This window comes from Homo sapiens, chromosome 13, assembly GCF_000001405.40.
Source record: "Homo sapiens chromosome 13, GRCh38.p14 Primary Assembly".
Lineage (NCBI taxonomy): Eukaryota > Metazoa > Chordata > Mammalia > Primates > Hominidae > Homo > Homo sapiens.
In genome coordinates this window covers 99,572,341-100,085,741 of record NC_000013.11, presented here as the reverse complement: position 1 = coordinate 100,085,741, position 513,401 = coordinate 99,572,341, and the positions used below count along the sequence as shown (strand labels likewise).

At 44.5% G+C, this 513,401-nt stretch overlaps 3 protein-coding genes, 8 long non-coding RNA genes, 2 other non-coding genes and 4 pseudogenes across 27 annotated transcripts, besides 55 other annotated features; 11 read left to right on the top strand and 6 right to left on the bottom strand.

Moving 5' to 3' along the window:
- Positions 5,469 to 5,989: an enhancer, noted in NCBI's record as "OCT4-NANOG hESC enhancer chr13:100732007-100732527 (GRCh37/hg19 assembly coordinates)". NCBI's record gives its function as "activates a minimal SCP1, AML or CMV promoter by ChIP-STARR-seq in naive H9 embryonic stem cells {active_cell/tissue: H9 hESC(naive)}" and the evidence as "EXISTENCE:reporter gene assay evidence [ECO:0000049][PMID:30033119]".
- ASNSP3 (ASNS pseudogene 3) lies at positions 22,125 to 23,473 on the top strand (annotated as a pseudogene).
- Positions 26,789 to 27,314: an enhancer, noted in NCBI's record as "OCT4-NANOG-H3K27ac hESC enhancer chr13:100710682-100711207 (GRCh37/hg19 assembly coordinates)". NCBI's record gives its function as "activates a minimal SCP1, AML or CMV promoter by ChIP-STARR-seq in naive and primed H9 embryonic stem cells {active_cell/tissue: H9 hESC(naive and primed)}" and the evidence as "EXISTENCE:reporter gene assay evidence [ECO:0000049][PMID:30033119]".
- Positions 27,299 to 31,998, top strand: LOC124903200 (uncharacterized). Its single transcript, XR_007063849.1, has 2 exons — positions 27,299 to 27,415; positions 31,728 to 31,998. It is a non-coding gene; the product is annotated as an uncharacterized LOC124903200 (long non-coding RNA).
- Positions 31,320 to 31,820: an enhancer, noted in NCBI's record as "H3K4me1 hESC enhancer chr13:100706176-100706676 (GRCh37/hg19 assembly coordinates)". NCBI's record gives its function as "activates a minimal SCP1, AML or CMV promoter by ChIP-STARR-seq in primed H9 embryonic stem cells {active_cell/tissue: H9 hESC(primed)}" and the evidence as "EXISTENCE:reporter gene assay evidence [ECO:0000049][PMID:30033119]".
- Positions 57,568 to 57,973, top strand: NDUFA12P1 (NADH:ubiquinone oxidoreductase subunit A12 pseudogene 1; annotated as a pseudogene).
- Positions 87,277 to 88,222: an enhancer, noted in NCBI's record as "H3K27ac-H3K4me1 hESC enhancer chr13:100649774-100650719 (GRCh37/hg19 assembly coordinates)". NCBI's record gives its function as "activates a minimal SCP1, AML or CMV promoter by ChIP-STARR-seq in primed H9 embryonic stem cells {active_cell/tissue: H9 hESC(primed)}" and the evidence as "EXISTENCE:reporter gene assay evidence [ECO:0000049][PMID:30033119]".
- LINC00554 (long intergenic non-protein coding RNA 554) lies at positions 87,833 to 90,843 on the top strand. Its single transcript, NR_047483.1, has one exon. It is a non-coding gene; the product is annotated as a long intergenic non-protein coding RNA 554 (long non-coding RNA).
- Positions 94,485 to 95,434: an enhancer, noted in NCBI's record as "H3K4me1 hESC enhancer chr13:100642562-100643511 (GRCh37/hg19 assembly coordinates)". NCBI's record gives its function as "activates a minimal SCP1, AML or CMV promoter by ChIP-STARR-seq in naive H9 embryonic stem cells {active_cell/tissue: H9 hESC(naive)}" and the evidence as "EXISTENCE:reporter gene assay evidence [ECO:0000049][PMID:30033119]".
- On the bottom strand, positions 98,977 to 103,958 carry ZIC2 (Zic family zinc finger 2). Its single transcript, NM_007129.5, has 3 exons — positions 102,603 to 103,958; positions 100,633 to 100,796; positions 98,977 to 100,419 (listed from the first exon to the last, which is right to left on the bottom strand). Exons 1-3 carry the CDS (start codon positions 103,675 to 103,677, stop codon positions 100,060 to 100,062), a joined length of 1,599 nt encoding a protein of 532 aa, NP_009060.2. The 5' UTR covers positions 103,678 to 103,958; the 3' UTR covers positions 98,977 to 100,059.
- Positions 100,248 to 100,293: a tandem repeat, named in NCBI's record as "Zic family member 2 polyalanine repeat instability region".
- Positions 100,258 to 100,287: a repeat instability region, noted in NCBI's record as "repeat instability region; expansions and contractions of the polyalanine-encoding repeat tract are associated with holoprosencephaly (HPE)". NCBI's record gives the evidence for it as "EXISTENCE:nucleotide sequencing assay evidence [ECO:0000219][PMID:11285244, PMID:9771712, PMID:22847929, PMID:21940735]".
- Positions 101,001 to 102,200: an enhancer, noted in NCBI's record as "P300/CBP strongly-dependent group 1 enhancer chr13:100635796-100636995 (GRCh37/hg19 assembly coordinates)". NCBI's record gives its function as "activates an origin of replication core promoter dependent on BRD2, BRD4, P300/CBP, MED14 and CDK7 cofactors, with strong dependence on P300/CBP, by STARR-seq in HCT116 cells {active_cell/tissue: HCT116}" and the evidence as "EXISTENCE:reporter gene assay evidence [ECO:0000049][PMID:35650434]".
- Positions 104,169 to 104,298: a silencer, noted in NCBI's record as "silent region_5475". NCBI's record gives its function as "represses an Ori minimal core promoter by ATAC-STARR-seq in GM12878 lymphoblastoid cells {active_cell/tissue: GM12878}" and the evidence as "EXISTENCE:reporter gene assay evidence [ECO:0000049][PMID:35858748]".
- Positions 105,127 to 105,376: a silencer, noted in NCBI's record as "silent region_5474". NCBI's record gives its function as "represses an Ori minimal core promoter by ATAC-STARR-seq in GM12878 lymphoblastoid cells {active_cell/tissue: GM12878}" and the evidence as "EXISTENCE:reporter gene assay evidence [ECO:0000049][PMID:35858748]".
- Positions 106,410 to 106,919: an enhancer, noted in NCBI's record as "OCT4 hESC enhancer chr13:100631077-100631586 (GRCh37/hg19 assembly coordinates)". NCBI's record gives its function as "activates a minimal SCP1, AML or CMV promoter by ChIP-STARR-seq in naive and primed H9 embryonic stem cells {active_cell/tissue: H9 hESC(naive and primed)}" and the evidence as "EXISTENCE:reporter gene assay evidence [ECO:0000049][PMID:30033119]".
- Positions 110,445 to 110,985: an enhancer, noted in NCBI's record as "H3K27ac-H3K4me1 hESC enhancer chr13:100627011-100627551 (GRCh37/hg19 assembly coordinates)". NCBI's record gives its function as "activates a minimal SCP1, AML or CMV promoter by ChIP-STARR-seq in primed H9 embryonic stem cells {active_cell/tissue: H9 hESC(primed)}" and the evidence as "EXISTENCE:reporter gene assay evidence [ECO:0000049][PMID:30033119]".
- Positions 110,986 to 111,528: an enhancer, noted in NCBI's record as "OCT4-NANOG-H3K27ac-H3K4me1 hESC enhancer chr13:100626468-100627010 (GRCh37/hg19 assembly coordinates)". NCBI's record gives its function as "activates a minimal SCP1, AML or CMV promoter by ChIP-STARR-seq in primed H9 embryonic stem cells {active_cell/tissue: H9 hESC(primed)}" and the evidence as "EXISTENCE:reporter gene assay evidence [ECO:0000049][PMID:30033119]".
- On the top strand, positions 113,833 to 122,778 carry ZIC5 (Zic family zinc finger 5). Of its 3 annotated transcripts, NR_146224.1 has the most exons (3): positions 113,833 to 115,615; positions 115,813 to 115,973; positions 119,923 to 122,778. NR_146224.1 is itself a non-coding variant. In NM_033132.5 (2 exons), exons 1-2 carry the CDS (start codon positions 114,139 to 114,141, stop codon positions 120,363 to 120,365), a joined length of 1,920 nt encoding a protein of 639 aa, NP_149123.3. In that variant the 5' UTR covers positions 113,975 to 114,138; the 3' UTR covers positions 120,366 to 122,778. The 3 variants fall into 3 exon arrangements, 1 of the variants encoding a protein (NP_149123.3); NM_033132.5 differs by lacking the exon at positions 115,813 to 115,973 and having other exon boundaries at positions 113,975 to 115,615; NR_146225.2 differs by lacking the exons at positions 113,833 to 115,615; positions 115,813 to 115,973 and adding an exon at positions 116,570 to 116,782.
- Positions 127,547 to 128,521: an enhancer, noted in NCBI's record as "OCT4-NANOG-H3K4me1 hESC enhancer chr13:100609475-100610449 (GRCh37/hg19 assembly coordinates)". NCBI's record gives its function as "activates a minimal SCP1, AML or CMV promoter by ChIP-STARR-seq in naive H9 embryonic stem cells {active_cell/tissue: H9 hESC(naive)}" and the evidence as "EXISTENCE:reporter gene assay evidence [ECO:0000049][PMID:30033119]".
- Positions 128,522 to 129,497: an enhancer, noted in NCBI's record as "H3K4me1 hESC enhancer chr13:100608499-100609474 (GRCh37/hg19 assembly coordinates)". NCBI's record gives its function as "activates a minimal SCP1, AML or CMV promoter by ChIP-STARR-seq in naive H9 embryonic stem cells {active_cell/tissue: H9 hESC(naive)}" and the evidence as "EXISTENCE:reporter gene assay evidence [ECO:0000049][PMID:30033119]".
- Positions 128,577 to 344,872, top strand: CLYBL-AS3 (CLYBL antisense RNA 3). Its single transcript, NR_120421.1, has 5 exons — positions 128,577 to 128,659; positions 310,394 to 310,530; positions 312,827 to 312,938; positions 326,201 to 326,343; positions 344,805 to 344,872. It is a non-coding gene; the product is annotated as a CLYBL antisense RNA 3 (long non-coding RNA).
- Positions 144,253 to 144,547: an enhancer, noted in NCBI's record as "tiled region #10052; HepG2 Activating DNase matched - State 4:PromP". NCBI's record gives its function as "activates a minimal TATA promoter and a strong SV40 promoter by Sharpr-MPRA in HepG2 cells {active_cell/tissue: HepG2}" and the evidence as "EXISTENCE:reporter gene assay evidence [ECO:0000049][PMID:27701403]".
- Positions 154,521 to 155,021: an enhancer, noted in NCBI's record as "H3K4me1 hESC enhancer chr13:100582975-100583475 (GRCh37/hg19 assembly coordinates)". NCBI's record gives its function as "activates a minimal SCP1, AML or CMV promoter by ChIP-STARR-seq in naive H9 embryonic stem cells {active_cell/tissue: H9 hESC(naive)}" and the evidence as "EXISTENCE:reporter gene assay evidence [ECO:0000049][PMID:30033119]".
- Positions 171,372 to 171,871: an enhancer, noted in NCBI's record as "H3K4me1 hESC enhancer chr13:100566125-100566624 (GRCh37/hg19 assembly coordinates)". NCBI's record gives its function as "activates a minimal SCP1, AML or CMV promoter by ChIP-STARR-seq in naive H9 embryonic stem cells {active_cell/tissue: H9 hESC(naive)}" and the evidence as "EXISTENCE:reporter gene assay evidence [ECO:0000049][PMID:30033119]".
- Positions 171,872 to 172,373: an enhancer, noted in NCBI's record as "H3K4me1 hESC enhancer chr13:100565623-100566124 (GRCh37/hg19 assembly coordinates)". NCBI's record gives its function as "activates a minimal SCP1, AML or CMV promoter by ChIP-STARR-seq in naive H9 embryonic stem cells {active_cell/tissue: H9 hESC(naive)}" and the evidence as "EXISTENCE:reporter gene assay evidence [ECO:0000049][PMID:30033119]".
- On the bottom strand, positions 176,298 to 479,052 carry CLYBL (citramalyl-CoA lyase). Of its 10 annotated transcripts, NR_104592.2 has the most exons (10): positions 478,985 to 479,052; positions 312,732 to 312,918; positions 226,693 to 226,881; positions 222,650 to 222,751; positions 220,831 to 220,924; positions 219,335 to 219,502; positions 214,680 to 214,804; positions 194,305 to 194,424; positions 180,337 to 180,472; positions 176,298 to 177,687 (listed from the first exon to the last, which is right to left on the bottom strand). NR_104592.2 is itself a non-coding variant. In NM_001393356.1 (9 exons), the coding sequence occupies exons 1-8, from the start codon at positions 479,044 to 479,046 to the stop codon at positions 194,329 to 194,331; spliced, it is 1,023 nt and encodes a 340-aa protein (NP_001380285.1). In that variant the 5' UTR covers positions 479,047 to 479,052; the 3' UTR covers positions 191,143 to 192,897; positions 194,305 to 194,328. The 10 variants fall into 10 exon arrangements, 9 of the variants coding, with proteins under 9 accessions (NP_001380290.1, NP_001380289.1, NP_001380285.1 ...); NM_001393356.1 differs by lacking the exons at positions 176,298 to 177,687; positions 180,337 to 180,472 and adding an exon at positions 191,143 to 192,897; NM_001393359.2 differs by lacking the exons at positions 176,298 to 177,687; positions 180,337 to 180,472 and adding an exon at positions 193,172 to 193,319.
- Positions 180,794 to 181,294: an enhancer, noted in NCBI's record as "H3K4me1 hESC enhancer chr13:100556702-100557202 (GRCh37/hg19 assembly coordinates)". NCBI's record gives its function as "activates a minimal SCP1, AML or CMV promoter by ChIP-STARR-seq in primed H9 embryonic stem cells {active_cell/tissue: H9 hESC(primed)}" and the evidence as "EXISTENCE:reporter gene assay evidence [ECO:0000049][PMID:30033119]".
- Positions 184,604 to 185,180: an enhancer, noted in NCBI's record as "H3K4me1 hESC enhancer chr13:100552816-100553392 (GRCh37/hg19 assembly coordinates)". NCBI's record gives its function as "activates a minimal SCP1, AML or CMV promoter by ChIP-STARR-seq in naive H9 embryonic stem cells {active_cell/tissue: H9 hESC(naive)}" and the evidence as "EXISTENCE:reporter gene assay evidence [ECO:0000049][PMID:30033119]".
- Positions 189,804 to 190,303: an enhancer, noted in NCBI's record as "H3K4me1 hESC enhancer chr13:100547693-100548192 (GRCh37/hg19 assembly coordinates)". NCBI's record gives its function as "activates a minimal SCP1, AML or CMV promoter by ChIP-STARR-seq in primed H9 embryonic stem cells {active_cell/tissue: H9 hESC(primed)}" and the evidence as "EXISTENCE:reporter gene assay evidence [ECO:0000049][PMID:30033119]".
- Positions 190,304 to 190,805: an enhancer, noted in NCBI's record as "H3K4me1 hESC enhancer chr13:100547191-100547692 (GRCh37/hg19 assembly coordinates)". NCBI's record gives its function as "activates a minimal SCP1, AML or CMV promoter by ChIP-STARR-seq in primed H9 embryonic stem cells {active_cell/tissue: H9 hESC(primed)}" and the evidence as "EXISTENCE:reporter gene assay evidence [ECO:0000049][PMID:30033119]".
- Positions 191,986 to 192,539: an enhancer, noted in NCBI's record as "H3K4me1 hESC enhancer chr13:100545457-100546010 (GRCh37/hg19 assembly coordinates)". NCBI's record gives its function as "activates a minimal SCP1, AML or CMV promoter by ChIP-STARR-seq in naive and primed H9 embryonic stem cells {active_cell/tissue: H9 hESC(naive and primed)}" and the evidence as "EXISTENCE:reporter gene assay evidence [ECO:0000049][PMID:30033119]".
- Positions 192,540 to 193,093: an enhancer, noted in NCBI's record as "OCT4-NANOG-H3K4me1 hESC enhancer chr13:100544903-100545456 (GRCh37/hg19 assembly coordinates)". NCBI's record gives its function as "activates a minimal SCP1, AML or CMV promoter by ChIP-STARR-seq in primed H9 embryonic stem cells {active_cell/tissue: H9 hESC(primed)}" and the evidence as "EXISTENCE:reporter gene assay evidence [ECO:0000049][PMID:30033119]".
- Positions 193,094 to 193,648: an enhancer, noted in NCBI's record as "OCT4-NANOG-H3K4me1 hESC enhancer chr13:100544348-100544902 (GRCh37/hg19 assembly coordinates)". NCBI's record gives its function as "activates a minimal SCP1, AML or CMV promoter by ChIP-STARR-seq in naive H9 embryonic stem cells {active_cell/tissue: H9 hESC(naive)}" and the evidence as "EXISTENCE:reporter gene assay evidence [ECO:0000049][PMID:30033119]".
- Positions 230,182 to 231,381: an enhancer, noted in NCBI's record as "BRD4-independent group 4 enhancer chr13:100506615-100507814 (GRCh37/hg19 assembly coordinates)". NCBI's record gives its function as "activates an origin of replication core promoter dependent on BRD2, P300/CBP, MED14 and CDK7 cofactors, and independent of BRD4, by STARR-seq in HCT116 cells {active_cell/tissue: HCT116}" and the evidence as "EXISTENCE:reporter gene assay evidence [ECO:0000049][PMID:35650434]".
- Positions 251,414 to 252,166: an enhancer, noted in NCBI's record as "H3K4me1 hESC enhancer chr13:100485830-100486582 (GRCh37/hg19 assembly coordinates)". NCBI's record gives its function as "activates a minimal SCP1, AML or CMV promoter by ChIP-STARR-seq in primed H9 embryonic stem cells {active_cell/tissue: H9 hESC(primed)}" and the evidence as "EXISTENCE:reporter gene assay evidence [ECO:0000049][PMID:30033119]".
- Positions 267,714 to 267,884: a silencer, noted in NCBI's record as "fragment chr13:100470112-100470282 (GRCh37/hg19 assembly coordinates)". NCBI's record gives its function as "represses an EF-1alpha promoter that drives an FKBP-Casp9 reporter gene in an ReSE screen in HepG2 liver carcinoma cells {active_cell/tissue: HepG2}" and the evidence as "EXISTENCE:reporter gene assay evidence [ECO:0000049][PMID:32094911]".
- Positions 275,530 to 276,029: an enhancer, noted in NCBI's record as "H3K27ac hESC enhancer chr13:100461967-100462466 (GRCh37/hg19 assembly coordinates)". NCBI's record gives its function as "activates a minimal SCP1, AML or CMV promoter by ChIP-STARR-seq in primed H9 embryonic stem cells {active_cell/tissue: H9 hESC(primed)}" and the evidence as "EXISTENCE:reporter gene assay evidence [ECO:0000049][PMID:30033119]".
- Positions 276,030 to 276,531: an enhancer, noted in NCBI's record as "H3K27ac hESC enhancer chr13:100461465-100461966 (GRCh37/hg19 assembly coordinates)". NCBI's record gives its function as "activates a minimal SCP1, AML or CMV promoter by ChIP-STARR-seq in primed H9 embryonic stem cells {active_cell/tissue: H9 hESC(primed)}" and the evidence as "EXISTENCE:reporter gene assay evidence [ECO:0000049][PMID:30033119]".
- Positions 301,585 to 301,688, top strand: LOC124903263 (small nucleolar RNA U13). Its single transcript, XR_007063962.1, has one exon. It is a non-coding gene; the product is annotated as a small nucleolar RNA U13 (small nucleolar RNA).
- Positions 301,759 to 301,885, top strand: LOC124900342 (uncharacterized; annotated as a pseudogene).
- Positions 332,828 to 333,655: an enhancer, noted in NCBI's record as "H3K27ac-H3K4me1 hESC enhancer chr13:100404341-100405168 (GRCh37/hg19 assembly coordinates)". NCBI's record gives its function as "activates a minimal SCP1, AML or CMV promoter by ChIP-STARR-seq in primed H9 embryonic stem cells {active_cell/tissue: H9 hESC(primed)}" and the evidence as "EXISTENCE:reporter gene assay evidence [ECO:0000049][PMID:30033119]".
- Positions 336,917 to 337,502: an enhancer, noted in NCBI's record as "H3K27ac hESC enhancer chr13:100400494-100401079 (GRCh37/hg19 assembly coordinates)". NCBI's record gives its function as "activates a minimal SCP1, AML or CMV promoter by ChIP-STARR-seq in naive H9 embryonic stem cells {active_cell/tissue: H9 hESC(naive)}" and the evidence as "EXISTENCE:reporter gene assay evidence [ECO:0000049][PMID:30033119]".
- Positions 338,676 to 339,262: an enhancer, noted in NCBI's record as "OCT4-NANOG-H3K27ac hESC enhancer chr13:100398734-100399320 (GRCh37/hg19 assembly coordinates)". NCBI's record gives its function as "activates a minimal SCP1, AML or CMV promoter by ChIP-STARR-seq in primed H9 embryonic stem cells {active_cell/tissue: H9 hESC(primed)}" and the evidence as "EXISTENCE:reporter gene assay evidence [ECO:0000049][PMID:30033119]".
- Positions 354,482 to 355,398: an enhancer, noted in NCBI's record as "H3K27ac-H3K4me1 hESC enhancer chr13:100382598-100383514 (GRCh37/hg19 assembly coordinates)". NCBI's record gives its function as "activates a minimal SCP1, AML or CMV promoter by ChIP-STARR-seq in primed H9 embryonic stem cells {active_cell/tissue: H9 hESC(primed)}" and the evidence as "EXISTENCE:reporter gene assay evidence [ECO:0000049][PMID:30033119]".
- Positions 355,399 to 356,316: an enhancer, noted in NCBI's record as "H3K27ac-H3K4me1 hESC enhancer chr13:100381680-100382597 (GRCh37/hg19 assembly coordinates)". NCBI's record gives its function as "activates a minimal SCP1, AML or CMV promoter by ChIP-STARR-seq in naive H9 embryonic stem cells {active_cell/tissue: H9 hESC(naive)}" and the evidence as "EXISTENCE:reporter gene assay evidence [ECO:0000049][PMID:30033119]".
- CLYBL-AS1 (CLYBL antisense RNA 1) lies at positions 356,741 to 360,074 on the top strand. 3 transcript variants are annotated; one of them, NR_120383.1, is made up of 3 exons: positions 356,741 to 356,821; positions 358,250 to 358,512; positions 359,707 to 360,074. It is a non-coding gene; the product is annotated as a CLYBL antisense RNA 1 (long non-coding RNA). The 3 variants fall into 3 exon arrangements; NR_120384.1 differs by lacking the exon at positions 359,707 to 360,074 and adding an exon at positions 359,137 to 359,499 and having other exon boundaries at positions 358,253 to 358,512; NR_046525.1 differs by lacking the exon at positions 359,707 to 360,074 and adding an exon at positions 359,137 to 359,499.
- Positions 368,317 to 369,106: an enhancer, noted in NCBI's record as "H3K27ac hESC enhancer chr13:100368890-100369679 (GRCh37/hg19 assembly coordinates)". NCBI's record gives its function as "activates a minimal SCP1, AML or CMV promoter by ChIP-STARR-seq in primed H9 embryonic stem cells {active_cell/tissue: H9 hESC(primed)}" and the evidence as "EXISTENCE:reporter gene assay evidence [ECO:0000049][PMID:30033119]".
- Positions 376,119 to 377,115: an enhancer, noted in NCBI's record as "H3K27ac-H3K4me1 hESC enhancer chr13:100360881-100361877 (GRCh37/hg19 assembly coordinates)". NCBI's record gives its function as "activates a minimal SCP1, AML or CMV promoter by ChIP-STARR-seq in primed H9 embryonic stem cells {active_cell/tissue: H9 hESC(primed)}" and the evidence as "EXISTENCE:reporter gene assay evidence [ECO:0000049][PMID:30033119]".
- Positions 377,126 to 377,625: an enhancer, noted in NCBI's record as "H3K27ac hESC enhancer chr13:100360371-100360870 (GRCh37/hg19 assembly coordinates)". NCBI's record gives its function as "activates a minimal SCP1, AML or CMV promoter by ChIP-STARR-seq in primed H9 embryonic stem cells {active_cell/tissue: H9 hESC(primed)}" and the evidence as "EXISTENCE:reporter gene assay evidence [ECO:0000049][PMID:30033119]".
- Positions 392,835 to 393,592: an enhancer, noted in NCBI's record as "H3K27ac-H3K4me1 hESC enhancer chr13:100344404-100345161 (GRCh37/hg19 assembly coordinates)". NCBI's record gives its function as "activates a minimal SCP1, AML or CMV promoter by ChIP-STARR-seq in primed H9 embryonic stem cells {active_cell/tissue: H9 hESC(primed)}" and the evidence as "EXISTENCE:reporter gene assay evidence [ECO:0000049][PMID:30033119]".
- Positions 394,633 to 394,927: a silencer, noted in NCBI's record as "tiled region #256; HepG2 Repressive non-DNase unmatched - State 23:Low". NCBI's record gives its function as "represses a minimal TATA promoter and a strong SV40 promoter by Sharpr-MPRA in HepG2 cells {active_cell/tissue: HepG2}" and the evidence as "EXISTENCE:reporter gene assay evidence [ECO:0000049][PMID:27701403]".
- CLYBL-AS2 (CLYBL antisense RNA 2) lies at positions 394,771 to 395,644 on the top strand. Its single transcript, NR_046526.1, has 2 exons — positions 394,771 to 395,189; positions 395,386 to 395,644. It is a non-coding gene; the product is annotated as a CLYBL antisense RNA 2 (long non-coding RNA).
- LOC124903199 (uncharacterized) lies at positions 395,373 to 411,324 on the bottom strand. Of its 2 annotated transcripts, none has more exons than XR_007063848.1 (2): positions 404,555 to 411,324; positions 395,373 to 397,128 (listed from the first exon to the last, which is right to left on the bottom strand). It is a non-coding gene; the product is annotated as an uncharacterized LOC124903199 (long non-coding RNA). The 2 variants fall into 2 exon arrangements; XR_007063847.1 differs by lacking the exon at positions 404,555 to 411,324 and adding an exon at positions 398,522 to 399,829.
- Positions 398,156 to 398,914: an enhancer, noted in NCBI's record as "OCT4-NANOG-H3K27ac-H3K4me1 hESC enhancer chr13:100339082-100339840 (GRCh37/hg19 assembly coordinates)". NCBI's record gives its function as "activates a minimal SCP1, AML or CMV promoter by ChIP-STARR-seq in naive H9 embryonic stem cells {active_cell/tissue: H9 hESC(naive)}" and the evidence as "EXISTENCE:reporter gene assay evidence [ECO:0000049][PMID:30033119]".
- Positions 398,915 to 399,672: an enhancer, noted in NCBI's record as "NANOG-H3K27ac-H3K4me1 hESC enhancer chr13:100338324-100339081 (GRCh37/hg19 assembly coordinates)". NCBI's record gives its function as "activates a minimal SCP1, AML or CMV promoter by ChIP-STARR-seq in naive H9 embryonic stem cells {active_cell/tissue: H9 hESC(naive)}" and the evidence as "EXISTENCE:reporter gene assay evidence [ECO:0000049][PMID:30033119]".
- Positions 419,424 to 419,924: an enhancer, noted in NCBI's record as "H3K4me1 hESC enhancer chr13:100318072-100318572 (GRCh37/hg19 assembly coordinates)". NCBI's record gives its function as "activates a minimal SCP1, AML or CMV promoter by ChIP-STARR-seq in primed H9 embryonic stem cells {active_cell/tissue: H9 hESC(primed)}" and the evidence as "EXISTENCE:reporter gene assay evidence [ECO:0000049][PMID:30033119]".
- Positions 423,457 to 424,339: an enhancer, noted in NCBI's record as "OCT4-NANOG hESC enhancer chr13:100313657-100314539 (GRCh37/hg19 assembly coordinates)". NCBI's record gives its function as "activates a minimal SCP1, AML or CMV promoter by ChIP-STARR-seq in primed H9 embryonic stem cells {active_cell/tissue: H9 hESC(primed)}" and the evidence as "EXISTENCE:reporter gene assay evidence [ECO:0000049][PMID:30033119]".
- Positions 425,984 to 426,499: an enhancer, noted in NCBI's record as "OCT4-NANOG-H3K27ac hESC enhancer chr13:100311497-100312012 (GRCh37/hg19 assembly coordinates)". NCBI's record gives its function as "activates a minimal SCP1, AML or CMV promoter by ChIP-STARR-seq in naive and primed H9 embryonic stem cells {active_cell/tissue: H9 hESC(naive and primed)}" and the evidence as "EXISTENCE:reporter gene assay evidence [ECO:0000049][PMID:30033119]".
- Positions 427,380 to 427,429: an enhancer, noted in NCBI's record as "active region_7957". NCBI's record gives its function as "activates an Ori minimal core promoter by ATAC-STARR-seq in GM12878 lymphoblastoid cells {active_cell/tissue: GM12878}" and the evidence as "EXISTENCE:reporter gene assay evidence [ECO:0000049][PMID:35858748]".
- Positions 427,440 to 427,529: an enhancer, noted in NCBI's record as "active region_7956". NCBI's record gives its function as "activates an Ori minimal core promoter by ATAC-STARR-seq in GM12878 lymphoblastoid cells {active_cell/tissue: GM12878}" and the evidence as "EXISTENCE:reporter gene assay evidence [ECO:0000049][PMID:35858748]".
- Positions 429,430 to 430,629: an enhancer, noted in NCBI's record as "BRD4-independent group 4 enhancer chr13:100307367-100308566 (GRCh37/hg19 assembly coordinates)". NCBI's record gives its function as "activates an origin of replication core promoter dependent on BRD2, P300/CBP, MED14 and CDK7 cofactors, and independent of BRD4, by STARR-seq in HCT116 cells {active_cell/tissue: HCT116}" and the evidence as "EXISTENCE:reporter gene assay evidence [ECO:0000049][PMID:35650434]".
- On the bottom strand, positions 442,593 to 442,683 carry MIR4306 (microRNA 4306). Its single transcript, NR_036191.1, has one exon. It is a non-coding gene; the product is annotated as a microRNA 4306 (primary transcript).
- Positions 470,650 to 471,149: an enhancer, noted in NCBI's record as "H3K4me1 hESC enhancer chr13:100266847-100267346 (GRCh37/hg19 assembly coordinates)". NCBI's record gives its function as "activates a minimal SCP1, AML or CMV promoter by ChIP-STARR-seq in primed H9 embryonic stem cells {active_cell/tissue: H9 hESC(primed)}" and the evidence as "EXISTENCE:reporter gene assay evidence [ECO:0000049][PMID:30033119]".
- Positions 470,996 to 471,075: an enhancer, noted in NCBI's record as "active region_7955". NCBI's record gives its function as "activates an Ori minimal core promoter by ATAC-STARR-seq in GM12878 lymphoblastoid cells {active_cell/tissue: GM12878}" and the evidence as "EXISTENCE:reporter gene assay evidence [ECO:0000049][PMID:35858748]".
- Positions 478,712 to 479,271: a silencer, noted in NCBI's record as "silent region_5473". NCBI's record gives its function as "represses an Ori minimal core promoter by ATAC-STARR-seq in GM12878 lymphoblastoid cells {active_cell/tissue: GM12878}" and the evidence as "EXISTENCE:reporter gene assay evidence [ECO:0000049][PMID:35858748]".
- Positions 478,712 to 480,189: a biological region, named in NCBI's record as "Sharpr-MPRA regulatory region 5963".
- Positions 478,993 to 479,287: an enhancer, noted in NCBI's record as "tiled region #5963; HepG2 Activating DNase unmatched - State 1:Tss, and K562 Activating non-DNase unmatched - State 1:Tss". NCBI's record gives its function as "activates a minimal TATA promoter and a strong SV40 promoter by Sharpr-MPRA in HepG2 and K562 cells {active_cell/tissue: HepG2 | K562}" and the evidence as "EXISTENCE:reporter gene assay evidence [ECO:0000049][PMID:27701403]".
- Positions 479,210 to 480,189: an enhancer, noted in NCBI's record as "H3K27ac-H3K4me1 hESC enhancer chr13:100257807-100258786 (GRCh37/hg19 assembly coordinates)". NCBI's record gives its function as "activates a minimal SCP1, AML or CMV promoter by ChIP-STARR-seq in naive H9 embryonic stem cells {active_cell/tissue: H9 hESC(naive)}" and the evidence as "EXISTENCE:reporter gene assay evidence [ECO:0000049][PMID:30033119]".
- LOC105370332 (uncharacterized) lies at positions 479,893 to 491,234 on the top strand. The gene is made up of 3 exons (XR_931674.3): positions 479,893 to 479,980; positions 482,391 to 482,496; positions 491,169 to 491,234. It is a non-coding gene; the product is annotated as an uncharacterized LOC105370332 (long non-coding RNA).
- Positions 491,235 to 499,746: 8,512 nt separating this feature from the next.
- LINC01039 (long intergenic non-protein coding RNA 1039) lies at positions 499,747 to 508,630 on the bottom strand. The gene is made up of 4 exons (NR_126390.1): positions 508,351 to 508,630; positions 507,103 to 507,272; positions 505,377 to 505,573; positions 499,747 to 503,038 (listed from the first exon to the last, which is right to left on the bottom strand). It is a non-coding gene; the product is annotated as a long intergenic non-protein coding RNA 1039 (long non-coding RNA).
- On the bottom strand, positions 502,576 to 503,034 carry CFL1P8 (cofilin 1 pseudogene 8; annotated as a pseudogene).
- Positions 508,631 to 513,401: the final 4,771 nt, after the last annotated feature.

The following is a 513,401-nucleotide window of genomic DNA, read 5'->3' as shown; positions in this document are numbered from 1 at the left end:
GCAGTGAACCAAGATTGTACCAGTGCACTCCAGCCTGGGCAACAGAGTGAGACTCTGTCTCAAAAATAAATAAATAAACAACAAAAAACCTTTTTCAGAATAAAAACATACATTAACAATATCAAGAATGGCCAGGCACGGTGGCTCACACCTCTCACCCCAGCACTTTGAGAGTCCCAGGTGAGCAGATCACCTTAGGGCAGGAGTTTGAGACCAGCCTGGCCAACATGGGGAAACCCTGTCTCTACTAAAAATACAAAAATTAGTCCGGGCGCAGTGGCTCACGCCTGTAATCCCAGCACTTTGGGAGGCCGAGATGGGCGGATCACGAGGTCAGGAGATCGAGGCCATCCTGGCTAACACGGTGAAACCCCATCTCTACTAAAAATACAAAAAAATTAGCCAGGCATGATGGCGGGCACCTGTAATCCCAGCTACTCGGGAGGCTGAGGCAGGAGAATGGCGTGAACCCGGGAGGCGGAGCTTGCAGTGAGCCGAGATCGCGCTGCTGCACCCCAGCCTGGGTGACTGAGGGAGACTCTGTCTCAAAAAAAAAAAAAAGAAGGTAAAGTAGAGGTTCTTCTTCAAAGACTTTCCTCCCCATCTAATTAGGAATAAATAGTAACTTCTCTTAGAAGCAAAATTTATTCAAAGACCTGTGCTAACATTCTTAAATATCTGCTAGCTTTAATAAATCAATGTACTTTATGTTCCTAGCTCCCACAATTTAGCATAAATATTTGCCCTGGCATGCTTATACTAGTCCAAGCAAGCATTAGGTCATAGCCTGTTCCTCTTCCTTATTTGAAGATGTTTCAGTGGTGGGCTGAAGGGCTCCTCAAGTGCCGCCAAAGTGGGAGCCCAGGCAGAGGAGGTGCTGAGAGCGAGCGAGGGCTGTGAGGACTGCCAGCAGGCTGTCACCTCTCAATCCCCCCTCTAAACAGGACACCCCAACTGCTGTTGGGAATTTGGCCAATGACCGCTCTAGCTACTTCCTGCTGTATAGGGGCGATGATGGGGCCCTGCAGTTGTAGTGTCCTCCAGAGGGGAGGTCTCTAGGCCAGGGAAACTGCCAGCGGGTCAGTCCAGGGGTCCTCGGTAGAAGTTGTTAGTTGAACTGATTTGGGGGTCCATTTGTAAGACCATCTGTAGCTTGATGGCCTCGATTCTAGAGGAAACAAATTTGACAGGAAGGTTAAAAATACAGGGCCCAAAGGCGAGTAACAGCAAGATGGCTGCCACAGGACCTAGAAAGGGGAGAAGCCATGTTGCCCAACTCCAGAGGTTGGTATAAGAATTTGAAAGGCATCTGATTTCAGAAGCCTTTTCCTGTAAATACTAGGCGGCACCTCATACTATCCCCGACTGGTTAGTGTAAAAACAACACTCTTCCCCTAAGAAGGTGCAGAGTCCTCCTTTTTCAGCAGTGAGGAGGACTAGGCCTTGGCGGTTTTGGAGAGTCACTGCTGCCAAAGAGTCTATTTGGGATTATAAAGTAAGAATAGATTTCATTATTTCTTGCAGAATGTCTGAGAAATCCTTTGAGAGTGTGTGGTAGTAGGATAATGAAGTAGATAAACCGGCTATTCTGGTTCCTGTAGCAGTAGCCATTCCTAACCCTATAAGTAGGGGTATTAGTTGTATGGCTCTGCGCTGACTGACTTGAGCTTTGAGGGGTACTGATAAGGTCTAATTTCCTGGGGCAGTGTTAATGTTGGGACTTAGACTAAGGTGCAGATGCTTGTCCAGTTAGTGGGGAGGCAGATATAGGTCGATGTTCCACATAAGAAGAATATGCCTTGTCTGGGTAGAAAGAACTTTACCCTGGCTTTTAAAGGAATGGGATACACTGTTTTTTCTTTACTACTTCCATCTCTCTTTCTCGTTGACTTCTTTGTCTCTTCCTCTCTTTCTGACTCTGACTTTCTGTGTCTGTCCCTCTTTCTCTCTGACTCCTTCTCTTTGTCTCTCTGTTTCTGTCTCTCTGTCTCTCTTTCTGACTTTCTTTCTCTCTTTCATTCTTGCTGGTCTTTCCCTACCTCTGCCAGCCGCTTATGCTGCTGTTCTCCCCTCTCCTTCCCATTTTGATGGCTTTGTCAGTGTAAGACTGCCACCTCCTTGGGTTTTTCCGCTGCGTGCAATAACTCTATAATTTCCTCGTGGTATTTGATGGGGGTTCCCCCAGAGGTTAGGAACTCCCTCTCTTTCCGTATTGCAGCATGGGCATGTAGGATTAGATGAGCATACTTGCTATCTGTATACACATTTATTCTTTATCCCTTTCCCAGTTCTAAGGCTCAGGTAAGTGCCACTAGTTCCGCTAACTGGGCACTGGTCCCTGGGGGAAGAGGCTTGCTTTCAAGTGTGGTTACTTCACTAACTATGGCGTGACCTGCCCTTCGTATCCCATTCTCCACAAATGAACTTCCATCGGTATATAGGTTAAGGTCAGGATTAGTTAAGGGGACTTCTCAGTCCCCTTTTCTGGGAGACTTCTAAGTCTTAGAAGGACTTAGAAGGGGACTTCTAAGTCCACTTTTCTGGGAGAAAAGTGGAAGGGTTGGAGGCCACACACGTGCGTATTTGAAGCACCAGTCCCTCAAGGCAGAGCGCCTGGTATCTAAATAGGCGTTTGTCTGATAGCCATAAACTTCCTTTTCACCTAGTATGCCATTTACTTCATGAGTAGTCCAGACAATGAGATCCTTTCCTTGTATTATTTTGATAGCCTCTGACACTAAGACGGCCACTGCTGCAACTACCCTTAAACAGTGAGGCCAGCCTTTTGCTACTACATCAGTTTCCTTACTTAGGTGTGCCACTGGTTGTGGGGTTGTCCCACGAGTCTGAGTAAGGACTCCAAGAGCTATCCCGGCTCTCTCTGTGACATATAAAGAGAAGTTTTGTCCTGTGGGAAGGCTTAAACCTGGCGCTTGTACTAGGGCCTGCTTTAAGGTTTTGAAGGCTGTTTCTGCCTCTGATTCCCATTCTACTAGATGAGTATTTGCCCTCTGGGTGTCCTTGATTAGAGTATAGAGGGGCCTGGCTATCTCGCTGTATCCGGGGATCCATAGTTGGCAAAAGCCGGTAATTCCAAGGAACCCCCGCAACTGTTTTAATGTCTTAGGGCAAGGATAAGCCAGTATAGGCTGTATTCGTTCCTTGATGAGGGCCCTGGTCCCTTTGGCTAAGATTAGGCCTAGATATTTAACCTGCTGTAGGCAAAGCTGGGCCTTTGACCTAGACACCTTGTACCCTTGATTAGCTAGAAAGTTCAAGAGATCTAGAGTAGCCTGCTGGCACGAGGCTTCTGAACTGGTAGCCAAAAGTAAATCATCCACATATTGAAGGACCAGAGTGCCTGGACTTGAGAAGTGGCCTAGATCTTGGGCTAGGGCCTGACCAAACCGATGAGGGCTATCCCTAAACCCTTGGGGCAAGACCGTCCACGTAAGATGGGATGTGTGGTCTGTGGGATCCTCAAAGGCAAAGAGGAACTGGGAATCAGAATGCAGGGGAATACAGAAGAAGGCATCCTTGAGGTCCAGAACTGTGAAGCATTCTGCTTCCTCTGGTATTTGAGAGAGCAGGGTATAGGGGTTGGGTACAACTGGATATAGTGGAATTACTGCCTCATTAATGAGTCTAAGATCTTGCACTAGTCTCCACTGACCATTTGGTTTTTGTACTCCTAGAATTGGGGTGTTGCAGGGACTGCTGCATTTCCTCACTAAGGCTTGAGCTTTCAAATGTTTAACAATATTCTGTAATCCTTTATGAGCTTCAGGCCTTAAGGGATATTGCCTTTGATAAGGAAAAGTGGTGGGATCTTTTAACCTGATTTGGACTGGGCAGGCATTTTTTGCCCCTCCAAATTGTCCTTCCAATGCCCAGACTTCAGGGTTGATTCCCTCCTCAAGTAGGGGACAACAAATGGGTAACTTGTTCCCCATATTCATGTAGATAATAGCTCCAGCCTTGGCTAATATATCCCTCCCTAATAAGGGTGTGGGACTTTCAGGCACAACAAGAAAGGCATGTGAAAAGAGCAAAGTCTTCCAATTACGACTGAGGAGGTGGGAGAAATACCTGGTTACAGGCTGTCCCAGGATTCCTCGGATGGTAATGGACCTTGAGGACAGTCATCCAGGACAGGCGATTAACACTGAGAAGGCCGTGCCAGTGTCCAGGAGGAAGTCAATTTCCTGGACCTCAATAGTTAAACATACCCGGGGCTCAGTGAGGGTGATGACATGAGCTGGCGCTTGCCCCGGGCACCCTCAGTCCTGTTGTTGGATCATCTGGTTGGGGGCTTCTGACCCAGGGAATCTTCGTCCTCTGGGGCAGTGCACCTTCCAGTGATTGCCTCGGCATAGTGGACATAGACGAGGGGGAAGCTTGTTTCTCATTGGACAATCTTTTTAAAAGTGTCCTAGTAAACCACACTGATAACAAGCCCTACCAGGTGATTGGCCTGCTCCATTTTCTGTCCTCTTTGAACCACCAAGGTTTGTTTGTCTGAGGGCCATGACTAAGGCTGCGGCCTTTCTCTGATCTCGCTTTTCCTTTTGGGCCTGTTCCTCTTGGTCCCTATTATAGAACACCAAGGTTGCCAGGTTTAATAATGCCTCTAGATTTTGTTCAGGGCCCTGGCTTGCTTTTCGAGCTTTCTCCTGATACCTGCAGCTGATTGGGTAATAAACAACTTTTAGAATCAATTGACCCTCAAGTGATTCGGGTGACAGGGGAGTATATTTTCTTAAGGCCTCTCATAGCCACTTGAGGAAGGCAGAAGGATTTTCTTCCTTTCCCTGAGTTATGGTGGACATCATTGAATAATTCATGGGCTTTTTTCTAATTCTCCTTAGTCCTTCTAGAACATAGGTCAACAGATGTTTACAACTCCAGTCCCCATGATCCAAGTTAAGGTCCCAGTAGGGATCCATACTGGGGATGGCTTGCTGACTGGTAGGAAATTTGTCCCTTTTTTCAGCTGCCATTCTATCATTTACTTGACTAAGATACCAGGTATCTCCAAACTCTTGGGCTGCAGCTAAAGCCGCATTCTTTACATTAAAGACCAGGGTTTGATCTCACAGTAGCATGACGTCTCTCCAAGCGAGGTCGAAGGTTTGCCCTAGACCTTGTAGGACATCTATGTACCTATCAGGATCATCTGAAAACTTCCCCAGGTCGGCCTTGATCTGCTTTAAATCAGAGAGGGAGAAGGGGACATGTACCCGGGTTGGGCCAAATTCCCCTCCCCCTACAGCTTGAAGGGGACATAACCAATAGCCAGGAGGGTTTTGTGGTCCTTTGGAGATTTCTTTGCTTATTTCCTTCTGGGCAGGGGAGATTAGAGGAGGATTATCATTCATAGGAAGGGGAGCTATAGGGAGGCTAGGATATGGGGGTAAGCTGAGAGGTCCTCCTGTGGGATGTAAATTGCAAGCTTTGCATAGCTGTGTATTCTCCCTCAATGAAAAGAAAGCTTGGACATAAGGTATTCCACTCCATTTGCCTTCCCTCTTACAGAAAAGGTCAAGCTACAGGATAGTATTGTAATTTGTACTTCCCTCGGGTGGCCATTTTTCCCCATGAGAGAGAGAATATTGGGGCCAAGCCATAGTGCAGAAAAAAATGAGCCACCTCTTTTTTAGGGTTTGTGGGTCAAATTGGTCCCAGTGGCTTAGGATGCGTTTCAAGGGTGAGCCTGTTGATGCCTGAGTGTTTCCCATCTAAAAGACAAAACCGCCTGCAGTTTTGGTTTGTTTTGTTTCTCCCCCTGCCCAAGAACCCGCAACAGTCCCTGGACCCTGCTGATCGGAATAGTTGCGCTCACTGAAGCAGCAGCAGAAACACTAGTTTTCCTCCCAGACCACATGGAGGACCAAGGAAGGTCGGATTTAATGGTCCTTACCGACGCATTCTCGAAAACCTGCACCCTTGCCTGTCCTCCTAGACCACAAGGAGGACCAACCGAGAAAAATCGGATTTAGTGGCCCTTACCGACGCATTCTCAAAATCCTGTTAGAGTCCTAAGCATTCTCCTGTTAGTATTGGGACTTTACCCCGTCCTATAAAGATGTTATGCCCCATAAATGAAGTGGAGGGCCATACCCTGAGGGAGGGCAGGGATCTCCAGGGTTGGAAGAGTGACACCTTTTGTCCTCACTTATATGAATATGAAGGATACACTTTCTGAGGCTCCCCATATCCTAGCTTCAGGAATAGCTTTGTTAGGCCTATCAGTCTGAGGAGGGATCCTAAAATTCCAGGTAGTCCCCACTATGACGGGGCTTTGGGCAAAAATTATGTCTTTCTGATTGGTGAGCCCTGGTACCTAAAGAAGGTAACAGAGTCCTGGAGTTTATACTAGAAATCATTCTTATAGGAGAAACTAGAAAAGCACCAGAGACAGGTAGCAATTTTTAGAAGCAGGACAAGCCTTGGAGAAGAGAGGCGAGAGGAAGTTTGTCTGGCAGGCATTAGGACCCGGGGGCAAGGGTCAGGATAGATGGGCGAGTCTCGCTTGGGCGACATGCCTTTCAGAGTTCTGCTCATGGCCGCAGGGTCAACTAACTTGTTGTCAGGACCTCGGAGCTGCATGGCTTTCCTCTCTGTCGACCCTCAGCTCAGCCCAGAAGTATAGGAAAAGCAGAAGCTGATTCTAGGCAAACCAATGGTCCCAACTCTGAAGAGTCGGGGGTTGTTAGAGAGCCCTTTCCCAGAAAGCCTGACACCCGTGTCTTTATTCCGGCAGCCGTGCTAGTTGCTTTTAACTGGCCGACAGGTGGCTGGTATTTAGCCCCTGAATTATAAGGAAAGATAGGACAGAATAACAAGCAAAAGGGGTCCGATGGTCTCACCACTCAACGCTAGGCGAAGGTCTCACCGTTCGGCGATAGGCGATAGTCTCACCGCTCGGCAATTGTCTCACCACTTGGTGATAAGTGAAGGTCCCTTCGTGGTCACCAAAATGTGTCCAGAATTGGTGGGTTCTTGGTCTCACTGACTTCAAGAATGAAGCCACGGACACTCGCAGTGAGTGTTACAGTTCTTAAAGGCAGCGTGTCCGGAGTTTGTTCCTTCTGATGTTCAGATGTGTTCAGAGTTTCTTCCTTCTGGTGGGTTCGTGGTCTCGCTGGCTCAGGAGTGAAGCTGCAGACCTTCGCGGTGAGTGTTACAGCTCTTAAGTTGGCGCATCTGGAGTTGTTCGTTCCTCCCAGTGGGCTCGTGGGCTCGCTGGCTTCAGGAGTGAAGCTGCAGACCTTCACAGTGAGTGTTACAGCTCATAAAGGCAGTGTGGACCCAAAGAGTGAGCAGTAGCAAGATTTATTGCAAAGAACGAAAGAACAAAGCTTCCACAGTGTGGAAGGGGACCCAAGCGGTTTGCCACTGCTGGCTCGGGCAGCCTGCTTTTATTCTCTTATCTGGCCCTACCCACATCCTGCTGATTGGTAGAGCCGAGTGGTCTATTTTGACAGGGCTGATTGGTGCGTTTACAATCCATGAGCTAGACACAAAGGTTCTCCACGTCCCCACCAGATTAGCTAGATACAGAGTGTCAACACAAAGGTTCTCCAAGTCCCCACCAGAGTAGCTAGATACAGAGTGTCGATTGGTGCATTCACAAACCCTGAGCTAGACACAGGGTGCTGATTGGTGTGTTTACAAACCTTGAGCTAGATACAGAGTGCCGATTGGTGTATTTACAATCCCTGAGCTAGACATAAAGGTTCTCCACGTCCCCACCAGACTCAGGAGCCCAGCTGGCTTCACCCAGTGGATCCCACACCAGGGCTGCAGGTGGAGCTGCCGGCCAGTCCTACGCTGTGTGCCCGCACTCCTCAGCCGTTGGGTGGTCGATGGGACTGGGCGCCGTAGAGCAGGGGGCAGCGCTCATCAGGGAGGCTTCCCCCGCACAGGAGCCTATGGAGGAGGTGGGAGGCTCAGGCATGGCGGGCTGCAGGTCCCGAGCCCTGCCCTGCAGGAAGGCAGCTAAAGCCCGGGGAGAAATCGAGCGCAGCACCGGTGGGCCAGCACTGCTGGGGGACCCAGTACACCCTCCACAGCCACTGGCCCGGGTGCTAAGCCCCTCATTGCCCGGGGCCGGCAGGGCCGGCTGGCTGCTCCGAGTGCGGGGCCCACCAAGCCCACGCCCACCCGGAACTCCAGCTGGCCCACAAGCACTGAGCGCAGCCCCGGTTCCCGCTTGCGCCTCTCCCTCCACACCTCCCTGGAAGCTGAGGGAGCCGGCTCCCGCCTTGGCCAGCCCAGAAAGGGGCTCCCACAGTGCAGCGGTGGGCTGAAGGGCTCCTCAAGTGCTGCCAAAGTGGGAGGAGCCCAGGCAAAGGAGGTGCCAAGAGCGAGCAAGGGCTGTGAGGACTGCCAGCACGCTGTCACCTCTCATTTTTACTTTTCTCAGCATTCCACAAGTGACTTCCTCCTTCCTTTGTTCTCCTCTGCCTTTGCCTCTTTTAAAAGTTCTAAGTTGCTAGCCAATCAGGACAAATACAGAATGTGAGGTCCCATTCCAGCCAATGGAAACCGGACACAGCAGTAGGGTGGACACCTCAGGTTATGAATGTCCTTGTCTCCTTTGTTTGGTGTACTCTCATGGCAAAACTGCGGGTGAGTGTACCCTTTCTGCATAAAGTAAAAATGGCCTTGCTGAGGAAATTAAATTTATGTTCAAGTGCTATTTATTTACGGCACTGAGGAACAAGCATTTCTAACAGCTTGAACCCAGGAGGCAGAGGTTGCAATGAGCTGAGATCACGCCACTGCACCCCAGCCTGGATGACAGAGTGAGACTCTGCCTCAAAAAAAAAAAAAGAATAGTATTTATCCAGTGAATAACAACCTAGGCATATAAGTATGTGGCAAGCATTCTTTCTCAAAGAATTCAACAGTGGAGGACACCCAGGGCAGTGACTGGCAAACTTTCTCTAAAGGGACAGATTTTCAGGCTTGGAGCACCACAGACATCTGTTGCATGTTTGTCTGTTCTTTTTTTGAGACTGAGTCTCGCTCTGTCTCCCAGGCTGGGGTGCAGTGGCGCCATCTCGGCTCACTGCAAGCTCCACCTCCCGGGTTCACACCATTCTCCTGCCTCAGCCTCCAGAGTAGCTGGGACTACAGGTGTCCGCCACCACGCCTGGCTAATTTTTTGTATTTTTAGTAGAGACAGGATTCCACTGTGTTAGCCAGAATGGTCTCAATCTCCTGACCTCGTGATCCACCCGCCTCAGCCTCCCATAGTGCTGGGATTACAGGTGTGAGCCACTGCGCCCGGCCGTTTGTTTGTTCTTTAGCAACTCTTTAATCATGTAGAAAAAAAAACTGTAGTTTTGCAGGCCTTATAAAAACAGAGGACTGGCCAGATTTGGCCAAGGGTTACTCTGCTCTGGAGTAACACTACGCTAAGTGTAATCCCGGAAACAGTGCCAATCTGCCAACCCTCTGTGATAATTCTGTGATTAAATAAGAACATCTATCTTCTGAGTATTTCTTAGAGCTACAATAAGAGAAATGCTACCCTCAGTTTCTGTAGTTATTCCAGCAAGGACCCATAACCAGCACTTTGAGGTTTGATACTGGCCTGCAGAAACACTTGCATCATGCTGCCGTCAAAGATGTGTGTCATGTTTTATGGGCATCCACCATCATCTGAAAACCTTTCTCATGTTGGCAAATTTCCCATGTGATGAGTTCTTCCAAAGACAGGGCCAGAAATTTGCTTTGTCTTCCTTACTTGGAGTTTTGGTGCAGGCAGATGACCTAGCTGCACTAGTAGCTGTGTCTGAAAGAGACCTTGATTCAAGAGAGCAATGTGGTGAAGCAGTTGCAACACAGAATCCATTTCCTGGTGAGGGTAGCAGTAGAGGCTTCCAGCTGTTAGGAGCACCAACGACAGAGGTTCTGGCATCAAGTACCCACTGCAGTGTCCATGCCAAGCCCTGATGACAGTGAGGTCTTTGCTATGGGCTTGGAGGAGCAGTGGGGTATTTTTTCCTGGCTGTGTAACTTACAGATTGATTCTTAGGCCCTTTGAAGATCTTGTGCATTAATGTTCTTAATTTATTTATTTTTGAGACAGGGTCTTGCTCTGTCACCCATGCTGGAGTGCAGTGGCACGATCTCAGCTCACTGCACCGTCGGCCTCCCGGACTCAAGTGATCCTCCCACCTCAGCCCCCCAAGTAGCTGGGACTACAGGCATGCACCAACACGCCTGACTAATTTTTGTAATTTTTGTAGAGACAGGTTTCGCCATATTGTCCAGGCTGGTCTCCAACTCCTGGACTCAAGCACTGCACTGGCCTCAGCCTCCCAAAGTACTGGCATTACAGGCAGGAGCCACTACACCCAGCTGAGTCAATGTTCTTTAATAAATTCCATTCATATTTAAACTAGCTAGATTCCTCTTGTTTGCTGATACAGATGCCTACAAATGAATGATATTACCTTGCTACCCTAAATTATAAATGGTAGACATTTATTATTACTAATTACCAGAGAGCTCTCTTCATTCAATAAGAATTTATTAGGCCAGGCACGGTGGCTTACACCTGTAATCCCAGCACTTGGGAGGCCGAGGTGGGTGGATCACCTGAGGTCAGGAGTTCAAGACCAGCCTGACCAACATGGTGAAACCCCGTCTCTACTAAAAATACAAAATTAGCAGGGCATGGTGGCATATGCCTGTAATCCCAGCTACTCGGGAGGGTGAAGCAGGAGAATCACTTGAACCCAGGAGGCAAAGGTTGCGGTGACCCAAGATCACGCCATTGCATTCCAGCCTGGGCAACAAAAGCGAAACTCCATCTCAAAAACCAAAAACAAAAAAAAAAACACAAGACCGGGCACGGTGGCTCACGCCTGTAATCCCAGCACTTTGGGAGGCCGAGGTGGTTGGATCACGAGGTCAGGAGATTGAGACCAACCTGGCTAACACAGTGAAACCCCGTCTCTACTAAAAATACAAAAAAATTAGCCGGGCATGGTAGCTGGCGGCTGTAGTCCCAGCTACTCGGGAGGCTGAGGCAGGAGAATGGCGTGAACCCGGGAGGCGAAGCTTGCAGTGAGCCGAGATCACGCCACTGCAGTCCAGCCTGGGCGACAGAGCGAGACTCCATCTCAAAAAAAAAAAAGAATTTATTGAGTTCTTTTGTTCCAGTTAGTGTAATAGAAATACAAAGGTGCGGTCCCTTTCTCAAAGAGTTTAAAATTTATCCTAAGAGTCCGAAGCAGCATCCTGAAAACAAATTTTAAGCATCAAGTTGTGTACCACTCTACGGAAGCCCACTTCTAAACAGCCTATGGAGCGCCTGCCATGCCCATAACTTTTTCTCAGTATAGCAGCCACAGGAGATTCCTTAAGCTTTAAGTAGCCATTCTTTGTGTCAAGTAACCTTCTCATCCTGGCAACAATTTATTGGCCCAAGAATTTGAACCCAACAATCATGGAAGATCTTGGGGAAATTCTTGAATATGGTTGAGTCCCCTGGCATCTCTGTGTAACATTTCTTCTCACAGAAACAATTCAGGTAGTAGTTTATGAACACTGATCTTGAGAAAATATGCCAAGATTCCCTTAACTCATATCTGCATTGAGAGAACAAGTAACATTTGTAAATACTGTTATTTAGGAAAGTTTATCCTTAATCTACACTTATTAGAAAGAGTAAGCAAGCAAAAGGATAAACTTGATTGTTTGTACCCTAAAAGATTAAAAGAGCTACAAATAGTCTATTTCTTGCTCAGATGAAAAGGAGGAGTAGGCTTGGGCATGGTGGCTCACACCTGAAATCCCAGCACTTTGGAAGTCCAAGGTGGGCAGATCACCTGAGGTCAGGAGTTCGAGAGCAGCCTGGCCAACGTGGTGAAAACCCATCTCTACTAAAAATACAAAAATTAGCCAGGCATGATGTCGGGTGCCTGTAATCCCAGCTACTCAGGAGGCTGAGACAGGAGAATCGCTTGAACCCAGGAGACGGTGGTTGCAGTGAGCTGAGATCACGCCACTGCACTCCAGCCTGGGTGGCTGAGCGAGACTCAGTCTCAAAAATAAATAAATAAATAAATAAAGGAGGAGTAGACAAAATACTAATTATTAATGTTTATTGAATGCTTACTCTATTCCAGAAACTGGCCGTTCTAAGTGACCTGAATGTATTCTTAATCCTCACAATTCTGTAAGATGGATACTATTATTATCCCCTCTTACAGATGAGCTGGTTAAACAATTTGCTGAAGGTGAACAGCTAGTAAGTGACAGGGCAGGGATGATGAACCTAGGCAGTGGGCGTTCAGAGCACATATACTCCACTATGCTAAACCACCTCTCTTCAGGTGGCTGCAATTGCAGCTTTCAATATTTTTTCTCAAAAAAAAAAAAAAAAAAAAAAAGACTTGAGGTTAGAATGGAAAAGTGTCAGGAATTAATGGAGCTCATTGGTAGGTACACAGTTATTACATTATTCTATGTTTCTCTGTATATTTCAATCACAATATTAACACAATTTAAGTAAAAATAAAAATTATGCTGTTTAGCAGCAACAAAATAAAGTAATCAGTATGTACATGTGAGTCAGGGAAGACTTCTACAGAACAGGAGACACTTGTGCTGGATCTTAAAAAGTAGTCAAAAGATAGATAGGCCAGATGAGGTGGCTCACACCTGTAATCCCAGTACTTTGGGAGGTCGAGGTGGGAGGATCCCGTGAGCCCAAAAGTTCTAGACCAGACTTGGTAACAAAAGGAGACCCCTTGTCTCTACAAATAAAAAATAAAAAATTTAGCCAAGCATGATGGTACGCACCTGTACCAAGTACACAGCGACTTGAGAGGCTGAGATGGGAGGATCACTTGAGCCCAGTAGATAGGGGCTGCAGTGAACTATGATCACACCACTGCACTCCTGCCCAGGCAACAGAGCAAGACCTTGTTTCAAAGCAAGCAAACAAACAAACAAACAAAAACAAACATAGGTAGATGGACATTCTGGGTGAAAAGAGAATACCACATGCCACATAGCAAGGCGTGAAGCTAGCCACATGCATTGCCAAGTTACAAATGGTACCACGCAACTGGAGAAAATACTAGAGACAAGTCTTTAGGAATAGGCGAGGGCCAGGTCCTAAAGAAAGTGAATACTGTTCTAAAGAGTTTGGAGTTTTTATCTAAGAGGCCAGAGATCACACTGAGGCAAAAGGGGGGCCACATGTGGCATAAGGCTATGTTCAGTTTGTGTGTGTGGACATGTGTGTGCAAATTTGAATTAGTTAACTACATATATATCCAAAATATGGCAGCTTTCACATAAAATTTTAACTTTTCTACTTCTCATGAGAAATCAAAAGATTTAACAATACAGGGATGCTCAACAATACAGGGATACAGTATAATAACTATTTAGATAGCATTTACACTGTATAAGGGCAGCTCACTTTGCCACGTCCCGTACTTTACTCTGATGTAGACACTTGTTTTTTTGTTTTTTTTTTGGTTTTTTGTTTTGTTTTGTTTTGTTTTGTTTTTTGAGACTGAGTCTCTCTCTGTCACCCAGGCTGGAGTGCAATGGCGCGATCTCGGCTCACTGCAACCTCCGCCTCCCAGGTTCAAGTGATTCTCCTGCCTCAGCCTCTCGAGTAGCTGGGATTACAGGCACATGCCACCATGCCCAGCTAATTTTTGTATTTTTAGTACAGACAGGGTTTCACCATGTTGACCAGGCTGGTCTCGAACTCCTGACCTCAGGTGATCCGCCCTCCTCGGCCTCCCAAAGTGCTGGGATTACAGGCATGAGCCACCACGCCGGCCAACACTTGTATTTTTTCATCCCTGTTCATTCTTTTTTTTTTTTTTTTTTTTTTGAGACAGAGTTTCGCTCTTGTCACCCAGGCTGGAGTGCAGTGGCGTGATCCCAGCTCACTGCAACCTCTGCCTTCCAGGTTCAAGCGATTTTCCTGCTTCAGCCTCCCAAGTAGCTGGGATTACAATGCATGCCACCATGCCTGGCTAATTTTTGTATTTTTAGTCGAGACGGGGTTTCGCCATTTTGGCCAGGCTAGTCTTGAACTCCTGACCTCAGGAGATCCATCCGCCTCGGCCTCCCAAAGTGCTGGGATTACAGGCATGAGCCACCGCACCTGGCCCTAATTCTGTCATTTCTTCTATATTCGTTAGCTAACATCCTGTAAAGAAGACATTTTCTTTTTTACTCTCCCATCTGTCTCTCTCTGTCGCACACACACACACACATGCGCACACACACACACACACACCCCACTGTGGCCTCAGCTTTTTATTTGCTCAATGAGTTGCAATCATTCTTTGTATTATTCAGAATTTCCCAAATCTCAAGTAATATAGAAAGGACAAATAGAATTCTCAAACTCCAGTTAAACTTTCAGAAACGCTTGAACTTCCTTGACCCAAACTATTGCCTTTTCTCTTAATGACAGTGAAGTCAACTCCATAGGTAGCCCATTAACTCTCAAAATCCTGGCCTCAAGTGATCTCCCTCTCTTGGCCTTCCAAAGCATTGGGATTACAAGCGTGAGCCACAGTGCCTGGCCTAGCCCATTGATTCTCAACCTATTAACTGATACTTAGTCATCTTATCTGCCTGGGAATGTTGCTCCCATTATAGACTGTCTTATTACGAGCTGATATAGCCAATATTGCCTATGACTGGGGTGATACGCTTGGTTTTGTAAAAACTGAGGTAAAATAGGCATAACAAAATTTAGCATTTTAACCATCTTTCAGTGTATGGTCCAGTGGCATTAAGTACATTCACGCTGTTGTGCCCCTATCACCACTATCCATCCCAAACTTTTTTCATCTTGCAAAACTGAAACTCTATCCATTAAACACTAACCCCTCATTTTCCTCCTTCTCCCAGCCTCTTGCAACCACCATCTACTTTCTCTCACTATGAATTTGGCTACTCTAGGTACTTCACATAAGTGGAATTGATACACTCATATCAACAACTATTTGTTTTATCAAGAAATATGAATACCTTTTCAAAAATATCCCTCAAAACAATCCCAGGCCAGGAACAGTAGCTCACACCTATAATCCCCACACTTTGGAAGACTGAAGCAGGAGAACCACTTGAGGCCAGAAGTTTGAGACCAACCTGGGCAACATAGCAAGACATGGTGTGTACAAACAATTTTTAAAAAACAAAAAATTAGTAGGGAATGGTGGCACCCACCTGTAGTCCCAGCAACTGGGGAGGCTGAGATGGGAGGATCGCTTGAGGCTGGAAGTTTGTGTGCTATGATCCTGCTACTGGATCTTGCTAGAGTGCTATGATCCTACTACTGCACTCTGCACTCCAGCCTGGGCAACATAGCAAAACTGCATCTAAAAAAACAAAAACAAAAACCATTGACAATTTAAAATGTAGAGGCTTCATCTGCTGAAGGACACATCAGAAAAAGACTGCCCTTTACCTCAGTGGAAAGGACCTTGTAGGCACTAACTAACAAATAACACAGCAATTGAACTCTAGGGTATTGATCCTTGCATCCTTCTTTCTTTCTTCCTTTTTTTAAGACAGGGTCTTTGTCACCCAGGTTGGAGTGCAGCGATGCAATCATAGCTCACTGTAAACTCAAACGCCCCAGTTCAAATGACCCACCTCAGCCTCCAAGTAGCTGGGACTACAGGCATGCGCCACCACACCCAGCTAATTTTTTTTTTTTTTAAGAGATGGGGTCTTGCCATGTTGCCCAGGCTGGTCTCAAACACCTGCCCTCAATCCCTCAAGATATCCTCCCACGTCAGCATCCCAAAGTGCTGAGATTACAGTCATGAGCCACTGTGCCCAGCTATATCCCTGTTTCTTGACCAAGGAGAAATTAGCCATTCTTGAATCAGGAGGACATTGCTATCAGAGACCTCAAATGGAGAATACTGAGGAATCATCCAGAAGCAGAAAACTGCAGGAAGGGGACAACTTCCACTGAAGACCATAGGAACAAGCTAACGACTGCATGAAGACAGCCCAAGACCTGAGGACCATGGAAGATAAGGAGCTGGAGCTATGTGTTTGTCACACTTCAATCTGCATGGAGGCTTTTCATAATTTTTCTAGATATTTTCTTTCATCTTTTTTGATTTATGCTTTGCTTTGTTGACAGACAGCTTGTTACCTTGACTAGAGTACCTATAAGCAATGATTTCTTAGAGCCAGATAGAACCGGCTTATGAGAATCAATTGCTAAATTGTCAGGAATCTTGCCAGATAGTTGTGAAACCACTGGTGACTTGAAATCAGTCTACAGGAACATGCACACAATGGAAATCAGAAAACATAGTTTTATTTGTCCTTACAATGTGTGTCTGGAAAATGTTACTGCCAGTGTTCTATGTTCTAAAGTTATTTGAAGTAATCATTTCCCCTGTGTGATTAGGTTTTATATTCAGGTCTGTTCATTTGTTTCTGTTTGTGTTCAATTGTTTCTGTTTGTGTTTAATTTGATTTTTTCCCATTTGACTTAATTTTGGTTTTTGAATATATGAGTAATTTACATGATTGAAAAGTTAAAACTGTATAAAGAAAGATACTCCAAGAGTTCTTGCTCTCACCCTGTTCCCTATTCCCATCTCACCCATTGTTCAGAAGTAGCCATTTCCATTTTCAACAATTTCTTGTTTATTATTTCTTTGAAAAAATACATATGCATAAATATGTGTGTGCGTGTAGATGTGCCCTAGTTTATTCAATCAGTCTCCTATTCATGGGTAGTTGTACTGGTTTTCAAGCCATTCCTATTGCAAATAGCATATCTGTATAGCATATCTTATTTTGCATTTGCATATCATATCTGTACATCATAGTTTGCATTTGTGGAGGTGTATCAGCTAGATTTCTAGAAGAGTCACTGAATCAAAGAGTAGATGAACATGTAATTTTGTTAAATATTGCCAGATTTCCTTCCAGGGGAGTTGTGCCATTTTGCAATCCCAACAGCAATGTGTGGAAATACCTGTTTCTCCCCAGGCTTACCAACAGCGTATGTTGTCAAGCTTTTGTACTTCTGCCTAAGAACTGTGAGGTGTCTGAGATTTTTGCCCTCCTTGCAAGGTGGATGCCTTGCCCTGGTGGGCTTGTGTCAGAGCTAAAGAACACTGAAATTAGGAAACCCCCAGTCTTATAAGGAGCTACTAAAAACCTACCTAACCTTTGACCTGGAGGAAAATGTTGTTTTTATTGTCTTGGTCAGGAGAGGAATCTACCCTCTGTCCTTCCAGAATGTTTGCAGCACAAAAGACATTGAGAACAGAAGCTGTCACAAGACGTATAGAAACACCATGAAGGATTGTCTCTCAACACTGCCAATCTGATAAGGGAAGAACAGTATTTGAATATACGCTGTCCAGTACCTCCTGTGAATACCAAAATCCATGAATGCTCAGGTCCTTTATGTAAAATGTGGTAATATTTGCATATAACCTATGCACATACTCCAGTATACTTTAAATAATCTCTAGATTACTTATAATACCTAATACAATATAAATGCTATGCAAATGATTGATATACTCTATTATTTAGGGAATACTAATAAGAAAAATAAGTCTGTACATATTCAATACAAACAATTTTTTTTTCAAATACAGTCATGCACCCATAAGGAAGTTTTAGTCAACAGCTGACTACATATACAATGGTGGCTATACCATATAGCCTATGTGTGTAGTAAGCTATACCATCTAGGTTTGTGTAAGTACACTCTATGATGTTCGCACAATGGTGAAATCGCCTAACAACACTTTTTTTTTTTTTTTGAGATGAAGTCTTGCTCTTGCCCCCAGGCTGGAGTGCAATGGTGTGATCTCAGCTCACTGCAACATTCACCTCCCGGGTTCAAGCGATTCTCCTGCCTCAGCCTCCCGAATAGCTGGGATTACAGGAGTTTGTGACCATGCCTGGCTAATTTTTTTTTGTATTTTTAGTAGAGATGGTGTTTCACCATGTTGGCCAGGCTGGTCTAGAACTCCTGACCTCAGGTGATCCGCCTGCCTTGGCCTCCCAAAGTGCTGGGATTATAGGCGTGACCCACCGCACCTGGCCGCCTAACAACACATTTTGGAGAATGTATCCCCATCATTAAGCAATACATGACTGTCATTTCTATCCATGGTTGATTGAATTTACAAATGTGGAATCCATGGATGCCAAGGGCTGACCATATTTTAATTTGCATTTCTTTTATAAGAAGTGATGCTGAGTATTTTTCCAAGTACTTCACAGACATTTGCCTTTAATCATCTGTGAACTGTCTCTTAACAGTTTGGGCCATTTTCCTACTAGGATTTTACTTCAAAAACCTTTTTTTTTTTTTTTTTTGAGACTGTCTCTGTTGCCCAGGCTGGAGTGCAGTGGTGTGATCTCCATTCCCTGCAACCTCTGTCTCTGAGGTTCAAGCGATTCTCCTGCCTCAGCCTCCCAAGTAGCTGGGACTACAGGCACCCACCACCATGCCCAGATAATTTTTGTATTTTTAGTAGAGACAGGGTTTCACTGTTTTGGCCAGGCTGGTCTCAAACTCCTGACCTCAAGTGATCCACCTGCCTCTACCTTCCGAAGTCCAGGGATTACAGGCATGAGCCACCACACCCAGCTTCTTGAACAGTAAAATCTTTTATACTTAAACAGCTTTATTGAGATATATATATATATATATATATATATATACACACACACACACACATACATACAAATATATATAGATAGATTTTTTTTTTGATGGAGTCTCAGTCTGTAGCCCAGGCTGGAGTGCAGTGGCATGGTCTCAGCTCACTGCAACCTCTGCCTCCCGGGTTCAAGCAGTTCTCCTGCCTCAGCCTCCTGAGTAGTTGGGACTACAGGCACGCGCCACCATGGCTGGCTAGTTTTTGTATTTTTACTAGAGACGGGTTTCACCATGTTGGTCAGGCTGGTCTTGAACTCCTGATCTCGTGATCCGCCCACCTTGGCCTCCAAAAGTGCTGGGATTACAGGCGTGAGCCACTGTGCCCGGTTTATTGAGATATACATACCATTAAGTTCATCCGTTTAAAGTATAGAATTCAATGGTTTTTAGTATATTTATGGAGCTATGCAACCATTGCTATAGTATAATTTTGGAACATTTTCAACATTCCAAAAAGAAACCCCTTACCTCTCAGTAGTCATCTCCATTCCTGCCCCTTGCCCCTACCCTATCCAGCCCTATGTGACCACCAGTCTACTCTATCTCTATAGATTTGTCTATTCTGGACATTTCATATAAATTGTATCATACAATATGTAGACTTGTGACTGACTCTTTCACTTAGCATAATATTTTGGAGGTTCTTCCATGTATCATGCATCAATACTCTTCTTTTTTTTTACTTATTTATCTATGATGGAAATTAGCTATTTTGTGTAATTTAAACTACAAATATTTTCTCCCATTTTTTTCATCTCTTTTGATTTTGTTTATGATGTTTTTGCCAAGCAAAAGTCTATCCACGTATCAGCCGGGTGCAGTGGCTCACGCCTGTAATCCCAGCACTTTGGGAGGCCAAGGCGGGCAGATCACCTGAGGTCAGGAGTTCAAGACCAGCCTGGACAACATGACGAAACGCTGTCTCTACTAAAAATACAAAAATTAGCCAGCACGGTGGTGGGCACCTGTAATCCCAGCTATTCAAGAGGTTGAGGCAGGAGAATCACTTGAACCCGGAAGGAAGAGGTTGCAGTGAGCCAAGATTGCACCACTGCACTCCAGCCTCCATCTCAAAAAAAAGTCTATGCATATATATATATATATGTTTGTGCATATATAGATAGATACAGCTGTAGATATAAATGGATAGATTTGAATTTATCAATCTTTCTCCATGGCTTCTGGAATTTTAGTTATAATTCAGAAGGCTTTCCTTTGTCCAGATTACAAAGAAATTCATATGTTTTCTTCTTGAACCTGTTATGTTTTCATTTTTTGTGCATTGAAATAAGGGATCTGTTTGAAGTACATTCTGATGTAAATTTTTTTTTTTAGATGGAATTTCGCTATTGTCACCCCAGCTGGAGTGCAATGGCGCGAGCTAGGCTCACTGCAACCTCCACCTCCTGGCTTCAAGTGATTCTCCTGCCTCAGCCTCCCAAGTAGCTGGGATTACAGGCATGAGCCCCCGTGCCTGGTCCTAATGTAAATTAGGGACATAAAAACTCTAGTTGTGCTAATGTCATTATTTAAAAGTGAATCTTTTCTGGCCTGGCATGGTGGCTCATGCCTGTAATCTCAGCACTTTGGGAAGCCAAGGCGGGCAAATCACTTGAGGTCAGGAGTTCAAGACCAGCCTGGCCAATATGGTGAAACCCGTCTTTACTAAAAATAAAAAATTTGCCAGGCATGGTGGCACGCACCTGTATTCCCAGCTGCTTGGGAGGCTGAGGTGGGAGAAACACTTGAATCCAGGAGGCGGAGGTTGCAGTGAGCCGAGATTGTGCTATTGCACTCCAGCCTGGGCAACAGAGCGAGACTCTGTCTCAAAAAATTAAAAAATAAAAAAGTTAATCTTTTCCCCAATAATTTAAGATCCCACCTTTGTCATATGCTAAATTTCCCTATGTGCTTCATAACTATTCCTACTGGTTTGAATGTCTAGGCAGGAACCAACACCACACTGTTTTAATTATCAAATCTTTATAATAAGTTTTAATATGTAGTAAGACCAGTCCCCTTTTATTGTTCTTTCTTTTGAAGATGTTCATAAGTATTCTTGCTTATTTATTTTTCCATATGAAGTGTAGGATCCTGTGCCAGGAAAAAAATTTGCTGGCATTTTTATTGGGATTACATTAAATTTATACATGAACCTGGAGAGACTTTATTACGTTGATTGGTTCTATTCAAAACAAGGAATGTGTTTCTATTTTTGTTTAATCCTACTTTTGTGATTTTTCAGGACTATTTCAAAATGTTTCTCGTACAGGCTTCATGTGTAATCTTTTAAACTACAGGGAGTGATCCTATCCTCTGTGAAACTAGGTCAACTGAATATCACCAGTCATAGCTACTCTTCTCTTTGAGGAGAGGTGAGGAAGGGGGCTGATCACGCCTCAGCCTCCCAAAGTACTGGGATTACAGGCGTGAGCCACCATGCCAAGCACAAACATCTACATTCTATTTGCCCTGATTCTTGTTCTCTTCACTGAGGATTTTGCATATGTTTATATTACTGGCTATGATATTATGTAGTACTCATTGAAACACTCTTTAGGAAGTTTTATTGTACAATATGGTGAAGCATAATGCAGGATGGGAAATAGCTTGGAGGGTGAATTTGGGGATACAGTATACAATAGGATTCTGGAGTTAAATTGTTTTTTGACTCAATTCAGAGACTTCTGATGGGCACCCCTCATCGCCCCAGTGAGTTGATTCTAGGAGTCAGAGGAGAAACAATGACCATCAGGCGAAGAGTCTCACAAAGTCAAACGCAGGATTTCCCTGATACCCATCAGGGCACTTTCCCATAAGAGACAGCTGCGCTCAGGCTTACTCCAGGCTTTACTTTAAAACCTACTAGAATAATAGTAGGAAAAACAAGGAAGAATGGGTGAAAGGAAACAGCCTATTTATTTCCTCAAATCCTTTCAGCTTCGCTTCACCTTAGAGAACAATGAGGCTTATTAAATAGGGCCAGCAGCAATCTTGTGTAATTGTTCAGCCATCTTCTCTGTTGACTCCTCAGCCTATTCTGCGACCCTCAAGTTACCCACAGCTTGGCTAAAATAAAAGACTTCTTCTTGCAGGTTTCTCATGCTTTGAATCTTTCCTAGTACAGTTGTTCCCTCTTGAAATGTACCAGAATGTCCACACAACAGGGTACTATAATACCTGTAAAAAGGAATGCAGAAAATCTCTGCATATAACTATGCAGTGATTTCCAGGATATATTGTTCAGAGAAAAAAAAAATTGTGGTAAAGAAAAATGTGTACAGTTGCTACTATTTATCTAAGAAAAAAGGAATAAAGATATATACAGAGATGCTTGTACTGAAAGTAAACAATGGAAACAGTCCACAGCCCTGGCCTCTGCTCACATACCCACAGAACCCGCAGCTCCACCGTACCATGTGTGGCATTTGGGCCCTCTTTGGCAGCAATGATAGCCTCTCTGGTCAGCATCCGAGTGCTATGAAGATCACACACGGGTCCAGATGCATTTCGTCCTGAGAATGTCAATGGATACATCAGCTGCTGCTTTGGATTTCACCAGTTGGTCGTAGTTGACCAGCTGTTTGGAATCCAGCCAATTCAAGTGAGGAAATATCTTCATTTGTGGCTCTGTTGCAGTGGTGAAATTTACAACCACAAGAAGGTATAATACCATTTTGAATTTGATTACAAGGCCAGAGTGGATGGTGACATAATCCTTCATCTTTATGACAAAGGAGGGACTGGGCAGAAAATGTGTATGTTGGGCTGAGTGTTTGCATTTATTTTATTAAATACTGTCAATAAGAAAGTATTCCTGGGCAGAAACACCTACCTAGAGAGTCATCACTGTAGAGATTAACCTCTGCATGCCCTCTATAACAGTGTGGAGAAACAGTTTTGAGATAGAAACTGTGAAGAGCAACCTCTGGATTCCTTTTGACAGTGCTATTAAGAAACGACTGATGACAGAGAAAAGGCTTGGATTCCAGCTTCGTTGCTGCCATTCTGTTGATGCAGCTGAAAGAGTCCCAAGTGTAAGACACTCTCTAGACATTTGCGATTGGCATGAAATCAGTCCCAATGTACTGGCTGCTAGAAAGGTGGAAAATCATATTGAAAGTGAACACCACTCTGAGGAAGGCATTCAGGTCCTGGATGAAATAATATTTTCCTTGGAAATTTAAGACATAACAATAGTTCACACTTCAGTAGGTAGGTTTGTAATTTCCCAGTATATTTGGAAGAACACAGATATCATAGTGATCTTCTCTAGAGAACGTTCGGATGAAATTACACAGGGTTACATATATTTTTACAAGACTCCTCCTCAGGAAAAAGCCAAGGAGCAGAGTCAGGGGCTTCTGAAGGACTCTTTGTTTTATGTAGTGTGTGCAGATTGAACTGCTGCTGCCTGTGACCTTGAACTGAGAGTCTAATTCCTGGATCATCTGTTTTCTTCTTATTGCCTCTGGCACCAGAAATAAGAATTCTGAAGACTGGGATAGGAAAACATCTCCTGATAAAGATATTTGAGTACTATACCTGATACCTAAAGAAATTCTCTGGCCAAAAGAAGCCTTCAGTGATGGGATAACTTAGTTAAGAATTTCTGTTTTAGGGTTTTACAGAAATATACTGAACATCAGGTTGATGACATAATGATGGCAACTGCAACACAAAAATTTTCCTTCAGTATTCTTAAAACTAAATAAGGCTATTACAGCAATCTACAAATTCAATGCAATTCCCATCAAAATATCACCATCATTCTTCATAGAACTAGGAAAAAACAACCCTAAAATTCATGTGAACCAAAAAAGAGCTCGCATAGCTAAAGCAAGACTAAGCAAAAAGAACAAATCTGGAGGCATCACATTACCTGATTTCAAACTATACTATAATGCCACAGTCACCAAAACAGCATGGTATTGGTATAAATATAGGCACATAGACCAATGGAACAGAATAGAGAACCCAGAAATAAACCCAAATACTTACAGCCAACTCACCTTCGACAAAGCAAACAAAAACATAAAGCAGAAAAGGGACACCCTATTCAACAAATGGTGCTGGGAGAATTGGCAAGCCACACATAGGAGAATGAAACTGGATTCTCATCTCTCACTTCATATAAAAATCAACTCAAGATGGATCAAGGACTTAAACGTAAGACCTGAAACTATAAAAATTCTACAGGATAACATCAGAAAAACCCTTCTAGACATTGGCTTCGGCAAGGAGTTCATGACCAATAACCCAAAAGCAAATACAGTAAAAACAAAGAAAAATAGGTGGGACTTAATTAAACTAAAGAGCTTTTGCACAGCAAAAGGAACCATCTGCAAAGTAAACAGACAACCCATAGAGTGGGAGAAAATCTTCACAATCTATATATCCGACAAAGGAATAATATCCAGAATCCACATGAACTCAAACAAATTAGCAAGAAAAAGACAAACAATCCCATCAAAAAGTGGGCTAAGGACATGAATAGACAATTCTCAAAAGAGGATATACAAATGGCCAACAAACATGAAAAAATGCTCAACATCACTAATGATCAGGGAAATGCAAATCAACACCACAATGTGATACCACCTTATTCCCACAAGAATGGCCATAATCAAAAAATCATAAAATAATAGATGTTGGCATGGATGTGGTGAAAAGGGAACACTTCTACACTGCTGGTGGGAATGTAAACTAGTACGACCACTATGGAAAACAGTGTAGAGATTCCTTAAAGAACTAAAAGTAGAATTATCATTTGATCCAGCAATCCCATTACTGAGGAAAAGAAGTCATTACACGAAAAAGATACTTGCACACACGTTTATAGCAGCACAATTCACAATTGCAAAAATGTGGAACCAGACCAAATACCCATCAATCAACAAGTGGATAAAGAAACTGTGATATGTGGCCGGGTGCAGTGGCTCACACCTGTAATGCCAACACTTTGGGAGGCCAAGGCGGGTGGATCACCCGAAGTTGGGAGTTTGAGACCAGACTGACCAATATTAAGAAACCCTATCTCTACTAAAAATACAAAAAATTAGCCAGGCATGGTGGCGCTTGCCTATAATCCCAACTACTCAGGAGGCTGAGGCAGGAGAATCGCTTTAACCCGGGAGGCGGAGGCTGCAGTGAGCCGAGATTACACCATTGCACTCCAGCCTGGGCAACAAGAGAGAAACTCCATCTCAAAGAAAGAAAAGAAACTGTGATATATATATCACATCATATATATATATGATGGAATACTACTCAGCCATAAAAAGGAATGAATTAATGGCATTCGCAGCAACTTGGTTGGGATTGGAGACTATGATTTTAAGTAAAGTAACTCAGGATTGGAAAACCAAACATCGTATGTTCTCACTCATAAGTGGGAGCTAAGCTATGAGGATGCAAAGGCAAAAGAATAATACAATAAACTTTGAAGACTCGGGGAAAGTTGGTGGGGGGATGAGGGATAAAAGACTACAAATTGGGTTCTGTAGATACTGCTCGAGTGATGGGTGCACCAAAATCTCACAAATCACCACTAAAGAACCTACTCATGTACCCAAACACCACCTGCTCCCCAAAAACCTATAGAAACAAAAAATTTTTTAAAAAAATAAAGCATTGATTAAAAGCAAAAATAAATAAATAAATTAGCCCACCTAAAAAAGAAAGACATGCTCACAGTTATTTATTGCAGGATGTTTGTATCAGAAAAGTATGGAAATACACAGAAACAATACAAATGTCCTTTAGTAAGGAACTGGTTGTATAATTATAAAGCCACATGTTGGCGTACTGTGCCACTGTAAGCAGAAATTAAGCCAGGGATGGTGGTATGGGCCTGTAGACCCAGCCAGGAATTGGAGACTGTGCTGTGCCATGATCGTGCCTGTGAAAAGACAATGTACTCCATCCTGGACAACACAGCCAGACCAACCCCACGTCAAAAAAGACAGAAAGAGAAAGGAAGAGAGAAAGAGAGAAAGGAAGGAAGGAGAAAGAAAGGAAAAGAAAAGAGAGAAAGAGAGAGAAAGAAAGAAATTACAACTATCACTATTTATTATCATGAAGTAAACTCCATAGAAGGATGAATGAATCATGTTTTACTGTTGTTGTTTTGGCTTGATTTAATTTTATTTTTTTAACCATGAGATCCCTTTATTGAACATCTTGTTTTGGTCAGTTTTGAGTGAATTTTTATAGAAATCCTGATAGGTCCTCCAAGAAATTGCCATAAAGCCTTATTCAAGCCAGTCCAGCTTTCAGAACAAGTAGATTCCTGGAATAAGGAGTGAAGACCGTATTTATAGCTTAAATTTTTATATTCCAATTCTTTTTTTTTGAGATGAAGTCTCACTCTTGTCCCCAGGCTAGAATGCAATGGCTCACTGCAACCTCCGCCTCCCGGATTCTAGCAATTCTCCTGCCTCAGCCTCCCGAGTAGCTGGGATTACAGGCATCTGCCACCACACTCAGATACTTTTTGTATTTTTAGTAGAGACGTGGTTTTACCATGTTGGCCAGGCTGGTCTTGAACTCCTGACCTCAGGTGATCTGCCCGCCTCGGCCTCCCAAAGTGCTGGGATTACAGGCGTGAGCCACCGTACCTGTCCTTTGATATTCCAATTGTGATTGGAGAGCATTTTTGTCAGTGTTTGTATTTAGAAGTTTATCTTGAAGGATATTACAAAGGGTACAGATGAAGAGACGTATAGAGCAAGGTAGGTGGGAAGGGACGTGGGGCTTCCATGCCCTCTCCAGTGTGCACCACCTTCCAGGAACTTCCCTGTGCTCAGCTATCTGGAAACTGCTGAATCATATTTTTAATTTTCTTTATTTTGTGATGCCTTGACATCCTGAGGGCCTTGCTGGCCAGGGAGAGACTACCTCTCCCAGGGCTAGTTAATTCCTAGAGGTAGCAAATGGCTCCCCTGTAAACTCCCTCCCTTCCTTCCTCCCTTCCTTCCTTCCTCCCTCCCTTCCTTTTTCCTTCCTTTTTCTTTCCTTTATCTCTCTCTCGCTCTCTTTCTCTTTTCTCTCTCCCTCTCTCTTTATCTTTCTCTCTTTCTGACAGAGTTCACCCTTGTTGCCTAAGAGTGCAGTGGCACGACCTCGGCTCATTGCAACTTCCGCCTCCTAGATTCAAGCGATTTCTCCTGCCTGAGCCTCCTAAGTAGCTGGGATTACAGGCCAGTTAATTTTGTATTTTTAGTAGAGATGGGGTTTCACTATGTTGGTCAGGCTGGGCTCAAACCCCTGACCTCAGGTGATCCATCCACCTCGGCCTCCCAAATTGCTGGGATTACCGGCTAGAGCCACCCGCCCTGCAGACTCACCTTTCTTATGCAAACCAACCAACCAAAGCACATATTTGCAACCACTTTAGCTTACTCTCAGACACCAAGTGAACATTTCCCCTGCTCTAAATCACCCCAGGGCCAGGTGCCAGACGATCAGAGGCCACCTCTATAACCCTGAGCCAACTGAAATGATTTTAAGCTATATAATCCTAAATTTGCTCAAATTTGCCTGTGTCCTGCCTCATCCCTTCCTTTCCATAGAAATGACAATAAAGGCTTTGGGCCGCGCTTCTGTCCTTTGCTCCTTCTGCCTCCTGACCAATCCTGATACTTCACTCTATGGCCCTATGTGTCATGATGTGGCCCCTTCTCTTCAGGAACTGTAAGTAATAAGACTTCTTGCAGGGCACGGTGGCTCATGCCTGTAATCCCAGCACTTTGGGAGGCTGAGGTGGGGGGATCACGAGGTCAGGAGATCAAGACCATCTTAGCTAACATGGTGAAACCCTGTCTCTACTAAAAATATAAAAAATTAGCCAGGCGTGGTAGCATACGCCTGTAGTCCCAGCTACTTGGGAAGCTAAGGCAGGAGAATCTCTTGAACCCGGAAGGTGGAGGTTGCAGTGAGCCAAGATCACGCCACTGCACTCCAGCCTGGGCTGCAGAGCGAGACTCCATCTCAAAAAAAAAAAAAAAAAAAAAAGGTCAGGAGATCGAGACCATCCTGGCCAACATGGTGAAGCCCCATCTCTACTAAAAACAAAAATTAGCTGGGCCTGGTGGCACGTGCCTTTGGTCCCAGCTATTCAGGAGGCTGAGGCAGGAGAATTGCTTGAACCCAGGAGGCACAGGTTGCAGTGAGCCGAGACTGCGCCACTGCACTCTAGGCTGGAGTTCGAGACTCTGTCTCAAAAAAAAAAAGGCTTCTTTCAATGGCATTGTCCTGTCTGCATCATCACTCAGTCACCTCTATAAATTAAAATCCAGGTACAATTAAAACAAATAATAAATCATAAAATATTTTTAAGTAGTTAATTATGGGAGAGGGAAAGAATAAGGTGAGAGTGGCTAGAATAGAAGGTAGACTTCATTGAAATAACTTGTTTCAGAGAGTTGACTTTGGAAGCAAGTACACATTTTATATAATCATTAAGTAAAATTGAATTTTAAGGGGAAATTCCCCAAAATAAAATCAAACAAATAGTATTTAATGCATATCCAGTTGTGGCATAACCACACATAAAAACCATTCCAAATGACTTCATAACAGAAAATTTTCACTGTACATCAATAAAGGGAAACATCCTAAAGATTAAAAATTGCAAAAAATAAAAGCTTAGGCTGATTTCAATAATCATATTATTAGCAGCAGTATTGGTATTATTATTCTGAGACTACTGGGTGCACATTTTGGAATGCAAATGAATAATTTTGTGAGATATCAATTCTATTATTCCTATAATCTTGAATTTAGCTTGTAAATATTTGTATTAGTCCACTATATACCTAATTATGCTGCATAACAAACCACTCTAAACATCAATGACTCACAACCCTAAGCATTTATTTCTCATTCACATATCTGTGCCTCTGCATTAAGCTACATTCTACAGGTTGACTGGCATTTGAACAATTTAGGCTGGACTCAGCTGGGCTTAGCTCCAGATTGCACGTTTGGTTCAGGTCTACAAGATGTATCTTTCATTATTCTGAAAGCAATAGGCTATTTGTGGCATGTTCTTCTCATGGCAATGGCAGAGATAGAAGAGGGCAAGCCCATATGCACGAGCACATTACCAACCTTTTCAGTCATATGTGCTAATATACCATTGGCCAAAGCAAGTCACATATTCAAGCCCCAAGTCAATGGTTGTCATAAATGACATGAAAAAGTCTCATGGCAAAGCCTAATGTCAATAGGAAGGGATGGTATACTTTTTTCAGGGAGGTGATGGGGACGGAGAATTATTTTCTTTTTTTTTTTTTTCTTTTTTTTTTCGAGACAGAGTTTCGCTCTTGTTCCCCAGGCTGGAGTGCAATGGCTTGATCTCAGCTCACTGCAACCTCCCCCTCCCGGGTTCAAGAGATTCTCCTGCCTCAGCCTCCTGAGTAGCTGGGATTACAGGCATGCACCACCATGCCCGGCTAATTTTTTGTATTTTTAGTAGAGACACGGTTTCTCCATGTTGGTCAGGTTGGTCTCTAACTCCCGACCTCAGGTGATCTACCTGCCTTGGCCTCCCATAGTGCTGGGATTACAGGCATGAGCCACCTTGCCAGAATTTTCTTAAAAAACAAAACAAAAAAAACTACCATAATACCAACATGAACTTGTAATATATTTTATTAAAACAAAAAAAAATTTCTTTTCTCTGTCCACCTAAAGTGTCTAGAAACAAAAATACCTCAGTAGCTATAAGTACTCCTGGCACCTGAAGGAGTTCAGATTATGCCACTGCAAAATATGCCATGCTGGCATGTTGACTGTTTTGAGTTAAAAACACTCAACAAACAGCAGATACAAGGACATTCTGATGTCTCTTTTTTTTTTTTTTTTGAGATGGAGTCTCGCTCTGTCACCTAGGATGGAGTGCAGTGTCACAATCTTGGCTCACTGCAACCTCCACCTCCCAGGCTCAAGCAATTCTCCTGCCTCAGCCTCCCAAGTAGCTAGGATTACAGGTGTGCACCACAACACCCGGCTCATTTTTTGTATTTTTAATAGAGATGGGGTTTCACAATGTTGGCCAGGCTGGTCTCAAACTCCTGACCTCAAGTAATCCGCCTGCCTTGGCCTCCCAAAGTGCTGGGGTGCTGGGATTATAGGCGTGAGCCACCACGCCTGGCCTGATCTCCCTTCTTTTTCTTAAAAACAAGAGATGAAATTACCATGTGAGAGTGGCTCTTCCTGTAACAGGAGAAAAGAAACTTTCTTATCATCTGGGAGGTTGAGACTGAGAGAATCCTGTACAAACAGACCTTATTAAAAAAATTGTTATCTTCCTTTAGCCTCCACATACATTTTCGTTTTTTTTTTTTTTTTTTTTTTTGAGATGGAGTCTCGTTCTGTCGCCCAGGCTGGAGTGCAGTGGCGTGATCTCGGCTCACTGCAAGCTCCACCTCCAGGGTTCACGCCATTCTCCTGCCTCAGCCTCCCGAGTAGCTGGGACTACAGGCGCCTGCCACCATACCTGGCTAATTTTTTGTATTTTTAGTAGAGACAGGGTTTCACTGTGTTAGCCAGGATGGTCTCGATCTCCTGACCTTGTGATCCGCCAGCCTTGGCCTCCCAAAGTGCTGGGATTACAGGTGTGAGCCACCGCTCCCGGCCTCTTTTTTTTTTTTTTTGAGACAGAGTTTTGCTCTTGTTGCCCAGGCTGGCGTGCAATGGTGTGATCTCAGCCCACTGCAACCTCTGCCTCCTGGGTTCAAGTGATTCTCTTGCCTCAGCCTCCTGAGTAGCTGAGAGTACAGGCACCTGTCATCACGCCTGGCTAACTTTTTGTATTTTTAGTAGAGACGGGGTTTCATCATGTTGGCTAGTCTGGTGTTGGAACTCCTGACCTTAGGTGATCCGCCTGTCTTGGCCTCCCAAAGGGCTGGGATTACAGGCGTGAGCCACCGCGCCCGGTCTAATTTTTGTATTATTAGTAGAGATGGGGTTTCACCACGTTGGTCAGGCTGGTCTTGAACTCCTGACCTCGTGATCTGCCCGCCTCTGCCTCCCAAAGTGCTGGGATTTCAGGCGTGAGCCACCTCACCAGGTTCAAAATTCTGTCTTTTTACTGGAAGAAAACGATCCCTCCCTTACCCACATCCTTACTTTGTATCCTGGCTTATAACAGGCCATCAATTTTTTTTTTTTTTTTTTTTTTGAGATGGGGTCTCGCTCTGTCATCCAGGCTAGAGTGCAGTGGCATAATCTTGACTCACTGCAACCTCCATTTCCGGGATTCAAGCAACTTTCCTGCCTCAGCCTCCCGAGTAGCTGGGATTACAGGCACCTGCTGCCACGACATCAGGCTAATTTTTGTATTTTTAGTAAAGACAGTGTTTCACCATGTTGGCCAGGCTGGTCTCGAACTCCTGACCTCAAGTGATCCGCCCGCCTCAGCCTCCCAAAGTGCTGGGATTACAGGCGTGAGGCACTGCGCCCAGCCTGAGCCACCATGCCTGGCCAGGCCATCCATTTTTGTAGCACTTTTTTTTTTGAGATGGATTCTCACTCTGTTTCCCAGGCTAGAGTGCACTGGCACAACCTCAGCTCACTGCAACCTCGGTCTCCTGTGCTCAAGCAATCCTTCTGCCTCATAGAAGCGCGCGCCACAACACCTGGCTAATTTTTATATTTTTAGTAGAGACAGGGTTTCGCCATGTTGGCCAGGCTGATCTTGAACTCCTGACCTCAAGTGATCCACCCACTTTGGCCTCCCACAGTGCTGGGATTACAGGTGTGAGCCACCAGGCCACTCCACACCCAGCCTTGTAGCACACTTTAAAACAATTATATGGGCATGGTGGTGCATGCCTGTTGTTGGGGGGTAGGGCTGAGGCAGGAGAATCGCTGAACCCAGGTGGCAGAGGTTGCAGTGAGCTGGGACCGTGCCATTGCACTCCAGCCTGGGCAACTTGAAACTCCATCTCAAAAACAAAAAACAAAAATACAATTATATAATCTGGTTCTATCTTTCTAGGGCCACCTGGATCTGCCTATACAGGAGGAAAAATAAAGCCACCAACTTTTACACAGCCCTGCTAATCATGGAAGTGTGTCCAGGCTTCAAATAACTTGAGTTTTAATTTCTTAAATTAAAATTGGGAAATATATTTAATATTTAATACTAAGCTTTAAAACAAAACCTGCTAGCATTGTTATGTATCCTGATGCAAAGACTATGATGTTAATAAAAGATAGTACAGAAGACAAAAAATAAAATAGAATAAAAATAAAGGCTTTCTCTTCCAGAGTTATATACTGAAATGTTTATAGATACCATTATTTCATGGCTGGGGTTTGCTTCATAATAATCTGGAGTTGAGGACAGTGGGTGGCAGCTAACTGGACCAAGATTGACCATGAGTTGACAATTGTTGATGCTGGATGATAGGAAATGAAAGTTCACTATTCTGTTCTGTATGCTTTTGTGTATGTTTGAAGTTTTTCATGGAATACGAATGAACTATACACAACAGGGAATGAATCTCACAAATATTAAGCCAAACAAAAGAAGCTGGACCAAAAAAGCAAGCATACAGTATGATTCCATTTATATAAAGTTTAAAACAGGCAAAACAAATCCATGATGTTAGAAATCAGAATAATGGTGGCTGGGTGTGGTGGCTCATGCCTGTAATCCCAGCACTTTGGGAGGCCAAGGTGAGTGGATCACCTGGGGTCAGCAGTTCGAGACCATCCTGGCCAACATGGTTAAACCCTATCTTGACTAAAGATACAAAAATTAGCTGCACGTGGTGGCAGGTGCCTGTAATCCCAGCTACTTGGGAGGCTGAAGCAGGAGGATCGCTTGAACCCAGGAGGTGGAGGTTGCAGTGAGCCGAAATCGTGCCATCGCACTCCAGCCTGGGCAACAAGGGTGAAATTCCTTTTCAAAAAAAAAAAAAGAAATCAGAATAATGGTTACCCTTGGGAAATAACAACTGAGAGGAGTCAAGGGGTTTCTGCTGCATGGGAAATACTCTTTATGGTCTAGGTATTGGTTATATAAGTATCTTTACTTTGTAAAAATTCATCAAACTGTATACTTATGATTTAAGTCCTTTTTTGTATAAAACCTGTACTTTAAAGATGTTTTGATTTGCAAAATAAAAAGTAAAAGTAAATAAACAGTAAGAACGGTTGCATATCCTATGATAGCTATTCCTACACCAAATGTAAGCGGATATTTTAGGAAGACAGCTCTACTAATAATACTATGCTCAACTCTGTTAATAGAAACAAGGAAACAAATACCCAAAACCCAGAAAGCAAACTCAGTCAGTACCTAATTCTCTCTCTTTTTTTTTTTTTTTTGAGACAGGGTCTCACTGTGTCGCCCAGGCTGGAGTGCAGTAGCATAATTTCGGCTCACTGCAACCTCCACCTCCTGGGTTCTAACAATCCTCCTGCCTCAGCCTCCCTAGTAGCTGGAACTACAGGCGCGTGCCACCAAACCCGGCTAATTTTTGTGTATTAGTAGAGATGAAGTCTCACTTTGTTGCCCAGGCTGGTCTCAAACTCCTGGGCTCCAGCGATCCACCTGCCTCAGCCTCCTAAATTGCTAGGATTATGGGCATGAGCCACTGTGCCTGGTCTACCTCAGCCTTTTGTGTGTGTGTTTGTTTTGTTTTGTTTTGTTTTGTTGAGATGGAGTTTTGCTCTTGTTGCCCAGGCTGGAGTGCCATGGCGCGATCTCGACTCACTGCAACCTCCGCCTCCCAGGTTCAAGCAATTATCCTGCCTCAGCCTCCTGAGTAGCTGGGATTACAGGCATGCGCCACCATGCCTGGCTAATTTTTTTTGTATTTTTAATAGAGACGGGGTTTCTCCATGTTGGTCAGGATGGTCTCGATCTCCTGACCTCGTGATCCACCCGCCTCGGCCTCCCAAAGTGCTAGGATTACAGGCGTGAGCCACTGCGCCCGGCCCTACCTCTTTTGAATGGATCAGTATTTCACCAAAGTATCTGACAGGTAGTAAAACGGATTGATATATACCCATATATACACACAGAGAGGCTAATAAACATTGAAATGCCCCAAGCAATAGTAAGTCCACAAGGCCTACTCTTGTATGTAAGTAACAATATGGCAGTTTGACTTACTATATTTGACTAAATTCTTAGCTTGACTAAATAATACATACATACACATATCATACAACATATGTAATTTTGTTTTTCAAGGCATCAAGGAGCAATCTCAGCTTCAAATCTCTGATTTGAAATCACTTCAAATCTCTGATAAACACACTCTGCTTTGCCCTGTTGTAAAAGAAACTATAAACCAAAAAGAAAATCCTAACCTTCCCCAACCTACTGAATGGAGCTCCTATGGGCCAATGGGACCCCAGAGAAAGCTGAAAAACTGAATTTCTGGCCATGATGGGAAGGGGGGTCCAAAACACCTCGTTATCCCCTCTCCCTTTTGGAGGTGAGGTACAACTGACCAGCATTAACATTGAAACAGAGATCATGAGACAGAACAGACTCTTTGTGGCAATAAGATACCAAATTTCAACCTGACTCTGGTATAGCATCACATGACAGATAGCAGATCCTGAAGAAAATAAAAATATTTTACCTCAAAATAGATTTATTTGACATATTTTGAAATGGCCCTGCAAAGTCATCTTTCATGGGGGAAATTTGCATCTGTAGAGAATCTCCGTTAATGCAGCCAGGGCTTTCCCAGATCTAGGAGAGATTAGAGTCTGACACCTTTTAAGGTGTGAAAAGAAACATTTACCATTTATTCTCGCCAAAGGAAGAGCCTGGAGGCTTCATCTAAATAAAAACATTGGCTTCCACAAGCCGCTTTATCTTAACTCAAGCATTTCTTTCTACTGACTTCAAGCCTTTAGACAAAGCTTAATTCTTTCTACCAACTGCCAGTTAGATAATCTTTGAATCCACCTGTGACTTCTAAGATCCCCTGAACCCTTTCTCCCAACCCCCATCATCCCCAACCCCCCACTTTGAGATGTCCTGCCATTATGGGCCAAATTAATGTATACCCTTACATATATTGATTTATGTCTTTGCCTGTAACTTCTTTCTCCCTAAAATGTATAAAACTAAATTGTAACCCAACCACTTTGGGTGCACTTTCTCAGTGGTGCAGGATTTTTTGCTCCTTAGCTCAGCTAATCCAGGATCTTGTTTTATGATCAGGGAGAATTAGGTACACAGACACATGGAAGGGTGAGGAGGGTGGAATTTATTAAACGAAAGGAAAACTCTCAGCAAAGAGAGGGGGTCTTGCAAGCAGGTTTCCACCTCACAAATTGAATACCATGACTACCACACAGGAGCTGAAGAGGCCAGGCTCCTCCCCTGCATAAGGTGTGAATTCCTGGTGGCTCCACCCCATTCCCCCAGTGCATGTGGGCCTCCAGTAGGCTGCGGGCATGCCCAAACAAGCGCCCTGTGCAGGTTCCCTTATTTACAGGAAACATATGGTGTAAACACTTGCTGGGGGGTGGGGGGGCGGCAGGCACAGTGGTTCACACCTGTAATCCCAGCATTTTGGGAGGCTGAGGTGGGCGGATCACTTGAGGCCAGGAGTTTGAGACCACACCCTGGGCAACATGGTGAAAACTCATCTCTATCAAAAAATACAAAAATTAGCCGGTTGCGGTGCATGTGCCTGTTGTCTCAGCTACTGCGGAGGCTGTGGCAGGAGGATTGCTTGAACCTGGTAGGCGGAGGTTGCAGTGAGCCGACATCATGCACTGCACTCCAGCCTGGGTGATAGAGACCCTGTCTCAAAAAAACAAAACAAAACAAACAAAAAAACACTTGTGGGGCATGTCAGAGATTCTCTGGGTCCCTTCCTTATCTGCCCAGGCCTTTGGCTGCCTCCTGCCTCTATCAACAGGACTTCTGGAGACCATTCCCCAGGCCATGGTCATTTGTATTGGCTCAGAATAATCCTCTTTGAATATTTTACAGAGTTTGCGTTTTTTTCGTTAACGATATACATACTCTGTCACCAATACAATATAAAAGCTGGATAAGACACACCAATCTGAACCACTTTCTAACGCGATGCAGTCCTCTATTTAATATAAAAACAAAATCCATTGTGTGACCTTCCTTGACTCTACCTCAAATTCACTACCTTGTCTGCATCACACATCTGGTAAAGAGTGAAATTATAACTTTTTTTTTTGAGATGGAGTTTCACTGTTCTTGCCCAGGCTGGAGTGCAATGGTGCGATCCTGGCTCACTGCAACCTCCACTTCCCAGGTTCAAGTGAATCTCCTGCCTTAGCCTCCCAAGTAGCTGGGATTAGAGGCACATGCCACCATGCCCAGCTAATTTTTGTCTTTTTAGTAGAGATGGGGTTTCGCCACGTTGGCCAGGCTGGTCTCGAATTCCTGACCTCAGGTGATCTGCCCACCTCCCAAAGTGCTGGGATTACAGGTGTGAGCCACCCTGCCTGGCTGGAATTAGAACCAGTAACCATTATAATTACAGGTCTCAGTGATAAAGCTTTAGAAAGGCAGTGATGTTAAGACACTTTCCACTCATCCCTCAGGCCCACACTTTACTCTTCTAATATTTCAACTGGTGTTCCCCTTAGAATAAGCAAATAAATAGATATTTTCCCTTGTAACTCAGGTTCCCTTAAGAGATTAAAAGAAGTTTATTATCCATGATAATTTTAGATATTATAAGAGTTCAGGGTCAAAGGAAATATTATATCTCCCTCAACTGCTTATTAATACTTACGAGATACTGAAGTAGTTTGGATATTCATCCCCACCCGAATCTCATGTTGAATTGTAATCCCCAATGCTGGAGGTGGGGCCTGGTGGGAGGTGTTTGGATAATGGGAGAGGATTCCTCGTGGCTTGGTGCTGTCTTTGTGATAGTGAGTGAGTTATTGTGATCTGGTCATTTAAAAGTGTGCGGCACCTCCCTGCCTCCCCTTGCTTCTGCTCTGGTCATGTGACATGTCTGCTCCCACTTCACCTTCCTCCATGAGTGAAAGTTTCCTGAGACCTCCCCAGAAGCCAAGCAAAGGCTGGAACCATGCTTCCTGTACAGCCTGCAGACCATGAGCCAATTAAACCCCTTTTCTTTATAAATTACCCAGTCCCAGGTATTTCTTCATAGCAATGCAAGAATGACCTAACACAAGTATCTTTCATTCTACTATTAGAAATAAAGAGAAACGGGGGTCTTCTGTTTCTGACCATGATCAAATAGCTTGGATTGGACTAACCTCCCACAGAACAATTGTAAAGACTACCCAACAGGCCGGGCATGGTGGCTCATGCCTGTAATCCCGGCACCTTGGGAGGCCGAGGTGGGCGGATCAACTGCGGTCAGGAGTTTGAGACCAGCCTGGTCAACATGGCGAAACCCCGTCTCTACTAAAAAAATACAAAAATTAGTCAGGCGTGGTGGTGTGTGCCTACAATCCCAGCTACTCTACTCAGGAGGCTGAGGCAGGAGAACAGCTATAACCCAGGAGGTAGAGGTTGCAGTGAGCCAAGATCATGCCACTGTACTCCAGCCTGGGCAACAGAGTGAGACTCTGTCTCAAAAAAAAAAAAAAAAAAAAAAAAAGAACTACACATCATACTTAAATTGATTGTGTGGCCAAACTGTTGGTGCCCCACTTAGATCTCCTTAGGTCCCTTTTCCCAGTCCCATGTACTCACTTGTCAGCAACTATAGCAAATACTTTGTTGCTAATAATTTACACTTGCAATCTTTAGAGTATGCATTCTCAACAGGGGCAATAATTGATTCTTGGGGAGCAAAAAGTGTATAAAGGTTTTTTTTTTTTTTTTTTTTTTTTGAGGCTGAGTTCTGCTGTGTCGCCCAGACAGGAACACAGTGGCACGATCTTGGTTCACTGCAACCTCTGCTTCCCGGGTTTAAGCGATTCTCCTGCCTCAGCCTGTGGAGTAGCTGGGATTACAGGCGTGCAACACTAGGCCCAGTTAATTTTTTGTATTTTTAGTAGAGACGGGGTTTTACCATGTTGGCCAGGCTAGTCTCAAACTCCTGACCTCAGGTGATCCACCCGCTTCAGCCTCCCAAAGTGTTGGGATTATAGGCATGAGTCACTGCACCTGGCCTAAGTTATTTTATGTATAAAAAGCGTTTACTCTTTTTATGTATAAACCCAAATAAAAATATAATACATAAACAGGTACACAGTAGGCCGGGCAGGGTGGCTCATGCCTGTAATCCCAGCACTTTGGGAGACTGAGGCAGGAGGATCACCTGAGGTTGGGAGTTCGAGACCAGCCTGACCAACATGGAGAAACCCCATCTCTGATAAAAAATACAAAATTAGCTGGCTGTGGTGGCACATGCCTGTAATCCCAGCTACTCAGGAGGCTGAAGCAGGAGAATCGCTTAAACCCGGGAGGCGGAGGTTGTGGTGAGCCAAGATCACACCATTGCACTCCAGCCTGGACAGCAACAGCAAAACTCTGTCTCAAAACAAAAAACAAAACCAAAAAAACGGATACACAGTATATTTGTGGTAATCAAATTACATGGCGGGGTGAACGGAAAAAAAATGCCAGGCTGCACATGGTGGCTCATGTCTGTAATACCAGCACTCTGGGAGGCCAAGGTGGGAGGACTGCTTGAGTCTAGGAGTTTGAGACCAGCCTTGGCAACATGGCAAAACCCTGTCTCTACAAAAAATACAAAAATTAGCTGGGCACAGTGGGTCACACCTATAGTCCCAGCCACTTAGGAGACACGCAGGAGGGTCATTTGAGCCCAGGGGGCAGAGGTTGCAGTGAGCCAAGATCAAGCCATTGCACTCCAGCCTAAGTGACAGAGCAAAATCCTATCTCAAAAAAAAAAAAAAAAAGTTTTGGCAAGAATATGAAGAAATTGGAACCCTCATGCATTGTTGGTAGGAGTGTAAAATGGTGCAGCCACTGTAAGAAAACAGCTTAGAAGTGCCTCAAAAAGGTAAATAGAATATAATTACCGTATCATCTAGAAATTCCACATCTAGGACAAAATGGTAAATTTAATGTTATATATATTTTGCCACAATTTAAAAAAGCAAATTTCTTTTTCTTTTTTTTGAGACAGAATCTCACTCTGTCACCCAGGCTGGAGTGCAGTGGGCACGATCTCTGCTTACTGTGACCTCCGTCTCTCAGGTTCAAGTGATTCTCCTGCCTCAGCCTCCCGAGTAGCTGGGATTACAGGCATGCAACACCATGCATGGCTAATTTTCGTATCTTTTAGTAGAGACAGGGTTTCACCATGCTGGCCAGACTGGTCTCAAACTCTTCACCTCAGGTGATCCACCCACCTCCACCTCCCAAAGTGCTGGGATTACAGGTGTGAGCCACTGCACCCGGCCAAAAAAAAAAAAGCAAAGTTCTAAACAGTATTCTACCTCTTGTGTTAGAAACAGATACATAAGACTACAGGCCGGGCCTGGTGGCTCACGCCTGTAATCCCAGTACTTTGGGAGGCCAAGGCGGGTAGATCACCTGAGGTCAGGAGTTCAAGACCAGCCTGGCTAACATGGTGAAACCCTGTCTCTACTAAAAATACAAAATTAGCCAAGCGTAGTGGCACATGCCTGTAATCCCAGCTTTTTGTGAGGCTGAGGCAGGAGAATCATTTGAACCCAGAAGGCAGAGGTTGCAGTATGCCAAGATCACACCACTGCACTCCAGCCTGGGCAACAAGAGTGAAACTCTGTCTAAAAAAAAAAAAACAAAAAAACTATATATTCATATTTCCTTGTATTTGCCTAAAGAAATATTAGAACAACAAACATTAAACATGTAAGGTTTACCTGTAAGAGGAGAAGTACAATTGGGTGGATGGATACAGATGTGAGGAGATTTCTCATAATGCATACTTTTCATATCATTTTTATTTTGGGTCATGTAATGCACTATGAATAAATTCTTCAAACAAGTAAATAAATACAATTTATCCAGATATGTTTTTACTCTGCCCCTCAATGAATACTCAAGGAGTGGCATGACTTTTCAGATCATTCTTACGTGATTAAAAGTCTCGTAGTTAGTTTGATTCACAAACGTAGTCTCAATTTCATTTTAAATAAAAATGTTTGATCCCATAAAATAATGCGCTGCAAAGTTAATTGAAGGTAGATCTTGTCCTCTCCCACGGATGGGGTCTGCAGTGGGGTAAGCCCGTTAGTGCCAGAAGGGAACACGGTCCTTTCTCCCCTCAAGCTGCTACCCTGCCTACTGTGATTTTACTAACCTCTCTTTCTGACCTGGCCTTCTCCACACAGAGGAGGACAGCAATGTTCTTATTCTACCCATAAGGTCATGAGATGGTTTCATGCTTTCTGGGCTTGCAGAAATTGAAAGCTGACTCTTTCTCTTTTGGAGTCCTTTATAGCAGAGGTCCCCAACCCCTGGGTGGCAGACTGCTCTCTGTCAGTGGCCCGTTAGGAACCAGGCCACACAGCAGGAGGTGAGCAGAAGGCAGGAGAGCATTACCTCCTGAGCTTCACCTTCTGTCAGATCAGCAGCAGCATTAGATTCTCATAGGAGTGCAAACACTATTGTGACCTACACATGTGAGTGATCTAGGTTGTGTGCTACCTATGAGAATCTAATGCCTGACGATCTGCGGTGGAACAGTTTCATCCTGAAATCATCCCCCCACCCCTCACCCACCCCATCCATGGAAAAATCGTCTCCAAAAAGGTTGGAGACCACTGCTTTATAGGTTCTTAGGAGATGTCTCCCACAAATCATCGTCAGACTCTCACCTGCAGTTCCCTTGAACAGAAAAAAATGCACTCTATTTCAAGGACCTTATTCATTCCTAACCACTAGGAATTCAGTGAGTTTCTGCCAGCTTCTCCCCTGCTAGGCCTGTTCACCCTTTCAGTGGCCTTTGAGTCAGATTATGAAATGGCCCGAAACAGGCTGTCTTTTCATGGGACAGATGTTGCACTCCAGCCTAGGTGACATTTTTATTTAAAATGAAATTGAGACTATGTTTGTGATTCAAACCAACTATGGGACTTTTAATTAAGTAAGAATTCCCATGACATCTGGTTCATGGGAAACACTTAAGCACTCGTTGCCTAACAAACTCTGGAATAACAGGCTAATTCCAATCTACTAGTAACTCTCCTCTGTTCCACCTCCAAGCTGCAAGGCAGCCCTTCTCTCTCTTTTTTTTAAGGCAGAGTTTTGCCCTGTCGCCCAGGCTGGAGTGACCTTAGCTCACTGCAACCTCTGCCTCCTGGGTTCAAGTCATTATCCTGCCTCAGCCTCCCGAGTAGCTGGGATTACAAGCAGCCGCTACCACACCTGGCTAACTTTTGTATTTTTAGTAGAGACGAGGTTTCACCATGTTGGCCAGGCTGGTCTCGAACTCCTGACCTCATGATCCACCCACCTTGGCCTCCCAAAGTGCTGGGATTACAGCCTTTCTCTTAATGTCAAGATTTCCTCCATCCTGGCTAACATGGTGAAACCCCGCCTCTACTAAAAAAATACAAAAAATTAGCCAGGCATGGTGGCGGGCACCTGTAGTCCCAGCTACTCGGAGGCTGAGGCAGGAGAACGGCATGAACCCGGGAGGCGGAGCTTGCAGTGAGCCGAGATCACAACACTGCACTCCAGCCTGGGCAACAGAGTGAGACTCCGTCTAAAAAAAAAAAAAAAAAAAAAAAAGATTTCCTGGCCGGGCGCGGTGGCTCACGCTTGTAATCCCAGCACTTTGGGAGGCTGAGGTGGGCGGATCACGAGGTCAGGAGATCGAGACCATCCTGGCTAACACGGTGAAACCCTGTCTCTACTAAAAATACAAAAAAAAATTAGCCGGGCGTGGTGGCGGGCGCCTGTAGTCCCAGCTACTCGGAGAGGCTGAGGCAGGAGAATGGCATAAACCCGGGAGGCGGAGGTTGCAGTGAGCCGAGATCGCGCCACTGCACTCCAGCCTAGGCGACAGAGCGAGACTCTGCCTCAAAAAAAAAAAAAAAAAAAAAAAAAAAAATGTCCCCAGGAGGAATCAGACATTAGTGAACTGTGACCTGATAAATAAATTAAGAGAACACATATTAAGCTTTCCAGTTGGTCTTATTGAAGCCTTTCTCTTTTAACTTCAGATGAGTGGGAAATAAAGTGTCTACTTCTCTACATTAGAGGAGAGTAGGCTTCAAAGCCCATCAGCAGCTCTTGCCAAAGAAAGCCTTGTAAAAAATTCCTCTCTCTTAAGAGTGAAGACACTGCACAACACCTTAGTCAGATTATCAAAATGAATATCAATGATGAGAAACAGACATATTGGTGCACCTAAAAATGTGATACTCTGAGAATATATCATTTATGTAGCATTTTAATTAAGAACACATAACCTGAATATTATCATGAGAAAACTAAAAATGAGAATCATTCTTGTTAAAAAAGAATCAGATATCATTGTCATAAAGGACAAAGAAAAGCTCAGGAACTGTTCCAGACAAGAGACTAAAGAAACAACAACTAGGCCAGGCACAGTGGCTCAGGCCTATAATCCCACCAATTTGGGAGGCCGAGGTGGGCGGATCACCTGAGGTCAGGAGTTGGAGACCAGCCTGACCAACATGGAGAAACCCCACCTCTACTAAAAATACAAAATTAGCCGGGCATGGTGGCACATGCCTGTAATCCCAGCTACTTGGGAGGCTGAGGCAGGAGAATAGCTTGAACCCAGGAGGCGGAGGTTGCCATGAGCTGAGATCGCGCCATTGCACTCCAGCCTGAGCAACAAGAGCGAAACTCTGTCTCAAAAAAAAAAAAAAAAAGAAAAGAAAAAAGAAACATAACAACTAAATGTGATATGGATACTGCAACCTCTAGTGGAGGACAAAACAAATGCTATAAAGAACATTATTTAGGCAGTTGACAAATTGGAATGTGGATGGTAGATTATTTTTAAAAGTATCGTTTCAATGGGAAATTTCCTGACATTGATAACTGTACTGTGACTTTCTAACAGAATGTCCTTTTTCTTAGGAAATATACAAGGAAGTATCTGGAGGCAAAGGGGCGTGATGTATGTAGTTTATTCTTCAATAGTTTAGAAAAAAATATATATATGTTGACAGAGAAAGAATAAATCCCTAACAATAAGCAAATGAAATAAAATGTTAACAGTAAGTAAATCTGGATAAAAGGTAAATAGGTAAGGCTGGGTGTGGTGGCTCACGCCTGTAATCCCAGCACTTTGGGAGGCCAAGGCGAGCGGATCACGAGGTCAGGAAATTGAGACCATCCTGGCTAACACGGTGAAACCCCACCTCTACTAAAAATACAAAAAATTAGCAGGGTGTGGTGGCCAGTGCCTGTAGTCCCAGCTACTCGGGAGGCTGAGGCAGGAGAATGGTGTGAACCCAGGAGGTGGAGCTTGCAGTGAGCCAAGATCATGCCACTGTACTCCAGCCTGGGCCACAGAGCGAGACTCCATCTCAAAAAACAAAAAACAAAAAAAGGTAAATAGGTATTTCTGATATCATTCTTACAACTTTTCTGTAAGTTTGAAATCATTTCCAAATAAAAATGTTTTTATTTAAAAAAAAGTCTGCTCTCTCTCTCTTATTCAAGAATATGATTCATATGTATCCCTGATAAAGGTAAAGGGACCAAGAGTCATACAATAATAATGTCTTCTATTTAACCATTTCAATATGAAAAAAATTATACACAAATAAAAAAGTGTATATTATGAACACACAGCTTAGAAAATAACAAACACCTGTGTACCGAGGATGTAGCTTAGAGAGAGAACATTATCAATACTTTGACACCCTTCCCCCACATCATGCTTTTTCCCAGTCATCATTCCACCCGAGGTAATTACGATCCTGAATTTTATAATAATTGTTCAATCATTTTCTTCAGGGATTTATGACATATATATGTTGAGCTTAACAATGTATAATTTAAATGTGCCTGTTTTACATTTGATACAAACAGAATATTGTTTACTCTTCTGTGACTTACTTTTTCCATTCAATATTACATTTTTTAGATCATTCTTACTAATGAGAACAGCTAAGGCACATTTATTTTCATTGCTAAAAAACAGATCAATGTATGACTATACTGTTATTTATTTATTTATTTATATTATTTATTTTTTTGAGACGGAGTTTCACTCTTGTGGCCAGGCTGGAGTGCGATGGCATGATCTCAGCTCATGGCAACCTCCGCCTCCTGGGTTCAAGCGATTCTTCTGCCTCAGTCTCCCAAGTAGCTGGGATTACAGTCATGTGCCACCACACCCAGCTAGTTTTATATTTTTAGTAGAGACGGGGTTTCTCCATGTTGGTGAGGCTGGTCTCGAATTCCCAACCTCAGGTGATCCGCCTGCCTCGGCCTCCCAAAGTGCTGGGATTACAGGCATGAGCCACCACGCCCGGTCTGATTATACTGTAATTTATTTATCTAGCTTACTATTGATGAACATTTGTGTTGCTTCTGTGTTTCTGTCCTTATTAAACAATGATAGTATTAACATTCTTGCACTTGTCTCTTGAGGAGAATGAGCCTTCTCTAGGTTATGGAAGTTTCTTCATATTCCTAGCTTATTTAGATTGGGCTTTTTTTTTTTTTACTTATTAAGATGATCATATGGTTTTCAATACTTTATCCTCTTAATCTAGTAAATGGCATATATTATTAATAATGACAATAGAATTGATTTTTGAACATTACACTTTACCTTACATTCGTGGGTTGAGTCCAATTTGGTAATGATGTATTTATCATTCTTATTAATCACTAGATTCAATTTGCTTAGATTTTACTTAGGATTTATGAGTGAGATGACCCTATACATTTCTTTTACTATCTTTGTTAGCTTTTGGTGTTGCTCTAAATGAGTCTCTTTCATAACGAATGAGAATTTCAAAGATAGAGAAAAGTTGCTGACAGTGACAATACAAAGGACTCTAGATATTAGAATAATTATTCTGTCTTCTGATTCTCCTTTCCTAATTCTCTCATCCCATTTATAGAGAATAATATTTTTAAATGATATATACTATGCCACATCTCTTTTTTCAATTTTTTATATTTTATAGAAATTGAGCCAATACAGGAAATAATGTAAATGATGATAAATAGAGTTAAATTATTGAGTTATAATTCCTAAAATTATACTTTGGGCCGGGTGTGGTGGTGGGTGCCTGTAATCCCAGCTACTTAGAAGGCTCAGGCACAAGAATCACTTGAACCCGGGAGGCAGAGGTTGCAGTGAGCCGAGATTGTGCCACTGCACTCCAGCCTGGGCGATAGAGCGAGATTCCATGTTAAAAAAAAAAAAAAATTATACTTTGGAAATAAATCATGTTCTATAATTTCCCACTGAAGGGAGTGGTCTCTTCATACCATGTCATGTCAACAGCTGTTTCAAGTTAGAAAGATATGTTAGTGAAAAAGTATGAAAAATAACTCTTAAAATATTAATAGAGAAAAATAAAAATTGAAGTCACAAACCTGGGTATTTTGCTGCTTCCTCTAAAAATGAAACTGTAGTTGATGAATGCATTCATGTGCTAACTCCCTAGTATACAGAGAAAATTAGACTTGAAGTGATTCCGTCTTTGTTAAATGCAAACAAAATTGTTGACTCAGCTCTCAACAGGAAAGGCAATGTCCTTGTCGTGGGAATTCAAAACATAAAAGGAGCAAATGTTGTACAAGCTATCTAGTGACAATTTGAATGAAAATAAGGTAATTAGGTTCTAATCTTCTAAGCTTAGGCATTTACACGCAAAATAAATGTATAAAGTGTTATATCTTACTATATTTTCTTGAAACTCTAGGACATTATTTTCTGAGACTGCTATTTTAAAAGTTATCAAAGCAATGCTAAGTCTCTTGGAGTTAAAGATATACAGTGTAGTTATTTAGGCATTGGTTCTCACACTCTCGGTCCTTCCACATGTCACATGGCTATACGATATTCCCAAGTCATGGATTTTACTGTTTGATCTCTGATTCAGCTCGAAGATATTTCAGGGCTCCAGAAGCTAGGCAGTTCTCTGAATACACTACGTATACATATGAAGCAGCTCAAATGTACAAGTGCTTCCATCAACAATCACTTCAAAGGTCATTAATAACTTACAGGTGTGAGAGTGGAAATGCCCTCTGCACTCTCCTGCCCCTTCCTGAACTCTGGTCACTCTCTCTGGGCCATTTTTGTAATGGTAAATTCTTAACTTGATATTTATTTTTCCCCATTTTCTCTTCTCTGGCTCTGGGGCTATTAAGATGACATTCCAAAATCTTCTAGGAAACACAAAATCGGACCAAAATGCTTAGATGTGTTAATTCTGTTTTTTAATCCTTTCGTGATGTATTTGTTTATTGACAGTAGAGAAAAGCAATTTAAATCCTTACATCGAGAGGACATATATAAAGGAAATGGAAAAACAGAACAGGTGGGTAGTAAAAATCTGCCTGGTTTGAATTATGGGAAGATTTTGATGGACTCTAACATCTGCTTGGTTTCTACTTCTGAAGATAATTTCTAAAACTTTACTAGCATCTCCAAAAAGGCCAATGAACTGCGTGTGAGAAAGAAGCTTAATCCAATGTCTAGATTAAGGTTTCTCACTAGTGGAACTACTGACATTCTGGGCAGGATAATTATTTGCTGTAGGGGGCTGCCCTGTGTACTGGAGGATGTGTAGCAGCATCCCGGGCCTCTACCCACTAGATACCAGTAGCACCCCTACCTCCAAGTTGTGACAACCAAAAATATCTCCAGACATTGCCAAATGTTCACTGAGGGGTAAAACTACCCCCAGTTGAGAAACACTATCACTGAGGGGCAAAACCTCCCCCAGTTGAGAAGCACTAATCTAGATGGAGGTGTCTTCTGATTTTAAGCCTATAAATATGAATCAACTCCACACCAGGACAAGCCAAATAAGACAGTTAAATGCATGTTTAGGAGCCAGGTGCAGCAGCATGCACCTCTAGTCCCAGCTACTCGGGAGGTTAAGGCAGGAGGATTACTTGAGCCCAGAGTTCAAGGCCAGCCTGGGCAACATAGCAAGACCCCCTTCTCTATTAAATAAATAAATAAACGCATGTTTAATCATTGGGTGAAGGAATATTTGTGCAATGCCAAAGTATCACTCCATAGCTTACCTGTAAGTACAAAGGGAAAATGTACCTTTCTGATAGAATTTGCAATTACTACCTTACTGCAAGTGACCACTTAAGTGATCAAACATAGCATCACTAATAATGGGAAAAAATGACTTTATATATTTAACCTGTGTTTAATCAAGTCTCTAGACTCACAATGAATTTATAGAAGAGAAGGGATACAGCAAGTTAAATAACATCATAATGAAACAGACAAACACAGAATGTAGGACATACTATAAGAAAAGCAGCCTGAACTCTTCAAAAAAGAGTTAATGTAGGGCCGGGTGCAGTGGCTCATGCCTATAATCCCAGCACTTTGGGAGGCCGAGGCGGGCAGATCACGAGGTCAAGAGTTCAAGACCAGTCTGGCCAACATGGTGAAACACTGTCTCTACTAAAAATACAAAAATTAGCTGGGCGTGGTGGCATGCATCTGTAATCCCAGCTACTCAGGAGGCTGAGGCAGGAGAATCGCTTATACCCAGCAGGCGGAGGTTGTGGTGAGCCAAGATCACACCACTGCACTCCAGCCTGGGTGACAGAGCAAGACTCCGTCTAAAAAAAAAAAAAAAAAAGAGTTAATATAATAGAAAATAAAAGGTGAGAGACTATTCTAGATCAAAAATTATTAAAGAGATGTAACAATGTGGAAACTTTTATTATATCTTATTATTTAATTTATTTATTTATTTTAATTTTATTTTAGAGATGAGGTCTCACCATGTTGCCCAGGCTCATCTTGAACTCCTGGGCTCAAGTGATCTTTCAATCTTTTTTTAAAAAGCTATAAAAGATACTTGTTGAAACAACTGGGCCGGGCACAGTGGCTCACGCCTGTCATCCCAGCACTTCGGGAGGCCCAGGCGGGCAGATCACGTGAGGTCAGGAGTTCGAGACCAGCCCGGCCAACATGGTGAAACCCATCTCTACCAAAAATACACAAATTAGCCAGGTGTGGTGGCAGATGCCTGTAATCCCAGCTCCTCGGGAGGCTGAGGCAGGAGAATTGCTTGAACCTGCGAGGCAGAGGTTGCAATGAGCCGAGATTGCACCACTGCACTCCAGCCTGGGTGACAGAAGGAGATTTTATCTCTTTTTTTTTTTTTGAAACGGAGTCTCGCCCTGTCGCCCAGGATGGAGTGCAATGGTGCAATCTTGGCTCACTGCAACCTGTGCCTCCCAGGTTCAGGCAATTCTCCTGCCTCAGCCTCCCAAGTAGCTGGGATTACAGGTATGTGCTACCATGCCTGGCTAATTTTTTATATCTTTAGTAGAGATGGGGTTTCACCATGTTGTCCAGGCTGGTCTTGAACTCCCGACCTCACGATCCGGCCGTCTCAGCCTCTCAAAGTGCTGGGATTATAGGCGTGAGCCACGGTGCCCAGCCTCGAGACTCCATCTCAAAAAAAAAAAAAAAAAGAAACAACTGGAGAAATTTGAATATTATCTGTATATTAGAAGTTGTGGGCTGGGTCCAGTGGCTCATGCCTCTAATCCCAGCCCTTTGGGAGGCCGAGACGGGCGGATCACCTGAGGTCAGGAATTCAAGACCAGCCTGACCAACATGGAGAAACTCCGTCTCCACTAAAAACACACAAAAAAAATTAGCTGGGTGTGGTGGTGCATGCCTGTAATCCCAGCTACTCGGGAGCCTGAAGCAGGAGAATTGCTTTAACCCGGGAGGCAGAGGTTGTGGTGAGCTGAGATCGCCATTGCATTCCACCCTGGGCAACAAGATCGAAACTCCATCTCAAAAAAAAAAAAATTGTCATAATGGTGATATAGTTATATTGGAGAATGTATTTTTAGCAGGTACATACTGAAAGTTTGGGTGTTGCTATGGTATCAAAAACCTTTTTTGGCTGGGCTCAGTGGCTCACACCTGTAATCTCAGCACTCTGGAAGGCCGAGGCCAGCAGATCACAAGGTCGGGAGTTCAAGAACAGCCTGGCCAACATGGCGAAACCCTGTCTTTACTAAAAATACAAAAAATTAGCTGGGCGTGAGGCGCATGCCTGTAGTTCCAGCTACTCAGGATGCTGAGGCAGGAAATTGCTTGAACCTGGGAGACAGAGGTTGCAGTGAGCTGAGAGCGTGCCACTAAACTCCAACCTGGGCAACAGGGTCTCACCATGTTGCCCAGGCTGGTCTCGAACTCCTGAGCTCAGGAGATCCACCTGCCTTGGCCTCCCAAAATGCTAAAATTACAGGAATGAGCCACCATGCCCAGCCCCAAAAAGCTTTTTTATGCACACACACACACACACACACACACACACACACACACACACACACTATATTCACCTGCCTCGACCTCCCAAAATGCTAAAATTACAGGAATGAGCCACCATGCCCAGCCCAAAAAGCTTTTTTATGCACACACAATCACACACACACGTACACAAACACACACACACACTAATTAGTCTCTACATAATGATGTTTCAGTCAATTATGGACCACATATATGATAGTGGTCGCATAAGATTATAATGGAACTGAAAATTTTATGTTGCCTAGTGATGTTCTAGCCATCATAACATCATAGTGCAACGCATCTCCTTTTCTATGTTTAACTATGTTTAGATACACAAATACTATTGTGTTACAATTGCCTAAGGTATTCAGTACAGTAACATGCTGTATAGGTTTGTAGACTAGGTGTATATCAGGCCATACCATCTCAGTTTCTATAGGTATACTCTACCATGTTTGCACAATGAAATTGCCTAATGACACATTCCTCAGAACACATCCCTGTCAAATGATGCATGACTATGCATATATATATATGCTGTATATATACATGTATACAAACATACAAACACATAGTTACTCTATGTGTGTGTATCTATAAATTGCTATATAGGCCAGGAGCAGTGGCTCATGCCTGTAATCCCAACACTTTGAGAGGCCAAGGTGGAAAGACTCAAGGTGCTTGAGAACCAGGAGTTCAAGATCAGCCTGGGCAACATAGTGAGACCCTGTCTCTACAAAAAATAAAACTAAACTAGGTAGGTGTGGTGGCATATACCTGTAGTTCCAGCTACTCAGGAGGCTGAGGCAGGAGGATCACTTGAGCCCAGGAGTTTGAGGCTACAGTGAGCTATGATCATGCCACTGCACTTCAGGCTCGGCAACAGAGTGACAGCCTGTCTCAAAAACTTGTTACATACATGAATTGTGTGTGTGTGTGTGTGTGTATGTGTGCATATATATATATATATATATATATAGTGCTAAGGTCTATATATATACAGAGAGAGAGAAAGAGAAGTACAAAGCAAATGTGGCAAAATGTTAACAGTTGTTTAATTTAGTTGGAGGTGTTCATTTTACTACTTTTTAAAGCTGTTAGTATGTTTGAAAAGTTACAAAATAAAAAAATTAGGGAATAATAAAAAAGAAAATTATTTAATATATAATCTAATGGAAAGGATCACTAGCATTTATATCATTGCCAATAATAATTGTGTATTGAATGTAAAGTACTGTGAGCAATTCAAAATATATATCATACACAATTCTTGCCCATGAAGGAAAAAAATTTAATTCCTTTATCAAAACTAAGAAAAGAAAGCTCTGAAAAATACAGCATAACAACTGCATAGCTTAGAATTGGATCTAAATAAATATCATTCTTTTTTCTTTTTTTTTTTGAGATGGAGATTCGCTTTTGTTGCCCAGGCTGAAGTACAATGGCATGATCTCGGCTCACTGCAACCTCCACCTCCTGGGTTCAAGCTATTCTCCTCCCTCAGCCTCCCGAGTAGCTGGGATTACAGGCACGTGCCACCATGCCCAGCTAATACTTCCTTTTTAGTAGAGATGGCGTTTCTCCATGTTGCTCAGGCTGGTCTTGAATTCCCGACCTCAGGTGATCTGCCCACCTTGGCCTCCCAACGTGTTGGGATTACAGGCGTGAGCCACTGTGGTCGGCCAAATATCAATTCTTGAAAAAAATCTTAACACCTTTTTTTTCTTTTTGAGATGGAGTCTTGCTCTGTTGCCCAGGCTGGAGTGCAGTGGTGCAATCTTGGCTGACTGCAACCTCTGCCTCCTGGGTTCAAGCCATTCTCCTGCCTCAGCCTCCCGAGTATCTGGGATTACAGGTGTTCACCACCACAACCAGCTAATTTTTGCCTTTTTAGTAGAGATAGAATTTCACCATGTTGGCCAGGCTGGTCTCGAACTCCTGACCTCAGGTGATCTGCCCTCCTCAGCCTCCCAAAGTGCTGGGATTACAGGCGCGAGCCATCGCACCTGGCCAACAACTTTTTATGTCTGTCCGGTATGGGTGTTGCATCAGCCTAACCATAGCCCACTAGACTGGGCCATGAGCTCTCAAAATTCATCCTGAGTCAATTCTTGTTCTTTCTTTCTTTTGAGACGGAGTCTCTCTCTGTCGCCAGGCTGGAATGCAGTGGCACACCACATCCAGCTAATTTTTGTATTTTTAGTTTCACCATGTTGGCCAGGATGGTCTCGATCTCCTGACCTCGTGACCTGCCCACCTCAACCTCCCAAAGTGCTAGGATTACAGGCGTGAGCCACCGTGCCCGGTCTTGTATTTTATTTTAATTTGGTAGTTAACTCACACCTACCCTGGTATTTTTGGACCCATGTCATAAATGAGAAAATTGAAGCACAGAGAGTTTTAGTAACTTTTGCAATTTTACCTGGCTAGTGAACATCAGGACTAGGACTCAAATCTAAGTAGTTCTGTTGAAACGTATAACCTAAGAAGGTGAAATGAAATCTATGTTTCATGGGACAGAAAGCATGGTTTTCCAGGCAGGGCTAAACTAAAAACTAAGTTAGAGATAAGATTACAGTTTACATAGCAATTATAGTTAAAAGTTTAAACTTCTCAGCCGAGCGCGGTGGCTCACGCCTGTAATCCCAGCACTTTGGGAGGCCAAGATGGGTGTATCACGAGGTTAGGAGTTCAAGACCAGCCTGACCAACATGGTGAAACCCCGTCTCTACTAAAAATACAAAAATTAGCCAGGTGTGGTGGCACCCGCCTGTAGTCCCAGCTACTCAGGAGGCTGAGGCAGGAGTATCGCTTGAACCCAGGAGGCAGAGGTTGCAGTGAGCCGAGATCATGCCACTGCACTCTAGCCTGGGCGACAGAGTGAGACTCCGTCTCAAAAAAAAAAAAAAAAAAAAAAAAAGTTTAAATTTCTCTTAGATGAGGGTTACATTTGGGACTCCTCCCCCTACTACCAAGCTCCCAGCACTCAAGTGCCTTTGTACAGCCTCTTGGTGTCAAAGGCCCACCCCTACAACATATGGTGGCCCATTATTGTAATATTTCCCAACCTCTTGCCTTCCATCAGAACTTTCCTGAGTATTCCATGAAACTGATTATCTAAACTTAAGATTCTAAAGCACATCAAATTATGAATGAAGATCTAGGTTAGCATGTTACACATTTGTATTTTAACTGGGACCCACTGAACACAGCACCTGAATTCAAGTCAAGGACACAAATTAGAAAATCCAGGCACTTTGGTGGGAGGTCAGTGGCTCAGAGCTCCCTTCAAATTATAAAAAGCTGTCTGAAAAACAGAAAAAAAAAAATTGTCTGCTTCATGAAGTCTTTTTTTTTTAAACAAGAATTTGCATTTATCTATGAGGTCTTATTTTTACTGTGTAATATATTTTCATGATTAAAAAATTAAATAATATAGGCAGGGTATGGTGGCTCACGCCCATTATCCCAGCACTTTGGGAGGGCGAGGTGGGCAGATCACTTGAGGTTGGGAGTTCGAGACCAGCCTGGCCAACGTGGTGAAACCCTGTCTCTACTAAAAATACAAAAAAATTGGCCAGGTGTGGTGGTGCACGCCCGTAATCCCAGCTACTTGGGAGGCTGAGGCACGAGAATCCCTTGAACCCGGGACGTGGAGGTTGCAGTGAGCCGAGATCACACCACTGCACTCCAGCCTGGGGGACAGAGTGAGACTCCATCTCAAAATAAATAAATAAATAAATAAATAAATAAATAAATAGCATAACATAAAAAGATATTCACCAACAAGCCTTAGCTGCCTCTCGAGTTGTAGGGAGAAGCATTTTTATTCATTTTTTTGTAAATTCAGTATTTCTTTTCTTTTTTTTTTTTGAGACGGAGTTTTGCTTTTGTCGCCCAGGCTGGAGTGTAGTGGCAGAATCTCAGCTCACTGCAACCTCTTCCGCTGGGTTCAAGCGATTCTCCTGCCTCAGCCTCCTGAGTAGCTGGGATTATAGGCGCATGCTACTGCACCCAGCTAATTTTTGTATTTTTAGTAGAGACGAGGTTTCACTATGTTGGCCAGGCTGGTCTCGAACTCCTGACCTCAGGTGATCTGACTGCCTCGGCCTCCCAAAGTGCTGAGATTGCAGGCGTGAGCCAACGCACCCGGCCAACTCAGTATTTCTTTATATAACACAAGCAAATGGTATTTTCCTCTTATACAAAAGATAGCTTAATATATAAACTGGTCACCTCCATGCTTTGTTCACTTTCAGTACATCCCAGAGATCTCTCTATGTATTAGTACCCTGAGATCGTCCTCATTCTCTTTTACAGCTGCTTAGCACTGTATTTTGTGGATATACCGCTGCTTATTTAACTAGTCCCCTATTGCTGGACACCTTGAATTGTTTCCAATCTTTTACTATAAGCAATGCCACTAAGATATCCTCGTATATGCAGATATATCTGCATGATAGATTCCTAGAAGTGGATATGCTAAGTCAAAGGATGTGGTAGACAGAATAATGCTCCCCAAAAAGATGTCCATGTACTAATCCCAACAAAGTGTGAATATGTTACCTTGTATTCAAAAGGAATTCTGAAGAAGTGATTGATTTAAAGACCTCCTTACTTCCACCCTGAATATGAGTGTAATCACAAGGGTGCTTATGAAAGGGAGGCAGGGGAGCCACCGTGGCTCAGGCCGGTTGCCCTGGCACTCGGGAAGGCGAGGCTACATGTTCAAGGCCAACCTGGTCAACATTGATTTAAAAAAAAAAAAACCTTAAAAAAAAAAGAAAGGGAGGCAGGTCAGAAAGGAGAGAAGATGCCACAGTACTGCCTTTGAAAATGAACGAAGGGTCCATGAACCAAGGAACGCAGGCAGCCTCCAGAAACTGGAAATGACAAGAAAATAGATGCTTCCCTACAGTCTCCAGAAGGAACACATCTGTGAAGACCCATTTTAGACTTCTGATCTCCAGAACTGTAAAATAATAGATTTGTGTTATTTTAAGCCACTAAGTCTGTGTCAATTTGTTAGGCAGTAGGAAACTAAGACAAAAGGTAAATGTAACTGTAAAGTTTCTATATATATAACCAAATTTCCTTAATAAAGTTTGTACCTTTTTGTTCTTAAACCAGCAATATACCTATTTTCCCTTTTCTCACCTCTCCAACAAAGTGTGTTATTAAACTCTAGAATTTTTGCACATAAGATAGGTGATAAATGATTCATCTCAAAAGGGTTTTAATTCATGAGTGAGGTTGAACATCATTTCACGTACTTAAGATTTCTTTTTCTGAAACTGTTAAAATACTTTCTACATTTTTCTACTGAGTTGTTAACTCTGTTTCTTCTTGATTTATTTCTTTTTCTTTTTATTTGTTTTGAGACGGAGTCTCACTCTGTCGCCCAGGCTGGAGTGTACTGGTGTGATCTCAGCTCACTGCAACCTCCGCCTCCCAGGTTCAAGTGATTCTCCTGCCTCAACCTCCTGAGTAGCTGGGATTACAGGTGCCTACCACCACGCCGATTAATTTTTGTATTTTTAGTAGAGACGGGGTTTCACCATGTTGGCTAGGCTGTTCCTGAACTCCTGGCTTCAGGTGATCCACCTGCCTCTGCCTCCCAAAATGTTGGGATTACAGGTGTGAGCCACCGCGCCTGGCCTTCTTGACTTATTTATAAAGGTTCTCTATATTTTAGGAACCTTAACTATTTATAATATGAGTTGCAAATATTTTGCCACTTAATCATTAGCCTCTTCATATTACTTGTGATACTACTGCTGTAAGTTTTTATTATTTTTAACTTAAATTTTAAAGTTTTCCTCATACAGGTTTAGCACATTCAAAAGATTTTAGTGTAGCCTTTTTTAGTAGATCAATAATTCAATAAGTCTGCTCCCTAATCTCAAGCAATAACTTTGAGGTGAAGTGTAGTGGCTGATTTGTTTTCCTTTCTTTTTTTCTTTCTTTCTTTCTTTCTTTTTTTTTTTTTGAGACAGTCCTGCTCTGTTGCCCAGGCTGGAGTTCCGTGATGCGATCTCAGCTCACTGCAACCTCTGCCTCCTGGGTTCAAGCAATTCTCCTGCTTCAGCCTCCTGAGTAGCTGGGATTACAGGCGCCCGTCACTACGCCCGGCTAATTTTTGTATTTTTGTAGAGATGGGGTTTTACCATGTTGGTCAGGCTGGTCTCAAACTCCTGACCTCAAGTGATCCACCTGCCTTGGCCTTCCAAAGTGCTGGGATTACAGGCATGAGTCACTGCACTGGGCCTGTTTTCCTTTTTTATTTCTGCAAAAATACTTCAAAAGGAGGAAAATTACCATGTAAGAAATATTCAGAAGATGGCAAAAAATATTCCAAGTAAGCTAACACAATTTTTAACATGCAATTACTGCTTTACTTAAATTCATTAAATTAAAGTTATAAAAATAATCCATAAATTTGCTGGGTCATCATAAAATACTACTATTAGAGTATGGTTTTGTTCTGTTTTTTAGAGACAAGGTCTCACTCTGTCAAGTCTGGAGTACAGTGGCTTGATGATAGCTCACTGCAACCTCAAACTCCTGGGCTCTAGTGATCCTCCTACCTCCGCCTCTTGAGTAGCTAGGACCACAGGTGCATGCCACCAAGCCCAGCTAATTTTTTTAAAAAAATTTTGTATAGACAGGGCCTCACTATGTTGCCCAGGCTGGTCTCAAACTCCTGGCCTCAAGGGATCCTCCTGCCTCAGCTTCCCAAAGCACTGGGATTATATGCATGAGCCACTGCACCTGGCCAGTTGTTTTTTTAAACCCCACTTGTGTTCCTTTAAATTGTGTTTTTGAGAAATCCATCCCTAGATCTATAGAAAAAACATTGTTTCTCCTAATTAATATGAATTAGGAACCATTTCTGGATAATAATAAGGCAATAACATTTAACTGAGTTACAACTAATTAAGAAAGAAATGTAAGCAAATAAAAATGAGGAAGTTGAAAACAGAATTTTGCTAAAATTAATTACAAAAATATTTTAAGTTTTCTTACAATTTACAAATTATTGGTAGTGGGAAAATATTGTGTTTATACTTTATACTATGTTGCTTTTACGTTTTCCAAAGAATGTTTCTATAGTTGTGGGGACTTAAAAAATTCTTTTAAAGCTATTTGGTGATAAAGTTATATATCAAAGAAAGCAAAAAAAAAGTTCTTGTTATTGTTCTTGGGAGTTAACCTACCTTAGACTTTGCATTGGGCCTATTTTTACTACTTAGATTCTACTGAGTGTTGGCTACCAGGCATTAAGTCCAGAAAAGAGGAGCATGGGCCGGGCGCGGTGGCTCACGCCTGTAATCCCAGCACTTTGGGAGGCCGAGGTGGAAAGATCACCTTAGGTTGGGAGTTCGAGACCAGCCTGGCCAACATGGAGAAACCCTGTCTCTACTAAAAATACAAAATTAGCCGGGCATGGTGGCACATGCCTGTAATCCCAGATACTCAAGAGGATGAAGCAGCAGAATCGCCTGAACCTGGGAGGCGGAGGTTGCGGTAAGCCAAGATCGCGCCATTGCACTCCAGCCTGGGCAGCAAGAGAGAAACTCTGTCTCAAAAAAAAAAAAAAAAAAAGAGGATCATGATCCAGAACACAACAAGATGGGAAGCATCCCATCCACTTTTATGATGTCAATGGTCATACAGGTGACTTTCAAGTCTCTTTCTCTAGCTGTGATCTGCCCCCTTAACAGAACTATACTTCCAGTTGCCTTCCTGATATCTCCATTAGGATATTCCAAAGGAATTACAATACGAATTTTAATACACTCAAAGTTGAATGCATCTTCTCCTCCAAAATCCACAGCTCCTTCTGAATTCTCTATTTCAATTAGTGATCATCCTTTCATCTTTTGTCTGATCAATTTCATCTTGCCTTGTCCTACTTACTCATACTATAAAGGTAAATTACTACTCAGGAGACTGAGGCAGGAGAATCGCTGGGGCTCAAGAGCTGATCGCGCTTGTGAATAGCCACTGAACTCCAGCCTGAGCAATGTAGTAAGACTTTGTCTCTTTAAAAAAAAAAAAAAAAAAAAAAAAAGAAGCTGGACGCGGTGGCTCAGGCCTGTAATCCCAGCACTATGGGAGGCCAAGGTGGGCGGATCATGAGGTCAGGAGATCGAGACCATCCTGGCTAACACGGTGAAACCCTGTCTCTACTAAAAATACAAAAAATTAGCCAGGCGTGGTGGCGGGCCCCTGTAGTCCCAGCTACTCGGGAGGCTGAGGCAGGAGAATGGCGAGAACCCAGGAGGTGGAGCTTGCAGTGAGCCGAGATCACACCACTGCACTCCAGCCTGGGTGACAGAGTGAGATTCCATCTCAAAAAAAAAAAAAAAAAAAAGGTAAATAAGCTGATGAGCACCAGGTAAAGATGGAGTCCTTAAGTATGGGCTGCAGCAGGTTAGTGGCTATGGTGGCCTCCATGTCTATCTGTGGATTTTCTTCAGGGCAAATTATATGAGGGTTGGTGCACTGGTGGGGAAAGAAAAATATGGAAACAAATACCATGAAGACAACAATCAATTTTTTGGCCATCACCAATGATTTATAGATGCTGCTGAAATTAATGGCAAAACACAATCTGGGATGTGAATGAGAGCACGGTACCTCCCAAATGGCACAGGTGGTTTCACTGTATGACTGCTGATTCTCCAAAAACAAAATGACCCACTCCTCTTAAATTCATTTAGACAAACCCTAAATTCAAAATCCAGAACAGTATTACCTTATTCTACTACTAGAAAGAAGATACAGAAGTGAGTCTCACCTTCAGCACTTTACAAATAAAAACATTAACAATTTAAACATGTAAAAATATGGGCCTTTTCACGTAATTACACTTTCTTTTTTTTTGAGATGGAGTCTCACTCTGTTGCCCAGGCTGGAGTGCAGTGGCAGGACCTCAGCTCACTGCAACCTCTGTCTCCTGGGTTCAACTGATTCTCCTGCCTCAGCCTCCCGAGTAGCTAGGATTACAGGTGTGCACCACCACGCCTGGCTAATTTTTGTATTTTCAGTAGAGCTGGGGTTTCACCATGTTGGTCAGGCTGTGCTAGAGTTCCTGACCTCAGGTGATACACCCAGCTCGGATTCCCAAAGTGTTGGGATTACAGGCATGAGCCACCACGCCCATCCGTAATTACACTTTTACTGGTTATTATAAGTTGATTAAAATCATTTGACTAAAAAATTTTTTAATAAAAAATAAGTTAGCCATTAAGCATTAATGTATAAGCCTTCCTATGAAATGCATTTCAAGAGCTGAACAGTTTATTGTATTTCTATAATACTTTGAAATCTTTTAAGTATAAATTATTTACAAATACAGTTGACCCTTGAACAATGCAGGACTTGCATGGCATCAACTCTCCATGCAGTCAAAAATCAAAGTATAATTTTTGACTCCCCAAAAACTCTACTAATACCCTACTGTTGATCAGAAGCCTTATTGATAACATAAACACATATTTCATAGGTTATATGTATTATATACTGCATTCTTACAATAAAGTAAGCTAGAAAAAATGTTAAGACAATTGTAAGTAAGAGAAAACATGTTTACTATTCATTGAGTGGAAGTGGATCATTATAAATGTGTTCACCCCCATAGTTATCACATTGAGTAGGCTTAGGAGGAGGAAGAGGAGGGGTTGATATTGCTTTCTCGGGGTGGCAGAGGCAGAAGACGTGGAGGAGTTGGAAGGGGAAGCAGGAGGGGCATGCACACCTGGTGTAACTTTACAGAAATACATCCATTTTTGTCTGACTTGTTTGCTTTCTCATTTCTCTAAAAATGCTTCTATATGGTACCAATCCTCCTCCCACCATTTGCCTTCCTTTAGGTACCCAAATCATAGAAAAGCCCACATTGTAAAATAAGTCAAAAGCAGTCTTGAATAATTGGAACCTTTTTCTATGTCGTCTACCTCATCATATGGCACCATTTCGGAAGCACTCGTCTGCATCAAGTCGTCTTCTGTTAATTCCTCTGGTGTGGTGTCTATTAGCTCTTGAATTCCTCCAAGATCCATATCTTAAAACCCTTTGCCCCCCACTCCACCTTTTTTGGCCATATCCACAATCTCTTTCATTATTTCCTTGATTGGTTCTGTCGTAAATCCTGTGAAGTCATGCACAACATCTGGACAGAGTTTTCTCCAGCAGGAATTTTTTGTTTTGGGTTTGATGGCTTTTACAGCTTTTTCTATAACAATGATGATATCTTCAATGGTGTAAACCTTTCAGACTTTCTTTTTCTTTTCTTTCTTTTTTTTTTGAGACGGGGTTTCGCTCTTGTTGCCCAGGCTGGAGTGCAATGGTGCGATCTTGGCTCACCGCAACCTCTGCCTCTGGGGTTCAAGTGATTCTCCTGCCTCAGCCTCCTGAGTAGCTGGGATTACAGGCATGTGCCACCACGCCCAGCTAATTTTGTATTTTTAGTAGAGACAGGGCTTCTCCATGTTGGTCAGGCTGGTCTCGAACTCCCGACCTAAGGTGATCTGCCCATCTCGGCCTCCCAAAGTTCTGGGATTATAGGCATGAGCCACCGTGGCCAGCCCTTTCAGACTTTCATGATGTTCTATCACAGTTCTCTTCCACAGCATTGACAATCCTTTCCATAGAGCACTGTGTGTAACGAACCTATGATTCCGATCTAGAGGCTAACTTATAGATGATGTGTTCTGAGGGCCAGGGCCATTGGCCAATATCAAAATAACTTTAAAAGGCAATCTCGGCCGGGTGCAGTGGCTCACGCCTCTAATCCCAGCACTTTGGGAGGCCGAGGTGGGCAGATCACGAGGTCAGGAGATCGAGACCATCCTGGCTAACACGGTGAAACCCTGTCTCTACTAAAAATACAAAAAATTAGCCGGGCGTGGTGGTGAGCACCTGTGGTCCCAGCTACTCGGGAGGCTGAGGCAGGAGAATGGTGTGAACCCAGGAGGCAGAGCTTGCAGTGAGCCGAGATCGTGCCACTGCACTCCAGCCTGGGTGACAAAGCGAGAGTCTGTCTCAAAAAAATAAATAAACAAATAAATAAATAAATAAATAAATAAAAAGAAAAGGCAATCCCTTACTGGCAAGTTACTTTCTGACTTCAGAGGCAAAGCATCAATGAAACCAACCCAGAAAAAGGGTTCTCACTGTCCAAGCCTTCTTATTGTACAACCAAAAGACTGGCACGGCCGGGCGCGGTGGCTCACGCCTGTAATACCAGCACTTTGGGAGGCCGAGGCGGGCGGATCACGAGGTCAGGAGATCGAGACCATCCCGGCTAAAACGGTGAAACCCCGTCTCTACTAAAAATACAAAAAATTAGCCGGGCGTAGTGGCGGGCGCCTGTAGTCCCAGCTACTTGGGAGGCTGAGGCAGGAGAATGGCGTGAACCCGGGAGGCGGAGCTTGCAGTGAGCCGAGATCCCGCCACTGCACTCCAGCCTGGGCGACAGAGCGAGACTCCGTCTCAAAAAAAAAAAAAAAAAAAAAAAGACTGGCAGCTGGTGTTTATCTTTTCCCTTCATGGTTCAGAGGTTAGCAGCTTTATAGATAAGGGCAGTCCTGATTATAAATCAGTTGCACAAAAACATTTACACAAAGCAGTAGAGTTAGCCTGTCACTTCCTGCCTTAAATGCTGGTGCTAGCAGTTGATGCCACTTTATGTATTTCCTCATTTCTTTGAAAATTCCAGAGGTTGTTCCAACTTGTGTTCCCATTAACACCAAAGAAGTTTCAGTTTTCCCACATTCTCTAATAACTCAGGCTATCAAATATATTGATTTTTACCAATCTGATGGATGTGAAATAGTATCTCCTGATTTCTTAATTTGCATTTCCTTGATGCCAAGTGTAAGTATCATTAACCATTCAAGATTCTCTTCTTTGAAATGACTAATCATTTTTGTATTTGGTTGTCTGTTTATTTGATTGTAGAACTATGTATATATTCTTGATATCAATATACCTTCAAAATAGTTTCTCCTAGTCTTTGGTTTGAGCATTCAATTTTTTCATGGTGTCTTTTATTATAAAGAAATTTTTAATTTTAAAATAATTATTGCAGACACTACTAATTGTCCACTGTACTCTATTCTCCCCTTTTGCCACAGTAATATTTGGAGTTAGACACAGTATTCTGTTGCAAACAATGGAGAGTACCTGGAGGTAAAGTGTGCCACTTCCTGGTATGTGCCTTAAAATACTGAACATGTGTTCCATCACTGTCTCTTCACCTTCCTTCATACTGGCATGTTAAATGTTATAATTGAGAGCAATCTTACAAGCTATATGTTAAGAATAACAAAGTTACTCAACCAGGCTGGGTCTGTAAGATGGCTTCATGGAGCAAAGTTCATCCACCTACCCTGAACTATTACATAAAAGAGAAATAAACTTCTATCATATTAGCCACTGAATTTCGAATATCTTTTTAAAAAGACACTTGGTAAGCTGGGCATGGTGGCTCGTGTCTGTAATCCCAGCACTTTGGGAGGCCAAGGCAGGAGGATTGCTTGAGGCCAGGAGTTCCAGACCAGCCTGAGCAATATAACAAAACCTGTTCTCCACAAATTACTTAATTATTTACTGATTAAGATGGGGTCTCACTTTGTGACCCAGGCTGGAGTACAGTGGCACGATCTTGGCTCACTGCAACCTCTGCCTCCTGGGTTCAAGTGATTCTTGGGCCTTAGCCTCCTGAGTAGCTGGGATTACAGGCATGCACCACCACACCCAGCTAATTTTTGTATTTTTTTGTGGAGACAGGGTTTCACCATGTTGGCCAGGCTGGTCTCAAACTCCTGAGTTCAAGTGATCCGCCCGCCTTGGCCTCTCAAAGTGTGGGATTACGGGCATGAGACACTGTGCCTGGCCTCTACAAACAATTTAAAAATTAGCAGGATGCAGTTGTTCGCACCTGTAGTCCCAACTACTCAGCAGGCTGATGTGCAGCGGGCTATGATTATGCCACTGCACTCCAGCCTGCGTGACAGAGTGAGACCTTGTCTCTAAAAAAAAAAAATTTTTAAAGACACGTGGCCGCCGGGTGCGGTGGCTCACGCCTATAATCCCAGCACTTTGGGAGGCCAAGGCAGGCAGATCACAGTGTAAGGAGATAGAGACCATCCTGGCTAACATGGTGAAATCCTGTCTCTACTAAAAATATAAAAAATTAGCCGGGCTTGGTGGCAGGCGCCTGTAGTCCCAGCTACTTGGGAGGCTGAGGCAAGAGAATGGCATGAACCCGGGAGGCGGAGCTTGCAGTGAGCCGAGATCGCACCACTGCACTCCAGCCTGGGCGACTGAGTGAGACACCATATCAAAAAAAAAAAAAAAAAAAAAAAAAGACATGTGACCAAATATTGCCAAATACGTTTAAGAAAAATTTCTTAGATAACACACAAATAGTAATTACAATTGTCACTCCTCATCTGTAATTCGGTTTTTTTTCTGTTTCAGTTACCTACAGGCTGAAAATATTACATGGAAAATTCCAGAAATAAATAACTCATAAGTTGTAAATTGCATGCCATTCTGAGTAGCGTGATTAAAATCTCACATCTTGCCCCATCCTGCCCAGGAAGTGAATAATCCCTTTGTCCAGTGATCCCATGCTGTATATGCTACCTACCTGTTAATCACTTAGTAGCTGTCTTGGTTATCAGATTAAAAAAAAATAGTATATATAGGGTCAGTACTATTTCTGGTTTCAGGCATCCACTAGAGGTCTTGGAATGGATTGCCCACAGATAAGAAAGGACTACTGTACTTTATTTAGGGTGATTGTTCTTTATGTCTAATATAAGAAATCCCAGCCAGGCGCGGTAGCTCATGCCTGTAATTCCAGCACTTTGGGAGGCCGAGGTGGGCGGATCACCTGAGATCAGGAGTTTGAGACCAGCCTGGCCAACATGGCGAAACCCCGTCTACTAAAAATACAAAAATTAGCTGAGCGTGGTGGCAGGCCCCTGTAGTCCCAGCTACTGGGGAGGCTAAGGCAAGAGAATCGCTTGAACCCAGGAGGCGGAGGTTGCAGTGAGCCGAGATGGTGCCACTGCACTCCAGCCTGGGCAACAGAGCAAGACTTCGTGTCAAAAAAAAATAATAATAATAGATAAAAAGAAATCCCTCCTAAGATCAAAAAGATACTCTATTTTTCTTTCCTAAAACTTTTAAGCTTTGCTTCTCAAATCCAGGCTTTAATCCTGGCATGTGGTATGTGTACAGTTAAAGTAAGGATTTACAGTTATAATGTAGTTAACCAATTCTTTCAGCACTATTTATTGAATATTCCATCCCACTGATTTATAATGCCATCTCTGTCATATACTAAACAACCATAGATGACTATCTTCTGTTCTATTGCCCTATGCTTATAAACTTGTGCCAATGTCACATTGCTATAATTACTAAAACTTCACACTAAATTCTGATGTTTGGTAGAACAAATCTCTCATTATTTTTCAAATGTGTCTTGAAAATTATTGATATTTACTCTTCCATTTAAAATTTAACATTCACCTATCAAACCACACATACACACACACACACACACACACACACACACACACACACCTGCCAGGATTTATAGTGGAACTACGCTGTATGAATAGATTAATACAAGAAGAAATGACATCTTTAGGCCAGGCGCGGCAGCTCACACCTATAATCCCAGCACTTTGGGAGGCCGAGGCGGGCAGATCACCTGAGGTCAGGAGTTCGAGACCAGCCTTGCCAACATGGTGAAACCCCGTCTCTACTAAAAATACAAGAATTATCTGGGCGTGGTGGCAGGCACCTGTAATCCCAGCTACTCGGGAGGCTGAGGCAGGAGAATGGCGTGAACCCAGGAGGCAGAGGTTGTAGTGAGCCGAGATTGTGCCATTGCACTCCAAACTGGGGGACAAGAGCGAGACTTTGTCTCAAAAAAAAAAAAAGAAACGACATCTTTATAAAACTGAGTTCTCATTCATGAGCATGTTGCCTCCATATTATGTACTTAAGTAAATTTTTGTAATTTTCTCCATAAAGATCTTCAATTTTTTTCTTTTTTGAAACAGGATCTCAGTCTGTCATGGGGTTGTACCATGTTGCCCAGGCTGGTCTTGAACTCCTGTTCAAGCATCTGTCCACCTTGGCCTCCCAAACTGCTGTGAGGTGAGAGCCAATGCACCCAGCCAACATCTTTTGTTCGGTATATTTCAAAGTTCTTCATAGTTTTTTTTCACATGTGTATTAGTCTATTGTCATATTGCTATAAAGAGCTACCTGAGACTGGGTAATTCATAAAGAAAAGAGGTTTAATTGACTCACAGTTCTGCAGGCTGTACAGGAAGCATGGTTGGAGAGGCCTCAGAAACTTACAATCACGGCAGAAGGGCATAGGGGAAGCAAGCACATCTTGACATGGCATCAGGAGAGAGAGAGTGAAGGTGGGGGAAGTACTACACACTTAAACAACCAGATCTTGTGAGAACTCACTCACTATCACAACAACAGCAAGGGGGAAATCTGCGCCAATGATCCATCACCTCCTACCAGGCCCCTCCTCCAAAACTGAAGATCATAATTCAATATGAGATTTGGGTGGGGCCACAAACCATATCATCACACCCCTGGCCCCTCCCAAATCTCATGTCCTTCTTACATTGCAAAACACAATCCTTCCTTCCCAACAGTCCCCCGAAGTCTTAGCTCATTTCAGCATTATCTAAAAGTCCAAGTCCGAAGCCTCATCTGAGGCAAGGTAAGTCCCTTCCACCTGTGAGCCTGTAAAATGAAAACCAAGTTAGTTACTTCCAAAACACAATGCAAGTACAGGCCTTCGATAAATGCTCCCATTCCGAAAGGGAGAAATTGGCCAAAACAAAGGGGATACAGGCCTCATGCATGTTTGAAAACCAGTAGGGCAGTCATTAAATCTTAAAGCTCCAAAATAATCTCCTTTGACTCTATATCTCACATCCAGGGCATGCTGATGAAACAGGTGGGCTCCCAAGGCCTTAGGCAGCCCCACTCCTGTAGCTCTGCAGGGTACAGCCCCTCCAGCTGCTTTCACAAGCTGGTGTTGAGTGCCTGCAGCTTTTCCAGGTGCACTACACAAGCTGTTGGTGTATCTACCATTCTGGGGTCTGGAGGATGGTGGCCCTCTGATCACAGCAGTGCCCCAGGGAAGACTCTGTGTGGGCACTCCAACGCCACATTTCCCCTCTGCACTGCCCTAGTAGAGCCTCTCCATGAGGCTTTGGCCTGAACATTCAGGCATTTTCATATATCCTCTGAAATTTAGGTGGAGGCTCACAGACCAACTCTTGCCTTCTGCGCACCTGCAGGCCCAACACCTGGTGGAAGCCACCAAGGCTTGGGGCTTGCACCCTTTGAAGCAACAGCCCGAGCTGTACCTTGGCCTCTTTTAGCCATGGCTTCACCCCTTTTAGCCATGGCTGGAGCTAGAGCCATTGCGATGCAGGGTGCTATGTCCTGAGGCTGCACAGAGCAGCAGGGCCCTAGGCTAGCCCACAAAACAATTTACCCCTCCTAGGCCTCCAGGCCTGTGAAGGGAATGAGCTGCTTCAAAGGTCTCATTGTCTTGGCTTCTAACATTCAGCTCCTCTTTACTTATGCAAATTTCTGCAGCCTTGAATTCCTCCCCAGAAAATGGGTTTTCTTTATCTACCACATGTTCAGGCTGCAAATTTTCCAAACTTTTATGCTCTGCTTCCCTTTTAAGTTCTAGTTTCAGGTCATTTCTTTGTTTATGAGCATAGGCTTTTAGAAGCAGCCAGGCCAATTTTTTTTTTTTTTTTTTTCTGAAATGAAGTCTCGCTCTTGTCCCCCAGGCTGGAGTGCAATGGTGCAATCTCAGCTTACTGCAACCTCCGCCTCCTGGGTTCAAGCGATTCTCCTGCCTCAGCCTCCCGAGTAGCTGGGATTACCGGCACCTGCCACCACACCTGGCTAATTTTTGTATTTTAAGTAGACATGGGGTTTCACCATGTTGGCCAGGCTGGTCTCGAACTCCTGACCTCAGGGGATCTGCCCGCTTCGGCCTCCCAAAGTGTTGGGATTACAGGCGTGAGCCACTGCGCCCAGCCCAGGCCAAATCTTGAACACTTTGCTGCTTAGAAATTTCTTTTGCCAGATATCCTAAATCATCTCCCTCAAGTTCAAAGTTTCACAGGTCTCCAGAGCAGGGGCACAATGCTGTCAGTCTCTTTGTTAAAGCATAACAAGAGTGACCTTTACTCCAGTTCCCAATTCCTTGTTTCCATCTGAGACCACCTCAGCCTAGACTTCACTGTCCATATCCCTATCAGCATTTTGGTACCATTCAACAAGTCTCTAGGAAGTTCTAAACTTTCCCTCATCTACCTGTCTTCTTCTGAGCCAACCTCTGCCCATTACCCAGTTCCAAAGTCACTTCCACATTTTCAAGTATCTTTATAGCAATGCCTCACTTCTCTAGTATTTTCTGTATTAGTCCATTCTCACATTGCTATAAAGAACTACCTGAGACTAGGTAATTTATGAAAAAAAAAGTTTAATTGACTCACAGTTCTGCAGGCTGTATAGGAAGCATAATTGGGGAGGCCTCAGAAAACGTACAATCATGACAAAAGGGTGAAGGGGAAAAAAGCACATCTTGACGTGGTGGCAAGAGAGAGTGAAGTGGGAAGTGCTATACACTTTTAAACAACCAGATCTGAGAACTCACTCACTATCATGACAACAGCAAGGGGAAATCTGCCTCCATGATCCAATCACCTCCCACCCAGCCCTTCCTCTGACACTTAAGATCATAATTGAACATGAGATTTGGGTGCAGACATAGAGTCAAACCATATCAATATGATATAATTTTTTTATATTGCATTTTATCTTGTTTCTTGTTGGTATATAGGAATGTTGTTGGTCTTTTGCATGCTGATCCTGTAATTAAATTTTGCTGAATTCTCTTATTAATTTTAATGGTTTAGATCTTCTATGTAAGTAATTATGATGAATGATAAAAAGTTAGACTTTCTTTTTTCATCTTTATGCATTTCACTTCTTTTCTTATTGCCCTGATGGAACTTTAATAAGATGTGGAACAGCAGTCATGAGACTGGCATACTTAACTTTTTTTTTTTTTTTTTGAGATGGAATCTTGCTCTGTCGCCCAGGCTGGAGTGCAGTGGCGCAATCTCAGCTCACTGCAACCTCCACCTGCCAGGTTCATGCCATTCTTCTGCCTCAGCCTCCCAAGCAGCTGGGACTACAGGCGCCCACCACCACGCCCAGCTAATTTTTTGTATTTTTAGTAGAGACAGGGTTTCATCATGTTAGCCAGGATGGTCTCAATCTCCTGACCTCGTGATCCACCCGCCTCAGCCTCCCAAAGTGCTGGGATTACAGGCGTGAGCCACCGCGCCCGGCCTAGCATACTTATCTTGTTCCTCACTTAAAAGGGGATACTGACTGATGCTTACTTTGAGTTTTATGAGATACCCTTTATCACGTTAAAAGGATTATCTTATCATTTCTCCTATATAAGTTTGTACTACAAATATGTGTTAAATTTTATGAAAACTTTTTTTTTGAATCTTCTAAGGTGATTATATCATTTTCTTCCTTTAATCCATAAATGTGATAAATTATTTCAGTAAGTGTTCTACTGTTAGACCATCCTTGAATTACTGGGATAAATCCTCCTTAGCCAAAATTGTGTTTTTATACATGCCACATATTATTTGCTCATGTTTTATTTAGGAATTTTGCATTTATGTTAATAAGGAAAACAAAACTATATTTCTTTCTTGATTTTCTTTTACTATCCTCATTAAATTTTACCACACTCATCAAATAAATTGGAAAACTTTCCTTCTTTTTAAAAATTCTATTGAACTGTTTATGTAAAATAGGAGTTTTATACTGTTATGAGGCAGGATAGGTAGTCAAGGAAGGGACCATGTTCTTGGGACGCAGCAACCATGGTGACTGTACAATTAATACAACAAGCCTTTGCATTCACATTGAAATTGAGCTCATTCAGGCAAAGCTATCTTCAGTGGGGACTTTCCCCTCTAGAGAGCATGCACAATTTTTTTTTTTTTTTTTTTTTTTTGGGGGGACGGAGTTTTGCTCTTGTCGCCCAAGCTAGAGTGCAATAGCAGGATCTCGGCTCACTGCAACCTCTCCCTCCCAGGTTCAAGTGATTCTCCTGCCTCAGCCTCCCCAGTAGCTGGGATTACAGGCGCCCACCACCACAGCCAGCTAATTTTTCTATTTTTAATAGAGACGGGGTTTTGCCATGTTGGCCAGGCAGGTCTCGAACTCCTGACTTCAGGTGATCCACTCACCTCAGCCTCCCAAAGTGCTGGGATTACAGGCGTGAGCCACCGTGCCCATCCAAGCACGCACAATTTGATTTTACCTGTCCTTGAACTGACCCTTTGCTCATTTTAATAGTAAAAAAACACACCTCTGAGTGGACATTTAAGATGCTGAGACATGCGATGTATGAACAAGCATGTACAGTTACTGTACATGTGCACCCAGAAAACCACCCAGAACATGCTTACTAGAAATGCTTCTTTCCACCTCCTTATGAATAATCATGTAAGACTTCATAAAGGGAGTCTCCCTAGTGCTAGTCTTTACTGTCTTGCCCTTATGATCAGCCCGTCCTAAATCCTCTTTCTCAGGGTGTACTGTTTATTCTGTACCTAACTACCTAACTTTCAAAATATTCTTTTTCTTTTGCAATAAATTTCTCTATGCTATACCTCCTTTCCTGTGTGTCTCTTGTTTAATTTTACATTCTTTTAAACCAAGAAGACAAGAACCGAGGTATCACAACAGCCATCAATAGTTAATCCTTGAAGCCTGAAAGTCATTATGAGCCTCTAAGTTTTTGTTTTTTTGTGAGGGAGTCTTGCTTGGGCTGGAGTGCAGTGGCTGCATCTTGGCTCACTGCAACCAACCTTCGCCTCCTGGGATCAAGCGATTCTCCTGCCTCAGCCTCCCGAGTAGCTGGGACTACAGGCCCATGCCACCACACCTGGCTAATTTTTTGTACTTTTAGTAGAGACGGGGTTTCACTGCGTTAGCCAGGATGGTCTCGATCTCCTGACCTCGTGATCCACCCGCCTCGGCTTCCCAAAGTGCCAGGATTACAGGCATGAGCCACCGTGCTCAGCCAAGCCTTTAAGTTTTAAAAGCATTATGGGGCCAGGTGTGGTGGCTCACACCTGCAATCCCAACACTCTGGGAGGCCAAGGCAGGTAGATCACTTGAGATCAGGAGTTCCAGACCAGCATGGCCAATATGGCGAAAACCTCATCTCTATTAAAAATACAAAAATTAGCTGGGCATGGTGACATGTGCCTGTAGTCCCAGCTACTCGGGAGGCTGATGTAGGGGAATGAATCGCTTGAAACTGGGAGGCAGAGGTTGCAGTGTGTCAAGATCACGCCACTGCCCTCCAACCTGGGTGACAGAGCAGACTCTGTCTCAAAAAAAAAAAAAAAAAAAAATTAAATGAAAATGAAACAGAAAAAGGTGGCACCTATATGAGGAAGCCAAAGCTTTTATCCAATCACCCAAAATCGTGCTTTGTGACCCACCTAGCATCAAAGGAATCTGGGAAAGTACTTTTATCTAGGCACATTATTACCCCAAACAAAATCAGAGCTCTGATAGTAAAAGAGGAAGAAGGTCGGATTTGAAATTGTCAACTGGCTGCATCTGCTGTAGTCACTTTGGTTGTTATATCCTTCCAGGAAATTGTCATTTCACCTAAAGTCCTAACTTCTCTTATAATTTTTTTTTTTTTTTTGAGATGGAGTCTCACTCTGTTGCCCAGGCTGGCATGATCTCGGCTCACTGCAACCTCCGCATCCCAGGTTCAAGCGGTTTTCCTGTCTCAGTCTTCCGAGTAGCTGGATTACAGGCACATGCCACCATGCCCGGCTAATTTTTTGTATTTTAGTAGAGACAGGGTTTCACCATGTTGCCCAGGCTGGTCTCAAACTCCTGAGCTCAGGCACCTGCCTCAGCCTCCCAAAGGGCTAGGATTACAGGCATGAGCCACTGCCCCCGGCTTCTCTTATAATTTTTAAGAATCCCTACCATATCTACAGTTTTGCACCTTTAAAAAATGCCAACTATTGTACTTTTGTGCCTTTTAAAATTCTTTTTTGCCAAAAGTTTGTCCCCAAAGTCCTGGGATTACAGGCATGAGCCACCATGCCCGGCCTCCACCTTTGGTTTTTTTGAGCCTCCAATTGTTTCTTTGATTTCTAGTCATTCTTTTCTGTGCTCAATGTTATTTCCTTCCTTCTTCACATCTTTGTTAGTTTTTTTTTTCCAAGCCATTTTCTATGTTATTGCTAATGGCATTTTAAAACCTTCATTTGAAGCCAGGTGTGGTGGAATGCCTGTAATCCCAGCTACTCAAGAGCATGGGATGGGAGGGTTGTTTGAACCCATGAGTTTGAATCCAGCCTGGGCAACATAGTGAGATCCAGTCTCTTAAAAAAAAATTTACAAAAATAAAGTTGGTTTTCATATGTTTACCTTGTATCTAGTTATCTTGCTAAATTATACTTATTACTTTGGATAGTTCATAGATGCCTTTAGATTTTCTACCTATTAGTCATATCCTTTGCAAATGTTTTTATTCATTACCAATTATTAATTCTTACGCTTTTTCTGTCTTTTTTTCTTGACTTACTGCACTGTCTACAAGGCTAGGATCTCCAGCACAATCTTGAATAAAAGTGGTTAGAGCTGACATCCTTATCTTGTTCCCAATCTTAGAAACTATTTAGTCTTTTACCATTGAGTAATATGTTAGTTGGGTTTTTTTTGTTGTTTTTTTTTTTTTTTTTTGTAGATGCTCCTTATCTTATAGGGAAGATGCCTTATTCTTAGTTTGCTAAGAGTTTTTATCATGAACAAGAGTTAAATTTTGTCAAATGCTTTTTTTTGTTTCTATTGAGATGAAAAGGTTTATATTTATGAATTCAAATTCTTTACTAGATAGAGAGTGTCTTAGTCTGCTTCATGTTGCTGTAACAGAATATTTGAGTCTGGGTAATTTATAAAGAAAAGAGATTTATTTAGCTCATGGTTCTGCAGACTGGGAAGTGTAAGAAACACAAAACTGGCATCCGTTTGGCTTTTAGTGAAGGCTGCGTTTTAAAATGGTAGAGAAAGTTCAAGGGAGAAGCAGATACAAGTGAAGAGAGCAAGATCTGAGGTGCATCCGGGCTTTATAACAATCCATTCTATGAGAACTAATTCATCCATGTGGGAACTAATCCAGCTTCTCAGAGTAAGCATGCACTACTGGGAGACCTACACCAAGCTATTCATGAGATATCCACCATGTTTTAAACATCTCCCACTAGTATCCACCTCCACACATCATGGACCAAATTTCAACACAAGCTTTGGTGGGGACAAACAAACCATATCCAAACTATACTACATAACCATTAACTTTTCAATTTCTTGTTTTGTCAGTTTTGGTATTTATGTCTTTCAAGAAATTTGTCCATGTCATATAAGTTGCCAAATTTACTGGCAACTGATTCCTTTTTGTTTTTTTTAAGAGATTGGGTCTTGCTGTGTTGCCCAGGCTGGTATCAAACTTCTGGGCTCAAACAATCCTCCCACCTCAGCTTCCCACATAGCTGGTACTACAGGTGTGCACCACCACACTTGGCTGCAACTGATATCTTTTTGATATCTTTCATTTCTTTTATGGTAATTTGTGTGCACACACATACTCTCTCTCCCTTAATTATTCTAGTTAGAGGGTTTTTTCTTTTTTTTTTTTAAATGTGATAACATCTTTTTTTTTTTTTTTTTTGCGAGGGAATTTCGCTCTTGTTGCCCAGGCTGGAGTGCAATGCCGCAACCTCTGCCTCCCGGGTTAAAGCAATTCTCCTGCCTCAGCCTCCCAAGTAGCTGGGATCACAGGGGCCTGCCACCAAACCTAGCTAATTTTTTTTCGTATTTTTAGTAGAAATGGGGTTTCACCATGTTGGCCAGGCTGGTCTCGAACTCCTGACCTCAGGTGATCCGCCCGCCTTGGCCTCCCAAAGTACTGGGATTACAGGTGTGAGCCACTGAGCCCAGCCTTGTGATAACATCTTCTAAAAAAAACTTTTTCTCTATTATTTATCCATTTTCTATTGCATTAGTTTCTACTGTTTATTATTTATTTCCTTCTGCTAATTCTGAGTTAAATTTGCTCTCTTTCTCTAGTTGCTTACAATGGGATTGTAAATAATTGATTTTTGTTTTGTTTTGTTTTGTTTTAAATGGAGTCTCACTCTGTTGTCCAGGCTGGAGTGCAGTGGTATGATCTCAGCTCACTGCAACCTCCGCCTGCTGGGTTCAAGCGATTCTCCGGCCTCAGCCTCCTGAGTAGCTGGGACCACAGGTGCGTGCCACCATGCCTGGCTAATTTTTTGTATCTTTAGTAGAGATGGGGTTTCACCATATTGTCCAGGCTGGTCTCCAACTCCTGACCTCAGGTGATCTACCGACCTCGGCCTCCCAAAGTTCTGGGATTACAGGCGTGAGCCGCCACACCCAGCCAAATAATTGATTTTTAATCTTTCTCTTTTTTTTTGAGACAGAGTTTCGCTCTTGTTGCCCAGGCTGGAGTGTAGCGGAGCGATCTCGACTCACTGCAACCTCCACCTCCCCGGTTCAAGGGATTCTCCTCCCTTAGCCTCCGAGTAGCTGGGATTACAGGCGCGTGCCACCATGCCCGGCTAATTTTTTGTATTTTTCATAGAGACGTGATTTTACCATGTTGGCCAGGCTGGTCTTGAACTCCTGACCTCAGGTGATCCACCCACCTCAGCCTCCCAAAGTGCTGGGATTACAGGTGTGAGCCACAGTGCTCAGCCACGTTTCTTATTTTTTAACATGAGCATTTAAAGCTACAAATTTCTCTCTAAGGACTGCTTTAATTGTGTCCCCAGGTTTTATGTGTTTTCATTATCATTCAGCTCAACATATTTTCTAACCTCCTTTGTGATTTCTTCTTTGATCCATAAGTTACATAGGCTGTGTGGCTTAATTTCCAAATATTTCAGCATTTTCCAAATATCTTTTTTGTTTTCAATTCCTAATTTCACTTAATTTAGGTCACATATCTGTATAATTTTATTTTATTTTATTTATTTTATTTTATTTTATTTTATTTTTTTTTTTTTTGAGACGGAGTCTCACTCTGTCGCCCAGGCCGGACTGCGGACTGCAGTGGCGCAATCTCGGCTCACTGCAAGCTCCGCTTCCCGGGTTCACGCCATTCTCCTGCCTCAGCCTCCCGAGTAGCTGGGACTACAGGCGCCCGCCACCGCGCCCGGCTAATTTTTTGTATTTTTAGTAGAGACGGGGTTTCGCCTTGTTAGCCAGGATGGTCTCGATCTCCTGACCTCATGATCCACCCGCCTCGGCCTCCCAAAGTGCTGGGATTACAGGCGTGAGCCACCGCGCCCGGCCATCTGTATAATTTTAATCTTTTGAATTTTGAGACTAGATTTATGACATGGCATATTGTCTATTTTGGCAAATGTTCAAATTGCAATTGAAAAGAATACATATGCTGGGCACGGTGGCTCACGCCTGTAATCCCAGCACTTTGGGAGGCCGAGGCAGGCGGATCATGAGGTCAGGAGATCGAGACCACGGTGAAACCCCATCTCTACTAAAAATACAAAAAATTAGCTGGGCGCGCTGGCAGTTGCCTGTAGTCCCAGCTACTTGGGAGGCTGAGGCAGGAGAATGGCGTGAACTCGGGAGGCGGCGCTTGCAGTGAGCCGAGATCGTGCCACTGCACTCCAGCCTGGGCGACAGAGCAAGACTCTGTCTCAAAAAAAAAAAGAAAAGAAAAGAAAAGAAAATAATACATATATGATTGTGCGTAGTGTTATATAAATGCCAGTTATCTCAAAGTGGTTGATAATGTTGTTTAAACCAAATCTTGGGTGTAGTGTTTATATATTTCAGTTAGGCTCAGGTAATAAAGTTGTTAAAAGTATCTGTATCACCACTGAGTTTTTCTCTGTTTTATCAATAACTAAGAGAAGGATACTAAACTCATCAAATGTAATTGTAGCTTTGGGGGCCAGGCACTGTGGCTCACGCTTGTAATCCCAGCACTTTGGGAGGCCGAGGCAGATGGATCACTTGAAGTCAGAAGTTCCAGACTAGCCTGGCTAACATGGCAAAACCCCGTCTATTCTATAAATACAAAAATTAGCCAGGTGTGGTGGTGCACACCTGTAGTCCCAGCTACTTGGGAGGCTGAGGCAGGAGAATCGCATGAACCCGGGAGGCAGAGGTTGCAGTGAGCAGATCGTGCCACTGCACTTCAGCCTCCCAACAGAGCAAGGCTCTGTCTCAAAAAAAAAAAAAGTATAGATTTCTGCACTTTTCCCTTTAGTTCTGCCCATTTCACACTATGCTATTTTCTCCATGAATGTTTATCATTATTTCTTGAGTAAGTGACACCTGTTCCCCACCATCAGAAGCAGCAGTCTCAGGATGCCAGCCCACTCCATGGATGTCAAACCACTCCATTGTTTAAAAGACACAACTCATACAGGCACTGGATGGAACCATACTTTACTCATGTAGAGAACAGACACTGAAAGAGATCAGCTTCAACAGCAAGCATTCGTTCCCCCAAGGCCAGTGAGTCTGACCACATAGCCAATGCAGGGAGATGGTCTGCAGGCATCCATCTTGTGTTATAGGTGAAGGACACCATCTGCTCCCTACTGGGAACAGATATCATAGTGGGGTTGGCCAGGCACACATGAAGCACACACTTTAAGTAAAACAAGGTAATAAACATCTAGCCTAGAACAGGGGAAGATAATCCCAAGCAAGGCAATATGCCAAGCACAAGTTGTGAAGTTTCTTTATCTCCATATAAGAAAATGTTCTGACCGGGCGCGGTGGCTCTCGCCTGTAATCCCAGCACTTTGGGAGGCCAAGGCAGGCGGATCACAAGGTCAGGAGATCGAGACCATCCTGGCTAACAGGGTGAAACCCCGTCTCTACTAAAAATACAAAAAATTAGCCAGGTGTGGTGGCAGGCGCCTGTAGTCCCAGCTATTCAGGAGGCTGAGGCAGGAGAACGGCATGAACCCGGGAGGCGGAGCATGCAGGGAGCCAAGATAGCACCACTGCACTCCAGCCTGGGCAACCGAGCGAGACTCCGTCTTTAAAAAAAAAAAAAAAAAAGAAAAAAAAAAAGAAAAAGAAAACGTTCCAGGCCCAAACACACTCTTACACAGTTGTTCAAGGGTCAACAGGCTGTACAAGACTGTCTTTATAAACGTTCTGAAATGTCCCTTTTTTCTCTGATAATATTCTTTTTTGTTGTTGTTGTTGAGATGAAGTTTTGCTCTTGTCACCCAGGCTGGAGTGCAATGACCAGATCTTGGCTCACTGCAACCTCCACCTCCCGGGTTCAAGTGATTCTCCTGCCTCAGCCTCCTGAGTAGCTGGGATTACAGGCATGCACCACCACACCCAGCTAATTTTGTAGTTTTAGTAGAGACGGGTTTTCTCCATGTTGGTCAGGCTGGTCTCAAACTCCTGACCTCAGGTGATCTGCCTGCCTTTACCTCCCAAAGTGTTGGGATTACAGGTGTGAGCCACCACACCCAGCCTCTGATAATATTCTTTGTTTGAAGTATACTTTTCTGACATTAAAAGCCACTCTATTTCCTCATGATTAGTGTTTACATGGTATATAATATTTTTCTATCCACACACAAATTAGGCAGGCATGGTGGCACACACCTAAAGTCCCAGCTACTTGGGGATGTGAGGGATCTATGAGGGATCTATATTCTCCTTATGAGTATCTAATGCCTGATGATCTGTCACTGTCTCCCATCACCCCCCATATGGGACCATCTAGTTGCAGGAAAATAAGCTCAGGGCTCCCACTGATTCTACATGATGGTGAGTTGTATAACCATTTCATTATACATTACAATGTAATAATAATATAAATAAAGTACACAATAAATGTAATGTGTTTGAATCATCCTGAAACCATCCTCTCTCCCCCATCCATGGAAAAACTGTCTTACACAAAACAGGTCCCTTGTGCCAAAAAGGTTGGGGGCCACTGTTCTAGCCTGAGCGACACAGTAAAACTGTCTCAAAAATTGTTGGGTTTCAGGCCACTATCTGAATCTTTGTTTTCTATTAGTACTAGATACTACAAGATGTTTTTGTTGTTGCTGTTTTTTTCCCCCTCTTTCTCTGCATTATTTTGGATTATTTTTGTTTTCCACTTTGTGTCCTCTATTGGCTTTTTATTATACCTCTTTGTTTTTCACCCAATGTTCTAGGGGTTATAATATGCATTCTTAACTTATTACACACTTTACCATGAATTCATATTGGACCATTTTGTATATAACAAAGGAATATTAAAATGATAGACTTCCATTTTTCCCTTCCTGTGTATTGTGCTATTATGGCCATTACAGTTCACTTCTACATAATTTAAGCCCCACAATAAATCACCATTTTATTTTGTTTTTGCTTGAAATTGTCGATTATGTTTTAAAGGAATTTAAAAATGAAAAAAGTCTCTTATATTTACCCACAAATGCTCACGTGTTCTTCATTCCTTCTCATAGACATGATTTTTCTACCTGGTATCTTTTTCCTTCAGCTTTCCTTTAACATCTCTCATAGTGCAGACCTGCTAGTGACTAATTCTCTAACCTATCTGAAAATATCTTTATTTCCCCTTCATTTTAGAAGGATATTTCCATTGGATATAGGTTGACATCGTCTTCTTTCTGCACTTTAAAAATGCTATCCCCTTGGCTTATGTTGTTTCTGATGAGAAGTCATTCTTCGTTATGTTTCCTAAATTTAGTTAGTTGTCTTTTATTTATCTTTGTCTTCGGTTTTTAGAAATTCAACTATAACGTGCCTAGTTGTGTTTTTTCTTTTTCTTTTTCTTTTTTTTTCTTTTTTTTTTGAGACGGAGTTTCGCTCTTGTTGTCCAGGCTGGAGTGCAATGGCGCAATCTCGGCTCACCACAACCTCTGCCTCCCAGGTTCAAGTGATTCTCCTGCCTCAGCCTCCTCAGTAGCTGAGATTACAGGCATGCACCACTACGCCTGGCTAATTTTGTATTTTTAGTAGAGACGGGGTTTCTCCATGTTGAGGCTGGTCTCGAACTCCTGACCTCAGGTGATCCGCCCATCTCAGCCTCCCAAAGTGCTGGGATTACAGGCGTGCAGGCGTGAGCCACTGCGCCCGGCCTTTTTTTTTGAGACAGGGTCTTGATCTGTCACCCAGGCTGGAGTGCAGCAGCATGATCAAAGCTCACTACACCCTTGACCTCCTAGGCTCAAGTGGTCCTCCTGCCTCAGCCTCCTGAGTAGGTGGGATTACAGGCATGTGCCACAACGCCCAGCTAATTTTTGTGTAGTTTTGGTAGAGACAGGGTTTCACCATGTTGCCCAGGCTGGTCTTGAACTCTTGGAGTCAAGCAATTGGCTGGCCTCAGCCTCCCAAAGTGCTGGGATTACAGGGTATTAGCCACTGTGCCCGGGCCCCTAGTTGTGTTTTCGTTTGTTTATCTTACTTGGGGTTTGTTAAACTTCTTGAATCTGTAGGTTTATAGTTTTTCTCCAATATGTCAGATTTTTCAGCCACTATTGCTTCCAAATTTTTTTCTTCCTTATTCTTTTCCATCCTTATGGGGTTCCTGTTTCAAAAATCTTGTCCAAGAGGTCACTGATCTTCCATTAAAATTTTCCTCCTAGCATTTTGCTGTCTGTGCTTCAGTTTGGATCTTTTTTTTTTTTTTTGCCTTGTCTTCAAGTTCACTGATTCTGCCTTCTGCCACATCAAATCCACTGTCAAGCCCATCCTGTATAATTTTCCCTTTAGATATCATATTTTTCAGTTCTTGAATTTCTATTTGGTTCTTTTGAAACAGTTTCCATTTTTCAACTAATATTTCCTATCTTTTCATTCACTAGGTCCTTCTTTTCCTTTAATTTATTTATTTTATTTATTTAATTTTGAGACGGAGTCTCATTCTGTAGCCCAGGTTGGAGTATAGTGGTATGATCTCGGCTCACTGCAACCTCCACCTCCCAGGTTCAAGCAATTCTCCTGCCTCAGCCTTCCAAGTAGCCAGGATTACAGGTGCCCGCCACCATGCCTGGCTAATTTTCTTTTTTTTTTTTTTTAATAGAGACAGGGTTTCACCATGTTGGCCAGGCTGGTCTAGAACTCCTGACCTCAAGTGATCCGCCTGCCTCGGCCTCCCAAAGGGCTGGGATTACTGGTATGAGCCACCACACCTGGCCTCCTTTAATTCTTAAACATTTAAAATACTCACATTAAGCCCTTTTTGCTTATTCTTATACTTCTGTCAACTCTCAGTCTTTGTTTGTCTGTATTGACTGTTTTTCTCCTAGTTACACATATCAATTTCCTACTTCTTTGCCTTTGTTTTTTTTTTTTTTTTTTTTAGACAGAGTCCCACTCTGTTGCTCAGACTTGAGTGCAGTGGTGCAATCTCAGCTCACTGCAACATCTGCCTCGAGGGTTCAAGTGATTCTCCTGCCTCAGCCTCCCGAGTAGCTGAGACTACAGGTTCACGCCACCACGCCCAGCTAATTTTGTATTTTTGGTAAAGATGGGGCTTCACCATGTTGATCAGGCTGGTCTTGAACTCCTGACCTCAAGTGATTCACCCAACTCGGTCCCCCAAAGTGCTAGGATTACAGGTGTGAGCCACCGCGCCTGGCCTTTTCTAATAATCTTTAACATTTATGCTAAATACTGTGAATATTACTTGGGGTCTGGATATTCTTTTTTCAAAGAATTTTGTTCTGGCAGGTTAATTTTTTTTTTTTTTTTTTTTTTTTTTTGAGATGGAGTCTCGCTCTGTCACCCAGGCTGGAGTACGATCTAGGCTCACTGCAGCCTCAACCTCTCAGGCTCAAAAGATCCTTCCATCTCAGCCTCTGAAGTAGGTGGGACTAAAGGCATGTGCCACCACCCCGCTCCCAACAGCTAATTTTTAAAATTTTTGTAGAGATGGGATATTGCTATGTTGCCCAGCCTGGTCTTGAACTCCTGGTCTCAAGCAATCCTCCCACTTCAGTATCTTGAAATGCTGGAATTATAGGCATGAGTCACCAGACCCAGTCTTATATGGATTTTTTTTTTCCTTCCGAGTCGGAGTCTTGCTCTGTCACCCAGGCTGGAGTGCAATGGCGCGATCTCGGCTCACTGCAACCTCCGCCTCCCAGGTTCAAGCAATTCTCCTGCCTCAGCCTCCTGAGTAGCTGGGATTACAGGCACCTGCCACCACACCTGGCTAATTTTTGTATTTTTAGTAGAGATGAGGTTTCACCATGTTGGCCAGGCTGGTCTCAAACTCCTGACCTCATGATCCATCTGCCTTGGCCTCCCAAAGCGCTGGGATTACAGGCATGAGCCACTGTGCCTGGCTGGATTTTTTTTTTTTTAATGACATATCAGCCAGGTGGCTCACGCCTGTAATCCCAGCACTTTGGGAGGACAAGGTGGGCAGATCACTTGAGGTCAGGAGTTCGAGACCAGCCTGGCCAACATGGTGAAACCCTATCTCTATTAAAGATACAAAAATTAGCCGGGCATGGTGGTGGGTGCCTGTAATCCCAGCTACTTGGGAGGCTGAGGGAAGAGAATCCCTTGAACCCAGGAGGCGGAGGTTTCAGTGAGCCGAGGTCACGCTATTGCACTCTAGCCTGGGCAACAAGAGCGAAACTCTGTCTCAAGAAAAAATAAATAAAACAAAATAAAATGACCTATCAACTCAATTGTTTTACAATTTTGTTTGCATGGGTCTAGTAGACACTTTAGGGTCAGAATAGCCATACTCCTATGTTGTTAAGTGGTGTGTTTAGTGAGGTCTCTCTTGTGGCTGACTGAAAGTCCAACATCTCTTCCAGTGCAGTATGATTTCTGGAGTCTCCATTCAGCTACACTGTAGCTGCTCTCTGCCAGGTCTTGCAGAGTTTCTCCCTGTGAATACACAGCTTATATTTTGTCAAAGACTTAAGTGGCCCTTATGCAGACTTTTAGTGCTACTTCTCTGTGGAGCTCCCTCTCTGGTACCTGACCTAGCCATTATAGAACTCAACAGCTCAAAAATCCAATCTCTATATCTTCAACTCATGAAGACCACAATATTCTACAAGGGTTCCACCTCCCTGCACCATGGATCACAAAGTGCCTCCACACAGAAAGGCAAATTGTGAGGCTCAACTTGTGCATTTTCCTTCTCCAACAGATACAGTCCCGTACTGCCTGCTGTCCAACATTTGAAAACAGTTGTTTTATGTATTTTGTCCAGTTGTATGTGGTTTACACTCTGTTATCAGTTATTTTGGCTTGGCCAAAAGAGGAGTGATTGTTCAATAACTTGTTAACAAGTATATATATGTATTATACAAAATGAATAGAACTTCTCAAAACTGAGAGATGATCTAGAAAATATCACATAGAGGCTGGGTGCGGTGGCTCACGCCTGTAATGCCAGCACTTTGGGAGGCCAAGACAGGTAGATCACCTGAGGTCGGGAGTTCGAGACCAGCCTGACCAACATGGAGAAGCCTCGTCTCTACAAAAAATACAAAATTAGCCGGGTGTGCTGGCGCATGCCTGTAATCCCAGCTACTCAGGAGGCTGAGGCAGGAGAATCGCTTGAACCTGGGAGGCGGAGGTTGCGGTGAGCCAAGATCACATCATTGCACTCCAGCCTGGGCAACAAGAGCGGAACTCCAGCTCAAAAAAAAAAAAAAGTTTATATATATATACCAAAACTGAGAGATGATGTTGAGTTTTGGTGGGTTGTATTCATTTTATATTAATTATATATGTATAATATATATGATATACATTCAAATATATATAGATTTTCTTTTTTTTTTTTTTTTTGGAGACAGAGTCTTGCTCTGTCACCCAGGCTGGAGTGCAGTGGTGCAATCTCGGCTCACTGCAACTTCCACCTCCCTAGTTCAAGCAATTCTCCTGCCTCAGCTTCCCAAGTAGCTGGGACTATAGGCACCCATGACCACGCCTGGCTAATTTTTTGTATTTTAGTAGAGATGGGGTTTCACCATATTGCCCAGGCTGGTCTCGAACTCCTGAGCTCAGGCAATCCACCCGCCTTGGCCTCCCAAAGTGCTAGGATTACAGGTGTGAGCCACTGCGCCCGGCCAAATATATATATTTTCTGTATCATTAACTTTCTATATCATCTTCTGTTTTGGTAAGTTGTATTTCTTCCATGTTTTAAATATCTCAAATTAGTCATTAATATTATTTTATATATGCAATAATTATTTCAATATTCCCATATGTTGGTGATCAACTTCTTTGTATACCATTCCTTCTTGTAGTCCACTTTCTCCTGCTGGGTTTAATATAATTTTTCCTCCTATACATCCTACACCTCTGTAATAATTATTAAAGGTCTTTAAGTGGTAAATTCCCACGTTTGAAATCTGGAAAAGTGGGAATTTACTACTGTAAAATCTGTAATAATTATTAAAAGTCTGTAAGTGGTAAATTCCCACTTTCTGAAATCTGGTTTTTGTTTAGCTCTCATTTTTGAATAATAGTTTAGCTGGGTATGGCATCTAAGTTACAGTTATTTTCTCTTAGCTCTTTCAAAATATTATTCCTTTGTCTTCAGACCTGTCTTATTAATGTTGAGATGTATACTGCTAGCCTAAATGTTGCTTCTTTGTATGTAATTTTTTATAGTTTCTGATGTTATCTTGTCTACCTTTGATTATCCAATAAAAATTTTCTGATATTTCTTCTCTTTTTCTCTCTCTTTTGAGATAAGGTCTCACTCTCTTTGTCACCTAGGCTTGAGTGCAGTGGCGTGATCACAGCTCACTGCAGCCATGACCTCCTGGGCTTAAGCACCTCCTGAGTAGATGGGACTACAGGCGCATGCCACCATGCCTAGCTAATTTTTAGATTTTTTGTAGAGATGAGGTCTCATGATATTGCCCAGATTGGTCTCAAACGCCGGGGCTCAAGCAATCCTCCTACCTCAGTCTCTCAAAGTGTTGAGATTACAGGCATGAGCTACCGTGCCTGGCCTGATACTTCCTTAAGGCACTTACTATATTTTGTATTAGCCCCTTTCCATACTTTAACATTATTTACCTTGTATTATTTCGTTGTGTTCCATACTTGCCTTAACCCCACCATTAGAGAACAAGCTACCTGACACTATATGAAGTACTATGCATCTTTTCCTATAAAGAGGCACCATTTTCTTTCATGGACTGGGGAGTGGTACATAAAGAAAAAAGAAGGATGGGAGCGGTGGCTCAAGCCTGTAATCCCAGCACTTTGGGAGGCCAAGGCGGGTGGATCACCTGAGGTCGGGAGTTCGAGACCAGCCTGACCAACATGGAGAAACCCCATCTCTGGCCAGGCACAGTGGCTCACACCTGAAATCCTAGCACTTTGGGAGGCCCAGGCAGGCAGATCACGAGGTCAAGAGATTGAGACCATCCTGGCCAACATGGTGAAACCCCGTCTCTACTAAAAATATAAAGATTAGCTGGGCGTGGTGGTGCGTGCCTGTAATCCCAGCTACCCAGGAGGCTGAGGCAGGAAAATCACTTGAACCCGGGAGGCGGAGGTTGCAGTGAGCTGAGATCACGCCATTGCACTCCAGCCCGGGTGACAAGAGCGAAACACCGTCTCAAAAAAAAAAAAAAAAAAAAAAAAAAAAGAAAGAAAAGAAAAGAAACCCTGTCTCTACTAAAAATAAAAAATTAGCTGGGCATGGTGGTGTGTGCTTGTAATTCCAGCTACTTGAGAGGCTGAGGCAGGAGAATGGCTTTAACCCAGGAGGCAGAGGTTGCAGTGAGCTGAGATCGTGCCATTATACTCCAACCTGGGCAACAAGGGCAAAACTCCGTCTCAAAAAAGAAAAAAGTTCAAAATGCTGAATCTGAGTTTAGCAACAGAGGCTCATCTCAAAGACTGCCTAGATATGGCTAATGTTTAAGAACAAATAAATAAGTTATGTATGCATTGACTATTCTGTTCATAATTTATTGTCTGGCTTTCAGCAGATGGCTGGCATTCTTAGGAACTGTTTACATATCAAAAAGGTATTTGTTAAGCTCAGCAAAGTTTTCACCTGCCAATTTAGGAGTTTATCAGTGTGTATACACATCTGTGTCTGCGTGAGTGTACTGGGAAGAGGAATAGTCTCAACTACTCCCCAACTATAAAATCTAAGTTGTTTCCATCACTAGAGTTCATACATATGAGAGCAATTCTGAAAGCATAAGAAGAAAACCACCTGAAATGTATTCCTATGACAGACTGAAAAGCCTCCTGGGTGTAAACTTATCTTAAGCAAGAGAAGATCAAGTAGTTTCATTTAGAAACAAAGCTTTGGGCGGGGTGCGGTGGCTCATGCCTGTAATCACAGCACTTTGGGAGGTCAAGGCAGGCAGATCACGATGTCAGGAGATCGAGACCATCCTGGCTAACACGGTGAAACCCCATCTCCACTAATTAGCCAGACATGGTGGCAGATGCCTGTAGTCACAGCTACTCTGGAGGCTGAGGCAGGAGAATGGTGTGAATCCAGGAGGCGGAGCTTGCAGTGAGCGGAGATGGCGCCACTGTACTCCAGCCCAGGCGACAGAGCAAGACTCTGTCTCAAAAAAAAAAAAAAAAAAAAGAAAAGAAAAAGAAAAAGAAACAAAGCTTTGGTGCTTAGTGGAGTAATTTTGAAAGTACCATAGTGCCTGATACTGGAAATTATCTCTACCACAACTACTTTGGATTCAAATCTAGGTTCTAAGAAAAGAGAGAGGTATAAGTAAAAATGAAAATATCTGTTTCTATTAAAACCAGTAACAAAATACATTGCAAACCATTTTGAAACCCTTTGAGACAGTACAGCACAGATAATTAACAATAAATACCTCAGAGCTTTAGCATCTCTATATTACCCATACAGTCAACACCAGCTGTAACCAGGAAAAGCAGCAACAATGCACACAGAAGAGATGCCTGACAAGAGGGGGAACACCCAGCAGACCTATCATCAGTGTATGCAGGCCAGGCGCGGTGGCTCACACCTGTAACCCCGGCACTTTGGGAGACCGAAGTGGGTGGATCACCTGAGGTCAGGAGTTTGAGACCAGCCTGGCCAACATGGTGAAACCCCGTCTCTACTAAAATACAAAAATAGGCCGGGTGTGGTGGCATGCACCTGTAATCCCAGCTACTAGGGAGGCTGAGGCAAGAGAATTGCTGGAGACTGGGAGGCGGAGGTTGCAGTGAGTTGAGATCGCGCCACTGCACTCCAACCTGGGTGACAGAGTGAGAATCTATCTCTAGAAAAAAAAAAGAAAAAAAACCAACAACAACAGTGCATGAAAACACAGGGTGTGGCAAAATCACCAGAAGAAGGTAAATAGTTGGAGAAGAGGTTTAGGTTTTTGTTGTTGTTGCTGTTGTTGAGAGAGTTTCACTCTTGTTTGCCCAGGCTGGAGTGCAATGGCGCGATCTCGGCTCACTGCAACCTCCGCCTCCTGGGTTCAAGCAATTCTCCTGCCTCAGCCTCCCAAGTAGCTGAGATTACAGGCATGTGCCACCATGCTCAGCTAATTTTGTATTTTTAGTAGAGATGGGGTTTCACCACATTGGTCAGGCTGGTCCCGAACTCCTGACCTCAGGTAATCTACCCACCTCAGCCTCCCAAAGTGCTAGGATCACAGGCGTGAGCCACCGTGCCTGGGCCAAGAAGAGGTTTAAAATGCAATATGCTATTATATACTAAGTCTAGTAGTCTAACAGACTTGCTACTGAAAATACCTGAGATGGCCAGGCGCAGTAGTTCACGTCTGCAATACCAGCACTTTGGGAGGCCGAGGCAGGGCTCAATCGAGGCCAGGAGTTTGAGACCAGCCTGGCCAACATGGTGAAACCCCGTCTCTACTAAAAATACAAAAATTAGCTGGAAATTGCATGACCCAGGGAGATGGAGGTTGCAGTGAGCTAAGATCGCGCCACTGCACTCTAGCCTGGGCAAGAGAGTGAGACTCCAACTCAAAAAAGAAAAAAAAATACCTAAGACATCTCTTGAACACCTTAGAAATATCCGGATGGGGTTTTACTAAAGGCTGGGGTATCATTTTAAGAAGGGCAAGAGCATCGCTAATGCATACAGCAAAACAATCAGGCCTAATTTAACAGTTGGTCAAGGATTGAGAGAGGCTTCAAACCCTTACATTAAGAATGTTGTGGCCGGGCACGGTGGCTCATGCCTGTAATCCCAGCACTTTGGGAGGCCGAGGCAGGCAGAAGATGAGGTCAGGAGATCGAGACCATTCTGGCCAATATGGTGAAAACCCGTCTCTATTAAAAATACAAAAGTTAGCTGGGCATGGTGGCTTGTGCTTGTAATCCCAGCTACTTGGGAGGCTGAGGCAGGAGAATTCCTTGAATGAGGGAGTCACAGGTTTCAGTGAGTCGAGATTGTGCCACTGTACTCCAGCTTAGGGACGGAGTGAGACTCCATCTCAAAATAAATTAATTAAAAAATAAAAAATAAAAAATAAAAATTGCTGGGGGAATACCACTTAGGAAGTGAATTTGTAACCTGTTCCTTAAGTCCACAATCCAGTCAATTTTTGTTACTACACTGACGATAATTATACTATGAGCATGATGTTTTAAAATCAAGATAGTTCTGACTTTATAAAAGCATTTGGTTATTTTAATAATTGAAAACTCCTACATTTCCCTCTAGTTTAGACATTTTAAAACAGCTAGAAATAGAATGTCCAGAGAAATCTTTCTCAGAATGACAACCAATATGAAAAATATCATCCAATGAACTAAAGCAGGGGAGTACTGCTGAAGTTTAATCTAATTTCCACACAGTATACACCATTTTACTATAAAATAATACTTTGTACTTACCTTCCTCAGAAGAAAACATCCTCCTTCCTCTTCTTCTTATTTTTGAGACAGAGTTTCGCTCTTGTTGCCCAGGCTGGAGTGCAATGGTGCAATCTCGGCTCACTGCAACCTCCACCTTCCAGGTTCAAGTGATTTTCCTGACTCAGCCTCCGGAGTAGCTGGGATTACAGGCATGCACCACCAGGCCCAGCTAATTTCGTATTTTTAGTTAGGGACGGAGTTTCTCCATGTTGCTCAGGCTGGTCTCGAACTCCCAACCTTAGGCAATCCACTTGCCTCGGCCTCCCAAAGTCCTGGGATTACAGGCGTGAGCCATGTATGGCCAAACCTCCTTATTATTATTTTAGCTTTCTAGGGACGAGAATGAATACAAATGGTTTTGTGGCCCAGATCTCAAATTAAAGCCCAGACCTCAACCCTCTTACTGTCTTTTTTTGCCAGAAGCAGCACTAACCCTCATTCTAACAAGGAGGGAGGGATGTCATAGCAATGTCACAGCAGCAGACACTTTGAAGGAGAAAGACCAGAAAGGAAAAATGGAGAAAGGATAGGAGGCTGAAAGGAAAAGACAGAAAAACAACTCCAGGGCTGGGCACGGTGGCTCACGCCAGTAATCCCAGCATTTTGGGAGGCTGAGGCAGGTGGATCACCTGAGGTGAGGAGTTCTAGACCAGCCTGGCCAACATGGTGAAACCGTCTCTCTTCTAAAAATACAAAAGTTAGCCAGGTGTGGTGTCGGGTGCCTGTAGTTCCAACAACTCGGGAGGCTGAGGCAGGAGAATCATTTAAACCAGGGAGGCAGAGGTTGCGGTGAGCCGAGATTGAGCCACTATATACACTCCAGTCTGGGCGACAGAGTGAGACCTCCGTCTCAAAAAATAAAAATAAAAAATAAGAAAAGGAACTCCAAAATACTGAGTTGAGTATAGACGCTCTAGTATAGAAACTGCAGACCACTGGACCGTCTCTCACGAACTGGTCAAACTCCTCCTGGGCTTTCCTAGACAGGGGTGGGGACAGACTCACAGGGCTGAGCTGAGGACAGAGCCCCACCAGGCGCTGTCAGGGCGGTTTCCCGACCACACGTCCCTGTCCAAAAACAACCGCACAGCAAATGTGGCTATGCCAAGTCCTTCAGGTATCAGTTAAATCTCCTCCTCTTCTGTATGAATTTGTATTATTTATAAGACACTTGACACACGTTTAAACACTTACATTACTCCTGCGACTCAGGAAATAGAGCTTGTTCAGCTGAGGGAAAAAAAGCATGTAATGAGGGAGTTAACAAGGACTGATATTTTTTTACAACATTCTTTAAAAACTGAAAAACCTCTTTAAACACCAGGAACAGCTTAAATAATTCACTGTAGGCCTAAGGGGCCCCTGTGGACGTTTCCCCCGCGGGTCCCTTTCTGGCCTCGGCCTCCCCGACTGTCATCCGCCAAGGTGGGCCCGGAGGGCGACGGGCTCCAGGCCTCGGTCTCAGCGGTCCTCCGGCTTCCGGGACCCACAGGGGCCCTGGGCTGGGTGGGGGCCAGCCGGACCTGGGGAGGCCGGACCCCGGAAGTGGGTAGAGGCGGGCCGTGCCTTTTGACCCCTGGGTGCGCGGAAAGTCGGTAGCAGGCGGAAGTGCGGCCCTCGAGGCGGTCGCGGCCTGTCGGGGCTTGGAGCGAATGGCTCCAAGGCCGCAGGCTGGGCCTGGGCCGCAGCCGTGGGAAGCCGACGATGCCTGAGGCGCTCTGTCCTCGGCCCACCCTAGGAACTTGTATGACCGCAGGAAAGGATCAGGAGAGGCCGCTGCCCGTCTCCCACCGGCTCTAGGCTCCCTCGGCCGACCGATGTGGGGAAGGGGAAGGGGCCCGCGCCGAGGCTCTAGGGGAGGCTCCTAGGCCGGGTTCTCTGACTTAAGGCCCTCTTGGCTGTGGTTTTGCGGGAGTGAGTTGAGGGAGCTGCATTCACTCAAGTCCCTCACATGCCCGAGGGCCCGGGAATCGTGAAGCCGGGCCTGCGGACCCGGTGGGAGGAAGGAGTGCGAAGCGCGGCCGCCGTGCTCGGCCGGCGCCGGGCTAGGTCGGGCGGTGGGGACCGCGCCGGCATAGGACAACGCGGTGGAGGGAAGCACCTGCCCCCGCCCACCTTGACTCAGGGCCGCCGCGCCCCTCCTGGGCCATCCGCGCGGGGGTCTCAGGATGGCGAAACCCGGGACCTCGCGGCCCTCTAGTGCTCCCCTGCCAGGGTGCGACCTAGGTACCCTTTATCGAGCCCCACTCCCCAAGGCAGAGAGAGTTCGACGTTCCCAAGGAGGGAGTCTCCATGGAGGAATTCGTCCTGCTTCACTTCCAGAGTTGAAAGCCCGTCGGTTCTGCAAAGAGGAGCAGTCGGGCGCGGGCTAGCAAGCAGCTGATGAAAATAATTGTCCTCGCACACACAGCCCTGCGCCCAGGGGCGCGCGCGCGCACACACACACACACACACACACACACACACACACACACAACTTGCCTCCTCTAGCCGCCCAACCTTAATATTCCGGGCATGCAGTTTTCAACAACTTGCCTGACACAATAACAAAGACATTTAAATGCCAGGACGCAGACTTCACTTTTTAACCTGCTGAGAGGAGCTACTTTCAAAGCTTCCCCACCGCGAATAAACTGACAAAAAATATGGGGTGCACTTATAAATTAAACACCTTACCCTCAAAGCAATATACGTTAATCAGGTTTCTAAGGCAATAGCCATCTCTGTCTTTTCCTATTCACCCAAATAATGCCCCCAGAAGGAACCCCTTTACACAAGAGAGAACTGGAAAAAAAATGAATTATACCCATTGCTAGTAAAAAATCATCTTAAATCAATAGAGCACCACTTGAACTTGAGTTTCTATTGTTTCACTGAATCATCAATGTTTTTAATTAAACAGAGCTACCCTTTCTGTTAAAACATTACATAAAAGGGTTAGGTTTCTACTTTTGTTGAGGCAGCTGGCGTTTGTTGGCTGTTGTGTTTGAGCAACAGACTGTTCAATGGAAGCGAGAAATAGCTCAACGCGCTCTTAATAGACCTGTTTCAACAATGTATCTTGAAAAGGAATACATTGTGTTATTGTGTTAGTTTGCTACAAACCTATTAAAAGAAAAATAGCATCCATCAGGTCTAACAAGACGCATTTGTATTATACGTACTTATCTGCTTCAAATACACTTCTTGGCACAATGTCTAGAATTCAACTAGATCATCAGGAGCTGGGCAGAAGAACGCATACCAGTTAGGTAATGATACACGGGCTAAAAATAATAATAAAGGAAGGACTAAGCAGACGGTAATTGCTACTTTTTTGTGTATCATGAGAAATAACAGGCAACCCTACTTCAATTAAAAATATATTGCAAAAGTGTGGACTCCTACGACAAAAACAATTTAAAAAATATTTGTAGCATGGGAATATTGATCCATATCCCATATTTGGAACGAATCTGATACACTTTCGATAGGAATTTGTTTCAGAGAAGGATTCAGGGCAGAAGCGATGCATTTTTAAAGCAGAATTAAAACAGCGCAAAGAGCCCGGCTCTTTAGGGAAATGCGCGAAACAAACAAATCGAAAGCAAGCGTTCCAGCCAAGTGGTTGGGGAGCACCGTTGTCTGGCACTAGGAAAGGAAGTGCTTCTTGAAAGTGTTCTCTTAAAAATGATTTTCCAGACTTATTTTATTGCATTTTAATCACAAAGTGAAACTTAAAGCAAAGAAACAGGACATTCCCGCTACCGAACAGAACCTATCGTCTATTGCAGGAATGACTGCTACTTGGACCACAGACCTTTAGAAAAAACAGAGAGGCAAATGATTAGGCTAATTTAACGCGGAGATCTGCTTAGCAGAAAAGACACCCAAAGTAGCATCTGTCAGAGGAAAACATCTTTTGCTTCCACACAAGGCACTCGATTTGGTTTCCAACCTTGAGTCCTCAACATTCAACTTTCAAGTGCAACAATGTTGGAGGCACAAGAGAATAGTAGATTACCTACAAGTGAACACAATTGTACGGAAAAGAGACTTACATAAGTTACAATGGCACCCTATGTGAGATATCTACTTTAACAAATATGTAGAGCAATATTTTGCCCAATAAAGTCAATCATTTGTTACATTTTTGAATAAGTAAATTATCACATGAAGATTTAGAAAAATGTTACCCTGAAACATTAAACGATAGTTTTGCCATATTACAAAATAGCTATTTTAAACTTTTGTATAAGGCATTTGAAGCCAAATGGCTGATATGACTGTTCTCTTCAGCTGGAACATTTTTTTTCTTCTCAAGAAGGGTGTGTGTGAATGATGTGTGTGCATACTGGAGGTAGTTGAGAAGAATTTGATTAATACATAAGACTTTTCACTAATGTCTCCCCTCTAATCCAAATTTACTTTTTAAATTAATTCACTTGGATTTAAAAACAGAAATGAGATAATAAACCACAAATTACACATTATAAAAATTAGTTTCTCCAATGTATATGATTTTTGGAAGAGTGCATTTTCAAGGTGAGAATTTTTGATGTGTCTGATAATCTGCCAGATATGAGAGGAATGTCACAATAAAATTGGTTTTGCCATGATATGAAATGTTGTTGCTGAAGCTTTATAAAGTCTTTGATTTACATTTAGAACTTTTAGAAATATTTGTGTGTCTGAAGTTGAACTACCTAGAGGGAAATATTCAATCCATTTTAATTTCAAGAGATTGTTCAAATAAACAAAGAATCACCAATGATATCATTTGAAAACCCAGCAAAGGAAGAAGTGTATTTTAGAGGAAGACTGTAATCTGATTCTTTGTTTTGTTCTTGGTCTTTAAAATCCTTGATTCTCCACTTTCGCAAAGAATTTTCAATAGTATATGAAAGCCAAATATTTTTATTGATCTAAAGTTTAAAAAAGTCCACATAGTATGTACTATAATTTGTCTCCCTTTAAACAATAGGAAGAGTATTATTAGATTACTAGATTACTTTCTATATCCCTCCCAAATTGTTCCTAGAAAGAAACTTCTGATCTGTTAATTTATCATCACTAATATCTAAAAATGTTTTAACCAATCAAACCATAAAAATATTTTTACTGCCATTGATCTTAAGCAGCATCTAATTTGAAAGATTTTACAGAGTACATTTTCAAAGCATCAAGCATCTTTACAGTTTCTTGGTCTGCCTTCAGTAGGTAAATGAGTATCATTTCAGATTTCCTTTCAGCTTCTTTTGCCTTTTAATTCACAAGTATAGAAAATAAGAGAGGTTAATGTTTTTAAACATTTCTGCTACACGCGATTATTTCAGTGCCATTCTCTGGTGTTGTGTCTGAAAAACGGGTGGCCAAGCCCGCTGCCCGCAGCGCCAGACATTCAGCCGGATCCACCCCTGGGCACAGTCATCAGGGGAAAGAGATTCAGCTTCCAAACTTGATTAAAAACAACCCAACAATTTCTGCCCCGTTAAAGAACTGTGTGATTGGAGAAGCTGAGTAAATTGCCTCAGAGAGGAGGTGGCTGAGGTCTATGTCTCTTTCAAGTGGGAGCATCGAGAAGCTGAAATATGCAGTTAGAGAGTGTGCTGCAGAAGGGCAGCTTGTCCACCAAAATCTGCAGTTAAAGTCCACTTTACAGGATTTAGGTGCTGAGATGGAGTGATTCTCCCTTATAATTTTTTCATCTTAATTTGAAAGGAAAAAGAAAACACACACACATGCCAAAGACCCACAGAGATGCTTAGGAATTGTTAACTTATTTCTGAGTTACTGAGACCTTTTGTTTTCTATTTAGAAAATATTTCAAAATATACTTCTCCCCTGAAAGTTACAATCTGAAAGATATAATTACAAGAAAAACACTAGGAGGGGAAAAATGAAGTAGGAATGAGGAGTGTGTAGGTTGGTGAATAAAATACATAACTGTCAGCATCTTTTTAATGATACATTGTTGTTGTTGTTTGGTTTGTGATATTTTTTATAGTAAAAACTAGACATCCAAACAGGAATCCAAATATGAATGGAAGTGGGAAGTTTTCTGGTGTGTTTCAACACTAAAATGAACACTATGTCTCTATGTGTCTGTGTGTTCTCCTTCAATTCATTTTTTTTACCCCAGAAAGTGGTGCAATTTGTTAATTTTTTTGTGGGCACAGGAGGAGGAAAATATGATACATTTGGGGATTTTTCAGTAGAGCTGTGTTTAGTTTTAATTTTCCTGTATTTTAAAATAAACACTTTGACCAAAGCATGTTTGATCTTTGCAAGAAGGAAGTATACATTGTGAAGGAATGTGCAGCGGTTGGGTATGAAAATGGGGTTGTGACTCACAGCTGCAGGCAGAAAAAAAAAAGGCGTCGTGGTGTCAGCCAGAGGTGTTCAGTCTAATAATTCAAGCTGTAAACTGCATCCCCTAAAATTACCTACATAATAAATCATTGTGCAAAGAAAAAAAAGTTTGGACTGAAAAGTGTAAGTGAAACAGAATCCTCAGGAGATTTCAATGCTGGGACCTATTGACAATGAAGTGAAATACAGGCTTATTTTGTTCAAAACTTTAAGGATCAGAATAATGGAAATTTCTCTAGCACAACTGATTTTTTTTTTCTGGCTTGGGTTTCAACGCATTTCTACCTAGTCTGTCACAAAAATGGGCTTATATATTTCTCTCCTGATCACACAGCCAAAACTGCTTTATAGAATTTACAGTCGACTTAATGCAGTTTCAAGAAAAAGCTCACTCAAGAATGGCTTTATTTTTATAAAAGTGATTATACGTAAGTTATCAAATGCATATCAAGAATGGAGGCAGAAATCTTTCTGACAATTCTTTTAGATTCCTGTCTCATATTACAATGTTGCTTGTAGGTACCAAAGAAACCACAAAATTTGTGTAACGTGGTAAATTAGCTTGCCTAAGAATTCACTGCTAGGTTGAAATACTTAGACACTGCGGTTGGCAAAGCCAGTGCCAAGTCCTGGAGACTTGAGAAACGTGAACATTTGGGGAAAAAATGCACCGTTTGGAGTAGAAAGGAGCTCCGTGGCGGGAGAAAAGATGAAATTGTCAAGAGGAAGTTTAAAGGCCAAGGACACACGAAGTCTTTGAAACAATAAGGGTGAAGAAGTCAAGAAGCAGACTCGCCAAAGCCATATTGAAACAATTTATTTTATAGGATCCCTATATTTCCATAATTAGTAAACAGAGTCACACTGGAAACACGGGCTGTGGGCTCTCGAGCTCACACGGGCCTCTCGAAGAGGAGAAAGTCAAGTTGTCACGGGTCTCTTTCGCCTGGGTATTTCACAGGAAAATACAAGGAGGCGGGAGGCCCGAGAAAGCTGACTCCAGCGAAGTTTGCAATAAGGATTAACTGGAGAAAGGAAGTCCACAGCAATTAAAACCCCTACCCTGGCTCATTAGTATTCATGACTGAATGTCCAGCTTTTCTGTTTATCTTTCTCCCAGGATCAATATCGGAGCAGCGTGGGCCTGGGAGGAGCCCAAGTTGGGCCCGGCATGCGCCTGACCTTTCGCGCCCTCCCTCCAGGTCAGCGCATCTTCAGAACCGCCGGCCAACGCCACACAAACGCTCATTAAATCCACCATTCACAGGCGGGCCGGCGGAGGCTGGGGGACGAGCCCGGGGGTGAGGACGGGGCCAGGGGCACGCAGACCCAGGCGACTCCAAAGAGTTTCGGGAAACCACACTCGGCCACCTAACCACTGTGGGCCCAGTGGGCCAAGAGAGAGAAAAGAACAAGAACCAGCTCTGGATGCAGCGAGAGGCTCCAGCGCAGCTCCTGGCAGGCCCTCGCTGGCTCGGCCTTGTTCCAGACCCTAAGTTTAGGGGGGCTTTGCCTGGTGGTAGGGGGGAGACTGGCAACATAAGAGCCGGGGTGAAAAGGGAACCACACCCACACCTCCAGTTCTGCCAGTCAGGAGCCTCTGTAGGCCTCCGCCGGCCTCCGCGGAGCAGCCCAGTCGCTGAGCGTTAACTGCGATGATTATCTCTGACATTATTATTATTTCTACCCCCCACCTTCTCCAGCAGCTCTGAGCTCCCTTCTGCTCCCCAGGGCCACCGGCTTGGCCTTTAGGACAGAGATAAACCTAGCCCGGGAGGTTGGGAAAGGCAGAGGTTGAGGCCAGGTTCAGGGGACGCGGGGGCCAGGCAGCTCTTCCCTTACTCCAGATTTCCTTGGAGGTGAGGGGGCGCTCCCCTCCCTACACCCGAGGGCTGGAGGGCGCGCGGGCAGGCAAGGCAGCCTGGCCTCTCTCAGCCCCTGGAAGTGGGCTTGGGAGACCCAACTGCAGGGAGCCTTAGTCCCACGCCAGTGGCGCGAGTGCCGGCCTGGGGAGTGCCGCCCTGGGTGGGGGAGGACCCTCCGAGGCCGAATTAGGTTGAGAGCGCAGGGCAGGCCCGGTCCCCTCCAAGAGGCGCTAGAAAGGGCTGGGGGAGGTAGGAATGGGAGGAGGGGTGCGGGGAGCATCTCCTGCTGCCCACGCTAACCCACATTTCTGCGGCCTCAGGTCCTTCCCACTCACGCGAGCCTGTGGCTGGGAGGTGCGGAAGCTGAAGGAGGTGAGGGTGTGTGAGCATATGGTGTGAGTGTGTTGTGTGTATGTGTGTCTGTGTGTGTGCGTGTCTGTGTGTGTGCGCGCGCGCAAAGGCAAGGGACCTCCCCACACACTCTCTGCCTGGCAGCTGCGCTGAGCATCCTCTCGCTTCGTGGGGCAGGAGGGATGCTGGACGAGGGCAGGGCCTAGAGCAGGAGAAGGCGAAGCGAGGTGTCACCTCTTCAAAAGCTCGTCGGCTCCTGGGAACAAAAGAGAAACGTGGGAGGGCGACGAGGTGGCCCCAGCACCGAGAGTTCTCGGACTGTCGGGGCGGGGCAGGAGTGGGAGGACCCTGGTCTCGAATTCCCTGCCGAAGATCTTGGCTGTGGCAGCTCGGGGGCGGGGCGAGGCCTGGACTCGCTGGACCTAGTAGCCCACAGCCTTGACCGTGAACTCAGACCCTCAGGATGCCCTGGTTATGGCTTACAAAAGTTCTCATTTGCAACACCCTGTTCAAACGGCCACGGAGGCCTTTTCATGCTCGGGCACCCAGCCGGACTAGCCTGAGGGTTTTTGCCCGATCACCTGATCCAGTCTGGAAGGACCTAGTGTTTTTTTTGTTGTTGTTGTTGTTGTTTTTCCCCCGAAAATAAAAACCCAGCAATGATCTGGTGTCGGGAGGGGGGAAGTGGAGGGGAACTTCTTCCGGTCCAGTTCTGAGCTGCCAGTGAAAAACAGAAACCGTCCATTTAGGTCTGCTGGGGTAACAGTGGGCCAAGGAGCTCCGGGTTTCTGTGGAACCAGAGCGATATCAGACTATAATCAATCCATCCACAAATCATTATTGAACCTTTGGGTTCTGAGGACCTCTTTCCAGGACGTGTCTGCTAAAACAAACAAACAAACAACAACAACAACAACAACAAACCTACCCAAAGCTTCAACCAAGTCTTGATGGAGTGTGATTTTGAGGCCTTTATCACTGAGCCCTTGGAAGCAGGCCTAGCGCGCCCTTCCGATCATTTCGGTGGAGTAGTGTGGGGGAGGGTAGGACCCGAGTCTCTAGTGGGCGCCCGGTGGGTTCCCGCGGGTCCCCGATGCCACGGGTGAGCTCACCAGGGACCTACCGGGACACACCTCCCCCCGTCCTGCCGACCTGGGCGGGAGACCCGTCACCTCGCCGGCCCAGGCCTTCCTTCCTAGCCAACCCTGGGACGCAGAACAGCACAGAGTCCAGGGAAACCCGAGCCTCCGGTACAGTCTGTGATCTGCCCTTGATCTCAGGGTTTTGTGCGGAAAATAAAACCACTTGAGACTGAAAACATCCGTCTGAAAAAGAGACAAAAGGGCTAGGGGGTGGGGAAGAGGAAGAGCGAAGGTGCCGGCCTAGGGAAGAGCTCTGGGACAGCCAGGTATGGGCGTGCGGGTCCTGGGACGAGTTTCTTCCCTCGCGTCCAGCCGGGGCTTGGCCCCAGCAGCCTCCCTCTGCCCATGCCCCAAGCAGAACCGACGCGGCCTCTGATCCTGGAGTGACTTCCTCCCCGCCCCGAACTTCGTGGGATATCACTGAACCAGGGAAAGCTGATACCGATGCCGGTTATCATCCTGGGCATTAATAATGCAGTAAGGATCACGATAATTAATAATAATAATGACGGGCCTCCCGAGGGGGCTCCAGCTGCCTCCGGATAAAGCGACGCTCGCGCTGAGGGGACTTCTTAGGTGGTGGATGGAGGTGAGCGCGAAGGAAGCCGGCCTAGGCTCACTGAAGTTCAAGTTGACGGCGGCGGCTAGCAGAAACCGTGCTCCAGCCGCGGCAGGTTGGGCCTCCCTGCGGGCAGCTACCCGCAGCGCAGCGCGGGATCCCAGAGAGGGGCGAGGGCTAGCTTCAGTTTCGTGTCTCTGGAGTCAAGGCAACAGCAGGTTAGCATTTAGGTCCGTTTAGACAGCCGGGCAGGGATAGGGGTGGGGTTGGGGTGGGGGGGACGCCTGTCCCCCCCACCCCACCCCCAGGCCCAGGCCCAGGCTCCTGAGTGTGGTGCAGGCTGTTGGGCCGCGAGCCCCCGCGTGCGTTCTCAGTTGAGCAATTTTCACATCTTGACACTTCTACACTATTGCCATATCCCCTCCCCTCCATCCAGTCCTTCGGATTCGAAGGGCAGAAAAGAAAGGCCAAAGAGAGAGAATGGACCACCTTGTCGGGTCCGTGACTTGTTTGGACAAAGCCTTGGGAAGCGAGGGACCAGGGACTGGGAGCCCTTTCGAGGAAAAGCGGCTCCCGCCCGCTCCACACATCCTAGGGTGGACTCGGAGACCACTCCCAGGCTGTGATCTTCCTCGTTCATATTTTATTCTCCTGCTGAAAACTAGGATCAGCGCCCCCGCACCTGAAGGGGCCTCGGGTGGCTCTCTGACTTTCAGATGGGGAAAGCAATCGAACCAACTCAAGGCTGTGAGATCGGCCACCTCTTCTGGCCCTTTTTGTTCTTCCCCAGATGGGAAGAAAAGCCCCAAACCCCATGGTAAAATTGCCTTCCCCACCCCCATCTTGTCCTTCTCCTTAGATTTGGGGCTTCTCTCAAAACCAATTTCCACCAAAAAATAAAAAATAAATAAATTTTTAAAAAAGTTGAAACATTTCCAATAGGCCTTTTTGTTCTTGCACAAGTTATGACAAATATTTCATTTGACTCCTTCGTCCCCCCATGGGGGTGGGGGTGCTTTGGAAAACTCTAAACGATTTTCCTCACAGCTTATAATGTGTTCAATGAACTCTCCCAAGGATCAGTAACATATGCCAATTATTTTAATAATTTCGCCTAATATTATTAGGGGTTATAAATTTGATTTTAATGGGGCTCTGATTGCTTCAGGAGTTGGCGCTTGGGCAGTTCGCAGAGCCGCTGGGGAAGGCGAGCCTGGCCTCTGTCACCCTCTGGTCACTCCCCCACCCAAGGCTGGACGCCTTTCCTCCCCACTGAACAGGTATTGTGACCTCCGGGAGGTCAGGGCTGCCCCTCTCTCCCCAAGCACCCCTCAGGCCTGGCCAGCCTGGTCCAGAGGCTCATTCCAGGGCTGGAGGGAAAGGAGAGCAGGGAAGCCGCAGCCATCGCGCCACCCGCGCTCTGCGTCTCCACGGCGGTGCTGCGCGATCCTCTGGAGGTGTCGCTGCCACCACCCAAGTCTTTTTCCAGCTGGGAGAGCTGGAGGGGGGAGGTCCAGCACTGCCCAAGGCCTCTTGGAGCTACTGGGAGAGGGAGATATTTTGATGGCTCAGAAATTTAAAAATAATCTTCCCCATCCCTACCCTTTCGTTATTACAATTATTTTTGCCTTCTTCCTTAGAGTATCTTGTTTGAAAACTCCGATCAGCTCCTGCGGGGAAGGTAGGAAGGCTGTAAACGTGGGAGAAAAGCTGGTGGCTGGGGCTCTGGCTCTCTCACTTCCACCTGGCAATTTTAGTCTCGATATTTTATTCTATTTTTACTGAATTCTTCAAGAGATTCTCTTTCCTTTGGGGCCAACGGTTTGTTGCTTTCCTATCTAATCTCCTCCCCCAAGAAGATCAAAATATAGCCTATTTATCACCTTCCCTTGACCATCCTGCTTGTTGGGACACAGCTGCTTTGCTTCAGCAAGGTTTCTCTGCTTAAAATTTCAAGCAACTTTTGGTACAAACGGGCCCTTAAAACTATAATCATTAGGCCAAGTTCAAAAAGAAAGTACTCTGCACAGTTTTAAATGTGTAATTAAAAATAACTGTACCTCAGCTTTTCAGAGGGAGGGAGAGGAAAGGGGGCAGGAAAGGGGGAAAACAAAGAATAAGGAAATGTTTAGTGCTCTTAAATCCAGCCCAAATAGCTGAAAGAAAGAAAGGCATTCCCTCAGATAATGGAGCCATTAGAAGCTCTGAAGGTTCCTGCCGCCATTCCTCACAGGGGCTTTCCAAAAATTTAATTCACTCTCAGCTATTAAACAAAGGCCGAAGAAAATAATTTTGAGACCTTCTGCCAAACGGGCACTTTGGCTTGGTTTCTATGCAGACACACACCTTCCTCCCCAGAACGCGTGTGCCTCCCGCCCACTCAGGCTCGCTGAGGCGTACCCAGGTCAATCCTCAGCTGCCTCTTCCCCCATTTTCTTTAATAACTTTGCTAGAAAAAATAGTATGTTCATGCAGTTTCAACACATTTTATTATATTTCTGTATGCATTACTCTCAAAACATCACAAGAAATGATCAAACCACTTAAAACCTTCAAATAAAAAATCTGAAACAGTTTATGCCCACAATTGTACATATTTATAGTTAAGAAACATTCTTTATAAATATTGTTTCCTCTGTAGCAAGTTAATACCATAATTTAATTACAAATGGATAAATATGGTAACGGGTATTTACAGAAGGAAGGGTGTTATTACGGAAAAAGCTAACGGCACGACGTTTATTTTTCCCCCACAATCTTTCATACAGGAACTAACAAATTGAACTTGCAAAAGCACTAAAACATCACATGTAAACCCAGCTAACAGAAAAATACATTCACAAGCGTTGTTGGTGGTGGTGTGTATGTGTGTGCTATGGGTCAATGTGCTGAAGAAACAGAAGGGAGACTTTGGCACGGCTCATTTTTTCCAGTCTATAGTTACATGAAGTTTACAATCAGGTTGCCTCATAAAAAGGAACACAATATTCAATACCACAATACAAAATAAACCATTTTCTTCCACATTACTTAAAAAGAAACCGGGTAAACTAAAAAGAGAAAAGAGAAAGCCCATCACTTTAGGGAAGGGAAGGGGCGGAAGGCGGGGAGGAACGCAATCCGGAGTTTTACAAATGGACAAACTTCTATACACCAAAAAGCCTTTAAAACCACCTCGGAGGAGAAAGGAGGAGTCCGCTATGTACACAGTTTGTCAGAAGACTGGGAACAGGGTGGGAAAGAACGTGGGCATGGAGATTAGCAGGGAGGTTTGGTTCAACATTTTTGTGGGTTTTTATTTTTTTATTTTTTATTTGTTTTATATTTTCAGCTTCAAAGACTCCGGAAGGGATATTTTTGCTCTTCATGCCTAGATTATTATTAAAAAAAAAAAAAAAACTTTAAAAAATCCTTCTGCTGGTAAAATTTTCATCATCATAAAAATCAGATTCATAATTTTAACAACATGATCACAAGGTGCCCTCGCTGCTAGCTGCGGGGAGGGCTGCTGCGCTGGGGTGGGGACAGGGAGAGGGAGAGAGGCCCCGACCCGTCACACGTACCATTCATTGAAGTTGGAGGAGAGGCCGCTGTGACCCCCGGCTGTCCCGCTGCCCCCGCCAGAGCTGCCGCCGCCCCCGCCGCCCGCCCCGCCGCCGCCCCCGCCACTGCCGCTGCCGCCGCCTGAGCCGCCTCCCGCGCCGCCACTGCCCGAGCCTCCGCCCCGGTGCACCGCGGACACCGCGGCCGCCGCCGCCGCAGCCGCCGCCGCCGCTGCCGCCGCCGCTGGGGACAGGTTGGAGCTGCTCTGGGGCTCGGCGCTGGGGGACACCAGCCCCGGGGGCGTGGACGACTCATAGCCGGAGCTGGCGGCCGGGGAGGATTCAGAGCCCTGCGGGGAGGACTCATGGACCTGCAAGACAAAAGCCGGGAGGGGGGACCAGAGGGGACTGGGTGTGAGTGCAGCTGCTGTGGGGCCGGGCCCCTGGGGGAGAGCACCCCCAGAAATGTTCCCCCCGCCGCCCTGGCCCCTGGGGACCCTCCCAGGCCGGCTGAGGTGGTCCGGGCCAGTGCTGCACCGGCGCCTCGGCCTGCCTCGCCCTCCTCCCGGCCGCCGCGGTGGTACCTTCATGTGCTTCCGCAGCGAGCTGGGGTGCGTGTAGGACTTGTCGCACATCTTGCAGAGATAGGGCTTATCGGAGGTGTGGACGTGCATGTGCTTCTTCCTGTCGCTGCTGTTGGCGAAGCGCCGGTCGCAGCCCTCAAACTCACACTGGAACGGCTTCTCCCCTGTGGACGGCAAACATCGGCGCTGGCTGCAGACACCCAGAGCCTGCAGAGCCCCCACTCAGGCTGCGAGGGGGCTGGGCCGCGGCGAGGGAGAAGGACCTGAGGGGGCTGGGTCCCTCAAACCAGTCCGATCCCCTCTGCGGCAGAACTAAGATCAAATTAACCGCCTTCCCGCCCGACAGTCCTGCTCATTTATTTCGTATTTTACTTTCTTCCAGGCTGACGTCCATCTCCTCAAATTTCTCAGGAATGTGGGGAAGCTCCTAGCCCTGCCTGCCTTTCTAGAGGGCTTCTTGGATTTGCAGCTTCTAACAAGTTGCTCTCGCCACGGAGAAGCTGTTATTATGACAAAATATTTGGGGCATTATCAAAATCACACAGGCTGCTGGGCTGCTGTCGGTTTCTCGCCAGGGCCAGTAAGCAATTACATTTGGAGTTGCTACGTGTTGTTTGGGGGCCGGGCTGTGGAGAGTGACTGAGCCAGTATTTTTCATCCAAAATTCTGCAAATTGAATTAACCACAATTCTAGTCTCACCTCCCGTCTTTAAAAAAATAAGTTGAAGAAAAGGTAAATATTAGAGATAAGGCAGCATCTAGTGACTGCGGAGAGGCACAAGCTGGTGGGCGAGGGTTGGGGGAGTCAGCAAAGCCTTTCAAAACCTCCCCGTTTAATTTTCTGGCTGTCTCTGCATCCTGTTGCCAGAATTCCAAATGCTTGGAGTCATTTAGAGGTGCGAGAACTCAAACGTCGTTCCACTTGGAAAGGGGACCGTTTAACGTTAAATTCCATTAGCACCTAAATTGTTTCTTAAAGACATCCGCTCAGACACAGGACTCGAAAGCGAGCATTTCATGCAAATAAATTTCTCAAATTTTAAACCTTGTTAAAAGCTTGTCTCGCACCTCGGCTCCCTCCCTTCCCGGAAGAGAACAATAGGCCGCTGGCGCATCCCCACTTCGGAGTAAATATTGACGGGGGAAGTTGCTAAAACATTTGGCTTTCTTTTAGGAAATCGTCTGGCACGATTTTGGCTGAGACCTGGTCATAGATGAATAATCTATGAGGCGGGAGGCGCGTTCTTTTGCGGCTCTCTCTTCTCACGCGATCCCCCCGCGGGGCCGCGCTGCCTGGGGCTCTAGCTGACCTGGGGCTCTAGCTGACCTGGGTCCAAGTTGGGAATCGCAAACTCTGTGGTGCCCATTAGAGAATTTCACAAACTGCTGCGAAACCACAGTAAAGCCCCCGCGACCCACCCCGAGACGGGCTTTAAAAACACTTTAAAAATGAGAAACGCATTACAGCTTCGGCTCACACCAGACTCATTTCATGGGAAACAGTCCCGGGAAGGGCGTTTGGACCCCGAGTAAAAGAAGTGGGAAAACACACAAACCACTCAGACAGACATACACTCCGAGCAGAAAAGCACATTCAGACAAGCTGGCAAAATCCTCTCTAGGCTCGCTTCCCGGGCACCGAATTAGCGAGCAGTTTTATTTTGTGCTTTCTACTTAAAACGGAAATTATTAACCGGGGCTGAGCAAACGAAGCAATTGCATGACCCAAGCATACATTTGATGTGAGGCTAATCATTCAAAACTCGATTTCCGCACATGGAAAAACCTAGCCCAATAATATTGTCATCGTCCAACAGAAACAAGCTGCTGGCTCTTTCGTACACGCAAAAACACCTCCCATCCCAGGTCCCCGGCTGGCGGTCTGCGCCCAGCGTCGGCACCCACAGCCTGAGTCTCAGCCTGTGCGTGTCTCCCCTCCGCGCCTGGTCCCTGTCCCAGCCCGCGGTTACCTGTGTGGGTCCTTTTGTGGATCTTGAGGTTCTCGGAGCGCGCGAAGACTTTGCCACAGCCCGGGAAGGGGCAGGGGAAGGGTTTCTCGCCTGTGTGCACGCGGATGTGGTTGACCAGTTTGTATTTGGCCTTGAAGGGCTTGCCCTCGCGCGGACACTCCTCCCAGAAGCAGACGTGGTTGCTCTGCTCCGGGCCGCCGACGTGCTCCACCGAGACGTGTGTCACCAGCTCGTGCATGGTGCTGAAAGTTTTGTTGCAGCTCTTCTTGGGATTGCTCAGTTGCTCGGGGTCGATCCACTTGCAGATTAGCTCCTGCTTGATGCACTGCTGCCGCATATAGCGGAAAAAGGCACCGGGGTGGTGGTGGTGGTGGTGGTGGTGGTGGGCCGCGGCTGCTGCCATGTTCATACCCATGTTCATATTCATGGGGCCGTACTGGTTGTGGAGTTGCGCCGCCGAGTAGGGGTCGGTCCGCGGGCTGGCCACCTGGCGGTATTGCTCCGAGCGCCCGAACACCTCGCCGGGCAGCCCGAGGCGCATCTGCCCGTTGAGCACATTCTGCGAGCCGTGCGGCCCGTGCTGCTCTGGCAGGCCCGGGAAGAGGAGGTGGCCCTGCGCGTCCGAGTGCGCGTGGTGCAGGCCGCCCGCGCCCGGCCCGAACAGCCCGTGCTGCCCGCCGCCCGGCGCCGAGTCCCCGAAGCCGCGGCTGCGGAACAGGAAGTCCCGGGTGGAGTTGAAGGGCGGCCCAGAGTAGGAGCCAACGTGCGCGGCGTGGGGCCCGAGCGCTGCGGCCGCAGCGGCAGCCGCAGCGGAGCCGGGGTAGGCGCCGGGGCCCTGCGACGTGAACGCCGAGCTCTGGCCCGGGGACAGCTCGTGCGCGCCCGGGTTGAGCTTGAAGGCTCCCATGTGCGCGGCGGCGGAGTCAACGAAGCCGTTCTGCGCCGCCGCCAGGCTCAGTTCACGGTCCTGCATCTCGGCGGCAGCCGCCGCCGCCGCCGCGGCGGAGTGGTGATGGTGGCGCGCGAAGCTGCCCACCCCGATGGCCGGGAACTGCGGACCCGCGTCCAGGAGCATGGCCAGCGCGCCCGCCCGCCCCTGCGAGCCCTGCGCCTCCGCGCCGCCTCGACTCCCGCTCCCGATCCGCGCGGTGCGTCCGGCGGCCACCGGGCTCCAGGCGCAGGCGGCGGTGGTGGCGGCCACTTCAGCCCTGGGAGCCGCTCTCCTGCGCCCGCCGCCTCCGCCGCCGCCTGGATCTGCCTCGGGCGGCCGGGCGCGTAGCGAAGGCGCGGAGAGGAAGAGGAGGAGGAGGCGGCGGCGCGGGAGGAGGAGGAGGAGGTGGAGGAGGAGAAGAGTCCAAAGCCAGGCGGAGAACCAAAGTGTATTAAAGGAGCTGCGGCGGGGGCGGGCGGGCAGGGCAGGGGAGGGCGGGCGGGAGGAGGGAGCCGGAGGGAGGTGTGGGGAGCCGAGAGGAGAGGGGGGCTACCGGGGGGCGAGCGCCGCGCCGCAGCCCCCACCCCTGCGCGCACCCGCGCGCGCACGCACACACTCACTCGCACGCCCAGCGGACCCGGAGCCCGGCCGCACCGAGCAGCGCCGGTAGAATGCAGTCACAACCGCGGCGGCCGTGCGCACGCCAGGCAGACGGGCGAGGAGAGGACCGAGGCGAGCTCCGCGCTCGGCACCCGGGGCCAGCGCACCAGCGGCTCCACCTGACCGCGGCGGGGGCGCCGGGGCGGCAGGCGGAGTCCAGGCGTCCTCTCCGCGGCGCTCTGCGGCGACAGCTCCCTCCCCCGCGGCCCTACTCGCGCCGCCCCGCGCGCGGCGGTTATTGTTCGGAGCCGCGGCCGCAGTGTTTAGCCCTCCTCGGCCTCGGCGCTTGGCATTGGCTGCGCCTCGCGTAGTAAACTTGCAGTGGCCACGAATTTCCCCAGATGAAGGCAGCAGCCGCGCCGCTCCCCCTTTCTTTAAGTTGTGCCGGAGGAGGAGGCGGGGGAGTAGGGGGGAGGGGGATGTGGGAGGGGAGAAAGCGAGCAGGGGGAGGGGAGGAGGGGGAGGCTGGGCTGAAAAACAATAACAACAATAAAAAAGTGATCTCTCGCTCGCCTCCTCCCTCCCGCCGGTCGGGCCTGGGCGCTGGGCCCGGAACTAGTGACCGCGCCGCGTGGACCCAGCGCAGTCCGCGACCCGAGGGAGTGTGAGGCCCAGGCGGGCTCCCAGGTCTCGGCTGCGGTGGGCTGCGTTCGCCACCGCCTCCGTTGATTTCGATGGGCGCCGCCAACGCTGCAGCGGCAGCCTTTTATTTTTTATTTTTTGTCTCCTCCTTTTCCTCTCCCCTCCCCCCGCACCCCCTAGTCTCCCGCCCCGGCCTCCCTCCCTCCCTCCAGCTCGAGGCCGGGCCCCCCCGGTCAAACCGCCCCTTTAACGGCGGCTCCCGCCCCGCCCGCCCTCCCGGCGCCGCGATTGGCCGCCGCGGCCTAGTCAGTCCCGCGCCCCCGCCCCGCTGCCGGGCCCGCCCCTCAGTCCTCGCGCTCCCTGAGCTGCTGCCGGCTCAGGCAGCCGCCGAACGTGCCCGTGGGCCCGGCCTGCCATCCTGCCGCGCTTCTCCCGAGACCTCGGCGCCGCGGCTTCTAGTCCTGGCCGACCGCGGCGCTCCCGGGAGCCGGGCGTCCAGCGTGGCTCGGACGCGGGCCCGGGCCGCGGGGTCAGGGCGCCCTCAGCCGGGTCAGGAATGGGAGGCAACCCAGCGCTCCAGTCTTTCTGCGTAGGCCACCGACTTCCCCGGGATCTGAGCAGCTCCCAGCGGACACCGAAAACCCCGGGGACGCCTGGCCCGAGCACTCCAGGCCGCTCGAGAGGTGGCTAACAGCTGGGTCGCCTGGCAGGAGGCTCTGCGCGCGGGGACATTTCAGGCCCGGGGCCTCGCCGGGAGCGCGCCACAAGGAGCGGCGGGGGGCTGGTCTGCTGCCCGCTTGGCACGCTCCCTACTTTCACCCCGCCTTTGTAAACTTGCTCTGTGGCATTGAAACCACAGGTGCAGGACCGTGGGCACAGAGAAAGCCAGGCATGCCCCTTCTTCCCACCCTCCGGACGCCCACCCAGACACCGCCTTCCCCGCCCCCCGCGGCGTCCCCGTCCGCCCCTCGGCGCGCTGAGCTCCCCACCCGCCGCTTGCGTCCTGCTCCGTTTACAGCAGTAAACACTGGGCAGCGGCCCCTGCGTGGAAGGGGGTTGTTCGGAAGTCGTTTAAAGACAGTGTCACCCTCAGGGTAAATGCCCAGAAGCCGGGCCGCGCATCCTTGGGCTGAGAAGTGTGGGAACGCCCGAGACCAAGCGAGACTCAGGCCGGAGTTTGGCTGCGGGTCAGGCTCAGGGTCTCGGGAGAAGAAGCCGTCAGACACGGCAGGGCTTAAACCTTCTAGAAAGCATATATATCCATCCACTCCTTCTCCAGGAGCAGGGAGTACCACCCGGGCGGTGGCCCAGCGGCGAGGCCGCTCCCGGCGCCGCGCCTGGCTGACCGCTGCGGACGTTTCCTGTCCCGCCGCCCAAATCTCGCGCTCCCGAGGTAACTAGAGAGGGAACGGAGGGCCCAGAGGCTGCGGAGGTGTGAAGGGACAGCCTGAGGCCAGCGCCTCGGGCGTGTTCTCCTGGCTGGCCTGGAGAACTGCTTTTATTTATAAATCTCTAGGAGTTGAAATAAAATTAAACGAAGAGAAAATAATAAATTTTTCAGAATTATGTTCTGAAATGAAATAAACAAAAACGCGGGAAGAATCCTCTAGCTCACTATGGCTGGCAGAACCCGGGCTCTCTTGCGCCGGCTCAGGCAGCCTCTCCCGGCTTAAGCGAGTCTCTGCAGGTTGGCGCTGGCCGCAGCCCCTTGCATAAGGAGCCCTGTGCCCTCCCTCCGTCCCATTCTTCCCTGTCCTGGGGGTGGGGTGGGGGTGCAAGAAGGAGGCAGGCTGTGGCATCCTGTCTGAAAGCAAGGCAGTTTGCCTGGAAGATGGAGATTCTCACCTTCCCTGAAAGGAGGAAACGTTCCCATTTCCACACCCCTCTCTCTGTGCATAAAAGGGGGCGGAGGGCACTAGCCAAACTGGCCCCCTAGACCTAAAGGGACCTGAGACATAGACGCAGAGAGAAAAGAGAACATCTTTGGCAGAAAGGCTGCCCTGCCACGTTGAATCCATTAAAAATTGCCTAGTGCAATTTTTGTACTACACACTTGTTTGCTTTATTCATCAATTTTTATGGGAATGGGAGGCGAGCACGAGAGGAGAGTATTTGGAAGGGCTTACTCCAAAAATATTTCCGAAGGAAAATGTTTTCTTGGAGATTGGTTATGAGAATAGCAGACCTGCACATGCAGAGACCTCACTTCCCTTCCTTCTTTCAGGCCATCAGACTTCGAAGTTTTCCTCCTTTCCCACTGTCTTACCCCCTCCCCAGTCCTCCCTCCCTCTCCTCTTTGACCCATTCTCTCTTTCGCTTTGATTTCGCCTTTGCTGCTCCCGCGTTTGGGGATCGCGCGGCTGGGCGCTCGCTCGCGCCGGATTCCAGGGGCCGCGCGCGGCCGGGCGGTGGGGCGGACGCCTTAATTCCCGCCGGAGACCCTACGGGTTGGGCGCTCCTGGCTATTCTTTCCCGGCTCTAGTTCTCCTCTCTCTGCAGGGCACAGAAGAGCTGAGCCAAGTTCAAAGTCACGTCGCCGTCCCTTCTCAGAAGTGCTTTATTTCTCTACAAACCGCAAAACCCCTTTACTTCATGACTTTTTTTTTTTAAGGAAGGAAAGTGAAGAGAGAGCTAGAGAGACCAAGGGGAAAAAAAAAAGCATGCAAAGGCTTTCAGAGTTACTGCCTTAAAAGTAGACTCGGGTTCCTTGGCTGAAGGAAAAAAGCGGCCAAGCGGCGTTATGCACAGTGTGAGTGAATTCAGTTTTTCAACAGGTTTCTGGAAGGGCCCGTCTGTGGCAGTGTCAGGGCCGCAGGACCCACAACTGTCTCCATCCGGCAAACAAGTCCCCTCTTTGTAAATTTCCCAAAACTATGCTTCCGAAATCTTACGGAGGCTGCGTGCGACTGGGCGGCAGGCCGGGGCTTGAGCGGATCCAGCTCAGGGCCGCGGGGGCCAGTGTTCATTTCTCGGCAAGTAGAGGGAATGGCAGCGCGATGGAGAATTGGGGTTGTCTTCAAAAACCAGAAAATCCCGCCAAACACCCGAGCGCCCATCAACCAAAGCACCTCGTTGCGGTTTGTGGGCCTCTGTGAACAGTGTTGACTGAGTTCTTTTGTGGTATGGGGTGTGTTTTGTGTACCTATGCATAAATATAGCGTGTATGCACACACTATACCCTCACACACAAATAGGTATACATTGCTGGACAGGAGAAGTCAAAGAACAAGCAAACAGAATTGACCTTTACATTGAAAAGCAGAAGCTCTCGGTTGCCACACCACTCAAACTTGTAATTTTCCTCTTAAGGAAGAAGGTGGAAACGGGGGTAGTGGGAAAGAGTTGAGAGAAGAAATTAGAGAAACAAGTGACCAAAAAAAAAAAAAAAAAAGCAGGGGGGTGGATTTCATAGGATTCCAGCACCATCATCTGTATCACAGACTCATAAATTCAACAAGATCATCAACAGGATATTAAGTTGCAAGGCACCTTTGATTCCGCCTTCTCAGCCACTCCTGGGCTGGGTGACCCCTGACCCATGAAGGACCACATGTGTGGTGCGGGAGCCCCCTCTATAAAATCCACCTAGAACAAAAGTTCTTTGTTAGTGCTTTAGAGAAGTGTAATGTAAAAGAAGGGGAAATTGTGAAAATCTCAGCCAATGTTGTAACTTTTAAATACCATTTTTAAGAAGTGGGGGTGCTGAATGAGGTTGTGATAGGATAAGGCCCTCTCTAGTTTGCTAAAAGAATGTCTTTTCTTCCTACAGTTAAAATTTACTGTTCTGTAACTGGGCTTATAAAAAGTCTCCATATAAAATATGTGCTCACCAGCAGTTTAGTGATAGGGATGTAAATATTTGTGTATTTGTCAAAAGGGACTCAGAAAAAATAGAAGACATCAACCACCCTGGCCTTTACCCCTGCAATGGTGATAGTCAGTGGTTGTGGTTTTCCAAAAGGAAGAGAATTAATTGTCCTTACTTGTCTTCTCCTTCCTGATGGGAGTGATTCTACTGCTGAAAAACAAACAAAACCAAACAACAAAAAATAGGAGGCATTAGCTTACGTGAATGTGTTTAATTATTCTGAAGACCTATCCTTTGGGCTCCCAGGCGAACTATATCCAGAGAGATTGAATACAGATGACAGGCGAGCAGCTTTCCAATAAACTGCAGTATTATTGCAATAGACTTTGTAATACAATTTATGCTGTCATTCATAAATAACAGTGCCATATGTCAACCATATTGCTTACACAAGTAAATCCATCAACGTGTCACTATTTGATTTATCTCAACAGCTTCTTCAAATATTGAAGTATAGATATTGGAAGGGGTGTGGAGTGGGAGGAACTACCCAAGAAATTTGAGATTTTATTTTTAACCGCACAAACTCTACTTCTCCTTCATTTCCCATCCAAAAACATCCTAAAGGATAAGAGATGAAGGGGAGGAGAAGCACATCGAGGGGCCAACACAAATAAATATTGGGTGGTTATATGAACTGTGAACATGTAAGAGAGTTCTGTCGTTGTTTTGACCTTCTGGAACATATTTTAGAACAATAATGCATTTCCCAAGAAATTGTCAATCCTAATGGTCAACTGTAGGTCAAAGGTCTTTCTCCAACAACCTCCATCTCTGAGGGTAGAAATGACTGCAAACCAAATGAAAGTATTTGATAACAGTCAAATTGTATTGAACTTATTCTTTAGTAGTAAGGAAGTAAAGGGAGTGATAGTTTTTCAATGGCTTTCAACCACAAAGGTGAGGTGGACATGGGATAGGCCCACTTCATGACTGTACAAACAACAAGACAAAACAAATCTCCACAGAATCCAACGTATCAGTCGTGGCCACACAGCCCCAGTCTTCTGCCTTTTCATCCTCATTAAGTCTACATAAGTGTGATAGGGCTATTAGAAGCACTTTTCTGGATACTTTTAGCTCCACACATATCCGTGGAGCCTCAGGACTCAGCGCCACCTCAGGAGGGCAGTAACCCTCCGAGAGCCCCTGGGAGGGCTGCCAATTGCGGAGCGATTCTGAGCACCCCAAGGCCTTGGGCCAGTCGCAGCCCCCAACGCAAGTCAGATTGCGAGTTGCCAAGGCCGGAAGGTGGGGATGGGGGATCCGGTCCCTGCCTCGTGCAGACGGGGCGGGCGGCCAGGAGAGGCTGCCCTGAAACTCCCTGCCTAGTGCCTGGCCAACCTGATTTGGGAAAACCCTTGAACCCAAAGTCACCATCACTTACGGCCCTGGCGAAGCTCTACTAAAATACAGCTGTGCCGGTGCCTTTGCCCACCCCGCCCTAGCTTTTACGAAAGGTCTCAGTGGACCATCAGGCCCTTTCCAGTGTCTGCTAGCAACCCCCTACTTCCGCGCCTGTTAAGCACCCATTGGCGCCCTTGGGCTGGGGTTCAAAGGTCCTTCGATTCCCCTAGTAATTTGGGTGCCCCATTCGCCCTTGAACCCGCCCCTGGCGCGGCCTAAATGACACTAGATGCTCCAAACCCGCCGACACCCAGTCCTTCTGCAGGGAGGCCGCTCTCACAGAAACCACGCGGGACCAGCGAGTCGTAAAGCAATTGCAGGGGCAATAAAGGGCGGTTCGGTGGGTCCCCCAGCTCCTTTCTTGTCCACCCCACCGTCCCCGAGATCCCCCTCCCTCCGCCTGCAGAAACAATCAAACAAAGGCTCAAAAGCCAGGAAATGTCCAATTCACTTCCCTTAGAGTTTATTAATTGCCCACACCCCTCGCAGGAAACTTGGCTGTGTTCGGTGACATACAGAGGGCACCGGGGGAGCGGTGGAGCCTCAGTCCCCCACTACGCGCAGCGGGAAGCCGCAAGCGCCAGCTCGAGCATCCCCAGAGATCGGGTCCCGTGGCCTCCAGGCAGCTGAGCGCGGTTAACTCAGCCAACCTGGGTTCTGGTTAGCTGGCCATTTACTGGGCCTCTCACCTCCCCAACCTACTCGCGCCTTTGTCTGGGGTTGGAAGGAGGTTGGGGTTCGGGGTGCAACCTAGAGGTCTGGAAATACACGCCCCGCAAGAGCCCTTGCTAACTCCAGAAAGGACATTTCCATGGCTTGCCACTTTGCTGCCTCCACGCAGGCACCTCCGCTGCAAAACGCAGAAAGGGGCATGGATTTGAGGACTGGCCCTGACGACCAGCACCACCGTCGAAATATGCGGGCCAAACCCCCAGAAGAATTGGCATAACGCCTTCCACAGCCCCCTGCTTTTAAAACTAGTATTATTATTCCCTTCAGCGCCCTGGAAATTGTTGGTGTTTATTTAGGAAGTGTGACAGAATTATTGGGTCTTCAGAAACTTGGGATGTTAAGGGGGTTTGATTTGGCTCCCAAATAGCTTGAAAAAGAAACAGCGCACCTGGGGTCAGGCGGGTCATCACAATAACAAAAAGCGCTTCTACAAAATAAAAAGCTCTTTTATAAAGAAAGGCAATCCCGGAAATCCACTGCAAGCCTTCCTGATGACCATCTAGCTAGGCCTATTCTCAGGTTTAATTGGCAGGCGGTTTATTGGCGCCTTATTGGTGTTGATTGAAATTTTGCTCCCAGTCTTTTCTTTTAAGAATTAGCATCTCAAGTCGATTTACCTGAGTCAATTATCTTTTTAGGGTCTAGGTTTGGTCATAAATTTGCAAATATTCATTAAACTCACTTTGTAAATATCCCTCTTTCCTATCGCTACCCAAATCTCTATTATTTCCTAAGAAAGTCTTTTCTTTTTTAAGGCTTCCATAAAAAGAAATTGATCAGGGAGCTATATTTGAATTAAGACATATTAAATCGATGACAGATACATATCACGCTGTGTTTAACAAGAGTTGTACAAGGAGGCGGGTTCCAGATTCCGCACGGCTCTGCTACACCATTATTCACATTTTTACAGCCTTTCCTTCATGCCTTCACCCATTAAACCATTAAATTTCAGCAATTCAATAAAACAAAGCAGTTATAATTTTGACGAAAAGCTATTTTGAAGGGGGTGGAGGTACCCATTTTATTGCACAATAAAAATGCTCAACAGTCCATATTAAAGGCTAGCTTGTGTTTATTTTCTTCTTTCTTTATTCATTTTGTTTTGTTTTGTTTTTACTTATAACCTGCAGGATTGAACCCAAAGCTGCCATTACTGCAAGAATTAATGCTTATTGCCAAGAAATTCAAATAAAGGAAACTCATTGGAAATGTTCAGAGAGGAAACGATGACAGTGATAATTCCAAATATGATGCTTTCTCCATAAACTATCCATAGAGATGGCACAGCTCTCGATCAACCTTTGCCTGGTTGGCTTGAAATGTTTTAAGTCTTTGACATAAAAATTGTGAAAGGACTCGTCGTTTCCAAAGTGAGATGAAGATTTTGTTACTGCTGTTTATTAAAATTTTTTCGTTGTGTTTCCACACATGCCTTTAATTCCCCATATTTGAACTTCATTGCAACTTAAAGAAAAAGTCCATTTGAAATTTGATGGTAGCATTGTCTTTGTTTGCTTGTCAGTTTTATAAAAGAAATGACATTCCTAAGTCTCATACCGAAGCCCCCTGTTAAACATCGTTCACACCAATGTGAATGGCACTATCGAATCAACTCTTTTCAGAATATTTCTGATTACTTCCCACGGCCATCTCCCCAATAACGGCTTTGTGCAGTCTACTTTTACTTGGACTGCAAATGAATTAAGTTGGAAACATATTTTATTGTATCCCCAAAGAAAAAGATCACATTCTAATCATTATCACTTTTTTTTTTTTTACAAGTAATGTTACGGATGACAGCAAAATACAAATTTTAAAATCCTGGCTTTAATATTTGAGCATTTTGTAACATCACAAATTTCAAAAATGCTTTCTTTTAAAATCTGAAAAGGACACTTTTGGGGCAGTAAAATCCTTAATTTGGGGGGAGGGTCCCACATTTCTCCGCCCACCAAAAAGTGATGCAGGGAATTTCTATTTTTAAAAAATCGATTTGATACCAAACCTCTGGAAAGGGATGGGATTCGCTTTTTTAAAAGCCAGTTTTTATGGTTTTCAAATAAGACATCTTAGAGGTAGACTGGTTTATGAGAAAACGATAAAAAGGTGAAAGATTATTCTATCAGTAAATAAAAAGCAAAGATATTTCTTGATTTCAAAATAATATTTTATTGGATCAGTTCTAATTGTGGATCAGTCAAAGAAACTGAGGCATACATGTGGACTGTGGACTGGGATCTGGACCGGAAGGAGAAATTCTACTTAAAGGACGGTGCTTATTTAGCGGCTTCTCTCTGCAGAGATGCCGTTTGGCCTGCCCCGCCACTGTATCTCCGAAAGGCAAAAGTTAGAATCGCTGCCCGATCTCCTCTCCCCCGCCCCTACTGTAGATCTAATTGGAAGTGGCAGATCTAGAACCGATGAGTAGTGAGATTACACTTCCATCCAACTCCTTTGAACCATGTTGAAAAGGACTCTCCATGAGATAAAAAGTCGAGGTAAAACGGTTCCTTTGGGGGAAAGACTTATTTTGACTTCACCTGGTGTTTCGCGGAGCCAAATCACTCAAGTTGTCTTGCAACCAATAGACTTTATCTTCTTCACTCCGTCTACTGTCTATGCGCCCTAGGTGAGCGCTAGGCAGGTTGGGTGTCCAAACAAGAAGTTTCTAGCATCACCACTACAGGTAGGACGGGCTATTCACCCTTCTCTCCCAAACAGCAGCCCAGGGCTCTTCCACCCCACAAGAGAGGTGGAGGTAGAGGCAGAAAGTACTTGGGTGCCAGAAGGCACACAGAGAAGTGAGGCCAAGGTTTTTGAAACTGGGACTGCCCCTCGGGGGTCCTCAGCCCCTCACCACCCCGCGCCCTCTGCCCGCGTGCCGGCGCGCGCTCCGCGAGGTGCGTCAAGGAAGAGCGGGGCGCTGCGCGCGCAGGCCAGGCTCAAACTTTCTGCAAGTGCAACTTGGGCATCCCCGGGGAGGCGGGGACGTGTGGCTCCAGCGGAGGAGGGGGCGCGAAGCGAAAGCGCAGGCGGCCGCAAGCACGGGGGCGAATCCCCGCTGGGTCGAGGGCCTGAACGGGAGCCAATCGAGCAGCCGAGGCTACTGCCAATCACGCGGCTCCCTCCAATCCCACCCGTGCCATTTCCAAAATCTCGGTCCCACTGTGCAGCTCAAATGTGGTGTTCACTCTGCCAATCGCTGGAGGATAGAGTGGGAACAGGAATAAGCAGAGTTAAGAGGCCAGGACAAAAGAAGTTAAAGAGCGCCCAATACATACATGTTTTTGAAGGCGGGCAGAGGGAATAAAGTCCCCCCAGTGAGGGTCTATGGGCCTGATTGTGTAGTTCTGATGGAGCCCCCTTTGAGCAAGAGGAACCCGCCAGCGCTGAGATTAGCGGATTTGGCAACGGCTCAGGTCCAGCCGCTTCAGAATATGACAGGCTTCCCGGCGCTGGCCGGCCCGCCCGCCCACTCCCAACTCCGGGCCGCCGTCGCGCACCTCCGCCTGCGGGACCTGGGCGCTGACCCCGGCGTGGCCACCACTCCGCTCGGACCCGAGCACATGGCCCAGGCGAGCACGCTGGGCCTCAGCCCTCCCTCCCAGGCGTTCCCGGCACACCCGGAGGCTCCGGCAGCCGCCGCCCGTGCTGCAGCCTTGGTCGCGCACCCCGGCGCGGGCAGCTACCCCTGCGGCGGGGGCAGCAGTGGCGCGCAGCCCTCCGCGCCCCCGCCCCCAGCCCCTCCTCTTCCTCCCACCCCTTCACCCCCTCCCCCTCCCCCGCCTCCTCCTCCTCCTGCCCTCTCGGGCTACACCACCACCAACAGTGGCGGCGGCGGCAGCAGCGGCAAAGGCCACAGCAGGGACTTCGTCCTCCGGAGGGACCTTTCCGCCACGGCCCCCGCGGCGGCCATGCACGGGGCCCCGCTCGGAGGGGAGCAGCGGTCCGGCACCGGCTCCCCCCAGCACCCGGCCCCGCCTCCCCACTCGGCCGGCATGTTCATCTCCGCCAGCGGCACCTACGCGGGCCCGGACGGCAGCGGCGGCCCGGCGCTCTTCCCCGCGCTGCACGACACGCCGGGGGCCCCAGGCGGCCACCCGCACCCGCTCAACGGCCAGATGCGCCTGGGGCTGGCGGCGGCAGCGGCAGCCGCGGCGGCTGAGCTGTACGGCCGCGCCGAACCGCCCTTCGCGCCGCGCTCTGGGGACGCGCACTACGGGGCGGTTGCGGCCGCAGCGGCGGCCGCCCTGCACGGCTACGGAGCCGTGAACTTAAACCTGAACCTGGCGGCTGCGGCGGCCGCAGCAGCGGCCGGGCCCGGGCCCCACCTGCAGCACCACGCGCCGCCCCCGGCGCCGCCGCCGCCGCCGGCGCCCGCGCAGCACCCGCACCAGCACCACCCCCACCTCCCAGGGGCGGCTGGGGCCTTCCTGCGCTACATGCGGCAGCCAATCAAGCAGGAGCTCATCTGCAAGTGGATCGACCCCGACGAGCTGGCCGGGCTGCCGCCGCCGCCGCCGCCGCCGCCGCCGCCGCCGCCACCGCCCCCGGCCGGCGGCGCCAAGCCCTGCTCCAAAACTTTCGGCACCATGCACGAGCTGGTGAATCACGTCACGGTGGAGCACGTGGGAGGCCCCGAGCAGAGCAGCCACGTCTGCTTCTGGGAGGACTGTCCGCGCGAGGGCAAGCCCTTCAAGGCCAAATACAAGCTCATCAACCACATCCGCGTGCACACCGGCGAGAAGCCCTTTCCCTGCCCTTTCCCCGGCTGCGGCAAGGTCTTCGCGCGCTCCGAGAACCTCAAGATCCACAAGCGTACTCATACAGGTGGGTGTCTGTCCCCGGCCGCGCCGCCGCCGCCGCCACCAGCTCCTGCGCCGCCGCCGCTTCCGCCGCTGCTTCTCCTCCTCCTCCTGCTCGCCTTAATTTTTTTCTCCTTCTGCTGCTTCTCTTCGCATACGTATAACCCGGACATGTGACTTCTTTTTTTTTCTCTCCCCCCCTTTTTTTTTTCTATGAATAAGTAATTCGATAGCACACACAGGCCCCGCGTTGGGTTCCCACACGGCGGAGTCTCCAGCGCGCCCGCAGCCCCTCGGCCGGGACCCGCAACGCGCGCCAGCCGCCGCCGCCGCCACCTCGGAGCAGACGCAGCAGCAGCTGGAGCAGGAAGGCGCCCAGGACGGTCGGCAGTCCCCACCCGCCCGGCCCTGGGAAGTCTGGGAGGGCGATGGAAAGAGAGGCCGGGCCGCCCCGGCAAGCGCCTCTCTTCCCACCGGGTCGTAGGCCCCGCGCAGTCTCCGCGCTCCGAGGACCGGGCGTGGGATTTGCTGCCGGATTTGGGCCGCCCGAGGCAGGCCTTCCGGGAGGGGAAGGGACCCCTCCGGGAAGACAGGAATGCGCTTTCGGAACCCCGGAGACCACTCGCACTCGCCCACCGTGACACACTCTTCACGCACACCTTCTTCTGCGTGCGTCTCCCACAACTTTACACACTCATATCCTCCTGCGCGTGCACCCCATTCCCGCGACACCTGTGTGTCCTCACACTCACATCATTTACACGCCCCACGCGCCCTCTCACACGCAGTATCACACTCGCCCTGGAGGGTGCTGGAGTTGACATCTGCCTTTCTAGAGAAGGTTCTAGTTGTAGGAGGACCCGAGCCTCCCACCATCGGTGAGGCCTACCCTGTCGTGGAATTGGTGGGGAGCCACCGGCGTCGTGGGGACCCTCCCACCCCACCTCAAGCCCTGCCTCTGGGGATCCCACAGCGCTGAGGAGGGCGGCTGCGGCGCGAGGCGGTGGATGGCTCCTGTGGGTCGTGTGCCCCCTTTGAGCGGACCAGCGCGTCGGGCGGAAGCGCTGATGAGCGCGAACGCAGTCGGGATTTATAGGGACAGATACGATTACCCCTCGGAGGACACTTAAGTAACTGGAGTTTACGTTCAGTAATCACTTGGCAGATTTATCGGCGCTGCTGCGGCCAGGAGGTAGCCGCCGGGTCCCACGCTCGGGCCGGGGGCGCTCGGGGCTCTGCGGGGGCAGCAGCGTCGGGGTGGCCCGAGGCGGGAGCCTTGGCTTGGCTCCTGCGGGCCGCCTGATGGCCGGTGGGGAGCACGTTTTCCCAGGAGCCCCTTTTCTCTCTAATCGGGATCAGTCCGCCTTAATGATTTTTCCAGGAAGAAACTTCCCAGGAGGCTCTCGTAAAAACGCCCTGGCCCGCTAAGCCGGCTGCTCGCTCCTGTGCCCAGCACTTCTCGGCAGGGCAGGATCCAGGGACCGTGAAGCCGCTCCCCAGCCCGGCCCCGAAAGGGAACTCCCAAGCGCGGGGCCGCGCGCGGCCTAGGGCCCTTCCCGCCTGCCCAGGCCTCGCGAGGGGAGCGGCCTTCCCTAGGCGGCTGCCGGGAGCTGCGGGCGCAGAAGCCGATCCGGGCCCCCGGCGGGACAGGCCACGCCCTGCGCACTGTCCCCGGTGGCTTCCCGGGGCACGCGCGCGTGCGTGGGGTCGGGGGGGGCGCGGGGGACCCCAGGCGGCGAGGGGACCCGCGGTCATTTGGGTTTTTGGCTCTGCGTCTCGCGGACGGTTGCATTTCCTGCCCCCTCCCGGCGGCCGCGTGGGCCCCACCCGGTGGAGCGTGGGGGTCCCTGCGGGAGGGACGCAGGCGCCTCGGGTTCAGACTCCAACCCGCGCTTGGTGTTTCTGGCGGTCCCTGGGCCGCTCAGCTATTGGACATTGTGTTCTGAGAGGGCCCATCCGGACTTCTTTCCCTCCCTGCCACGCCGCTCTCCCTTTTGGGGGTTATCCGGGATCCCGGAACGGATTGATCAAAGGGACTAATCCCCGGGCCACTTCCGAAGGCCCCTTTCCTGACCCACGTGCCCCCAGTCCCGTTTATAACCGTCCCGCGGGCCCGACTCGCGCTCTCTCGGGAGAGGGAGCTGCTAGGAGCTGGCGGGGTCCGCAAGTAGTTCCTTACTTTCCCACAGGCTCCAGGCTCTCAAACTCTGTAAATAGTTAAATTCTGACGTGACTCGTCTATCAGAATCTTAAATGTAAACACTGAGGTCTCTCAGCCTTTCTAGTTAGGTAGAATTTGCTTATTCCCCTTAGGCCCCCTGAACAACACAGGCCTTTCCATCGCCCTTGCCTTGTTTTCTTCTGTTTTCTCCGTGCACCTCTTCCTTTATTTAACTCTAATGTTCTACCTTTCCTTCCACGACATCTGTCCCTTTCCTGAGTCTAATTGTTCCCCTTTTTCATGTGCAGTGGAGGAGTTAGCAGTGTTCAAAGCGTTTCTTCACAACCCGGGATATGTAGGTTGAACAGAAACGACCATGCTCAAAAACAGCATTGCACCTTCGCGTAGGGTGGATGAGTAAACCCATGTAATTACGCCTCCATATTGAAGAAAGGCTGATTTTAATTTCTTAAAAAGAATATGATGTTAACTTGGTCTTATCTACGACTTAAAGTGTAATGTAGAAATCAGGACAAATCACTGATGTTTTGATAAAAAGGGATTAGCTTTGTTTTTGTTAAAGCTCATCTACAGAGAATTTTTCGAGGTTGTGATTATCATGGGGTTGTTTTTTCTCTCTTTATACATCACTGTAGGAGGCATATTTGAATAATGTCTAATTCTGTTTTTAAACAGTATTTCCAGGTAGGGAAAGTTAAATTCCAGGCATCTGCCTGAATACTCTCAGATGTGCTAGCATACTCTGCCATGGAAGCAGTTATCGTTGGCGAAATATTTTTTAAAAACTCACTACAGTAAAATATCTGCAGAGGGTGTAAGAAAAGTCACCACAGAAATGTATGTACACTAAGCTGAGGCTTAACAGTTTGTTTTTGAAAACAAGTTATCCAAAACAAAAGAAAATGTCATACCTAGTGTATCACCAGAGTAGCTGCTGAAATATGAGAAATTCAACTTTATTTTTAAATTATTTACCTAAAAGAGGAAAATATTAATTCAATAATATGTATGAAATGACTTGTTTAATTATGGACTCAACTCTATCAAGTTCAGAGATACCAAGGGGAGAGGGAAAATTCAGTTAGACTGTTACCTGCTGTCTTCCTTTTCTTGCTGTTTAACACCAAAATGTAGTGTGGCTGAATTTCTCTAGTTGTCTTATTAAGTATTTCCATTTCCTGGACTAGAGGCCTTGTGTTTAAAGGCGTGTTTGTGGGGTGGTTAGGCCAGCTTAAGGAGGTGACAGCCAAAAGACCCTGGCCTTTTTAAATTTTTTTAAGGTCTTTTTGACTAGTAAGCAATGTAGGGAGCTGTGAGAGTAAGTATACTTATGGCATAAAGTAAAGGTAGGTTCTGCTAAGGCTTGTGGTCTTTATTAATGTATGTTAAAGCTCGATCTGCTGTGCTCTTAACTGCCCTGCAAGTAGTGAGGAAAGCTGTAGAATGCAGAGGTCAACAGCCTGTTCTCTGCCCAGCTAGCCCTGTAAAAATCGAGTGGTGGGAGTATGTTTCACAGGTGCCTCTATTTCTAAAGAAAAACATTGTTTTGTTTTACCTCTTTCCCTTTCCCATCTCCACGTTCTCTCCTGATGCCCCTCTCCTTCAATGAAATCCTGGAGAACACTGAAAGGAAATGCCATTATTATAATTTGACTGTACCCCCCAGTTTACTTTTAATTTAGTGTATGTGTTTGCTTTTTTCTCTTTTTCTTATACGCTTACTTCCGCCTGTGGCTTTGGAAGTATCATTTTGTGTTTATTTTGACAGGAGGATCTCCTGCTTGTGTTTTTGAGTGTACAGACCCTGAGGGGAGTGTGTCTGTCGGGGGAGGGGGTCTGCGGGTCCCAGGTGGGTTTCAGTGTTACATTCTGGCCCTTAGCTCAGCACTAGGGATCTCACCCTGATCCCTCTGGGACTGCAGGGCCTGACAGCCTCTCAGGAGCCCAGGTCCAGGCAAAGCCACCAGGTCAGCAGAATCCAGGCCCATCCCTGAAGCATCCCTTCCCTTTTGTGAATTAGGAAGAAGAATTAGGCTGGGAGTTGGTCTCTGGGAGAATAGGAAAAACACAACCTTGGTTCTGCTTCAAGATTTCTGTCAAGAGAGGGGTCTTGGAAAGCCATTGTTGACCTTTCCTGTGTTTCCTTGCAGGGGAAAAGCCTTTCAAATGTGAATTTGATGGCTGTGACAGGAAGTTTGCCAATAGCAGTGATCGGAAGAAACATTCCCATGTCCACACCAGTGACAAGCCCTACTACTGCAAGATTCGAGGCTGTGACAAATCCTACACTCACCCAAGCTCCCTGAGGAAGCACATGAAGATTCACTGCAAGTCCCCGCCACCTTCTCCAGGACCCCTTGGTTACTCATCAGTGGGGACTCCAGTGGGCGCCCCCTTGTCCCCTGTGCTGGACCCAGCCAGGAGTCACTCCAGCACTCTGTCCCCTCAGGTGACCAACCTCAATGAGTGGTACGTTTGCCAGGCCAGTGGGGCCCCCAGCCACCTCCACACCCCTTCCAGCAACGGAACCACCTCTGAGACTGAAGATGAGGAAATTTACGGGAACCCTGAAGTTGTGCGGACGATACATTAGAATTTATTATTAATAATAATAAGTGAAATAATAAGTGGGAGTCCTTGGACCACATCCTAACCTGAGACAATGCCGAGCCTGAGACAAACCCGTGACTCAGACTTGCCACCGGGTCTAATTAGCCCTATTTATTCAGTATGAAACCCTATGGTGTTTGTACATTTAATTAATTTAATTAAGATATTTGGGCTTTTTTTTTTTTTTTTCTTAAAAAACAAACAAAAAACAACCAAGCTGGACTTGTACATTGCAGGAGGATGGGGCTGGGGGCAAATTGTACCAAGGAAAATGAATGGAGAGATTAGTTAATGGCGATACACACTGCCGATGCAATATATATATATATATATATATACATATATATATATATTATTTTTTTTAAAAGGGGGAGAAAAAGAGCATTAAGTCAGAACTTAACACAGCACCAAGGCCCTCTGCATTTCCCAGAGTGCCTCTCAAATGCCTTTGACACCATACCATGGGCTGCTTTTGAGCCTCCTTGTTGGACCCTAATTCTGCCAAGGCCTCTTGATTGTAAACCACACACCTGCTGCATTGCCAACAGATCCTGTTCCGTACCTGTGTCCAAAAACATTTGTAAAAACCCTTTGAGTTTAATATTTGTAATTTTTAATTTCCACTCTTTTATTACTGATCTTAGCTTAATACAATATTTTTATACAGGATTATTTCTTCAGTATCCTACTGTGTGATTTTAAAAAAAGATGCAGCAACCTTAATATATCTCCATATCTTGTGCTACTGTGATTGTTCAAGCAAAAGTGGAGAGAAGAAAAGCTGCTGCAAAAGACAACTGTGAAACTGTGATATTTTATAAAATAGAAGAAATTCAAGTGCTTTCTTTTTCCTATATGTTTTTTTTTTTTTATCTGAATTCTCAGATACTGCCTCCTAACTGTGTCCAAACTTCTTGTGTAATAAAGAGATTCTGTTTTCGATCCTAAGTTCTTTGGGATGCCAACATTCACAGTCAAGTCTTGAGGAGGTGTGATGATGGCATCATGCCTATTTTTTTGGAAAGCTGTTGTTTTTAAAACAGGCCAACACCTCTTTTATACTGTTGTATCAGCCTTTTAAAAAGTCTATTTTTCAATGCCTGAAACTGCATTTTAATGCATTTTCTTCCACCTGAGCACTGAGCACACCAAACTGGAATCCATTTGAAAATGACAGTGTGTGAAGTGTATGATTTACATTAAAAGAGGGGAGGGAGTTGCCATACATATTAAAAATTTTTAAAAGGTTTATAGTTACCACCAAACACTGATGAATGTGTGACCTTTGCCAGAGCTGTCAAGCTAGGATAAAAAAGGTCAAGGACCTAGGACAATAACTCTTAGTCGATTTATTTTCGGTTGGTACAACACATCTCCTGTGCAAAATGTAGTCCATCAGAAACATCCTACAGATACACTAAAGAGCACTAATTTATCCTTAGAGACCCCGAAGACACCCCCTCCCCAGGGTTTGTAGAAATTTGTTTTGTGTGCTGTGAGTGGTTGATGTAGTCTTGTCATTGTTAATAACTTGTATGTGAACACTATTATTTGTACAGTTGAATTAATTTATTTTCAGACATCATCCTTTTTTTTTTTCTTTCCTGGAAGAGTTCAAAGCACACCAAAGAATTATATTATACATTTTGGTGAAAGATTGTCATTTATGATCCATGGTTTATTTAAAAAAAAAAGGAAAGAAAATGGAAAAATATATTTTTAAGCTTACTTGAATGAACAACGTAATGTGAAAACCAAGACTCTTCCTGCATGTCTTTTTTGCATTGTGTTGATAAGATTATATATAGTTTATAGATATATTATATTACTAGTACAGTGCATGGTGCTGTCACTTGGAAAGCCTTTCAATGTTGTCTTCAGATTGTTGTGATGAATATGAAACATGCAGACCCTCCTTTATAAAGAAAAAGACCTTAAAACTTGAATATGAGATAATTTTACATTTTAAAAGTTTATTTGATTTTCATATTATTCACTTTCAAAGCCCTTTCAAATAGAAAAGGTATGAACTTTTGGGGGGATAATTTATGTATCGTAAACTTATTAGAACAAAATATTCCTGATGTATAATGAGTTGTTTTATTTATACAACTTTTTCAATGGTAGTTTGCACTATTCTTTATTATGCTACAGGTTTATTTATTATGAAACAAAGGAATATGTATTTTATGTATTTTACCATGCATAGGTTAACTCTTTGCCACAGATTTATTGGTTCTTGATACACCTAAAATAAAAAAAAATGTGTACCTCCAATAGAGAGCAAGCAAGAATGATTATGAAGTAACAAATTTAATAAAGGTATTCTTGTTATTATTGCTTATGTTTTACATAATGGCATATCTCTCATACAAATAGAACAGGTTGCTAATGGAGTGAATGTCTTCCCTTGGTCTCTTGATTTCTCAGCCTCTCCCCAAGCAATACAATATTTTTGCAGCCTGGTTTAACTTAACAACTTACAAGCTTATCTAGGAAACACAGATATTTATGAAGACTAAGCCTTGCAGGTTATACTTACAGTAGCATAAATCTTTTGGGTTACTGCATTTATTTGTTAAAATAAGTAATATCCTGATTGATTCTAATCAGTGAAAAGCCAAAAAGTGAATTTTAGCATTTCTTTGGTGCCCAGCCTCCAAAAGGAAAAAAAAGAATAAAGAAAATGTGGAGGAAGGGACGGTGAGGCTTCTAGACAAAAAGAAGGTGAAAGCAAAATCAGTCAGGGGCTGAGATAGGTATTGAATGAAATTGAGTAGTGGGCATCAAATGCCTCTTATGGCGTGGGAGATCAAGATGCAATTTTACTGTAGTTTGTTCTGGAAGTTGAGTGGCTATTGGTAATTTAAGCTCAGCATTTTGGGCCAGGTGTGTTGAACAATTAGATTCTTGCATGGCAGCAAAATATTCAAGTGGCTTAAATGCAGGTGTTTGGCTATGCACATTTACAAGGCTGGATGTTTGCTTGTGTTTTTGTTAGCAGATACAAAACTGATAAAAGTCAGATAGTTAAAAGCAACTGCTAGTAATGTCAATAAGCATTTCTCTGAAAGGTTATAGTGGCTTTTAAAAGTCAGGTTTGTTAAATGTAGTAAAGGTGAAACAGGTTGCAAAGAGTTGTTTTAACTCAGATGACAATAACCAGCACACGAAGGAGAAAAACACTCATAAATGAGGGCCCCAATCAATGGGAAAACTTATAGCTCTCTAATGAAGTTTCTTGTGAAAAGAAGGGTGACACAAAGCCACCAAGACATGAATCATTCATGGGAAATATAAAAGATAAAAGATATCTGACAATGAGCAGAACCTTGTATAGAGTGTATAAAACAAGTTTCCCCTTCTTATTTTCTGCTTTAAAACGCACAATCTCCCACTCCCAGCATTCTCTGTCCAGTCTATAGAGTTAAAATTGACCACTGCTCGTACTGCGCCACTTCAAAGTAATTTAGTCCAGAACGGAAGGCTTGGCGCTCGGACAATCTTCATGGTGTGTTAAGATTTCTATGGCAATTGGCAAGCAAGACGTTCCCATCTGAATATGTCTCAAAGAAAGCCACTTATTGACACTAAGTTGGCTATCATCAAAGACTTCATCTTCCCTAGGCAAAACGTGGCCCTTGCAAATACTGTTTAAATCATCTACCTTTGTTTTGCAGGCTAGGAGAATCTTCAAACACACAATTATTTGAAATTTATGTATATATATTTTCCCCATTCAGGATGCTCTTGGTAAAGCTAATGGTCCTAAAATCTAAACTCCATAGAGTTTGAGGGTGGGAATTATATTCTCTTAAGGAGTTGGAGATGGCCACACAAGCATCATAACACTGGGGACAGGAAAAGAGGAGGCCCAACTATCTGCAAACATGTTACACTCTCATAAGTGATCTCTTCCACTTTGGGGAAGGTTTTGGAGACCATTGTGGTTTTACCCACCCAGTAATCTATCATCTGTCATCTCTCTGTCTGTCTATGAAATGGGACAAGAGGTGCTGGCCACTAGTATTTTTAAATCCCAGTTGGGTTAGGAAATCCAGCTCCTGGGGAGGGGGCAGGGGAGACATCTGGTTTCTCAAGTGATCACCTTAAGCCAGCAGAAAAGAAGGCTGATCACAAGGCAAACAAAACAACCCAGCCGCTTATTATTAATGGCACTTTCATCCCCTCACATCACTCCTGGCCTGCCAGTCCACCCACAGTGTAGCAAAACAGGATGCCCAGCCACGGAAGCCTTCCAGGTCTGGAGGCACAGGCAGGCCGGCAGGGGACCCTAGGTGAAACTGCCCTGGGGACCCCAGTACACTTCCCCTCTGTAGACAAAAACTCAGCCCTACACCCACGCACTCCCCGAGCACACATTAACATACACTGCAAGTGCCTAATCAGGCAGGGAGAAGTTCAAAGCCATGTTTTTTTTCTTTTGGAAATTCAAACTACTGCTTCTATGGTCCATCCACGCGGAGCGTCAGGATCGCTGTGGCAGTGGGCAGGGCCAGGGGAGTCGCCGGCAGAGGGGCCACTGTGATTCGAGACAGTCGATGAGACACAGCTGCAGTGACCTTTTTACTTTCATGCCAAGTTACTTCAGTCCACTTGCACCTCATCAGAAATTTTATATATATATACACATATATACACATATATATACACATATATATACATATATACACATATACATATATATACACATATATACATATATATACATATATACACATATATACATATATATACATATATACACACATATATACATATATATATACACATATATACATATATATATATATTCAGCGTTTAAGATTCTTCCATAGAACCTCCTAGCTTGAGAGAAAGGGGAGAGAAAGAATGAAGAAAGGAGGATAGGAGCGGAGGAGAGTCGGGGTGGGGAGTGGGTGATGTTCGAAGGGTGGGGGAGAGGGGCAGGGGCGCCAGAGCCCCAGCTCCTCTTCCTTCCCTCCCCACCTAAGTACTTTTATTTGCAGAGCGATTGTTCTTTGTTTATTTAATACAAGTACTGTGTGAATGGTGAAAAATAAACACGATGAAAAATAACCAAACAGATGATTCCTCCGAGTGAAAAAGCCCGGACTTAATAAAAGTGCGAAGCAGTCACCGCTGAATGAGAAACCCTTTGAAGTGGAACTTATTATAGGAGGAATACTTTGGGGTTGCCTTAACGACGCCGCTGAATCGAAAGCGCTCGCCTTTGTCAGCGATTTGTTCTCCTTTGCTGGGGTGCCCAGAGAAATTACTTACATGGGCTGCCTTAACATGCAGCCTGCAAATCAGTAACTTTGCAGCTCAGACTCGCAGACGCCACTCGGCTGCGGACAAAAAGAGTCAGGGGGGAAACGCACCAACCTTTCACGCCGAGGCTCTGGGGCTGGGGGCGCACGGGCGTGTTGGGGTCGGCAGATAAGAAGTTGTATTACAACGCCCCCCCTCGTCCAGGCTTCCCTCTTCTTCCCTCTGCACCCCCTCGCCAGTCCGGGCTGGGGCTCTGCGGGCCCGGACTCCGCTCGGTGGCAGCGGAGGCCCGGCTCCTCCAGGGCCCACCGGCGAGGGGCGCTCTAGGGCGCGCGGCCGGGCGCGGGACTTTCCCAGCAGCTCGGGCCATATTTAATAAGGGTCGTTCATCACCGAGGCGCTTTGAAGGGTCGCCTCCAGCCCTGTGCCCATTAGAAAGGCGGAGGTGACATTTAAACTCCGTTTTCAAGGATCGCGGGGGGATTTCATTGAAAAGGCAACTCGTTTGTCTTATGAGCCTGGAAACAACCCCCTTCTCGCTCCTTTTGACCACATGGCATAACTCAAAAACAATAGTTCAAAAGTGAAATGGCATCGTGGTGTTCATTCGGAGACAGGCCCCCATCTAGCACCAGAGAAAAGGGGTAGTCCGCAAGACAATGTGCTTTTTGTGTCCGACTCTGTCACAAGGATTGTGTTGTTTGCTTTGGAGGCTGCGCCTGTTATACTTTCCTGAAAGTGCTTGTGTTAAACAAGAGTTATAAGTCATCCAAAACAACAAACATTTTGATTTTCTTTGCCTAAAGGGCTTTCCCTGGCTATGGGCACCGTGAAAAAATAATGTCCTTGCTGAGAAAGGAACACCAGTAGTAGCATTACAAGCGGGCGCATTAAATATTGAATGACACGGGAAAAAGAGCTTGTCGAGGGGCACTCAGCCTTAAAGTCTTTCTTCAACTTTGTCTTCGGTGGCTGCTGGACTATTTAAGATGGTATTAATTAAGGCAGCTTCGGATGCTGCCCAGCCGGCCGGCCCCTCGGCCGCGCTCGGTCAATGGGCCTGTGCCCCCGCGCTCTGCTCACGCGTTGGCTGAGCCGAGTGCAAATGTCACTTCTCATTTGGAGGCTGAAGAGAAGTGCCCATCCTACATTAAGGGCAGCAGGGATGCAGTCAGCAGCAGGCGTTAAAGGAATACGAGGGACTGCGGTGAGGGGAGGGAAGGCGGGAACAAAATGGGAACAGCTGCCCGGGGCGGGGTCGAGAGAGTGCCCCAAGCACAGCTTTTGGCACATTTTGGAGAGCGCCGCTGGCAAACCGGGGCCAAGCGGGACTCGCTGGGTTGGAAGACCCCCTCTCTTTCGTCGTTCCTGCGTGGGGAAAATGAAAACTCTAGCTCTGCACAAATCCATTAGGCAGGCTGGCGGGGCGTTATTTTACAAAGGGACTCGCTTCTACAAAGAAAGACAAAAGCTTGGTGCAAACAGGCGTCTTGACTGACTTCCACCTCTCCCTACGGTCCCCTTCACAGATCACAAACAAATAAAGCCCAAAGGACCTCAGCCAAGGATCTCCAGATCCAATTTTACAGATGGCGAAACTGAGACCTCAAGCAAGACTCAAATTGATTTTTGTCAATATTCCCCGAAGTCAGAGGTTGAGACCCTCTTTGAGACCAAAGATCCAGGCGGGAGTGGAGTTCTCTTTAAAGTCGCCAACAACCACGCCAAAATGTCCCTTTCCCCTGCCCCCCATTGCAAGTGTTTGATTCAAAGTCAAATGGAAATTGGTTTCAGCAGTTGAAAATTCCTAACATAAAAAAAGGAATGAAGCTTACTGCCAACTGACTGTGGCATAAATGAAATGCATGCTCTGAGAAACTCTGTTAACTATCAGTTCTTGATGAAGAGAGACAAGATTTGGCTGGGCAGAGGGGGCAGGGCATCCCGGCAGATTGATTTCTGCAGCCAGAAGCCCAACAGGCGCCCCCGTCTCCCTATGTGGCGTTTCACCTGGATGTGGGCCTTCTCTTTTACCACACGACCCCTTGTAGGTGGGGGGAGATGCAGTAAAATGCCCTCCCCACCCCCACCCCCGTGTGTGTGTGTGTGTGTGTGTGTGTGTGTGTGTGTGTGTGTGTGGTTAGCACCCTTAGCTTTTGATCCATTTGCAATGTCTGATTCTCCATCTTAAAATGTGTCCATTCAGGGCTCCCTCTGGCCTTTTGGATAAGGGGCGGGTCATGTTTCCACCAAGAGCCATGTTGCAGGAGAACTAGTCCCTACCCTTCCTGCAGAGACTGGAATCTGAGCGCAATGGGTGGCCGGAGAGCTCGCATTCAGACAGCCCTGAGATGCGGGCCTGGGGCCCTACGCCCCATTGGCAGCTGGAGGCGTCGCTCTGGGGCCAAGGAACGCCTGGCCGGGTCAGGACGCGGGCAGAGGTGGGCGGTGGGGCAGCGAGAGAGGGCCGCGCCAGAGCAGCCCACTCCCGCACAGCCTAGGACTGGAGTTCCCAGGCCCAACCGCCTACCTGAGTGATCTGTTTTGCACATCTTTCCTCATTCCTCTTCTCTGCTGTCCCTACCTCCTCTACTTTTTTGCATGAACAGGGCCCAGGCCAGGATAACGGATGCAGAAAGATGGCCTTTTGGCCCGGAACGCACTCTCTCTCGTACGCATACACCCACCTCCCTACCACCCCCCCCACACACACGCTCACGCGCAATTCAACCCCCCCAGCCCAGCCCCAGCCAGTGCACTGGGCACACGCTCGGGATCCAGGCACCTTGCCAAGAGCTCGCGAGCACCCTGCGTGGCACACTGGTTGGAGTTCCTGCACGAAGTGGCGGGGGTGGAGTGAGGAGGGAGGGGTGGGCGGCGGTGCACGCCGCCGACTGCTGGCGGTGAGCACAAGTTCAGTGCTCAACTTCCCGCTCTTAACGAGACCCGGGATCCCTTTGGAGAGGCCCTCGGGAGCTGGCGACAGGGCTGGGAGTGGCGTGGGTAAGCTGGCCGGCGCGGGGCGCGGGCGGCGGGGCACAAGGGCGCTACAAGAAGAGGGCGCGAGGGTGCCCGCGGCCAGCCGGGCGCTCCGAGAAGTCAGCGCGAGCAGCTGTGACTTCACCTATTAGCCCCGATGTCTTTCCGAGGAGCCTGGTGGAGTTAAACAGCCCACAATGGGCGCTCTGGGGCGCCTCCAGCCTGACCTCCACCCGGGTTTAATAGTTTCATAGGAACTTCATTAAATCAATTACTTAGTGAGCACATCATCATTTATTTGTAATTAGCAGCGAGGAGCGCGTTCTCTCCCCCAGCCCGCGGCCCGGGTCCCAGCGGGGTTGACTAGTTGTGCAAGCACTTTTGTTTGCTCGAGTGTTGACTCCCGGCATTATTCGGCCCGGGTAATCTTTACGTCTCAATCTAGTATTCAGGGGGCGAAAGGAAAACAAACAGGGCGCAGGCCGGAGGCCAGCCCTTTGGTCCCAGCCGTCCCAGAACTCGGCCCTCGCTGGGCGTGCAGGGCGCACCTCTGCGGCCCCGGCTCCTCCCGGGAGGAATAGGCGAGAGCGCCACCGGGGCAGAGGGGCAGGAGCCAGCCCGGAGGGTCCAGAAGGAAAGTGGCGAAGGAAGAGGCGATGAAGGAGAGAAAGGAGAAAACCAGCAGCAGGAGCTCTGGGCCTGCAAAACGAGCACAAAAGGGGAACGTCCAGGCTCGCGCACGTGTGCGGGCGGCATTGGAGGGGGAATGCGCGTTGTGCGTGTGTGCAAGTGTATGTCCATGTGTGCATGTGTGTGTGCGCGCGCAGGAAGTGCGTGAAATCACATCCATTTCAGCTGCCCACGGCTGGGCGGAGAGGGGAGTGGGAGCAGGAGGTGCCGGCCTGGCGTGCGCGGAGGCAGCTCTCTGGGTGTCCGAGCTGCAAAAGTGCTTTAATTGGGGGGCTGCAGCCCCGGGCGCAGCTCCACTGCGGCCCACAAATTACGAGCGAGTGGTTAGCGAGGAGCGGGGAGTTGCTGAAAGCCGGGCCAGAACCTGCGCGTGCGGAGCGGCACGAGTAATGGCTCCGCAAGGAGTCGTGATTCCTTTCGAGTGTAATCATCTTTCCCCACACGCCGCAGCGCCGGCCAAATCTCGTTTACATCCAAGGAGTTGCGGCTAGCCGGGCCAGAAACGTGGGCGACACGCCCCTGCGTCCTTGCCCCGGCCCCGATTTCCGCTCCAAGCTGGAAGTCCTTCCAGCATAGGAAACGCTCAACTTCTGGGGCTATCCCAGCTCAGGAAATGGAGGAGGGCGGGGAGGCGAGGGGTCATTGATGAGCCGGCCTGGGTTCCCCCAGGAGCAGGAGAGTGTGAACAACTGTGAGGCGAGGAAAGGCCGTGGGGAAAAACGCTCCTCCAGAGGGCTTCCAGAAGAAACAGTGGCTCCTGGGGATCCTTGAGGTCAGTCTCTTAGACTCCCTGGGGCTGTGAGCTTCTGAGGACCGGGTCCTGAGTTTCTACCTTGGTTCTGGCGGCCAGGCCTGGCTGATCGGGGTCAATACTTGCAGGTAGGGAATGTGCGAAGGCGGTGGTTGCCTTGTGGATTTTCTAACCAGTGGTTTCAGTACAGATCGAATCAGTGTCTGGAGTGTTTGTTCTCTGGTGGGACTGAAGAGGGTTCTGTGGCCCTGTGGTGAGACAGGGTCCGTCCTGGAGCGGGGGTGGGGAGGCAGAGGGCTGGGGTGTGGCCCCCAGGCCTCTCTGGACAGCCCCAGACCTGGAGGCCGCTGGCTATGGCTGTGTCTGGGCGTACACCTGCGCGAGGGCGGTTGTACTCCCGGGAGTGGGAGCTTAGCTTGCTGGGGAGCCTGTCGCGAGCTCTCCTGAGGCCCCCAGTCTGGGGAGCCAACGCCGCCACAGTGCTCTGGGCTCTCAGGAGGGTGTCCTAAGCCTGCAGCTGTCTCACTCCCCCAGTCTTCTTGCTTCCACCTTTCCTCAGGTCTCACCATCAGACACCCATTCTGTTCCTCTCCCTAGCCTCCTTTTCTCAAAGTTGACTCCCGGGTCATTTGGCCTCTACCCCAGGGTCCTAGGTATCCTTTGCTTGCAGGACACAAGGATGAGAGAGGCAGGAGCAGCTAGGATCCTGTTTGAAAATAGGCTTTCTTGGCCTCGCGCGGTGGCTCACGCCTGTAATCCCAGCCCTTTGGGAAGCTGAGGCGGGAGGATCGCTTGAGGTCAGCACCAGCTTGGGCAACATGGTGAAACCCCATCTGTACAAACTATACAAAAATTAGCTGGGCCTGGTGGTGTGCGCCTGTCATTCCAGCTACTTGGGAGGCTGAGGCAGAAGAATCGTTTGAGCTAGGGAGGCGGAGGTTGCAGTGAGCGGAGATGGTGCCACTGCACTCCAGCCTGGGCGATAGGGCAAGACTCAGCCTAAAAAAAAAAAAGGTTTCCCTTCAGCCCCCGTCCCCAGCATGACAGAGCTCCCTGAGCTGCCCAGCTGCTGCTCACCCCGCCATGGTCTGAGAGTCTGGGTCAGCCTGAAAAACAGGAAATTGATCCGGATAAGGACCATCAACCAGCCGGTCAACAATCTGGGAGAAGCACCTTTTAAAATATAAAAAGTGGTTTGTAACTTTGCATACTCCTGTTCCCCCATCCCCAGTGAGTCTGTGCTGAAGAAGTTACAATGGTCAGGCTTCAGGAAGAATTACCAGGAAAAGGAAATCTTAAAGCATAAAGCCAAGTATGATTTTCTTAAAAATACCTGGGAGCCTAACATGATAAACACAAATACTCCTTTGAGTCTGTTGTGCACATTTCTGCTCCAGTGTACAGAATACTTGTGCATGTTAAATATATATTGATCAGACAGGTGCACACACACACACACACACACACACACACACACACAATTATAGCATGTCTAAATCCCACCTTGGAAATTATCAGACCTAGCCAAATTTAGGACAGTGTTGAAGGAAGCAAGACTGAGAAAAGCTACAATGAAAATAAAATTGAAATATTCACCCATGACTTGTCTCTCTACTCCTCCCCTCTCTCCCAGCTCCTACACCATTTAATAAAATAGCATCGTTTAGAGAAAGGAAGGCACGTCAGGAGACATTTTATGAGCTGGCAGAGAATTTGTTGAAGTGGTTGATTTAGAAAATCTGGATACTGACTGCGAAGTTTTCTTAGTGATATTCATATTATGCCTCTTTCTTCCCAATCCAAGTCCTAATAGCTTTTAAGTCATATCTGACTAGGTTCTGTTTATTAATCAGGCTCTGTTCTGATTCTGCCTTTATTGGGGTGCAGGCTCCTTGGCAGTCCCACCTGAGGTCCTCCTTGGATCAGTGGGAGCCCCGTGCTGTGTTCCTTGTGCCCTTTCAGGAGAACTCCCCATGCAGGGCGTATGGGACCCTTCCAGGGTCCTTGCCACTGGACTCATCAGTCTGAAAACTAACAGGATCATGCCCACAGACTGTCCTCCTCTCTCTGGGAGGGCTTGTCTTGTCACCAGTCATGAGTTTCATCCTCCTGACCTGGCGCAAAGAAGAACGTTTGGCACTGACATAAAAACCCATGCAGCGGGAGCCTGGAGTTTGTAGCAGGCTGATTTCGGATAATGACATGTATGGGACATTTCAGGGAGGGCCCAGGGGAGCCTTGGAATGGGAGGAACTATGCCAATGTTTGTCCCCTTTAAGGGGCGAGGGCAAAGGTTTGACTGCTCTGGTCGTTTCTTAAGTAAACTGACCCGAAAGAGCACGCATTAGAACAAACTGTGGCCTAGGGCAAGAGTCTGTTGTGTTCCTGACAGAAACTTCTGGGTGAGTCCTGGCCGCTGCTGGGCCACCGCTCTGTGTTCTCACAACCGGCAGCACAGCTGGTTCCCTGTTCATACCCGTGAGGGACAGAATCATGAGGTGATTCCAGGAGTCTCTTCTCAGGGAGAAAGAACACCTAGAGACACAGAGGCAAGTCCAGGAGAACCACTGCCCGTTAGCCAGTGCCACCCCTCCTTGGCCACTCCTCCTGCTATTTCCAGCCTTCAACGCCCAGATCCTTTATATCCACTCTGTAAAGCAGAGGGCTGGAGTGGTCCAGAGACAGGAATGTGTCTTCCAATAACATTAGTGTCTTTGGCCCCTGGCAAGATTGGAGTATTTATTTTTCTCCGACTCCTCCAATTGGAGTGATGCCAGTTAAGAAGGAAGCAGAAGCTGGGTGTGGTGGCTCATGCCTGTAATCCCAGCACTTTGGGAGGCCAAGGCCAGCAGATCGCTTTTTGTCAGGATTTCAAGACCAGCCTGGGCAACATGGCGAAACTGCCTCTCTGCTAAAAATACAAAAATTAGCTGGGTGTGGTGGTGCAAGCCTGTAGTCCCAGCTACTTGGGAGGCTGAGGCACGAGAATCATTTGAACTCAAGAAGCAGAGACTGCCGTGAGCCAAGATTGTGCCACTGCCCTCCAGCCTGGGTGACAGAACTAGATTTGATTTCAAAAAAAAAAGAAGCAGAGAAATTGCATAATGAAAAGTATAATATCCTGCTTGGCCCTTAAGTTTCTTTTGAGATTGGAATGAAGTTTTTAATAGGAAGGTTTCCTTGGCCCCATGACTGTCTGTGGAACGGCAGACACAAAACCTCTTAGGCTCAGCTGAGTAACAGCCTCCCTGGGAGCTGGGTGCTCTGAGGCCCTAGAAACAGAGCTGTGGGCCCTATTTTGGGGCACAGTAGAAGAGGACACAGGAAGTTGTAGAGAAGCCTAATATCCATTGCTCGCATGTTTTCCCCATCATTTAAAAAAAAACTGTGGTAAGGCCAGGCATGGTGGCTTACACCTGTAATCCCAGCACATTCGGAGGCCGAGGCAGGCAGATCAGATCACTTGAAGCCAGGAGTTTGAGACCAGCTTGGCCAACACGGTGAAAACCAGTCTCTACTAAAAATACAAAAAATTAGCTGGGTGTGGTGGTCTGCGCCTGTAGTCCCAGCTACTCGGGAGGCTGAGGCACAAGAATCGCTTGAACCCAGGAGGTGCAGGTTGCAGTGAGCTGAGATTGTGCCACTGCATTCCAGCCTGGACAACAGAGTGAGACTCTGTCTCAAAAAAGAAAAAAAATGTGGTAAAATGTATGTAACATAAAATTTACCATTTCAATCATTTTTAAGAGATGGGGTCTCACTGTGTTGCCCAGGCTGGCCTCCAACTCCTGGGCTCAAGTGATCCTCCTGCCTCAGCCTCCTGAGTAGCTGGGACTGCAGGTGTGAGCCACCACACCTGGCTTCAACTATTTTTAAGCATACAATTCAGTGGTATCGAGTACATTCCCATTCCCATGCAGTCATCACACCATTCATCTCTAGAATGTTTCAGTCTTCCCAAACTGAATCTTTGTATATGAAACAATAGTTCCTCATTTCTTCTCCCCTAGCTTCTGGCAATCTGCATTCAACTTTTTGTGTCTCTGAGTGTGACGACTCTAGGGATCTCATCTAAGTGGGATCATTCAGTACTTGTCCTTCTGTGCCTGGCTTATTTCACTCAGCGTAATGTCCTCAAGGTTCATCCCTGCTGTAGCATGCATTAGAACTTCATTCTTCGTTATGGCTGAGTAGTAGTCCACTGTGTGGATAGACCACATTTTGTAGATTCCTCCTGTTGTTGATGGACACAGGTTGTTTCCACCTTTTGGCTACTGTGAGTAGTGGTGCTGTGAACACTGGTGTGCTTACATGCTTTTATATGTACATGTGTACCTATATAATATACTTTTTATGAACCAATTTAAAACACTTTAAAGGGGAGCTCCAGCCATGGATTTAGACTATCAGCTTTCTCACTTGGCTGTGGCTTTCCGAGGTCAGCAAAGTGCAGCTAGAATTCAAGGGAGAGCCAAACCATTGTCTTCCAGTTTCATGGCCGTCCCATCTTTGTGTGTGTGTGTGTGTGTGTGTGTGTGTGTGTGTGTGTGTGTGTGTTCAGACCTACCCAGTGCTCCTGCTTCAGAGGAACTATTAACACATTGATATTATCAATAGCAGGCCGTGCCTGAGCCATTAGGGATTTATGAAAACATCTGAAACAAGTCGTTTCAAAGCACTGATTTGTTTTATAGTCAGTATTACATTTTATGACAGGCTCTTTTGCCAGCAAAATGAGCGCATAAGCATCATACACAGCTCAGGAGACGGAAACCGGTGCCCTGGGCTGCCCTGCAAATCTGTGCTCCGGATCCCTTGGGAAGCTTCTGCAATTCACGGACAACTACTGACCCTTTGCTGAAGGGTTGACCCCGAACTAGATAGGGTGTATGCCCACCCTTACATTTGTGGCAGTAGAAAAGCGACATCCACCCCCTTTCCCTTTTCTGTCATTTTTCTCAAACCGAGAACACAGTAAGAACACCAGTCAGTACCCAGCAGACCAAGGTCAAACATTTCCTGGCCACTTCTGCTGCTTTTTTTGTTCTGATTTTTTTTCTTTTTCCCTGATTTTCTGGAGTTTCATGGGGGCAAATTCCCGAGTTTTGGATAAAGTAGTCTCAACCCTCCTGGGAACGGTGGCGCCTAAGCAAAGGGACAGACAGGCCACTTGGGGAAGGTGGATGTATGATTCCCAGCAACCCAGTGACTGTCCTTCTCATTCAAACATCCCCCCACCCCCCAACCATAAGAGCAGGGAGAGGGACCACAGTGCTGTACAGGGTTTGTCGGGTCCGGGATTGGGCGGGGAGGCAGGCGCTCTTCCCTGGGATGGGAGATAGTTCCTTCTCAGTGTTCCCAGGGAGCAGGGTTTGTCATATTTTACAGCAGCTGTTTCACATTCCCCTACCTAGTTATTAGACACGAAAGGGAGTAAATTAAAATAGCAAAGTAAAAGGAAATAAAAGGCGTCTTTTCTTTCTGTAAAGAGACAACACCTAATTAAGAAATATTTGAATCCCACAAAAATGCAGACTCTCACGGGTGACATAAAACTTCTCCTTTTAAACCAGGAACAAACCCCAGAAAATTAGGGACAGGCCCAAGAGGTAGTCCTTTAAAACAAAATGCTCCTGCCTCTGGAGACTTTTGACTTTTTTTTCCCTTCCTTTTTTCCTCTTCTACAGTCCTGGGGGAGTATTAAACTCAAACGACTCCTTTGAGTTCAAGTTATCTGGGCTGTAGCCAGCCAAGCATACAGCCAGCCTCCTCCCCTCCTGCCACCAGCAGTGCTTGCTACAGCCCACAGCCTTGTTTTCTTCTCTCCCAGCCTCCTCCCCTCCCCAGCAGGAGCTTTTCAGCCCCCACTCACCACTGCACCACAGTTTCTTTCTTTTGTCCTCTCTGGACTCTACTTTTTTCCTAACACTTTCCCTAGCTCAGGCTAGTTCTCACCCACTCTGTCTTCCACTTTCTTCACCCCACAGAGCTGAGACACTGGGGCCTTCTTTCTTTTTCTCCTGGGCTCTTAATCGTGTTCTTGACCAGAAGATAGCAGAAGCTTTGGCCTTCTTCAGCTTGATTCCACCCTGGGTTCCAAATTCAGTCCTTCCCAGCCCTAGCTCTGCCCTTCCTCCCCTGGGTGTGGTCTCCTTATACACCAAAGGCTGCTTTGAGTGTTGGCACTCAGCCATTGTTGACCTTGACCTTTATACAGGAACGCTCTCCTGGGGCACCTGCAAGGAGTAAAACTTTTAAGTGTACAATTCACTGGTGTCGAGTACATTCACATTCCTGTGCAGTCATCACATCATCCGTCTCCACAACGTTTTCTTCTTCCCAAACAGAATCTTTGTACCCATGAAACGATAGTTCCTCATTTCTTCTCCCCTAGCCCCTGGCAATCTCCATTCAACTTTCTGTCTCTCTGAATGTGACTACTCTAGGGATCTCATCTAAGTGGGATTATATAGTATTTGTTCCTTTGTGTCTGGCTTATTTCACTCAGCATAATGTCCTCAAGGTTCATCCATGCTGTCGTATGCATCAGAACTTCATTCCTTGTTATGGCTGAGTAATATTCCACTGTGTGAATAATGAATCAATACATGTAAGGGGCGTGAAAGCCCATGGAGGTGAGAGGTGCTGACTTCTCAGGCAAGATATGGGCCTCCTACCTCATTTCTTCGGGGACCACACAATAGTTAGGACAGTGCTTTTTCTGTGAAAGTTGCTCGGTTCATTCAGAATCCCTTTAATTGTTGTTTCTAGGAGAGTATCACTCTTCTGCTTAGTTTTATAATTGGGAGGAAAGAAAGGAAAGCTGGGATGAGGCTAAGAAAATATGGAATGTCATACCTTGAAATAGCCACAAATTAAATAAATTCTTAGTGACAGCTCACCCCAATTTTGCCTCTCTGGGATTTTTTTTTCTTGGCTTTTGATGGCTTGAAAGTCCTGCAGAATTTTTCCCAACATCACAATGCAGAGGATGGAGCCAGGGTTTCCAGATTCCTGCTTATTAGACTAAACAGTGAAAGGAAATCATTTTTTCCATTCAATAAGTGAGGACAGGCTATTTTGTTGGCATTTCCTTTTGGGGATGGACCCTGCCTCTGGCTCTGCCTTTTTTACTTTTTTTTTGTTTTTGTTTTTGAGCCAAAGTCTTGCTCTGTCGCCCAGGCTGAAGTGCAGTGGCGTGCTCATGGCTCACTGTAGCCTTGACCTCCCGGGCTCAAGCGGTCCTCCTGCCTCAGCCTCCCAAGTAGCTGGGACCACAGGTGCACACCACCGTGTCTGACTAATTTTTTAAATTGTTTTTGTAAAGACGATGTCTCACTATGTTGCCTAGGCAAAGGTCTGTTCTTCCCTGACCTGCTGCAGAAACAGATGTGTGGCTGGCTCTGCCCAGGGCCAGGTCCCAGCCCTCAGCCACACTCCTGCCTTCTCTTCTCTGAAACGTGTAGGTAAAAAATAAGTTTCAAACTTCTCTAATTCCTTTCATCTATATTAAAAGGCATATCATATTTCTCTGAGTAAAGCCTTGGGTGGGATTTTTAGAAAAATGATCATAGTAATAATAATAATATGTTACATCGATGTTAGACCGACCTAACACTTTAAGGGGGGGCTTTCCTCTGCCTTATAGGATGTTTAGCAGTATCCCTGGCCCCTAGTGACTACATGCTAGCAACAGCTTCCTCCCTTCCAAACTGTGACAGTCAAAAATGTCTCCAGGCTGGGCATGGTGGCTCATGTCTGTAATTCCTGGGGAAGCCGAGGTGGGAGGATGGCTTCAGCCTGGTAGTTTGAGACCAGCCTGGGCAACATTGCAAGACCCCATCTCTACAAAAAAAATAGTCTCAGCTCCTTGGGAGGCTGAGGCAGGAGGATGGCTTGAGCTCAGGAGGTAGAGGCTGCAGTGAGCTGTGATCACACCACTACACACTAGCCTGGATGGCAGAATGAGATTCTGTCTCAAAAAAAAAAAAAAAAGAAAAGAAAAGAGAAAACATTTCTCCAGACATTGCCAGATGCCCTCTGTGAGGCAAAATCACCTCTGATTGAAAACCACTGAGTAAGGGGGCCAGAGGGATGGCCCATGTGGCCAGACCACAGGGAACAGGAGTGTGGTTCAAGATGAGGCTGAGAGATGGAGGCTGGACTGTGACCATATTGTGAGTTGAGATGTTATTTTAGGGCCAGGGAAAGCCACTGGAGGGGTTTAAGCTGGGGCATGAAATAATGTTATTTAATATTTGGAGGAGGGGTCTGGCTGTTGTGTGGGATGAGATTCGGGGCCGGATGTCCTGGGAGCAAGCCATTGCAGTGGTCCAGATGATGGGGGAATGGGGACGGAGAACAGCGCACAGGTCTGGGCCACGTTTTAGATGAGCAGGTGGCAGCGCTTGCTGAATACACAGGGAGAGGTGCGGTGGAGAAGGATGAAGGAAAGGACCCTGACCTGACTCCAGCACCTGGTGGCAGGAGCCGTGCCATGAGTAGGGGCAGGAGCCAATTTGGGACAGAAAGTTATTTATTTATGTGGAGGTGCCAGTTAGATGGGAGGATATAAAATTCTGGAGACCAGGAAGAGGTGAGGGCTGGAGGTGTAGGTTTGGAAGCTTTAGGGCATATTGGTTTTTATTGATATTTAAAACCATGAGTATTTAAACTCACATTACCTAGGGATATTCTGTGAGCCCACAAGAGAAGAAGCCCAGCAGAGAGTCCTGGAGGCATTTTAGCAGGAAGTGGAAGGACCAGAGAAAGATCCAGAGGAGCTGTCTGTGAGGCAGGAGATAAACTAGGGAAGGATGAGGTCATGGAAGTAAAAAATGTATCTGGAAGGCTGAGCGCTTCCTTGATGGGGGCCACAGAGTTTTCCAATGACACTGCTATGCATGGTTTGTGGACAGGTGAGGGTGGAAGGCTGATTGGGTGGGTGGGTGAAGTCAGGGACAGTAAAACCTGGACACTGTCCCAGAGGGCTGGGAAGGGGCAGAGCCCAAGTGGGAGACTGTGGGGAAGCAGATTGCAGGAGTTTTTTACAGGCAAGAGATGTGGGGCGTGTTTGTATGCTGGCCCTGGTCCGAGTGGCCTCCAAGGGGCAGGGGGAGGCAGAGAGAGCTGGAGAGGTTGACAGTGCTGGAGCAAAAGAGAACCACGTAGGAATCAAGTCCTTGAGCACGGTGGGATCAGAGCCCAAGTCAAGGGGCTAGGGTTAAAGATTTTTTTTTTTTTGTGGTAAAATATATATAACATGAAATTTGCATTTTGACTCTTTTTAAGTGTACACAATAGTGGCATTAATTACATTCACAATATAGTATGACCATATTGTGCTAGTTCCAACATCTTTTCATCACCCCAAACCCAAATACTCTGTAACCAGTAAGCAGCTGCCCCCTACCCCCTACTCCCACCACCTTGAAGGCCGGGGTTTTTTGTTTTTTGTTTTTTTGAGACAGGGTCTTGCTCTGTTCCCCAAGCTGGAGCACAGTGGCACAATCATAGCTCACTATAGCTCAGACTCCTAGGCTCAAGTGATCCTTCCACGTTGGCCTCCCACAGTGTTGGGATTATAGGTGTGAGCCACTGTGCCCGGCCTCAACGGGCTGGTTTTTTTTTAATAAGAGCAGGACATTTCATCCCGAATAGCAAGAGGGAGGGATAGACCAAGGCTGGAGGTAAGGGTGGGCTTGTAGCTTTGTGGATGGGAAGATGAGGGGGCTTCTGTGGGATTGCTCCAATGTTCTCACTGAAGGGTTGGGGGAAGAAAGAGATAAGGGTGTAGGAGGGAGACAGGAGAAAGGGTAAAATAGTCATCTGGAGAGTGGGAAAGTGAAAAAACTGAGGAAATATGTTAGTATTGATGGCCAGGGTCAATGGTCCACTTCCTATTTATATACCAGAATTTAAAATGAGACCAGCCAACAATGTTGAGTGTCTTTTTATTTTTTTATTTTATTTTATTTTATTTTATTTTATTTTATTTTATTTTATTTGTTTATTTTGAGACAGAGTCTTGCCCTGTTGCCCAGGCTGGAGTGCAATGGCATGATCTCAGCTCACTTCAACCTCCTCCTCCAGGGTTCAAGCGATTCTCCTGCCCCAGCCTCCCAAGTAGCTGGGATTATAGGTGTGCGCCACCATGTTCAGCTAAGTTTTTGTATCTTTAGTAGAGATGGGGTTTCACCATGTTGGCCAGGCTGGTATCGAACTCCTGACTTCGTGATCCGCCGGCCTTGGCCTCCCAAAGTGCTGGGATTACAGGCGTGAGCCACCGCGCCCAGCAAGTGTCTTTTTAAAAACTGTTTACAAATTGTGGCGAAATATACATAACATAAAATTTACCTTGTTTTTTTTTTCTTGAGACGGAGTCTCGCTCTGTCACCCAGAGGTTGGAGGGCAGTGGCTTGATCTTGGCTCACTGCAACCTCTGCCTCCTGGTTTCAAGAGATTCACCTGCCTCAGCCTCCTGAGTAGCTGAGATAACAGGGGTGTGCCACCACACTCGGCTAATTTTTGAATTTTGTTGTACAGACAGGGTTCACTATGTTGGCCAGGCTGGTCTCGAACTCCCGACCTCAGGTGATCCACCTGCCTCGGCCTCCCAAAGTGCTGGGATTACAGGTGTGAGCCACCGTGACCGGCCCTGAACCATTTTCAAACATACAGTTCAGTGGCATCAAGTACATTCTCATTGTTGTGCCACCATCACCACCATCCAGCTCCAGAACTTGTCCATCTTCCCAAACCAAAACTCTGTCTTCCTTAGACAATAGCATCAATTCTCCCTCCTGCAGCCCCTTGCAGCCACAGGTTGTTTTTCCCACCAGTGTTCAGGTGCAGACACGGAGTGGGTGATGGCTGAGTTACACAGGGTTGTCGAGGGAGGGGGCAGCAAGGGCGTCACGGGTGGTTGTGAGGTAGTGATTACAAGGGCGGATCATGGAACTCGGGCTCTGTAAGCAGGTGGAGGCAGGAAGAGGTGTGCAATGGTGTCTTTGGAGTCCAAAAAATGCTGATATCTTCATTCCTTTCCTTTCTCATGGTGCTGTAGATGGCAGGAGTCAAAACTCATTTTTTATTTATTCATTAATATGGTTTCCAATTGCTCTGACATCTCTGAAGAATGTTCTACAGAAGGACCCAAAACAGCCACTTGAGTCACCGGCATGGCTTCCTCCTACTACATGCCGTAGACCTGGGAAAACGTTATGGGTCCCTAGGATACCCACACAGTCTGCACCTAATTAGGTAAGAAAAGAGGCATATGGTGTTTTATATGGGGAAAGAGGTACATTTTCTATGAATAGCATAACTATGCGAACAGACAGGCTGACAGATGATTTCACTTTATCTCATCACACAATATGGGCATCCTCACTGTGTGAAAACCCCCAAAGCTTCAGAAACTTGCTAACGTCCTCCTTGCTTTCTGCATCTCAGTTCTTGCCTTTCTCTGCAGAACTGAAGTGGAGATGGGAAGCCTTCTCTCAACCGCTGTGAGCTCTCCACCCGGAAATGTCCTCTGGTGATTTTCATAGTCCCAAGCTGTTTTCTGCCTTATTGATGGAGTCATCTCTTCTTTATAGTATACTGCTTATTCTTTCTGGGGATTGTGTTTCCTGGTTTTGTCTACACATATATGTATATTCTTGGCCTATAAGTTCTGTTTCTGAAAGATGCACTTGCACTGTGTTACAGCCACACCTTTGAGAGAAATGCTGGTGGGGCTGGGTTTTGCAGCACAGATGCCCTTCATGAGGATGGAACAAGTTGCAGGGAATTTATTTTTTTTTTAATAATCGAAGAAGCTGGCCTGGCGCGGTGGCTCATGCCTGTAATTCCAGCACTTTGGGAAGCCGAGGAGGGTGGATCACCTGAGGTCAGGACTTCGAGACAAGCCTGGCCAACATGGCGAAACCCCGTCTCTACTAAAAATACAAAAATTAGCTGGGCATGGTGGTGGGCACCTGTAATTCCAGCTACTTGGGAGGCTGAGGCTGGAGAATCACTTGAACCTGGGAGGCAGGGTTGCAGTGAGCGGAAATCACACCATTGTACTCCAGCCTGGACAACAAGAGCGAAACTCCATCTCAAAAAAAAAAAAAAAAAAAAAAAAAAGGAAGAAGCTGAGGTGGATCACATCTTGGATTTACCAATTGATAGATAAGCCTAATATCACAAAGAGTTACTTCAGAAGACACAGGAGGTCATCAAGATGGAGATTTTTTTTTTTTTTTTTTAAAGACAGAGTCCTGCTCTGTCACCCAGGCTGGAGTGCAGTGGCATGATCTTGGTTCACTGCAACCTCCGCCTCCCGGGCTCATGCCAATCTCCTGCCTCAGCTTCCTGAGTAGCTGGGACTACAGGTGCCCGCCACTGTGCCTGGCTAATTTTTTGTATGTTTAGTAGAAATGGGGTTTCACCATGTTAGCCACGATGGTCTTGATCTCCTGACCTTGTGATCCACCCACCTCGGCCTCCCAAAGTGCTGGGATTACAGGTGTGAGCCATCGCGCCCAGCAAGATGGAGATTTTTTTAATGTTTTTTTTTCTTTTCTTTTTCCCTCCTGGACTCAAGTGATCCCCCCGCCTCAGCCCCCAAAATTTCTGGGATTACAGGCAGGAGCCACCGTGCCTGGCCTCTTAAATATTAATAGTTAGAGTGACCCCTTAGTGCTACCTTGAATTGTATATCAGCAATGCAGAACCTTCTGCCGTCATGATGATGTTCTATAAAGCACTGTCCAATATGGCAACCACAAGAATCCTCGCCCACTGAACTCTTGAAATGTAGCTAGTGCCACTGAGGCACTGGATTTTAAATTTTATTTAACTTGAATTTAAACGGTCACACGTGGCTAGTGGCTACCATACTGGACAGCTCAGCTTGCAGTAGGAAGTACCAACTCACTAATGAGCTACAGGCTTTCCAATTAATATTCTCTAATTTAAACATTGTTAGCACTGTTTAACAAGTTTAATTTGCTGGGCACGGTGGCTCACACCTGTAATCCCAGCACTTTGGGAGGCCGAGACTGGCGGATCACGAGGTCAGGAGATCGAGACCATTCTGGTTAACACGGCGAAACCCCGTCTCTACTAAAAATACAAAAAACTAGCCAGGTGTGGTGGCAGGCGCCTGTAGTCCCAGCTACTCGGGAGGCTAAGGCAGGAGAATGGTGTGAACCCGGGAGGCAGAGCTTGCAGTGAGCCGAGATCGCGCCACTGCATTCCATCCAGCCTGGGCGACAGAGCGAGACTCTGTCTCAAAAAAAAAAAAAAAAGTTTAATTCAATTAAACTTACTCAATATTTAAATTATTATATTGCCTTTGGCTGTATGTAATAGGCAGCTGAATAACCAGGGCTGTACGGGTGAGGGGTTTGTATTCCTCCCCTGGCAAGAAGCTTAGTGGCAGTTAGTGGAGGGCTGAGCCGGTGGGCTGGCGAGGCCTTGGGGAGCTCTTCTGGTTTCCAGCTCTGGTATTCATGGGAGTGGCTTGCAGCCTGATAGTTGTGAGATGGCTGCTGTACTTTCCAGCATCAACTTCCGGCAGGAAGGCAGGAAGAAAGGAGATGGAAAAAGAGCAAAGGGAAAACAAAAGGCTTCCCAAAGGCAAATGGTACAATTCCATGGCAGAGAATTTGGCAACATATAGTCCAGTCATATTTTATCATCACCCTTCAACCTGGCAATCCCACTTCTAGAAATCTATCCCCAGTGGTATCAGATAGGCATAAATACAAAATGGCTCATGCACAAAATTCTTCACTGTGGCATTATTTATGATCGTAAGACACTGGGAGTAACCCAAGTATTCGTCAACAAGGGACTGTTTGGATCATCTATAATATAGCTGCACAATCAGATACCGTGCAGCGAGGCCAGGTGCGTGGCTCACACCTGTAATCCCAGTGCCTGGGGAGGCTGAGGCTGGAGGATTACTTGAGCCCAGGAATTCTTCGAGACCAGCCAGAGGAACACGGTGGGACTATGAACGGGCGAAGAGTGAGACCCTGTCTCTAAAAACTAAAAAACCCCAAATACCGTGCAGTAAAAAAGAAATGAGGAGCACTGTGCATACAGGTATGGAGTGATCTCCAAGAGTCAAGAATATTAAGTAATAAAGAACAAGAACAACATGTAGAGATCTAGAGTATATAGCTGTACTGATAGGCAGCCTCATAGGTAAGAAAAGAAGGAAGGAAATAGACACACACACATTCGGTTGTATTTGCAAGGGAAACAAGCAGACAAAAAAGCAAATATTTGCCTTTAAGTGAAGCTGGAAGAGGAGGGAGACAGGTAGAAGGGATCGGGGGTGGGAAACGAGCCAACTGTGCACGTACCTCCTTTCGTACTTGGGACTTTGAAATGTGTGCTTTCCTGTTCAAAAACTGAAATAAAAGGCAGGGTGCAGTGGCTCACACCTGTAATCCCAGCACTTTGGGAATTGGGGCGGATTACTTAAGGCCAGGAGTTTGAGACCAGCCTGGCCAACATGGTGAAACCCCATCTGTACTAAAAATATGAAAAAAAAAAAATTAGCCGGTTGTAGTGACAAATGCCTGTAGTCCCAGCTACTCAGGAGGCTGAGTTGGGAGAATGACTTGAATCTGGGAGGAGGAGGCTGCAGTGAGCCGAGATCACACCACTGCACTCCAGCCTGGATGACCGAGTGATACTCAGTCTCAAACAAACAAACAAACAAACAAACCCTGAAATAAACATCGTTTTAAGAAAAGCAGCCTCACCTACACATTTTCTCTCTCGGTTCCTTGGCTGGAATTGGGAGGCATGGCCAGGCCGAGTTGCAAGGGCAGCGGGAGGTGAGTGTTCTCCTGGGCAGACTTGGTCAGGATGGGGCAGCTGGGGAGGAAGGATTAGACACTGGGCTGGCTTCACGCGGGGTCTGCTGTGGCACCACGTGTCCTGAGGAGAAGGTGGCCAGGCCTGGGAGTGTTCCAGGGCTGCTTTAGGACTCAGGAGAGCTGGTACTGATGCTCCATTCACTGTGAGCAGGAGCTGTGCTCTGAGCACCACATGTCCTGCCTCCAAGCAACCAGCCGTTTTCATCGTCCTCTTTGTGTACAGTGGGAAACTGAATGGTCGGTCGGGAGATTTAGTAATTTGCCCTAGGCAGAGCACGGCAGAGGGCAGATGGAAGCCCTCAGTTGTCTGCTGCTGCGGCCCAGAGCTGAGCAGCCACAGGGCAACTGCCCTCTGTCTGCCGCTAGCCTAGCAAGTAATTCACCCCGACCTCACACGTTCTGTTGTAAAAAGTGATGGGAAAAACGATCGCATTTCAAGGTATTTAGCAATTCCACTTCTGAGTACATACTCACAAGACATGAAAGCTAGGACTCCAAGCTGGGGGCGGTGGCTTATGCCTGTAATCCTAGCACTTTGGGAGGCCGAGGTGGGAGGATTGCTTGAGTCTAGGAGTTCAAGACCAGCCTGGCAACATGGCGAGACCCCGTCTCTACTTAAAAAAAATTAGCTGGGGGCCAGGCGCGGTGGCTCACACCTGGAATCCCAGCACTTTGGGAGGCCGAGGCGGGCGGATCACGAGGTCAGGAGATCGAGACCATCCTGGCTAACACGGTGACCCGTCTCTACTAAAAATACAAAAAAATTAGCCGGGCGTGGAGGCTGAGGCAGGAGAATGACGTGAACCCGGGAGGTGGAGGTTGCAGTGAGCCGAGGTTGCGCCACTGCTTTCCAGCCTGGGTGACAGGGTGAGACTCTGTCTCAAAAAAAAAAAAAAAAAAAAAGGTGGGCATGGTGGTGTGCGTCTGTAGTCCCAGCTACACGTGAGGCTGAGGTGGGAGGATTGCTTGAGCCTGGGAGGTCAAGGCTGCAGTAAACTGTCATCGCACCACTGGACTTCAGCCTGGGTGACAGAATGAGACCCTGTCTCAAAAAAAGAAAGCTGAGCCTCCAACAGATAGTTGCATACTCATGTTCGTTGCGGCACTATTCACAACAGCCAAGGACGGAAGCAACCCACGTGTCCATCAGTGGATGAACGGAGAAGCAAAATGAGGTCTATCCACATGCAACGGAGTATTACTATTCAGCCTTAGAAAGGATTCTGGTTCTGACACATGCTGCAACACGGGTGAACCCTGAGGCCATTATGCTAAGTGAAATAAGCCAGTCACAATAAAACGGATAAATACTGTATGATTCCACTTATATGAGGTACCTAGAGTAGACGACTTCATGGAAACAGAAAGTAGAATGGAGTTTCCAGGGTCTGAGGAATGGGGTGAGTGGGAAATGATTGTTTAATGGACTCAGAGTTTCAGTTTGGGGTGACAAAAAAGTTCTAGGGATGAATGGTGGTGATGGCCCTACAACATTGTGAATGTGCTTGATGCCACGGAAATGTACACCTGAAACGGTCAACATGGTAAGTTTATGTGGGGTGTATTTTACCACAGTTTAAAAAATGTGGTTGTCGAGAGCAGAATAATGTCTATACCAGGGTAAAAAATAATTTGCTCCCTTTCCCCCAGGGATATTTAGCACTGTCTAGAGACCTTTCTCTCGCTTAAAATTAATCATTTAAAAAATAGACTTTATTTATGGAGAGCAGTTTTAGGTTCACAGCAAAGTGAAGCAGAAGGTATAGAGAGTTCCCATATACTTCCCTGCTTGGCCCCAAGCCCCTCCTACTATCAACATCCCCCACCAGAGTGGGGCATTTGTTACAACTGGTGAAGCTGCGCCGACACGTCGCTGTCACCCACAGAGCACGGTTTACATTCAGGCTGACTCTCGGTGTTGTACTTTCTCTGGGTTTTGGCAGTTATATACATGTCCCATATGTCCACCAGTATAGCGTCATTCAGAATAGTTTCAAAGCTCTAAAAATCCTCTGTGCTCTGCCTATTCATCCCTCCTCCCCCCAACCCTTGGCAACCACTGATCTTTGTTTTGTTTTTTTTTTTTGAGATAGGGTCTCACTCTGTCACCCAGACTGGAGTGCAGTGGCACAACCATGGCTCACTGCAGCCTGGAACTCCTGGGCTTAAGTGATCCTCCCACTTCAGCCTCCTGAGTAGCTAAGTAGGTATAGGCACATGTCAACACGTCTAGCTAATTCTTAAAAATTATTTTTTGTAAAGACAGGGTCTTGCCGTGTTGCCCAGGCTGGTCTTGAATTCCTGGGCTTAGGCAATGCTTCCACCTTGGCCTCCCGAAGTGCTGGGATTACAGGTGTAAGCCACTGAGCCTGGACAACCGCTAATCTTTTTTATTGTCTTCTGGAGACATTTTTGATTGTCACACCTGGGTGGAGGTGCTACTGGCATCTCTAGTGGGTGGAGGTACCTCCAGCAGGTAGAGGCCGGAGATGCTGTTGAGCATCCTACAGAGCACCCCTGACCCCAAACATCAGCAGTGCTGAGGTTGGCCGGGCGCGTGGCTCATGCCTATAATCCCAGCACTTTGGGAGGCCAAGGCAGGCAGATCACCTGAGGTCGGGAGTTTGAGACCAGGCTGATCAACATGGAGAAACTCTACTAAAAATACAAAAATAGCCGGGCGTGGTGGCACATGCCTTTAATCCCGGCTACTCAGGAGGCTGAGGCAGAAGAATCGCTTGAACCCACGAGGCGGAGGTTGTGGTGAGCCGAGATTGCGCCATTGCACTCTAGCCTGGGCGACAAGAGCGAAACTCCATCTCAAAACAAACAAACAAACAAACAACAGTGCTGAGGTTGAGAAGTCCTGATGCAGAGGCTAAGCAGGGATTTCTTTCATCAATGACTTTGTAGGATCCATAGTAGATTCTCAATGAATATTAGCTAAGTGAATGAATGAATGAATGACATTTACAAGAGAAGCATTTGAATAACCCAGAAATCCTGCTCCTGAGTTGTAGCTTGTTTACATAACCCAAAGAAGAGCAAAGGGAAACAGTTTCTATTAGATTGGTGTCCTGTCGCTACCCAATGTAGTGAGATAGGCAGGTAAGGAGAGGGTATTTTGGCAAAGGGAAATACTGTAATTTTCTGTAATTACTGTGCATGGAAATGACATGTGATGTGTGTGATAGTTTGTGCAGATACATGGAGTGGCCCACTGGCATTAGGTATGAATTATGTGACTATTGTCAGACATCTGGGTATGTATTGTTTTCTCCATAAGACAGAGGAATCCATTCTAAGTATTTAGCACAAAAGCAACGCATCTTGGCACTTTTCTTTGTCTAATGAAGCATCCAAGAGGTTCAGAAATGAAGAACGTCAAGGGGCGGTGGGCTCCTAAACATCACTTGAAAGTGCATTTTTTTTGGCCAGGCGCGGTGGCTCACGCCTGTAATCCCAGCACTTTGGGAGGCCAAGGCAGGTGGATCATGAGGTCAGGAGATCGAGACCATCCTGGCTAACACGGTGAAACCCTGTCTCTACTAAAAAAAATAAAAATAAAAATAATAAAGAAAGCTGGGCGTGGTGGCACATGCCTGTAGTCCCAGCTACTCAGGAAGCTGAGGCAGGAGAATGGCATGATCCCAGGAGGCAGAGCTTGCAGTGAGCCGAGATCGCGCCACTGCACTCCAGCCTGGGAGATAGCGAGACTCCATCTCAAAAAAAAAAAAAAAAAAAGGGTATTTTTTTTTTTGGTCCTCAGAGAGTTTTTAATACAGTGTATTGAAGAACTGTCAGGGAGATAACAGAAGTGAAGACTTTTGATATTTAGTTTGAAACAAAGCATAGAGACATGAGATTCAAATTGAATGACGGGAGGAATTTCAAAAGAGAAACTGGGCTACATGTCCTGGTTTTTATTCTCACATATCAAAGCCCAGTGTAGATAATCGTACAGTCTGTTGTCTTGGTTATGTCAGGGAACATACGTTAACGCCCCAATCTTTCAGAGGCCCCGTCACCTTTTGGTGTGTTTAGTGCCATTCTCAGGGCACTAAGATGTACTCAGATGTGGGCAATGGTATTTTCTGGATCCTGAAGTTGGTCTGGGTGCTGGTATTCTGAACTTTCTTTTTTTTTAAATAGTAGAGATGGGGACCTCATTATGTTGCCCAAGCTGGTCTCAAACTTCTGGCCTCAAGTGATCCTCCTTCCTCAGCCTCCCAAAGTGCTGGGATTATAGGTGTGGGCCACCATGCCCAGCCCCAAACTGTCTTTGACGATATTGAGTCCTACTCAGACCTGTCTTTGGCATATGTGTTTCTAGCAAGCACAAGTAGCCCAAGTTCATGCCAAGAGGAATAAGATTCCATCCCACCACAAGGAACTCACAGTTAACTCAGCAAAGGAGGCTTGTATGCAGATGAACTGTGTGAGCCGCACAAAACTGTGCTCAGTTTCTAATATTTACAGAGTGCTCCAGAACAGTGAGGACAGAGCAACCCTGCTTGCGAGAAAGCTTCTGAGACCTGGTGACTTTTAGGAGGAGCCTTAAAGGATGAATAAAAGTGGTACTAGGCAGGAGTCAGAGGAATGTTCCAGGCAGAAGGAGCACTTGTGAAGATCAAGGGCTTGTCAATGAATGGGTCCTTATGTTTGAGCGCAGGGTGACAGGTTCACTGGGCTGAGGATTGGGGAGCTAATAGCAGGTAATGAGGCAGGATAAGTAAATTGGAGCTTACCTGTGAGGGGCACTTGGTGAAAACACAAAGCTAATGGTCAAGGTCCAGGGGGCGCTGTTCACAGCATAGTCAACAATATGAATGGTGCCTTGGAGTTGCAGCATGCATAGCTGTGTGGCCATACCCATTGGCTCAGCTAATGATTGTTGAGTGATTGCTACTGGAGAGTATACTGAGAGCCCTGTGTTTTTTATCTTTTCTTTTTCCTTTTTTAGCTGTAGGGTCTCACTCTGTAATCCAGGCTGGAGTGCACTGGTGTGATCATAACTCACTGCAGCCTTGAACTCCTGGGCTCAAGTGATCCTCCCACCTCACTCCTGAGTAGCTGTGACTACAGGTTCACGCCACCATGTATGGGTAATTTTTAAATTTTATCTTAAAAATTTATTTATGTAAACGAGGTGTCACCCTTTCATCCAGGCTGGAGTGCAGTGGCACAATCATAGCTCACTACAGCCTCTAATTCCTGGCCTCAAGCAACCCTCCTGCTTTAGCCTCCCAAAGTGCTGGGATGACAGGTGTGAGCCATTGTCCCCAGTCTTATTTTTTTCTTATTTAATTCTCACAACTATCCCATGAGGTAAGTTCTATTTTCATTCCCGTTTTATAGATGAGGAAACTGAGGTGTACAAAGTGAGCTTGTGTGGCTCTGAAGTGCTGGCATTGGTGTTTTCATCTAGGCAGTTGCCTTTGGAGCCCAAGGCAGACTGCTCCCCAGTGTTCGTCATCTGAGACACCCACAGAAGTGATGCTTTCTGGCACCACAGGGAAATGACAAAGCTGCTCACACTCCAAGGGGCATGGGCCCAGGGACTCCAGTGTCCCAGGCTGCACCCTGGCCACCCCAATGGCTGGGGGGTACTCCGGGTCTTGGCAACCTGTGGCCCATTTCTACAGCATTCCAGGGCGGCAGGTGGATCTCAGCTCTGGGAATACATTGGAGGTCACTTTTCCAACCTGGTTGTATTGCAGTCAAACACTCAAAAGAGGGTAGAAAAATTCTGCCTACTTTAGCGTTCTGGAACATTGGCTGTCACTTTCGTGGTTTTGTAGGTTGAGGGACAAAATGATTTTGCACAAAGCCTGGGCTCTGGAGACAGACAAATCAGGTCTTCATCACATGACCTTGGACAAAGTATTTGCTCTCTGTGAGACTCAGTTTCTTCATCATTTAATAACCGGGCACAGTGGCTCACACTTTTAATCCCAGCACTTTGGGAGGCTGAGGCGGGCGGATCACTTGAGGTCAGGAGTTTGAGACCAGCCTGGCCAACACGGAGAAACCCCGTCTCTACTAAAAATACAAAAATTAGCCGGGTGTTGTGGTGCGCACCTGTAATCCCAGCAACTCGGGAGGCTGAGGCAGGAGAATCACTTGAACCCAGGGGGCGGAGGTTTCAGTGAGCCGAGATTGCGCCACTGCACTCCAGCCTGGGCAACAGAGTGAAACTCAAAAAAAAAAAAAAAAAGGCTATAATACGTAGCCACCTCCTGTATGAAATGTAGACATTCATGGAAAACAGCTGGTGCTGCCTATAAGCCTTCAGTATATGCCATCCTCTTTCTCTCCTTCCTCTCCTCCTTTTGTCTCTGAACATTTCTGATCAGCGATTCTGTGCTACAGGGCAGTGCTTTTGGGAGAACCAGGCAACAGCCATCTATTGGCAAAACCACTTTATTTATGAGGACATTGCTGGTGATAACACCCTTTCTTTAGAATTCCCTTTTTATTAAAGTACCCCTGAGTTTGCTGTGAAAACTGTCCGTGGAAGCAAACAAGCAAAATAGTCCCTGATACTGTTTGGCTCTGTGTCCCCACCCAAATCTCATCTGGAATTGTAATTCCCACATGTCAAGAGAGGGACCTGTAATCCCCACGTTTCAAGGGAGAAAGGTGATGTATCATGGGGGTGGTCTCCGCCATGCTGTTCTCATGATAGTGAGTGAGTTCTCACGAGATCTGATGGTTTTAAAAGTGGTAATTTTTTTTACTGCATTCTCACTTCTCTCTCTCCTGCTGCCTTGTGAAGAAGGTGCCTGCTTCCCCTTGACCTTCTGCCATGATTGTAAGTTTCCTGAGGCCTCCCAGTCATGTCGAACTGAGTCAATGAAACCTCTTTCCTTTATAAATTACCCAGTCTCGAGTATTTCTTTATAACAGTATAAAAATAAACTAATACAGCCCCGAACAATTTCTACATCTTTCCACGCTTGTTCTCCTGTGGTCATCTTTTTTTTAATTTTTTTTAGACAGGGTCTCACTCTGTCACCCAGGCTGTAATGCAGTGGTGTGATCTCGGCTTACTGCAGCCTCTGCCTCCCAGGCTCAAGTGATCCTCCTACCTCAGCCTCTGAGTAGCTGGAACTACAGGCATGCACCACCACGCCTGGTTAATTTTTGCGTATTTTTTTGTAGATATGGGGTTGCGCCATGTTGCCCAGGCTGGTCTCCAACTCCTGAGCTCAGGTGATCTGCCCGCCTTGACATTCCGAATTGCTGGGATTACAGGTGTGAGCCACCATGCCTGGCCCATCTTATTGTTTTTTTAAATATTAACTTTTTTTTCTTTTTTGGCAATAGAGTCTCACTCCATTGCCCAGGCTGGAGTGTAGTGGCATGATCTCAGCTCACTGCAGCGTTTACCTCCTGGGCTTAAGCGATCTTCCCACCTTAGCCTCCCGAGTACCTGGGACTACAGGTGCACACCACCATGTCCAGCTAATTTTTCTATTTTTTGTAGAGGCGGGGTTTTGCCATGTTGCCCAGTGAGCCAGGATCATGCCATTGCATTCTAGCCTGGGTGACAGAGTGAGACTGTTGTCTCAAAATAAATAAATAAAAATATTTATTTGTCAAATAAAGGTTGCATATATTCAAGGTTTACATTGTAACAATTTGATATATGTATACATTGCGTAATGATGACCACAACCAAATGAATGAACACATCCATCGCCACTCATGCTGTACATTAGAGCCTCAGAACTTACTCAGCAACTTCTGTAACTGAAAGTTTGTACCCTTTGACCAACGTTTCCCTATGGCCTATCCCCTCGCAACCACTGTTCTACTCTTTGCTTCCATGAGTTCAACTTCTTTAGCTCCCATATGTGAGTAAGAGCATACAGTCGTTGTCTGTGTCTGGCTTGTTTCACTTAACATAATGTCCTCCAAGTTATTGCAAATGGCAGGATCTCCTCTTTTATGGCTGAACTCTGTGTCTTTTAAAAAAAATTAGTATTCAGGCTGGGCCTGGTGGCTCGCGCCTGTAATCCCAGCACTTTGGGAGGCTGAGGTGGGTGGATCACTTGAGAGGTCAGGAGTTCGAGACCAGCCTGGCCAACATGGCAAAACCCTGTCCCTACAAAAAAATACAAAAATTAGCCAGGCTTGGTGGTAGGTGACTGTAATCCCAGCTACTTGGGAGGCTGGGGCAGGAGAATCGCTTGAACCCGGGAGGCAGAGGCTGCAGTGAGTGGAGATCACACCACTGCACTCCAGTCTGGGCGACAGAGAGAGACTCTGTCTCAAAAAAAAAATAGTATTCAGGGGAGATGAAGCTTGATAATACTACTCAAAGACATATATCTCACAGAACATCCAAATCTTTTATTTTTATTATTATTATTTTTAAATTTAAGAGACAGGGTCAGGCCAGGCACGGTGGCTCACGCTTGTAATCCCAGCACTTTGGGAGGCTGAGGCAGGTGGATTACCTGTGGTCGGGAGTTTGAGACCAGCCTGACCAACATGGAGAAACCCCGTCTTTACTAAAAAATACAAAATTAGTCGGGCGTGGTGGTGCATGCCTGTAATCCCAGCTACTCAGGAGGCTGAGGCAGGAGAATCGCTTGAACCTGGGAGGCGGAGGTTGCGGTGAGCCGAGATCATGCCATTGCACTCCAGCCTGGGCAACAAGAGTGAAACTCTGTCTCAAAAAAAAAAAAAAAAAAAGAGACAGGGTCTCACTGTGTTGTCCAGGCTGGAGTGCAGTGTGTATTCACAAGCATGATCCCACTACTGATCAGAGTGGGATTTTGGACTTGCTCCGATTCCGACCTGGCCGGTTCATCACCCCTCCTTAGGCAACCTGGTGGTCCTCGTCTCCCAGGAGGTCACCCTATTGATGCTAACTGAGTATGGACACCGCAAATGTTTTTTTATTCCGGAATACTTGATTTATCTCATGTCTATCCAGTGGTCTGAAAGTGCCCTGGGTTTGACAAGTTCCCTGAGAGGGGTGTTACTGCCTTTCATACACAGGTCAGGCAAAGTATGAGTGATGCCTCGCTGGGGATGGGAGAGTAAGAGTTAGTAGAAAAACACAAGCACCTGGACCGTGTCTGCCACAGAGAAAAACAATGCCCCTCCCCCAGTACACGTGGAGAGTACGCCGCCCAAACACACCTGTGCGATTCTCGGGGCATGAGAGGCCTGCGGGATCTCCTGCTGGATTGAATTCCTCATCCTAAGAAGCGGCTCATCCAAGCTAATCAACAAAAGATGGAGGATTCTGGCGAGCAGGAAGGAAATACTGAGTGACAGCCTAGAGGCGTTTTCCAGATTCTGCAGAATCAGGCTCGTATTGCTTATTATTGTCTGTATGGTTCTGGCCAATTCCTAGACTAGCGACGATGAAAGGCCTCTTTTCCCAAATAAATTGCGCCAGGAAATAGAAATCAGCCCACAACAAACGGTCTTGGGGAAGAGGCCTCCTAGGTCTGGTTGAAAGAGGCGTCGTCTCTGCCTTATTTGGGGGTTGTCAGGTGGCAAGTTGCCATTTTTCTTTTCTCATGGTGTGTGTATGTGTGTCTGTGTGTGTCTTTGTGTCTATGTGTGTGTCTTTGTGTGTGTCTCTGTGTTTTATGTATATGTACCTGTGTACGTCTGTGTGTGTCTGTGTGTTTGTGTGTGTGTTTGTGTAGGTGTGTGTGTGTCTGTGTGTTTATATGTGTGTCTTTGTGTGTGTCTCTGTGTTTTATGTGTATGAGTCTGTGTGTGTCTCTGTGTGTGTGTGTCTGTGTGTGTGGATGCGTGTGCTGATTTTTCTTCCCCAAGATGTCTTGTTTTCTCCCATGGATGGGTGGTTCTGACGGCCTTGCTGGCAGTGGCAACATCCTGGCTGCCCAGTGTTCCTTCTCTGGTGACATGTTTTTGCCCAGGTGTGTCGCTGGGCTTCTGCCCAAAGGATAAGGGTCTGCTTGTCTTGGTCATCCCCGTCACTGTTTCCTGAGCTGGGAGCCGTGTTCGTCTTTCTGCTGGTGGGCTCTTATTCATGTGGACTGGTGAGATTTTTCTGGACCCCACACCCGGACAGCAGACCTTGGCTTCGTTCCCAAGAAGGCCTCCTCCTCCTTCCCTGGGCCACCGCCTTCCTAGCAAGCTTCCGGTTTAGCTCCCATTCCTGCTGCAGCTCCTGCACGCACCCCTGTCTCAGCAGGCCCTTTCCCTCCAGTGCACCTCTAAGCCTCAGAACTTTTGTTTTCTCTTTTTGGTTCTTCTGTTTGTGGCATAAAGTTGGGACCTGGGCAGACGCATGAAAGTTTTCCAGTGACCACAAAGTGATGCCTGCCTTCTCTGCTTGGTACTTCCTGTGCCTGCCCAAGAGACAATCAATAATAAATCAGTGAGATGTGTTTCAATAATTCTCTTGCTTGAAGTTCTGGAAGGCAGCTCTCAGGAAGGTAGGAGGAAACAGCAGCCCTTAGAATTTCTTCTGGCCTGTTGTCTTCAAACAGCTTGGTGTTGACTGGTGTCTATAAATAGTCAATGGGGTTAGGGGGATCGGAAGAGGAAGCTGAAGGGCAAGCTAGAGACTCTGGGTTTAGTGTGCTCCTAGTTACCCCAGTGCAGTGCAGGATTTGAAATCTCCCTGGGTATAGGGCTGCCAGAGCAGGTGAGGAGTGGCAGCGGTGGAGACTGAGCTGGTGTGGACCAGGGCCCTGGAAAGAAGGCGAGCTCTGAGGTTTGCTGGCACACTCTGGCACGGAGAATGCCATGCTGCATGTCTGCATTCTTTTTGTCATTAAGAAAAAAATGCGGGCTGGGGGTGGTGGCCCAGGCCTGTAATCCCAGCACTTTGGGAGTGGAGGCAGGCAGATCATTTGAGCCCAGGAGTTCGAGACCAGCCTGGGCAACATAGCGGAGACCTTGTCTCTACAAAAAATATAAAAGTTGACTGGGCACGGTGGCTCACGCCTATAATCCCAGCACTTTGGGAGGCCGAGGTGAGCAGATTACCTGAGGTCAGGAGTTCGAGACAAGCCTGACCAACATGGTGAAACCCCATCTCTACTAAAAATACAAAAATTAGCCGGGCATGGTGGCACACACCTGTAATCCCAGCTACTCGGGAGGCTGAGGCAGGAGAATTGTTTGAGCCTAGGAGACGGAGGTTGCAGTGAGCCGAGATCATGCCACTGCACTCCAGCCTGGCCGACAGAATAAGACTCTCTCTCAAAAAATAAAAATAAAATAAAATAAAAAAGTTAGTTGTGGTCTCCTGCTGGCCAGACCCAGTGGGTCTCGTTATCACATTGCTTATAAAGTACCCCATCCATGACTCACTGGTTGATGTACTGGTTTACATGGCTGGAGTGAATAAGCCATTTCTCCCTGTCCTGTGAAAGGAGGAGGCTAGGTGGGGGTTGTGATAGGCAGACTTTAGGTGTCCAAATGGAACTGAAACTCATCAGTGGGTGCAGTTCACAAGTGGAGTTCACTGTTGTGGGGGATGAGTGCACCTCGTATTTGATGTAGCATATGATACCTGTTAGTTGTTCCAAGTGAATATTTCACAACATCCAGTCCAGCTTGTTCTTGGGATGAAATATCCCAAACATGGTGGCTGAAGATGCATGCATAGTGCATGGCGATGCTGTATAGTTCAGGCAAATGACGTGGGGACATGGGCTTACTAGTGTTCCGCATTAAGGCCGAGTGTGTGGTGGCTCACGCCTGTAATCCCAGCACTTTGGGAGGACGAGGCAGGTGGATCACCTGAGGTCAGGAGTTCGAGACCAGCCTGGGCAACGTGGCAAAATCCCGTCTCTACTGAAAATACAAAAATCCACTGACTGTAGTGGCGAGTGCCTGTAGTCCCAGCTACTTGGGACGCTGAGGCACAAGAATGGCTTGAACCTGGGAGGCAGAGGTTGTAGTGAGCTGAGATTGAGTCATTGCACTCCAGCCTGGGCGACAGAGTGAGACTCTGTCTCCAAAAAAAAAAAAAGTGTTCTGCATTAGGTAGGGCAGTGTTCCCTAAGATCTGATTCAGAACACAAAATCTGGTGGGGGCTGGGTACGGTGGCTCAATCCTCTAATCCCAGCAATTTGGGAAGCTAAGGCAGGAGGATCCCTTGAGGCCAGGAGTTTGAGATCAGCCTGGCAACATAGGGAGACCCTGTTTCTCAAAAGAAAAAGAAAAAAAAATTAGCTCCAGCCTGTGTGAGAGCTATCTCAAAAAAAAAAAAAAATAATAAAATGAGTCTGGTGAGGTCCTGGCACCTGGAAGCCCTAGATGGTTCTCTAACTCACCTTGTGTCACAGGTACCTGTATTCTGATGCAGGTGGCCACAGTCATGGGGGGCTTGGTGAGAGTCTGTTTTGAGGCAGTAGGTGTCATCAAGTTTTGTTTTTTAAAAATTTATTTTTGACAAAAATTATATATATTCATCATGTACAGCACAATGTTCTGAAATACGTATACACTGAGGAATGGTTAAATTGGCTAATACATAGTCATCAGTTTTTGTGGTGAGGACACTTGAAATCTACTCTCGTAGTGATTTTTAGGGCTGCGGTGGTTGCTGTTGACTATGGACACTGTGCTCTTCAGCACAGCACTTGGACTTATTCCTCCTGTCCTTTGTTTTGATTCCACACTGTTTTAGGAGCTAGGTTTGCTATCGCAATGTGAATTCTGTGTTACCTGTCTGCACAATGGACAAACGAAAAGTTCATTTCCTTCTATTTAAAATGTACTATTAGGCTGGGCACGGTGGCTCACACCTGTAATCCCAGCACTTTGGGAGGCTGAGGTGGGCGGATCACTTGAGGTCAGGAGTTCGAGACCAGCATGGCAGGACATGGCAAAACCCCGTCTCAGCTAAAAATACAAAAATAAGCTGGGAGTGGTGGCACGTGCCTGTAGTCCCACCTACTTCAGAGGCTGAGGCAGGAGAATCTGGGAGGTGGAGGTTGCAGTGAGCTGAGATGGCGCCACTGTACTCCAGCTTGGGCGACAGAGCAAGATCCTGTCTCAAAAATAAATAAATAAATAAATAAAATGTACTTCTATTGGGCTGGGTGTGGTGGCTCACACCTGTAATCCTAGCACTTTGGGAGGCTGAGGCGGGAGGATTGCTTGAGCCTAGGAGTTCAAAACCAGCCTGGGCAACATAGTGAAACTCCATCTCTACCAAAAATACAAAAAATTAGCTGGGCATGGTGACATACACCTGTGGTACCAGCTACTTGGGAGGCTGGGGTAGCTGGGGTGGGAGGATCACTTGAGCCAAGGAGGCTGAGGCTGCAGTGAGCCATGATCATGCCACTGCACTCCAGCCTGGGTGACAGAGTGAGACCCCATTTTATTTTATTTTATCAAAAAAATAAAATAAACTGTACTATTATTGGCCAGACATGGTGGTTTATGCCTGTAATCTCAGCGCTTTGGGAGGATGAGGTGGGAGGATTGCTTGAGCTCAAGAGTTGGAGGCTGCAGTGAACTACCATCATGCCACTGCACTCCACTCTGGGTGACAGAGTGAGACTCCATCTCTACAAAAAAAATACTATTATGATTAATACCTATCATTAATTGTTTATGCCAGGCTTTATACATACATGTGCTATATACAATCGTCCATTCATTCCTGAAACAGCCTCATCAGTTAGGAGTCTTGTTTTTGCCCCCATTTTGCAGAAATGGAAACAGAGGCTTAGTTACGTAGCTTGGCCATAGCATAAGTGGCGGAGCTGGGCTCTGGACACAGTTCTGTCTGAATCCAAAGCCTATGCTCCTGACTGCAAATGAGACTGCCTCTCCCTTCAAGTCTTTGGTTTGAATGATTTATTTTTTTCACATCCAGTATGGTCTCAAAACAATCATCTCCTTACACCTCTTCCTGCCGCTCCCTGAACACCTGCCTGGCTCCTCTTCTGCTTAGAATTAATGATGGTGGCTGGCTGGGATGATATGCGGGTGGCCTCCCATGGTGAGCTCGTGGGGGCTCCCCACTTCAAACCAAATGGTGAGATAAGCCCATTGGGGTATCATTTCCTCACCGGTCCAAAAGGAATTCAGTTGTTTCTGCTTGTCAAATGCTCTGTGCTTCCTCGTCCAGCCCGCGTGAGTCACTGGGCTGTGTCAGTACGAGAATGGATGTCTTGTGTCCAACAGCCGCCAAGCTGCAAACACATGCCCAGCACAAGGCAGAGACGCGGGCTGTGCGGGGACCCAGCGGAAAACAGACCCCCACAGTGATGCCCAGGCCCAGAGACCACAGAGAAGACGCCAGGGAAGAAACCATTTTTCATATCCAGAAGCCTTCTGCCCCAATTCAGCCCCCATCCTGGAAACGCGGCAGAACACATTTTGTGTGCAGTGAGCTGACAAGCCCTATAAAACATTTCCACTCTTCCCCACTCGGAACACAGCCCATCTGTCCAACAGTGTCTGAAATAACACCGGATGGCCGGCAAAAGGGTATCCATTGTCACAGGCGTATTGGTACCGCAGGTAGTCCACACGGGCCCCCGTAATTCAAGCCGAAACAGCCTCTTCACCGACAGGGAGGCGGGGAGTGAAAGTGGCGGTTGTGATTCCAACAACGGGGAGGGTTGTTTTTCTAAGAATTTCTGCCAGTGGCCATTGAGTACTTTTTGTGCACCTACAGGAGACCTTGAAATTTAGGCAGCTATCAAATTCCAAATTAAACACCTGCGTGCTGCCTGCTCGCCGGTGAGGCAGCTGGGTCACACCGATCTGTGTTTGGGAAAGACCGGAGTTGGATTGTACTTGCTGCTTTCCTCTAACTAGCTTTCCTAACAAGCTTTCCTAAGATCACAAATTAGATGCTGGGGTTTCAGGCTAACAGGCCGATGAAGCTGTTGTTGAAAACTCAGAAATAATCAGCTTTGAGCCTGTAGCCTTGGAATTTCCTAGAGTGGGCTATTATGATCTGGTCATGTGGGGACTTGTTATTTCTATACAGATTGGGACTTCTAGTTTGCATCTCGTCTTCTGCAATCTCTTTTTCAGGAGTGAGCACTAGCCAGAGTATAGCAAACATTTTCTCTTTTCTCCTAAATATGCATGTTAGCATCAGTGGGGGCAAGCATTAAGATGATCCCGTCAGGATTTAAGTTTATGAATGATTTCTCATGGTGTGGGACCCTAGCTGAACATGGGCCATGAAAGAGAATGCTCGTTTCATATCCTGAATTGGCCCCTTCCTGGCTTTGGGACCTTGGGCAAATTACTGAGTCTCCAAGCCTCGGGTTTTTCATCTGTAAAATGGGATGATGGTAACAATAAGAACTAGTTTGTTGGATTGTTGTGAGAATTAAATGAGGTTCAGTACTGTGCCTAACCCATAATAAGCACTGAACACATGTCTAGGGCATTATCGGAGGATGAAGATGGAAATTGTGTTTGAGTGTCTCATAAGGTCTACTCCTGGGCTTTAGGGGCTGGAGTTGGAGCACGAGCACAGGCCACAGAGGCAGAAGCCCAGGCCACTGCGAGGTCTGTGGGGAAGGCTGAGGTTTCAACCCTCCAGAGATGGGCAACAGCCCCAGCTGGGATGGCCAGAATCATGGGGCAGAGAGGCCCACTCCATGCTAGAGGCAGGCAGGGCACCTGGAGGGCTGTGGGTGGGGTGTCAGGCCCCAGATGATTGCTCTGGGAGGGCACATGGACAGTCAAATTGGGTTTAGGGCTGCAAAGAAGGGGTATTGATGTTTAAAAATTTTTTTTACAGTGATAAAATATTTGCAACAGGCCAGGCATGGTGGTTTACACCTGTAACCCTAGCATTTTGAGAGACTGAGGTGGGAGGATCGCTTGAGTCCAGGAGTTCGAGATCAGCCTGGGCAACATAGTGAGACCTTATCTCTAAAATAAATAAAAAAAATTAGCCAAGCATGGTGGTGCATGCCTGTGGTCTCAGCTACTTGGGAGGCCGAGGTGGGAGGATCACCTGAGCCCAGGAGGTCAAGGCTGCAGTGAGCCACTCAAAAAAAAAAAAAAAAAAAAAGAAAAAAAAAAAGCATAACATAAAAATCACCAGTTTAGAACAGGTGTGGTGGCTCATACCTGTAATCCCAGCACTTTGGGAGGCCGAAGCAGGTGACTTGCTTGACTCCAGGAGTTTGAGACCAGCCTGAGCAACATAGTGAAATGCCATCTCTATAAAAAAATAGAAAAATTAGCCAGGCATGATAGTGTGTACCTGTAGTCCTAGCTACTTTGGAGGCTGAGGCAGGAGGATCACCTGAGCCTGGAAGTTGAGGCTGCAGTGAGCTGAGATCATACCACTGCAGTTCAGCCTGGGCGACAAAGTGAGACTGTTTCAAAACAAACCAACCAACCCCAAACAAAACCCAGTTTAACCATTTTTAAGAGTACAGTTCATTGCCATTGCGTACATTCACACTGTTGAGCAACCATCCTCACTATCTGTTTCCAGAAGTTTTTTATGATCCCAAACTGAAGCTCTGTTCCCTTTAAACAACAACTGCCATTCATTCTTCCTCCAGCTCCTGGCAGCCACGATCTTACTTTCTGTCTCTATGAATCTGCCTACTATAGTTACCTCATATAACTCGAATCATACAGTCTCTGTCCTTTTGTGCCTGGCTTGCTTCCCATAGCATCATGTCTTCAATCAAGGCTCATCTGTGTTGTAGTGTGCATCAGAACTTCCTTCCTTTTTAAGGCTGTATAATATTCCATTGTATGTGTATACCACATTTTGTTTCTCCATCCATCAATAGACACCTGGGTTGCTTCTACCTTTTGGCTACTGTGAATAATGTTGCTATGAACGTGGGTGTACAGATATCTGTTTGAGTCCCTGCTTTCGGTTATTTTGAGTATATTCTCAGAGGTAGAATTGCTAGATTATATGGTAATTCTATGTTTAATTTTTTGAGGAGCTGCCATACTATTCTCCAAAGCAGCTGCAGCTTTTTTTTTTTTTTTTTTTTTTTGAGACACGGGTCTTGTTATGTTGCCTGGGCTGGTCTTGAACTCCTGGCTTCAAGTGATCCTCCCACCCTGGCCTCCTAAAGTGCTGGGAATACAGGCATGAGCCACTGTGTGCCTAGCTGCACCATTTTACATTCTGGCCAGTAGTGCACAAAGGTTCCAATTTCTCCACATCCTTGCCAACACTTATTTTTCATTTTTCTGAAAATAGCCACCCGAATGGGTGCGAAGTGGTAACTTATTGAGGGAGGCTGGCTGTAAGGGCATCATTAAAGAGTCCATCTCTAAACAAAAGACACCAGTCTGAATAATTGTCCCTCTGTTAAGGAACTCATACTTCGAGTGTGTAGGACCAAGTGGTCGCTCGCTAGATTCTTCACTCTGTTGGGTGGGCCCTATTTGAAGACAGGTGGTAACCTTGGCAATGGGATTGCATGGGCACCAAAATGTCCATCTGGCCCCAAAGGTGGTCGTTCCCAGGTTGGCATGTTGCCTGACATCCTCAGCAGGAAGATTACCTGTTAACACGGAAACAAGTTACCTGGGAGGAGAGACACGACACATGAGTGTGAGCACAGTGGCTGCTGCCGCCTGGCACGGAGCCTGGGACGGCGGTACAGGGCGTGCATATTTGGGAAAGGCGGGGAGATCGGAAGCTGCAGACCTTGCTCTGGCAGCAGAGACCAGGCAGGCCGGGGCAGAAGGGAAGGCCCCAGACGGCCTGGGTATGGGTTGTTCAGGACCAACACCTGTGTGCCTGAAGCACCAGCTGCAACAGGGGGAAACATCCCCCACTCCCTCTCCGATCCCCATGTGGCTTCCCCATACCTTTGCACGACTTCCACTCACTCCAGTGACATCTTCAGCATTGCCTCCTCCCATCTGCCCACTTTCCACCCTCTCCCAGCACGCCCACGCTCTTCTTCACTCCTGGCTTCCTCCCTGATGTTGGGTATCAATGGCCTGTATTTCCCACCATACACGTCTTTGTTAGAAAATCCAAAGGCTTGATTCATCCTTGTTGGAAATGGCAAGTAGCTCGAGGCTAAATGTGCTAAATGGGATTTAGAGAGCAAAACAAGGATTCTGGAGAACCCAAGCTTCTGTTCATTCAACATTCTCTACAAGGACGACCAGGAGTGGCAGTGGATGGGGAGTGACAGAGACGCTCACTGCCACTCTCAAGGTGTTTGCTCTATAGCCAGGGATTCAAATATAGAAGCCAATGAGTGCGGACAGTTCACGGGTTCTGTAAGCGAAGGCTGCACGGGGTCCAGTGGGAGCACAAAGCAGTGGCTGGGGAGGGTGGTCAGGGAAGGCTTCAAAGAGGAGGTGACACGCAGCTTACTCAACCAAGGAACAACATGACATCACTGGGGTTCGGGTCCTGCCAGAGTCTAGGAACCCACCATACCATTCAATACACAATTATTTCTCAACTTCGTTTTCCTGCGCTGCATTTATGTTTGAAGAGGAAAATCTGTTGGCTAATGAAGAGCCATCAGCAGGGGTTCCTGCAGACCTCCGTTCTGCCGAGTCTCCCGCCATATCTGTCATTTTCCATGTGTCCCTGTGGCTTTTTCCTCATGGGATTGTTGGGGGATTTATTTGCAAATTGATGGTTATGAAGCTTGGAAAATCCAGTGTTGGAAAATGTTTTAGGTTAGTGTCAAGTAGGAAACACTTCTTATTTACTTAGAGATGGCCAAACAGGCCAGGTGCAGTGGCTCATGCCTGTAATCCCAACACTTTGGGAGGCCGAGGTGGGTGGATCACCTGAGCTCAGGAGTTCAAGACCAGCCTGGCCAACATGGTGAAACTCTGTCTCTACTGAAAATACAAAATTAGCCAGGCGTGGTGGCGGGCACCTGTAATCACAGCTCCTCAGGAGGCTGAGTCAGGAGAATGGCTTGAACCCGAGAGGTGGAGGTTGCAGTGAGCCGAGATTGCACCACTGCACTCCAGCCTGGGCGACAAAGGGAAACTCCATCTCAAAAACAAGCAAACAAACAAACAACAACAACAACAAAACTCATGAGTAAAAAGTAAAACTTTTAAACTCAAGTAAACGAAAGATACCAAAGGAGAAGGAAACTTAACACTGTGGACAAACTTTTGCCATTAAAATTATAGGAAATGAAAACAAACATCACCAGCATCTCAATGCGAATGGTTTCCATTGACAAAATAAGGAATATTGTTAACTGTTAGTATTATTAATACATAATTTTTCAGGTCCTTGAAAAATTGGGGTCTGGATATCCAAATCAAGTGAAAACAGTATGATATTTATTATATATGACTCGAATAAGACATTGGTTTCGAGGTGTGGTTATAGAAGTGTTTATTTTCATCCTGCAAATCTCTACTGTATATATATATATGTGTATATATATATGTGTGTATATATATGTGTGTGTGTGTGTATATATATATATATATATATTTTTTTTTTTTTTTCCCCAAACGTTTTCCTCTCTCCCTTGAAAGTTGGTACATGCTTAAGGTTAGGAATAATAATAGTAAAATATGCTATTATAATGGCTGCAGACAGGAGCTCAGCCTTTCATCTTCTTTCAACTTGGCAAATATTTGAAAAACAAGATTGGGGGGAGGGGGGAGGGGGGAGGGATAGCATTTGGAGGTACACCTAATGTTAAATGACGAGTTACTGGGTGCAGCACACCAACATGGCACATGTATACATATGTAACTAACCTGCACGTTGTGCACATGTACCCTAAAACTTAAAGTATAATAATAAAAAAAAAGAAAAACAAGGTTAAAGCCGGGCGTGGTGGCTCACGCCTGTAATCCCAGCACTTTGGGAGGCCGAGGTGGGCGGATCATGAGGTCAAGGAGATCGAGGCCATCCTGGCTAACACGGTGAAACCCCATCTCTACTAAAAAAAAATACCAAAAAAAAAAAAAAATTAGCCGGGCACGGTGGCGGGCGCCTGTAGTCCCAGCTACTTGGGAGGCTGAGGCAGGAGAATGGCATGAACCCAGGAGGCGGAGCCTGCAGTGAGCCGAGATGGCACCACTGCACTCCAGCCCGGGCTACAGAGCGAGACTCCGTCTCAAAAAAAACGAAACAAAACAAAAAAAACAACAAAAAATGATTTTAAAAAATTTGCGACTTGTAAATCCACACATTATTTTGTTGTTCTGAAAAGAAAATTTAACATTTTATATTTTTAAAATTTGGGGGATCCTATCATATCGTTTTTTGTAACTCCAGATATTAGCTTAAAAATAGGTTTCAACATGAGTGATTTTCAGGTATTTATTCAAACATTTCCTCCTACTTCAAAAATACATAAAAACGTGATATGACTGCTTTCTTAAAGGATTTACCGAGATTATATCCTTTGAGTAAAGTGATCCTGAACTCAGTCTGGTTGTCAGTTTCATTAGGAAGGAAGTCGCTCATCTTGGTCTAAATATTCTCCAATGCCCCGTAACGCGGACATTGCTTTCAAGGAGCCATGCTTTCAAGGAGCGCCCAGATGGAAGACCTTTCTAACGACAGTTGGAAATATTCTAAGAAAAATTAATGCTATTTTAGAGTTACTAGTGGTAGGTTTTAAGATAAAACGTCTTTGTGGGCTTGTAATTTTTCCTGGGTAGCAAAGTGAAATTCGCAAACCTTGGGGCTCTCTTCTCATCCTTCTCAACCTCACATTTCTTATTTCACATGGCCTTCTGTCTAGTAACACTATACTTACACATTTAAGAACCATGCATTTAGGCTGGGCATGGTGGCTCACGCCTGTAATCCCAGCACTTTGGGAGGCTAAGGCAGGTGGATCACGAGGTCAGGAGTTCGAGACCAGCCTGGCCAACATGGTGAAATCCCATCTCTACTAAAAATACAAAAAATTAGCCAGGCGTGGTGGTGCACACCTGTAGTCCCATCTACTCAGGAGGCTGAAGCAGGAGAATCGCTTGAACCTGGTAGGCAGAGGTTGCAGTGAGCCGAGATCGCACCACTGTACTCCAGCCTGGGCGACAGACAGAGCGAGACTCTGTCTCAAAAAAAAAAAAAAAAAGAAAAAGAAACATGCGCTTATAGTTCCTCATGGCTGAGCAGCAACCTCGTTCTCTTGGAAGTGAGATATTTTTGAAAGGAAGTATTGACTAGAAAGTGAGGGGTCAGGGCTGTGTCTAGGATCAGGTTGTTCAGACAGGAAGGAAGGAAGAAAGTTTTGATGCTATTTAGAAACCTGACTTTGACATTTTGGGCTATCAGCTTGGTTTACTGGAAAAATGAAGAAAGACAGTTTTTTCTCACAAAATTGTGATGTGGGTTAGAAGAATACTGAAGAATTCAGTGATTGAGCCTTTGATATGGACAGTTGAAGTGCAGGAGACAGTTGCCAACATTTTGTTGAAGTCATTCATATACATATCTGAATCATAAATTAATTCTAAATGAGTGACATGCTTTTTAGCTTGCCAGAATTATGGAATTGCTGAGAGCAGAATGCTGTAACCTGAGCATCTGGTGATCAGACTAACCCTGGGTGGCCTGTTTGGTCACGGAACATGAGGACTCTGTGTGTTTGGAGGTTGGGCAGGGTCTGGAAGGTGACAGTATTTTGGGGGTGCTCTATTAGTCAGGAAGTCATGGGAATTTGCCTGCCCCGTTTGTCATATTTGGTTTTTGTTTGTTTGTTTTTGAGACGGAGTCTCGCTCTGTCGCCCAGGCTGGAGTGCAGTGGCACAATGTTGGCTCACTGCAACCTCCACCTCCCAGGTTCAAGTGATTCTCCTGACTCAGCCTCCCAAGTAGCTGGGATTTCAGGCACCACCACCATGCATGGCTAATTTTTGTATTTTTAGTAGAGACAGAGTTTTGCCATGTTGGCCAGGCTGGTCTTGAACTCCTGACCTCAGGTGATCTGCCCACCTCTGCCTCCCAAAGTGCTGAGATTACAGGCTTGAGCCACCATGTCCAGCTGGTTTGTCATATTTGTGTTTGAATTTGGCTCTACGTGGATTCTGCGTAAGATTTAAGTGTCTTAGTTGGAAAAAGCCTCTGCATAAATGTGCACTGAGGAATATTTGTAACAAAGCTGGGAGCCAAGTAGGGAACTGGCATAGAGATTCTTCTAGACACATAGGCAAAGGATAGCTACCACAGAAAACGGGCAGATATGTGGGATTAGAGTGAGAGGGGTAATTTAGGCGATGAAATGAGCTGGTCTCTTGTACCACTATATGGCAGGTGAGGCAGATCCCCAAGATGAGGGTAGCGGTGCTTCTAGGAAGGGGAGACCACCACACCCCTGCCCTTTCTTGACAAAGTATACCAAGTGCAGATTACACTAGAGGGAGCCAGGCCGATGCCAAGCTTCCCGCTGGATGATGAAGGCCGTGGAGATGAGGAAGAGACACAGAGAACGAAGATGCCAGAGGGGTTAGAAGTGAGGAGTTTACTGTAGTGGGGCACACAGAGAAAATAATATTTGATGGCAACTGGGCGGCTCTTGGCAAGAGATGACCAGCTTGGAAGTCCCTGCCATTCCTGACCCAAGGGCTGTAGGGATCAGCAGCTCAGGCACACACCTGTAACCCATCCTGCACACTGACTGGGAAGTTCTGGTCTAGTCAACGTCAGAAATACATAGTGAAAAGCCAGGGTCGTGGAGCCCTTTGAGAATCTGATGGAAGTTATGGGCCTTCTCCCCAGAAAGCCCACAAATGTGACACACACATACAATTGTGCTCACTGTTTCAAGGGATTTATGAAAATGCTCATCTACTTCTTTAATTTATTTTTATTTTGAGACAGAGTCTCACTCTGTCACTCAGGCTGGAGTGCAGTGGTGTAATCTTGGCTCACTGCAACCTCCACCTCCCAGGTTCAAGTGATTCTCATGCCTCAGCCTCCCGAGTAGCTAGGATTGCAGGTACACACCTGCAATGCCATCATGCCTGGCTAATTTTTATATTTTTAGTAGAGATGGAGTTTCACCATGTTGACCAGGCTGGTCTTGAACCCCTGGCCTTAAGTGACCTGCCCGCTTCAGCCTCCCAAAGTGCTGGGATTACAGATATGAGCCACTATGCCTGGCCAAAATGCTCATCTAATTTTGGATCTTATGATAAGAACCTTGGTTGGAGATTATTAAAGAAAGGGTGTTGATGAAGAAATGAAGGCCAATTCACTTGAATAAATTCAGCAACTAGGATTTAAAAAGTCCATCTAAAGAAGGAGAGAATCACAGACTCTTAGGGCATTCAAAGGCTCCATAAACCTCTGGCTTTGGAAGTGGTTCAAATGCTAGGGATACCAAGCAGAAAATATCCAGGTCAGGTCATTAGATCCAAACAATCGAGCACATTGCAATGGTTGAGCAGATCGCTCGGCTCCGTGTTGGCTACTTTTTAAAGGTCCTGATGTTAACTTGGTCAGGATAATAATTTGGTAAATAGTCAATGGCACAAGTTTTATTTCTGTATCCCTCCTTCCAAACATTTTTCCCCGGGAGGGACCCTTCTCTAGTTTTCTCGGTATGCATGGCGGAATGGGGAGCGTGTGGTGAGGTGTGCTCTTGCACGGACTTCCAAGATTGACAGTGGCTGCCTGGGTACCTATTGTCTCAAGGACTCTGCCACCCAGTGCATAATCAGTTCTAAGCCACTCATCTTCACTTGCCCATATGCCCCCTGGAAGCACCCGTATTGCTGAAATGACATGTATCGAAAACAACGAGACAGTCAGGGCTCAACGCCTTACCAACTATTTGTGAACCAAAATAATAACCAGATCTCAAAAGACTAAATGGTGGGCGAGGGATGGAGCGTCAGTACTACCTTAGAAAATATGTGACTTGTGTTAGTTGAATCTCAGGTCTGACATCATGTGAAAGTGCTTTCTTTGCAAAATACAGCCTGGGGGGAAATTTTGCCAGTGTCTTGCTCTGGTGAGTTAATATGCATTTAACCAGTTTTATAACAGATTATTTACCAACGGGAACAGAATGCTTTGGCACGGGATGCCTTTGAGAGAGCTATTCTATTGCTCTGGCTAATTCCATATTTCAAAATAATTTCCACATACTCCTGGTGGATGTAGGTTCTCTCAAACTCTTCCCTCTACTGGTGAAATGGGAGAACTGGCAAGTAGGTGAGATTATGTTGCCCTCTGGTGTCTGCCAACCCAAAAGAAAGAACTAGAACTTAGGAAGGCGATGAGATGTAGAAGGAAGGTAGAAGGTGCTCCCCATCGGGAGAAAGATAAAGATGGAGAGGTTGGGGGATGAAGAGGGAGGAAGGGAATGAGCTTGGTGTCCTCTGCCCGTTGGACCTTCTTCTCTTGGGTGAGTGACAGGATTCCAACTACTCTTCCTGTCTGAGGAGGAAAGTGACACCTCCAGGGCTATTTGCCTGATGAGTCTGGGGCCTCTGTGATTTGTGATGGAGAAGTAGGCTCATCGGGGGGGTGGGACCTGGCCATTCTCTGCAGGGAACCGCTGGGGAAATGAGCTGGGTGATGGCCACCCATAGTCCCATCCTTCAGGTTTGGCTGAATAGGAGAATGTCCCTGGGACTGGGAGTGGGAGGGAAATAGCCCTTGTCCTTGGGGGAAACTCTTGGCAGTTATGACATTATTAAAAGTACAGGGATGGTGAAGGGGAATTCGCTGGTTGTCCACTGCAGGGGTCTTCACACCTGGTAGCAGTGGCCATTTTAGACTGTGGCCCTTTGGAGCTCTCTCAAGAACATCATGCCAGGAGGGCAGCCCCAGAGAGCATGATGGAGAGGGGGAATTTCTTCCCCCACAGGGAACTGAGTCCAGCCCTCCACCCTCAGAATGGCAGCTACTGCCTGAGGACCCACCTGTGTCTAGGATGGAGACCAGGATTTTCATTCTCCTTAGGGAAACCCACCAATAACCTCAAATGTACTTCTCATGGCCTAGCCTGGGGCACCCGGCTCCTCCCCTCTGGGCCCGTGTCTGGGCTTTGCCATGTTTGCCAGGCACCCGGGGGAGCAGGGTGTGGTGAGCCCAGCCAGCCTGTTATTACATCTTGTATCATCTTCTGATGTGCCTATCCTGTCATTGACTTTTGATGCCCTACACGAGAGCAGGCATTACATTTTCTTGCCACAAACTATGGCAAGTCTGTGGAAATTGTTGATAATTTTTCTTACAGAAAGACCATTGGCTGGGCATGGTGGCTCACACCTGTAATCCCAGCACTTTGGGACGCCAAGGCAGGCAGATCACCTGAGGTCAGGAGTTTGAGACCAGCCTGGCCAACATGGTGAAACCCCATCTCTACTAAAAATACAAAAATTAGCTGGGCGTGGTGGTGCACGCCTGTAATCCCAGCTACTTGGGAGCCTGTGGCGGGAGAATCGCTTGAACTCGGAAGGCAGAGGTTGCAGGGAGCCAAGATTGCACCATTGTACTCCAGCCTAGGGGTCAAGAGAGAAACTCTGTCTCAAAAAAAAAAAAAAAAAAAAGGGAAAAGAAACAAAAAATTGATGACTATTCATAGAAACTGATGGCAGCTAGGAGTAAAAAGGTGGGCAAATTTGGGCAGAGACACAGGGAGGCAGAGCGCTCCATCTTTGGTCAGGGTTAGTGGAGACCATGGAGCCATGGGAGGAAATCCTTTGGGTGCCTGAGCCCTGTGGGGCTGGGGAGGGGACCTGGTTACCCTGGTTTCCTGGAAGGAGGCTGTGGGGAGGCACAGGACGGGAGTGAAGCTGGGAAAAGGAAGCACCTTCAGCAGCAAGTTTCTTTTGTAGATTATCTTGGGTTTTTCAAATCCTAGTTCAAAAGCCAGTAAAGAGCCATGAGTGTTGGCATGTTTCTGTAGTCCCAGCTACTCGGGAGGCTGAGGAGGGAGGATCACTTAAGCCCAGGTGTTGGAGGCCACTCTGATTGTGCCACTGCACTCCATCCTGGGCAATAGAGGGAGACCCTGCCTTAAAACAAGAACAACCACACACACACACACAAAACCAAAAAACCCAAAGCCAGTAAAGCTGGGATTTCTTTTCTTACTTCCTTTTTTTTTTTTTTTTTTTTTGACAGAGTCTCGCTCTGTTGCCCAGGCTGGAGTGCAGTGGCGAGATCTCGGCTCACTGAAACCTCCGCCTCCCAGGTTCAAGCGATTCTCCTGCCTCACCCTCCCAAGTAGCTGGGATTACAGGTGCCCACCATGCCCAGCTAACTTTTGTTTTTTTAGTAGAGGTGGGGTTTCACCATGTTGGCCAGGCTGGTCTCAAACTCCTTACCTCAAGCGATCTGCCCGCCTTGGCCTTGCAAAGTCTGCTGAAATTACAGGCATGAGCCACTGTGCCCGGCCAAAACTGGGATTTCTGATGTAATCCCCAGGCTGACAGAACTCTTGAGTGAAAGGGGGATAATGGTCTAGCACTTAGCTCCCAGTAAATTCAAAGTATAGTTATTGAATGAATGAATGAATGGAATATTGCAATTGATTTTGTTATTGGTTTTTGACTAGAGGGTATGTATATGGATGGTAAGTAAGAAGAGAAAATGGGAAAACCGATTTTGTTTTAAAAAACTGTATGACCACGTAGGAAACATAGGTTCAGATTATAGTTGTGGAAACTCTGCAAGACTAGGAGATGTAAAAGAAGGTTAGAGTGAGGAAAGAAAGCCAGCAGAATAATTTTCAAAGATAGCTAATTCATGGATCTGTAAATTATTTTATTTAATCTTCATGCAACTGAAACAGAAGCAGGCATAATAATTTTGCAGGCAAGGCAGTACACAGGGGGTCGGGCCAGCACCTCCACCAGGCACTTGCTGATTCCCTCCTTGGTATTTTCCCTACAGGTGAAACCAGCTTAGGCTAGTGACTATGAATGTCCGGCGTTGACTTTTAGGGAAAACACGCTGCAGAAGGACATCCTGCACCCTCCGTGGGGTGGCGGGGGGGGTATGATTCCCCCCATTTGCTGAGGTGCCCGCCAGCTGGGCGATGCCTTTGAACTTCTGGGCTTTGAGTGCCCACGCACCCGGCCACAAGCCACCTTCCCCAGCACTTGCTCCCTCTGAGGAAGCGGCATCTACTCTAGCACGGGCTTTGCCTGTAACCTTTAGTGCTGTTTTCTAGAAAAGGATTTGGTGAGGTTCGTTGTATTCAGACTGGGTTGTTCTTTTAGAAATTGGTCTGTGCTGTCTTCATTTTATTTGCCAAAATATGAGCTACAACGCTACGGACTGATCATTTTACTAAATCTTTCTCCTTCTCCCACTCCTGTCTGTCTTTGTAAGTCAAAGCTATTTTGCATTACGTGAGCAACAAAATGATTTACAAAATGAGAGACAGGGACAATCTATTCTAACGGTTAGATGGCAATAACAAATATTTACACGAGCCTGGCTGATGCTGACTTTTGGAGAGCGCGCGCTCCAACTGAAAGCTGAAAGCTGGGGAACTGAGCCATGGGAGGCCAGCCTCTGGTGTTCTGCTGGACAGCCTCTTGGGCCAAAAATAATCTTCTTTGTTTTTTTGTTTTAGAGTCTGTATCTGTAAAAAGAAGCTAATAGCTTGGACCCCTCTGTCAGTAATGCTGTGCAGAGTTCCCAGTTGACTTTCATAAGCCTAAGCCTCAGAGCTGGGGCTTGGAGGTTGGTGGGAAGGGGTGAAGGTTTGCGGGGAAGGCAAGTGAGTCCCTCTAAGGAGCTGCTGAGGGTGTCCTGGGCCCGGGGTCCTGGGGAATTTGAACTCCTGCTAGGCCTCATTTTTTCCTTTATCTCCTTTCCTCTCTCAAATAATAATGTCCTTGTGAAGAAAAAATATTTATCTTATTTTATTTAATTTTTTATAAAGACAGGGTTCTTACTATGTTACCCAGGCTGGACTCAAACTCCTGGGCTCAAGCAATCTTCCTGCCTCAGCCTCCAAAGTAGCTGGAACTACAGGTGCATGCCACCTCGCTCAGCTACAAATATTTTTAAAATTAAAAACTGGGCTGCGCATGGTGGCTCACGCCCGCAATCCCAGCAATTTGGGAGGCCAAGGCAGGAGGAACGCTTGAGTCCAGGAGTTGCAGAGCAGCCTGAGCAACATAGCAAGACCCTGTCTCTGTAAAAATACAAAAAATTAGCCAGGCATAGTGGCGTACTCCAGTCTGGGCGACAGAGTGAGACCCTGTATTTTTTTTTTTTTTTAAATTAAAAACCAGCAGACTTTGATATATGCTTCTTGAATTCTCCTGCTGGGTCTCCCACCTTGCAGGATCCTCCTGCAGCCCAGTGTTGGGGTGTAGGAGACGTAAGAGCTGTTGGGGTCAGACTATAAACCTGCTTACTCCAGCTGATGGATCAGTAGCGGAGCTTTGCTCTGTAATATTTGTATGGAAGATGCAATGTTTGCACAATGAAGCCCACCAGATTTTCAAGTGGAGGGAGTGAAGCCAGTTTACAATCAATGATAACAGCTTTCCCTGGCTGCCATTACCCCAAATAGTATCTTATTTCAGCAAAATGGTGGCAACCAGCAGGAGGTCCGACAATGCAGATTTTAATCAGAAAGTTTAATTTGATATACAATTCACAGTTTGTGCACGGTGAGAAATGTTTCTCACTGCATGAACTTTCAGGACTCAGCTCTGAGCAAAAGGAGTTTCAATTTATGTAACACCTTTCTCAGCAGACAATACCCCAAAGCACTTCCTGGTAAGAGATGGCTTGCATTGCTGGGAAGCCACCGCAGAAGCCTTTCTTAAAATTACCCAGGATATTTATTTGGAGCAATTAAAAGAAGCGGCTGCATTTCACACAAATCCGTTTTTAATGTAGACATTAAATTGGCTGAGATTTCAATGCAGAGTCTCCTGGTCTCCAAGAACGCAGCTGCACCGTGCTCTTTTTTGCATAGATTTGCTCCCTTGTAAGGCAAACTTTCCACCTGGGCTCATTTTGTTTTCCCAGTTGGCTTGTAAACTCTCGGAAGAGAACCCTATAATGGAAATGTTGACAGCGCCTTTTACACGTAGGGCGCTGGGCTGCAGTTGTTGAATGGCAGGCTGGGCCGAGGAAGAGTGGCTGGGTGTGATGTTTGCCTCAGCGACTCTTGACCAACAGATAAGAGTCAATCCTACACCAGCTCACGTGGGGAGGAGAGGAGGCTCTCGCGGCTGTCCTGGGGATGACCGTCCCGGGGATGACCGTCCCCAGGATGACCGAGAGATGCCTGCGCTGTGCTTGAGCATTGCCTGGGTTTGAAGAGTGCAGGGCCAATTCCTCTGGAACAGGGAGCAAGAGGATGTGGTGGTGGGGGAGAGTAGGCATACACCTGGTGACAGCAGGCCAAGACAGAGTGAGAGGTCAGAGGGAGGCAGAGTCAGAGGGAGGAGGCAAGTTCTAGGGAAGAGGCAGAATCAGAGGGAGGAGGCTGAATCAGAGGGAGAAACAGGGAGGAGAAAGAGTCAGAGGGGAGAAACAAGTTGGAAGGAGGAGGTGGAGTCAGAGAGAGGAGACAGAGCCAGAGGGAGGAGGCTGAATTGAAGGTCAGAGACAGAGTCAGAGGGAGGAGGCTGAATTAGAGGTCAGAGACAGAGTCAGAAGTCACAGGTAGAGTCAGAGGGAGGAGACTAAATTAGAGGTTGGAGAGAGAGTCAGAGGTCAAAGGCAGAGTCAGAGGGAGGAGACTGAATTAGAGGTTGGAGGCAGAATCAGAGGGAGGAGGCTGATTAGAGGTCGGAGACAGAGTCAGAGGGAGGAGATTGAATTAGAGGTTGGAGACAGAGTCAGAGGGAGGAGGCTGAATTAGTAGTCAGAGGCAGAGTCCGAGGGAGGAGGCCAAGTCAAAGCTTCTCAGGAACAACTTTCCAGTTGGAGGGGGGACAGGAACTTATTACTGAGTTGTCCACACAGAGGGCCAGCTGGGAGGAGGTAATGAGAGTGGCTCCAGAATAAAGCATCTCAGGTAAATGGGCCCTGCATTAGAAGAGCTGGAGAAGGCCAGTGGAGAGACACTGTCCACCTCATCTTGCCCCTAGTCCATGCCAGAGGGCACCCTCTCCACTTATGGGAGGAAAATGCCCACTCCAATGCCCACTCCCATCATTTCCTAAGGTTCCCTCCCTCCCCACCCCAGGTTCCCTCCCTCCCGCCCAAGGTTCCCTCCCTCCCGCCCAAGGTTCCCTCCCTTCCCAGCCCCACCAGCTTTCACTGCTTCCCAACTGTCTGAGCCCCTATGATCTGGCTTTATCTACAGCCAATGCTGTGTGTGAGTTGTGGGCAAGAGTGGCTTCACCAGGAGCATCCAGCCCTCTCTTGGCCATGGCTCCTGTTTATGCCGGGACCCCAGGGAGGAAGTCTTGAGGGCCTTGTTCCTGACTGGTGGGAAGCCAGGCTGGATTATTGATCATGGCTCTACCATTTCTGGAGAGCCCATCCCAGCTGGTCCGTGTACAAACATTATTGCACTTAATCCTTGCAGCAATCCCCACAGGGAGGTCTTATTTACCCAGGAGGAATCTGAGGCTCAGAAAGGTTAAGCAGCTTGCTTGGCTAAGGTCACAGAGTTAGATAGTGGCTGCAGGACTGTACTCAAAGCCTATGCTCTTTCTTCTGCAAACTGAAGAATCTGTAAGGAAAGACCAGGTAGAACCTACTCTATTGCTCTTCTCCCTAAAGGTAGAACCTACTCTATTGCTGTTCTCTCGGGAGTGGGGCCCAGAAGGGCATTTGGGAAGCTGGGCATCAGTCATGGGAGATAGGCAGTTGCAACGTGGCTCCTGGCAGCAGGGAGCTTGGAAGGCAGCCCAGTGTGTCCGATGAAGAAAACAACCCTGAGGCTGAACATACAGATAAGGTTTAGTTCAGAGACACCAGCAAGTCCTGATTAGTAGTCACTACTTGGGACCCTGTTTGTAAAAGGATTCTGAGTCTGAATCTAGACACAGTTAGAGAGGATACTGAGCCTGAATCTAGACATAGTTGGAAAGGATTCTGAGCCTGAATCTAGACATAGTTGGAAAGGATTCTGAGCCTGAATCTAGACATAGTTGGAAAGGATTCTGAGCCTGAATCTAGATGCAGTTGGAAAGGATACTGAGCCTGAATCTAGATGCAGTTGGAAAGGATACTGAGGGTAATTAGCAATGTCTGCCCTTGACCCAGAGGGGAGTAGCAGTTGTTTAGAATGTATTTACAATCCATGTATAGGTATTTTTCAGCATTGACAGTTTTCTTCTTCTGACAAATACTCATTATTTTCCACAAACAGATAGCAATCTAACTGTTCCTTCTCTTATTAACCTGAGTCCACAGCACTGGAGTGGTGTTGGGTCATGAGTCCTATCACAGGAGAAAAATCAGTCATTTACAAAGGCAAAGCCAAACAGAGAGTTCTTGATGAGAGTTTAAAGTTCAGAGGACACAGGAAATATTTATTTGTTTCATGTATTTTACATTTGTTACTAGTATGTGCTGGGCACTATCCTGTTTTACAAACATTCACTCACTAACAACCCTATGAGATGAGTTCCAGTAATATCACCATTTTACAGAATGAGACAACTGAAGCCCAGAGAGGTGAAGTAACATGTCCAAGGTAACACAGCTTTGTGTATTCGAGCAGTCTAATAACAGAGTCTTCGTGATTAAATGACACAGTGCAGCCTCTCTGCCCTGTACATATTTCTGTCTTGCTTTTCCATATGGTGTTGTGCCTTCTTTGCTTCATGTTTGTTTTCCAGACTAGACTGAACTTTTGAAGGGTTTTCTGTTCCGCTATGTCTAGGTACCTGACATAAAGGAAGAGCTGGACATGACTACTGAATGTTAGTGCTATGATTTTAGGAATTAATCACATTGAATTTGAGTTGTTTTTTGTTTGTGTTGGCTCACTAGCATGGGCTTGTGGAATGGGACTCTGAGTTACATATTTCTATATCCTCAGCCTCTAACACAATATAAAGGAGAACACCTCCCATTTGTTTATTTATTCATTAACTCACTGATTCATTCATTCAGTGAAAATGTATTAGGGGCAGGCACCATGCTAGTTGCCAGGAACGAGCAAAGTAGACCAACTTTCTGCCTCTGTGGTTAAATCCAACCTCACAAGAGTATGATATAGAAAAATGATGTTGATATTCTTTAAATTGGACACACTTGTCTGTTCTACAAACAGTACTACTAGATTACTTTGCATTGCAACATATCAGTTCCCTCCCTACCACACTGTGTGGTGAAATAACATTGCAAACAGCTATTTTATTCCTATTTTACCTTACCTAAGGGCATTGGTTACCCATATTGGTCAGATCTAATATTCAAAGCTCAGGAAAAGCTTTTTGGTGCAGAGCTGATGGAAGAATGATCAGGCTTCCACACTGCGAGGCGGGGCTGCTTCATTCCTTTTGTTATATGAAAAGCTTCAAGCATTATTAAGTGATGACAGAGTACACTTGGCTTCTGGTCTTTCTTTGAAGGCTGGCCTGTAGCATGCTGCTTGGAAGCAGGAACGATTCCACAAATGGTCAGGGAGCTACCCTCCTCCAAACCTCCCTTCACACCAGGTCCAGGTGTGTAAACAGAGCAGATGGGCCTCTGCCCAGAGGGAAGGGAGTTCTGAGAGCACAGAGCTGGAGCCAAGCATGACACCTTTTGGGATTTCTGTTTCTGCCGCTTCTCTACACCAAGGCTGGACCTCAAACATTCTCTCTACTCCTTTGCAAGTTCTCTGTAGCTATTGAGGATGTCAGTTGCATCAGATTCCTCCTTGTAGAGAAGGAAAAAGCTCTTTCCAAGAACCTGCAGGGAACAGGTGACTGGAGCTCAGGTTACTTTTTTGCCAATCCGAGTGCTGTTCACCACTCAGCACAGCCTGACCGTCCTCCCCGGGATGAGAGGTGCCCATGGGGTGCAGTCAGGAGGAGTCCCTCGCAAGCCCATGCCCAAAGTCTTGGCACCTGGATGTTTCAAATCATATGAAACCACGTGCTGCGGCTCTCTATTCAGGGTCTTTTTAATTGTTTTTGAGATGGAGTCTTGCTATGCTGGCCAGGCTGGCCTCAAACTCCTGAGCTCAAACTGATCCTCCCACCTCAGTCTCCTGAGTAGCTGGGACTACAAGCAAGCACTACCATGCCCAGCTTTATTTATTTATTTTTTAGAGATAGAGGGGTCATGCTACGTTGCCAGGCTGGTTTTGAACTCTTGGCCTCAGGCAATCCTCCTGGTTCAGCCTCCTGAGTCTCTGGGATTACAGGTGTGACCCATCATGCCCAATTAAAAAAAATTGATGTATAGTTAGTGAAAAATTTGGAAATACAAAAATGTAAAAAGAAGAAAAAATAAAAATCACCAGTAGTCTTATCACCCAAACACTACAATTGCTAACATTTTATTGTTTTTTTTTTCCAGTGTTGTGATTTCTTTTTAACATGGTTATAATCACAGATAATAATTATAGGAACCAACACTTGTCCAGTGCCTACAGTGTGCCAGGCCACTGTGCTTTGTATGTATTAACTCATTTCAGGCTCAAAAGAAACCTTAGGAGGTAGGTAGTATTATTACCCCCATTTCACAGATAATAAGACTGAGGCACAGGGATGTTAGGATCTTGCTCAAGGTTACTTAGCTAAGAAGCCTAAGAAGCAGGAGAGCCAGGCAGTTCAGCTCCAGACTCGCATTTGCAGCTTGGTATGCATCAGAACTTGACTTTATAGGAAAAGCACTTTCTTATCACCTTCAGAAGCACCAGTTTTAGTGGCTGTCTAATATTCCATCAAGTAAATGTCTCCCGATTGACTTAGCCATACCTCTGTAATTTACATGATGCAACTGTGAATAAAGTAGTATTTGCCAATGAGGCTTTTTTGATATTCTGGATTACAGAATTTCTTTAGGATAAATTCCCAGATGTAGACGCAAAGGGTCAAAGAAAACAGTAAGTCTGCAGATGCACGAAGCCAAGTATTTTCCAAGCCACCCGCTGTGGGGCTGCCCATCCTTGGAGGGATTAATTCTTTCTTAATCCTCAAGAAAGGATTAATGCATTTGTTAGGCAGAAGATGTTTTAATGTTTTAAAATGCTCTCCAGCCCAAATCTGAGTCATCTTGTAATAATAAGAACTCAAGGCCGGGCACGGTGGCTCACGCCTGTAAGCCCAGCACTTTGGGAGGCTGAGGAGGGTGGATCACCTGAGGTCAGGAGCTCGAGACCAGCCTGGCCAACATGGAGAAACCCCATTTCTACTAAAAATACAAAAATTAGCTGGGTGTGGTGGCAGGCACCTGTAATCCCAGCTACTCAGGAGGCTGAGACAGGAGAATTGCTTGAACCCGGGAGGCGGAGGTGGTATTGAGCCGAGATCGCGCCACTGGGTGACCGAGCAAGACTTTGTCTCAAAAAAGAAAAAAAAAAGAAAACTCAAAAAAGCTCTGGGGGTCCTTCAGTTCCCATTCAAATTCTGATTTTCACTCACACTTATTTTCCTCATATCTGATTATTCTTATGTAAAACAACAATAAAATGAAATCTTAACAGACATTTTTCTGATTTGAAAACTTTTAAATGTCCATTTTAGAAAATAGGGAAACTCCAAAATCCCCTGTAGTGACATTTACTTATTTTATTGTTTATTTTATTTCTTGATGATCACAGTGACAGGTGCTCATTGTAGTCCATTTGGAATGTACAGGAAAGTATAAAAGGAACAAAGTGAAATAACCAAATGGAGGCAAACTTCTCAGCATTTTCCCTTTTGCCATTAAACATGTTGAATCTGGCAGAGTGTCATGGCTCATGCCTGTAATCCTAGCACTTTGGGAGGCTGAGGCAGGTGGATCACTTGAGCCCAGGAGTTCAAGAACAGACTGGGCAACATGGTGAGACCCCGTTTCTACAAAAAATACAAAAATCATCTGGGAGTGGTGGCACAGGCCTGTAGTTCCTGCTACTTGGGTGGGGTCCTGGCTGAGGTGGGAGGATGGCTTGAGCAGGGGAGGTCGAGGCTGCAGTGAGCCGAGATCGTGCAGCTGTACTCCAGTCTGGGCGACAGACAGAGACCCTGTCTCAAAAACAACCACAACCACCACCACAACAACAACAAAACATGTTTGATCTAAAAAAAAAAAAGCAAAAACAACAACCAAAAAACACTTTTTTATGGCTGCATGAAAATTTCCATCTAAGGTACTTTTAGATTTCTTCCCCCTTTTCTTTCTTTTTTTGGTCTCACACCTGGAGCTCGGTTCTTGGCTGACTTGCAAGTTTGCTTTGAAGGATAATGAAGAATAATTGGAACAGAATGGAGGTGGGGGAGGGTGGACAGAATAAGAAAGGGCTCCACTGCCCCCAGCTTTCACTTCCTAGAACAGGGCCAGAAGGGCCCTAGGGCGGCTTCAAGACACCCTTTTGGCCAGTCACTAACACAGTGATGTCATGTCACTCACCACAGGCACGTAACAGAAGCTCAGTAAATGTGTGCTGGAGGGCAGATCAATGGACGGATTTGACACAGGTCGCCATGTATGAACTTTACCCTCTTGTTGTAACTCTACAGTAATGGTCATTGCAGCTCAGCATTCCCTTTATTAAAAAAAAAGAAAAACAGGTATGCATCTGTGATCCTAGGTCCTGGCCTTATTAAGATCCTAGAGGAGTGACCAACCAGAGGTCTTTTAGCCCAAGGCAGATAGTTGTGATCAAAGCTTTCTGGATCTCTCCCAGGAGGTCCTCGGCTGGAGAGAATGGCCTAGGACCAGACCCTCCAGTGTGAAGCACCCCCTTTCCCTCTGAGACCTGTGAGCAGGCCAGCCCTGTGGGGAAAGAGGCAAAGGAGGCAGATGTGGGGGAGCAGAAAAGGTGGGGGAGGTGTACTGTTCTGGGGGAGGCAGGGTGGGAAAAGCTGTCTCTGCAAAGATGGCTCAAAGCCCGCTGAGCTCCCAGTTGAGCTTCTTACAAGAGGGAGGCTGCCCTTTCAGGGCCTCTTTTGCTCTCTTGAGACCCCCAGGGAGGGCAGCTACGCTCACCTCTGCCTTGCGGGGCTGTGGGACTCACTTGGCTGAGCTGTTACTTGACGTCTTTGCCTTCATTTTCATAAAAACTGTACAGTTTTGAGCTGACACTGGGAAAAATACTGCTTTTTACTTATATGCTTTAAGTATATATGAGAAAAATTAAATTATGGAATATTAGTTTGAAGCACGACGCTGCCATTTTAGAGGCCACACATTTCTTTTAGGTGACATTTATAGGACAGCCATCCATACACGTGTGGCTGATTTCGAAAATTATAGCATGAGACATTTCAACATGATGGCTATTTCAGCCTCTTCTGCAATCATTCAGGGATGTGAATGTGTATAAAATTAGAAATTAGGTCATGTGTGAGGAATCAATCAACTCTTCCTTATCAAATCAATTCATGAGACCCAAACATAATTATGGAAACTGGTTTGAACTTTGCTTTTTAAAGTTTAGCATAGCCAGGAATTCCCAAATCATGTTACAATGTTGTCCCTTTGACTGCAAATGGAAGGGGCCACATTTCGCCTTTCGAGGTCTGGGAGTTCTGTCTGGCTGTTTCTCTTTTTAATCTGCAAAATGAGGGGTTAGACTAGAGTCTGATTGAATTAGTTTGGGGTGGGGCCCAGATATTAGTATTTACTAAAAGCCCAAGAAATAATTCTAATATCAGCCAAGATCCAGTCCATTGGCTTAGGTGACCTCTAAGTCCTTCTTTGGCAACAAAATGCTGTGCTTTTTATAATTAAAAAGGTGTGGGGTTTTTTTGTTTTTGTTTTTTTTTTTAAGAGAGGGGTCTCACTCTGTCATCCAGGCTGGAGTGCAGTGGCACGATCACAGCTCACTGCAGCCTTGAACTCTTGGGCTCAAGTGCTCCTCCCGCATCAGCCTCCTGAGTAGCTGGGACCACAGATGTGTGCCACCATGCCAGCCTAATTTTCTTAAATTTAATTTTATTTTGTAGAGATGGGGTCTTGCTTTGCTGCTCAGACTGTAATTTAAATTTTTAAACAAAAGTAAGTAAGGAAATCAGATTCATTTTGCAGATAATGCTACTTAAAAACATCTTCTTCCTAAATTCAGATTTCATGGAAGTCCACAAATTAAACTTGCTTCATACGGGACGCGAACCTCACGGAGTATTTTGGGCAGATCTTACGAATTTAGAAAAGTTGTGTTTGCTTCACATTTTTATATTCCTAAGTGAGTTTTAAGCCAGTTATCCAAAACAAATTTATTTTTCACCTTTAAGAGTCAAGATGTCAAAGTTTTTAATTTCCAGGTGGAAATCATGGAAATCGAAAGGATCAAAAAGAAATGTTTACGGATAGAGAGAGATAAGAAATAGAGATACTGACTTTTTGCTATTTGCTAAGGATGACAATTCCCTGTGTGCATGTGTGTGTGCGTGTGCGAGTGTGTGAGTGTATGTGTGTGTCAGTGTGCGTGCGTGTGTGTGTGCCAGTGTGTTTGCAATGAGCCTCTGCTGGGATGGGGGAGGAGTAGCCAGTGCTGGGGGAGCACCTTCAAGGAACTTTAAAGACAGATGGTGGCAGACTGCGGCCATGGGGCCAGCAGGCTCCTGATTTCATGGCAATGTCTGCCTAGCAACCCTCCTTATTGAAGACCATGTCTCCAGAACTAGCCAGGTTTTAAAATGTAGTTCAACTTTGGAGATGGTTTTTATTTTCTTGTTATGAAATCGAGGCTCCTGCACTAAGAACTCAAATGACTGCATGCCTATGTCTGCTCATGAAGACGGTCTGTGGCAAAGTGATGCTATGGTTGAAACCCGTCCATTGATAGGTCACAGGAAATAGAAAGATCCAAGTTCAGTATTTGGATTAGAAATACAAGTCAAAGACGGAACACTGCCATCAGAAATGTGCGATCCTAAAAGATATTTATTTGAAAGTTTTGAAAAAAGTAAAGCTCATGCCCTGGGGCTTCTGGGAGTATGTACAAAATACAATAATTAAATTAAGTCCAGCAGTTAAAGTTCCTCATAAAAAGAAAAAGCTGGAGTGCTTCCCAATGGGGAATGCTTCACTTAAAAGGAAGGTTTTACTCTGTGGCCTGAAGGTCAACAAACTGGGACTCTGTGGGAATGGATAACATTTCTTAAAGGGGTTCTTAGGTCTTCGTTTTGTTGAAAGAAAATAAAAGTAAAAAGGGACAAGTTTTGAAAATTCAAAAAATGAAGGTGCAGTCCTAAAATCATCACAATTTTTATAAACGCTACACTGGAGGCTATGAAAACATGTTCTCTTTTCTGAGCACTAATCTAACACATATGCCCTTTGAGAAGGAAGAGAAAAAAGGCCAGTGGCGCCCTCTGAACAAACCAGTTTAAAATATGCTGATTTTCATAGGCAGTGTGCATGCAAATTCATAGCCCATTCATTGGCTATTTATTTTGAAAACATTTACCTTAAGTATTCTCATATATTTGACAATTTAAAATTCCTTATATGACACAAAGACTGATCATATTTTAAAAACGCTTTTATGAGGCAAAATTATGAAAATTATCATCTTGGGTCACATTCTTATAACCTAAAATGGAATGTTTCTCATAATTTGAAAATATCTGTTTTTATACTAATCATTTGTTGTTACCTTTCTGGTAATATCTCCCCCAAAAGGAATAAGGTTAAGAATAGGATAGAAATTACATTTTATGAGTTTATACTGTTATAAAAGGTACACTTTATGAGTTTGTATGTACATGTAAACTTGATGTGAAGTTAAACTTTCTCATTTCTAAGCATCACTCTAGGCTCTCAAATGAGTTTCAATCACCAATTTGCAGATCATCATCTTCCTTATGACTTACATAAAAGCTGAATGTTGGCTTTGCATTAAGACAGCATGATCAAAGGCAGGATATTGGGAATAGCAGCTTTGACTTTGGGAGGCCAAGGTGGGTGGATCACTTGAGGTCAGGAATTCGAGACCAGCCTGGCCAACATGATGAAACCCCGTCTCTACTAAAAATACAAAAATTAGCCAGGCATGGTGGCGTGTGCTTGTAATCCGAGGTACTGTGGAGGCTGAGGCAGGAGAATCACTTAAACCCGGGAGGTGGAGGTTGCAGTGAGCTGAAATTGCGCCACTGGACTCCAGCCTGGGTGACAGAGCAAGACTCCATCTCAAACAAACAAACAAACAAACAAAAAAAAAAAACAAAAAAATCCAAAAAACCAAAAACAAAGAAATAGCAACTTTGGCAGCAAAATTTAATTTACTAACTAATTAAGCAGCCTCACTGACATTTCTACTTTGATTCCCAAAGTACAGTATTATCTGTCTGTGCACTCGGGGTCTCTCTCGGGGTCTCTCTGGTAAAATGGACACCGTAAATGTCCTGTGCCAAGCCCACAGTCGAGGAAGGATTGCGGAATGTCCTGCAAGCAGCTCATGGCCTAAGACATTCGATTTACCTCCAAAACACACACAGAATTAGAAAAACATAGTTTGCCCGTGTTGTTGTTTTCTTTCCTACATTTGTTATTTTTGCTTTTGGAATTGTAAGGGGAGGAAGGAAGAGAAGGTAAAATTACAAGGCAGAAGGAAGAATCTAGCAGGACTAGATGGAAGGAGAGATGATGCAAAGAACGGTGCCCATGGGGGATGGAGCTTGGGAGTGAGGCCCGCGGCCAAGAGGTGGTGTCGAGGGAGCCAGCTCAGCATGGCGCTGCAGCCTCTGTCCTTGGCGCTGGCATCCACATCATGCCTGCCCCGGGCCTTCTTCCCTCAGACAACCCAAGACATTTTCCAGCCATTCAGACCAGCCCCCAGCAGAAAATCCTGCAAAATGTGCAGGGGCATGTTGAGTCTGGGAGGCAGGTGCTCAGGGACCTACAGGGGCCGGGGGACATCAAGGTGTATTGCGAGGTGGCACTGGCCTGGTGGCAGAGCTTCCTGGCTGTGTTTTTGATGACTGGTTGTTTGAATTGTGATGAATTCGAGTATCTTTGCTGGGGTCAGGCACTGTCTCTGAGGGAGGCAGTTGCTGAAAAGGAGGCTTTGTTATTTTTCTCATTGTTTCAAAACACACATTTGGAGCTTGCTCACCCTGCAGCACTGATGAACTGGGGAACCTGATGTGGAAGCACGAATCTGAGGAGCTCGAGGGAGGAGGAAGCTGTGTGGTTTAGTGGAGAGAATTTGGAGAGTTTAGTGGTAGTCTTGGTTTTGCCAGCAGTGTGACCTTGAGCAAGTCCCCTAGCAGGTCCAATAGTTGCACAACTCCAGAAGGTGCCCCTAGCATTGCATTTTTTCTATGTGGATGGTGCCCCCTTCAGCCAGGAGTTGGTACTGCATAATCCTCCAGCCCTTAAGGGTCTGCAAGATCAGGGGACGGGACAAAATGATCAGATAAGAGTTTACAGTCAGAACATCTCCAGCACCGAGAGAAACTTCCATAGGCCAGCAGTGGAGCTAGGAGACTGTTAATAACAACGACAACAACAAAAGAGCAATGCAGCTCCCCAAAATGCACGTGGCTGTGGGAGTGTGCCGCCCTTTCTGGTATGTCCCAGAATTTGAACACGTTTTCCTGTGAGAGCATATACTTCATCTAGTAATGAAAGTAAATATGAAGGCCAGGCCAGGTGGCTCATGTGTGTAATCCCAGCACTTTGGGAGGCCGAGGCGGGTGGATCACCTGAGGTTAGGAGCTCGAGTCCAGCCTGGCCAACATGGTGAAACCCCATCTCTACTAAAAATACAAAAATTAGCAGGTTGTTGTGGTGTGCCCCTGTAATCCCAGCTACTTAGGAGGCTGAGGCAGGAGAATTGCTTGAACCCAGGAGGCAGAGGTTGCAGTGAGCCAATATCTCACCACTACACTCCAGCATGGGTGAAGGAGTGAGACCCTGTCTCAAAAAAAATAAATAAATAAAAATAAAAATAAAGGAGAAAATGGGGTTCGCTGCGTAGAAATGCATATTCCAACCAGCTCTGCGCAGTGGGATTCCCAAACTCTACTGTGCGCAGGTTTGGCCCCTGGGTGGAAGTCACTTGATCTTTACTGAATGCCTACTACGTGCCAAGCATGATGCTAGGTGCTTTAAAAATACTGTATTTATTTATTAGTTTTTCCTCTTTATTTTACATTCATTCTTTTAAAAAAATTATTTTAAAAAATTATGGTAAAATATAAGAAACAAGATTTACAATTTTAAGCACTGTGGCATTAAGTACATTCGTATCGTTGTGCCACCATAGCCCTCCTCTTCTCCAGAACTTTTTTCATCTTGCAAAAATGAAACTCAGTACCCATTAAACAGTAACTCCCCATTGCCCCACCCCCAACCCTGACAACCACCATATGCCAGGTGCTTTTGAATACAGTAGTTCATTTAATCCTCTGCCACAGGTTAGGAGCTCTAGAAGCAGATGCTCAGACAGAGTCTACGGTGCAAGATGCCAGGGAACAACATCCAGGAAAGGAAGGAGAATTCAGGATTAGTGTGAAGGAGAAGTTGAATGGCCAAGCAGACCCAACAAAGTCTTGGCTAACCCCACTGGAAACTCTGGCATGTGTGTCCCACCTCTGGCCAAAATGGTGGGGGGCCCTGGAAGGGTCTTGGGCAAGGCAGCGGGGTGGGGAGCTGTCTGCTGACTGCATCTCCCCAGCCCGGCAAGTGGGGATCCTGGAAGTGGCGCATCTCTCTGACTACCACATCCTCATAGGAACTCTTGGAGTTAGGTGTTTTTATTTGGGTAGCTGAAGAGACTGATGTTCAGAGAGAATAAATGGCTTCTTCTTCTGTCTGCACGTAACCTAACCCATTAGTGGTAGAGCCAGCATCAGAACCTAAGTGGAGGAGGGAGACTCAGGTCCTGATTTTAATGAATACATTTTCCACAAGCTCATGCTGGGGATGAGAGGCGAGAGCAGGAGAGGGATCAGAGATGTGTGACAATGTTCAATATTCAAGGCATCCACACTATTTTTTGGGGACACACACATCTAAACAACCACTATAATGAAAGTCCAATCCGTGCAACAGAAGGACTAAGGGAAGAGCAGCAAGTTGTCTCTAGGGGAGCTGGGAGGATCTCTCAGGAGTGGCTTTCAAGCTGTGTCTTAAAGAATGCTTTGGCGTTTGTTGGGTGTCATAGAGAGGGAGGGTTACAGCTTGTGCAAAGGCTTCGGAAAAGATCAGTGTGGACAGTGGCCAGGGCCTCTTGAGAGAGCCATGCTGTCACTGATGTGGGTACACAGGGGCGGGGGCAGGCAGTAGCTGGAGCTCCCTTCTGCCAGCCTGGGAGAAGCTCCCGAGAGCCACCGCACGAATTCCAGGCCCTGGAAATTAGATGGGGAAAAATGGATGTGCCCTTGTCCTCATTTGGGGGTTTGGGTTATTAGCCAGCACAGTTCTCCCAGAAAATCGAAGCCAGAAGTTCATGTTGGTTTTTACGTTCTTCCTTTCACAGAACTCAAAAGACCATCCCCCTGCCCCTTTTTAACATTAAGCCAGATGCCTAGAGTATGGAGTCTTTGGAAGAAACTCTCTACCACAAAGCTCTCTAAAATGGAATGTTCATTTTTCTCTTGATTCTATTAGTGTGTCTGATTATGAAGGAAATTTGATTCTGTGTTTAAAAACAAAACAGAACCCAGCCAAACCAGCTATTTGGCGTTATGTAAACCAAAGAAATCCAGTTTCTTGTCACTGAATCTCTCCCCTTTAGCCAGCTATTTTATCATCATCACATAGCCAGTGTTCGGCCTCTCTTGTTTTTTGTAAGATGGAGTTTTCAGCGTATCAACTCCTTTATTTATGTAATGAAAGGAATCTCTAAAGTTCCTTCCAGGCCTGGGGCTCCAATCCCCAGGGAACCTGCCCAGTTTTCTTTCTTTCTTTCTTTCTTTTTTTTGAGACGGCATTTCGCCCTTGTTGCCCAGGCTGGAGTGCAGTGGCAGGATCTTGGGCAACCTCTGCCTCCCGGGTCAAGCGATTCTCCTGCCTCAGCCTTTCGGGTAGCTGGGATTACAAGCATGCGCCACCACACCCAGCTAATTTTTTGTATTTTTAGTAGAGACGGGGTTTCACCATGTTGGCCAGGCTGGTCTTGAACTCCTGACCTTAAGTGATCTGCCCACCTCAGCCTCCCAAAGTGCTGGGATTACAGGCGTAAGTCACTGCACCCGACCCAGTTTTCTATATGTTTACATGTTGCATGCAACGGTGAAAGAGAGAAAGTTTCACCGACAGAGGAGTCTCACACAGTTTTGGGATTCCTCCTCAGTCAATGGTAGGCACAGGTGAGTTGAGAGGCTGTCTTACACCCATCCTGGTGACAGCCAGCTTTGTCCTGTGACTTAGGTGCGGGTAGCTTGACTCTGGAAGTCTGGCCCCCTTCTATACCTTCCAGAATGGGTTTGTTCTCGAACAAGAGCTTGTATGGGAGAAAAGCACCTTAACTTGGCCAAATTCAGCCCTAATCTTGAGGACAGGTTTCCAGTTCCCTGCGTATGAGCAAAGGGGGAATGGGGCCAGGATGGAGTGTGTCTCTCTGCACGTTTGAAAGGCTGTGTACAAACAGAAGGCCTGGCCTCACTCCTCAGACCTCAGGCAGGCCTCTGACGGGTTGAGGACTGCAGCCTGGCATAGCTCCTGCCCACCAAAACCGGAGGGGAGAGGGAGATGAAAGATGGAAAAAGTGGCTGGTTTCAAAGCATATGGCCTGTAGTTTTTCAAACGTTTTTAATTCCTAATTCGCACCTCTCTTGTTATCATCACACACTGTAGTAGCCAATGGCACTTCTTTTTGCTTTGACACTTGACATTATTTTAGGCCTCTGCTCCTCCTTTGGCTTCCACAAGGGCATTCTAATTTCAAAAGAAAAGTTCATCTGGAATAAGTCCTGTGACTGGCCCCTCTGGCACCCAGTCGGGTTCAACAGGTGTCTGTTGAATGACTAAATGAATGAATGAAGCAAATCCCTTCAAAAAGTTCGGCGACATCTTTACTCTCAGCAAAATTTCCCCATTTCCTTCTTAAACTTGGGATTACCACTTAGAGTGGCCTCCAGGGATTCCCAAGGGAAATCGGCAAAGTTGATTTAACAGTTTTGCCAAAACTCATAACCAAAAAGCTACCATAAAGGGAATGTTCATTTTCCTCTTGATTCGAATACTGTGATTGAACAAAGTGGGCGATTCGACTGGAGGACTGAAAAGCAGGGGACCGGGATCGTCCCTGCGTCCCTCGGGCTCGCGGCCAGGCGGTGTGAGGCCGGGGCTTCGGTCAAGGAGACCACGACCAGGGAGCTGCACCGGGAGCCTGCGGGGCCCCTCGGGGCTAGTCGTTCCGCGTGGCTCGGGTGCGGATTCGGGGCTGCAGGGACCCCAGGGCCGGCGGGACCCCAGGGCGGGCGCAAGGGCCCTGCGCAGGTGTCCGGCCTGCGCGCAGGGTGCGCGGGGGTACTGGGGCCTGGGAGACCCGAGAGAGACGTTATTGTTACAGTGTAACGAGTCTGATTAACATGCTCCTGACACTTTCTCTTAGTTTCTCGGGCTCCTAGCAACAGCGCACAAAGGCGCGGGATTGTCCCGGGCTCCGCGGGGACACGGGGCCGCCTTTGATCTGCCACCATTACAGCCGGGCTGCGCGACAGGCGCGCGGGCTCCGGGCGGCCCGCGGCGGGCGGGCGAGCAGGGCCCACAGTCCAGGCCTCCTGGGCCGCCACACTCCTCCTGGCCCGGCCTCGGCCCCGGCTCCGCGCGCACCGGGGGCGCGGGCGACGAGGCCTCGGGGCTCCGCAGGGCTCGGCGTCTGCGGCCACCGCGTGTACCCCGCGCTCCTCCTGCCCGCGGGGCCGCCCACCCCGGCTCGCGGTGCCCTTCCGTCGGAAGAAGCAAAAGTCAAACCCAGCCGGTCACTTACAGTGGAAAAAAATAAAAATCATTTAAAAGGAAGGGCATGAATGACAAAGAAGTCCCCAAATGATTTTGGCAAAACAAAACGAACTCGCCCCGCAGGTTGCAGCGCGCTTGGCGGAAACGGGGTTCGAGTGGCCGCCGCCGCCCGGGCGCTAACGACGGCTTCGGCCCCTTCCTGCAAGTCGCTCTTTACGTCGTGGGCAATTCTTACTGACTCGGAAGGCGATATGCTGCCAAATAACAACTGGAATTTAAACAAACGAACACCACCCCCTCCAAAACCAGCCCGCGCAGAGCTGCCGGGTCCCAAGCGCGGGCTCGCCCGCGGGGTCTGGGAAAGTCACTGATCCTCCGTGGGGACCGCGCTCAGGTACGCCGCTCCGCCCGCGGGAAAGACAGCGCGGAAAGAAAGGCGAAGACTTTCACGCTGAAATGCTGGGGTCTGGTCCTGCCTCCCGCCTCCCCGCGAAGACGAGCTGGGAAGCCTGGCAGCGGCTCCGCGGGTCACACCCGACCCTCGGCCGCGTCCACGAGCTCGGGGCCTGCGGGCCGTCTCAGAACCTGTTTTGTGCAATTAATTCATTGCTTTTCTAGTACTAGAGGAAAGAAATAAAACACAGAAGATTCAGTTTTCCAAGGTAAACCGAAATCATAAAAGCGGAAGGTCCTTCCAATTAAAACAAACCCGTATTTTTTTTCTCCTCGTGGCATCATCAGAAAATTACAATGTCCCCAATGAAGAAAGTCAGTTTCCCGAACTCCCGCAAAACGACCGGGTGCAAAAGTGTGAATGATAATAATATGTCTATTTTAGAGACGGGGGAAAACGACATGGTTTGTTCTATCTGCCCAGCGAAATATGCCACGGAAGGAGTTACTTTCAAATTCAAATCGGAGGCGGTGAAGTCTTCATCCCGCAGGACTGTTTTCCCAGCCGTCCCTGGAGGAGAGGAGGGGAGGGCGGCCGGGAGGACTAACACTGGGACATCAGACGGGAACGCTCCCGGATGCCGAGAAACTTCCTAACTTGTGCTCACAGACACTGCCTGACTCTGACTGGAGTTCCCTTCACCATTTCAATAAAACATGACTGTATTGATATAATCCTCTATACATTAAAATGAGGTTGTCACAGATTGTCATTAAGACCTCAGTAAAACAATGAAGACATTATTGGGCACCCCCCCCCCCCCCCGCCTCAGGCAAGGTATTAGGGGAATAAAGCAATCTACACCACACGGGTCCTATTGAGATTAATGAAAAAATTATGCAAAAAAAAAAAATCTCAATTTCATTTTCCCGTGACGGGGCTTTGCATACATACAGTCAGTCTTGCCTTGCACCTGATGATTTATTAAACTAATCTACAGTGATCACCACTGATGTTCCCAACTCAGTCTTGTCCCGGCTCATTTTCTAAGTAATTGTTTCTCATTAGTTCTGATAATGTTTTAATAGTGTTACCCATAATTTAGACCCCAAGAATTAATAACGGGGGTGATATGGCTAAGCGGCTTGTGATGAGCTACACAAAACATAAACAGGTATGGTTTCTAATGAATCAGATTAGCTGCAAGGTCCTCTTCCTGTCACCCACGCCTGGCTCAGGAGTCGGGCAGCTCTCACTTCCCCGTGTCGGGGGTGCCCAGTGAGCCCAGTGGAGATCACACACCCACCCTTGACTGCTCTCCCACCTTTCCCAGGGTACCTGGGCCCACCCATGGCACCACAGAGACGCGGGTGGGGAAAGAGGGGGAATACCCTTTGCCTTCCAGCATCTTCTTCCTAGAGTTTTGTTCTTCAAGGACTAAGGCACCATGGGTTTCTGATCAGGACTGAACTCTCTTCTGGGACCCTCGTCGTTTGGGTCTCTGTTCAGGGAATGGGACTTTGGTCCAGATTTGTGGCTCTCATAGGTCTTAGTCTCATGATCCTACCCTAATAGGGACCATGGGTTATGAGGAAGATAATGAACTGGACATTTGGGGAGACTGAAACAAGGTGGTTTTGTTTGAACAAAGCAGTTTGGGATGAGGGCAGTGGCGTGGCGAGCAGTCCAATGTGGTTGGGACCTAGGAACCCGTGGCCTGGGAGTGGCCAGCAGCGGGAGGCCTAGCCGGTCCGGCCTCCGCACCACCCAGGGGCCTTGCGGAGGGGCCTGCTTTTCCCCAGGTCTGTAGGGCTCCTTGGCTGGGGACAGGAGGCTCCCAGTGAGGCCTTGAGGAGGCCCCTCTGTGTGGGGCTGGCTGGCTGGCTGCCTGTGGGGCTGGGGTGGAGACTAGAACGCAAGCCCTTCATCCCCTCAAGCCAAGGGCTTCTTTGGATTAGGCTGGAGGATGGGAAGGTTAGTTAGATTGGGGTGAGGGCTGCCCATAGGAAGGACAAGGTGAGGTTTATTTTCTTCTTTTGCTTAGGGCCAGCTCTGCCTCCACTGCTTCTAACACCCTCAGCGGGTGCGTATGGCAGGGGCAGAGTGAGAGAGGCCTTCTTTTGCCTTCCCACTGCCAAGCCATCCTCCCATCCCTCTGTGTTCTGAGCAGAGGGGCAGACTGGGGGTGCACAGCGTGGTCCTGGGTTACCTGGTGTGCACCTGACTCCAGGAGTCCCATCCTTGGTGGGTCCTAGCTGCAACAATGGGTGCTCCTCTGGGAACTGCTGCTGCTGCCCCGTCTGGGGTCTGGAAGCAGTGTGGCTAGAGGCCATTCGGCTCTGAAGTTGGCGAGATGCCATCTTCCTCCTTCCGGCCTCTGAGTGAGGATGGGGCTAGCTCCCACCTTCCTTTCTGGCCGCTCTGGGGCAGCCCAGCGTGGCCAGTGTGGAGGGTGGCACTCCTCTATGAGGGACCCCACGGAGCATGTGCCATCTCCATTTAGGAGCTATCTGTCTCCTGGATCCTGTGTTTGAGAAATGAGTTGGTGTCTTCACAGAATGAGGATCCCCAGAGCCATCTTGCCCGGTGCTGGCTCCCCGCATGTCTGTCCCTCTCTGGGTGGGGGTCGCCTGGTGGCGGTGGGACTCTGCGGCCGCGCTTTTGTGTGATGGTGCCTCTCCTGGTGTCTAACCTCAGCTCCTCACCTCTCGGGCTTCCTGTGGGAATTGAGAGAAGTGGGGAAAAGGGGAGGCCTGGTTGGGGCTCATGCTAGGGGCCGCAGAGGAAATAATCCAAAAGGGCGTAGGAGGAGGTGAAAAATGAAAGTAAAAAACAACTGTTTTCTATTTACAAATTTAAATAAACAGAACAGCCTTCCCCGCGGTGTTTGTCTAAGAGTAGCAGCGTTGCTGCTGTGTAGGTCATGAAAAGGTTGGTGTAGAGTTTAAAACTTCCCATTCTGTTAATTTCTTAAGGAACAGTCGTCCAGAGTCTCGGCACAAAAGCTCATGATTTAATGAGGAACAGAAACAAAATCTCTGATTGTTGGTGTTTCAAACTTCATTGGCGTCCTCTGGCAAGCACAAGTTGATCCCTCTGCAGCTTCAATACCCTTTAGCCTTCAATATAAGAGTACATGCTGAATAGGGAACAATGGCTGGTTGTTATGTTTATTTACCCTTACTACAAGCTGGGTTAACCTCTTCAAAACAGCTTTACTAAGCCCGTTAACCACACCACCCATCTGACCTGCAGCCGCATCTCTAATGTGATGCAAATCTCGCAGGGGCCACATGCACCAGCTCGGGTGCATTGTGTCTTCTGAGACGCTACAAGTTTATGACTGAGGGAGTCCTGTCCCAGCCATACATTTCCAGGGGGAAATAGCCTCAATGGCAAACAGTTAAACGGGAAAATAAAGGGGGAGAATGGATGGTCTTGTGTTTCTGCACATTTATTTTTTAATTGCCGGTAATGGTTGACTCACAGCATTCACCCAGGATGACAGCTTTCGTGTTCATCGTCTAGCGGTTCAAGGAGATGGATGTTTCGTTTTAGGGGTGGAGGTTAATAGTAACCAGTTTCGAAAGTTTATTTTCAGAAAGTGTCTTTTTAAGCCAATATAATACTTAGTATTCTTTTTTGATGCCATCTCTGTTGTTTTATCAGATTACTAGTGAAATAGAGATGACCCCTTAATGTTGCTACTATGTTTTAAAGGCCTGGCTTTTCTTAAAATTATTTGTGGTGTCAGCTGTATAAATGAACAAGCAGGAAACATTTACTAACATGAGAAGGGTGGAGGGAATATGTCTATTTGGGAAAGATCCATTTCATTAAAGACCTACCTTCGCCTCACAGCCCATCTTTCCCCAGGATCTTACCTCCCTGTGAAATCATAAGCCCATATTCGTAATACACTAAAAATGATAAAATCATAAGCTTGGATCCAAAGGGAAAAGCGTTCATTTTTTTAGGGGAATAACTGGCCAGTGAGACAACAACAACAAAATTGTGATTAACATGAACTGTAAATGGAGTCAGGTCCCAATCTGGCATCCTAACAAGTTGCTTTGAGTATTGTGGTTTGTCTTTAAGAACCCCACTGTATATGTTCAGCCCACCTGATGACAGCTTCATTTAACAGATCATTTTTCCTTGATGGAGGTGGCAAGCGTAACAGTGTTCTGGGCCTGCTTCAGTAATGGCATGTCGATCATACTCCCTTGGAAAGTAAAGGCCCCCTGGAAAACAGAGAATACAAACTTCCTGAAAGAATACTCGAAATTATAGGTTTCCTTTCTGTGCACACTTGTGCAACAAGAACATTTTAGATTCCACCTGAATTATACTGACTTTCCCGCCCAACTTTTGAGAAAGCCAAAGTAAATTACAGAGGAAACACTTCTTTTTTCCCCCTAAAGAGGGGAAAAAAATAAAAATCTTCAGCATTTTAATGGAGAGGAGAAACACATTGGACACAAGACAGCAAACTGTTCAGTTAACTCTTGAAATCAAGCAGAAAACAGCTGTGGAAGGAAAATCTAAATACTTCCCTATATATTTTTGAAATATTATGTAGAACTTTAAAAGCAAGAATATATTCTGGCAACTGATTATTGTTTTAAAAAATTGTACCATCAGGCTAATGGCAAAATCTTACCTCCTTGCTGTAACATAATTGAGAGGTAACATGATAAGGTTATGAGAAAATGCAAGGTAGGATTGTACAGGGTACAAAGAGATGAGTCTGTTGGTAAACCCATACAGAAGACGATTAGAGTGACCAGGGACGGCCAGGCGCAGTGGCTCACACCTGTAATCCCAGCACTTTGGGAGGCCGGGGCGGGCGGATCACCTGAAGTCAGGAGTTCAAGACCAGCCTGGCCAACACGGTGAAACCCTGTCTCTAATAAAAATACAAAAAAATTAGCTGGGCATAGTGGTGCACGCCTGTACTCCCAGCTACTCGGGAGGCTGAGGCAGAAGAATTGCTTGAACCCAGGAGGTGGAGGTTGCAGTGAGCCAAGGTCACACCACTGCACTCCAGCATGAGTGACAGAGCGGGACTCCATCTCAAAAAAGAAAGAAATACCAGGGACATGAGCTGTAACAAAGGAATCATAGATCTGTTGAATGTTAAGATGGGAAGGCATCTCTGAAATCTCTTGGAATAGTCCCATTTTACAGACTCATTTTTTAAAAAACTTCTACCATACTTATATAGACTGTGTCAAGTAACCTAAGCCCTGTTTTAGATGAGGAAACTGAGGCTCAGAGTAGTAAAAGAAGGAAAAAAAAAGAAGTGATCTTCCAAGGTCATGTGACTAGGGAAAGCCAGAGCTGGGGCTGATGCTTGGGTCTCAGAGCTTCAAGCCTTCATCAGAGATCCCCACATTAAGAAGACAAGGTAGCTTCTTTAAGTGCATCAGCAAAAGATAGATTAAACGGACAGAAAGCAGCATGCTCAGAACCCAAAGTTAATGTCTGGTTATTTGTGTTCTTTTCATCACTTCCTTTTGCTGCTTACGATGATATCCCTTCATCCTAATCCACCCTGCTTCGACCTGTTGGCAAGGATGCTGGTGTGACTGGGTTGCAGGGGTCCTTCGAGATCTGGGGGTGGCTGGGGCAATCCTAATGCACATTGATGATGGTCCATTTGCATCTATTGTAGCCCATTTCTGGATTTCACAAGTACCAATTCCCAACAGTCAATGCTGATGTCACTCAGGGCTGCCGGGACAGGAGTGCTGGGCTCTCATGATGAGGGCTGAGAGGTAGTAACTTACGGTTATACATAGGATGGAGGTAAAGAAAAATGGGGGGAATCCTTAGCAATGACTTTTGGGATTTATCTTTTGATTGAGAGAGATTCTAAGCCTACTAGGATTAGAATTTTTACCAGCAGTGGCCAACCTTTTCAGCCTTAGAAATGATGACTCTTACTCACATGAACACCTGTGTGGCCTAAACCTAAATTCCTGTACTGTAAGTCACTTCCCAGCCCTCTTGTTTTTACTGTTTTTACCCCTAGATTGTCCTTTCCATAATTTCATTCAGCCTCGAGCTAATTTTGGTCACCTCTGTGACCAGGAGGAATTTTCCTAATTTGGTTGGAAGTTCCGAGGTGGTCCTGTAGGTTGGCGTTACGTGGAAATCCGGGCCTGGGTCACATGCTGTTTTACAAGGCAATCGTCTAGTTTTCTTATTGGAGTAAATGATGAAGACCAAAGGCCTCTTGGTTATCCACCCACCAAGTGGGTTATGGCCCTGTAAAACAGCACATCTGTCCTGCTAGGGTTTAAACAATAGGCTGGGGAGACGAAATTAGCATAGATGCACAGGAAATCAAAACGGTGCGCAGAGAATCCAAACGGTGGCTGTGAGTCTGTGCCATGTTCCCGAACCTGCTTTGGGTTCCATGTGCACATCAAAGATAAAAAACACTTCATGTAGTTTTTCAAGACTGGGAGATTATTTCTTCTATGGTCGCAGGTTTTGCTTGATTTTCTTTAATGAAGCTTAAGGTGCAAAACGAAATGTAGCATTTTTCTTGTTTCCTGCATCACTGCAAATGGAGGATGGTAGTGTTATGAATGAGACTGCCTAGCGTGAATATCCCCAGGCTCTCACATAGCCACCTATAATTTAGGTGGTATTTTTTTAACATGTGGGTCTATAGGTGAGATGAAAAATAGTCTATTGGTCAGGATTTAGAAAAATGCAGTTCATCAAAAAGCTACTTGGATTTTTGAGGAGGGTTTGAAATCTTCCTTAATGATTATATTTTATATTTATTATATATTTTTTGAGACTGAGTCTCGCTCTGTTGCTCAGGCTGGAGTGCAGTGGTGTTACCTCGGCTCACTGCAACCTCCGCCTCCCGGGTTCGATTCTCCTGCCTCAGCCTCCCAACTAGCTGGGACTACAGGTGCGTGCCACCACGTTTGGCTAATTTTTTTTGTATTTTTAGTAGAGACTGGGTTTCACCATGTTGTCCAGGCTGGTCTCGAACTCCTGGCCTCAGCTGATCTGCCCACCTCGGCCTCCCAAAGTGCTGGGATTACAGGTGTGAGCCACTGCGCATGGCCTCATGGTTAAATTTTTTAACACCCATGCTACTGTAATAATAATAGCTATAATTTTTTGAGCAGTTCCTAGTCTGGGGCCTGTTGCCTGGCACTTTACATACATTATTTCATGTAATGCTCATAACAACACTTTGAAGTAGATACCATTATCCAACCCCAGTAAAACTTTTTCTTTTTAGTTGTGGCAAAAACATAAAACATAAAATTCACCATCTTAGACATTTTTAAGTGTGCAGTTCAGTAGTGTTAACTCTATGTACATTGTGCTACAGATCTCCAGAGCTTTTCCTTCTTGCAAAACTGAAACTCTGCAGCCTGTGCATGGTGGCTTACGCCTGTAATCCCAGCACTTTGGAGGCCAAGGCGGATGGATCACCTGAGGTCAGGAGTTCGAGACCAGACTGGCCAACATGGTGAAACCCTGTCTCTACTAAAAATACAAAAATTAGCTGGGCATGGTCGTGGGTGCCTGTAATCCCAGCTACACGGGAGGTTGAGGCACGAGAATTGCTTGAACTTGGGAAGCAGAGGTTGCAGTGAGCTGAGATCATGCCGCTGTACTCCAGCCTAGGTAACAGAGCAAGACTCCATCCTAAAAAAAAAAAAAAAACCCCAAATCCCTGAAACTCTGTATCTATAAGACAATTCTCCATTTCCATGTCCCCCTGCCCTCAACAACCACCATTCTACTTTTGACAAGGATCCCAAAAGTAGAATCCTTGGGTTTCACTCTGTCACCCAGGCTGGAGTGCAGTGGCGTCATCACGGCTTACTGCAGCCTCGACCTCCCAGGCTCAGGCCATCCTCCTGCCTCAGCCTCCCATGTGGCTGGGACCATAGGTGTGCACCACCATGCCCAGCTAATTTTTTATGTAGAGACGAGGCCTCCCTATGTTGCCCAAGCTGGTCTCAGTCTCCTAGGCTCAAGTGATCCTCCTGCCTCGGCCTCCCAGAGTGCTCGGATTACAAGGCATGAGCCACTGCTCAGCACCATTCTCCTTTCTGTCTCTGAGTTTGTACTCATCCCCTTTTAATAACTGAGGAAACTGAGGCAGAAGGAGCTTAAGAACCATGTGCAACTTAGCCCTGCAGTTAGTAAAGATATAATAGAACAGGGATAAAGCTGACTCTATCTAATGCCAAGCCTGTGCTCTTAGGGGCCTGGTGATTGAAAAGGGTTCTCTGAGTGTGTTCTGTGACCCCCTGAATCAGAACAATGGGCGGGGGGGACTTGTTAAAATGCAGATTCCTGGGCCCAGTGCCACGTGGTTTGTGCAGAAAACCTAGAGGTTGACTAGGACTCCTCTGGTGATTCTAATGCACATTCACGTTGAGAACTTCCGTGTTTTAGCTCCCCCAGGTAGAAATGGTTAGGCTGGCTTGGATATGCAGGTCTATAAACTGAAGAGTCCTCTTGCAGCCTTCTGTAAATGATGCCTTTCTCTTGTAAGGCATCCCCAAGATGCCAAATGGCAGAATTTCCTTAGGTTAGTCACCACTTATCCATTCATCCATCAAGTATGGACCGAGCAGCTCCCTTGTGCCAGGCCCTGGTGAGTCACTTGGGACAGTGAGAGGATGAGACTTGGCCCTGCCCTCTGGGAGCTTACCATTTGCTGGAGGGGAGAGGGAAGGAAGAAGCAGGTGCTACCTGATGCAACAAGAATCGGAGAAAAGGCCAGGGTGGTGAGCACAGGGACGATCTGAGGGCCTGCCATGGCTGCACTTCTTCCCAATCAGGGCCATCTTTGCGAGACTGCACTGCTCACACAGATACGACATTGGGTACCTAGAGCAATGCCAGGCATCTCCACGCGTTGCCGTGGAACTCCGGACGCAATGGGCTTTTATTTGACAGTTACCTATGGCGTTATTTGTTGTAATAAATCACTGGTCAATTGCTTTGCACATCTTACTATACATATGTCTATGATTTCAGACTCCTGGAGGTGAAGGCCAGTATCACCATAGCACACGTGTCTTCCGCGTAGGAAGGAAACAGTCACCATCGAACTGTAGTTTTTCTGACACCTCGGCCATTGCCCGTGGATCAGATAAGCACTGACATAATCTGACTTACAATTTGATGGTGAAGGTGATGATGATGGCGTGATGACAATAGTAATCACATCTATGGGAAATTGTCATATATTTTGCATTTCTGGTACTTAGTACTTGACTTTTTTCTCCATAGTCCTAAAAGAGTAATTTTCTAGAAACCACAAATTGATCTAAGTCTTTCCCTATTCACTATGTTTCCAAATTAACTTCTGTGGATACTGAAGGGGTTCCTTCTGGCACATTCTGATGACGGTGTTGCTGTGGCTTCCTGAGAGGGAGTTCTCTGTGAGAATTAACGCTAATATTTGAATACAGCGGCTAGAGTCCTTTTTTGGGGTATCACCCTTTTCCCATATGGTGCTAAGTCTTTCTGCTCAATGAATGAATGACTGGCCTCACAGCAGTTCCCAGGGAATTCCTAAACTTCCAGCCAGTGTTGGCCGTGATCAAATTTCTCCTCGAGATCCTGGCTGTGCCTTCCACTTGCTAAATCTCTCAGCCCAGCTGTGGCCTCCTGGGATACGGCTCCTCCTTACCTACGAGGTCAACAGCGCCCTGAAACTCCTCAGGAAAGGCGGAAGATGATGCTCCCGGAGACACTCTCATGGGCACTGTTTCATTCTTCTTTCCTATTTTGCAACTTCTCCCACTTGGAGAGTCCTTAGAAAGGCCCTCGTGTGCCCTTGGTTCCCTCTCAGTTTTGTTGTGACATTCATTTTAAGGATGTCCGTTTGGGTGCCAGGCACCCTCAGCTCAGTGAGGCTTCCCGGCTCCAAAGCTGGCTCCTGGAGCTCTCAGGGACATGGTGCCAGGATGTTTATAGGGAGTGGCACTTTTCTAGTTGGGAGCGTGCTGTTATCTTTCTAAAACAGATCTGATGGAATCATCCACTTGCTTTAACCCTGCCATGGTTTTCTTTGGACTTGCAGAATTAAGTGCAATATCTTCAGTGGAGACCCAAGCCTGCCCATGATGGGACCCTCCCCCCTCAGCCTCATCTCCTGCCAGTCCCCTGAGGCCTGTACCCCAACACACACCACGCTGCAGCTCTGCCGCATGCCCTGTTCTCTCTCTGAAGGCCCTTTCCCTGTCTGGCAAACTCCTCCTGATGCTTCCAGATGTCAAGGTGTCACCTCTGTGAAGTGTTTTGAGGCCTCCTTGGTAGAGCAAATCCCTCTCCACCCTTTCCCTGTACAGCTCTCTGTATAGCCTGTGTTCCCATCTAGTGAGAGTATTTGTTTACATTGCTGTCTTTCACAACACTGTGAGGCCCCTGTGGGGAGGCGCCAGGCCTCACGTACCTTTGACTCCCAGGACCTGGCACCCAGCACCCAGTACCTGCCAGGTACACGGGAGATGCTCTGTGACCGCTGACCTGGTGATGATGGAAAAGGCTGAATGCAAAGCCAAGAGCAGCAATACCGACCTACCTGAATAGAAGGACACAAGTTCGGTAGTTGGTGATTTGGGTCACTCTTTTTCTTTAATTTGGGACCTTAGGGAAGGGACTGTAGTTGTCTGGGCAAAGCTTTGCTGTCACACATCCCTGCTGAATCTTTAAGTCACCTGGAATGTGCAGTGAGGCTTCATCCCAGCTGGTCTCAGGGATATGGGGCTCTGCCTCCCACCCCATCAAACTCTGCAGGATGCCCTGGCCCACACCTGTGCCTATCAGCTCCCTGCATTGACATGGATGCAGAGCCTACTGCATACCTGGCGTGCCACAGGCCCAGGGACTTACGACAGCAGGCAACAAGGCAGATGTGGTCCCTGACCTCACAGGGCTTCCAGTCTAATGGCGGGAAGGACATTAAATAGACAGTGATAGAAATGACTATTACTTAAGAACTAGAACGTTTGCTCCAAAAGCAAGGCACAGGGGAGTTGAAGAGTAACTGATAGGGGACCTAACCTGATCAGGTGGGGCATCCTGTGGGACGTGATGTTTAAACTGACATGTGAAGGGTGAGGAGCAGCTAAGCAGGGGAAAGGGTCAGGAGGAGGGAAGGAAGACAGACCAGGGCACATGATGGCTCTCTCTGGGGCGTGAGCTGGGTGATCGAGGGGACAGTGATAGGAGAAGACAGAATCACCCCAGGTCTCCACAAAGCTTTCCAGCTCTGAGCTCACCCTTTTCCTCTCCTTTATCTGCACATGTCTCTCTGTGCCCCTGATCTGGTAATATTCACTGGTCAGTTGGCCAACACTTGCTGAGCCTCTGGTAGGACACCATGGCTGACTTCAAAACTGGTAATGTCGGGGCCAGTGTGGTAGTGTAATCCCAGCACTCTTGGGCTGAGTGGGGAAGATCGCTTGAGCCTGGTCAAGGCTGCAGTGAGCTGTGATCACACCACTGCACTCCAGCCTGGGTGACAGAGTGAGACCTTTTCACAAAAAGAATTTTCATGTTGGCTTGGGCTCAAGTTAACTCATGCAAATGACTTAACAGTTAAAGGGCAAGTGAGTTTATGATGTTTGTGGTGCTTCAGGGCCAAGGAGCTGCAGAGAGAAGGAGCTATCACAATGGTGCTGGTTTGGCCAGGGAAGGGCTTCAAGGAACAGGTATTTAAAAGTCAGCTTTAGAAGGTCAGGGATGCCAGGAGACAGGAGAGGGGCGTGGGGACTGGAAGGGGACACAGAGAAGTGTGCATGGAGTCGGTTTTCTTTGCTCTGCAGGAGCCTTGTGTCTCTGGTCACCAGTGACATAACAGACACACAAAACTAAGGGGTGTGGTAGGAGACACTGGATCTTTCTGTGGCTCTGTCTATGGCTCAAAAGCTGTCTCCTAGAGCCTGAGGACACGCAGCCTACTCCAGCCTAAATTAAAGCAATCTGGAAGAGAGATGACATTTTAAAATATTGGTTCTGCTATTTTTTTTTTTTTTTTGAGATGGAGTCTAGCCCTGTTGCCCAGGCTGGAGTGCAATGGCATGATCTCGGCTCATTGGAACCTCTGCCTCCCTGGTTCAAACGATTCTCCTGCCTCAGCCTCCTGAGTAGCTGGGATTTCAGGCGCTCGCCACCACACCCAGCTAATTTTTGTATTTTTAGTAGAGATGGGGTTTCACCATGTTGGCCAGGCTGGTCTTCAACTCCTGACCTCATGATCCACCCGCCTCGGCCTCCCAAAGTGCTGGGATTACAGGGGTAAGCCACTGCGCCCGGTCGGTTCTGCTATTTATTAGCTGCTTGACTTTTCTTATGACAAAGCACATAAAGACAGTCTCTATTAGACGAAGCTGGACTGAAACCCGGTGGGGTTCCTGTTCTTGCTACATGCACTGATGGGCCCACGTTTGCTCCTTCCTGGACCCTAAGCAGAGGAAGTTGAACCACCTGTTTCCTTTTCTTCACTCTGGGTGTTTTTCCTCTGTCCAGAGGTGGTCCGAGGATCCAACGATGGGGAAGCTAAGAGCTGGGCTGGGCTGGCCTGGCCTGGCCCGGCCCAGCCCTACTTCCGAGTGGGACAGCATGGATGGATTGTCTGGCACAGCTTTCTGGGCGCCAGGGGAAGGGTAGATCTAGGGGAAAGGATGTCAGTTTCCTTGAGGAGGAAATAGGAAGATTGTCTTGGCAACTATAACCTCTACTCTAGTTAACTATACCCTCAGTAAGCCCTGGAATATTAGTTTCCAAACTGAAAATTGGAGGAGGGTAATTCTATTAGGAAGACCCATTACCCAAAAAAGAGGTTTCATGTGATAGTACTTTATACTATTACAAAATATTCTTTTTTTTTTTGAGACAGGGTCTCACTCCCGTCTCCCAGGCTGGAGTGCAATGGCACGATCACAGCTCATCGTAGCCTTGACTTCCCGGGCTCAGGTGGTCCTCCCACCTCAGCCTCCCCACTAGCTGACTAGCTGGGACTACAGGCATGCCCCACCAAGCCTGGCTAACTTTTTGTATTTTTAGTAGAGATGGGGTTTTGCCCTGTTGTCCAGATTGGTCTTGATCTCCTGATCTCAAGTGATTCACCTGCTGCGGCCTCCCAAAGTGCTGAGATTATAGCTGTGAGCCACCGCGCCTGGCCCAAAACATTTTCAAAGACATTTTCTCACCTATAGTACAGAAGGCATGATTATTTAGTTTTACAGGTGCAAACAATGGGGTTCAGTACTAGTTAATCTTATAAAGGAACTTAAGAGGACGAGACTAGAATCTAAGGCTTTTTACCCCAAATCTCAAATTCTTCTTATTAATCATTGTAACCCAAAGTATGGCTGATAACTGGTATTTGGGATAATTATAAAGTTCTAATACAGCTACATATTTATTTTGTATATACTATGTATTTTAAATTATATTTAATGTAATTTATAAAAATAGCATATCTAAACTATTTCAGAAATATTATTACATAAGATGAGGCTAAAAATACATACAGATAATGTGCAGATAAGCAAATACGTGAAACTGCAATTTTAACAAGAGAATTTGGGCAAAAGTAAACTATAACATTTTTCATCCTGGGCTTCCATTTGAAAGTTCTTACTATAATTTATTACAATACCAGAAATACTAGAATTCAATAATACAATATATGAGTGACATTTTAAGTCTTAAAAACACCTAAAGCAGTTGTTAGGAGGATTGAAGGCAGTGATATTTGGTCCTTGTATAACATCTGAATATCAGTAACCCTTTGTTTTATGGATAAACATCTTTAAAAATTGTAATGAAGGCTGGGCACAGTGGCTCAACGCTTGTAATCACTTTGGGAGACCAAGACGGGAGGATCGCCTAAGCCCAGGAGTTCGAGACCAGCTTGGGCAACATAGTGAGACTCTGTCTTTTCCAAAAAAAAAAAAAAAAATTAACTGGATGTGGTGACACGCACCTGTGGTCCCAGCTACTCGGGAGGCTGAGGTGGAAGGATCACTTGAGCCCAGGAGGTCGAGGCTGAAGTGAGCCATGATCATGCCACTGCACTCCAGCAACAGAGTGAGACCCTGTCTCAATAATTAAATAAATAAACAACTGTCAGGAAGATAGTAAAAGAATATGACTGGAGACTTAGAAAGTATAGAACGTGTTTTTCATCTTTTTACACTTTAAATTGTAGTGATAATTTCATCGGTATTTTAATAATATTTTGAATTGAAATTCAGCAGCCATTCGTTCCTATTGCCAGATAATTTACGGATGCTAATGTATCTCTACATGAAATTTCTGAAAGTTCAACCGAAGTCATTCAACACAGACACCAATTCACATTGTGCTAATCTATGGTTACCTATCATGGAATTCAGACGGAAGACACTCCATGGCCTTTGATGGAGAAGCCCTTTAAATAATTCATAAGAATGTAACAGTGGGAATATCGGGTTTGGGGTGGGATGGGGTGGCATTCATGTTGCACCTGACTGGGAAGCACAGTGAAAAGCCAGACGGGAGCAGCATGCTGAGCAGCTGGGGAAGGCCCCGGAAAGCCCAGGTTCAGAGAGGGTGCTGAGTTTGGGGGTCGTGCAGGAGGTTGGGAGGATTCTGCACCCTGGGCAGTTAGTGGATTCATTTTCCAAGCTCTGAAAGGTGCAGAAGCCTGAAGAAGCTCCTCTTTATCCCTCCCGTCCCTTCCCCTGTAGCTCTCTGGCTGTCACTCAGAGGCCAGGGCCATGAGGGGCACGGAAGGGAGGCCTCTTGTGTTCCTGGGGCAGCTCCACCTGCCAGGTCAGTGATGGTCTGAGCAGGCATGGGGGATCATCTTCTCCACACAGAAACAGGACACTTTCCAGGATGGGCACAGCCTGCTGTGGCTCTCAGTAGCCTGTGGCTGCAATGAAGGGGAATGAAGCTCCCTGGAGAGAAAGGATCTGGCTTTTCTGGGGGTTTCCCTTAGAAGCAGCTTCATGCAGAGGTTAGGGATGTGGACTTTGGGCTCCATTACACCTGACTTTGAATCCAGGAATGCCTTTTCCTAGCTGTGTGATCCACAATGAATAAAGCTACCTTTCCCAGTCTTAATTTCTTCATCTGGAAAATGGGGATAATATCGCCCCTGTAGGGCTGCTGTGAGGATTACATAAAGTAATATATGCAAGGGCCAGGTGCAGTGGCTCATGCCTGTAATCCCAACACTTTGGGAGGCCGAAGCGGGCAGATCACTTGAGGTCAGGAGTTCGAGACCAGCCTGGCCAACATGGTGAAACCCCGTCTCTACCAAAAATACAATGAGCCGGGCATAGTGGCATGCGCCTGTAATCCCAGCTACTCGGGAGGCTGAAGCATGAGAATCGCTTGAACCTAGGAGGCAGAGGTTGCAGTGAGCCAAGATCCCGCCATTGTACTCGAGCCTGGGCAACAGAACAAGACTCTGTCTCAAAAAAAAAAAAAAAAATATATATATATATATATACATACACACATATATGGAATATGTTTTATATATATATAAATGGAAGCAGTTATGCTACCAGCACTGTCACTACTGTGGCCACACCACTGTCATGATGGCCACCACTACTGTTAGGAGTATGATGATCTCTCCTCTGGTTATTATTACCAGCCCCATGACCACGGCACACATGGTTACTGCTACCACCATTGCTACTGGTATTGCTACTGTTATTGCTGGCCAGAGATTATTTAATTCCACTTATCACAGAATGGCCCAGTGAGAAGCAGACTGTTTGAATTCTAAGTGGGTTTTATGATTTCAGAGTAGTTTTAAGACCTGCAAGAGTTTGAGAAACATCAGTGTTTTTGAAAATACAATGAATAGAAACAGGCTCATGCCTGAAGCTTCCTGTCCCCTCTAAACTCTTATAAATCATAGATTTAGTTGTCTCCTTAAGAAACTAGACTCAGGGATGCTATATATTTGGCAGCGCCTCAGGAGGAAAACAAATAAATTTAGAAAAATTAAAAAACTTAGAATATCAGCAGAGGACAGACGCTAATCAAATGCAGATGATCTGAAGTCCAGAGCTTGGCTTACACGGAGGAGGAGGTACTGAAACGCAGGACACCGTTCTTTCAGCAGATGATGGACCAGAAAAGGAAGAGGTGTAGCAAAGATGATAGCTAGACACATTTGTTCAAAAGGGAGGACATTTCTTGGAATGTGGAAATTGAGTGGATGTAAAATGAATAGACAGCGTTAACATTCTGCTTTTTACAAAGGCAGGATGAAATTATTTAGCTTTAGCTAAATAAATGGAAAGATGGGGCTAGAAAATAGAAAGATTTGTGTGTTGTTCTTGGCAAGACTAATTCAGGACTTTACCAAGAGTTCCAGGAAGTCGGGGGTGCAATGGGGAAGGAGAAGCAGTAGAAGGCTTGGAAGATGGATTTGGCAGGAGCAGGGCAGGAAAGGTCGAGGCGGCTGAACAACAGGGAGGAGAGCTGAGGTGCATGTGTGTGCCAGTTATCTGCATATGTGACCATCCCGAATCATCTACTTGCCCAGGTCTGGGTCTCCACGGACCAGAGCCATGCTTACTTTAAACGCTGATCCGAGAGACCAAGGTAGCCTTCTATTTTTAAAACTTTCCTCGGGGTCTAAACATGTAGATGGCAAGATTTCTCTTTAAAAATATTCAGGCAGAATAATCAGGCAAGAGTAGGCAAGTCTTTGTTTTCGATATCTTTTCACAAGGAAATCTGGAAAAATAAAGCCAAGTATGCTATGTAGAAAGCTATGTATTGAGGTGAAGACAATTGGATTTACAAGTGTATCAAAATCTAAGGGAGTTAACACATTTGCCATCAAATTAGGTTTTGTGCTTAATTTTCTCAATTTTTAAAGTGGCTTTATTGAGGTACGATTTGCATACCATAAAATCCACCCATTGTACGTGCATAAGTCATTGATTTTTTAGTAATTATGTAGAGTTCCGCTACTATCACCTCCATCTCAGATTTCTTTTTGAAACCAGAAATCTTCTTTAAAGATTTTTAAAAATTATTTTTAAAACCAAGACAAATGTGTAACATGCCAAATGTTTAAATGTCTTTATTTAAAAATGTTTGACATCAAATTTAAGCTCCTATTGCCTATGAGAAAAGCAAACAATGAATGCCATTTATAGCAGTTTGTAGCTAAGACCAATAATGCAGGCTTATTCTTTCTTTGGAAAACAGATTTAATGAGTTAACATTAACTAGAAGAGACTGAAAGATTTACTAAAATACTGGTACATTTTTTCAAAGCACAATTGATGAATAACAACTGATGAAATAATTGATGGAAACATCTTCTTTCAATTTTTCTAGAAGGCAGCAGAAGTATGTCATATATACTGTTAAAAGTACATCTAATAAATTTTTTTTTAGCATTGTCAGGAATTTGGAAACCAGTTAGCTAAATAATGTTTACTAAATGTGTTTCGTGTACCTATTTCTGCCCAAGATGCTGCAGGGAGGTGCGTGCTACGGTAGAGAGAATTCTTTATTCCCTAAGGTAGTGGTAAGAAATTGCCTCACTTTTTTTTTGAGGCCCACTGACCTAAAGTGGGGGAAAAAAAAGACAATTATAGAAATGGTTGCTTTGTATTTTTAATAAAATTCAGTATAAAAAGAACTACAAAATTCTGGGCTGGGCGCGGTGGCTTACGCCTGTAATCCCAGCACTTTGGGAGGCGGAGGTGGGCAGATCATGAGGTCAGGAGTTTGAGACCAGCCTGACCAAAATGGTGAAACACCGTCTCTACTAAAAATACAAAAATTAGCCAGGCATGTTGTGCGCCTGTAATCCTAGCTACTCAGGAGGCTGAGGCAGGAGAATCACTTGAACCCGGGAGGCGGAGGTTGCAGGGAGCCGAGATCACGCCATTGCACTCCAGCCTGGCTGGCAGAGCAAGACACTGTCTTAAAAAAAAAAAAAAAAAAAAAAAGAATTACAAAATTCTTTAATTAATACAACCAAAAAATAAATAAATAAAAGAATGCTCTGAAAGTCTCTAATGTAATTAGCTACAGGAAAGAAGGTGAGGGATGGCCTGGGGTGTGGAGATGATGTAGTGAGAAAGAAAAAGATGTAAAGAAAAAGAGGAAATGGAGAATTCAGGGCAAGGAAAATGAGGGTGGAACAGAAAGATACACACACAGACCCATCCATCCTTAGAGGGAGAAATACAGGAAGAGGAAAGAGAGGGAAAGGTGTCCAAGGAACAAAATGATCCTCTCCTGGCCATCACTTCGATCTTGCTGCCATAGGCACTGAACACCATGGGGTGTGTGTGGTCACAGGTGTAACTGAGAGTGTGACTCTGGGGACCTGTCCTTTGATGTCCTTGAGATGACACTGGGCTTTGGAGTAAATATGGCCTCTCTGCCAAAGGCTCCCCAGGCTTGCTCTGGGAGTTTCCAATCTATGTTGGGAGACTGAACGACTGATAACTAATGATGTGAAGTGGGGTTTGCAGTGAACAGAGCCTAGAAGGCTTCCTGGGGCAGGGCTGGGGGATGAGGGCAGGGCAGCACTGAGCAGGGAGGCGTGTGGGGAACGGCACGTGGAGACCCTGGTTTCTCTCTTTCCTCATTGGTTTCTGCTTATCCTCAAGAAAAGACATACATTGGAACTACCCAAATCCAGATTTTGATTGTGACTGAGTGCATTTAAGGCTCTATCTCGTTTTGGTCATGAGTGTGGGTATTCACTGTAATATTCAACTGAAGACACATTTATGATATTCCATATCTTTACTTACAAACTAAGCCCTGAATTCTGCTCGCAGCCCTCTCTCCACCTTGGCTGTGAGTGATACTGGGCAGCTTCTGAAGCCTTGCTGGGTTTCTGTGCATTAAGTCATAAACTGAAGGCATCTGACTAAAAGATTTCTGAGATTTCATCCAGCTAAAATAATGACATATTTAAAATCAAAATTGAGCAAATAAAACCCGGAAAAATATGAACCTGGATAAAGAATATTTTGATTAAAATATCCTTAAGAGTGTGTTATAAATTAAGGACAAAGCAAACAATTTAAAACATTGTCCGATTTAATCTACATTAAAAACACTCTTTTTTTTTTTTTTTTTTTTTGAGACGGAGTCTTGTTCTGTCACCCAGGCTGGATTGCAGTGGTGTGATCTTGGCTCACTGCAACCTTTGCCTCCCAGGTTCAAGTGATTCTCCTGCCTCAGCCTCTCAAGTAGCTGGGATTACAGTCACCCGCTACCACACCCAGCTGATTTTTTGTATTTTTGGTAGAGACGGGGTTTTACTATGTTGGCAAGGCTGGTCTCAAACTCCTGACCTTGTGATCTGCCCACCTCGGCCTCTCAAAGTGCTGGGATTACAGGTGTGAACCACTGCACCCGGCCTATTAAAAACACTCTTATCTTCTAATACCAAACCAGCCATTTGCCACTAAAAAAAAAAAAAAAAAAAAAAGTGAAATAGAATATGATATGATTTCAATACTTTGTAGCAATTCATTACTTTGCTTTAAATGTTTAAAATTTCGCAATTTTGTGTTAATCCATCCAATCTTAAAGTCATCATTGGCAGACTCAGATTTTCTAAGAACTGGACTTTTAAAAATCAAAATTATGGCCGATCTTTCTGAAAATGTTAAATGAGCAGGGAAATAAAGAGAAAAGTGCAATTACTAAGAATCTCTAAAACAGAGTTATGTCCCTTTATCTTTCATTTTCACTACAAACCTCTCAGCTCTGATTTTCGTGTTCCTGCTCATAAATCCAGAGGGAAGGCTGTGGGTCGTGGGCTGGATGGGTGTGGGAGGATACACTGTTGTCTAATAGTGGAATCAACCCTTTCAGTTGACAAAGACAACAACCACGTCTTTAGATGGTTTATTTGATCTGCGTGAAAGAGTGGCAGTGGGATTTCTGGCACTTGAATAAGCGGAAACAATATTTTTGGCTAGAGAAACTTCTCCTGAGTTCTCTCAGGGAGGCTTCTAGAAGGCCATCTGGACCAAGCAATATTTCTTTTGTAAAGCCTTGCATTTGGAAACAGAAATGAAAGGTGTGCGAGCAGCAATCAGACACCTATGAAAATGATGGGCTTTCAATATTTTGGGAGGAGGGATGTATTACTGTTTGTAAAGTTTCTAGATGAAGAGACTTACATAAGGAAAAAAACTCTTACTTTCCTTTTTCTTTCTTTATTAAGAGATGTTTCCAGTTTATATTCCAGCAGAAGATGTGCTTACTAATGTGAACTTATCAGCTTGCACTGTTTTTCTCTCCTGAGTGAAATGAGAATGTTGGTTGCGTGATGCTTACAGTTGTTAGGCCAGGTAGTGATCTTGTTTCTGACATTTGTAATTGTTAATTGAACCTAGAATTTAAAGATGAATACTTCCCCTTCCTCAGTCTTTAGCCAACTTGTGAAGCTATAACGAAGGAGAAATATTGAAAAAGCCAAACAAAATCCTTCCAAAACCAAACAAAGCACGTACAGCCATGATATGAATCAAAGAGAATGTCTGGAAAACTGAAAATGAAGCAAAGCCATATTTGTAGCCAGATACTGCAAAATATGAATATTCTAGCAGAGTATCTTTAAAATTTTGACACACGTAATATATTGTGCTATTCCTTCGCATTCTTCTGTTAGAGTCTCCATTTGGAAAGAAATAGTAAATTCCTATATTAACATTTCCTGTGATTAGTGACTGTTTTAAAAAAGCAACTGACTGTTTCCTTTAGCTGTCATTTTTGCCTAAGAGTGATGAATATGGAAAGATAAAAACTTTAGCACTAAGCTCATAATATAGATTTGAGGAAATACACGTTATCATACATACTTGAATGTTTATATGTTGTATAAACATGTATGCTATATGTGTTTATATAAAATTATTTCTATTGATATCAATATTAGATGATTATTTGCTTGAGATGTTTTCAAGTATCCAATTTTTACAGTATATAAAATTCTTTATTGATAAAAAAGAACTGTTGAAATCCTATTACTTTAATAAGCATATTAAATTCAGTTCTGAATGAAGAATTTTCAAATATTAATGGAATCACCATTATTATAAAAAAAGACATAAAAATGGAATTAACTTTTAAGAAAATCCTTTATAAATTTAAAACAAATCATGTGGAAATGATTTATCCTGCCTAAAGCATTTTACCAAATAATTTGAAACTAAAATAATTAATGGTATGCACGTTGTATCTCAAAAAACATTTTTCTGGAAGGATGGAAGAAAGTCAGTTTGATTAATATTGTGGATGGAAACCTTACAGCTGATGTCAGCTAAATTAAAAACATTTTAGTTTCTGGGAATTAACATAGGAGCAGAGATTATTTGGAATCTTTAAACTTTTTCCAACAGATTTTAATAAGATAAGATAACCTAGAGTCCCCAGTGTCAGTCTCTAGCCCTAACTCTGATTACTGGACTACGGTGCCAAGCAAAATTTTTTAGCCTGAAAATATCTTTCAGTTTCCTGAAACAAAGCAGCCACAAGAATCGCTGCCTGCCAAACAGGGACAGATGATATGAGCTGATTGTTATTTGTTTTAATGTAAAGTGATTGTCAACCAACATTATACCAAGGACACCAAACTTTATTTCCTTAGGACTTTTAATTAAAATAAACATCCCCAAAATTCTGTAATACCAAAGTCTGAACTCCAATAATTTATCTGCTCATGGTCTAAGTAGTCCCATGAATTTTGCCATTTGGACAGGACAGGAAGAAAGGGTAGAGCTTTTATGTTTGAATAATAGTAATGATTATTACTATAGAAAACACAAATGGCTCAGCACTAACTGTGAACTTCAGCTATACCTTTATGTTTGGCTAACTGTGAACTTCAGCTATACCTTTATGTTTGGGCAGGATATAATTTAAGATGAGAGCAGGAAGAAGTGCAGAAAAGCAAAGATACATAATTTTTCCTTCTTGGGTCATTTCTACTTAAAAGCATTACTTGAATGAAATTTTCATCAGAGGGAGGAAAAAGGTCTTTTGGAAATTTGTGACTGTCACACTAGGACACAAACCATCAGTTTCCTATCTTTGAGAGAGTCATCTGTGCTTTGGACAAAATATCTGAGGGTTCACGTGTTCATCAGTGATTCACATTTGACATAAAACAGACTAGATGTTTGTTGGAAGCAATACTTTATATAATTGTGCAACCTATTTACACAAAATCTTTACAAACAGAACCCACATTATTTAAACCCCAAGATCCCCTCAAGATCCAGAGTCACCTACCTGCAGATCCAATTTCTGTGACCGGCCAGTTTATAGGCAAAGTGAAAGAAACATGCTAACTGGATAAAATAACCATATGTCCCTACTGGAAGCCCCATTACTTGAATCATTTCAACCTTGCTGGACAAAACACCAGGAGAATTTGCTATAGGAAACAAACCTCCACAAATGGGGCAGGGAAGAAATTACCTAATAGTTAGTCTCCCCTCTGCTCTAATTTCTATGGTTCTGTGTTAAGAAAAGCCATCCTGCCACACTGTTGTGAGAGCTTATGCCCCAACGAGAGGGCATTTCTTATTTAAAAAAAAAAAAAGTCCAGAATTGAACATTTAAGTTGCCATCATCAAAAGGTGTGAAAACTTTGGGAGCGTTTTCCCAGGGAACAACGCTTTTCAAGATACAATGGAAAAGGGCCATTTTCCTCATTCAAAAACTTAAATGCTGAGCAAAGCAAGTGTTTCTGGTTTGACTTCTGTTTGTTGGCTACTGAAATTCAGGGTAAACTCTCCCACACCCCTATCTGCTTACAATGCCAACTGCCCTCCTTTGATGCTACCCAATGTGAAACCCAGCTGGGATGGGTCATAGACACAGTGCTGGCCCAGACTGGAACTCTGCTCTCTCGTTTCAATGGTCCACATGCTGCCTCAGTTTCCTATTTCACCAGGAGGTGTTTATGACATGCCTGTCCTCAGCTGGCACAAGGCTTGTAGCAGAGGTATAGAGCATTCGGTGTGGGTATGCGTGGGCAGGTATGCAAGGGAAGGGGATGGATGGACATGTGAATGAGAGTCCGTGGCTCTTCGTTCTAGGTGAATAGATTTACTCATGGGAATCTTGATCTGGGGTTAAGACACAAAAATGGACACTAAACACAAGGTCAACTTAAAATATTGTTTCTATGAAATGCATTACTTTTCTGATGGCCACTGTTGATGGGAAATGGAAAGATGCTATTTATCATGAAATTGGTGTAAGTCCAAATTGGGTATTTCCAACGTAATATATTCTGCCTTTGGAGATTAAGTGTGAGTTTGTACAAAGATGAGCCTGCTGGTGTGTGAGTGTGCCCATGTGTGCATGGGTTGAATGTGGACATCCTTAGGGAATGACCCATTTAATATTGTTGCCCACTTTGGCAAGTCCTGGGATTTTCAGGTGTCCTTGCTGCCAGTGAAAAGTGCGAGGGACATGTCTCACATGGATGTCACAGGTTCAGGGTCACCACTAAAAACCAGTTTTTCTTTTTCTTTTTTTTTTTTTTTTGCAGGGGGGAATGTTTAATATTCAGAACTGTAATAAATTTTCAATATTCTTTCTCCTAAGTAATTTTGCATTATAGGTATCAAAACTTTACTCCTTCTGGAAGTCACAGGCTGAGTTTAGAGATTACCTCTAGGATAGATTTATAAATGTAACTTTCCCTCCTATCCTCTTAAAAAGAGGCAAACGGTATTATTGCAAATAACCTTTAAGATAATTAACTGACAATGCTGCAACTAGCATAAAATCTTCCTTCAGGCGACACCTAATTTAAGTGTTACTGGCACAAAGTGGAGACAGATTGTGCATTACCACTGCAATATTTACATAGCAGAAACCCACAGAGCAGGAAACGCGAGGCTCAATGATGCACTAAATTAGGAACAACCGTACTCCAGTGTTAATTTGCTTTCCATTCCATCCAAATCTCAGGTCCAGAAATTGGTACAAACACATATACAACCTCCCACTCTTAAATGACTAAACCGGAGGAGATTTCTGTACTTTTTTCCCCCCAAATTAAAATAACTTGCAATTTATTTCTTTCCTCCACAAGAACCATTTAGTCAAACTGTGTTTATTTCATTACAACTTGTTCTCACTTTGATCTAGGATTATTTTCATATGAATGCTGCATAGAAGTCTGTAGAGAAAAACTAAACAGACTTCTATTTTCTCTAAGGCTGCCAATATATTTTATGAAAAGAATAAAATGAGGGACTTGAGAGCCAGTTAGTGAAGTATTTAGGAACATGGGCAGGGCAAATCTATCTCAAGCAATTTTCTCACTGGTGAATGTTGTGTTCCCTCCCTTTCCCCCCTCTCCAGATACGATGAGTTTTCTTAAACCATTCACACAACATATTTGTTTCATTCTTCCCGACAATATTTTCAATACTGCTCTCACCCAAGGCATTAACAAAACATTTACCTTTCCTAATTGTTGATGTTCTTTAAAGGCAGCAATCAGTTCTTCAGCCCACTTAATTTTTTCAGGGGAAGGAGAAAACTGCTCCTGGACCACGGCAATTTGGTTAGGGTGAATCACCTGCTTACCTACAAGAATATTAATAACATCGGAACCACGAAACAACGAACAGATGTTCAAACAAAATGTTTCTATCGCGTGAGGTTCCTGAAGGCCTCATAGACTGTATGTTAAATAACTAATTTAAAACTTTTTATTGAGTAAACAAAACAAAACAAACAAAACCTGCAATCAGACAGGCTTTTCCAGAATACCACAGAAGCACAACTACAACAATGGAAGTAATTGTGTTTCCGATCCTATAGAAATGCCACCTTAGGGCAGATAATCTCTTATTTTTAGTTACAGGTGGGCTGACTAGGCAGCTTGTTGAATAACTGCTTTGGCTGGGACTTTAAAGGATAATGTCTGCAAATTAGAGGGATTATTTTGAGTTGAAGTAGAAAAAAATTAAATGAGAATTCTCTCAAATTTTATAAGGTGTCTTTTGCTTTCTTTGTAGAATTATACCTCTTTCCATGATTTCTCTTAGAAATGGTCTGCTGGTTTTCATAAAGCTTACAGAGGCAGTCATTACAACTATATTACTATCAAATACAGCTTTACAATAGTATATTTAATTGTTTTTCTTTTAAATGAACAGTTTATGTGTCAATTCTAACCCCCAATAGAAAATTGGATTTGAATGAAAATATTTTATTCAGTATGGTAAAATAGAAGGCAGATTTGAACACTGCAGCCTTAGATTACTCCATTTAAAAATTAAAAAATAAATACTTAAAGTTTCTCTGTCCAAAAATATACCCAGATTTTCCCTTTTGGCTTATAGAATCAAGACTGGGTATTTCCCTCTTTATAGCACCCTACATATCCCAGAAGAAATCTTATCTCTGTAGAAATACCTTCCAAAAAGATTTATGATTCTTTTTATAGTTGAAAGATTTTAAATGAAAACATCACACAAAGATAAGAGCCACAGGATTTTGTGAAATAATGCAGTCATTAAAAAAACAATTTAACAATCAGGGAAGTGTAGAATCCAATCAGATCATTAATAAAATGCAACATAATTTAATGTTATAATAATGATGAGATTATATTGTTACGTGATAAAGTTATGAACATAATTGGCTCTTTAAAAATGAATGTACACTTAATGATCATTTACTCTGCTGAATATATTTGTTGGTATATCAGTTTGCTTTGCTTTTGAAATAGTTATTTTAACATTTAGACAGTAGAAATTATATCCTTGATGTTTTATATCCTTGCTGTCAATTCCTATTGTCATTATTCTATTAGAATGAAAAAAGGAATGATGCTTGTAAAAACATATTTTTAGTGTTTCATGTAAAAGAGTTTAAGTGGATAAATATAATAATATCTTTTCTTTCCAATGGCATAATTAAAACATCCTCACATTGCTATTTCATTCTTTTCTGTCAGCATACTAATAAAATGTTAAACACTTATATAAGTAAAGATTCCTTAAATTACCTGAGGAATAATTTCTGGGAACGAATAACATGAGGGATGACAAGAGGGCTTTTTTCGGTAGTAGGTATCGAGATTATATTTAAGTAATTTAATAGTTGTCGGGATATTGTTAATAAAGGATGTCAGTTCTGGTAGTCATTTCCTCCTAATTGTTAGCCCTGAATTTCATAATTTATGTACATAATTTACACCAATGCGTAAAAAGCCAGATTTCATGGGAACTTCTTGGTACATGCACTATAATTTGAGGAGCAAAACATAAACTACTTAAAATACTGTGAAATCACTGCTAGCTCTCCATCCTCCAGTACCTATATTTGGGCAATGAGGCTAATTTTAAGATACATGTTAGGTTTTAGAAATGTGTGAACGTTCATATGTGAAGTTCTCTTTTGTCACATCTTATATATTCCAACAACTGTATAGCAGACTTTAATGGCATGTGGGAACCAGGCAAATATTTTATACAAAAGAGTTGTTATTGACAAGTTACTGAGAGGGTGCAAAATTGGAAGACATTAAAATTTATGACCATGAAATCCTTTTTACAGTACCGCTTGATATATCGTGCTTTAAATCAATACCTGTCAAGTCTTTTAGGTAACTGTATGATGGTGTCATTTTTGTCTTCTACAATAGACTGCAAAAAAGAAGAAAACCTATAGTGCTTCATATTTATAATCTTTCTTCTCAGCATGTAGCACTGGAGTAACTGTAATGACTAAGTCAGCTGTTAAAGCTTTATTCCAAGATTTAGTTTTGGTTTCTTTTTTATAAAAAATTTCCTAAAGTTAATGGCCATTTATACAGCCAATGCATTGATTTAAAATCAATCGACATGGACTGTGACTCTGGGAAACGACCGCAGAAAAGAAACTACAGCTAACTTTTAAAAACTACAACTCATTAAAAATATGTATCATTTTTAAAAGTAAAGGCAATCCTTATAGCACAGACTTAGTCTTCCTTACCAGCGTTATGGATAACACAATACTTTCATTGGATTTTAAACCTTTCAACCACCTGCTTCAGATAAGACATGTCTTCCTTCCTCCATCCCTCCCTCTCTCCTCCCCACTTTTCCTTTCCTTTTTTTTCTTTCCTTCTTTTTCTTCTCCTTGTGCAAGGCCCAAGGTATGGCAATCAAATGCCAAACAACTAGGACAAACATCCTGAGTGGTCTAAAGTACTCATTAAAAAACATTTATTTAAAAAATGACTACAAATAATCTATCTTATTATCAGATTGATTACCTCTTATTGGTATGCAGAAATATAATTGGGGCAACAAAGACTTTCTAAAAATTGCAAACTGCCTACGAAGTGTGGCTCCCTAGTTATGGCCTCGTTCCCTTGAATATATAATGGGCACTGTGCCCTCTGTGCCTTCCCATTATCCTCGCTTCCCCCCTTTTTTTTTAGCGATTTAATACTCCCCGTCGTGGAGAAACAATAGTGCCAGGTCCATAAGCTTCTCGTGCTGAGCTGGGCACAGTCTAGAAATTTAAACCTGATTTGAAATAGCCTGTCTTCTGCGATTGAATTAGGGGCCAAGTTAATTCAGTCCTGTATCTTGGAGACACTCTCCAGCTCCCAGAGAAGTTCTGGGGCAAACATTTACCCCAGAGGAGGCAGAGGAAACTCAGATTCTGCTGGGTGATGGTGGAGGGGCCAGTGTCGATGCAGTGCTTTCTCTTTTTTATCGAATTAGTTCCCATTTCAGAGCAACATCTGGCCACCTGGCAGCCAGTGCCATACATTGCAGGCCAACAACATCAGGGTCTATTAGATAAATTTCATGGAGTTTTTCTCCAACTTTTCCATTTGGGTCACATCCTAACCAGCCGTTGGAAAGAGGCAGGAACAAGCACAATTGCATGGATGTGGCAGAGGACTCCTTTCTTCCTCAGTCGCTATGAAACGCAGGGAGAATTCGTTTATTAATAGTTCAGATAATTGAAGAGTATTTCCCTATACGAGATCACACTTATTTAAAAAATTGGGGGGGGTCATATTTATTTTAGCTCTTTGTGTAAAAAACACAAGAACAAACTCAGAGCTTTATTTAATTTGAATATAACACTAGAATAGCTTCTTAGGTCATTCAGTTTTATTTTGGACTAAATCATCATCCATTAAGATATTTTTCACGTTTAAGCCTGCTTTATGAAACCTTTCTTTCGGTAACCGCTACCTAGATATATTTCAAAAACAGTTATAACAGGAATATCAGGATGCTCGTCTCTTTTCCTAATTATTCGGGTGCCTTTCTGATATTAATATTCTTAGAACTTTCAACAACAGAAGAACAGGTAAGAGTGAAGGAGTGCACTGTGTTTTTCCCATGGTTGTCAGTTTGTGTGTGTGCAACTCCATGTGTATGTTTGTGTGTAGACTCCTATTGTGGTTTTTCGAAAAATAGATCTCTGTTGTAAAAACACAATTTTCTGTTGCTCCCCTGGCTCATGGGGACCTGAGTGACCAGGCACACCAATCAACAGATACCCGCCTGTGCCCCAGACCGGACTGCAAGGGACCCGCTGATCCTAGTGCCAGCCTATGCCCGTAGGTGTCGCCAGGTACACGGACACTTACTGGGAGGTGGGAGAGAGAGGAGGGGCTTGGAGTGGCAGAAGAGCAAAAAACTAGTTATGAGTAAAAAACAAAACAAAAACCAAAGACAATATCACCAACATTTTTTTTCAGAAATGAATTAAATTTTGGATATTCTAGGAGATTTTTCTTCTGTCCATCAACCAAAATTCTTATGGCGGTTCACTCAAAAACACTTTTTGAGCAGCCTCATCCCTCCCTACAGGTCAGCCAAGACTACAACAAAATGATTAAGAGGATGGAGAGAAAAAAAAAAAAGCAACTAATATAAAGAGGAAATAAAATGAGTGATTTGTTGACTTGCAGGGCCAAGGAAAACCATGACAATGTGTCTGGCAAGTTCTTCCCCTGTGTGACTTGCTCATATTTCAAATAGTGGAGTAAGTATGGGAGATATCTGATGAGATTAGGGGTGTTTTCGGGTCAAATTTCTATTTTTCTGGAATGCTTGCTAATTTAGACACTGCTTTCTAAGACAGGAATCATACCAGTGAAGCCCATGGCGGCTCCTTCTCGTGACTGTCTAAGCAGCCCAGCTCCATCTCGAAAGTCAATGTACACCAGATCTATGGCTTGGAGACCAAAGGCTTTCGCTATGACAACAATCTTTTGCCGGGCGTAGAGAATATCCAGGGTTTCTTTACTACTTGTTGCACCTGAAAATGGGATGTTAACAGAAAAAGGAGGCTTTAACTTTGGAAACCGCACCCAGATATTTATTATAAAACCTCAGTTTGTACAGATATCTAAACCTCCCTGGAAATTGCTCCTCCGCAAAATAAAATTATTGAAATACAAATGAAGACAGGGACGCGTGGAGGCCAAGTTAAACCTCGAATGTGTCTGTTTAACTGACAAGGCATCTTTCAATAGAATTACTTCTACCTGCATTAAGAGAAGGCCCCTTCCCCATTCTGGGAGGCTGGGTCAGGGTCGCAAGGGACTCCTGATATATTTTTTTCCTTCTTATCATCGCTTGAAAAGTGCCAGTCCAAAGACAGCACCACAAAGGGTGGCCCAGCAGCTATGCAGGGCAATGGTTCGTGTTTCACAGCAAGCACAGAACTGTGTGTGCTGCGATTGCCCTGTCCAAACTGAAGTTCTGAGCCAAATGCTTCAGCTTCAGGGTCTGTCTGGATGGAGAACTTGGGGAGACGGGAGGGCACTTGTTTTGAGAGGGCTGGAAAGCATCGATATGCCTTCTGTAGCCCGCTGAACCGTTGGATACACAAGTCTCCTGGAAAGACTCGTATTCAAATAAATTCAGTTTTTTCACCCTGAGGGGAGGGAAGTGTCCCTGTTTACATTTGGAACATGCCACTCCCTGCCTAGGGAAAGTGCCTGTCTTCAGGTCACTGGGGCTGGTTTCTGTGGCCTCGGCCTCTTTTCTAAATGCTTCACGGTCTCCAGTCAAACATGCAGACCCCTCAAGTGCAGCTCACAAGGGATGGTGAGAATCGGTGAAAATCAGCACATTTAATACTAAGAGTTCGAAACATATTGTAAGAGAAATTTAAGATCCATTTAAAATAATATTTACCTACCGCATATTCTGTAGAAAACAATTCATTAAGGCAAATGTGAAATTGCCTTAAATTTGCGTTAGAAATCTAGACAGCCCACAGACTGATATGAAAACAAAATACTGAAGCAACGGTGAGGCTGTTCACATAATATATTTATTAGGAGCAAAGGAGATGCCATATATTCCTGAGCATGCCTGGGGCTGCAACAGGCTTTCTATTGCTCGTGTCTTTTATAAATGAACAGAAGTAATAATGCAGTGCTCTAGAAGCAGGGCAGCTATGAGGAGCCCTAAATTATCAGGAAGTAGTGTCCATTCCATTGTCATGAAAAACCATTGTCATGGTTGGCAAATATACATTGTTATGTAAATGTCCATCCTTGAGGGGCAAAGAAAAAATATATACACACATATACACACACACACACAGAAAAAGAGAGAGAGAGATGTCTTTGACACCTATGCTGGCTCGAAAGTCTTCTCCTCCAAAAACGACTGCATCTAGAAAGAGACCTACTTGAGGCCCGACCTTCAGGGTTTCTTCACACACTGCCTGTAAAAGAGCAGAACAGAACTAAGTCTCACGGAAACGCGTGCGTCAGAGGGAAGAGGCACGGTGCATTTCAGTAACAGGACGACCTGACTCTTAACACAGTTTGGCTGAAAGCAGTCCTAAAAACGCAGCCCAAATTTACCCCTTTCAAAAGGTATTTAATATCATCCAAGATAAGTATATTGTATATATTTGCTTTGTTTAATGGATTATATGAATATAGTTATAATGTTCAAATTGTAGTTCATCTCATTTTTGGAGAAACTTTGAGTTAACTCATTTTGCTTGCACTATAAGTTATTTATATCTTTCCAGAATTCGTTTTTGCTTTAAGAGACTCTCGTAAAACCACAGGGGAGAAGGAAGGAATTTTAAAATCAAACTAATTGAATTATTTGCATTAGGATCAAGCACATGGTCTCAGGATTAAAGACAGCACAAAAACCTGCAACTCCGGAGGGGAAAATAAAAATGCAACAAGTCATCCAAGATGTGTTCATAAAGCAACTTCGACATTTATATATGAAAGTCAAGGCAAATACCATTCGTCGTAGACATAACCGTGAATCTTGAAAGGTGGAGATATAACCTGCTAATAATATACGTGGGTGGGAAAGAAACGAGGAACCGGTGGGGACACTGTTGATTAATTTCAGACATTGTAAGTGCTTCTAAGTACATTATGGAATAAAATGGCGAAGCAGTGCTTAAAATTAAATCACTGGATGAATCTGGTTGCATCTTAGGGATATGCTTTTGATTATATTCTCAGGATTCTGGGGCTGGCTGGAAGAATGTATGGTTAGTTGTGTAAACAAGCTGCTCACAGGACAAGGTTTGAAGCAGGTCCCCAAACATTTGCACTCGACCCCTTCTGCACATCCCAAGGCCTCAAAGTTGCCGCTCACACATTCTCTCTCCAGTACAGTTCGACTATGTTTTTTCTGTTGTTTTTAGTGATTTCTTTTCTCCTGCCCTCTGTGGGGGCTGGGGTGGGGGAAGGGAATCTAGGAACTCTGAAAGGGGGTGCTAGATTGATGTTCGCAGGTCAGGTGGAATGAGAGGCATATTTTGGAAAATAATATAAATGCCCCCTGATAAACGAGAAAAAACGAGCTAGCTCTGAATTTGTTAAGACCGGTAGTTTAGTGCAACCACACAACGGCTGAAAACACTTGGCTCAGCCAATATTCCCGCATGTATATTAGAAGATATTCTAATGTGGCAAACTGAAAAACTGTACTGCAAATTATTTGTGTGCATGAACTTACAAACAATAATCTTCTCTGCTAGACATTACTGATAATGTTGCTACAGAGAGGGCAGAACATTTCCCACTGAAAAGACATTTGATAGAAAAGAACATTTCAAAGTTAATTCATAAGGGTGACAAATTTTCATGTACATTTAGTCTATAAATGCAATAATTCAAAGCATATAATTACACAGTGATTAGTTAAAATTGTTACTAGGAATATACAAATGCTTCATTTAAATATTTTGGACTGGGAAGCTTTTCCTTCTACCTAACTGATTTCATTGTTTTCTAAGATGCTGGCAACCTGGTTTTTGGACTATTACAGATAACAAATGGTGCTCAACATTTCCTTTGCTTATAAATCTTTCTAGAAACACATTTTAAGAAGATGTTAAAATTGAAAGCAAAAGTTCTCTTTAGGTGATAAATAAAATGCTAACTTATTAACCGTATTATGGCTTCCTTACCTTAAAATTGAGCAAACCCATTGCAGTTTCCACAAAAGGGATTAAATTCATTGGTTGTTCAAGTTTTCGGCCTTTTAAGTGGAATGAAAATTTGTCTGCAAACTAAAATCAGAAGTGTCATAGGTGATTAGTGGGGAAAAAATGTACAATCACGGAAATGTAGACCCAGAAGTAGTATTTAAGTCTTTGACCTGAGGAAGTAATATCCAAGCCTCTTTCGTCCACACAAAAGAATTTTTTTAAAAAAATAAGAAGAAAGTCCAAAGAAAAAGGTAATGAAGTTCCCACCAAACTAAATAGTAAAATCCTAAGCATTACAATTTTTTTCTCCCAAAGGAGCAACTTGAGGCCTAGGAGTTAGAACTGGAAGGAGAGAGTATAAACGCTTTCCCTGAAAACGCATTTACTTAAGACCTCTTGCCCTCGCTTCGTTAAATGCAAATGGTAGGCCCTTAAAACAATGAACTCTTCCTCTACCTGCCATTCTGTTTTTGTTTCGTGCCCAGCACTGACATCAGTGCAACTGTTCAGCAGCCTTCTACGTGGAGTCCATATTATTCATTATAGCACCATTACCCTTTGTTCAGAAGGTTTTTCTTCATAATTTTTTAGCTTACCTAGGAAGACCTTAAAAAGGAAGTTTAATTCTTTGAAGACCAAAGCTCGCCAATTTTTTCCATGAGACCAGTTCACAGCTAGCTCTGTGCTGCCAGTGGGGTAGCCCAAATTCCAAAATCTATCATCTGGAAACATACAAAAGCTCTTGCCCAGATTCCTCCCCCTCTTCAAAAGGGGGAAAAAAACACACTCTAAATTGTAAATCTATTATGTCTATCTAGATCTAATAAGATGTGGGGAGATAGATAGAGAAGAAACACAGGTATGATAAAGGTATTTTTGTAAATAAAGATGAAAACATATATATCCATTTTAAATTTAAGGAATATTCAGCCATTAATAGATATCAAAGGAAAAGGGAATTTTAATCATCTCTCCATTCAGTCTCAGTTGGGTAAATCATATCTAAGAGATTTGCATAAATATAAACCATCAAAGACTTTTCATCTTCAAAGGGGGTTTCAAGACCCTATAAGCTTTGTACTGTAATCATCACAGGTCACCACCCTGCAGGAATAAGGCTGCTATGGCAACATAAAAAAACTAATGCTTAAGGCTTAGCATAATATTCTGACTAATAGAAAGGAAACTCATTTGAAAAGCTGGCAGCCTATTTACCAGAAGCGGGATTAGAGGTGTTATTTCCCCTTCTAGCTGCCCCCTCCTTGCCGGTGCACCACCCCCCTAAAAAATCTAATCACTGGGATCTTTAAAAAGCTTTTGAGCAATTTGCAGTAACTTTACAATTAGGCTAAAATAAATCACAGCTTTCAGTAATGAAGAATTATTCCCAGTTGCTCCCACTGCCCCCCCTTCAAAGGGCATCATCATCACCTCCTTAGTAACTTTTCAAGGGAAGGAATAACTCAACCAAAATAGCAAGAAGGAGCAGGGGGTGACAATTTAAGGGGATAAAATGTATAGTATTTGATGTAGATGAAAATAAAATATAATTTATTTCTCATTTATGCTAGAAAGTGGTAGCACAGTATTAGTGGTTTTGGTGTTAAAAATGTAGTAGGGATATTTTTTCTCATTAAAAAAGAAAACTTGTGAAGTGACTTGCCCCATTCTTTGTGATGACAGTTATAACTACAAAAATCATGGACTTTAAAACCAAGTCAACACTTTACAATATATTCCCTGTTCTTAGTGAGAACACCCCAATGCCTTTTGTTTTTAAGCCAATAGGGGCATTTAAAAATTAAATATTCTAGCCCATCCTCCTCCTCCTCCTCCTCCCCCTCTTTCTTAAAAAATTGCACTAAGTACTAACACAAAAGGTAACTAGTGGAGAAGTTTCAATTAATTTTTTCAAAAGGAGACGATTAAATGTTTCCGGCCTGGTAAAGTGTTCATTTCAGCGAGGTGGAGGGGACTGGGGTAGGGGGAGGAGAAGAAGGGGGAGAAATCACAAAGAGATTGGGGAGGAGATGAAGTAGCAGGGCTCAGCGATTCTTTCAATTCCAGTGCACACCCAATAGTGTGTTGGAAGAATGCACACTGTTCGGGATTTGTGGGAGAATTGTCCCATGACAAAGGAGGCAGGGTTACGCTTGTTATAGTCCAATAAGCCGTGCCAGTCAAACAAGAACCCACACTAGCGACAAAAGGCGAGCAAGAGATTCTCACACAAAAGAAAACAAGTAAGCCCATCTTTCAGTTGTGCATCAGGCTCTGGGTTTTATGCTTCGCATAAATACAAACGGAGAGGAAAAAATAAACAGCCAAAAGGACTTCTGTTAACTAGAAGTTCTATTTAAATTTCTGTATGTGTCTCACTTCCAAGGATTTAAAACAGTGAACAGAAGCCATAGCGGAAGGCTGGCTGGGTCTCCCCCTCCCCCATCTTAAGTTAAAGGTAATAACGGTGATAAATAGGCATTAACTATGAAACCAAAAGGGAACAGTGACTTCAGAGTCCATTTCAATCAACTTAAGACATATCTGAATGGGCTCAGGACCCTCCAGGATATTAACATACTCTTAACTAGTATCTCCCAGCTTCTGAGGGTAACCCTGGAGAGAAGAACTCCAGCTTAGTCAATAAATAACTGGTCCTTGAATACGGGTCTTCAAGAAGGATCCAACACAGAGCTGTCCAAAAGAAACTGTATAGCAGCAGCTACATATAATAATTTTAAATTATCTCGTAGCTACATTGAGGGTAAACTGAAACAGGTGAATTTAATTTTAATAGTATCTTGTATTTAGCCCAATAGATCCCAAATATTATTTCAATGTGTAATCAATATAAAAATTATCGAGATAGTTTACATTCTCTTTTTGTCCCCTCAGTGAGTCCCGAGTCTTCAAAATCGAGTGTGTATTTTGCACTTCCAGCACATCTCCATTTGTGCTGGCCACGTTTCAATGCTCAGAAGCCACATGTCATAGTGGCCGTGGCACTGGGCAACGCAGACCTCACACATCGGGTGCATTCAGCAGGTGAGCAGTTTCGTAGGTGTTACAACAACTCAGGGTATTGCTGTGGTGGCAGCCACAGCCTCAGAGATAATACTAGATGTGGCTTCCATGAAACCACCACTGCCCACTCGCCCCGACCACAAACGCTTCCAGTTTTCACACCTCACAGGGCCCAGAATGACACATTTTCTGTCCCAGAACAACACAGTGAAATGTTATTTTATTCAGTAGAGATCTGCAGAATAATAGCGACCCTCAAATAAAATCTAGCCCCTCCACCCTTTGTCAATTAAAACAATCATAGTGTAATTAGGCCTATTTCAAAAGTTTTCTTAAGTAATTTGACATGCCAACCACTTTACATTTCAGGTTTTTATTGGCTGAAAAGTCTGTCATGAAACACAAACACACCTGTCAGCAATTTAAAAAGGATGCACTAGAGAACTGTTCAGGAAATAATATCAGTGCTAATTGAAACCACTAGTTAAAAGCTTCCTGTTCATTCCTCCAGTTGCCCTAAAGAGTGACCTTTTCCTCCCCTTCTTTGGGTTCATTTTTTCATATGCGGCAAATGTGCCCTCCCTGCCTGGGATGATTTCAGATGAATCTCAGTAAGGGCCATTTACGTCACTGCTCTTCCAGGTGGAGGCCTTGGCTTAGGGCCGGGCAGGGTGGAGGAAGGGATGAGATTCTCGGGCAACCTAGTTTCCAGGGATTACTCTGGGAGGGCTACTGAGGAGGCTGTTCTGGCCAAACCACACATCCAATTAGGAAGCGAAGCATCATTTCAAAAGTGCAGTTGTTTCATAGAACACTTTGGGCAAAGGCGAGTTTTCCTTGTGTAAAAGAAACGGATACTTGAGCTTACTGCTTTTTCTCAATTCCCTTCCTCTCTGCTCTCTGCATGCATTTTCCAAACCTGTGGCACCCAGATCCCTTCTTCCTGCTACTCCTCCTTAGCTGCTCCTGAGTCTTAAGGCAAAGCATTAGCTACTCACCCACTGGATTTCTTCAGGACTTTCCACCTTTGGTAGCATCAGGCTGGAAGGAAGGACCCGGGATTGCAAAAGGGTCTCTAGGTCTTCTTCCGCCAGACCACTGGAAACTGAGTTGACTCTCACACATTTTTCAGTAGGGCCCAGATCAATGTCTTCAAGAGTTTTTACAATTCTCAGTCGAGCTTCATTCTGTAAGTGTCAATAAAAAGTTTATTGTTTATTTTTATCATTGAGGGGAGCACCATCAAATGGTTGATGAAACTGTTATGTGGATTCAGAGTCTGAGCACCATTATTCTATCTACACATTTCCTGTCCACCAAATAAATAATATTTGAAAGGAGTCATCCAGTCTGAAAGGTGAGCAGTTGATTTTTAGGTTTCATTCGCGATAGCTATAACATAGCCGAGACGCACCGCAGTGCACATGGGTGTGCTTCTGTATGGAAGTGTCGTCTTTCTCATTAGCATTACTTCCCAATGGGAAGGGGAAAATAGTTAATGGGTAAGTTTTCACTGATTGAGCATTAAGTGCTAAGCATGGTTCTATGTTCTTTCCCTGCACTTTCTCATTTAATAAACATAAGAAATTGGCTAACATCTAGATTGTGGCCATCTCGTCTGTCAGCTTCTTCACATTAGGGAAAAAATAAGGATTTTTCTTTTTCCACAGGCATCATGCTTTTTTTACTCACTATTTTTTTGCAACTGAGTTGAATCTTGACATTCAATTAAGAAGATGCTCACAGGAATCTGACAATGTGTACTACAAGAAAAGCTCCCACTTCTTCAGGTGGAAGGCAAGGAATCCCTTCATGAAGTGCTTGACAAATACTTTTTTTTTCTTTGACTTGACAGGCTTTGCTCCACAGTTCAGAAAAGCTGAAAGGCTGAAAGTCTGCTTCAGTATTTGAATTGTCCCCAGAAAAACTATATGAAACCAAGTATGTTATTTCTTGGCTTTGGCTTGGGGGCAATGAAGGTGGGGTTGGGGAGAGAAAGAAGTGCATGGAAAGGGTGAGGCTGGAGTCAAGAGAAAGAAAGCACTGGGGGTCATTACTTCCTGCCAATTTCAGTTTCAAAAGCCAACTCCTCCAACTTGCCAACAGCCCTCAACAAATTCTCATTGTCAGAATGAACACTTATCAAAAGTAGTTTCATTTGGGAAGGGTTTTTATGATACTAATAAAACTTTAAAGCTTCTCACTGCTGATGAATGTAGTTTACAAAAAAGGTCTCAATAATATATAACCATTTGAAAAGCAATACTGATCTAGGAAAATAGCAAACCAAAGCAGAGACAAAAAAGAATTATTTAAGCCAAATATTGAGTCTAAGTCCCAGCAACAAGACAACCCAGGACAGCAGATTTAAACCAGACAGATGTGGGTCTATGAGCGGGGAGAAGCAAGGAATGCTTCCAAATGTGGTCTGAGTTAAACAATGTGAGGAAACGGTAGCTTAGAGTTGTCGGGTCAGATGGGAAGAGTACCTAAGACAGTTTAGGACTGCTCTGTGAAGTCCTGATTTACAGAGCTTCATCTGCCAATAATTAGGCCAACTTAGACAAAAGCAAGAGAGAGCTCAGACTAGCTAAAGTCAGAGATGATGCAGCCAGCAATGGCTTGGTTCCACATCATACCTTTGTTTTATTCCATAGATATAAAACTCGCCCACTTGCTCTACCATGCATTCTTTATTACAGCCATTAAATACGAAAATCTTCTCTTTTTTTTGAGACACAGTCTCACTCTGTCACCCAGGCTGGAGTGCAGTGGCGCAATCTCGGCTCACTGCAATCTCTGCCTCCTGAGTTCAAGTGATTCTCCTGCCTCAGCCCCCTGAGTAGCTAGGACTACAGGCACCCGCCACCACACCCAGCTAATTTTTGTATTTTTAGTAGAGACAGGGTTTCACTGTGTTGGCCAGGCTGACCTTGAACTCCTGATCTCAGGTGATCCACCCGCCTCAGCCTCCCAAAGTGCTGGGATTACAGGTGTGAGCCACGGTGCCCGGCCCTAAATACGAAAATCTTAAAGGTGAAGAGCAGAAGTTGGCTCAGTATCTTGGCTCTAAAGCTGTCTAGAGCTGCTGGGAGAAATACTTGAGCTCTGGCTGGGCATGGTGCCTCACACCTGTAATCCCAGCCCTTTGAGAGGCTGAGGGGGTGGATCACCTGAGGTCAAGAGTTCAAGACCAGCCTGGCCAACATGGTGAAACCCCATCTCTACTAAAAATGCAAAAATTAGCCGGGTGTAGTGGCACATACCTGTAGTTCCAGCTACTCGGGAGGCTGAGGCAGGAGAATCGTTTGAACCCAGGAGGTAGAGGTTGCAGTGAGCCGAGACTGTACCTCTGCACTCCAGCATAGGACACAGAGCGAGACTCCATCTCAAAAGCGAAAACAAACAAACCAAAAAACTGAAATACTTTCAGCTTTTTGGAAGGCACATTTAGATCCATGGCTGTGGAGAACCTAAAGCATGTTCTTCTCTGTGTAGCCTATGCAGCTACAAAAAAACGAGATAAGATTGCTGGAGTTTGTCAATGTGACTTCCAGGTTCCCTTTTAATAGCTAAGTCAGCCTTGCAAAGAGTCTACTGGGACAGTATGAATGGAAAATTGAAGGGAACTCACTCAGTTTTTTAGGCCATACTGCATTTTAAAGCTTAAATTATTTGAGTCATCATCTCCATCCTCTAATCTGCATGTGTGCTCAAGAACGCAGGATCCCTGGCAACATCAACTTCCTAAATTGTTAATGTTGGCTGGTGTCAAACAAAATCTGATCTTGAAGCTGTTTGGTTTCACTTGGATTTGAAGGGACTTGTTTGTTCAAAGCTCATGTTCTAAACCTGTTTGATTTTTATCTAAAGTCGGATTGCCATGGTTTCAGCACATTCCAGTTTACTTAGCAAAATTCGGCCCTTGTGAAATTGGCTGCAAATGAAGTACCTACTTCCAATTTTAGGCATAATCTGATTAGTACTTTTCATATTATAATAATGAGCAGTGAATACTCAGCATTTAAAAAATTTTGGCTCAGAATGGAAACCAAGCTCTTTACACTTCATCATTCTGTACATTTCCAAAAACAGAGGATGGCTTTTGAGGTAAGTTGCCATACGACACCCTTATTAACCGGCTGTTGCTTGTTACAATTTACATAAACCAAGTGTGCATCCCTCTGGTATATATCCCAAAACACTCAACAACTTCAGTGAATTTACCCCAACCAGCGAGCATGTTGAATTTTTTTTTTTCTTTTTGGTATTTTCAGGGTGAAGTATTTGACTGTGCTAGCAAACACGCCCATGCCATCTGTTGGGTTGGGAGGAAGGCAGTTTCTAAGAACAATTAAGTTTAGTTCTGGGTGTTCAGTTCGAGAGAGTCACAGTCCACCCAGTTGTGAAAAGAAAGAAATTCTGTTCATTTTATTCTCTTTTTCCCTCTCTCTGCCACACACACTGTACTTCTTGCTAACAGCGCTCTCAGCTCTCTCATCTCCACCACCTCATCCTTCACGCTTCACACTTTCCTTCTTTTTCTTTCTCTCTTTCTTTGGCTCCTGGTTGGCTCTGACCATCCCTCCAATATCCATCTTAGGTGGATTAGCAAGAGGCTGCCTGGCTGACCCCAGCTCTCAGAAGGGCTCTCAGGGTGACCTGCTACGACTATTGGGAGGTAAGTGCTTCCTGGAGGAAGGAGAAAAAGGAAATTAAGGTAAAAGCGGTCACCCCAAAAAGAGCTTTTATGGGGGCTTTTATATCCTAGGAGTAATACAGGTTGTTTAAAATGAGGTTTGAGAGGGACTGCATTCTAAATGTGTTAACACTACAGGACAGCCTTGGTGAGCCATTCTCACTGTGGAATGAACTTGTCCCCCAAGATCTGACAAGCTGGAAATGACTGAATAATGGAATTAAGGCCTTTATCAACAGTTACATTAGAACTTCGAAGAGACTAATTACCATAGCGTGTTCTGGATCATGTTTGATCCAGAGGTGGACTCTGCCCAGGTCATAGAGGAAGTTGGCACAGATTACAATCTTTGCAGGCCCCCATTCTAAAAAATGGTGTTCCCAAAGTTGCCGCATTCAATCGATATTTCGTGCCATGCTGCTCAGTGCAGTGGACCAGTGGCTAATAAACTTGTCCTTATCCATAAGCCACCGTATTAGGTGACTCTGTCTGGGCCAGGAACCAAGGCGTGCTATGATTTCAGAGACTGGATTCCTATCACCTGGGGAAGAGACACGCTCTGGTGACGTAAGAAAGCGGAGAAATCAACCATCACCAAAACCTGCAGACTCTGAAATTAAAGGAGAAAATATGCGTGCAGTTGGTTCAATTGGCACCCATTAAAGCTAATAACTAATCATCCTCGCAAGTTTCTAGCTCAGAATGATCAAATCTGCAAAGAAAACAACATCCGTCCACTTTTACACTCCAGTGGAAGAGGTGGTCCCTCGCGGCAGGGCGGCACAGTCTCGCCATCTGGAGAATAAATCGAGTGTGAAGTACAGTATAGTTTGGGACCAAGCTCCGTGGCGGCAGCTCAGCAGTCAGTTCATTAGTTCCAAACTTCCAGGGATTAGAGCGGCATCAATTCTACTGTCGGATAGGATGAGACAGACAGGATACGAGATTCAAGGGGGATTGTGACAACCAAGAGGAGCCCCTTGGGCTTATTTATAAAACTACAAAGTATAAACATACCCAAGTAAGTGCCTTAAATAATAGCATTATCACAGTTTCATAACATCTGAATTATCACCTTTCCCTTCGCCTCCCAGCCCCCGACTCAAACCTTGAATGTTAATGTATAGTTGTTTTCAGAGGAAATGGCAGAGACAGCCCTGGGTGCAACAGGAACAACGAGAAAGCTATGTGCGACCCAAGATTTGGTAATTAAGAAATAGGAAAGACTTTCTAGACTCCAGGGAGATCCACAACATTTGTGATGAAAGAAAAGTACAATGAATATTTTCATCCTGCAAAAGGCAATTGCCATGCCACGTATTCAAAAACGACAGTAAATTCTATCCCTTCTGAATGTGTCCATCTCATCTGATTTTCATTTCATCTAATGTGTAAAATGATGTCATGTCACGGGCATGAAGTGGTCCAAATTTTTAGCAGAAGGCCCCAGGAGCATCTCTATGAAAATCTTATTGAAAATGTCAAGATCAAGTTTGGTTTAAAATAAAAAACGGAACGAATTTATTCTATTTAAGGACGGCCTTTTTCATATAACTTTTTATCAATTTGTATTTAAAAACAGCATTGCTTAGGACATAGACCATCCTCACCAGTCAATTATATTGGATTTTTCTCATAAATGTGTAAAAATTTACTGTAATAATGATCAGAGACTGTTGTAGTGACTGCACTGAAAAAAAAAGGCAAATGAATTCTCAGATTATTACAACCTGGTAGTATGTTTCAACAGGCAAGGTGAGTGTTGAGTTTTCTATCCTGTTATTTTTTCCACATGAAAAAGAAAACTTAGTTTGCCTGTTTTTGAAAAAAAGAAAACCTATAACAATATTGAGCATACTGTAGGTTAACTGGCTTAAAATTGTATGTGCTGATTCATCTTACAAAGCGTTACATGCCAGGCACCCTGTTTACTCTGAAAATGTAGATTTTGGCAGAGCAAAGTTTTTGATATGTTAATCATGAAACATACATTAAAACACAGGTTTATAGTGAAATGCTAAATTGGCTTTCATTCAAAAGACTAAGAAGGCTGAGGATGTGTATAGATGGGTAGCTTATAATATATAATTGGTATTTCTGCCCTTCAGAGATATAATTGAAAAAGAGAAAACCTTACCAAAAAACTCCAACACTAAAACACAATAAACCTATGAAAAGAATTTGTTTTGAAGGTCTCCAACCAATTAAAAATATTTTTTAAAGATGTTAGAACAATGGCTTTGAGTCATGCAAACCTATACATTTGTCAGAATTCATAGAACATATACTTTAAATTTGTGCATTTCATTGTATATAAATTTCACCTCAAAAACACAAAGAGAACTGTAAACAAATATTGAACTCTAGTCATTCATATGCATGCAGGAGTACCTAAGGGGAAGTGTACTGCTGTCTGCAATTTACTTTGAAATGGATATATTAATACAAAGCAAATCGATGGATGGAGAGAGGGACGAATGGATGGTCAGATACAGATTAAGTCAGGCAGAGTAAACATTAATGGGAGAATATAGGAGGTGTGTATAGTATATTGGTTTCTACTGTACAATCTTCCAACTTTTCTGATGCTTGAAATTTTTTTAATAAAGTGTAGGGGGGAAAGCACCCTAAAACACTGACAATTTTTGGAGCTGATTGATGAGTATATGGGAGTTCTTTATACTACTCTCTTTACATTTGTATATATTTGAATATTTCCACAATAAAAAGTTAAAAACTATTCTAGTTAATGACTGAAACATCGCTTTAGTTGTTATTTGTGGGAAATCATTTTGGTGAAAATTATTTTTAGGTTTGTGATTTTGATAACAGCTTTAATGAGATAAAGTTCACATGACATACAGTTTACCTAAGTGTACAATTCAGTGGCTGTTAGTGTATTCATAGAGTTGTACAGCCATTACCACAATCAATTTTAGAACATAAGCCAGGCGTGGTGGCACACAGCTGTAGTCTCAGCTGCTTGGGAGGCTGCAGTGGGAGGATCACTTGAGCCCAGGAGTTTGAGGCTACAGTAAGCTGTGATTGCACCACTGCATTCTAGGCTGGATGACAAAGCAAGACTGTCTCAAAAACAACAAAAAAAGAAGGTATGTATCACCCCGAAAAGAAACCTCATACTTCTTAGCAAGTCACTCCCGTTTCCCCAACCCTCCAGACCTAGGCAACCACTATTCTACCTTCTGCCTCTATAGATTTGCTTATTCTGGAATGTATAAATGGAACCATGCAATAGGTAGTCTTCTCTGACTGCCTTCTTTCACTTAGTATGTTTCAAGATTCATTCATGTTGTAGCACCTATCCATACTTATTCTTTTTTATTGCCAAATTATATTCTATTGTATGGATAGGTCACATTTTGTCCATTGTTAGTTAATGGACACCTGGCTGGTTTCCACTTTGTGGCTATTATGAGAAATGCTGCCGTGGACATTCAATACAGGTTTTTATATGGACATAGGTTTTCATTTCTCTTGGGCATATACTTAAGAGAAAGTAGAATTCCTGGGTCATATGGTAACTGTATGTCTGACCTTTTAAGAAACTGTCCGCTGTTTTCCAAAGTGGCTAAGCCAGTTTCTGCTCCTGCCAGCTGTGTGTTGAGGGTTCCTTTCCAACTGCTCCACATGCTCGCCGAAACTTACTACCACATGTCTTTCTTATTCTAGTCATCCTCGTGGGTATCACCAAGTGGTCTCTCATTGTAGTTTTGATTTGTGTTTCTCTCATGACTAATGATGTTGAGAATCCTTTCATGTGCTTATTGGCCATTTTTATATCTACTTTGGTGAACTGTCTATTTACATCCTTAGCCCGTTAAAAAATGGGGGCAATATATATATAAAACAAAGTTTTCCTTTTAAATCTTCTTTAAATGTACAATGTGGCACCAATTACTTATGCAACATTGTCAACCATCACCACTATTTCCAAACCTTTTTTTTTTTTTTTTTTTTTTTGAGGTGGACTTTCACTCTTGTTGCCCAGGCTGGAGTGCAATGGCATGATCTCGGCTCACTGCAACCTCCGCCTCCCGTACTCAAGTGATTCTCCTGCCTCAGCCTCCCGAGTAGCTGGGATTACAGGCATCCACCACCACACCCAGCTAATTTTGTATTTTTAGTAGAGGCAGGGTTTCGCCATGTTGGCCAGGCTGGTCTCAAACTCCTGACCTCAGGTGACCCACTCAGCCTCCCAAAGTGCTGGGATTATAGGCATGAGCCACCACACCTGGCCTATTTCCAAAACTTCTAATCACCTCAAACAGAAACTCCATAACCATTAAGCATCAACTCCCTATTTTCCCCTGCCCCTAGCTCCTGGTAACCTCTAATTTACTTTCTGTACCCATGAATTTGTCTATTCTATATATTTCCTATGAGTGAAATAATACTTGTTCTTTGGTTCTGGTTATTTCGCTAAGCATAATAATGTTTTAAGGTTCATTCATGTCACAGCATGTATCCAAACTTCATTCCTTTTTATGGCTGAATAATATTCCATTTTATGTCTATTCCACATTTTGTTTATCCATTCATTTGTTGGTAGACATTTGGATTGTTTCACAATTGGTTATTGTGAATAATGCTGCTATGAACATTGGCATATGGGTTTCTCTTTGAGTCCCTCTTTTCAATTCTTTTGGGTATATACCTAGGAGTAGAATTGCTGGATCATATAGTAATTCTGCGTTTAGCTTTTTGAGGAACTGCCAAACTGTTTTCCACAGCGGCTGTACCATTTTGCCTTCCCATCGGCAATGCACCAGGATTCATATTTCTCCACATCCTCACCAACACTTGCTATTTTCTATTTTATTGATACAGGGTTTGTTTTTGGTCACAGCCATCCTAGTGGTGTGATGTGCATGCTCAATGGGTTTTGTTTTGCATTTCTCCAATGGCTAATGATGCTGAGCATCTCTGTGTGTGCTTATTGGCCATCTGTTTATCTTCTTTGGATAATGTCTATTCAAGTCCCTTGCCCACTTTTAAACAGGCCTGTTTGTCTTTTTGTTGTTGAGTTATAACAACAACAAAATAACAGTTCTTTAGATATTCTGGATATCAAATCCTTACCAGATAGATGACTTGAAAATATTTTCTTCCATTCTGAAGCTATCTTTTCATTTTCTTGATGGTGTCCTATGAAGCACAGAAGTTACAATTTTACTAAAGTCCAATTATCTATTTTTCTTCTGTTGATTGCACTTTTGCTATCATCTTGAGACCACTGACTGCCTAATCGAAGGTCATGAGATATATACCTATGTCTTTCTCTAGGAGTTTAATAGTTTTAGCTATAACATTTAGGTCTTTAATACATTTTGAGTATATATATTTGTATATGGTGTGGATTGGGGGGATCGTGATATTTTTGTTTTGTATTTTCACACCTTATTTTTCAACAAAATACAATGAAATTCCCAGGAAAGAGAAAACTCCAGTGGAAAGAAGGGGCTTACTTCTGTCTGCCTCCTTGGCTGCCTTGCCCTGGCCCTGACTGGCAACTGGCTGGTGCTGGCTCTCTGCTGCCATAGCCCTATCCGTCACCTTCCCCTCTCTTCCTCCTCTTTACCTTGCCCTTTTTCCATCTCCTCCTGGTGGATTTTCCTTAACTATATGTGCCAGGCCTTTGGTATTTCTGCGAAGACCTTGACAGGCATCCTTATGGGCCTCTGAGGCACCTCTGACTCAAACTCATAGGACAATGTGGAGCTGGTGCTGAGAAGATGCCCTTGGTGGGCGGGCACTGCCGATGTTTTATGATTCAGTAGTGTGGCTTTGACGTACACTTTGCACAGACTTTTTTTAAGAGACAGGGTCTTGCTGTGTCAGCCAGGCTGGAGTGCAGTGGCAGGATCATGGCTCACTGCTGCCTCGAACTCCTAGGCCCCAGCAATCCGCTCGCCTTGGCCTCCTGAGTAGCTGTGACTACAGGCATGCACCACCATACCCAGATAATTATTTGTATTTTTTGTAGATACAGTGTCTCACTATGTTGCCCAGGCTGGTCTTAAACTCCTGGGCTCAAGCAATCCTCCCACCACGGCCTCCCGACTAACTGGGACTACAGACATGCACCACCACACTCGGCTACACACAACTTTTAAAAAAGACAGAGTATTTACGTACCACAAGCTTACACTGTCTTTCTCAATAGTGTTTTTTTTTTCTTTTTTCTTTTTTTGAGATGGAGTCTCACGTGTCTCTTAGGCTGGAGTGTAATGGCACGATCTCGGCTCACTGCAGCCTCCACCTCCTGGGTTCAAGCGATTCTCCAGCCTCAGCCTCCCAAGTAGCTGGGATTACATGTGACTGCCACCACGCCCAGCTAATTTTTGTATTTTTAGTAGACATGGGGTTTCACCACGTTGGCCAGGCTGGTCTCAAACTCCAAGCCTCAGGTGATCTGCCTGCCTCGGTCTCCCAAAGTGCTGGGATTTTCGGCGTGAGCCACGGTACTCAGCCATCTTTCCCAATACTATTAACCACCGCCATGCTCAGATTTGTCTGTGGTTGTGGAATCTGCTAGCTCATGGCTCTTCCCACTTTTACTCTGTGTTTTCACAGCCTCAGAGGGGCAAAGTTAGAATTTCTGGTTTCTAGCAGGGCAGCAAGGGGCACAGGGAGCCGGGACAATCTGTGGGCAGAGGAATGGGGAGTGGTGCCCACTGTCTCCGAGGGGTCCCAGGGAATAGGTGGCAGAAGGATCCAGAGGAAAACTGAAAAACACAATCACTCATCTGGTTGTTTTATGTACTTATGGCCAAACATCCAGATACTTGAAGGCATTTAGGTAACAGGGGATGTGCCCTTTTTTAAAGAATGTTTGTGATTCCCAAGAGAAAACTTCCTGAATACCATGCCCAGATTCTGCCTGATGATGCTGGTCTGGTACATTTAAAACTTTTTATCCAGAGGGATTAATTAAATGCAATCCACTGCACCAGGTGCTGGGGACAGGTGTGGGACATAGGGAAAAGATCCATAAATCACTCCCTGTTGAAGTCTGGGAATTTATCATCCAGTTGTGGCGATGAAAGCCCCATATAATGAGAAGTGAAGTAACAGTTGGAGTCAGTGGAACAGATCCTGGGGCCCTTGGGACTTAGAAGCAGGGGACGGCACCTCAAGCTGAGAAGGGGGTTGGAGGAGGGGAGTCTGGGACTCGGGTGGCCTCTGAAGACTGAACAGGATTTCAGTAAGTGCAGAGGAGGTGAGAGAGCCAGAAATGGGCAAAGGACAGCAGCAGGGCAGCGGCAGGAACAGTGAGGGAACACAGCAAGGTGATGATTTGTACATATGAGGCTATGGAGGGAGGGAGCTTGAACCAGGAGACAGACAGACAGGCAGACAGACAGACAGGCAGACAATGGAGAGCCCTGAAGGGCAGGGGCAGCCCAGGGCTTGGAGACACAAGGAATGACGCTCCGTTCCATTGGGGAGAAAGGACCATGGTGGTGACAGGTCATGACTCACAGCTCAGTTGAGAAGTATCTCTGAGAAGCTGCCCTGCAGCCCTGCCTGCCTTCGGGAGGATCCATCCTCAAGTTGGGGGTCCCTGCTCACTCCACCTGCCCAAGAGTTCCTTCCTTCGAAGGAGGGTCCAGAGCCCCAAAGCTACTCAATGTTGTCTTTGGAATGGGTATCTGTACGTGGGTTTCTCAGGTGGGCTCCTCTCCAGAGCACTGAAAGAATTCTGGAAGCCCAACAGTATGGTAGCATGTGGACCCACTCCCTGGCACGTGCCTTCTAATTGGTCTCGCTTAGCCCGGGCTCAGTGAGGAAAGAGAAGGTAGCTGCCTTCCCCAACCGACTGGTACAAAGTACAGTCAGGAGCAAAGCTGCTCTCTCCCTCTTAACTCGCTATATTTATGTTTCCCCACTTCTCCGGGTTAGAGGAGGTAATTAACTGTTTTGGTTTAAAAGCCTCCTGCTGGGTCTCAGTCTGCGTGGGAGAATAAAAGTAAACAAGCAAAAGGGAACAGTGTCATCAAAGGACCTCGTACCTAGCTTTCTTCATTATGAGGATGAAAACGTGCCTTTTTCCAAAGGTGCCATGAATTACCTGTGCAGGGCAGGGTCCGCCAGCCTTTCACTCTTTTTAACGGTAAATCAAGAGTGATTGGCTCATAATTTAATGGGGCAGCCTTACCATGGTTCCAGATACACATCAGATAACAGACGTGTCACCTGTCCCTGGCCTGAGCAGTTTAGAGTGATGTTCACAACATCTTTCAGCCAGTGACTCCCTCTAGTTCTCCAGCTGACCTGATACACATTACTGGAAGCCGATCCAAATTGTCCCCTTCACACAGATATCAAAAACCAATTTGTTAAAAAAAAGCAAACTTTTTTTCATTTCTGTGGAGGAAAACACTTATTTCCCTGCCCATCATCAATTTCTGCAGGTATGAGTTGGGCAGGTATGAGGATGCCCTAAGGTGGGTTAAGACCGACTCAGCTGTGCCCACGTTGCTGTAGGAGACTCCTGTCTGCATGCCAACTGCTTCTACAACACTTCTCTAAGGTGCTGACATAAAGAATCTTGTCTCCATAAGTAGATTATAAAGTTTATCCACAGAAGTATAAATGTCTAATGACAAGACACACATAGCCTTGCAACTAAACAAACTGAGCCAATGCTAATTTCAGCCAGCGGCAGAAGCCAGTCCTTGACTTCTTGTCTTCTGGAGGAAGCACTGCCTTGTGTGGCAGGGCAGCATCCCAAACAAGGATTCTTTATATTCAGCAGCACATTAATTAGTCTTCCTGGCAGACACGAATGAAGAAATCAGGTAATACAATCAGCTATGTGATGGCAGGAATGGAACACAAAGAAATACTTCCTGCAGGTACGTGATACTGCATCATTATTTTCACAAACTATTTTTAAAGTAGACAGGGCTTTAAAACAAAAAGGAATAAAAAATATCTCCACACAGGCGGAGCTTGCAGTGAGCTGAGATCATGACACTGCACTCCAGCCTGGGTGACAGAGTAAGACCCCGTCTCAAAAAAAAAAAAAAAAAAAAAAATCTCCACACAATATTTGGTAATATTGGTAATATCCATCAACATTCGTAATGTTGGTTCCACCTTTGCATGTTTTCATTTCTGTTGCTTAAATATATACTGAGTCCTTTAGATCATTTATTTTACTTATGTATTTTGTAGAGACAGGGTCTTGCTCTGCTGGCCCAGGCTGGAGTGCAGTGGCTATTCACAGGCACAAACAGAGTTCACTACAGCCTCATGCTCCCCCATTTATTTTTTTTTATTCTTGGTTGTTTTGCTTCCTAATTATTTCCCAAAGAAAACTATAACTGAAAAATGGCTTTGTTTTTTTTTTAGGTGGCAAATATATAAGCATTTTTAAGGGTAGTACTTTTCCATCCTATTCTTTGTCAATTTTATTTTCTTCAAAAATCAACAAGGAAAAGAAAAATATAATGTGGAAAAACCAGAAAACGAAGGAGAAGAAGGACGGCCAGCAGGACACTTAATTTTTTAAAAAAGGCAGACTGAGGATCGCTGGAGAACAGAGGCTGTTACAGCTAAGGGCCCCCCAGCAAGGACCAGGCCCCCGGGAGGTGGCTTCTCTTCGCAGCCTGTCGCGGTGTGCCACAGTTCCTCTGAAGATGTGTATCGTGGAGCAAGTGGCAGAGCCTGCGTCATGTCACCTAGCTCACAAACACTGGGAGCTTCCGATCTTCTATAATTAAATGTTTTCCTCGAGCAAATGCTAATAAAACAATGCCGTGGCTGGCACCGCATTTGATTTCCATCGCGCTTTCCACCTTCTCCTCCTGCCAGCTCTTCACATTGACTTTTTCCGCAGCTTCATTCCTTCACTGGTGCCAGGCAGGCGCACTGCACAACCACTTGGGTTTTCTTCCCTCTTTTTGCGCCCGGTGAATTTTCATAAAGCATTTAACGTGAGAACAAGCAGGTTAATTTCCCGTGCCGTTGAGCCAGGCGCCCTGCAACACTGCCATGTTTTGGCTTCTGAGTCAGAGGCCTTGGTCCCAGTGGCAAAAACTCTTGCCAGAGCCTTCTCTGTGCAGACACCAGGTGTGATTTAGCATAACAGATTGTGTGGACGTTCAACGGCTTCTCTAAACCGTGCGTCAAAACGAAATTGTATCCTTCATGCGAGATGAAGATGAAAGTCTCCTGGGCTGGAAGTTCTGCCAGGAAGGGCCTCTGGACATACAGGAAGTGGGAAAATCACCCCACCTTACAACATATGCCTAGTTTCAGGACCACTAACGTTCTCTTTCACAATATTAGTACCTGGTTAAAATCCCCCATCATATCACAACGCTGTTTTCCTCTGATGGTAGGTAGGCAATGAAGGATTTTTAAAAAACATAAAAAGAGGATGGAAAAAATGGAATTGTACGGAAATTTAAAACCTCATTGAATCCGGTCTTTGATACCTAGTCAATGGCTTGAACCATGCATGAAGCCCTGGTTGACAGTGACTTTGAATGCCCACGCGCTAGGTGTCAGCTCTCAGGCTATGGGGAAGACTTTCAGGGAAAAAGCCGAGCTTTGTGGCTGCCACAGTGTAGACCCGAGATGAGAACAGCCTGTTTTCGAAGATGGCAAGATTAGTGTGCCTCAAGAGAAGGGCAGGCCCGAAGCTGAGACACAGGTCACCCCACAGGGAGAGTGACTGAAGTCACAAGAGGACACCGAAGATGATTTGAGGACAAGCTTAGCAAACACGACTGCCAGAATCACCGGCCTTTTTATCCAGACCACTGCCAGGGGGATCTTAACACTGAGTGATGTGCAGGCAGCTAACAGAGAGGACCAATGGTGTCCCAATGGTGTGCCAACACCAGGGGCTTGGGGACAAAATACATGTGTTCCAACGTTCAAAATCACCTGATAACGATGATGTCAATATATACACAGTCCTCTTCTAACTTTTCAAAGGGCTTTCATGCCTGTGATCTCATTTGCCCTCACAACAGTCCTGCAGTGTGGACAGCACAGATTTTATTATCCACATCTGCCTGAAGAACAGAGAGGTTAGGAGACTTCTCTGGAATCCAGACAACTAGGCAGCACTTGAGGTGAGGCAGAACTCCCATCTTGGGCTCCCAATCTTGCATTTGTCTGCAGAACCCTTCCTTACACCCTCGAGGGTCGGTGAGTTACCCGATAGCCTGTAATAAACTGTTTTGTTTTCTGCTTACACTCAGTAAACGAAATTCTGTGGTTAGCTGCCAGCAGCCCCGGCCAGTACGGCAACCACACTGCACATGCATTCTGTCACCGGCCTTTTTTACTCAGCCACAGGCAGGGTATCTGTTTATGCTCGACATGATCCGCACAATCATTTGTAATGACTTCCAAGTATTCTATTGCATGGATAGGCCAATTCCCTATGGAGTAAGATTTAATTTTTTGGCCAGGCATGGTGGCTCACACCTGTAATCTCAGCACTTTGGGAGGCCGAGGTGGGCAGATCACCTGAGGTCAGGAGTTCGAGACCAGCCTGGCCAAGAGGGCGAAACCCCATCTCTACTAAATATACAAAAATTAGCCAGAAGTGGTGGCGCACGCCTGTAATCTCAGCTACGTGGGAGGCTGAGGCAGGAGAATCGCTTGAATCCAGGAGGCAGAGGTTGCAGTGAGCCAAGATCATACCACTGCACTCCAGCCTGGGTGACAGAGCAAGGCTCTGTCTTAAAAAAAAAAAAAAAGATTAATTTTTCCCCAGCTGTTTGCCATTAATATGTTCATTTCATTCAAGAAATATTTACTGAATATGCTTTATGTGTCAGCTACCATTTTAGGTAATGGAGAGAACAGCTCCCTGCCTACATGGAACTTATATTCCAGTCAGGAAAACAGCTAAGAAACAAGTAAGCCAATAAACAATTGTAGACTGTGAAACTATGAAGATAGCAGAATTAACTAATGGGATAGGAGTGATGGGGGTGTAGCGACTGAGACAAGGTGGCAAGACAGCTTCTTTGGGGATGTGACAGTTGCCCTGATTCCCGAAAGATGATAAACCTAGCTGCAACAAATATCCCAGAACATTCATCTTAGAGTCCTTTTGTCTGACTGATCCCTTAGGACAAATCCTGGAAGTGGAAATGCCAGGCCAAATTACCTGCTCACTGAGGCTCCAAAGGAATGACCATGAGGCTCCAACTCTCACAGCCTCCTGCAAGCCATCCTGCTTCAAGTCCTCACTGTGCTGATGGCTGCCTGTGTACGAGACAGGGACAGTCTCTTAACCTCACTGTGCCTCAGTTTCCTCATGTGAAAGATGGGGATAAGAATAGTGCTTGACTCAAGGGTTGGTGAGTATTGAAATCATATAACGTAAGTGGTTAATAAATGTTAGGTTAAAAAAAAATGCCTTTTTTTCCCCCCGCAAAGGGATAGGGTTTTGCTATGTTGCCCAGACTGGAGGGTAGCGGCTATTTATAAGCACCATGACAGCTTGCTGCTGCCTCAAACTCCTGGGCTCGAGGGATCCTCCTGCTACAGCCTCCAGAGTAGCTGGGACCACAGGCTGACACCACATGGTCTGGCTAATATATCCCTATTTTAACATGTAAACTAAAATTGCTTTTTTTTTTAAAAAAAAGGGCTGTACAGATTTAAACTCCCATTTCCTGTGCACACCCACTTGGGGTTGGTTCTGAGTTCATATTAGGTTGGCCCTGTTTTCAGTAACCAGATGTCCTTACACCAGCACTCTGACCACATTGAGGACTGGGAAGGTAGCTTATTTATAGCTCTTGTGTCCCTAGTGCCTGACCAAAAGGAAAGAACAGGAAGCTAGTCTTTTGGCACCAGGAGAGAGTCCTAGAGGGGGCAAATCAACTCACAGACAACGAGAGGCAGCCTGTTCATTGATGGGGTTCAGGACACACTACCCAAAATGTACATTTGAGAAAACAGCAGAAGCAGGAAGGTCTTTCTCTCACCTTTCCCCCACCCTTCTCCCCAAAGCAGTCAAAAACTTTCATTCCAGAGGTGCCCTCTCTATCCCTAAAGGAAAGGAACATCCTTATCCTTGAAGACACAGAGATGCCAAGAAGAACCTGAACAAACAGGCCTTGCCAAATTCCCCTCGGTTTATTACTGCTAGATCATGCCCCCTCATCCAATCACACTTCTACACGACTGTCGACTTGCATCAAATCTAAGCATAAAAATACATAGGTGTTCCAGCTGGGCACGGTGGCTCACGCCTGTAATCCCAGCACTTAGGGAGGCCAAGGTGGGCAGATCACCTGAGGTCAGGAATTGGAGACCAGCCTGGTCAACATGGTGAAACCCTGTCTCTATTGAAAATATAAAAATTAGCCCTGGGTGTGGTGGTGTGCACCTGTAATCCCAGCTACTCAGGAGGCTGAGGCAGGAGAATCTCTTGAACCTGGGAGGTGGAGGTTGCAGTGAGCTGAGATCAAGCCAATGCACTCCACCCTCGGTGACAAAGTGAGACCCTGTCTCAGAAAAAAAAAAAAAAAAAAAGGAAAAGAAAAGAAAAGAAAAGAAAGAAAAAAAATACATAGGTGTTCCTGTTTCTTTGGGTCTTATTTAGGAAGGTTCCCACGTTGTCACGTAAAGCTTAAAGTAATGTGTGTGGCCGGGCGCAGTGGCTCACGCCTGTGATGCCGGCACTTTGGGAGCCTGAGGCAGGCAGATCACCTGAGGTCAGGAGTTCAAGACCAGCCTGGCCAACATGGCGAAACCCCATCTCTACTAAAAATATAAAAATTAGCCAGGCGTGGTGGCACGCGCCTGTAGTACCAGCTACTCGCGAGGCTGAGGCAGGAGAATTGCTTGAACCCGGGAGGCGGAGGTTGCAGTGAGCTGAGACTACACCACTGCACTTCAGCCTGGGTGACAGGCTGAGACTGTCTTAAAAATAAATAAATAAAAAAAAAAAGTATGTATGTGTTTTTCTCCTGTTAATCTGTCTTTCATTATAGGTACCTCAGTCACGAACCTTAAGATGTGTGAGGAAAACGTATTACTTTTTCTCTCCTATGGCATCTAGTTTTAGACCTCTCATTTTGTATGAAATCAGATCTTAAAGATCTAGAGTCTACTTTCCTCCGTGCGCCGTGCTCTTCAGGTTGCTGAATTCTTCAGGAATCCAGGTAGGCCTAGTATGCTCTCCACCTCTCGATAAAAAATTACAAAGAGCAACCTGCTCAGTGCTTTTGTTCCAAATTAGAAACCTTAAGTCCGGAATCAGTTTCTCAGCAGAAACACAGGCTATAGGTTGCAGATGGTCCTTTACTCATTGCAGTGTGAAAGTACTTCATAATATTAGTATGGAATGTGACCACATTCCATTTCTTCCTCTGTCCATCTGCTGCTGTTATGGTTTAGGTGAGAGAAATGATTTTAAAAGGATGTAAATCTGGACTGCGTGTAAGCTGACTTCATAAGCCATATTTAATATGTTTGGGCAACAAACACTACCTTGGTACTGTTTAACTAAGAAGGCAGTAGGGAATACGGTTTTCTGCCTTTTTTCATATGCATATGTAACCCTTTTTTTTTTTTTTTTTTTTTTTTTTTTTTGAGACAAGGGTCTCACTCTGTCACCCAGACTGGAGTGCAGTGGTACGATCACAGCTCACTGCAGCCTTGACCTCCTGGGCTCAAGTGATCCTTCCACTTCAGCCTTCCAGGTAGCTGGGACTACAGGCGCATGCCCCCACGCCTGGCTAATTTTTTGTAGAGACAGGTTTTCGCCATATTGCCTAGGCTGGTCTCTAACTCTTGTGCCCAAGCAATTCCCCTGCCTCAACCTCCCAAAGTGCTGGGATTACAGGTGTGAGCCACTGCATCTGGCCTTTTGGTTTTTGTTAAATTTATTTTTAATAGAGACAGGCTGTCGCTATGTTGCCCAGGCTGGTCTTGAACTCTTGGCCCCCAGTGATCCTCCCACCTCAGCCTCCCAAAGTATTGGGATTACACGCATGAGCCACCGTGCCTGGCCTGCATATGTAACCTTTTTGAATGGAGGTGGTTATGATTAAGATGGGTGAATTGTATATAGTGATTTTTTTTTTTTTTAAGGAAAGGAGAGTAAGGGCTCAGGAGGAGAATGAAGGGATGAGGACCACAAGGACAGAGTTCCCGAGGTCTCCTGGTGTCTCTGACCATCGCAGGGTTGTTAGTCTTGTCTCTATAACCAGATAGATGAGACAGACATTGAGGTTGGGACTGTGTTTGAAGCCCTCAGAGTTCCCAGCGTGGGGTGGGGCACAGAGTAGCTACCCTTCCTGGGAACTATATGCTTGTAAGATAGAGAATAGAAGGATGGTTACCAGAGGCTGGGAAGGGGTGTGGGGAGTGCGGGTGGGTGGGTGGGGAAGTGGGGTTGGTTAATGAGTACAAAAAAAAATATGAATGAATAAGACCAAGTATTTGATAGCACAGCAGGGTAACTATTTTTAATTGCACATTTAAAAATAACTAGAAGGGTATAACTGGATTGTTTGTAATACAAAGGATAAAGGCTTGAAGGAGATGGATACCCCATTTTCCGTGATGTGATTACTGCTTTTTGCATGCCTGAATCAAAGTATCTCATGTACCCCATAAATATATATATACCTACTATGTACCCACAAAAAATTTTTAAAAGATTAATCTTTTAAAATTCCATGCCCCTCCCCACCACTCTGTTCTGTCTCTCTGTCACCCATACACACACCCAATGGTGTGTCACACACACACACGAAGCATTATTTCCTCATGTCTGTCAGATTCGTATAGCTAGGATTCTTTCTTGTATTTTGTAAACATCATCAGCAGGTTAGGTCCTGGAGTGAGAATCACAGAATCAGAGTCTTGGAGTTGGGAAGAGTCTTCATAGTTACCTCAGGAGCTCTGGCCAAGGCAAGAGCCCTGCCATCCTCTTGGCAACTGATGATCTGTTTCTGTGTAAACACAGCCACTGGATGGACCTTCAGATATGTAAGTGTGGTCCGTATGTTTCCCTGGGTCTTCTGTCTTCGAACCCTCCTAGTTCTGATCATTGTCTCTCTGAAACCCTCTGATACACTTTCAACATCCTCTGCCCTCTTGAGTTGCCCTGCTCTGGACATACCCAGGTTTGGTGATGCCCCTTCTAAACTCTGAGCAGGCGCTCCCACTGCTCTTCCAGATGCTATGCCCCACCTGTAAGTGCATTAATTCCTGGCTGGCTGGCTACACTGTTGACTCACATGGAGATTGATAAAAAGGTTTAGTTGATTACAAATGTAACTCTTCATCTGCTCAATATGCTTAACAATATGGTCTTTAGGGTAGTCTTCTCAAATCTAACCATTCTTAATACCAGTTGCTCAGTTTTCCAAAAGGCTTTTAAGAATGTGAAATGTAGGCCAGGCGCCGTGGTTCACGCCTGTAATCCCAGCACTTTGGGAGGCCGAGGCGGGTGGATCACGAGGTCAGGAGATTGAGACCATACTGGCTAACACAGTGAAACCCTGTCTCTACTAAAAACACACACAAAAAATTAGCCAGGCGTGGTGGCGGACACCTGTAGTCCCAGCTACTCGGGAGGCTGAGGCAGGAGAATGGCGTGAACCTGGGAGGCGGAGCTTGCAGTGAGCCAAGATTGCGCCACTGCACTCCAGCCTGGGTGACAGCATGAGACTCCGTTTCAAAAAAAGAAAAAGAATGTGAAATGTTTGACAATTTATAGTAATATGGGAAGATTACAGCATTTAACAAAAGTCAGTGTTAGCATTCTTCTGAAGCTGAAAAACAATACATGGATTGAGAATTTTTCAGCAACCCATTTTTATGTGCCTTGAAAAATATGCCACACACGGTGGCATTTCTGAGATAAAAATTGTAGGCATCGGGGCCTCAGTTTCTACAAATGCAAGATAAACTCTAAGGTTCTTTCTGGCTTTAACATCCAACATTCTCTGTATAACCCTCCTCTGATCAGTTATCTCGAAAGAACCCCCCTCCTCCAAACAGTAGAGATACTCACTTTTGTTACTTCTTTTTGAATAAAAATAACATATTGCTGGCCTAATATGTCAACTTACTATGCATCTTATGGTAGGAAAATGCAAAATATCTAATGTTTTGAGTATCCCTTAGTTTTAAATATAAAAGCTTTCAATCTTTGTCATTTTTGATAAAAATTATGTTTTAAAAAGTTAGCTGAAACTTAATATTTACCTTTATAAATACATCTAATATATAATTACTTATGCATATTTGAAGAATAGATAAAAACTATCATTTTTAAACTGTATTCAAGAAGCATTCACAGATATAAAAGCATTGGGATTTTGAGAACTTAAAACCACTTGACAGAGAGGAGGGAAAACCAGAGATATCATGTAAAAAATAATATTTGTAATTTACAAAAATGTTTCTCATTTATGGTTAAGAAGCTTAGTACACGTTTTGGTATGTAGAGATTTCTGTCTCCACTCTTCTTGGGGATATCCACTTTATTTGGTTTGATGGGTGTGTGGTGGGGCTCGGACACGTGCTTCTAAAGGCTCCCCTTGTGACCCTGCTGGACGGCCAGGGTTGAAAAGCTGCTGCGCTGGTGCACACATAAATGCCTCGCCTATTGGGCAAACAGTGCCCAAAGCACAGAGAAGAAAGACCTGCCTGAGAAGAGGAACTCAGCAGCCCCTTGAGCACGTGCCATGAATCCTCACAGAGCATTTTCCCATCACACAGATCTCCACGAGGTAGCTCCATTTTACTAGGTGACATTTCTACTTGCAACACTACTGGCAAATATTGTGGCTAAAGCAACTTGAAATCATGATAATTTCTGCTCTTGGTTGGTGACCTATATCATGACTGTTTTTTAAACATTTTATTTTATTTTCGAGACAGGGTCTCGCTCTGTCACCCAGGCTGGAGTGCAGTGATGCAATTACGGTGCTCACTGCAGCTTCAACTTTCCAGGCCCAAACGATCCACCCACCTCACCCCCACAATTAGTTGAGGGTACAGGTGTGTGCCACCATACCTGGTTAATTTTTCTTTACTTTTTGTATAGACAGGATCTCACTGTGTTGCCCAGGCTGGTCGCAAACTCCTGGGCTCAAGCGATCCTCCTGTCTTGGCCTCCCAGAGTGCTGGGATTACAGATGTGAGCCACCACACCTGGCCCTGACCCTTATTTTTCCAGTTCCCACCTGTGCACTGAAGGCAAGAATCCTATGAGAGCTGAGCAGGAAGACAATGATATGCATTAAGTGGGGACCTCTGAGGCCAACTCTCCTTTTTTTTTTAATTATTATACTTTAAGTTTTAGGGTACATGTGCACAACGTGCAGGTTTGTTACATATGTATACATGTGCCATGTTGGTGTGCTGCACCCATTAACTTGTCATTTAGCATTAGGTGTATCTCCTAATGCTATCCCTCCCCCTTCCCCCACCCCACAACAGTCCCCGGTGTGTGATGTTCCCCTTCCTGTGTTCATGTGTTCTCATTGTTCAATTCCCACCTATGAGTGAGAACATGCGGTGTTTGGTTCCAACTCTCCTTTTACAGCTAAGCAAGGACCACAGAAATGAAATAATCTCTCTAGCACCACCATCTTGGAAGAATTTAATGATTTAAGTGGCATTGTTTTCTGACTATAAAAGCAATATATACTTTTTATAGAAAAAGCTTAAACATAGGAAAGTGCATATAAGTATTTTAACAGATCCCTGTAATCCATCACACTGTGGCACCGTGGCATCACCATGCAGAGCCCTGAAACTGGGACTTTGTCCTCTGAATCGGTAGTTACTAGACACTGTGACAATGGTTAAGTCCATTCTTCATACACCTGCATTTGGTGCGGGCCTATTTCCTCCTGGCCCTACCTCCTACCTTACTGCACTGTAGCTTCTGGAAGGTTACAAATTCCCTCACATAAGCAGCCACTCCCTGGAACACTGTCCACTCTGTGTGCTGGAACTGAGGCTTGGCTTTGTCCTGCTTTGTGTCACCACCCTCTCCAGGGGAAGAAACGCCTCACTCCCCTGTATGCAGGGCCAGGGGTAGAGGGAGACATCTTCTAGATCTGCGTCTCTGTCCTCCTTCGCCTCACCAACCAACGCTCCCCCTGGCAGAGTCCACACTGTCTGACTGTGTCACCCTTTCAAGTCCCCCTCATACTCACGGCTGGAAGCTTCTCCAAGCAGCGCCAGGAGAAATCCCATCTCATGACTGCATGTTCCCCAACACCCACCCTGAGGACTTGGTCATACTTTGGCCTCACTTTTCTCAAAATTGCCTCATCCCGAACTCTCAAGCCCTGAAATCCACCTCTCTAATGACAGCTCCTCCCTGAGCTGCCCCTTGTCGTTGTCATCTGGTTTACCTTCCCCTGTCTTCCAAGTCCTGGCCCCTGGGCGGTCAGCTCACTGTCAGATTTTCTTGCCAATCTACCACCTACCCTGGACTTCCTGGTTAACTGTGCACAGTGATACCTTCACAGCATCCTCAAGTCTTGTCTCTGTTAGTTCTGTTTTACTCTTACCTGGGTCTGGGATTTGGCTTGCTGGGGGAAAAAGGCCTTCATCATTCACTCAGCTGTTCAACTACTCAGCTGTGTTAGGCACTGTTCTAGGTCCTGGGGATGCAAAAATGCAATAAAGAGCAATGCAAAAATGCAGTGCAGGGTGATGTGCAGATATCACATGTGGTTGCACAGGGGTGTGGCAGAGACAGCTGATGGCTCACAGCAACCATTCTTCCTTTTCCTTTGAGTTTTGGCACTTCTTAAAGCCTGCATATCCCAGACCCACTTGCAGCTAGCATGCGAATGGAACAGAAGTGGTGTAGGCAACATTTAACCCTTAAAAGGAAGCCACCTGCCCTCCACTCTCTCTTCCTCCATCTCCGATGCTGGAACTCAAACATGGTAGGGTGAGCCGGCATCAGCCATGCAGATGAGGATGTCAGAGCAACAGGGCAGACGCAACGTGGGTCTCTGAATGAACATGGAGGAGGAGCACTTCCCACCTGCCTTGGACCACCCGGCTACCTCTTTCTGTGCTGTTGGGTGAGAGAGAAATAAACTTCATTTGGTTTGAGCTGCTGTTGCTTTGTGTCTTTTCTGTTGTAGCAGCTTAGCCTGCACGCTGACACAAAAGCAGAGATGAATCAGCCGCTCATAGAGGGTAGAGGCGACGGTGAGAACAGAGTAGTGGCAGGAGCAAGAAAAGCATCTGGAAAGAGGTAACCACAGAGAGACAGGCTCTGGGCTTTGGCACTACTTGGCAATCTTTTTACTGATCTTGGAGAATTCCCTTTCTCACTGTGTGTGTTAGGAAGAGGGAGGTGTGTTCCAACAATAGAGGGAAGAACAATAGGTAGAATTTGGGGGTAAGTGTACATGATTGTTTTAGTTTAGAGGTGTTTGCTTAGGATCTCGATCACATCACCTCTTGACCGTCAAAATTCTGAACCAATTGAACAATAAGACAAAAGTGTCAGCAGGAGGAGAATTAGAACATTTCCTTCATTTCTGATAAAGGCTGGGTTGAGGACAGAAGTGAGTGAAAGAGCCACATGGTCTTTTAATACTGGGCCATAGAGTTAGACTGACTTATCATCAGGCTGCAGAGGACCGAGAACATCCTGTGTGGCAGAGAGTGGGCCCCGGGGAGCAGGGAATCAGTCACACTGCCTGTGGGCAGCCCACACCCTCGAGGAAGGAAAAAGGAGGAGGCAGAGCTACATATGCCAGGATAGCCACTGGGTGCATCACCCTGGCTCTGCGGAGATGTGGGCTGGGGTGGGAGAACCACAGCACTGCACCAGTGGAGCTCCCTCCTGAAGGAAAGAAACTTCAGGAAGGGGGAATGAGTGTTCCCTGCAATGCTGACTTTGAGGCTCCTGCAGGCCACCTGGGAAGGCCTTAGGATTCCTTCTCTCATAAGCCCCCTATATGAGTCAGGACTGAGTAATCTATTATGGGACAGGACCTACTCGTATGCCCTCCCAGGCTGTGGGCTCACCAGGAGTCCTGGCATAAGCAGGTTGAGACTGAGTTACTTCCTGGGCCCACCTGCTTGACACTGGCTTGGCACCTTGGCAGGCATTACTTTATTTTCTCCCAAGGCTCCCGTGGTCCTGAGGGGTCTCCCAGTCCTCTTGGAGCACCTTAAAGCTGCGTGAACCAGGCACTGGCCAGAAGGTTACCTGTGGGACTCTGGCTTTGTTCTGCCTCCCACTGCATGCTCAGCCATGCCCACCTCTCTCGCCAGTTATCCCTCCCACTTCCAAGGAGGCAGGGCTGGAAGTGCCCAGGTGTCCTCAAAATAAGCAACACAGGGCTGCGCATGGTGACTCACACCTGTAATCCCAGCACTTTGGCAGGCTGAGGTGGGCAGATCACGATATCAGGAGACCGAGACCATCCTGGCCAACACAGTGAAACCCCATCTCTACTAAAAATTCAAAAATTAGCTGGGTGTGGTGGTGTGTGCCTGAATCCCAGCTATTCGGGAGGCTGAGGAAGGAGACTCACTTGAACCAGGCACTTGAACCAGGGAGTTGGAGGTTGCAGTGAGCCGAGATTGCGCCACTGCACTCTAGCCTGGCGACAGAGTGAGACTCCATCTAAAAAAAAAAAAAAAAAAAAAAAAAAGCAACACGGTAACCCCGCTTCCTGTCACATTTGGTGCTCAGGGGCTCTGGCAGTGCCAAATACCTAGGCACTCAGGGATGGTTCTGTCTTTGAGTATGTGTTGGGGGAGGTGACTGGAGGACTCTGATGGCAGAGTTCTAATGACTTATTTATGCATTAATTCATTCACTCATTTTTAGTTTGTACTTTCCCATAAGTTGGGAAAAATGGGTTTACTACTTTCCACACCATTATGTAGCTATGGCAGCAATTCAAAGATTCTAATGTAATATAACATTTAGGGCTTATTTAATCCTTCTTTCCTTTAAGAATAAGAATTGGTGGAATAAAAATATAAACTACTGGCCGGGCACAGTGGCTCATGCCTGTAATCCCAGCACTTTGGAAGGCTGAGGTAGCTGGATCATGAAGTCAAGAGATCGAGACCATCCTGGCCAACATGGTGAAACCCCGTCTCTACTAAAAATACAAAAAATTAGCCAGGTGTGGTGGCAGGTGCCTGTAATCCCAGCTACTTGGGAGGCTGAGGCAGGAGAATCGCTTGAACCTGGGAGGTGGAGGTTGCAGTGAGCTAAGATCGTGCCATTGTACTCCAGCCTGGGCAAAAAGAGCGAAACTCCATCTCAAAAAAAAAAAAAAAAAAAAAAAAAAAATATATATATATATATATATATATGTATGTATGTATGTATATACTACTTAATGAAATGATATATGACAATACTTCAAAATCTCTTAAACTGTACCATTAACATATAATGGTTATATAATGAATTCTTTTGGGTTTTTTTCTTTTATTTTTTCTTTTCTTCCTTCTCTCCCCTCCTTTTCTTTCTTTTTTTTCCCTTTAACAGATTTGATATAACATATCCCAAATTCAATTTGCCTCCACTGGTGGTCCTATGGATCCATTACTGATGTTTTCCTCCCACTCTGTGACACCAATGGATAATATGAAAGCCAAGTTCCTAATTCTAACTGTGACAAGTGGTAAATGGCCAGCTTGCCCAGTCCACTTAAGGGATGAGTTCTTGAACTCCCTTGAATGATAACTTCAGGACTAGAGAATTATGTCCAACAATAAAAGTCCTTTTCAGGGTGTTTCTCAGTTTTTACATAAATTTAAATATGCTGGTTCAACCCCACACCCAGTCTAAGTTGCCTAGATACTCACCCCATCAGATCTTATCACTATCCAATGACATGCCCTGTCTATACGTTGGCTTCTTCTACCTGGGTACCAGGTTGTAAGTATTTAATACATGTTGTTGAATTGAATTCAATAAGAAGAAAAAGAAGTAGAGGGAAGGTAACAATGAGGTCTAAAGTGGGTTCTTTTAAGAGATCATTTGAGGACGTGGAGGGAGAAACAAGTGGTACGACCCAGTGGTCTCGCACCATGGAAATGCAAAGCTGCCAGGAAGAACCGAGACCACTACAGGATAATTGTTTTCAGTGTTTCCCTAATGGGAGTCAACCATCAAAGCAAAGTTTCTCAGATGCTGGAACTGGATTGTGAAAAGCAAATAAGAACACAATGTGCTGTTAAAAATCATTCCCTTGGAAATAAATACATCCAATATTGCCGCAAACACTGTAAGCTATTCATCCTCGACTGGAAGCTAGTAAATTCATTAACATCATATTCTAACATTGAAATGAAGACTGTGTTGGAAAACAGTTATCAAAAGATCTATTGAGACAGAGCTCTGAGAAGAGGCCAAGAAATTCTGGCCAAAAGACCAGATAGTGAACTGTTTGATAAATGTATAATAAAACAGCAGAATTGTATTGATACTATTGCTCTATGAAGCTAAAAATACCCTAAACCAGACAGGTTGATTGAGTGTGGATCTGGTACAGAAACAAAGTTACCAAAACAAGGCCAGGGATGGAGGGATATCAAAATGGGGCCCCTTTTTTTCTGGTAGCGTGTGTTTCCTTCTACAAAAAAAAAAAAAAGAAAGAAAATGGTGGTTCACTCAAGAAGCGGGTATTTACAGACAGCTATTACACGGGCAAAAAAAAATGCTTACTTCAAAAGATCTAATATTATTCTTCAATAATATTGTTAATGTGTTTTAAGATAGAGTTATTTTATTTATTTATTTATTTGTTCATTTTTTAAATTTTATTTTAAGTTCCGGGATATATGTGCAGGTTTGTTGCATAGGTAAACATGTGCCAAGGTGGTTTGCCGCACCTATCAACCCATCACCTAGGTATTAGGCCCAGCATGCATTAGCTATTTATCCTGATGCTCTCCCTCCACCTGCCTCCCTGAGAGTTCTTTTATTCTTATTATTAGTAAGAACAACCATGATGTTAATTAGGAAAAGAGACCTTGCAGCTCCTGATTAATGGTATCAATGATAATATATCTGAGGTGTATTAGTTTCTTAGGGCCACCATAACAAATGACCATAAAATTGGCAGCTTAAAACAACAAAAATGTATTCTTTCATAGTTCTGGAGCCCAGAAATGTGGACTTGAGGTGTGTGCAGGGCGCAGTCCCTCTCTAGCGGATCCTCCTTGCCTCCTGCAGCTCCTGCTGGCTGCTGGCAGTCCCTGCAGCTGCCGCCACCCAACCCCTGCCTCTTCCTTCATGTGCCCTTCTCCTCTGTGTCTGTCTTCTCCTCTGTGTCTGACTTCTCTTCTGTGTCTGACTTCTCTTCTGTGTCTGTCTTCTCCTCTGTGTGTCTCTGATTTCTCTTAAAAAGACACTTGTCATTGGATTTTGGGCCCACCCAGATAATCCATGATGGTCTTTTCTCGAGATCCTTAACTTCATCGGCAAAGACCATTTTTCCAAATAAGGTCACATTCACAGGTCCCAGGGATTAGGACATGGACTTATCTTTTCAATGCAATCCACGACTGGAAGCATATTCCATGAACAATGGAATGAACACTTCTTTAAAAGAGTTATTAGAAAGCAGTATGTTAACAAAGGTGAGTTCTCCCTTTTCCATCTCTCCCTCTCCTCTCTACATCCCTTAAGAGGAACAGTGCCTGGACTATTTGAGGTCTTTGGTAAGATCTCTAGGGGTGTCACTGTGTCCTAGGACACAGAGCTAGGGACTGTCACAGACTCACAGAGTAGTTGAGTTGGACAGAACTTAGAGGTAACTTGGGGCAACCCTAATCTCACATATGACTCCTCTCTGCAACATTCCTGGGCTGAGGGGCACCCACACTGCTCCAGTGTCTCCAAGTCCATCTTTATGTCCTTGGCTGGCTCTAGGTGCCACTTTCTATACCGCAGTGGTGCCTGGAACCACGCTCAGCCTCCTCATCTTTATGTGCGTCAGTGCCTGTCCTTCCCGTTGTGTTGTTCATCTCTACCAGGAGGGCACTGATCTAAACCACTGTCCTTAGGATGTGTGCATAGAGTAATTCTTTTCATCAAGAATGCTGGCTCTTCCACTTAGGCCTAATAAATATCTTTCATCATGCAGAAAATGCATTTTTAGATGACTGGCTGAGTTTCAGAATCACAGAATTTTAGGGCTGAAGAAAGCTCTACAATTATCTAGTCATTTTAGAAACAAGGAGACAAAAGTCCGAGAGAGAGATCAACAAATGACTGAAGGTCACTCTGATGCCGGGGGGAGAGCCAGGACTTGAACGCACATCCCCTGAAGCCCATCCGAGAGCTTGTTCACTACATCACATATGATTCAGAATGTGACCCAAAGCTTGCTCCGGTGTGAATTACGCTTGACATGCTGGCCCCCTTGGTGCCACCCCGTGAGACCATCAACCCAATGATCATATTCAACAATATTTCCTGAGTGTGTGCTATGGGCAGACAGGCTCTCCGCTCTCACGGAGCTTATACACTCAAGCGAGTAAATGATTAAACAGTACCTGAAAGGCTGCAAGGCTCTAATCAGCTGTCACATTTCGGAGTTGATTGGGACTGAGGTCAGCTTGTTCAGCTCCTGATCCTTCACTGTACCCTTAGAGGAAAGGTGACGTAACTGGAGCTAATGTCCCTACTTTAAAGGTTCCTAGAAGTGTCCAATGTCATCATTTGAGTCAAAAGCACCTATTGGTCTAGAAAATAATTCTCCTCACTTCCTTTCTAGTGCTCAATTCTAAGATAAACCAGAAACCCAAGATCAGTAATGACAACAACAACAACAACCCTGCTTTTATTAAAACTCATCATTGCCCATAAAATAAAGTAGATCTCTTGGGAAGAGTAAAGCCACCAACTAGCTACTTGTACATGAGAGAGGCATTTTCTGGTTGACACAGTGAGAAAAAAGCCCCAGATGGCGGATCTTTTTGGCATGGACTTCCCTGCTCCGGCTGTCTTAACGTGTTCCTTCACTGCATTCATTCTTCCTGCATCAGAACCGCCTTGGCAGTTTGCTTATTTCCAAGGAAGAAAAAAAACAGGAAGGTTTGCATCTGCAAGATTCCTACCTTCCTCCTTGGATGCTACGGTGCCTATTCACAAGAGGTGGTGACTAAAATGACCTGGAGCCTTGGGTGAAAAATTTCAAATCTCTGTCCTGTGACAGGTTCAACACATTCCCTTCCTCATGAGAAAGGAAAGGGGATTCGAGTTTTGGAGGGCGTTACCTGGGTGGGATCTGATGCCTGATGCAGATTCTGAATGTATTTGAAAACAGGTTTTGGCATGTGGGGATGCAGCACGTTGCATGGCTGCTGGCTTCAGAGTACATCCCGTGGGTTCATAGCCCTGTCTTCCGTCACGAGGAATCCCTGCCAATCTAGGGTCTGCACACTGCTTCTGCCAGCCAATCTCTAATTCAGCATATGTACAAAGCCAATTTTTGGACACCGTGATGGAGCCTGGCACCTCTGCCGCCCTCCATATTTGCAAGGCTCACAGTGAAATAACAAGCAATGAGCAAGAAAGAAAAAAAGATGACATGAAAAGGCTTTCTAAATTCCCAGATAAATGGTGTATGTATTATATATGTGTGTCTCCCTCCACCTTTTCCAACATAAGCTTACCCCATGCCTTTCCTTGTAGTTATTTCATTTAGGTTTTCAATCTGGGACGCACTTAGCAATAGCCAACACTGACGAAGAGAAAACCCTGCTCCCCACTGAGAACATCTGATTTTTAAAATGTAGAAATGCTGCTCTTTACAAAATAGGACATTTCCCTTTTAATTAGTTTCAAAATACACCCAAATAATTTGCCACTAGGAAATGATACCATTTTAGAGTGCTTAAAAATAATTCCCATGCATGCAATTTGATGAGAGGCCCAAGCTAGTGAAACCTTCATCTCTGAGATAAATTGAGCTGTTTCTGTGGGAACAGCTGTCGCTACCATGGGAAAATTCCCCTAACCCACAGGCTTTCATCACTGACTTCACTCAGAAAACCTGTGTTTAAGGTGTGTGTGTTGAAATATATGGGAACAATTGCTAATTGAGTCTCGAGTGCACCCGTCTGACTTAGCTGAAACTGTGGCTCTTCCTGCCTCCTTTCCCCTCTATAGAGTTTTTGCCCATCATCTAGTTTTTGAACAGTTCTTCAAAAGAGAACAGGTAGCCACAAAAACTCTATGGTGTTATTTCATGTTGTCTTTGAAAATAAATACATATATTGTGTTTGTACACCCTGCAATCCGTGGGTCCTGCATCCCCAGAAGGGCACCCCTCAGGAGGGGCATTTCAACTCTTCCCTGTGCACAAATGAAACGAAAATCTCTGAATCAAAGGGAAGGGGAGACTATGCAATTTTCTAATGTATATTTCTTCCAACACATGGATTTGATTCATGACAATGGCCAACTTTTTGACTATTCTGGTGAGATCCCTCCTCCTCTGCGCAAGTGAGCCTTGGCGGGTAGGCACGCTAGCATGGGATGAATGAACCCTCCCGAACCATACCCCATCCCCACATACGATGGCGCCTGTCGGGACAAAGCGAGAGTCTGAGCCTTGCATGTATAAATATAAATATTTCAAGAGCTTGGCTGCTGGCAAGCTTTGCACGGCATGCAGAAGCCAAGCTTGATTGCCCTGCCCTGGTGTGGGGCTCCCCAGGTGGCAGGGGCTGAGAGCGGGCAGTGTGGTTGGTAGGGGGTGGATGTGAGTGCCTCCAGTCATTCTGAGTAGCCCCTGGGCTGATTACTGACAAGGGCTGACAGGCTCCTAAGGGGAGGTCCTGTCCAGTTTCTTTCTGCAGCGGGGATGATGGGCCATGCATGGGGTCCTGAGGCAGAGACTGGGGACTTTTTTGTGTGACTGTGACTACATTCCTCATCAACAAGACCACGCTCATGGTCTCTTTGGAGGCCATTGACTCACTGGAGGATTACCATTAAGGGACGTCTGCTCAGTGGCGCCAGGTCCTTTCCCCACCCCTCAGGGGCTCCACCCAAGCCAGACAGAAGGGCAGGGCACTAGCTCTGGGAATTAGAGAGGGGAATCGATATGTGTATACGGAACACAGTCACGGACAATTGAAAAGGCTCACACGTAACCCCACTGGGAACTGCTTCCAACTGGAGTCTGTGGTAAATGACTCACGGAACCCAGACCCTGCCTCATCTGCCTGGGAATGGCCAAAGGTGAGCCTTGTAATGTTTGTGATTCAGACTTAAAGTGATTAAAATGTATATGAAGGGTTCCAGAAATGACCCTGGAGATAAAAATAATAACTTAAACAGGGAGGAGCATTTCTCTCCTGAGTGATCTTGGCACCTGGAATTATGAGATGACAACTTTTTCAAGTTTTAGTGTCTTTCAAGGAAAGACACCTTCATTGACACCTAAAGCTTACAACGTGAGTCCCACTGCCTCGGGCCCCGAGACAACTCCAGCTCGGTGGTGTATGGAGATTCCTCGCCAAGGGGCATGTGTTCCAACAGGGCGAGCATCTCAGGGAGTAAGGAGAGGCTGAACAGTGATGAGAACCAAGACAGATATGGGATTAGAATGCAGATGATTTGAACTCCCCACTTCTGATGAGGTAAAATGGATCAAGATTTTTAAAAGATAAAATATGTATCTTAGTTTTATCAAAGCTTAGTAGATTTCAAGATCAGAGTTGGACTATGATTTGGGATTCATTTGCCTGGTTTGTTGTTCCAGTAACACAGTTGGTTTTCCTAGTGAAAAGAAAATGTTTCATTTTCTGGACTGCTGAGAGTTGGATTGCAATAGAGTCAAAGAAAAAGGTAATCTCTGGATAGAGAGCAGCTGTATCAGTCAGGGCTGTCCAGAGAAACAGGATCCATAAGAGATACACAGATACATAGATAGACTTATTTTAAGTAATTGGCTCATGAGACTGTGGATTGACAAGTCTGAAATCTGCAGGACAAGCTGGCAGGCTGAAAACTCAGGTAGGCATTGATGTCATGGTTCTGAGGCAGATTTTCCTTTCCAGGAAACCCCAGTTTTGCTTGTAGGACCTTCAACTAATCAGAGGAAGCCCACTCACCTTATGGAGGGCAACCACCTATACATAAATCAACTGACTGTAGTGTTGACCACACTCACAAAATACCTTCCTTTTAATCAAACATCTAGTGTTTGATTAAATAACCGGGTACTATAGCCTATCTAAGTTGACACTTAAAATTGACCATCACAGTAGCTTTCTTCCAAACTGTGAAGAAATTTAAATACAGGCCTTCAGGCCCTGAAGAGTCTGGCCTTCTCCCTTCTAGAAAGATCCCATAAGCCACTGCCTACCATGTGAGTTACGATATACTGGCAGATCTGTAGCCCTTTGTCCAGTGGGGTGAGGCTGCAGATTCTGCAACTTGTGCGGATGGTGGGCAGAGAGGGGACTGGGAGGCAAACTGAAACAGCGGGCAGGAAGACCCATCCATTTGATGATGTCTATTCGGGTTCTACCAGTGTCCATGAGGGACTTACTACAATCACGGCCAGTGCAGGAATGGCAATCTGTGCCGCCCACCTGCCCAGTTCCTGACACACGTTCTCCCTCACCACATTCTCAGATATTCACTAAGTGTGCCTGTGAGCACGATGTGCTCTCAGCGTGTGCAGAGCCTCAGGAAACAAGATTACCAGTGTGCTGTACTGAGCCAACAAGTCATGGCGTTCTCATCCCAGAGAAGCAGGCCCCCTTCCCCACTAATTACATTCTAAATCCTTCCCTTCATAATCTTTATATTAATAAATGCTTTAAACAGCAGATCATCCCTCATAAAAAAGGGGACTAAGCCAAAGGGGAAAAACTACCTGGAACAAAAGTGTGTCATTTTGATTCTTATCTCTAAGGTCAGCTAATAAGCAACATTTACAGGGCACCTTCTCATTCATGATAAAGGGCATTCACACGCACTTACTTGGTTTTTATCCTTGTAGCAACCCTAGGAGGTAGCTGATATTATTCCCATTTTACAGAGGACGGCACTGAGGCTCAGAGGGGTTAACAGCCTGTCCTGACGTCGTACAGCCATCCGAGGGCCAAGCAAGGATCTTCCACCCCTAGTTCTACCTTGGGCTGCCCAGACTCCCCCAGGGCTTGTTGCTTGTTAAGTGGGCAGCTCAGCCTCTCCAGCCTTACCTTATGGAATTACATGAACATGGCCAGGATCTGCCTGTCCAAGAAACCATGAAGTGACTGTCTGCTTATGGACATCTTTGTTGAAGGTGGCATACCCACAGACGGCCAGGTACCATTTCTTCTCCATGTGTCTTTCTTGGGTGCAGAGAGCTCTATTGGAAATCAGTGGGAGGCCTCTGCCCAATGAAGAGTGGGGGGCAGGGGGTGAGAAGCAGGATGTGAACCTATTCCATAAAGTGAAAAACTGACATCCTAACAAATAATGAGGGAAAAATTCGAGGTTGTTTCCTCAGCTGATCATCACCGGCGGAGCCAACTTTGGATTAAACACTTCTGCTCAGTGGTTTTGACATTCTCAGTCAGGCATATCTTGATGAAATTAGAGATGCAGAAAATATTTTTTGATGGAGTGTGGGGACAAAACAGCTAGGAGGCAAGCCAATTCTGTGTGCAAACTTGTGCAGACTGAGATAAAGAGGAAAAGAAAAGGCAAGACAACAAGGGGTGTGTGCTCGTGTGAGTGTGCGTGTGTGTACATGAAGGAAGATGAAAGCAAGTGACAGAAGAGGAGAGGCAGGCTGGGCTGATACTAATTAATTAGACTTTAAGATCCTGGCAGCAAGAGGTGTGTTTATAAACAATCTTCACTAAAACATACCTTTCCAACTATTAACTGTTTTATTTGCCAGAAATAGTCTCTGCTCTAATTATTCTGTAATTGTTTCAATCCAAAAGTGGGGAGAGAAATACTAACAAGTGACCATAACCATTCTTATGCTATAATACATATCTCTGTACAGAAGTTAACATTTCCCATGCTCAACTAATGAAGTGAGGCCAATTCAAACCAATTCACAAAAGGATTAGCTGGGGGTGGGTGGGGGGGGCTATTAGTCAGAAGGCTTTCAAGCTAGTAGAAAAAATTAGACCAAAAAGAGAAGAAATAATAGAATTCCAACCATTCCGGAATCTCTTGGAAGTATGCTTATGCCAAGCCACCAGCAACCTGACGTTTTTCTACTGGGACTTATTTAAGTCTAGAAAAGCCTGATCTGTGAGGATAAAATAAATATTTCTTGCAGACCTGCCAAATCTTTTTTTACAAAATTATTTCCCATATCTTTTCCAAGGAAGTGACTAGAGGATGTACTCCAGTAAAATGAAGGAATAAACCAAGAAAGAAAAAGACATGAGATCCAATAAGCAAAAGACCCGACTCAGAAATCAGGCAAAAGGACTACCTGGATGACAGAATGGGAAACTACCAGAACGATTTACTGGGCAGTCGGCTCAGATGGAGCAGTGGATGACAACTTGTTGGGGAAAAATAGAACATATAGGTTACTTGATGTATTTAAAGACACTTTACGGCTCTGTTGGAGAGTCCAGTATTGAATTAGTGATAGATACACAGAAAAAAAGCAAATTGAATAGGTGAATGGATAAACAAACTGTGGAACATCCAGACAATGAAATATTCACCAATAAAAAGAAATGAGCTATCAAGCCACATTGGCTATGCCCTTCACATTTAAGGAGGAACCTTAAATGCATATTGCCAAATTTTAAAAGCTAGTCTGAAAATGCTACAGACTGTATGATTCCAATTATATGACATTTTAGAAAAGGCAAAACTATAGAGATCAGTGGTTGCCAGCGGCTCATGGAGGCAGGATGAATTGGTGGAACACAGGGATGCTTTCAGGGTAATGAAAATATCTTGTGTGATCCTGTAATAATGGATACGTGGCATAATGCATTTGTTAAAACCTGTAAACTAGCCAGGTATAGTGGCTTTTTTGCACCTATAGTCTCAGCTACTTGGTAGGCTGAGACAGGAAGATCACTTGAGCCCAGGACTTCAAGACCAGCCTGGGTAATATAGTAAGACCCCATCTCTATTTTTTAAAGAAATTAAGAAAGAAAAGAAACCCATCAACTGTATAACACAAAGAATCGTAATGTAAACTACAGTCCTGAGTAATGAAACATTTTTAAAGAAATAAATAAATTCAAGGCAATTATTAACTTCAGGAAAAACAGTAAAGTAAACATAAGTATACAAATCAAACATGGCTCAGTTGTGAAAATATTTACAAGGTCACTTTAAGTAACATTGAATGTTGATATAATCCCAAAATATATTTATGTTGGAAGGATGAGGAAATGGGAGAAGGGTAAGAGAGCTCAATCCTCATCTTACATAGAAGGAAGTCAGTAGATAATATCTTACATTTAAAAGTCAAGAAATAACAGTCTGACCATACTATCTAGAAATATGGAAGTTAACAGTAAGGAAGTTAAAACAGTTGAAAGTAGTTTCGTCTAGAAAGAAAGACTTGGGGAAGAACAAAGAAGGCTAATTTTCATTATGAGCTTTATTGTAACAGAAAAGAGACCACTAACTCAGCTAGGTTTTCCCAATTCCTCAACACTTTGGGGCACAGTGTTTAGTCAGAGCTGTGATCACTCTCTGAGCACATGGATTGTATCTTAATTTTCATCTCATTGAAAATATGTACCATTTGTCCAAGTGGAAACTGGGCTGAAGCATGACTGTGACCACCACCAAAGAAATGGCTAGACTCGCTAAGGTCTGCTGGGGTGACCCGTGATTGTGTTGTGCTTGATCTTGTTGAGCATGGCTCTTTTAAGTCACCATACCTGCCCCTGCCAATGCACCAAACACCAACTTAAAGGGACTTTCAGCTTTTGTAAGTCAGTCTCAGCCTTACTTCTGAACCATTTCTTTGACTTCTTTCATGACTCTGATCCTGTCCCAGTTTTAAGCCTCCCAGCCACCAGTCATGCTGTTTTGCTCTGCTATTTACATTCTTCTCTACCTACTTTGGACTTGATGGTATGCCTACTATATTAGTTATTTATTGCTGTGTAACAAACCACTCTGAAACATAGTGGCTTACAACCACAACCATTTTATTTTATTATGAAACTGTGGGTCAGAATGTATATTGGCCCATTGGCATGATTCTCCTGCTGGTCTCGCCAGGGGTCACTTATGTGGGTACAGTTATCTGGTGGCTTGACTAGGGCTGGATGATCTAAGATGGCCCTACTGACTTGTCTGAATGGTGGTGCAGACTGTCACTAAGGACCTGTGTCTCCAGTAGGAGAGTCTGGGATCCTAAATTAGGTGGCAGAGTTCCAGACGTGCAAGCCTGCATGTGTTCCACTGGCCAAGCCATGTGGCCTAGTCCAGAATCAGCGTGGGAGGGGACTACAGGAGGGTGTGGAGATGGGAGGCATGAATCACTGGGGTCTACCACAGACATTTTCCTGGTTATACTCTGGGTTCCTGCTTGACATGTGGCTAGCAGCCCTCAAATGGGGACTGGACAGCTCTCTAGAAAATGGATGTGCTATGTTGTTCCCAAGCAGAATGCAAGCTCACTGGGAATTTATTTTTCACTTCTTTATTGCCCATGCAAAGGAGAAAGCAAAGGTGATCAACTTTTTATGAAGAGAACTAAGTCCTCCTGAGTCTGGACTCAATACCATTGGGCTAAGCCAGACCTGTGAGAGCTGGGGAGAAGAGGAGAGCTTTGACCACATATATGTAGTATCTTGGTGTGCCTTGCAACACGCATCAAAATTCCTTGGCTATGCCCTTCACAGACAGCAAAAAGCCTAATTTTCCATCAAAAGAAAAACAAAGAAAAGAAAATTAAGTGTATATTTATCCAATAACAGGAGCAATTTTTGATAAATTGTGACACATCTGTTCATTGGTGTAGTCACAGAATAATGTGAATTAAACCAACTAAATGCCAGGCACGGTTAGGTGCTGGGCATCCAAAGATGAGTACATTAAGTTCCTGATCTTATGATGCTCAAAGCCAAGTCGAGGATACCGATAAATATAGACATCCCTCAGTACCAAAAATCTAACCCATTCCTGAAAATGGTAAGTTTGGATAGTGGGAGCCTGTATTCCATTATTAGGAATAGGACCAAGATTACTGTGTTCCCAGCCCATCCGGAAACCCCAATCAATTCCCTCAAATAATATTAGAAAGCTTAATTGCTTCCACCAAGCAGTTTCTACATCACATAAAGTATTTCTACATCATATAAAGCATTTAAAACACAAATCACCTAATTATTTAACATGGAATGGGCACTCATTGCATTTTGTACACTATAAGATACTGTACAGTAGTAGACACAATTTATGTTTTCCTTCTCTGCCATATTAAACATGTATGGTAATGTACATAAACAATGAAACAACATGCTAAGGATCCTTCTTGGAAGACATTTTCACTTAATAACACAGGATGGACGCTCACGATAATGCACACATTTAAACAACACATGGTGCCATCCCGACCGGAGAACAGCTGAGCTCCTTCCGCTCCTCTAATCTGAGTTCACACGAAACCTAAATGTTTTTCCCAGCACACACATGCAAATTGTCAGAATTTTGATCCAGATGGTGAATTCTGGGTTAAATATTTCTGCAAATTGTTAGAGTGACTACTCCAACGGTGAGAATGTAGATGGTGCAATATTAATCTTGTCCTAAGATTGAGACTGTGAAGCAACATGACAATGATCCCTGCAGAGGGTTACAGGACCAAAGGAGAAAACAAAACTGTCTCAGACAAATACAGCTAGGTAGACATTCTTTGGGTGGGGGTGGGGAGTCGGGGGGAGGTAGGCAAACAGAGTATATGGAAGCAGTCCATTGATTGCTGGGCTGTTACTATGGTAAGTTTCTGAGTGATTGTTTCACTCTTGTTTGTGCAATAAAGACAAAAATTTTTAAATATGAGCATGTACAAAAACAATGGATGCAAATATAAGTGTGAGTGCACGGGAGTGCAGGACCCCCTCACTGCCCCCTAGACACTCCTCAGTGCCTGGGCGGACCGTGTGCAATGTTCACCTTAAAGCCCAGGTGCCTTGCCACCTGACAAGGCAAACTGCCCTTTGACCTCTGAGCTCATGCAGAAGTGTCAGCTCCCTCATCCTATGCTAAGAAACAGACACAGCAGCCTCCGCGAGACACAGCATAGATGGGACAACAGATGGAGAGGGCCCGACACTTGGGGAAAATCACCTGGGTGAGGTCTGCTTTAGGGAAGCTGGGATTCTCTGCAACCAGCAGCCACTGAGTGCAAATGTCCAACTTTATAGGTATAAATCCGTGATGGTTAATTTTATGTGTCAACTTGGCTGGGCTAAGGAATGCCCAGATCACTGGTAAAACATTCCTAGGTATACCTGTGAGGGTGTTTTTGGGAGACATTAGCATTCGAATCAATAGACTAAGTAAAAAAGATCTGCCCTCACCAAGGTGGGCAGGCATCATCCAATCTGTTGAGGGCTTAAATAGAATAAAAAGGTGAGTAGAATGCAAAGGACAAATTCTCGCTCTTCCTGAGTTGGGGCATCTATCTTTTCCTGACTTCAGAGCTCCTGGCTGCGGGGCCTTCAGATCTGGAGACTTACATATGTGGCCTCCCTGGTTCTCAGGCTTTTGGATTCAGATGAATCACACCACCTGCTTTTCTAGGTCTTCCGTTTGCAGACAGCAGATCGCAGAACTTTCCAGCCTCCCTAACCACGTTAGCCAATTCCCATAATAAATCCCCTCTTATATATCTATATATATCCTATTGGTTCTGTCCCCCAGACAACCCTGACAAATATTATATATATATATATATATATATATATATATATATATATATATATATATATAAATTTTTTCCCAGTGATAATACAAGTACTTTGCTCTGTATAGTAGGTGACTGAGGGTCTATTAATTTTTTTTTTGAGACAGGGTTTCACTGTCACCCAGACTGGAGTGCAGTGGCATAATCATAGTTAACTGTAGCCTCAAATTCCTGGGCTCCAGTGATCCTCCTGCCTCAGCCTCCCCAGAAGCTGGAACTACAGGCATGTGCTACCATACCTGGCTAATTTTTTAAAAAATTTTCTTTTGTAGAGATATTATGTTGACCAGGCTGGTTTCAAACTCCTGGCCTCAAGCGATTCTCCCGCCTCAGCCTCCCAAAGTGCTGGAATTACAGGTGTGAGCCACCACGCCTGGCCTATTAAATTTGTGTAATTTAAATTATACCTTGGAAACGTAAGGCACTCAATATATAAAAGTCCCCTTGTAGAGAATTTTTTTGTCTTGATAAGTTGGATTTTCTCAAAGCAGGATATAACAGCAACATCTCACACTTGTTTTAGACAATTACAGTGCATCAGCTTGATGGAATATTAAGCAGTCATTAACATTTATAATTATGAAGACTGTGGAGATGCGGAAAAATGCTTCTGGTGTGCTAAGTGAAAAAGAGCTAATGTAAAATTATATTTAAACTGTTACTGCAACTAAGTACAAACGCCCAGGGAAGGGCTGGAAAAGAACATGGAATAAGGAAAGCTTTTTTACACACACCACATTTCAATCTCAAGTGGATTAAGTGAAGCTTTGTAAAAAGCAAATCCTACATCACAGCTATAGAAACAGAAGAGGTTAAAATGACTTCGCAACACATTTCAGCTCCAGCAGTATGAGTTGTTGTAACAGAGAAACCCCACAATTAAAGAGGATTAGCATAATAGTAGTGCCTTTCCTGTTCATGTCGAATCTGATCAGTGGCAGTGTGGCAGTGTGTGTCCGTGTGTGTGTGTGTGTGTGTGTGTGTGTGTGTGTGTGTTTTCTGCTCCATGTGATCTTCAGGGGTCCTGGCTGCCAGTGGCTTTATCATCTTTAACCCGTAACTCCCACAGTCTTTCTCTATTAACAATCAACCCGAGGACGGAGAAAGAACACAGAGAGTGAAAAGTTTTGTGGGCAGGAGCTAGAAGTAGTAAACATCCTTTCTACTCACATGCTATCAGCCAAAGTGTAATCCTAAGGTGACAGATAACTGCAGAGGAGGGGTGGAAGTAGATCTGTGTGCCAGGAGGAAGAGGAAATGGGTTCTGGTAACCAGCTGACTGATCTCTGCCACATAAGTTCTCATATCTGATCAGAAATAGGGCAAGAATTGGAATCCAGGTCTTTCCTTTTTTTTTTCTCCCTTCCTCCTTCCCTCACTTCTTCCGTCACTTCTTCCCTCCCTCCCTTCCTTCCTTCCTTCTCTTCCTTCCTTCCTTTTGAGACAAGTTCTCACTCTGTCACCCAGGCTGAGTGCAGTGGTGTGATCACAGCTTACTGCAGCCTTGACCTCCCAGGCTCAAGCGATCCTCCTGCCTCAGACTCCCATGTAGCTAAGACTAGAGGTGTGTGCCACCACGCCCGACTAATTTTAAAATTTTTTTGTAGATATGGGGTTTCACCATGTTGCTGAGACTGGTCTTAAACTCCTGGGTTCAAGCAATCCTCCTGCCTTGGCCTCCCGAAGTGCTAGGATTATAGGCATGAGCCACCATGTCCTGCCCAGTGGTTTTTCTTTACTTTAGCTCAGTGCTTTTCTTTTTTCTTTTCTTTTTTTTTTTTTTTTTTTGAGACAGAGTCTCGCTCTGTTGCCCAGGCTGGAGTGCAGTGGCGCCGTCTCTGCTCACTGCAAGCTCTGCCTCCCGGGTTCACGCCATTCTCCTGCCTCAGCCTCCTGAGTAGCTGGGACTACAGGCACCTGCCACCACGCCCGGCTAAGTTTTTGTATTTTTAGTAGAGACGGGGTTTCGTGTTAGCCAGGATGGTCTCAATCTCCTGACCTCGTGATCCGCCCGCCTCGGCCTCCCAAAGTGCTGGGATTACAGGCGTGAGCCACTGCACCCGGCCAGTGCTTAAGTTTTCACATCTTCTCTCTCTTAATCACTTTCCCTCTCCTCCACTCTCCTCCCCTCTCCTTTCGTCTCCTCTCCTCTCGTCTCCTTTCCTCTCCTTTCTCTCTCTCTCATACACACATTAAAGCTAAAGATATATATGTTGAAATCTAAACAGGAGAGTTGTTCTACATCTAAGGACACCCAATTACAATCTAGTCTTCTTTTGAGGAAACACACTACGATCTCAATGAAAATCATTCCTGGGGAAAGAAAGTTAGCAGGGATAAAACCTGGTGATGGAACAAGAGAATCTGGCTAAGAGCTGAATCGGCTGAGAAAGAAGGAGTGAAAGCCTACATAATTACATGGCCTTCACTCACATTTCCGGGGTCATTCGCATCTTTGTCAGGCATTATCCCATGGTTGATGGGTAGCAGGAAGTAAAACCCTATCCGCAGCGCACGTTCAGGCTCCCCACCACTTCCATGAAGCCCCAGCCTGAAGGCACTAGAAAACAGTTGGCATATTTATCTTCTTGGGAGCCTTAGTCCATGTGGGCTTCTATAACAAAATACCATAGACTGGGTGGCTTATAAACAATAAAAATTTCTTTCTCACAGTTCTGGAGGCTGGGAAGTCCAAGATCAAGGCACTGGCAAATTCGGTGTTTGGTGAGGACTTGCTTCCTGGTTCATAGATGGAACTTTCTCACTGTGTCCACCCAGGGCCCAAGGGGCAAGGGAGCTCTGAGGAGCCTCTTTCATATGGGCGCTAGTCCAGTTCATGTGGGCTCCATCTCATGACCTAATCACTCCTCAAAGGCCCCACTTCCAAATACCATCACATTGAGGTTTCAACACATGAATTTGAGGGTGACACATACATTCAGGTCATAGCAGGGCCCATTTTACGAGGCTACTGCCTCATTCTTGGGGTTCTAAGACACTTGCTTGTTTTCAGAGCAATTTCACTGTGCTCCTGACCAGCAAAAGTAAGGGCACAGTCATTGAGAGCCAGTTTCAAGCAAAAACATCCTAAATAGCACATCAAAATATCATTTGGTGGTAAGCTTCAGCATCTTGGAAAACAGATATCTGTCCCAAGGTTGGCATTTTGATGTTAAATCTTCTCATTTGTTAAACAAATGAGTTCAAATCAGAACAAATGACCAAGTCTTATTGGTCTCTGGTGACTGTTGTTTATGCCAAATATAGAAGTTATAGCCAGAGCTTAGACTGGACAATGTGAAAAAGAAAATTGCTATTTCATATTTCTCTGTCCTCTGCCAAATCTAACCAGTGCAATGCCTTGAACATTTGGGCACTTGGTAAATACTAAGTTAGTCATTGCGAATATAATTACTATGTTAAGTTGTTTGACTGGAATTCAGAAACAATTGAAGTATGGATAACTGTACCTATACAAAATGCAGCCAGGCTGCTCTGCTGATAGATCTTTAACAAAAAATTTTAAAATTTTTAATTAAATTTTAGTTAATTATTATTATTTTTGAGACAGGCTCTCACTCCCCGTCACCCAGGCTGGAGTGCAGTGGCGCGATCTTGGCTCACTGCAACCTCTGCCTCTTGGGTTCAAGTGACTCTCCTGCTTCAGCCTCCAGAGTAGCTGAGATTACAGGTGCACACAATCATGCATGGCTAATTTTTGTATTTTTAGTAGAGACGAGGTTTCACCATGTTTGTCTTGAACTCCTGGCCTCAAGTGATCCGCCTGCCTCGGCCTCCCAAAGTATTGGGATTACAGGCCTGAGCCACCGTGCCTGGCCAATTTTTTATTTATTTTTAGAGACAAGGTCTTGCTCTGTCACTCAAGCTGGAATGCGGTGGCGCCATCATCGCCCACTGTGGTCTTGAACTCCTCAGCTCAAGGAATCCTCTGTCCTCAGCCCTGCAAGTAGCTGGACTGCAGGTGCATGCCACCATACCCAGCTATTTATTTTTTCTTTTGCTACATCTGGCTAATTTTTTTCTTTTGGTAGAGATGGAGTCTCGCTATTTTGCCCAGGCTTGCTCTGATAGATCTCTGAGCTTTTCATAGGTCCATCCATCCCCTCATCTACACCATCCCCATGCACCATCCCCACACGCCATTCACAAACACGTACACATGAGTTATATCTTGCAGCACGCAAGGTTTTAGCTCCTTTCCCGGATTTGATTTTTAATCTGCTGTTCTTGGGAATGCAGCTCCCCAGAATTGTTCCACGGAGGGATCCTTTGTCCTGATTAACAGTGGGTTCTGAAGTGCCTCCCCTAGAGGCAGAGTGAGACCATGTGGGGTGTGTTACCTCTGGGACCACTCAAGAAACCTGTGCTTTAAGAGGCCCACCCTGGCTTGCTCTTTGAGATGGGGTCTCAATCTGTTGCCCAAGCTAAGTGTAGTGGTGTGATCATGGCTCACCGCAGTCTTGACCTCCTGGGCTCCATTCTCCTGCCTCAGCTTCCTGAGCAGCTGGGACCCACAGGCATGCACCATTATGCTGGGCTAATTTTTGATTTTTTGTAGAGATGAGGTCTCACTATGTTGCCCAGGCCAGTCTCAAACTTTTGGACTCAAGCAATCCTCCTGCCTCAGCCTCCCAAAGTGCTGGGATTATAGGCTTTAGCCACCACGCCCAGACTCCTTTTTTTTTTTTTTTTCTGAGACAGGGTCTTGTTCTGTTGCCCAGTCTGGAATACAGTGGTGTGCTCACAGTTTACTGCAGCCTTGACCTCCTAGGTTCAAGCAGTCCTCCTGTCTCAGCCTCCCAAGTGGCTGGGGCCACAGGTGAATGCTACTATGCCTGGCTAGTTTTTTAATTTTTTTGCAGAGAAGGGATCTCTCTCACCATGTTGCCCAGGCCGGTCTCAAACTCCTGGGCTCAAGCGATCCTCTTGCCTTGGCCTCCCAAAGTGCAGGAATTACAATTATAAGCCACTGTGTCTGGTCTTCTCCCTATTTTTTGTTTCCATGTTCAAAGGGGCAAACAATGCTTTTGGGAAAACTCTAGGAGGTTAAGTTCCCATGCCCTGAATTCAGTCTCTGTTTCTGACTACATGATCTTGGGTGAGTTCTTTGATTTTTCAGTGGGTTTACCAGCCCTTGAACCTGGGCTTGTTGTAAACTATAATATCTATACCATGAGGAGAGGGGAATGGCAATTTAAAAGCAGGTATCGGAATTCTTTAGGGAGAGAATTGTCTTTTTGAAAATGTCATTGTAATAATCATCTTCAATATAATTTGTATAGAAAAACTTAGGGTGGAAAGAATGATCTTCTGTTCAGTTAAAACAAGAAAACAAACAAAACCTTGTTGGGCCACTTGTGAGTGGAAAGAGAGCCCTCAGAGTAAGGCTGGAAAGGATTAGTGAAAGAAACCAAATTTCTGTGCAAAATGAAGTAGGAAGAATGAAGAGGCTTTGGCAGTTGGAGAAGGAAAGGGAGAGGGAGTTCAGAGTCCAGAAAGGTGGCAGGACTTTGGTCCACGGGGATGGCCTATGGACTTTTCCATTTTAAGTAGCTTATTGGGCTATGATGTGATTCTCAGAGGCAGAAGGACTTGCGGACGGCAACGTATCCAACATCTAGTTTACAGGGAAGGCATATGGAGCACTTATATATAAGTATATATATACAGTACTACTGTCAGGCATTACGTTAAGCATTTTACATGCATATTCTGATTTAATCCTCATATCCACTCTGTGTGACAAGCCTGTCGCTATCCCCATTTTACAGATGAAGACACCGAAGCTTGCTGAAGTCAGTTAGTTAGTGGTAAGTTAGTAAGTGGTAAGTGGTTAGTCAGTAAGTTAGTGGCAGAGGCAGAGCCCAAATCTGAGTTTGACTGACTCCAAAGTCTATCCTGTTAGTCACTACAGCACACTGTCCCCATGAACACTGAAGATTGCAGTACCAAGCTACTGAGCAGAAATTATTTGTGGTTTACTAATTAAGGGCAATAAAAGCACCCCAGAAATGCAAAGTACTAAATAAATACTAGTATTACTGTTCTTGCACTTGACCCCTGACATGTGAAGACGGCACTGTCATCTAAAATGGAAACGTGAAAGCCAGAAAGGGCTTATTAATGTCAGATGCAAATGATATGTTTAGATACTCATGTTTGCATTCCACTGGATATTTCTATTCCAAGGGCCATGTTCTCAGGCATGGGACCCCCATTAAGGTCAGGATCATTTGCAAATCTAGAAAAAAATACGGCAGTATCATTTCATTTTTTTTTCCTGAGACAAAAATAAAAATGGTTCACCATTTTGGTGCAGAATTTTAAAGCAAAAATCATGGTGTTTCTAACTATTCCAGATTAAAGAAGAAGAAATTATAGCCTTTCATTCTCCTAGCAGGATGTAACTAAGGTTTAGATGAGTGAACAGATGCATGCAAAAATCAGCCACGCGCATAGAAAACATTCATTTTCACAATCTGGTAAATCTGCTAGGTATGCAGGAAATGGAGCCAAATCAATTTCAGCAGTATGTGATATCACAGCTTTGGCATGACAGGGCCCCCCCTTGGCCCCACTTGTCTCCAGGGCTGCTACCATCCAGAGGCTGGGTATTGGTCACTCAGCACCCAAGGATCTGAGTAGTTCCATAACTGGTGACATGAGTCACCCCAGTTAACCGGCTGGTGTTACTTCCATCTCCAGTCAGGGTCCAGCACGTGATTACGCTTTTCCTTTTCCCACTTCATGTGGAAAAGAGACCTTTTCTGAGCTTCTTGCTCCCTGGTCCTTTATCCCTCCTATAGGGAGGTCATAGAACACAGAAATCTGAAAACCGGAAGTGTGTGTAGAAATCATCTTGTCCCATTCTTTCATTTTATGGATGAGGTCCAGGGAGGAGAAAAGTCCTGCCCAAGGCCACAGGGGCATTTAATACTGGCCCAGCCACCTTCTGATTCCCAAACCCATGTTTTCCTCACTGCAGGCTGTCTCCATTGGAAACTGTACTCAGACTACACAGAAGGGAATTATGTAATTCTGTAACCCCAAACATCTATATGTCTATAAAATATTTATAGTGCAAAGGGTTCTATTGAGTCTTCTCTGGGATTTCTTGTTTTTCTACTGGACTGTGAGTCCTCAAACCCATAACAATAGGAGTGTGCAATCCCTTGTTAGAAAACTCTAGACAAATGTGTTTTGGACTTAAGAAGTTTTTGGACTTTAAAATGGTTAGATGGCACCTAGACAGTCTATTTAATATCTCCCCTCCCCAAAACCTGGAGCAAAATGTAGGAACAGTCACACTATGAGGAAGAAGTCTCAGTCTCACAGCAGTTTAGGTCAGGCTTTGCTGCCCAATATGTCGGCTGCAAACTTAATAATAAAACTTTTGATTTTCAGCTTTTTGGATTTTGGAATAGTGGATACAGGATTGTGGATTCATGCTACTCTCTTCATATGGGAGGCATTAAATAAATATCAGTGACTAGTTGGCTGGTATTGCTTTATCAATAAGAAGGGTGGTTTTTCCTGAAACTTGTCAAGACTTGTATTTCTCTGTAGATTTCAGTTATTCCAGTTGCCTCTCAGTCGGTTATATTCCAGATAACAAAATGGAATAGCCCCCAGGGAACTGGGTTCAGAAGCTGAGTGCCCTGTTTGTTTCGTGGATTTTTCATAAAACAAATCCAGCCAGGATCATCAGAGGGGCGGGCTGCTTTAGGAGGCAGCTGGAGGTCGTGTGGGGACTGGCAGTGGCACCTGTCCTCCTGGGCGTCAGTAAAAGCAATGCAGAGAGCTCCTGCCACCAGGTCCCCAATGGGCAACTGATCCCGCCTGCCATTTCTGGGCTTTCTCTGGCTCCAGCCGCTTCTCAGCTTCCTCCTTCTCATCAGATGGGCAGGTTTCCAGAGCTGTCAGATTTTCTTCTGCCCAAGTTAACAGGGACATTGATTTTGGAGGAAGGGAGGCCCTTCCTCCCACCCCCATCCTTCCCTGGCTCCTGGCTGAGCCACGCCAGCTCTGTGGCATTGTCCGGTTTTATTATTACTGCCTGGCTGAGGCCTCCCTTCCCAGGTGGCCCCTGTGGCTTCCAGCCCCTCTCCACTTGGCATGTTGACATGCATTTTTGGTCTCCTAGGGAGAGCCTGCTTACCTGGATAATGGGCACTTGACCCCCTGGTTTCCAAAGTGGGCTTCTGTACCACAGTGGGACTTGCATCTGTTTTTATTGTTTTCTGGACTGTCACCAGGAGGGAGTCCTATAAACGTAACCTTGCTTGGCTGGCTTTGGGATTGATGGAAATCAGGTCACTTTGGGGGTTCTAATGGGCCTGGAGGTATGGGTTTTAGAGTGGCACCACAGGGTCCACTGTGTGTGTGGAAGAGGTCTTTGCTCCTTCAGAACCGGAACGTGGCTCTCCTAAAATTTTTTATCTGCCATGGGATTGTAGGCTTCTGTTTCTTTGTAAACTTTCTTAGGAAGGAGAAGAGAACGGAATTTTGCTTAGAAAACTGGAATGGTCTTCTAAGAAAAAGAACCCACTTCTGCCTTTTGGAGCTGACAGGAGGGCTACGTTTGGAGGGGAAGGAGGGAAGGAAGGAAAGGGAATTCAGTCTCTGATGTCCTCTGTCTTCCTCATCACCCTCCACTCTTCTCATTGACCATGGTGATGGCCTCCCCGTCCACACCTGCCCAGCTCAAATCCATTCTGCTGCATTCAGAATGCTATTTTGCAAGACACATATCTCTGCTGCTTGAAACCCTTAGTAGCCTTCCATTACCCTTAGAATACATCTAAAATCCTCACTGCAGTCCAAGTCCAGGATCACCAGGCCCCTGCCTTCCTCTCTAGGCTCATCCTGCATGACCCTGGGCTCTGGCCGCTCCAGCCAAGCTTCGCTTCTCACAGTTTCTTGGCAGTGCCCAGCTTCTTGTCACCCCTCGGCTTTGGCATGTGCCTCCCCCTCCACCCACAGCCTCTCTCTCTGCTCCACTCCCCACTGTACCCCACACTTTGTCTAGTTACCTCCTCTCCATCCTTCAGCTCCTAGTTCAAATGGCATTTCCACAGGGATTCCCTCTCTCCACCCTGGAGTCCTGTTTTACACTCTCTTGTATTTTCTCTTCCCATCACATAGGACAGTTCACAACCAAACATTGATGTGAGTGGCCACTGGAATGATGTATGTCTGTCTCACCAGCCATAAGCCCGGAGAGGAGAGGAGCTACACTTACTTTCCCCACCTCTGTCACCTCTAGTGATAGCCTTGTGTTGCCACAAAGTGGTTTCTCAATCATTATTTGATGAGTTACCGAGTTAATCATTTATCTAGCTAGTATGACTTCACCAACAATGTAACTCCCATGTGATAATAATAAAAAAATCCTCCTATGCTATTCTAATGTAGAATGGACATTTCCACTTGCCAGCAAAACTTGGGCATAGGTTATTCTTGAGCGTTTTGAGCTAGTCGGGATGGATGAGCTGATGTCCCCATTCCCTGGGGACAAGTCTGCTTGGTGGCTTCATCCAGCTTCATGTTTCTCTCCTGAAGTTCCTTCAGGCTCTCTCACTGGCAGACTGGCATGTCTTCCCGAGTTGGCCAAGAGGAACATGTCACATTGGCAATAATGTCAGCAGACTCTGAGGCCACTAAGGAGAGCAGCAAGTGAAGGCCGGGAGGGAGCCTTGGAAGGCAGCTCATTACCAGAGGCGCCAGCCGTCACACCCTCGATGGAAGGGCATAATTGCTGAAAACAGCTAATCGCTAACAGCGTGACAGCCAAGGGGCCTGCAGCCATCCCTTTCTTCGCTTCAGGATCCATTCCCCCATGAGGGGAAAGGTGCCAAAAGAGGAAGCCAGGCAGGAAGACACAGCTCTGTCTCACAGAAGGGGAATGCCTTCCCCCAACTTTCACAAGACACTTTGGGAACCCTCTCTTCATTTATTACCAAGCTTGAAATCTTGATGCTGCCATCCAAATGAAGTGCCTCTGGACTTCAGACATAGAACCTTGAGCCCACCATCGGAGAGGGTGGTCTTCCACATGACACTGGTCATGCACAGAAGGGAGGCTCCCAGAAGTAACATTTTGTGTTCAGGAGAGTTATGCAGGCAAACAAGGACTGAACACCCCTTGTGTAGATACTCTTGAATACAGTTCTACAGGACGATTAAAATAAATAATACTCCCCATAATTTATTTGTTAAATTATATTTATTATAAATATAGTAATTCATTAAAATAAGTGGATGGCTTCATTTAGCAAATGTCCAAATAGATATCAAAATGGAAATTGTCATAGGAAGCTGGGAGGTGTGTGTCTAAACAATTAACAAGCATATAGTACCAGGGTAAATTCAAGAATTTCTTTTCCCCCACCCCACCTCCCCCAGCCATCTGACAAGTGTCTTGTGTGTGTGTCCAGCTGTGCTAGATGCTCAGGACGTGAACTTGCTTGTGGCCTTAAGGAGCTTACATACTCATGGGAGAAACCCACAAATAAGTCAGCAACTGTACTTTAGAATAGGAAGGACCAGGATCAGAGCTGTCAATGTGAAATTTGATGTATGAAGGCAGCTTTTCAACATGGAAAAGATCATGTGGGTTACTTTGGTTTTTAAGTTAATATTAAATTCATTAAAATTACCAATTCAAAAATTCACCTGCCTTAGGCCTTTGTCCTCCACCTCCAATGTTATCATTCTATTTATAAACAAAATTGATTACTTCAGGTTGAATATATCTAAACAAGTTGAAACCTCAATTGGCACCATTTACGACTTTATTAAATTCCCTTAAACTTTCAAAACTATATTCATGAATTTAATACAGTCATTTTCTTGTCCTTCAAAAGCTCAATCTAACAAGAAAAACCTCAAATATTTCAACACTGCTTTTAAGTCTATAATTTTTTTTTAAGTCTATAAATTATAGTATTATCTCCGGTGACTAAAGTTGCTTATGGGCCAGATATCTTCTCCAGCACAAAGGGCTCAGGTGACCGTTCCTCTACAAGAGGATCCTAGGCCAGACACAGTAGCTCACACCTAAAACCTCAGCACTTTGGGAGGCCGAGGCAGGCTGATCGCCTGAGCCCAGGAGTTTGAGACCAGTCTGGGCAACACAGCAGTACTCCATCTCTACAAAAATGCAAAAAATGAGCCTGGAGTGGGGGTGTGGGCCTGTGGTCCCAGCTACTCAGGAGGCTGAGGCAGGAGAATTGCTTGAGCCCAGGCGGTCCACGCTGCAGTGAGCTGTGATTGCGCCACTGCACTCAAGCCTGGGTGACAGAGTGAGACCCCATTTCAAAAACAAACAAACAAACAACAACAAAAACAAAAACAAAAACCAAGAGGATCCTGAACCTTCCCAAGGTTGCCATGACCACAGGGAACTTCAGGTTCATATGCTTTGAACAGAGTTGGTTTTCTTGGGTCTAAACTACAATCTATCCTAATTCTTTCCTCCGCTTTGAGGAGGAACCTTCTCTCACAAGTTGCTGCTAATTTTTAAAAAATTCTTTTAACTCTTCTCATATTCTTCATATCCTAGATTAGGCCCAAGTTATTTTTCTTTTTCCTTTTTAAAAAATATTTTATTATGGTGAAACATACCTAACATAAAATTTACTGTTTTAAACCCTTTAGAGTGTACACTGGCAGTAAGTACATTTATCTTATTGTGCAACCATCACCACCGTCCATCACCAGAACATTTTTCCTCTTCCTACACTCCCCGTTCCTCCTTCCCCCCCGGCCCCTGGAAACTGTCTTTCTCCTTTCTCTATGAATCTGATGATTCTAGTACCTCATGTAAGTGGAATTATACAGGATTTGTCCTTTTGTGACTGGCTTATTTCACTCAGCGTAATATTCTCAGGGTTCATCCATGTTGTAGCATGTATCAGAAGATCTTTCCTTTTTAAAAACAAAGACACCGCATTTTGTTTGCCCGTTCATCTGTGAGCGGGCACCTAGGTTGCTTCGACCTTTTGGCTACAGTGAATAATGCTGCCAGGAACATGGGTGTGCTGGCTCTCAATCCTTATGGATAACTGAATACCAGCCAGTGGATTCTGCGTCAAATCAGACCTTCGTGGCTTAGTCATGCACATGCGGGGAGACACATCTCAGTGAGAAAGCATAAAGAACGCACCTATCAACTACTAAGTTCTGAATAGATGTGGACCGGACTTTCTGCCCCTTCTTGCTCTATCTGAGGAGAAATCAGTGGGTTGTGGTTTGCAGCTGCAGCAGGAGCCACAGGAATTAGCAGTGAAGGTTGAACTGGCTGGAGACAGGAGGCTACTTTCCTCCTTGAATACCATTGCGAATGGGGTAGCCCTACCTCAACAATCTTGTGTGAACACCAGCTCTAACTGGAAGCACTAGGGTAGCTCTAATAGGGTCTCTGTACATCCTTCCACCCCTGCAAGTCCACTGTTGATCATCCGTCCACATAACACGAGAATGTAGACACAGCCATCTGGAGTTAAAATGCTGTTTAGTCTGACCAGATCACACCCATGTGTGAACCAGATGGCAGGCCTTGCCCTGAACAAACTCCACTGCCCTTACTTCCAACTCCCAGCAGCTCAACTACCCAAGGGTAAGAGGTAATACAACAGAAGATTTAGAATATGGTAAGAGGAGGAAAAATCAGACGAATGGCTCTACATAATAACAGTGAAGATATCTAATCTTTACGGAGCATATTCCATGTGCCAGGCATTGTGCTGAAGTGGTTCAGACACATTACCTCATTTGACCTCTGAAATAATCTAATGAAGTAGGTACTATGGTTGTTTCTGATTTCAAAGATCAGAAATCTGAGGCTTAACAAAATGAAATATTAACTTGCCCAAGATTAAGGAAGTAACAAAAGTAAGAACTGAATCTACCTTTGCTTCTGGTGTTTGGTCTTAATTACAATGCAATACTTCTAGGGTCATCCAACAGATAACTGGGTAAAAGGTGTAATGAGACAAAATACATATGAAACACAGTTACTAAGCATATGGAAACCATGCAATTAATTTTAAAAACTAATTAAGGCAACAATTAAGTATACTTATATATATACTAAGTAATAAAACAAAGTTAAAAGTAATACTTAATGTGGAGACACTGGTATACTCCAGTATTGCTGTTGAAAATGTATTATCAATCTTCAAAAAATCACTTTTGAAACATCCCTTTTATAAAACACTTCAGCAGTGTATAACAAAATTCACAAAAATGTTTGTACCCATTGATTTGGTAATTCCAGTCCTAGAAATGCATTCTAAAGAAATAAGTATAAGAGGAAAAAAGTTATGTACATGAAACTCTTTATTGCTAAAATTATAAAATCTTGTTATAAAACAATTATAAAATTATAGTGAAAAACTGAAGACAATCTAAATATTCAATGGTAGGGGAATAGTTAACTGAATTGAAGTGAAATCATTAGATGCATACTATACATCTGTTAAAATAATAAATACAAAGATCTCTGTAGCAATTTAAAAAGTAGAAAATGAAATGACAACAACGCAACCATGTAAAAATTATGGCTGCAAAGGGAGCAAAGGAAAATAGGGCAGTACTGAGGTGAATTTTGTGTGAGCTTGGTGGATTCAGAATTATTTCTTCCCTCTTAAAGATATTCTTCATTGCTTTTAAAAGCAATAAAAATTAAAAATGTTAAGTACCTGACAAGACTTGTCCATAAAAATAAGGGCACCTGCTGAGTTGTTTTGATGATTAAATAAGTTAATGGATGCAAAAGCACCTCGAAATAATCCCTGCAGGCACTCAGTAGCTCTCCCTCTGAGTCCCCTCCCCCACCCCCTCCTTCCTCCCAGCTTTAGTATCCTGAGGGCGTGGGAGCAACCGGGCACACTGGGATGGTAGAAGTTTGTCAGTACCGCTCCCTTTCTCACCGAGAGTGTTGACTTCACTTCTTGTTTTTATCCGTGACTTCCAGGGCTCAGTAGGCTCTGGACACTCACGCTTTCTGACTCTCTTCAAATTAACTTGTTTTCTTCTCCTTGGTTAACATATAGGTTTTTAAAGTATATGCTATTAACAGTACGGCAATTCCTCAAAAAATTAAACAAAGAACTACCGGATGATCCAGCAATCCCACTTCTGGGGATATACCCAAAAGAATTAAAGCAGGGACTCGAACAGACACGTGTACACCCATGTTCATGGCAACAATATTTACAACAGCCGAAAGTGGAAAGAACCCAAGTGTCTATTGACAGATAAGCGGATAAGCAAAATGTGGTATATACATGCCATGGAATACTATCCAGCCTCAAAAAGGAAAGACATTTTGATACACACTATAACACAAATGAATCTTGAAGACAATAGGCGGAGTGAAATAAGCCAGTCACAAAAGGACAAATACTGCATGATTCCACTTCTATGAGGTATCTAGAGTAGACAAATTCATATAGACAGAAAGCAGAATGGGAGTTGCCAGGGACGGGAGGGGGAAATGGGGAGTTATTGTTGAATGGTAAAGTCTCTGCTGGGGAAGATGAAAAGTTCTGGAGATGCTGGTGGTGATGATTATACAACAATGTGAATATTCTTAATGCCACTGAACTATACAGTTAAAAATGGTTTAAATGGTAAAATGTATGTTCTGCATATTTTATCACTTTTTTAAAAAGCATATGGCATTAATATGGTATCCCTCACAGGTGATATATTAACAACTTACCAGTTACTATATTGACATTTATCAAGTATTTTCTGGAGGTGATGCCTTAGTTGAAAGATGAGGGAAAAGGGAACATTTCAGGTATAAAGGCAGGCGAGACAGGAAGACTACAGGGCAGGGAGCCTTTCGCTTCCCTAAAAACTGCACTGCAGCTGCACAAATCCCATTACTCTGTCTTCATGTATAGGATCTCTCTGATCATCAAGGGAGCATGGAAAAAAAAACAGTTAGAGGTGAAAGGTCAGTTTGGGTGGTGCTTATAGTGGCCAACAAGAGAGGAAGTCAGAAAAAAGACGGAGGGAATTCAGAAAAACAACAGCAACAGTATAACCAACAGAGAAGCTCTCTAGATCCACCTGCTGTAGCCCAAACAACAAGAGTCTGCTGAACAGTTTAATGTCAAATCCAGATCTTTGCAAGAGCCCTTGGGGGCCATGTGGCCCAAACTCCTGCAGCAGGACTTCCTGATGAGTGGCTGCTGGGAAGGGGAGCTGCTTTGTTGATGAGGTGCTCGCTCTCTGCCTTTGTGCACTGCTAATTCTCAGACAGTTATTTCTCCTGTTGAGTGAAAGCTTGCGTCCTTTGTTGATGGGGTCTGTCCTCACTCCACCCTCTGAAGCAGCACAGAACGATTCCACTCCCTTTTCTCTTTGAAGTCGTTTCTGTTTTCTGGTCGTCCTTTCTTCAGTATTAACATCCTCAGCATCTTCCGCTGTTTCTTGTTCTCTAGTTCATGGCTACGAGACCTGCACTCCAGCCTTCAGGTGTGGTTTGATCAGTACTCTCAACCTCTGTTAGCTGGACACTGTTCTCCAGTTAGGACTGCAGTCGAACCCCACTGTTAGTGTGACCGCGAATGTCTATCTGACTCCCATACTAGACGGTGAACTACCTGACAGTTCATGTGCAAAGGACCAGAGAGTTTACTGATTTCACTGTTGATCAATTCAACCCACTGGACCCCCCAGATCAACAAGTGAACCATCTCCTAAATGGAAAAGAAACAACATTGGTTGTGTTTTAGGCACTCTGGTAAGTGTTTTACATACATATTTTCTTTGTTCCACACATCAACCCCAGGTGAGAAGTATTACTTTCTCCATTACACATATTAGGAAAGTCAGGTCAGTTCACACTGCTAAGAAGAATCAAATCCAATGTATTGGACACCAAAGCCCATAGGCTTTCCACTGCAGTTCCTTTTCAGTTAGGATACATTGGGCTGGAAGATTGGAAACCCAAATTCAGACTGGCTTAATTAAACACTAACGACATTTATGTGACAACATCCAGCGATGGGCTGGTGAAGCCAGCAGCTGAGCAGTGTCATCAAGGATGCCCATTCATTCTCTACTTACTCTCCAACCCACAATGTTGCCTTTGTTCTAGGGCAAGCTATCCTTAGTGACTGTAGCAACACATCCTTTTGTCATTGTTAGCAGAAAGGAAAGACTGATTTGCCATGGCCTTCTCTTAAGAGGAAAGAAAACCTTCCTAGAAACCTTCAGCCGGCCACTCCACATCTGTCACTGGTGATGAAAAGTCAGGGCTGGCAAGGAGGGCTGAATTACCCCTTGTTGGTCTAGTCAGACTTAGCCCTTGAGTTTGGATGAGTTACCGATTTGCTTGGTTACAGAGAAGTGGGATAGATCTTGAGAGTCCACCACAATCATGCCATTCCCACCTCCACTAAGAGTAATGAAGTGGCACATGCTGGGAAAGTGTTGGGTGCTGGCAATATACACCCAATCCCTGCCTGCAGAGTGTCCAGTCTAGTGTGAACGGTAAGCGCTGTACGTGTATTTGAGGTTTGATGCATGTTACAGAACAGAAAGTACATATAGCACATGTAGAATATACAGCCAGGAAGATAACTGAGTCTGAGTAGTCCTGGAAGGCCTCATGAGTTAAGATGTTCCCAGCAAGACCCAAGGATGCTGGGCAGAGGGAAGACCACACAAGCAGCTTGGAGTGCAGAATACACTGTCTATCTCTCACACTCCCATCTAAAGTCCTGGGGATGCCTTCCAGCCAGAGACCAGTCATTTATGGAGTCACTCATTCATACATGCATTCATTTCACAAATATTTACCTGCAGCAAGTGAGAACTTGTGTACTGCACTGGTGAGAGGGACTTAAGAAATGAGGTCTGTGAATGAGTGAAGCATTATAGCTCCCCCCTTTCCCATTAGCCATCCTATTGTTTATCTGAACTTCAACTAGAGTCTGGACCCCCCCAAAATAAGTGAATTTCAAACTAAATGTGCTACATTCTGCTATGTCTAAAGTTTGAGTGAAATTTAACAATAATAACCAAAAAAGAGTTTGGAATTATTAAATTAAAATGAGGTTTTAAGATTGCTATGGACTAAATATATCCCCCCCAAATTCTTACATGGAAGCCCTAATCCCCAATGTGATGGGGATGATTTCTTTCTTGGTCATGTGAGGATACAGAAAGAAGGCAGCCACTTGCAAACCAAGAAGAGAAAGCCCTCACTGGGAACTGGCCAGCACCTTGATCTTGGATGTACCAGCCTCCAGAACTGTAAGAAATAAATGTTTGTTCTTTAAGCCACCCAATCTACAGTGTTTTGTTACAGCAGCCCAAAGGGACTAAAAAAAAGATTCTAGGTAAATTTCAGTGATGTGTGTTTTTTTGTTTTTTTGTTTTTTGAGATGGAGTTTCACTCTTGTTGCCCAGGCTGGAGTGCAATGGTGCTATCTTGGCTCACTGCAACCTCCGCCTATCAGGTTCAAGAGATTCTCCTGCCTCGGTCTCCCGAGTAGCTGGGATTACAGGCATGCGCCACCATGCCTGGCTAATTTTGTATTTTTAGTAGAGAAGGGGCTTCTCCATGTTGGTCAGGCTGGTCTCGAACTCCTGACCTCAGGTGATCCGCCTGCCTCGGCCTCCCAAAGTCCTGGGATTACAGGTGTGAGCCACTGCACCCGGCCGTGTTTTCTTACTAGGTGTTTCTATCAACTGTCACATTACCTTCTTATAAACCTTAGCATACGCAGAAAGTGACAGTATTAACAAGAATAAAAACTGAAGGAGAAAAGGCACAAGCTGTTAGCCACACAGAATTTGGTAGACAAAGCATATAAACTCCCATTTTGCTTTTCCAAGAAATAGTCTATTTAACTTCAAGGAGAATTCTTTTTTTTCTATTACTTTCTTTTCCAAAACTTTTATCTCTTTCCAAATCAATAATTATCAGATGTCACATTCAGGCTGATAAAAAAAAAATCCAACTGTCTACTGAAATGGCAATAAAAGAATGCCTTGGAACAGTATGGTTCTTGCCATGAGGACACCTATTTTTTCATTTATTTTGGTGATGGGAACTGCACTTCAACATTAATGTGTAATTAATATTACAAACTGTATTTGATAAATATCAAAGTAATAAGAATAGGCAGGGGGAAAAGGGAAAACATTAAGCCTGCATTTAAAAGTCTTTAACAAACGTTCCTCACAGCTTGAGCTCAGATGCTTAGAGGCCAGGAGACTGGGGCACTCCAACAGGGACGTGTGGAGGGGGGGCACCTGGTGACAGTTGCCAAGAGCAGCTCAAGGCCTATACTAAGGGCGACGGTGATGTTATTTAAGCCTCAGCTTCCCCTTCTGCCCTCACTTACACCCTCAGAGCTGCTCCTTCCCCTACTGGGGCTGCTCCTATGAAACTTTGTTCTTCAGGAAAGACTCAGATGATTTTATCCTATCAGTTAGGGTCTTCTGAAGCAAGGGGGCAGAAACCCAATTACGTTTTTTTTTTTTTGTTTTTTTTTTTTGTTGTTGTTGTTTTTTAATTTGAGACAGGGTCTCACTCTGCCGCCCAGGCTGGAGTTCAGTGGTGCAATCTTGGCTCACTGCAACCTCTGCCTCCTGGGCTCACGCGATTCTCCTGCCTCAGCCTCTTGAGTAGCTGGGACTAAAGGCATGCGCCACCATGCCAGGCTAATTTTTGTATTTTTAGCAGAGACGGAGTTTCACCATGTTGGCCAGGCTTGCCTCGAACTCCTGACCTCAGGTGATCCACCCACCTCGGCCTCCCAAAGTGCTGGGATTACAGGCGTGAGCTACCAAACCCGGCCAAACAATTATGTCTTAAGCCAAAAGGGATTGTATTGGCTCAGGTGAGCCTTTCCAGGCCAGGGATTTTGCTTCAGGGACTGCTGAAATCAGGCCCAAGCAGTATCCTCAGGACAGGATTTCTCTCCACCTCTCAGATCTGATTTCTGTAGGTGGCTTCATTTCTGGCTCCATTTGTTGGGGCCTGGACATATCAGCCTCTCCCAGGCACTGGTTGCAGCAGCAGCGCCAATCTCACCTCCTCAGGTAAAATTCAGAGAGAAATGAACTCTCCCTTAAATTTCTCCCCAAAAAGCCTGATATTCACTCTGATTGGACTGGCTGAAGTCATGTGGTCTGGCCTGAACCAATCATGGTGGCCAGTGGAATGCAGTGCACTGACTGGTTGGCCCTGAGCCCCAGACTCCACTGGGGCTGAAGCCACACCCAAACCATGTGGGTGAGAAGGAATTGGGAGGCAAGGTCTGAAGGAGGGAAAAATAGATGCCAGTGAGGGGAGGACGACAAACTGCACGTTCTTCTACATGCAGTCATGTTCCTCCCAGGAACATTTCCTTTTGGCAGGAGCCAAAGCCTTAAAATAAAAGAATCCCAACAGGATCCCTAATCATGGCATTTCCAGCGCTCTGTGGAGGAAGGCCACGCTCTGAATGGCTCAGCTTCCTCACACACCACACCGCTGCAGGCCCCTGGGTGGGTGCACGCGACATCTGACCTGTTCTCCCACATAAGCAGGCACACAACATGTGTGCTTCACGTGTAACCTGTACCAGAAAACCAGGGTGTTGACATGATTGATATCCACGTAATTAGCCACTTTGGTACATGTGATGGATCTGCACAGGATTATCTACCTCGATATCTATGTGATTGATCCCCATGTGATTATCTGCCATGTAGACACACCCTTCCCTGCTTCCAACACAATTACCTTCCTCCAGATAGATGAAATTGAAGCCCACATGATGACTTGCTCCAGATACACACATGATTGATGCCCATGCAATTATCTAACACAATAATATGCCAGTGATTGATGCCCATGTGATTATCTGCTAAGATGATACCCGTGCAAATGAAAATTGGCAAGTCCTGCAAGCTCTAATAATCACCCTCACCAGCATGTGAAAACCAATTGCTAAGACTTAAGAAAGGCTCTTCTTTAAAAAGGCCACTCATATACTATTAAGTGTGTGTGTATGTGTGTGTGTGTGTGAATGTGTGTATATCATGCAATATACGTGTATATATTTATATGTATGTGTATATATGTATATATGTGAGATATATCCATCTTTCTGAAGTGTTTGAAGTAAATATTTGAATAGGACTATAAAAATTAAATAAATGTCAAAGTTCTTTCCAGCTCTATAATTCTCAGATTCAAGAGTTTAATAATAACTGAAAAAGCATTACTGACTTCACAGAAAATAGCAGACATTTATTCAGCTTACTGCCCAGCCTCCACTGTCTTTCCCTTAAAAAGAAACGGTCTCTAAGAAATAGCATGTTTGGCCATTTCTCGTTTCCTTTTCCCAATTCGCTGTTCTTACTTTTGAGAAAAGCATGTAATATCCCCACACAATTTGATGATTTTCTTTGTTATTGTCAAAAAATGCTAATCCACGAAGAGTCCCTTCCTGGGTTATGTTAATTCAGCTGCCTGTGTTATAATAGGATTATGTTTCCCAGGATTTAAAAATCCCACTTGTTAACTACCAAATAGACTTCTACAGCAGCTATAAAAATCTAATTTAATCCCTATTGGCATTAACAAAATAGCTGAGGTACAATTTATGTCTAACTACACTTAACACCCTACAACCTCCAATAAATATATAACATTTCTTTTGAAGTTATAAAACGTAACTGTTCAGTGGGATAACTGGAGTCTCGTGGGTCCAATCATGCAATATCTCTAAGGCAAAACAAATGTTGTTTACATACGGTAAGGATTAAGGGGAAAGTTTGTTTAAACAGATTAATGGATGTTTACATGTATTAATACTCTCTTTTACATCATGCAAATTCCAATTAAAATGATCTTCATTTCTTTCACTGGAAAATAATTACAGAGGGAGCCAACTATTTGCTCTGTTACCATTTAGTTTAAGAATCTAATTAGGTTAGAATAAATTTCAGAACAGAACACTCACCAAACTTGAGGTAGGTGACTAATACCACATTTCACTTTACAAAGGGGGAAGGCACTTTTTGCTGAGTGAGTGAAGATGATGGAGGGGGAACGAGCCCAAACATGATCCCATGGGCCAAAGAGAGCAGTAAGCAGATTCTCTTTTGTCTTTTGGTCTTCATTCTTATATTACTATCTCTTCAAAAAATGGAATTGAGATGACATTAAAGGGCCTTCTGGGAATGTAAAATTTGAGCGCAGTGAAACAGAGACGTTTCTTCTCCTGCCTCTTCCCTCCCTCCTTCTTCAGATAGGTGACTATGGGGAAGCTTATGGTAAGCCAGATGGGAACAGAGAAACTCTGGCAAATATTGTTTCAAGATGAAGGAGAGGAAAACAAGGAGGCTGACATGTAACATATCAAAGAACATCCAGGCACTCAAGTTGAACATGAATCTCAGGGCAGTCCAACCTCTTTAAAGATGCAAATTGCAGTCAAACACAGAAAACAGTAGGGTTCTGTTTATCCTTTCACAAAGGGTGCAAACTGCTAATCAGGCTCCATTGCTGGGCTGGCCACTTTGTTTATCAATAAACAGGAAGACAGTTAGGCTATAATTTTCCTGCCTAGTACTGGTAGCCAAAAGGAAATGCTGGCAGCTTGGTAGTACTGAGTTCCAGTTGCATCAAAACCCAATTATTATTGTAATAATGTATGGGTGTTTGCAAGTTGCACAGGCGTGCTACACATGTCCACAAAATCACGTGGAACGTATTGGCAGAGAATGAGCTTGGTGATACATGGACTAAGGGGAGCTGTCAAAATAGGCCTGGTCCTCCAAGAGCTCAGCTGTGGAGTGTTGTTTAAACACACACACACACACACACACACACACACAAACAGCTAACATGGCAGACACAGAAATCTTTTATATATTAATACAACACAACAAAAACATGATTTGAATAAGATCAAACAACAAACAGGCAATAAACTCAGCTCCAAAACCAGAAATTTGACTGGAATATTTTCTAACTGCCACTGCAAGTTCTGTTAACATGGAATGCTTATACATCCTCTAAAAGAGACAGTTCAGAGTTATTTTCATGTCAGTGGAACTATCTTCCTGAGATACTATAAGATCTTAAATCTTAAATATACTGTAAGATCCCAAATCTAACATATAACAAAAATTCAGTCATACATGTATTTAGGCATTAAAATCGTTCAACTCATGACTTGAGTTCTTTCATTTCTGTCTCCACACATGCATCTATATGAGACTAAGATGCACTCTGAACTCTATATAACTCCCAAAGTGGGGCATGACAAATATAAAATAAAAAGGGACTATAATTTCTACAACATGGTGCTTCTATCAATGTTGAAATAATAGCAAATTAATAACAGCTACCATATATTGATCACATGTAACCCATTTATTCATAAAATATTTGCTGAATACCTACTATGACTATGTCTTGGGCACCCTGGTAAGCAATGGGGGATACGATGGCACCCTCTTCACAAAGCCAAGAGCCTACCAGGGAAGCAGGTATGAAGTAAGTCATAACATTAGGGTGTGGTGACTGACTAGATGGAGTAGGTGGGCTGCCCACTTTTGCTTGTACCCAACCAGTCTACACTACTGTGTCTGACTCTCCAAGATGCCACCCCACAGCAACCTGCCTGGCAACTTGAGATGGGGAACCTTGGCTCACTTCTGCTAGGATGATATTGGACAAGTGAAAATCCAGGAGGTTTTGTGTGGCTCTGTTAATAACCTTCATTAGCAAATGTGGTGATCAAAGTGCAGCTCTGCCTGGCTTCCTTGCTTATTAGCTGTGTGACCTTGGGCAAGTTTGTTAACCTCTCTGTATTCCACTTTCCTTATCTGTCATCTGTCAATGGGGAGAATAATAGCACCTCTTTCATAGAATTGCTATGAACATGAAATGAGTTAACCCATGCAGAGCACTTAGAAATAGTGCTAGCACACAGGAAGTACTCCCTAAATGTTCTCTGGAATCAATCTCAGATCATCTTCAGCACCATGGTCAGCTCCACAGCCTGGCCCTCTTAGGAAGGGGAGAGGCTGGAAGGAACTATGGTGGGGAACTGCCTTCAGTTTAGGAATGGGCCAAAATTCAAGGAGGCCACTGTCCTCCAGCCAAACCCAGGAAGGAGATGTGTTAGTGCCCACCCCACCTGTGGCCCTCAAAGTTGAAGGCTGATGGCATGCAGCATGTCTCCAGTGAAGCAGCCCAATCATGGCTGCCAGCACAGGGAGCCATGATGGCCCTGACCAGTAGAAGTTCCTAGGTCTGTTCTTCCTAATCCTCTTATGTCTTGACCACAAATTTGGGCTCTCATACCTACTTCAGGCTCCCTTTGCTCTGACTATGTGGAACAGTTTTTTTCCACTTACTGGCCCTCTCTACTTTGCTTTCCCCTGTGTACCTATCCATCCACAGCTCTAGGAAAGAGAAACTCTTGACAACATTCCACCCTGCCCCATGCCCTGCAGACCTGCACCAGTTGGGCCAGGTTATCAGCCTTCCCCTGCAAAATGGCAGGGGGCTTAGATGAAATGCTCAGCAGAATGCCTATTGGTGTTCAACCTTAGTTTCATTCTTCTACCCCTGGAGGCTCCAAGAATTCACCCTCCAATTCTTGAATAGTCTTTGGGAAACCAAAGACAAAGCTGGCCTTTTATCTCCGGCCAGCACCTGGCTCATCTTTCTCTCTAGGCTTTTGAGCTCTTTTGACAGATGTTTAGGGAGAGTTTTTGTTTTTTGTGTTTTTGAGACAGGTTCTCACTCTGTCACCCAGGCTGGAGTTTGGTGGCATGATCATGGCCCACTGCAGTCTCAACATCCTGGGCTCAAGCAATCTTCCCATCTCAGACTCCTGAGTAACTGGGACCACAAGCACATGCCACCATGCCTGGGTAATTTTTTTTTCTTTTGTAGAGGTGGGATCTCACTATGTTGCCCAGGCTGATCTTGAACTCCTGGCCTCAAGTGATCCTCCCTCCTCAGCCTCCCAAAGTGCTAGGATTACAGGTGTGAGCCACTATCCCTGGCCCTAGAAAAGTCTTTTTGGTTTAATTACCTGGAGTTAATCAATAACTTGCCCAAGAATATGCTGCTTCTTAGACTAGACTTGGCTGAGAATTCAGGGCCCAACTGTTAACTTTTGGAGGTTAATTTCTGACCAATAAATGGCTAACACAACTGCATTACATGGAGGAAATTGCAAAAACATATTTGAAATAGCACATTTTTAGTAGAAGGGCAGGCTGTGTCTTGAGTTAATTCCTGACTTGACATTTGCTCCTCACGAGCCACACTTTCCTCCTCTGTTATCAGCAAAACACCATGCGGCCTGCATAGCCGGTACAGAATAAGATTTAAACCACCACTACCACCATCCTGAGAAGCTTTGATATATTTAAAAATACATGGCAAAAGTATGATATTATTGCTGAACTCTGTCTCTAAATCAGAATACTAAATTATGACTTAAAATACACCCACTGATTTATTATTAAAAACATAGTATTTAGCCTGGGTGTGGTGGCTTACACCTATAATCCCAGCACTTTGGGAGGCCAAGACAGATGGATCACCTGAGGTCAGGAGTTCTAGATCAGCCTGGCCAACATGGTGAAATCCTGCCTCTACCAAAAATACAAAAATTAGCCAGGTGTGGTGGCACATGCCTGTAATCCCAACTACTCGGGAGGCTGAGGCATGAGAATTGGTTGAACTCAGACGGTGGAGGTTGTGGTGAGCCAAGACAGCACCACTGCACTCTAGCCTGGGTGACAGCATATGACTCCATCTCAAAATAATAATAATAATAATAATAATAAATGAAAATATAGTATTTAATACTGTTATAAATTGTGGCAAATGAAATTTTTAAAAACTGAAAAGAATACTATGTTTTGATATGAAGCATGTTCTCTGCATGATTTCACACTATCTTCTCTTTATTTTGGCAGTGGTTATATACACTTGAATCTTTTTTCTTGAGATGGAGTCTTGCTCTTGTCAGCCACGCTGGAGTGCAGTGGTGCAATCTTGGCTCACTGCAACCTCCACCTCCTGGGTTCAAGTGATCCTCCTGCCTCAGCCTCCCAGAAGCTGGGATTACAGGTGTGTGCCACCATGCCCACCTAATTTTTGTATTTTTAGTGCAGAGAGGGTTTCATCATGTTGGCCAGGCTGATCTCGAACTCCTGACCTCAGGTGATCTGCCTGCCTCGGCCTCCCAAAGTGCTGGGATTACAGGCATGAGCCACGGCGCCTGGCCACATATTTGATTCGTTAGTCACAGATTTAGCAAACCAAAACCTCTTAAATTTATTTTGTAAAAATCACCTGTGGTCCTGGTCCAACGGAGAGATTTTAATTAGTAGCTATATTTGGAATAAGTAACTTTAATGATTTTCACCATAGTCTCGAAGCTATTTCTTACTTCATATTAGAGGAAATGGATGCAGTTTCCACATTTATAAAGCTTTGAATCATTTAAGCTGCATTTTCTTTCTTTTTTTTTTTTTTAATCTTAATTTTGAGCTGGAGCTCAAAGATCTGTTTTATTGCCTAGGCCCGGGCTTTCTGTAGCCAGATATATCACATTATAGATCATACTCAGTCTTACTTAATTGGATTCCTAGGAATTGCAGGAAAAGAAATAACTGGCAATTTAAAGCCTGCATCTCTTTGAAAAGAGACTTTGCTGATCTCATTAAATGGAAATTGCTGACTATTATGACCCTAATAGAGATATTTGAATCCTTGCATTAAGAGGATGCCTGGTTTGAAGAATAAAACAATGAGAAAAAATTTTTTGTTGTTTTTTATTTATTTTTTAACAATTACTGTTCAAAAGGGGAAAGGTTATTTAAGGGTATGAAGAGATTAATAAAAGACTGAAAACACTTTACTACTTTTATAAAAACCTGGATAGGTTTTTATATCAGAACCTTTAAGGATCAAAAAGACCTTGCAGAGTTCCTAAGCACAGTTCAGCTTTCCACACTGTTCCAGAAAGACTCAGATATCCTAATTCCTATTGAAGACATCTCCTGAGCTCTTAAGTCTTTTAATAAAAGCAAGGCACCTGGGAGAGGAGCCTTCCCATCCTAATTTCACACCCCTATTGAAGAGGAGTTGGCTCCCCATGCCCCTGTATACATTTAATCATTCCCTGCACATTAGTTCACTGGCTCGCTGTGGGAAGTATACACCTAGCCACTCCACTAATTTATTTCAACAAAAGTGACAGCACTGAGGAATTTAAAAGTTAGCCAAATGGATTCGTGTATGTGTACGGTGTGTCTATGTAAGCATAAATGGGGCTTTAAGGTCTACGTACTTTGTGTGTGTGTGTGTGTGTGTGTGTGTGTGTGTGTTATGTATGCACATGTGCACAAGAAGAAGTATAAATGAGAGCACAAAGTAGAGAGAATATATATGCTCAGGTGGAAAGGACCCTCCATCTGTATGGCAATTAAAGTAATAATAATAAAGAGTACTAATAAATTAATAATAAAGACTAATAATAAGCCAATAACTTTGAATGATATTGGGCGTTTCTTTCTGAGCAACTCACACTGACAAATGGAGTGCCTCCCCGGTTCTGCAGTCTAACAGGTGACTACAGGAGGCCTTGCAGGAATTTCTGTTTGGGGAAGAGGCACTTAGGAAGGGGCTCACTGTGGGGGTCATAGCTGCACTCCCTTCTCTACAGCACAGCCTCCAGTTGTTCTCGCCTCCACAACCACTCACCTTCTTTTAGGCCTTGGCAGGAGAAGCATTCAAAGAGCATGGCCCAGTTGAGAAACTCCAGGGGTGGGGCGTAGGGTGGGGTGTGGGGTGGAGGGATTGCCAAAGCACTGACTGCCACTTAGAAGGCATTTGCCTTCCTCTGTGTTTCACCGAGGAAGGCAGCTGCAACAAGGCGGCCCTCCTGGTTGTCCTGAGTACTCTGCCACGTGGAGCAGCTGGCTGAGAAGAGAGCGGCTGCTCTGATCCCCACTCAACCAGGTGCTTCCCCTGCCCCCTCTACTGAGGGTGGCCAGCTCTCCCCAGACAATCCCAGCCCACCTGCAGCTGCCCTCCCATTCCTGTTTCCCACGGTGGGGAAGGGTCACTGTGTGTGGGTCTTGCTCAGTGTCCAGCCTCCAGCCCAGCTCCCACTTGCTCTGAACTGTCCTCAGCCAGATGGTGCTGCCTTCTCTGGACTTTTTCTTTTTCCCTTTCTTCCGAGAACTGCTCAAGTATCTGGCACAATAATGCAAAGTAAAAATCTATTGTTTAGCAGTTCAATAAAATGACTTATTTTTCTCTCTGGCTTCTGGAGGGAAAAAAAATAAGTAACATCTTTCTCAGATGGCTGTTTCCAGCCCCCTCATGTTAAGAAATCTATATAGGAGCTTAAGTGGAAAAGTGGCGTTTTTCTGGCATTAGAGTCTTTTCTTTGTCTACCATTGAGGGGGGAAGCTTAAAAAATAGCAAAATTGGCAAACTCCATGATATTTAGAGAGAAAACCTATCTGTCCCAATATATTACCCTGTGAGAGTCAGGACTCTAAGGTAATAATCAATACCAGTAAGTCTTGGCATTCTAAAGCAATCAATCACCAGAGACTTGAACTGATGCTCTCAGACACTTGTTTGGGAGCACGGTTAAGACAATGGCTATTTATGGATTTATCAAATGCTCACATAGCACTTATATGTGCTGGGCACAGCTCTCAGCACTTCACAAATGTCAGGCCCCTTTAATCTAATTCTGTGGGGTGGAATACTACTCTTACCATCCTTACTCTTATTTTACAGAAGAGGAAATGGAGGTACAAAGATGTGGAATTAATTTCCCCAAGGTCACATTGTTAGGACAAAATGTTATCAGAATCCAGACACAGGCACAAGCAATACGGCTCTAAAGTTCCTGACTATCAAATTATGCTCCTGTATGTTAAAGAGATACCTTAAGGGACATACTAATTACTCACTCTCTTAAATTTTCTAAGCTTTACCCTCTTTAAAAATGACACCGCTGTTTTTTGTTTGTTTTTTTTTTAAAAAAGACACTATTTATGTAGCATTTCAGAGTTTACAAAGGGCTTTTCTGTTTGAGCCTCACAGCTGGCCCTGTGGTGGGTGGTGTGTGTTTCATTATCACCAACCTCATGGGATAGATTAAAGAAACAGAGGCTCATGAGATTACAGGACTCAAATTCCCTGGCTAGCAAGTGTCAAAACTGGGAAATTTAAATGAGTTTTCTGTTGCCAAGCCCTCTACCCTTTCCACTAACTCAGACTGCTGGTATCAAATTAAGTTGCCCACAAGTGACATCCTAGAATATTAACTTAGATTCCCAAAAAAAGGCCTTCCTCAAATCACAATTCTTTGGTTTAGACTCCAAATAGATCTCTACTCTTTACAAGCCAAATTAGAAAAAAAATGAGATTATGTTCATATAAGTTGCTTCTATGCTTCAGAAGGAAGCCGTTTCTCAGGAGCCATTGGCGGATATGCCTCACCCCAACACAGAAACATACCTAGAAATGAAAAGTCATAGGATGTAGAAAACAGGACACTGATCACAAGGGAAAAGTGAAGGGAATCCCCAGAATGGTGGGGAAGGGAGAGTTCAGGATTCCAGTTGTGCCACTGCCTGAAGGACCAGCAGCCCAGACTTCAAGGGACTGGATGGTTCAGGGAGAGACTTCTCCAAGAAATGAACCGATAGAATACTGGATGCTTCTGAACATGCGAAGGGGAGATTCAGACAATTAGTCATGAAGTGGGTATTGACAGAAAACTAAGCCAGAGTCACCCATAAAGGGAAACCCATCAGACTAACAGTGGATCTCTCAGCAGTAACTCTACAAGCCAGAATAGAGTGGGGGCCAATATTCAACATTCTTAAAGAAAAGAATTTTCAACCCAGAATTTCACATCCAGCCAAACTTCACTTCCAAACTAAGTGAAGGAGAAATAAAATCCTTTACAGACAGGCAAATGCTGAGAGATTCTGTCACCACCAGGCCTGCCCTAAAAGAGCTCCTGAAGGAAGCACTAAACATGGAAAGGAACAACCGGTACCAGCCACTGCAAAAACATGACAAATTGTAAAGACCATTGAGGCTAGGAAGAAACTGCATCAACTAACAGGCAAAATAACCAGCTAACATCATAATGACAGGATCAAATTCACACATAACAATATTAACCTTAAATGTAAATGGGCTAAATGCTCCAATTAAAAGACACAGACTGGCAAATTGGATAAAGAGTCAAGACCCATCAGTGTGCTGTATTCAGGAGACCCATCTCACATGCAGAGACACACATAAGCTCAAAATAAAGGGATGGAGGAAGATCTACCAAGCAAATGGAAAACAAAAAAAGGCAGGGGTTGCAATCCTAGTCTTTGATAAAACAGACTTTAAACCAACAAAGATCAAAAGAGACAAAGAAGGCCATTACATAATGGTAAAGGGATCAATTTAATAAGAAGACTAACTATCTTAAATATATATGCACCCAATACAGGAGCACCCAGATTCATAAAGCAAGTCCTTAGAGATCTACAAAGAGACTTAGACTCCCATACAATAATAATAGGAGACTTTAACACCCCACAGTCAACATTAGACAGATCAACGAGACAGAAAGTTAACAAGGATATCCAGGAATTGAACTCAGCTCTGCAACAAGCGGACCTAATAGACATCTACAGAACTCTCCACCCCAAATCAACAGACTATACATTCTTCTCAGCACCACATCACACTTATTCCAAAATTGACCACATAGTTGGAAGTAAAGCACTCCTCAGCAAATGTCAAAGAACAGAAATTATAACAAACTGTCTCTCACACTACAGTGCAATCAAACTAGAACTCAGGATTAAGAAACTCACTCAAAACCACTCAACTACATGGAAACTGAACAACCTGCTCCTAAATGACTACTGGGTACATAACGAAATGAAGGCAGAAATAAAGATGTTCTTTGAAACCAATGAGAACAAAGATACAACATACCAGAATCTCTGGGACACATTTAAAGTAGTGTGTAGAGGGAAATTTATAGCACTAAATGCCCACAAGAGAAAGCAGGAAAGATCTAAAATTGACACCCTAACATCACAATTAAAAGAACTAGAGAAGCAAGAGCAAACAAACTCAAAAGCTAGCAGAAGGCAAGAAATAGCTAAGATCAAAGCAGAACTGAAGAAGACAGAGACACAAAAAACCCTTCAAAAAATCAATGAATCCACGAGCTGGTTTTTTGAAAAGATTAACAAAATTGATAGACCGCTAGCAAGACTAATAAGAAAAGAGAGAAGAATCAAATAGACGCAATAAAAAATGATAAAGGGGATATCACCACCGATCCCACAGAAATACAAACTACCATCAGAGAATACTATAAACATCTTTACATAAATAAACTAGAAAATCTAGAAGAAACGGATAAATTCCTGGACACATACACCCTCCCAAGACTAAACCAGGAAGAAGTTGAATCCCTCAATAGACCAATAACAGGCTCTGAAATTGAGGCAATAATTAATAGCTTACAAACCAAAAAAAGTCCAGGACCAGACGGATTCACAGCCAAACTCTACCAGAGGTACAAGGAGGAGCTGGTACCATTCCTTCTGAAGCTATTCCAATCAATAGAAAAAGAGAGAATCCTCCCTAACTCATTTTATGAGGCCAGCATCATCCTGATACCAAAGCCTGGCAGAGACACACACACAAAAATAGAACTTTAGACCAAAATCCCTGATGAACATCAGTGCAAAAATCCTTAATAAAATACTGGCAAACTGAATCCAGCAGCACATCAGAAAACTTATCCACCATGATCAAGTGGGCTTCATCCCTGGGATGCAAGGCTGGTTCAACATATGCAAATCAATAAAGGTAATCCAGCATATAAACAGAACCAAAGACAAAAACCACATGATTATCTCAATAGATGCAGAAAAGGCCTTTGACAAAATTCAACAGCCCTTCATGCTAAAAACTCTCAATAAATTAGGTATTGATGGGATGTATCTCAAAATAATAAGAGCTATTTATGACAAATCCACAGCCAGTATCATACTGAATGGGCAAAAACTGGAAGCATTCCCTTTGAAAACTGGCACAAGACAGGGATGCCCTCTCTCACCACTCCTATTCAACATAGTGTTGGAAGTTCTGGCCAGGGCAATCAGGCAGGAGAAAGAAATAAAGGGTACTCAATTAGGAAATGAGGAAGTCAAATTGTCCCTGTTTGCAGATGACATGATTGTATATTTAGAAAACTCCATCGTCTCAGCCCAAAATCTCCTTAAGCTGATAAGCAACTTCAGCAAAGTCTCAGGATACAAAATCAATGTGCAAAAATCACAAGCATTCTTATACACCAATAACAGACAAACAGAGAGCCAAATCATGAGTGAACTCTCATTCACAATTGCTACAAAGAGAGTAAAATACCTAGGAATCCAACTTACAAGGGAAGTGAAGGACCTCTTTAAGGAGAACTACAAAGCACTGCTCAGTGAAATAAAAGAGGATACAAACAAATGGAAGAACATTCCATGCTCATGGATAGGAAGAATCTTATCGTGAAAATGGCCATACTGCCCAAGGTAATTTATAGATTCAATGCCATCCCCATCAAGCTACCAATGACTTTCTTCACAGAATTGGAAAAAACTACTTTAAAGTTCATATGGAACCAAAAAAGAATCCGCATCGCCAAGTCAATCCTAAGCCAAAAGAACAAAGCTGGAGGTATCACGCTACCTGACTTCAAACTATACTACAAGGCTACAGTAACCAAAACAGCATGGTACTGGTAGCAAAACAGAGATACAGACCAATGGAACAGAACAGAGCCCTCAGAAATAATACCACACATCTACAACCATCTGTTCTTTGACAAACCTGACAAAAACAAGAAATGGGGAAAGGATTCCCTATTTAATAAGTAGTTCTGGGAAAACTGGCTAGCCATATGTAGAAAGCTGAAACTGGATCCCTTCCTTATACCTTACACAAAAATTAATTCAAGATGGATTAAAGACTTAAATGTTAGACCTAAAACCATAAAAAACCCTAGAAGAAAACCTAGGCGATACCATTCAGGACATAGGCATGGGCAAGGACTTCATGTCTAAAACACCAAAAACAATGGCAACAAAAGCCAAAATTGACAAATGGGATCTAATTAAAGAGCTTCTGCACAGCAAAAGAAACTACCATCAGAGTGAACAGGCAACCTACAGAATGGGAGAAAATTTTTGCAATCTACTCATCTGACAAAGGGCTAATATCCAGAATCCACCAAGAACTCAAACAAATTTACAAGAAAAAAACAACCCCATCAACAAGTGGGTGAAGGATGTGAACAGACAATTCTCAAAAGAAGACATTTATGCAGCCAACACACACATGAAAAAATGCTCATCATCACTGGCCATCAGAGAAATGCAAATCAAAACCACAATGAGATACCATCTCACACCAGTTAGAATGGCGATCATTAAAAAGTCAGGAAACAACAGGTGCTGGAGAGGATGTGGAGAAATAGGAACACTTTTACACTGTTGGTGGGAGTGTAAACTAGTTCAACCATTGTGGAAGACAGTGTGGCGATTCCTCAAGCATCTAGAACTAGAAATACCATTTGACCCAGCCATCCCATTACTGGGTATATACCTAAAGGATTATAAATCATGCTGCTACAAAGACACATGTACACGTATGTTTATTGTGGCACTATGCACAATAGCAAAGACTTGGAACCAACCCAAATGTCCATCAATGACAGACTGGATTAAGAAAATGTGGCACATATACACCATGGAATACTATGCAGCCATAAAAAAGGATGAGTTCATGTCCTTTGTAGGGACATGGATGAAGCTGGAAACCATCTTTCTTAGCAAACTATCACAAGAACAAAAAACCAAACACCGCATGTTCTCACTCATAGGTGGGAACTGAACAATGAGAACACTTGGACACAGGAAGGGGATCATCACACACCAGGGTCTGTTGTGGGGTTGGGGGAGGGGGAAGGGAAAGCATTAGGAAATATACCTAATGTAAATGACAAGTTAATGGGTGCAGCACACCAACATGGCACAGGTATACATATGTAACAAACCTGCATATTGTGCACATGTATCCTAGAACTTAAAGTATAATTAAAAAAAAAAAAAAAAAAGGAAAGCTAAGCCAGAAAAAAAAAGGCAATTATGAACTCCACCTCCATGGAAAACAATAGGTCTGGCAGAAATAGAAAGATAATCATTTATTACTATATAGTTCAGCTCTAAATAGTTTTTACACTGAATATTAACCTTACTAAAGTTAAAATATAATTGTATTGGGACAACTGGGGGATGGGCAAGGTTCACACGTGGCAGAGACAAGGTGGAGAGGGAGGAATGATAAATCCTCATTCTCCATAGTGAGGAGTCAATATATCATGCCTGAAATAGAAAAAAAAAAATTTAAGAAATGTATTATTGCCAAGCGCAGTGGCTCACGCCTGTAATCCCAGCACTTTGGGAGGCCGAGGTGGGTAGATCACGAGGTCAGGAGTTCAAGACCAGCCTGGCCAAGATGGTGAAACCCTGTCTCTACTAAAAATACAAAAAAATTAGCCAGGTGTGGTGCTGGGCGCCTATAATCCCAGCTACCGGAGAGGCTGAGGCAAAGAACTGCTTGAACCTGGGAGGCAGATGTTGCAGTGAGCAGAGATTGTGCCACTGCACTCCAGCCTGGGTGACAGAGCGAGACTCCATCTCAAAAAAAAAAAATGTATTATTTAGAAATATTGAAGAAAATGGCATATGAATAAGCCAGAACAGGTAAAAGGGATTGTCTCTGGAAAGGGGGAAACAATAATGGTTGGGGGTTGCTTTATAACTATTTGGCTTTTTAAATAATGTGTAAGAATGAATTTTAGACTAATTGTTTTAAAGTTTATAACCAAGCCTGGGCAACATAGAGAGACCCCCATCTCTACAAAATAAAAATAAAAAAATTAGCCAGGCACAGTGGCACACACCTGTGGTCCCAGCTACTCAAGAGGCTGAAGTGGGAGGATTATTTAAGCCTGGGAGGTTGAGGCTGCAGTGAGCAATGATTGAACAACTGCATTCCAGCCTGGGTGACATAGCAAGACCCTGTCTTTAAAAAAAAAAAAAAAAAAAAAAAAAAAAAAAAAAGCCAGGCGGGGTGGCTCAAGTCTGTAATCCCAGCTCTTTGGGAGGCCAACGTGGGTGGATCACTTGAGGTCAGGAGTTTGAGATGAGCCTGGCCAACATGGTGAAACCTCATCTCTACTAAATAGACAAAAATTAGCCAGGTGTGGTGGTGCACATCTGCAGTCCCAGCTACTCAGGAGGCTGAGGACAGGAGAATCACTTGAACCAGAGAGGCGGAGGTCGCAGTGAGCAGAGATCGCACCATTGCACCCCAAGCCTGGGCGACAGAGTAAGACTCTTGTCTCGGAAAATCAAAAAAAAATGTCAAAGGATGGGTACCTTGTTTTGGAATGGTTGACCATGTTCTCTGAAGTGCTATCCTACTGTAAAAATAGATACATTTCAACAAAAGTACTTTTTAATGCATTTTTGGGCTCAGTAAAATGTAAAAGAATTTTCAGCTGGGCACGGTGGCCTACGCCTATAATCCCAGCACTTCGGGAGGCCAAGGCGGGCGGATCACCTGAGGTCAGGAATTTAAGACCAGCCTGGCCAACATGGTGAAACCTGTCTCTACTAAAAATACAAAAATTAGCTGGGCCTGGTGGTGGGCACCTGTAATCCTAGCTACTCGGGAGGCTGAGGCACGAGAATTGCTTGAACCCAGGAGGTAGAGGTGGCAGTGAGCCAAGATTGAGCCACTGCACTCCAGACTGAGCAACAAAGTGAGAGTCCATCTCAAAAAAAAAAAAAAAAAAAAAAAGAGAGAATTTTCCAGAAGCAGAGGAATAACAAAAAGCAATAGGTTGAATTCTGATTTGTGAAAGAAAAATAAGGACACGGGGAATCAAATACCTATATCAGACCTAGTATCAGAATACTAAGCCTTGAGACCACTGCAAGGTTAGAGAGAGTAAATTGAGACTCCCACATTAGTAATATCTTTGACTTTCAGTAGGAGCAAACACAAATTTTCTTTGGAGGAAAACCTTCTCACTCTAAGCTCTTGGGATCTAAGAATTGATTGAATTAATTCCAATGAATATGGGTTCATGATCCTTTTGTGGTTCACAAGCATGATGATTGACTTCTCATGCTATTGTGTGAGATGTACCTCCTTCAAATCTTGCTGCAACGTTGGCACATTACAGATCTGATGTGAATAAAATATACATATGGGTTCATGCCATAAGTAAGAGTCAGCAGAAACAACAAAAAATGATTTAGATAGGTTATTTCAAAGAGGGCTCATGAGGCTATGAAACCAAGAACTCTTAATGCTATGACCAAAGATTGAAGTTCTCTATAGAATGCCATAGCACTCAATAATGTTATGTTTTCTTGAGGCATATAAGACTTTGCCACTCATAATCATGACATAATAATCCATGATTGTTGATGAGGGAAAGTAAATAAGTGTCCCAAAGTTTAATCAAAGTTTCTCTTCTTTAGATTAAAAATTATTTATGGCCAGGCACGGTGGCTCATGCCTGTAATCCCAGCACTTTGGGAGGCCGAGGCGGGCGGATCATAAGGTCAGGAGATCAAGACCATCCTCGTTAACAAGGTGAAACTAAAAATACAAAAAATTAGCCAGGAGTGGTGGCAGGCGCCTGTAGTCCCACCTACTCTGGAGGCTGAGGCAGGAGAATGGCATGAACCCAGGAGGCGGTGCTTGCAGTGAGCTGAGATCGCACCACTGCACTCCGGCCTGGGTGACAGAGCAACACTCCGTCTCAAAAAAAAAAAATTACACCCCAAAGTACTGAATTTATCAGATTCATAATATACCAAGCAGATATGTAGAAGAACCAAATAGAACTTCCAGATATAACAAATATAATAATTAAAATAAAAAACTCAGAGGATGGCCCAGGCATGGCGGCTCACACCGGAAATTCCAGTACTTTGGGAGGCCGAGGCAAGTGGATCACCTGAGCTCAGGAGTTTGAGACCAGCCTGGCCAACATGGTGAAACCCCATCTCTACTAAAAATACAAAAATCAGCTGGGCGTGGTGGTGCATGCTTATAATCCCAGCTACTTGGGAGGCCTAGGCAGGAGAATTGCTTGAACCCAGGAGGCGGAGGTTACAGTGAGCCGAGATCATGCCACTGCACTCCAGCCTGAGCCACAGAGCAAGACTTCGTCTCAAAAAAAAAGCAAAACAAAAACCAAAAAACAAAAAACCTCAGAGGATGGGTTAAACGGATTAGACACAATTGAAGACAGAATTAGAAAACTGGAAATTAAACATGAAGAACTAACTGAGAATGTAACACAGAGAAACAAGAAGAAAATATGAGAAGATATTAAGAGAGAAGGAGGATAGAATGAAGTTTCCAACTACGTGTACTCAGCATCTCTGAAGGAAAGAATAGAAAGGAGAAACAGAGGCCATATGTGAATTGCTAATGGAAATTTTACAAAATGGATAAAAGACATGAATCTACAAATATAGGAAACACAACTTATACCAAGCAAAAAGGAAGCAAAAATGTAAGGGAGGAAGGGAGGGAGAAAAAGAGTAATAAATCCACACTTTGTCACATTTTAGTAAAACTTCAGTATACCAAGGGAAAAAAAAGGACTTTTGTTGAAATGTATCCATTTTTACAGTAGGATGGCACTCTAGAGAACATAGTCAACTGTTCCAAAACAAGGTACCCATCCTTTGAAATTTTTTTTATTATAAACTTTTTTCCCCCCAAGACAGAGCCTCGTTCTGTCACACAGGCTGGAGTGCAATGGTATGATCTTGGCTCGCAGCAACCTCCACCTCTGAGGTTCAAGCAATTCTCCTGTCTTAGCCTCCTGAGGGTGGGACTACAGGTGCGCACCACCACGCCCAGCTAATGTTTATATTTTCAGTAGAGATAAGGTTTCACCATGTTGGCCAGGCTGATCTCAAACTCCTGACCTCAGGTGATCTGCCTGCTTTGGCCTACCAAAGTAATGGCATTACAGGTGTGAGCCACCACACCCAGGCCATAAAGACATTTTCAAAAAAAACAAAAATGTAAACTTTATGATCAACCAACTTTCGCTATAGGGAAATTCTGAAAGTTGCACCTGAAGAGAAAGAAAACTGACCCCAGGAAGATCTGAGATACAAAACAAATGATAAGCAAAAAAAAAGTGGGAAAATATGTAAGATAATATAAAGAAATACTGTAGATAGCAATAATATAAAATGTATAGGATTAAAGAGAGATAACTAAAATATTGAGCAAAAATAACGCATACAGTGCGAGAGAAATAACTGGATTTAAAGTTTTCCAAGGTTCTTGAGCTGTCCAGAAGAAAGATATGGATTAATTTTAGGCATTGTTAAGCGTGCTTAGTAAAATTTCAAGAGTAACCAATAAAAATTACAAACACAGTCCTAACTTATAAACTAAGAGAGGAAAGAATGAACTAAGAAAATAAACAAACTGGCCAGCCATGGTAGATCACACCTGTAATCCTCGAACTTTGGGAGGCCGAGGCGGGTGGATCACCTGAGGTCAGGAGTTCAAGATCAGCCTGGCCAACATGATGAAACCCCCATCTCTACTAAAAAGACAAAAAATTAGCCAGACGTGGTGGCAGGCACTTGTAATCCCAGCTACCCAGGAGGCTGAGGCAAGAGAACTGCTTGAACCCGGGGGGCAGAGGTTACAGTGAGCCCAGATCATGCCACTGCACTCCAGCCTGGGCAACAAGCAACAAGAGCAAAACTCAGTCTCAAAAAATAAAAAATTTGGCTGGGTGCAGTGGCTTATGCCTGTAATCCCAGCACTTTGGGAGGCCAAGGCGGGCAGATCACGAGGTCAGGAGATTGAGACCATCCTGGCTAACACAGTGAAACCCCATCTCTACTAAAAATAGAAAAAATTAGCTGGGCATGGTGGTGGGCGCCTGTAGTCCCAGCTACTTGGGAGGCTGAGGCAGGAGAATGGCGTGAACACAGGAGGCGGAGCTAGCAGTGAGCCAAGATCGCACCACTGCACTCCAGCCTGCGTGACACAGCGAGACTCCGTCTCAAAATAAATAAATAAATAAATAAAAATAAATAATAAAAAATTTAAAAATATATATATATTTTAAAAGGAAAGAAAGATGAAAAAAGAAACATGAAACAGGTGGGAAAACATTATGAAATATAATGGTGTAATTAAAGTGAAACTCGTCAGTAATTACATTAAAAGTCAATGGATTAGCCGGGTGCAGTGGCTCATGCCTGTAATCCCAGCACTTTGGGAGGCCGAGGCGGGTGGATTGCCTGAGGTCAGGAGTTCGAGACCAGACTGGCCAACATGGTGAAACCCCATCTCTACTAATAATACAAAAATGAGCCAGGTGTGGTGGCAGGCACCTGTATTCCCAGCTACTTGGGAGGCTGAGGCAGGAGAATCGCTTAAACCTGGGAGGCAGAGGTTGCAGTGAGCCAAGATCGTGCCATTGCACTACAGCCTGTGCAACATAGTGAGACTACGTTTCAAAAAAAAAAAAAAAAAAGACAATGGATTAACATTCTAGTTAAAAGAGAAATTGTCGGCTGGGCATGGTGGCTCATGCCTGTAATCCCAGCACTTTGGGAGGCCGAGACGGGCAGATCATGAGGTCAGGAGATCCGGACCATCAACATGGTGAAACCCCATCTCTGCTATAAACACACAAAAAATTAGCCAGGTGTGGTGGCAGGCGCCTGTAGTCTCAGCTACTCGGGAGGCCGAGGCAGCAGAATGGCGTGAACCCAGGAGGCAGAGCTTGCAGTGAGCCGAGATCATGCCACTGCACTCCAGCCTGGGTGACAGAGCGAGACTCCATCTCAAAAAAAAGAGTGAAATTGTCAACATGGATATAGAAATTTTTTAAAAATAGGAGACGTAATTAAAATACAAAGATATGGACACTTTGAAAGCAAAAGGATGAAAATGTTACACTGAGCAAATGCCAACCTAAGGAAAGTTGATGTTGCTGTATTACGATCAGACCACATAAACATTCAAGCAAAATGCATTATAAGGGATAAAGATGGTCAGTACATAGAAATAGATGAATCAATATGCCAGGAATATGTAGTAATTCTAAATGTGTATATACCTAAAGACATTGGCAAATTTTCTATTGGAGAATAGATTTCAACTAGACTCTCTCAATTTTTGACACATCAAGCAGATAGAAGTCGGTAAAGATTTGTATATTTGAATAACATAATTAACAGGCTTGGTCTAATAGAAAATATATAGAACTCTGCATCTAGTAAGTAGAAAATATACTTTCTTCTTCAGCACATGGAACAGTTACAAAAAATGGCTAATGTAGTTGGTCATGAAGCAGAATGACAAATTTCAAAGAATCATCACCATTCACATCACATTTCTCTAACCACCCACCATGTCACTACGCTAGAGCTCAGCAACAAAAAGATAAATTGAAAAAAACAAAAAACAAAAAACTCTCCTACACTTGGAAATTTAAGTCCTTGCTACTCAAGCTATGGTTTGTGGCCCAGTCTCAGTCCCTGAAACTTTACCATGCCACTATGATTAAGTGCAACCTTGGAGAGTAACAGTTTAGAAACTTCTGTAGCACCTGACATTGCTGTCACCCAACCAGCATTTAATTTTTATAGCAATTCATTTGTATTGTATTTTACAAAAGTATCAGTCCACAATGGATTGGATAACTAAACTGGTTCTTCATCATAGACTTTGGGAAGCACTCTTTTGTATGTTATATTTCAAGCAAGAGACCAAATAAATGACAATTAAAAAATACTCAGAACTGGCCAGGCACGGTGGCTCGCGCCTGTAATCCCTGCACTTTGGGAGGCCGAGGCAGGATCACCTGAGGTCAGGAGTTTGAGACCAGCCTGGCCAACGTGGTGAAACCCCATTTCTACTAAAAATACAAAAATTAACTGGGCGTGGTGGCAGGCGCCTGTAATCCCAGCTACTTGGGAGGCTGAGGCAGGAGAATTGCTGGAACACAGGAGGCAGAGGTTGCAGTGAGCCGAGATCATACCATTGCACTCCAGCCCGGGCGACAACAGCGAGACTCCTTCTCAAAAAAACAAAAACAAAAAACCCCACTCAGAACCAAATGATTAAAAAAGAAATATGTTCTCATAGACCTATTTTGTTGGATCATAGCTATTTACTTTTTGCCACTCTCAACAACAGCTTGTGTCTCCTCCAGGTTGGGGATCTGCCACCATTTTTGTCTCCCTCCTGCCTGCCATGGCAACTAGTTGAGTAGGTACTCAGTATTTATTTAAGTATTGATTAGTATTTACATTTAAATACTTAAATACTTAAATAGTAAATAAATTTAAAGAATTGTTTAAATATCCATTCAACTGAAATGGCAGCTATGGAATCATGCCTCTTCCTCCTCAGTGCCTACTTTCTTGGCCTCACCCAGTGTCATGGAGTTACATCAGAAATCGGTGCATTACTTGGCATATTTTTACTGTGGCCCAGCAAGCAGTGGCTTAGACAGCCCCACACCTCCTCATGCATTTAACAATGAAAAGGAGGAGATAAGAGGGAGTGGAGGCAGTCTTTTTTATCATCCGTGCTTGGGAAGGTGAGCTGGTAGTGCCATCCTTGACATGAAGGAGCTACTTAAACACAAATTGGATTAGCAGGACAGGATTAGAGCCTGCTGGAAGGTATTATATACTTATAAACTGCTTTGTGGAAACTCCTATTGTTTTCATTATAAGCCCATACTTCACAGAGAGTCAATCAAATGAAATATGGAATTAGTCTATTAATAAAAAAATGAGATATAAAATGAAGTGACATTTTAATAATGCCAAGAAAGCTGAATTAGGCAATAATGATTCAGTTTAGCCAGACTCTAACTAGATAATCTGAAATTAAGAGTTTTAATATGGATTTCTTCTTACTGAGAAATAAACTCACTAAAAATGGTCTCTATGTCCTCCATCAAGAGAATAATATTCAAATAAGAAACATGATTAAGAGGTGACTTTGAGAAAGAAAAGAGAATATGAGATATTTGAGAAGTTTCAGGCTTATCTGGACTTTCCAGTGAATTGAAGCTCCTAGGTCTAAATGGATGATAATCCCAGTCCCAGAACACTGAAAGAGTCTGCAGATGGGAACACAGAGCTCCTGTCAGTTACCTTGGAGAGATAATGGAGAACAGGAAGCTGACTAAAGATAAAAAGAAGCCAAGGCACTCACTTTCCAAGAAAGACGAAAAACGTGGGTTAGGACATACACGAGCAGGTGAGCTGGAGGCTGGTTCCTGGCAAAAATTCTAGGAGACTCAAATCTTGGTTCTGCTATTTAATGGCAATGTGACCTTGTACATATTTCAAAACATTGCTATAAGGATTAAGATAACATATGTAAATGGGATAAGGTATGTAAATAACAATATATGTAATACAGCACTTGTAACAGAAAATTCTCAGGCTCACGCCTGTAATCCCAGCACTTTGGGAGGCTGAGGTGGGCAGATCACCTGAGGTCAGGAGTTCGAGACCAGCCTGACCAATATGATGAAACCCCGTCTCTACTAAAATTACAAAAATTAGCCAGGCGTGGTGGCATGCGCCTGTAATCCCAGCTACTCGGGAGGCTGAGAAAGGAGAATCTCTTGAACCCGAGAGGCGGAGGTTGCATTAAGCTGAGATCACACCATTGCACTCTAGCCTGGGCAACAAGAGCAAAACTCTGTCTCAAAAAAAAAAAAAGAAAAGAAAAGAAAAGGAAGAAAGAAAATTCTCAGTACAGCATTTTTGTATTTCCAACAGTTTACAAAGAGGTGGTAGCAATGAGGTACTGACTTGGGTTTCCTCAAGAACAAGTCTCATTTACCTGACCTCACTTTGCTGGTTAGGTGGAGGTATTGAGGGAGAAGGTATTTTTGGACAAGTAGATTGGGAACATATCTTCATTTTGAAAAGGCATTTGATGAAAATATCATAATATCTGCGTGAAAAGATTGGATTTTAGGAGAGTTAGGTTTCTGAATAAGCACATTCATGGTATAATTCACGAACTGGGTTGGGCGTGGGGGCTGGGTGCGGTGGCCTGTAATCCCAGCACTTTGGGAGGCGGAGGTGGGCAGATCACCTGAGGTCAGGAGTTGGAGACTAGTCTGGCCAACATGGTAAAACCCCATCTCTCCTAAAAACACAAAATTAGCCAGCCACGGTGGTACACACCTGTAATCCCAGCTACTTGGGAGGCTGAGGCAGCAGAATCACTTGAACCCAGGAGGCGGAGATTGCAGTGAGTGAGCCGAGATCGCACCACTGCACTCCAGCCTGGGCAACAATAGCAAAACTCTATCTATGAAAAAAAAAAACGTGCATGAACTGGATATCTCTGTGCTTCAATTTCCTTACTTGTAAAATGAATGTAATCATAGCACCTCAATGGCTTGTCATGCAAATTACAGCGCCCAGCATATCGTCAGCACTATATACGTCTCTGTTCAATAAACCGGAAAAGAAGTTTTTAGCGGCATGCTTGTGCAGCACTTGGCCCCAACCTCTTCAAAATTTCCCTGAAACTTGTTAAATTTTCATATGATGTGCATGTCAAATTCTCAGATAATATAAATGTTGGATAATGAAATCAAAATCCAAAAAGACCTTGACAGGCTAGGGCTATGATGTGAAATATGTCAGATAAAATTAAGTCCTAGATAGAGATTTTAAGAAAAAAAAAAAAACAACTTTTTTTTTTTGAGACAGAGTCCTGCTCTGTCACCCAGGCTGAAGTGCAGTGGGGCAATCTCGGCTCACTACAACCTCTGCCTCCCAGGTTCAAGTGATTCTCGTGCCTCAGATTCCCGAGTAGCTGGGATTACAGGTGTGTGCCACCACTCCTGGCTGATTTTTTGTATTTTTAGTAGAGATGAGGTTTTGCCATGTTGCCCAGGCTGGTCTTGAACTACTGGCCTCAAGTGATCCGCCTGCCTCGGCCTCCCAGAGTGCTGGGAATACTGATGTGAGCCACTGCACCCGGCCAAGATTATTATTATTATTATTATTATTTGTTTTTTGGTTTTTTTTTTTTGAGATGGAGTCTTGCTCTGTCACCCAGGCTGGAGTGCAGTGGCACGATCTCGGCTCACTGCAAGCTCTGCCTCCTGGGTTCACACCATTCTCCTGCCTCAGCCTCCCGAGTAGCTGGGACTGCAGGCGCCCGCCACCACGCCCAGCTAATTTTTTGTATTTTTTAGTAGAGATGGGGTTTCACCATGTTAGCCAGGATGGTCTTGATCTCCTGACCTTGTGATCTGCCCACCTCAGCCTCCCAAAGTGCTGGGATTACAGGTGTGAGCCACCGTGCCCGGCCTATTGTTATTATTATTTTAAACAAAGACCAGCTTGGCTTTCCAGAAGTTTCTATGGATGAAAAAGAGAATTTTGGCCGGGCATCATGGCTTATGCCTGTAATCCCAGCCCTTTGGGAGGCTGAGGCAGGAGGATCACGTGAGTCCAAGAGTTCAAGAACAGCCTGGGCAACACAGCAAGACCCTATCTCTACAAAAAATAAAACAATTAGCTGGGTATGGTGGTAGGTGCGTATAGTCCCAGCTGCTTAGGAAGCTGAGGTGGGAGGACTGCTTGAGCCCAGGAGTTGGAGGCTGCAGTGAGCTATGATGACACCACTGCACCCCAGCCTGGGCAACACAACGACCAAAAAAAATTTTTTTAATGAAATTTTAGCTGACTCTGAGCTTAGGATGCCTAAAACAGTATGTCTAGCACATTGCAATGTCCAGCTGCATTAGGAGAATGAAAATGTCCTAGTAAAGACTCGATGTGGACATATGTACTTCAAGATGGTGGGCAATCATTAACTCTTCTTTCCCTTCTCCTCCTCAGGTTTCCCCTAAGTGGTAGCACAGCTGCTACTACTATGGAGATAAGGATGGCTTCGGAACCCAGATAAACAATAAGGAAATGTAAAGCAGAAATAGACTATATTTCCAACTCATTTGAGTGGCAGAAAACATTCTCAGGTGGGTATTGGAGGACAACCTCAAGATTTGTGAAGAACTATAATTAGAAGTTTATCAGGGCACCTAATGGCTCACTGTGCTACAATGCTACAATAAATTCCCCTCTAATCATGATTACTACAGGATTTATCTATTTCCTATAGGAAATCAAGCTACTCCCAGGTACTTTATCAACTTTTTTCTCATAATAAACCCTGTCCCTGACAAAAGAAGATATTGTCATCCCTACAGTACAGATAAGAAATTGAGGCAAAGAAGTAAAGTGAATTGCCCTGGGTCACACAGAACTGGAATTACAAGTTAGCATCGAATCTTGGAGTGCACTACATGAGTTATGGGAAGGAGCATACTGAAATCATATTACAGCCTTCAGAAAAAGGCCTATTTACTTTAATCTCTGGGAGAAGGATTAATAGTATTTTCCTTGGCACATGCCAAAGATGTTGAGTAGACATTTTAGATTCCACAGGCTCATTCTAATCCTTTTCCAAATACTTGGAAAGCCTTAGTTTGACCATTAGGAAGATACTGGAAATTAAATTTTTTCTTTAAAATTAAGGCAAATATTTGCTAGAAACTCCAGAAAAAGCAATTAATCCAGAAAATTGTATAGTACAGCCACGTTGTTTCAGGTCACCTGGCGCAAGAAACTTTCAAGTAGGCATAAATCCAGAGAGCCAGCTCCCTCATCCCCCGCCCCACGACCCATTCCCAGCCCAACCTCATTGTCTAGGGCCTGGATAGATAAAGGTCAAGCGAACTCATGTTTTTAACTTTAAAAGTTCCATGCAAATGTAAGTTATTGTTATAATGATTTATATATCTCAACTAATCATTGAATGAATCCATGTTCATTAGAAAAACATAGAAAACAAAGTTGAGCAAAACAAAATAAAAAGCAACTACTATACAGTCACGCAGTAAGAGTCTTTTGTACCTATTTACAAATTGGTTATTTTGTTTTTTTAAAACTTTTTTGGAGACAGGGTCTCACTCTGTTGCCCAAGCTGGAGTGCAGTGGCACGATCATGGTTCACTGCAGCCTCAAACTCTCGGGCTCACGTGATTCTACCACCTCAGCCTCCTGAGTAGCTGGGACTACAGGTACACGCCGCCACACCTGGCTAAATTTTTTTTTTTTTTTGGTAGAAATGGGGTTTTGCTATGTTGGCCAGACTGGTCTCAAACTCCTGAGCTCAAGTGATGCTCCTATCTTGGCCTCCTAAAGTGCTGGGATTATAGGCATGAGCCACCTCATCCGGCCTACAAGTTGGATATTTTCTAAGGCTCATCTCTTTGGTCAGGCCATGAGGAAATAAGCCAGAAGCTACAGCCAACCACTAAGGTTCTATGTGTCATTTCCCTTAAATTAAGTAGAGAAAATGGTGATTTATCCATGAAAAACTATGTTTTATTCTCTTGACACGTATCCCAGAAGAGAAAAGACCATTACTCAGTATACCTGGTGGTAAGAAGAAGAAAGAACTTCCTAGTTGCATTTTATCAGTCTGAAAATCTTACACCACAATTTTAGAATTATCTAATTCAGTGGTCCCCAACCTTTTTGGCACCAGGGACCTGTTTTGTGGAGGGTAATTATTCCATGGGAGGTGGGGCGGCGCAATGGTTTCGGATGAAACTGTTCCACCTCAGATCATCAGGCATTAGTTAGATTCTTACAAGGAGCGTGCAACCTAGATCCTTCACGTGCGCAGTTCACAACAGGGTCGTGCTCCTTGAGAATCTAATGCCACTGCTGATCTGACAGGAGGCAGAGCTTAGGCCATAATGCTTGTTCACCCACTGCTCATCTCCTGGGTTCTGGCCCAGTTCCTAACAGGCCTGTATTGTGGCCTGTACTGGTCCATGGCCTGGGGATTGGGGACCCCTGATGTCACTCATTTACCTAGACCGGCAAACATCATGGCCAAAATTGATTGTCCATCTTTTTATCTATACATACACATAGTCTCATCTACTGAAGGTCGTGATTTTAAAATATATTTTGGTGGGATTCTTCCTTTCTCTCAGAGAAAAGAGATACACATTTAGAACCTATATAAAAGCAGATCAAAGAATTGTTAATAATCAGCAAAAGATGAGTGTGGTAGAATCTTTCCAAATAGCGGGCAATGTCACTATTCGGAAGAGAAGCAAATTTCAATACCTTTCTTTTTCTCATACTAAAATCATGCCATTACCTTTTTGTTTGCAGCCACTCCATCCTCACAGTCGAGCACTGCACAATCTACATTCAGGGATGGAATCTTCTTTATTTTCTTTTCATCATTTCCAGGTACATAAAGCACTGCCCTCCGGGGGATGTACTTGTGATGGGATGAGGAACTATATCCAAGTCTGGGGATATCAGCTGCTAGAGACGCTTTCCTGCAAGACACGTGATTGGGGTTAGTCCAGAATGAGATTTCTGTATTTATAAACTTGTGAAAAACTATATTTTAATGCAAAATTAAAATAGAACACATGGATAATCTTTTTTTATTTTTATTTTTTTGAGACAGGGTCTTGCTCTGTCGCCCAGTTTGAAGTGCAGTGGTGTGATCTCGGCTCACTGCAACCTCCACCTCCAGGCTCAGGTGATCCTCCCACCTCAGCCTCCCCAGTAGTTGGGACTACAGGTGTGTGCCACCATGCCTGGCTAATTTTTTGTATTTTTTGTAGAGATGGGATTTCGTCATGTTGCCCAGGCTGGTCTTGAACTCCTAGGCTCAAGGGATCCATCTGCCTTGGGCTCCCAAAATGCTGGGATTATAGGCATGAGCCACCATGCCTAGCTGGATAATCTTTTAAAATTATGGTAGAATACAATCACACATAAAAACTAAGAAAACAATAATAGCAGAGATAATCAATGAACTAAATGTTATTTTGGCTGAGGTTTAAAAAATAGATAGGACTGTTTACTGACATCTTCTGAGACAAAGAGGAGGGTGTATGTATTTCTTCTTGGAAAACACTTCCAGTATTGTTATACTGTCTAGATAGCATCTATGGAGAAAAAGGAAAGAAAATATCTATCCAAAAGGTACTAAACAACAATACTATCTACAATTATACCTAAAAGTAAAAAAGTAGAAAAAAAAAACTAACGAAGTCTATGGCCCTTGCCCTGCCAATACATCTTTTAAAGGGTGAAAATTGGTGATTCACATCCAATTTTAACAAGACAAGATAGACTGGTTCTTTTTAAGTGAGTAGGAAGGACAGTGAATGCCTCTATAATTGTAGGCAACTTAATTACTGGTAACTTTGGATTCTTCATCTATAAAAATAATACTCAATTTGTAGGTTGTTGAGAAGATTAAGTTAAAGGAAATAATGAACATGAAGCACTTAGCCAGAGCCTGGCAGATATTTTAGCTACTTGAAATGGTCGTGGGTGTAGCAGGAGTACCAGCAGCTGCTGTTGTTATTAATGGAGAATCTCTAGCTGTCAGTAGCCCCTGCCTGCTTCTAAACTATGCTCTTTCTTTCCCTTGCCTATCATACCAAGTTCAGTCTCTGGTAGAAATAAAAAGTGTTGGCCAGAAGCTCCTTTGGCTTACCACCACCCTTGCCTGTTCCATAGTTTATCCCGTGAAAACCATGCTTTAGCTCATACGATATGGTAAAGGAAGATGAAATCAGCTCCCATAATCAGGACGAGCGATACAATTTGCGGGGCCCGGTGAAAATGAAAATGCAGAGGTCTTTGTTTATAATTTATTAAGAACTTCACAATGGCAACAGAAGAATATTATATCAGCACTAGGTATGTCTAAGAGCACAAATTACATGTCCATGAAGCCAACCCTGCCCATAAGAGATGAAGTTCTATGTCATGAAGACTGCCAATTAGGCCTTAGGCCATGTGTGGTGGCCCACGCCTCTAATTCCAATACTTTGGGAAGCCAAGGCAGGCAGATCACTTGAGCCCAGAGTTTGAGATCAGCCTGGGCAACATAGCAAAATCTCGGCTCTATCAGGAAAAAAACTCAAAAAGCAAAAATTAGCCAGGCATAGTGCATATGCCTGTAGTCACAGCTACTCAGGAGGCTGAGGTGGGAGGATTGATTAAGCCCAGAAGGTCGATGAGGTTGCAATGAGCTGTGATCGCAAAGCTGCACTCCAGCCTGAGCAACAGAGCAATACCTTGCCTCAAAAAAAAAAAAAAAAAAAAAAAAAAAAAAAGGGCCCCGCGTGGTGGCTTACGCCTGTAATCCTGGCACTTTGGGAGGCCAAGGCGGGTGGATCATGAGGTCAGGAGATGGAGACTATCCTGGCCAACATGGTGAAACACCATCTCTACTAAAAACACAAAAATTAGCTGGGTGTGGTGGCACACACCTGTAATCTCAACCACTTGGGAGGCTGAGGCAGGAGAATCGCTTGAACCCAGGAGGTGGAGATTGCAGTGAGCGGAGATCGCACCACTGCACTCCAGCCTGGCAATAGAGCAAGACTCTGTCTCAAAAAAAATAACTGCCAGTTAAGAAAAGTTAAAACCCGGCCGGGCGCAGTGGCTCACTCCTGTAATCCCAACACTTTGGGAGGCCGAGGAGGGTGGATCATCTGAGGTAGAGAGTTTGAGACCAGACCGGGCGCGGTGGCTCACGCCTGTAATCCTAGCACTTTGGGAGGCCGAGACGGGCGGATCATGAGGTCAGGAGATCCAGAATATCCTCGCTAACACAGTGAAACCCCGTCTCTACTAAAAATACAAAAAACTAGCCAGGCGTGGTGGCGGGCGCCTGTAGTCCCAGCTGCTCGGGAGGCTGAGGCAGGAGAATGGCGTGAACCCGGGAGGCGGAGCTTGCAGTGAGCCAAGATTGCGCCACTGTACTCTACCCTGGGTGACAGAGCGAGACTCCGTCTCAAAAAACAAACAAACAAAAAAAGAGTTCGAGACCAGCCTGGCCAATATGGTGAAACCCTGTCTCTACTAAAAATACAAATATCAGCCGGGCACAGTCGCGGGCGCCTGTAATTCCAGCTACTTGGGCGGCTGAGTAGCGAGAATCCCTTGAACCCGGGAGGTGGAGGTTGCAGTGAGCAGTGAGCTGAGATCGCGCCACTGCACTCCTGCCTGGGCGACAAGAGCGAGACTCCATCTCAAAAAAAAAAAAAAAAAGAAAGAAAAGAAAAAGAAAGAAAAGTTAAAACCCTGGCAAACTGATGTTTTACTCTCCCTAGATAAATAGCATGATCTTAAAAAATATATATGTCAGCTATATCTTCATGAAAACCCTGGACATCAGTAGTTAACACTATCAAATACTTTGCACGGTTGTAACATTTCACCATGATTAGTGTGCTTGTGACTTAATGTATCTCAAGAAAAATCACTGTCTTTTGGGGCCTTGCAAGTTTGTGTGGGGGCCCTCATTCCTTCTTGTAGCCGACCTTACCTTAAGGAATTCTAAAACTTGAGTCTGGGTCTTATTTTGCCACAACATAAGCACTGTATCATGTGAGGTATGGTGAGATAGAGATGGATTTTAAAAGTGTACATGGCTTACGAAACATTTCATTTAATATAAAACATATTATTGCCAGCTAATTGAAGACTGCCTGAAATATCTGTCATCGTTTTTCATTGATTGAAAATATCTGGTTTATCTAAAAACAGGGAAAAAACATAATGATGTAACAGCAACAACCACATTTTACTTATCATTCACACTGGAGACTAGAATTTGCAACATATACATTTCCCTAAAAATACCAAGAAATGTTTGGGGCAAATTCTCTGCTCATCAGGATTTAATGTAACCACACATGTGAAAATCTAAGAGAGGGGGAAGATGGTGGAGTAGAAAGCACCAGCAATCTTCCCCACCCAGACAACTGCATTAGCAAAATCTTCCTGCTGTAACTATTTTGAAACCACTTGGAATCTATTGAAGGCTTGCAACTTCTCGGGGAAGGCTTGGATATTAAATAGTAGTTAATTTTGGTCAACTTCAGCTCTTAGCAGAGCAGCAGCTACCCATCCCCCACCTCTCAGTCACATGGTAGGCAGCTGTGCCCATGTTCCTGGAGCAACCTGCACATAGCTTGAGGGAGCCAGGGTAGGCAGAAACAAAGACCCTGACCCTCCAAATATCAAGGATCTGTGCTCTGATCACTGATTGCTGGTTCTAATCACAGAAGTGCAGACAAAGAGGCTGAGAGCCACTGTTATTGTATGTCCCTCCAATGTTGCAAGCCCCTCTCCCTTGGGCTGAAGTGACCTCCAGGTAATTTAAAGGGCCAGCACCTCCCCCATTAATTTTTTGCTTTTTTCCCTTTTAGAAGCCAGACATTAAAGACTAGGACATTCAAAAACAAACACATATATATAGGGGAAAATAGAAATGACCATGGATGCCCAGAGAAAGGCTCAGAAAAGACCTGAGAAGCTGGGAGTGCTAGCTCACACCTGTAATCCTAGCACTTTGGGAGGCCGAGGCAGGGGGAATCACCCGAGGTCAGAGTTTGATACCAGCCTAGCCAACATGGTGAAACAATGTCTCTACTAAAAATACAAAAAATTAGCCAGGTGTGGTGGCACATGCCTGTAATCCCAGCTACTTGGGTGGCTGAGGCACAAGAATTGCTTGAACCTGGGAGGCGGAGGTTGCAGTGAGCTGAGATTGCACCACTGCACTCCAGCCTGGGTGACACAGTGAGATTCTGTCTTTAAAAAAAAAAAAAAAAAAAAAAAAAAAAAAAAAAGAGGTCGGGCGCAGTGGCTCACACCTGTAATCCCAGCACTTTGGGAGGCTGAGGTGGGCAGATCACGAGATCAGGAGTTTGAGACCAGCCTAGGCAACATGGTGAAACCCCATCTCTACTAAAAATTCAAAAATCAGCGGGGTGTGGTGGCAGGTGCCTGTAATCCCAGCTACTCTGGAGGCTGAGGCAGGAGAGTTGCTTGAACTCGGGAAGTGTAGGCTGCAGTGAGCTGAGATAGCACCGTTTGCACTCCAGCCTGGGTGACAGAGCAAGACTCTGCTCAAAAAAAAAAAAAAAAAAAAGAAAAAGAAAAGACTTGAGGAGACCTTACATTTATACCTCAGGCTTATATTTTCCTCAGCATACACACAGTATACAACCATCAAATAAGTAAACAAAAACAGTGAGCCCAGGGGAGGGGGAGAATCTGATTTCTAGATACCACACTGTTAGATTCAAACATTCACTTTTCAACAACAAAAAAATCACAAGACATATGAAGAAAGATGAAAATATGGCCCAGTCAAAGGAAGAAAAATAAGTCAACAGAAACGGTCCCTGAAAGAGACCTGATGGCAAAGACTTTAAAACAACTGTCTTAAAGATGCTCAAAGAACTAAAGGAAGAAGTGAAGGACATCAAGATAATGACGTATGAACAAAATGGAAATACCAGTAAAGAGATAGAAAACTTAAAAAGATACCACAAACCCCAGAACTGAAAAGTACAATAATTGAAATGAAAAATTCACTAGAGGGATTCAAAGGCAGATTTGGCAGGCAGAAGAAAGAATTAGCAAACTTGAAGAGAGGACAATGGAAATTATCAAGTCTGAGGATCAGAAAAAAGACTGAAGAGAAGTGAATAGAGCCTAAAGGACCTGTGGGACACCATCAGGCAGACACACACACACACTGTGGGAATTCCAGAAGGATAAGGAGAGAGAAAAGGGTAGCAAGAGTATTTTGAAAAGATAATGGCTGAAAACTCTCCAAATTTGGTGAAAGACTTGAATACAAACATCCAAGAAGTTAAATGAACTCCAAGTAAGATGAACTCAAAGACACCCACATCTAGACACACTAAAATCAAACTTTCAAAAGTGAAAGACTTCCAGTTCTGAAATGGTGGCATAGAAGTAAGCTGGCTTTAGTACCCACCCCTCCCCAACAGAAAAATAAAAACAAATATACAGTGCTGAAATTATCACCAGAAGGACCTCAGAACTCAAATATGAAGATGAGACAGTTCCCAGGACCCCAGAAAAAACCCTGAGCAGATGGTAAGACAATTGGATTTCTACATCCATAACAACATTCCCCACATTATGCCGATCACCAGGCATGCAAAAACATTTCCTCCAACTCAAGGTTTCTACACTGGAAAAAGTGCAATTGAGGTGGACATTCAGCTTCTCTACCATCTTGGGTTCCCTGGCAGGAGGCCTGCTCTGCCTTAATCCATGGGAAGCATCGCAAGTGCCTGAAGGGAGAAATATCCCTGAGGACAGACAGAGGCAAAGCAGGGAGGTGGGACTACCATCCCCAGCTCTGGAATCTCTGTTGTGTAACTCAGCAAAAGGAGATGCCAAATCAGAGTGGCTGTTTAGCAGTACCACACTATAGGAGGTTTGTCCCACAGATCCCCTGGGCATGGACCCCTAGCCAGCCTTCCCACCCTGCCAAGAAAATCCCCTGGGGACCTCCCCCATTCAGGAAGAGCAGCGTTCTGATAGTTTACTAAGAGCTGAGGTGAACCTGGGTTTAAGGCTCCACCTAGAGCTAAAAAGGAGGCAGTGACCCAGCAGCAAAAAGCCTCTAAGCAAATGTATCCAATAAAATACAAAAACAAGCCAGCCAGAGAAGACTAGATTAAATGAATAATCCTTCAATGCAAAGACATACACATCAACAGGAAACAACAGCAAACAGGGAATCATGATCTCCCCAAAGGGACATAGCAAGGAACCAGCAACTCACTCTAAATGAGAGGATGATATGTAAGCTCTCTAACCAAGAATTCAGAATAGAAGTTCTAAGGAAACTCAGTGATCTTTAAGATACCACAGAAAAGCAGTTCAGAAATTTATCAAATAAACTTAGCAAAGAGGTTGAAATAATAAAAAGAAATCAAGCAGAAATCTTAGAATGGAGAAATATGTTTGCAGAGCTGAAGAATTCCTTAGAGGCTTTCCAAAGAAGAATGGATCAAGCAGAGGTAAGAATCATTGAGCCTAAAGATAGGCTACTTGAAAATACATAAAGGAGAAAAAAATCTTTAAAAAATGAGAATCAACAAAGATTGCCTACAAGATACAGAAAATTACCTCAAAAGACCAAATTTGCCAAATGAGTTGGCTCATGCCTGTAATCCCAGCACTTTGGGAGGCTGAAGCAGGAGGATCACTTGAAGGCAGGAGTTCGAGACTAGCCTGGGCAACATAGTGAGACCCCCCTCTCTACAAAAAATAAAAACACTAGCAGGGCATTGTGGTGCATGCCTGTAGTTCCAGCCATGCAGGAGGCTGAGGTGGGAGGACTGCTTGAACCCAGGAGTTCGAGACTGCAGTGAGCTTTGATCACACCACTGCACTCTAGCCCAGGGGACAGAATGAGAACCTGTCTTTAAAAAAAAAAAAAAAAAAAGACTCGACTTGGTGCAGTGGCTCATGCCTGTAATCCCCGTACTTTGGAAGGCCAAGGCGGGTGGATTGCTTGAACCCAGGAGTTTAAGACCAGTCTGCGCAACATGGCAAAACCCTGTCTCTAGAAAAAATACAAAAAATTAGCCTGGCATTGTGGCACGTGCCTGTTGTCCCAGTTACTCGGGAGGCTGAGAGGGAGGATTTGCTTGAGCCTAGGAGGTTGAGGCTGCAGTAAGTTGTGATTACACCACTGCATTCCAGCCTGGGTGACACAGGGAGGAAAGAAAAAAGACAAAATTTAAGAATTATTGAGGTTCAATAGGGAGTTGAGCAAGTGCAAGGGGTAGAAAGCTTATTCAAAAAAAAAGAGAAACAAAAAACTTTCCAAAACTTGAGAAAGATATAAATATCCAGGTATAGGAAGGTTAGAGAACACCAAACAGATTTGACCCAAATAAGACTACCTCAAGACATATAATAATCAGACTCTCAAAGGTCAAGGACAAACAGAATCCTAAAAGCAGCAAGAGAAAATCAGCAAATAACATATAAAGGCACTCCAATGTGTCTGGCAGTTCTCAATGGACACCATACAGGCCAGGGGGAAGCAGCAGAATGACATTTTTAAAGTGCTGAAAAAACTGCCATCCAAAAATATTGTATTCAGCAAAGTTATCCTTCAAATATGTTTTTCCCAGGCAAATGAAAGCAGGGAGAATTCACCACCATCTTACAAGAAACACTAAATATTGAGTTATTCAATCTGCAAGAAAAAAACACTAAAGTGCAAAAAGAAAAAAAAAAAGAAAAGAAAAACATTTAAAGGTATAAAACCCATTGGTAAATTAAATATAAATACAAGGGTTGGGCATGGTGGCTCACACCTACAATTTTAGCACTTTGGGAGGTCGAGGCAGCAGGATTGCCTGAGGCAGGAGTTCATGGCAAGCCTGGACAACATAGCGAGACCTGTGAGACCCCATCTTTAAAAAAAAAAAAAAAATTAGCCAGGCATGGTGGTGCATGCCTATAGTACCCAGATACTTGGGAGGCTGAGGCAGGAGGAGGATTGCTTCAGCCCACGAGTTCAGGGTTGTAGTGACCCATGATCATTTCACTGCACTCTAGCCTGGGCAACAGATTAAGATGCTGTCTCACAAAATAAAAAAAGATAAGATACAAAAATTGACAAGCCCTTGGTTAGACCGAGAAAAAAGAAAAAGAGGGAAGACCCAAATAAATAACTTTAGAAATGAAAAAGGAGACATAACAATTGAGACCACGGAAATACAAAGAATCATTAGAGACTACTATGAACAACTACATGCCAACAAAACTGGAAAACCTAGAAGAAATGGATAAATTCCTAGACATATACATCTACCAAGATTGAACCATGAAGAAATAGGAAAACTCAATAAACCAATAACGAGTAGTGATACTGAAGCCATAATAAAGTCTCCCATGAAAGAAATCCCCACATGGCCTAATGGCTTTATTGCCGCATCCTACCAAACATTTAAATAACAAATATCAATTTTACGCAAATTCTTCAAAAAAACTGAAGAGCCAGCCTGGGCAACATGGCAAAACCATGTCTCTACCCAAAAGAAAAGAAAAAAAAAATTAGCCAGGCATGGTGGTACACATCTGTAGTCCTAGCTACTTGGGTGGCTGAGGCAGAGAATCCCTTGAGCCTAGCAGATCAAGGCTGCAGTGAGCTGTGACTGCACCGAGCTGTGACTGCACTGCTGCACTCCAGCCTGGGTGACAGGGCAAGACCCTGTCTCAAAAAAAAATTTTTTTTTTTGAAGAGGAATGAATACTCCAATACTCCCAAGCTAATTCTATGAGGCCAGCATTACCCTGATACCAAAACCAGAGAAGGACATGACGAAAAAAGGAAAACTAAGATGATGAACACAGATGCAAAAATTCTCATCAAAATACTAGCCAACTGACTTCAACAACACATTAAAAAGATCATTCACCATGATCGGCCGGGTGCGGTGGCTCACGCCTGTAATCCCAGCACTTTGGGAGGCTAAGGCGGGCAGATCATGAGGTCGGGAGTTTGAGACCAACCTAGCCAACATGATGAAACTCCGTCTCTACTGAAAATACAAAAATTAGCCGGGCGTGGTGGCATCTGCCTGTAATCCCAGCTATTCGGGAGGCTTAGGCAGGAGAATCGCTTGAACTCGGGAGGCGGAGGTTGCAGTGAGCCGAGATCGTGCCACTGCACTACAGCCTGGGCAACAAGAGCAAGACTCTGTCTAGTAAAAAAAAAAAAAAAAAAAAAGAATAAAAAGATCATGCACCATGATCAAGTGAGATTAATCCCAGGGATGCGAGGATGATCCAACATATGCAAATAAATAAACATGATACATCACATTAACAGAACCAAGAACAAAGACTATATGATTATTTCAATGGATGCCAAAAAAGCATTTGATAAAATTCAGCATCGCTTTATGATCAAAACCCTCATCAAACCAGATATAAGAAGAACATACCTCAAAATATAGGGGTCATATATGACAAACCCATAGCTAACATCATCCTGAACAGGGAGAAATTAAGGACTTTCCTCTAAGATCTAGAACAAGATAGGGATACCCACTTTTGCCACTTGTATTTAATATAATACTAGAAGATCCTGACCAGAGCAATTAGGCAAGAGAAAAAAATAAAGGGTATCCAAACTGGAAAAGAAGAAGTCAAATTAGCCTTGTTCACAGATAACATGATCTTATACTTAGAAAAACAGAGATTCCACCAAACAGCTGTTAGAACTGATGAACTAATTCAGTAAAGTTGCAAAATACAAAATCAACATACAGAAATCAGCAGCATTTATATTCACCAGCAGTGAACAATATGAAAAAGATATCAAGAAAGCAATTCTATTTATAATAGCTATAAATAATATTAAAAACCTAGCAACCAAATTTAACCAAATAAATAAAAGATCTCTCTACAAGGAAAACTATAAAACACCAATGAAAGAAATTTTGGAGGACACATCAAAAAATGGAAAGATATTCTAATCTATGTTCACAGCTTTAATATCATTAAAATGACAAGACTACTTAAAGCAGTTTACAAATTCAATGCAATCCCTATCAAAGTACCAATGATATTCTTCATAGAAAAGGAAAAATGTTCTAAAATTTATATGGAACCACAAGAGACTCTGAATAGTCAAAGCAATCCTGAACAAAACAAACAAAGCTGGAAGCATCACACTACCTGACTTCAAAATTTACTACAAAGTTATTATAACCAAATCAGCATGGTACCCGCATAAAAACAGACACAGGCACATAGACCAGTGGAACAGAATGGAGAACCCAAATATAAATCCACGCATTTATGAGCAACTCATCTTTGACAAAGTCTCCACAAACATGCAGTGAGGAAAGAACTGTCTCTTCAGTGGTGCTGGGAAAGCTGGATAAATACATTCAGAAGAATGAAACTAGACCCCTATCTCTCACCATACACAAAAATCAAGTAAAAATGGATCAAAGACTTAAATCTAAGACCTGAAACTTTGAAACTACTAGAAAAAAAACACTGGGGAAATGCTCCAGGACATTGGTCTGGCCAAAAATTTTTGTGTAAGACCCCAAAAGCACAGGCAACCAAAGCAAAAAAGACAAATGGGATTACATCAAGCTAAAAAAAACTTCTGCGCAGCAAAGGAAACAATAAAAAAAATGATGAGACAATCTGCTGAATGAGAGAAAATATTTAGAAACTACCCATCTGACAAGAAATTAATAACCAGAATATATAAGGAGCTCAAACAACTGAACAGCAAAAAACAAAAAATCCAATTTAAAAACAGACAAAAGGTCTGAACAGATATTTCTGAAATGAAGACATACAAATGGCCAAGTATATGAAAAAATGGTAACATCACTAGTCATCAGAGGAATGCAAATCAAAACTACAATAAGATATCATCTCACCCCAGTTGAAACAGCTTTGATCCAAAAGATGGTCAGTAACGAGTGCTGGTGAGGATGTGGAGAAAAGGGAACCCTTGTACACTGTTGATGAAAATGTAAATTAGTATAGCCACTATGGAGAACAGTATTGAGGTTCCTCAAAGAAACTAAAAAGAGAACTGTGCTGTGATCCAGCAATTCTACTACTCAGTATATATCCAAAAGAAAGGAAATGAATATATCAAAATGAGTATGTTCACTCCTATGTTCACTGCTACCCTATTCATAATAGCCAAAATATGGAACCAATCAAAGTGTCTATCAATGCATAAAGAAACTGTTACGTGAATGTGTGTGTGTAAAATTTGCCATAAAAAAGAATGAAATCCTGTCATTTGCAGCAACATGGATTGTACTGGAGGTCATTACGTTAAGTGAAATAAGCCAAGCACTGAAAGACAAATATTGCATGTTGTCACTCATATGTGGGAGCTAAAAATACAAATCTTGTGAAGATAGAAAATATATATTTTTTTCTTGAGTTGGCGTCTCACTCTGTCGCCTAGGCTGGAGTGGAGTGGCACGATCTTGGCTCACTGCAAGCTCCGCCTCCCCGGTTCACGCCATTCTCCTGCCTCAGCCTCCCAAGTAGCTGGGACTACAGGCACCCGCCACCACGCCCGGCTAATTTTTTGTATTTTTAGTAGAGATGGGGTTTCACTGTGTTAGCCAGGATGGTCTTGATCTCCTGATCTCGTGATCTGCCTGCCTCGGCCTCCCAAAGTGCTGGGATTACAGGCATGAGCCACTGCATCCAGCCCCCAAAGACAGAAAATATTAACGGTTACCAGAGGCTGAGAAGGGTAGAGGAAAAGTGGGTATGAAGAGAAGTTGATTATGGGTATAAATATATGGTTTGATAAAGAAGTAAGACCTAGTGTTAAACAGATCAGTAGGGTGACTGTAGTTTACAATAATCTATTGTATATTTCCAAATAGCTAGAAGAAAAGAACTGAAATGGTTCTAGCATAAAGAATAGACAAATATTTAAAGTGACAGATATCCTGAGTATGGTGCTTTGATCTTTACAAATTATATGACTGTATTAAATTATCACATGTATCCTGAAACTATGTATATCTCTTATCAATAAAAAAGGAAAGAATTTTCAAAATAGCAAGAGAGATACAAATCATCACATACAAGGTATCTTCAGTAAGATGATCAGCAGATTTTTCATCAGAAACTTTGGAAGCCAAAAGGCAATGGGCCAATATATTCAAAGTGCTAAAAGGAAAAGACCTGTCAGCTAGGAATCCTATGTCTGGAAAAACTGTCCTTCAAAGTGAGGGAGAAATTCAGACATTCCCAGATTTTAAAAAGCCAAGGGAGTTTGTCACCAGTAGAGCTGCCCTGCAAGAAATGCTTAGGTGCAGAGTGAAATGAAGGCCCAAAGGTATATGAAAACATGAAATGAAAAAATGCTGGTCAGTAACTTGGACCCACATGAAGAAATAAACATCTTAGTAAAGGTAAATGCATAGGCAATTATAAAAGCCATATAAGAGCAGTGATAATGAAGTTGAGAACAGAAAAGCAACAGAGAAAATCAATGAAATGAAGAGTTGATTTTTTTAAAAGATCAACAAAACTGACAAACTTTTAGCTAGTAGGCTAAGAAAAAAGAAGACTCAAATTACTAAAATCAGCAATGGAAATGGGGATATTACTACTGATTCTATGGAAATAAAAGATCATAAGACAGTACTATGAACAATTGTATGCCAACCAATTGAATAACCTAGATGAAATGGACAAATTCCAAGACTAAACTGTGAAGAAACAGAAAATCTGAATAACCTAGATAAATAGCGAGTCTGACTAGTAAGGAGATTGAACCGGTAATCAAAAATCTCCTTTTATAATTGACTTAAGCCAATAAAAGCATTTAAAAGGTCTCAAACAGCAAAAATAGTGGAATGTATTAAGCTGAACTATATGAAATTGCTGATATTTGACCATTTTTGACCTACAAAATGGTAATTTTATATGATTCAACCTAATGTTTTGACTGGCAGTCAGGAGATGGGGTAGGAAGCATCAATGTCTTCTTCAATGAGAAGCAACATAACAGCTACTTCTCACAGATGAAAGCTCATCCCGAAGAGTAAAACAAGTAGTAGGTAGATACAGCTACTATAGTATTATTAACTGTCACTTGTCACCCATGGGTGCTGCTGGTTGACACAGCCCAGCACCAGAAATTCTGTGTCTGGTATCCTTACCTAGAGCATGAGCTCTCTGAGGGGGTGGGGGTGGTCTCACATCTCTCTGCACTGCTTGTTTCAGGGCCTGACATCAGAGGTGCATCACTCCTGTTAACTTGTTGCCTCACCAAAGCCACCTCTCCAGACTTGGGTGCGTAGAACTCACCCGCACCCCACTGTCCCTGTTCTTCTTGTGGAAGAGTCAAGCATTACTGGTGACTACAGGTAGGAGATAATTTTTATTCCCTCTCTCCTTTGCCATCCTTGAACCTTAATCCAATCCACCACCTGTTGCTTCTGCTCCTCTGTTTATCCCCTGCTTTCCATCACACATTTACATTCTAGTTTAGGGCTTCCTTAAACTTGACCTAAATGACTATGAAAGCTTCTTATTTATCTTTATTGCCTCTATTTTGTTATTTTGTTCATGCATTCATTCATTCAGTGAGCACTTAGTAAGCACCAATGGGTGACCTGCTCTGGGCCTCCACTAGCACACAAGGCAGCACTTACATGCAAACTGGAAAAAGGTGCCCCTTAGTGCTTTCCAGCAAATGGAAGAGCAGAAAGGCAACTCTAGCTCCTGCTGCAGCACAGTGTAGAGCATGACTGGCCCAGCCCCTCTTGTGCCCCTCACCAGGTGCCCTCTCTAGGGCACACCCTGCACAGCTGTATCCAGTGGCCCTGAGCTGCACTGTGCTAAGCACAGTCAGGAGGTGGCACAAAAAAGGGCATCCCCAGAGGTTCAGAGAGGGACACCCCAAAGAACAGCCTGTGAATCAGAGGCAGGACAGCACAAGGCCAGCACTGAGCAAGCTCTAGGGGAAAAGATCAAAGGCAACAAAACTGTTTGAAATAATGTAAAGAAGAAACGTATAAGGAGGATTGGGGCTTCAGGTTCTGTTGCAGACTCTGTGGTCTGGAGGGGGGCTGTCACTGGGCAGGTGGCAGAAGCCCAGTCACGGCAGTCACCGTTCCGGAGAAGGAAGGCTTTACCACGCCTCCCTCCTCCCTTCCTGCTGGTGAGTCCTCTCCTTCCCCCATCCCCAGCTGTTCCAAAATCTGTTCTGTGCTTGAGTTGTATTCAGCACTGTCTACAGCGTATGAATACAATTGCAGCAGGTGACAAGATGGAACTTGTTTTATTTTATCTTACATATTTGGAATTAGGGCCTCTAGATAGTCAATATGTAACTGTATTCAAAAAATATGCAAAGCAGGGGCTTAAGATGCGTTGAAAAAATCTGGTAGCCTTATGGTGAGTTCTCTCTAAAGAGGGACCTTTTTTAGATATGCCATCCCAGAGGGGGGCCCCCACCTGGCCTTGTTTTTGTCGTCTCCCTTCCCCCTTCACCTGATGCCATTAATTAACCATTTATATAACAAGAGGCATAGCTGGCCCGTAGCATGACGGGGTTCCCAACCCGGGATTCAATATAATAGTCACCTGGGGAGCTTTTCAAAATTGTCAAATTCTGGACCCTACTCAGTGCCATCAAATTAAATTCATTAGTAACAGGACCCAGGCTTTTTAAGCTTTCTAGGTCCTTGCCACTTAAGTGAGCTGTTGCTGCAGGTCAGCACCATTGCTCTCTTATTGCTGTCATGTGAGAGCTAGTTAGAAATGCAGGATTTGGAGCCCATCCCAGTCCTTCTTCATCAGAGAATCTGCGTATAGACAAGATTTCCAGGTGATACATATCACATAAATGTCTCCAGGTTATTCATTTTCAAACTTGGTGGCACGTTGCAGTCCCCTGGGGAATTTTCAAATATGCTGATGGCAGAGTCCCAGCCACAGACAGTTTGACATAATTGGTCTGGGATAAAACCTAGGCTATGGAACGTTTAAAAGTTGCCAAGGTGGCCAGGCGCAGTGGTTCACGCCTATAATCCCAACACTTTGGGAGGCCGAGGCGGGTGGATCACCTGAGGTCAGGAGTTTGAGACCTGCCTGGCCAACATGGTGAAACCCTGACTCTACTAAAAATACAAAAAATTAGCCAGGCATAGTGTGGCCGGTGCCTGTAATCCCAGCTACAATGGCAGCCAAGGCAGGAGAATCACTTGAACCCAAGAGGCGGAAGTTGCAGTGAGCCGAGATCATGCCACTGCACTCCAGCCTGAGCAACAACAGCGAAACTCCATCTCGAAATAAATAAATAAATAAAAATAAAATAAAAGTGGCCAAGGTGATTCTAATGCGCAGCTGAGCTGGAGGGCAGCTGCACTAGCGAATGCCAATATAGCCACTGTCTTAATGCAAGAAATTTTGCCTCAGTAAAAATTTCTAACTGAGTCAAATGCTACCATTATGTACAAGTAGATGCTGTGAAAGCAATGAAACTCAATCAGGTTTCCACAAACTTGAAAAAAATCTATATTTAAAGAAAAGTATTTTGATTAAAAAAATATATAACACTTGGCCGGGTATGGTGGCTCACGCCTGTAATGCCAGCACTTTGGGAAGTCAAGGCAGAAGGATCACTTGAGCCCAGGAGTTCAAAACCAGCCTGGGCAACACATGGAGGCCCTGTCTCTATCAAACATGTTTTAAATAATTGGCCGGTGTGGTGGTGCAAGCTTATGGTCCCCACTACTCCTGAGGCTGAGGTGAGAGGACCGCCTGAGCCTGGGGGTCAAGGCTGCAGTGGGCCATGATCACGTCACTGCACTCCAGCCTGGGTGACAGAGTGAAACCCTGTCTGAAAAAAAATAATAAAATAACATTCAAACTGCAGTAATTCAAAATAGCAATAGTAATCAAAGAAGCGCATGTCCATTTGAAGATACAATTTAGTACATGACTTCTAAACCCAAGTGAATGGCTTCTTTACTTAGCTGGTAGCTAGTTTAAGGATCTCTGCTTTGCCTGAACATTATGATCATGTGGGAAGCTTTAGTCCAGGACTGTCTAACCTTTTGGCTTCCCTGGGCAACACTGGAAGAGCGGTCTTGGCTCCACATAAAATACACTAACACTAGCCAATGAGCTCAAACAAACAAACAAACAACAACAACAACAAATCTCATAATGTTTTAAGAAAGTTTACAAATTTGTGTTGGGCCACATTCAAAGCTGTCCTGGGCCACATGTAGCCCACAGGCCACAGGTTGGACAAGCTTGCTTTAGGGGCTAAAACACCAGGCCACATTCCAAACCAATTAAATCACTCTTATGGTGAGTCCCAGGCCTCAGCACTTCTTCAAAGCTACCAGAAAGACTCCAAAGTACAGCCAAAGATGAGAATCTCTGCATTAAGGGTTGTAAGTACAACTAAGGTGTCTTACCGATCCCAAAAAGGACTTGGGCTTGCTGAACATTAATAGTAACCAGAATTTAATCCTATTACATTTAGGCAGGGGAGATAGGTATCAATTACACAACCTTCCACTGATCAAATGATAATTTTGAGATGAGCAGAAGTTTCCCTTGTTTGAAAATCATGTTGCTTCACATCCCCACCCACTGAATCCATGGCCATCATTGTAGAAGTGCAGGGGTGAGAATGGGGTGAACACCAGGAAGTCCCTGCTGAACTAGGAGCTTCATGCTAGATTCTGGTATCAAGTCCACAGTGAGATAATAAACGTGCCTTTGTTAGTGGAGAAGAAGTCTTATAATTTCCAGCAGCTTAAGGGTCTGAACATAGAATTCTTAGGAGGCAGAGTGAGAAAGGAATGGGGGATTTGAAGTGAAGTCCTTGTCACGGGCAAGACAAAGCCCTTCAGATGCTGACAGCGGTTCGGTGGGGAGAGCCCAAGTAATGAGACAGGGCTGAAGGTTCTGCCTGGTCTACTCCCCCATCCCAGGAACATGCAGGACAGTGACAGTGACTAGAGAGGCAATGGGAATGTCCAAACTGAGGGGGTGTGCCAACTTCCCACTCACCCTCTGGGAGACTTCATGGGAGCTCTGCATCAACGTGGGGCACAGAGAAGAGCAGACACAGCAATATAGATTGCTCAGGCAGAGAAGGGCAACAGTGGCATGCTATCCATTCCCTGAGGATGGAAGAATCCAGAAGTTTCGACTGACCCTTTGGCAGTGTGCCTGCAAGGGAGCTGTCAGAGTCCAGGAGTGAGGGCGCCCATATCAGAGGTAACAGGCTGGCTGGTGTTGGGTGACAGACAGCAACAGGGAGAGAAGAGGCAGGAGCTGCCCTGTCTGCAGGGCCATGATCACACCCACTGGGCACACCTCATGCATTTCCTGTACCCCAAGAACAGATCACAGGTCCACTGACCATTAGTACGGCATCAGAGACCAGTCACCAAGGGCCAAGACACATGAGCAACTTCACTGGAGCCCACAGGGAAGGCTGCCATGACATGGTTTGTACACTTCCTCCTGGGCCCCCTGTGGCCCAGAAAAGAGGAGGACAGAAATCATAACAATGAGTATCTACTTAAAAGAGATCATCTAGGGCCGGGCGCGGTGGCTCACGCCTGTAATCCCAGCACTCTGGGAGGCCGAGGCGGGCGGATCACGAGGTCAGGAGAGCGAGACCATCCTGGCTAACATGGTGAAACCCTGTCTCTACTAAAAATACAAACAATTAGCCGGGCGTGGTGGCAGGTGCCTGTAGTCCCAGCTACCCGGGGGTTTGAAGCAGGAGAATGGCGTCAACCTGGGAGGCGGAGCTTGCAGTGAGGCGAGATTGCGCCACTGCACTTCAGCCTGGGCAACAGAGTGAGACTCCGTCTCAAAAAAAAAAAAAGAGATCATCTAGGCTGGGTGGGGTGGCTCATGCCTGTAATTCCAGCACTTTGGAAGGCTGAGGCGAGTGGATCACGAGGTCAGGAGTTCGAGACCAGTCTGGCCAACACGGTAAAACCCCGTCTCTACTAATAATACAAAAAAAAAAAAAAAAAGCTGGGCATGGTGGCACACGCCTGTAGTCCCAGCTACTTGGGAGGCTGAGGCAGGAGAATCACTTGAACCCAGGAGGTGGAGGTTGCAGTGAGCTGAGAACATGCCACTGCACTCCAGCCTGGGCTACAGAACGCGACTTTGTCTCCAAAAAAAAAAACAACAACAACAAAAAAAGATCATCTAGAAGAGCTGGGCATAGTGGTGTGTGCCTGCAGTCCCAGCTATTTCGGAGACTGAGGTGAGAGGATTGCTTGACCCCAGGAGTTCAAGACCAGTCTAGGAAACAGAGTGAGACTCCATCTCTCCTCTTTTTTTTTTTTTTTTTTTTTTTGAGACAGGGTCTCACGCTGTTGCCCAGGCTAGAGTGCAGTGATGCAATCACAGTTCACAGCAACCTCCACCTCCCTGACTCAGGTGACCCTCCCACTTCAGCCTCCCAAGTAGTGATTACCTGATACTACTGGCACGTGCTACCATGCCCGGCTAAATTTTGTACTTTTTGTAGAAATGGGGTTTCTCCATGTTGACCAGGCTGGTCTCGAACTCCTGGGCTCAAACGATCCGCCCACTTTGGCCTCTCAAAGTGCTGAGATTATAGGCATGAGCCACCACACCCGGCCAAGTCCTAATACTTTTTTTTTTTTTTTTTTTTTTTTTTTTGAGACCGAGTTTCGCTCTTGTCGCCCAGGCTGGAGTGCAATGGCATGATCTTGGCTCACTGCAACCTCTGCCTCCCCGGTTCAAGCGATTCTTCTGCCTCAGCCTCCTGAGTAGCTGGGATTACAGGCATTGCCATCATGCCCAGCTAAGTTTTGTATTTTTGTAGAGATGGGGTTTCACCATGTTGGCCAGGCTGGTCTCGAACTCCTGACCTCAGGTGATCCGCCCGTCTCGGCCTCCCAAAGTGCTGGGATTACAGGCATGAGCCACCGCGCCCGGCCAATGTCATAATACTTTTGAGTCATATAAGTAGCAGTCCAGACTTGACTAAGTGCAGAAAATAACTTGGTTCAGGGCTTTAGAAAGTCATAACATCACTCTTTAAATTCAAAATGAAGTTAAAAAGAGATTGCCACTAAAATAATAACTCTAACAGCACAATAAATTCTAAGTCATTTTAATAAATGTAGGTAAATGTATCAATAAATTTTAAAGACGTACTAATCAAACCCAGTATCAATCAGGTATTCCATGCATTCCAGCTCCCTGCCAGGGCCTTTAGGATGGGACTTACATCCTACTCTACATTACAAACTGGAGAGCTAACATACATGGGCGTTAACTGTGCCTTGCACGCACCTCTGCACTGTATCTTTCCCACCCTGGCCCAAGACACCACCACCTTACTCCCGACTGGTTCCTGGGGCCTCTGTCCCTCTCCAGTCCCTTCTCCACACCACAGCCAGTCTGGACTTTAAAAAACACAAATCAAATCATGATGCTCCTCTGCTTGAGCCCCTTCCATGGCTTCCCAGTGTTCTCACATTAAAAACCAAATGTCTCACCCAGATTGGCAGGCTCCTGGCTGCCTGGCCCATCCGTCTCCTCTGCTTACCACCCTCAGTTACAGGTATCTGCTGCCAGTTCCCTGACACACCACATCTTCCTGCTCACCTCGGGACCATCCCATAAGTGGTTCCCTCTCTGGAAGGCTCTTCTGGATCTCAGCATGTCTGCCACCCTCTCATCCCTCAAGGCTCAGCCTACATGCCCTGTCCTCAGCAGGACCTTCCCCATGCCCCCTCCTGGGATGCTGTCCTCCAGAACCCCGCCCTTCCCTTCACAGGCCTTCCCCTTTTGAAATGAATTATTGGCTTTGTTTACTTGTTCACTGTCTGTCTTCCACTGGGTTCAGAGAATTTTTCCTTTTTGGCTGTCCCAGACAGGAACACCCTTCCTGTTTGGTGGGGGTGGAGGCAGAGACCCCACGGTCCTTCTCCACATCCTTTGAAAGCTAGGGAGAGGCCACAAGCATAAGCTTGGCCCATGAGATACTGCAGGTGGGGCCTTTGAGCCATGAGGGGGTGACACAAAGAAGGTGGGAGCCGGTGAAGGAAAGAGGTGCCCCCAGCAAGTGCCCAGGATGGCAGGAGGGAAGACAGCAGCGCAGGGACAGCAGCAGGAGGACAGCAGCAGGAGGGGGCAGGGTAGACAGTCTGGTTTACCCTGGCCAGACTGCCCTGGCCTGGGCTGGGCTGTGTTCTTAGGAGCTTAGTTTGGTCACTGTCCATTTTCCTATTCTCCAGCCTGTCCACCAGCCTCCCAGAAATTCCTTTTCTGCAAAAATCAGCCCCAGCTGGTATCACTCATGTGCAACTCCACAGCCCATGTGCCACAGGCCCCCTGTGGGCAGGGACTTGGTCTGCTTGGCTCAAAGCCATACATGGAGCTCACAGCACCATGTCTGGCACATGCAGGCTGAATGAATGAAAGAATGGACTCCAAGCTAGGCTGGGTGGCAGGCTAGGGAATGTTCAAGGAGAAAGGGCCACAAGTTTCCATTAGCCTCTGTCCTCAGAGGGCTAAAAAGGTTATCAGTGTGATTATTTAATGCTCTCCGTCGGCTTCACCAAACTGTCTTCCCAATGGAGTTGTGCTAATTTACACTCCCACCAGCGGCATATGAGAGTGCCTGGCTTGCTCTCCCATCCGTGGCCCTCTGCACTGTCTACGCCCAGGGTTTTGTATGTTGTGTGTGTTGTGAGTTGGAATGTGTGTAGTGAGCAAAGGTAACTGTGGAAAGGGACTGGCGATCTGAACCCTGGGGAAAGTTTTATAACTTCCTGATTTGAACAGCAATAAAACAATAATCCATGAATCATTTTAAGATCGTTGTTTCCTACCTTGAGCTGATCTATAGGCTATCATTTTATACTCCCCACCATGTGAAACACTACTATTTTTGTATTGTGGTAAAATATGTATAATGCAAAATTTACCATCTGAACCACTGTCAAGTGTACAGTTCAGTGACACTGAGTACATTCTCACCGTTGTGCAATCACCACCACCATCTATCTCCAGAACTCTTCATCTTGCAAAACTCAATCTCTGGCCCCATTACACATGAATTCCCCATTCCCTCCTCCCCTCGGCCCTTGGCAACCGCCATTTGACTTTCCATCTCTATGAATTTGACTACTCTAAATACTTCACATAGATGGAATCACACTGTATTTGTCCTTTTGTGACTGGTTTATTTCACTCAGCATAATATCTTCAAGGTTCACCAGGTGTAGGGGCTCACGCCTGTAATCCCAGCACTTTGGGAGGCTGAGGTAGGAGGACCACCTGAGGTCAGGAGTTCAAGATCAGCCTGGTCAACATGGCAAAACTCCGTCTCTACTAAAAATGCAAACATTAGCCAGGTATGGTGGCAGACACCTGTAATCCCAGCTTTTTGGGAGGCTGAGGCAGGAGAATCACTTGAACCCGAGAGGCAGAGATTGCAGTGCGCCGGGATCACACCATTACACTCCAGCCTGGGTGACAGAGTGAGACTCCATCTAAAAAAAAAAAACAAAAAAACTTCAAGCTTCAACCATGTTATAGCGTATGTCAGAATGTTCTTCCTTTTTAAGGCTGAATAATATTCCATCGTATGGATATGCCACATCCTGATATCCATAAATCTGTCAATGGACACTGGGGATGCTGCCACCTCTTTGCTAATGTGAATAGTGCTGCTACGAACATGGCTGTACAAATACGTGTTGGAGTCCGTGCTTCAATTCCATACCCAGAAGTGGGACTGCTGGATCATCTGGTAATTCTATGTTCAATTGTTTGAGGAATTGCCATATTTCTTTCCACAGTGGCTATATCATCGTACATTTCCATTCAAATATTTTTAAAATTTTTAAGCTGTACCCGTGTCCAGTAACCACTGAAGAGCTGTTTTACAACCAGAAAAAAAGATATATCTTTTATATATCCTTTGGAAATTGTCTCCACAATTTCTAATAAATTTAAGTAAGTTCTTATATGTTCTTAAACATAAGATTTTTTTTTTAAAAAAAGAGGGCATTATTTAAAAATAATACATCAATAAATTTCTTTCTTTTTTTTTTTTTTGAGGCAGAGTCTCCTTCTTTCACCCAGGCTGGAGTGCAGTGGCACGATCTCGGCTCACCACAACCTCCGCCTCCCAGGTTCCAGCGATTCTTCTGCCTCAGCCTCCCGAGTAGCTGGGATTACAGGTGCCTGCTACCATGCCTGGCTAATTTTTTAATTTTTGGTAGAGACGGGGTTTCACCATGTTGGCCAGGCTGGTCTCGAACCCCTGACCTTGTGTGATCCACCTGTCTAAAGGTTGGGATTACAGGCATGAGCCACCGCGCCTGGCCATCAGTAAATTTCTATGTAGAATACCACACAAAAATGCTGTGGCCCTTTAGCTCCTTTAAAGAGATTTTGACTCTAAGGGCTGATAAAGGTTGAAAATAAAAATTTCTTACAGAAAAGTGTGCACATATCCACAGCAGTATGACAGATTCGTAATGGATTCCTCTACTTAGCGCTGTATCTCCAATCCTTTGAGGGGGCTGAGGGGGTCGCAGGAGCATAACTGTGCTCTGTCACTGCCTCTTTCTCTGTTCTGTGCCAACAAAAACTAAATTCTGTGTTGTATGGCCTGTGGGTCTGACCTCGTCTGGCAATTCCAATGGTTACAGAAGAATCTGTAGTACTGAGTGAAGGTAAGAGCCTATTCACCCATCTTTCCCTACTCTCTTAAGTGACAGCAAAATTCACCTACCAATTTCAACCCGCTTTGACTATTAATAACTAGGTATTTACACCAGCATCTATGATAATTGAGGCCTACTTATGTTCTCACTTTGCTAAGTTCCCAAGTACCCTGAGAGATTCCTTCCCTATTTTGAAGAACTATTTTTTTTTGGTTACTATGGCAACCATGCAAGGAGAAAGGGGAGCTTTCCATGGACACGGGAGCAAAAGAACAGCTATTTGTCCTCCCACTGGCGGAACAGGGCCATTCGTGAGATTAGCATGTGGTGCCAATATAAATAAGCGTGCAGCCTGCTTCAGGAAGGCCGAGAAGACATTTTCAGAGCAAACTCTCTCCTGAAGCAATTATATCACACCTCAATGAAGTGCACTGTTTTGTGCTGAAATGAAGACATGGTCTTTTGTGCCCAAAGCAGATACACAAGGGAAGCCAGTTTGTGGTCCACCATGGCTTTGCTTCTAAGGAAGGACTCAGGGTACAGGATGGGGGCAACTCCTAGGCCAGCCTTCTGGCTATTGTGGGGTTCCTGGTACAAAGCAGGGGCACCGGGAAGGAACGGCCCTCCTGGTCTACCCTGGCCACTCTATTTGTCATGGAAACCCATGAAAAGGGTTGGACATCAGATAAAGGACAGGCTTGGCAAGAGTCAAGAAAAAAGCAGAATCCTTATTCTTGTCCGGTTTAGTAAAGTTTGCGTTATACTGTCTCACTGCAGCGTACTGCCTCCTCAGACCATCGGGACACCAGGGGCGAGGGACGTTCCTACAAGTGTCCCAATGACGGAAGTCTTTTTTCTTTTCTTTTCTTTTTTTTTTTTTGAGACAGAGTCTCGCTTTGTCGCCCAGGCTGCAGTGCAGTGGTGTGATCTTGGCTCAGTGCAACCTCCACTTCCAGGGTTCAAGTAATTCTCATACCTTAGCCTCTCAAGTAGCTGGGACTACAGGTGCACCAGACACCACACTGGCTAATTTTTGTATTTTTAGTAGAGGTGGGGTTTCACCATGTGGTCCAGGCTGGTCTCGAACTCCTGACCTCAGGTGATCCGCACACCTTGGCCTCCCAAAGTGTTGGGATTACAGGCGACCTGCCTGGAAGTCTTTTTTCACACAGAATGAGAGAGCAAACAAGCATCCATGTCAAAAATTAAAGTTCTTCATTATGCTGAATGAAATAAGCCAGACACAATAGGACAGACATTCTACGATTCTCACTTCCATGAGGTGCCTACAGTCATCAAATTCATACAGATAGAAACTAGAGGCCGTGCGCGGTGGCTCATGCCTGTAATTCCAGCACTTTGAGAGGCCAAGCCGGGTGAATCATGAGGTCAGGAGTTCGAGATCAGCTTGGCCAACATGGTGAAACCCCATCTCTACTAAAAATACAAAAAGTTAGCTGGGTGTAGTGGCAGGTGCCTGTAATCCCAGCTACTCAGGAGGCTGAGGCAGGAGAATCGCTTGAACCGGGGAGGCGGAGGTTGCAGTGAGCCGAGATCGTGCCACAGCACTCCAACCTGGGCGACAGAGTGAGACTCCATCTCAAAAAAAAAAAAAAAAAAAAAAAAAAAACACAAAACTAGAGTGATAGTTGCCAGGGGAGAATTGGAGTTTTTGTTTTTGAGACAGAGTCTTGCTCTGTCACCCAGGCTGCAGTGCAGTGGCACAATCTTGGCTCACTGCAACCTCTGCCTCTCAGGTTCAAGAGATTCTCCCACCTCAGCCTCCCAAGTAGCTGGGAATACAGGCACTCACCACCATGCCTGGCTAATTTTTGTATTTTTAGTAGAGTTGGGGTTTTGCCATGTTGGCCACGCTGGTCTCGAACTTCTGACCTCAAGTGCCCACCTGGGCCTCCCAAAGTGCTGGGATTACAGGCATGAGCCACTGCGGCCAGCAGAGAATTGGAGTTTTTGTCTAATGGGTATAGTTTCAGTTCGGGAAGATGAAAAATTCTGGAGATGGGTGGTGGGGATGGTCGCACAATAATCATAATGTACTATTTAACGCCACTGCACTGCATGCTTGAAAATGGTTAACATTTTATGTTATGTATATTTTACCACAATTAAAAAAATAAAATTACCCCATCTATTGGCCTTATCACATCCATGCTATCATTTCATAAACAAAAACGTATTGATCAGATTCAGGATAAAACACACATTCAACAAATATTGAGTCCACCACACGCTGGCCCTCGCTAAGGAAGGCCTCCTAAGGTAGGCTGTACAAACACGGACCAGAAGCTACTGTCTGTTAGCACTTTGTTGTCACTCACTGAATCTGCCTTGTGAGGCCACACAGCCCTAGTTGTCCAGGCAGGTGCATGGCTTATGTCAGCGAAGTCCCAGGAACAGGAAGACCCATACCACTGTGGTGACCATTCATGAATCCCAAATAAAAGGGCAGTTTTTCCATGAAAACAGAGAGAGCCCCGTTTGTCTCCCGTGTGGGTTCATCTTTCTATAAATGTGGCCGTGGCAGCTCCCGGAGTGGCTCCACCTCACAGCACATGGGCACCCGGTAGCTCCTTTGAGGGTAAACACTGACGCTTTTCTGAAAGGAGGATGAGGATGAGGAAAGAGTTGGCCTAAATCAGAGCGGCAGGAGGCAAGGAGGAAGAGGAAGGCGGGGGAGAGGGCATTTGAGAGCAGGTGAGAGAGAAAACCAGAAAAAGGAGAAGGGGGGCAGCTGAGGGAAAGCCGGGGTGGATAAGAAAGTGGGAGGGTAGGAACGAAGGAGGAGGGGAGGAGGAAAAGAAAGGGAGCATGGGGGTGGGGCGGGGGGGAGAGGAGAGGAGCTTTTTGTTTTTCTGCAAAGCTCCTTGTTTTGTGTGGAAGAGGGAATGACAATGGCGCATGTGCCTGTTAGTGGGTATTTGCCTTAATCCCACTTTCTGGCTCTACTTTTGGTGAGAGAAGGAGGAGCAGAGGTTTTATCTGACGGAAAACTGGAGGGATTTTTTTTCCTGCCGTGACTCCGAGGTCAAGAGGGAAACCTGCGCTCCTTCACTGAACACGTTCAGGCACACAATGCGATTAGCATCTCTTCTGTTTCTGGGCTGCTTCTAGCAGGGGCTCCTGGAAACACAAAGGAGTCAAAGGATGTTGTTCATTAATAGTTAACTGTTAATGTCGCTGAGAACTTGGTCCAAGAATGACTGCTCAGGACTCTACCCAAAGAGATTTGATAGATGGATTTCCAAGTGTAATCCCAGCATTGGGAACTATGAGGTATAGCACCTGTCAAGTGCATGACATGGGAGGATTTGGTAAATTGTAATTAAAACAGAAAGGACACGCCAGCCTGAGTTCTCTTTGCCTCTGTAGAGATCATTAATAATTTTGGATCCTGGAACTCTGTGTGTAAGGAACAAAGAAGAAACTTGTTCCCTTACTGGCCAATGAGGAACATTCAAAGCAGAGGCCCCTAGTTAGAATGCCCACTGTTGATCTTCCTAAGGAGATCTGATTCTAAAAACAGGTGCAGAAAAGACAATATTTAGTAGCTAATGTATTGAAATAGCCAGTGAAGAGCACAGGACATATCATTACCATGAGACCACCAGAAATATCCACTAAACTCTTCCATTTAGAGATTCCATTAGTACTGGTGATTCTATGTAAAAAAAAAAAAAAAAAAATAGTATTTAAAGCTGAAATGACTATTTCCTAGCTTGTTCAGTTAGAGGTAACTGAGCAAATGTGAACTAAAAAGATCAGTTTCTCCTTAACTTTTTTTTAAAGGTCACGAAAGACTGTCAACCTGACAGATGTAACCATGGATTCTTTTACAGAGTTTTTCAAAAGCTCAAAGGCTGCTAAACGTGTCAAATTAATGCATCTCCCCCAAGACTGGGTACTTTGATATGAAAGTAATCATGGAAGAGCATTTTTTTTTTCTTCTAGAAAATGGCTCTGCAATTTTGAGAAAATAGTTCTTCCCACATCTGAAAAAAATTTTTTTTTTTGGTAACTGTCATGAAAATGACCTGGGTTAATGAAATCTCCGTTTTCATCCTAGATTCTCTCAAAAATTCCTTTCAAGTGTCAATCTCAATGAAATGAGGCCAAAATGTTACATAGCTTAGAATTTTGACTTTTTTTTTTTCTATTTAGCCACAGTCCCTTGATTATTCTGATTTGTACATTTTTGGGAGAGTTTAATATTGATCACTCTCTAGCACTGAATAATTTTTAGAAAAAAACACAGTCTGAGTCTAATTGCCAGACCCATACCACACACACGAAAGCTGTGAATACAAGCTGTGATCACGAATCACGTGTATGTGGCTTTGATTGTATAGGACCCATGATAAGATTAAGATTGTTTTTTCCTTCTTAATTATTCAGAGCTAAGTGTGATGCAAATTAAAACTAAACATATGGATGTGATCGTGAAGGCTTTTCTAACATAGTTGGGTTTTGTTTTTGAAGTATGTTTAATGTGCTATAAGCACTAATTCCTTTAAATATCTATTTAAGGTAAGACTTCCTAGAACTTCCTCTAATTTTAAGGGAGCTTAATATTTTTTTTTCTTAATTCAGTACCACACAGCAATGCCCCAGTTTAAAGTGCAAAACAGTTTCTTTCCCCTTTATTTTCAGCTCCCTGCCAAACCCACTCTTATGGAATATACACAGTTACTTAGTTTCCAGTGGAACTAACTGGTCAAATTCAGAGAGTAACACTTTTCTTGTAAATACAAAAAGAATAAAACTGAAAATTAAGAGCTGTATGTCTATAATAATCTATGTTATGGTTTATTTGTGACTTAATTCCATTTTCTGTAACAATGGCAAGAAAGACAGAATAGGTCAGTTAGAGATGGAGAGAACCAGAAAATCTTTTGTGCTTGTCTTTTGAATTTGGTAGCTGACTTTAAAAGCAAATTTAATCTTATATCCTCTCTAGCTAACGCTGATATTTGTCTTCCCTTGGAATGTGCTAATGACATGCTAAGGGATAGGTGGCTGGGGAAGTATGTTGGGTGACAATCTCAAGTGGTCTCACTTGAGATTGAAAGGTTGTTGCAGGTTTTCATGGCACCAAATGGACAATCTCCAAATGGTCCTGCCTGTGACTCCAGATGCAGCAATGCAGGTGGAGGACAGAGAAACACTGAGCTCCAAATAGGGAGCCCTGAAGCACCCAGTAGCAGACAGACCTACTACCTGGGATGCAGCTTCTGCCTGCTCAGCACACTCCCCATTGAGCCCTCTATTGCTCCTTTGTTCCTCTTTCATCTCATATCTTCTCTTTCCCTTGCCCTGGGTACCTCCCATCTCTCTCACTGAGTGCTAGGTCCCAGCTCCTAAATGCATTTCCATAGGAAATTTAATCGCCATCTATCTCTCTGAATTGGTGCTTACTCCTTTGGTCACTTAACTTGGATTAGGCGTTCTCCACTTGTACAGGTCCTAGAGGGCTTAGCGATTTTAGGTCTGGGGTGGCACATCCCAAAACCAGTCCCTTCAGTCATAAGAACCCTGCAGACTGCTGGCCGCTCAGATGGACCAGCCAGCTCCCAGATGGTTTACGTCTGACTAGGTCACCCCTGCCAGGTCTCTGTATGGTAAGAGAAGTTCCAAATGCCAGAGGATATCTCAGAACTTTTCCCTCACACTACAGTGTAGGTGTGATGAGTAACTATTCAAAAGTCAAATAAGGGAGCAAACTTTCAAGTGGTTCTCCCTGGCCTCCAACATTTTAAAGAAAGTGGAGTGTAGCTGGGCGCGGTGGCTCACGCCTGTAATCCCAGCACTTTGGGAGGGCGAGGCAGGTGGATCACGAGGTCAGGAGATCGAGACTATCCTGACTAACACGGTGAAACCCCGTCTCTACTAAAAATACAAAAAATTAACCGGGCGTGGTGGCGGGCGCCTGTAGTCCCAGCTACTCGGGAGGCTGAGGCAGGAGAATGCTGTGAACCCGGGAGGCGGAGCTTGCAGTGAGCTGATATCGCGCCACCGCATTCCAGCCTGGGTGACAGAGCGAAACTCCGTCTCAAAAAAAAAAAAAAAAAAAAAAAAGAAAGAAGAGAAAAAAAAAGAAAGTGGAGTGTAGAAGCAAAATCTAAGAATTCAGGTTATCCCGAGTCCCCGCAATACCGCTAGACTGCAGGAGCAACCCAAAGGCGCAGGAAAGCGATAGGATTTTAAATTACAAAATACCAATATTGTAATTACAATTTATTACAATTTATTACAATTTTGTAATTACAATTAAATTACAAAATACCATTGTGATTCCCACTAATTAAGAAAGAAAGATGTAAGTTGTTTGTTATAAACACCACCAGGTCTTGAGCAAACACCAAGAGAGCTCACCACAGAGCCGAACCAACCATTCTTCAAATCACAGCTGCTTTCCAAAGCGTTTCCTCAGTACAGCCACAGAGTGTGCATTTTATCACACATGCTAATAATCCCAGTTATGGCGCCTACATTTTAATCATTTGTTCTGGGCTTGTTTCTCAAACAATTAGCACTAATGAATGGCCAGAATACCTTAGATCATATATGTCTAATTGCAGTCAAGAGCGGTTCTTGTCTGCATGTACATTTCAATTTACCTCTGGGGATAATGTTTGTTAATTGTATTTCTTTATACGCAAGTGAAGAAAAAGGCAGCTCAGGCAAAAAAGGGACTAAGTGTTCTCCTCTTTCCCTTTGTTCCCACAAGAAGCTAAAGTCACTTCAAGAGGCACTTAATCCCATCATTCGCGGTTACAATTGCCCTGCAGCATCAATCAAAAAGAATCTGAAGTAAAATGATGCAGCTATATTGTGTAATTAAAAGCAATTCAGGTAGTTATGGCTTGGGGCCCTTTATGGCTCCAAATACTTAAAATGGCCCTGCAGGGATCCTAAACACTGTAGTGTTTTAAATTTGGTCAGCAGCAATCTCTCTGTGGAAAGGAAGGAAGATGCAAAGAAAAAAAAAAAAGAAAAAGAAAAAGAAAAAAACCCGAACCCAAACAAAAAGCCCGCTACCCTCTTCTAGTGCAAATTGTAAAGCAGAAGAAAAGAAGAGGGCTAGCAAAAGTGTGAAGTGGAAAAAAACCTGCAACTTGCAGCCACCAAATGAAATAAACACAGAAGGAAAGGAGGAGGAGAAGGAAAACAGATGATGTTTTCCAAACCAAACAGTCCCTGTCCCAATCCAAGTTCTGCACTTAAGAAAGAAATGTGTAATAATATTGGCTGGGTCTCTTCAACATCCAACAGCCGTGTTGGCTCTATAATATAAAAATAAAGGCTTTCCGAAAATTCAAACTTATTAAGAAAATACAGAGTACATTTATGGTGTGTCTAATTCCACAGTTACTTGTAAAGGCAAGATGTGAAAAGTACTTTTTAAAAGTTTGGGCATAGATTTCTAAAGTGATTTACTTAAATCATCTTTTAAAGGATTTTAAAGTGCTGAGACTTTTGGGTGTCTAATTTGGCTTTTAAAGCCAAGAAGAGCTTAACACAGTGTTTTCTGCTGTGAACTTTAAAAGAATGAAGAGCCATCATTGACAGAGGCTGGCAACAGGCATAAGTCTCTGGTTTTGTTTTTAAGTAAAAGCGTAACTCTTCAACAAATACAAGACTAGATGTTAAAATAACAACATGTGTAACTTTTATCCTCATTTCCCCTTTTATAATAAAAATAGCAAAGAAGGCTTCCTGCTTATTTATGAAAGAATTTCAGGAAAAAGTGCTAAATGCATGACTGGGTAAGCTGTTGAATGGTAAGGAATTTTCCAGAAAGACACCAGGTTTCTCCCAGTGCAAGGTGCGACCTAGAAGCAGTTGATGAGTGAAAGGGCTCCCGGAACCGAGTGCTCCATAGCGGCTTCAGTAAACACGTTCCAAGGTACAAATTAGTGGCAAATGTAATTGCAGCTGAAAACTAGCACGTGTGAACATGTCAGGGTCTCATTGCAAGTGAACATTCAAATCATAAAATGATTGTCAAGTGAGATATTTACACACAGAATTGCCCTCATTTTCCACATAAATATTCTAACAACTTAAGTCAGTGCAAATGCTGACAAGTGACAAAGGCAAAAGTACAACCTCATACGAACTACTGATGCAGAATGGTAGAATGGAACAATAATGTTTCTGTCCCTAAGGAAACTAAACATTAAAAAAAAGCTCTCATTGTAAAACTCTGCCTACCATGCTTTTTCAACTAGATTGATCATATGGTTAGAGACACTACATATGCTTGGCTGGGCACGGTGGCTCATGCCTATAATCCCAGCACTTTGGGAGGCCAAGGCAGGTGGATCACCTGAGGTCAGGAGTTCAAGACCAGCCTGGGCAACATGGCAAAACCCCGTCTCTACTACAAATACTTGAACGCGGACTAGAGTGCAGTGAGCTGAGATCATGCCACTGCACTCTTGTCTGGGCGGCGGAGTGGGACTCCGTCCCCCGACCCCCACCCCCCAAAAAAAAGATACATATGCTCAAATGGTTTTGTGTTGAGAGGTATTTCCTGTAAGTTTAAACCTTTTATTCAGCAGTCAGCCTTCAAGTATCCCCACAAAATCACAAGCCCTCGATGGATGAAGGTTGGGGTCTGCCGTGCCAAACTGCCATGTTCTTGTCACTCTCTCCTTCTAGTGGCCTGGTAAGGTGACACACTCCCTGGGACTATGAAGAAGTGGGTGACAGAGGAGTGCCTTCTGGCTTATCTGAGCTTAAGTCCCTGACTCCCCAACACCACCAAACTTCCTAGAGAATTTACTTCATAACAGGCATGGGTGCTTCTTTGCCCCATTTGTGCCACTGAAGTATCTGTTTTGTGTCCTACAGTTCTTTCCCACTAGCTTTAAGATTCCTATCTGTAAGTACTTCTTTTAGGGAAAGGAAGTGTAAACTTTAACAAAGAACATTTTAGAAATACCCAAAACTGAACTAAGCAAGAAGGAGAAAAATGAATTCATTGATAATGAATTTCAGGCAGAAGTCTGTACTTCAATTTGTCTCCAGTAACAATTTTGAACAGGATTCCCATCGACAGGTGCTTTATAAATATCATATTTCTTTACTTTCGCACCCAGGTCCCTGCACCATCCCTTGTCCCTGATGCTTTCCTGGAATTCTCCAGGGACGGTGCCCATCACAGGCTGCCAGGAGCAGCCCCACAACTGGGTCCTTCAATTCCTGCCATTGATCCAGCTGTGTGCACGCCGTTAAATGCTGCCAGGTCAAGCTGGAGAGCAGGACTTGAAAATTCAGTGCTAATTACTGTGATTACAATCTGTGTCCCAAGCAGCCAAAGCCTCTGGGAAGAGTCTACGGGCGACCTGTCTACGAATCAAAAATCTCAGTTTGAGAGATGCAGAATCTATACGTGTGGACTTTCCAGCTCGTTAAGTCATAATATGGGCGTCAAGTCGCTAATGATACCTTCTCCTGAATGCATATGAACTAAGGCAAGACCGGCACATAGAAAATACAAGACAGACGGAGAGGGGAAATGAGTAAGAACCCACGTAGCCACAAAAATATCTAACACCAGATCCTGCAGCGTGATGCTCAGATGGCAATTTTCTTAAGATGTCTTGAGACTCACTGTATCCAAGCCAGCGAGTGAGTGGGTGCTTAAGGAAAGATGCTTACAGACATCATTGCCCTGCAAGGTACAGGACAGCATTTGTCATGAGACTTTCGAGCCTCTTAGCACACATGCTGATTGTGTATTTACCATTGAGCTCTCAAAGGCAGAGTCACTAAAGTCAGAGGAAATGATTTCATAAATATCTCCCACAACATTAAAGAATCATAGAACTAATGCCAGAGAAGGCGAAGATAGAGCGTTCCTGGGCACGTACAAATTTCTTTAAGTTTGAAGCATTTGGAAATGGTTGAGAAACAAGACATATTTATGGCCACTGGGAAGCAGCTAGTTGCTCTGGAGTACACATGGCTCATTTTCCTTTCTTCACAGACTTTGTGCAGATATGATAGTCTTTGTTCAGGTTTTTACAAATACAGTTTTTTTGTTTTTTTGTTTTTTTTTCCTCAAGATGGAGTTTCGCTTTTCTTGCCCAGGCCGGAGTGCAATGGTACGATCTTGACTCACTGCAACCTCCGCCTCCCGGGTTCAAGCAATTCTGCCTCAGCCTCCCAAGTAGCTAGGATTACAGGTATGCACCACCATGCTCAGCTAATTTTGTATTTTTAATAGAGATGGAGTTTCACCATGTTGGTTAGGCTGGTCTTGGAACTCCCGACCTCAGGTGATCCACCCACCTCGGCCTCCTAAAGTGCTGGGATTACCGGCGTGAGCCACCATGCCCGGCCACAAGTACAGTTCTTCTAGGGCATGGAAATTAGAATGGAATTAATTGCTCTGAATTATCATGTAGAATACTAAAGGGATTTCCATACTCACAGTGACATAACAATTCTAGCCTTCCAGAACATGGCCAAAGAACTGAGTATGATTTCAGATCTAAACCATCACAGGGACCCCTCAGCAGCTGGTGGGCATCCACAGGCTTTCCGTGGGCCCGTAACAGGGATTCCAGAGGCAGAAAGGCACCTTGGGGGACACCCTGGCCAGTGTGGTCCTAAAACAGTAGGCAGAACGCGACCCATCATTTTTGAGCCTGGCCAGAGTCTGCCAACACGTGTTGAATACCACAGAGTCCTTCATGAAAATATGACTTAAAATATTTTCCTTTCCTCCCCTCATTTCCTTTCCTCAAGTACTAAGTTCACACGGTGTGTCTAAGTGTGTTTATTTGAAAATGCAATCCCTTTTAAAGGGCTTGACTGTTTCATATTACGAACACTGAAATTAGGAGAAAAAAATTTCCAAATAAAACCATTTATAAAACACCATTATTAGATGACTATTTCATCTTGTTATTGGCTGCTTATTTGAGCTAAATAAATTTTTAAAAACAGACATGATCCTATGTTTTAAGATTTTGGTATCTTCTGAGAACAATTTTACTCTTTTTAAGGATTAAATGAAATCACAATGTTAGCTTGGCAAAACACACCAACCCTGAATTTTTAAAGAGCCACTGATGTGTATTCCCTGCACTTTTTGAATCCTCATGACAATGTCTGTTAACAGCACGAGAGTCACAGCTGAGTGTCCAACTAGTCAGGGAACGCTGTGCAGTACAGTGACAGATGCAAGCCTTGTCCCCCTCCCTCCTCCCAGGCAACTGCCCCCATTCTCATTTCCTTCCTTCTTTTCACAAGAATTTATCGAGCTCCACACCAGGCATCTCTGCCACTCATAAACTGAGTGATCTAGTAAAGTCTAAACATTTGAATACCTAAGTTTTCGGGGTTTCCATTTTGTTTTTTACCATGTACAATCAGAGGCTGGCAAGTCCCCTTGAATCTCTGGGTCTGTTTAGTTTGACACTGACACAAGCTTATCACCATTGAGCACAAGGCCTTTTCCGTGGCTGCACTCAGGTGTGTTGACTGACTGACCAACGAACAGACTTGGCAGCCTCCTACCTGGTTAATTGCAGGTACCATCCAAGTCATCATCTGGGGAAATGTCTCCTTTCTCAGTGGCCAAGAAACCCTTACATTTGATCCATTTCTCAGACAAATTCTAATAACTGTCTGCCCTATACAATGCCATAGCCACCATCTGTCCCCTACAGGCTGAAATACAGCTTACTCGAGATGACAGCTAAACATAAAATGAACCAAAGATATGTTCTGATCAGTACAAATACACAGAAGCCTATCCCAGAAATACTTTTAACCAATTTTATACAACTGATTGGTTCTTTCAAGGAGCCTTTAATTTACTCCATCCCTAATTAAGTTGTTACATGAATCACGAAGGTTTAAATATTAAGATAAAGGCAGATATTTCAATCAGGGAATACCCACCATGGTTTAATTAAAGAATTTTTGCATCTCACTTACAGAACATTGCTCCTTAAGTACTGCATGGCATTTATTTAAAATGTCCCGGAGGCAATTAAGCCCTTGATTAACAATAAAATTTTCTTCCTTAACTTCATTCTCAATTACCATGAAGCTCATTTCTCATTGCCTGGGACTTCCTGCATGTGGTACTCAATAAATGTAACTCGTATGTAATTGCATATAAGCCACCAAAAAAAAAGGTTAGAAAAAATTGACGCGCACAGTAGCTAGCCTCTTCTAAAAGTTGGAGGACTTCACTGTGGTGCAGTTTGCCTCCCTTATCACATTCAGCTTACAGCCTAGCACATCTCTGTTGGGATGACTCCACTCTGGGTCATGGGACAAACAAGGAACCTGGTGACCAGGACGCAATTCCTAACTCTTGACAGTTCTGTTTTTCTTGAGCTCAGGAGGGGAAAGCATAGTGATTAACAACACTCTTGCGCACATGACTCCTCTAGTCTATGCTTCAAGGAGAAACAACCAGTCATGAGTCCCCAGACTCGCCAGCTCCAAAAATCTTGCCACTTCCCTGGAAAGGAGGTGAGAGGTAAGGAAAGCCTAACAGTGAAGAGCATGGGCTTTGGAACCCAGCACACCTGGAGTTGGTGACACCCTAAGCATGTTACTTAACCTCTTTAAATCCCAGATTCATATTAGGAGTTGGATATAATAATAGGATTGTTGTGAGAAGTCAATGAAAAGATACATGTAAAACCCTTGACGAAGCACCTCGTGCACAGGAAGCCCAATTGATAACAGCGACTGTGGCTGAGAAGACACTTGCCCCTTCCCCTCTGACCTCCATGAGCTAGACACTTGGGCCTGGAACACCATGGCAGGCATTTTGCCACATCTAGGAAACACACTTACAGGGGGACCGGGGAGCTGCTGCTGGGCTAAGGAGCTGGCCCTGCAGAAAATAAAGATGGATTTGTATCAACTCTCTGATGCCCCCCATATTCTTCAGAACTTAACCCTCAGACAAGCTATATATAAATTTGGGCTTATCTGTGAATTTTTAATCAGCACTAAAATAATGTTATGATTATCTATGTATATTGTCTATATCTAAAAAAGAAAGAAAAATCTAAAGGGTTTTTTTTGGCTTTCATTTTATTTTAGTGTTAGACAATTTTTAGTCAGTATTTCATTGATTCAACAAATAGATACTGGGCACCTAAGCCAGGGTCTGGCAATATGAAAATGAGGACAAAATTCAGCCTTGGGGGAAGTTGAGGTCCAGCGAAGGCAACAGACAAAAAATGTGAACACTGGTAGAAACCAATGGCCTGAAGCCTGGTGGGGAGGGGCTCATTCAGCATAAGAGGGCAGTGGAGAGGGTTCTCAGAGGAGTGACAGTGAAATCTGGCCGTGGAGGGAGAAGGACAAACTCCAGAGTCAAAGATGCATTCTGGGAGCCACAGAGTGAGGAAAACAGGCAGGACCATAGATTTCATCTCCTCAAGTGGCACCACAGATTTTTTTTTTCCTTGAAAATGTCATGCATATTTCTAACTCTTACCTGCCGATTTCATGCAGGTAGAGGATTCCCAGGCATAAATATTAGCTCTTCAAAATACCAAGACAGTGTCCCTTTCCAATGCTGCAGTTTGTTACAGATGGTTAGCAAAACACTGACCTCCATTATCCTAAAATTTTCTGAACCAAAAAAAAAACCTCATCTTTTGCTCTCCAATGAGATTTACTTATACTTTAAAATTTTATCTTAGAAATATATAGGATGGCCGGGTGCGGTGGCTCATACTGTAATCCCCACACTTTGGGAGGCTGAGGCGGCCACATCACCCAGGAGTTTGAGACCACCCTGGCCAACATGGTGAAACCCCATCTCTACTAAAAATACAAAAATTAGCTGGGCGTGGTGGCGGGTGCCTGTAATCCCAACTGCTTAGGAGGCTGAGGCAGGAGAATCGCTTGAACTCGGGAGGCAGAGGTTGCAGTGAGCCAAGATTGCGCTACTGCACTCCAGCCTGGATGACAGAGCGAGATTCCAGCTCAAAAAAAAAAAAAAAAAAAAAAAAGAAAAGAAACGTATAGGATATAGTAATTCTGTTTCAAACAAACAATGGTCTTCCTTTAAGAAGACCCTTCCTTTAAAATCAGAATTGTGTTGAAAAGAGATATAGGACTATATTTTGTATTAACTGAAATCGATGAGAAGCATGATTTAGGTATCTACAGTGTATTAGGGATACTGTATCTGTCTAAGATACAGTATGCTAAGATAAAGGTACCAAGTCTTGTGCAAACAAACATATTCTCAATGGTAGATTTTTTTCTCTTTAACATTTATTAAATCCCTTATTTACATTATCTCACTTAATCCTTTGGACAGTCCTTTGAAGTAGGTACTATTATTGCTGCCTGTTTTATATATGGAAACACAGGTTTATTTTATTTTGCAATCTAAATTTTTTAAACAAGCTGCTATTGACAATATTATACCACATTTCACAACTGTACAATTAATATCAGTTTTCTCAGGGCACTGCACTGCACAAGCCAGAGCCTATTAACTCACATTCACATTAACCAGAGAAACTTCACTCTTAAAAAAAAAAAAATGCTGGGTGTGGTGGCTCACACCTATAATCCCAGCACTTTGGGAGGCTGAGGTGGGAGGATTACTTGAGTCCAGGAGTTCAAGACCAGCCTGGGTAATATAGCAAAGATCTCATCTCTACAAAAAAATTTAAAAATTAGCTGGGTGCAATGGTGCCCGCCTGTGGTCCTAACTGCTCAGGAGGCTGAGGCGGGAGGATGGCTTGAGCCCAGGAGTTTGAGTCTGCAGTGAGCTATGATCACACCACTGCACTTCAGTTTAGGTGACACAGCGAGACTCTGCCTCTAAAAACAAACAAGCAAACAAACAACAACAACAAAAAGCTAAAACAGAGATTCAGGCAAAGACAAAGAATGATAGTGAGAATATCTTTTTTTCCCTTCAAAATCATCTCTATTTGTGACAGCTTAGAGCAGCACTCAGCAAACTTCTGACTGAAAGGGCCAGATAGTAAATACTGCAGACTTTGCGGGCTGAGAGACAAATGGGAAGATGTTATATATGCGCTGGTATAGCAAGTGAGAACACAAATTTCCACAAATTTTTTTACTGGTGAAATTCAAAATAAAACTGGGTAGATTTTATAGTAATATAGTTCTACTATATTTTATAGTAGACTTCTATAGTAATATAGTTCTACTTGTGAGAAGAACGGAAATCTTTTGGGGGGAACAGCATTTTGCTTAACTGGGGTTCAAAGGTAATGTTCCCTATCATCGAATCATTCATCTGGAAGACTCATTCTTAGGTAGAAGGCTGTACAAAAATGGGCAGTACATGGGATTTGGTTCATGGCCCCTGCGTTAGAATATATGTCTATGGGTGTAGCCATGGACAAATAAATGTATAGGTCCTGATCTAAGTTACAGGGCAAAATGGTTAGGACTGAAGGCCTCGACTATCAAATCCCAGCCCCGTGTATGGGCCCTGGTTATTATTCAGAGATATCAGTAAGTAGAAAGATTTCAGGGCTCCCTAACTTGGGAGGTTTGAAGTCATTGCCACGCCTACTAGTTTGCACTAAAGGAAAGTCAGTTTGGTATGAATTACAATGGCCAACGTTACATTCTCCTCCGTTTTGTTTTTTTTTTTTAATCTCAATTTCTCTTACTTTTCTTATTCCCCCTATGCTGATGCCAATCAGTTTCTTTTGGGAAAGTTTTAACAGATCGGTTTTATGTTTTGAAGTACAGCAAGTATTTCATCCTCTCTTTAAAATACAAAACCCAGAAACCCAGGCTTTTGAGGGCTCTCTGCTCTTTGTGTGATCACAGGGGAGGGGAAGAGAGGGGAATGAGGTGAGGAGGGAGGTTATTGGCTCACAAAAGTCCAGACAGTATTTGACTAAAAAAATGCAGAGCAGGGGAGCAGGGCAGAAGAAATGAATCAGAAATCCCACTAACAGAGAAGGGTTATTTTTCTTCTAAAAGATTAAGGATCATAGGTTTTCGTGCTTACTCAGATGGAACAAGAAAAGATTTTAACCTCTGCCTCATTCAGTTTGGGTCTGAACAAAATAAAAGTCGAGCACATTCAAAACATCCATTAGAACTTTCTTCTTTCCTTAAGATGGTGAGACAACATCTGGTGAAAGATTTGGGGTTACGCTGCAGTCACTAACAGTCATGGGACAGAAAAGCTGAAAGCCCACCAAAAAACAGACAGGGAGATGGAAGCTGCACTGCTCCCCACCTTTCACATGGACAGATATTCTAGGTGAAGCGTCCTTGCCATTGTGAATTAAACTCCAGTTTAGCATCAAGCAGGACACATTAATTCCAGTTGTTCAGAAGGAACAGAGACGTGCGCATGGCTATTTTATAAGTGTCCAGAGGAGCATGGGCTGTTTCTTCTGAGGGAAGGAACCATATTTTCCAAATTAGTCCAAGGGGTAGTCGATGGGCGGAATGCCCATTTATCTACTTCGATAATGACCTGGTGTTCCTGATGACTAATAATGCCTTCAGGAAGTAGTTAAACACCACTATGTTGTATACTGGTGGTGCACAAGATAAAAAGCAAGGGAAATAGGCAAATGAGGAGAAAAAGGAAGTTCAGGCAATAATTTTGACAATAAAATGGAAAAAGTTTTAAGCATTCAAATTACGACGGGTTCATTCCAGCCTTACCAGCCCTCTCTGTCTACAGGGACAATTTTGGACAAGTCTGTTAATTTCCCTGGTAGAGTCAATTTCCTAGTAATTACAGTTTGTTTTTTTTTTTAAGTTCTGTTCTCTACTCATCTCTACTATATCTTACATTATTGGGATTATGAGATCTTAAAAGTTAATATAAATCTCTGATCACATTAACAAGACTGAACAGGGAGTAATCTTTGAGGAGGAAAAACAAAGACAAATAACTGATTTCAAGAGCCATGATTTTAGGAATTACTTTTTCTGCTGACTCCTGCACTATACTTGACACATAACAGATGCGAATTAAATATATACATGAATAAATAAATGCAAAAGCCAATTACCTTCAAATTAGCTTCATACAAATTCCCTTTCCTTAATCATACAGTATCATTAATAATTATTTGTAAAGCATTTTAAAAATTAGAAAAACAAGTAGAATTACCTATTTACTATTTACCTACAAACCAATGTGCTTCTGTTAATCATTCAAATGAAAAACACTGACACAGAAGTTTCAAAGAAAGCGGATGTATTTTTAAATATCTTTGGGTCAAGTGTAAAGTTATCCTGTCGAGACTGATGGGCAGGGAAAAGGTAATGAATGCCTCTTGTATTACAGCACAGTATTTTCATATTTTCATATCTTATTTTCATATCTTAACTCAATTTTTAAGCTGTCAAGATATTTGTAACACCTTGAGTTAATAGGTATGTTCCCTGAGATCAGAAACTGGCTACAGGTTTTAAAACTCATTTAAAATAGCAAAATTATAAAATAATGACCCATTATCACAATCCCCCTATCCACACAGCTTAAGATACACAGGAAACTGATTTCTCTCCGAAACCAAAGAAAGAAAAAACACCTTTAAAATAGGCCAGGCACAGTGGCTCACACCTGTAAGTGGCTAAGGAGGGAGGATTGCCTGAGCCTAGGAGTTTGAGACCAGCCTGGGCATCATGCTGAGACCCCATCTCTACGAAATATACAAAACTTAGCCGGGTGTGGTGGGATGTGCCTGTGGTCCCAGCTACTTGTTGGTGGGGGACGCTGAGGTGGAAGACTGATGGCTTGGGCCCGGGGAGGTTGAGGCTGCAGTGAATCGTGTTTGTGCCACTGCACTCCAGTATAGGTGACAAGGTGACAAGGTAAGACCCTGTCTCAAAAAAAAAAAAAAAAAAAAAACTGCCATATAATGCTGAAATTTCTAAAATAATTTGGTGTGGAAAATCACTAGTCTTTAAAGAACATAATGCATCCAGAAAAAAGAAACAGTAAGAAAGAAGGGAAAAAGAAAAAACAAACATAGCCCCAAGGAAAACAAAGCCCCAGCAGAATGTGCTGCAGCCATCCCAAGCCCCTGGTACCGTTCGTGCAGGGATGCCTGTATGCCCTGTGCTCCAAAGTATGTCACCACATCAGCCTCCAGGGGAGAAGCAATTAAAGGACAGTTCTCACTGCAGAACTGAAGCCCAGTTCCTGAGATACGAAAGCTAAGTGAAACCATTCTGGTGTGGAGTATGTTATTCAGTTTACTTCTTGGCTAGAAACAAAGAGGTTAAAATTGAGAACACAGGATTCTTCACATCAGGAGATGTCCGAGGCCCTTCCTTCCTCCCTCCCCATCCAGGGGTCCACTGTCCATGTGGCCCCAGCACGTCCGTGAGAGCCATCCTGCTAACACCTATCTACCCTCCGCCTCTGTCTACTCTGACTTTGAAACTAATGTATGGCCTTCTTTATCATCTAGCACAGCTTAAACAGTGGCCAATGTCTCTGTTCTGCTGGTGAAACCATCAGTAAGTTTTATTTCAATGCTTTGAGGCATTCTTTGGCCTTTTTTTTTTTTTTAATATAAGCAGCTGCAGTCTTTTATTTATTTTTGTAGAGACAGAGTCTTGCTATGTTACTTAGGCTGATCTCAAACTCCTGGCCTCAAGTAATCCTCCCACCATGGCCTCCCAAAGTGCTGGGATTACAGGTATGAGCCCCTGGGCTCAGCCGCTTTTTTTTTTTTTTCTTAAAGCAGGCTAAGATAGACATATATTCTGCAACTAGACTTTGTGCTTTAGTAAAGAAACAAAAGTAATTTCAACTTTTAAAGAAGGCTTTGCTACTTCAATTTTGACCATACAACTTTTCTGTCCATGTTTATTTTTCTTTATACAGTGCAATCTGCCGAAATCTGGTCTATATTAACAAAGTACAACAAAACCAGGACCCCTCCTCTCCTCTCCAAGCCCCCGCCTTTTTTTTTTTTTTTTTTTTTTTTGAAACAGAGTCTCACTCTGTCACCCAGGCTGGAGCGCAGTGGCACGATCTCGGCTCACAGCAACCTCAGCCCCCGGGGCTCAAGTGATTCTCCTGCCTCAGCCTCCTGAGTTGCTGGGACTACAGGCATCTGCCACCACGCCCAGCTAATTTTTGTATTTTTAGTAGAGAAGGGGTTTCACCATGTTGTCCAGGCTGGTCTCAAACTCCTGACCTCAGGTGATCCACCTGCCTCGGCCTCCCAAAGTGCTAGGATTACAGGCGTGAGCCACCGTGCCTGGCCCAAGCCCCTACTCTTTAGGGGAAAGAATGGGGAGGCCGTTCCGTGTGTTTAGCAGGATGGTCGGCACTGCCTCTGGGGCTCCCTCCCTGGTCCTGTGTCCATGCTCCTCCCGCCAAGACTCCAGGCGTGGTCCCCTCTGGCCTTCAGCTCCTGTCTATCATCTTGGGCGGCTCTGCTGCTCCCTGAGCCTCTGGAGTCCTCTGCTCAGAGGCTCCACTGTCCCCAGGCTCACCCCATCTCCATACCCGGAGGGAGCCACCTTGCCCTTCCTCTTCGCCTGGCATGGCCTGTCTTGAGGAAAGCTGGAAGGGAAAGTGCTGCCAGGAGCTGTTCTGTATTCTCACTAAGAGGCCAGTCAGCCAGGACGCCCAAAGCTTTCTGCTCTCCCCGTGACTCGCTCCAGCCACCTGGGCAGTGCTGGGCTGCCCCCATGAGCGTGCTGCACCTCCCCTGGGCCTGACAGGTCCTCAGTGCACTTGCAGGCTGTGGTGGTGATTGGTTCTGCCACACGTGTTAGTCAAAGTTTAAAAGGAAGATCCAGATACCAAAGGAGTACATGGATGCAGAAAAGTGAGGCCTCAGCTGCCTAACCAAGAGGCTGGTTTCCTGAGTGTCCTGGGTGCACCTTGAGATCTATGGCCACTGTGACAAGGCCTTGGAAAGATCAGCAGCTCCAACAGTGGCCAGCCATCCTCCAGCCAGCAACTGGGTCGCAGCACTGGCCACGCTGACGTGGGGCCAACGGTGGTGGAGGCACCGGCCACGCTGATGTGGGACCAACGGTGGTAGGGGGGCACCGGCAATGCTGATGAGGGACTGACGGTGGTGGGGGCATGGGCAATGCTGATGAGGGACCGACGGTGGCAGGTGCACCAGCAATGCTGACACAGTACCAATGGTGGTGGAGGCACCAGCCACACTGAAGCGGTGCCGAGGCTGGCGGGGGGAAGGGCCCCACTGCCACAGGGCCGACGGTGGCAGGGGGTAGTGGCACCAGGGAGTCAGGAGAACACATAAGGAATACTCAAGTGCAGGCTGAAAGTGGTCCAGGATTCCATCTTCCTCTTTCTCCTTTATTCCTAAACTTTATCAGTAGAAGACCATCATTTGCTAATTGACAGAGAAAGGAAAAGAATTTTTCAGTGACTGCCAGTGCCTTGTCAACAGGCCGATGGCTGGCTGCGCTTTCCGCAGTCCCCTCTGGAGGGTGGAGAGCAGTGATGATGAGTCTCCGGCCTCACTTTCCCGCCTCCCATTTACACACACTTCTAAAGCCCACCAAACCCCTAAGATATTTAGCCCGAAGCAGATCCAAAGGCACACATCTTACTGACCAGATGAAACCATGCCTCAGAGATACATTTATCTCTGGCTGCCACCACCTCCAACCACCATTCCCTATGTCTTTTCCTTCAGCATAGCTGATACTCAAGCAGATGACTGACAAAGGAGCCCAATCTAAAGGGCTGCTGAAGGAAGGTTTGGAGGGCCTTTTGGCTAAGATCACATGTATGTTATCCCCATATAAATGGCCAAGTACATCTGTTGGTCACCGACAATGTGTCAGGCATAACACAGCACAAAGATACTCTCTCCCCTCTTTAGGCCTCACACTTTTAAAAGACAAGAGAAACAGTCCAGATCATTCTTTTCAGTACTATTTGTTTCCAGCTGAAGATGAGAGAGATCTTTTAACACAGCCCTTCATCCTGATCTCTGGGAAGGAGACAATTGGATGGCCCTGGCCATTCTGCTTTCTCTGGTTCCCATAGCAAGGCCCTGCAGAACTTCTAGAACACAATTATGAGGAAAGAAGCTCTCAGCATTCCAAAGCAGAAGGAACAACTGTCTTGAATATGTCGAAAATTGCTGTCTTTAAGGTATTAAGGAAGGACCCAGTTTATATTTACTGGGGTGGGGCTGGGCATGGTGGCTCATGCCTCTAATCCCAGAACTTTGGGAGGCTGAGGTGGGAGGCTTCTTTGAGCCCAGGAGTTTGAGACCAGCCTGGGCAACATAATGAGACTCCATCTCTACAAAAACAAAACAAAACAAAACAAAAAAGCACACAGTAGCCAGGCATGGTGGTGCACAACTGTGGTCCCAGCTACGTGCGAGGACTGCTTGAGCCCTGGAGGTTGAGGCTGCAGTGAGGCGTGATTGCACCACTGCACTTCAGCCTGGGTAACACAGTGAGACCCTGTCTCTATTAAAAAGAAAAAAAAAAAAAGAAGTTGGCTCATACCTGTAATCCCAGCACTCTGGGAGGCCGAGGGAGGCGGATCATGAGGTCAGGAGATCGAGAACATCCTGGCTAACACAGTGAAACCCCATCTCTACTAAAAATACAAAAAATTAGCCGGATGTGGTGGCACACACCCGTAGTCTCTGCTACTCGGGAGGCTGAGGCAGGATAATCGCTTGAACCCAGGAGACGGAGGTTGCAGTGAGCCGAAATCGTGCCACTGCACTCCAGCCTGGGCAAAAGAGTGAGACTCCATCTCAAAAAAAAAAAAAAAAGAAAAGAAAAGAAACATATGTATATTAAGTATTAATAAGTACCCAGTTTATATTTATTGGGGGAGGGGGCCAGTATGGTGGCTCACACCTGTAATCCCCCCCACCAAAACACAGAGCTTTGGGGAATACCCTCACAAAACTCATGAAAAGAAATATAATGGGATCTGTAATATTAATACTAATATTGTCTATATTTTTATTTTTTGAGACAGTTTTGCTCTGTTGCCCAGGCTGACATGCAGTGGCATGATCTCTGCTCACTGCAACCTCTGCCTCCCAGGTTCAAGCAATTCTCCTGCCTCAGTCTCTTGAGCAGCTGGGATTACAGAAGCCCACCGCCATGCCTGGCTAATTTTTGTATTTTTAGTAGAGACAGGATTTCACCATGTTGGCCAGGCTGGTCTGAAACTCCTGGCCTCAAGTGATCCGCCCACCTCGGCCTCTCAAAGTACTGGGACTACATGCATGAGCCACCGCACCCGGCAATACTGTCTTTAAGTAGAGACCAAAAGGTATCTATCATTCCCTGTCCTGAGATAGACAGGACAATGTTCTTCAGCTGGTGTTTACTGCATAGTGTTTACTCCCATACTGGCCACGGGAGAAATAACTAATTATATCTAGACAAACCCAGGTGTCTTGCTTGCCTGTCTCTCAAAGAAAATGGCTCATTTGCTAGATGGACTATTTTTGTTACTTCTTGGATACTAGATCTGACCTGAAGGAGGTTTGTTGGAGGCAGAGTGAAATGTGTTTGTGTTTATTCCTTTTTTTCTACTTGGTTGCAGCAGATGAAGCACCCAGAGGACCACAATCCTCGGATTTTATGAGAAGACCTTCTGCCCTGCCTGCCCTTTTGAGACCTTTATCTGAAAAGGAACCTGCAATCCTAGAAAAGAGGTGGAGGCAGGCTTGATTCAGTTAAGGAAGTTCTTTCTTCTCAGCAATTACCACGCCAATTCTGTGGAAAAGCAACATTTGGAAGACGAGAGAAATCCACTGTAGGAAGTATTAGAAATACCTGCAATTAGGCTTCAAACAAGCAAATGAGGCAGGTCTATTCCCCAGGCCTAACAAGTCTTTGAGGTATTGTGCACAGAAACAAAGTTTTTTTTTTTTTTTGAGATGAAGTCTTACTCTGTCACCCAGGCTGGAGTGCAGTGGCATTATCTCGGCTCACTGCAACCTCCGCCTCCCAGGTTCAAGTGATTCACCTGCCTCAGCCTCCCGAGTAGTTGGGATTTCAGGCGTGTGACACCATGCCTGTCTAATTTTTGAACTTTGAGTAGAGATGGGGTTTCACCAAGTTGTCCAGGCTGGTCTCGAACTCCTGACCTCAGGTGATCTGCCCGCCTCAGCCTCCCAAAGTGATGGGATTACAGGCGTGAGTCACTGTGCCCAGTCAAAACCAGGTTCTGATGTACATCCTTGCACGCCTTTTTTGTGGCACAGAGCAAGTGGTAACCAGGTAACTTCCCTGGCCCTCTGCATACATGAAGGAAATGAGAATGTAGGTGCCTGAGGCCCTACAGACACTACTGCCTTAGGGATAAGGGGCGGGGGAGGGGCGCTCATGGGGGGACGCACTGAGGGCCAGGCCTGTGCCAGCCGCTTTACATTATTCAGAGTTTAAGTCTCACACCGACCCCTGAGCTGCTGGCTCTTCCCTTTTCAGGGCAGGAAAAGTAAATGACGACAGCCTGTGTCCTCTCCATGACACCACTCTGCCTCCATGGAACCACTCTGCCCCCATGGATCTCTCCAGTTTTAAGTCTGGGGAAATCTATCAATCACACAATTTCAGTTAGCATTCCAAGAACTAGGGGAAGGCCCGAGTAATCTATTCAAAGACATGCTTCAGAAAGAACACACCGACCCCATGGAGAGTTAAACCTGATTACCAAGAAGCAGGATAGTTAGGTGTTTCCGCTATTTACATAATCATTGTAAATATAAGTTACAGACTAATTACAATGATAATTATGACAATGAGCCTGGCATGGAGGAAGAGTTTAATAAATAATATTTGATGAATGAATGAGTTCATCTTTGAGTTCTTAATCTCAAAACAGTACCAGAAAGAACAAATGAGAAGTCTAACACCTTATTAATTTGAAAATAATAATTTAAGAAAATTCTTATGATTGGCTATTAAACTTTTGGCAGAATAGCAGTAATTATCATAAAACATACTCTGAAATTAATTCTGAAATCTTGCCTTAATGTGTTTACATAAACATATTAGATGTATACATTCATGAAAATCAACCCATCTACACTCAACTGAAAAACAGATGCTTCAACTGGAGAAAAAGGGATTTTATCTCTCCATACCCAAAGCTATCTTAAATTAGGACTTTTAACCTGTTGCCTTCGTGCGCATGTGCAGTAGCTGGATTAACAGGAGAGAAAGCAACAGCCCAAGAACCGACCCTCCTGCATCAAATGAGTAAACCAAAAAGGAAAGGGGATTTACGCAAACACCACAATGCCTCCCCGGGAGCCGTTCCAGTCCATCAGAACCAAATCCACCCTTTCAGCGGCGTGGAAATGTACGGATACCGAACAGACCTTGCATTTACAATAAATAAACATTACGTACATTTTCCAAAATGAGCTTATAAAATACAACAGGTATGGGACTCAGTTTAACTAAGCATTTTAGATATATCCTAACATCAAAACAGTTAACATTTCCCACTGAGTTTCTACAGCATAGTACTAGAATGTCCCTTCATCTCTCTGCTGCCCTCTCCACAAACAAGAAAGCTGGTCAATAAAAGAAAACAAATGACAATAGAATCCAGTTTTCTACCTGATCCTGACCATCCTGGGGCCAATCTTCAACTTTCCCACAACAGCCCCAGTGAAAGCTCACATTGTTAGCCCTCACTTTTCCTTTTCTTTTGTTCCCCTTGAGAGCAGTTCCTGAAACTTACCCAAGCTGTGAGCTTCTGAGTAAGAAGCAGGTCCAGAACCTTAAAAAAACCGCACGGTATTACCACAGCAAGTCACCATCTTACTGTTCGGTCTTCTCTTCTTTTACATCAAGATTTGTTTTCTGCCAGCAACCTGAGAGCGGGCTCTTTCCTAAACCGATATCCCAGATCACGGTCATGTGTAGAGGCCAGCCCTGCTTGTCAAGGCTTAGAGAGCTGTCTGCAGTGCGTGCCTCTTCCCCATAGCCAAGTAGGCCCGAGAAATGCTAATACTCAGCAGGACGCATCAAGAACTTTCAGCCTCAGCAATGGCTAAGAAGAAAGTATCACAAATTGACTGAAATTATCTATAGCACAAAAGAAAAGAGAAGGAATTAATCAAAGTCTCTCTCTTAATGCAATGCTTGATTGAACTACCCCAATCCCTTTTTAAATAGGATACTGGTGGCAAGTGACCCCAACGACACGCCCTAGAGAGGTACACAAGGAACACTTGTTCCATTTTTTTCTTTTATGACCTCATTAAGGAGGATTTTGAAGATTGTTCCTGAATATAAGAACAAAGTGTCCTAAGACATCTCTAACTTTTTATGTCTTTAGCCTTTTGCTGCTGCAATGGCCTTTGCGTCTGTGTGTGTAACTCGGTGCGTTCTGCTCGTGCTCAACTCCCCACCAAAACAAGAACTGAGTGAGAAGTCTGCACGAAAACAATCACAGCTGTACCCTCTAAATGCAGAGAGGAGCTGGTTTCTTACACCAGAAAGTTTTGCCAAGACCAACTTGGGATCCATTCTTTTTTTTTTTTTCATCTTCTCCAAGTCGGAGCTGCCATTAATTGCTCTGGGGGCTGTTTCCAGGCTCTTATCAAGGGAGGGTGCCGGCTGCCAACCCTGCCTGGTGTGAAAATACTCCACCGCCAGGAACATTTTCCTCAAAGTGTTTGTTGATTCCACGCTTCGGTTTAATATGCAAGATTATATTTTACAATCAGAAACAAACAGATTCATAACGGAAGGCTTGAAAGGCAAATAGGGGAAAATCAAGCCAAAGACTGAGCCTAAATGTAGTATTTTTATTGACTTCTTAGAAACCAAATAACCTGGCATATTAGTGTGTGCATTCTGCAACAGACATTCAGCCCCATTGTACTACTTAGAAGAGAATAAAAAGAAACCCTACTGTTTGAAACCCAGCGGAACATCCCCACAACAGGGCACAACTGTTCCCTCATGCATGAATGGGAAAGAGATGAAAGAAAAGATGGACTTCTGAGGTACAGCAAAAAACAAAGACAACAAAAGTGCTGACCATGAGGGAATGACACAACTCATTGCAGCAAAAAGGATAAGAGAAAGGAGCTCAGACAATGGTGAGGACAGCCAAGTGACACGGAGGAGAATTGAAAAATCTACACAAGTGTCTTTTCTCTCCGCCCTTGATGAAAAACAATTAAATGTTGGTACATCTGTCACAAAAAAGATCACTGAAACCTGTAACCATCATGATGAATGGTAACTTACCTACCCAAACTGGAACTCTCCAGTTAAACCTTGTCACCTCTGTTTCTTACTTATCCTTACTAAAATGAAAAGTTTTCATTTCTGTGACAATTTACCACATCTGAATATGCTGTAACAAATTCTTATAGAGAGACTAAGGGGCACTGAAGATGCCCGTGTGCCCATGGATGGGAACATGGATACGAAGGTTTAAAACACTCCACGGAAAAGATGGGCCTCAAGAAATTTCCAGAGAGAAACTACGGATTTTCCTCTTGACTCACATTACGATTACAGCCCTATTTAATCTAAATTTCAGATTGGTTTTCATCCAGCAGCAGCTCCAACATTTTGGCTTTAAGAGTCGTTGCTCTCAAACCCTACTGCCAAGAAGATACTGTTTGTAAACATTTAATATAAAAGAAGAAAGCTCATAATTTAATGCTACTTTTAGGTAAATGCAGTCATTGGTATGTGATGGCAATAATTACCTTTTGATGTTTCTGTTTTTCTTAAACAGAGCACACCTGTCCACACTTCACTAACGTTGAGCCCTGTTAATGAAGTGTTCAGTGAGAAAATCCCATCTACCAAATATATGAAAAACCCACCATATGAAATCCCCACTAGATGTTTATTGCTCCGGAAGTCCACCAGCCTGGGAAAGTCACACGGTGTTTTAAAGCCAGCTCCTGGGCCTTATTCCTGGCTTGATAACGTGCAGCCCTGCACAAGAGCCAAAAAGCAGTTATTGACCCTGTCAGAATGCCTGATTAATGGATAAACGCTGTAATTGATTAGCAGAGAAGTGTGAATTAAAACAGGGCATGGCATCAATAACCAGCCTCTGACAACAGCAGTTGACGTACAATGTAAAACAAGAGCCTGCGGCTATATCTCATCAAAGGCACACTTTTCTTAAAACAGGGGAGAAAGGGGGAAGTAAACAGTCCTAGTGTCCTGTCCTCTTGGTAATGATGCTGTGTGAAGCCACCAGCAAGCGGCATGGGAACTCAGTCGTCAGTCCACCTTCATATATCAAGCAGTGCAAAGCAGTTAAACAGTCCTATTGTTCTGGGACTTAAAACAAAAGCATAGAAGAAGCCCTATTCTCTTTTCATTTTTTCACTGGGAACTCTCTACGTATAACCTCAAAGAAAAGTGAATTCTGCCTGATTCAGTGCTCCTGGAGAGGTAGGAGGCATGGCTCACTGGAATACTGCTTCTATCTGCTACTGGAAGTGAAAAATGCATTCATTCATTCACTCATTCATTCATCCAGCATCTGGTATGAACCAGTGACTGTTCTGGGTTGGAGAGTACAAAGATGAATAAGGTTTGTGGCAGGCTGAGTTGATGCGGACCCACTCCTGCTGAAATTACACACAGCTATTGGAAAATCTAAAGCAACTTAAAAAAAAAAAAGGTTTCATGCGTAGCTCAGCTTGATAGAAAGAGGAAAGAGAGATTCCCAAGTGCCAGAAACAAAGCAAATCTCCAGGGCTGGGAGGAAACCTCCAAGCTGATGTATCCACCGAGGGCTGTCAGCCCTTGAAACAATAAGTAGGGGTCAGAGTGTCAACACCCCTGGGGAAAGAAGACACCAGCCAGGACTGTGCAAGATGAGGGGGAAACTGGACCAAACCAGACCCCTTAAGAAGCTAGCCAGTCCATGAAAAGGGAACTGGAAGAACCATGCTCACCAAAGAAACAGGAAGGAGGCCTGAGGTCTGGCTTGAGCTCTGAAAAGTAACTAAAAGCTTTTGTATGAATCATCTGAATCAGGAGCCTGTGCTAAGAGCAAATGCAGGGATTAAGTTGATACCACCCAGATGGGTTGGAAATCACAAATAGAGAAATTAAAAATTAAAACTTGTTCAAGACCCTAAAATAACTGAGCCTTGGTTTGCAGAAGAAAAAGGTAAAGCAGTGCTCCAGAAACATCTCCACAATCCAGGGCCCCTGGACTCCCAGAGGCAAAAATAACCCCTGCTGAAGATGAGCTCACAATAAAAAATTCCAACCAGGCCAGGAACTAACCTACCACGCCAAGGGTCAGCAAGTACAACATGCGGGCCAATGGGTACCTGGGAACTGGAAACAAGTGACAACCTAAAAAAGAATCTGATATATGTGTTTAGAGCTATTAAAGTGACACAAGAACAGTAACCATTGAAAGAATAGGACACGATTGAAAATAAAAATTAGAGGGGGAGGGGGGAGGGACAGCATTAGGAGATATAACTAATGTAAATGACGAGTTAATGGGTGCAGCACACCAACATGGCATATGCATACATATGTTACAAACCTGCACGTTGTGCACATGTACCCTAGAACTTAAAGTGTAATAAAAATATATATATATATTTAAAAAAAGAAAATAAAAAAAGAAAAATTAATTTGAAAGAGAACCAAACAGCAGATTTAGAAGGAAAAAAACAGAGTCACTGAAATAGTAAGTAAATTAGATTACATATGGCCAATAAAAGAATTAGGGGCCGGGAGTCATGGCTCACACCTGTAATCCCAGCACTTTGGGAGGCTGAGGCGGGTGGATCACTTGCGGTCAAAGTTCGAGATCAGCCTAGCCAACATGGTGAAACCCCGTCTCTACTAAAAATACAGAAAATTAGCCAGGCGTGGTGGTGGGTGCCTGTAATCCCAGCTACTCAGGAGGCTTAAGCAGGAGAATCGCTTGAACCTGGGAGGTGGAGGTTGCAGTGGGCAGATATCACATCACTGCACTCCAGCCTGGGCGGCAAGAGTGAAACTCCATTTCAAAAAGAAAAAAAAAAAAAAAGAATTAGGGAACTACAGAATGGATGCGGGGAAATCATACAGGACATGGCACAGAGAAGTAGGAGATGGAAGATGTTAAGAAACGAGGGAACATGAGACCTTACAACAAATGCTAATGAGAGAATAGAAAGAATGAGGACTTATGACTGAGATGTTTTCAGAATGGAAAGAAGCATTTACATTCTCAGATTGAACAGCACAGTCAGGAGCCAGATAAACAATCACAAATCAACACCTAACACATAATAGTGAAACTATAGAACACATAGAGAGAAAAGACAGATTACCCATGAAAAAAGAACAATTTTTCTTCACAGCAGAATGTTACTAAGCAGCAAAATCAACCAAAAATTAATGGAATAGTATTTTCAAAGTATTGAGAGAATATAGCTTTTAGCCTTGAACGCAACTAAGCAATCATCCAAGAGGAAGGGCAAAATAAACACGTTCTCCATACAAAGGCTGAAGAAAGTTACTATTGTTAGACCTTTACTGAGAGAAGTGACCAATGGTATATTTCAGGATAAAAAGACTCAATCCAAAAGAAAAGAGTGGGATCCAAAGGAGCGATGGTGAGCAGAGAGTAAACATGTAAGTAAATCTAAATGAGCCAGCAATATCAATTATAATGTTGTCTCATTTAAAACAAAGTACTGAAAAAAAAATGAACCAAAAAGTTAAGTACTAGACTCTGATAACATGCTACACAGGGAATACGAAAGACTGGGAGTGAATATCAGAGCCAAAATATTCCGAGGCATTTTGATCAGAAGGAGAGCAGAGAAATATCCATTAACTTTAGACTCAAATAAAATATGCATATTAAATTTTAAATGTAATCACCAAAAGAAAAAATAGAATGTATAATTTCTAAATCAATAGGAAGAAATAAGCAAAGTAGAATAAATAAGAAAACTATAATAAAATAAATAAAACTTAAAAAAAATAAAGAGAACTAAGTACAATGAAAAGCAGGAAAAGGGGAAATACAGTAAGTAAACAGCATAGTATATAAAATTAGTAACATATGGTAGTAAAACCAAATTTGATTACATTAGCAATCACAACAAATGTGAACAGATTAAATATCCCTGCTAAAAGACCAAGATTACATTTAAAGAAAAAAAAAGTTTCAATTTAATACTGTTTATAAAAGATACACCTAAAACAGAAGGACACAGAATGGTTGAAAGTAAAAAATAAAAAGGTGATTAAAATAAAAAGATACTGTCAAGCCAGGTGCAGTGGCTCATGCCTGTAATCCCAGCACTTTGTGGGGCTGAGGTGGGTGGCTTGTCTGAGGTCAGGAGTTTGAGACCAGCCTGGCCAACGTAGTGAAACCCCATCTCTACTAAAAATACAAAAAATTAGCTGGGTGTGGTGGCGGGCACCTGTAATCCAAGCTACTAGGGAGGCTGAGGCAGGAGAATCGCTTGAACCCAGGAGGTGGAGGTTGCAGTGAGCTGAGATAGCACCACTGCACTCCAGCCTGGGCAACAAGAGCAAAACTCCGTCTCCAAAAAATATATATATATATTGTCAGGTGATGCCTGTTTTGTTTCTTGATGTGACTGGCATAGAACAGGTTCTTGGCTGGACATGGTGGCTCACGCCTAATCCCAGCACTTTGGGAGGCCAAGGCAGTAGAATCACTTGAGGTCAGGAGTTTGAGACCAGCCTGAGTAACACAGCAAGACTCCATCTCATAATTAATAAATAAATAAATAATTCAGCCAGGCTTGGTGGTGCCTGCCTGTAGTCTCAGCTACTCAGAAGGCTGAGGCAGGGAGATCATGTGAGCCCAGGAGGTGAAGGTTGCCGTGATCTCACCACTGTACTCCAGCCTGGGTAACAGAGAGAGACCCTGTCTTAAAAAAAAAAAAAAAATAGGCCTTGTGTGGTGGTTCATGCCTGTAATCCCAGCACTTTGGGAGGCCAAACAGGCAGCTTACCTGAGGTTGGGAGTTCAAGACCAGCCTGACCAACATGGAGAAACCCCATGTAGGAGAAATCTCTACTAAAAATACAAAATAAGCCAGGCGTGGTGGTGCATGCCTGTAATCCCAGCTACTGGGGAGGCTGAGGCAAGAGAATCGCTTGAACCTAGGAGGCGGAGGTTGCAGTGAGCTGAGATCATGCCACTGCACTCCAGCCTGGGCAACAAGAGCGAAACTCTGCTCAGAAAAAAAAAAAATTCTCAACAGGTATTGCTGAGTGAGTGACTGAATTAATTAATATCAAACAAGATAGAAACTAGGGCAAAAACATTCTCAGGATAAAGAAGATCATTATCTAATGATAAAAAGAACATTTTATCAGAAAAATATTTCTCAAATTGCAGACATCTGAAATAAACAATAAAATTATTAGAATTACAGAAGTAATTGATAAACTCACAACCAGAAGCAGAAATGGATAGATCTAATGGACATAAATTTAGTAAGACTTGAACAGCACCTGAAGAAGCACTGCCTCATAGACACGAGTCCAGGAAATACCAGCCCAAATATGCTGAATTGGTTTGCTGGTTACTTCAAGCTGAAGGCATTTGGGAAATAGCAAATGCAGAGGGGCTTTTCCTGAATCTCCCTTATCCAGTGAAATGCAGATTCTCCAGAAGGAAGCCAATTGTCATGAAAACCCTCTCTAGGTTTTTTTTTTTTTTTCTTTTTTTTAATCTATCAGGGGAGGTTAACAGGCAACAGGAGTCAAACCTAGAAGAGGCTGGAACTTGGCACCTGGTCCGGACAGGCTACTGCCTATTTTTGCAAAAGCCCATGCCCCTTTTCATAATCATTTACTCCCTAAGTGACCCCTACTTATCTCCCCATTCCCCTAGGAAGGGTGTAGAAAAGCTTCTGAGGCTGGGAGAGGTAGCTAATGCCTATAGTTTCAGTACTTTGGGAGGCCCAGGCAGGAGGATCACTTGAGCCCAGGAGTTATAGACCAGCCTGGGCAACTTAGGGAGACCCTGTCTCTACAAAACAAAAACAAAAACAAAAGCAAACAAACAAAAAACAGTAAGAGAATGCTAAAAACAACTTTATGGCAATAAACTTAAAAACAGAGAATGTGAACTATATTCCAGATAAATATAAGTAATCAAAAGTACTGTAATTCAATAAATGAAAGCTAGGAAATCTGAAGTGATCCTATGTTATTAAATATGCTGCATTAGTAGTCAAGACAGATACACACACACACACATACACACCCAAGTTGTACAGATAATTTCTAACAAGTTTTAACAAAAGCCTTTAAGAAACAGATTACTCAAGGCAGTGAATTCACAGTGGCTCACCCATGGAATCCCAGCATTTTGGGAGGCTGAGGTGGGAGGATCACTTGAGCCCAGGAGTCTGAGACCAGCCTGGGCAATATGGCAAAACCCCATCACTACAAAAAATACAAAAATTAGCCAGGCATGGTGGCGTGTACCTGTAGTCCCAGTTACACAGGAGGCTGAGGCAGGAGGATCCGGGGAGCCTGGGAGGCAGAGGATGCAGTGAACTGAGATCGTGCCACTGCACTCCAGCCTAGGCAACAGACCGAGACCCTGCCTCAAAAAAATAAAAAATAATTCTTTTTTTTTTTTTTTTTTTTTCTAATTTTTTTGAGATAGAGTCTCACTCTGTCGCCCAGGCTGGAGTGCAACGGCATGATCTCAGCTCACTGCAACTTCTGCCTCCTGGGTTCTAGCAATTCTCCTGCCTCAGCCTCCCGAGTAGCTGGAATTGCATGTGTGCACCACCACACCCAGCTAATTTTTGAATTTTTAGTAGAGACGGGGTTTCACCATGTTGTCCAGGCTGGTTTTGAACTCCTAACCTCAGGTGATCCACCTGCTTCAGCCTCCCAAAGTGCTGGGATTACAGGCGTAAGCCACCATGCCAGCCCAAGAAACAGATAATTCATATCTTATACAAGCGGTTCAAGAAATTAAAGAGGGGGGCTGGGCGTGGTGGCTCACGCCTGTAATCCCAGCTCTTTGCGAGGCCAAGGTGGGCGGATTACCTGAGGTCAGGAGTTTGAGACCAGCCTGACCAACATGGAGAAACCCCGTCTCTACTAAAAATACAAAATTAGCTGGACGTGGTGGCACATGCCTGTAATCCCAGCTACTTGGGAGGCTGAGGCAGGAGAATCGCTTGAACCTGGGAGGCAGAGGTTGCGGTGAGCCAAGATCGTGCCATTGCACTCCAGCCTGGGCAACAAGAGCTAAACTCCGTCTCAAAAAAAAAAAAAAAAAAAAAGAAAAGAAAAGAAATTAAAGTAAGAGGGAAAGTTTCCCACATAATTTTTTCCCAATTCATTTCTGAAAAAAGCATAAAAACTGAAGGAGGCAAAAACAAGTATAGGCTGGGCGTGGTGGCTCACGCCTGTAATCCCAGCACTTTGGGAGGCCGAGGTGGGTGGATCACCTGAGGTCAGGAGTTTGAGACCAGCCTGACCAACATGGTGAAACCCTGTCTCTATTAAAAATATAAAAATTACCCAGGCATGGTGGCAGATGCCTGTTATCCCAGCTACTTGGGAGGCTTAGGCAGGAGAATCATTTGGACCCGGGAGGCGGAGGTTGCAGTGAGCCGAGATTGCGCCATTGCACTCCAGTCTGGGCGACAGACTCTATTAAAAAAAAAAAAAAGAAAAGAAAAGAAAGAAAAATATAGGCCAGTCTCAATTTTACATTTCTATAAAATTCAGAATTTCAGCAAACTGAAAAATGACGTCTGCCGGGCATGGTGGCGCACACCAGTATTTCAGCTATTCGGGAGGCTGAGGCAGGAGAATCACTTGAGCCCAGCCTGAGCAACATAGCGAGACCTTGTCTCTAAAAAAAAAAAAAAAAAAAAAAAAAAAAAAAAAAAAAATTACACCAATAAAGCAAGGACAATTTAACATTACAAAACACTTTATTATTGTTCACTTCATTAACAGATGAGAAAAGAAAAGCCTTTTGAACATCTCAAGAGATGGAGAAAAAGCATTTGATAAAATTCAATACTCATTCATAATTTAAAAATGTTTAAAAAGTTTGCTAAATAACATGGCAGATTATTATTAGTATTTGTCTCCGCTTTCTTTCTAAAACCCACAATGAAGAGGGGAGGAGTATAAATCCACAGAAACAGATATAACAGAAGAATCAATCCCTTATAAGAGATGTTAACAAACCACTGGCAAATGGAGAGTGAATCAACAAGTGAAAACACTGACTACTAACTTCCTGCAGCCCCGGGACCTGAGAAACATGACAAGCCAAAAGCATCAAGCTTATTTCTACCACAGGACTCTGGAACAGCTTAGGAACTAGAGGTTCCTGGTATCTCTGAAGGCAGGGTAGTGGGTTGGAACAAAAGGATTGTTTGAAAATCCGTACAGGCCGGGTGTAGTGATTCATACCTGTAATCCCAGCACTTTGGGAGGCCAAGGCGGGTGGATTCCTTGAGCTCTATAAAAAATACAAAAAATTACCCAGGCATGGTGGCATGCACCTGTAGTCCCAGCTACTTGGGAGGCTAAGGCAGGAGGATCACCTGAGCCCTAGAGGTCCAGGCTGCAGTGAGTTGAGATCACACCACTGCACTCCAGTCCGAGTGAGACTGTCTCAAAAAAAAAAAAAAGAAAAGAAAAAGAAAAAAAGAAAATCTCTATAAAGAGCACTTAGACCTTAACCTGTCCCATTCCAAAAGGGCAAAGGAAGTAAATCCCTGGAGAAATGGAACCCCAAAAAGCTTTCACTTTGTGGAGGCAAAACACAGTGAAGGGGAGGAGTTAGTCAAAAGCTGAAACGGGCTGAGTGAAAGTCCAGGTATGGAATAATGAGAATTCCCCAGTTGCCTCCTAGCCTTGGCTTCTAGAATGCTGGAAGCCAGGTCTAATCCCCCGAAGCTGGAGAGCACAGGATACCTCTCTGAAAAACAGAAGAGCCCAGGAGAACAAGCCTACAGACACTGATATGTGGTGATCCTCTGGTGAAGCTGGTGGGCCCCCAGCTGATAACCTTACAGTGAGGCCCATCAGTTCCATACACAAATAACTCTCTATTGATGGTTACGTTCCTCCTTTTTATTTATTTATTTATTTATTTAGAGACAGAGTCTCGCTCTGTTGCCCAGGCTAGAGTATAGTGGTATGATCTCGGCTCACTGCAACCTCTGCCTCCTGGGCTCAAGTGATTCTTGTGCCTCAGCCTCCCAAGTAGCTGAGATTACAGGCACCCGCCACCATGCCTGGCTAATTTTTTGTGTTTTTAGTAGAGACGCGGTTTCACCATTTTGGCCAGGCTGGTCTCGAACTCCTGACCTCAAGTGATCCGCCCACCTCGGCCTCCCAAAGTGCTGGGATTAGAGGCAGGAGCCACTGCTCCTGGTCCTTAAGTTCCTCATTTTTATTTTTATTATTTATTTATTTATTTATTTTTGAGACGGAGTCTCACTCTGTCACCCAGGAGGAAGTGCAGTGGCGCAGTCTCCACTCACTGCAACCTCTACCTCCCCGGTTCAAGCAGTTCTCCTGCCTCAGCCTCCTGAGTAGCTGGGATTACAGGCGTGTGCCACCACACCAAGCTAATTTTTGTATTTTTAGTAGAGATGGGGTTTCACCATGTTGGCCAGGCTGGTCTCAAACAGCTGACCTCAGGTGATCCGCCCACCTCGGCCTCCCAAAGTGCTGGGATTACAGGCGTGAGCCACCACACCAGGCCAGTTCCTCATTTTTAAATATGGACTGACAGTCAAACACCACCAGACCTTCGACAAAAGTTATCAACTTGAAAGATAAAAACCGAAACAAACAACCAGGAAGAGCACTCAAGAGAAACGGACAATGCAAAGAGCAGAACAGAGCAAAAAACAGAACAAACAGAGAAATAAGATATTATAATACATGCAAAAACAGGAATAAAATATCATTTATAAAAGAAACATGGTAGGCTGAGGTAGAGGATTGCTTGAGCCCAGGAGGTCAAGGCTGCAATGAGCCGAGATTGTACCACTGCACTCCAGCCTGGGTGACAGAGCAAGACCCTGTCTCAAAAACAAACAAACAAACACGGCCAGGTGCCATGTACTCACACCTGTAATCCTAGCATTTTAGGAAGCTGAAAGCAAATTGCTTGAGCCCAGGAGTTTGAGACCAACCTGGGCACATAGCGAAACCCTGTCTCTACAAAAAAATATATTTAAAAATTAGCCAGGTATACTGTCTTGTGCCTGTAGTCCCAGCTACTTGGGAGGCTGAGGCAGGAGGATCATTTGAGCCCAGGAGGTTGAGGCTGCAATGAGCCATGATTGCACCACTGCACTCCAGCCTGGGCAACAGAGCAAGACCCTTTCTCAATCAATCAATCAATCAGAAACATTAGAGAACATGAAAAAGCTATCAAAAATAAAAATTTGAGGCCAGACATGGTGGCTCATGCCTGTAATCCCAGCACTTTGGAAGGCCAAGGAGGGCGGATCACCTGAGGCCAGGAGTTCAAGATCAGCCCAGCTAACATGGTGAAACCCCGTCTCTACTAGAAATACAAAAATTAGCCAGGCATGGTGGCAGATGCCTGTAATCCCAGCTACTCAGGAGGCTGAGGCAGGAGAATCACCTGGACCTGGGAGGCGGAGGTTGCAGTGAGCCAAGATCACACCACTGCACTCCAGCCTGGGCGACAGACCAAGACTCTGTCTTAAAAAAAAAAAAAAAAAAAAAAAGAAATAGAGAAATACAAAGAAAGCTCCTAGAACTAAAACACATAAATTTTCAGACTGAAAGGCCTATGGAACACCTACATAATTAACAAAAATGATCCCATCAAAGTACATCAATGCAAAGTTTGAGAGGACTAGGGAGAAAGAGATCTTCAAGAGAGATCTTCAAGAAAGAGATTTTCAAGAGAGAAAAAAATTTACAGAAAAAGGATCAAGAATCAAAATGGCACCATTTTAAAGCAATGGCAGCATTAGAAGCAAAAAAGGGAGCAATGCCTTTAACATTCTTAGGGAAAATGTTTTCCATGAAGTCTGAAGAACACCAAAGACCTCTTCAGACATATAGCCTCAAAAACATTTAACTTTCACGAACCCTCTTTTCACATAACTACTAGAAGACACACAGCCCTGAATGAGGAAATAAGCCAAGAAAGAAGACATGGTTTCCAGATACTGGAAATACAGAGTACAAACAGAGCAAACGCCAGGATTATGGTGTTTTATAAACAATGGAAGTTTTAGAAACACAGAAATGCAGCTGGCCTAGAAAGCGACAAGTTCAGGATAGAAGACTCCAGAAGGAATTCCTTTAAAAACAAAATCAAAAGTAGTAAGGGTATATTGCTTAATATTGACGACTTTGTCAAAGAGTTGGAAGAAAAAATTAGTTTTAGCAAAAGAGTCAATCACTGGCCAGGTGTGGTAGCTCACACTTGTAATCCCAGCACTTTTGGAGGCCAAGGCAGGGAGATTCTTGAGCTCCAGACTTGGAGACCAACCTGGGCAATGTGGCAAAACTCTGTCTCTACCAAAAAAAAAACTCAAAAAAACAAAAATTAGCTGGGTATGGTGGCACGCACCTGTATTCCCAGCTACTTGGGAGGCTGAGGCGGGAGGATCGCTTGAGCCCAGGAGGCAGAGGTCACAGTGAACCGAGATCACGCCACTGCATTCTAGCCTGCGCTATAGAGCGAGACCCTGTCTCAAAAAAAAAAAAAAAAAAAAAGTCAATTGCTAACTCCAAGGGGACAAAAAGTTATATGAGAAAGGAAAATTGTAGTGTACCGTATGGCTCAGCTGTGAACACTGCTTTCCTTGGCACAGTATAAACACTGAAGTGTGTATCAGGGGTATAATACGACAAAAGAGAACTGTCTTCAACTTCCATAGCAGAAAGTTAATGGTACTATAGACAGAATGTTTCTGTCCCCTGCAAAGTATGTTGAAGTCTTCATTCCCAGTGTGATCAAATGTGGAGGTGAGGCCTTTGGTTGGTGATTAGTCACGAGGACTGAGCTCTCATAAATGAAATCAGCACCTTTATAAAAGACAGACTCCCTCACGCCTGTAATCCCAGCACTTTGGGAGGCCAAGGCGGGTGGATCACGAGGTCAGGAGTTCTAGACCAGCCTGGCCAAGATGGTGAAATCCTGTCTCTACTAAAAATACAAAAAATTAGCCGGGCGTGATGGTGGGCGCCTGTAATCCCAGCTACTCTGGAGGCTGAGGCAGGAGAATCGCTTGAACCCAGGAGGTGAAGGTTGCCGTGAGCCAAGATGGCACCACTGGACTCCAGCCTGGTGACACAGCAAGACTCTGTCTCAAAAATATTAAAAAATAAAAAATAAAAAAAGCTGCGTGCGGTGGCTCACGCCTGTAATCCCAGCACTTTGGGAGGCTGAGGTGGGCAGATCACCTGAGGTCGGGAGTTCAAGACCAGCCTGACCAACATGGAGAAACGCCATCTCTACTAAAAATACAAAATTAGCCGGGCGTGGTGGTGCATGCCTGTAATCCCAGCTACTTGGGAGGCTGAGGCAGGAGAATCGCTTGAACCCGGGAAGTGGAGGTTGCGTGCCGAGATTGCGCCATTGCACTCTAGCCTGGGCAACGAGAGCGAAACTCCGTCTCAAAAAAAAAAAAAAAAAAAAAAAGACGGACTCCCTCACCCCTTCTGTCATATGAGGACGCAGTGAGAAGGTGTGCGTCTGTGGACCGGGAGGCGCAGGTGCTTCCTTAGCACCAGACACTGAACCTGCCACTGCCTGATCTTGGACCTCCAAGTCTCCAGAAGTGTGGGAAATAAATTTCTGTTGCTTATAAGACACCCAGTTTATGGTATTTTGTTATAGCAGCCTAAATGGACTAAGACAAATAGATAACTGTGAGCAGTGGCTCACACCTGTAATCCTGGCACTTTGGGAGGCCAAGGCAGTCAGATCACTTGAGGCCAGGAGCTCAAGACTAGCCTGGCAAAACCCCTCTCTACTAAAAGTACAAAAATCAGCTGGGTGTGGTGGCAGACGCCTGTAATCCCAGCTACTCAGGAGGCTGAGGCATGATAATCACTTGAACCTAGGAGACGGAGGTTGCAGTGAGCCGAGATCACGCCACTGCACTCCATCCTGGGCAACAACAGCAAAACTCTGTCTCAAAAAAAAAAAAAAAAAAAAAAAGGGGTTAGAAACTAAGAGAAGCCAGGAGACTTGTCGATAGCTTGAAGGAGATGTGCTTACAAAGCAAAGGTTATTTTCCACTTCATCTTTGGCAGAGATGTATGTGAAACATCACTGTAAGCTATGGGTAAGAATTCCACAAAGGGACAGAGTCAAAAACCAAGACAGGGGCTAAATGGTGTACCAAGATTCCCCGAGGACAGGGAAGAAACTAGGGGGCTGATACCGGAGAAGAAGGACACCTCTCATTTGGGAAAGGAAGATAAAGAAAAGGACTGGGGAAGTGCAGGGGTTTGGGAAAAAGCAATATCCCTGGAAATATAGCCCCTTTTACTTTTCTTCCCTACCTGCATAAAAACTCACAAGTTCCCTCTTGTCCTACATTGTCTTCATAAGTCTCAATGACAAGGACCACTGAAAAAAATGCTGTGCAGTATAAATAATAAGAGCTTTATTATTCCCCCAGCTCCACTGGGGCAGAGAAACACAGCAGACGGTCCCTGAGAAGAACAAATGCCATGTGCGGCCCCGTGACTGCCTCGTCCAGAATGCATCCTTGCGACATTGCTCTGGGCCTCTGGAGAGGATGGAGAAACACTGTCCAATTTCAAGTGTCTTTAAAAACAAACAAATAAAAACACAAGTCACCATTTAAAAATAGGTAAGGGTGGGCCGGGCACGGTGGCTCACGCTTGTAATCCCAGCACTTTGGGAGGCCGAGGCGGGCAGATCACGAGGTCAGCAGATCGAGACCACGGTGAAACCCCATCTCTACTGAAAATACAAAAAATTAGCCGGGCTTGGTGGCGGGCGCCTGTAGCCCCAGCTACTCGGAGAGGCTGAGGCAGGAGAATGGCGTGAACCTGGGAGGCGGAGCTTGCAGTGAGCCCAGATAGCGCCACTGCACTCCAGACTGGGCGACAGAGCGAGACTCCGTCTCAAAAAAAAAAAAAAAAAAGAAAGAAAGAAAAAAAAAAAAGGTAGGGGCGAAACCAGCTACTGAAATGCAGTGGCGAAGCTCTCTCCCCAACAGGCTCTTTCCTACTGCTTCACTCCACAAAGCTGCTTCTCTGCATCCCCTATTTATTGAAAGAATTCACACATAAGAGTCTACAAAATAAACGCTCCTCATCGAAAGTTTGGGAGGGAGGTGAGCAATCTCTAGGAGTTAATTTTGAAGGGGTTACACTCTTTCAAAGAAAGAAAAATCAAGCTTAGAAAGTGAGAAGAATGTGCTAAGAGAAAACAAATTCTATCTTTTCAACTGCAGCTTTTTAGGAAGAGACACAGGAATGAAACAGCCAGGGAACTTCTGGAGCACCTCTTCTTGCTAGGAACTTTTTTGTATGCTATTTTGTAAAAAAAGAAAGAAAAGGACAGGAATACAAGCTGAGAAGGAGAAAATGTATCTCCCATTGGCCAGGACATGGACAAAGGCAGGTTCTCGGGTCAATGAGAAACACAGTAGCGGAGGACGGTGCTGCCAGCTGTGTCTTCGGCCAGGGCTGCTGTGACAGAGAACCACAGACTGAGTGGCTTCACTGACAGACATTTATTGTCTCACAGCTGTGGAGGCTGGAAGTCTGAAACTGAGGTGTCAGCAGGGCTGGCTCCTTCTGAGGACTGGTAAGAAAGGATTTGTTCCAGGACCCTCTCCTTGGCTTGTGGATGGCCATTGTCCCTCTATGCATGTCTATCTCTGTGCCCAAATTTTCTCTTTTTTTAAGGACAGCAATCATATTGGATTAGTGCCCAACCTAATCACTCCTTTTTTTTCTTTCTTTTTTTTTAGACAGAGTCTCGCTCTGCCGCCCAGGCTGGAGTGCAGTGGCGTTATCTCGGTTCACTGGAACCTCCGCCCCCCTGGTTCAAGCAGTTCTCCTGCCTCAGCCTCCCGAGTAGCTGGGACTACAGGTGCCTGCCACCACGCCCGGCTAATTTTTGTATTTTTAGTAGAGACAGGGTTTCACCATATTGGCCAGGCTGATCTCGAACTCCTGCCCTCATCATCCGCCCACCTCAGGCTCCCAAAGTTGTTGGGATTACAGGTGTGAGCCACCATGCCCAGCCTAATCACTCTTCTTAAATAATTACATCTACAATGGCCATGTTTCCAAATACAATCACATTCTGAGTACCTGTGGTTAGGACTTCAACATATGAGTTTGTGGGGAGGCAACACAATTCAATCCATAACAACAGCTAGTATTTACTGGGCTCTTACTGTGTGCCAAGTACTATGAATGAATGTCTCATCTAACCCTCTTAACCTATTATCTCCATTTTATAAATGAAGAAATGAGGCACAGAGAAGCTAAGTAATTTGCCCAAGGTCAACCAGCTGGTAGAATTTCAGAGCTGGAATTTCAGAACCTGGCCCTCATGGGTCCAAGGGGCTAACCACTATCCGTCCATTCCACTATATCATCTCAGTGTTCCACTCATTCAGGTATCTTTTTAACAAAATCAATAAATATGCATAAATGGCCAAGTGAGTGAGTGAATAAATGAAGTATATGAATGGGAAATAAACAAATTAGGTGGATGACTGAGAATTTCTACACAGTAAGGTGGGACCACTGTACAAAACACCCAGCATCAGGCCGGGTGTGAGGGCTCACGCCTGTAATCCTAGCACTTTGGGAGGCCAAGGCGGGTGGATCACCTGAGGTCAGGAGTTCAAGACCAGCCTGGCCAACATGGTGAAACCCAGTCTTTACCAAAAATACAAAAAAATTAGCCGGGTGTGGTAGTGGGCACCTGTAATCCCTGCTACTTGGGAGGCTGAGGCAGGAGAATGAACCCAGGGGGTGGAAGTTGCAGTGAGCTGAGATTGCGCCACTTCAATCCAGCCTGGGTGACAGAGCAAGACTCTGTCTCAAAAAGCAAAACAAAACAAAACTAAATACCCAGCACTCTTGTAGAGTCCCTAAGTCCAGGGTGAATGCTAAATGGAACCTGGCTGAAAGCATATCAGTTGTGGGTCCAACAGAATCTGTTTGGTGGTAGAAGACACAGGCATTCATGATTTGTGCTTGCCTCAACCCTAATGAAACAATTCTGAAATGACTTTCAAATGTAAGGGAAATGAGATTTGCATAGCTAGCCTGGGAAAAGCATAATATGGGCAAGTGTACAAATCACCAGGCTTTATCAATACCCTCACACCAAGTCAACTGTCACTGCAGCAACAACATGACTAACTGTCATTACAGAGAGAACTGTTTCTAGTAACTAGTGTTTCAAACTTTTTAATGTGTTTTATTATAAAACATATCATTGTAAATGTTCATTCGAAATCATTAATCCAGGCTGGGTGCAATGGCTCAAGCCTGTAATCCCAGCACTTTGGGAGGCCGAGGGGGGCAGATCACGAGGTCAGGAGTTCGAGATCAGCCTGGCCAACACGGTGAAATCCCGTCTCTACTAAAGACACACAAAAAAATTAGCCGGGCGTGGTGGCGCATGACTGTAAACACAGCTACCTGGGAGGCTGAGGCAGGAGAATTGCTTGAACCCGGGAGGCGGAGGTTGCAGTGAGCCGAGATCGCACCACTACACTCCAGTCTGGGCAACAGAGTAAGACTCTGTCTCAAAAATAAAATAAAATAAAATAAAATGAAATTGCATAATACTAGCACTTAAAGTACTCAAATTCAACTACTGGTGTTTGGAAGAAAAAAGTCTAAAGAAGATAAATAATTTGAACAGTATGACCTGCTCAGCCTTCACGTTACTCATTGAGGGTAAGAAGAAAGATGAAATCACTCTGTGAAAGTCATTCCAGATAGTCAAGGTTCTGTAAGCTTCTATCTTGTCTTGGGGGCTTAGTGTGATGCCTAATATGTTTAAAATCAAATTTCAAGCCTGGACAACACAGCAGGATCCGTCTCTACAAAAAAATACAAAAATTCGCTGGGCTTGGTGGCACGGCACCTGTAGTCCTGGCTACTCAGGAGGCTGAGGCTTGAGGATGGCTTCAGCCCAGGAGGTCAAGGCTGCAGTGAGCTGCAACCACTACATTCCAGTCTGGATGACAACACAAGAACCTGTCTCTAAAAAATAAATAAAAATAAAATAAAATATCAAAATGCTCCTTTTCCTCCAGTCTGACTCTAAATGCAGCCATCTTCTCCTTCTGGAGCTCGGCTGAAGAAGCAGAGATGCACTCCAGTGCTGGAGGGAAAATAGGTAATCAAGTTAGGGACATGTAGATCTACTGTAACATCATGAGCAATTTGGACTTGACTATATGTGATTTTCCCTTTACTATTGAATTTAGACTGAATGCCCAAGAAAGGTGCACTTACTACATATCACCTTCCGTAATACTCTATTGATAAGTTTTGGTCTCAGAAAAACAGGGCACCGATAATCCAAAATTACGAGGAATCCAAAAGCCATTTCCACCATAGCACAGCCACCGTGCCTACCTGACTGTGACCTTGAAATAACTGGAACCCCAGGAGACTCTCAGGATGCAAACCAGGCAAGAGTGTCCTGGAGGGTGGAAGAATGAATTTACAAAGAAGCTTGGTGCAGTTTTTGTAGTTTTGCTCTTTTGGCTATACAGTGTTTGGCTCAGGGGCATTTTATATCCTTCCCAGTGGCTTTGTCTTTATTATGTTGCTTTTAAAAATTGGGGCAAAATACGTCAGGCACGGTAGCTCACGCCTGTAATGCCAGCACTTTGGGAGGCCAAAGTGGGTGGATCACGAGGTTAGGAGTTCAAAACCAGCCTGGCCAAGATGGTGAAACCCTGTCTCTACTAAAAATACAAAAATTGGCGGGGCATGACGGCACGAGCCTGTAATCCCAGCTACTTGGAAGGCTGAGGCAGGAGAATTGCTTGAGCCCAGGAGGCGGAGGTTGCAGTGAGCCGAGATCATGCCATTGCACTCCAGCCTGGGCAGCAAGAGGAAAACTCTGTCTTTAAAACAAAAAAAAACAAAAAAAAAAATTGGGGCAAAATATACATAACATACAATTTAGCATTTGAACCATTTTTAGGTATAGTTTTGTCCTTTCACAATATTGTGCATCCATTACCACTATGTATCTCTAGAACTTTTCCATCACCCCCTACTGAAACTGTAAGCCCACTAACACCAATTCCCCATTCCCTCCTTCCCCCCAGCCCCGGGTAACCACCATTCGCATTTCTGTGCTGTGAATTTGACTACTCTAGGTACCTCATATAAGTACAATCACATATTTGTCCTTTTGCATATGGCTTATTTCACTCAGCATATCTTCAAGGTTCATCTGTGTTATAGCAGGTATCAGAATTTCATGCTTTTTTTTTTTGAGATGGAATTTTGCTCTCCAGGATGGAGTACAAAGGCACAATCTTGGCTCACTGCAACCTCCACCTTCCAGGTCCAAGCGATTCTCCTGCCTCAGCCTCCCAAGTAGCTGGGATGACAGGCATGTGCCACCACACCTGGCTAATTTCATACTTTTAGTAGAGACAGGGTTTCACCATGTTGGTCAGGATGGTCTTAAACTCCTGACCTCAGGTGATCCGCCCACCGTAGCCTCCCAAAGTGCTGGGATTACAGATGTGAGCCACCGTGACTGGTAGAATTTCATTCTTTCTTAAGGTTGAATAATATTCTTGCGTGTGTGTGTGTGTGTGCATGTGTACACCACATTGTAGTTACCCATTCACCTGTCGATGGACACCTGGGTTGCTTCCATCTTTTGGCTATCAAGAATAATGCTGCTATAAACATGGGTGTACCCATGTACCCAGGAACACAGTATCTGAGTCCCTGCTTTGAACACTTTTCGGTATATGCTTGGAAGTAAAATTGCTGGATCATAGTTATTCTATGTTTAATGCTTTCATTGTGGTTTGCTTAAACATAATGTTGCAAACATAATGTTGTAAATAGATGCATAACTGCGGTGAGCTGGACACAGTGGAGGTAGCTGAGATTTCAAATTGCCCTAGATAACCAAGAGTTGCCTTGTTTTTTGTCTAAGTTTGGCTCATGTAGGATGCTAGGAAGGATTAAAGACTAGGCTTAGGATCCGTGCTCAAGATGACCTGTGCATATGAAAGAAGTCCGTCTGCTGACAACAAAGTATTTAATATTCTAGGACAATGAAGTGTACTACCATCACCTGCTACTTCCTTTTAAATTAATTATATCAACTTAAACAACACATTTATTGAATGCTGACTGTCAAACGGCCCCCAAACCTGGCGTGTGCACCTGGTTCTTCTAAGTTTGTACACAGTCGAGCACCTGGCTCATAGAAAGTACTCAACACAGGCCGGTTTCCCTGTTCACAGGTCATAGTGTAAATACTTAACCTAGCAAAGAAAGAAATGCATTGTTGTTAGACAAGTTATAAATTGATATAATCATTATATGAGTCCTAATTAGCATCCAAATTAGTTTGCAATCATGATTTAGGTTTACAGGAAATCAACCTATGGCAACTGGGCTATTTTATAATGCAGAACTAGACTTCAAATGTTCTGAGGACATCCGTATAACTGGGTCACTGGACTTCCAAAAAGAGAAAGTAACCATCAAAGTAATATATTCCAAGAAGATCTCTATATCTGGGTCACTGGACTTCCACAAAGAAAATGAAACCATCAAAGTAATATAAATAAATCTTTCCCTTACTCTTTCCTGAAATGTGTCAGATAAAGGAAAAAGATATCTGAAGGCTTGGAGGAAATGAATGACAACACTCATTCAGAGTGACAACCCTCATTCAGAAGAAAGATCTGAATGTCATTAACAATATAAAGAAGTCTCCTTCTCTTGTTAATGGCTTGAGTCTTTACATAAGCAACTTTTACATAAATAACTTCCACAGGTGCTTTTTTCCTTTACCACATTCTCTAGAAGTCACTGACAACTGCAAACACAGGAATATCTCCACATGCATAAGCTTAGGTTTTGTTTTATAACTGTGAAATTTATGAGACATAGCATTCTATAAATCTTTATGCATGCTATACATTATCTTATATGTATAAGCTTTTTTATGTCTGTTGACATAAAAGTAGGAGCTTCCAACCAGTGGATAAGAGAAGATTAAGGTCAAATTTTTCATTCTGCTCTAAACCCAGGAGATGAGCTTACAAATAAAACAAACAAACAAATGCATTGTTTAAAGGAAAAAATATAGATAATCTTTCTGAATACATCTCCTGTGTAAAGGACATGTATAAAAAATGAACTAATTTTGGCCAGGCACAGTGGCTCATATGTGTAATCCCAGTGCTATGGGAGGCCAAGGTGGGCGGATCACGAGGTCAGGAGATCGGACTACTCTGGCTAACACGGTGAAATACCGTCTCTACTAAAAATACAAAAAATTAGCTGGGCATGGTGGCATGTGCCTATAGTCCCAGCTACTTGGGAGGCTGAGGCAGGAGAATCGCTTGAACCTGGCAGGCAGAGGTTGCAGTGAGCCGAGATCGCGCCACTGCACTCCAGCCTGGCGACAGAGTGAGACTCCATCTCAAAAAAAAACCAAGCAAACAAAAAAACTAATTTCAAAGGCATCCACACACTAAAAAACAAAGACAAGGTGGGAAGAAAACAAAAACCTGATATCATACTAAGAAGCTATGGTCACTTAAATTTAAAAAGGGACAATGGAGATGGTGGCCCCAACTGATCGCCTGCTTTGGCCTCCCAAACTGCGGGGATTACAGGCTAGAGCCACCTCGTGCCCAGCCCCGGAAACACAAATTGGATGGCAAGCCACAACATAAAAGAATAAATACAGAGCTAGTCCTGTTTGCATAATAGTCTGGGTTCAGTGAAATTTGCACTTCAACTAGATTACCTGAAGTGCCTTTTAAAGTGCTTAATAGTCTAGGACAATGAATATAGCACCCTTTTCTTTTGAAAAGATACTGTATTCACGTGGTTCCGAAAGGTACCAAAGAGTTCATGGTGGAAAGTATTCCTCTCACCCACTCAGCCCCTTTGTCTCTCCTTCACCTCCAGGAAGGTAACTGATGTTGTCAGCTTCTTATGTAGCAGAGCAACGTGCTTAGATATAAATCCAGAAGAACTAAAGGCATGTGCAGGTGACCACAGTAAAGGAGATGGAGCCAAAAAGGGCTATTTTCCAAGGAGCATCTTAATCTTTTTCCTCCTCGCCCCTTAAGGCAAAAAGCCTCTAGGCGCTCAGAGCTCTGTTTTATTTTGAACTTGCAGAGCATTCTGCATGAGCCTTCATTTTTAAATAGGTTTTTTTTTTTTTTTTTTGAGACGGAATTTCACTCTTGTTGCCCAGGCTGGAGTGCCATGGTGTGATCTCAGCTCACTGCAACCTCCGCCTCCCAGGTTCAAGCGACTCTCCTGCCTCAGCCTCCTAAGTAGCTCGGATTACAGGCATGCGACACCACGCCCGGCTAATTTTTGTATTTTTTAGTAGAGACAGGGTTTCACCATGTTGATCAGGCTGGTCTTGAACTCCTGGCCTCACGTGATCCACCCGCCTTGGCCTCCCAAAGTGCTGGGATTACAGGCATGAGCCACCGCGCCCGGCTGTGAGCCAATTTTTTAAGACCCCCAAAATAAGTAAATTAGGTTAAAAAGCAGACTTAAAAATATGTGGGCTGAGCGGAGTGGCGCATACCTGTGATCCCAGCACCTTAGCATTTTGGGAGGCCAAAACAGGAGGATCACTTGAGGCCAGGAGCTCGAGGCTGCAGTGAGCAAACATCATGCCACTGCACTACACCTGGGCCACAAAGCAAAACTCTGTCCCTAAAAAACAAAACAAAAAATAAAAGGTGTGATGAAAACAATGCCTAACACATAGTAGACAATCAGTCAGTAGCTGCTGAATGTCAGTGTGGCTCTAAAATCTGACACACCTGGGTTTGAATGTTGGCTGCTACTTACAGGGGAGAGGGGGTATCACTTCACTCCTTTGTTAATAAAGTATGTAACCTCAGCACTTTGGGAGGCCAAGATGGGCAGATCACCTGAGGTCAGGAGTTTGAGACCAGCCTGGCCAACATGGTGAATCCCCATCTCTACTAATACAAAAATTAGCCGTGCAAGGTGGTGCACACCTGTACTCCCAGCTATTCGGGAAGCTGAGGCAGGAGAATCACTAGAACTTGGGAGGCAGAGGTTGCAGTGAGCTGAGATCACACCCCTGCTCTCCAGAGTGGGTGACAGAGTGAGACTTCGTCTCAAAAATAATAATAATAAAATAAATAAATAAATAAGAAGTGATACTCAAGCCTTTGTTAAATGGGAATAAAACCACATCCTCAGGCCGGGCGCGGTGGCTCACGCCTGTAATCCCAGCACTTTGGGAGGCCGAGGCAGGCAGATCACGAGGTCAGGAGATCGAGACCATCCTGGCTAACATGTGAAACCCCGTCTCTATTAAAAATACAAAAAAATTAGCCAGGCGTGGTGGCAGGCGCCTGTAGTCCCAGCTACTTTGGGAGGCTGAGGCAGGAGAACAGTGTGAACCCGGGAGGCGGAGCTTGCAGTGAGCCGAGATCCCGCCACTGCACTCCAGCCTGGGTGACAGAGCAAGACTCTGTCTCAAAACAAAAACAAAAACAAAAACCACATCCTCCCACAGCTGCTGCTATCTTACTGGATTTAAATGAGACAATATATATAAAGAGGTAACATTTCCTGATATGCATTAAGTTCTGGGAAATGGCAGCTATCTTTATTTTTGTTGTGGGATATTTACAACCTCCTATGTACTTTTGGTCACAGAGATTATTTAGAGACTTGGTTGCCCCTGAGGGCACCCAAGGCTGTCACTGCAACATCTCTAACTTTGCACCATGCTGGGATGAAGTGACAACCGGCCTGGGCTCCTGGCTGTCTTACAGCATCCTCTGTAACATCACTGAACCAACGTCAACTTCCTCTGAGTGGAGAGGAAAAATTCACACTGGAAAACTGACATCGACGAAGAAATCTTGACAATCAGAGAGGGAAAAAAATCCAACTTTTCCGTAATGAATACTAAATCATTTGTTTTCAAGTTCTTTCATGCTGTGTTCAGAGAGACAGCATATATTGCCAGTGTCCCATTATACCTTAACGCCAAAAAGAAAAGCATTCAAATGTTGATTCTTGAGGCATTATGTTTACTTATCACTCCCTGCAGCAAATACACATTTGAGTTCTCTGAAGACTGGCCCACTCCATCCACAAAACGCAAACAGCCAAGACCAGTGAGGTCCTTCAACGTGAAAGGGACATCAAGGCTTCGGGGCCCCTCAGCTGCTGGGAAGAGTTGTGTGTGTTAGCCTGGAAACTTGAGGGAGTCAAAGCCCCAGACTTCCCATCACAAACACCACCACAGGACGGAACTTGCCTCCTTGTCGTGGGTCCAGTGTCCAACCTGGGTTGTTTACAAGTAGCCATTTAGCGCCTTCCTTGGTGCTGTTGTTTTGTTTTGTTTTGTTTTGAGATGGAGTTTTTCTCTTGTTGCCCAGGCTGGAGTGCAATGGTGCGATCTCCGCTCACCGCAACCTCCGCCTCCAGGTTCAAGTGATTCTCCTGCCTCAGCCTCCTGAGTAGCTGGGATCATAGGCGCGCGCCACCATGCTCGCCTAATTTTAAGTAGAGATGGGGTTTCTCCATGTTGGTCAGGCTAGTCTCGAACTCCCGACCTCAGGTGATCCGCATGCCTCGGCCTCCCAAAGTGCTGAGATTACAGGTGTGAGCCACTGCACCCGGCCTTGGTGCTGTTTTTACACCGTGGGTGTGTTTGTTGTTGCCCTTCCAGTGAAGGAGAAGAGAAGAAATGGGAATGCTAATGCCTGTTTTCATTGCTGGCTGCAATTTGAAATGGGAAAGTGCAGTAACATTAGGTTTATTTATTTATTTATTATTTTCATTTTATTTTATTTTACTTTTTTAGATGGAGTCTCGCTCTGTCGCCCAGGCTGGAGTGCAGTGGTGCAATCTCGGCTCACTGCAAGCTCCGCCTCCGTGGTTCACGCCATTCTCCTGCCTCAGCCTCGAGTAGCTGGGACTACAGGCACCCGCCACCACGCCCAGCTAATTTTTTTGTATTTTTAGTAGAGACGGGGTTTCACCTTGTTAGCCAGGATGGTCTCGAACTCCTGACCTTGTGATCTGCCCACCTTGGCCTCCCAAAGTGCTGGGATTACAGGCGTGAGCCACTGCGCCTGGCCTATTTTTATTTTTTTTTTTGAGACGGAGTCTTGGTCTGTCACCCAGGCTGGAGTACGGTGGCGCGATCTCGGCTCACTGCAACCTCCGCCTCCCGGGTTCAAGCAATTTTCCTGCCTCAGCCTTCTGAGTAGCTGGGATTACAGGCGCGTGCCACCATGCCCACCTAATTTTTGGTATTTTTCGTAAAGATGGGGTTTCGCCATATTGGCCAGGTTGGTCTCGAACTCCTGACCTCGTGATCTGCCTGCCTCAGCCTCCCAAAGTGCTGAGATTACAGGCGTGAGCCACCACGCCCAGCCACGTTTTTATTTATTTATTTATTTAGAGACCGGAGTTTCGCTCTTATTGCCCAGGCTGGAGTGCAATGGCACGATCTCAGCTTACCACAACCTCCACCTCCCGGGTTCGAGGGAGTCTCCTGCCTCAGCCTCTCGAGTAGCTGGGATTACAGGTGCCCACCACCACACCCAGCTAATTTTGTATTTTTAATAGAGACGGGGTTTCTCCATGTTGGTCAGGCTGGTCTCGAACTCCCGACCTCAGGTGATCCGCTCACCTCGGCCTCCTAAGGTGCTGGGATTACAGGCATGAGCCACTGCGCCAGTCCCAGGTTCATTTTTTAAAATGTCAGTGTTTAACATTTCCTCCATGTTAATGATGAAGGGAAAAAAAAAATCTTACTCCGAAAAATGACTCTTTCATAGAACATCAGTGTTAGTTTCTGAGTGGCACGTTTTAAAAACATTTAATCAGTAATCTGAATATATGTCAACACCTTCTGGCGGTGTGCTATAAAATGTGAACCTTGTCAACAGCAACAGAAAAAGGTGACACACTTGGGACACAGAGCTTTTATGCTGACACACAGTAATAATATAATTTTAAAATTTATCATCTGTTTAGCTGCAAGCAACAACAATTAATCTTTTTGACAATTCATACAATGCTTTAAATAACACCTGGGCAGAAAAACCACACATTCTAATTTTTACTTTCATCATCTTCCAGGGCTTTATAGCTACAAATGCATATAAAGCCACACACAATAAATTTTGTGATTAGGATTAAAATGTTAGCAAAAAATATTTCCCTTGTCACCGCATGCCCCTCCTTGCCTCAGTTAATAAAATTACTTAACATGAGAACTGGAACTGAGAGCAAGTCCCAGTGGAAATGTGGGCCTCCAAGGGTTCATTTCTGTCACGTCAAATGACATTTTATTCCCAAATCATTTAACCTACGACTTTGCATAACTACTTATAGCTTGAACGTAATTCTGATGGGGACCCAGAAATGACACTGATCCCTCAACTAGAAACTCCATCAAGGCACGGTAATACTGAGCCCATCTAATTTAACAATTAAAAAAAAAAAACAGCAGCCAGGCACTACTCGGGAGGCTGAGGCAGAAGAATAGCTTGAACCTGGGAGGTGGAGGTTGCAGTGAGCCAAGATTGTGCCACTGAACTCTGCACTCCAGCCTGAGAGACAGAATAAGACGGCACCTCAAACAAAAACACAAACAAAACAAACAAACTCCAGCATGGCAAAACGTCTTCAAAATGTTCAGCAGCATGAAAACACATATGTGTTGTAAAGATTTGTTTCATGTGTCCTGTGAGGCTTCCTGAAATTTAGTATTAGGCCACACTAACAACCTTAATTAATCTCTTTCCTATTACACATGAAACCAAATGCACATTCCCAAATATACCTGTTGGCCCAGTGCCCTGCTGCCCTGGTGCTTTAAAAGCCTGTTGGGAGGCCCGGTGGGGTGGCTCACGCCTGAAATCCCAGCACTTTGGGAGACTGAGACAAATGAATCACTTGAGGTCAGGAGTTCGAGACCAGCCTGGCCAACATGGTGAAACCCCATCTCTACCAAAAAATATAAAAATTAGCTGGGTGTGGTGGCGGGTGCCTGTACTCCCAGCTGCTCGAGAGGCTGAGACATGAGATCTGCTTGAACCCAGGAGGCGGAGGTTGCAGTGAGCCAAGATCGAGCCACTGCACAACACAGTGAGACCCTGTCTCAAAAAAAAAAAAAAAGAAAGAAAGAAAGGCTGGGTGCAGGGGCTCATGCCTGTAATCCCAGCACTTTGGGAAGCCAAGGCGGGAGGATCACTCAGCCTGGCCAACATGGTGAAACCCCATCTCTACCAAAAAAATACAAAAATTAGCTGGGTGTGGTGGCACGTGCCTGTAATCCCAGCTACTGAGTGGGGAGAATCACTTGAACCTGGGAGGCAGAGGTTGCAGTGAGCCAAGATTGCACCACTGCACTCCAGCCTGGGTGACAGACAGCGACCTTGTCTCAAAAGTAATAATAATAATAAAAAGCCTGTGGGATAAAGCAGAGCCAACATCAGCACGAAAGAAGACGCAAGCGAGAGTGAGTAAATCAAAAGCTAGTGACATTTGCAGATAAAACTATGGGCGGATCCTTGCAAATAACAGTAACCCCACTGTCTGCACACCCCTTTACAATTACCCTTCCAAGACTTTGATTATACCCATTTTACAGATGAGGAAAGCAGAGTGCTACAATTCAGGGGCTCTCCCAATCCACATCTACATCCCATGTGTTTTGTAATGTCATACACCCCAAATATCAACTAAGACCCCACAATAATAAAGAAGCTAAGAGGGCTTGGCCAAATGCATAAGGGCATTACAGGACAATGGCTGTGGTTTGGAAAAGCAGTAGCAGCAGAAATACATAGAAAAAGATAAGCTCTGTTGAAACAGAGAAGACAGGGTCAAAAGATGCAGTATGTTACAATACATAACTGTACATTTGTAGAAAAAAATAGAGACTTAAACTGTCTACAGATATTTCCTTATCTTCTCATCTTTCTTTTCATCTTTTTCTTTTTAAATTTAATTTGTGTGGGTTTTTTTTGTGGTTGTTTTGTTTTGTTTTGTTTTGGTAGAGATGGGGTCTTGCTATGTTGCCCAGGCTGGTCTTGAACTCCTGGCCTCAAGCAATCCCCCTGCCTTAGCCTCCCAAAGTGCTGAGATTATAGGCACAAGCTACCATGCCCAGCCTCATACTTTTTTTTTTCCTTCTTTCCCAAGTCTAGGCCTCCTAGGATGTAATCAAATCAATTTTTACCATGTGCCATGTGTCTTATGTATCAGGACTTGAATCATAGATTTAAATTTCAATAACTTTTACTAACAATCTTTGTTACAGGACACGTGCAGTGGCTTATGTCTATAACCCTGCACTTTGGAAGGATTGCTGGAGCCCAGGAGTTTGAGACCAGCCTGGGCAACACAGGGAGACCCTGTCTCTATAAAAAAACTAAAAATTAGCTGGGTGTGGTGGCATATACCTATGGTCCCAGCTATTCAGGAGGCTGAGGTGGGAGGAACTCTTGGGCCTAGAAGGTTGAGGCTGCAGTGAGCCATGACCATGCCACTGCACTCCAGCCTAGGCAACAGAGTAAGACTCGGTTTAAAAAAAAAAAAAAAGTCTCTGACATGGTTTTGGTGTCAGACTTCTATACATCCCATAACTTTGTCCACACATTTATTAGCAAAAAATTATAGAGCCTTGTCTGGAAAAGACTTGCCAGAGGAGAGCTTGCTATTCTACATGGAAAGTCAAACTTTCTCTAGTGGCCTCTCTGACTCAAGGACCATCACTCTAAATTCCTATTTGAGAGTCTCAGCAAAAACTGCCTAAAGGCTTTCTTTGTTCTTTGTTACTGTTGGGGCTCAGAACACGATATCCCCAAATATGCACCTTGTCCTACTGAGTACTGTAAACTGAAAGAAATCGAGAAAACTGCAGAAGTAGGAAGGTCACCCTCTGACCTTCTCCCTCCTCCCCTGAAGACCCTCATGTGACAGGTGTCCTGCCCTGTACCCAGAGAAAAGAAATGTCACACTGGGGACGGTGGCTCATTCCTGTAATCCCAGCACTTTGGGAGGCCAAGGCAGGGGATCATCTAAGGTCAGGAGTTCGAGACCAGCCTGGCCAACATGGTGAAATCTCTCTCTACTAAAAATACAAAAATTAGCCAGGTGTGGTGGTGCGTACCTGCAATCCCAGCTACTTGGGAGGCTGAGGCAGGAGAATCTCTTGAACTCGGGAGGCGGAGGTTGCAGTGAGCCAAGATCACGCCACTGCACTCCAGCCTGGGCGACAGAGGGAGACTCCGTCTCAAAACAAAAAGGAAAAAAAAAATGTCACACAGGAACACCAAGAAGAATCTGAACGGGCTTGCTAAGTTTATTACGCTACATCAAACCCTTTTGTTCTCTCATCATATTTCTGCTTGACTGTCCATAAAAACGCGGTTTTCCCTGGGTCTTTGAGGCTTCATTTCAGAAGCCTCCTGTGTCACATAAAACTTGTATTAAATATATTTGTGTGCTTTGCTCTTGTTAACCTGTCTTTTGTTATAGGGGTGTCAGCCATGAACTTTGCAAGGGGTATGGAGAAATCTTTTCCTACTTATAAAAGGAACTGATCCCCCAGCAGAAAGGGACCCAGTGACAGGTTCCTCCATGCCCCAGCTCTGAAGAGCTTCTTGGGAAGCTTCTTTGAAACGGTAGCAGGAACTTTTAAATATGAATATTTTATTTTTAAAGTTAGAATTCTGGAATAATTGGAGCCCAGTGAGGGGATTCGCGGCTTACCCAAGCCGTATCGCTCTCGCGGTGGGATGGATGAGGAACCTGAGGCCAAGGACTTCGCGAACATGCTGAGGTCTGTTGAGGCCCCCATGATGATTAACCATTTTCCCATCCCTACAGGGCAGAAAAATCACTTCCCCACTGAGGAGTTCTTTCCCCCAACTTTCAAAAGGAAAAAAATTCCCCACACTTAATCAACTGATATGCAAGTTTCCTTGTAACTGTTATTATCATTTAGGTCTAAGGTCTGAAACAGAACTACCCAGCCAGTGGGGAAAGCACCGATGTCCAGGGCACATGCGCAAGACAGCAACTCTTAAAACGTGTTTAATTACAGGGAGCCCCTCACAGCATGGAGCCAGGACACACAGATCTCAGAAAGCAATTTTCCATTTAGACGTGCTCCTCGGTTAATTAATGAAGCAAGCGGGCCAGCAATCTGGACAAGGAGACAAGGAGCACCCCACATGATACAACACAGGTAAAGGTATGTGTGAGCCGGAATGGAGATGGAACCTGCTGGAACCAAATGTGAAAAACAGCCATTTATAGAGGTGGCCCTGATGGATGGGTAAGTGCCAGGCTGGTGAATGACATGCTGCCCTCTCACTTCGAGGCTGAAACGTGGAAACACTCTGGCCATCTGCTGTGTCTGCGGAAGTCCCCAACACAGACTTGGGGAAGGAAAACGCACGCTTTGGTTGCAGCTGTAACACATACATGTGCACAGCAAATGTGTGTGCACTCTTGGCTCTGCCGGGTTTGCAGTCTTGACCCTCAATGACTGATGTTTTTCTCCAATTGTTCTATCAGATTCCCCAGGTTTTTACAGGAATTGGTTTGTGTAGGGGGTGCAGGACACACAAGGGAGGGAAGACACAGAGCAGCCACTGATTTTCAAATGAGCCCAATTCTACTGTGACCACTGAAATGCCTCACAGATGAAGGAAAGAGGTTCCAGTGCCTTGATGGAGGTTTGCGCCAGCCATAAATCCTGCTTAGCTTCCTTCCATTTACAGTTTATTGCATTAACATTTCTTTTGTGCGAGCTGCTGCTGGGAACCTATTGTAAATTTGGGCAATTACGACTTTTGTTCCATCTGTCCCTCCCCTCCTCAGTACTGTAACATCAAAGGTGGCCAATTCAGTAGGGGCCAGCTCTCTCTTAAATCCAACCTGAAATACATGTTAGAAATCACAGGCTCCGAGTGAAAGGTAGCAGAAGAAATCAGAAAGATGCTGCTCCAGCCTTCTGAGATAGTCTTAAAATAATCTTTCTTAAACCTCCTGCACAATGCTCCCAAGTCAAAGCCTGGATAGGTATCTTAGTGCCTCCTTGTCCAAATCCCCCTTAAAGTAGATGTATGAGTCATTCCTGAACCATGTCAAACAGGGAGTGTGCCCCCAAATACTGGGGTTTCCACCAGCCTTGCCTCTGCTTGGGTTTCAGTGGTACTTAAAATAATCTCTCTTAACGTATCTGCATAAACCAGAGTGGGTCACATCACTGCCGTTGTGGGGATGAGGCAGCCTGAGGAAATCCCAGGATGCTGGTGAAGGTCCCACAGCAGATAAGGAGGGTGTGCACCCAGCTGGAAGGCTTGATGGATAATACCGAGCTGCCTCCATTCCTGATAAGCTGTCACTTGCTACAGGGAAGAGAGAAAGAGAAAGCCTGTGTTCCCAGGTATGCTGGTGATTTTAAGGGAAGGAGGATGTTGCATTGGTCAGTTTTATTCTGACCAGTTTCCTAAGAACCTACTTTGTGCCTTGGTGAGTGCTGGACTGTGGGGGATACAAAGATGAAGAAGGATAATCCCTGTCTCAAGAAACTTAAAACCTAATGGAGGAGACAGATCTAATGATAATGAATATAAGATGCTTCATAATTAGTTTCATAACACAGGCACAAAACGCTATACATCCCAGTTCCTCAAAATGTTAAACATAGTTACCATAAGACCCAGCAATTCCACTCCTAGCTATATACCCAACAAAAATGAAAACGTATGTCCAACCAAAAACTTGTACACAAATGTTCATAGTGAAATTATAATGGCCATAAAGTGGATATCCCCCAAAAAATATCCATCATTGGAATGGATAATGGGGTATATTCCTACAATTGAACATTACTGGGCCAGAAAAAGGAATGAAGTACTAATGCATGCTACAACATGGACAAACCTTGAAAACATTATGCAGAGTGAAGGAAGCCAGAGATAAAAGGGCATATTTATATAGTCCCATTTATAGGAAATGTCCCGAACAGACAAATCTATAGATTTAGAAAGTAGATTAGTGGTTGTCAGGAGAAAGGAAGAGGGGTGCATAGGGAGTGAACCCCAATGGGTATGGGGTTTCTTTTAGGGTAAGGAAAATGTTCTAGAATTAGATAGTGATGATCATTACACAACTTTGTGAAGAGACTGAAAACCACTGACGTGTGTCCTTTAAAAATGTGAACTTTATGGCTGGAGGCGGTAGCTCACACCTGTAATCCCAGCACTTTGGGAGGGTGAGGCGGGTGGATCATAAGGTCAGGAGATCAAGACCATCCTGGCTAACATGGTGAAACCCCGTCTCTACTAAAAGTTCAAAAAAATTAACCGGGCGTGATGGCGGGTGCCTGTAGTCTCAGCTACTAGGGAGGCTGAGGCCGGGGAATGGCGTGAACCCGGGAGGCGGAGCTTGCAGTGAGCCGAGATCATGCCACTGCACTCCAGCCTGGGTGACTGAGCAAGACTGTCTCAAAAAAACAAACAAAAAAAAAAAAACAAAAAAAACAAATGTGAACTTTATGAGAGCTGAACTATGTCTCAATAAAGCGACAATTTTTAAATGCAATGGGAGGTCAGTGTGGGGAGTAATTGTGACTAAGGGGCAGGGCTGGCATATGTAATGCGTCTGCTGGCATTAAGCACAACTTGTGGATTCTAAGCACTTTCTTAAAATGAAAGAATGAGTGAAGAAAACAAATCACTGGATTTACTGTTCACTTCCAGGCTATCATATCCATCCTGGCTATGAAGGATGTACACTGAGTTTCTACGTTCTGAAACTGTTATTACTTAGGCACAGTCCACAGAAAGATCAGTCTGAAAACTCAGGGACCGGGAGCTCCGTGCAACATGGCTTTCAAGATCCTAGAAACTCTCGCTCTGTGTTCCCACCACCCTGGGCTGTTTCTTCATCCCATGGGTCCTTCTGTATTTATTTGTCCTTTGCACTGTGATGATTTGGAGGCAGTGACTACGCCTTTTATCTCTGTATCCCTAGAACCAGCAGCACATAGAAGGGACTTGCCAGGTGACTGCGGAAGAAGGGAGGAAGTCGCTATTAGCTTATGAGGAGCTTATAGTCTAAGTTTCAAGCTTTCTCATTTCTCCATTTTCTTATCACGTACAGTGATTACACTAAAAATACTCTGGTACCCTAGTGCTGGTTTTTTGTTTTTTGTTTTTTGGTTTTTTTTTTAGGTCAAAATGGGTCACACAGTGGCAATTTCATATGACTCAATCTAACACAAAGTCACTAGAAAGAATGTCTTTCGGGTCCCATTTCATGATACAAAATGGTTTTTAAACGTCGTTCCCTGAAGATCCTTTGGGGAGCACCAACAGAGAGATAATGGGGAGTGATTCTGATCCCCAACTGTCCCCTTCCCCCCCAAATTTTTAGAGTTTCTATGTAAGAGTTGGTTTGAACAAAAGACTTGTGTCTAAAAATTAGTTTGTAACTAATTTATTTATAGTATTTATAACTCTAGATAACTTAGATATTGATTAAGAAAATATCCCCCAAAACATGTTCTTTAGATCAAGGAAATAAAAAGTAATGCTTAAGCTTTTTGTTTCAGTTCATTGGAAAGCTACAGTGCTTACACATTTTTATGCTGTCTACCATCAGTGCATCTAGGGAAGGGCATCTATGGATGAGGCTACCATGTGGGAAATTCTTGAGTGGGCAGTGAGAGAGGGTTAGCAACTCAAAGCAAGTAATCCAAGGGTTAATCAGGAGAGACACTCAATCCAGAAAGTGCTCATTAACCCAAGCCTTTCTGCATAGTGTCCCTACCACCCTGCTGCCTCTAACTAAACAAAACACGGTAGGTCTCAGTGTGAGAGAGCGCTTTTGTTCACATAGGAGGCTGACAGCTATTTGCGATGAGGGGTTTTTGTTTGTTTGTTTGTTATTCAAATAACTTTTTTCCCCCTGAGGAAACTGAAAGGGAAAATGTCAGAAGTATGTGATTAATGATTTTTTAAAATAGATGGGATCTCCCCGGTTGAATTGAAAAGTAGGTACTGAAAAAGAATCCATTTCTAAATGGTAGATTTTCATATGTAAGTTTGATATTAATTCTTTCAAAAGAGTTGTGCCTGTGAGTCAGATAAATGACAGGAAGGTCTGTCTAAATACCAGCATCCTCGGAAGGGCAGCTGTTCAGAAACATTCTCAAATCATGAAGATAAATAGAACCGGAACACTGATGATTCCATCAACTGATGGTGAGGGAAACATCCAATTCTATCTTAACCTCCAAGCTGTGCGGTATTACGGTGCTTCCTAAAATGCTTTTAAATAAATACACAAAAAAGCCCGTGTTTGCTGGGGATGGGGGAAGTTGGTGATTGGGTTTGGGGGGCACAGGGAAGAGAAGTAGAGAGGAAAAACATACACCAAAATCTATGTTCCTTTTTTAAGGTTCCTTTTAATCAGATCTTAAAGCAAAGACAGAAGCTGAAAACATTTCTAGTAAATAAAAAGCAAAGAACTCTGAATGCTTAGCCGACCAGAACCCCGGAAGGAGCCCGCCTGGTACTGCCAGGCATGACTGCCTTTAGTGGATTTAACAATAAAAAAGAAGATGGCGCCAAATGACCAAACTACATGCGACTTTCCCTTCCCGCAAGAAAAGTGAATAAAACTTTCCACTGGGGCTGGGGGAGGAGGCAAGGGACCAGTCCAGAGAGATAAAATGCTACTTAACAAAACAATGTGGATAGCATTTAGGCCACATGTAAATTTCATCCACAGAGCTTGCAAATGGCATGCAATTTACTGCTCAGAGGATGTAACCTATTTGAGTCTAGAGAGCTAATTAATAACACAGTCTAAAAAGAACGCAGAGTTAATCGCCATCCATCTCCTGGGCTATTTTAACTTGTTTTTTTGACAGTTGCTGTTAAACAAAATTCTAAATATTGTTATAGCAGTCAGTTATTAGTTACCTTAACAAGATGCAAGTTTGGTGTTGGTCAAAGTTAAATCCTTTTAAAAAAAATACTTGAAAAAGTTGAAGCTGCTCTCCTCTTTAGAGCTTGTTCTGTGATGGATAAAAATTGCATCTATAAAGGTTTCAAGTCAGGTCACATTTAGAAAGTAATAGTAAATAACAGTAACTGGTAAACACAGTCCTAAGTCTTACTTGCAATTGCTCAAGTTGAAACAATTGAATACAGTCTTCAAAAATCATACTCTCATTTACAGATATGACTGGGCACATGGGATTTCAATCATGCTCCTTCATTGCTGAGAATCATGGAATTAAAATGGTAATAATTTTTACCTCTCACTTTTCTCTTGCCTTTTTCTTCCTTTAAGCATACCTGCACTAAGTAATTTTTGCTTTTCACTGATAACAAGAGAAGTTAGAGCCAGATTATTTTCTCTGGGACAACCTGTCTGTGATTGCAAGAATATAGTTCAAAACATCCTACAACTGGTATATGTGTAGCCCACCCTAAATCCTGTCTCCCCTGAAGCTTGCTGAAGGAAAGCGTGATGCCTCTCCATTCTGACCTGGTATGTATGCTTCTGGAATCCTGAAGCTGAGAATGAACTATATCCACTTTGCAGTAATGAAGCTTAAAATGTCAAAGATTCTGTAAGAGATTTTTGAGTGGAGGAAGATACTTGATGAATTTATGTGAAGTCCCAAGGGCTAGATGCTGGGACCCTAGATTCCAGCCAGAGTGTACTTACTAAGGACAGGAGGGGTGATGCTTGGGGTGTGAGGCCGGTTTTATTGAGAGTCCTTCCAAAACTGAGTGGGCAGACCTGGAAAACGCAGGTTTCACCTTGGCCTCAGTCCCAAAGGTGCATCTGTACCACTAGCTTTTGTCAGGATGAATGACGGTGCTGAGTAATTTCAGGAAAGCAACTCATCTGCCCAAATATGACTGCCAAAATATTCAGAATAATGTAGCTTAGCACTTCAATGTAAATTTTACTTTCTGACTTCACAAATAAGGAAGAAGTTGCCTTTTGGACGCTCTATCTTTTGCACTGGCTTTAATACCCAGGAACGGCCACTGTCAGATCCTCCATTCCATGCAGGAGCTGGAAGAGATATAAGGAATGTATTTCTTCTCTCTCTCTTCATGTCACCACCCTCTCATTTCCAGTTCACTTGTTATTCTTAAAGAGTAATGCCAAGTTTGTACACTAAAAAAAAAAAAAGAATCGGACTAAAGAAAAGCCAAATAAGTAATATAATTAGTAAATATGCTAATTCAGATTAAAATATAAGTCTTTAAAAAGTTCAACTTGTTATATGTAAAATTATTTTAATGACATATTGGAGAAAAATCTGGCATTATGCTGCCAAGAAGGCAATACATTTAAGGCAATCTTACAAAGTATATGAAATCACAGACTGTAATATCCTGCAACTATTTTAATTTTAAAAGCTCAGTTTACAAATATATACTAATATTTTTCTCACTTTTAATCGCTCCCCCACTGTTTTAGCATAAGAGCTAAAATAACCTAAAACGGCCCCTAAAACACACACAGCGAGTCTGTTACACAGATCTGGAAACCAAAAAAAAATGTATGAAGGAAGGAATTTTCAATAATCTGAAACAGAGTAGCAAAAAATGTGTGTGGTTTCTAGGTTTTCACTACTAATAAAAATTTTTCCTGGGAAAAATTTTACTTTAAAGCAACTCTAAATGAAAATGCATATAATTAAGGGAAAGACCGTTGCTTCAAACAGATTGACTGTCTTTAACAAGTTTCTCTCTTTCTAGCTACTCAGATATGCTATATTTCCTAATTATCACCTTTTAAGGGCCATCTGGGCCCATTCCTCCCCATCAGGGGGCAATTCCATTTGCATTGTTCCTGGGCTTAGTCATGATCAAGTAGTCTGGTGGTAAAGTTCATTAGAAATTAGAACAGAAGCATTCAACCCAACACAGTAAACCAAGTATCTGATACTCAGGCACCCGCAGGAGAGATGATAAGCATGTCAGACATATTCTCACATAACTAACAAGTCTTCAATGTGCATTTTATCCAATTGCTTAAAGAAACATTCAGCCTGGTCCCTGACCAGGTATGTAATGAAGATTTGATTAAGTCTTCTCACACTGCAAAACATTTCTCAGTTAAGGCAATGTAAGTATAGTCCCTTATGTCTTTTGGTTCAAAAGTCTATTAAAAACCCTTTAATGGTTCCCTCATTTAGCCTACCATTCACAAGCAGTATACTACTTCCTTCCTGTAGAGAACACACAAGAATTATCCTAATTGTATTTTCTGTGAAACAAACGCACATTACAGGAAAAAGTGGATCCAGCCCTCAGTCCGATGCTGACTAGCTATGGGTCCCTTCTGTCCTCACCAAGAGATCATCCTATAGATTCACAAGCTCTTTACAAACCTGTGTGTGTGCCAAAGGCATGCCTGGCCCATGGGTATGCTAGATAGTCCAGGCAGCTGCTCTTCAACAGAGCTGATTGTAAAAGGTATGGCTAATTCAAGGCAGGCATATAAAAGGTTTCCCGCTTCATACCTCATAAGGCCTGATACATAAAACCCAGGAAATCGTTACCTGCCTCATCTTGCAATTTCTGAGCCTGGCTTGCAATGGCCATCTTAATCCGCAACACCAGCCTATTGAGATTGAGGAGGAGTGCTCCATGCTGAGACCTACAGCCTCTTGGAGCTACACCTTAGTCTTGCAAATGAAGACAGCTGCAGCGGGCCCTAATCTATGCAAGGCAGGTGTAGCCCCGGAGCTCTCTGCAAGTGACCCTTGGAGCTATTAGGGCTGGGAAGTTAAGAAGTTACAGTTATAAAAAGAACTATTTCATAGCCTCTCATTATCGAGGTTACTAAGCTTTCTAAAGGAACAATGGCTTATTTCCTCCCATTTGTGCCTTGATATCCTCCCCTGCCCTTCTGAAATTCCCTGTTTAGACAGTTCCTAATTCTGACCCCGGCTGAGACACTTTAAATTGGTGGCATAGCTCGTCCCCAACTGATGCTATTCGTTCAATGCTGTGTTGAAAATTTGAATCTGCGTCAAGTTTTCCATTTTAAAAACCTATCCTAAAATCCACTATCCAGACAGAAGTGGAGATTTCAGGAGAAAGTAATGCTTACAGAATCATCCCAAGATTCAATAATGTATATAAATGATACTTTAGTACTGCTTAGTAAATTAATCTAAAGCAAAACATTGCATTACTGAAACTGAGCCAACAACAATTCACTCAAAAAGCAGTCACTGAGTCTCTCTCTCTCTCTCTCTCTCTCTGTTGAAACAAATACTTTTATGTCTGAGGCCAGCTCCTGGCCTCGAGAGTGTCTCTCAAAGGACTGTGGAAACAGAACTCCAAAGATGTTTCTGCTATAGAAGGAAATGGCTGTGTCACTGTGTTATCAGCAAGGCCACCAGATGCTCAGAGGGGAGGTGGTGCTGGTGCTGGGCCGAGCCGGTGAGCTCAGCACTAGGAGCTGCCGGCTCCTGCGAGTCAGGCCCATGTCAGTCTAGGAGCATAGTCCAAATGGAGCAGCTATATATGCCCTGGAAAAACTCAGAGCATGTAGCCTGGATTGAAAGAAGGTCTCCTCCCAGGGCTCTCACCCTTTTCTTAGCTCAGAGTGTCCCTGAAACAGCTCCACACAAATTCCCGGGAACTGCCACACTGTCTTCTCCAGCATAGCACAAAAGAGAATAAAGGGGGAAATTTGGTCCTGGAGTCAAAGGTGGGCTCTGAATCTGTTTGACTGTATAGCAGGAATCACAGCACTCTTATCACAGGGACGCAGGAGAAAAATGTCTATGAGATTCTTTTTCTTTTTTTTGAAACAGGGTCTTGTTCTGTCGCCCAGGCTGGAGTGCAATGGCGCAATCTCCGCTCACTGCAACCTCCACCTCCCGGGTTCAAGCGATTCTCGTTCCTCAGCCACCCGAGTAGCTGAGATTACAGGCACACACCACCAAACCCAGCTAATTTTTGTATTTTTAGTAGAGGCGGGGTTTCACCATGTTGGCCAGGCTGGTCTCGAACTCCTGACCTCAAGTGATCCACCCACCTTGGCCTCCCAAAGTGCTGGGATTACAGGCTTGAGCCACCGTGCCCGGCCTCTAAGAGGTTCTTGAGAGAGAAGGACTCAGCAAACCTTAAGGCCATCCTCTTATCCACTGGGAACAAACCCCTCACACCACCAACCATCTAAAGGAGTGAAGTTTTGCTCCGATGATGCTTAAATTATATCGGTTTCAGTAGAGGAGGTTGCTGAAACCCAAAATCATTGTATGTGGTTATAGTGAAACTTTGTCAGTCAAGTTCATTTTTTTAAGTTCGATTTTAAGGCTTACTTTAAAAACCCAGGAGAGGATATATTAATTTTGAAATAAAGATTATAAATATGTTGAAACATTGGCTTTTCTTGAAGAATTATTTTAATTTTTTATTAGTTCTACTGTATTTTTTCTACCCTTCACTTCTGGAATACACATAATAGGCTTTTTCCCCCCTTCAATTTTTGTAGAACTATTGAGTTTTCATAAAGGTATAAAGTTTGAAACAAGTACAGAAAGCTTGTAAATGTACCAGAAATGCTGTGCTATACTTCCATACCCATTACTTCTAACAATTTCACAAGAAGGGGCACATTTTCGTGAGTTGTGTGATGTTTTAGCAACAAGACTCCTATGGACTTTAATGGAAGTCACACAGCTAAAACTCCATGCACCACTTTGAAAATTTAAGAGTAATTGCTAAGTCCCCCTTAGAGGGTCATAGAAATATTAAAAACCAAAGTATTTTGCTAAGAACTCCAATTACGCCTGAAGGCTTACATCAGATTTTATCAAACAATTGGTCACATATATAATGTACTCTAATGCTGTTTTATTGGCTGGTTGTTTTCTTTATAAAAGAAGGTTTTTGTGAAGTCCTGTGTGAACAGGAACATACAATACAGTAACCTTTGGTTCAAGTGTTCACTCCAACCCATGGTTCAGTCTTATGGGGTGGTAGCAGTGGGAAACAAATGGGCCTGGGAACATTTTATCTTGTTATTATTTCACAGGGGATCATTATGTTCACTGCATCATCGGACTGGTAGATTTTGCAGAAATACATGAAGCTGTTGAACATAACCAATCTGCCCTGGTGAACATTCATCCTCAGAATCCCTTGTGACTGGCTGGGTTAAGAAGGCTGATCCTTTATGGGTGAGGTAGTGGTAGTAGCCTAAGAACCCTGTCTTAGTAGAACCTGCCTTCCTTCCAGAATCATAAGAAGGTTCATTCATGTGGTCGGAATCCAGCTTTTCTATTTAAATTTTTTGTTTGTTTGTTTTTAGATACAGTCATGCGCCACATAACTTTCAGGTCAACAACAGACCAAATATACCACAGTGCTCCCATAAGATTATACTGGGCCGGGCCCGGTGGCTAAAAATACAAAAATAAACTGGGTGTGGTGGCACGCACCTGTAATCCCAGCTATTTGGGAGGCTGAGGCACGAGAATTGCTCAAACCTGAGAGACAGAGGTTGCAGATCGCGCCACTGCCCTCCAGCCTAGGCAACAGAAAGAGAATCTGTCTCAAAAAAAAAAAAAAAAAAAATCAAACATGCCAGGCCCGGTGGCTCACATCTGTAATCATAGCACTTTGGGAGGCCGAGGTGGGCAGATCATAAGGTCAGGAGTTCAAGACCAGCCTGGTCAACATGGTGAAACGTCGTCTCTATTAAAAATACAAAAAAAAAAAAAAAAAATTAGCCAGGCATGGTGGCATGCGCCTGTAATCCCAGCTACTCAGGAGGCTGAGGCAGGAGAATGGCATGAACCTGGGAGGTGGAGCTTGCAGTGAGCCGAGATTGTGCCACTGCTCTCCAGCCTGGGTGACAGAGTGAGACTCTGTCTCAAAAAAAAAAAAAATTTTATATATATATAGCAATACAACCATGCACAGTACATAATACTTGATAATAATAAATGTTACTGGTTTTATATTATGCTTTACATTTTATCTTCATTTTAGACTATACGCCTCCTTATTAAAAAAAAAAAAAGTTAACTGTAAAATAGACTCATGTGGGTCCTTGAGGAGGCATTCCAGAAGAAGGCATTGTTATCACAGGAGACAACAGCTCTGTGCGTGTTATTGCCCCTAAAGACCTTCCACTGGGACAAGCTGTAGAGGTGGAAGACAGTAATATTGATGATCCTGACCCTGTGTAGGCCTAGGCTAATGTATGTGTTTGTGTTTTTGCTTTTAACAAAAAGTTCAAAAAGTATAAAAAATAAAAATTAAAAATATAAAAAAGCATATAGAATAAGAGATAAAGGAAATATTTTTGTACAATGTGTGTTTTAAACTTACTGTTACTATAAAAGAGTCATAAAGTTAAAAATATAAACAAAGTTTACAGGCTAGGCGTGATGGCTCAAACCTGTAATCCTAGCACTTTGGGAGGCTGAGGTGAGCGGATCACAAGGTCAGGAGTTCGAGACCAGCCTGGCCAAAATGGTGAAACCATGTCTCTACTAAAAACACAAAAATTAGCCTGGTGTAGGGGGGGGCACCTGCAAGCCCAGCCACTTGGGAGGCTGAGGCAGGAGAATTGCTTGAACGTGGGAGGCAGAGGTTGCAGTGAGCTGAGATTGTGCCACTGCACTCCAGCCTGGGTGACAGAGCAAGACTCCATCTCAAAAACAAACAAAACAAAACAAAACATATATATATATATAAAGTTTATAAAGTAAAAAGTTGGGCCAGGTGTGGTGACTCACACCTGTAATCCCAGCACTTTGGGAGGGCGAGGTGGGTGAATCACCTGAGGTCAGGAGTTCGAGACCAGCCTGGCCAACATGGCGAAACCCCCGTCTCTACTGAAAATACAAAAATTAGCCGGGCGTGGTGACAGGTGCCTGTAGTGCCAGCTACTCAGGAGGCTGAGACAGAAGAATCACTTGAACTCGGGAGGCTGAGATTGCAGTGAGCCAAGATCACGCCACTGTACTCCAGCCTGGGTGACAGAATGAGACTCCGTTTCAAAAGAAAAAAAAAATGTTATAGTAAGCTAAGGTTAATTTACTACTGAAGAAAAGTTTTTTGTTTTTTTTAATAAATGTAGTATAGTCTAAGTATATAGTGTTTACAAAGTCTACAGTAGTGACAGTAATGTCCTAGGCCTTCATATTCACTCACTGCTCACTCACTGACTCACCCAGAACAACATGAGGTCCTGCAAGCTCCATTCATGGTAAGAGCCTTCTGTGAGTGTTCCATTTTAAATCTTTTATGCAGTATTTTTACTGTACCCTTTTTCTGTTCATATATGTTTAGATATAGAAATCCTTACCCCTGGCTGGGCGCGGTGGCTCACTCCTGTTATCCCAGCACTTTGGGAGGCCAAGGTGGGCAGACCACAAGGTCTGGAGTTCGAAACCAGCCTGGCCAATATGTTGGAACCCCATCTCTACTAAAAATACAAACATTAGTCAGGCATGGTGGCAGGCGCATGTAGTCCCAGCTACTCAGGAGGCTGAGGCAGGAGAATCACTTGAACCCAGGAGGTGGAGGACGCAGTGAGCCGAGACTGCGCCACTGCATTCCAGCCTGGGCGACAGAGCGAGACTCTGTCTCCAAAAAAAAAAAGAAAAGAAAAGAAATCCTTACCACTGTGTTACAATTGCCTACAGTATTCAGTAGCTACATGTTGTGTAGGTTTATGTCAGAGGGGCAATAAGCCATACCACACAGCCTAGGTGTGCGGTAGGTTGTAACATCTAGGTTTGTGGAAATACATTCTGTGATGGTAGCACAACGATGAAATTGCCTAAGGATGCATTTCTCAAGACGTATTCTCATTGTTAAGTGACACATGACTGTAATCTGAAACTAACAGAAAAGATGCAAGGAGGCAGGGAGTGGTGGCTCACACCTGTAATCCTGGCACTGTGGGGGGCCGAGACAGGTGGATCACTTGAGGTCAGGAATTTGAGACCAGCCTGGCCAACTGGTGAAACCCCGTCTCTGCTAAAAATACAAAAAGTAACCAGGCGTCGTGGCACATGCCTGTAACCCCAGCTACTCAGGAGGCTGAGGCAGGAGAATCGCTTGAACCCGGAAGGTGGAGGTTGCAATGAGCCGAGACCGTGCCACTGAACTCTAGCCTGGGTGACAGTGGGAGACTCTGTCTCAAAAAAAATAAAAATAAAAATGCAAGGATAGCTAAATAATTCCTGAATTCTCCTTACCCAGTCTTACCAACTGTTAGCACTAACATTCTGCCACATTTCTTTATCATTACTGCTCTCTCTGTCTCTCTTGGTCTCTCTCTCTCCATATGTATAAATACAGATATAGATAGGTAGATATGCATAATATATGCAGATATAAATTTATTTTTATATAGTATGCACCTGTATTTTTTCCGTGAACCATCTGTAAGTTATATTCATTGTGCCCCTATACTCTTAAATGGTTCCCCAAACCAAGGACACTCTCCTACACAACTTTATTGCAATTATCCAAATCAGAAAATGTAACATGGGTACGATACTAGTATCTATTCTACAGGCCTTATTTAAATATCACAAATTATCCCAATAACGTACTTTATCTCCATTTATTTTTCCGGCTTAAGATCCAATCCAGAATCACTCTTTACATTCAGCGATGATGCTTCTTTAGATGAAGTAAGTTACAGCACTACTTCCTTCTTAGGACTTTGTTCACAGACTAAAGACTCCACTCATAATCTTCTGAATGTTATGGCGCTGGTCCAAAATAATCACAAAGGAAAAATTTTAATTTATAGGACAACTCAAATTATCTTTTTCTTCCTTTCATGGAATAGGAAAGAGTGTGTGGATAGGCCACAGTAAAACATCATGAAAAATGCGGCGCTTATCAACTAGGTAGTTTGTTTATTGGGTCCATGTCTGATGCTAATGCTACTAAGGTTTTAGGCAGTGGGAGAAACCCAGTGGTCTGTCCTAAGGCCAAAGACTGGGCCCTTAGTTTCAGCAGCCATCCACGTCTCTGCTACTACACAGAAAGAGGGCTAAATATGGAGCATAGGTATTCCATAGGCACATGGCAACAGCATCAGGGAATACACTCAGAATCCTTCTACCCTGGTGGGCCATTCTGTGATGGAAGCACATTGGATAACTCAAGGTCTCACTTAGGTATAAAACAAACAAGCTTTTCGACTAGTGATGACAAACTCTGGGTTCTGGATTGAGGATGAGGGGTTTATTTTCTTCTCTGGCCAGTCCTAGTCCGTTATTTTTGGAGGCCTCTTGTAAAATTACCTTTTACAAGGTTGGTCAACTTAGATATCATTCTTTTATTTCATTGCAACAGGAAGATTAGTTAGGCAACTCTGCTATCCTAACCTTATGAATGCCATCTCATCAGGCTAAGTTATGTACCTTCTAACTTGATTCACAAAACAATGAAAGTAGAATCTAGGAAAATTGGAGTACGTTTTTATGGAAGGGTGGACTGCATCATCGAAGACTTGCAGGCAAAACCACAGAGAAGTACAAATGGTGCTCTAGAAATTAAAAATGGGTGTCAGATACTAACCTGTGAATGTGTGGAGGAAGACGATGTTTATAAAGAATGCTTTTCATTTGCTGTCATAGGCACTGCCATATTGAAATTCCCCCATTAATTAGTAGGCCAACTTTAAACTGACACTTCCCATGAAAACACGAGCCAGTTTTCAAAGTTGTGAATGCAAAAGTTTCCAGCACAAATACTGAAAAGTACAAACTGAGCATCCTAAATGTTTATATTAACTATTGCCCCAAGAAGGTAATATGGTCATTTAATATTATTTAATGCCTAAGTACATGCATTAGACAGTAACATACATAGCTCTTTAGGATGCTGTTTCTCACATCAGGATCTAGTTGGCCAAACATTTCCTTTGAATGACGTTTAATAACGTGCACCTGGAAATCTGAGGGCAGCTGTGGCATTTTCTATGTAATTAATGGCTAGAGGAATCCATAGAAATGCTTTTCTTCCCATTTCTACCAGACATTTCCCCCCCCACCCTCTCCTTCCCATTTTGGAAAGAGAAGAAATATGGCTTATATAAAGTGGATTGTGGTTACTCATTACATGACATTTGGACAGATGTGTCATTTGCAGATCTAAAAGGTCTGTGCTTCACCACCCTCTACATAATTACTCAGATCACCATCTGAGGAGCTGTAAGAGTGATTCACAAGGAAAAAGAAAGTCCCAGCACAGTGGAGATCTGAGTAACACTGGGAAACAAACACAGATTCCCCGGGTGAGGAAGATGGACGCTGAATACCCTAAAAGGTCACATTAAAGAGGAGTTCTGGGACATTAAGAGCATTTCTTGAGGCCCAAAATTTCGATTCTCCTTTTCTGACATGTATCCAGGGCAGAATTTAATTAGCTTATACAATTTTGGTACAATTAGCTTATACTATTTTTCTTTTTCTTTTCTTTTTTTTTTTTTTTGAGTCGGAGTCTCGCTCTGTCGCCCAGGCTGGAGTGCTGTGGCGCAATCTTGGCTTACTGCAACCTCCACCTCCCGGGTTCACGCCATTCTCCTGCCTCAGCCTCCCAAGTAGCTGGGACCACAGGCGCCCGCCACCACACCCGGCTAATTTTTTGTATTTTTAGTAGAGACAGGGTTTCACCGTGTTAGCCAGGATGATCTCAATCTCCTGACCTCGTGATCTGCCCGCCTCGGCCTCCCAAAATGCTGGGATTACAGACATGAGCCTCCACGCCTGGCGTATACAATTTTTCTAATGAGCAATATATTAGAAATACAAACAAGTTAAAATATTTTGAGTGAGAGAAACAATGGTTACCTAAGTGTCCAGCACATACTAGGTCCTCAATAAATATCTAGTCAGTGAATAAATGCTAATAGAATTATCCTGTACTTTCTGGAATTTTTTTTTTCTGTACTTTGTATTTTTAAAGAGTTAACCTAAATTAAAATGTCAGGAGACTGAAATATTTCACGCTCTTTCTGCCTACCTTTTAATTATATAAAAGATGATTGTAACAAACCCACAATGTAAGTCTCCTCAAACAAAAAAGATAATAATACTTTCCTGATTTCAGTTTGGTTGCAGAAAAAAGGCAAATTGGTGCATAATTAACAATTTGTTGGTGTAAATTCATCTGCATCTTTTAATTGGTGTTAATTAGATTAGGACTAAAATTTCTTTAATCCTCTATCTTGCCTTTTTTGATGCAAACTAATTTTCTCAGCTGGATGTCAAAGTTTCCCATTAATTACACTTTTCTAAAGGGAGCTTCTTCAACAATGTAGACTCAAACATATAGACCAAGAGCAGATTTCAGCAGAGCTTGGAATCAACCTTTTGGGAAAAATAAGGCATGGTGAGAAGTGACACTTAGGAGATAACTAGTGAATTTACCCAAATTCACTGGTGAATCAAGGCTTCCACAATTAGCAAATCAGAGACTGTCTGATACATGAGAGCCTCCAGCATTTGGCAGCTGTAAATAACACCCTGTAACACAACTCTGCCGCAGTGCAGATGTTAGAGCAGACCTTCTGAAACAACAATGACAAAATGTTCAGCCGTATGGTTAAGAAGACAACTTCCTTTTAAAACTCAACAATATCGGTAATGCCATTGCCTTTTACTCTGCATTACCCAGGGGCCATTCATAAGGCTGGCATGGCTATTTCCAGTGGAAAACACGCGCAAATGTAAACCATCTTAAGTGAATTAAGTTCCACATTTCATACGGTTTCCTCCAAATATTGCAACTCTTCTACAACGGTTAGCATGTCAGGAGGAAAAGCCACAAAATACATTCAATATCTTTTATGGCAAGGTGACCTGAAATAAAATTTTATGTAGTCAAGGATTTCTGATAGTTCTTTATCCATAGCTTTCCTCTCACTCTGTAGCAGTGATGATTGAAACCCGATGTGTACTGCAAAAAAGGGCTATAAATCTTTTTATGTACAAATAAAACAGTAGCCATTAAATTTTGCTATGATGTCTGAGTAGATATTCAGCATGAAAACATGATAAAACAACTGTAAACTGATTGTGATCAAATGTAATTACAATGACTTGTCTCCAATGAATGACATGAACTAAATACAGTCACAGATTTCTCCAAAATTACTTTGGGCAAAGAACCAAGAGAACACTATATCCTTTCTTCACTAAAGGCATTTTGCCAGATAAATCGCAAACACACAAGCTTTAATAACTACTGCCAAAAAAGCACTTGGGAACTCATTATGGAAACGTTTAAAACACACACAGACACAGACACACGTGCACTCATATTTAATAAAAACTCTTCCTCCATATTAATATAATTTTACTGAAAAAGCCACGTGTTTTGAGATTTTTAATTGATGCTCCCCAGAAGTAAATCTAAGGAGTGATCGGCAATTACAAGCTTTTTTTTTTTCCTCTCTCAAAGTCAATGTATTTGGCTGCCGTTTCTGGCATCTTTATCTTGGAGAGGTTATAAGAAAATCTACTTGGATATTTTTATGCAGCTAAAAGTAAACAATGATCTGGATTCTGAAATAATCTGATCTTTTCAATACGCCAATGCAGGTAGATTCTCTCCCTCATTCTCTGCCCTTTTTGAGGTGACTTATTGCATTACCTCCAGGAACAGAAAAAATAAAAATGACCGTATACACAGGAGTCACATTCAGCAGTAATTATGGCTGACACAGGTCTACGAACCTAAGGACCTGGGAAAAAAAGGGGACAATTTGTGCTCTCAGCTCTACTGTCCAACTTTGTCCTTTTTTTTTTTTTAACCTCTAGTCCTGAAATTGTGGCAGTATTTATCTATACACCATTTGGGAATATTATTAAGAATGATGGGCCGAGCGCAGTGGCTCATGCCTGTAATCCCAGCACTCTGGGAGGCTGAGGTGGGCAGATCACCTGAGGTCGAGAGTTCGAGACCAGCCTGACCAACATGGAGAAACCCCATCTCTACTAAAAATACAAAATTAGCTGGGCATTTTTCACCCAGTGGTGGGGCATGCCTGTAATGCCAGCTACTCGGGAGGCTGAGGCAGGAGAATCGCTTGAACCTGGGAGGTGCAGGTTGCAGTAAGTCGAGATTGTGCCATTGCACTCCAGCCTGGGCAACAAGAGCAAAACTCCACCTCAAAAAAAAAAAGAATGAAGAAGGCTGGGTGTGGTGGCTCATGCCTGTAATCCCAGCACTTTGGGAGGCTGAGGTGACTTGAGGTCAGGAGTTTGAGACCAGCCTGGCCAACATGGCGAAATCCTGTCTCTACTAAAAAAACAATTAGCCAGGCCTGGTGGCAGGTGCCTGTAATCCCAGCTACTCGAGTGGCTAAGACATGAGAACAAATGAGGTGGAGGCTGCAGTGAGCCGAGATTGCGCCATTGCACTCCAGCCTGGGTGACAAGAGTGAAACTCTGTCAGAAAGAGAGAAGAGGACAGGAGGGGAGGGGAGAGGAGGGAAGAAAGAGAGAGAGAAAGAGAAATAGAAAAAGAAAAAGAAAGGGAGGAAAGGAAGGAAGGAAGGAAGGAAGGAAGGAAGGAAGGAAGGAAGGAAGGAAGGACGGACGGAGGGAAGGAAGGAAGCCAGTCTGTGGCCAGGGGTGGTGGCTCACGCCTGTAATCCCAGCACCATGGGAGGCCGAGGCGGGCAGATCACCTGAGGGTAGGAGTTCGAGACCAGCATGGCCAACATAATGAAACTCTATCTCTACTAAAAATACAAAAAATTAGCCAGGCGTGGAGGCACAGTGCCTGTGATCCCAGCTACTTGGGGGGCTGAGGCACAAGAACAACTTGAACCCGGGAGGTGGAGGTTGCAGTGAGCTGAGATCATGCTACTGCATTCTAATTCCATTCCTAAGTATAACCCCAGAAGAAATATACCCATACAACAATGTGTACAGAAATGTTCATAGCAGCATTATTCATAATAGCTAAAAAGTAGAAACAACCTAAATTTCCAACAACTAATCAATGAATAAATAAAATGTGGTATATATTAGTACATACAGTGGAATATTATTTGGCCCTAAAAAGGAATGAAGTACTGCCACATGCTACAGCTTGGATGAAGCTTGAAAACATTATACTAAGTGAAAGAAGCCAGTCACAAAAGACCACGTATCGTATGATTCCATGTATATGAAGAGTCCAGAATCGGCAAATATAGAAAGACAGAAAGTAGACTAGTGGTTGCCTAGGACTGAGGGTTTTGGGGGAAAAGGAGGAGTGACTGCTAATGGGAACAGGGTTTCTTTTGGGGCTGAAGAAACAGTGATAGAAATAAAATTAATCATGGTGATGGTTGCATAACACTGAATAGACTAAAAACCATTAAATTCATTGAACTGTATACTTTAAATAGGTGAACTGTATGAGATGTAAATTATATCTCAATAAAGCTGATATAGACACATAAAGTATATACACATATAGGGCATACATATATAAGGTAGAAATAGTCACATCTGTAATGCAGTGGTCCTGGTCCCCTTTATGTATGTGACAGTAGAAGATGCAGCATCAATATTAAAGCCTGATGAGTGCTCCAAATACGGTTTCATTTAAATATTGTCTGCCCCTGAAGAGGAGGAATATTAGGAAAAATCCATTCCATGCTTCTACCAAATCTGCTCTTGTCAAGGTCACCCATGACCCCCACGTGGCTAAATCCAATAGCCCAATTTTTGTTTTTTTAAGAGACAGGGTCTGGTCTGGCTATGTTGCCCAGACTGGAATGCAGCAGCTATTCACAGGAGCGATCATTGTTCTCTGCAGCCTCGAACTCCTGGGCTCATGCCATCCTTGCATCTCAGTCTCCTGAGTGGCTGGAATTATAGACAAGCACCATTGCATCCAGCTTTCAATAGTCGATTCTTGGTTTCCTAATTATCTGACCCAGTGGCAGCAACATCTGGTGCAATCACCCCCTCCCAACTTGCTGTACTGTTTTCACTTGGTTCCCAGGACATATACTCCTTGGTAATCATCCTATCTTACTGCTCATGACTTCTCCATCTCCTTTGCTGGTTCCCCCTCCACTTCTTCTTACGCATCCCTTAATGTTGGAGTGTCCAACATTAAGACAGAAAATAGATTAGTGGTTGCCTTGGGCTGAGGTCTTCGTGGGGAAACGGGGTGTGACTGCTCAGTCAGCTCTGTGTCCATTCCTAAGTCACCCCACCCAGACTTTAAATACCATTTCTCTGCTAACAGCTCCCACACGTACATCTCCAGACCCAGCCTCTCTCCCCAAAACTGCCTACTTCATACCTCCACTTAGAATTCTAGTAGCTATCAGCTGGGCATGGTGGCTCACGCCTGTAATCCCAGCACTTTGGGAGGCCGAGATGGGCAGATCACGAGGTCAGGAGTTCGAGACCAGCCTGGCCAACATGGTGAACCCCTGTCTTTATTAAAAATACAAAAATTAGCCAGGCATGGTGGCACGTGCCTGTAATCCCAGCTACTCAGGAGACTAAGGCAGGAGAATCGCTTGAACCTGCGAGGCGGAGGTTGCGGTGAGCCAAGACCACACCATTGCACTCCAGCCTGGGTGACAGAGCAAGACTCCATCTCAAAAAAAAAAAAAAAAAAAAAAAAAAAGAATTCTAGTAGCTAAAAAAAAACGAATTCTAGTAGCTATCTTAAATTCAACATGTCCAAAGCTGAACTCTTGACCTCCACCCCTACCCCAACAAAAGCGTGCTCCATTTATTGCCAAACCCATTTTGAAAGCCACTCTTTCCCTCCAGTCACACAAACCAAAAACCTTGACAGTCATCCTTGACTCCTCTTTTATTTCCAACTGAGAAACACTCAACCCACCAGGAAATCTCATTGATTCTGCTTCGAAACATATCCCAGGTACATCTCACTCAGTTTGAGACACCAGCAGCTCTCACCTGTCTCACAGCAACTATCTCCTGACGGGTCTCCCCACTTCAACCCTCGTCTCCTACATGGTATTCTCAACATAACTTCTGGAGGGATCTGTTTAAAAACTCTGCAATGGCTCCTCATTCCACCTGGAGTAAAGCCAACATCCTTCCAGCGATCTGGCCTCTGGTTCCCCCTCTGGTCTCACCTCCATTGCTGTGGACCCCTCTCACTTCACACCAGCCCACAGCCCTCCCTGCTAACCACGGACACACAGGGCTGCTCTACCTAGACCATTCTTCCTCAAAAGTATTCAAGGCTAAGTCCTTCCTCTCCTTCAAACTTTTGCTCAGATATTACCTTCTCAATGGGGCTTATCCTTACCCCCTATTTAAAATAGCATCCTGCCTCCCCTCATTTCCTTTGCCCCTGTCGCACCATTTCTTTTTTTTTTTTTGAGACGGAGTCTCGCTCTGTCGCCCAGGCTAGAGTGCAGTGGTGCTATCTCACCTTACTGCAACCTCTGCCTCCCGGGTTCAAGTGATTCTCCTGCCTCAGCCTTCTGAGTAGCTGGGATTACAGGTGTGCGCCACCATGCCCGGCTAATTTTTGTATTTTTAATAGAAACAGGGTTTCACCATGTTGGCCAGGCTGGTCTTGAACTCCTGACCTCAGGTGATCTGCCTACCTCAGCCTCTCAAAGTGCTGGGATTACAGGCTAAGCTACCATGCCTGGCCCCTGTTGCACCTTTTCTGTTGCACCATGACACTGGACACTTTCTAAAATTCTCCATGACCAACTTATTTATCTCTGTTGTTACCATCAGCCTGCTGAATTGTAAGCTCTAGGGGGGCAGATTTTGGTTCTGTTCATGGATGGATCTCCCCAGTGCCCTGAACATGGTGGCTCCTCAATACCCATTGGGCGCATGGATGAAGGACTGCTGAAGATCCCATGCGCCCTTCCCCTGCCATCATCTGGCTAATGGCAACTTTAAGGGTTAAGGGCATAGAGTTTTGCCACACAGATTTTCAAACAAAATGAACAGTGGAGAAAAATGAGGTAAAATGTTATTGTTGCTGTTTAATATATATTTTTTGAGACAGGGTCTTGCTCTGTTGCCCAGGCTGGAGTGTGGTGGTACAATCACAGCTCACTACAGCCTCAACCTCCTGGGCTCAAGTGATCCTCACACCTCCCAAGAAGCTGGGACTATAGGCACACACCACCACGCCTGGCTAACTTTTTTTTTTTTTTGGTAGAGATGGGGTTTCACCATGTTGCCCAGGCTGGTCTCAAACTCTTGGGCTCAAGCGATCCACTTGCTGAAGCCTCCCAAAGTGCTGGAATTATCGGTGTGAGCCACCACACCCAGCCCTGTATAATATTTATTATAGACCTGAAATACACTAGGTGACAGAGAAAAGAGACTCTCAATTCCATGTCTTGTGGATGTTTAGATATTTATACTTACCCAGTAAAGAAAAACTGATAGGCAGCTAGGCACAGTAGTGCATGCCTGTTGTCTCAGCTACTCTGGAGGCTGAAGTGGGAGGATCACTTGAGCCCAGGAGTTTGTGGTCGCAGTGAGCTATGACTGCAACACTGCACTCTGGCACTCCAGCCTGGGTAACAGAGTGGGACTCTGTCTCAAAAAAAAAAAAAAGAAAAAAAAAAAGAAATTCCCGAAGAAAAGATTCCAGGAGTCACCTAGTCACCTACAGTGTATTTATTCTTCCTTGAGAAGGGCTCTAACAAGAGGGACGACAGCTAATAACAATACAGCTCTGTATAAAGGAACTGTATCATCAACAAAAAGATGTGAGACATACCCATCACTCAAGAATCACCCAGAAGGCCTGTAGTGCCTGCCTCAGAGGTGACACCCAAAAGGAGACGGTGAAGGGTGGAGTGAGGGCGAGGATGTGAGAAGGGGACTGTGTGCTTGGGAGGGAGGTGCACAAGTCAGGGACGTGAGTCCAGGCACAAGGGCAGTCTCTCACACATCCCTTCTCACCTACCAGTTTGAGTCCCTGTCACCTACTAGGAGGACTTTTGCAGTAGCTTTTATTATTTTTTTTTTTTTTTTGAGAAAGAGTCTTGCTGTGTCACCCAAGCTGGAGTACAGTGGCGTGATCTTGGCTCACTGCAACCTCTGCCTCTTAGGTTCAAGTGATTCTCCTGCCTCAGTCTCCCGAGTAGCTGGGATTACAGGCACGCACCATCACACCTGGCTAATTTTTGTATTTTTAGTAGAGGTGAGGTTTCACCATTTTGGCCAGGCCGGTCTCAAACTCCTGACCTCAAGTGATCTGCCCACCTCGGCCTCCCAAAGTGCTGGGGTTACAGGTGTGAGCCATCGTGCCCAGCCTACAGTAGTTTTCTATTCTTAGCTTTTCTGTTTCAGTCTCTCCCTTGCCTTCACCAAGCACTTAAATCTATTTTGTCCATGGCTATAGATCAATCTCCTTAAAGTGCAATCATACCCTCCCCTGATCAAACACTTTCAGTAGCAACTCCCTGCTCAGCTCAAACTCTTTGGCCTGCAGTAGGGAAGACAAACATTATACGAGAAAACAAAAAACAAAAATTGACAGACTGTGATAAATGCCATGAAGGAAAGAAACAGGATGCTGTGAGAGAGAATCATGGCAGGGGGTTGAGGATAAGAGTCCTAAAATAGGATGGTAGGGAAGGCTTTAGGGCCTCAAGAGGACAAGGAGCCAGCTACAGAAAGAATCTGGCAGCAGAACCAGCTAGTGCAACAACCCTGAGGCAGGAACTAGCTCGCTGTATACCGCAGGCACTGAAAGGAGACCGGTGTGTCATAAGGGCAGCGGACAAGGGAGAGAGTGGCATAAGATGTTGCTGGAGAGGTCAGCAGGAGCCAGCAATGCAGGGCTTTGGTGGCCACAGTAAGGAGGAGGGATTGTATTCTAAGTTCAATGGGATGTTTTGAAAGATATGCAGGGAAGTGACATGATCTGATTCTCTGGCTTGCTGTATGAAGAACAGAAGAGGAGCAAGCATAAAGTAAAGACCATGGAAAATATTGAGATGTTTCATGGCCCAGTATTCCCAATGAGCAGAGACCTCCCATGGGTGGAGGGTCAAGCTGAATGGTAGAAAAGGACCACGGAAGGTGTAGCTAAGATCAGGGGGTCAATTTTGCAGTTAAATCGTATTTTTGTTGTTGCTGTTGTTTTGGCCAAAAACAAATTGTAAAACTGAAAAAAGTCAGTAATTGAGGAAACTTTCACAAATATGAAATGTTAAAACATTCTTTTCATTTGGATAGTTGAAAGAAGGGCAGAGCAGAGATTTCTAAATCCTAAAACAGGCCAGTAGATGCCTGTTTTTAGAGCACGTGTCTAGAAACTGCAGGTAAGTTTTGTTTCAGGAAACATAAACAAGTTATGTTTCAGGAAACTGCCACGGGAAATTCCACGTAACATAACTTGGATGGTGAAGAACTTCTTAAATTTAATTTTTACTTTTTTAGAGACAGGGTCTCGCTACTTTGCTCAGGCTGGACCGCAGTGGCTATTCACAGACGCAATCATAGCTCACTATAGCCTCAAACTCCTGGGCTCAAGTGATCCTCCCACCTCAGTCTCCCAAGTAGCTGGGACTATAGGCATGCACCACTGCACCTAGCTCTTTTTTTTTTAAGATGGAGTTTTGCTCTGTCACCCAGGCTGGAGTGCAGTGGCACGATCTTAGCTCACTGCAACCTCCGCCTCCCAGGTTCAAGCAATTCTCATACCTCAGCCTCTTGAGTAGCTGGGACTACAGGTGCATGCCACCATGCCTGGCTAATTTTCATTTTTTTTTTTTTAATAGAGACGGGGTTTCACTATGTTGGCCAGGCTGGTCTCGAACACCTGACTTCAAATGATCTGCCTGCCTCGGCCTTCCAAAATGCTGGGATTACAGGCGTAAGCCATGGCGCCCAGCCTGCACCCAGCTCTTTAAAGTGTCATTTATACACATGGAAATTTCTAATAGGCCCCTTGCTAAAACAATAGAATGAAAAAATATGCCTATAAGGAAACTTAACAGATTGAGTAAGCCCAAACTTGTCTTGCAGTTCTAGGAACCCTGTCACTAATCATGAGATATATGCTGTGTGGGGTGCAGAACACTGTTTGTATCTCAGTTGTGAGTAACAGCTCTTAAAAGCTAAAAATAGGGATCTTCATGGGAAATGAAAAAGAAAATGTACAACATCCATGCAATTGAAGGTAGGCTCTCAGTAAACTAAGAAATCTTTTCAGAGGTAAAGAAAATGAAATAATGATTTGAAACTACCACCCAACTCTCCATTTCCTATTTGGGAAAAGCTAAGGTTCTTTGGAATATCTAACTTTTTCAAGGCTTATGACACCCTCCCCTCCCATCCACCTCTCCCCTCTCTCCAGTTCCTAGAAAAATGACTGCATAATGTGCTTGTGGAATTTTTGCAAATGGCTAGAGAAAGCTCTGGAAGGAAGAAAGGACAAGCTACATGTTCTTCACGTGTCTCCATGCCCCTAATGCCTCACTCCCCATTCAAAGCTAAGGACCTGGCCGGGCGCGGCAGCTCACACCTGTAATCCCAGCACTTTAGGAGGCTGAGGCGGGCAGATCATGAGGTTGAGAGCTCGAGAGCATCCTGGTCAACGTGGTAAAATCCCTTCTATACTAAAAATACAAAAAAATTAGCTGGGCATGGTGGCACATGCCTGTAGTTCCAGCTACTTGGGAAGCTGAGGCAGGAGAATCGCTTGAACCTGGGAGGCAGAGGTTGCAGTGAGCCGAGATCGCGCCACTGCACTCCAGCCTGGTGACAGAGCAAAACTCCATCTCAAAAAAAAAAAAAAGCTGAGGGCCTATAAAGTCACCCCTAGATCTGCCCACACTTCTTGGGCATCTGCCTCCTGCCTTCTCCCCGCTGAACCAGCTTGTCCTGCCCTGGAGCCCCTAGTGAATCTGGCTTCTGCACTCTTCACCTAGATTAACACCTTGATTCAATCATATCACGGCCTTGGAGTGTGATTTTATCCCTTCATCCTATTTTCTGGATTGGCTTCCAGCACCTTGGACCTGGCCAGGACACCCCCAGCTTGGCATCCCAGAAGCCCGGCAGGCTGGGGTTGCTGTGTCATTGTACCATCCTCATGCCCAGGGAGGGGATTTAGACATCAGCAGTGATGAGCGATAGTTCTCATTTTTCTTCTATCTACCAAAATACATTCATCTTGCTCAAATAGCCAATATTCTTTTTTTCTTTTTTTTTTTTTTGAGATGGAGTTTCGCTCTGTCTCCCAGGCTGGAGTGCAGTGGCATAATCTCAGCTCACTGCAACCTCCGCCTCCCAGGTTCAAGTGATTCTCCTGCCTCAGCCTCCCGAGTAGCTGGGATTCACAGGCAACTGCCATCTCACCCAGCTAATTTTCGTATTTTTAATAGAGATGGGGTTTCACCATGTTGGTCAGGCTGGTCTCGAACTCCTGGCCTCAGGTGATCCACCTGCCTTGGCCTCCCAGTGCTGGGATTACAGGCGTGAGCTACCATGCCCGGCCGCCAGTGTTCTATTAAAGATTTTTTTTTTTTAAGACAAGGGCTCACTCTGTCGCCCAGGCTGGAGTGCAGTGGCATGATCTTGGATCACTGCAACCTCTGCCTCCTGGGCTCAAACGATCCTCCCACCCCAGCCTCCCACGTAGCTGGGACTACAGGCATGTGCCACCATGTATGGCTATTTGTTGTATTTTATGTAGAGACAGGGTTTCACCATGTTGCCCAGGCTGTTCTCGAACTTCTGACCTCAATCAATCCTCCCACCTCGGCCTCCTAAAGTGCTGGAATTACAGGTGTGAGCCACCATGCCCAGCCTCTAATGTTCTATTGAAGATGAAGATTTATTTTTGCTCCTCATCTTTTCATACCTAATTACTTGGCAAGCATTAATAAAAAATGATGGGCAAACCTTCATTTCTCAGGTGACCAGAGAATTCTTCAAATGCATCTATCCTTTTGTTCCAAAACAGACCATTTGCCAATTGGAATAGTAGAAAGATTTTTGTTTTTAGAGGGAATCAGGTGAATGTGAAATGAGTTGACTAGTAAAATTTAAGAGCGAATGTTTATTTTGACTACTAGAAATATCTGAGTCAAAAAAGTAGGAGATTTGTTTTTTAGATAATATCAAATGTATTCCATAACTTCATCAAAATGATTTTCAATGCAGGCACCACAAGTTGCTTCCCTTAAAATGTTCAATTGTACTCTGTAAACACCCAAAACTACTAGGAAATTGAGGCCAGTTGACACATTCCCTCTCTGTCTTACTGATTACACAGAATCCTAAACCTGCCACAGAGTTAGATGCAAGTGGTCTCTCCACTCTTCTAGCAATTGTTTATTTTCTAAAAAAAAAAAAAAAAAAAAAAAGCAAGATTCTTTAAGTAGGACTATACTGCAATCCTTTCCATAATGTCCCTATGTGTATGTGGGTGGGGAGGGGGAAACCGTGGCTGTTGCAAGCTTACAGCAGATTTATGATGAAAATGACAAGTTACGAGCTTGATGTTCTTCCACTCTGTTTACAGCATACGTGGCTCCATCCTCAAGGGATGGTTACGTGTGGCATTTCTGTGGAGAATCTGTTGTTATAAGTTCCCACCACATTCTACTAGAGCAGTGACTTCTGACAGTCCCCCAGTCCCCAAGACCCCCAAAGCCCCACATCTTCCAAAAGAACCTCTCAACACAACTTGCATCTCTGCTCACTTTTGGGTCTATGTGAAAGTCATAGATCCTTAATTTAGGAGGAAAACCTCTCTAAAGCAGACCTCTAACGTGTCTTCAGTGTGTAGACACTCAGGTGGGCACAAGACATTTGGACCCGTCTTCTATGCAGGGTGAGAGGCATCCACTGCTTTCCACAAGACCCCCAAGTATAGGCAGCATCACGTGATCCCCAGAAAAACTAGCACAGAGCAGCCCAAATACCACCAGGAACATCTTTAAAGACAGCAGGGCATTTTTACTTTTGTTAACATAGGTGGGTTTGTCCATCTCTGGTGGCTTTTTGGGACAGTAGAAATTTTCACATTAATACTGTAAATTCTGTACCATATTTTGACACCTGCTACATCTGATTCAAATGCGGGAAAAAATACCATGTGTGCATAATGAAAAATCATTCATTTTTCCCTTTCTTACCCCAGCAGGAATAGAAAGCAATTCCAAGCCACTCTGCAAATGTATCCAAGGTTAGAGATTCGGGAGCTGGCCAACATCTTACACCCCAAATGACTGAAGCATTTCAGTAGGCTGACTGGCTCGAAATAACAATTTAAGAAAGGGGGGAAAAAACCTACAGGGAAAAAAACCCCATGAGATTTGTGAGAGTTGTGGTGCAGAACAGGTTCTTTCCAGAGCCATCCCAGAGGCTTATCACATTGGAGCCCATCTTGGGCTCTGCTCCTGGGGCACACCCACCGAGTCATCCCCATGCAGTGAAGGTCAGGCTGCCTAAAGCCACTCAGGTGTGGTCACAGTCAGCACTTGGCCCCTTACTGAGATCTAAGCTTCTTGGCAGGGGCTGTACTGTCTCAGCGATGTCAGTGTTCACCTCCACCTCCCTGCACCACGCCCTCCCCATCCATCCCCTCTTCCCTTAACCCCCGTCACTACCACTCTTCACGTGCACTTCTGGGCCTTGTTGCCTCAAAAATATTCCAAAGCCCAAGGACCACCAGCCCTTCTTCCCCAGGTTCCTTCTAGCAAGTAGTCCTGTGTCCAAGAGGCCTCATCATTCTTCTTACTCTCCCTGAGCTCCTCCAAGTGAAACCCTCAGTAAAGCCCTCCCCAGACATATCTTGGAAAAGATTAATCTCTCAGATTAACTGAATGAGCTCAAATATAAAAATATTTTTAAAAAACAGTAGGGTCGTTAAAGAGTGACAGATTTAAGCGCCATCTGGGCTCGCTGGTCAGGGTGGCGCGAATTCCATCAAACGGCTGAACGGTGCACGATCTGAGAATCCCATCTGTTTTATCTAACATGAATCAGTCCAACAGTTTGACCATTTTGACGTTAGAGTTGTTTAAAGAAAACCATGGACATATAATACCTCCTCTAAACTTCTAGAATGCAAAATGTATATTTGATTATCACAAAGACAGAAATTAAGCTCGATTCGATTCTCAGAGTGTCTCCAGTGAAATTCCAAATAGACTGCTTTTCATGAAATGATTATTTCCCCAGAGGAGTTTTGGGTTTTTTTTTTTAACCTTTGGGACCATATGTGGAGACTTTTCTTAGGGTTACTGTGTAAAAGTTTAATAATTTTTTTCACTAAAAACTATATTCATAAGATTTTGGATCTTGCAAAATAGGAAAATTTGTTTTCTTTATATTAATTCTTCCTCCTCTGCTGCTGCCTCAACCAAAGTATTTTTATGAAAATAATATGAAACTATTACAAAAAATATTCAAGAATATCACTTAGACAATTTTAATTATTAAGAAATTTTTTTTTTAAGCAAGTAAGGTCTTTTCCTAGTTTTTATAAATTGCTTTTAACCTTTAGCACTTTGGACTGCTTCCCTGTCTTGCTGTGCTATACTAATTCTTAGAAACACTAATCAGATTTTCCTGTGCCCAATAATACAGTTCTGTTTCTGAATGTCGGCAGTGAATTGCCCCAAAACAAATACTTATGCCACTTAATCTTTAACAAGTGGGAGAAAAAATTATTTTTAAATAAAAATATATATAACAAATATATTTTTAAATATATTTTGGCCATTTTGGGATTTTTAGAAGAAAAAAAATCATATTTTAACCAAACCACTTTTTAATTGAAAAACATTCTTCTGCTATAATATTGTGATTATAATTTGTCTTAAAAATTAAAAGGAAGATGTTATTTTCCTATTTTATTATTATGCTATAATTATGGGGCATATTATGGTATTTTATAAACATGAAAACTAAGCAATCATAAAAACAAGATTCACCTAATTGTGTACTAAAAAAGGACTTGCACATGATCAGATGATTTTATTTTCCCGGTTTTTTTGGTCATATTTTATAGAGATCATGTGGAATCAAAACAGCTTCTTCGTTCCAAATTTGTGTTGTGTTTTCTAGCCATTTTACATACCAAATCTATTTCTTAAAATGATTTTCTGGCAATACAAAGCTGGCACTACGTCGCACGTTATGAATGTGTGCATTTATTGTTTCTTCACCTACAAAACCAGGACAATAATATCTTCCTGCAGAACTCATTCAAAGATTATATGTAATAGTGTTTATAAAAGTACATGGAAATTATAAAGTACTACGCAAAGGTATCTTTAGTAATCATAATAGCAATTTAATATTTTTATAGAGCAAAAACTACTGAAAAAATAAAACATCCATTCTCCACATCTCCCCTTGTGATTAAATAGAGAAGCATGTTTATATGAATTATTTCTAAAGCAGCATTTTGCAACTGGCTTGAAAGTATTTGCTTCAGGGAATTACAAAGATTTGAAAACAAAATTATCTCTACATTTCACAAATTTGAAAATGTAAAAGCAAACAAATTGTCAGAACTTTTTTTGTAACCTTTATTTTCCTTAAAGTTGCTGTAGCCAGTTCAGAATACTAAGAACACAGGAAAACTTTTGTCCAAGGGGATTGGTCCCAGAGCCGAAGAGACATCAAGCTCCACATCTATGACCACTGATTTATCTTGGTAAATGTCAGCGGTCAAGAGTTATAATCCATTTAAGTCACAGACTAAAGCAAATGCTGGAACCACTGACTTTTTCTCTTTTTCCTTTAAGTTTATAAAATAATCACAAAAAGAGAGAAAGAACTCTTGAAAGATAAATGCTATTTACAAAGTTCTTAAGGAGAAACATTGTACTGATTGTTAAAGTTTCATTAAATTTGCAGTTTTATCTCTGTCTGCATCACGTGAAACAAAATAAATGGTTCTAGCATAAGGCTCCTGGTCTATTTTCCCCTCTTTCCCTTTGGTAGCCAGGCCCGTAATAAGCTCCAGGAGAGCAGGAGTAAAACGGGGTCCCTAGGGGCCCAGATTTAGTGAGGACGCAGCAGCTCAGGTTGTAGGTTGTCCCTGTGAGATGCCAGCTGGCTTCCGCACAAAGGTGACAAGCTCTCTTTGTTGCTAATCCCTTTGGTTTTCTTAGTGTCCCCAAGTCATGCAGACACATACTGGACACTTTCATCAGGTAGACACACAGTATCGATGCTTGGTCTCGACAGGCAGGCAGCATGGTCCCCACAAACCAAGGCATGTCCCGAACTCCACAGCCTGGAGTGCTCATTCAGCGGGCACACCAAAAAAGGGCTTGGTGACACTTTCTGATAAGATGGTTCTGCTGACCAGCAGTGGAATGTGAGGGCACACTAGACATGGGATGGGGATGGGCAGCAATGGGTGCTGTGGGTGAAAGGTACCAAGCAGTTACTGCTCAGGGAGAACTACTGCAGAGACATTCTTCTTCAGCCACGTAAAGTGGCCCTATTCAAGCAGCACAACTCAAGGATGCCAACTGGAAAACATTATTTATACCCACACATGGGGCTAGTATCAAACGGCGCCCTGTTTGCTCCAGTTTCAGACACTGTTCAATCAATGGATGCCTATCTTTAGGGTTTATTCAGTAGAAGAAAGTATTCCCCTCGGGGTTTACCTGAGCAGCTCACTACGAGCTAAGAGAAGTGCTGAGTTTACACTGCTCCGTTTTCATCACAGCATATTCCTTGGCAAATGATCATATTTCAAAGCCACAATTCATTAACTGCATCTCATTCCCCGTATTTGGCTACATTTGAGTAATTTTATTTAACCTTGGCTTGAAGAACATATTTAGTGTCCTGCATCTAGCCTGAGATGTTTGTTCTTTGGACCAGCAGTGACCATCTCGGACCTCAGCACTGTCTGAAGTCCTTGAACAGTGGCCGGTTGCAAAGTAAATATAAGCAACAAACCACATTACAAGGGAGAAGAATGCTGATAAGGGAACAAGGAAAGTGCTCAAGCAATCTAAAAAATACTTAATTCTTAACAATGTCTCAGTATCCCTTACCAAAACTGGTGTAATGCTCAGTGAGAATGGGTAACTATTTTACAAATATGCCACACTTTATAAATTATTAAATTGGACAGTAGCAAAGGAAAAGTGGTATCCATTTGTCAGGCTATCCCATAAATCTGTACTTTAAAATGTGACAATTTGTCAAATTTGTTACTAGTAATACTAATAAAAAAAAAGGGTTCCTCTAAAAATATTTGTTTCTGACTCACTATAATTACTGCCTGACCAAAAAAAAAAAAAAAAAAAGTTTTAAAGATTTGGAATACACAAATCTATTTTTTAAAGCATAAATTCAACGAAATAGAACCAATAGTCTAACATCAGTAACTAATCTGATTCTCTATGAAAGTAACTACAGGAAAGAGATACTAGAAGAGATTTAGAATCTATTTTGGCTCAAGAGAATCAATGAAATTCTACTCCTTTAAAAAATTATTAATAGCTTGTGTCAGATTTTTAAAAAATAATTCTGAGTGTTAACATCTACTCAAGTTACTCAAAATCACACGGCACAATTAAATCTGTGCTGAGAGGGATCTTAAATCCAAAACTTTTAAAACTTCTGGGGCTTTTACTAAAAGCATCACAAAGTAAACGACAACCAAAGTAAACCTCTTTAAAGGGACAAAATAGCAAGGAAAGGTCAGGGAGCCAAGGGGGTCAACAAAGTCCTTCTTCCAATTTGGGGTCATTCTTCCCTCCAGCACTGATTGGTCTCCCAATAAATTCCACATTAGCTCCTCCCTTCAGCTGCGGCAGAAACACTTGAACTGCCTTCTCTCTTCACAAAAGTTTAGTTTGCTGATTGGGCCTGAAACAAAGGGATGACAGCAGGGGCACAATTTATAAGGGGGCAGGGGAGGCTGACAGGCTATTGTGCTCTGGAGGCATCCACAAGCTGTTAATTCTATTTTAACATCGTTAATAAGACTGTTAACACATCAGACTTTGTTTAGAGACCTTGAAAACATCAACAAACTATCAAATGACCCACCTGAAATAAAATAGCAACCACTTTGGAAGCATCAAAATCATACTTTAAAAAAAATCCTTAAAACAGTAAGACTAAAGAAAGGAAAAAGGAAATCTATTTCCGTAACAAAGACCCCAAATTCTTATGTTTAATATACTTGGAGCATCCTTATTATTACTCTGATTATATCATCTTCAACCTATGGGTTTTCAAAATAAAAAAGTTATATTAAAATGGAATCACTTCCATGTGCATATGCAAAAAGGGATAAAAAAATAAATATACAGGTTTAAAAAGACATTTAGAGTGAATAACTCGTCTGACAGAATAACAACAGTTAATTTTGCAACAGAATAGAAAAATGTTTTGATCTCAGTTTTTCAAGAAGTAGGAAAACAATCTGTTACAAAAAAGAAGCTGTTTGATTGTACCCTCATGTCTAACTAAAAAAACTAGAGTAACTACAGTAAGAGTAAAAAGTTCTAATTCATGGTTTAAGGGAATTACAATTTTCTGGAAATTCTTCTACTTTTTTTTCTCTTTTACTTTGCTTTGCTTTAGGGATTAAGACTATTCAAAGTAAAGAGTATTATGCTTAAAATTAAGGAGACCAAATAACTTGGTAATCAACATTTAACAATCAATATTGTTAAAGAAGAAATTATTTTGTTTGAATTTTTCGGTGTAAATGTGTTTTGTCAAAAATTTTTTTCAATTAAAATAGCATATTTTTAATGGGATGGTCTACTAAAATCACTAAAATTGACACTTAACTATTTTTTCATTTAAAGTGAAAAACCCAAAATATATTGCAAGAAATTTGTAGCAACATTTTTTAAAAACAATTTTTTTGGACACTGCATCTGAAATCTAATGATGGAAAAAATCGGAAGCATTCTAGATGTGACTTCAAGTACTGATTTTTCAACACACTGCAACACACATTTCCACATGTTAATTTTAAATATCCTTGCCTGTGATTGAAAGAAACAATTATTCAATACTCTTACAAGTACTGGTAAGGAAAATTTTAAAACCATGAGAAATTACAATAGAATCAAATTATGTAGACGGGATACATAGCTTTTAGAACAGAGCAAAGAATTCTAGGGAATATTTAAATATGTTGAGTCCTTTGAGTGTGGCTGTTTGTTGGTGGCCATTGGTGGGTTAGAATTGGGGGAGTTAGTGAATCAAAGACTAGAGAGACTATTCGCAAACACAGACGTTAATATGAGAACACAGGAGTATAAACTTAATGGGTAGATGCAGGGGCAACTCTAAATGCATCCCTGCATTGAACACAATACAGAGATTGTGTTCTCAACAGGTCAAAGGACCAATGAGCAAACGCTGGTACAAGGCTTGGGGACTTGGGGCAACAGAGTCCATGAAAGCATCAATCACCACACGTTTTTAAAAGTGGAAACCGAGGCAGTTACCCTGAAGGATGACCGACAGAGGAATAATATTTGGCTACCACTGTTCAATTGCCTTTCCCAAACACAATGCTTTGCTTGTTTCTCCGGCTTCCTGCAATCTTTCATGTTTTAGATACACACATTTCAATCCAAGTATTTCAGTTGCCATAACAACTTCATAAATTTGTTCTCAGATGTCCTTTTTAATCACATCATTTAAAACAAGCTGGATGTGTCGCTGGAGTGCCTCAATTTATTCCATTCGCACCTAGCTCCTAAGGAGTCTGGTATTTGTTTCTTTTTCTCTAAGAAGCTCAAACACCTGAAAATAACATCGCTATCTCCTCTCTGTCTCCACAGGCAAGGGAAGTTTTTTTAAAAATGCGTGTGTGGCCTTATTATTAAGTTTTTTAAATCCAGGTGATATTATGCCCAGAAATCGCCCCCTGGTTCACAGAAGAGAGACTGCTAACGCCACCCAGGTCTGTACAGGAGGCCCCTGCCCAGAGAATGCTGCTTTATTTCCACATATCAATTATTTATGCCGCCAAACAGGTTTTTGATAGAATCCTAGTGGTTTTAATTGGCTTCTGGTGACTATTACTATATAATACCTTTAAAATATCATCTACCTTATGATGGGAAAATAAAACTATGCCAATATGTAAGTTTCAACGGCATGCATTAATTTTTAAACTACTCCCGGATGTTTTAGGATTTCCTGCCAATAAAGAATAGGGCATAGTATTCCTGGCATCATTAAATAAATGACTTTTGCCAACATCAACAAGCAAACAATAGAAAACAGGACTCCACCAACAAATGAAAAGGGGGTGTCAAAAAATTCAAGCCTGGCTTTTTGCATATGTAGTGAAACTGAAGGCACTTCCCCAGCAAGTATTGAAATGCACAGATAAGAACACAAAAGGCCTTGAAGTGGTTTGAAGGGTCGCAATTTGCTATTAAACACAGCAGATGGAAACCTGTGAAAGCCCACTTAACGGAACTTTTGAATGCTCCTGTGTGAAATCAAGAGTCATGCACAAGTTAGGGCAATCACTGATTCTACAGTTTTTTAAATTGCACTCTCAGTTTGTTAGAGGAGAAATACACACACACACGCATATATATACATATATATATATACACACACACACACATAGCTTAGAGGATGATTTAGAAGAGGAATACTAATCCCCTCTCTGTCAGAAATTAAAATGCAAGGGTGAATAGCATGCAACTAAGTACCAGCAAAGAGTAAATATTGGTTATGTTTAGGAAAGAGCATAAAAACAGATGTGATATAAAGTTAGACCTTTCACTTCAAAAAATACTAAGCAACTAGTTCTTTGCCCCTGGGGGAAAAATCTCTTTTAATTATGTAAAAAGTGAAGAGACGGTAGTAGGATTCTTTACCTTTGAATACTAAATTAGGAAACAGCAGCATCAAAGGCAGGCTTGATCTGTTTTGCCTGAAAAATTAATAGGCTTTACAAGTCCTTTGCAATGGAGTCTAGGATTGCATAAAAAAAGAGGCTCTGGTGACACCAACAGTCCCAGGAACAAAATGCAGCTGTGGAGGCGGGTTGGGGGTTGGGAGAGGGTTTTTGTTGTTTGGTTTTGGGGGATTTTTTTTACTTTTCTTTAATCAAAATGGATAAACCCGGCTGCCGAAACTCCGCAGAGAACCTGCTCTGCCCGAGGCTTCCTCCCCACCCCACCTCCTTGTTCCTGTCCACACCCCGCCCCGCTGCCTGTGGCCGAGGCCTGTCGCCGGGCTGGAGGGCCTAGCTACCCCAACTCCGCGGTTTCAAAGCGCAGAGAGTTGAAAGGAGGGGAGGCCGGCGTGGGGGAGAGGGACACAGGAGGAAAGGCCTCAGTCAGAGTCCCCGGCAGCCTCGGGGTTTCGCGATGGTTCCCTCCTGGTCCCTCCTGGAAGTGGGAGGCGGACCCTGCGCTTTGCAGCAGAAACTTTCTGGGAGCCTGGAAGACTTGTCACCCAGTCCGCGGTCTCTCCAGCAGTGGGAGGAGCGCTGAAGGTGGTGATTACTATCGACAAACCTAAAATTCTTTCTCTTGAGAGCTCCCACACTATTCACCCCGAGTGGGCCTGCGGATGAAGCTGCTGGTGCCAAAAAGGGTAGGAGGGGGCGCCATGGCAGTCCCCTGCCGGCGGCCCCTTATGAAACCGGGCCGGTTGCTCTGCAGAGCGCACGCAGGCGGCCTTCTGCTCGCACATCGAACTGGCATCCTCGTCTTTTGTCCATGACGTCCCTGTGCCCCACTGCTGCAGCCGAGAGGGACCGCGGCACCAGCGGGCAGGGAGGGCTGGCGCGCCCCGCCAGGTCAATAGCAGGAAACTCCGAAGGCAGGGCGAGGAAGGCACGGGCTTGGGTTCTGCCCCGGACTGCGAGGAAACATGGAGACTCAGGGCGAGCAGCTCCTAAGGAAGCCGACTTGGCTTCTGTTCCTGGGAAAAGCGGATCAAGAAACTCGCTGAAGACCACTATTTACAGATGAGCCACAGCAGAGCTGCTTAATTCACTCAATAACAAACCTTAATTGCTCAAAACAAAGCAGCTAAGTCTCTTTAGAGTGCTTCAAAGGCCCTTCACATTGTAACTTGCAGTATAAAATGTATGCAATATTTCCAAAAAAGAAAAAAAATTCAGAATCAAGGATAAAGTTAGAACTTTACCTTAATCTTCTTTTAAAGAGTTTTTTTCCCCATCTCCCCCTCTAATTAGGTCAAAATTTAGATGTTATTATGATCTAACTACAATCTGTTTATTTTACTGCCTTTTTAAAAGAAAAGAGACATTTGTGCCTTAATCCTAAAAAGCCCCAAATCTGAATTTAAAAGAATAACATTATTGGACAATTATATGGAAAGTCAAGAAAGATTTTTGAAAGAACTATCAAAAGACAATATTTATATAGAATTCAAGCATTAGCGGTGAGCCTGACACAGCAAAACCATTGTATTTTCCACTAGTTTTGTTTTGCTCTATACAGCTGTGTTTTCACAGATGCAAAGCCATGTGTCTCCACCAAAAGGTTTAGCCCTCCCTTCAGATGTGAATGCGGATCAAAGGTTCAAACGCAGAAATACAAGATCCTTTTCCCTTTGGAACATGTTTTTATTTTTCTGCAGTGGCTGCAAACCAGAATTTCCATCTGTTGTCCTTCTGCAGTATACAGGTTAACCTTAACAGTGGGGCTCGGAGCACTGTTATCTCAGCTAAGAAGTGCACAGATGAAGCACGTCTGCATGTACCATCAGAGCAGCTCCCCAAGATGTCCACGCAGCTAAGACAGAATTGAACCAGGCAGGAGCAGAATCCATTTTAGTTGACATATAGAAATTAATTTTCATTTCTGTGCAACATCAGAACGGATGATGAATTTAAGATGGGGTTTTGCTTTCACACCACATGCACCTTGGTAAAGATAACATCAACCATGATTTCCTGTCTGTCCCTCCTCCTTCCTAGAGCCAGCAGTATGCAATAAGACATTTTGCATTTGAATCTCAGCTTGCTGAAAATTCTCTAACAACAGAAAATGATTTGATAAAACAACTCATTAATTTTAAGTATCTTACAATTTACCAACCCATAATTTTGAATGGAAATTTTAAAAAAATTTGTTACCTATTAATCCTTTTAATAACTCATCCTCTCAATTTCCATTTCTTTATCAAACATACCCTCAGAGTGACTGAGAGAGAAACAGGTTTCTCTATTACCTACTCTAAACATGGATTTACTGCCATGTAAACATTGGCTTAGGAGAACAGTAAAAATGCGGCAATGCAGCTAACAAGGTGGGAGGCTTTGAAGGTATTTCTGCCAGGTTTTTAAGGTCACTAAATGTTAAGAGAAAAATGAACTAGAGAGGAACATATATATATACCTATCTGTAGACGATCAAGAGAGGTTAGAGGGACAAATGGCGGGATGACAGATACAAAGCTTTGGCTAGTTCATGGGGAGATTTTACAGAAGCCCAAAGTGGAAAGTGCCGTGGACCCGACTGAACACCAATGTGTGAGTGCCATCTAGTGGTCTGCCTAGAACTGCACCCTGGTCTACTCCCTGACAAACACGCCACCCTAAGGTCTGGGGGTTCTCCACCCCATTTCTCCACCGCATCCTGGCTCATTCTATCACTCCCAACCCTTCTATCCGATTACTGTACCTTTTCTGCTCTAATTACAAATAAACTAAAAAGCCAAAAAGCCTCAGAAAACAAAGCAGGAAGAGTGATAATCTCAAAGGTGGGGGTGGGTCTGGAAAAAAGGAAAGTGGCCTCACAGGTCTCCCCGCGAGACTGTCACAGAGCTGTGCAGGAAGGCTTAAAAGGGCTGGCTCCAAGACAATAAGGAATCGTCTTGACCGCACCTGCGAACCAGACTAAATGAAAAGTGCGCCCTGCCGCCTACACATGCCCTCTCTGTCCTCAGTATGTTAACCTTTCTGGGGGGAAATAATTAACTCGATGACTGGGCAATGGTTCACTCATCAATATCTCTTCCTAGGTGCTCTGTAAAGAGTCAAGTCCAATGTGACGTAGGTGGAGCTAGTGTTCATGATGTCAGGCCATCCCTGCCATCTGACTCACGGGCACCCAGACAGGGCCACGTCATCAGCTGACACCAGGTCCCACAAGCAAGGCCCACACAGCTTCCCAGGCTTCAAATACTTGCTCTGATTGTCAGCTTCATGGCAGATCAAGCCACCAATGTGTTATTTAGTGGGATGAAAGAGGACGCCACCCCAGGCTCTGCCAAGCACACCCCCTAGTAGCGCCCCTCCAGCCACCAAGGTGGCAACACAGCCTGGGAGAAAGGCCAGAGCCCACTGACTTGCATTTCTGTCCCAGCAACTAGAGGTTGCTGAGCTGTCTTCATTCCATGAGTCACACCTTTGCATGTGGGCACGTGAAAGAGCATACATCATCTTGCCAGTAACGAAATGCAACACCAGGCCAGGCGCAGTGGCTCACGCCTATAATCCCAGCACTTTGGGAGGCCGAGGCAGACAGATCATCTGAGGTCAGGAGTTCAAGACCAGCCTGGCCAACATGGTAAAACCCCGTCTCTACTAAAAATACAAAAATTAGCCGGGCATGATGGCAGGTGCCTGTAATCCCAGCTACTTGGGAGGTTGAGGCAGGAGAATCACTTGAACCTAGGAAGCAGAGATTGCAGTGAGCCGAGATCACGCCACTGCACTCCACCCTGGATGACACAGCAAGACTCCGTCTAAAAAAAAAAAAAAGAAAGAAATGCAACACCATAGTGCTGGGCCATCACTCCCATGGGTTCTTAGGCCTGGTGGGGAAGGGGGTTCTTCTTCTGATAGATCAGCCACTGCACAGAAAGAATGGACTTCGGAGCGCGATCTCGGCTCACTGCAACCTCTGCCTCCCGGGTTCAAGCAATTCTCCTGCCTCAGCCTCCCTAGTAGCTGGGACTACAGGCGCCCGCCACCATGCCCAGCTAATTTTTTGTATTTTTAGTAGAGACAGGGTTTCACCGTGTTAGCCAGGATGGTCTAGATCTCCTGACCTCGTGATCAGCCCGCCTCAGCCTCCCAGAGTGTTGGGATTACAGGCGTGAGCCACGGCATCCGGCCTGACATTTTAGTTTTGTTAAAATGCTACTGAATCTAAAGACTGTGACTTACCTTTCATCTGGCACATTACTGGCTTTGAGGTTGGAGGCTATGTGCTCTGCCCACCTTCATTTTCACCCAATACCCTGTACACAACAATCAAGTAATATGTAGATGATGGGATTGCTTTGGAGACCTTGATAGTGAGTGAAACTATGGTGAAATGGAAGCAGCATAATATGCTGGGAAAGAGAAGACTTGGGAGAAGAAGATTTGGGTTGGAGCAGCCCACCCTACCGCACTGGGGCTTGGGATGAGGGTACGGAGGAGGACACGAGCCCCAGCCAGCCCCTCCTCTTTGCCCCATATGTGTGGGACATGCCAGCCTGCACATCCAAGCTCCTGGCCTCACTCCCCACTGCCAGCCCAGCCTCAGCTACCCCTCAGGTCTGGGGTGCAAATGCTGCTACTCCACTCTCTAGGATGGACCCAGGGAGAGGTCCATGGATGCCCAGCTAAGGAAAACATTTCCCAGCCTCTCCTGCATCTGAGTGTATTCATGGGTCAAAGTTCTGATTGATGGGATGTGGTCAGGGTGAGCAGAAATATAGTGTCCCCATAAAGGAAGGCATGTGTCCCCCTACCCCACGTGGTGGGAGCAAACCAAGCAGCCGCCTTGGGGAAGATGTGTGCCATGTGCTGAGGTTGGCAGAACCATAGCTAAAGGAGCCTGAGACCTCACTGAGCCATCGTTATCAGCCCTGCACCACCTAACCATGTTTCAAGTGAGGGGGGAAGAAATTATCCTTGATAAAGTCATTGTATTTGAAGATCTTTTGGCCATAACACCCAAATCTGTATCCTCACTTATATCCTAGTTATGGATGAGTTGAATGAAAATGGGCATGTCCAGCCCATCATACCCAGCATATCACCCTTGAATCAATTGAAATTTGAGCAGGAGAAGGAACAAGTGAACCAAAACCACACTGTCAGCGTCCTGGGAGATCTGGACAATTATGAGACTCAAAAGTGGAGGAGAAGGTTAATAACTGGCCAGGATGAAAAAAAAAGAAAAAGCTAGAGAACAAATGAGAAGCCAAGAAAAGGAGAAAAAAGTCCCAGTAGCTTCTCATGTGGTGTGTCTGAATTTCCAAACAGATGCACGTAATTAAGTAGGTTTATTTAAACATGAAAGATCACTATTTCTTTGGATCATCATAAGGCTGGTGAACAAGCACCATGATCTTTGGATGAGTAGAGGGAGGCAGAGACCCCTGCCAGGAGTTACAGGTGAGTTGCTAGGAATGGAGGTCTGGAACCTAAGTGTGCTGGGTGCTCCCCCTTATATACAGGACTTTTTTTTTTTTGGCCGGTCCTCCTTGTCCCCAGGCTAACAGCCTCATGACACAGATTCCTTAGCAGTGGCCTGCTGCTTATTCCTGCTCTTTAAAAAATAGTACATCCATCATGATACTCCCATTCTGAAACATCCACAGGTGCTCCTAGTGCTTAGAAAACAACATCTGAAGTCTTTGCCTAGAATTCAAGGCTGTCTACAACTGGACCCAAACACCCTTCCAACCTCACTCTCCACCACTCCCCTCTACAAACCCTTGCCCTTCAGATTGGCTTGTCTTTTCCCAACAAACAGTATACATTCCTGCCTCCTGTGATTTTCCTCAGGTAGCCCCACCTCCCCCAGGGCCATGCCCTGCTACCACACACGTGCAAAGCCCACTTGTCGTCATGGGAGTGTTATTTACCGCCACCAGCTCATCTGCTTTTAGGGTGTGTCTCCCCAGCTCATGACTGCAACTCTTCCCAACTTTGTGTCAGTCATACAAGGTGGCCAGCACAGCCCTTCCACTTGGGAGAAGGGCATCCATTGTTTTGATTTGATTGATTCTTAAGAAGCAATAAGCTTCAGTAGCATCCTCACCTCCGACACCCAGGCGAGAGCCTGCCTGTTATGTGGAGGCCTCTGAGTGGCTTCTCCCTGAGTATGGAGGTGAAAGAGGCCACGACACCACTTGCCATTTGGGTAGCATTGCTGGAACATTCGGGACCCTTTCGCACCTCATCCATCCATGGCTACTCTGGATCCTGCACCCACAGGTCCTACTTTTGGCAAATCAATGCTGGCTAGCAGGGGCTATAGTGTTATCCCTTCCCAGGATATCTGCTTTTTATTTTTTTAATTGAGATAGGGTCTCACTATATTGCCCAGGCTGGTCTCAAACTCCTGAGTGCAAGTGATCCACCCGCTTCAGCCTCCCAAAGTGCTGGGATTACAGGTGTGAGCCATGTCTGGCCAATATCTGTATTTTAATGGACAACTTCCCTGCTTGCTCAGAACACTTGGCAAATCACACCAGACAGGCCAGTTGGGGCACTGGAGCACTGGAAATGGAAGGTTTAGTCCTGTGGTGAACAGTCACTGGCTGTTGACTATCCCAAAACACACTTCACCCCCTGAGGAACTTGCCTCATCCTACCCACAGCTGACAGTGTGCTGGGATTATCATCAAGGAGCCCAGCTCTCCCAGAGCCAAAGGGTGGGCCCTATTAGCCCAGTTGGACACTCCCTCCCTGGAGCCTGCATCCTGAGCAGAGTTACAGACTGAGCACCCTGGCAGCACACTGTTCTCGTGGCTGAGCAGGGACACAATGGAGAAGGATTCATGTCGGCATGCCTACAGTTGCTTTCCACCGACGGTGTGAATGTGTCCATATCCTTCCAGGAAAACCCCCTCTTGCCAAAGCCAGATGTGGTGTCTGTTGCTTACAACCAAGAATCTTTTTTTCCCCCCAAGATGGAGTCTTGCTTTGTCGCCCAGGCTGGAGTGCAATGGCATGATCTCGGCTCACTGCAACCTCTGCCTCCCGAGTTCAAGCAATTCTCCTGCCTCAGCCTCCCAAGTAGCTGGGATTACAGGCACGTGCCACCAGGCCTGGCTAATTTTTTTGTATTTTTAGTAGAGACGGGGTTTCACCATGTTGGCCAGGCTGGTCTCAAACTCCTGACCTCATGATCCACCCACCTCTCCCTCCCAAAGTGTTGGGATTACAGGCGTGAGCCACTGCACCTGGCCACAACCAAGAATCTTAACTGATGGAAAGCCACAACCCAGAATTCCATTTCACTCAAAAAATATTTATTCAATTCTTTTTTGAGACGGGGTCTCGCTGTGTCACCCAGGCTGGAGTGCAGTGGTGTGATCTTGGCTCACTACAACCTCCGTCTCCTGGGTTCAAGCGATTCTCCCACCTCAGCCTCCCAAGTAGCTGGGATTACAGGCATGCGCCACTACGCCCAGCTAATTTTTGTATTTTTAGCAGAGATGGGGTTTAGCCATGTTGGCCAGTCTAGTCTAGAACTCCTGACGTCAGGCCACTCGCCTTGGCTTCCCCAAGTGCTGGGATTACAGGCGTGAGCCACCTCACCTGGCCTATTTATTCAGTTCTTGTCATGTGCTTGGCACCAAGACAGATGCTGGGCCTGCAATCAGGTACCAGCAGTAGCGCTATGACCTAGGTGGTTGGATCTAACATGGGAGACAGCACAGGGTACAAAGAGCAGAGATCACATTGGGCAAAGCTACTGGAAGGCAGAGGAAGGGTGTCTGCTGGCCCACGGCAGTGTGGGTGACTGCTAAGTCATCAGAAGAGAAGATATTTGGTCAGCAAGATCTCAAGGAAGATGAGAGGAGGGCTCTGTAGGGAGAAGCAGCAGCATGAGCCATGGCAGAGACAGAAAGGAGCTGGAGTATCTCACCACCCTGAGAATTTTAATGTGATTGGAAGGTCAGAGACATGGGGTAGGAAGATGATTCTGGGAAGGTAATCTTGGGTTAGGGTGTAAAGAACACTGTAAGGTCTTCATTCCTCAGTGTTGAGAGTGACTGCTGCTTGTGGAGAGGAGCGCAATGACGTCTGTGTTCAGAAAGCTACTTCTGGAAGATGGACAGGAGAGAGGAGAGTCCCAGAAAAAAAGAGCCACAATGGCTGGGAGCCATGTGGAGATGCACAGAATCCAAGGGTCTAGTGGAGGCAAGAATGACTCCAAGGATTTCAGCTACAGGACGAGGAAAGGTGGTGCTAGAGTCCATGGAGGCAGCCTCCAGCACCCTCCAGCAGCCTCTGTGCTGACCTTACTCTCTAGAAGAGCACATGTACCTGAGCCAAATCAAAACTCAAGTTGCTGCCAGTGAGAATTTGGCAACAGTTTCTGTCACCCTGGGCAAGGAGAGGAAAGTAGATGGGCAACTGAGGTTTCTAACACTCTTCTTATTTCTTCCCCTCTTGAAAACTTCTTTTTTTGAGACAGGGTCTCATTCTGTCACCCAGGCTGGAGTACGGTGGGACAACCATAGTTCACCGTAGCCTTAAACTCCTGGGCTCAAGCAATCCTCCTGCCTTAGCCTTCCCAGTAGCTGGGACTACAGGTGTGCGCCACCATACCACTCTGATTTTTTTTTTGAGACGGAGTCTGGCTCTGTCGCCCAGGCTGGAGTGCAGTGGCGCAATCTCTGCTCACTGCAAGCTCCACCTCCTGGGTTCACGCCATTCTCCTGCCTCAGCCTCCCGAGTAGCTGGGACTATAGGCGCCCGCCACCACGCCCAGCTAATTTTTTGTATTTTTAGTAGAGATGGGGTTTCACCGTGTTAGCCATGATGGTCTCTATCTCCTGACCTCGTGATCCGCCCGCCTCGGCCTCCCAAAGTGCTGGGATTACAGGTGTGAGCCACTGCGCTTGGCCTACCAGTCTGATTTTTAAAAAATTTTTTGTAGGGATGAGGTCTTGCTATATTGCTCAGGCTGAAAACTTTCTTTTTTTTTCATGAAGCATCATATAACTTTTTTTTTTTTCTTTTGAGACAAAGTGTTGCTCTGTTGCCCAGGCTGGAGTGCAGTGGCACATGATCACTGTTTACTGCAGACTCCAACTTCTGGGCTCAAGTGATCCTCCCATCTCAGCCTCCTGAGTAGCTGGGACTACAGGTGCCCACCACTACATGTGGCTAATTTTTGTATCATTTGTAGAGATGGGGTTTCGCTCTGTTGCCCAGGTTGGTCTCATGCTCCCGGCTCAAGCAGTCTGCGTGATTTGGCCTCCCAAAGTGCTGGGATTACAGGCGTGAGCCACAGCGCCTGGTGGACTCATAGAACATTTAACACATAAGTCCTCCATCAATATTCCAAATTTTCCCCACCCTTCAACTTATCGGCAAATAAGTAAGATTTTTCAAAGAAACAATGACATTGCAAAGGTACACCTACTTAACTGTGTAACTGTTTAGCTTTTCTATCTTCATGACATAATTTTTAGAGGTGCTTCTATTCCTCACAGAACTGCACCTGCACCAGTATATGAAAAATGGGTGCCAATTAGTAGTATTTTAGTTAAAACCGTTTCCCCACATCATTGTCTTATGCTAGAAGCGAGCTGGCATGAATAACAAAGGGTTGCTATTAATAGTACAACACAGAATGCAAGCGGAAAACTTGAGTGAAATTATGTTTTTTAAAACCCACTGTTTAGTGCCCAGAAAAGGGACAGACTGTGCAGCATCTGTGCTGGGGGGAGATGGAACTAATAAATCATTGCCATTTTTACTATGCACAGGCAGAATCTGATGTACATCCAAAGCCAAACACATTGGCTGTCCGAGAAAAATGATTTACGTTCCAGGGCTTTTTTTCACTCAATTGAAAGTTTATGCATTTAGCATCCTAGATGATTTTATTAATTTACATCTCCTGTAATTATTAAGTTTTTTAAGAAAATTTTGGGGATGGGTTAAATGTATGAATGAAATATAAAAATATATATATCCTTATGTTCAAACATAAAATATTCATTTCAAAGTCCAACTTGCAGATGTAAAGCCATGTAAAACATAAGACTGAGCTAGAAAAAAATGATACCTTGATGTGTAGATAAAAAAAATACTAGTGACACTAGGTAGCTAACATTCTATTATCAGTTCAAGAAAGGAGTAAGAAAAGTACATTTTCTTATTGAATTAATTTGACCAGAATCAAAGCAAGTGTAGAAAAGACCCTAAACACTGATAACAGTGCAATATCCATCTTCAATAAATAACAAGCTTATGATGATTTCTTATGCTGTTAGCACATCTGGCTGCCCTATCTACTCTGGAACACAGAAATGTAAGAAAAAGGGGCCTTTAAATAGTAACGCAGGCAGCTCCACTAATCAGATTATCATCATAAGGTATTGACAGCAAGAAAAGTCACAAAAAACCAGGGCTAGCAGGAATGCTGTTTCAGAATTCAACGAACAATGGACTATTTATTTCGGCATTCCATAATCATTTTGCTTACACACTCTTGTTAGAAAACTGGTAAAATTCAGAAAAGCAGACCTGGAAGGACTGATGAACATTCGGAGCCTTCTGAATAGTCCATGGCGTTGAGATTTTTGTCCGAGGACTTGAAAAGTTAAAGGCATAGTCCTGCCAATTGTGAGATGCCCTCTCCAACACAGACCACCCACAACTACGGATTTTCCATCTGGTGAACAAAACAGACAGCTCCCTAATTATTTTTAAAAAGGATTTTTCCCCCCCGAACATACTTTCTTTATTTGTCTGTGACCTGGAACTTAATGGAAAACCTGGTGCATGCCAACTTCATTTCTCATAATGAAATATCCTATTTTATTGTTTTAACTGGTTTTAAAGACTTTAAGATAGAAATTATTACCCCCAGAGCCAACACACCAAGCCACCAAGACAATTCCAATGAACTGTTTCCTCTGAACAGAGAATATCTTGTTTAAATATTAGCCACTGAAGTTTTCTCTCACAACCAACAAGATGAAAATAGGAGGGAAATTATTTGCAATCGTTCTCAACTGGGCACCCATACTGCTAGTGTCAAAATCTATGGCTTTTCCAACAAGATGGCCACCTCTGCCAAAAGCATGCTCAGAAATGCCAACTGTAATTAAAATCTGGCACCTGTCTTGGGCACCAAATTTGCTTCTAATATCTCCAGTTGAAATGTGTCTCAGCTTCGAGAGGACTTAAGATGCTTCTTGCCCTCTGCCCTTTGGAAAAACACTCGAGTGGAAAAATTGACGGCTGTTATCCCCAAAATTACATTTTTTACATTTTAACTGTCCTAAATCTTCTCTGCTTTCTTTCTCTGAATCTGTTTGTTTAATTAGTCCCAAGAGAATCAGCATACATTCCCTTCACACATTTTGTTTTTATAAACCTCAAGAAAAATAGGCACTGAAATAAGTTCTTCCCACTATGGAGTTGTGATGGGGGGCGGGGCCGGGGGGGCGTGTGACAGATGTAGATTTTGCAAGGCCTTAGATACTATGGAATTGGGAAGCTCTAGGTGGGGCGGGAGCCTTCCCTAAGAAGGTTTTTCAGAGCCACACGTCTTGATTTGAGGCACATTGCTTTGGACCTCTCTGCTGCCTATGAACAAGCTTGTGTCCTACCTATTGTTTTCTTGAGCTGGGGCTATCAAAATTCTAAGTAGTTTTTTGTTTGTTTTGTTTTTAAAGACTGTAGCATTTCTCAAGAAGAAACTTCTTGTGATCTTTCTTATAAGCCTTTCAAACACTGGCCACCCAGCCCCCCTTAGGTGTGGGCAGAGTGGTCCTCAGGCCCATGAGCACCATGGATGGTGATGCACTGCACAGCTTGGCAGTGACAAGCATTCCCAAAGCATGGGAGGCCAGAGCGTGCGGAGGGCCCAGCAGCAGCCTCTCCAGAGGGGAAGGGGCCCTGCCCACCTCTCTCCCTGCTGTATCCCTGGGCCTAGAAGAGTGTCTGGCACAGAAGGTACTGAGAAGTAGCTATCGCAGGGCTAGCAGGCAGATCTAGGGTATGCTTGCCTTTGTAACGAGCTCCTTATATTAAGATTTCTGTAACCAGCCAGGCGTGGTGGCTCACGCCTGTAGTCCCAGCACTTTGGGAGGCCAAGGTGGGTGGATCACGAGGTCAGGAGTTTAATACCAACCTGGCCAAGATGGTGAAACCCTGTCTCTACTAAAAATACAAAAAAAAAAAAAAAAAATTAGCCAGGTGTGGTAGCGGGCACCTGCAATCCCAGCTATTCAGGAGGCTGAGGCAGAGAATTGCTTGAACCCAAGAGGCAGAGGTTGCAGTGAGCCGAGATCACGCCACTGCACTCCAGCCGGGGTGCCAGAGTGAGACTCCATCTCAAAAAAAAAAAAAAAAAAAAAGATTTCTGTAACCAATTGGCTCCTATAGTCAGAGGAACCTGACCCAGGTGAATTATAAATCATTGTAAATGCAAGATGCCCTTCTCCCTGGTGAGGAGCACAGACATTCACCCTTTGGACACACATCCTCATTAACCCTCCCTTTCAGGAGCTCCATCCTTCAGCAACCCTTCTTCCCCCAGGCCACCCCAAACTCCTATAACACACCACTCCTCATTAGAAATTAAAAGGGGCTAAAGGAGTGCGATGACTGCTTAAGGTACAAGTAGATTTACTACTGAATACAGAAAAAATATAAAAGCAGTGCCTGATTATGACAGGATCCTGCTCAAAATAATTCACCAATAAGTTGCTTCTTTGGAACTGAAAATGAATTTTTCCCCATGGAAAAAATGTCACAAATGATGGTTAGGACCTCAGGATAGCTCACAAAAGCCCACTGAACCCCACAGTGTCCCAGGGTGCCACTATTTTAATAGCATGTTCATGGCAAACAGAATCCTAAGTTTAAATTAGGGAATTTCTCAGCCACAGGAAAGAAGATACCCTGACATTGCTGGTGGCTTATTCATGCCCCACACCCCTTAAAGAAAGCCCTCTCCCTGGATCAGAAATTGCCCTAAGGCCCCAAAAGCACAGGCGACCGAAGCAAAAATAGACAAATGGAATCATGTCAAGTTAAAAAGCTTCTGCACAGCAAAGGAAAACAATCAACAAAGTGAAGAGACAGCCCACAGAATGGGGAAAAATATTTGCAAACCATCCATCTGAGAAAGGATTAATAACCAGGATATATAAGAAGCTCAAACAACTCAATAGGAAAAAAAAAATTTAATAATCTAATTTAAAAACTGGGCAAAAGATCTGAACAGATATTTCTCAGAAGAAGACATACAAATGGCAAACAGGCATATGAAAAGGTGCTCAACATCACTGATCACCACAGAAATGCAAATCAAAACTACGGTAAGATATCACACCCCATTAAAATGACTTTTTTTTTTTTTTTTTTTGAGACAGAGTCTTGCTCTGTCGCCCAGGCTGGAGTGCAGTGGTGCAATCTCAGCTCACTGCAAGCTCTGCCTCCTGTGTTCACACCATTCTCCTGCCTCAGCCTCCCAAGTAGCTGGGACTACAGGCACCCGCCACCACGCCCAGCTAAGTTTTTGTATTTTTTTAGTAGAGACGGGGTTTCACCATGTTGGCCAGGATGGTCTCGATCTCCTGACCTCGTGATCCACCCGCATCAGCCTCCCAAAGTGCTGGGATTACAGGCGTGAGCCACTGCACCCGGCCTAAAATGACTTTTATCTAAAAGATAGGCAATAACAAATGCTAGCGAGGATATGGAAAAAAGGAAACCATCGTACACTGTTAATGGGAATGTAATTTAGTACAACCGCTATGGAGAACAGCATAGAGGTTCCTCAAAAAACTAAAACTAGAACTACCATATGACCCAGCAATCCCAATGCTAGGTATATACCCAAAAGAAAGGAAGGCAGTGTATTGAAGAGATATCTGCACTCCCATGTTTATTGCAGCAGTATTCACAATAGCAAAGATTTGGGAGCAACCTAAGGGGCCATCGGTAGCTAAATGGATCAAGAAATTGTGGTACATATACACAATGAAGTACTATTCAGTCATAAAAGAGAATGAGATCCTGCCATTTGCAACAATATGGATGGAACTGGAGGACATTATGTTAAGTGAAATAAGTCAGGCACAGAAAGACAAACTTCAACTGTTCTCACTCACTTGTGGGAGCTGAAAGTTAAAACAATTGAAATCATGGGGACAGAGACTAGAATATTGGTTATCAGGGGCTGGGAAGGGTAGTGGGGTAGAGGAAGGAAACTGGGGATGGTTAATGAGTACAAAAATCCAGTGAGATAGAAAGAAGTAAGTTCTAGTATTTGATAGTACAACAGGATAACTACAGTCAACAATAATTTATTATATATTTAAAAATAACTACAAGAGTATAACTGGAATGTTTGAAACACAAAGAAATGACAAATGCTTGAGGTCAGAGATACCCTATTTACCTTGATGTGATTATTACACATTGTATACCTATATCAAAACATTTCATGTACCCCATAAATATATACACTATGTACCTATTAAAATTTTTAAAATAAATAGTCTTAAGGTAACAGTTTTCAAATTTTTTTTTACTGCAACCCACAGGAAGAAGTGTATTTATAGTGAGAGCTTGCACATGCATACATACACCATATATACATACATACACCACATATACATACATACACCACATATACATACACCACATATACACATACACCACATATACATACATACACATGTACATACATACACCACATATACATACATACACCACATATACATACATACACCACATATACATACATACACCACATATAAAAAACCAAAAGTTTCATAAGACAAAATGTGTGATGGGCTCAGAATTGAATATTTCCTATTATGTTACAGTTCTTTTTTTTTTTTTTTTTTTTTTGAGACAGAGTCTTGTTCTGTCGCCCAGGCTGGAGTGCAATGGCGCAGTCTGGATTCACTGCAACCTCCGCCTCCTGGGTTCAAGCGATTCTCCTGCCTCAGCCTCCCGAAAAGTTGGGATTACAGGCGCCGCCACCACTCCCAGTTAATTTTTGTATTTTTAGTGGAGACGGGGTTTCACCATGTTGGTCAGGCTGGTCTGCAACTCCTGACCTCATGCTCCACCTGCCTCAGCCTCCCAAAGTGCTGGGATTACAGGCGTGAGCCACTGCGCCGGGCCTATGGTTCATTTTTTAAAACGCTCATTGTGACCTAATAAATTAACTTCCCAGATGACTCATGGGTTTGGACCCACAACATAAAACACCACTGCCCCAAACAATCTGAACCGAGGCGCACAGAATAGTAAGTGGTAGCTACTGACATTGAGTCTCACAACTTCCTCCACTGGACATTGAAATTATAATTATAAACAGAAATATAAAATTGAGACAATTTCTTGAAAATGTTTCAGAAATGCATATGCCCCTTGGTTTCAGGCTTCTACCTGTTTTAGCTCTTCTTTTTCTAACTGGTTGAAAATGCAGGTATTGGCAGAAAACCTGAGGATAATTACAGACCCTAGATGACAAAGACAGAGATGGCAAATCATGCTGATGAAAAGCCTGAAGATCTGTAAATCAGAAAAACAAAATTCCTGGTTATTCAGAATATACAGACATCATTCCAATCAAAACTTGGCCTTTGGCACCGGAGCAGTGAGGCAAACTGGCTGGTCATGAGAACAGGCATTACTTCTGGCCACTCCAGAGGCAGGTGGAAGCAGAGCGTCCAAGCCTTCAAGCCCCTTGGTCTTGGTACAGACCTACTGCCTTTCTCTCCAGAGGACAGTCAAAAGATTCTGGGTTAGGGATGCCTCTGGAGACTCTAAGGACACTAAGCAGCTTAAAAGGGCTTCTATGAGCCCATGAGTAAAGTCCTCATGCAGGCCTCACCCAGCAAGCAGTTGAGCTCAGTGTATTAGAAATGAGAGCAGCCTGCGCAACATAGTAAGACCTTGGCTCTACAAAAAATAAAAAATTAGCCAGGCGTGGTGGTGTATGCCTGTAGCTGTAGCTAGTTGGGAGGCTGAGGTGGGAGGATGGTTTGAGCCTGGGAGGTTAAGGCTGCAGTGAGCCAAGATTGCACTACTGCACTCCAGCCTGAGCAACAGGAAAAAAAAGGAAAGAAAATAAAAGAGCAACGGAGGAAGGGAGGGAGGGAGGGAAGCAGGCAGGCAGGAAGGAGAGGCTGGGCATGGTGGCTCATGCCTGTAACCCCAGCACTTGGGAAGAATGAGGCAGAAGGATCACCTGAACCCAGGAGTTTGAGACCAGCCTGGACAACATGGGGAGACCTCATCTCTACAAAAATAAATTAAAAAATGAGCCAGGCCAGGTGGCACACACCTGAAGTCTTAGCTACTCGGGAAGCTGAGGTGGGAGGATTGCTTGAGCCTGGGAGCTGTGACCTGCAGTGAGCTGTGATCGTGCCACTGCACTCCAGCCTGGGCAACAGGGCAAGATCCTGTCTCAATAATAATAATAATAATAACAATAATCATAAAAAATAGAAATGAGCCAATACTCTGATTTTCACCCCAAGATGGATTCAAGCAACATTCCCAAGACCACCGCCAGCCCTCCTACAACCAGCTTTGGCTGATGGTGACTGAATATGCTCGGTGCCCAGGGTCACCCTCACTAGAGGCACGCCTCAGCCAGAGCACAGCACTGAAGAGTCAGCATGCACAGGGCTGAGGCCACCGCCCCCTGCAATGAGAATGGGCTCCCCAGCCAAATCTACCCACAGCTGGGGTCATAAGATGAGAATCCTTCCCAGCAATCCCTCAGATTCCTCTTTCCTTGTGTCTGAGAGCCTGGTACCCTCACAAGTGTTCTTCCCCAGGGTGTCTGTCCTCCTTGAGACATGTCCTATGGGTTTTCATCCCCATATGTGTTTTCTGCATTGTCATATTTTAAATCCCATTCAAGAGACTGCAGAACATTATTTCCAAATTTAATTTCATATGGTTTGAATGACATTTCCAAAAGGAAAATGCACCAATCTCAGAAATGTTTTACTCCACTGATTCATTCTTAACTTTCCATTTCTGTACCTTCTTTCCTTCTTGTGTTGGACTATTTTTTTTTTAAAGATGGAGTCTCGCTCTGTCACCCAGGCTGGAGTGCAGTGGTGCGATCTCAGCTCACTGCAAGCTCCACCTCCCGGGTTCACGCCATTCTCCTGCCTCAGCCTCCCAAGTAGCTGGGACTACAGGTGCACGCTGCCATGCCTGGCTAATTTTTTTTTTTTTTGTATTTTTAGTAGAGATGGGGTTTCACCGTGCTAGCCAGGATGGTCTTGATCTCCTGACCTCATGATCCGCCCACCTTGGCTTCCCAAAAGTGCTGAGATTACAGGTGCCTGCCACCGTGCCCGGCTAATTTTCTGTACTTCTAGTAGAGACGGGGTTTCACTGTGTTAGCCAGGATGGTCTTGATCTCCTGACCTCGTGATCCACCCACCTCGGCCTCCCAAAGTGCTGGGATTACAGGCGTGAGCCACTGCACCTGGCCGTGTTGTACTATTTTTAAGAAATAAAGTGATTTTTTTGGTATAATAAATAATGGGAAGATGCACAATGTCAATACCAAACTTAAATAGCTTTGATTCATTTGGGTTCCCACCTTCATCCACTTATAATTCATTTTAACCTATAGGTTATAAATGATTAATTACTCATATTTTAAAATCATCAAAAAACTTATATCATTGAGGTTGTATCAACTACAAACAATGTATGACTGTAGGCTTGCACTGGTGATCTGAGAAAAGGCTCCCAGCAGGACTGAAGGCAAGAATATTCAGAGAACGCTCAATAGAAAACTGTTACATACTTTTCAAATTTTCATTTGGTGATATGATTCATAAAACCAACTAATGAGAATTCTATATTAGAAAAACAATATATGTAAACCAAAGTAAAACTAGCTACTAATTTTTTTGTTAAGTCCTCCCATAAAGGGAATGTTTTCCAGAAATGTGTTAGCAGGAGTAGCTTGGATCTGCACTGTCCACCATATATTCGTATATATCCACGTGTGCATTTAGGTGCCTAGGTCTATATCTGGGTACATGCATACAAATTTCCTGAGCAGTCAAAATCCTATTGGTCGTAAGACAAAAGAGCAGGGGCACTGCCCATGAAGTTATCAGATCCAGGCCTTCAGTTTCTAATTGAACACTTCAGGGCTACTTTTATCATGTGTCAACTTGAAACCCACACTCAATTTTTCCTTTTAAACCATGTTGCGTCTGTAATACAGCAATGTTTTGGATATACTGTGGCAAGCTCTGCTAGGAATACTCCTTTAGAAGCAGAGCTTAACCAACGCTGAAAAGGAGGGAAGCCTGCTAAATGTTTTCACAGCTGTCAACTACTCAAAAGAACACTACAGGGAAAAACCACATTCTCACACTTTAACTATTTTCCACTAGCCTTAGCAATAAGGCAAACTATTTAAAACTAGTAAATATAGATTTAAATAAAACACAAAAGGATATCTGATACAACAATAAACACCCTCAGCCTAACATTAGTGAACCTAGTGAAACATTAAAGATAATATTTTACGACAATGAACATAAAAAACCATAGTGAAATGTACTTAGCTCCAAGATAAATGATTTTTTAAAACCCATAATATGATGAGCAAATATATTAAATCTTAAGTATGCAATTGTCCAATCTATTCAATTGGCTTTGTGTGAAAAAAGAAACAATTATTTTGAGTTAGACAGGTACTTTGGGCATTAGTTTTCATGATTAAAAAACAAAAAATGAACAAATTCAAGTTACTTTTATAGTATCAAGAGAGATTAAAGTCAGATTATTCTGTTTAATTAAAGTCTAAACTACATAGAGAATAGAAATGTTCAACTATGTATATGACAATCACATGCCTGGAATTTTCCTGCATAATTTCACTTTTGAATATTTTATCCCATTATCTATTTCCTAAATATATTCAAATCATGTACTCAGGCTATGCATACAATTTTTCTTTAAGATAATGTCTTGCTATGTTGCCCAGGCTAGAGTGCACTGGTACAATCATGGCTCACTGCAGCCTTGAACTCCTGGGCTCAAGTGGTTGTCCTGCCTCAGCCTCCTCAGTAGCTGGGACTACAGACACATGCCACCATGCCCAGCTAAGTTTTTAACTTTTCTTTTGTATAGATATGGTCTCGCTGCGTTGGCCAGGCTGGTTTCAAACTCCTGGCCTCAAGCAATCCTCCTACCTCGGTCTCCCAAAGTGCTGGTATTACAGGTAAGAGTCACCACATCCAGCCCAAATTTGTAGTTCTAAAAATAGAGTTGCCTCTGTAGGCAAAAGGGATGAGTTTTATGTTTATCTTAATTATTGTTTTTGTCTTCTGTTACATATAAATGCATTTACATGACTGCTAAACCATCGGAGCACTCCTTTAAAAATGACTCTAAATGCTTATGTCCTTGGATTGGAATTGGCCAAGGATTTATTGTTATGGTTACCAACAATGCATAATTAAAGCATAGTAGAGTTATTTTAGCTTGCTTAGAGGTTTATATTCCAAAGAGTAATGGAATCTACAAATAACAATACACACATTGTGTGGGCATTAATGACCATGCTGCGTGTCCACAGAGTGACCACAAGCCCCGGCTTGCCTGGACGTCCTGGCTGGCTCCTGATGCCCCAGCATCTATAACAGTACTCCTTTCACTCTCAAAAATATCCAGATTAGGATGATAAATTCTAACCTGGATATTTCATCTATATGAAGATTCACAGATTGCCGGTTTTCCAATGGCCTTTATTGTTACATCATCAGGGTCTTCAAGCAGATGATTTTTTTCAAAATGCAGTTGACTCAGACCTAAAATTCAGCCTCAAGTGAAAAAGCATACATAAGAGACAAGGCGGGCATGGCCTTGTCGAAAGAGCCCCAGCTTTGGAACAGAACCTGTGGTTGCGATCCCAGCTCAGCCCCTTAGTTTGGTACTGGGGAAGTTCTATCCCCCTTCTGCTCCTTGGCTCTCTGACCCAGTGATGGGAAGGTTAACTGATGGATTGGCAACCTGTGTGCCAGCTCATGGGGACCTAAGAGTCATACTACCCAGGTTCAAATCCTAATTCTATCAATGCTAAGTTACCTCAGGCAAGTAACTTAACCTTTCTGTGTTTCGGTTTCCTCCTTGGAAAAATGGTAACAATAAATAAAACTTATCTCACACAGTTGTTGAGAGTGCTACATGAAATAATGTTGAAAATGTTAGCACAGTGCCCAGAGCATAGTAAGCTCTCAAAAAATGTACACAGGTATGTGGCTACAGATTTTATTCTTGCTTAATATTTCTTTGTGGGACTGTTGGGCAGATACTGTTCTGATCACTGCGAAATCCCGCATGTCTAGCACAGAGTCTGAAACACAATAGGTAGTTAATAAATATTTGTTCAGATGATGTTGTAAAATGCATAAGGCACACATATATTGTGTGTGTGTATGTCTATGTAATATTTTACACAAATAAATAACTTTCAATAATTTGGAGTAAGAAAAGAGAAGCCCATCTGAATTAGTAAAAAGAAATGCAAAGAGAATTACTTGTCAACCACAGAAAGCAAGTAGAAGGTTAACAGGTGTAGTTTAATAGCATCATTAAGCTGGGCACAGTGGCTCATTCCTGTAATCCCAGCACTTCAGAAGGCTGAGGCAGGGGGACCATTTGAGCCCAGGCATTTGAGACCAGCCAGGGCAACATGGGGAGACATCTCTACAAAAAATTAAAAAATAAAAATTAGCCAGGTGTAGCTGGTGGTCTTAGCTACTCAGGAGGCTAAGGTAGGAGACTCACTGGAGTCTGGGTGGTCGAGAATGCAGTGAACCGCGATTGTGCCATTGCACTCCAGCCTAGGCGACAGAGCAAGACCTTGTCTCAAAAAAAAAAAAAAAAAAAGGCACTGTTGACTTGGATAACTAGATAAGAATGATCCGTAACTGGCTTCTTTGTATGCAAATTAATGCATCTGCTATGTTTAAAAATTCTCCTTGAAAGCTTTTCAGAAATATGAATGGATGTATGTATACGGATACACACAGACATCATTCATAAATATATATTCACACTTTGTAGGAATTTTATGGTTTTATTATTATTATTTGAGATGAAGTCACACTCTGTAGCCCAGGCTGGAATGCAGTGGCGCGATCTCAGCTCACCGCAACCTCCACCTCCTGGGTTCAAGCAATTCTCCTCCCTCAGCCTCCCAAGTAGCTGGGATTACAGGTGCGTGCCACAGCACCTGGCCTTTTTTATTTTTAGTAAAGACAGGGTTTCACCATGTTGCCCAGGCTGCTCTTGAACTCCTGACCTCAGGTGATCCACCCGCCTCGGCCTCCCAAAGTGTTAGGATTACAGGCGTGAGCCACCGTGCCCGGCTATGGTTTTAAAAATTACATTCTGTGGCAACTTTTTTCTTCTTTACCACATTTCACTGGCAAGACAGGGAATATGCAATATGCTGGAAAGACTGGATTTGACAGAAATGGCTTAGGGCAGTGATAACACTGATTGATACACCTCCAGAGATGGGTTTTCATGGAGAATTTTCAACACAGGGAGAGGAGGGGCTTAATAATTGGGAATTCTTCCACTCAACCTTAGCACTTTCATCTTTGGGTGAGCACAATGGCAAACTGGGTAGCCTCTATTACCCTGGCACTTACAAAGATAAAGTTTAAATTAGGTTGGACACAGTGGCTCATGCCTGTAACCCCAGCACTTTGGGAGGCGGGCAGATCACTTGAGACCAGGGGTTCAAGACCAGCCTGGCCAACATGGCGAAATCCCGTCTCTACTAAAAATAAAAAAATTAGCCAGGCATGGTTGCACATGACTGTAGTCCCAGCTACTCAGGAAGCTGAGAAATGAGAATTGCTTGAGCCTGGCTGGGGGATGCAGTGATGCAGTGAGCCAAGACTGCACCACTGCACTCCGACCTGGGCGAGAGAGTAAGTCTAAAAAAAAAAGTTTAAATTAGACCGCAACCACACTCAGGACCTGTCTTGCTAATACTCCATCTTGCCACTGTGACTATAATGGAGTGAAGGCATGGAGAGAATCCAGAACCACTAATTTTTCCTACTTACCCCTCGTAGAACCATCATTTTATCTGTACCCTACCCAAGAAAAGAAGATCCAAGGCATACTGTGCACAACAAAGTTAATAATATCTGCTACTACACATGAAATGTCTTACTTTAAACCTTGCCTCTTAAAATCAGAGATCTCTCTCTAAAAGGAGGGGGCCAGGAATGTAGTGGCTGATACTCAAACAGCCCTGGCAAGAGGAATGGCTCAACAGTGGGGAGCAGGTGTCCCAGCTGCCAGGGAGCAGATCCCACTGTCCAAGCAGAGTTGGCCACGTGAACCTGTGCAGAAGGCACTGGAGGCCCTGCCCAGCCCAGATGTGCTGGCACTGCATCAGCTGAAGACAGGCTCACCAGGTCCCACCTCTGTTTTCAAGCATCAGGAGCTAACAGGTGACCTTTCTATATTGACCACTCAATATTTTCTTACCAGGACTTTAAGACCTTGGTAAACATTAATAATTCTATTTATGCATACATTTAATGATCTGCAGCAAGGGTGAGCAATGAAGGTTCACATAACTGCGGTAAAGTGTTTGTAAAGGTGCAGGTGGCATTTTGCTTGGGGAGATAAAATTGTTATTTCGAAAACATAATTTTAAGAGTCTCTGCTGAAAATATATATAAAGCTTTGAATTTCACATTACGTGAAATTCCACAATTAAAGTTAATATAATCACTCTTTTAACTTAGCAAATGTACTCTGTTAAAATTCAAACTCATTAAAAGTTGAATTCTACAAACATTAAGCACTGCTGGTCTCAAAGAATGTATAGTCTAATGGGAGAGAAAAACATTTAATCAAGTAAATGTTTAATCAACACAATGTTTAAAAAAGTGTTGTAAGAATAAAGCTATAATAGGAACCACACCAAGCACTTTATATATATTATCTTTAGTCCATCTGTCTCAGCAAAGTAAGCAGTAGTATTGTCACCATAAAGATGAGGAAACTGAGACTGGGGAGATTAAACAACTTGCCTGAGCTCATACAGCCAGTAAATGGAAAGACCAGAATTGAGACCAAATCTGTCCAACTCCAAACCCTGTCCTCTTCCCCCAGTCTTCATGGTCTCTCCAAGAGTAGGACAGAGCATTAACAAGAGTTATGGGAGGCCGGGACAGGACCACTCAGTTCAGCATGCTAGGGAATAGGTAAGGCTTCTAGGACATAGGACACAGCATCTCTGGAGGTGAGAATGATTTGCTATGTGAAGACAAGGAAGGAACACAGGAAAAAGCAATAAGCTGCGCAAAGCCAGGAGGGCTGAACATGTGGAAGGGGAGGCTGAATGGCCAGACCTGACCTCACTGGGAGATGAGGGTGGACCCTCACATGTGGAAAACAAGGTTGGACCTGGGTAGGGGCCAGGCTAGGAAGGCCTGGGCTAAAGACAGGACCTCACTCTGCAAACACTGGAGAAGTCTCAATTTGATCCTGGAAAAGGTTGGGGGTGTGGGGGGCGTGGTGCAGATTATAAAAATCATGACAGAGAAAGGCGGCAGATTTGAGAAGGATTTGGGTCAATTGACCTTGTTAATGACCCCCAGGTACATTTCATTACGAAGACCTAATGAAACGTACCTGGGGTCATTAACAAGGTGAGTTAAAAGGCGGACTCTCAGGCTGCTGGCTTGGGTGACAGAGCACACGATGGTGTCCTGATCACCCGAGATGGGAACCCAGGAGCAGAACCAGCCCTGGCACCCTCTGCAGCTGCCTGCCTTGGAGTAAGATTAAGCCAGACAGTGTGTGGGAACAGGAGTGTTCAGGAGGCCATTTTAGAGCAAGATGTGCCTTCCTGGAGCTGCCGCTCCGGGAATGAGCAGGGACGTCTGGGGATGGGGAAGAAGACCTAGCAATGGAAAGAAGGTGCCCAAGGCCAGAGAGCGCGATCTGATACCTCCTTCACAGCCTTTGTCACGTGACACAGTGTCCTGCTAACAGAGTAGGAAAGAAACCCAATCCTGACTCCCAGTCTACAATGTCTCGATTTCTGTCATATTCCTTACAAGGGAGAAACAGAACATTATTTTCTCATCTTGTATCAAGTATCTCTATTTTTCCTAGCTATTTCATGACATTTAAAAATTTATTTAAAAAAATAAGTAATACATCCACATTAAAAAATATTCAAATGATCAAAAGAAGCACAAAATAATAATTTAGTCTCCTTTTTCATACTCCAAGCTCTCAATCTCTTCCCCTTTTCCACGGGGAAGGTTATCACTGTTAAAGTTTTCTTGCGTGTCCTTCCTGAAATAATTGCTATATAAATATTTATTATTATTACTATTACATGTTTACATCAACACAGATGGATCTATCTGATTATTTTCTTCATCATTTCTGGTTCATTTCTTTTTATAGATCCAAGTTATCATCTGGGGTTATTTCCCTTAAGCCTAAAGAAATTCCTTTAGCATTTCTCATAGTCAGATTCTTTGCAACAAATTCTCTCAGTTTTTGTTTAATTATAAAGGTCTTTATTTGGGCTTCAATTTTGAAGGATAGTTTTGCTGGACGTAGAACCCTGGGTTGATATTTTGTCTTTCAATACGTTTACCTTCTACTCTCCACTGTTTCTGATAAGCAGTCGGCTGTTAGTTATATTATTGTTCCTTCTGTGCACCTTCTTTTTTTCTCAGGCAGCTTTCAGGACTTTCTTATTTTTGGATTTCAGCAATGTGGCTCTCATGTGCATGTGTGTGTTTTAATTTATCTTGCTGAGTGTTTGTTAAGGGATCAGTGAGTTAATGGATTTCACCGAATTTGGAACATTTCTGGTCATTATCCCCTCAAATATTTTTTCTGCCCTAATCTCTTTTTTGCTTCTGGAACTCCAACTATACATGTTAGACTGCTTGGTACTGTCCCACAGGTCTCTGAGGCTCTATTTGCTTTTCTTCAATCTTTTTCTTTTCCTCAAACTGAGTACATACGATTGATCTATTTTTCAGTTAACTTTGTCTGCTATTGAGCTTACTGGTAAAAATTTCTATTTAGTTCATGTATTTTCACCTCTCTTTTCATAAAATTCACAATTTTCACCATTTTAAAGTTTAAAATTCACAGTGCTGTACAAGCCTCACCACTAGCTCAAGAACACTTTCATCAACACAAAAGGAAACCCCATATGCATTAAACAATCACTTCCCATTCCCTCCTCCCCTCAACCTCTGGCAACCACTAACCTTTCAGCTCTTTTTCATAGCTATTTTTTTTTTTTTTTTTGAGACAGAGTCCTGCACTGTCACCCAGGCTGGAGTACAGTGGTGCCATCTTGGCTCACTGCAACCTCCACCTCCCAGGCTCAAGCGATTTTTGTGCCTCAGCCTCCCAAGTAGCTGGGATTACAGATGCGTGCCACCATGCCCAGTTTTGTATTTTTAGTAGAGACGGGGTTTTGCCATGTTGCCCAGGCTGGTATCAAACTCCTGACCTCAAGTGATCCGCCCACTTCTGCCTCTCAAAGTGCTGGGATTACAGGCATTAGCTACCACACCTGGCCTTATTTCTTTTCTTCTCTTCTCTTTTTTTTTTTTTTTTTTTTTTTTTGAGACAGGATCTTGCTCTGTTGCCCAGGCTGGAGTGCACTGGTATGATCTCGGCTCACTGCAACCTCTGCCTCCCACGTTCAAGAGATTCTCCTGTCTCAGTCTCCCACACCTGGCTAATTTTTGTATTTTTAGTTAGAGACAGGGTTTTGCCATGTTGGCCAGTCTGGTCATGAATTCCTGGCCTCAAGTGATCCACCCACCTGGGCCCCCAAAGTGTTGGGATTACAGGTGTGAGACACTGCACCTGGCCCATAGCTACTATTTCTAAGCTGATACTCCCTATCTGTTCATTCATTGTGTATACATTTTTATTAAGTCTTTGAATGTATTTATGGTAGATGCTTTAAAGTCCTTGTCTATTAATTGTAACATCTCTATCATCTTGAGTTTGGCTTCTATTATCTACTTTTTTCCCATTTCTACCTCTATCTAGTGGGGTTTTTTTGTTTTTGTTTTGTTTTTTTTGAGACGGAGTCTCACTCTGTCACCAGGCTGGAGTGCAGTGGCACAATCTCGGCTCACTGCAACCTCCGCCTCCCAGGTTCAAGGGATTCTCTTGCCTCAGCCTCTTGAATAGCTGGGACTACAGGTGCCCACCAGCACACCTGGCTAATTTTTTTTGTATATTTAGTAGAGATGGGGTTTCACTATGTTGGCCAGGCTGGTCTCAAACTTCTGACCTCAGGCAATCCGTCTGCCTTGGTCTCCCAAAGTGCTGGGATTACAGGCATGAGCCACAATGCCCGGCCTCTAGTGGTTTCTGATAGGACACTGGACATGATGATCGATATGTTATAGAGATTCCAGATTCTGCACATTTCTCTGAAGACTAATTTTTGTTCTAGCAGACAGCTAACTTGGCTGAACACAAATACCAAGTTCTGTCTTCCCTATGGTAGGCAGTGGCCAAGATCTTTGCTTAGTTTTTTTCAGGCTTAAAGCTGCTACTTTTTCACCAGGTTTGCAGACACATAGTTTAGTAGCCAACCAAGGATTTGTGCAATTTCATATGCAGATTTGGGTGTTTGTGCCCTCTGTAGCTCCCTCCTCTCTGGGGTTTCCCTCTTAATTTTCTGACTGCTCTGCCAGCTCTGCCAGTTTCTACCTCTGCCCTCTAACATCGCAATACAGTAAGGCTGCGGCTTTTGGCCACTTAATTAGCTTTGGGAGTACCTTCAGGTTAAAGCTACAAACCTGCAAACCTTATCCACCGCAGTTTGTCTTTTGAGGTAGATTCTCCTCCAGTTTCTGCCTGATTTTGCTTGCTTTCTGGTGACTTACAATAGTTTTTAAAAATACTTTGTGTGTGGCCAGGTGCGGTGGCTCACGCCTGTAATCCCAGCACTTTGGGAGGCTGAGGCGGGTGGATCACGAGGTCAAGAGATCGAGATCATCCTGGCTGGTCAACATGGTGAAACCCCGTCTCTACTAAAAATACAAAAATTAGCTGGGCGTGGTGGTGCGTGCCTGTAGTCTCAGCTACTCAGGAGGCTGAGGCAGAAGAATCGCTTGAACCCGGGAGGTGGAGGTTGCAGTGAGCCGAGATCACGCCACTGCACTCCAGCCTGGGCGACTGAGCGAGACTCCAACTCAAAAAAAAAAAATTTGGTGTGAATCTTACAAATCTACATAAAATACAGGGGGATTAGTACAATCAAGCTATTCTACCATTTATGGGAACTACCTTATTCTTTTTAACAGCTACGTCATTACTATGGTATGACTATCCCTGTATTTAATGAATCTTCAATTTATGGGCATTTGATTATATATACACACACATATATGTATGTAATATATGTATATATTATATATTTGCATATAAATTATATATGTGTATACATACACACACACACACACACACACACACACACACATAAATATTTGGAGACAGGGTCTGGCTCTGCCACCCAGGCTGGAGTGCAGTGGCACTATCTCAGGTCACTGCAACTTCTGCCTCCCAGGCTCAAGCAATCCTCCCACCTCAACCTCTGGAGTAGCTGGCACTACAGGCATGCGCCACCATGCGTGGCTAATTTTTCTATTTTTTGTGGAGACGGGATTTCACCATGTTGCCCAGGCTGGTCTCGAACTCCTGAGCTCAAGTAACCCACCTGCCTCTGCCTCCCAAAGTGCTGGGATTACAGGCATGAGCCACCACACCTGGACTTATTTTTATTAATATCTTTTTGGTAACGGTAAAAGAATCCTCCTTTCCAAAGGTATCCACAGTAGGTGGCTAAAGTGTAGTGGTTCAGCAAACATGCTTCAGAAACAGGGGTCTGGCTCCTGCTCCATCCCTTAGTAGGCATGTAAATTTGGATAAATTACTTAACTTCCCTGAATCTCACTTGCTTCATCTGTAAAATAGGCAAAAGAATATTTCCTCATGATAATATGAATGTATAAAAGTACAGTGCTTGGCATATAGAAAGAGCTCGGGAGACTGTAGTCTTCTCCAAGAATAAGAACAGGATTTAAGAGAGGGCAGAGCTGGGGTTAAGATCAACAATACAGGGCAAATGGGAACAAGAGGGCTCAGCTGGAATGGGAGGTCACAGGGGAAAGGTGAAAGAACAAAAAGAAGAAAGAAAAAAGAGAGGCCAAAAATAATATGTCTTTATACTAGGTAAGATTTCATCAAACGCTTTTCTTATTCAGAACTACTTTAGTCAAAACTTGTGAAATAGGCAAAGTTCATCCTTGCCAGCACTCCCCTGCCCCCAACTTCTCCACTTTTAGCACGTCTCTGAACCCTCTGGTGCCTGTGTTATAAATAGTCATGTTTTTCAGGGACTGTACTGACCAGCAGCCCTACTAAAGAGCCTTCTCCAACTCCAGGAACACCACTTCTCACAAAGATATTATTTGCATGATGAGTGACTCCAGAATAAACAGAAAAGAGGATTTTTTTTAAAAGGAATGGATTTGAAAGAGGCATTTGACAATTTATCAGGATGATACCTCTCTGAAAAAAGCATTGCTTAAGGGGCTTACATGACAGTTAAACAAGAAATGCTCCAAGCTGCTTCTGAAACAGAAGATGGGGCTTTGTATCCAGTATCGAATGTGCTTCTGCTAGATGAGAAAAATCCACTTCCAGCTTAGGCCCCCATCCTCCCAGGGGTGCAAGGCTACCTAGGCAGAGAAGCCACATCCAACTAACTTCGGGCACTTCTCAGATATGGTGGGGCAGGGGTGAGCAGAGCCTCTTCGACAACACAACTGAAGGCCCTGTACCTGGTGACTGAACAGGTCCATTAGCAGAGGTCACCCTCAAACCAGTAAATACCATCTCCAAGGAGAGGCGCTAGAACACTGTGAGATCCTCACAAGAGGGTAAGCACAACATCTCCTCTGTAAAGAAAGAAGACTCGACAAGTGGGCTTTAAAAAGGAACCCTGAGCAATAGGAGCCCAGGGACCAGAGCGTGCAGTGGTTTCACCCAGACAACATGATCTCCTGGGCTGGGGCCACCTCTCTCCAGCCCAATCCCATCTGTGTCCACTTTAAAGAAACAGTCTTTGAGATGAAGGACAGAAATATTAAAGGCCTACCCTTCCCTCTGTGGGAAGCCTCTCAAGCTGCCCATGAGAATCAGAATAAATGCTTCCTAGTGGCCAAAGAGACAAGCAGTGAAGTCCACAGTACAGAGAAGGAGCTGCAGATGGAATCAGCATCTCTCGATACCATATGACCCAGGAGCAGGAGGACCACCCAACCCCACAGCAGGGAGAGCGCTGCCCAGATAGGGGAGGGGATGAGGGCCAACCAGGGGCAATCAGGTAACCTGTCTAAAACCTGGAGGAGGGGGAAGGCGGATAGATGGGGACTTGGAGCACTGAGATTTCAACAGACGCATTTGTACTTGTCAGGAGGCAATGTCTACAGAATGGGTTCTTGAATTCTTCTCTAATCATCTGGTTTTCTTCATGGTTTCAGATAAAGAACCACTCTTAGGATGGTGAACAGAAACACTGAAGCTGGGATAGCCCCCTGTCAGGGCCATTTGTCATTTCCACAGGCCAAGAACCTGGACGCTGTCCCCACATTGGGGAACCCTCCAATGCATAAGCCAAATGGGAACTGGAAACACTTCCTTGTTCCCCCAACCCCAGGGCTCTCTCTGCCTGTCACACACGCCTGCCCCAGCAGTGGAATTCAGAGTCCGCGAACGAAGCAGCAGGAACTGGGCGGCAGTCGCTGTTTCAAGGTGAAAACACCCTACATTAGCTGCGACACTTACCATAGTCAATTTTTTTTCAACTAACACAAACATTTACAATTTTATTCTTACACTTGTAGCAAGGGCCCCTCCCTTTCTCTCCCCACTCCCATCCACAAAGGCAGAAACAGAAAATAACAATATCACAATAACCAGGAGGAAATAACTGGCCATTGTACCTGCCTTTTATAGACAGATGTTTCTTGGGATTTGCCCACAACACTTAAAGGCCCATTTGTGATTCTGATAACCTAAGACTTTAAACTCTATTACACACTGATTGCTGCCCAGAGCCTCAGGCTCCAGTTTACAAGCCTGTTCTGCCTTCCTGCAGGCTCTCTATGCTTATAAATGACACCTTCCAGTGTCTTAAAGTATGAAAGGCAGCTAGTCCTGAATTCCCAGGCTGCTAATGGTTTCACATAAAATGAGCTCCTACAATTTTATTACCACCCTGGTGCAACTTCACAGGTGAGGAGCCACCAGGGAAAGGATGAGGCCATGTCTCTCACTCCTGGCCTTCTGACTTTTCCAAGCACAAGGAACTTTTCCACTCAATATTGCAAATGACTGCTCCAACTCCCAAGGCTGCTGATTAATCCAAACAAGGTCTACTATATCACTTAAAGAAACCGAGAGTAAGTCATCAAGTCGTCTCTCTGGAGAGAGGGATGTTGTGAATTCACTTCCTAAATTCACAGCTGTAAAGCTGATTAGGCCACTGATCCTCTCTATTTTTACTTAAATATATATATTTAATGGGTATCAGTTCACTTTGCATGTTGGGAAATAACTAGTGGAAAATATTAAATTTCACATTCCAATCAGATATGCCAGACACGAGTTTTGTCTACAGGCTCACAACACAAAGATTATTGTACTTGGAGAAGTGATCGTGCTAACTACACAAGTAAAAATGTTCCGATGGGTTTTGTAAACTTCACGTTTTAGTACCTCTGCATTTATATGAAGTTTTAATAACACACAACATGCCAAATACAGCACCAGTGGGCTGCTTCTGAAAGAAAACAACTCCCAAAAGCCTTTAAAACAGAGTTGATTACCAGAAAATACATGAAATTCACATGTGCAGGTATATCTAACTTTCAGCATTTTCTTCATTTTGACAGTGACTTATGGCAGGCTAAATACGTGAATGCAGGTCTGAGATTATGTAGCAACATTATTTCTCCTGGGAGAAAAACAATCTAAAACCATACAAACTAATTTTTCAATTTTCAAAAGTGGTTGACTAATAAATGCTTAGTAGGGGAAACCTTAGTTTTTTAGTCTCTTTTAAAAACAGAAAAAGCAAATTAACTTTTAAATGCCAAGTGTGAAAAACAGTTCAATGTGGCAGACTCTAGCTTTAAAACTTAAAAAAAATTTCAAATTCAAATAAAACAAAATGCCACATAAGTGGCTTACATAAAAAAGACTTCAAAACCCAACAAAACTGAACTTAAAACTCGCACACAGAAAATTTTCCTTTTTAAGACCAAAGATCTTCCAAGACCATTTGTCATAGGCTTAGAAGTGGTGAAAACTAAACCAGCTGCCAAAAATTATTTACTTTGTAGCACCAACAACTAAGGATATAACACCCACTAACTGACCTGCCGAGAAAATGCAAGGTTAATTTATTCTGCATGCTTTTGATTTTACTTTCTGTTAAAACAATACTCATCATCACATTCAACGCTTTCTTTAAGTATTTTATCTTCATCAAAAATAAAGACGAGAAAGGAACACAGAAAAAAAGGAGGGGGTGGCAAGAAACAAATCCAGATGTCTGAGTCAGAAATTAAAGATTATCCCATTAATTAAATCTATGATAAAGTACTGATGAATACTCTTTTCCTCTCAAAAGTGTCGGATTAAAAAATGAAATGATCACAATATTTACTACATTTCTGGCATATTTTTATGCACTTTTTTTCAGATTCAAAAGCACCAGCCCAAACACAAAACCAGTGTGAACTCCGTGGACAGAAAGTTCTGAGCAGCGCCGGTACTAGATGAGTCATAACTGCAGACAATCCTGCAAGTGTAGCCACCACTGGAGCCAGTTTATTAGTCCCGAAATATATAAATTCTTTGTAACTGAAGCTCTGGAATGTCATGTCTTAAATTACATCCACCTGGGACTACATTCTGATGACCAATCGGGTAGATTACTGGAACTTGAAAACCTTACTTTTTTGGTAATTGACATTTAAACTGTTTGAAGTTTCTCATTAAGGTCTCTTAACAAATTAACTGCAGATGTAGGAAGCGAAGTACATAATACACAGAGAAGTGAAGTCACCTGAAAGCTCCAAATAACTGGCAGTATTTAAATGTACATTATAAGCACATTAAGGTGAGCATGAACTGGCCCCATAAGCTGCAGAGTTCCACCACGTTTTGTCTATTCCAATTAGGTTTCACAGCGCACTGTGAATGTAATTTAAGTAAAAGAGAAAGGCAAGGGGTTCAAATGACATGGGACTAACACTTAGGCCAGGTTACAGACTGAAAGGCTAACTTGATGGAGGCCGAAAGAGATTAAACATCTCCACTGGCTCCTTGTTGCCAATAGGATGTAAATCTGAAGTCAGTCCTGGGCTGGCCTGGGAATCCCTTCACAGTCTGGCCTCAACCTCCCCCGCTCTCAACGTCATGCCCAGCCCCTGGGAATCCCATACTCCACAATTACCTGCTCATAACTCCCCTACCGGGCCTGTGCCCTCTGCCAAGAACACTCTTCCCTCTGCCATACTTTAAACTCTGCCCAGAGGGCAGCTTCCCTGGGAATGATCCAGGTGCCCTCCAAAAGCCACCCCTGCCTCTGTATTCTCACAGCATTGTTGCACTGATCCCTGCTTCACCACCGGCCATGGCATCTTCGTTTCAGTCAACATTTACTCAGGATCTACCACAGGCCAAGGTACTGCACTGGCCACTTGAAGACTAAGACACAATACTGGTGGAATTACTCCTCCCAGGCCTCTTCCACGCAGCCAGCCACCTCACACCGCACCCTTCTTAGAAAGCAGGCAAAAGGAGCCCGTATCTCACGTGAGATGCGCCAAAGCACCTTCTGGAACCTGGCACAGCAAAGATCCTCAGGAAATGTTCTTCCCTTCTCTCTTCTTAGGAGCTGCCTCAGTAATGCTCGGAGCCTGGGACTCAGAGCCTGGGAGGCATGACTCCCGTTCTTGTCAGAAGAATGTATAAAGGAGGGACTGAATAATACAAAGATGTGCCATAGGTGCCTCTTACTTCATACTACTGGTATGTTTTAGAATTTTCTGTTACAAAAAATTGTTCTAGGAAATATTTTTCCATTTACCTATGTAATACAATCAATAAGTTCTGCAAGAAATGGCTTGTCCTTCCTAAAACCCAGATTTAAAAGTATTTTTTTAAAAAAGGGAAAATCGCATCAAGTAGTAAACCATATGGTTGTGAAGTTTCTTATCCTTCATTAACAATAATCCCTCAAATTATTAACATTTTTACTAATTCCCCAAACCAGTAATTAATAAGATGCACCTGTGTCAACAGTCCCGTTTCCACCTTTGTAAATCACTTCCTTGGCCGAACCCTGGGCTCCTCAATTAGCACATTAAATGTCTGCGGAGCCTAAACGCTGCTAATCCCTGCTGATCACTGGCGAGTTGCTAATGCTTAGTGGTTCCCACAGAAAAAAAATGTGTGGGGCCATGCAAGGTCTGAGAGCCACGCCAGTTAGCAGTTTCCCCCAGGTTCCCAGAAGGGACAGGGGTGAGTAAACATGGTGCCTGGTCCTCAAGGAGCTTACAGCCCGATGGACAGCAAACGAACAGCACAACTCCCAAGTCGGGGACTCCGCCCAAGACAGGCCAAGGTGATGAACCAGCTCCGATGGAGAAGGCATGAGAGCAGAGGAGCTCTTCCACACGCTGGCCATAAGGAGGGAACAGAACTGAGCCTATGAGTCCACACTTTCTATCATGCTTAATTTCAGTAATAACCTGGAGTGTCTGAGGTGAAGGTGGGGGAAGGATGAGAGTTGGGGAAAAACCAAAAACAGAAAGAATTTCAAGATAAAAGCGAATGTTATTTTGGATCCCGCTAAGATGCCTCCACTGAGCTGGAAGACCATGATTTTCTTAAAATACAGCTTCCCGATGCTGAGCTGGTCCTGTGTTGAGGAAGGGCTGTGTGTTCAACAGGTGAGAAGTTCTGAAATAAACAGAATGTAGGTGGGACAGGGAACTGGCTAGGGAGGATCTTTAGGCCACATGGACTCAGACTGGCCAAGCTCTCCCGGGGATATCTCAGCGCTGGGGTAAAGCCACATTCAGACATTGAGGTTTCCCCTCTGCCCACAACTCAACTGCATAAACCAACAATGTAAACCAGTTGTACGGAAGATGCGCCGTTTATACTTTTGAAAACTTTCACAAAAGAGAGAATACTGAGGAATCTAAAAACAACCTTGGCCTATGTTCAAAAATTCAAGCCAAGGAAACTTCAGATTTGATATCTTAAAATTAGCAGGAATGTTTAGACAAATCTATAATCTAGGAAAACATACATACACCCACACTCATGCATAAAAACTTTGCCTTTCCACCCGCTCATGTCAAATAGATAATTAGTGATGGATTCTGTTTACTGTGACCATATGATGATGCAGTCATTCAAGAATCATTTAATCAGTGCCTACTGTGTCAGGCACTGTGCTGGGCACAGGCATAAAGGGTGAACGTGGAGTTTCCAGCCCAGTGCAGGAGACCAAACATAACAGGGAGATGCACACATTCGTGGCTGGTGACAAATCATAAGTGCAATGAAGAACGGGGTGCTCTGAGGGAGGAAAAAGGCAGGGAAGGGAGGACATGCTTCAGGTGGTTACCCCTGTTCCAAAGACATGGCCTTTAGGTATCTATCTGATGTTGCTTTTTACATCCACTGTTTATTGGTGTTCTTATGAACTACATACACGCCATACCTAGCATTCAATGCATCATCTCATCTTTTTTTTTTTTTTTTTTTGAGATGGAGTCTCACTCTGTTGCCCAGGCTGGAGTGCAGTGGCACGATCTCGGCTCACTGCAACCTTCACCTCCCAGGTTAAAGCGATTCTCCTGCCTCAGCCTCCCGAGTAGCTGGGATTACAGGTATGCACCACCATGCCCGGCTAATTTTTTGAATTTTTAGTAGAGATGGGGTTTCACTGTATTAGCCAGGATAGTCTCGATCTCCTGACCTCATGATCTGCCCACCTCGGCCTCCCAAAGTGCTAATTACAGGCGTGAGCCACAGTGCCCAACTCATCTCATCATTTACTTCTAAATGGACCTTGGATCTGAATCCCCTGAGCCTCAAAGCCCATGGTCTCTGGACCTAAGGAGGGAAGTGTTAAAAAATAAATAAAGAAATAATAAATAAAAGCCCATGGGTGTTTGCCTTCCCTGCTTGAGGGAACAGGAGAAGGCCAATGATGCTCGGTAAGTGGACTGAGTGAGGAGCATGGAAGGCAGTGAGAGAAAGAGGTAGGAGGGAGAAGATCATATACTCCTTGGAGTCCAAGATGGGGGCCAGGGTTTATTATAAATGCAATAGGAAGGATGTGAAGCAGAGAAGTGAAATTAGACAATTTGTACATTTAAAAATGATTTGGAAGAAACCGCGAGAATACAACTTCACATCTACTAGGATGGCTGCAATAAAAACAATGGAAAATAGCAAGTGTTGGCGAGGATGTGGAGAAATCAGAACGCTTGTACATTGCTGGTGGAATGTAAAATGGTGCAGCCACTGTGGAAAACAGTTTGGTGGTTCCTCAAAAAGTTAAACATAGAATTACTATATGGCACAGCAGTTCCTAGGTATAAACCTAAAGGAACTGAAAACAAATACCTGTATATGAATGTTCATAGCAGCACTAGTCACAATCACCAAAAAGTGGAAACAGCCCAAATGTCCATCAACTGACAAATAAATTTAAAAAATGAGCCAGGTGTGGTGGTGGGTGCCTGCAGTCCTAGCTACTTGGAAGGTTGAGGCAGGGGGAATCACTCAAGCCCAGGAGTCCAAGGCTACAGTGAGCTATGATCATGCCACTACACTCCAGCCTGGGTGACGGTGCCACTATACTCCAACCTGGATGACAGAGCTACATCCTGTCTCTAAAAAATTAAATTTAATTTAAAAAATAAACAAAATGTAGTGCTATATCCATACAAAGGAATGGTAAATGCACAGAGACAGAAGACAGACTGGTGGTTGCCAGGGGTTGAGGAGAGGAGGGAATGGGGAATGGCCGCTCAATGGATAGAGTTCTCCTTTAGGGCGATGAAAATGTTTTGGAACTAGATGGAGGTGATGGTTGCACAATATGGTGAATGTACTAAAACAGCCTCGAAGAGTACACTTGAATATTGCCTGGAGGGGCACCCATACATGTAAACAATCCTTTTTCACAGGATTGTTTGCCACTAGGGTAGGGGCAATGGAGACAAAAAGAAAAGGACAGATCCAAGAGATGTTTTTGGAACCAACAGGTCTAGATGATAGAATGTACATCTTAATATCTATGCTGGCAGCACATAACATGAGAGGCAATGAGGGAACTCAGCCCATTAGATGGTCATTCCAAGAGTTCAAACCTGAATCTATAACAGTGGATGGGTATGCAGAATAATGGCCCCCAAAGATGTCCACGTCCTTATACCCAGTATTTATTGATATGTCAGGTTACATGGCAAAGTGGAATGAAGGTTGCTAATCAGCTGACCCTGAGTTGGGGCGACTGGCCCTGGTTATCCAGGTGGGGCCAACGTAATCACAAGGGTGCTTCTAAGTGGAAAAGGGTGGCAGAAGCAACAGAACCCGAGAGATGGCAGCAATGGGGAGAAGAATTCAGCCCACTGGGTCTGGCTTTGAAGATGGATAAGGAGCCATGAGCCAAAGAATGTGGGCAGCCTCTAGAAGCTGAAACAGGCAAGCAAACAGATCACCCCTAGAACTGCCAGAAAGAACACTCTCCATCCCTGTAAACACCTTGGTTTCAGCCCACAAAACCTAGGTCAGACTTCCAAACTGCAGAAGCATAAGTTAACAAATCTGTGTTAACTTAACCAAGGGTGTCCAGTTTTTTTGGCTTCCCTGGCCCCACACTGGAAGAAGAATTGTCTTGGACCACACATAAAATCCACTAACAACAGCTGATAAGCTAAAGGGAAAAAAAAAAAAATCGCCAAAAAATCTCATGTTTTAAGAAAGCTCACAAATTTGTGTTGGGTCGTATTCAAAGTCATCCCAGGTCACATGTGGCCCACAGGCTGCAGGGACAAGCTTAATTTAAACCACCATGTTTGCGATAATCTGTTACAACAGCAATAGGAAACTAATACAATGAAAGAAGAGTTGGCACCTGAAGGGGAAAATCAACAGGCCTGGCAACAGATGGGGTGTGGGTGGGAGAGGAGAGGAGGCATCAAAGACCACTGGGAGTTCTGCATCTCGATCACCTTAACACAGGGAAGGGTGACAAAAGTCAGCGGAGAGGTTAGGGCTCTCAGGGACGAGACAGATGGCTGGCTGAGGTGTCCAGGGAAAGAAGGCTTCCAGGAGGAAGTGGCACTGATGACTCGAGAGTGTGGGGCATGGTGAGTGGTGCATGTGGGCCACAGGTAAGCGGCCTGGGGGGAAATGGAAAGATGGAGGATAGGTGAGGAGGTGCGTACATGCCACACTAAGGGGCCTGGACTTTAGCGGCAGGTAATTGGAGGTCACTGGGAAATTTATGCTGTCCAAGGGGGTGGGCACCATGATCAGAGTACAGCGTTAGGAAGCTTAAAAAGTGTATTTATGTGTTCAGGGGTGGGGAGAAGAGGTTTAACGGTAAGGATTCTCCCAGTCCTCTGGTGCAGGCATGTCACCAGATTACCTGGTAAATTCCTGATGTTCTGCAGGACAAGTAGACACTGATGATTCAAACGCACAGCTTGGGACTTTGTCCAGAGAACATGAGGGGTGGCAGAGAGACTCCAAGCTTCTCCTATACCCATATTCTCTTCCTGGTAGAGGAGAAATTCTCTTGACTGGCTGACTCCTTTGTAGTTGAGGTGTCTGAAGAAGACATTTTCTTTCTTTTTTCTTTCTTTCTTTTTCTTTCTTTCTTTCTCTCTCTCTCTCTCTTTCTCTCTCTCTCTTTTTCTTTCTTTCTTTTTTTGAGACAGAGTCTCACTGTCACCCAGGCTGGAGTGCAATGGCAGGATCTCAGCTCACTGCAACCTCCACCTTCCGGGTTTAAGCGATTCTCCTGCCTCAGCCTCCTGAGTAGCTGAGATTAGAGGTGTGTGACCACCACGTTCAGCTAATTTTTGTATTTTTAGTAGAGACAGGGTTTTATCATGTTGTGCCAGGTTGGTCTCCAACTCCTGACCTCGTGATCCGCCCATCTTGGCCTCCCAAAGTGCTGGGATTACAGGCATGAGCCACCATGCCCAGTGAAGGCATTTCTTAAAATGTATAGCACTTGAGAAGGGCTACACATCTGACATCAGCACTGCTTGTTTTCTTGGGCTCACTGGTCATCCCTGCTGGACTGCTGGCTGATGGGCCCTAGAACAGGCAGACCCTATGAGAGCACTGTGGCTCTGGGCATTTGCAAGCCAGCTTGAGGGTTCCAAGTGAGCAGGGAACCCAAATGGAGCAGAAAAAAACTGAAAGAGGTGAAATGTAGGCCAAAATCAGGTATCCACTTCTGAGTCAAAATCAGACTAAAATTTAGGATATCTACCTTCTCTTTCTCCTGAGTTCTTTTAGGTTCTGCGTCTCCATACACCTGAATTATTTTAGAATCCTAACCCCTAGGCGCTGTGCTGTGTCCATCATAAGTCACTGGAACAAAGTGCCTGGTAGCACTCCCTGCTGCAGGCAGAGACACCATGAGGGTGCCGCCCCTTCTGAGGACCTAAAGGGTCAACACCACACAACCAAAAACATCTCCCTTAATGTCAGGAGAAGGCGGTAAAACCAATTGAGTGCAGGCTGTACCAATAAGTTTGGGGGAGGCAGAGCTTTTATCTTCAATCTCTGGTCAAATTGAGCTCAAATGGACCAAAATAACTTAGAGCTCAAAAAGCTATATACTTTTTATTTCTGAATTCCCCAAGGTCGTCTTACTTGAGGGCAATAATTCCTTTCTAGACTCTGGAATGTCAACTGGCAGGAAGAAACTTGTCCATCCTCCTTTTGATGGGTGAGAAAAATAAGGCACAATCTAGATAAGGGCCTTGAACAAGGTCAAGGGCCAACTGCGGGTCAGCATTGGACTTGAACCCCAGAGTATCTATCCAGGAGCTTCCTGCCTATAGCAGAGTTAGTAACTTGATTTTAAACTTGTTTTTGACAATTGTAAGAAAAAATTAAAGAGCACCTGAGGATATTAAAACAATTCTGATTTTTAGGAGCTAGAATAAGTTTCTATCTTAATATGAACTAAAAATATTTTCCTAAAAGTAGAAACCACCTGTCTTAGTCTGTTTATGCTGCTATTTTAAAAAGTATTACACACTGGGCTAATTTATAAACAACAGAAACTTACTTCCCACAGTTCTGGAGGCTGGGGAATCTAAGATCAAGGTGCCAGCCTTGGTGTCTACAGAGGGCTGCTCTCTGCTTCCAATATGGCGCCTTATTGCTGTGTCCTCACATGGCGCAGGGTGGAAGGGCAAGACTGGAAAACTCTCTCTGAAGCCTCTTTCCAATGATACTAACCCATTCATGAGGCACAGCCCTCATGACTTAACCACTTCCTACAAGGCCCCACTTCTTAATACCACCACAATGGGAATTAAGTTTCAACATGAATTTTGGAGGGGATACCACATTCAAACCATAGTACTACCCAGGAGTGATCTGTGACTGGCTAGTATAATTCAAAGAAATCCACTTTAGGCTTAAACTTAAACATCACATTTCTGTGCTCCACATAGAACATGCACTAACAATAGCCAAAAGGTGGCAGTGATACTCAAATGTCCATCAACAGATGGATGGATAAATAAAATATGGAATAGGCACACAATAGATTATTCAGCCTTAAAAATGAATGAAAATCAGATACCTGCTGTAACATGGATGCACCTTGGAAGATATTATGCTGAGTGAAATAAGCCAAACACAAAAGGACAAATATGTGAGTCTATGTATGTGAAGTACCTAGAGTAGTCAAATTCACAGTGAAAATAATGAGAATGGTGGTTACCAGGGGCTGGGTGGGGGGAAGGGAACAGGGAGTTAGTGTTTAATGGGCACAGGGTTTCAGTGTGGGAAGATAAAAAAGTTCTGAAGATGGATGGTGGTGACAGTTGTACAACAATGTGAATGTACTTAATGCCACTAAACTGTACACTTAAAGATGGTTAAAATGGGCCGGCCATGGTGGCTCACGCCTGTAATCCCAGCACTTTGGGAGGCCGAGGCGGGTAGATCACCTGAGGTCAGGAGTTCGAGACCAGCCTGGCCAACATGGTGAAACCCCGTCTCTACTAAAAATACAAAAAATTAGCCAGGCGTGGTGGCGGGCACCTGTAATCCCAGCTACTCGGAGGCAGAGGCAGGAGAGTTGCTTGAACCCAGGAGGCAGAGGTTGCAGTGAGTGAGATCGCACCACTGCACTCCAGCCTGGGGGCAGAGCTAGACTCCACCTCAAAAAAAAAAAAGTTAAAATGATAATTTTGTTATGTATAATTTACCAAAATAAAGAAAAAAAATCCACTAAATCTTTAGAAACACTCAAAATATTTCATTCCTAAATCTGTTCTTTTTTCCTTCTGCAAATTTATATCAGGCACTGCCAAGGATTGTTTTAGGTTCTGGATATATAGTAGCAATGGAATAAACCAAGTCCCTGCTCTCATGAATATCTGGGGGCTGGGGTAGGATACAGGCGGACAATAAACAAATAAGCATGTGATATGTCTGGTGGAAATGGGGCAATAGGAAAAAATGAAAACAGCAGTAAGGGGACAGGGTAGTGCAGAGGCTGCTTAGCGGGGTGGAGGCTATGTTGTACAGGGTGGTCAAGGAAGACCTCTCTGATTTGTGACATTTGAGCTGAGGCACAAAGGGACAGAGGGCTTCAGGCTGACGACACAGCCCAGAAGAGGAGGCCGGTGAGGCTGCAACAGGCTAGGGAGAGAGGAGGTCATAAGGAGGGCTGGAGCACAGAGCTACTTCTTCAGTTTCTCATAAACTTTTAAAGGGACCGTTTATAGGTCAGTATAGAAATATTTCCTCTACCATCCATGTGTCTTTCATTTGCCTTAAAATGAACAGAAAAAACTCTTACATCTTCTGAAAGGCGTTCGTGAGGGCAGCCTGCAGACTGCAGAGACTGCGTGCATCTCCCATTGCTAGAGCGGAGCGCCCTCCAGTGCCTCACTACGAAAACAGCACTTGGCATGGGGTTTTCTGTTTGCTGTTTTCATTTCCTAAACTTTTGTTTTTGGCCACAGAATAATGTGGGCATATCAACCTTCTCACAAAGAATACTGTGAGACTAAGTAAGAAGACAAGTCAAGTGTATGCTTTCAAACAAGCCTGCACTACTTCCAAAGTGGTACAAAGTATATGTGTGCAATGATGTTTTTAATGACCATATAAACTTTAAAAAGGTCCATAGAGAGGCCCTTATTAGGAAAAAAAAAAGTGCCAATTTTTAGCGTGAACTGTGAGTTAAACAGTAAACACAGTCTTCCGCTAAACTAAGACCCTCATTTTACTGGGGCTAGCAACGGGACAATGAAGTAGCAAGTACTGCCTTTTACACTTTTCAATATTTGGGGTTCTGAATATTAATACTGAAAAGTGTCCTGCAAATACAGACACCAGGGTCATTCTTCCTTCTCATTTAGACACAGTGAGGAGAAACAGTTAAGACAGACTTGCTCACTCAAGTATTCTATTAAAATAGAAACCTTACTTTCTAAGGAAACTTTCATTCCTTTATTATATTATTATTATTACTATTATTATTATTATTGAGACGGAGTCGCGCTCTGTCACCCAGGCTGGAGTGCAGTGGCATGATCTTGGCTCACTGCAACCTCCACCTCCTGGGTTCAAGCAATTCTCCTGCCTCAGTCTCCTGAGTAGCTGGGACTACAGGCATGCGCAACCACACCAGGCTAATTTTTGTATTTTTAGTAGAGACGGGGTTTCACCATGCTGGCCAGGCTGGTCTTGAACTTCTGACCTCAAGTGATCGGTCCACTTCAGCCTCTCAAAGTGCTGGAATTACAGGTGTGAGCCACCAATGCCCAGCCCATTCCTTTATTATTAAATAGAGCACCTCTGCCAATCTCAAAGACCTAACTAAGAGAAGGATGTTAACATGTGGTGTAGTTCAGAAGAGGTTCATGGCCACTTACAGAAACACCCATGGGCGGGCCCAGTGTGACAGCCAAGGCTGTCGCGGTAGCCAACAGGCCTTTTTAGGTCTGGAAACAGACTAAATGAACCTGGAACAGACTAAATGAAAACCTGGAAACAGACTAAATGAACAACTGTGGTTATACACATACAAATATATATGTGCTAGAGTCATGTGGAACAACAGTGAACATCATCACTGCTCCTAGATTAACATCGTTAAATGTAAACAAAACATAAAATCAGCTGGGTGTGGTAGCACATGCCTGCAGTCCCAGCTACTAGAGACTGAGGAAGAAGCGCTACTGGTGCCCAGGATGTCAAGGCTGCAGTAAGCTATGATAACACCTGCGAATAGCCACTGCAGTCCAGTCTGGGCAACATAGCTTCACCAGTCTTAAAAAAAAAAAAAAAAAAAAAAAAGCCAGGCGTGGTGGCTCACACCTATAATCCCAGCACTTCAGGAGACCAAGGCAGGCAGATCACGAGGCCAGGAGTTCAAGACCAGCCTGACCAACATGGTGAAACCCCATCTCTACTAAAAATAAAAAATAAAAATAAAAAAATTAGCTGTGCGTGGTGGTGTGCACCTGTAATTCCAGCTACTCAGGAGGCTGAGGCAGGAGGATCGCTTGAACCCAGGAGGCAGAGGTTGCAGTGAGCTGAGATTGTGCCACTGCACTCCAGCCTGAGCGACAGAGTGAGACTCCGTTTCAAAATAAACAACAACAAAAAATCAAAGCAGCTAAATTAACAGCTATTCTAAACCTGGTTTATGGTAGGGAGGATGGGGTGAGAAAGGAAGGAAGGAAAGAAGGAGGGAATGAATCTCAAGTCTGCATCATTCAAGTGAGTTATTTAATTGATACGCTATAACACATTCAAGTAGCAACATGAAATAAACTAAACCTGTTTGAATTACAGTGGATTTAAATTCATACCCAAGTGACCGATATGAAACCACAAATATTATTTCCTTGATTTCTTATTTATTGCCTAATAAAATTCTAAACTTCACAGGATCGTAAGCAATGTGTGGAATTAATGAGGAATTGTGTAACGGCAGAACACAGCTCCAGCTGCACTCAGGGTAGAAAAAAATGTTGTTTTTATAATTAACAACTTTTTATATGTTAAAAAATTTAATTAAACGTACTAATAGCTCCTCCCCAAGGAGCCCAGCTTGCTTTTCCGAGCCTTCTTAGAAACCTGCATTCCTAAATTTCAGCTACCAGCACTATGGGCTTCCTCACAGGGAGTCCCGCATAAAATGGCAACTTCTAGTGGCCACCACCACATTTAGTTAGGAAACTGTGTGACCAAAGGCTGTTTTCAGAAAGTATATCAGTCAGACCGTGGCTGTTCCGAAGCTATCACTGGAGACTGCTGAGGCTGAGCAGTGTCAGCTGCCCTGAGAGCACTCCCCATGGATATGGGTCATGTCTTGGCACAGGCTCACCCACAGCCATGTCTATGTCCTCACCTTTGAGGCTTCAGGTGTGCCTCCTGAGAACACACTACCTGCAGATATCCTGTTATTAGCAACTGACTACCATGAAATATTTCTAGACGAATGAAGTACTCGTGCCACTCAAACATTCTGCAGAATATGGGCACTAAGGAGAGTTATTTGCAAGGACAGAGTCTTCTCAGTGGCCACAGTTACTCAGTTGAGTCGGGTCAAGCATGTGGCATGAAACTGTCCTCAACTTCCCTCTGGATCCATGGGACAGAGAGAGGGAGGGAGGGATCTCTGCAGTAAAGAGTTGATCTTCAGGTCCCGGCCTCCCCCCCTGACTCCTTGGCCTCTCCCACAGAAAGTATGTGGGTAACTCAATGTCCTCTAGATGGCTCTGGTCCACGGTAAAACTCTACCACAGGATAACGGTATGTAGGAGCACGAGCCCCACACAGCTGCAACAGAGCCAGAGGCCAAGGTGAGGCCGTTCAGCAGGCACGGCACAGCTGAGTTGTTGGCAGAGACCTCCCTCGCAGCTACACCTGCCCGGGCAGGTGTAGCTCCCAATTCGGGCCCAGCCACCACAGCCAGTTCTTGCTCACCAGTTTGGCTGCTGCCCACTGGTTTTTGCTCAGGGAAATCTGATTTCCCACAAATTCCACTGTCCAGCCCAGGCATGTCCCCTACCCCTAGGCTACTCCTGGTCTGCATGATGTGCATACAACTGCCTTCCTGGTATTGCCGCTTCCGCAGGGTCTCCTTCTTTCTTTTCTCTTCAGCCCCACTCTAAGCAGTGGCCCTTCTTACTCCATTAAAGCATTCTGAATACTCTCTCTCGGTTCTAGAATGGAGGCCATTCCAGAAGACTCTTGCTCCAGTTCTTGAACCTGTGGTCTACCATCTTGGACCACTGGTCTTTTTATTCTTTCTCCCAGCTTCTGTCAATTCCTTTCCTTCTGGGCTCTGTATCCTGCCCTGCACTCATCCCCTCCAACTCCATCCTCCTCCCTGTTCCTAATAAGTACCCGTCTTCATCCACAGCCCTTTACTTCTCCACCTCTATGGTGAATGGCCATCCTGGTTTGCTGGGACCTAAGGGGTTTCTGGGAACATAAGGCATTCCATGCTAAACCCAGGACAGTCCCAGGCGACTGAGAGGATTGGGCCCTCTGCCTCCCAGGGCCATTTAAAATGACTTTCTGCCTCACAATCCAAAATATCATTTTTGTTTACACATCCCCTTTCTCACCATGCATTTGGGCAACTGAAGTCAACTTCTAATGATACCAATAAACATTTTAAAATATCTAACACTTCACATTGGCCTTTTAATACCAGTTCAAGTAGCAAAGAACACACATTCATCCTTACTCTGAGTGAGTTCTTTTTAATGTGATCATTTTTCCATCTCAGTCATGTTTACCCTGCCTCCTTTTCAGTGAGGTTTCTCCCCTTTCTCGCTCACTGCTTCCATTGTTCTCTGCCTTTCTCTCCCCATCGCTCCCTCTTCTCCCACCTCTGTCCTCCCTTTGGGTCCCTTCCCTCCCTTTTTCCCTTAGTGGCCTCACAGCAGTACAGAGGGACAGTAGTGGTTGTCACGGTAACCTCAGGAGGCTTCAAAGATGAAGCCAACCCTACAAAAGGCCTATTGGGACCCTGACAGGTAACCCCATCCAGGCCCCTCAGCCACCTTCCATGGCCCTGCTGCTTCCTCACACACTGTCCCCTTCCTGTTGACCCAGAATCTCAGGTACTTAGCTTGTAGTTGTCGCCTCTCTAAACTGTCTTCATCTGGTTTTTTCTTTACCAGATTCCTCTCCACCACGGCACTGCAAAATGTGAAGTACCTTCCTGGCACATTCCTTGGCTGCTACCACTGAACACATACAGCCAGGGAGCCCTTTTTCTTTTGGAGTCTTACTATGAATACTTTAGAAAACAGAAACAGAGTATCAACATAAGAAATGAAAAGAGATTACAGGTATCAGAAATCTTGCAAAATTTGCTAGAGGGAATTAAAACAATCCTTAGAGGGAATTTTGTTATTATTATTATTATTATTATTATTATTATTATTATTATCATCACTATTTTTAATAGAGCTTTGCTCTGTCACCCAGGCTGGAGTGCAGTGGTATCATCACAGCTCACTGAAACCCCAAATCCCCAGGCTCAAGGAATCCTCCCACCTCAGCATCCCAAGTGGCTAGGATCACAGGCATGAGCCACCACATCCAGCTAACTTTTAAAATTTTTTTTGTAGTGACAGCATCTCACTATGTTACCCAATCTGGACTTGAACTCCTGGCCACAAGTGATCCTCCCACCTCAGCCTTTCAAAGTGCTGGGATTATAGACATGAGCCACCAAGCATGGCTGTAAAGTAATTACTGAGTGCTTATATTTAGAAAGTAGACCCCGGATGGGTGTGGCGGCTCACATCCATAATCCCAGCACTTTCGGAGGCCAAGGTGGGTAGACTGCTTGAATCCAGGAGTTTGAGACAAGCCTGGGCAACATGGCGAAACCCCGTCTCTCCAAAAAATACAAAAATTAGCCAGACATGGTGGCTAATGCCTGTAGTCTCAGCTACTTGGGAGGCTGAGGCAGGAGGACTGTTTGAGCTTAGAATGTGGAGGTTGCAGTGAGCCAAGATTGCATCAGTGCACTCCAGCCTGGGTGACAGAGCAAGACCTTGTCTCAAAAAAAAAAAAAAAAAAAGTAGAAAGGTCTAAAATTAATTATCTAAATTTCCACCTTAAAAAGGTAAAGGGTAAATTAAACCCAAAGTAAGGTGAAGGTAGGAAATAATAAAGATGAGACAGAAATCAATGAAATAGAAAACAAAAAAAAGAGAAAAATCGATAAAACAAAAAGATGGTTCTTTAAAAAGAGCAAAATAACTCAAGCCAGGTGATAAAATAAAAAACAGAGAAAAAAGAATTACAAATATCAAGGATGAAGAAGGACACATCACTATGGATGACACAAACAGTAAGGAGATGACAGACTAGAGGCAGGGGTAAGGATTAACTGCAAATGGGCTCAAGAGAATTTGCGGGATGATAGAAATTTGGAGGGGGGCCTAACATTGGACTGTAGTGATGGGCCTATAAACTTACTAGAAATTATTTAATCACACACTTACAAAGGGTGAATTGTGTGGTATATACCTTTGTAGAGCTGTAAGAAAAAGGATAAGGAGTCAGCATGAACAACTCCAGGCACGTGAATGTGACAACTTAGATGAAATGGACATAGTCCTTCAAAGATACAAACTACCAAAGCTTACTCAAGAAGAACTAGATAATCTGAATGGCAATATGTCTATTAAAGAAACTAAATTTGTAGTTTAACACTTTTTCCACAAAGAAAACTGCAGGTGCAAACATTTACAGGCAAAATCTTACCAAATTTACACAAATTGTTTCATGAAATAGAAGCGGGAACTCTCCAACACATCCTATGTGACCATCACCATCCTAATACCAAACCCAGACCAAGGCAATATCAGAAAACTATAGGCGATTATTCCTTATGAACACAGATACAAATAATTTTAACAAAATTTTAGCACATGCAATCCAAACAATACATCACAATCAGTGGGGTTTATTCCAGGAATGCAATGGTCAGCTTAACTTTTAAAAAGTCAATCACTGTAATTTACCGTATTAACACACTGAAGAAGAAAAGCCTTATGATCAACACAACAGATGCAAAAAAAAATTTATAAATTCAAATCCACTCGATCAAAACTCTATGCAGGCTGACTTCAGCAAAAACTACAGAAAAAGGACCTTTGAAAATCCTATCCTCCATAAAATCAACAAGAATATTGGCAAAAATTGTCAGAATAAACTTTTTCAGAATTCTAGAAATTAAAGACTTGCAGCAATATAGGGATCATTTATTCAAGAAAAATGTATGAATCTCAGTAAGAACAGCAATTGTCGTGGGGGTTTAGTTTACCCTATCCCTCTTCCCCAGCTCTGTGGTAGACTTGAAAATCAATAGCCCCCATCACAGTGAAAACCAGCAGCATGGCAGCCACTAGAGGGGGAAAGCCCCATTTCTGGAAAATGTCACTATTTGACCTGTCTTGTGGTTCCTTGGAAGACCCTACTTGTAAAACTGTCTTTAATTGACCTGACTCAGAGCTTGCACAGTGGGAACAGTATTTTCCCGGAGGGCATTTGTCCAAACAATCAGAAGTACTTATTTACCATCACAGCTACTTGAGATGGAAGATAACAGGGTAAACAACAGGCTAACCAAAACACTTAAAAGGCAAAAATGGAGAACAAGATACCCATAGAGAGCTCTGAAAAGTTGTGACATGTTCCTGAGACTCTAGGAGGCCACGCACATGTGCAGGGCTGTATACCGGCTAAGGAAAGACCTTAAGTGCTCATGTCTAGCTAACCTTCAGTCTCTGTGGAAGCAGGACAAACTGTGGCTGAATGTTGAAGACATGTCCTGACACACACAGAGTCCCTCAGCAAAGACTAGGAGACTTACTGGTTCCAGGAATTTAAGGAAACCTTTGTCTAATTGTTAGACTACTAAGCTAACCAAGCAGAGACCTCGCTGGTTGCACATGACAAAGAATACAATGCAGAATTAGTTTATTAAAGTCACTAAGCAAACAACAACAACAATAAACCCTGGCAAAAGGGAGAAATCTGATTTCCAGAGTTGCCCCATTATATTACTTAAAATGTCCAGTTTTCAAAAAAATATACAAGACATGCAACGAAAAGAAAGTATGACCTATACACACAGGAAAAAAGTAGTCAGTACAAACTGTCCCTGAGGAAGTCCAGATGTTGGACTTACTAATTAAATCATCTATTTAAAGTATGTTCAAAAAACGAAAGGAAACTATGCATAAAGAACTGAAGGAGTCCAGGTGCAGTCGTTCATGCCTAGAATTCCACTGCTTTGGAGGCCAAGGCAAGAAAATCATTTGAACCCAGCAGTTCAAGACCACCCTTGGCAACACTGCAAGACTCTGTCTCTTCAAAAAATTTAAAAATTAGCTGGGCATAGTGGTGTGTGCCTGTAGTCCCAGCTACTGGGGAGGCTGAGGCAGGAGGATCACTTGAGCCCAGGAGCTGCAGGCTGCAGTGAGCTACGATCTCACCACTGCACTCCAGCCTGGAGACTCCGTCTCTAAGAGAAAGAAAGAAAAAAAGAACTAAAGGAAAGTATGAGAACGATGTTTCAGTACATAGAGAATATCAATGAAGAGATAGAAAGTATAGAAAAGGGCCGGGCATGATGGCTCATGCCTGTAATCCCAATACTATGAGCGACAGAGGCAGGCAGATTGCTTGAGCCAAGTTCGAGACCAGCCTGAGCAACATGGCGAAACCTGATTTCTACAAAAGAATAGAAACAATTAGCCAGGTGCAGTGGTGCACACCTGTAGTCCCAGCTATTTGGGAGGCTGAGGTGGGAGGACAGCTTGAGCCCAGGAGGCAGAGGTTGTAGTGAGCCCAGATTGCACCACTGCACTCCAGCCTGGGTGACAGAGTGAGACTCATTCTCCAAAAAGAAAGAAGTTCTGGATTAAAATGAAAATGATTTGAGTTGGAAGACGGAGCAATCAGCAAACCTAAAAACAGGTCGGCTGGGCACGGTGGCTCACACCTGTAATCCCAGCACTTTGGGAGGCCAAGGCAGGTGGATCACGAGGTCAGAAGATCGAGACCATCCTGGCCAACATGGTGAAACCCCGTCTCTACTAAAAATACAAAAATTAGCTGGACGTGGTGGCGCGTGCCTGTAATCCCAACTACTCGGGAAGCTGGAGCAGGAGAATCGCTTGAACCCGGGAGTCAGAGGTTGCAGTGGGCAGAAATTGCGCCACTGAACTCCAGCCTGGTGACAGAGCAAGACTCTGTCTCAAAAAAAAAAAAAAAAAAAAAAAAAACAAAGACAGGTCAATTGACATTGTCCAGCCTGAGGAACAGAAAGAAAATGGAACAGTCTCAAAGACCTGTGGGGTTCCATCAACTACACCAACATATACGCAATGGGAGCCTCCGAAAGAGAAGAGAGAGATAAGAGAGTAGACTTTTTTGAGAGAACAATAGCCAAAAACTTCCCAAATTTGATGTATACACATCCAAGAAACTCAATAAACTTCCAAGAGGATAAACTCAAACAGATCTACACACATCATAATAAAACCACCGAAAGACCAAGACAAAGAGAAAATCAAGCAAAAAAAAAAAAAAAAAAAAAAAAAAAAAGACTCATCACTTACATAGAACCCTAATAACATTAACGTCTGAATTCTCATTAGAATAATGGAGGCAAAAAGACAGTGCGATAATACGCTTTAAAATGCTCAAAGGAAAAAAAATGCCAATCAAGAATCCTATATTCAGCGGGTAGACATGTCGAGAACAGACCAGTGTGCTAAGGCGGGTGAGGAGCACTGAGTTAACCCCCAGCGTACTGGCGTGGGGACTGTGTGCGCTCACTGGACCCGCTACTGAACAGGTCACAGACGCTGGCCCCCTCAAAAGGCGCCAGAAAAGGACCCTTCTGGACCAGCCTGGATACACTGCCTGAGCTGCTCCTCTAGGGCGAGGGGTGACTCCCCTGTGCCAGGGGCAGCGGAGGAAATGGGAAAGTGGGATGCATAAGACTAGGTGGGTCCTCCCATAGGACATGGGTGACTGAAGAGTCACAGTGCAAGAAGACGTAAGAAGTTCAGACCCAGGCCGGGCACGGTGGCTCACGCCTTTAATCCCAACACTTTGGGAGGCCGAGGCAGGTGGATCACCCGAGGTCAGGAGCTCCAGACCAGCCTGGCCAACATGGTGAAACCTCGTCTCTATTAAAAATACAAAAATTAGCCGGGCATGGTGGCGGACGCCCTGTAATCCCAACTACTCCGGAGGCTGCGGCAGGAGAATCACTTGAATCCGGGAGGCGGAGGTTGCAGTCAGCTGAGATGGCGCCATTGCACTCCAGCCTGGGCGACAAAAGCGAAACTCCATCTCGGAAAAAAAAAAAAAAAAAAAAAAAAAGAAGTTCCAGACCACCAGGCCGGCCATGGTGGCTCACGCCTGTAATCCCAGCACTTTGGGAGGCTGATCCGGGTGGACCCCCTTGAGGTCAGGAGTTCGAGAACAGCCTGGCCAACATGGCGAAACTCTGTCTCTACTAAAAATACAAAAATTAGCCAGGGGTGGTGGTGCACACCTGTAATGCCAGCCACTCAGGAGGCTGAGGCATGAGAATCGCTTGAACCCAGGAGGTGGAGGTTGCAGTAAGCCGAGATTACACCACTGTACTACAGCCTAGGTGACAGACCGAGACTCTGTCTCAAAAAATAAAAATAAATAAATAAAGAAGTTCCAGACCAGGAGCCATACACTTAGTGTTTGAACCAAACTCTCTCATTACTGGTCATAGGGCTTTGAGAATCCTTAACCTTTCTGACCCTGTTTTTTCATCTTTATAAACATGACACCCAACTTCTTCACATGGTGGTCAAGGGAACCAAATGAGACCATGTATGTGCACGTACCTAGGCGATGGGCAAGTGCTAGACCAGCGGTTCTCAAAGTGTGGTCCAAAGACACCTGAGGGGGTCCCTGAGACCCGTTGAGAGGGTCTGCTTGGTCCTCCCTTTCCCAACTAATATCTGCATCTGCATGAGCCCAGAATTTCTTTCAAATATTTCCTTCAAAACAGCTGATATGAGACTCCAGCTGTCCTTTATTAAACCAAAGAAATTTTCAAAAATATAAAAACCATGAGCCAATCTTCTCACTTTTTTTTTGAGAAGTTATGCATTAAAGTGTTATTTGTATTAAAAGTTAATGGGTTTGTTATTAAGTGAATATTTTTTAAATTTCTGGTTTAATTCCTCATGCACAAAAATCAATAGATATAAGCAAAAGCTTTGGGGGGTCCTCAAATTATTTTTAGACGTGTAAACGGGTCCTGAGACCAAACCGTTTGGGAACCGCTGTGTTAAACGAACCGCAGGTGTTCTTCACCAGGCAAGCCGCCTCTCAAAGACTGGCGCGTTCACGTTTGCCATTTGGGGGAGGCAGGCAGTTTTGTTTCCTGGGGCTGAGTCCAGGTAATTCGACCTAAGGTGTGTACCCATTTTCCGGGTGCAACGAGGGCCCTCCCAAAGGGAGGCGCGGGCGGCAGCGACCTTGGACGAGGTCGAGCCAGCGCGTGGGAGGCGCATGGTGCTTCCGTCCGGCTGGGTTCCCGTGAGGGCTTGGGGAGGCCGCGCCCGGCCCGCGGGGCTGCAACAGGAGCCGACCCGCGGCGAGCCGGGCCGGGAAGGCGGGGAACGGGGACCTGCACTCACAGCCTCAGCAGCGCCGCCGCCGCAGCTCCGCGCGCCGCCCTCCGCAGCAGACGTAGCGCCATCTTCCCGACGCGCGCGCCCCGCCCTTTGCCTTTAGCCACGCCCACCCCACATTCCACGCCCCCACGGCGACACCGACCCCCCCCCCGTCCCAGGCCCCGCCTCGCTCTGTCTTCGCCCCGCCCCGTCCCGCCAGCCACACCCCGCCAGCCACGCCCTCCTTCCTCCCAGCACCCGCTCCGCCCCGCGGCGAGTCCCGAGGTCAACTGCCCTCCCGGCCAGGGCTTAGGACCTTCGTCCCCGCTGTCATGGGGGACAGAGCAGAGGATCTGAATGGTTGGGGCCTCTTTGAGGGGCCTCTCTGGTGACCGAATCCAACTCTCTGAGCTTCTGAGTTTTTGAGGCAACTGTTGACAGACTGCGTTTTCCCAGCCAGAAGAGCCAACATTTCTAGGGATTTCTTCGCAGCTTTTGTTGTTAAAATACCGCCTAATACTTTGTGAGCCCCATCATGTGCATATCTTGGTTAGCAATTAATCTAGAGTGGTCAAAGTGCAGGAAGGCTGCATCCTGGAACACACATGCCTGCAATAGGTCAGAGCAGCTGTTGGCACTCTCTGGGCAGGGAAACTGACAGCAGCTCTTTACTCTGCCCCCTGCAGCCGTTCTGCAGCGGTGAGAACGCCGAGGCGTTAAAACAGGCTGGGCCCTGCCCCTGCCTCTTCTTTCACCTTCCCTGATCCAGCCGGCCTCCACCTGCCGACCTTCACCTACCCGGGCCCATGTTACCCCTTAACCATGTCTTTTCCTTGGCACTCGGCATGTTTCTTTTTCAGCTGTGACTCCGTTCCATTCATGCTCTAGACTTAAACCTGAAACCGTTTCTCAGAACCTTCCAGTGGAAGCTGACTTGTGCTCTTGGATGCAAAAAGTGGCCGTTTAAACAAACAAAAGCCTTTTCAGCCAGAGGGGGTTCCAAGATTTGGAAAAGTCCAGGTGACTGGGAACATGGATGCTAAACTTCTGCTGAGCCTAAGAATTATTGTTATATTCGATACCAACAGGGGAGACTGCTCAACCCCTTGGTGCCCTCCCCCAGCTCCCACGCCTGCTCCACCTCAGGCCTCGCCTGTCTACTCCAATTTGGTCACTTTCTTGTCACCACCTTAGTCCCAGCCAGTGCCCGGTCCAGCCATACTGAAGCCTGAGGCAAAGGCAATTTCAGTAACACCAATCCTGTCTTTAATTAAAATTTTGATATTTTGTTCATAATGGGATTTTTCCATTATCTTGGTTTTTAGTTTAGAATATTACTTTTTTTTTTTTTTTGAGACAGTCTTGCTCTGTCGCCCAGGCTGTAGTGCAGTGGCACGATCTCAGCTCACACACTGTAACCTCCACCTCCTAGGCTTGAGTGATTCTCACCCCTCAGCCTCCTGAGTAGCTGGGACTACAGGCAAGTGCCACCACTTCCAACTAATTGTTTTGTATTTTTAGTAGAGATAGGGTTTCACCATGTTGGCTAGGCTGGTCTCGAACTCGTGGCCTCAAGTGATCCATCCGCGTCAGCCTCCCAAAGTGCTGGGCTTACAGGCATGAGCCACCATGCCAGGCCAATATTACTTATCTTTTTTTTTTTTTTTTTTTCTGAGATGGAGTCTCGCTCTGTCGCCCAGGCTGGAGTGCAGTAATTACTGAGACTTCTCCTTAAATTTTGCATCCCAGGCTGGGGCTGCACTCACCTCACTCAAGTCTGATTCTGGACATCATCATCCTTTACCTGGATTATTTCAAAGCCTCCTTGCTCCCATTCTTCCCTCCTACAATCACCCGTTTGCCATAAAACCTGGCTGACCTTTTAAAAGCATGACGCAGCTCCTAGTTCCAGAGTTGACTTGCTGTGTGACTTTGGTCAAGTTTCTTAAGCTCTCTGTTTCCTCATCTATAAAATGGGGGTATAAATACCTCATCACCTCATAGGCTTGTTATAATGATAGACTGAGTTTACATATACATAGAGAGAGACTGCACACTTAAAATCTAAGCAAGTTCTCAGTAGTGTTAACTATTCCTCATTATTATTGTCATTGCATCGCTTCCCTTCTTAAAACCCTTTAGTGGCTTTAGAATAAAATCCGAGTTCTTCCCCATGACCCTTAAAGCCTCACACGGTCTGGCCCCTGCCAGCCTCTCCAATTTATCTCCAGCCCCACTCATCTTCTGTCTGTGTTTTCTAAGTCCACGAGGCTCTCTCCCACCGTGGGGCCTTCACACATGCCGTTCCTCATCCCCAGAATGCTCATGGCTACACCTGCTCATCCTCCAGGACCTTCAGCCTACGTGCCACCTCCTCACAGGGGCCTGTGCTAATAACCTAAAGATCCCCAACGGCGCCCCCACATCTATTTCACTGTCACAGTGCCTGGTCATCTCCACCACAATGTCGATATATGAGTTTGTGAATTTATTAGGTTCATGCCAAAGTAATTGCGGTTTTTGCCATTCAAAGTAATGGCAAGAACAATTTCATCTTATATGTATTGAATACCTGCCAGGTAGGATTCACTGAGCCAGGTGCTGGGAGCACAGCAGTGACAAGACATACAAGGTCCCTGCTCTCAAAAAACTTACAGAATTGAAAATAATGGCAAAACCCACAATTACTTTTGCACCGACCTAATACTTCTTTATTGTGCCTTTCCCCAGCAGTTCTCAGAGGGTGGGGTGGGATGGGATGACTAACCATCTATCAGGTGGGCTTTGGGATGCAGTATTGTTGTTTAGGGGGCAGGGCTAGTGATGTGCTGGGTAGCCACCTTGGGAGAAAGGCTCTTGGTGTCTTGACTTAGAAACACCTTCTGTAGGATGAGAGCATAACTTCTTTGAGAGCAGGGACCTTATATGTCTTGTCGCTGCTGTGCCCCCAGCACCTGGCTCAGTGATTTATACCCGGCAGGTATTCAATACATATAAGATGGTGGCTCACGCCTATAATCCCAGCACATTTGGAGGCCGAGGCGGGCGGATCACCTGAGGTCAGGAGTTCGAGACCAGCCTGGCCAACATGGTAAAGCCCTGTCTCTATTAAAAATACAAAAATTAGCCGGGTATGGTGGTGTGCGCCTGTAGTCCCAGCTACTCGGGAGGCTGAGACAGGAGAATTGCTTGAACCTGGGAGGTGGAGGTTGCAGTGAGCTGAGATCATGCCACTGCACTCCAGCCTGGGTGACAGAGCAAGACTCCATCTCAAACAAAACAAAACAAAACAAAATGTATATATGATGAAAATGTTCTACCAGCCTCATTACAGTTGAAAACTGCTGTATAACTAGTTATCCTTATTTAAAATGCCTTGGATCTAAAGTAGGTCCTACTATGTCTTATTTGCTAATTGGTTCAATTTCAGATTCTCCTAGAAGAAATTGTAGCTGTGCCCATTCTCACCAGCAATGGTAGGGGGTTGTTGAGTTTCTTCACAAGATTACTGACTCATGCATTTTGCTAATCAGTAGGTAGGTTAACAACTAACTGTTTCCTAATGCTAGTACATGTTAAAATAAAGTTTTATTAACTTTATCTACATAGTATGTGGGTGTCTGGAGGACACGTGTATTAGTCCGTTTTCACATTGCTATAAAGAACTGACCGAAGCTGGGTAATTTATAAAGGAAAGAGCTTTAATTGACTCACAGTTCAGCATAGCTGGGGAAGCCACAGGAAACTTATAATCATGACGGAACGTGAAGGGGAAACAAGGCACCTTCTTCTCAAGATGGCAGGAAGGAGAATGAACACAGAAGGAACTACCAAACTCACGAGTGAGTTCTCCAATCTCCGATCTCGAGAACAGCATGGGGGAAACTGCCCCCGTGACTCAGTGACCTCCACCTGGTCTCTCCCTTGACACGTGGGGATTTGGAGGATTTCAATTCAAGATGAGATTTTGGATGGGGACACAGCCAAACCATATCAACATATTTCCAAATATAATAGAGAAAGGGATTCAGAGTTCCTCCTTTAGGACAGTCAAGTCTATCTTTACTCACAGCTTCCAAAACTGAAAAGAAAAGTATCAATTTTCCAAGTGCATCAAGAGAGCATATGAAATTTAGTAGGGTGAATAATTCCGAGATTCACTATCCTGTTGAGTTGAGCAGTCTGGAAGAATAGGCACTTGGCAGAGACATGGGAAAGAAGGATGGGGCGGGAGCATACTAGGGATAGGGAGCAGCCCCTTATGCTCTAGAGGTTTGATGTTTCTAGCCTACCCATTCTAGGTTTATGGGCGAGGCCCCTGAAATAAAATACAAACTAACAAAAGAAAAACATACGAATGTATTTAATGTGAATTTTACATGACATGGAAGCCTTCATATGAAAAGGAAGACCCAAAGAAAAAGTGAAACGTATATTTTTTCATGCTTAGGTTTAATGAAGAGTGGACAGTTGTGGAGAAATATGATTGGAGGGCAAAAGAATCTGATCTAATGGTGATAACCTGGAAGGAACTTAGCAAGGCCTGTTTGCTCAGGCTCTTCTCTGTGTCTTCACAGACAAGGGTGTTCCTTTCCTTCACCTAAAGGCGGGGAAGGCACTTATCCAATGAGAATCTTATAACCGCCAGGCGCTGTGGCTCACGCCTGTAATCCCAGCACTTTGGGAGGCCGAGGCAAGTGGATCACCTGAGATCAGGAGTTCAAGACCAGCCTGGCCAACATGGCAAAACCCCCTCTCTACTAAAAATACAAAAAAATTAGCTGGGCATGGTAGTGCACCCCTGTAATTCCAGCTACTCAGGAGGCTGAGCCAGGAGAATCGCTTGAACCCAGGAGGCAGAGGTTGCAGTGAGCTGAGATCGTGCCACTGCACTCCAGCTTGGGTAACGGAGCAAGACTCCGTCTTTAAAAAAAAAAAAAAAAAAAAAGTCTTATAATCTGCTTCAAGGAAGAAGGGGAGGAGAAAAGTCAGACAGACCTTCCTGCTTCTGCTGTTTTTCAAATGCCAAGGTGCCATATTTTGAGGAAGTGTGTCTTGAACCCTGTCAACCACAATAAAAGAAAGTTTTTAAAAAAGTTTTGTAGAGATGGAGTTTCACTCTGTCACTGAGGCTGGAGTACAGTGGCATGATCATAGCTCACTGCAGCCTTGAGGTTCTAGCGATCCTCCTGCCTTGAGCCTCCTGAAGAGTTGGAATTACAGGCACGAGCCACTGAGCCTGGCCAAACAACTTTTCAAAGAAGTCATCTGTGTAGTGAGAGAAGTAGACGGATAAATGGGGAAAGGATGGGTTCTGTGGTCCATGGGTGTATGGGGGAACGGGTACAGAACTGCTGCAATTCCTTCTGCGTGAGGGGGCAGGGAACTGGGGGGCTTTGCAGAGCAGGGAATGGAGACCTGAAATGTGGTGGAGACTGAATCAGTGAAAGTCTTCAGAGGAAGAGTAGAGCAGGCAGAGAGAACACAGCAGGGATCCGAGGGATTGTCTGGGGCCAGACTGTAAATGACCTGAATGCTCAAATCTTAGCCAATGTGGCTCTCAACAAATACCGGTCCCCTGAAGAAATGAGTTACATTTTCACCACGTGGTTTTGTAACTGTGATGATCTTGTAATTGTAATTGTGATGGTGAGTGAGTAAATAACTCTCACTTAGAAATATTTGGATTTTGTATTGGCTCATTTTTTGGCAAATAGGCACACCAAGGAGATACTGGACGAAAATATCTAATCAACCTATGGTTTATCATAACATGTAAATAACTTTCACGTTTCAAGGAGCAGGAACGATTAGGAAAATGAAGCTGAATTCTTCTTTCGTGATCAACACCAAAGGCTCTTTATCAGAAGCCGGTTTTTCCTTCCTTTTGGTGTCTGGCCGATACAGGTTATTTTCACCAAAGTTGAGTCTCAAAGGCTGAGTGGGACCGGTGTCACTGATTTAAGACATCAGAATACTGCACTTAGAAAGAGGCATATTAGAAGTTCTGTGGAATGATTTTTAAACAGTGGCACAGATAGAACTCCACTCTGAGATCATCCATCCCTCCTGCTGCTATGATACAAAACCCTCCCAGCCTCACCTCCTGGCAGAGTCGCCTTTGATAACACTGATGACTCTGTCTGGCCTCCTTGGGGAGAGAGGAGGGGACTGTCTCTCAAATTTAGGCCAAATACAGAATAACTAACGACCACCTTGTGGCCTTCCGGGCCGTAGCTTCCTCTCTCTAAACTAAGGGAGTTCATATACATGACCTCTAAATCCTTTTCTGATCTCAGCCCCCAAAGCTGTGCTGTAGCTCCCCCTAATGTCAGCAGGCGGATGGTTACCCCCACACGCTTCAGGCCTCTCCGGAGCCCCCTTCCCTGATCCCCATTCCCTGATCCCCCCTTCATTTTTTCATAGCACATCTGCTTCTAATTACTGAAGAATGTACTTAATATATGATGTCTCTGTTGAACATAAGACTTTTGGGGGAAGGGGTTTGGCCTGTTTTGTTCACCAATATATCCCGAGCACCTGAAACTGTGCCTGGTGCCTGGCACCTGGGTGGAGACCTAAAACATATCTGTTGAATTCAAAGTGTTGAATCTTGAGGCATCTTCTGCCAAATTTATTTTTTTCATAACTTCCCCTGTTGCTTTTCACTTACTTTGTAGGTTGGTCATTATCTTGTTCCCCAGTGCTGATTATTAATCCCTGTTGTTTTGTAGGTTGGTTGTTCTCTTGTCCCACACTGCTGATTCTTAATTCCCTGGTGTGGTCGACTGAGTGATGGCCCCATAAAAATGTCCACATCCTAATCCCCGGCACCTGTGACTATGTTACTCTGCGTCATGAAGTTAAGGATGTTATGAAGTTAAGGATCTTGAGATGGGGACATTATCCTGGATTATCTGGGTAGGCCCAATGTAATCGTAGGTTCTTCATATTGATAAAGAGATAGAAATTATAGAAAAGGGCTGGGTGCAGTGGCTCACACCTATAATCCCAGCATTTTGGGATGCCGAGGTGGGCAGATTGCTTGAGCCCAGGAGTTCAAGACCAGCCTGGGCAACATGGCAGAACCCTGTCTCTATTTTAAATTATAAAAATTTAAAAAAAATTCAAAGACTGCTTTTAAGGCCATTTGTAAGTCCAAAGTGACACTCTATGATTTAAATGACCACAAATCCCTCTGTTGATGTCTGGTAGAACCAACAGGCTTTTGCTTTGACCAGAGCTTTCTTGAGTACAAGAGTTTCTAAAGACAGTAGCTTCAGTAATTTTTCAAGATGGACTTGGAATCCCTTATCTGTATGCTGTTTTAAAAGGGTTCTCCATTAAAGACTTAAATGTAAAACCCCAAACCATAAAAACCCTGGAAGACAACCTACGCAATACCATTCTGGACATAGGAACAGGCAAAGATTTCATGGGGAAGACACCAAAAGCATTTGCAACAAAAGCAAAAATTGACAAATGGGATTTAATTAAACTAAAGAGCTTCTGCATAGCAAGGGAAACTATTAACGGAGTGAAAGGACAACCTATAGATGGGAGAAAAATTTTGCAAACTATGCATTGACAAAGGCCTAATATCCAGTATCTATAAGAAAATTAAACAAATCTACAAGAAACAAACTAACAACCCCATTAAAAAGTGGGCTTAGGACATGAACAGACACTTTTCAAAAGACATTCATGCAGCCAACAACCATATGAAAAAAAGCTCAGCATCACTGATTATTAGAGAAATGCAAAACAAAACCACAATGAGATATCATCTCATACTAGTCAGAATGGCTATTATTGGCTGGGCGCGGTGGCTCATGCCTGTAATCCTAGCACTTTGGAAGGCCGAGATGGGTGGATCACTTGAAGTCAGGAGTTCCAGACCAGCCTGGCCAACGTGGTGAAACCCCGTCTCTACTAAAAATACAAAAATTAGCTGGGTGTGGTGGTGAGCACCTGTAATCCCACCTACTAGGGAGGCTGAGGCAGGAGAATCACTTGAACCTGGGAGGCAGAGGTTTCAGTGAGCTGAGATAGTGCCACTGCATTCCAGACTGGGTGACAGAGCAAGACCCTATCCCCACCAAAAAAAAAAAAAAAAGGCTATCATTAAAAAGTCAAAAACAGCAGATGCTGGTGAGGTTGAGGAGAAAATGGAATGCTTATATGCTATTGGTGGGAATGTAAATTAGTTCAGCCATTGTAGATGACAGTGTGGTGATTCCTCAAAGACCTAAAAACAGAAATACCATTCAACCCAGCAATCCCATTACTGGGTATATACCCAAAGGAATATAAATCATTCTATCATAAAGACACATGCATGTGTATGTTCATTGCAGCACTATTCACAATACCAAAGATATGGAATCAGCCTAAATGCCCATCAATGGTAGACTGGATAGCAAAAATGTGGTACATATACACCATGGAATATTATGTAGCCATAGAAGATAATGAGATTGGCTGGGCATGGTGGCTCATGCCTGTAATCCCAGCACTTTGGGAGGCCGAGGCAGGTGGATCACCTGAGGTCAGGAGTTCAAGACCAGCATGGCTAACATGGTGAAACCCCATCTCTACTAAAAATACAAAACATTAGCTGGGTGTGGTGGCGGGTGCCTGTAATCTCAGCTACTTAGGAGGCTGAGGCAGGAGAGTCACTTGAACCCAGGAGGCAGAGGTTGCAGTGAGCCGAGATCACGCCATTGCACTCCAGTTTGGGCAACAAGAGCGAAACTCCGTCTAAAAAAAAAAAAATGACTGAGATCATGTCCTTTGCAGGAAGATGGATGGAGCTGAAGGCCATTATCCTTAACAAACTAACACAGAAACAGAAAACCAAACACCGCATTTTCTCACTTATAAGTGGGCACTAAATGATGAGAACTCATGGGCACACAGAGGGGAACAGCAGATGCTGGGGCCTACTTGAGGGTGGAGGGTGGCAGGAGGGAGAGGATCAGGAAAAATAACGTGTACTAGGCCTAATACCTGGGTGAGGAAATAACCTGTTCAGAAAACTCCCATGACACAAGTTTACCTATATAACAAACCTGCACATGTACCCCTAAACCTAAAATAAATGTTAAATAATTTTTTAAAAAACTTTATAAAAATAAAAGGGCTCTCTGCTCTGAATTGTTTAAGTAGGGATGCAGAGCATTATCACTGCCTGAAATTATACTATTAATACATATTTATGTTTATTGCTTGCCATTACTGTCATTTCATTTGCTTATGATCTGTTACTTCCATGAGGGTGGGAACTGACTTTACTTTGTTTGCTACTGTATTTCAGTGCCTGAATAGATGCCTGAGACTCAGTAGGTACTAAATAAGTATATGTTGAATGAATGACTGAGAAGTTGACTAGTGATAAAAATGCAAGAAATTATGCAGCAACACTTTGGGCTACCTCTCAGAAGAAATAAATGATTGCAATCCATATGCAGTTTTAAATGACGAGAGTAGAAAAGCAAAAGCAAGCCATCTTGGTTTGTTAGTTGTGAGTGTCAAGAGGCAATTGATGAAAAGGATACCTGTTGACATGTGAAGGATGAACTGAAAAAATAAATAAAAGAAAAATAAATTAAAAGGAGACATGTAAGCATGGGGGGTGGGCAGAGGAGTTCTATCCAGCTTTAGAAATTGGCCCTTGGCTGTCTCTTTGCAATTCAAGTATTGGGGAAATAAAAGAGGACGTGGGGCCATTATAAAAATCTATTAAGAATCTTGGGTTTTGGTCAGGCATAGTGGCTCATGCCTGTAATCCCAGCACTTTGGGAGGCTGAGGTGGGAGGATCATGAGGTCAGGAGATCGAGACCATCCTGGCTAACAGAGTGAAACCCCGTCTCTACTAAAAATACAAAAAAATTAGCCAGACGTGGTGGCGGGCGCCTGTAGTCCCAGCTACTCGGGAGGCTGAGGCAGGAGAATAACGTGAACCTGGTAGGCAGAGCTTGCAGTGAGCCAAGATTGCACCACTGCACTCCAGCCTGGGCGACAGAGTGAGACTCCATCTAAAACAAAAACAAAAACAAAAAAAACCAGAATCTTGGTTTTTGCCTTACGAGTCAGTGGGAGAGGCCCCTGTCTTGGCCACTGTGTTAGTCCGTTTTCACACTGCTACAAAGATGCTACCTGAGACTGGGTAGTTTATAAACAAAAGAGGTTTAATTGACTGACAGTTCTACATGGCTGGGAAGGCCTCAGGAAACTTACAACCATGGCAGAAGGTGAAGGGGAAGCAGGCATCTTCTTCACAAGGTGGCAGGAGAGAGAGAGAACACAAGGGAAAGTGCCACTTTTAAAACCATTAGATCTCGTGAGAACTCCCTCACTATCACGAGAATAACATGGGGGAAACCACGAGGTTTCCCACCAGGTTCCTCCCTTGACACGTGGGGATTACAGTTTGGGATGAGATTTGGGTAGGGACAAAGGGCCAAACCACATCAGCCACTACTAGGTAGCCCTTTGAAAAAGAAATAATCATAACATAGGAAAGAATTTATGTACAAGGTGATTCACGGCATCATTTTTTATAGCAAAATATTGAAAAAATAAAAATGTCCATCAATAGGGGATCAATGTTTACAAATACGGTACACAACACAACAGAAAAGTATTCAACTATAAAAAGAATAAAAAGGGTTCACTGCACATAGTAATACAGAAAGATCGCCAAGATATATCATTAGGTAAAAAAGACAAGGCACGGAACAATCATATTATGTTCCATCTTCTGTGTGAAGGAAGGAGGATACAATAAAAATGTATTTCATGGTTTTTTGTTTTGTTTTGTTTTGTTTTTTTGAGATGGAGTTACGCTCTTGTTGCCCAGGCTAGAGTGCAATGGCATGATCTTGGCTCACTGCAACCTCCGCCTCCTGGGTTCAAACAATTATCCTGCCTCAGTCTCCCGAGTAGCTGGGATTACAGGCGGCCACCACCACGCCCAGCTAATTTTTTTGTAATTTTAGTAGTGACGGGGTTTCACCAAATTGGCCAGGCTGGTCTTGAACTCCTGAGCTCAGGTGATCCACCCACCTCAGCCTCCCAAAGTGCTGGGATTACAGGCGTGAGCCACCGCTCCCAGCCTGTTTTATTTTTTTATAACGGTAAACATACATAACAAAATTGACCATTGTAAGCATTTTAGATGTATAGTTCTATGACATTAAGTACATTCACATTGTTGGGCCACCGACATCATCATCATCCATCTCAAGAACTTTTTCATCATCTCAGACTGAAACTCTGTCCCCATTAAACATGAACTCCCCATCCCACTCCCCGCAGGCCCTGGAAACCCCCATTCCACTTTCTGTCTCTGTGAATTTGACTGCTCTAGGAACCTAATGTAACTGGGCTATATTTGTTCTTTTGTAACTGGTTTACTTTACTTAGCATAATGTCTTCAAGGCTCACTCATATTTGCCTGTATTTATCTTTTTTTTTTTTTAAACTCTGAAAGGATACAATAGTGCTGATGACAGGGATTACCTGTCAGGGAAGTAGGAATAAAGCAAGAGAAGAAAGGGATGGGAAGAAGATTTTTTAAATATCCTTTTTTGTCATTTAAAACTTTTTTAGCCACTTCATATATTACTTATTCAAAATGCCAGATTTTGAACACCATGAACAATAAAGTGAAAGGAAGAAAAAGAAAACTTCAGTCTTTGCTCAGTGAAGGTGTGGGTCATTAGCTGGACCTGACCCAGAGCCCCTGGGGCATCTTTGTGGCCACTGAGTTTTTATGTTGGTTCCATATCCCACACTGGATTAAAAACTCCCCAAGTCCAGCCTGTGTTTTGCACAGGGTGGGGGGCCCAGTGACTTGCACAGTTGACAGAGAGCTGGCAGCCTCTGCAGAGGTGATGCTTGGTAAGACGCGTAATGTTGAACCATATAAAGAAGGCTGTTTGGCTAAGACCCTCTGGGTTATGTGGAATTATCTTTAATGCACCAGACAAGAAGATTGTTAACCAGCCTTATTACCAACAATTTCTTATGACCATGGTAGGGCAGGCAGATGATTTGAGGATTATCGGGACGCTGACAAATCCCCTGGGCCCTGACAATCTCATTTAGAAAAGAATCAAATCTGTTTATTGCTGATAATAGATGGCATGCCCCCAGGTTTGCTTGTAAGTAATATGTGCATTGCTTTTTATTTTTTTCTTTTAGCAACAGGAGCCAAACTTGGATTCACCCTGATAAAGCAGACATTTGGGACTTCATGTGATCTAATTGCTCTGAGCTGTTCCTTAATCCCCAATCGCTAAACCTTTGCATCGTTGCCCACAATGGCATAAACTACCTTGATCCAGGATTGCAAAATGGTCCACCCAACAAAGAAGCCTCATAATTGTTGATGTGGCTGAGATTCTCTAATGCACCCTCCCTTGTTTTTATTTGTTGTTCTAAGAATTATTTAAGTAAAAGAACAAAGCAAATCTTAAACTTGTCTCTGTGATAAGGTGAACCTCGGAAGGCGAAGTCCATTTCTTCATTCATCTCTGCATTCACAGCAACAGGTACAGTGGCTCATATATAATAAGTTCTTGAAAATGTTTGTGGGATTGCCTCATTCATAAACTATCATAATTGCTCCAGTGAAATGTTCTCAGATATATGAATTTTGGTAGACAACATTTGGAAAACCAAATAGAGATTAATTTTAATTAGATCTTTAATTCTCTTGGATTTATACGAAATAAAATGCCAGCCAGGCATGGTGGCATGCATCTGTATTCCCAGCTACTTGGGAGGCTGAGGTGGGAGAATCACTTGAGCCCAGGAACTCAAGTCCAGCCTGGGCAACATAGCGAGACCTCATCTCTTAAAAACGAAAGAAAGAAAGCAAGAAAAAAGCTATATGACAAAATCTAAACCTATGCATATTGCTAGTATTTCTTACTTTTTTTTGAGACAGCGTCTCATTGTTGCCCAGACTAGAGTGCAGTGGTGAGACCATAGCTCACTGCAGCTTTGAACTCCTTGGCTCAAGCAATCCTCCCATCTTAGCCTCTTGCGTATCTGGGACTACAGACACATGCCACTGCACCTGGCTAAATTTTGTTAGTTTGGAGAGATCAGGGTCTCACTATGTTGCCCAGGCTGGTCTTCAACTCCTGGCCTCAAATGATCCTCCCACCTTGGCCTCCCAAAATGCTGGGATTTATAATATTGCTGGTATTTAATCTTATCCAAAATATCGCAATGAATTTTTCAAAGTATCTGCACAAGAAAAAACTTCTAAGCATATAAGTTAACATCTCCTTTAGCAGGATTTGCCTGAAGCTTGAAGGTCTTTTGACTGCTTCCATAGGTAAGTTGCAGATGAAATCTGTTACACAAACTCCAGACTCAGATACCTCTAGATGTCTATACTGTCCTTCTACTCTGGGGATCCATTCGTGCCAGCTTCAGGAAGAAGGCGTTTACTGGCATCTAAACTCATGCTTTCTCATCTTTCTTCATTCTAATTTTCTGTCTAGTGAAACAATATTGCTAGCCATATGATTTCCAGCATTCAAACAAGGCCCCACATGGGGATTTTGTTACTAGTTTCCTTAGAGAAGTTTTACAGTTTCTCAGGAAAAAAGACCAAACCGTTAAACATCTATTTCTTCTGTTAAAAAAAAAATCCCATTTAGTATTATAAGTAATAATATGTTTATTATAGACAAATTGAACTTGCAAAAATAAGTAGGTATATAGGGAGAAAGCTAACACCTGCTATGGTTTGGATGCACCCTTCAAAACTCATAGTGAAATTTCATTGCCATTGTGATGGTATTAAGAGGTGGGACCATTAGGAGATGATTAGGTCATGAGGTCTCTGCCTTCAGGCACAGATTAATGCTATTATCACAGGAGTGGGTTTGTTATTGCAGGAGTAGACCCCTGATGAAAGGATGAAGTTCAGCTAGGCATGGTGGCTCACGCCTGTAATCCTAGCACTTTGGGAGGCCAAAGCGGGAGGATCATTTGAGCTCAGGAATTCGAGACCAGCCTGGGCAACATAGTGAGACCTTGTCTCTACAGAAATTTTTTAAAAAATTAGCCAGGCAGGATGGTACACGCTTAATAGTCCCAGCTAATCCGGGGGCTGAGGTGGGAGGATCACCTGAGCCTGGGAGGTCAAGGGGCAGTGAACCACTGACTCTGGACTGGGTGACAGAGTAAGTAAGACACCATCTCAAAAAAAAGATGAAGTTCAGCCCCCATTTCCTCTCAGTCTCACACACTCACTTGCCCTTCTGCCATGTTAGAATGCAGCACAAAGTCCCTCACCAGATGCCAGCACCATGTTCTTGGACTTCTCAGCCTCCAGAACTGTGAGGAATGCATTTATTTTCTTTATAAATTAATGTTTGTTTGTGCTATTCTGGTATAGCACTAGAAAATGGACTAAAACAACATCTGGGGCTGGGCGCAGTGGCTCACACCTGTAATCCCAGCATGTTGGGAGGCAGAGGCGTGTGGATCACCTAAGGTCAGGAGTTCAAGACCAGCCTGGCCAACATGTTGAAACCCTGTCTCTACTAAAAATACAAAAATTAGCCGGGTGGAGTGGCAGATGCCTGTAATCCCAGCTACTCAGGAGGCTGAGGCAGGAGAATTGCTTGAACCTGGGAGGCGGAGGCTGCAGTGAGTGATCATACCACTGCACTCCAGCCTAGGCGACAGAGCAAGACTCCATCTCAAACAAACAAACAAACAAACAAAACCAACACCTGAAGGTAACTTCATATTCTGCCTTCCTTATAGTCATGTCTTGTGTTCTTTTTTTTTTTTTTGAGACGGAGTCTCGCTCTGTCACCCAGGCTGCAGTGCAGTGGCATGATCTTGGCTCACTGCAAGCTCCGCCTCCTGGATTCACGCGATTCTCCTGCCTCAGCCTCCTGAGTAGCTGGGACTACAGGTGCCCGCCACCACGCCCGGCTAATTTTTTTTTTTTTTTTTTTAGTAGAGACAGGGTTTCACCGTGTTAGCCAGGATGGTCTCGATCTCCTGACCTCGTGATCTGCCCGCCTCGGCCTCCAAAGTGCTGGGATTACAGACTGCGCCCAGCCGTCTTGGGCATTTTTATTCTAGTGCATTTATATATCTCTAGGAAGATAGGTGATGGGTAGATAGATAAACACGCATATATAGTTCTTAGCAAAAGTAACATCACATATACATACTGTTTTGAAACTTGCTTTTCTCCCCTCAATAAATCACTGAAACATATATTTAGGTAATACTGTAAAACCCATACACATGAGAATATTCAGATGTTTGTGGGAAAGAAAAGAAACAAAATATATATGGAAAAATACTAAAAACCAATCTACAGAAAGTGCCTATGTAAGCTGGGAAAATAAGTTCAGAGGTTTATGAAGTTAGTTTCCTTTAATTCAAACTTTTTTGCTCTGGTAAACTTTGAAAAATATTTTCACAGCATATATTCTTTATAAGAATACAGCTGGGAAATTCTTCCACTGTCATGCAGTCTTAAGCTTAAAGTTTGCAAAATATAGTTTTTGCTTCTTCTTTTTCTTCTTCTTCTTTATAAAAAGGCTTTTAATTCAACTTATTGACCCCAGTATTTTTGCTACATCCATTGCTAGGATCAAATCATTATACTTTTCAAAAGCGTTCCTTTAACCTGAGGTCAAACGAATGTGAAATAGGAGGAAGTTATAAAAAGACTGAAATCTAGAACACCCATAACCCTGATGTACTTTATCCAAATTTTTATGACTTTGAAGTGCACTGAATACAGAAAGAATGCAGAGCTTTTATTTTCCAACCAGAGAAACCACACACAAAAAAAGAATAAAAAAGTATTTCTTTCTCATTTCTGTAGCCAACCTCTCAATCCAAAAAAAGGAAGTGGGGGAGGATCCAAGTCAAGCCAACAAAAATAAACTGTTGCCATTGTTTATAGAGAAAATAATTCCTAGAGATATTTTTCCCCAAAAAGCCAAAAAAAAAAAAAATCACAAAGAGACTCCCTGGCTCAGTTTATTTGCTAGAGGAGAAATTGTTTAACATTTGCTTATTTTGTAAAAACTACCAATAACAAGTGGGCCCAGAAAATCCCTCCCTCTTCCTCGTGTGGTGGGAAAGCAGAGACCAGGCGAAACTGGGCCTACTGTTGGAACATTGCTCACTGTCTGGAACTGCCCAATCCTGCCCGGCTTCTGTAAGATTCCCAAGATCCATGACAACCTGAAGTCCCCAAGGGAGGGGTTTGAGTTGGATGGATGTGGCGAGGCCAGACAATGGTCAGCCTTGACTTTCCCTGTGGTGGATTGGATTGAACGCTCCAATTCTTGCCTCTTGTCTGCCTCCACATCCTTGTCACGATCTCATTGTGGGAAGAATATACCTTTTTTGTCCCTTAACTTTGAGCTCTGCCAGTGACTGTGTGCCATCTCCAGCTGCAGCCTTGCCCTCTTGCCCTGCAGCCATCGCTGTGAGAAGAGCACATCCTAGCAGAACCCGTGATGGAGAGGAGGTTGCCCTGCAGTGAAACAGAGCTGCCCCAGCTGCCCAGCCTGCTGTGGAGCCTGCAGCCCAGCCCAGCCCAGGTCAGCGAAACTACAGCAGACTCACGAAGGCATCAGCAGTAGTAAATACCTATTGTGTTAAGCCCCTGAGTTCTGGAATGCTCCACATTGCTGCATTGTTTGGTAATACAAATGAATACATACTTTCAAGTAAATATAATAATATATTATTATTATTATTCTGAGATGGAGTCTCACTCTGTCACCCAGGCTGGAGTGCAGTGGCACCATCTCAGCTCACTGCAACCTCCACCTCCCAGGTTCAAGCGATCCTCCAGCCTCTGCCTCCCAAGTTGCTGGGATTACAAGCACATGCCACCGTAACTAGCTAATATGGGTATTTTTAGTAGAGACAGGGTTTCGCCATGTTGGCCAGGCTGGTCTCGAATTCCTGACCTCAAGTGATCCACCCGCTTTGGCCACCCAAAGTGCTGGGATTGCAGCAGTGAGCCACTGCACCTGGCCAGTTCTTTTAACACTTGTACTGTAGGGAGTTTAATATGTGGCTATGTATAGGATAGACTGAAGTAGGGAACAGATAGGATCATGATCCAGATGTCAGGTAATGAACCCACAAACAAGTGTGGAGATTGTGGATTTGGGAAAGAACGGGAAGAGGAAAGAGATAGACAAAAGGTTGGCTGCAAGAAAGAAGGAAAAGGCTAAATTTTCACACTTGGGAGAAGAAGGAAATGGTGATAACTTTTGGAGAATTTGAACTTTGGAGATGATTTTAGGAAAAATAATAAGTTTAGTTTGTGCCATCCCGGGTTTGAAGTGACAACAATTTAATCTAATGGTAGTGTGGTGTAGTGGAAAGGGCTGTAGTTTTCAAATAGACCTGGCTGCTGATTCTGGCTTGACATCTTACAGGGTGAGGGGCTTTTCTGAGTAACTTAAACTCTCTAAGCCTCAGTGTCTACCCCTGTATCAGCCCTCAGGATTGTGAGGACTGTGTAGGTGGGTAGTGAGGTAGGCATCGGTGGGCATTTGGTCTTCTTAGCATCTTTCCTGTTGAGAATGCCACTCTGCTGGTTGGTGGGTCTGTAATTTACATGACCAACTTCTGTGCCACCATGACGGATCCAGGCATGGGCACATGACCCAACCAGCCAATCAGAGTCCATTTTGGGGAGATGGATATGAATGTTTGGTGAGAAAGGGGTCTTTTCTTCTGCTATCAAGAGTAGTAAGATCACGGTAAGCCTGATAGTATTATCTTCTAGGCTGCTCTGGGGAGAGAGATTGCCTGAGAATGAAGCTCACACAGAGAAAATCAAAGATGAGAAATGGAGAAAGAGAGGAGAGGGAGACCCTTATTGATATTGTTTGAACTCTTTGATCAAATAGTGTCATTCATTGAACTTCCCAGCTGCCTGAACTAATATGTGTGTATTTTTTTAATTAAGGGCATTTTAATTTGGTTTTTGGCTCTTGAAACCAAGAGTCCTGACTCAGCAGGTATTCAAGTAATAGTACGGGAGGCCGAGGTAGGCGGATCACTTGAGCTCAGGAGTGTGAGACCAGCCTGGGAAATATGGCAAAACCCTGTCTCTATGGAAAAATACAAAAATTAGTTGGGCATGGTGGTGAATGCCTGGCGGCCCATCTGCTTGGGAGGCTGAGGTAGGAGGATCACCTAAGCCTAGGAAGGTTGAGGCTGCAGCGAGCCATGATCATGCCACTGCACTCCAACCTGGGCAGCAGAGTGAGACCCTGAAAAGAAAGAAAGAAAGAAGGAAGGAAGGAAGGAAGGAAAGAAAGAAAGAAAGGAAGGAAGGAAGGAAGGAAGGAAGGAAGGAAAGAAGGAAGGAAGAAAGAAAGAAAGAAAAGCTAAACAACATTCAGTGGGGAATGGCCCACTTACAACTTGCCTGAATTCATATTCCCTTCTTCCTGCAAATGACTTACAGCCAAATATCAGCCAAAAAGGTATGAAGAAGTCTGCATCATTGAAATAGATGTGGACTCATGGGCCTTTTAAAGGAGACATGAAGAGGTTCACACTGTGAGATATGAAGACACACTACAAAGCCATAATAATGATAATAAAATGTGCTGTTGGCAGAGAAACCAGTAAGTAAACCAGTGGAGCAGGGTAAAAAGCTCAAAAGCAAATCTGTTGACTTATGAGAGGCAACAGCACAAACCCGTGTGGGAAGGACAGGTTATTCACTAGATGGTGCTGGGAAAACTGGTTCACTCTATGGAGAAAAAGAAACACCGTATGCAAAGGTCAGCTTTGGATAATCCAAAATCTAATTGTGAAGGTAAAATATAAAACCAATAGGAAAAAAGATGCCCAATAATTTTGTCATCTTGAGGTTGAGAAGGACTTCTGACATCAACTCAGAAGGCACAAGCTATGAGGCAAAAAATTGAGGAATTTGAGTCCATCAAAATTACATTGTTCTGCTCAACAAAGGACACCATAGACAGAGTGGGGGAAGATAACCGTAATGTCAGAATCCAGCAAGAACTTCTAGTGAGACAGATTTGTCGAGAACAGCGAACCATGGCCTACCGGCCAAGGCTGGCCCCTCCACCTATTTTTATAAGCAAAACAAAAGTTTGGTTGGACAGAGCCATGCTCATTCATCATATACTGTCTCTGCTCTTGAGCTGAAATAGCAGAGCTGAGTTGGTGCAGCAGAGAACTTCTGGTCTGCAAAGCCTAAAAAAATATCTACTACCTGGACCCCTTACAGATAATTTTATCAATACCTCATCTAGAATATACAAGGAAATCATCTAGAAAACAAAGAAATTGTCTGGACCCCAGTAGAAAAATGGGGCAAAAATATGAAGAAATGCTCAACCTCACTATTAGAGAAATGCAAATTATAGAAAACAATGAGCTGCCACTTTACACCCACGACACAGGAAAAATTAGAAAGTCAGATGATAGCAATTGTTGACAAGGAGGTAGGAAAATGGATATTATTATGCACTACAGATGGGAGTGCAGACTGTGTAGTCTTCTGGGGAACAGCCTAGCAGATCTCAGTGAAATTCATCTGTGTACGCCCCATGACCCAGCCGTCCCGGGGTGTAACGCTGAGAAACGAATAGCCAGGTCTGCAGCAGAATGTGTACAGGGATGTGCATCCTGGCCGTTTGTGGTAGCTGGGCCCTTAGAGTCAGCCTCGTAAGGTGAAGTGGAGGAGAGGAGAAATAAACTGTCACTGGTGCTTCCTTGGGGAGGGCTAAGGCAATGAACAAGAGGCACATACAGCCACATGGCTAGATATTAAAAACATACTGCGGATGAGAAAAGACAGACACAGAATGAGACCCAGAGCCCAACACTGTGTATATGTAAATGTGTGTATGCTACATACACAAAACAATGCTAGGTCTTTTTCGGAATTCTGTACATGTCCAAGTGCATACACCGAACACATTACAGGAGATGGGGTAGTAGAGTAGAAGTGGGAGGGGGTTTTGGAAACTAAGAAACAATTAAAATAAGAGAAGGGCCTTCCACATACAGACGATAAGAGTGGAACGAACTTAATTCTGTGAATCCGAGGTCCAAACATTTGGCTGTGAACTAGAGGATCTTCAGAAAAAGCAGCAGCTTCCAGTCTGTAATAAGACTTGGGTGGGCCGGGCGCAGTGGCTCACGCCTGTAATCCCAGCACTTTGGGAGGCCAAGGTGGGCGGATCACCTGAGGTCAGGAGTTCAAGACCAGCCTGACCAACATGGAGAAATCCTGTCTCTACTAAAAATACAAAAAAAAAAAAAAGAAAAAAAAGAAATTTAGCCAGGCATGGTGGTCAGGAGTTCGAGACCAGCCTGACCAACTTGGAGAAACCCCGTCTCTGCTAAAAATAAAATAAAAAATAAAATAAAAAAATTAGCCAGGCATGGTGGTCAGGAGTTTGAGACCAGCCTGACCAACATGGAGAAACCCCGTCTCTACTAAAAATACAAAAAAAAAAATTAGCCAGGCATGGTGGCGCATGTCTGTAATCCCAGCTACTCGGGAGGCTGAGGCGGGAGAATTGCTTGAACCTGGGAGGCGGAGGTTGCGGTGAGCCGAGATCACACCATTGCACTCCAGCCTGGGCAACAAGAGCAAAACTCCGTCTCAAAAAAAAAAAAAAAAAAGGCTTGGGTGAACAGACAGGGCTAGAGATGAAGAGTTGAGAGTTCTCCGTAGAGTGTTGTCAGTGGAACTCTGCCATGCGTGCGCTTTTTCTTTTTTTTTTTTAATCTGCAAATCTTCTAGTTTATAAAAGAACAAATGACAGTTAGTGTGACAGCAGCTGACTGGGAATTAAGAAAACCTGACTTGAAATCAAGTATAATTGTCCCAGGGAATGGAGGAGCTAAGACTAAACCCGCATTCCTGAGGAGGTTGTTGGGCCAGACTAAATTTTTATCCTGGCTTGCCTAACTTCCTCCCCTGACCAAAGCCAGTCTGAATTTGGCATTGACTTTGGAAGTAGCAAATTTAGAAGTTTCAGTAGATCAGGGCAGGAAAGTGACCTAATTTATGTACAAATAAAAATAGGAATAATGAAGCAAAAATATAGGCTGTGTGGGGAGGTTGTCATATATCTGAAAATTAAAACATGTGATTCAAAATGTGGGAGATTTCTCAAAGAACTGAAAACACAACTACCATTCGATGCAGCAATCCCGTTACTGGGTATGTACCCAAAGGAAAACAAATCATTCTACCAAAAAAACATGCACTCATATGTACATCGCAGCACCAGTCACAACAGCAAGGACGTGAAACCAACCTAGGTGCCCATCAAGGCAGGTGGATTGCCTGAGCTCGGGAGACCAACCTGGGCAACACGGTGAAACCCCGTCTATATTAAAATACAAAAGAAATTAGCTGGGTGTGGTGACATGTGCCTGTAATGCCAGCTACTTGGGAGGATGAGGCAGGAGAATTGCTTGAACCCGGGAGGCAGAGGTTGCAGTGCGCCGAGATAGCATCACTGCACTCGAGCCTGGGTGACAGAGCAAGACTCCGTCTCAAAAAAAAAATATATATATATATGTGTATATATATATATGTATGTATATATACACACATACATATATATATATGAAATCATGTCCTTTCCAGCAACATGGAGGCTTTGGGCTACAAATGATCCCATTACCCAGGTAAAGAGCATAGTAACAAACAGGTAGTTTTTCAGCCCTTGGTCTCCTCCCTCTCTCCCCACTCTAGTAGTTCCCGGGGTCTGTTGTTTCTATCTTTGTGTCCATGTGTATCCAATGTTTAGCTCCCACTTATGGGTGAGAGCATGTGGTGTTTGGTTTTCTGTTCCTGCATTAATTGGCTTAAGATAATGGCCTCCATGCATGCACTTTCACAGGTCATGTATCTAGTTGGACTGGCTCTTCCACTGTGGAGTGTCCCATTTGAACCAGTTACTGATGTATGGCCTCCAAGCTCCAGATCAACCCTTCCTGGCCCTGCTGGTGACATCAGAGATGGACTCTGTAAATGTTCCTCCCTTGCCACCTGCCACGATGTTACGTTTTGTCAGTAGCCAGCCACTGAGGGACATTGCAAGTGGCAGAGGCTTTCTTCCTGGTCCCAGTGTTTTTCCTCTTGCTCCTGCAATACTGCAGCTGGTGGGGCCAGTGGGAGACCCAGAGATGTGAACCCTCCTGGAAGGTTCACTGTCACCCCAACAGGAGGCTTCCTGGAAAGTTTCCCCAGCACCCAGCAGGTGGTTTTCTGCTTGCCAGCCATGGTCTGCAGCACCTCAGCAAACTCTTATCCCATCCAGTGGCCACATCTTTCATCAACGATGTGCATCTCAGCCTTGGAGGGGAGGCTTCGTCCAAGCTTGTCTTCCTTGAATATTTTGCCTCGGCCCTAGAGGTAGTGTTTTTTCTCTACATCTGCTATTCCTATAATCTGTCTTGTTTTGTTTTCTAATTGAAGTCCCTTACTGGTCCTGCTTCTACGAGTGGCGGTGACCAGGTGAAAAGGGAGAGGAATCAGCCGGCCCAGGGAGGGTCACCTCTACCACATTCCACTCACACACAGAATGGAACACACAAGCACAGAGTCAACAGTTATTGTGATTAGAAGTTGGTAGCATGGGGTGGCCAGGTGCAGTGGCTCATGCCTGTAATCCCAGTACTTTAGGAGGCTGAGGTGGGTGGATCACCTGAGGCCGAGATAAGCCTGACCAACATGGAGAAACCCCGTCTCTACTAAAAATACGAAATTAGTGGGGCATGGTGGCGAATGCCTGTAATCTCAGCTACTCGGGAGGCTGAGGCGGGAGAATCACTTGAACCGGGAGGCAGAGGTTGCAGTGAGCCAAGATCACGCCATTGCACTCCAGCCCGGGCAACAAGAGCAAAACTTTGTCTCAAAAAAAAAAAAAAAAAATGGGTGTTGTTAAAAAAAAATGTAGGCTAGGCTGGGTGCAGTGACTCATGCTTGTAATCCCAGAACTTTGGGAGGCTGAGGCGAGTGGATCATTTGAGGTCAGGAGCTCAAGGCCAGCCTGGTCAACATGGTGGAACCCCATCTCTACCAAAAATACAAAAAAATTAGTCGGGCAGTTGTGGTGGATGCCTGTAATCCCAGCTACTAGGGAGGCTGAGGCAGGACAATCACTTGAGCCTGGGAGGCGGAGGTTGTGGTGAGCCGAGATCATGCCGCTGCACTCCAGTCTGGGCGACAGAGTGAGACCCTGTCTCAAAAAACAAACAAACAAACAAACAAAAAACAAAATACAGGCTCCTCCCAAACTAGGGTGCGTGAGGGGAACTTTGTCTGTTTCAATCCAAGAGGAATTAGAAGGTCAAAAGTGGCCTGGGAAAGCCAGAACCATCAGGGATGGAGGGAGGAGGAAGGCCTGGGGGTGAGGGCTGCTTGGTAACTGGGGTGAGGGGATTATCTTCCCCTTGCTGGGATCCCCCAAACCCCTCTGGTCTTGGAGGAAGGGGACAGACAACTCTCTGCAGATAGGTCAGGAGCTGCCAGATGTTCCAGGCAGGGGGCTGGAGGGGGTTCACAAAGGCATGCCCTCCAGGAGATGATGGCGCTGCCTCCAAGCTTCTCTGCCAGGATGCTATGGCCCTTGACCTCCTTGTGATTCATGCTTGATCTCCATCAGCTTCCCCTTGATGACATCCTTGGAGCTGGCATAGGTCACTTAGCTCTTAGAGGGTACAGACTCAGGGTCCCAGAAGATAAACTCCAGATCTTCCTTCTTGCTGTTCTTGGTCTCAGGCTGTGTCATAGAGGGTGGAGGAGCAGTCCTTGTCTGGCAGCATCTTGACTAAGGTGGCATAGGGCCATCAACAGTCTGGCCTGCACCACCTACGAGGATCTCCTTGCCCCTTCCAGGGTGACATTCTTCTTGGCCTCATTATGTCAGAAGAGCACTACCTTCTTGCACTGTTTCACCTCCTCTGATGTCACCAACTCGTGTGCCTTCATGTCATTAGACATCTTGATGTTGCCATCAGAGATAGCCACACTGGCCATGTTTCTGGAAGTGAAAGGAAGATGTCAAAGAGGGCCAGAGAAGATAAGAGCTGTTGCAGCTGCTGCTGGAATCCTCTATTTTGGGGTGTGTGTGTGTGTGTGTGTGTTTAAGACAAGGTCTTGCTCTGTCACCCAGGCTGGAGTGCAGTAGCACAATCACAGCTCACTGCAGCTTTAAGTTCCCAGGCTCAAGCGATGCTCCCACCTTACCCTCCTGAGTAGCTGGGACTACGGGCGTGCACCACCATGACTGCCTAAATTTTTAATTTTTTGTAGAGACAGTGTCTCCCTATGTTTCCCAGATTGGTCTCAAACTCCTGGGCTCAAGCGATCTGTCCACCCCGGCCTCCCAAATTGGTGGGATTACAGGCATGAGCCACCATGCCTGATCTATTGCTGTATTTGTTAGGGTTCTCTTTACTCCTTTTACACACACACACCGAAACAGGATTCCAGCAGCAGGTGCAACAGCTCTTATCTTCTCTGGCCCTCTTCAACATCTCCCTTTCACTTCCAGAAACATGGCCTTCAGTGTGGCTATCTCTGATGGCGACATCAAGGTGTCCAATGACATGAAGGCACACTAGTTGGTGATGGTTAATTTTATGTGTCAACTTAACCGAGCCACAGGATGTCCAGATATTTTATCACATATTTTTCCGGTGTGTCTGTGGGGGCGTTTCTGGAGGAGATGCACCTTTGAATTGGTGGACTGAGCAAAGCAGACCACACTTCCCAATGTGGATGGGCCTCACCCAATCCATTGGAGCCCCGGATAGAACAAAAAGGTTGACCCTGGCCCAAGTAAGTGGGAATTCTTCCTGCCTTTGGACTCAGACTGAAACATTGGCTCTTCCTGGTTCTTGAGACTGCCAGCCTTTGGACTGGCACTACACCATCACCCTTCCTGGGCCACCAGATTGGGACTTGCCAGTCTCCATACTCTCGTGAGCCAATTCCTTATAATAAATCTCTTTCTGTATCTACATATAACACTAGTATTGTAATATGTGTCTATATGTTATATATCTATATATACAGATACCGCTTAATAGATACATAGATGATATATATAATGGATAGATATATCCTATTGGTTCTGTTTCTCTGGATAACCCGAATATGGTAGTTAATTCCCTTTTTACTAATTTAAGAACTCTTTACATTAAATGCTCCCTGTTCGCATTACTGGTGTGCTTTCTGTCTCCTGACTGGGCCCTGGCTGCTACACCATCCTTACAGTAAAACAACAAACAACAACACAAAACAAACCTTTCCTGTCTTTCTTACCCTTCACAGCTGACATTCACTCTCCTTTGCCTCATCTTCTCAATTCATCACAATCTGACTCTCCCAATTGAAATAGACATTTCATTGATAAATTCCTAATTGCCCAAAGAGGCACCTGACAGGACTTTCCTCTCTTAATCACCTCCTTCTGAAAACATTCTTCTCCCTGATTTCCTCATTGTGTTTCAGACCATTTCTTTTGAGGCCAATATGGTTCATATACAGTAGGAAGAGTAAAAAGCTATTAGAGATTAGACAAAGCTATTGAAGTTGGACAAAGCTATTGAAATCCCAGCTCTGCCCTTTACAAGTGATATGACCTTGATCTCTGTGAGCTTGGTCGGCCTTCTCATTTGCAAATTTGGGATAACAACAATAGGTAGCTTGCAGTGTTGTTTGAAGAACAAATAGGCTGGGTGTGGTAGCTCATGCCTGTGATCCCAGCACTTTGGGAGGCCAAGCCGGAAGGATTGCTTGATACCAGGGGTTTGAGACCAGCCTGGACAACATAGCAAGACCCCATCTCTACAAAAAATAGAAAACCTTAGCTGGGTGTGGTGGTACAGCCTGTAGTTCCAGCTACTCGGGAACTGAGGTGGGAGGATCACTCGAGCCCAGGAGGTCGAGGCTGCAGTGAGCATTCATTGCACCACTGCACTCCAGCTTGGGTGAGAGTGAGACCCTGTCTCAAACATAAATAAATAAATAAATAAATAAATAAATAAATAAATAATTAATTTATGTAAAGCACCAAGACATACAGCCTGGCACATCGTAGGTGCTCAATAAAGGTTAGTTGCTCTATTCTCCTAATGACCTTCATCTACCCCGTGGGTTAAGCTGGTGATACTAGGGGCTCCACTTTTCCACTGTCTCAACTCACTTTCTCTGAGCAATGTTACCACACTTGAGGCATTATGTACCACCACTTATTCAAAGTTGTAACTTCTTTCCAGACCTCTCTTCTCACCCAGATTGGGGGCCGATGTTGCCTGAGCCCCTATCACACCCAGAAACCCCTGTGAACCACACAACTGTCAGGAGCCTCTTGCCTGTGTCTTCAAGGGTCTTGGCCACAGCTGATTGGACCAGGGGCTGGTGCTGATCTTAGACTGGTCACGGTGCAAAGTCCCCACCCAAACGCGAGAGCTCTGTACGGACACAGGATGTAGAAAGACCCAATTAGAGCCTCTCTGTGTGCTCTTTGAATGTGAGATGGAGAGGAGGAACTTGGTATTGGCAGCCAGAACTGAAAGAAAAAAAGAAAATCCAGGACATAGCTTCCTCGTGGCAACCAAACCTAGGGGTAAGCAGCAACATTGAGGAGAAGCAGAAATAGTCACATTAGAAGCTGAGACACGCATGTGCAGGGGTTCCTAGAGCCAGTGGCAAAGGATGCCTGATACTGTGCCGGAGCTGCTGGGAGTCACTGCTCGTCATGGAGGGCACCCTGAGGCCCCATGGAGCCAAGGCGTTGGGACAATTTCCTGTCTCTTACTTTTCATTGCTTCGTTTCCCTCTTTCACAGAAATACATATATATTCACTCCCCCACCCCCAATTGTAATTAAAAGATGCTCATAGCCGTCATTTCGCTACAATACATGCTGTCATCTGAAAAAGCTTTCTTTGCTCCTTGGAGCTTAACCAACACAACTTCAGAGCTGCAGACCCACCTAGACATCCACCATAGTGACTATAAGATATCCTTTTCTAGAGTCTGCTGAATGAATACATGGATGAATGAATGAATGAATGCATGTATACACACATACAAACAGGGGGATAAAGGAGGAATGAGCCAGACGGGACATAATGAAAAAGCAGGGAAGAATTAAGACAGTGCAGAGCCGCGGGCAGCAGTGATTGAAGCTTTGATGCTCAAGCATCCGTGGGCTCCTCGTTTCTGTAGTGCAGAGTAAACACAGAAGTAAAACAGGGTGTGAGTGGGCATCAGAATCACCCCATGGCTTCTCAAAACCCAGATTGTTGTCCCCACCTACAGAGCGAATTCAGGTCTGGGGAGGGCCTGAGACTTTGAGTTTCTAACCAGTTCTCAGGTGATGCCTGGGGACCCACAGAGTCAGCAGAATTCCGAGAAGTGAACGTCTACAAAAGCCAAAGAGCTCAGAGGTGCGGCAGAGGTTCCCTCAGAGGTTGAGGGAACTTCTGTGTTGTTGGTCCAGATAGTGATTTGCAGAGGACAGCAGATTTTGCAGCTTCCTGCCCCCTGAAAAAATACAAAATAAGGATTCCTGTCTCATTGTTAAATTTTGCAGGCAGGGAGGGCGAGTTGTCTTCATTCAAGCTCTTGTCACACTGTCCCCAGAACCTGGCCCCGACTAGGAGAACGGCCTGCCTTGGTTAAGGGGTCATTCAGCATTCAGTGTTGTCTCACTCAGAATCCTGCACTTCCAGCTAAAATCCAGCTCAGGTCAAAGGCACTCAGTGCAGTAAAGGCATCTGTGCTCAGAATCCAAATATCAATAGAACAGAAACTAAAAATAATCAAAACCACTGAAAGGAGGTTAAGAGTCCTGTCCTGAAAACAGCTATTATTTGCCCATCCTCTAGGTTACGGTCAAATTAGGACTCAGGAAGCGAAGGCTCTAGAGCTCCCTCAGATGGTTATTTTTATTTCAATTCCATCCCCATGTCAGAGTGTATTTCATTACTTACTAGACTTGGGACATTATTGGTTGCCTGCTGTATGAGTTTCCGAGGGCTGCTGTACAAAATACTGGCACCGTATGGCTTAACAACAGATTGATTCACTCACAGTTCTGGGGTCAAGGTCCTGAGATCAAGGGCCATGCTCCCTGTGAAATCAGCAGGGAAAGATCCTTCTCTCTTCTTCCAGCCTCTCTTGGTTTGCTGGCAATCCTTGGCCTGCTTCGGCTTGCAGCTGCATGGCTCTGATCTCTGTCTTAGCTGTTATATGGCATTCTCCTATTTTTATAGGGACACCAGTCATCTTGAATTAGGAATCTGTTCCACTCCAGTATGACCTCATCTTAGCTAATTACAGCTACAAAGACCCTATTTCCAAATGATGTCATGTTCAGAGGTACTGGGAGGTTAGGACTTCAACATATCTTTTTTTGGAGGGGACACAATTAACATCGACCCTAGACCTTTACCTTTTTCTCTAGTAAATCCCAGATTTTTCCAAAAGCATACTAACTGATAGGCCTACAGATAAAAATACCCAAGCAGAGACCGGGACGACCCTGCCAATGTGGTAATGGCTCGTCCCAACAAGTTATTCCTTGTGCATAATAGTTCTTGGGCTCAGCCACAGAATGTGCTCTTTCTATGTATTTACAAGATTACAAGATCTTGCTCTGTCACCCAGGCTGGAGTGCAGTGATGCAATCATAGCTCACTGCAGCCTCTAACTCCTGGGCTCAAGCAATCTTCTTACCCCAGGTTTCAGAGCAGCTGGGACTACAGGTGCGCACCACCATGTCCAGCTAATTATTTTATTTTTTGTAGAGACAGGGTCTTGCTATATTGCCCAGACTGGTCTCAAACTCTCAGCCTCAAGTGATCCTCCCACCTTAGCCTCTCAAAGTGCTGGGATTACAGGCATGAGTGACTGTGCCCAGCCTCTATTATTTCTTATAACTGCATATAAACCTAAAATTGTCTGTTAAAAAAAGAAAAAAGAAAAAAAGAAAAAGAAATGACTTGCTGGGGTTGGGTTGGTAGGGAGGAGAGCTGGGTCCTGGTCTCCTTTAGAGTAATGTGCTTTGATTATGTAACAATTGTGGAGTTCTGGGTCCTTCTGCACCTGGATCTTTCTCTGGGGAATGGGAAGGCGAGAAAGATAAGGCAGGGAGAAAGTGGGGATGTTGCATTTACTCCCCAGACCACCCTATGTTTCTATGTGTACAGGACAACGAGCTGGGCCATCCTTCCCTAGGAGAATAACTGGTCACCTGAGCCCAGCAGCAACACCTCAGAACCTTCCAGAAAGCCCAAGAAATTACAAAGTCATGCTGCCAGTGGGCCCACAGGTCAGCACCGTGTTGCCAGCAGGATGTCCTCTCCTCAGCCACACAGAGACTTGGATCTGCTGCTTCTGAACACAGGCTCCCACCCAGGGGAGATGTCTGTAGGTCTTCCTTCAGCCATGTTCCCCCAGGGAGGCTTGGCCTGGCTCAGACTCTCCTTGCGCTCCAGCCCCCGAGGAGTTTCTAAAACCTGCCTTTGCCAAGGGGCCCATCAAATTCTGTTTAGAGGCAGGAGGGTTTGTGTGCCAGCAGGACGGTTGCTATATTGCCCAGGCTGGTCTCAAACCGCCCACAGAGAGTTCTGGAATGTCCCCCATGGCATCCCATCCACTGGGAACCTTTGCCCTTAGGGGCTTCTGGGGCATTCACAGACAATAGTACTGTTGGCTTCCTGTTCCACCCAGTGCAGACCAGAAAACAAGTCATAGGAACTGAGGGCCTTGCCTTGAGCTCTGCCCGCTTCAATCAAGAGGCCACTTGGCTTTTTCAGCTGGGCGCGGTGGCTCACGCCTGTAATTTTAGCACTTTGGGAGGCCGAGGCAGGCGGATCACCTGAGGTCAGGAGATCAAGACCAGCCTGGCCAAGATGATGAAACCCCGTCTCTACTAAAAATACAAAAAAAATTAGCCGGGTGTGGTGATGGGTGCCTGTAATCCCAGCTAACTCAGGCAGCTGAGGCAGGAGAATCGCTTGAACCCGGGAGGCAGAGGTTGCAGTGAGCGGAGATCAGGCCACTCCACTCCAGCCTGGGCAACAGAGCGAGAGTCCGAAGAAAAAAAAAGAGGCCACTTGGCTTTTTCAGAGAGCAAGAGGCACGATGGCAGGGAGTCAGGCAGATGACTTCATAAAGGAGACCAGTTCACTGCCCTCCGTTGGCCTCCCCACACTTTGTCTTAGGTCACCCTTCAACTGCTGCGTCCTCTCCTGTGTTTGATTGGTGTTTTCAAACGCTCAGCAGCAAACCAGTGGAGGTGGGCTTCTCAACCAGCAGCTCCCAGTCTATGAGGTCAACCTCCAAACTGATTTCCACAGTAAAACCATCCTTTCCTCTGATTGGAAGGGATTTAGGCTCCCCCTCCCCCAATCAGCAACTTGCACCCTCAAAATGAACTACTCCTGCTGAGCTGCCTGGGAGCAAGATTAGGGGGAGACACTCTCCTCTCTGCCAGTGAGTCACGCCCTCTAACAATTTCTGTCCTGCCCATATGGTCCCATTATGATTGGGGAAAATAAAGAAAAATATGTTACTCTTTATAATGTATAGAAAATCTAAATATTATAGCAAATCTGGTAAAATCAACATAAATATTGCCAATGCCAAACCACTGTGTCTGTGTGACTAGAAAATGATGAAGGTCACAGGTAGTCCAGGCTTATTGTAAGTGGCATCTCTACCCAATTCCCTTTCCACCGCTTGTTCCTTGCCCACAGAACTTCACATATATTTATTCACATGTCACTATAGCAACCTAAAGATGAAATATCTGAATGTAAATGTAAGAAGGGATAAAAGCAGATTTCACAGATTCTTCAGCGCTTTGAAAATAGGCTGCATCTCCTTCCGTTTCTATGTGACCGTAATAACCTGGACCAGGATTGCCCAGGAAAACAGGGCGAGGCAACCCCTGGGCGCTGGGGTGCCAGGTTGGGCCCCTCCCCAGAGCAGCCTCCACCAATGCCGCCCTTGAGCCAGCATGAGGAGGCGCCTTTGCCTCCCGGGGCCATCCTGGGGACACAGGAGGATGTTGTAGGGGCATTGCTGGAACCTGGAGCCTGCATGGGATGCACCTGAGGCGCGGATGCGCTCGGCCCCGCCCTACCTGAGCACAGGTTGGGGAGATTCCTAACCCTATCCCTAACCCCAACCCAACAAAAGGGCGTTGACTTCAAACCAGCCCAGGCTGGCTGCGCCAGAGCCAGCCAATGAGACATCGCCCTGCTTCCCGGTGAGTGGAGGACACAGCCCCCTCCAGGGAGCTACATTGAGTGTGCTGAGAAGGACCTGTCCTCCCCACCTGTCCACACTCATTTTCTGATTTTTTGTTTTTAATATAAAAAGAAGCTTCTCGTTCCACTGTTACTCACATGGTTTAAAAAACTGCCCTGATTGATAGAGTTTGAAAAGAAAAAAAAAATTCACACTGGGGTGGAAATAAACCACAGGGTGACTGACTTCTCCCGAAACGATGTTTTTCAGATGAGACTGGGGGCTGGGGGAGGAAGCTCCAGGACAGCGTCCCTCTCGGGAGCAGAACCGGAAGGCCCGCGTGCATACAGACGGGCACCTGTACGTCACAGCCAGACACGTGTTTTGTTTTGTTTTTTTAGACGGAGTTTCGCTCTTCTTGCCCAGGCTGGAGTGCAATGGCACGATCTCGGCTCACTGCAACCTCTGCCTCCCGGGTTCAAGCAATTCTCCTGCCTCAGTCTCCTGAGTAGCTGGGATTACAGGCATGTACCACCACGCCTGTCTAATTGTGTATTTTTAGTAGAGACAGGGTTTCTCCATGTTGGTCAGGCTGGTCTCAAACTCCCGACCTCAGGTGATCCGCCCGCCTCGGCCTCCCAAACTGCTGGGACTACAGGCGTGAGCCACTGCGCCTGGCCTCCCGGGTTGTTTTTACATTGCTTTTCAGAGATCATTAATAAGGGGCCCACATTTCTGGGTAGCAATGGGCGAAATTAGATGATGCTTTGATTAGTTGGGCTCTGACAACGCATTTATTAGAGACATTGTCATTATGTACTGACTGGGTGGTTGAGATACGGAGCAATGGTTTCCTCTTCACATTTCTGTATACACTCATTTCTTTCCCCCAGCAGGTCCTAAGAGGTGGCTTATGCTGCTGTACATGTTTAATAAGTATCACAGAGGCGTCATGCAGTAACACTGTCTGCAATGCTTTGTATTAATGTGCTGAACATCCTTTACATGATAAGAACACAATATCCACTGCTGCCTCTAAAAAACCCACACACCAGGCTGGGCACGGTGGCTCACACCTGTAATCCCCAGCACTTTGGGAGGCCGAGGCAGGAGGATCACTTGAGGCCAGGATTTCAAAACCAGCCTGGGCAACATAGTGAGACTCAGTCTCTATTAAAAAAAAAAAAAAAATAGCCAGGTGTGGTGGTACAGGCCTGTAGTCCCAGCTACTCGGGAGGCTGAGGTGGGCAGATTGCTTGAGTCCAGGAGTTCAAGACTAGCCTGGACAACATAGGGAGATCCCATCTCTACAGAAAATTTTAAAAATTAGCCAGGTGTGGTGGTGCAAGCCCGTAGTCCCAGCTACTCAGGAGGCTCAGGCAGGAGGATCACTTGTTCCTGGGAGGTTGAAGCTGCAGTGAGCTGTGATGGCACCACTGCACTCCAGCCTGGGTGACAGAGTGAGACCGTGTCTCAAAAAACAACAACAAAAAACAAGCCCCCACACCGGTTTTGAAACTAAATATCATTAATACTGTCATTAAATAGGAATCCAAATAAGAGAGTTTCAAGGACCTAAGTTAAAAATGAAGGTTCAGCTGGGCACAGTGGCTCATGCCTGTAATCTCAGCACTTTGGGAGGCCGAGATGGGCGGATCACCTGAGGTCGGGAGTTTGAGACCAGCCTGACCAACAGGGAGACACCCCATCTCTACTAAAAATACAAAATTAGCTGGGCGTGTTGGTGCATGCCTGTAATGCCAGCTACTCGGGAGGCTGAGGCAGGAGAATCGCTTGAACCCGGGAGGTGGAGGTCGCGGTGAGCTGAGATCACGCCATTGCACTCCAGCCTGGGCAACAAGAGTGAAACTCCATCTCAAAAAAAAAAAAAAAAAAAAAAAATGAAGGTTCAACTTCTGGAAAGATACCTAGGGGATGGTTAACAGTGGCTGTCTCCAGGAGAGAGGCCTCGGTGCTTGGGACATGACTAGAGTCTTAGTTTTTTCTTTATTCTTTTGTGCATTTTGAATTTTACCTATTCCAAAGGAAAAATTGAATTAAAATAAATATAAATAAAATATTCAGAATCTAAGTTGAAGCCTTAGGCACTGAATATCCCCATTAAAATGCCTTTCCTTAAACCTTCAAAAGAAAGGAAACCAAGCTTTGCTTTTTGAAAGAACCCCCCGACCCCACATTTCAATAGCTATGTATAATTCCTTTAAGGAGCCCAGTCAGCGTGTGTGGGAGTTGAAAATGCTTTTAATCATTTCCCCTCAAGTTTGACAGAAGTGTGGCAAGGAGGGCCATCTGTTTTGCTTGAATGAGAAGCGACCCAGCATTCTGATTTCAATTAGCCTCTTTGTAGCTTTCTGTTTGGGCTGGTTCCATGGGTAACGGTTCAGCTAAGTGTGGAGAGGAGCGGGCCAAGTTCTGCCGGTGCTGATTTGTTTTAACAACTGTCAATGAACGTAGAACAAGCGTACGAGGCGATGTTGTGGACGCACAGTGAAAAACATAATTTTACGGAATCAAGATGGCACGTCCTAGAGCCTGAGAGCTAAACAAAATATTGAAATGGTGTCTTTAAATCATCCTATTAAACGATGATTGAGAGATTTAAAATCAGTATCACTTCTCATCTAAATTCCTAGTTTCAGTCAATAAATACGCGCCTCCTATGTGTAAATACGCGCCTCCTATGTGCAAAGTACTGTTATGCCCTGGGTGTGAGCCAGAGACAAATAGAAGGGGCCCTTTCTGCTTTTGAGAAGTTTGTGATGTATTTTGGAGGACAGGTCAGCAGAGGTAGACAATAATATGAATGATATTTGAGATAGGAGAGCTGGCAAACGTCAGTGTTCTGAAGTATTAGGAGTGCAGAGTGCAGAGGATGGGGACACATTACTCTGGCCCGGGGCTCTATACTGAGATGCTCAGGGGTCCTAGAGCTGGAGTGAAACACACCCTCAGCTGACACTACAGCCTGTGTCCCTTCATGCCACCTCCTCTTGCACTTTACACACACATACTCCCTCTCTCACACACACACGAGTGCCCATTCACGTACACGCACCACAGATATATTGGGCAGGAGGTTGACGAAGGGGGTGGATGGCTCTGGGATGACGAAA

Bases quoted from the DNA above. Each gene is read 5' to 3' on its own strand.
- ZIC2 (NM_007129.5), bottom strand. From the start codon at position 103,677: ATGCTCCTGGACGCGGGTCCGCAGTTCCCGGCCATCGGGGTGGGCAGC. The intron at 100,797-102,602 runs GTAACCGCGGGC...TGCCGTCCACAG, and splicing joins CCACAAAAGGACCCACACAG to GGGAGAAGCCGTTCCAGTGT. The intron at 100,420-100,632 runs GTACCACCGCGG...TTTGTCTTGCAG, and splicing joins CGCTGCGGAAGCACATGAAG to GTCCATGAGTCCTCCCCGCA.
- ZIC5 (NM_033132.5), top strand. From the start codon at position 114,139: ATGGAGCCCCCTTTGAGCAAGAGGAACCCGCCAGCGCTGAGATTAGCG. The intron at 115,616-119,922 runs GTGGGTGTCTGT...GTTTCCTTGCAG, and splicing joins CCACAAGCGTACTCATACAG to GGGAAAAGCCTTTCAAATGT.
- CLYBL (NM_001393356.1), bottom strand. From the start codon at position 479,046: ATGGCGCTACGTCTGCTGCGGAGGGCGGCGCGCGGAGCTGCGGCGGCG. The intron at 226,882-312,731 runs GTAATGGCATGA...TGACACTTACAG, and splicing joins GAGTGGCTGCAAACAAAAAG to AATGAAGCTCGACTGAGAAT. The intron at 219,503-220,830 runs GTGTCAAAGACA...TCCCATTTTCAG, and splicing joins AGACTTTCGAGCCAGCATAG to GTGCAACAAGTAGTAAAGAA.